At 49.6% G+C, this 522,370-nt stretch overlaps 5 protein-coding genes across 9 annotated transcripts; 3 read left to right on the forward strand and 2 right to left on the reverse strand.

Annotated features, from left to right (window-relative positions):
• Window positions 1-4,820: 4,820 nt before the first annotated feature.
• Window positions 4,821-18,978, forward strand: EMC8 (ER membrane protein complex subunit 8). Its single transcript, XM_056862715.1, has 5 exons — window positions 4,821-5,066; window positions 12,953-13,029; window positions 14,601-14,670; window positions 16,951-17,045; window positions 18,769-18,978. Exons 1-5 carry the CDS (start codon window positions 4,857-4,859, stop codon window positions 18,926-18,928), a joined length of 612 nt encoding a protein of 203 aa, XP_056718693.1. The 5' UTR covers window positions 4,821-4,856; the 3' UTR covers window positions 18,929-18,978.
• Window positions 18,979-63,847: 44,869 nt separating this feature from the next.
• GINS2 (GINS complex subunit 2) lies at window positions 63,848-68,173 on the forward strand. Its single transcript, XM_056862755.1, has 5 exons — window positions 63,848-63,955; window positions 65,778-65,892; window positions 66,627-66,726; window positions 67,281-67,407; window positions 67,889-68,173. Exons 1-5 carry the CDS (start codon window positions 63,866-63,868, stop codon window positions 68,012-68,014), a joined length of 558 nt encoding a protein of 185 aa, XP_056718733.1. The 5' UTR covers window positions 63,848-63,865; the 3' UTR covers window positions 68,015-68,173.
• A 5,843-nt stretch (window positions 68,174-74,016) lies between these two features.
• GSE1 (Gse1 coiled-coil protein) lies at window positions 74,017-326,049 on the reverse strand. Of its 5 annotated transcripts, none has more exons than XM_056862203.1 (16): window positions 325,946-326,049; window positions 116,622-116,840; window positions 103,681-103,880; window positions 94,612-94,802; window positions 92,956-93,156; window positions 91,929-92,120; window positions 91,514-91,833; window positions 89,957-90,284; window positions 84,079-84,674; window positions 81,783-81,895; window positions 80,935-81,205; window positions 80,306-80,413; window positions 79,141-79,515; window positions 76,997-77,269; window positions 74,580-74,683; window positions 74,017-74,403 (listed from the first exon to the last, which is right to left on the reverse strand). In XM_056862203.1, the coding sequence occupies exons 2-16, from the start codon at window positions 116,836-116,838 to the stop codon at window positions 74,269-74,271; spliced, it is 3,624 nt and encodes a 1,207-aa protein (XP_056718181.1). In that variant the 5' UTR covers window positions 116,839-116,840; window positions 325,946-326,049; the 3' UTR covers window positions 74,017-74,268. The 5 variants fall into 5 exon arrangements, with proteins under 5 accessions (XP_056718181.1, XP_056718178.1, XP_056718177.1 ...); XM_056862200.1 differs by lacking the exon at window positions 325,946-326,049 and adding an exon at window positions 251,850-251,927 and having other exon boundaries at window positions 92,956-93,153; XM_056862199.1 differs by lacking the exon at window positions 325,946-326,049 and adding an exon at window positions 251,850-251,927.
• Window positions 326,050-468,669: 142,620 nt separating this feature from the next.
• Window positions 468,670-487,921, forward strand: CIBAR2 (CBY1 interacting BAR domain containing 2). Its single transcript, XM_056862386.1, has 9 exons — window positions 468,670-468,689; window positions 472,235-472,469; window positions 474,108-474,176; window positions 474,884-474,985; window positions 480,345-480,350; window positions 483,116-483,220; window positions 483,993-484,106; window positions 487,205-487,309; window positions 487,793-487,921. Exons 1-9 carry the CDS (start codon window positions 468,670-468,672, stop codon window positions 487,919-487,921), a joined length of 885 nt encoding a protein of 294 aa, XP_056718364.1.
• A 2,609-nt stretch (window positions 487,922-490,530) lies between these two features.
• On the reverse strand, window positions 490,531-519,844 carry LOC130488581 (meckelin-like). The gene is made up of 24 exons (XM_056862206.1): window positions 519,637-519,844; window positions 518,279-518,343; window positions 518,122-518,187; window positions 516,872-516,972; window positions 515,788-515,866; window positions 514,861-514,938; window positions 514,013-514,078; window positions 512,227-512,371; window positions 510,706-510,823; window positions 509,594-509,693; window positions 507,281-507,337; window positions 504,185-504,283; window positions 502,540-502,638; window positions 502,140-502,238; window positions 501,790-501,892; window positions 499,293-499,426; window positions 497,927-498,067; window positions 496,920-497,000; window positions 495,383-495,499; window positions 494,256-494,372; window positions 493,179-493,274; window positions 491,738-491,840; window positions 491,401-491,543; window positions 490,531-490,611 (listed from the first exon to the last, which is right to left on the reverse strand). Exons 1-24 carry the CDS (start codon window positions 519,842-519,844, stop codon window positions 490,531-490,533), a joined length of 2,496 nt encoding a protein of 831 aa, XP_056718184.1.
• Window positions 519,845-522,370: the final 2,526 nt, after the last annotated feature.

Here is a 522,370-nt window from a genome sequence, read left to right on the forward strand (position 1 = left end):
CCTCCTTGTAGGGAATTGTGCCCTTAACCAAGGGGGGGACACACATAAATTGTCAACAATAGGAACTCTAAAAATGCTCTTGCGAAACCAAGCAAAATGCTTTTCCCTTTTCTGCTATTATTTACAACTGGATTTAAACAACCGTTACATGAATGGCCCCCAAGGGAGAACTGCTCCAGTAAGAAAGTTTGACAGCTTCAAAGGCTCTTGGCAGATTTAGGGGACCCTCCTCTTCATGATTTAATTCATGTACATCGTGAAATTTTACTGCTGTATTAGAATGAACTTCAGCTGCACTGATCCTTGCTAATCTCCTCCTTTTTTGCAAATATATCAAAAATGCTAAATATGCCACACAGAACGCAATTCCTAAATGAGAAGTCTCAGAACGCCTCTTTGCTAACATCTGATTGCAAAATCCTTTTCACCCTTTGCCATGGTTAGCTGTTTATTATTTTAAGAGAAAACTTTGCAAGATACATCAGATGAAAAAAAGGGGGGTGGACGGGTTCATAGAATCAGAGACTTGGAAGGGACCACCAGGGTCATCTAGTCCAACCCCCTGCACAATGCAGGAAATTCACAACTACCTCCCCCACACACACCCAGTGACCCCTACTCCATGCCCAGAAGATGGCCAAGATGCCCTCCCTCTCATCATCTGCCTAAGGTCATAGAATCAGCATTGCTGACAGATGGCCAACTAGCATCTGCTTAAAAACCTCCAGGGAAGAAGAGCTTACCACCTCCCGAGGAAGCCTGTTCCACTGAGAAACCAGACCAAACCACAGCAAAGGAGGTTTCAACATGGGCCTTTTATGCAGCGATGTTTCCAACTACTTTGGAGCTCCCTTTTGATTATGCATGCCTTTTTTGCCCATCAGAAGTCCCTCGCTCTCCCTGCACGTTTTGCCTGCATTTTACAGATTCTGTGTTCACAAGGTGGGAGTTTCTTGGCATGCAGAAAACTATAACATGAATATTTCAAAAAAGACATACTCCACTTTGCTCCCCAAAAGTTGGCTGATGAGGACTGAGCATGCTCATTGCCTCTGGAATGTCACAAGCAGTTGAGAGTCAGTTGAACAAAAAAAGAGGCAGAGTTAGAAAAAGCCTTGATTGCCTTCTAATCAAAAGCTGGACTTGATGGGCCTTGGTCTGATCCAGCATGGCTTTTCTTATGCTCTTAGATGCATATAACTGATGGAATCCTGGAGGGGACGTTTGCGGTCAGGGAAGGAAATGTCCCAATTTGTTTCACTTGCTCCCGCCTCTTCCCCCAAATGCACGTCTTTGCAAAATCCTCAGCTTGTATATTTTTTATTCACCATTTCAGTGAAGGAACAGAAAGTGAGGTGATAAGATTTCAGATCTCTCTGTATATTTATATTCTCTAGACTGGCGAGGGAAGTCCAATTCTACAGCAGCAGATGCAGAGATCGTCGGGAACATCTGGGTCCCAGCTGAGCCTTACAGCTGTGCTCCATCCAGCACAAAGGGCTTGAGATTCACAAATGTTGTGAGAAGCCAGGTAATAAATTACTGATCCATCCCAGAAATATGACGGTCCTGATACAATAATTCTTCCTTATTCTGCCTCAGCTGAGCTACTAGTCTTCCCCTTCCATATGACCTGAGATCTCATTTTAGCATATGTGGAATTAGTCAGTAGTAGTAGTAGTAGTAGTAGTAGTAGTAGTAGGAAGCCACAGCTTTCAATTTGCAAGATCTGAGCAAGGCTGTCAAAGACAGGACATTTTGGAGGACACTGATTCATAGGGTCGCCATGAGTCGAAAGCGACTTGATGGCACTTAACACACATGTTGTCATCGTAGTAGTAGTAGTAGTAGGCCAGCAAGTCACCACTGTCTCCTGGTGACTCCAGGACCATGATTTTTCAAGGCAAGAGATGAGTGGAGGTGGTTTGCCATTGCTTTCTTCTGCATAGCAACCACCATCTTCCTTGGTGGTCTTCCATCCAACCACTAACCATGGTCAACCCTTCTTTGCTTCTAAGCTCTGACAAGATGGGGCTAAACTGGGCTATTAGGTTGCTGTGTTAATCTGTAGCAACAGAGTAAGAAGGAGTTGGGTTTTCTACCCTTTTTTTCTATCCTTAAGGAGTCTCAAAGTGGCTTGCAGTCACCTTTCCTTCCCCTCCACAATAGGCACCTTGTGAGGTAGGTAGAGCTGAGAGAGTTTGGAGAGAACTGTGACTGGCCCAAGGTCACCCAGCAGGCTACATGTGGAGGAGTGGGGAATCAAACCCAGTTCTCCAGATTAGAGTCCACCACTCTTAACCACTACACCATGCTAAAACAGGAGTCCAGTGGCCCCTTAGAATGACTAACAAAATGTGCTCCCCAACACAAGCTTTTATGAGTCACAGCTCAGTTCATCAGATGAATTTGGGTGTATTTTACATGCAAATGTAGTGTTGCCTCTACTTTTAAAAGTGCCAAAGCAACAGGAAAGGATTCGGCTACTGACATTGCCTTGGTGTTTTATTTTGAATCTTAGGTTTCTCCCTGATCTGCTAGGGGGAGGCGTTCATGAGGGGGAGTCTTCACACATACTGTTCTAGTTGTCTTCTAGTTGTCTCTAGTGGTCCAATCCAAAATAACTACACCAAGTGCTATTGCGAGGAAAGGACTGAAAACAAATTTACCTTTGCAATGAGATGGTTTTGCAGATGAAAGTCTCCACCTGGTGGTTGAATGCATTACCACTAAGCTGCAGCCAGACAGAAGAAGGAAACACACCACAAAAATCATGCATTCACTGCTTTGTGGTGCCACCACGGGGCAAAAACGTGGTTCCAAAGCACAGATCCTCATGGTCCCTCAGGATTTTTACATGTTGTGACCCTAAATTCACTATCAAATCAAATACCCTGTCCATGGCCACAGGTTACATCGCAAAATCACACATCCACTGCTTTGTGGCGCTGCGAAGGCACAAAAATGTACTCTTCTGATTTCTCTGGCGCAATCTGTGGCCAAAGATATCATAAGTGATTGGTGGTGAGTTTGGGGTGACCCCACATATAAATCCTATGCAACCCTGAGGATTTGGGTTGCCAGCCTCCAGGTGGTGGTGTGAAAAAATACTTCCTTTTATCTGTTTTGAATCTCTCACCCTCCAGCTTCAGCAGATGACCCAGCATTCTAGTATTACGGGAGAGGGAGAAAAACTCCTGTAATCGCAGATCTCCAGATAGTACCTGGAGGTTTGGGAACTCAAAGTACACCTTATGCTAATAAATCAAGAAGTACTGTGAAGAGCCAGCACTGTTGGTCTAATGTCCAGTATGATGATATGCCAATATAACAACCATTTTATATATAGGTATTTTATAATGCTATTACTTTTGCTACATTGATACAATAATGTTGATGCAGGATACAAAGATATCAGTTGGAAATCCAATACATTGACAAGATACACAATCGTATCAATTTTCACAATTACATGTGTTCAATCAAATGCACCATTGATGCCACTGGATTCCATAAGAGGATGGGCTTCCGGTATTTATACCCAACCTGGAGGATGGCAACCCTACTTTTTGCACCATTTTGCAACCCTAGGTTGTCACACACACACACACACACCTTCAATCTGCAATCCAGGCAGCAATTAACCCCGGAATACATTTGCATGTCCTTATTTTTTTTTTCCCCTGCATCGCCAATAAAGACAAACAAACAAAATAATTCACAGTGAGTAGCCGTGTTAGTCTGTCTGCAGTAGTAGAAAAGAGCAAGAGTCCAGTAGCACTTTAAAGACTAACAAAAATATTTTCTGGCAGGGTATGAGCTTTCGTGAGCCACAGCTCACTTCTTCAGATACCCTGAAGCTCATACCCTGCCAGAAAATATTTTTGTTAGTCTTTAAGGTGCTACTGGACTCTTGCTCTTGTCTTTTTTTCTTTTCAGAGCCAGCGCTGTTGGTCTAATGTCCAGTATGCTGATATGCCAATATAACAACCATGTAAAGTCCAAAATAATTTTTATATATAGGTAAGTATTTCATAATGCTATTACTTTTGCTATATTGATACAATAATGTTGATGCAGGATACAAAGATATCAGTTGGAAACCCAATACATTGACAAGATACACAATTGTAACAATTTGCACAATTACACGTGTTCAATCAAATGCACCATTGATGCCACTGGATTGCTGTGGCTCACGAAAGCTCATACCCTGCTAGAAAATATTTTTGTTAGTCTTTAAGGTGCTGCTGGACTCTGGCCCTTTTCTACTAAAACAAACAAACAACACCCTCCCGGGTCTCCTCCAGTTTGCTCTCTAGCGTACTCATAGACCACTGGTTCCCAACCGGGGGTCCGTGGACCCCCAGGGGTCCACAAGAACTAAATTAAGGTCCGCGAAACAAAGTTATAAACCCATAATAAATTAATATTTTCAATTAAAAGTTCTCTATTATAAATATATATACATTCAAATATTATTCTAAGTTTAATGTTTAACTAACAGTTATGATTAAAGTTTATTTTCAAAATCTCGGAATTTTTATTTTGAACCTTGGGACCGAACAAAAAAGTCCTGGTGGTCCCTGGTCAAAAAAAAGGTTGGGAACCACTGCCATAGACGAACCACAATCCTAGAGCGGCAGCCCCGTGGGCGGGGGGGCGGTAGGAGGACTTCAGGGCGAGGCGGCGGCGGCCGCTCTAGGAATCAGGGCGCCTCTGTGGGCCGCCGCGCGACGCTTTCGCGACACTTCCGCCGCCGGCGCGCGACGGCAGGGCCGGGGCCGGAAGCGGGTGTGGAGGAGGAGGAGGAAGGCGTGCGGCCGGCGCGGGCCGAGCCCCGGACAGGGGCCGCCATGAAGCTGAGCACGCAGGCCTACTGCAAGATGGTGCTCCACGGCGCCAAGTACCCGCACTGCGCCGTCAACGGGCTCCTGGTGGCCGAGAAGCAGCCGCCGCCGCCGCCGCCCCGCGGCCGGGAGCCGCCCGCCCTCTTGGTCGACTGCGTGCCGCTCTTCCACGGCACCCTCGCCCTGGCGCCCATGCTCGAGGTGGCGCTCACGCTGGTGAGTCGCGGGCGGAGCCTCCGCGGGCAGGCGCAGTCTACCTCGGGCCCCTGCCCGGCAGCCGCGAGGGCGCCGGTCGCTGCCCGGTGTTGGAAGCCGTGTTGCAGGGGGGTTCGCGGGGGAGAGGGAGACCCGAGACCGTTATCAGGGTGATGTGGTAAACGGGGGTTCGTGGGGGGGGGAGAGAGAGACCCTAATACATTTCATTACATTTACAGAAAGGAAAAGAGATGATCACCCATTGCTAAATCAGTGGATCTTCCATAGTCAGGGGAAGTCTACCTTGCTGTCTCAAGGAAAACAGTTTATTTGCCGCTGCTGACCCAGAGGCCCTAATGGGCAGAAATCTCTGAGCCCCGGTTGTACTGAGGGAGAGATATTTATCCAAATTCAAGATGTGACAACCCATCAACATTCAGGGTAGAGCTGATAGCACTACAGACATAGAGGCGGTGCAGTAAAGTAACAGTTTCACCCAGTTCTTGTTATGGTTTACTGTAACCCTCCGTGACTCTCGCCCCAATTACTAGCACACAGACACACACACACAGAGATATCCTACCCAGCAACAAGCTATTCCCTTGCTGTCCTAATACATTTCAATACATTTACAGAAAGGAAAAGAGATGATCACCAATTGCTAAATCAGTGGATCTTCCATAGTCAGGGGAAGTCTACCTTGCTGTCTCAAGGAAAACGATTTATTTGCAGCTGCTGACTCAGAGGCCCTAATGGGCAGAAATCTCTTGAGTCCTGATTATACTGGGGAAGGGAGATTGATCCAGATTCAAGTTACGACGATACATCAACAAGTTATGCATATCTGGTTGTATTACAGACAGAAGGGCGACTCAGTGCAGTTGCAGTTTCATCCAGTTTCTCCTATCATTGTTTATTGTTCACTCTGACACTCCATGACTCTTAGCCCAGTGCACAGAGTAGGCTTGTAGTTAGGCAGAAATTCCTTCCCTGGCAGTCTGGAAGCCAATTATTACCGGGCGATCTCTGGGGCACTTTCACAGCAGAACCTGAGCCTCCCCTGCGGACGGGATCCGGACTCTTGGCTGCTGAGTGGAGCCTCCCTGTTCAGAGGCACTGTACCTCAGACCCCCAACAGGCTGGGGACCGAGATGGAGCATGGAGTAGGGGTCTGGGCATGGAGCAGGGGTCACTGGGGGTGTGGGGGGGAGGTAGTTGTGAGTTTCCTGCGTTGTGCAGGGGGTTGGACTAGATGGCCCTGCTGGTCCCTTCCAGCTCTATGATTAGGGGGTTGGAGCCCTTTGCCTCCCAGGACAGGCTGTGGCTGCTCAGTTTAGAAAACAAAGGCGACAAACTCAATTGAGGTTTATAAAGTTATGCTCCAGTTGGAGAAAGAAAGCTTTTTCCTCCCCTTCCCACAATATTAGAGCTCAATGAAGCTGATGTGCAATAGATTCAAATAAATAGATAGGCACACAATGAAGCTGATGAGCAATGGATTCAAATAAAAGACAATGTTTTCAATTGATTTATTAATTTACATTGTGCTTTTTTTGGCCAAGCAGGGCTGCCTTGCCCTGACCTGGATGGCCCAGGCTAACCTGATCTTGTCAGATCTCCCATAAGTGGGCTGCGACTTGACAGCACTTTACACACACACACAGGGCTGCCATACTTCTTAATTCAATGAGTAATTAAATCAGTTAGCAAGAGCCAGTATGGTGGTTAAGAGTGTTGGGCTAGGGTCAAATCCCCACTTCTGCCATGGAGGCTCTCTGGGTGACCTGGGGCCAGACACACACTCTCAGCCAAACTACCTTGCAGGGTTGTTGGGAGGATAAAATGGAGGAGAGGAGAATGATATAAGCCACTTTCAGTCCCCAGCCTGGTGTAGTGGTTAAGAGTGGTGGAGTCTGATCTGGAGAACCGGGTTTGATTCCCCACTCCTCCACATGAGTGGCAGACGCCAATCTGGTGATCTGGGTTGGTTTCCCCATTCCTACACATAAAGCCAGCTGGGTGACCTTGGGCTAGTCACAGCTCTCTTAGAGCTCTCTCAGCCCTACTTACCTCACAGGGTGTCTGTTGTGGGGAGGGGAAAGGAAGGTGATTGTAAACCGGTTTGATTCTTCCTTAAGTAGTATATAAAAACCAACTCTTCTTCCTCCATTGGGAAGAAAGGTTAATTCTACAACCCAAATCCTATTTCAGTGAGAAAGGCGGACTATAAATAACATAAATAAATAATTGAATGAATGAATATTGACATTCACTGCTGGCAGGCCTGGTAATTGCTGCAGTCATAGTGGACTTTAAAAGGGAGTCGGATTTGTAGACAAGAGGTCCATTAATGGCTACTAGCTATGGTGAGTGAGGGGAATATTCATGTACAGAGAGGTGTTAAACCTCAGAATACCAGTGCTAGGAGGCAACATCAGGAGCTCTAGGCCTTGTTTGTTGACCCTCTGGGGCAACTGGTTAGCTGCTACGTGAAACAGGATGCTGGATTAGATGTCCACCGTTGGAGGCGGGAATTTATCCTTCCGCATTGCTTATTAGATATCTCAACCTGTTGTTTATGTTCATTTACACCTTGAGTCTCAGTGAGTAAGGCAGAATATAAAAAATGTTAAAAATTATTTATATATAATAAAAATAATAAACGCCCAGTAGTTGAATCATAGAGTTGAAAGGGACCATCAGGGTCATCCAACCCCCTGCACAATCAAGAAATTCACAACTACCTCTCCTCCCACACCCCCAGTGACCCCTACTCCATGCTCAGAAGATGGCAAAAAAAAAAAAAATCTTCCAGGATCCCTGGCCAATCTAGCCTGAACGGAAATTGCTTCCTGACCCGAAAGTGGTGATCGGCATTAATAGTATTAGTAGTAGTAATAATATCAAAGGCTGCCAATATTGCCAATATTGAAATCTAGGGCTGTGGTACCTATTCAGTTTGTCACCTCTTAACCATATCAAAAGTGATCTTAGGGATAGCAGGACTTGTACCATTGTAGCTCCTGTACATTGTGATGGTTGCATTGAAGAGGAAACTTTGACATGTGCAAATTATCACGGTGCAGGTAGTTGAAAAGTTGCTGCTGTCAAAATTCCATTAACAATGCAACTATGATGGCCTTCAGTGATAACTGTCACATCTGCAGCCCCTTTTGCTGCTATTGGTTTAGCTGCTTTGACATCACAGGAACTGGCGTTGATTGCTGTGGTGAATGAGAAGGGAGTTTTAATTCTGAAGTAAGTTAGCAATGTTGGTTGAATTGAACTGTATATCTAGAAGAAGAAGAGTTGGTTTGTATATGCTGACTTTCTCTACCATTTAAGGGAGATTCAAACCGTCTTACAATCACCTTCCCTTCCCCTCCCCACAACAGACACCCTGTGAGGTAAGCGAGGCTGAGAGAGTTCGGAGAGAACTGTGACTGGGCCAAGGTCACCCAGCTGGCTTCATGTGTAGGAGTGGGAAAACAAATCCAGTTCACCAGATTAGCATCCACCGCTCATGTGGAGGAGAGGGGAATCAAACTCAGTTTGTCAGATCAGACTCCACCGCTCCAAACCACCGCTCTTAACCACTACACCACGCTGGCTCTCACTACTGCTTTCACTTAGAAATTTACTTGCTACTGCAAAATTGCAGCTCCAGGGGTGGGTAACAACATGCCATCCCTGACTTTTTCCAAGCTCGGAGTCTTTGTACAGTCAGTCCCCAGTTCCACTTCAGCTGAAGAAACTGAAATAGTTGCTTAATCATGCAATTTCTGAAGTTGTGTAAGCAGGTCGAGCAAACTAATTACAAAGAAATTGTATTCATTCTAAAATGCTGAGCTTGAAATCAATTAGAAAATTGATGTCAGTTTCATTCAGCTCATCCATATGGCTTTCTAATCAGAATACATGGCAGCTTTCAAAGACCTAATCATGGATAGTGCAAACATCTTGGAAGGACCAAGTGTTTGTTCGTATTTATGCAATGGCTTTTTATTGAGCTGCCTCATGTCAGTTGTGTTGGCGAGTTATTTGCTGATTGATAGGCCAGGAAATTAAATGTGTGTTTAACTCTGTGGCCAGCGGTCCTGGTTGTTTGTTCAGCCCAAACCCACGTAGTGCAGTGCTGGCCCAGCTGTGAAGGGATTAGAAGACTGCCAGTGGATGAAGGCAATGCGGAGAGGAAGTGAGAAGCCCTGGCTCAGCGGCAGGGCATCTGCTTTGCGCACAGTAGGTCCCAGTTTCAGTCCCCAGCATCTCCAGCTGAAAGGACCAGATCAGGAAGTTGGTAATGTGACCGGACCTCTACCTGAGACCCTGGAGAGCCACCGTCAGTCTGAGTAGACAGTACTGACCTTGATCGACCCATGGTCTGATTCAGTAGTAGAAGAAAAGTTGGTTTTTATATGCCAACTTTCTCTACCACTTAAGGAAGAATCAAACCGGCTTATAATCACCTTCCCTTCCCCTCCTCACAACAGACACCCTGTGAGGTTGCTGGGGCTGAGAGAGCTCTAAGAGAGCTGTGTCTAGCCCAAGGTCACCCAGTTGGCTTCATGTGGAGGAGTGGAAAATCAAACCCGGTTCTCCAGATTAGAGTCCACCGCTCTTGACCACTACACCACGCTGGCTCTCATTAAGTAATGTAAGTAAATGAACTACAGTTATAATTTATAGGGTTTTAAAAAAATATATTAAAAAAATGATTTTATATTGGCACGTGCACGCATCACCTACACAGGACCTAACTCAACTCCAAGTAGGCAAATTTGCACTGTATTGTAACACGTTTTGAAAATCTGCACTGCAATAAAGACTGTCCTGAGAAAGGCGGCATATAAAAACCAACTCTTCTTAATTTGCAGTGAGCCTTGGCAGTCTTTTCAGAATAATCTGCAGCACTTAAAGATAGTGAAACTTGTTATCGCCACTCACTGATAAAACCAGAACACAGAAACCGTCTCTCTCCCCCCCCCCCCCCCCCCGTTTTCTGGTTGTGTGGGAGCTAAGCTTGCTATAGAGTAGAAGAGGAAAAAATCCAGACAAGCCTCTTAATACTTACTGTGAACAAGAATGTTTTATCCGGGCGTTTGGTTTTTAGTTACAAGATTTCAACTTGCTGGCAATTAAAATGGCATCTTTAAACCCTGGAAATGGGGGTTGTGATTGCGGCAGCGGTTGGCTCGAAGCACAACAATGCCGGAGAATGACAATTTAATGAAACACATAAATCCATGTCATTCCTTCGGAAGAGATTATTTGTGTAGCTTTGTTCTGCTTTTAGACAGTTTAATTTGGGGCTGTAATTATTCCAACTAACCATGAGATTGATGTGTTTTGCAGAAAGCCTAGAGTTCAGCATCAGAAATATTCTGGAATCCACTTTAATTCTTTCTTTGGGAGTGGGGGGGAGATAGTATTTGAGAGCAACGAATACAATTGCTGCGGCTTTTCCCACCTCCCTCCTAAAATGCTGGATTATCTTAATCTGATACTCTTATTGTGAGTAGCAAACATGGCAGATTTAAAGCTGCTGGAAGTGAGCCAAAATCTGAGCTTGGATAAAGGCATCATTCTAAATCAATCATGCCTCCCTAACACCCAATATGAATTTGTCCCTTTTAATTTGTACAGGGTCTTTTTGTAAAGCTTTGTGGCAGATTATGTGATACATTAGGATAAAATAATGTGAGTTTTATGCAATGTCCTTGCTAATTAAGGTAACCAATGCAGGGGAAAAGCAACCAGAAATCTTGTCTGCACCCTGTCTTTAACTGAGCATCTCGAGAGTCCAGGGTTCTTTTTCCCCACAGCTTGTCGAAGTCAGCTGCTTTTGCTGTGGGCCGCTTTGAATGAGGCTGATGGGCCCGTCTCCTCGTGCCTTCCTCACCCCTGGAATCTGCAGGCAAGGCCGGTCACCATTACACCTCCACTCCAGGCAACCGTAACAGCTGAGGGGTTGAGCAAGATCCTGCTGATCTCGCTCTGCCTCCAGCTGGCGTGGTATAATTGTTAAGAGCATCGGTTTGGAGCAGTGGACTCTGATCTAGAGAACCGGGTTTGATTCCCCACTCCTCCACATGAGCGGCGGACACTAATCTGGTGAGCTGGATTTGTTTCCCCTCTCCTACCCATGAAGCCAGCTGGGTGACCTTGGGCTAGTCACAGCTCTCTTAGAGCTCGCAGCCCCACCTACCTCACAGGGTGTCTGCTGTGGGGAGGGGAAGGGGATTGTAAGCCGGTGTGAGTCTTCCTTAAGTGGCAGAGAAGATTGGCATATAAAAAACCACTCTTCTTCTTTCTCTAGTCATACCAACACCCATCTCAGACCTCCTCTTCCGACACATGTGGAATGGAAAAGGGGGCATCTTCCCTCATTCCCTCAAAGACTCCTCTGTAGCTTCTCCTTTTCTTGACCTCCCCTACTTTTCTGGGGCTTGTCTGCTGCTACATCTGTGTAGATCACAATATGGCCGTCTTGCTGTTCCACTTTATAGGAAGGCAAGAGAAAAATGTGCAAGACAGCTGAGAGGTGAAACAATAACCATCTTCAAGAACTTGAAGGGCAGTCATATAGAGGATGGTGTGGAGTTTTTTCTGTTGCCCCAGAAGGTCAGACCAGAACCAATGCGTTGAAATTAAATCAAACTTGTTTTTGGATAAACATTAGGAAGAACTTCCTGACAATTAGAGTGGTTCCTCAGTGGAACAGGCTTCCTTGGGAGGTGGTGGGCTTTCCTCCTTCGGAGGTTTTACAGCAAAGGCTAGATGGCCATCTGACAGCAATGCTGATTCTGTGAACTTAGGCAAATCATGAGAGGGAGGGCAGGAAGGGTTGCATCAGTGCTTGACTCTCATGGCCATGGCTTACATGCCCAGGGTAATGCCGATCGCCACTTTGGGGTCAGGAAGCAATTTTCCTCCAGGCCAGATTGGCCATCTTCTGGGCATGGAGTAGGGGTCACTGGGGGTGTGGAGGGGGAGGTAGTTGTGAATTTCCTGCATTGTTCAGGGGGTTGGACTAGATGACCCTGGTGATCCCTTCCCAATTGTATTATTCTAAGATAGACTTTGTAGATTGTAATAAAAATAAGGTGGTGTTAGTTAATTAATTAACACTGATCATTTGTTAGGGTCCTTTGCAGTCCTTCACAAATGCTTTGTTCACCCTCAGAGCAGTCCCCTGTGAGGTACCGGTAGGTCCCTGCATCCATTTTGCAGAAGGGGAATAGAAACGAAGAGAATGATCTGTGCGGGGACAAACTGTGAGTCCATAGGAGACAGGGACCTGAACCTGGATCTCCCGTGTTCACCACACTGACTTTTGGACAGTAAAATATATCAAGGCTAGCTTCCCATAGCCTATCAGTGCAGTGGGCAGAGGTTGGGGCAGTAATGTCTGGGAGCCCCACAATCGCTTTTCTGCTGCAGACTCAGTTTATGGCCTCAACTCAAATCACGGTCATCTCATTTCTCATATCCTGTAAGAAGGGAACAGTAACGACCTGCTTCATAGGGAGGTTGATAACGATGAACAGGAGAGAGATTGTAAAGAGCTGGTATAGATTAACAAGTCCTGCTTAAATGATTAACGAAAACAGTGATAATGTGTTTCACCTGAGGGCTGCAGCGATCACCACATAGAAATTTTAATATACCAAGCTGTCATTCCCTGATTTTCCTCTCCCTCCTCCAAGATAGTTCTTCATTATTTATTGGCAGTGGCTATCAGAGTGAGAGAAATTGATCACGGGCAAACTGATTGCCATGGGAATGGGCATCGTAGTTGTCTGAATCAAGCTGCCCAATAGTTGTCCACACGTGGCTGTGCAGTTTGAACCAGTGTTAGGGATGGATTTCTGAGGTTTACTGTTGTTCACGATGTCCTCTTTTTTCAGATTGATTCATGGTGCAAAGAGAACAGCTATGTAATAGCTGGATACTATCAAGCCAACGAACGTTTGAAGGACGCCAGGTGTGTTGCTGCTAATGTCTTGCCTCTGGACCCCACCTGCAAATAGGACTGAAACGCTACAGGCCGCCCCCACCCAGCACACCTTTGTATTCTGTAGTAATTAATACTTGTAGTGTTGTGTTTTTTGTAAGCTGGTTTGGGAGCCAAAGTTTGGCTGAAAAGCAGGATAAAAATGGAGCAGGCAATAAGCCGTGCGTGGGCAAGAGAGAACCAAATCAAAAGAGCCGAATCGGAGGATGCAACTGTGGTATCCCCAGCTTCTGTTCCACCCTTTGGGCCCCGTGACAAAAATACCCAGGAGCAAGCTGTCCATCAGGGCTGCACTCGTGCACACACACACATATTGCTTCAGACTGAATCAGACCCTTGGTCCAACGAAGTCAGTATGTGCTACTCAGACTGGCAGAAGCTCTCCAGGATCTCAGGCTGAGCTCTTTCACATCAGTTACTACCTCATCCTTTGTAACTGGCGATGCTAGGGATTGAACCTGGGACCTTCTGCAGGCCAAACAGATGCTCTACCACTGAGCCATGGCTACATTTGGGGGCGATGTTCTAAGAAATAACTTTTCGAGAGGTTGTGTGCCAGAACAGCAATTCTCAGGATTCTTGTGGGGGGTGGGCAGAAGCTGCTAGAACGGCACTTGGTTTAGCTTGTCAGGAAAGACAGAGGGGTCCTGGAAGGACCTTACAAATTGAATAAGTCTGACTTCATCTTTGTTTAGAGGCTATTGTAACGGGGCCTTATTCCAACTGCAGGTGTTACCAAAGTTACAGGTGAGGAGCACCGGCAGGTAGAGAGGCAGAGCAAGAGTTGGGCAGTGTCTCTGCCTCAGCAGCGATTATGGAGTCAGTTTTCTCTCTGAATAAGATAAAGTATATTTCCTCTTGGGCTTGTCACTTCTTTGTGACATTTTGGCTTGTCTTGATGTAAAGGTATTGTTACACATGTGTTGTTTTTGCACTTCTCTTAGGAGGGGCCATGGCTCAGTGGTAGAGCATCTGCTTGGCATGCAGAAGGTCCCAGGTTCAATCCGCGGCATCTCTAGTTAGATGGATCAAGTAGGAGATGATGCGAAAGACCTCTGCCTGAGATCCTGGAGAGCCGAGTAGACAATTCTGATCTTGATGGACAAATACTCTGATTCAGTATAAGTCAGCTCCTTGTGTGTCTCGGCTGTTTCTCCTCCTGTACCAACTAGGGGGCACCTATTTTAGGGGAGGGACTGAGGTTCATTGGTAGAGCTCTGCTTTGCATGCTGAAGGTCTCAGGTCCAATCCCAGGCAACTCCAGTTAAAGGGACCAGGGAAGTAGGTGATGCGGAAGACCTCTGCCTGGAGAGCTGCTGCCGGTCTAAGTAGACCTTGATGGACTGATGGTCTGATTCAGTATAAAGCAGCTTCATCTGTTCGAGTTCAACGGACGCTCAGTATCTCATTCGTGTCTTTTTTCCCCCTTGCTTGCGAGATCCTGTGTGACTCTGTCTGCATGTCACCTTTTTTTCCCTTTTCATTCTGAGCATCATGAAATACATCAAAACCCATGCAATTAACTGCCCCTTCCTTTGCAGTCCAAACCAGGTTGCTGAAAAGGTGGCGTCCAGGATTGCAGAGCATTTCAGTGACACTGCGCTTATCATGGTATACGCTTTCGTTACTATTTTAAATAACGTTTGTTTTATAGCCAGGAAGGCTTCAGTTTCTTGGAGCTTTCCTGAATGACAACTTAACCGGGCTCAGTTCTTTCTTTCTTTTATTTTTATTTATTTATTTTGATTTCTAGCCCGCTCTCTAATGCCCAGCCAAGGCTGGGCTCAGGGCCGGTTACAACAGGTTAATCACAATAAAAAGATAACAACAGCCAATCTCATTATTAAAAGCATTGAAACAGTAACAATAAATTAACATGTCAATGGTGTATCATCAGCAACCAGTTGCTGGAAGATTCAGAGCAGTTCTATATAATAAAATAGGAGGGAAAGTAGGGAGGCCAGCGATAGATGACAACCTTCAGCTGCCCTCAACCATCGGCCTGGTGGAATAACTCTGTCTTGCAGGCCCTGCGGAACTCTTTAAGGTCCCTCAGGGCCCTGGTGTTGTTAGGGAAGGAATTCCACCAGGCCGGGGCCAGGGCTGAAAAAGAACAGCTCGCACAAAAGGGAGTTGGATACCCTAAAAAGGTGCCTTTCAAGCTTTTCCGTGGGAACCTATTAGGGGTCATTCAATGAATAGGTGAGCAATTTGGGGCAAATTTGCTTGCAAAATAGTCTGCCCACCTGTCCTAACCTTCCCCTGCAATGCGTAGCCATAGGGATGATTGGTTATGCTTTAGACCAGGGGTGTCGATCTCATTTGTTACGAGGGCCGGATATGACATCAGTATCACTTAGGTGGGCCGGGCCATGCCTCGCCAGCCCCGACTGCGGCGGGGGGGGGGGCTTCCTCGGTTGGCTCACGGGCCGGATCAGAGCTCTCAAGGGGCCGGATCCAGCCCCTCAGCCGTATGTTTGACACCTGTGCTTTAGACTTTGCATACTGTTCTTGCATGACAGTGGGGAAGGCCAGCAGACCCAACCTGCGTTAACTGAGTGTGCACCAAAGAACATGTCCCAGAATCCTTTGCAACATACTGGGGTGTATTCCAGGGTTCCTTTCCGCTCAGTGAGAGGTTTGAGGCCTTGGTGAAGGAAAGGGTCCTCTGTGCGAGGAAGTTCTCCTTCCGATGGATTGATTCTTCCTCCAGCATAAGATTTCTAATTTGGTGGAAAAAAGAAACTTTGGACCTAACTAGATGGATTTTTGTTGCTGACCAACACAGGTGGCTAACCAAATGAATTGGTGAGGGGAGGGGCTGTGACTCAGTGGTATAGCATCTGCTTGGCATGCAGAAGGTCCCAGGTTCAATCCACGGCATCCCCAGTTAAAGGGACTAGCAAATAGGTGATGTGAAAGACCTCTACCTGAGACCCTGGAGAGCCGCTGCCGGTCTGGCTTCGATGGACCAAGGGTCTGATTCAGTAGACAGTACTGGCTTCAATGGACCAAGGGTCTGATTCAGTATAAGGCAGTTTCATGTGTTCATAGGAGGTTATGGTTCTGTGAGACCTGACCTGGATGGCCCAGGCTAGCCAGATCTCATCAGATCTTGGAAGCTAAGCAGGATCAGCCTTGGATGGTAGACCACCAAGGAAGTCCAGGGTTGCTGTGTAGAGACAGACAATGTGAAACCACTTTGGTTCGTCTATTGCCTTGAAAACCCTAAGGGATCACATAAGTTGGCTGCAACTTGACAGCTCTTTCCACCACCCCCAGGGTTCTGTGAAGCTATCATTTGGAAAGCCACTACTCAGAAAAAGACTGAGTGCCAGAGCTCTTCTGCTTTTTAAATCTTCAACCAGTTAAGAGTCATGTGATTTGCGATGATCTCACAGATGTGTGGGTCATGTGACTATCCCAGCACATCTCCAGGTGAGAGTTCCTTCAAAATCACAGTGCACAGAGGCCCAGGGCAACGACCTGCAAGTAACCGTGGTCTTGGAATTTTCTTTCCTGACGTTTCGCCAGCAACTGTGGCAGGCATCTTCAGAGTAGTAACAGTGTTACTACTCTGAAGATGCCTGCCACAGTTGCTGGCGAAACGTCAGGAAAGAAAATTCCAAGACCACGGTTACACAGCCCGGATAACCTACAAGAACCAATGAACTCTGACCGTGAAAGCCTTCGACAATATTTTGACCTGCAAGTAATTTCTCAGTAATGATAAAGGGAGGAGCTGCCGCACTGAAAAGGACGCTGCCGGCTTGGCATCATCATCTCTAGACGCTATTGTTTGTATAACTAATGCCAATAAAGGCTTCGTATTCACATCCTCAGCTCTGAAGTAAAAAAAATCCCTGTCCCTCTGTCTCTGTTCTGTGTCAGGTGGATAATACGAAATTTACAATGGAGTGCATAGAGCCTGCCGTCCACGTGTATGAGCACCACGAAAACAAATGGAGATGTAAAGACCCCCACTTGTGAGTATTCTTGGAATATTCCTTTGCATCTCTGCAGTTCAGATGCATCTTGTTGCAATGTGAAGTCAGCTTTGAAAAGCTGACTATCTTCCCCCCCCCCCCAACCCCATGAAGAGGCAGCAGGGGCTGTGGCTCAGTAGTAGAGCAACTCCTTTGTGTGCAGAAGATCCCAGGTTCAATCCCTGGCATCTCCAGAAAGGATCAGGTTGTAAGTGATGTGAAAGACCTCAGTCTGAGACCCAGGAGAGCCACTGAGTAGACAATACTGACCTTGGTGGACCAAGGGTATCATTCAGTAGAAGGCAGCTTCGCGTGTTCATAAACTGTCCTGCCTTTCAGCAAGGAACTGTGGAAAGGCCGGCAGCCTGCATCCAATCACATTGAGAAAACTTAAATGCCCGTAAGAGAGCCAGCATGGTATAACGGTTAAGCGCTGTGGTTTAGAGTGGTGGACTCTGACCTGGAGAACCGGGTTTGATTCCCCCACTCCTCCACATGAGCAGCGGAGGCTAATCTGGTGAACTGGATTTGTTTCCCCACTCCTACACACGAAGCCAGCTGGGTGACCTTGGGCTAGTCACAACTCTCTCAGCTCCACCTACCTCACAGGGTGTCCGTTGTGGGGAGGGGAAGGGAAGGTGATTGTAAGCCGGGTTGATTCTCCCTGAAGTGGCAGAGAAAATCAGCATGTAAAAACCAGCTCTTGTTGTTGTTAAGAAGGGGCAGGGTTGTTGTTGTTTTTTGCTTCTCTCCCCCATTCTACCTCAGACTGCCGCCACATGGTTCCTGACGGTCCACTGACGCCCCAGAACCGACATTTCAGGGGTCTAACTGGGCTGCAGTGGGAGGGAGTAATTGGCAGAATTTGCCATCCCCTCATGAGAAAAGCTAAGAGCCAGTGTGGTGTAGTGAATAGAGTAGGCGACTAGGACCCTGGGGGACCCAGGTTCGAATCCCCACTTCTGCCATGGAAACTCCCTAGGGGACCTTGGGCCCATCACAAAGTCTTAGCCTGGCCTACCTTACAAGGTTGATGTGAGAGACTGGAGGAGAGCAGAATGATATACTAAGCCAGTTGGAGTCCCAACTGGGGAGAAAAGCAGGATGTAAATACATGCATGTAAATAAATGCAAATATATGCAAGGTTGGATCCCAGCAAGCTCTTTTATGAGGGGTTCACTTGCATGCGCACTTTAGCGGTAGTTCTTTGGATTCCTCATGGTACGCAACATCACTCAGCAACGTCACTTTTAAAATATGCTTTAAATTTATAGTGTAGCTGAGCCTTTGCCTGCCAGAGCAACCTTGCACAACACTTTAAATATTTTTTCCTCCAACATGGTGTAGTGATTAAGAGCGGTGGTTTGGAGTGGTGGAGTCTGACCTGGGGAACCGGGTTTGATTCCCCGCTCCTCCACATGAGTGGTGAATTCTAATCTGGGGAACTGGATTTGTTTCCCCACTCCTACACACGAAGCCAGCTGGGTAACCTTGGGTAAGTTACAGCTCTCTTAGAGCTCTCTCAGCCTCACCTACCTCACAGGGTGTCTGTTGTAGGGAGGGGAAGGAAAGGTGATTGTAAGCCGGTTTGAGTCTCCCTTAAGTGGTAGAGAAATTCGGCATATAAAAGCCAACTCTTCTCTGTTCTGACTAAAGCAGCCTTGAAAAATGATTCCTCTTGAGCAAGGGCTGTTAATACCATTATTTTTTCCCATTTCCTAGTGATTACTGTGAAGATTGGTCAGAAGCCCAGAGGATCTCTGCCTCGCTTTTGGACAGCAAGTCCTACGAAACGCTAGTGGATTTTGATAATCACTTGGATGACATCCGAAACGATTGGACAAACCCAGAGATTAACAAAGCCGTCCTACACCTCTGTTAGGTTTCCACTGACTTGGCTTAACTGGTATTTCCACTCTGCTGAAGAAAGAGAAGGGGAGGGTATTTTTTGAATGTAAATAGAGTACTAACAGTTCCTTCGCGTGGAAATCCGACAAGCTAGACGCATAACTTGGGGAAGGACGTGCCTCTGTGCCATGAGACCTTTTTAATGAGCATCTTTCGGGATATCAGCCGTAGATTGCAACCTCTGCTATGGACTCCTTTCCCTCCTTACCATAATGTGTCACTGTAAACCAGAAACTAGATCTGCTTGTCCAAACTATTCATATTAAAAAAAAGTTTTGACTAATCTTTTATAATCTTCAGAAAGTCACTTAAAAAAAAGATTTACGAAATATCTTTCAAAGAGTAATCTTCAGTTTATTTTTAAAAATTGAATCAAACTATAAGTTAGGGTTTTGCGACCGGGTAGAGAGCCGCTGTCGTTTTAAGAGCTAACTGCCGGTGGATTCCGCTCCACTATACCGGGCTGCTCTGACATAACTCTGCAGCAGGAAGTCAATTGCTTGCAAAGCAATATGTCGTCCCCCCCCACCCCGTGGTGCCAAGTTTCCACGTCACCCCTGGAGCACCACAGTTGCTGCATGTGCAACTCAACGAGTTATTAGCACGAGCTGTCTCTTGAGTGGTCCATCCGTCGAAGTTCCAGAGAGGATTCAGGACAGGACAGATCAGGGTGGCGGGTCTGTTTGTTTTTAACTCCTAAACCGGAGACTAGAAAGGCCTTGTTAATTTCTTCTGTCCTTAACGATTTGTGCCGGTGTTCTCCCACATGGTAAGAAGGGTTACGACTGGGGATTTCGGATCCTGAAAGGCCTGGCTTCGCTGGGCTGGCGCATTTTCTTATGTAAGAGCTGCTGGATTTTCCAGGGGGTTCTAAAAAAAAAAAGCCTAGAATGCGACAGGAGGAATGCGAGTTGCACATGGACACCAAGCACAGCTGTGGGTCTTACCAGCTCACTAACTCCTGTTGTCTGTTGCAAGCAGTCTTTATAAAAATGGGTTTTTAACAGTTAGTACTTGACCCAGTTTTGTCCAGTCAGAGTAGGCTTGTAATATATAGTGGTCATTTTGCGCAGAGATATCCAAGAAGTTTAGTACTGCTCACCCGTGTCGCTTTAGTTTTCCTTTCTTCAAACCAAGTTTACCTCTCACTGGAGAAGGTGTGTGTGGCGTCACCCTTTATTTGACACGTACCGTTTTTGTTTCTGTCCTCTCTACTCTGTAACCTTTATTTATAACGTTCTCTGTTAAGGCAGCTGCGGTTTTATGTTGAATGGAAAATGTTTAGCTTGACCACTGGTTCTCTCTTGCTTTTCCCGTCTGCCCCATCACCTTAAAATAAAACTGATAAATTGTCTTACTTTGAAACCAACTTGTGATTTTGAATATGCAGGCAATTACTTTAGGACTTCGTCCAGTTGTACAGCATGGGTGAATTTTCCTGCCTGTGAAGACTGGTGCTCTGTGCTTCTGAAGGCCCTGCTTATACATTATTCATTGCTGGTGCCCTTTAACAAAGGAGAAAGGAAGCTGTCATATTTCTAAAGCAGCAGGGCTAGTCTGGAAGCGTCCTCGGTTCAAATGTGCCTTATTTCTTTCCCAGCGTGAACCCTGAATAATCTGTTCTGCAATTTTGCCCGTGCCCCGATGAGTTCAAAATAGAAAAAGACTGCATATAGACAGTGTCGATTGGCTAATGCCTGTGAAGTGGCAGCACGTGTCAAATTATGACCTGGAGTAGTTTTTCATTTGGGGGGGGGGAATGTTTGTGACCTTTTTGGAAAAGTAAAAATGAACCTGTAAGCAAGCAAATATATACATGTCGCTGTAAAATATTTGATAAAAGGCTAACTGCCCACCTGAGGAAAGGGGTAACACTGCCCTAGGTATGTGTTCATTTGCAAGTTGCGAAGTTGGGCTTCCACCTTGGCAGACAAGAACCCAACTCAATAGGATTGATCGCTCAGCCTAAGTTCTTCTCTGTAGTGTGGGTCAATGCTGATAATGTTGGAATACACTAGTCGTAGGATATGCTCAGTGGGGAGGGGCTGTGGCTCAGTGGTAGAGTATCTGCTTGGCATGCAGAAGGTCCCAGGTTCAATCCCTGGCATCTCCAGTTAAAGGGACTAGGCAGGTAGGTGATGTGAAAGACCTCTGCCTGAGACCCTGGAGAGCTGCTACCAGTCTGAGTAGACAGTACTGATTTTGATGGACCAAGGGTCTGATTCAGAAGAAGGCAGCTTCATGTGTTCATGTGATAAAAAAATAAGGCTGAGGCTGATGGGGTAAGTGAAGTAAACAATGTTTGATTAGATTAAAAGTCCCTATGTGTTTCTTCACTGAAACTCAGATTCTTCAGAGGAATCTGTAGTATAATATACAAATACAATACTGAATTCTCATAATTACATAGCATTGGTTATTTAGTTACAATCATGTAAATAAACAACACATTGCTTTAAAAATCAAATTGCAGTTTGTACAGTGTAATATCAATTAGGCCCTGACCTGGACAACCCAGGCTAGCCTGATCTCATCAAACCTCAGAAGCTAAGCAGGGTCAGCTCTGGCCGGTATTTGCATGGGAAACCACCAAGGAATGCCAGGGTCGTGACACGAAGGCCGGCAATAGCAAACCCCCTCCAAACATCTCTTGCCTTGAAAGCTCCACCAGGAGTCACCATAAGGCAGATGAGATTTGATGGCAAAAAAAATCAACTAGATATCAAATCAAATTTATTAATTCGTCAACTGACCAATCACATGCCAACACATCAAAATTTCCAAACTCAATAGTTTTGTGCTGCAGAATCACAGACGTACAAATAAAGGTGTAAGAGCATTAAAAACAGCCCCTCATTAAAATTATCACCTTAAAATTGTAAAATATTCTATCATTCTCTAATAAACTTCTGCATATTTTAATAAACTTGGCCGTTTGGAGCATAAACTGAGGATCTCCTAATAGCTTCTTTGCCAAAAGTTCAACTGACTCTTCAGGGAATTTACCAAGCAAGGAGGGAAAATAAGCTTTGATCTAACTTCATAGTAGAATGGGCAACATATCAGTGCATGTTTGATGGTTTCATTATCCCCTGTCCCACACGGACATAACCTCTCTGATCTAGGGATCTTCTTATATTAACGAGATACAAAACCATTAAGTATAACTGCCAGAGCTTATTCAGTCCTTATCCCTGCATGAAGAAAACACAATTTGTTTACTGTACTGCCACCTTTGCCACTGGCCTTATTTTCTTTATCTCTTAGTGACTGGTGCAGCCCTTTCATTTTCTTCCTATGCTAGTTGGGGCCCACCTTGCTGAGCATGCTGGTTGAGGGCTGCATAAATCACCTGTTTTGCTGCCTGTTTGGGCCTGGGGGATTAAAAAACAGGATTGCTGAGCCCCTGGAAGTCTACAGCAATGACTGCTGAGCTATGTGGAGCCTAAGATGTTAGACAAGGCTGCGGTGAAAGAGGACGGGCTGTGGCTCAGTGGTAGAGCATCTGTTTGGCATGCAGAAGGCCCCCGGGTTCAATCCCCAGCATCTCCAGCTAAAAAGAGCAGGCAGTAGGTGATGGGGAAGACCTCCTCCAGAGACCCTGGAGAGCCACTGCCAGTCTGAATAGGCAAAGCTGACCCTGATGAACCAAGAGTCTGTTTCATGTGATTTCACAGCTTTCACTCTGCCAGGAGGACTAGAATCATAAAATCATAGAGTTGGAAGGGACCACCAGGATCATCTAGTCCAACCCCTGCACAATGCAGGAAACTCACAACTACCTCCCCCCCACACCCCCAATGACCTTTACTCCACGCCCAGAAGATGGCCAAGATGCCCTACCACAACTGCCCACGGTCATAGAATCAGCATTGCTGACAAATGGCCATCTAGCCTCTGCTTAAAAACCTCCAGGGAAGGAGCACTTACCCCCTCTCGAGAATGTTATAGAACATTATAGTTTTTCACTGTGTGATCGGACTGTTGGACTTGATGGGCCTTGGTCTGATCCAGCAGGGCCTTTCTTATGTTCTTATGAAATAAGAGGTTCTGAGGCTGGCAAATTCTGCATCGGATGCCCTACTTCCACATTAGCATAAATGCAATGCAGGCAGAACAGAGTCAGGAATATTTTTTAAATATATATATATATTTTTAACCAGAGTTGTTCGCTCCTCTAAACAGTGTTTTTGAACATGCAGCATTCCTCTCCCCCACACCTTAGCTCAGCTCCTTTGGTTGGGCCTCTTTGATTTGCGATCTTCTGCACAACTGTGAGTACATTTTAAGAGTATACGGGAGACTTTTTATGGGGGAGGCAACGTGCGTTTTACCATCAGTTAGAAAATATTCTCTGGCTAGGTAGCTTAGCTTGCATTTAATGAGCAGCTTTGTGGTTATGCATTTTTAAAGTTGACCGCCTGGGAAAAAAGGCAGAAAGCACTTACTGTTCTGTGTATGAATGGGGGGGGGGGAGAGAGAGAGAGAGAGAGAGAGAGAGCTTGGCAAAAAACCCACCGCGGGATACCATCTTCCTGATGCAAAATCCAATCAGCAACAGCCTGATGTTATTTGCTCAAGTAAGTTTCCTGTTCTGAGTCTTGGAATCCTGGCAGCCCAGTTGCGTGTCATTCGGCTGCCCGTCATTCATTTGAGTACAACACTATGGCAGATGCTCATGTGGTAGCTACTAAAGATGATTTTGTACTGTTTGTACATTCCTCTATACCAGAGTGCACTCCCTGGTTTTTAACCTCCAAGTGCGTCACTTTCAGCGAAATCCCATGAGGGTTTCCCAGAGCTGTCGTTCGCTTTCCAGGCCGGATACAGCCATTTTCCTCCTTGTTTTGCAGATGGCAGCTCTCTGGAAAGGGCTAAATTATGCTTGACATGCAGAATGCCATCACCATTACAGAACAGTGTTTCATATGCCATTTTTAAAATGCCATATTTCTGCTCCCACGTTCATTTTGTAACCTAAGTACGAATTCGTAGTTAAAGCAGATCTGGATACGCAGATGTGCGTATTTAAAAATGCTCTATTCTAAAAGTGTATCACCATATTGTTGCTACATATATTGAATCCTTTCCAGGGTCAACCTCAGGGGAAGCTAGGCTAGACTAGAGGTGGACACGCACAGGACTGATTGCCTGTAGCTTGTACCATCATAACCTTATTTATTAATTTATTTATTATTTCTTTACAAAATTGGTATCCTTAAACACAAAAGTGATAAAGAATAAGAACATAAGAAAATCCATGCTGGATCAGACCAAGGCCCAACATGTCTACCAGTCTGTTCACACAGTGGCCAACCAGGTGCCTCTAGGAAGCCATAAACAAGACAACTGCAGCAGCACCATCCTGCCTGTGTTTCACAGCACCTAATATATTTGGCATGCTCCTCTGATCCTGGAGAGAATAGAGATGCATCATGACTAGTATCCATTTTTACTAGTAGCCATGAGTACTCCTCACTTCCATGAACATGTCCACTTGCCTCTTAAAGCCTTCCAAGTTGGCAGCCATCATCACATCCTGGGGCAGGGAGTTCCGCAATTTAAGTATGCATTGTGTAAAGAAATATTTCCTTTTATCAGTTTTGAATCTCTCACCCTCCAGCTTCAGCAGATGACCCCGCGTTCTAGTATTATGAGAGAGGGAGAAAAGATTCTCCCTGTCCACTGTCTCCATTCCAAACCATGCATAATTTTATAGATCTCTATCATGTCTCCCCTTAACCGCCTTCTTTACATGCCTGAAACATGGGAGGAGAGAAAACTGTAATGACAGAAAGAATCGCTGGTAAGTACATAAATCCTACAAGTCATGGGGGGGGGGTAATTTCCCTTGAGAAAAATCCTCAGCAAGTTCTGGATAAGGGTACATATTACCATGCTGAAATAATTCAGTGTGTGACAGTGGTTGGAATGCTTTTGCAGTGCTTCGCAGCGAATCTATCATCACAGCAAAAATAAGAGAAGGGACTGAAGAGCTCGCTCCGCCTTGAGCCGTTTCCTAAAGTACTCTAAAATTAATTCCGTGTGTTTTTCTCGCTGTAGATCAAACGGAAAAGCAGCGCTCATGGTTGTCTTCCTCTTTCTGTTTCTCGTGAATAACTTTCAGGAAGGCATCCAAGTGTCCTTTTGAAAGCAAGTTCCCGTTTCCCGACGAAAAGCAGTCCAGGGGTCAGCAAGAAGAAACCTAGAGTGGCAGCCATATCTTTCCAGCAAGACGCCGTGTAACACGAGAGACGACTCTGTTTTCCTAGCGCACAGCAGTATTGCCCAGCTCCTGGCAGCGATGCCAAGTCTCCAACCGGTGGTTTTAAGGCGGGGGTTTTTGTCTTGCAAGCTCTGCCCTCGTACCTGGCTAAAAGCTGAGCTTTGCTTCTAGCAGCTGGGTAAAACACTGTTGGATAAACTGAGCCTGCAAGCCTGTCCTTCTGCTCCTCACCTCGTAAAACATAGCTGAGCTGCATCCCATTACTTGTGTGAGTTTTCTTTGTTTGCAAAAGAGGCAGCAGCGGGTGGTAGCAGGTGATTTGATTTGAACCCCCAAACCTGTTCCCAAATTAGCTTTGGGTCTGCTGTGGGCCTGCTCCCCACAACTTCTGCCATGGATATTTTGGCTGCATTCTGGTCACATAGAATCATAGAGTTGGAAGGGGCCATACAGGCAATCTAGTCCAACCCCCTGCTCAATGCAGGATCAGCCCCTAGAGCATCCCTGACAAGTGCTTGTCCAGCTTCTGCTTAAAGACTGCCAGTGGAGGGGGGGGCTCACCACCTCCCTAGGTAGCTGATTCCACTGTCGAACAACTCTTACTGTAAGAACTGTTACTGCCGAACCATAGTTTTTGGGGTATGAGATTTCGTGAGTCTGTCTTGAAGGGGATGCTAACAGAGGCCTACCTGGCAGGGTTGCAGGTTAGGCCGAGAGCAGCCTTTCTATAGGCTCAAAGAAAAGCTGCAAAATATCCTAAGGCAGAGGTTCCCAAACTGTGCTCCGTGTAGCACTTGGTGCTCCTCGAAACATCTCCTAGTGCTCCATGAAAAGATTCCCCCCCCCAAATCTTGTGAGAGCTGGACCCAACCTTCCAGCCACTGCCCTAGCTTAGTTGTGAATCATAAAAACGCATTAGGCCTCTGCGGTTCATTATTTCCAGCAACATTAATTTGCAAAAAGCTGTGGTCATCCAGTGATTAATTGCCTGGCCGAGACCTCTGGAGCCGAAAATGAATCACTCAGGCTCCTGGCGTCTGCCTTCACCCCTGGGAGCAGGTGTGTGATGTGTTAATTTCCTTGGAAATGCCCTGGCCTGCAGTTTGATGAGGCAGGCAAATAAACCCCTGTGGCAGGGTGAAATGCAGGGTGTTTTTTTTTTTCAGGCACCCCTCTTTCCCCTGGCAGGGATTTTGTGCCATGAAATGGCAACCAGCCATGGGGAGGGGGCATGGCTCAGTGGTAGAGCCTCTGCTTGGCATGCAGAAGGTCCCAGGTTCAATCCCGGCATCTCCAGTTAAAGGGACTAGGCAAGTAGGTGATGCGAAAGACCTCTGCCTGAGACCTTGGAGAGCTGCTGCCGGTCTGAGTAGACAATAATGATTTTGATGGACCAAGGATCTGATTCGGTATAAGGCAGCTTCATGTGTTCATGTGTGCTGAAACAATAGAAGCTTCGCCCACCATGCTGTGGCATTCCCCTGCTGAGCTCCCTCACACACTCCACTCTCCTTCTCCAAATCTCCAGGATTTCCCCCAACTGCAGTTGGCAACCAGATGAGCTGGGGACTGGCCAGCTGTCGCACATGAACACACGAAGCTGCCTTCTACTGAACCAGACCCTTGGTCCCTCAAAGTCAGTATTGTCTACTCAGACCGGCAGCAGCTCTCCAGGGTCTCAGGCGGGGGTCTTTCACGTCATCTACTGCTTGGTCCTTTAACTGGAGATGCTGGGGATTGGGGCCTTCTGCATGCCAAGCAGAGGCTCTTCCACCGAGCCACAGGCCTTCCCGAAAGATTGGGTCCAGAATGACCACCCAGTGTCCTGTGTGACAGTCGGATGTGAGTTGCAGGTTCTCCTCTATTAAACGCAAGAAGCCGCCTTCATACTGAATCAGACCCTGGGTCCATCAAAGTCAGTATCATCTACTCAGACCGGCAGTGGCTCTCCAGGGTCTCAGGCACAGAGGTCTTTCACATCTCCTACTTGCCTAGTCCCTTTAACTGGAGATGCCAGGGATTGAACCTGGGCCCTTCTGCATGCCAAGCAGATGCTCTACGACTAAGCCACGACCCCTCCCCACATGCATGTGTATGTGTGTCATAGATCTATCATTGAACACATGAAGCTGCCTTGACGGCGCTTAACACACACAAATGGAAGAGGGTCTGGATTCGGCCCCTTTCATGAATACATGAAGCTGCCTTATACTGAGTCAGACCCTCGGTCCATCAAAGTCAGTCTTGTCTACTCAGACCGGCAGCGGCTCTCCAGGGTCTCAGGCAGGGGGTCTTTCCCATCACCTACTTGCCTAGTCCCTTTAACTGGAGATGCCAGGGCTTGAGCCTGAGACCTTGTGCAGGCCAAGCAGAGGCTCTCCCGCTGAGCGCCGGGCCCTGGCAGGCGCGCCCTGGAGGGGGTCCAGCAGCCGCATCCCGCGCGGGCATCCTGCCCCCTGGCATCCAGGCGTTGCGGCTGAGCTGGTGCTGGGGGGGTGGGGAGCGGTAGGCAGCCCGCAGCCGGCCGCCTCCCTCCCTCCCTCCGTCCCCCCCCCCCCCAGGCAGCGCTATGCAAATGGGCCGAGCCAGTCCTGCCTCCGGTCCGCGCCGCCCGCCCCCTGCCCCGGGCGCGGTGTGCCAGGCGGCTCCGGCCGGGCGGAGCGCCACGCAGACGGAGCCGCTGCAGGTGAGCGGGGGGCAGCCGGGGGGGGGTCTCCGGAGAGCAGCCCCCCCCGTGGGACTTGGCTGGGGCCCTTTCCTGGCCCCCAGCGCCCGAGGTGGGGGTGGGCCGGGGGTGCAGAGCCTGCCCGAGCCGAAGTGCCCTGGGCGCGGAGGGGGGGCGTCTTGCCTACCGCCCCTCCGACCAGCTTTGCCAACTGCATTTCTAGCGGTCCCCCGTGCGGAGTGTCTGGAGGGACCGAGCTCGAATCGTTCTCCCCCCCCCTCAGGGTTGTCGGTCTTACAACAACCCTGCAAGGGAGGGCGCTGTTAGGATTCTTCTCATACTGAGGGTGCGGGCTCGGGGAGGCGACCCTGAGGCGGAGCTCCATGGGCTGCTGGCGGCAGAAACTGGGCTCAAATAACCCGGGGGGTGGGTCGGGAGTAGTGGCAAAAACGCATGGGAGGTTTTGCCTTGGGTTTGCCGCTCTCTAGATGCACATTTCCCCCAGCCAAATTCTCAAAACTCAACAATAAGCGCCCCCATGCAGAGTTTGGAGAATTCAGATGGGGGAAATGCGCATCTAGAGAGGGGCAAACCCAAGGCAAAACCTCCCATCCAAGGCAAAACCGCCCTGTGACCAAATCAGGCTCTCTGGGTAGCCTTTGAAAAACAGCAGCAGCAAAGTTGGGACTTGTAAGGCAAGCACCAGGGAGAAACAGGATTCAAACTCGGGACATCCTGATTCCTCGCTTTTCACTGCAAACTGTCGCCAAGGATTCCTATCCGATCTCTCCTCCGTTATTACCTTCAGCATGGTGGATGCGTCCTTTACGTTCCAGCCAGAGCATCTGAGCCTCTCTGCTGCATCAGCTGATAATTTGGGCAGGTGCAAAGTTTTGCTGGTCCCCTGGATGGAAAACAGATCTCCCCCAGGAGGCATCAGTAAATAAAGGGAGGAGGGAAATGAGTGGGTGAGGATGTGGCTGCCAAGTACCAGGAAACTTCTTCATGGAAGTTCCATTGACAGGAACAAGAGGCGGCCTCTTGAGTGCTTTTTGATCCCACACCCATGCACACTCATGATGCAGGGGCTCCTACGCTCACACCTATGTGGGGGGGGGAATCCTATTGCGCTTTTGAAAGTCTGCTTTCTGCCCTTGCAGAGGTTTTCTTGTGGTCCTTCTGGCAAGGTAAGGATGTCGGTGGGTCTGCATTCTTAGAAAATTAAGTGGTTAAAAAACGAGGCTATTGATATCCACAGGCGTTTATGTGGCTTCATTGATTTCCGATTGCTTTGCCAAGCCAAGGGGGTTATTTGCCTCCTCATGCAGGTGGGGGAGCAGATCTGGAGCAGCTGAATGGATATCTGTTGTTATAAGGCAGCCGGGGAGGGGATATGATTGGCAGGAGGGTCTCTCTCCACCCCCCACCGCATCACCTTTGCAAATCATCCACATCTTTAGGATAGCCAAAACATTCTGTAAAGTTTACTCCATTGCCTGTTTTTTAAGAAAGTGGGTGTTGGCTCATCATGGTCAGTAAATATGTTAATATAGATAGTTGGACTGAGGTGGCCATTGGTCAGGGAGGAAATGATGCAAAGATGACGGGGAGTGGAACTTCTAGGATCAGGAACTTCCAGGATCAGAGGAGCATGCCTATTATTATTATTAGGGGAGGGGCCGTGGCTCAGTGGTAGAGCATCTGCTTGGTGTGCAGAAGGTCCCAGGTTCAATCCCCGGCAATTCCAGTTAAAGGGCCTAGGCAAGTAAGTGATGTGAAAGACCCTGGAGAACTGCTGCCAGTCAGAGTAGATAATACTGACTTTTTTGATGGACCAAGGGTCTGTTTCAGTATATGGCAGCTCCATGAGTTCATTATCTTAGCTGCTGTGGAACACAGGCAGGATAAATATGGCTGCAGTTGTCTTGCTTGTGGGCTTCCTAGAGGCACCTGGTTGGCCACTGTGTGAACAGACTGCTGGACTTGATGGGCCTCGGTCTGATCCAGCAGGGCTTTTCTTCTGTTCTTATGGAGGATAGGACTATCCATGGCTACTAGCCATGATGCATACCTATTCTCTCCGGGATCAGAGGAGCATGCCTATTATATTAGGTGGTGAGGAACACAGGCAGGACAATTCTGCTGCAGTCGTCTTGTTTGTGGGCTTCCTAGAGGCACCTGGTTGGCCACTGTGTGAACAGACTGCTGGACTTGATGGACCATGGTCTGATCCAGCAGAGCTTTTCTTATGTTTTTATGATCTGACAAAATCCAAGTGTCTGCTGGCAGCAAGACCTTTTATTCAGGCAAATAAATAAACATTGCTACTGGGGATAAGAAAGGGAAATTTTGATGATTCTTTTAGGGGCTGGTTTGCAACAAAAGAATGATCAATGTGTAATTTTTGCTATCTGTTAATTGTCTCCAGTGTGGTTACCTACCTTGGTAATGCAGGCTAGTGTGGAATTCTACTCTAATTCAGTGATTAATGGAAGTCAGTTCAAATCAAGGGAAAGGACACAAACTGGAACGAGGGGGGGCTGTTTATTCTTCATTTATTAGTGAACATTAGCAGGGTTGTCATCCCTTACTTGTAGAAGTAGAGTTATTTACAAACAAAAGGAACCTACAGATTCTGGCATTCGGTTGGCACCTTTTTTTTTTTTTTGCAAGGGAAAAACAGCTATCTTGAATAGCTTTCTAACACAGAGAAATCTAGTAATCCAGCATGGAGTTGGAGGAAACCAGACTGTTAAGGGCCCGGGCCTGGATGGCCCAGACTACCCTGATCTCATCAGATCTTGGAAACTAAGCAGGATCAGCCTTGGTCAGTACTTGGATGGGAGATCACCAAGGAAGACCAGGGTTGCTACACTGAACCAGGCAATCGGTCAAACCACCTGTGCTTGTCTCTTGCCTTGACCTGGATGGCCCAGGCTAGCCCAATCATGTCAGATTGCGGAAGCTAATATTTGGATGGCAGACCACCAAGGAGGTCTAGAGTTGCTAGGCAGAGGCAAGCAATGGCAAACCATCTCTTGCCTTGAAATGGCAAACCACCTCTTGTCCCTCTTGTGATTTGATGGCACTTTCCACCACCGGGCTGTTAAGGGTATGACATTCTTGTGGTAGTTTAACCGAGAGCGTGTAAATGACACTTTTAATGAGAGATGCAAAGTTCTGGATTTCACAGAACTCTTCCTTAGACTCTGGACCCTGTGAGTCTCCAAATCTCTCACACTCCTGAAGCAAAAGTAAATTGGTCCAAATTAAAGATGTTGGGTAGTCCGCTGTGTGTCTCTGCTTTGGAAACCCATCATGGCAAGCTCCCCCTACCGGATTACCAACAGAGAGAGCAAGAAAGTGCATTTGAAACCGTCCCGGACTTTGTGTGGAAATGGGATGAGGACTCGTAGGGTTGCCAGGTCCCTTTTTGCCCTACTCTCAGCAACCGGCAGGAGGTTTTTGGGGCGGAGCAGGGTTTGAGGAGGGGAGGGACTTCAATGCCATAGAGTGCAATGGCCAAAGTGGCCATTTTCTCGAGGTGAACTGATCTCTATCGGCTGGAGATCAGTTATAATAGCAGGAGATCTCCAGCTAGTACCTGGTAGTTGGAAACCCTAAGGATTCGGGATATTGACCCTGAGTCTAAACCTCACGTGTATCTTCCCAATAATGCCTGGGAACTCAAGTGCAATGAGGTGTGTGTAAGTTTCCACCCACCTACATAAAACACCCAAACATTTTATAGCTTTGGTTCTTGTAGGTTATCCGGGCTGTGACGTTTCGCCAGCAACTGTGGCAGGCATCTTCAGTGTCTCCTTCAGTGTTACTACTCTGAAGATGCCTGCCACAGTTGCTGGCGAAACGTCAGGAAAGAAAATTCCAAGACCACGGTTACACAGCCCGGATAACCTACAAGAACCAATGAACTCTGACCGTGAAAGCCTTCGACAATATTTTATAGCTTGTTGCAGCCAATCAGAAGTTAATCATTAAATGCAAACCTCTGCTAAAACCCTCTGGTATTGACAAGTTCTCCAGACTTGAACCACCTTGTAAAGATAGCAGAAATGGAAAATGTTCTTCCTGATAAGCTTCGCAGTGATTTAGCCGGGTCAAAAGCCGTGCTCGAATATTCAACTAGGCTTGAACTAAAAGCACACCGTTAAATGATGTACATCAGACAATGAATACATTAATAAACGCGACTGATGGGTTCATTCTGAGCAGGTTTGCTTGGCTGTAAGCCGCACTGAGTTCAATAGGGCTTGCTCCCAAGTAAGTGTTCATAGGGCTTCAGCCTTTGTAAACTAGGGTACTGTCTATCATTCGTTGCTTTATACAAGGGATACACAACCCAAATACTTATTTAGAACAGCAGAATTTTTGGAACTAAATGGGCCACACTATGACGTCACCTGGGTGTGCCCCTTGCCACCCTGTCATGTCACCTGGCTCCATTACGGCCAACATAATGGAGAAGGAGGGGTGAGGATGCCACCTCTCAGCTAGGGTTGCCAACCTCCAGGTACTAGCTGGAGATCTCCTGCTATTGCAACTGATCTCCAGCCGATAGAGATCAGTTCACCTGGAGAAAATGGCTGCTTTGGCAATTGGACTCTATGGCATTGAAGTCCCTCCCCTCCCCAACCCCACCCTCCTCAGACTCCTCACCAAAAACCTCCCGCCGGTGGCAAAGAGGGACTTGGCAACCCTACCCACAGCTGTTCTCTGGGCCAAAAGACAGCAATGTGATCCACCACACACACCACACCACACACAGGAAATTTCTCTGTTGCATTTCGGGAGACTGCAATTACACTTTTATTCTTTTTAGGATTAAGGGATTAGTATGTGTTTAGGAGCTTCTGTTCAGCATTTTTATAAAGGGCTATGTTACAAGCGAGTGGTTCAAGAATGTTTAAAGGAAGTGAATAGGTCTGTGGACTTTATTACTGGGTATGGCAGGGGTGTCGAACTCATTTGTTACGAGGGCCAGATATGACATAAATGTCACATGGTTGGAACAGGGCATGTGTAGCATAAAATTTAATGCCAGCGGTGGACTGTGATCTGGAGAACCGGGTCTGATTCCCCACTCCTCCACATGAGTGGCAGATGCTAATCTGGGGGACCGGGTTGGTTTCCCCACTCCTAAACATGAAGCCAACTGGGTGACCTTGGGCCAGTCACAGTTCTCTTAGAGCTCTCTCAGCCCCACCTACCTCACAGGGTGTCTGTTGTGGGGAGGGGAAGGGAAGGAGATTGTAAGCCAGTTCGATTCTTCCTTAAGCGGTAGAGAAAGTCGGCATATAAAAACCAACTCTTCTTCTTCTTCAGGTACTAGAGATACAAACTTTATAGAACACACAAGCAAAGCCAATTCATGATATTTTTTTTACTTTGTTTTTTACTTAAAGTACAAACAAGCTTAAAACAATAACACTCTTACAGTATTTTCTTTTATTTAATAGTCTTTGATAATGGACATCTCAGGACTGGGGTGTGTGGCTGCCTCAGCTGGCTCAGGGGCCGGATCCGGCCCCCGGCCTTATGTTTGACCCCTATTGATTCCTCGGCTGCTTCTCAATTTTTGTCTGATCTCCACCTAATGAGTGCACATGCACCCAGCCAGAGCCCTTTTGGTGCTGTGATTTAATATGGATATTTGTGCCATCAGTAACTTGGACCCTCCCCCCCCCACCAAAAAAAATGCAACCTGAGCATTATGTTAAATTGCACACAAACCTATTCACAGAAGTACGGGGGAAATCTACTAATCCCTAGAAATAAATACATGGACTTTCAAAGAATGCATCTGTGCAGGAGAGGGGCCATGGCTCAGCGGTAGAGTATCTGCTTGGCGTGCAAAAGGTCCCAGGTTCAATCCCTGGCATCTCCAGTTCAAGGGGCTAGGCAGGTAGGTGATGTGAAAGACCTCTGCCTAAGACCCTGGTGAGCCATGGAAAGGGGCCATGGCTCAGTGGTAGAGCCTCTGCTTGGCATGCAGAAGGTCCCAGGTTCAATCCCTGGCATCTCCAGTTAAAGGGACCAGGCAAGTAGGTGATGTGAAAGACCCCTGCCTGAGACCCTGGAGAGCTGCTGCCGGTCTGAGTAGACAATACTGACTTTGATGGACCAAGGGTCTGATTCAGTAGAAGGCAGCTTCATGTGTTCATGTGTGTTCAGTGACTGGGCATAAATGAAAAGGAAAGAAAATTCTCTTAATTTGGAACTTTCTGCAAATGTCTTTCCCCCCCCTTCTTTTCCAGCGTTAATGTGGCAAAGGAGCAGATGTGGAACTCGGCATCTGTAATGTGTCCCAGATGCTAAAAGGATGACAACATGGGCCTTAGTCTCTCCTGCCTGAAAGGTAAGAGGCCACACCCCTGGCCTTTAGCATCACTCAGCTAGACTCCAAGCCCTCCGTAGCACCGATGAATAGGATAGAATGGGTCTGCACTAGGGTTGCCAACCTCCAGGTACTAGCTGGAGATCTCTTGCTATTACAACTGATCTCCAGCCAATAGAGGTCAGTTCACTTGGAGAAAATGGCCACTTTGGCAATTGGACTCTATGGCATTGAAGTCTCTCCCCTCCCCAAACCCCACCCTCCTCAGGCTCCACCCCAAAAACCTCCCACCGGTGGCGAAGAGGGACCTGGCAACCCTAGGCTGTATTGGTTATCCCAGGATTTTGCCAGAAAGCCTGTGTGGAGTAGTGGTTAGAGTGTCCCACTAGGATCTGGGAGAACCAAGTTTGAATCCCCACTCATGCCATGGAAGCTCAGTGGATGACCTTGGGCCAGTCACACCCTCTCAGTCTAACCTGCCTCACAGGGTTGTTGTTGTGAAGATAAAATGGAGAAGGTGGGAATGATGTGAGGTGCCTTGTGTCCCCATTGGGACCCAAGCAAATAAATAAATCTGCAACCGCCTCAGTGCTTTTCAGCAAACTGTAACTTGTCCTTCATGTGGGGAGGGGCTGTGGCTCAGTGGTAGAGCATCTGCTTGGCATGCAGAAGGTCCCAGGTTCAGTCCCCGGCATCTCCAGTTAAAGGGACCAGGCAAGTAGGTGATGTGAAAGACCTCTGCCTGAGACCCTGGAGAGCTGCTGCCGATCTGAGCAGACAATAATGACTTCGATGGACCGAGGGTCTGATTCAGTATAAGGCAGCTTCATGTGTTCATTGTAGTTTATAACAAGGTTTGAAACAAATTCGAGGGGTTTGAAGGGGGGCATTGAAGAACATTCTCACTGCATAAAATGGCTAGCAAATGTTCACATTCTTCTCTGATGTTTCCTCCCAGTATTGTTGGGAGGGTCTGGGTTATGGAAGAGGGGCTATGATTTGGGAGGTCTCTGATGCGAATCTCACCTTTGTTATGAACTCAGTGAGAGGGCCGATCTCTCTTATCCCCTATTTCCCACTCTACCTGCAGTACAACACTGGCAGAACCTTTCAAAGTAATCATAAGGATTGGAACAAGATAATATGAGCAAACACCTGAATGTGCTACACAGATGGCCAAGTCTTATCAGCATAAGAAGATGGCCAAGTCTTATCAGCATAAGAATGTAAATTTGGCAAGACTGTTATTTCCTTAGATGCTTATCAACAAATGCAACAGTTTAAAAATGGTGGGGGGGAATTCAGCATGCTAGTATTTTCATTTGAATATGGAAAGTTTATACAGGTGGCTGGATGCTTAGAGGAGAGAGCCAGCAATAGGGTTGCCAGCTCCGGGTTGGGAAATACCTAGAGATTTTTAGGGCAGAGCCTGAGGAGGGCGGGGTTTGAGGAGAGGAGAGACTTCAATGCCATAGGGTCCAATTGCCAAAGCAGCCATTTTCTCCAAGTGAACTGGTCTCTATCTGCTGGAGATCAGTTGTAATAGCGGGAGATCTCCAGCTACTACCTGGAGTTTGGCAACCCTAGCCAGCAAGCATGTGCAGAGTGCCCTTGGGGAGTCACTGGTAAGGGGTCAGTTAAGAAACAAATGGCTCAGAATTGCCATATGGAAGTGGGTGAAGCGAAGGGCGAGTTCGGCATGTCCCGAGTGGCTAAGGCTGCAGACGTGTGCATATCGACCTGGGAATAAGCCCCATTGAACACAGAAGGACTTACTTCTGAGTACATATGCTCAGGGTTGCACTGCAACAGTCCGCTCCTATGCAGAGTTACTCCGGTCAAAGCCTACTGAAATCAAGGGACACAGACTGGAGGAACTTTGCATAGGATTCCCCCTGCAAAGCTATTTCGTCCCTAAGTGCACTCGGCAGCCTTGACTCCAGCCAAACAGCTTGGCTGGGCGTTTTACAGCCGCAACAGCATCGCAGGGCCTTTGGGAAGAACACTGGAAGCCGCCTGCTTCCATCTAGTTAAAACTGAACTTGGCAGGAGGCAGCAGGGACCACTTTCTCCTCCCAAGGACGCATTTGCTGGGCAGGCAGGAGGGATGCCGGATTGCAGAGGCAGAAGGTGCGGAGGGGAATCCCTGCCCTTTGGTGGTTGTGCCAGAGGGGCCTGCTAGGGACTTTGTTGCCCCTTGTTCAGGTGTAGGAGCAGGCAAGTGGCACAATTCTGCATGCTCCCTGGCCGATCCCCCCCTCCCCATGCCCTCCTTGCGGCAGAAGACTCCTCGCGGTTTGGAGTAAGAACAGTCTGTGCAGTTCTGTCCCCAACTAAGTTCAAAGTATTTTGTTGCCCTGAGCAAGGAATGCTTAGAGAGCCAGTGTGGTATAGTGGTTAGGAGCGGTGGACTCTGATCTGGAGAACCGGGTTTGATTCCCCACTCCTCTACATAAGTGGGGGAGGCTAATCTGGTGAACTGGATTTGTTTCCCCACTCCCCCGCATGAAGCCTGCTGGGTGACCTTGGGCTAGTCACAGCTCTCTTAGAGCTCTCTCTGCCACAACTACCTCACAGGGTGTCTGTCTGTTGTGGGGAGGAGAAGGGAAGGTGATTGTAAGCCGGTTTGATTCCCCCTTAAGTGGTAGAGAAAGTCAGCATATAAAAACCAACTCTTCTTCTACTACTACTACTCGCAATAATGGGTTTAAATTGAGGGCAGAAAGGTACCAGCTGGCTATTAGGAAAAATATTTTACAGTAAGAGTTGTTCGACAGTGGAATCAGCTACCTAGGGAGGTGGTGCGCTCCCCCTCACTGGCAGTCTTTAAGCAGAGGCTGGACAAACACTTGTCAGGGATGCTCTAGGCCAGTGATGGCGAACCTTTTAGAGACCGAGTACCCAAACTGCAACCCAAAACCCACTTATTTATCGCAAAGTGCCAACACGGCAATTTAACCTGAATACTGAGGTTTCCTCGCAGCTGGGTGGCGGGGAGTCCAGGGAAGGGGGGGCGCTTTGGAGTGGCGGGGAAAGGGGGGGTGCTGCCTGCAGGCAGCGCGGAGCAGTTCAAAGCCCCTGCCGCCCAGCTGGGCGGCGGGAGTCCAGGGAAGCCAGACGCGACGGCTGCGCGTGCCCACAGAGAAGGCTTGGCGTGCCAAATCCGGCACGCATGCCATAGGTTCGCCAACACGGCTCTAGGCTGATCCGGCATTGAACAGGGGGTTGGACTAGATGTCCTGTCTGGCCCCTTCCAACTCTATGGTTCTGTTTTATTCTATTCTACTCCTCTCCTGGGCCACAATCCAAGCCAAGCCCCTGAGATGTTGCTTCAAAGGCTTGGCTTGGACCCCAGCAGTGTAGTCCCAAGGGGGACCACGCCCCCAAATCTCCAGGAATTTTCCAACCTGAAGCTGGCAGCCCTCGCACATGCAGAATCCACCTTCTCATCTGAGTCCAGCGCTTGCTCTGCCCCTACTTGGGAAGTAGCACTCTTCACAAAGCAGCTTCCGAGGTCTGACATGTTCTCCCTTCTCTCACCGGGTAATCGGGACAAGGTGCTAAATATTGCATCGCCCATTAGCTTTGACTGCTGCTTGGCCTGGGTGCCCGGGAGGGCCGTACGCTTTAAAGCAAAGCCCGAGGCCTGGACGCCTGCTGCCCTGCCTTCCCTGGGGGCGGGGGGGGCTCTTTGCACAGTCTGGGGCCCGGCTAGCTCCCTCAGGTAGCGCCGCTGAGGAATGCGTCTTGAAAGCGATCTCCCAGCAAGAGGGGCTGGCAAAGGCCTCCCCCCGCCCTGCCAATGGAGAGCCATGGATTATTCATTTGCTTCTCAGAGTGACGTTCCACTTCATAAGCCAAGGCTGGTCCCAGCCCCCAATGCTAGAGTTGCCAACTCTGGGTTGGGAAATTGCTGGAGATTCACGGGGTGGAGCCTCAGGAGGGGCGGGGTTTGGGGAGGGGAGGGAGCTTGGTAGGGTATAATGCCATAGAGTCCACCCTCCAAAGCAGCCATTTTATCCAGGAAAGTGCAGGCGTCAGTTACACAGGCAAGAATCAACTCGCAGACTACTATGTAGCAATAACGAACTATCAAGGCTGAAGAAGCCATCATTGGTGAAAGCGTCCTTTACCCGGAAGACGTTTCCGTTTGACATTAAGTGCCAGCTTGGTCCTCGTTGGACATCCTGCAGCACTACGGCCAGTGGATTAAGGAGTCCGGTTTTCGATACGGACCTAATAAAATTCTACAGGAATCTTTTCCACTTCCTGGACCAGCTCTTACAAAGACTGATATTATATAAGGAAAGTCTTAAGGACTCAAAGGGAAACATTAGACATAGATTTTCTGTATATATTGTTCCTTGATCTTGTTCTTTGATACTAGTTGTACTTTGTTCCCCTGTTTGACTATCGCTCACTTGTAGATATTTCTCACACTACTTGTTGTATTGACTGTCGCCTTTTGAATATATGTTTAGAACTGAGCCTAGTGCTGATTATTTTTGCTTAGTCTACTTGTATCGCACTGTGAATTTTTTTGCCACTACCTAGAGGTTGGCAACCCTACTGTCACCTGGAGATCAGCTGTAATTCTGGAAGACCTCCAGGCCCCACCTTGGAGGTTGGCAACCCTAGTAGTAGTCTCTTTTGGAGGATAAAGTCCTCTTATTCAGCTGCAGACCCAGAATGGAAACCGCTCCAAACCACCGCTCTTAACCACTACACCACGCTGGCTCTCTGTACCGCTCCAAACCACCGCTCTTAACCACTACACCACTCTGGCTCTCTGTAGTCTGGAGAAGAGCTGTAACTCTGGGGAATCCCCGGGTCCCACCTGGAGGTTGGCATCCCTATTTCAGGGCCGCTTTGCAGCTAAAGCTAAATAGGTCTGGCCCTGTGCAGCTGTTGGCTTGGGAAGCCACCTGGGAGGCCAGCGGAAGCTGCTCTCAGCTCTTTGCAAGAAAGGCAGCGAGGGAGGGGGTGGGTTACGCATGTAATAAATATAAATAATACATGCTTGGCTGCTCCTGCACATCACACACAGAGATTGCACCCGCTCTAATACCTCTGTCTCAATGGCAGAAGATTTGCTTCACGCAAATTAAAGTGAGTGGGGCGGGGGGGGGGGGGGGTTTGCAAAAGTCCTTTGCCATTTTTGTTGCTGTAAAACCATTGGTCTTTTGCAATGCTTCTCCAGGCGAGCATCGAGGGCATGTCTAGAATAGAATCATAGAGTTGAAGGGACCACCAGGGTCATCTAGCCCAACCCCCTGCACAATGCAGGAAATTCACAGCTACCTCCCCCCCACACACACCTCCAGTGTCCCCTACTCCATGCCCAGAAGATGGCCAAGGTGCCCTCCCTCTCATCATCTGCCTAAGGTCATAGAATCAGCATTGCTGACAGATGGCCATCTAGCCTCTGCTTAAAAACCTCCAGGGAAGGAGAGCTCACCACCTCCCGAGGAAGCCTGTTCCACTGGGGAACTGCTCTGACTGTTAGAAAGTTCTTCCTAATGTCTAGACGGAGAGGCCAGTCCGGCCTGTGGTCAGTCTGGTAAGACTGAATCAGGTCGAGCCCTCGATAAATCACCCTGCAATTCAATTCTCGGCTCTCCATTGCCTGGAAATGCATTTGTAAAATCGCTTCACCTTTGGTGATGGACCGCTCTGGCGGCAGACCGAATGAACGTTCGCGTGCTGGCTGGGTGGAGGCCTGCCCGGATCCCGAAGAGAGTGCCATTTCCTCGCCATGAATAACTGATGAGAGCGGCAGCTTTGAACCGAGGGGCCGACAGAACCCCGTTTCACCTAAACGCCAGCAAACTAGGGAGTTGGGTTGCCTGGAGATCTCCTGGAATTACAAGGCCTCTCCAGACAACAGAGATCAGTTCCCCTGGAGAAAAAGGCTGCTTTCGAGGGTGGATTCTATAGCAATAGGCTCTGCTGAGGACTCTCCTGCCCCAAACCCTGCCCTCCCCAGGCTCCATCCCTAAACCTCCAGGAATTTCCCAGCGTGGAGTTGGCGACCCTAACCGATGGTCTGATTCAGTGTAAGGCAGCTTCAGGTGCTCAAATTGGGGAGGGGCTGTGGCTCAGTGGAAAAGCCTCTGCTTGGCATGCAGAAGGTCCCAGGTTCAATCCCCAGCGTCTCCAGTTCAAAGGACCGGGCAGAAGGTAATGTGAAAGACTTCCGCTTAAGACCCTGGAAAACCACTGCCAGTCAGAGTAGACAATACTGACTTTGATGGACCGGTGGTCTGATTCAGTATAAGGCAGCTTCCTGTGTGTGTGTCCCTGCTCCCCTTGGTTGCTCTCTGTGCATGCACATTAGCAGTGGATTCTTCCAGAAAGCAGCAAAAAAAAAAAAGAAGTCAGTGGGCGAAAACGCACGGTCGCTTTAGCCTCCTTGATTCCCTGTTTCAGCCAGGATTGAACGCACGTTTGGCAAAACGCATGCGTTCGATCCTGGCTGAATCCTGGTTGAAACAGGGAATAAGGGAGGCTAAAGTGACCGTGCATTTTCGCCCAGTGTCTGTAGGGGTTTGTGCCTGAGTCACTTGGGCTCTTCCACCTACTATTTTCTCCAAGGGAACTCATCTCTGTCGCCTGGAGATCAGTTGTAATAGCAGGAGATCTCCAGCCACCACCTGGAGGTTGGCAACTAAGTTCTATGAACTTAGGCAGTTCATGAGAGGGAGGGCATCTTGGTCATCTTCTGGGCACTGGGGGTGTGGGGGGGGAGGTAGTTGTGAATTTCCTGCATTGTGCAGGGGGTTAGACTAGAGGACCCTGGTGGTCTCTTCAACTCTATGATTTTAACCCTACTATGGGGTAACAGCACATTGGCTGCGACTTGACAGCAAAAAAAAAAAATGTTGGATTTGACCCACCCCCACTTTCTGGATATGACTAATTCAAGAGCTTTTCTTGATCCTGAGAGGTCTCTTTATTTCCTGCCTAAAAAGAGAGAGACTGTTAATTTTTTATAAAGCCAATGAGGTATATGTGCCAGTGTCAATTGAACTGCATCCTCAACAAATGTCTGCATTAAGATTTATTTACTGATCTATTTAACTCCCCCCTTACAGACAGATCTTCCAGTTCTTCAGTTCTTTGGATATATTCAGTTGGAGATAGAGGTCCAGAAATTTGCTGAATGATCACAACATTATGCATTTATTGTTGTTGTTTTTTGTTTTTTAAAAACCCATAAATTCTGCCTTCCAGCTAAAACAGTGTTCGAACCAGTCCAGACTGACCCCATATCTAGGAATCTAGCGGCGTAGAACATGCTGGCTTAAGCAAGATGCTGGTAACATCTTTTGCTTGAAAGAGCAGCTTGCAGGTCCTTGTGAGGGCAGGGAAAGCTATAAAATACTTGCCAATGCTTTCCAAAGAAAGGATTTCGAACATCAGAAGAGCCCTGCTGGATCAGACCAGTGGTCTATTGAGGCCAGCCTCCTGTCTCACACAGTGGCCAACCAGTTCCTCCGGAGGTCCAGCCACAGGGCACAGAGGCCAAGGCCTTCCCCTGATAAGAACATCAGAAGAGCCCCGCTGGATCAGACCAGCGAGGGTCCATCTAGTCCAGCATCCTGTCTCACACAGCGATGTTGCCTCCTGGCACTGGGATTCAGAGACTGCCTGCCTCTGGACTTGGAGTTTTCCTTCCGTTACCAGGCTAGTAGCCATTGTTAGGCCTCTCTTTTGAATCTGTCTAATCCCCTTTTCAATCTGTCTGTGCCTCTGGCCATGGCTACATCCTCTTCTGCATTTTAATCACTTTCCTTTTGTCCTTCCTGAATCTACTGCCCATCAGCTTCATTGGATGCCCTGGAGTTCTAGTATTTTCAAAGAGGGAGAAAAACTTCTCCTTAGGCCATTTTTGCATGGTAATTAGCAGCGCGTTCCAGGCTGAATTGCCCAGCATATTTTTTTTAATTTTGCACTCTGAACCGTCATTCCAGAAGTGACTGCGAAGCCGGCGCATACCTGTTTCGCCCTAAAGAGCCCATTTAACGAGACCTTGGGAAGAATCCCCCTCAAGGAACAATGCAAAACAATAGAGGCATGTTAGCTATGCACATGCTAATGGCTATACAAACAGGAACAAAGGAGCAGGAGAGTGGGGGGGTGGAACTTCTCATTTTGCTTCTGGACTGTGAAAAGGCATTTTTAAAGTTGCATTTTAAAAAAGAGTTTTGAGTGTACATCAAAATTGACCATGCAAAAATGGCCTTAAAGTACTTAAAAGTGCTCTTGAAGCGGCTTAAAGTGCTCACACTTTCCCCCCAGTGGGGAATATAGCAATGGGGCAGAGGGATTAACACCTGGGAAACAGAGCTCATCGAGGCCTCGTTTTCCTCTCCAGGGACCAATAAGCCCCTTTTGGAGACAGTGGGCCATTGCCACTCAAATTTGGCTAACTAAAACACGATGAGAAATGACTGTGGATTTCCCCCTCATTCTTTTGATGCAAGTTCCTAATGATAATAATAATAGCGTTTATATTAAACACATGCACATACACAAGGAATTCAGCTCTGGCCAGCTATTAGAATTCCCCGAACTTTGCCAGTCATCCTTTCTGCCTTTTTCCATTATCACTCAAGATAACGCAGCTCCCCAGGGCCTGTAAGACCCAGCTGTTCCACCAGGCAGCAGTGGTTTTCCATCAGAGCTGGCCTCCCTACCTCCCCCCATTTCTTCTTTAGAGAGCCAGCATGGTGCAGTGGTTAAGAGTGGTGGTTTGGAGCGGTAGACTCTGATCTGGAGAACCGGGTTTGATTCCCCACTCCTCCACATGAGCGGCGGAGGCTAATCTGGTGAACCAGATTTGTTTCGCCACTCCTACACACGAAGCAAGTTGGGTGACCTTGGGCTAGTCACAGCTCTCTTAGAGCTCTCTCAGTCCCACGTACCTCACAGGGTGTCTGTTGTGGGGAGGGGAAGGGAAGGTGATTGTAAGCCGGTTTGAGTCTCAAGTGGTAGAGAAAGTCAGCATATAAAAACCAACTCTACTTCTTCTTTACCATTCAAATAGGGGGACCTGACTGCTCCCTCCGAGCTGGCTAGGGCCCTATGTGTCACATTTGAGTGCCATTTGATTTTAGCTTGATGTGGATGGATTTTAAATTAGTATCGCATTGAATTTGAATGTTTCTATTGTGTTTTATGGTATTTTGTTGATGTTGGCCACCCTGAGCCTGACTTTGACCAGGATGGGATATAAAATAATTATTTAAAAAATATTTCTGAACAGTCCTGCTACGTGGAAGTAGCCAGGGCCATTTTTTACAGGGAAGGGGGGATTTTCATTATACCTTTGGGTTTGGAGAATGTGGATAGAAGGGGGCTTTTTCTCCCACTCCCACAGTACTAGACCCTGGGGGGATCCAATGAAGTAGATGAGCAATAGGTACAGGACAGGCAAAAGGAAACACTTCTCTACACAACAAGTAATTAAATGATGGGATTCAATGCCAGTGGCCAGGAGCAGAGTGATGGCCACAAGCAGAGATGGCTTCTAAAAAAGGAGGGGGGGTAGACAGCATCATGGAGGGAGATCCATCAATGGCTAGTTGCCAAGGCTGCTAAGGGGAACCTCCATATTCAGAGGCAGTCAACCCCTGAAACCCAGAGCTAGGAGCAACACCAGGGGAGGGCCTGGACCTCTATTGGTCCTCCAGGGCAATCAGTTAGTGTGAGACAGGATGCTGGACGAGATGGACCACTGAGCTGATCCTGCAATTATGATCTCCCATAATACTAGAACACAGGGTCATCTGCTAAAGCTGGAGGGTGAGAGATTCAAAACAGTTAAAAGGAAGTATTTTTTCACACAACGCATAGTTAAATTGTGGAACTCCCTGCCCCAGGATGTGGTGATGGCTGCCAACTGGGAAGGCTTTAAGAGGGGAGTGGACATATTGATGGAGGAGAGGGGTATTCATGGCTACTAGTTAGAATGGATACTAGTCATGCTGCATACCTATTCTCTCTAGTATCAGAGGAGCATGCCTATTATTTTGGGTGCTGTGGGACACAGGCAGGATGGTGCCGCTGCAGTCGTCTTGTTTGTGGGCTTCCTAGAGACACCTGGTTGGCCACGGACTTGATGGGCCTTGGTCTGATCCAGCAGGGCCTTTCTTATGTTCTTATGTTATGCAAGGTCCTTCTTATATTATTTCTTCCTTTTTGCCAGATTTCTTTCCATTGTGGAAATTCCACAAGGTGTGCTTCTGTGTTTGCCCACAAGAGGGAGCCCTTGCTGCATTTTTGTCTGCAAACTTGTGATTGCCAGAGGAAGGGGATGCAGAATAAAAATACCTGGTTGTCAATCATATATTTTTTTAGGCATATGTGCATTATTGCCCGAAGCATCATTTGTATTCAGTGCTTTGCACCTAACTAAATTTAATCTCAGGGTCTCCTTTACTGTGGTGATAGACCCGTGTAGCATATTGTCTGTGCATGGCAGAGCGGATGTAACCAAGCATGCTTCCACCATATGGCCCGGCATTTGAAAGACTCGAGTGGTGATCAATCTTGCAGTATTAAGGAGCACAAGACCTGCCAGCGTCCCGAGGAACTACAGCTGCCAGGGGACAGAGAATGTGGTCTGATCTGGCATACCAAAGTTTGATAGAGGGCTGATAGTGAAAGACACATGAAGCTGCCTTATACTGAATCAGACCCTCGGCTCATCAAAGTCAGTCTAATCTACTCAGACTGGAAGTGGTCTTCCAGGGTTTTAGGCAGAAGTCTTTCATAAGTCTAGCATGGTGTAGTGGTTTGGAGCGGTGGACTCTGGAGAACTGGGTTCCCCACTCCCCCACATGAGCGGCGGAGGCTAATCTGGTGAACTGGATTTGTTTCCCCACTCCTACACATGAAGACAGCTGGGCGACCTTGGGCTAGTCACACACTCTCAGCCCCACCTACCTCTCAGGGTGTCTGTTGTGGGGAGGGGAAGGCAGGCAGAAGGTCCCAGGTTCAATCCCCGGCATCTCCAGTTAAAGGGACTAGGCAAGTAGGTGATGTGACAAACCTCTGCCTGAGCAGCTGCCAGTCTGAGTAGACAACACTGACCCTAATGGACCCAGGGTCAAATTCAGTATAAGGCATTCATGTGTGTTGGGAAGGGGGTGTGGCTCAGTGGTAGAGCATCTGCTTGGCATGCAGAAGGTCCCAGGTTCAATCTCTAGCATATCCAGTTACAGGGACTAGGCAAGTAGGTGATGTGAATGACCCCTGCCGGAGACCTTGGTGAGCAGCTGCCAGTCTGAGTAGACAATACTGACTTTGATGGACCAAGCGTCTGATTCAGTATAAGGCAGCTTCATGTGGGGCTTACTGTGTACTTAATTGGGTTAACCGCTTAGCATTTTTTTCAGTGCCTTATAATGCACCTGCACCCTGTGGTGCAGAAGGCAGTAACAGAATGGCAGGTGGATGAGATATTTGAAGGTAGTGCAAACTGTGCAGACTGTGAAGCGAAGACTTCAAAAATACTCTGGAGGGACATGCCCAGAAAGGAGCTCCCCCCTCCCAAAAAAACACAACACACATTGGCCATTTATGCTTGGTAATTAGCAGCGTGTTCCAGGCTGAATTGCCCTGCATATATTTTTTAGTTTTTCATGGTGACCCATCGTTCAGAAAGTGACTGCGAAGCTGGTGCATACCTGCTTCACATTACTTAAGAGCCCCTTTAACACAACCTTTTGTGTGCTCCCCCTCCGCCGTGAAGAATCCCCTCAAGGAAACATGCAAACTCACAGTTTCGCATTAGCTATGCAACTGGCGATTGCTAAAGGCTATGCTAACAAGGAGCAGGCAAGTGGGGGTGGGGATGGAATTTCTCCTTCTGCATTGGGGGCCGTGAATAGTCATTTTAAAGGTTGCATTTTAAAAAAAGAGCTTTGAGCGAGCTTCAAAATGGCCATTCTGTTTCTTCAGTACCTCACTGCAAGGAACAGCTCCTTCCCCTCATGCGCAACACATGTTCCCAATTTCACCAGGCCAAGAGGGGCCACCCCTGCAGACCAGATGATTCTGACTCTCTCTCTCTCTCTCTCTCTCTCTCTCTCTCTCTCTCTCTCTCTCTCTCTCTCTCTCTCTCTCTCTCGTCCCCGCAGGCTTTAAAACATGCGTCAGCAGAGGTGGCGGGAGAGGCTGCAGTGAGGTCCCTGTCATGGCTGACAAGCGCCTGAAAGTCCCGGACATTGTTATCACGCCTCCTACACCCACGGGGAAGGCGCTGTCGAGAGACGCCAGGCAGGCAGGTGAAGAGCTGCTGCACAACTGCTGAGCCAGATGGCCGGGGACTCGGCCGGCTAGAGGGGCCGGCCTAGCATGGCAGAGATGCCATTAAAAGGCCCGGGCGCTGGGAACAGCTTGCTCAGGAAACCTGTCTGTGCCTCTGCATTTCCCTGAGCCGTCCCCTCCTCCCTTCCCCTTTTCTTCTTCTTCCCTGACCTGGTTGATTAAAGATTTATTAATGGATCTACATATACCTCACTGCTGGGACCGCACGCACCGTTACAGACTTCCAGTGAGCCTAGGGCATGTCGAGAAATTAGCCGAGCTGATGCGTGCGTGGAAGACGTGTGATGGATGAGGCTGGGGAGCTGGCTGGAGAGGAGGAGGTTCACAGGTGATGGTTCCTCGCCGTGCAAGTCCCAGCTTGTTGCTCCCGGTTTCTCCTTGGTGGCTTCAGACGGCCCAGGCAAGAAAAACAAGCCAGGGCCCCGGCTGATTTCAAGCGCAAAGCAGCCAGAGAGCTCTCATTAGTCTTGTTCCCCTTTACCCTTTCCTGATGGATAAGACTGTCTCTGCACTCCCTCTGCACCACCCACCATGCATCAGGAAATGTGCCTCTCTGCACGAGCGACGGTTGGGGCTGGGGCCAACTCTTGCAATTGGAACAAAGGATCCGTGGTGTTTGGCAGCGATGCAATACAGCAACTGGTATCAGCATCGATCTCTCGTCCCATCTGCAAAGGACTGAAGGGACTGGGAAAGGATGTTGCGAACGCCGTTTTTGATTTCAGTCCCCGTTCATGGCAGGCAAGGCTCTCAAGGAGCAGGAGGGCTGGAATACCAAGTTCCCGAAGGAAAAATTGATCATTTTATTAGCTAAGTTTAACATGCTAGTAAAAGGGGGGGAAAGTAAAATAAAAGGCTACCGAACAGCGCAGACAGGGTGGAGAGGAAGTGCATGGCTTTTCACTGACTAGTAACATCACTGGCGTTATCCCATAGGATAGTGCTACTACATTCCACAATTTACAAGCTGAAGCAACAGATAGTCTGGCCAGCAGGGGTGGGTGGGGCTAATGGCATTTTCTCAGCAACAGGACATTTTGGGTGCTGAGGAAATCGATCCTTTTCTGCTAACCTAATGTTTTTGTTCAAGATGACATATGAATGGCATGAACAACAGATAAACAAAAAGTGCATTCATTACATGGGGATAACTACTATTTGTAATATGAGCGGAAGGAGGAGAAGGAAGAGAGCATCAACATGTCTCTCAATCAGGCTGGCAGGGGAGGGGCCATGGCTCAGTGGCAGAGCATCTGCTTGGCATGCAGAAGGTCCCAGGTTCAATCCCCGGCATCTGCAGTTAAAGGGACCAGACGAGCAGGTAATGGGAAAGACCTCTGCCTGAGACCCTGGAGAGCCGCTGCTAGACTGAGTAGACAATACTGACTTTGATGGACCACAGGTCTGATTCAGTATAAGGCAGCGTCATGTGTGTTCATGTGATAATATGTATACCCATAACAGCCCTGACCTGGATGGCCCTGGCTAGCCCGATCTCGTCAGATTTCAGAAGCTAAGCAGGGTCGGTCCTGGTCAGTATTGGGATGGGAGACCACCAAGGAAGTCCAAGGTTGCCACACAGAGGCAGGTAGTAGCAAACTGCCTCTGAACCTCTCTTGCCTTGAAAACCCTACGGGGTCGCCATAAGTCTGCTGCCACTTGACAGCGCTTTCCACCACCGTACCCATAACCAAATCTTAAAATTCTGTATCAGGGATCTCAAATAGCCATAATGACTCTGTTCTGCAAAAACAACAATTTTTTTTCCTCATCTGGCACAATCCCATATGGCAGATAAAATCAATCAACTTCTGTGCACAACTGTTAACGCTGCCTTGTTCTCAGTTAGGTGCATTACATCAAACATTATTATATTATCAGAGACAGAAATGGTTTGTTGAATGAGTGTCAAATTGTTGAATACCGAGTGGATTGCTGTCATTTATATAAGAAAACCGGACACAGTTCCCCACTTTCACTCTTTTTAAAATAATATCTGAAATTCATACACTCAATTTTTGGTAATTGTTTTCCATTATTTCTGCTAGATTCATTCAAAAAGCAATGCAAATATTTGGATTCAGTATGAAATCAGATTGAATGTTTCATTCGAGCTTTTGCATGGATTCTAGTCTTTGGAAACGGGCATGTTTTCTGTGTGCTTTTTTTTTTTTTTTTAAGAATGTTTCCCAAGTGTTTGGGGTGGGGGGAATATTTATAAAGCATCATGGTTTTCTTAAACATAAAATTCTTCCACCTGGTTGTTCCGTCTGGTCGTCTGTTTTGTTCAGGGTAATCTCTATTCATCATGATCTGTGCTTGGAAATTATTATCTCTCTTAGAAGTGAAATGCAGTGGGAGCCGAGACAGAGAAGAGCCATGTTTTGAAGATCAGGAAAGGATTCCTGGAGGAAAAGAGAATTTAATCCTTTCCTTCCACACCCTTTCCATTTAATTCTTTCCCCCAGAGCTGCAATTAGCTCTGCAGGGGGGGAAACACAGACACAGCACTCAAACCTCTTTTGTCCCCACCCCACCCTCGGAGGTAACTGTAGCATCAGAGGGGCAAATGTAAATCATGATGCATCCATGGGAGGAAAGAGTTAGATACCCCCTTCCCAGGGACATCTTTCCCTAACATTCAAGGACCAGAGATGCTAACCCCAGATCCTTCACATCCTGTCTAAGATGGCCCATTTGGCTAAATCAAATGCACAGTGTTTTTCTAATAACAGCCATCCTTTCTTATTGTATAACATTTTGAATGTACCGGGCAAATTTTTTAAAAATACCAATAATCTCCTGTCTGAACAAGTTTACATGGGTTGGATTGAATTGGGTGTCTTGGATTTATCAGCTGAAGTAGCTTAGCACAGAGGTCCCCAACATGGTGACTGTGGGCGCTAGGGTTTCCAGGTCCATTTATGCAACCGGTGCGAGGTTTTTGGGGCGGAGCCTGAGGAGGGCGGGGCTTGAGGAGGGGAGGGACTTCAATGCCATAGAGTCCAATTGCCAAAGCGGCCGTTTTCTCCAGGGGAACTGATCTCTTATCGGCTGGAGATCAGTTATAATAGCAGGAGATCTCCAGCTATTACCTGGTAGCTGGCAACCCTAGTGGGCTCCGTGGCACCCACTGGCGCTTTCCTGTTGCCCACCAAGTATTTTTTAAAGTGGGTGGGGCCAGATGTTGCATTTGCCCAGCAGGGCTTGTGATTGGCCACTGGAGATCAGAGCGGCTGGGCAGAGTAAAATAACATTGTTTTGGTGGCAGCTGCCCCCACAGTGCTGGTTTTATTCTCTCTTACTCTTCTTTCCCAGAGTATTTTTTAATTTCCCCCCTTTCTTCCCAGCACTTGGGAAGTGTGCTCTATGTGTACGTGGCTCCGCCTCCTGCAGTATCCCCTGCCCCAAATGCACAAGGAACCTAGGGGCTGAGCTGAGAACTAAAAATTATTTTAAATATTATACTTATATATTTACTAGATGTACACAATGAAATGGATAAAAACTATGGGCCTGGACTGTAGGCTGCAAATAAAATCGCAAGTATAAACTGTTATAAAAATAATCAACACCATTGATGATATAACAAAATATAAATGACCAATAAACCATACGCGTTTCAGCCGTATATTTATATTTTGTTATATCATAATTGTTTTTAAAAACCTGCACGGCCAATCAAATCTCCAATGGCCAATCAGAAGCCTTGCTAGGCAAAAGCCTCACCTGGACCCACCTTTCTAAAAACACTTGAAGAAGAAGAAGAGCTGGTTTTCTTTATATGCCGACTTTCTCTACCACTTAAGGGAGACTCAAACCAGCTTACAGTCACCTTCCCCTCCCCACAACGGACACCCTGTGAGGTAGGTGGGGCTGAGAGAGCGTGACTAGCCCAAGGTCACCCAGCTGGCTTCGTGTGCAGGAGTGGGGAAACAAACCCGGTTCTCCAGGTCAGACTCCACCACTCATGTGGAGGAGTGGGGAACCAAGCCAGGTTCTCCAGGTCAGACTCCGCCGCTCTTAACCACTACACCACGCTGGCTCTCTAGTGGGCACCATCACGTCCATGGGCACCACACTGGGGATCCCTGGCCTAGTGGATGGGCCAGTCCTGGATCACAGCATGAATAATGGGAGAGTGGCCAGGCCAGGGATCCATGGAACACCTGTACCCAGATCACCACCTTTAAAGCAAGGAAAATGGTTGTGACTCTGGGGGCAACCTATCCAGCGGCTCCTTGAAGCTGGTCCCCCACACATTCCCCAAAGCAGTAACCCCCTTGTGTTCTTCTTTGATTTCCACTGACCTCTCCTCACTCTGGGAGGCTTTTAGTGCCCATAGCAACAGACAACTGGAGTGAATTGTGTGTGAATAAAGCAAAAGCGGAATGCGGGTGTCTGGGCGAGATCTCTTTACTTCCCCTCCTTATAAAGACTGTCTTACCTCCCCCTTGCCTTACCTTCCTCCCTCTATCCAGAGTACTTGATGTTTGCTTTTCGGGCATGTCTTCTCAAATACCTGGAGAGAGTTAGTCTTTATAGAATGCCACTTTAACTCTGTGCAGAGGGAAGTACTAGAGGAAGGAAGGAAGCAGCCCCCAAGGGAGAGCTTTATGGACTGAAATGTGTCGGCCTTTTAAAGAATCAGAGTCACTCGGCAGCACCTTTGGATAGAATTCCTCATGTTTTGGTGCCTCTGGGTGTCTCTGCGGCGCCAGAATGCCAACCCCCACTTTCTGGAAATGGGCGATTGCTCGTCTTCTCTGAAGCTGCCCTCTCTGCATAGGGAACATACGGAGCTGCCTTACATCAAATTAGATTATTGGCCCACTGAGGCTCAGTATCACCTCTGGGGCCTCAGAGAGAGAAAGCTGTTTCTCGACACCTGTTACCTGAGATGGCAGGGACTGAACCCGGGACGTTGTCTGCCACTGAACCATATGCTCACCTACTCAGCAGACCGAGCGCCGCAGTGGAGTCCCTTGTACGCGTGGTTTAATACTCGCCCCGCTCAACACGAACGACAGCTGCCTTTCAGGAGATGTTGCAAACAGATTCCTGCCATCACTTAAAGCATCGTTGGATAAAGCACTTTGGAATCATTTGGTACGGGAGATAACTCTCCAAAATCCAAAGGGCTGTCGGGATGCTGCTGTAATTGTTGACATCTCACTGGGAGTGTGATTTGGGTTTTGGTGGTGTTGTTTTTCTGGCTTCGAAGCAAGCTGGTGAGGGCTTGTTCAGCGCATAAAAGAGCTGCTGTTGCTAACAGACACTGAAGGCAGTTCAATTTCTCTTTTTCCTGCCCAGAACTTATGATAACTAAAAGAAAGAGTAGAAAATACAATCATCTTTAATTTGTCTGGACCTGTCCCCCTGAAATTGTCAGCTGTCTCGCACTAATTCATTGATATCCTTACTGATTTCTAGACTTCCCACCTTGCAATTTTGTTGAATTAAAAAAAACCCACAGTAGCTACAACAGAGATCTGTCGCAGATCAAACTTTTGCCTGTCATTCTTTTGGACCCACATCTTCCAGTCTAGTTTGCAGCTTCTTGGGAGTAAAAATGACTCTTTTTCTAAGCAATGGTGACTCTGGTGGTGGAAAAAGCCATCAAGTCGCAGCTGATTTCTAGCATTGCCTTCCTCTGCATAGTGACCTGGGACTTCCTTGCTGGTCTCCCATCCAAGTACTGACCAGAGCTGACCCTGCTTAGCAGCCAAGATTTGACAGGTTCTGGCTAGCCTGGGCCATCTTATGCTTTGGAGACCTAGATAGAAATCCGTTTGGTCCCTTGTTGAATTTGATATGATTGTCATGAACTTCTTTGATACGTGTAGCTGATGAAGCCATGTGCGAAACGTGTGCATGATCTAGACGACACGTCCGGGCACCTCTTCTGGCACCTCCTCGCTGTGGTCCTTGTTTTTGACATCTTGTGTCCAGCTACTGAGAAGCATAGGAAAGTCTATTATGGACAGCTATATTGTTTTTATGTGATCCAATGGACAATTTCCTTAGTTATATTGCATATCTTGCTGGACCATTTGTGCTAATTGTATAGAAAAACTTTGATTGTGTTTCCCTTTAATTCTTGTATATATGTTCACTTCTTGCACTTACCTGTGTGTGTGTGTGTAAAGTGCCGTCAAGTCGCAGCCGACCCTTTTGGGGTTTTCATGGCAAGAGACTAACAGAGGTGGTTTGCCAGTGCCTTCCTCTGCACAGCAACCCTGGACTTCCTTGGTGGTCTCCCATCCAAATACTAACCAGGGCTGACCCTGCTTAGCTTCCAAGATCTGATGAGATCAGGCTAGCCTGGACCTGCACTCTTATAAATTTATCTTTTGTTAACATTACCTTGTAGTGCTGTTTGGATCTCTTCCAACCTCCAGGTACTAGCTGGAGATATCCTGATATTACAACTTATTGAAAGAGTCTGCAGATGTGGCGTAGGATGTCCTGACTCCCTGTCTCATATTCTTTTGGACTGCCATCTTTAGGATTCCCCAAGTGGAAACCTCATAAAACCTATAGTTTTGAACTTCTCCTCAAATAATACGAAAATACTTTACAAAACTGTTAGCTGATAAGGATCCTGAGATAACCGAAAACATGGCAAAATTTCTGACGATAGCAGTCAGCCAATGGGAATCTAGTTGAAAGTAGAATCACAACATTAAGGAATGATTTATATTAATTTTACTTTAACTTTTATCCTTTTATATACTGCAGATTGTACTACGCCAATAAAGGTATTTGAAATTTGAAAAAAATTACAACTTATCTCCAGCCGACAGAGATCAGTTCACCTGGAGAAAATGGCTGCTTTGGCAATTGGACTCTATGGCATTGAAGTCCTTCCCCTCCCCAAACCCCACCCTCCTAAGGCTCCGCCCCAAAACCTCCTGCCGGTTGCAAAGAGGGACCTGGCAACCCTACCTTTAGGTGTGACCTGGAGATCTCCTGGAATTATAACTGGAACATAGCTGCTTTGGAGGATAGACTCTATAGCCTTGTACCCTGCTGAGGTCCCTCCCCTCCCCAAGCCCTCCTCTCCCCAAGGCTCTATTCCCTTGGGGAATGGAGAGCAAGCGTGATGTAGTGGTTAAGAGCAGTGGTTTGGAGCGGTGGACTCTGATCTGGAGAACCGGGTTCGATTCCCCACTCCTCCACATGAGCGGCAGAGGCTAATCTAGTGAACTGGATTTGTTTCCCCACTCCTGCACATGAAGCCAGCTGGGTGACCTTGGGCAAGTCACAGCTGTGTTAGAGCTCTCTCCGCCCCACCTACCTCACAGGGTGTTTGTTGTGGGGAGGGGAAGGTGATTGTAAGAGGGTTTGAGTCTCCCTTAAGTGGTAGAGAAAGTCGGCATATAAACACCAACTCTTCTTCTTCCTCTTCCTCCTCCTCCTAATCTCCAGGAATTTCCAAACCTGGCACTGGCCACCCTATCATGCATGATATAGGTTGCATTTTGGGCTGTGTTTTTTCAAAAGGGAACTAAAAGAAGTGAGGGAATAGGAACAGCTACATAACAAGGATGATGGAGAGATTCTCATCCTGTGAAAATTAGCATCATCTGCATAATCACAGGCCAGACGGTCCACCTGATCCTGGCTCTGCGTTCAGAGGCCGGCAATATCCCATGCAGACTGACATGAGCCTCGACTGTTCGGGAACAGGGCTGATCCGGAGCCACGGGGAAAGGGCGAGTGGGGGAGGGTGTAAAAACAGATGGAAATTTAATTTTTTTAATGGCAGTAGCAGATGGCAAAAGACACAAAAGTGTATTCACACCATGTCAGAGCTGTTTATAGACTGCCTGGCTGCGCCGGTGCATTCCAATAGGGTTTAGATGATTGCTCCCTAGAGATACGCAGACGATTGGCTTCTGAAGGGTAGTGTAATCCCCCCCCACATGCTCTGTACAAATCCTGAAAATAATTTTTAAAAATTAAACGTGGTTGCAAAAGAAGATAATTTAGACATGCTAAGTGATATTTACAAATCCGGTGTGCATCCCACAGGGGGGTGGAATCTTGCAATAGGATTGCTATTTTGGTTTGTTTTATTATTTTTCTGTCCCTGCACCTGTTCCTCAGCAGCCTGACACAGAAATGAAAGCAGGTAAAGCTTTGCCCATTGCTCCGTCTCCAGGCTAGGAAGAGCTCCTTCTTTGGATGCCAGCCAAAGCAACCCACACAAATCAATGTAGTTTGTGCAAATTGACTTGTTGTGCAAAGAACTGCTCAGTTTGCAAGAGTGGTGTTGGAAATGATATTTGTGTGGGGTTTTTGTTTTGTTTCTGTTTTGAAAGGTCAGCGGGGACAGGATTGAGCCCTAGTGCCCCTGGCCAAGTTCCACACCGAACGAGGCTTCTGTTCCTACCATCCTGCCCAGGGTTGCTACGTAGGAACAGTACATGTGGAAGAAGGGGCAAATTATGCCAGTTTAGGTAGTGATGGAAAAGGAGTAGGGTTGCCAGGACCCCCCCTGGCCACCAGCAGGGGATGGTGGGGTAGGGTTGCCAGCTCCTGGAAATCTGGGGATGGGGCCTGGGGATAGGGTTACCAACCTCCAGGTACTGAACACAGGCAATGCTGTATCAAAAATGACAAAAGTGTAATTCATACACAAGCTATACAGGTGTGTAAATACATATACAGTAACTTTCAATCCAAGGTTGAGGTCTTGAAAAAGAAGGGGTGAAAAGGGATACGATCGTTTCAAGTCTCAAGTCTTCCTCAGTCCCGTTCAATAGAATCAGTAATATTCACACTCGTCTTGTAAGAGGCTTCTAGAGCCAGTAATTTCTCTATCCCATAGGGATCAGCAAAGGCAAACCATTAATTCTTCTTACATAATTTCCTCCATAGGGATAATAATTCACTGATACATGGTTGCACAGACAATTCCAGCTAGTTACAACATTCCTGAGCAGGATACAATCAGTAGCAGCTAGACTGAGGAAGACTTGAGACTTGAAACCATCGTATCCCTTTTCACCCCTTCTTTTTCAAGACCTCAACCTTGGATTGAAAGTTACTGTATATGTATTTACACACCTGTATAACTTGTGTATGAATTACACTTTTGTCATTTTTGATACAGCATTGCCTGTGTTCTGTACTTTCTTCCTAATCTTTGATACTAGTACAGAGATGTTCATTTTTGATTGCTTAACCTCCAGGTACTAGCTGGAGATCTCGTTCTATTACAACTGATCTCCAGCCGATAGATGATCACCTGGAGAAAATGGCCGCTTTGGCCATTGGACTCTATGGCACTGAAGTCCCTCCCCTCCCCAGACCCCGCCCTCCTCAGGCTCTGCCCTAAAACTCCCACCGGTTGCAAAGAGGGACCTGGAACCCTACCTGGGGAGGACAGAGACCTCAGTGGGGTACAATGCCATAGAGTACATCCTCCAAAGCATCCTTTTTCTCCAGGGGAACTAATCACTGTAGTCTGGAGATGAGCTGTAATTCTGGGGAATCCCCAGTTCCCACCTGGAGGTTGGCATCCCTAGAGAGGAGATTTGAGAAATCTGGAAACATGGCAATCCGGAGTCCACAAAGCACACGTTAGGAGATGTGTGGGTAAAGTATGTAAGTTGCCTCCATTTTCCTGAGGTGACTACCATAATGGCTGAAGCAGAGGTTCGTTTTAAGTTAAGAACTAAGCAGGGATCTACGACTGGAAGTTGTCACGGTGTCATGCAGTCCCCCTGATACAGAAGAGGAGGTGGTTTCTATATGCTGATTTTCTCTACCTTTTTAAGGAGAATCAAACCGGCTTACAATCTCCTTGCTTTCCTCTCCCCACAACAGACACCTTGTGAGGTAGGCGGGGCTGAAAGAGTTCAGAGAGAACTGTGACTAGCCCAAGGTCACCCAGCAGGCTTCATGTGTTGGAGCGGGGAATCAAGCCTGGTCCACCAGATTAGTGTCCACTGCTGGTGTGGAGGAGTGGGCTGCGACTTGACGGCACTTTACATACACACGTTGGTGGTTTTTAATTTATTATGCTTTTATTTAATTGTTTTTACCATTTTAGACTCCTTGGGCAAGTCTCTGGAGAGACAGCCTTTAAATTTCCTAAATACATAAATTGCCTAAATACATCTGTTTCCTTAAAAAAGTAACAACACCACTCTTCATTGCATGAGACAGAAAAAACAAACAAACCCTCAAATCATTCAGCTCTCCATTCCTCTTGATTTCAGCCTGACAGACCATTACTGACTAAAAGCAGAGTATTTCCCCTGGAAAAGACACTTCGCTATTGATCTGTATATCTAAAACTTTATTATATCCAGCCTACCTCTATTCCCTAGATAACTCCTTACTGAGGGATTTTCATATCATTTTACGAAGAGCTTTTAATTTCAGTAGCCTCTTGTTTCACTTTCCCATCCATTTAGCAAGAATAGCTCCATAATGAAGCAACCTTCTGGTTTGGGAAATTCCTGGAGATTTGGGGGGGGGGGGTTGGAAATTCCTAGAGATTTGGTGGGAGTCTGGAAAGGGCAGAATTGGGAGACTGGAGGGACCTCAGTGAGGTATAATGCCACAGAGTCCACCCTCCAAAGCACCCATTTTCTCCAGGGGAACTGATACCTATCGTTTGGAGGTCAGTTTGAATTCCAGGAGATCTCCAGGCACCATCTGGAGGCTGGCGCATTCAGGAACCCCTAAAGGGTGTGCATGGCTTGCCGTTTTATTTTTAAAGAGAAGTACTATGTAGTTTTGCATAATTGAATGTGTCAAATAAAACTTATACTTTGCTTCACTTCTGTTTTTATACTTCTGGTTGGTTGAAGAAGAAGAAGAAGAAGAGTTGGTTTTTATATGCCGACTTTCTCTACTACTTAAGGGAGACTCAAACTGGCTTACCATCACCTTACTTTCTCCTCTCCACAACAGGACACCCTGTGAAATAGGTAGGGCGGAGAGAGCTCTAAGAGACTTGCCCAAGGTCATCCAGCTGGCTCGTGTGTAGGAGTGGGGAAACAAATCCAGTTCACCAGATTAGCGTCTGCGGCTCATGTGGAGGAGAATCAAACCCGATTCTCCAGATCAGAGTCCACCGCTCCAAACCACCGCTCTTAACCACTGCACCTTCTATTACATTAGAAGAGTAGGAGTCCAGTGGCACCTTAAAGACTAACAAAATTTCTGGCAGGGTATGAGTTTTCGGGAGCCACCAATTTCGGGAGCCACCGCTCCCTTCTTCAGATACCTGAAGAAGGGAGTGGTGGCTCCCGAAAGCTCATACCCTGCCAGAAATTTTGTTAGTCTTTAAGGTGCTACTGGACTCCTACTCTTTTCTACTGCTAGTGACAGACCAACACGGCTATCCATCATGTTCTATTGCATTGTTCACTGTTGACTGTATTGACATCCTGTTGACTGTATTGACTCACTCTGTGTAATCCACCTTGAGTCCAAGTGAGAAAGGCAGACTAGAAATAACTTAAACAAATAAATAAATATGGGCAGCAAGGAGGTCAGGATGGTTATCTCTTTTGGCTTCTAGGTGGAGGCACATCATCCTGGACTGCTGCTGCCTGTTACAACCACATCAGCAAAACCAGAGTCCTTCAAATGGATTTTTAAAAAGCCTGTGCCGATAACAGGTAGGTCAGGCAACTTACCGGTAATGCTGGTGTGGAGTATGCCCCAATAACTGAGTACATTCTGTAACTTGAGCCCTTCTGTTTTCCAGTGCCAATGAGGCTAAGAAGACATTCTTCCCTGCAGCTGCATATAAACCTTCAGTGGGCTTCTGACTATTTATGAAGCATCAGCTTAAACTCTTTTGCTGCTAGCAGGTGATGTACCTGATAACTAGAGTTGGGGGTGGTGGAGCCTGAGCAGGGCGGGGTTTGGGGGGAGGAGGGACTTCAGTGCCATAGAGTCCAATTGCCAAATTGGTCATTTTCTCCAGATGAACTGATCTCTATTGGCTGGAGATCAGTTGTAATAGCAGGAGATCTCCAGCTAGTACCTGGAGGTTGGCAACCCTAGGTGTACCCTGTAGTGCATGTCAGCTATGGGGGTTTCATCCTTAAACAAGAGGCATGGGAAACAAAAGGTTATTGTATTTCTGCCCAGCTTCTCAGCTGTGTGTGTGTTATGTGCCATCAAGTCATTTCTGACAAACAGAAGGCCATGTTTTCCTTTATTGAGTCAATCCATCCAATGTTGGGCGTTCCTCTTTTCCTACTGTCTTCAATTTTTCCTAGCATTAATAGAGAAATAAATAAAGGGTATCAAATGGTGCTCAGGGAAGGCTCGGTCCAGGCATGGCTGCCTTTTCTCTGTCTGGTTTCAGTAATGGTAGGTGGAAGAAAGGCCTAGAGGTGTCCCAATGCAGACACCACCCAAGATTGTCCTTGACTATCTGGTGGCTTTTTCAAATATAGGTCACAATAAAAGAAACGAGAACACTCCTAAGGAGTAATTGGGTATCTAAATTAGCTTTTCACTTAAAAAAAAAAAAAAGGTGTCTCCATCATCCGCTGTTATTCCTGTGTGTGTGTGTTTTCTTTTAAGGTGTCAGAAGAAGAAATACCGTAAATGGACAGAAGCCTGGCTAATGTAGATATAACAAGGCCTTTAGATGACAGGAACAGAATGGGGGATTGTTGCTCTCCTATGATTCTGTTCTCTGTTTTTTATTATTCATGCGATGCAGGGAGCCCCGGGGCAATCAGTGGATCCTTCAGTTTCTTCCTTTGAAGAAAGGCATATTGTGGATTTAAGGCATAATGGCAGTAGGAAAGGGGGAAATCAGGGCTCCTCGGAAAGTATTATTTGGGAGGCAGGGATGATTACCCCAGATGCTGGGCCTTTCTGAATCCCTCCCCGTTGCATCAAGGGAGCTGCCGGGACATAAAAGCAGAGGACCAGGCAGCATTTTGAAGAGGATGGCACGGACGGGGCTATTAAATAGACCTGTCACCGCTAATATTGTTTGAAGGCTTTCAGTTTCCATGGCAACCCGACAACCTAACAGCTCGGCTGACAGTGCTCTAAATCACTCCTCGATAAAAGCCTTTTTCTCCTCTTCCTGCCTCGCCTCCTTGATGCAGAACTTTGCACGTTAATATGTCTTTGAAGTGCGCCTCCAGGGTGTTGTTTGTTCTTGGCTCTCCCCTAAGCACTTCTTGATTCGGAGGGCGTCTGGAAGTTGCCTGTGGCTCTCTCGCCAATTAGCAAGGGAGAGGAAAGGCTAGTCTGGGGGGTGAAAGGGGTGTATGAAGAGGGGTGTTTGGGGTGGCCCCTCATCCTGGTTACCCATTTAAAAAAAAATAGATAGAAGCAGTGCAGTGCAAATGGGGAAAAAATTGAATGATGCAAATAGCAAAACTCCAAATCGATTAGAGTATGCAAAAGGAAGCAACCGCTTGTCACATAGGGTTGCCAATTGCAGGTTAGGAAATTCCTGGAGATTTGGGGGTGGAGCCTGGGGAGGGTGGGGTTTGGGGTGGGGAGGGAACTCAGCAGGGTATAATGCCATGGAGCCCCCACCCTCCAGAGCAGCCTTTTTCTCCAGGGAAACTGATCAATGTCCCTGGAGATCAGTGGTAATTCTGGGAGATCTAGGGTTGCCAGGTCCCTATTCACTATTGTTGTGCCTGAGTAATCACATTCAGACACGCAAGCTACACGCATAAACCACTTACAAACAGAACTCACAGAGGCCGCTGCCCAGTGGCCCACCTTTCCTTTAGCATCAAGCAAGTAGGCACACACACACATACCAAAGGCTGGAATCTTTCCTCTTACATAAGGGAACAGCCTCCCTCCCACACTATTCCTCCTTTCTGATACTTTCGCTTCAGCCTGCAAAGGAACACTCTGACCATTCATTAATGTAGCAAGGCTCACGCAGGCGCTGTAGAAACTAATGACGTTGCATTGACAAGCTAACATTGTATGTTAAGTATCAATGTATCAATGTTGTATTGGAATGTCAAATGTCTATAAAACCTCTTGCATTGCCCCCTCCCTCGGTGTGACAGGATTGCAGAGCTGTTTGTCTGGATCCTGGATCACCCAGTTTATGACTTCTTGGTCAATAAAGCAAGCCGTAAGCTCACACCAGCCTCCTTGCCCTCATTGCTCCATTGGACTCTACGATAATGAGGGGAGCACATCACTATCAGTGGGAGATTTTCGGGGCGGAGCCTGAGGAGGGTGGGATTTGGGGAGGGGAGGGACTTCAATGGCATAGAGTCCAATTGCCAAAGCAACCATTTTCTCCAGGTGAACGGATCTCTATCGGCTGGAGATCAGTTGTAATAGCAGGAGATCTTCTGCTATTATCTGGAGGTTGGCGACCCTAGGGAGATCTCCAGGCCTCACTTCAGAGTAGGCAGCTGTACACATTGTAAGTCTTGTACACAAAACATGTGTTCAGGACATGTATGTAGACAGGGTTGCCAGCTCCGGGTTAGGAAATACCTGGAGATTTGGGGGGTGGGGTGGGTTTGAGGAGGGTGGGGTATGGAGAGGGGAGGGATTTCAATGCCATAGAGTCCAATTGCCAAAGCAGCCATTTTCTCCAGGGGAACTGATTTATGTGGCCTGGAGATCAGTTGTAATAGCGGGAGATCTCTAGCCACAACCTGGAGGTTGGTACAATCAAACAGTAGCAGGCAAAAATGAAAGAGACAATAGACAATGGATAGCAAACAGCAAAACAGCCACGGCTGTAACTATATTACAATGAAGGTTATATACAACAAAGCAAAGCTATGTAACAAGGCTAAGCAACTGAGGTTACAAAGCTGGGAAGTAACAACGTAACAAAAAAGAAGAATCAGCTACAGGGAGCTGATAATGTGTGCCGAAAAGTTCATGTAGGACATAGAGTCATATTCTAGTCAATTACAATGTATCTTCAGGCGAACAGGTAACCTGGGTTGCTTAGTCTTGTTACATAGCTTTGCTTTGTTGTATATAACCTTCATTGTAATATAGTTACAGCCACGGCTGTTTTGATGTTTGCTATCCATTGTCTATTGTCTCTTTCATTTTTGCCTGCTACTGTTTGATTGTACCAATACTTTTTACAGTAGAGTGAGTTATTTGTTTAACAACCTGGAGGTTGGCAACCCTATATGTAGAGCAGGAGAGGGGTTATGTCTGGACTTTGTAGCATTGGCATAGAGCTAGGGTTGCCAGTCTCCAGGCAAGATATGGAGGTCTCCAGGAGTTTCAACTGATCTCCTGACCACAGAGATCAGTTCCCCTGGACAACATGGCTGCTTTGAACGGTGGACTCTATGGCATCATATCTCCTCTGAGGTACCTCCTGTTCTCAAACCCCACCCTCCCCATGCTCTGCCGCCAAATTCCCAGGAATTTCCCAATCTGGAGTTGACAACCCTAGGCAGAGCTTGTCTGTGCAAAACATATGTGCAACTGGGAATACTGGGAATGTATGAAGGCTGGGTACTTGTAGGCTGTATACACACAGAAGCACTGTACTGATAACAGGTGTGTGTCAGCTCTGGGCCCACTTGGCAAAGTCCAATAACCGACCTCTATGCAGGGATTTCGCAGAAAGTTGGCTTATTCAGAAAATACACATTGAGATGCAGAAACTGACCAGGAAACAGCAAGGACGTGAATGAGGGAGGGTTTTGGGTGCAAACGATAAATAGGTGAAAAGAGACTTTCTGGATTGCCTAGGCAACATAAGATAACGGTGTCCCTTTCTCAGAGAACAACGAGTCAAAACAATGTGAAACTGGAAAACAGAACAACCTTGAAAATGCCATCTGGCCTGCCCACCATTTCCCCTACTGGCGGGCATCAGGCCGTGCCTGACAGTGTGAGTCAAGTAGGGTTGCCAATTCCAGGTTGGGAAATTCCTGGAGAATGTTGGAGATGAAGCTTGGGGAGGGCAAGGTTTGGGGAGGGGAGGAATCTCAGCAAGGTATAATGCTTGAGTGCAACCTCCAAAGCAGCCATGTTCTCCAGAGGAAATTATCTCTGTCGTCTGGAGATCAGTTGTAATTCCAGGAGATCTCCAGCCCCCACCTGGAGGTTGGCAACCCTAGGTGCATAAGTCCTTTCTTCGCTTTTTGCACCTTGTATCCTGCACACGCGCATGCCATATGCCCAGAGCTATAATATATTCTGCAGGCTGCAGTCTTGTCAGCCTAGATGTAACCTAGATGTAACTATCAACCAGAAGAGCACGTTATTTAAAATAAAATAAAAATAGAATATTTAAAGACTAATAGATGTATTGTGGTAGAAGATATTCTCTAGGAGCTTAGAACCCATCAAAGCATGAATGGTTGAATGGTTCCTCAGCTATCACATGTATATGTGTGTGTGTTTATTTATGTATATATAAATAATATAATTATAATATATGATATTTATATATATTTATCAATGTATGTATAAATAACATATAAATAATAGTAAACAGTGAGGCCAAAAGGACATCCTGTGGTAATTCACTGGCTTTTAGACCTCCTAAAGGGAAGTGTCCATGAACACTTCTGCAACAATAAACCTGTTCATCTTCTAAGTTTCCAAAAGAGACTCGTTTTTGTTTGTGCTGCGAGACTATTTGGAATTTATTATTTTATTTTCAGTACTTGTCGTTATATGGACATAACATACAGACTATTTTTTTACGGCGCCAAAGTGCTAGGTGCTGTACATTTAGCCACGTGGGCGCGCCTTCATACATATCAGCCCTTATTCTCCTTTATTCCTCGCCTATGTTGTGATAGCCATCCGCGTCTACGCCAATCACAGAGCACAAATGTCTGTAAAAGGAGCCAATCAGAGACAGAAAACCAGCAATCCCTCTTCCAATCAACAGCCACCGATTCCCTGAGGGCCGGGACGTTCAAGTGGAGCGCGCGCGGGGCTTGTGGGCGTGGCATGTTTTGTCTCCCAACCAATGGCAGCCTCAGTTACTCCAATAGGGGGCGGTGGCTAAGACGGAACGTTCGCGGGGGCGGGGGAGGCAGCACACGACGGAAGCCTGTGGGCGAAGCTTGTTTCTCCTCTCAACCAATAGGAGATATAGTTACCTCAAGAGTGGGGCGTGGGCGAAAGCGCGCGCGGGGGAAAAAAAGCCGGGGCAACGGTAAAGCGCGTCGGGCTAGTGGGCGGGGCTTGTTCCGCCTCCCGACCAATGGCAGCCGCCGTTACCTCAGGCGTGGGCTTGAGCGAAAGAGCGCGGAGAACGTCTGAGGCGACAACCGCGGCCTTCGTTTTCTCCTCAGGCTGGTGGACGTGGCGGCGGCGAGAAGGACCGAGGCCTTCGTACTCGCGGCCGCCGATGGAGCCTGCCGAAGTCGAGTTCTTGGCCGAGCAGGAGCTGGTCACCATCATCCCCAACTTCAGCCTGGACCGCATTTACCTCATCGGGGTGGGTTGGACGATGGGCGAGGAAGGCCGGGCGGCGGCCTGGTGGTGGGTTCGGCCCGCGGATGGGTGGGCTGTTGAGGGCTGCCCGGTTCCTCTTCGTCACCGGCGGGAGGTTTTTGGGGCGGAGCCTGAGGAGGGCGGGGTTTGGGGAGGGGAGGGGCTGCAATGCCATAGAGTCCTATTGCCAGAGCGGCCATTTCCTCCAGGGGATCTGATCTCTATCGGCTGGAGATCAGTTGTAATAGCGGGAGATCTCCAGCCGCCACCTGGAGGTTGGCAACCCCAGGGCTGTTTTCTGTGGGCAAGATGGTCTCTCGGGCCAAGCGGAAGAGAAGAAATATGACCTTAGGCAGATGATGAGAGGGAGGGCATCTTGGCCATCTTCTGGTCACTAGGGGTGTGTGTGTGTGTGGGGAGGTAGTTGTGAATTTCCTGCATTGTGCAGGGGGTTGGACTAGATGACCCTGGTGGTCCCTTCCAATTCTATGATTCTATGAACATGCTAGATCCAGTTTTGGGCACCACAATTTAAGAAAGATGTAGACAAGCTGGTACGTGTCCAGAGGAGGGCAACGAAGATGGTGAGGGGTCTGGAGACCAAGTCTTATGAGGAAAGGTTGAAGGAGCTGGCTATGTTTAGCCTGAAAAGGAGAAGACTGAGAGGGGATAGGATAACCATGTTCAAGTACTTGAAGGGCTGTCATATAGAGTATGGTGCCGAGTTGTTTTCTGTTGCCCCAGAAGGTCGGACCAGAACCAACGGGTTGAAATTAAATCAAAAGAGTTTCCGTCTAGACATTAGGAAGAATTTTCTGACAGTCAGAGCGGTTCCTCAGTGGAACAGGCTTCCTCGGGAGGTGGTAAGCTCTCCTTCCCTGGAGGTTTTTAAGAAGAGGTTAGATGGCCATCTGACAGCAATGCTGATTCTATGACCTTAGGCAGATCACGAGAGGGAGGGGATCTTCTGGGTATGGAGTAGGGGGTCACTGAGGGTGTGTGGGGGAGGTAGTTGTGAATTTCCTGCACTGTGCAGGGGGTTGGACTAGATGACCCTGGTGGTCCCTTCCAACTCTATGATGATGAGGCGGTGGAATGGAGAGAGAACTGACAGGGTGGCGAGATAAGGAGGACTTGTTAATTATCCCCACCCTGAGCCTGGTTGCGGGGGTGGGGGGCAGCTCCTTGACTACTATTCCTGGCCTCCCCATCCTCCCTCCAACTTGATTTGGGTGGGGGTCCGCTGCCTGGCCAGGTTTCTCCAGCGCCTGTGATTGTATCTTGTGTTAGTGCCATCTTGATTTATTGTATTTATTGTGTTGGTTGGCGTTTATAATTTTAAAGTATTCTTTAAAGCTAAAGGTAGTCCCCTGTGCTCTCTAGCGTGCACATTTTTCACATCCGAATTTTCAGAGCTGCCAATATAAAAGGCAAGCATTTCATCAGTTAATACTGAGCACATTCATGTTTCATTTTGCATGCTTAGCGTTTATAAATATAAAAGATTGTTAGGTGTTAATTGCATGGCCATTGTGCATATTATGCAGAGGGAAACTCAAATTTGCCACTGAGCCTCCTAGAGCTTCCAGCTAACCCTGTTCTTCCTCCTCCCTCCTGGCCTCCACTTACAAGGGTGCTCTGATGCATTTCCCCCCCCCCAAAAAAAACAATCCTGCATTCACCAACGCCTGAGAAACACACAAAGCAAATATAAAGATACTTCTAAAAATTCACTGTTACATCTAGAGAAAAGAAAGCAAGGAGCTGGGGAAATGGCTGTGACTTTTCCCATGCTTTTGTCTTCACGTTATGAATGTTTTTCTTAGGGTGACTTGGGTCCCTTTAATCCTGGACTGCCTGTGCAAGTTCCTCTGTGGCTGGCGATCAACCTAAAGCAGAGGCAGAAGTGTCGACTCATAGCTCCAGAGTGGATGGATGTGGGTAAGAACTACTGTCATCTTTTATCAAGGTATTATGTTATGTTGACTGTAGGCCCTGGGCCCTTGCTGCTTTTGCAATTGCTGGTTTAATTGGAGCTAACTGTTACAATATCTTTTTGTTATTCTAACAGTCAGATTTGACCCTTATGGTCAGTACTGGATTAGTCAGCTGTTATTGTAAAACAATGAAATTAATGTTAAAAAATTACAATGGATTATTGTAAGTTAAGTATGCTACAAATGTGAGCAATTTTTTAACAGTTCCCTCTGGCTCTTACTGTGGAATACTGATGCCAGACCATTGTTGTAAAATTAGAATAAAAATTGAATTAAAACAAAATAAATTGGCCACAGCAATTATCAGTTTTTAAAAGCAGGTGCCAAGTAGGCTAATTTTTTAAGCATGTACATGCCCACACACCCAAAAATTGTATCTCTGTCTCAAAAAAAGCTGTCATATTTTCATTTAATATATGGAACAACGAATATTATTTTTGTGTGTGATTTTAACTACTGATTTCTGTAAGAACAGAAATTAAGATATTCTCTTAATCAGCTGTTCTTCCGGCATGATTTTAAACATACCTGCTTATCATGAACTCTGCCTATTGCAATACTAGCAACCCTGAAATCCTTTCACCTCCCAAAAGCCAACAATATGAGAGATTATTGCTCCTTATTGCCATAATGAACTACACAGCTTAAAAAAAATGCCAATTTCTAATTGCCTTCTAGAAAAGCTGGAACAAATCCGGGACCAGGAACGCAAAGAAGACACTTTCACCCCGATGCCAAGCCCTTACTATATGGAATTAACCAAGCTACTGCTAAACTAGTAAGTAGGCCTCTTATTGTAATGAATGAAGATTGGTTACTCTTAATAATACAGTATCTTGTGATACCTTAAAAAGCAATGCATATATTAGGGCATAAGCTGTTGGAAGCCAAAACCCAGTTTTAAAAAAAGGTTTTTGGTGGATAAATTCTGACAAAGCCAGAAAGGAAAATTTGGGGGCCACATCAAATTTGAATGTATAGAGTAACATTACAAAATGTAGAGATTTCCACTAATTAGCATGGTGCTTGTTTTCTGTTGTAGTAATATTGGCATATGTCTTACTTGTAACATTCAGCAATTTAAAATTAGGTTGATGCAGAATTAAATAGTGTAAATATTATGAGAGAACATTATTCTGATCCAGTGGCTAACTGGCAGAACTTGTGCACCTGTGCTACAACTTGAATAGTCCTCTGCTGTTTGGTCCCATTCTAAACAATGTAGCATGCATCAGAGATTTTATATTTTAATATTACTTAGTCATGGATTTTCTACATTGAATTTATGATGTGGTCACTGGTTCTTTATGATGCATTTCCTTTCTCCTTTAGTGCTGTAGACAATATTCCAAAGGCAGATGAAATACGAACATTGGTTAAGGATACCTGGGATACTCGAATAGCAAAACTCCGGTTGTCTGCGGATAGCTTTGTCAAGCAGCAGGAAGCCCATGCCAGGGTAAGAGAAATCTGTGATAATCTGATGGATTTATAGAGGTAGTCAAGAAAGTACTATAGGTGCTGCATGTTTGTGTGGGTGAGCAGAATCTAATTACAAATAAAATGGATTGCAGTCATTTATTTTATGATCTAATTGCAGTTTTGCTGACATGGCTGTGCGCTACAGGTATGGCATTGCAAAGTTGTGTGCAATGAATTGAGTGTACACTAGATGACACTTTCAAAGAGATATGTATTGATTTTGCCACGTGTTCATGCATTAGGGAGTCCTGGAGAAGGGGCATAAGTAACGTAATGAATACTCAACCCCAAATGTATGAGGTGTACTAATAACATTAGTGTGCAAGACTATATGATCTAAAAACTTTTAAGCTTGAAATGTGAAGCATGCTACTGTATTCTATTATTCTCAATGTAATCATAGCTTTATAAATTTTGGCAATATTGTCTGGTAACATCTGTTCCTTGTCTTTTATAAGCTGGATAATCTGACTCTGATGGAGATCAACACCACTGGGGCTTTCCTTACTCAAGCCTTAGATCACATGTACAAGCTACGTACAAATCTCCAGCCTGGAGAGAGTACCCAGTCCCAGGACTTTTGACAGCTGAAATCCTCTGTGAAATGGAGGCCAGGCATTTGAGTACTTTTCTGAACCTTAAAGAAACCACCTCTTTAACACTATAAGGGTATTTTGAAACCAAGAATGGAATGCTAGAGAAGATTTCCATGTAATTCCATCCTTGATGGCGTCGACTTGTGGGGAAGTATAAGGCTGTACCTTAATAGCTGGATCCAACCTGCCAGTAATGCAGAGGGTGTGCTTCCTCAGCATTTGTGGTGCATATCCCTTGCGGCAACAAAGTCCTCTACGAAACAGCTGGTCTCACCCCAAAGTGTGCTTGGCTTCAATTTGGCTGTCATTCCAAGATGAATTGGCTGCAGCTCTTTGCTGCAGTCTTGTTTCCTCGCTGGTTTATTTTAGTATCAGTCTAAAACTGGATGAAGAAAACAAATCCGTCCCCTGTTCCAAAGCTCCAGTGCCTCACTCAGTGGGTCCTTATATTCTGATGCATCTGGGAGAGATGACAGAATGAGACTATTTTAAACACCTGGCTGCACAGCACCCCTGAAGGCCTGCCTGAGGAATGATATGTAACTGCTAACCCATCTCTCCAGCAGGGCAGAGTGCTTCCACTGTGATGCCACTTGCTGGAGTCTATTTGTCAACTGTCCTTGGAGATAAAGGACTTTCTGTGGTTTCCTTGACAGCAGCCGGTGAAGTGCAGATCTGTATGGGGGGATGAGTGAAAATAAGCATGTATTCCATGGGAAATGGTGCCACAAAGACAAGGCACGCCACTTTGTTGAGCTCACACTAGCTCTGTACTGGAAACCATATTGCTGATGTGCCAAAACCAGCTACCGGTACTTTCCACAGCCAGGCTCTGTTCATATTAATCACATAGGTATACACTGGTTGATGATGCTTAGGCTATGAATCATGTGGAAAATGCTGCTATCTGTGTGGCATACGTATTCCACAAAAAGCAATAAGGTTGGAAGAGGAAAAAGAAAGCAGGGCACCTTTTAAATGCCACTACAGAGAGAGACATTTAGGCTATGACATCCTGACCTCTACAGGCTATCTAGAGAATATTTCTGATTGAAGACAAATCTCAAAACAAAATTAACTTGTTCTTCAAGCTACTGTGGGCTCTGACTCATAAAAGCATATTTTAATAAATTTGGTTAGCCTCTGAGGTGTCACTGAATCCCTCTTTAAAATACCATGTGTAGACCTTTAATGATCTTTGTTTATCAAGAATTGATTGCAGAGTAATTTCAGCTCATTACCTTTTAAAACTTTTTGCTGTGCAGTATGTGTGTTATTGGTCTGGCATTACAAGACAAACTTATAACTTGAATCTTGTGTTGTGAATTGACTGAAAGGAAGAGGGCTTAGGATGAAAAATACACACACCCTTATCTGTATATGAGGATAATGTGCCTTGTCCATATATGAGGACTCAGTATCTCTGTAATGTTTAGGGCACTGTTGCAGCTAATTAAATATAAACAGTTAGCTTTTATTAGGCTGTCCTATCAGTTCTCCCTTCCACCATTCTTCATGTTCTGCTATACTACTTCTGAAGATGAATCTAGTTCCTAAAAGCTAACATGTGAAACAGTGTGGCTTAGTTTTACCAATTTATTTGTTTTTATACCCCCATCCCAAGCACAGACATTTAAGATCGCAAACAATCACACCATATTTCATTTTAGTTGTAAATGCTCTGTTTGCTGGGTTTTTGCAAGTTTCTAGCTTTGCCATTATAATGGGAGGTAAAAGTGACCTCTGGTACAATTACAGCATACAGATGGCTGTAAAGCCCTTTACAAGTAAGTAGCAATTGTGCTGCCAAGATTTTTATGTCTTACACAGGACTATTAAGCAGAGTATTGAATTTATGCTGTGTCTGGGGAACTTTATCCACCACTGGGCCTGGGAAAATAATCTTTGTCATGATTTAGGAACATTTTATTTTTGGATGTTGTCAGAAATTACAGCAATATATTCATAAATACCTAATTACTACATTCAACAAATAATATATTACATTACATTTAATTCAAACAAGTACACTTAGAACAGGTTTGTCTCACAGCATCTAAACTGCCCCAGCAGGCCTGGCTTTAGCTTCCTGCTGTCCCCTCATGCTCTGGCTTCAGAAATTCCGCACGTTACACACAAACAACCAAGCGGCGTGGCCCTGGAGGCATAGGAGACCAAACATGGTAGTTTGAGAATTTAAGCAGTGGGGCAAGACTTGGTGGAATGGAAGGGAAGGTATTCCATCATCAGAGGGAGAAGAGAACATTTCAAGGACAGCGAGAGGGACAATAATGTGATTTCCTACCAATACCACCTAAACTCAGATTTAATGCATTTGCATCACATGAAGGAGAGAGGAGTATTTCAAACATGTTCTGAATAATCTAGCAGTTTATATATCAATGCCTGAAAGTTGAGCTTTGTAAAATTTGGATAAATTCAAGTGCACGTTATTTCAGGTGGATTTTATGTGTTTCTTTAAGCACCTCATACTGAGTTTGCAAAACAGAAGCAAGGTGTTGAGAACATCTTCCCAGAAAGTCTACCCCACACAACTAATTGGTAAGAAAAGCTATGCATAGTGCAATTATTTTTGGGATAATGAGTGTAATGGCCTCCTTGTTCATACACCCATATTCCTCTACCCCACCCCACCATTGGCAAAATTAAGAAGCAAAAGCTGTGATCCATGCTGACTTGAAACAAACCCTGCCACTCCCAACTGTTTGATGAAGTGTATGAAAACAGCCAAATTGCCCTGTTTATACCTTAAGTTGTAAAACTGGCAATTAAAACGATTTGGTCAGAAGTAAATTTAGAGACACCGAAGTTCTCTTAACATATTTCTAAAAACTTTAGAGCATCAGTTTTGAAAGGCATTAGACCTTCCCACATTGCCAATGCTGCAGTCCATTTGATATGCTAGCTACTGTTTGTGAGCTGCTGCCATGGTTAGCTTCTTGTAAATACACTGCAAAAGAGCTTCCTACTAAAAAAACAAAACTGAAACCAGATTAGCCACTGCAAAGCAAGTTTTGCTGTGGTCCCTCATTTAAGTTTGGATGCGTCTCTGTGTCCCTGATATACTTTCCATCTGAGCTAAGTAGTGGGCTATAAAACAAGTTTAAGGGCATACATTTCTGCCTTTCGGTAAAACATCTTTGTGGACTAGATTGGAATCAGTGATAAACAGAGCTTTTTTGTCTAGGCTAATGGGTGACAATAGCTATTGTCAGAGGGGGGGAATTGAGTGGCTTTCCCTTTTTTCTTTCATGCTCTATTAGAGCCGATTGTCTTAGTGCAGCAGGGAACGATGTTCAGAATACTGTTACAGGAGATGGCTGGTTTAGATGTTCAAAGGATCACTTGGCCCAGTGAAAACACTCCAATTATCTTCTTGCTGCATCCAGGAACAAGACTCTAATATAGGTCCCCACATTTGCTCATCTGGTCATTCCTTGGTGTAACAGGTATTCTATCTTCAAGTGGTAGCCAGGGCATCAGTACTTTTCACCAGTTGTTCTCAAGAGGGAATTTTTGGCAGGTGCACTTTGTCACAATGGGAGAAAAGCTGCACCTGCTGCAATTACCCCTTCAGTGCAACTATGAAAAGCACAGAAGCACTGTCTTCATTTGCATGAATGAACAGACTACCAGTTTGGCCTTTCATTGTAAGCATTCAGGGGAACAAAAAATTAACAGTAACAGACTGAAAGCATTGCACATTAGCTGCTATAATTTTTTTAAAAGAAAAAAAATGAACTTTTGACTATAAGGTGGTGAGTTCTCAAGCGTCTCATGGTCTCCCAGTCTCAAAAAACTACTACTGCCAAGGTATATCTGCCTGCATTAACTGGTTGGGGAGGGCATGAGCAGTTAAGGCAGAGGGGGAAAATGTTAAACTGGAACAGCAAGGGTTAATTCTCACGTTACAAATGCATTCCCCTTGGAAGTGTGCAGATCACATGCACATCAAATTTAGTGCGTGTCCCTTTAAAAACAAAATTATTTTTAAAATGGGACAAATTAAAAATTTATGTGTCTTCACCCTTCACAGGAAACTTGGTAGCCATACCACCTAAGAATTGAAGTGAGAATCAGACTTAATAGATCAGGCTTTTAAAACAAGAGCTTTGAGTTCTTACACTGCATGTTTGCAGACCAAATATCAGTTGTCACATGGCACAGTTCTAGCTGCTCCAAAGTGAAAAGGCCTGTGTTCTACTGCTACCAATTTGATAGTTGTAATTCATGGATGGGAAGGTAGCAAAACTATTCACTAGGGGGAAAAATCACTACCAGTGAGTTCCGTTAAAAAATTAACACTTAAGGGGGCTGGGGAGAGAAGCACTAACCCAGTCCAACTCCTGATAACTAGTCAGATTACTGAATATTGGAAAGAGCTACAGGACCCAGAGATTGCAAGAAATATCTATGCAAAGGGCACATATAGCCTTTGCTGGTACTCCAGTTTACCTACTTGCCTCAAGAACACAAAACTAGGAAAATACATTTCTTAGGCCCCCTGTTACACCTGAACATGCTTTAGTACCTGTAATCCTACACTACAAGGGTATGCATACGATTAATGTGACCATGGAGGCAGGACCAACAGATTGGGTCTTCCCAATGTATTTTGCACACCAGGTGCCAATGAAGTGGGGAAAACCCATGGAATCTTCTCTCACCAGATAATCACAGCACATGCACGGTAGTACTGCAAGACTACCACACTGAAGTGGCTGGGCTCCTGGGTGTGCATTTGTGAAGGGTCACTGACAGTTATAGGCACAAATTACAGAGTTTTTTCCCCCGTTTGCTGTTTTGACTGGACTGAGCGAATTCTGTGGAAGTCTTAGAAACCTGACTCAGCTTGTTGTGTGATTGCAAGCTGTATTGGTACAATGAAAAAGTATCAAATATCCTTCACTAACTGCCACCCTAACAAGAGTTACACCATTCTAAGCCCATTTACTTCAATGTACTTAGAAGTGTGGAACTTTTTAGGGTGGCACACTGTAAAGCTCACAAACCCTGAACTTTTTGTTCCCTAAAATGTTGGGCTTCTCAGATTGAACTTGTTTCAGCAACAGCTGATCATCTGACATTCAGTGTTTTAAGGGCATGGTGGGGGAGGGGAAGGAGTGGGATAGAAGAGAAATAAATTCCTGGTCTTCAAGCAAGAGAGTTCTGGTGCTACACATTGCAAAATATCTAAAAGTGATAGCACGTGCCCCAGTGGAAAGCTTATTCTTTAAAATTCTTTTTAAAAACACTTCAATATTTGTTTCATGTCCTGACCAGCAGCAGTACAAACACTAAAAGCAAGCTATTTTTTTGCCAAAAAAACAAAAAGCAGAAACATATTGAAAATGGCAAGCTTTTTATAACAATAATTAAAGTAATAAAAACATACAAAACTTTTTTTTAAATATATACACAGTACAAGGCTGAAGCACCTCTTTTTTAACTTTAATTGCAAAATCTTTGTATGAAAATTCTACCCATTGAGGTACATAATCTGTGTGTATTGTATGTATATCACTGTTCTGTACACATCTTCCCCTCCCCAGTAATAAAAATGTACCTTCAGTTTATTTATTCACTTTATTTTTCAAGTGAAGTGCATTTCCAGCAGAAAGCTGATTTGATGCATGGGAAGTCAAGTTTGGAAGCTGCAGTTTTCTTTTGCTAGGCCCATTACTTTACAGATATTTATTTCTGTATCCAAAATATCCAGTTCATTCTCTTAAAAAAAAACTGATGTGTACCTGGTTTTTTCTTGGGTTGAGAAACAGCATATTTCAGCACAAATAAATTGATAGATCCCCAAAACAGCAATTGTACTAGTATGGCAACAAAAAGAACATATGTATGGAAATGATCCCAGTCCCTTCAATGGGAAGTGGATGTTAGTGTCATTGGTGGAAACTGCATTTAAAAACAATATTTAAAAAAAAAAAGTCAGGAGGAGAGAAAACAGAGGAAAAATAAATTTTTAAATTTAACCAAAACTAAAGTTCTTCTAAGTGGATTACTTGTAGAGTTACAAAATTCAGTTGCATTGAAGTCAAGAGAAGGGTGTGGATTTTTTTTTCCTGGATCCCATAGTTCTTTGCTTCATGCATGGCACATTCTCTCTTTTTAAGCTTCAAACCTCCCAGTGAAAAATATTAAATATTCCAGGTAATAAAATAGATTATTATTTCTATACTATAGGTTCGGCCTAGTGCAAGGGAGTGTCACCTGGGATACCCCTTGAAATAACTTCTAGACCACTGCATTGCAGGCAATGCAAGGCACTTTCTCAAGTGATCTAGTTCGGCCTGAAGTCGTTCCCTTTCAGAGACAATCTTCTGCTTCTGGTTCCTTAGTTCCTGCACAGGAGAAATAACATTAAAAAAAAATTCAATGTCAAACCAAAGGTACTTCAATAACCAAGTCCCATAATGGAATAAAATGTAGTACAAGAACTGAGATACATTGGGCCAAAAGGCTCTTTGCTTTGCCAGGGGAACCTCTGATATGTATGTAAGCGCTAATCAGCACTCACCGTCATCGTGTGTGACAACTGTTCTGCCGTCAGACTGAGACTGTAGTGCTGAGCCTCCAAGTGTCTGCACTGAGTTTGAAGCACTTGCCGCTCCAGGTTTTGCTCTGCAAACAAAACAAGGCTGTTAGCTGTCCAGGTAAGTATCTCTAGATCAGGGGAATTTTCTGGAGAACCCCCTCCCCACCATACCGTTCTACCAGAAGCCCATGCATGTAAAATGTAAATATCTATAAAATCATGCTTTAAAGTATTTACCATGCCTGCAGTAAGAATATAGCTCTTCCAAAAACTGGAATTCCTTTCTTAAATGGAATACCAAACTTAAAAACATGTCTCCACAGGAGGGAAACAAGATAGTTAATGTTCGTTAGCGACTGAATAACTAGTTTGTGGAAGGGAGCACACTACATAGATCTTACTAAATTACTCTTTTTGGCCTTCCAGAGAAAAGCCAAGAGTAAAAATAAGATGGGCACTTTCACACATGCCGAATAATGCACTTTCAATCCACTTTCAATGCACTTTGCAGCTGAATTTTACGGTGTGAAATTGCAAAATCCACTTGCAAGTGATTGTCAAAGTGCATTGAAAGTGGATTGAAAGTGCATTATTCATGTGTGAAAGTGCCCCATGTTTCCTTAAATCACTGCTGAAGTAGAAAAACAATCTCAGCTTTATGTGAGTTTTAAAACACAGTAAATGTGAGGTGTCTTGGAGATCTGCCATTTCTTATTTTGCTTTCTATATCTCAGTGTAGGATATGTACTGGGCAAGATGCATCTCAAGGGAAGAAACATACCGAGGAATTCTGACAGGAGTCTTGTAGCTCCTTAAACACAAAAAAGTTTAATTCCTACATAACCTTTCCAAGAATAGAACTTACTTTCTCACATGTAAGATGCTTTAGTCCACAAAAATTTATGCTAGAAAAAAATGGAATAAAAAACGGACTGGAGGCAGCCTTCTGTCTTCAGCACATAATTTATGGAAAGGTGTGTCTGAATCTCTTCTGATGTTGCTAACTACTTTTCAGTGTTCTAAAAGACCATTTAAAGCTTTTTCATAAGGATCAGAGATGTAATTAACTTCCAGAATATCAGAAAGCACACAACTATTTATTTTGCAAAGGGTGATGGAGGCAGGGGAAACCAATATGGAGCAATTCTACTATAACAAAATTGAGGTGATATCTGGAGGCTGGCCGCTGAGTAACTTGTATCTGGGCAGGATGGCAACAGAAGAGGTTCATACGGGCTTCTTGTTCCTGACAATGGCCTCAAGTGTGGTGCATGTACCTGGTATGTCTCTATTGTGCACTACACTGATATCTAGTTGGGGAAGGATCTGAACAATATTTTATAATAATTATTAAGTCTCTTTGTTAATTTGCTTCTCTGCACTTTCTTCTTTGCAGTATAACTATGGCCATAATGACACACACTTTATTTAGAAAACTGATACACAGCCTCTCTAGAGACCTGCTTGAGGCAGCCCATGGTATAGAATTATACAATAAATCATAAATCAGCAGTCTAATATGAACAGTCTTCAACCTAGAAGTAGACCATAAAAACAGCTGGAAAAGATTGAACCCCTCAGTTAAAAGCTGGTAAAAGAAATATTTTGGTCTTGTGCTGAAAGTACAATTTTAAATCCAGATGCAGCATCACTTTATAAAATAACATCTATTATACTTAATCACAAATTGTTCTAGGCAGGAAAGATCTTACAAGAGCAAAGATTTTGAAAGGCCGTTTGAGCAACTGCTGAAGACTAAGCTTAGAACACCTGCTTAAACTTTTCTTCTGTTTATTAGTGAAAACACGCTTGGGCTGAAATACAGTAAAAAAGATCCTCTACATCACTTTAGCTTACATAAGAACATAAGAAAGGCCCTGCTGGATCAGACCAAGGTCCATGTAGTCCAGCAGTCTGTTCACACAGGCCAACCAGGTGCCTCTAGGAAGCCACAAACAAGACGACTGCAGCAGCAGCACCATCCTGCCTGTGTTCCACAGCACCTAATATAATAGGCATGCTCCTCTGATACTAGGGAGAATAGGTATGCAGCATGATTAGTATCCATTTTAACTAATAGCCATGAATACCCCTTTCCTCCATGAATATGTCCACTCTCCTCTTAAAGCCTTCCAAGTTGGCAGCCATCACCACATCCTGGGGCAGGGAGTTCCACAATTTAACTAAGCGTTGTGTGAAAAAATACTTCCTTTTATCTGTTTTGAATCTCTCACCCTCCAGCTTCAGCAGATGACCCCATGTTCTAGTATTATGGGAGAAGGAGAAAAACTCCCTGTCCACTCTCTCCAAACCATGCATAATTTTATAGACCTCTATCATGTCTCACCTCAGCCACCTTCTTTCCAAGCTAAACAACCCTAAGCGTTTTAACCGCTTACCTTCTATATGCTCCTGGTAGGCTTCAAAGATGGCTTCAATCCCATGCCATTTGGGTCTAGGGTAATCTTCCTCTTCCTCTTCTTCATCCTCCTCTTCCTCAGAGTCAGAGACCTTGTCATGTTGTTGTGGGATGAACCCCTTATGCTGGGAATCTTTCTGGCCATTCTGCTGTGGCGGAGAGATCCAGGTTGAGGTCTGCAGCTCCGGAATGTTATAATGAATGGAGGCATCAACTTTGTGGTTATGTTCTGCAGTGTGCGCCATTGCATTACCTAGAAGCCAACATAGAAGAGAAAAACATCTACATATTATGTGCCTCCATACAATTATCATTACTATATCTGACAGTAAAGTGGGTAGCTTGTGTCAACCACAAAGAAAGAAAAATCCAGGTCACCTACATAAGAAGAAAAAGAAGAAGAGTTGGTTTTTATATGCTGACTTTCTCTGCCACTTAAGGGAGAATCAAACTGGCTTACAATCACCTTCCCCTCCCCTGTGAGGTAGGTGGAACTGAGAGAAAATGACTTGCCCAAGGTCACCCAGCTGGCTTTGTGTGTAGGAGCAGGGAAACAAATCCAGTTCCCCAGATTAGCCTCCGCAGCTCATGTGGAGGAGTGGGGAATCAAACCCTCTTCTCCAGATCAGACTCCACCACTCCAAACCACCGTTCTTAACCACTACACCATGCTGGCTCCCAGTACACCACGCTGGTATGCCGGATCAGACCAAAGGCTGATCCACTCCAGCATCCTGTTCACACAGTGCCAACCAACTACCTCTAGAAAGCCAAAAAAACCCAGGAAGACTGCAAGAACATTGTTCTGCCTGTGCTCCCCCGCAGACAAGGTTTCTACATACTCAAGGGACTTCTCAGGTACAGAGAAATGCCAAAAAGTCACATTTATTCAAAAATTAACAACCAGCTTCTGTAACAGGCTAATGAAGATAAAGCAGGCTTCAGGAGGCATCGAATGTTAAGAACAGTTAAGAGTCACTCAAAGCAAAAACAAACATGATGGGAAAGAACTCATGGGAAGAACAGAACATGAAGAGGGAAGAAATGAGTACTCAGGAAGACAAAGAAAAAGCATTTCTCAAGGTCAAAGTAAAAGTCAGATGCAGACAGGGGTCTAGGACTCCAGCTGGTCAACCTCCAATCTAGGACCCCAGCTGGTCAACCTGACAAATTCAATACCACTTCTTTCAAAACAGGTCTGCCTAAAAAGACATTAGCACTTTTAACAATTTCTGTTGGAGATGTTATTTCAAATGAAAGGTACATCAGGAAGATTAATGCTCCTTATTCAACACAAGAGCCATTTTTTCTGGGGATTTTACTATCTCTTGGAGCCAGTCAGTGAAAACATTTATGGGCCATACCTTCAGCTACTAGATCAGCTGCTCCTATTGGTGGCCTTAATTTTTTTATTATGTTTCCCACTGGCAGAAGCCATGTACACCCTAGTAATTTTATATTCTGCACTCCTGCCCGATGAAATTAATGAGCTTTTCACTAAGTGAGCGATATATTCAGTGTATTTCATGATGCTATCATTTCTTACCTTCCACTGAAAATTGTTGAGGCTACTCTAGCAGTATACAGCATTTGAGACAATGATTATAACAGTTTATTTAGGTAGGCATGCTGTATTTGTGTTAGGAGTACACCAGGTACTTCGCTGATTTTGATGATTCCACAATGGTAATTTCCAAGTGAAAAAAAAAGACAAAACAAAAACATGTTTCTGTTCTTTCTCTGGAGTGCTCTGAAACAGACTAAACCATTGTTGACTGAGCAGATTATTTAATGTATATTTGAAGCAACTTTGGTTGCAGAGAGCACTGAAAAATGGAATGCGCAGAAGACTTCATTTGCATTCACAAATTGGCTGAGCTGGTTACTTCATCTGCACTTCGCACATCCAAAATGAAGCTGGTATGCCTCAATGCAGCATTTGTACATATAAGGCTAAAGTTTAAGCAAATGGAAGCTAACTTCTGGCAACAGAGGTATGTCTTCCTTTGGAGATCAAAACCAGGCTCTAAATCTGCACCCATAATTTGAAGTCTTGTGAATTTCCTTCCTGCTCAGTCACCCAGCACAATGCTATTATTTCACTATTTCCCATATTTCCCTTACCTTTGTGTTTCTGCAGTGCTTTCTGTGTAGACTGCAAAACGGACTCGTGGAACTGATGTGCAAACTCCTCAGCTATAAAGGGCTCCCATGGCTTGTTCTTCCCATTCATACTGTGCGACAGCGGCACAGGAATGTCTTTGGGCAAAGGGCCCCGGACGTAGTTGAGGATGCTCAGACTTTTCTTGGCTGTGTGCCCATCACTCAACTTGGGCTTCTCAACTGAGACAGGAATAGTCTCCTTGGCTCTCTGAAGCTCATGCGGTCTCAGCTGTTCTATTCTGCTGGGCTCAGCTGTCTTCTGAGTCTCTGGCAGAGAAGCAGCAGCGATGCCGACCGGTTTATCTGATTCCACAGCAGTTTGCTGCACTTGTGGCTCTTTGGCAAAGAAAAACAAACAACAACATTAGTTGGAGTAATGGAGAGCTTACACAGCAGCGCTTTCTGGTGTAATGCCCTTTCTTGAGAAATTCATGGCTAAACACAAAATCTGGGGAAAAATAAATATAATTACTCTTTGCTCTTCCACTGAGTTTATGTTGATTAGCTAACAGAAGGAAATGCAACAGAAACTTAGTTTGAATTGGGGGTACACATAAGCATGGAAGCATTATGGTTCTCTAAAATCAAAGAATGCTTCCAAAAACCCTCTAAAATGCCCTTAGATGCCTATTGTTACACACGATGTATAGGGTGCCTTTCCAGAGACCTGCTTCAACATAAGAATGCCCTATATTAAAACAAAACTTTATAGCAGCATAAAACAACATCCAACAGCCTAAAATAATATTTATAAAATTGTTCTCAAACCAGCAGAAGACCATAAATGCAGCTAAAAAAAAGATGAAATCCCTCAGTTAAATGCCACCAAAACAGAACAGGCAGTTGTATACAACATGGTCCCTCTTGCAAGTACTGGCACTATGAGGTACAAGGGGCATTATTTTTGAACATTTCTTCAAATTGAGCAATCAAAATGTTCTACTTTGGCAGACTAATAAGGAGAACCCTAGCACCATGCAACATTTGCACATCTCCAATATGCTTCTGTTAACAACGTGTCACTGAGAGAGGAAAATCAAGCCCACCGGGGGTTTCTTTCAGCCAGAAGGAGCCCTAAGACCATCAACTTCTTGCTATCATGCAGCTGCTATTCATGGCCACTTACCAGCCTGGGCAATGGTAGGACTGTCCCGTGGTGAGCTTTTCACTGTCACTGATGTGGAGGCACTTTTCTGTTTCATGGCGTGAAGCATCTCTACCAGTTTCTCTTTATCTGTGTGATGGGAAGCAGAGACAAAGCCTGGCTTTTATTCCTCACTCAGCCCAGGGAAGTACCCTCTTCTTCTGGCTTGTGCTAGTAAAACCTATTTATCACCTTTTGATTTGGACTCTTGACAAGCACTCTAATACCTTTCAGTGGGGTGGATCCAACCATCCTCCAAGCAGCCTTCCTCCAATGGAAGAGCTACTTAATTTGGAGGAAGGCTATAAACCGGAGCCAAAAGGAAAGGTGGGGTATATACTTAAACAAATAAAAAAGTAAACTTTATCCAGTGAGTAGTAGGAATTTTCTTAAGGGTTCAAAGTGCTTTACATATGCCACTACTGTAGATCTTACAGCTGTCCTATAAAGTAGGCCACTATTATCATCTGTGCTGGATAGGCCCAGGCTAGCCTGATTTTGTCAGATCTCAGAAGCTTCATATGTCCGTTGAACTCTGTGGCCACAGTGAGATCTCACCCCCTGATTTCATGGAAAGATCTACATCCCCACCCCTGTAAGTGAAGACATACCTTTTCTTTTCTCAACGCAGATGTGAGTTAAATTGAAAGTAGTGAGGAACCGCTTTTTCTCCTCAAAATTTGGACTGTTGTTCATTTCATCAGGGCTGTAACGTGTTGAGAGCACAAAACGGGGAGATGGTGTCCGGCGTTTATTCTGCACGGTTGGTGGAGAGGGGCTTCTTTCTCGCAGCATTCTCCGCCTTTTCCTTCGTTTTTGAGTCAGCAGCTCCTCCTTCTGTTGTTGAGTGGTCAGTCCAAAAAGTTGCAAGAATTCCAGTTTCTGAATGAGCAAAACAAAGGAAGAAACTTCATCAGGGGGTTTCCCCCTTAAAGTGCACATCAACCTGTGCTAATTGTAACAGATACAGTGTTCTTGAGATGACTGCTTTTGAAAGAAGCCACCAGAAACAATCATTTTGGAAAGGAAACTATAACACTGGTTCCTTCCAGTACACAAATCCATTAACGGCCTACCAAAATGTTTGGCAATATTCAGGCAACCAACAAAAGGAAGCAGAATGTAGTTCAAGTAGGATTGAATCTGGATACCAGCTGGAAGGATCCAGGCTTACAGCACAAATGCAGATTTACCGTGAGGTACTGAACAAATCACTTCTCCTTGCTGCTTAACTGGTTAATGATTTTCAAATCCAGCATATGGTGCATTAAGAGATGGAGAACAGCACCATGTAGCAAAGTTAGCTTTTCGCTTGATTCCAAAAGGCAGCATCACTTTAGAGCAGGCCATTCAATAAGACGTCAGCTCATGCAGTTTTTGCGTGGTGCCTGAGGCTTTGAATAAGCAATTGTGGACCAGAATGCTTTTTCCATTAGCATGGGGGAAGAGATGGACTTACTTCTGAGGAGGTGTCCAACTTCAATGGTGGTTGCTCTGCGACACATCGCAAGTGGGCCCGTACTTCCTCTTCGTCGCTCTCATCATAGGAGTCATCCAGATCATAATAATAACCTGTACGCACAAGGTGGAACAGGCAAAAAGGTGAAATAGTGTTCCTTTAACTCAACACTGCCAGACACCACTGGTTCTTTCAGTCTCTCTGGCTAAGAGATGGGATCTCACAATGGGATGTACTTCACCTGGAAAACTAGGCCTTATTGCAAAATTAATGATCAAATTACCATCACCGTTCTGTGTTACCAGAAGAGCACAGGCAGAGCCAGGTGACATATGGACAAGGGAAGCAGATTATGTTGCCTGGGTCTATTCTGCAGGGAAGAAAATAAATTGCTATAGAATAAAAGGCACACAGCCTTACACAGGATTGGGGGTATTCTGCTCAAAGGATTTCAGATTCTGCAAGAGAAAAAAATTATACAAAGCAGAACCTATTTGCTCAGAAAAAAATAATGGAAAGGAAAAGCTGAAGAGAGGCAACTCTGGCTTGCACAGTAGTAACAATTTTTTTACTGTGGTCACTCAGATGTAAGGTTGCCGCATCTTGCACCTACAAAGAGACAGCAGCTGTGAGCTCGCTTATGTTTTGAAACTCCTCCGTAGGATGCTGAAGCCCTGTGAACAGAGAGACACCAGGCTGCCTTTTTGCATGCGGCAGCCAGGAGGCACAAGTCAGATGAACATGGTGGGGTGCTAATGATAAGGCCTGGGCTCCTCATAGTTCTGCACAGCCCCGTGAGCCAGACTTGGAGATTCAGTTCCTTCACGCTTCATGATCTTTGTGGTGGCAGCATCTGTGCATCACAGGAGCAGCCTCTGCAGTCTTCTGGCATAGTACCCAGTACCATAGGGGATCAGGTTCATCTGCACAGTGGAACAGCAGCTACCCATGTTGTTAGCTGCCTCACTGGCACAAAAGGGTTAAGGGGCAGGTACAGTAAGAGGAATGTGCAAAGCAGACAATGCAAACCTGGCCGATGCCTGAAGAGCGGCCATGAACAGACATCTACTGCCTCATACAATGGAAACCTTGGAGTCTGTATTCAAAATTCCCTCAACCCTCCCACTAAGCACTTTGCTTTCCTCCCCTCTGCTAATCCCATCCTGGTTGTACATTCTGATTAATATTTAAAGCGCCTTTATTAGTCTCCGTTCATCATTTATTAATTGGTCCTATCTTCAAGGCAGGATTTACAGAGCAGCTTGGATTGGGTGTTCAAGGCAATCTGTAGATAGTGAATGGCCTGCTAAGGTAGGAGGTTCAATTAGTTTCCTGAAAGACATGACCCCCTCCCCCAACTACCAGAGCTTGGTAAAAACCAAAGGCTAGTTTCCCCTTATTTAATAATCTTGCCTGGCATTACAAATTCAGTTGTAAGATGAATGCAAGAAAGATAATGAAACTACAGATCCTTCAGGCAAATCAACACACAAAATCCCAGCTCTAGAGACTGCAGAATCTTTTAACGATCAAGGAAAATGTTCTTTAATATGGAGGGACTCAGACCCTGATAAAGTAAAGCATGCAATCCCTATGCTTATTCCATCTTTGATCCTCAAAGTTCCCCCTATAAGGGAGGGGATGTCTTTCCAGCAGCCTTGATAGTGGGTTGCCTGAGAAGATCAGGTGTGCGATGGATTCTAGCAATATGAGGTTTGCAATAATAGCTCCAGAAATTACTGAGACAAGCCTCCCAGTACCACGTGGGAATCACTGGGTGGGAACAAGCAAACAAATCGGATAAAAGTGGTTGTCCAAGTCTACTTCAAGGAATTCTGACATTTCCATTTAAAAAGTCTCAATCCACTTTACTTGCCAGAAAGTTTGCACTGCTGGGCCACTTAAAAAATAAACATCTTCTTTAACATCTACGCCCTGCCAGAAGGCATCACAGTTTGGGGCTAGCAAAGTCTGAGCTGCTTCGGCATGAACTGACTGACAGCTACTCCTGTCCCCTCCCACTACCCATAGCCTCCCTCTCTATAGTGGAATATAAAGCAGGTATCAAGTTTGCTGGTGCAAAACAGCATATTTTGCAGGGACTCCAGGTACTTCTGTTGAAACTCCCTCTGCCTGCCCAGGGCAACTGAAGGTAGCCCTGGAGAACTTTCTAGCACTTGCATTTGCACTTTTTGCAATTACTTTATTTAGTGCCTCTATGGTTGTCCCATACAGTATTTCCCTTTGCTGGCACATATCAAGGGTGGAGATGCTACAGATCTTTTCAAGTACTGACCTTTTTCCTGAGCTTCTCTCCGCCTCTTCTCTTCCAGATCCAGTTTGCTGACCAGCTTGCGGTGCTGTTGCAAGAATTCGTCATAAACATACATGGGGTCATAGCCCCTGGATAATGGATGCCTGTAGGGCGAACCAGGCTTGCTGTTCAAGCTGATGTCAGCAAACTGTCCACTCTGAGAGAGCGATGTCCTCTGCTGGTTCAAAATAGTCTGTGTGGATTTCTCTAGTTCCGCTAAGAATGGCCCATGGGAAAAACTGCCGTGATCCGATCCCCCAGACTCCCTGGCTGGCTGGTACTTGTCCAGGGCTTCTCTTTTCCTGGGCCCTTCCTCCAGTTTCTCTGAACAGTAGACCCGTTCTACCTTCACAAGGGGGGTGGCTTTCCGGCTAGGCTCATATTGGGTGGTATGGCCTTGGAGAGAGTGACTCTCTTGTATTCTTCGGGGCACAGTGGTGTTATCCATTAAAGAGACCGGGTTCCAAAGAGACGTTGGGACAGTATGGTGCTGAGGCTTTGGGGAGATGAGTGGAGGCGGCCCTCCAAAATGCTGCTGTTGGTCTCGGTTGCTTGGTTCAGGGCAATTTGGTCCCAATCTGCAGAAAGAATGAACATGCAAGAATTAAGAGAGCGTGCAAGAACAAACAAGCACTTTGCATTGCTCCTGGAGGACTTTGCAATTCTCTTCCCAGAATGTAGAACACTCTGTAGCCTTTTTCCTAGTATCCTTTCAACTTGTGGTTAAAGAATGTAGTATTAATTGCCACAATTTGCTATTTTATTATCTCATATCTGCCATTTCCATCTTTTGTGTATTAAAGTCCCTGTACTCCATAGTTTCCACACAGTGAAATATTTTTCTCTGACCTGTACCTAAGCAAGTCTTATGTAGTAAGATAGTAAAACAGAAGGACTACCCTAGGGCTATAAAGCTATCTATTGGAGGAGGCTTGGAAAGGGGTATATACATGCATTCTCTGTTGTGGCCCCGAACGTATGGAATGGCCTGCTTGATGTGGTCAGGAAGACTCCCACCCTCCTGGCCTTCCACAAGCTTTGCGAAACCGAATTATTCAAGAGAGCTTTTTGCACAGAAAATAGGGCTGCACTATAACAATATGGTTCAAAAAGAAGTTTGAGGTAAAGGGGTAAGGACTGTAGACTATACCACTGTGTACAGTTCTTACTATTGTTGCTGTAAGTATGTTTCTAGTACGTAATTTTTGCCTTCAATTAACATGTCAATACTTATGTTGTGCTTCATCTCTGGTTGGTTTCCAGATTTCTACAATTCAAACCCTATTGCATTGTCCGGATGTCCCACCCTGTTGATTGTATTGACTTATTCTGTGTAATCCATAATAAACAAATGAATGTGTGCATGTGTGAAGGCGGTCTTGGCCAGAACCCTTGCAGGCTTGACTTCGAAGATACCAGGAAGTCTGGGACTGGGGATGGAGTGACACCTTGTGGTTTGTAAGCAAACTGCAGTCAGATAAGGGTAAGGGGCATGAAACAAACACGCTTGCCAACACTACTGTGCTTATTAGTATTCTTCACTTTCACATCCTCCATCCTCCTGCACATGAATTGCCTCAGCGCTTAAATTGATCCATCCTTACAACTCTCCAAGAGCCCTACTGACTTCCTCAAGGCTTTTCATGAGCTTCACAGCTGAGTACAGACTGGGTAACCCTCCGTCTGTAAAAATACAAGGGGAAATTGGAAGCACTTACAAAATACAGCGGGGACCCCAAGTAAGGTGGCACTGTGGACATCAGTATCAATGGTAACTTCTTTCTGGCCCCTGTGCAGGATACGGTGTGACTCTCTCAAGTGTTCCATCAGCTTTCTCACTGAAGAGGCCTGACTCTTTGAAAGGCTATGGCTCAGTGGTAGAGCATCTGCTTGGTGTGCAGAAGGTCCCAGATTCAATCCCTGGCATCTCCAGTTAAAGGGACTAGGCAAGTAGGTGATGTGAAAGACCTCAGCCAGAGAGCCGCTGCCAGTCTGAGTAGACAATACTGACTTTGGTGGACCAAGCGTCTGAGTCAGTATAAGGCAGCTTCATGCATTCATATGTGTACTAGCCTCCAGTTACAGAGTTACCCTGGAGCCATGCATGGTGCTTGTATGGCAGTGGCAGGTGCCATGATCTTAGCACCAGCTGGTTACTGTTTTGATATCACCTTGTCAAAGGCGCCTTGTCAAAATCCTTTTAATTTGAGGTTTTTCTGAGACACATAGCCAATGAATCCCTAGGAAAATATGGGGAAGGCTACTGCACAGTAGGTTGCATTGGTTACAGGTGGGAAGGAGACCGCATGGGTGGAAAGCAAAGGTTAAACCACCAAGGGAGGCGGTGGAAGTGGGTGAGGCTCGAGCTACAGCAGCTGAAAAAGAACTGAGTGAGAAGGTGGGCACGCACAGTCTGAGCTGCATCTCTGAGGAGAGAGGATTTTTGTGCATAAAGTTAAGCTGTAGAAGTTTCCACAATGTAGCTCTGAACAGGTGCAAAGCCCATCAGTGTGAATGTACCGATGACCACTTGAAGAACAAGTTAAAGGTAAGCAGACTGCTTTTCCCTACATGCACAACTTCACTTTTGGCACAGCTCTGCTTGTGGGGAAATGTTTCACAGTAGTTGATACTTGATCAGCCTGATAGATTCTAAATGTAGCTTCCTTTAACAGTTAACCAAGCCAATTTTCTCCTGAATAGCCTAGCTGGTTATTTAAAAGCTTTTTGCTATGTATTTCAGATAAATTACTCAAGCTGTGAGCTTGCAAACTGATGTTCTTCTGATACAAGCGCTTAGTTCTTGTACAATATAGGTCAAATGATGGCAAACACTAGCCCTTTCTGACCATTATTTTGCAGTATGCCTTATTGATTTGCTCCAAGATGATTAATGTTTTATCAGCACCCAAACCTGGACTGTTATTGGAAATATTAAATGTCCCATATCTGCTCTGTCCCGCCCACAAATCTTTGCTGCATTTATTGTAATTCTGACTACATTGTGAAATATGATTGAAACACTGTAGCAATCTGAATGATCCTAAACACTGACATTTTTAAATACTCAGTGCTAGCTTAGGGATCTCGCTTACTTGACTTGTGCTGTCACTGTTTATACTAGGATGTGGGGTGGTGCTGTTTGTGCCCTTGTACCATTATCCAAACAGGTAACTCTACTTTTAGTCAATTACACACTTGAAACAAGCTCTGCAAAATGAGGAAAACACTGGAAAATAAGCCATAAGGGTGCAAAGGGAGTGACACCATAAAATACTTCTTATATGACTTGTAAAAGGAATAGAACTGCTAGCAGGATAAATGCTGCGTACTCTAGAGCTGAGCCTGGCACAATTTATTCACTCCAGAGCTCCACTGAGCGGATCATCAAGTTCCAATGGCTGCCTCCAGTCTGTAACCCAAGTGATATGGAACTGTGGAAGGGTCAAGCGCAAGTTGTGGGGTTAAGAAATCTTGAAAAGAGGCCAGTATGATTGGCCCCAACTAAGCTCCTGAAGGATATTTTATTATTTGCTGGTTATTTAGCATTTCTGTACCAGTTCTGTGCAGCCACAGCAGCACCTGAAGTGTTATGATATACACAAAACAATAATAATCACTTCGACACAATTAAAATAATTTATTGGGAAAAAATCAATACAATTTACAAATGCACTTTAAAAACTGAACTAAAATATCTTCAATAGGTAGCATAGTTGGGGGTAGCGTTTCCAGGCAGCAACCTGCTCTTCCTGCTACCACTCGAAGCAGCAGCAGAAGAAAAACAGAAACATTACTGTTGGGCCAAAGGCATGACGTCACTTCCAGGAAAAACCCAGAAGTGACGTTAATCCTCTAGGAAATGGAAGAAACTCTAACCTTACCATAGAGTTTCCAGTAATTCCTAGAGAGGACGTATACCACTTCTGGGTCCTCCCCCCCCCCCCGAAATGATGTCATGCTGTCGGCACATTGGTGCCCCCCGCCATGTCTCTGCTCCTCACCTGACTCTTGCTGGTTGCCCGGCAGTGTCTGGCAGCCCTAGGGGGTTGAGGCCGACAGGAGAGAACAAACATTTGTCCTTTTGTTGATCTACTACAGTCCTTTAACAGCTCTCCTATGGCTGTCACTTCTGCAGCACTACTTCCATTATCCAGGTGCAACGGATTAGCAGCTGCTGGATTGTAGCTTTTTGAATAAGCAGCCCAAGCCCCTCCTCAGCATGTTTATTAGGGGCTACCCTGCTCTGGGGTGTGTGTGTGCTGAACCCACTACAAAAGAGGACAACAAAATGAGAATCTGACACTATCCATGTGGGCCAGCAGTCCCACTCATTATACCTGATTAGCTCCTCCCTTGATACTCCAAACCAACGATTGGATCCAACAGCAGAGCCAAAGGGATGATTTGAGTCTGTCTTGCTTAAGTGTATTCTTGGCAACCGAGCAAGACGTGATATACCAAATCCCATCCAAACACACAAGCAAGACAGGAGCAGGCATTCACTGAGATTTTGAATTTTTTGGCCATACAGCTGCAGCTTTTTTCTCTGCCACCCACTTGAAAATTTGCTGCTTTTCACATCATGCCCAGAACAGAGATGGAGAGACACTATTATTCACGCTGTTTCTGCATCAGGTCCCCCGATGGCGGAAATCGAGGCTCCTGGCCCACTTACAAAAACTTGCATCTGTGAGGTTGGAGAGACTCCTGTCTTGTTCAAGAGCAATCATCTTGCTATTAGCCAAGCTGGCAATAAAGCTCTAAAAGTCAACTGTGGACTTTCTAACACACCCCTTCCTAGTGTACACAGTTGAGGCCAGGAAGCGGTGATGCCAGCAGTGCTGTAACCCATTCAGATCTAGAAATCTCGAAGGCCCAGTCCTCGCTCCATCTGCCAACGATGGCAGCAATTAGTGACAACCGCCTCAGTGACACCTGGTCACAATCAGCTGGATGGAGGCCACCCATGCTCATTCTGCCCAAGCTTCCAAGCAGCTGTCAGATGGCATTAGCTCATGCCCATCGAAATCCAGATTGAGTGGAGCCAGATGAAGACTTTGGGCCTTGTTTGGGAGAGCCAGCATGGTGTAGTGGCTAAGAGCGGTGGTTTGGAGTGGTGAACTCGGATCTGGAGAACCGGGTTTGATTCCCCACTCCTCCATGTGAGTGGCGGAGGCTAATCTGGAGAACTCCCCACTCCTACACATGAAGCCCCGTGGCACAGAGTGGTAAGCTGCAGTACTGCAGTCCAAGCTCTGCTCACGACGAGTTAGATCCCGATGGAAGTTGGTTTCAGGTAGCCGGCTCAAGGTTGTCTCAGCCTTCCATTCTTCCGAGGTTAGTAAAATGAGTACCCAGCTTGTTGGGGGTAAAGGGAAGATGACTGGGGAAGGCACTGGCAAACCACCTCGTAAACAAAGTCTGCCTAGTAAACGTCGGGATGTGACATCACCCCGTGGGTCAGGAATGACCCAGTGCTTGCACAGGTGACCTTTACCTTTACACATGAAGCCAGCTGGGTGACCTTGGGCTAGTCACACTCTCTCAGCCCCACCTACCTCACAGGGTGTCTGTTGTGGGGAGGGGAAAGGAAGGAGATTATAAGCCAGTTTGAGGCTTCCTTGTAGAGAAAGTCGGCATATAAAAACCAACTCTCTTCTTCTTCTTCTTTATCCTTCTGAGCCATCAATCCTCCAATGGAAGGCGGCCTGTCCCTACAATGAACCTACCTCAGCTGGGACGGTTATTTCAGTGCTCTGCAGCCCCACAAATCAGATGAGGACACAGAATAACCTAGCAACATTTCTTTCTCTCAAAAGGCCAAGGCAGTCCACTTATAAAGAAGTTCAAGCATTACCTGGGGTTCTCTGGCCGATGCTCTGCTTCCATTTGGGTTGATGGGCGCCCAATGTCCAAATGCTGCTCCAGCACCTGCTGCCGAAACTCTGACACCTGGGACTGGCGATCCTCCTTCTCCTGCCGCAGCCGTCTCTGCCGTGCCAGCCACTTCTCTTCCTCGTTGGTGCGTTGGATGAGAAGTGCTGTGGCTGCACTGCTTCCAGGCAAGGGGAAGATACTGTGGCTGGAAATGAGGCTGGGCACAGGATGGTGAGGAGTAGATGATTGATGCAAAGGATGTTGGACTGGCTTGGGGGTCTGGATGGCAGAAGAATCCTTGGGTTTCTCTGCAAGAAAAAACAAGGTAAATTCTCAGTGGCGACACACGTATCAGGCTGCAGTTAGCACTGGAATGCTGCTCTTTGCTCAGGGGGCACCTGGTGAATTGGTTGGTGGCAGCAAAATAAATGGGAGCAATGTCACCCTTATAATGCCTGTGCCTACATTGGTGCTGACACTTCTTGGGACAAGTCAACTTGCAATGCTCACTTTAAAAGAGCAGGTCAGCACAGGTGACAGTACTATTCTTCAATTGTTCTTACAAGGCCAGAACAGCCTCTAAAATGCAGGGCACAGGGATTACTCTTCTGATGTGTGAATCTACAGGTCTGCTTTAAAATGAATGCCATACCAATAGTGTCTCTTGCCTTCCCAACCTGTCCAGTAATTCTGAAGATGCAGCAATGGTAAACAATGCTATCATGTAAGGACTCCACTCCCACACTGATAGCCACATACTGTCTGCAGAATTAATGGTTCACGTGAACTTGTACATATTTATTTTACTCTGTTCCCAAGATTAAACTGGGCAAAGCCAGTACAATAAAAGAATGTTCTGCAGAAAATAACAGAGAGAGACACTGACATTAGATGGCTGCTGTGTCAGACTAGGGTAGCCATAAAAGAGAATCAGAGATCTGCAAAAGGCAGAAGAGCCACTGGAAGCCCTCAGCTTGCTTGAGAGACTTTCCTAGAAACTGGCAACATATTTATAAGTGTTTCTCCATAGAATTCGGGGCTAAAAATATGCCATGTGTATTTGGTTTTTTAAAGTAATTTAAACATGCACGCACACAGTATCCTAGTGTCTAATTATGCAGTGGAAACAGGGTTCCAAACCTGATGGGCAAGCTCACAGATGTATAGAATACAGAAAACATAAACACCGACGTAAGATATAAACTGTTAGGGTTCTGTCATGATTAGCGACTAAGTTTTACAGTGAAACTGACAATAAGCTAAATGGTTGGATGCTGCAACAGTCTGTGTGGGAAGACACATATTAAACTGTCAGATCACACCATGAGCGACCTTGTGAACAGAACCAGAGATGGGACCACAACGGGATCAAGAACTGTCATTATTCCTATGACCCACAAGTAGGCAGCTCAGATTTACTTAAGGCCTTATTTATGGGCAGGCCTATGGGCAGAATGTCAGATTTTTGTTGGCTGAGTCATATCCAGATAAATAGGTTTTCAAAGGAAAGCAGCTCTAAATGCTGCCTCAGGATTACCTGCTCGGTTTGGCGTTAGCTGTTCAGTCGGTTTGACACGTTCTTCTGGCAGATGGCTCCTCAGCCCGTGTAATTCTGACGACACAGGTAGGAAAGGGACCTCCATGGCTTTGACAATATTCTGTTCCTTCTCCCGGGCTCTCTCTCGCTGCTGCTCCAGCTCCCGTTCCCGTTCCCTTTCCCTCTCTTTTTCGCGTTCCCGTTCTAGCTCTTTCTCTCGCTCTCGTTCCCTCTCCCGCTCCCTCTCTCGCTCCCGGTCAGCTTCCCGTTCTCGTTCCTTCTCTCGTTCCCGCTGCCGCAATTCTTCATCCATTTGCAACCTTCAAAAACCAAAAGAACAGAGTTGATTAAGCAAACCCAAAGGGAGGCAAAAGTCAATTCCTCCATATTGCACTAAGTCAAGATATTCCTATACCTTTCTGCAGTCAAGCTGGAGATGCGTTCAGACTGAAGCGCAGAGAGAGATGAATGAGACAGTTCAGTGGGGTATCTCATTCCAGACAGGTGGAGGTGCATTGCTGATGGATGAAGGGGTGGGAGTGAACCAGGTGTTGGAATTGGATAGAAAGGGGAACGCAGAGCTGACAGGCAGTAGGAATCGTCCATTCTGGAAAAAAAGAGGTATAGTTAGTCTGAGCTTTGAGAAAGAAGACTGGAACCCCTCTTGGCCTTAAGACATAAACCCTTCATTTTTCCAAAATTTACAAAGGGAACTAAACACAAAAATAGGAGCTCCCACACACCAGTGAGCATTGTGCCTTCAGCTTTGGACATGAAGAATTACAGCTGTTTGTGGGAGATTTGGGCTTTGGACATGTATTGGGTGTGGGGCGTTCCCACCTACAGTGCTAACAGCCTGGGATGCTCCTGAAATCAGACCCCAAAGGCCTGTGAGCTTCAGCTTTGGGGAGATGGAAGGAGGGAAAAAATGTGAACAGAATAAATGCTTTCCTCCCCAACACATGCACAAATGCTACCAAAATTCAGATACAGAGTCTTGAACACATAGAAAATGCTACTCACACAGGACAAAAGGTGGTGACCATCTGAGGTTCCCCATGAATTCTCTTAAAGACATTTGGGCTTCAGGTCCTTTGCCAGATCTGAACCTTACACAGATGCAGCATGTTTTGCTGACCAGGTCACAGGAGAAGTGTGGCAGAGGCAGGCACAGCTCAACTCAGCTCCATTCAAGGAACAAATTAGAGGGCCAGCATTAGAAATCCTGCTGCTGCTTTAAGTGGCTGCCTGTTGTGCTTTACTGCAGCTGCACTAAAGCCCTCAGAGGATCCTCCATTGTGGGCCAAGCCTGCTACTTAGTAGTAGCTTCCAAAGGACACACTTGGGTAACTGCCTGAATTGCCTGGATTCAAATTCCGGCTCCCAAGAAAAGCAAGAGGTGGAGTGAAAAAGCAGCTGGACCAAAGGTCTGTAGCTCTTACCTGAACGCTGGGTGAGGAAAAGGATGGTGAGCCAGGTAACTGGGATGGTAGTATGCAGCGGCAGTGGCCGGATCAAGAGCAATGGGAGGCAAGGAGGACATGCGGAGCTCTTCAGCTGTATGATAAGGCCGGAAGCTCCGCAGATAGTCTTCTGTGACCGCACTGGGAGGCACCACATGGTGAACAGGCCGCTGCAAGCTGCTGGGTGGAAGAAAGAGACAAGCAGAGGTGGAACTCAGAACATTCACAACAATCAAGAGAGAAGAAGAAGAAGAGTTGGTTTTTATATGCCCACTTTCTCTACTACTTAAGGGAGAATCAAATCGGCTCACAATCACCTTCCCCTCCCCACAACAGACAAGCTGTGAGGTAGGTGGGGCTGAGAGAGCTGTGACTAGCCCAAGGACACCAGCTGGCTTTGTGTGTAGGAGTGGGGAAACAAATCCAGTTCACCAGATTAGCTTCTGCCGCTCATGTGGGGGAGTGGGAAATCAAACCCGGTTCTCCAGATCAGAGTCCACTGCTCCAAACCACCGCTCTTAACCATTACACCATGCTGGGAGACTGGGATGTACTCATTCAGCTCCTTGGGCCCTTCCAAGTGCCCAGCCCCTATGGACGGGCACACAGGACAGGAAAAAGTACAGTACTGCGCACACAAGCTGACGAGAAACAGTGTGTGTGTGTGTGTGGGGGGGTGCCACGTTTCGTGCTCCCTGTTTAGCACCGTAATCTGTGCTGCTGCACATTATGCTGCGCAGACAAATGACCAACAGCTGCAACTATCCCCCCACCATGCTCCAGCACAGAAAATATCTCATTACTCTGTGACCCTATTGTTGAGTTCGGTTTATTTCCAAGGTATTTAAAGACTGTATTCTCTGCCCATTCCAAACATTTAGCTCAGCATTAACAGCTGCTTGAACCCTGAAACAGCTATCCTTCTAAAGCAAGTCACTTTTTATTTATTTATTTACTTACTTCATTTATATCCCACCTTTCTCCCCAATGGGGATCTAAAGAACTGTACATCCTCCTCCTCTCCTCCATTTTTATCATCACAACAACCCTGTGAGGTAGGTTAGGCTGAGGGTGTGGGACTGGCCCAAGAAAACCCAGTGAGTTTCCATGGGATTTGAAACGGGATTTGAAACGGGATTTGAACCTGGGTCTCCCACATTCTAGTCTGGCACTCTAATCACTACATCGTATTGGCTCTCACACTCCTTGCAGAAGTATTGTATAAAAGCTAAAGTGCATTTGGGCATTCTTTGATTGCACAGAAAGGCCCTCTGAAAACCAGTCAGAGACCAGCTCTCAAGACACTCTTTGATCCAACAATGCCAAGCAGAACAATAAACAGTTTTCGCTCAGTTCCTTTTGTACAAAAATTTGTGTAACACCTTATATATTATAATGCCCAGAAATTGGTTGCACAAAATCTTGCACAAGCAAAAAAGCAAGCAGCAATATGATAAATCTGACTTAGCATGAACAGCTGCCACGATCTTTCACTTGCGTTGCTTGCACAAGAGGCTCTAGCACAAGTAGAAATTTTGTGCAGGATCCAATGTACTGTCACTCTGGGAAGGATCATCTCGCCATCGCACAACTGTCACTTCTTCCCTTTGTCCACAATTCTGCAGCATCACTTACTTAAGATGTGGGAAGCGGGAATCCTGAACAATGGAGTTCGGTGGGATCCCAAAGGAATAAGGGGTCCCGAGCAAGTGAGAAGGGACTGTTGGGCCACTGGCCTTCTCCTGGGGTAGTGGTGCCTCAGCAATCAGGCGGTCCCTGCTGCTGGCGCTGCTGTTTCCTCCGCTGCTCCGAGACCCAGCTTCTTGCTAAAACAGAAAAGGAAGACATCAACAATGACACTCCCACCGTGCCTCTCAGGAATACTGGACAGAGCACAGATGCGTCTGGCCAGATGCAAGTTCAGTTACTACCACTTGCTGAGGGAGATAAGCTACACACATTCTCTACTTTCCAATCATTCAGTAACAGAGCCTGAACTTGGGAAATCTTTCCCCCTGTTGCAATTTTTGTCATGGGTAGCATTCCTGCAAGCCAGATAAGGATAACAAGAATACTGATGTGATGGGCAGAAGTATTGTTGTGACTAAAAATAAACAAAACAGTAGTGGTTTTCATTTGCAAGGGATTTTACAATCCTTAGTAGGCTGGGATGGGATGATGGAAAGTGCCGTCAAGGCATGCTCAGGATTCAAGAAACATTAAATGGGTGTACAAAATAGGCCTCCTGCAGTTGACAGTGGTGCAGATCCTCTGGATTGGCCAGACATGGTTATAAATAGTGATCACTGCGGTCTTCTGCTCCCAGCTGGCCAACAGAGGAGCTGAAATCCCGCTTCCAGTTCTGTTTGGAGAAAGAAAGAAAGAAAGAAAGAAAGAAAGAAAGAAAGAAAGAAAGAAAGAAAGAAAGAAAGAAAGAAAGAAAGAAAGAAAGAAAGAAAGAAAGAAAGAAAGAAAGAAAGAAAGCAGAACTTTTCCCTTACTCCATAATACCAGAAGAACAGACAAGAGCAAGTATTTGTTCACACCGTTACTTCCACAAGATGGATGCTGGATTTAAAATGAACGCATGAAGCTGCCTTATACTGGCTCACACCTGTGGTACATCAAGGTCACTATTGGCTAATAAGATTGGCAGCGGCTTTCCAGGATCTCAAGCATCTACTGCCGGATCTTTTAACTGGAGATGGCAGGGATTGAGTCTGGGACCTTCCGCATGCCACTGAGCCCCTCCCTTTTAAAAAGGGTAAGACAGATTCATGGAGATAAGGTATATGAACGGCTACTGAACCTCATCAGCTAAATGGAACCTCCTTGTTCAGAGGCATCTCTCTCTCTCTCAATATCTATTGCTGGGGGACAAACATCAGGACATGATTCTTGCCTTCATGCTCTTCTTGGGGGCTTCACAGAGGCACATGGCAGACTACTGCTTGAAACAGGATGCTGCACTACGTAGAATCATAGAGTTGGAAGGGACCACCAGGGTCATCTAGTCCATCCCCCTGCACAATGCAGGAAATTCACAACTACCTCCCCCCACACCCCCAGTGACCTCTACTCCATGCCCAGAAGATGGCCAAGATGCCCTCCCTCTCATCATCTGCTTTAGGTCATAGAATCAGCATTGCTGACAGATGGCCATCCAGCCTCTGCTTAAAAACCTTCAGGGAAGGAGAGCTCACCACCTTCCAAGGAAGCCTGTTCCACTGAGGAACTGCTCTGTTAGAAAATACTTCCTAATGTCTAGACAGAAACTCTTTTGATTTAATTTCAACCTGTTGGTTCTGGTCCAACCTTCTGGGGCAACAGAAAACAACTCGGCACCCTCCTCTATATGACAGCCCTTCAAGTATTTGAACATGGTTATCATATCCCCTCTCAGTCTTCTCCTCTTCAGGCTAAACATACCCAGCTCCTTCAACCTTTCCTCATAGGACTTGGTCTCCAGACCCCTCACCATCTTTGTTGCCCTCTTCTGGACACGTTCCAGCTTGTCTACATCTAGACTTTCTGTCCGATCCAGCAGGGCCTTTCTTTGGCTCCAATGTGTGTTATCTGGGGGGCCAAGTTCTATCATGTATTAGAAATAGACATTTTGTATTAAGAGGAAAGAAACTGTCCTGTATTTGGATGAGAGGAAGCTCTCCTTGACTTTTCCACTTGGAAAAAAGGGACTCTGCTAGCTGTTCCTGGACTAAGCCTGGCATTATCTGGCATGGCAGCTGCTTTCATGCAATGTTGGGTATCCTGGCAATAGCAATGCATGTGTGAAGAGCAACAGAGGGCATTAGGAAGCTGGCACTGCCACTGGGGCAGAGCCGACCGGTCTGTGACCAGCCATTCTCTGAAGTGGCCAGTCCAAGCATCAGCTGTGCAGGCAGCTGCTTCCCTTTTTCTGTCATCGGTATTCTGGCAAAACACAGGAAGAAAACAGGGGGAGAGAGAAAGCAGCATCTGGTTTGGGAATCTCACGATGGCCTTGACTCCCAACATCTCTAGACTAAAGACAATCTGCCTGGGCAAACACCAGAAGGCTGCAGAAGCCATCTTAAAATGAGAATTTGTTGCAGCATTTTGAAGCAACTTCCACCTGTGGGGGCACCCACACCCACTCTACCTGATTCCATGTAGTAAGACAGTGGATAGCCCCAAGACGGCCAGCTCAAAGCCACAAGGATGAACTTCTCGAGGCCTCATTCCAAGCCCAAAGATTTAGAAGAGAATCTACCCAGACGGGGAGAAAAAGAGTCAGAAAATATGTTCCCCAGCTGCCTGAAGTCCACTCAGCTCAAGTGAAGATTTAGTTATGTATTTACTTCATTTCTACCCCACCTTTCTCTTCAATGGGGACTCAAGGTGGCTTACATCATTCTCTCCTCCATTTTGTCCTCACAATTACCCTGTGAAGTAGTTTAGACTGACAGGAGAAGGAGGAGAAGAGCAGCTGGTTTTTATACCCCAATTTTCTCTACCTTTAAGGAGTCTCAAACCGGCTTACAATCCACTTCCTCTCCCCACAACAGACACCTTGTGAGGTAGGTGGGACTGAGAGAGTTCAGAGAGCTGTGACTAGCCCCAGGACACCCAGCAGGCTTCATGTGTAGGAGTGGGGAATCAAACCCAGTTCACAAGATTAGAGTCTACTGCTCTTAACCACTACACCACGATGGCTCTTCCATGGCATTGAGTGGGGATTTGAACCTGGGTCTCCCAGATTCTAGTCTGATGCTCTTAACCACTACACCACACTGTCTCTGTCTAGTCCTTACCAGATGTCTAGTCCTTACCAGAGAAATATCTCTATTTCTTACATCAGCTCATTTAAATATGCACACATTTTAATTTGCACATTAACAGTTATGCCAAGCTTACAATAAGCAAGATTGGCATGACTATTAAAGTAGAACACAAACATGCCACCTCCATCGGTCTGATACACAGATGTTTTGGATTGCAAACCCTATGGTAGAATGATTTCTACTGTGTGCCAGTATGGTGTAGCGGTTAGAGTGTTGGACAAGGATCTGGGAGACTCCAGGTTCAAATCCCAACTCTGCCACTGAAGCTTGCTGGGTGACCTTGGACCAGTCACACAGACTCAGCCTAACTTGCCTCATAGGGTTGTTGTGAGGATAAGTGAATGATGGGTCCCCTGGCTAGAAAGGTGGAATATAAATGAAGTAAAATGAAAGGTGGAGTATAAATGAAGTAAAAAAATATGATTTCAACCCAACTATAGAAATATGGACAATGGAAAAAATCCCTACAGCTGATTCCAGGGGTCACTAGGCTAGCTCAAGGGTCTTTCATCCAAATATAAAGGGAGGTAAAGCAAAAAGGCAGGGTCTGAGCAAAGACTACGGAAAGAGTGTGGCTGAGCTGGGATTTGAACCAGTTCACCAAGCCCAAACACCACCCATTTCGTCATATCCAATCTCACTCACAGAAAAGGAAAGGTAGAAGGAGCTGGGTATGGTTAGCCTGAAGAGGAGAAGACCGAGAGGGGATACGATAACCATCTTCAAGTACTTGAAGGGCTGTCATATAGAGGAGGGTGCCGAGTTGTTTTCTGTTGCCCCAGAAGATCGGACCAGAACCAACGGGTTGAAATTAAATCAACAGAGTGAACAGAAGGGCACCCAGCAGTCTAAATGCACATCCGCGGGCACTCCGTCCAAGACAATACCCAGTGATAAAATATTAACCACCTGATGAGCCTGAATGGTTGACAAGGTCTTGTTTGATGGGCTTCTCCTTGCTTACATTTTGAAGGAAACTCCATGTGGTGAACCATTTCTCCCCAGAGGTGCCACATGGTTTCATGCCTGGCTGCTGGATGTTGACCAGTTAGGCCACACTCTGGCAAGGCGAGATATTAAGAATCCAGCAGGGGAAGCTTTTGCAGAGCCCACAAGTCACTTTGGTCTCTTTAATGCATAGTTCGCCTGGCAGGGAGCCAAGTGGTCCTTGAAAGCTCTCCCTGGCCCCTTTAAAAGGATAAAAACCTTCTAATGGCTTTGAGGGAGCAGCGGGAGGCCAGCTCTGCTCAGCGGCACCCTGGATGTGTGCCGAGGCAGAAAAACGGTTTACAAATGTCAAAAGGAGTCAAATCAGAGCCCAGACTCTTCCACTCTGCCTGTTCTTCTCATTCACTGGGTCCTCAAAGCATCTGCTCAACAGAACTAAGATCCTCCTTGGTGCAGTGAATGGAGTGTTGGATTCATACACACGAGACTTGAGTTCAAATCTCTGCTGCAAAGTTCATGAAACTTCAGTCCTCCCAGAGGTCCTTCACATCACCTACTTGCCTAGTCCCTTTAACTGGAGATGCTGCCGGGGATTGAACCTGGGACCTTCCGCATGCCAGGCAGATGCTCTACCACTGAGCCACTGCCCCTCCCCTCTGAAACAGCAGCAATGAAGTTACACAGTTTGAATTTGGACACAGGCACAGAGAACTTCATGTACCTTCATATAAACTGCAACTTAAGGCCTACTTCCAAAGCCAGAGGAGCCAGCTGTGTTTTGCATAGACCGTCCTTCCTAAGATGTACCATCCATCACTTTGTCATCGCAGAGTGACACCTTAAAACACACACACAGCAGATAAGGATTAAAGAGCTCTGTGCCAGGTGCCACAGGGAGAACCGCCTCTATCTGTCAAGTATATTTACTAAATACCACCACAACAAACACTCAGCGAGCAGCTGAGAGCTCCTCAAGACTTTCATAATCTCTTCAGAAGATACATCGGCCATAATTAATTCAAAGAGATGGGCCTGCTGATTGGAATTTTTAATGAGCAGGAACATCTGTTCGCTCTCAGAACGCTGCACGCGCCTGGAGCGCCGCGCATCCGGCCCTTTTCCACAGCTAGCGAGAAAGCCCTGACCTTCTCTGGATGCATTGGGGGGGGGGGGAGAGGACAACGGAAGACAGTGACAATGAAACAAGAACAAAATAGTTGAGCTCACAGAAAAAGGAGGCTGTGTTGAATGGGGGTCCCCCTTGACTTCTGCATCACAGAAAAAGGTCAGCGAAAGGGGGCTTGCTGAAATGTAGGGATGGTGTCTCCCCTGGTTTGTAAAGACTTGATTTGCATATGCACAAAGATCATGAAGATGGGTGGCAAGCATGCTGCGTGCGGCCCACGTATGCCAAGCCTGGCTGTAATGAGGGAGGAGAGGAGCGGAAGGGAAGGCAGCCCCATATTTTCTCCTGCCTTTAGATTTACTGGCTGCTTTGTTTCCAGAGCCATTAATCATCCTGGGAGGATACAGATGCCTATGGAGCCTGAAAAAGCACCGCAAATATAAATCCACTAGCCTTTTGATAGTGGCCATAAAATAAGCAGGTTAGTCAAGCATTTCATTGGAGGCACACAGGAAGCAAGAGCCAAACCCTCCACAGAAACCAGCATCAGCAAAGTGCTGAGACAACGTGCCTTTGAAGAAAGATGATATGGAATAATACTTCAGCATCTAACAACAAGGGGAGTGAAAAATGGGGGACAGGAGGTCTATCCTCTCTGCTGTATTTATGAGGGTGTTAGCGATGCGAAGCAGTCGATTTGTATGACCACATCGGTGAGGCTGAAGCATTGTTCATTTTAAAACACAAAAAAACCTTTCCCAGTTATATTTTAGCCTGTTTGGGCTCCAGTCGAGACTTCTTCACTTGCCAGTGAAGATAAGCTGTACTGGACTAGATAGATCACTGGCCCCAAATGGAACACAATACTTTTTGCATTCCTAAAACTACTTTGTTCTATGTCGAAAGGCACCTGCTCAAGAAAAGAGGATGGCAGTTCTGGGTGGCCTGTAAGAGCCAACCTGGCAACATATTTGATTTCCAGCAGCGGCTACAATGAAGAAAGGAGAGTGCGCTATGAGTTGGCCGGGGGGGAGGGGGGGAGAAGTGAGGGAAGGGGAAGATCCGTCATTCTCTGGTGATTAGTGTGCAATCTCTGTTAGTGAGACCACGGGACATGCCCTATTAGCTTTAAAATAGACAATTCTTCATTCTACTTGGCCTTTCAAAAGGCTCCATATTATCTCTGAAAAACGTGAACCTCTGATGGATTGGCGCCAGCAGCAAGCTGCCACTTTGATTTTAGCACTTCAGAGCTCCAAGCACCTTATCTCTCCTCCTCTATACGCCCCTATCTTATTTGGCCAAGTTGCTGCACTCTGTTCTCCCTATCCACCCAAAAAAGAATTAAAGCTTCAATTGAGGTTCTGTACTAGGATGGATAGGGCAGCATCATCTGTTGAGTCGGCCCTGGTTTCTCTCTACTCAGAGCGCTCCCTGGTGGCATTAGAGCTTCATTAATGCTAAACGGTTGGAGCAGAAATATTACTGCCTTTTCTCAAGGGCTGCAGAATATTCCAGAGGCAGCAGAGCGTTTTCTTCAAGCATGCTGGAGTTTGGCAGGAACGGTCAGGACCAAGCCCATTGAAAAGGGCAAACGCATCTGTAGGCTGCAGGGAAGTCCAACTGGGTTCGGGATACGTATACCAAACTCACGTACAAGAGTTCATTGGATATATGTTGACAGCTGCTTCAGAGGAAGAAGAAGAGCTGGCTTTTATATGCCGACTTTCTCTACCACTTAAGGAAGAATCAAACTGGCTTACAATCACCTTCCCTTCCTCTCCCCACAACAGACACCTTGTAAGATAGGTGGGGCTCACAAGGAAAACCATCATTGCAAACAGGGGGATACAAAAAAGGCTGGTCCTAAAATCAAAGGACCAAAGTGAATCCCAACCGGTGAAGAAATGAGCTTTAAAGTGCTAGGAGGAGCAAAGCACAAGGAAAGAGGCCTTTCTCTAATCCTGAGCAAGTGAGCTTGGACACTCCTGGGCCTCCTACAAAACACGTCCCCGTACACACACGTGAGAGGCCAAGGAGCTGCCAATTACACTGCTCAGGAGAAGGGAAAGGCCTAGTGCCTCTCCCCTCCTAGCACGTTAAAGTCCATTGCACTCAGAGGACACGACCATAATTACAACTCTGCCTCTGTGCACCACGCAGAGATGCAGAGTAATAAGCCATGCTTGGTTAAGCTGTTGTTTTTTTCTAAAGGTCATTTTAAAAAAGGAGGAGATCGCAATGGACATGAACATGGCTGGACGTATCACAGAGCAGGCTGGGAAAAACACAGCCTCTTCTCTCCAGCAGGAGCAGAGCTTGGGGTGTGTTGATGTGTGTGTGTTTCTCTCTGCTGGGGCATCAGCTGCACTTCTTCCAAGCATCAGGGGTCCTCCTTTCCCTTCCCCCTCCCTCCTTCTTCTTTGTGGTTTAATTAGTATTTCCAAGAGCTGAGATCCCGCTGGGAAGCCTGGGTAAAATACAAGGGGAGGATAACCACTAACAATGATTCTTAATTAGCAAATGCTTCCACTCCCTGCTGCCATCTGCATGTGAGTAAAGGGGAGAGAGACAGAGAGAGAGAAATGCTTGCAGCAAATGCAGCCAGGCTGCTTTGGCAACCGCAGCAATGGGCTCAAGAGGATGGCCCCTGTGTCAATTATAAGGGGGCATTTCCCCTCTCCTGATACTTCTGAATGTACTTGGCACTTGATTGATGTAGATGTGCTACAGATACAACATGACACTTTGTACCCTGAGATGTTAAGATACGCTGCCCTCACCCTGTGCAATCAATAAGCTCTTGCGGCTTGAAACCGGAAACAGAAAGCCTTTTGTGCTGAATTAAGGGCAATGCCCCCAACTCATTCAGCCTGATGTGTATTTGCATAGCTGTTTGAGAAGCTGCAGCAGAGAATGTTGGGATACCTGCAGAAGGAGCACTCTGGAACCTGCACTGATGTGATCCCGCAGCACTGTACCGAATTCGGTATCTTTTGCTGGATCTTGAGAGCCTCCTCAGCTATCCCACTTTCAATACCTGTCCTGCTCTGCCATTGCATCACACTCCAGCGTGATAAAGAAACTATGCAAATGAAGGCTAGAACTATGAAAATAGGCACAGAGTTGATTCTCAGAGCCTAGGTTCAACAGGAGGAGGGAGCATGGTTAGCGCCACCCTCATCCCTGCATGCGCTTCTTTACTTTCTCCCTTAGAAGTGAATGTCACCCATTCCTACAGCGAAAGAAAACTTCAGCATTTGTGTCTTCTGGTGTAGTGAAAGCTGAACCTGCCCGTCAGCTCTGCTGCTGGGTGGCCCAGCCCTCACAGCCAGGGATCCCCCATAGGGTGATGGTGTCTTCTGCATACACCATGTCCTCCATGAGTCCTGGCGGTATCCCCTCTACACATCTATCATAATGATAGTAATTTTGTTAATATACAATTGGCAATCTGGAACTTCCACTTGTGCATGCTCTTCTGTTGACACAGCTTGCATTCGCTGAGTTGGATCCAACCAGTTTTCCCACTGGTGAGAAAGGAAAGAAGGGGGTCCCCTTTGACCACCCCAAGTGGCTCTGCTGGGAGCCAAGTGAGACCGTGGAGAGCTGCTGCTGGTCTGAATAGGCAATACTGACTTGGATGGACTAAGGGTCTGATTCAGTAGAAGGCAGCTTTATATGTTAATTGTCAGTATCTGCCTATGGCAGCCTATTCCCATACTTTGGTTTGCTTTTCTCTTCTCCGTACCTTCCTCAAGCTGGTGAGAAGACAAACATATTGATGTGGGGTTGGGGTCTGTATGTTACCTGCCGTCCTTCACTTCTCCAGACGCCATTCACAGTTTTGGTGGGTGCAATGGTCACCACCGGAGGCGTGCTCGGTACGTTGTGCCCTCCTGGCGGGACGATGAGAGGCCCCATTGGTCCCCGTTTGGGTGTGCTTGCGGGGGAGCTGTGGTTAGTGGCTGGTGAGGAGACTGGAGACGACTCGCTGCTTATTGAAGAGCCTTCAAAGAGACGAAAGAGAGACGTTAGATGGGAAGTCTTTGTACAACTCCAGATCAATAGCCTGACCCCCAGCTTTCAAAGCAGATTCTGTGGTGACAAGTTCTCACTGCAGCTAACTGGGCCGAGCTTCAGACTCCAACCAAACACCTTCCCAAACATTCAGAGGAACCAACCCCCCCATCATTGTTTATCATCTTTGTAGTGTGCAGCAATTAGCCCCCTACCTGTCTCTCTCTGACTTGGCCACAGTGACCTGTGCAATGGTCACCTGAAGCTGCCTTCTACTGAATCAGACCCTTGGTCTATCAAAGTCAGTATTGTCTACTCAGACCGGCAGAGGCTCTCCAGGGTCTCAGGCAGGGGTCTTTCACATCACCTACTTGCCTAGTCCCTTTAACTGGAGATGCCGGGGATTGAACTTGGGACCTTCTGCATGCCAAGCAGATGCTCTACCACTGAGCCACAGCCCCTCCCCACTGTTGAAAAACATTTTCCAAATGGGAAATCTTACTACACCTGTACTGAAACAGTGGCAAAGCCACCAGAGGCAAGATAAAATGGCAGGTCCTGCTCAGCAGGCCATTGCTAAGACCCTACCATTCTCAAACTAGAAGGAAACTTCTCTACTTCTATTTTTTGATCAGACATAATAATACTTTTACTGCACACTTCCCCCACAATGAGCTTGCATTAAGTGTGCTAGATTCCTACTCAAAAATTTCCAAAAACAGTCACATATTAGCATTTGAGAAAGCCAAATAACCATGGGAGTGGCCTTGTGACATATGAAATGGTCAAACTCCCCTTCAGGTTACAGGTTGCAAGAACAGAGGTCAAAGAACAGAGGTCAAAGCAGGAAGTTAGCCAAGGACAAAGGGAAAACTGCAAAGCAATTACTTTCCTGAAAGGCTGATGGCGTGGAGATGCCCCTATAATACTATGGTATTAAAAAAGCCAATCCTGGATGCCACCCAACACAGATGTCTCTCTCTCAACATAAAACCTGGGGCGTGATGATTAGAAGCAGCAACTATGTTCTTTCAAGAAAATTTAGCAAAACCATCCAAAGCTGAGCCTGCGAAGTTTGCTGTGACTTAGGAACCATGCTCAAAGATGGACATTTGGGTAAACAGAACAACCCTCTCTTAACTCTTGGGCATGGCTTTGCTGCTATTTGCATAATACATCTGTATTTTAAATTATACCCTCCCTAGGGATGCTGCTATTTGCAAGGGAAAAACAGAGCCACAGGAATTGAATTAAGAGTGCTGTGCATACAGAAAACAGTGGCTGGAGCAGAAATACAAATAGGATGCTAACTAGGGCATCCTTATGACAGTGTCCTTGTGCTCCTCAATGCAAACAGTGACCATGAAAAACCATCAAGAGAAGGGCATGTTTATGTGTGCACAAGCATCAAGCATTCAAATCAAATGACAGACGTTTTTTAAAGCAATTTCCTGATGGCGACACAGTGGCCGTGAACTGACTATCTGACGGTTTTGTCGCGTTTTTGATCATGACCCTCCACACACTTTCATCTTCGAACTTTTCAGGACACTCTAAATTGCAGTCTCTGAAGAAGTGCTGAATCAGCCGAAGGGGAACACTGTAGTACATGACGGTTGAATTTACTATGGTTGAAAGCAGGTTGAATTTACTATGTCATGGTCAAGTAATCATGGTTGGACAATGCTTAAGCATGGAAGCACTAACTTGACTGGGCTCAACCAGTAGTTTACAGAAGCTGTTAAGTTGCATGGAACTCTGTAACAGGCAAAAGGAGCGTTTAGCACACAGAAACGTGTGGCCAGGACTAAACACACCCTTCTAAGAACTCAGTGTGGGTCAAAGTTACCTAGAATCATAGCATCATAGGAAGGTACCACCAAGATCATCTAGTCCAACCCCCTTCACAATGCAGGAAATTCACAACCTGCAGGAACCACTCACAAGGAATAATAAAAACACAGCACCCTATTGGTGTACATAACATTAAGCCAAAAAAAAAAAAAAAGTCCCCTCTCCCTAGGCTTACAATCTGTCTAGCTTGCCTTCTGCCCACAGAAACAGCAGCAAGAAACATAAAAATGGACACGTTAGAGCACATTTCACCCTTTTGTGCTCCAAATATTAATTTCCCTTGCTGTAATGGTTCTATGAAACTCAGAACACCGGCAATGTCTTTAGACTAAGAATGGTGTGGCTAAATATGCTCTCTCCAAGTCCATGTCTCCATTGGGGAGGCAGGCAATGAAAAATACCCTGAGCAAGAGGGAAGAGGAGGAGAAATCAGGGGATGTATAGAAAAACGTGACAAAGGAGGGCAGGAGACGGCGCCACCAGCTACAATACCTCATTAATTATTCCTAGGTTATTGCGCATTACTTTAATTCTCGAGAGCAGCAGCACGGATGCTGCTCGCGACAAAGGAAGCCTCCGATATGGATTTGACACCCACTGAAGTCTATCTTGTCAGCACGAGGCCGACAACAATTAGCAGGCTTAATCCCCTCTGAGCTGGGAAGCCATTACTCACCACACGAGAGCCTTATCAATCAATACCATCACAAAGAGCCGGGCAATTAATGAAGCTAAAGTCTTACTTCAGAACCCTTAATTCTCACTGTGTGGCTTTAAAATGGGAGGGTTTTGTGATCGTTATAATTAACTGGCGGTATTCAGCCAGGAGTTAGTCAATGAAACTAATCTGGCTTGGAGATGACAAGAAGACGCAGTGTGACAGTATCACCTTTGTTGTCTGACCTCCTGCTTCCCGCTCAGTGATAGCAGATTAGCAGGCAAGGCTGACAGGCAAAGGTAATTAACAGCTGAGACCCTGACGAACTATGGGGGGGAGGGGGGAAGAGAAAGGGCCCGGCTAGGATCTGAACCCACTGAAGCTGACAAATCAGCAGATGAGGCTTCAGGGCTTTGCGACTTCTGCGAGCTTTGCCTGTTGGAAAGGGACCCGCTCCTTGATCGAAAAGGAAGGGGGCAATTCCAAGTTGACAGCTGAGAATGGGCTCAGGGACCAGGGTGTGTGTGCGCCTGGCAGCCTGGTTACTGTATACAGCTCTAGTTTACCAAAATGATTCATTTCTAAAATCTGTTTTGTTGCTACAGACTAACACGGCTGTCCATCTAGTACTTCTAAAGAAAGATAACAGGGCTCAAGCCAGACAGGATGCCATGCCATGCCATGCCATTTGACCTGGAACATCTCCCAAAGTCCTGGGTACATGGGAGCTGGCCAAGCTAACTCTGGGTACTTCCAGGAAAAGGAATTTTTGATTCAGGACCTCTCCAACTTGCAAGCCATGTGACACATGCAACCTCCTTGCTTGTCTATATAGCAGATGTTATCGGAGATAATGAACTCACACACACACACACACACACACAGGTGAGAGCAGCAAGTCATGTCTGCAGGTGCCACTCTTTCCTGCATGTCCTCTTTTGAGCTGTCAGGAACCTTTCAGCAATATCCACTTTCATCAGCTCCTTCCTTTGAGCAAAGAGCCATCAAGACCCCACGACTCAGGAGACCAGAGCAGGTCCCACATTAAGCCTGTCCAACGTCTGGCAAAGCAGAAATATTTGCCTCTGCAAATTCTGAACCTCACCACAAGGGTCCCACAAGGAGCTGCTTTCTGATCATAACCAATAGGATTAAAAGCCTAATCTGCTATGAAGTCATTTGCACATTAAATGTGGTTGTTACACTGGTGCCCGCTTTGTCTCTGAACCAGGTTTTTACAGTCCCATTTTACAGAATGTAACAGAGGCCAAAAGACATCTTGCTACAGCTCTAATTATGGTTAGAGTAGAGAAAATAACAGCCCTGAAGTTTTTGCTGAAGTTTGTTTCTGCACAAAACCATGATATTTGAACATTGCTTACAGAGCTGCACAGCTCTAGCCAGGGTTTGCAGCTTGCTCTCATGCATTCCTGCATTGTGCAGGGGGTTTGACTAGATGACCCTTGGGGTGCCTTCCAGCTTTATGTTTCTATATTTCTATGTTTACCCTCCTCCCTTCCCCAGCAATCTAATGGTGCTTTAACTGCCGAATTACAGATTCTCAAGTCAAAATTCATAGTTTAAAACGTGCACACTTCTAACCTGCTGATGCTTCTTGTTCTCAGATTAGCTTACAATTTTTTTAAAAAAACCAGCATTTAAGGATCTCTGTTTTCCCCCTCGAACAAGTAATTTTTCAGCTTATACAACCAGTACACAGGGCTGAAATCCAGCCCCCCTGCCCTGTATTCTCATTTTTCCTGGAGGCCAATTTCTTTTTTGTACATTCCTCTTCAACACCACCAGCAGCAGCCTCCCACACAGACACACAAAAATCACTTTGAACTCTGCATCAAATCTTAGAGTTCCTAGAACTCAATTAACATCCATTTGATATCAATAAATATGTTAAGCAGCTTCCTGTTTCTGGAAGGTCCCGGCTCTCGGCTGGCACACACAACACACACACAAACACACACATCTTTTCCTGCTGCTTCGGCTATGTGGCTTTCTTTCCTTTTGAGATGAAACAGAATGAAGCTGCAAGAGAAAGCCATTGCCACTCTAATTCCTGCTGGGCATGGCACCCCTGGTTAGTTCTTGTTTTCTTCCCACTCAAAGTCATATTTCACATTGAGTAACACCATTGACAAGGAGAGGCAAAATCCGCCTCAAAAGGCTCAGGCAGTTCTTTCCTGCTCAACCTGGACCAGAACTGAAGGCTTTTTAGCTTCTTTAGCAAATCTGCAAGTAAATCTGGCACTTGTGACAATGAAGACGAAGCTGTGTTAGATAAAAGCAGACAGATGTGGTACATACCATAATTCCTTCTTCCTCTGCTTGCACATGTAATTGTGGCCTAGGCTATTCTCTCCTCTCTTCTCCCCTACCCCACCTACTTGCGAAAAACAAATTCCTGAGTTTACAAGTTGTCTTACTGCTGAGACATACTGTGGAACTGTTTAGCCCAGAACTCAACCTGGGATCCTCTGCATGTAAAGAACATGCTCTGCCGCTGAGTGTGCATGCCCTGTCTCTCTCTACTTCTCAAAAGTCCAATACTGCAGCTACCCATTACTTTCACTAAATAGCCATATTCAAAATGAAATCAAAGGCCAAAAGGTGCCTCAAAGGGTATCAACAATTCCTAATAAGATTTGGGCTACTGAGTAATCTCTTTGAAATTGGGGTAAGTAAACTGTAAGTAACTGCTCTAGCAGACTCTGGCGGGTGGATTTCATGCTTCCACAATAATCTTAGAACACAAGGGAGCGTGGCAGACACATTCAGATCATATTATCTCTGGACAAAATGCTTGGAAAACCGTATCTAAATCTTTAATGTGTGGGCAAGTCGCAAACAGTTTAGCTTTACCTACAACCACCAAAGCTGGACACACAAAGCTGCCCTGCATACTGACTAATGAACATCTCTCTTGGCTATGAAGACCACATTCCTTTTGTACTGACTCATTTTACCCTCTGTTCTTGCTCCCTCCCCTGAGACCTTCACAGTATTCATAATCTTATGCTAAGCATCTCCAAGATGATCCATCTCGAAAAGCCAGGCAGGCAGATAACTATGAAGATGGAAAAGGGATTTTTTTTGCAATCAAATTATACAGCAGTTAAAGCTAAATCAACGGAGAAGAAAAACCCACCACAGCTTTTCATTATCAACCAAATTTTGCTGGGGCAGATATTTGTATATAGCTTGCAAGGGGAAATTACTGCATCTGTGAGAAGAAACCGGAGCTGGAGAGAAGATTCAAGCATCAGGAAATCAATGTCAAAATACACTAATGTCGCTTTTGATGGGCTAAGCAGCAATCCGCGGGAGAGAAGAATGGAAAAGAAAAAACTCACAGTGGAGAAAATTGGGGGTGGGGAGGAAGGATAGATGGAAGGGTGAAGCATCTTCTAATCTATAGCATTTCCCAAATTGATTTTCCTTTCACATGGAGGGGAAGGGGAGGCTGTTCCCATTGTCCAGATTGGATACTTCGGTGATTAACGTCCTCTGCAGAAAGGATGGGCAATTTCCACCACAATAATACATTCTCTGCCTCTTTTCGCTCTGCTCTCTGCTCAGAACATTTTAGTGCCTTATTAGACTGGCCTGTTTTACCCTTAATTTATCCGAGCTCCTCAAAACGCTCCGTGTCTTTTCTCTGCAACCTGCACCACTTTCCTGGACTGAGTGCCCAGAACCAGGCTGCAACCCTGGACATGTTGAGGCATCAATAAAAGAGTGCATTTCCTTTACTTAGGAGTAAGCCCAGAGCTGGGGTTAAGAGGAGGGCCTTCCAAATCAGAGGGTTCAGTTTCCACGCAGGCTTAAGTCCTGACATCTTCCGCATGAGAAATGTACGAACTGTTTTGAACTATTCTGTCCTTCTTTCTCAATAAGACTGGCAGCAGCAACCCACCTAGCCAGTAATTATTTTGTTCCTGGAAGCTTCCAAGTTGTTCCCTGGATGCTGAACACAGCTATTTGCCCACCGAGGAATACAAGCTTGCTCACCTGCATGCACGCACCAACACCGACATGTAGCCAGTCTTAATCAATTCACTCGCCTCTGCTCCAATTTAGACAATTACTGTGCAACACTTAAACTTCAGTTTAAAGAAAATACTTTCTGAAAGGAACAAACATGGCAGAATAACAAAGCAGCTACCATGAGCTGCTCTGTGCCAAAACTTTTTCCAGAACTCATCACAGCCAAGCTCATGGTGGATCTGTGATGGGGTCAGGGAGCCATCTGCTTCCTGGTGGTCCTACTCATACAAGCTGTAGCATCAAATGTGGAGGAAAAGGCCTTGAGTGAAACTGCTGGCATCTCGAGGAGGGGCTGTGGCTCAGTGGTAGAGCATCTGCTTGGCATGCAGAAGGTCCCAGGTTCAATCCCTGGCATCTCAGGCAGAGGTGAAAGACCCTCTGCCTGAGACCCTGGAGAGCCGCTGCCGGTCAGAGTCGACAATACTGACTTTGATGGACCAAGGGTCTGATTCAGTAAAGGCAGCTTCATGTATACAGATGCAAGCTATGGTTCCCTAGGAACTCAGTAAGGAACCAATCTTCTCCTTCCTTTCTGGAGCACATGAGAGAATTTCAGAAAAAAAATAGCTTGTGTTTCATAGATTACAGCAAATCCTTTGACTGTGTGGATCGTGTAAAGCTATGGCTGGTTTTAAAGGACATGGGTGCGCCACAGCATCTCATTGTTTTGATGCGCGACCTGTACTCTGGGCAAGAAGCTACTGTTAGGACAGAATATGGAGGAACAGAATGGTTTCCAACTGGCAACGGTGTCCAACAAAAATGTATTTTATCTCCCTATCTATTCAATCTATATGCAGAACATATCACAAGGAAAACTGGATTAGATTAGATTGAGGAGGAGTGAAAATTGGGGGGAAGAACATTAACAATTTGAGATATGCCAATGATATCACATTACTGGCAGAAAATAGTGAAGATTTGAAACGACTACTGGTGAAAGTTAAAGAAGAAAGTGCCAAAGCAGGACTACAGCTGAACATCAAGAAAACAGAAGTAATGACTACTGGGGAATTACTTAACTGTAAGGTTGACAATCCTGACCTGGATGGCCCAGGCTAGCCTGATCTCCTCAGATCTCAGAAGCTAAGCAGGGTCAGCCCTGGTTAGTATTTGAATGGGAGACCACCAAGGAATACCAGGGCTGCTGTGCAGAGGAAGGCACTGGCAAACCACCTCTGTTAGTCTCTTGCCATGAAAACCCCAAAAGGGGTCGCCATAAGTCGGCTGCGACTTGATGGCACTTTACACACACACAAGGTTGACAATGAGAAAATCGAAATTGTTCAAGACTTTCTATTCCTTGGCTCCATCATCAACAAAAGGGAGAGTGAACCATGAAATCAGGAAAGTGAGACCGAGAAGGGCAGCCATGAAGGAGCTAGAAAAGATTCTTAAATGTAAGGATGTGTCACTGGCAACCATGATCATGTTAATTCATGCCATAACATTCCCTATTATTATGTATGGGTGTGAAATTGGACAATGAAAAATGCTGACAGGAAGAAAGTACATTCCTTTGTAATGTGGGGTTGGAGAAAAGTTTTATGGATACTGCGGACCGGCAAAAAGACAAATCAGTGGGTTCTAGATCAAATCAAGCCTGAACTCTCCCTAGAAGCTAAAATGACCAAACTGAGGCTATCGTCCTTTGGTTACGTTATGAGAAGACAAGAGTCACCGGAAAGACAATCATGCTAAGAAAGGCAGCAGGAAAAGAGGAAGACCCAGCATGAAATAGTTTGTAAGACCTGAGCAAGGCCCCCAGTTTATAAGACCTGAGCAAGGCTGCTAACGATAGGACATTTTGGTGGACAACGATTCATAGGGTCGTCGTGAGTCAGAAGCGATTTGACGGTATATAACACATACATACATACACACACACACACACAAGCCAACTCTTAGCTACTGAATCTTTAGGAAAGGCAAACCCTCAGGATATAGTAATCAAAACGTCTAACTGGCAACAGCTGCAGGAGGATCAAGCCTTCACAGAAAAGAGGAAGTGGTTCCAACCATCTTGAAGAAGGCAGTTGTGAGACCTATTTTTAGGAAGCCCACCTTGGATCCTCAACATTTAAACAATTATAGTTCAGTTATAAATAGCCCTCTTTTCAGCAAAGTGCTCAAGTGAGTGATGGTGGTACAGCTCCAAGCATTCTGGGAATGGACTATCTAGATCCATTTCAATCTGGCATCTGACCCAGTTTTGGGAATGAGATTGTCCAGGCTACCCAGACTAACAATTTGTATAAAGGAACAGAGAGGGGAAGTAAGATCCTGTAGATTCTTCTGGACCTCTTGAAGTATGTCATTCAGCTCAGCCAGCCAACTGAACAGATGTCAGGGACACCATGCTCTGGTCATTCTGTACTTATCTTGATGGCTTGTTCCAGAAGGTGGTGACAGCTGCTTGGCCCCATAGCACTGGAAAAACTAGGTCCCACTGATAACTTTTTCTGTACCCAATATGTTCTTTAGTACATACAAGCACTGGGAGAGTTGTCATCAATATGCAAATAAGACACAACTCTATTCCCACCCCCCTTTCACTAGAGTCAGGTAGATCAGTGGATATCCTGAACCATTGTCTAGAACCAGTAATGGGCTGGATGAGGGCCAATAAACTGAAACTCAATCCAGATAAGAGTGAGGTATTGGCTGGTAACAAGGACAGTTGGGGTGTGAAGGGTCTCTCTGTTCTGGTTGGGGTTGCACTCATGGAGTGAGCAGGTTTTCAGCAGTGTGTGTGCACGCACACGCTTTTAAATATGGGACTGCTGACAAAAATGCAAATCTCCTCTGCAGCAGAGTGCCTTTTGCCAGCTTTGATTATGGAAGAGAAGAAGAAGAGTTGGTTTTTATTCTCTGCTTTTCTCTACTGTCAGGAGTCTCAAAGTGACTGGCAATTGCCTTCCCTGCACCCCCCCCCCCCATAAAACAGGTACCTTTTGAGGTAGGTGAGCCTGAGAGAATTCTGAAACTGTGACTAGCACAAGGTCACCCAGCATGCTTCATGTGTAGGAATGGGGAATAGAACCCGGTTCTCCAGATTAGAGTCTGCTGCTCTTAACCACTATGCCACGCTGGCTCTCCTTAAGGACCACTACTTGTCCCTTCTTTTAAAGGCATGCTTTGCCGCTGTTATGCACGCGCCGATTATACACCCAAGTTGGACATCCAAGGGTTTTTTTACTACTTTTTGAGCACAACAGTGTTGTTAATGAGAGCAATAAGTGATAAGTAAACTGTGTTAATAGTTTCAAAGGGTAGCTGTGTTGGTCTACAGTAGAACAGCTAGATTCGAGTCTAGTAGCACCTTAGAGACCAACAAGATTTTTGGGGTATGAGCTTTGAAAGTCAAAGTTCCCTTCATCAGAGACAAGACGTGTCTGATGAAGAGAGCTTTGACTCTCAAAAGCTCATACTCCACTGGCTCAGTGGCAGAGCATCTGCTTGGCATGCAGAAGGTCCCAGGTTCAATCCCTGGCATCTCCAGTTAAAGGGACCAGGCAAGGAGGTGATGTGAAAGATCTCTGCCTGAGACCCTGGAGAGCCACTGCCGGTAGGAGTAGACAATACTGACTTTGATGGACCAAGGGTCTGATTCAGTAGAAGGCAGTTTCATGTGTTCATGTGTTCTTGTTGGTCTCTGAGGTGCTACTGGACTCAAATCTAGCCAAATGGTGTTAAAATAGCGAACAGTCTTGTGGCGCCTGACAGACTAATGGATTTATTTATTGTGGCAGAAACGTCCCCGAGCCAGAGCCTGCTTTGTCAAATGCACTTGAAGCTGTATTAAATTATCTTAAATTTGCACCCCAGAAATCCAAGCTCAGGTTCAAACAGTCCTCTCTAACGTGGGACTGCTTCTTTCCTGCCTCTTCTCAGAGCAGTTGGACAGCCTTTGCTGTCAGGGCTTACAGATGCAAGGCAGGCAATCATTTCAGTGAAAAGGAAATAAAGCCCAGGGCTTGGTACGCCTTGCTGTTCCTGTCTGCGCTAGCAAAAAGCCCGCCATCCCCCCATCCCACCCTCCTCTTCTGCTACAACCAGGCCTCCTTCTGCTGCTCCACTAATTCCTACCTCCACCTCCTCCTGCTGGCTCCGAGGCGCTCGCCTTCAGCCGGGCTCCTGTTAAATAGCCCATTAAAGAGAAAAAATATTCAGATGTGCATTTCACCATACTGGCACCCAGCAGCCGCTGACTTTGTTATTTAGCGGGGGAGCGTCGGATGGTGAAAGAACACATTTAGGAGCCTTAGGAAAAATAAAATTTCAATGAAGCATGGCAGCGGCGATGAGCCCTATTTGCAGGAGAAAAGGACGGATTCTTTCCCGCGCTCGTTCTCGCTCCAGACTTTCTCTCAGGGTACGGCAAATGATATGGCATTTGGATTACTCTGTCTGAATTGAATTTTTAAACTGCCCCCTCGAGACACAATGCTGAGGAAAGACATTAGCCCGTCAAGCGGCAGGGGGAGAACAAAATCCGACAGCTAAAAATAAAACGAGCGCTTTAGCGGAAAGAAGAAGGGAGGGTGTCGGGGTTGGCCGTGGACAGAAGCAGGCTGACCACAGGAGCTACCAGGCCATTACCCAGTAGGTTTGGCGCTTGCAGAATGCCAAGCCCCAGGCCTGTTCTGCTCATCCTCCCCTCTTTCACAAAAAGCATGTCAGGCATTTCCCAGCACTTATCTGGGGATTGAGACCCTTAAACCTTTACCTTCTTCCAGCATTAAGATGCAGCTAAATCCCTCTCCCGTTCAGATACAAAAGACAGAAAACAGGCTTTGGAAACCATAAAGGTAGGAGGAAAACCCATTGTGCTTTATCTAATGAAGGGCAAGCTTTTGTAGGCGAGGGGGGGGCTAAAGAAGTGGGCACAAACAGCACCATATCACAGGACAGGATGTGAATGATGCCACCTTTTGGTGGGTGGTTTTCTGAAAAAGATAACATGAAAAACTACCAGTCTGGAGACTTGCCCTAAAATGGGGAACAGAGACAACAGAACTTGAAAAGAAGGAGCCGAAACCTCTGATAACAGAATGAAGCCACAGTGCTTGATATCTGGGCCAGCCTCTCTCTCTGCCTCCATTTATCAACCCACTGCACCTTCATCTGACAAATCCACCCACAAGGTCAACTCCTTGAGCAAAAGCATTTTCTTCCTTCCTTACTGCAAACTGAATCTCCCAGCTTGATTTCAATTCCTCACTTGACAATCTTTGACCCATTTTTTCCCCACCCATGTCTTGACCATTGTCAACTCTTGACTCTCCTAATCCTCCGGGCAGGGATTATGTCATTTGTACGTTTTGACAAACACTGGAAAAAGCCACAGGGCTTTGTGAAAGAGGAGGAGAATACGTCTGTGGAAGGGCTTGGAGTTCCAAGCGTCTGAGTGGGGAAATACCTAATATCCAGCTCTCTTTGCTGTTAGTTTAGCAGAAGCCATTCTGACAGCTATCTGAAAGCTCATCTTGTGTGGCTAGTGTCATGAAAAAATATCAGTCATTAGCAGATCAGGGAGCAAAACGGATTTACATTCTGGATGGGAGGGGCTAGTAACCCAGAGCATTCTGACTGGTTTAAATACATGATTTTAACAAAAAACAGTGTCCAACTGAAATGGCAAGTTAAAATGCATGACACTTTATAATGCATGTGCAAAACCCACTTGGCTTGCATGCATGAACGTGTTCATTTTTCTTGATGTATACATTTTTGTCAGATTAGCGTTCTTTCTGGTTCTGGACTCTCATCAAATCTGGATTGTGGCGCTCTTTTAATTATCTTTAAGCTGCACTTCTCAATGGACAACTTTTGGGTTTTTAGCATTTTAGGTGCATTGTGTGTTCCGCTATTCGTTTTTGCATATAAATTATGTAATATGTATTTATTTTTAAAAGGGAAGAAGAATTAAGGCTTATGAGAGTCATAAAAGACAGGAAAACAAACTTAAAATTGGGTTCACGGGGGGGGGGAGGCGTGTTAGTAGTCCAAGTCAGATAATCCAAGGCGCTGAGCCACTGAACTCCAGAGCCAGGACCCCTCCCTGTTTGCTGCTGTGTCCCTCCTTAGCACCTCCCCGTGGCATCCCCTCTGCTTCAGGGTCAAGGGGCCGGATGCCCACCTCCTCCCTCACTCTTACCTCTGGGTTCCTCAGCCTGTTTGGCAAGCTTGCGCAGGGCGGCAGCAAAGCTGGAAGAGGGCGCGGACTGGACTGACAAATTGCTGTTGGCTGCCGGGCTGCCACTGGGCACAAGGGAGCCATTGAGAGGAGAAGGGGTCAGGGGGCTGACGGTGGCGGTGGTCCGGGTCGCTGTTGAAAGCATTCCTAGAGAAGGTGACTTTGGCTCATGGCTCATGCCTGAAACAATGAAAAGAAGAATCCATGTCACTGGGAGAGAAGGAGTCAGTCATGTCATCCCAGAGTCAAACTTGGCATTGAAGACACAAGCAGGGGTTAACGGCTTGAATGGGACCAGGGCAAGGGGAGAGACCACCATTTTTACTACCCAGACCCCTTAGCAAGTACCTACCAGGGGCCCCCAATTGCTTCATAAGGGCAGCTAGGAAAATGTAGCTCAATATGAGCAGTAATAACGTCAGGCCCCGTTTAATTGAAGGCAAAGGGCAGCTATACAGAAAAGGAGGGAGGAAAGTGGAACAGGAATGGTAGGAGAGTTATTAGTCCTGCCCAGGCTCATCCATATGACATCTAGGGTACCGTACAATCTCTCGATTCGGCCAGGGCAAGATTCCCACTACTCTACTGTAGGAAAAGCAACATTACCCAGACAAGCAAATCTGCTGCTGCTGCTTTCTGCATTTGGCTCTGTATAACTAGAAGGAAAAGGGCAAATCTGAGATGATCAGAGCCACTTATCCTAAACCCTTCTCTAAGAGACAAGTCACACACATGTGCTCCTCTTTCTGCAGAGCTAATACAGGACAGAGCATCACCTCTCCACACCTGCAAGATTCTCCACCCCCTTGCCCAAGAAATGCTGCACAAGCAAATACGTTAGTTAGAAGCACACTTCCCTCTAGGACAAGGCAGGGCAGAGCAAAATGAGGGCAACGGGGAACAAAATAGAAACAGGCCTGTCATTCTACCACCAACAAATCCTTGCCTACTCCCTCCCCAAGGTTTCTCTTGGTCACACACAGGCCATTTATGCAGGGCCGATTTTGATGCTCGCTCAAAGTTGCTTTTTTAAATCTGCCCTTTAAAATGACTATTCACGGTCCTGATGCAAGAAGAGAAAGTCAAACAAACCCCACCCCCACCCCCCTGCCCCTTCGTTTGCATAGCCATTAGCAATGGTCATTTGCATAGCTAAGCCTTGGCTGTGATTTTTCATGGTTCCGTCAGTAAATGCTTCCATGCAGGGGCGGAGCAAATACAAAAGGTCGCTTTAAAGGGGCTCTTAAGAAATGTGAAGCAGATATGTGCCGGCTTCACAGTGAGGCTGGAATGACAGTTCAGCATGAAGAAAAGAAAAAAAAATGTGGGGCACTTCAGCCTGGAACACGCTGCTAATTACCAAGCATAAACGGCCCCAGACACTCTCATAGGACCATCAATTTGGGCAGATTCAGGCAACCTGGAGTAATGTCATGATCATTTAAAAGCCTTATTCATCTATCTAGGCTGTGTTCCATGTGCTCAGATCGGAGAGGAAGAGGGAAAATGTCAGTATTGACAAACATTTGGGCACAACAAAACACTAGCAGGCCAGGTATAGCGTAATTCTCCTGCCTCACTGCTGGTGGCCTTGTGAGTCTTTCAGCTGGACCCTGAATGCAAGAGGGGGAAGTCATGTACAGGATGTAAGTAGGAACTAGAAGATCTGAATGGCTACATTTGCAGACACTTTCAGCAAGATGGAAACTTGCAGTGTGTCCATCTTTTCTAGCAGACAGATACCTTCTCTGGCTTCTGAGCTTGGCTCAGACAGGGAGAAGAAAGGACTCCCCTCCCCTTTTCTCATCTGACTAAAAGGATCCAAAAAGAAAAAGCAACCTTAAGCTTAGAAGAGCAATTTTCAGGATCTCAGCCCGAGGCAAGAGTCTTTTTGCCATCCAGTGAGAGTAGCGTTACCAGGAACAATCTGCCTGTGCACAAAGCCCTAACCTTTTCAGAAAACACACCTCCAAGGAAACAAAATAACAATGAATCAAATGCCACAGTGGCATAGGAATCTATAGGAATCTCCCCTTGAAAAACAGTTAAGGAAATCAAAGTGCTGACAGTCCGTACCTCAGTCTTCACACAGAAATTTTGGAAACAAGATTATACGGTATAAGCAAATACTGGAAAATTTGCATCGTTTGAGAAAAATTCAAAAATTCAAATCTGTTTTAAAAAATGTGTATAGTATATGGTCCTGGCTAGACCTTGAATGGTTCTCAGCCATAAAAAGATTTTACTACCGAGCTCTCTGCCACCCCCGGAAGAAAGAGATCCCTTGACCCGACCATGCAGCAACTGCCCACAGCAAGAAAGCTGCCATGCAGGCCTACAGCGGCATCTCTGAGGACACGGCCCCAACTCATCTGCAAGATGCAGGCATTCCTGTGCCCGTCTCAAGCTGGCCCTCCACCGAGCATGTCTGAGCTTGCATTGATCTGGGAGGGTGACCCTTCCACGGTCTCTGCACCACCAGCAAAAGCAGCAGAGGAAAAAGGATGTGCACCAACAGTGGATTATCGAGTGGATGTGTTTCCCCCACTAGCTGGCATGGAGCCAGGAAGAATTACCATGAGCAGCATGCGTGAATGCTCAGCCAAATGGTCAGGTTAAAGGGAAGCAAGCTGGCTTCACCCGCTGTTGACCCTGGCCTGTAACGAGGACCACCTTTCCTCACACTCAAGTGCTGGGGCAGAAGAAAAAAGAGAAAGGGTCCATCAGGACGACAGACCACTCCCAAGAGAGCAAGTTACCTCCTGCAACCAATGGAACCACCCACCCACCCCTGTTAAGGGGGAAGGGAATCAAACTCTGGAAAACATTCTGAGAAGGAGCAGAAAATGTTTGCCCCGTGAGAGACTCCTGCACTGACTGCTCAGGACAAACTGAGCCCTGTAAGCTGGACTGCTCTATTTTGGCTGCATAAAATACATGGCAACCCCACCTCTTCAGTCACATGAACACATGAAGCTGCCTTCTACTGAATCAGACCATTGGTCCATCAAAGTCAGTACTGACTACTCAGACCGGCAGTGGCTCTCCAGGGTCTCAGGTGGAGGTCTTTCACATCACCTACTGCGTGGTCCCTTTAACTGGAGATGCTGGGGATTGAACCTGGGACCTTCTGCATGCCAAGCAGATGCTCTACCACTGAGCCACAGCCCTTCCCCAGTGAACTGTCAACTGAACAGGATGCAATCTTAGCACACAAGCCAATGCTTAATGGCCTATCCTGACACCTTCTCATCCCATATCATATTAAAAATGGCTAGTTGTCTTCCACAGGGTCTCTCTGACAATACCTATCTCTTCTTCCAACATTTTTAGCACCCTCTCTGTTCCACAAGTCCCTCCAAATCCCTCACCTTCAGTATCTCCAATGCAGCCCAAGACCTGGAGAATCCCTAGAGCTGGACTTACCTGGTCTGCTTAGAACTTCACAGTTCCAGGTTACCAGTGTTGACTCCCTCTCCCCACCCCCAACAACGCTGCAAGCAAACCATCCTGTTGTGTGAACTCCTTCAGTACCTGCCACCCCAGCCATCAAGAGCCACAGGCTCCCGCCTTTGAAAGTTGCACTGCTGATGTGGGGTCACTTAAAATAGAATTTCAAATGAGCAGCTTCATTAGCACAGCTAAAATTAGAATCACTCTTCAGTATGTATTACAGGGTAAGTTGTATGCAGGGAGGTGGTATGCAGAATCCCCCTGGTATGGAACTGCAGCGGAAGGGAGCATAGGGACGGAGGCCTGAGGGATAGCTGATGGGGCGCTTACCACACCCCAGACCAAAAAGAAGAGGAGGACTTTCTCTACCACTTAAAGCAGGATCAAACCGGCTTACAATCACCTTCCCTTCCCCTCCCCACAACAGACACCCTGTGAGGTAGGTGGAGCTGAGAGTGTGACTAGCCCAAGGTCACTCAATTGGCTTCATGTGTAGGAGTGGGGAAACCAACCTGGTTCACCAGATTAGCATCCACCGCTCATGTGGAGGAGTGGGAAATCGAACCTGATTCTCTAGATCAGAGTCCACCGCTCCATACCTCCGCTCTTAACCACTACACCACGCTGGTTCTCTCACACCCAAATGGGCTCAGCTACAGGGTGGCTTCAATTCTCGCGGCAGATTGGAAACACGGCCGATTCTCCACCCAGCTTATTTTCATTTTCTGAAGGCAGAATGTTCATGCGATCTTCTCAATACTTCCTTCTCAGTGGCAAGACTGCCAATGGCACATAGCAGTTGCTTTATGGCATTTCCAAAGACGCAGTGATCTTACAGCCTGGGAAGGTCTTGCATTGCCCCGGCAACCCATCCTTCTTGAGAAAGGCCATGTGAACAAATTTGCTGAAATGGGCCAAATCATCATGGCACGGAGCCCTGACACACACCACTCCCACAACCACAGGGAAGAGGGTGAGCAGATATTAACATTCATCACTCACATTCAAGTTCCTCCTTTCTGTCTATTTTCAGGACAGCAAGCCATGCCCAGCTGCCTTAAAAAGCTTTGGGATACAGAGCCATCTTTCTGTGGTCCGGTGCAGTAGAGAAACTGCATACTGGAGGCAGGAGGGATTCTAGCCCTTTGTTAGTTTGGCTGCTCTTTCCTATCCTCAGATGCCCATTTGATTATTAATTAATTAAACTAACCTGCCTTTCCTCTTCGCTGAAGGCCTGTCACCCCACTAAACAGAGACACCACATTCTTCCAAATGAATAATGTTTATCCCCCCACCCCAATGCTCACACAGGTAATGCGAAAGGTCCCCTGTGCAAGCACTGGGTCATTACTGGCCCACGGGGTGATATCACATCATGATGTTTACAACGCAGACTATATTTTCAGGGTGGTTTGCCATTGCCTTCCCCAGTCGTCTACACTTTACTCGCAGCAAACTAGGTACTCATTTTACTGACCTTGGAAGGATAAAAGGCTGAGTCAGCCTTGAGATGGCTACCTCAGGTCGAAAGCAGAGCTTTGACTGCAGTACTGCAGCTTACTACTCTGTGCCACGGGGCTCACACAACACAAATACAAAGTTTAGGCATTAGGCACAGAATTCCCGTGAATTACAGCTTTCACGTTGAAACAAAATCAAGTTTCTAGCCCCTAAACTTGAAATCAAGTTTCTAATCTGAACTATGACTATCAATTTGGAACTATGCCTAAGGAAATCCCAGAAACCAGGAAAGGGGTCTGAACAGGACTTTCCTGCATTTAGTGGGTGGGATTCACTCCCCTAGTCAGGCTTTCTCCCTTCTAGAAGAAGAGTTGGGTTTTTTTATACCCCGATTTTCTCTACCTTTAAGGAGTCTCAAACTGGCTTACAATCCCCACAGCAGACACCTTGTGAGGTAGGTGGGGTTGAGAGAGTTCACAGAGAACTGTGACCAGCCCAAGGTCACCCAGCTGGCTTCATGTGTAGGAGTGGGGAAACCAACCAGGTTCACCAGATTAGAGTCTGCCGCTCATGTGGAAGACTGAGGAATCAAATTAGAGTCCAGATTAGAGTCCACCACTCATAACCACTACACCATGCTGGCTCTCTTCTACACAGCTAGCAGAAGTGGAATAAATTATGCAAAATAAGCAAATATCTGTACAAGTGCTTAACTTGCATTAATGCAGACAGGTCACAGGTTTCAGCTTTTGTTTTGGCACACTGTTGGATTACCTTCACCCACAATTTATTTCAGGTGTGCAGAGCATACAACAGTTCTGTTGGTCCCCAGGCATGTTTCACAAAAGGGGTCCAGGTGATTCTAGACAGATGCTTTAGCAGCACATGCATTTATGCCCCCCTTCCACAGGTGGGACTGGATGCTCTGAAAGGAGCAGTCCTCCCCACCCCCCAGAGTGCACAACCTCATGGTGGCTAGGTTTCTGATCCAAACGTGCTTTTACTGAAGCATCAGGGAGTGGCAGCAGATAGAGGGCATTTCAACTGATGCTGGAAAAGCTAGGGAGAGCAGAGGGTGAAACTCTGCTCTGTAAGAACAGACACTGTACATGTGGAAAGAGATGACAATGGGTAGCCTTGTTAGTCTGTCAAGAGCAGTAGAAAAGAGAAAGAGTCCAGTGGTACCCTAAAGACTAACAAAATTTCTGGCAGAGGTGCTCTTGCTCTTTTCAGCTGGAAAGAGGCACCCATTTGACTAGCCCAGCCACTGGGAATTGAAGCCACACTCTGGAGCATCACCATTCGGAAGGGATGGGAAATTCGTCCCTGCCACTCCTCCCCCCCCACCTCTGTGGCTGTTTGCCGCTGCATATCCCACTACCACCTGAGGCTGGTATGGGTGTCTCCTGCTGTAGTGGAAGACCTAGCCTTTCCCCACCTCTGCCTCTGTGCCCTTGGGAAGCCCTGAACTTGGTCCTGGGCTTTCCCTTCTACTCTCATTAAGCCAGCACTTATTAAGTTGGGCACTCACTCACCGACTGGGCCTCCTGTCTACATGAGAAGCTCATACAAATCCATTACAAGAACAGCTGGGAATTGAAAGTGCATTATTCAGTGTGTGTGTGTGTGTGTGTGTGAGTGTGTGTGTGTGAGTGTGAGTGTGAGTGAGTGAGTGAGTGAAATCAACTGCCTGCAACATGATGCACCATGCAGATAAGTAATGGATGAGGGCAGGGAGGGAGAAGCCACAGTTGTATGTGTGCACTTGTGTGAGCCTTTTGCTGCACAAAGTTCTGTGAGAGTGGGCCAAGACAGCCCTTGAGAGAATGTTCTGCCACAAATGTAGAACCTTGTGATGATAGACTGACCCCCCCAATACACCCATCTTAACCATTTCTTACAGGACTGTAGCTGCAAAAATGTCTTGATAAGGGACTTTCAAACCACTTATCCCCTCCATTCCAGCAAGTATCAAGGAGACCAAAGGTATGAAGGTATAATACTTTTGCTCCCCATAGAATCACAGAGTTGGAAGGGACCACCAGGGTCATCTAGTCCAACCCCCTGCACAATGCAGGAAATTCACAACTATCTCCCCCTGCACACTCCCAGTGACCCCTACTTGGCCCAGAAATGGCCAAGATGCCCTCCCTCTCATCATCTGCTCAAGGTCACAGAATCAGCATTGCTGACAGATGGCCATCTAAGCTCTTCTTAAAAACCTCCAGGGAAGGAGAGCTTACCACCTCCCGAGGAAGCCTGTTCCACTGAGGAACCGCTCTAACTCATCTCCCTCTTCATTTTCCTAGAGCTGCTCCAGGACTGCACATTCACAGAGGCTCTTCCGTGGCTTCACCCTTCAACAAAGGCCTAGAAGAATGATTTGATGCCACACATAGCCTCTGAAAATGCACATAAAATGCACGGTTCTTCTACTCTGTTAAATATGGTATCTGTGTCCCCTCCCCCTGCAGCCCATCCCCAAAAGCCCAATAAACGGCTCAAGAAGCATTACTTATCAGTGCTCTGCCTGCCTCCTGCGGATTCCGTAATTACCGTTGCTGCCTTTCATCTCCAGTTCTTTGCAGACACCAGACTCTGGGCCTGCTACTTTGGTGCTCTATAATTACCAGTTAATAGCCCCAGCAAATTTTCCGCTGGTCCCTGTTCAAGCGCCAAATCCAGCCTCCTTTCCCCTTGACAACCCCCCCTTGGGGATAATTACACCTTCGAACGTTGAGCTCAGCAGGACCCCCCCAATTCAGCTACAGGCCCGAATCCCCTAATCACCCCTTCTCGGTAATTTTTCATTACTAGAGAAAGAAATGTTTGTGAACAAATACAGGACGCCCCCAAGCCTTGGGCACCCGGGGTCTCTTGCCCCTGCAAAGAAGAAATATTCCAACTCTTCTTGAGAACATGCCTTCCCCTAAGGGGATGCCCAGCATTTTCCCAATCCCCATTTGCACGCTCATGCGCACGCACTCATGCAGAGGGCAGACAGCATATGACATTCAGCTGATCCTCGCAAGCTCAAGACACTTCATAATACATCCATTCTCTCTGCTGCCGCCAGCGTGCTCGCCAGTCTGGATGCAAAGCAGCCCCATCCCCAAAGCATTCTGCCTGAGGAGAAACAGACAAGCAGAACATTGCTTGCGTCACAAGTTACAGGCTGAGCATACTGTGGGATTATTTGTTGTACAAGAGGAACCACCATTACCTTTACAGAGAATTCCCAGGCACTGGACGCATTATCTCCCACAATGTAATGTAATGCTCGTGCTGCTATTGTCCAATTAAATCCATTTTCCCCTCAAAGAGAAAGCTCCGTATTTTTGGCGTTTTCCAAAAATCCCACTTTCCTTTTTTGGGGGGGCGGGGAAATCCCCACGTTTGGTGAGGAAGAATCACTGTCAGAGTTTCATAATCTGGGAAGCCCCTTCTTTATGTGTGCACAAGCCTGTTTACCACCGCCCATTCTATGCAATTGCATCAGAATAACCCACCCCTTCTACATCAAGCCATGCAAGGTTTATGGCACAGCTCCCTCGCTATTAGAACGCAGAGTCCTTGCCTTAGGCAAAAGCCCCCACTTGAAGCAAGTTTATCATATGTCTGCCCAAGACTACAGCAAATCACATATTTATGCTGTCTTCCCCAGAGCTGTATTTAAACCAAACCAGAGACTGGTTTGGCCATTTAGTTCCCAAATCAGGCAATCGGGTTTCATTTGCTCATCTAATTCTCTACCCAGGCCATATGATGCTACCCTGTGGCTATGTTTCACCGCAGAAGCAGCTGGACTCGACAAGATCAAGCAACCTCTTGAAAGACACCAACCCAGGCCAACTTGGATTTGAATCATTTCCCTTTACGATCAAGGGAGATCCTTCTTACCCCCGCCCCATGCAGGAACAAGCTCTTCTATCAGATAAGCCTTATCTTAACAGTCCTCCAGCTGCAGAAATCATTCTGGGATTGGCAGTGCTGGCACTATGTGCAAGAGGCAGCCCGGTTTGAAAGATGCCCATGGAAAGGAAGGAACAAAGCACAGAGGAGGGAAACAGAGAAAAGGGAATTTAAGAGGCGAACTCAAGCTAGCACTAAAATGAGTGTTGAGAGATCCACAGAGCAACAACCACAGGGCAAAATCTGGAGTGAGGCTTGTAATGCAAAATCTAGCAGGTCCCTTAGAGCAGGCTTTGTTCTCAATGATGAAAATTAAAGGTGTTGCTATCAGGTGGAACTCCCAGTGGAGTAAGCAACAGGTGGGATTTCTGTGCTCAACACCTGACTCTCACATAGATTCCCCTAGCCCACTAACAGATCACTCTTCTTTTTCCCTGCGACCGATACCTTCTTCCCTTCCAAGCTTCCAGCATGTTCAACTTTCTTTCCACCGCCCTTATCCAATGCCATGGCAATTAAAAATGATAAACAAATGAAGAAAACACCATATTTTGCAAGCAAAAACATAACCAGGCCCCTAGTTTGCACATTTTCCCCACTGGTGGAATGTAACTTTGCTACTCGCTGTGGCCAATTTGAGATTTTTCCTGGGGCAATGTCTTTTCAACGTGTACACAGCAGCCTCTCAGCCGAGGTCCTTGATATACACAGTGCAAGACAGCAGTGTGGAGGCACAAAGGTCACAAAAGATTATGACACAAACAGCTGTGGGCTGCAGAACTTGGCCATCTCCCCATGCATGTCAAGGCTCCACTTTGTCACCCAACCTGACCATATCCAGATCCCAACAGGCCAATTCGCCAACACTGACTAAGGCTTTAAGCCTAGACGCAAAGGCCAGAGACAGACAGCAGCCTAATCTCTAAGAATTCCTCTCTAGTGTACATGTACTGGAATTAAACAGTTGATCCTGCACTCTCTTTGTGGAATTCCAAATTCCTCCTTGTTAAGCATTACAACCCGATTCCAATATAAAGGCATTCTTACCTAGCTTCTCTCATTTACTCTCTGGGTGCAGCAAAGAAACAACTCCTCGTTCCACATCTTTTCCTTTCTTTCTTTCTCTTTCTTTCTTTCTTTCTTTCTTTCTTTCTTTCTTTCTTTCTTTCTTTCTTTCTTTCTTTCTTTCTTTCTTAGTCCCAGAACAGCTTAGCACGGAAGCTTTTCCTCCCCTTTGAAAGCCAGCCTGCCAGCTTCCCTTCCTTCTAGTCCTGGCCTGGCCTGCTCTCCTCCTCCTCCTCTGTCAACAGAAGCTCTTTCCCCTGCAATGTTATCTCAGACAGGAACAGCACTTAACTGCTTAAGGCTCCAGGGCTTGCTCTCTCGCTCCCCTGATAGGGCAACCGCACAAGCTCGGCCCCGTTGCCTCTCCCAAGAAACAAGATTCAATCTACGCCCACCTCCAAAAGGCGGACGCGAGAGTGCTCTGCGGGCTAATCGAATCATGCCCATTCAATTAAGCCACCCAGGAAGAATGCAAGGAGATCAGTTTAGGCTAGGAGCTGGGAGTCAGGCGATGCTTTCTAAACAGACAGAAAGAATGGGTCTCTCAACAGAGGTGGAGTTTCACTGTAAAGTGCAGGCACTGGGTACTTCCAAGAGCACTTTTCTCTTCTCACGGGAAGTTCTGCCCGCCCCCCACCCTCCATCCAATCTTTGACACAAGAGAGCAAAGTTGTGTTGCCTCAGTAGTAAGGAAAAAGCATTCTGGGCATTCTCCGAGACATTCGCTTTAACATGGCTTCACACATTCCAGAACTTAGCTCTGGTACACAGAAAAGATTCTGGAACTGAACCCAAACTACAGTGAAGCCCGAATCCCAGGTTCTATCTCAGGATGCATTTGCATTAACAGTTTATAATTAGTTCATTGTTGGAAGTAGCTCTAGTACTGCAAATTCTGCCACTCAGAATGAGAATTTTCCACTGTCAAGAGGGCAAACCACAGTGGAGCCGACATTGACCTCTTTGGGTTTCAGCAAGCTACAGGCTGGGTAGAATATCTTTTTCAAAAAAGAAGCATCTTCTCTATCGTACAACACAATGTACAGTCAAAGCACTAGTTTACTTGCACTGAAAACTGATAATGCAGCATGAATCACGGAGTAGTTACAGAGGCACTTAATACCGCAGAGCCAGCCCCTCATACGCCACAGCTCCCCTTGCACGATCTGAAGAGGTGTCTCACTTTTGGGCTGGCTGGTAAAAAGGATGCAAGTTTTTGAGTTACACATATCTCTTCATCAGCCACATGGAAAACTGGCTCAGCTCTGCAAAACACAATCACTAATGCCACAGTGGATACAGGACCTTAAAACCATCAGTTCTCCAGGGACTAGAAAGTCATCAGACCTTCTAAAATCACACATCCTGCATAATGCACTTTCAATCCACTTTCAGTGCCCTTCAGTGCCCCCCTGCCAGTGGATTTTGTCATTTCACATAGTCAAATCTAGTTGCAAAGTACACTGAAAGTGGATTGAAAGCGCATTATTCGGTGTGTGTGTGTGTGTGTGTGTGAAAGCGACTGCCTGCAACATGATGCACCATGCCAAGACACAAGCAAGCAGTTGGCTTGTTGTTTCAGCTAAACAGTGATATACAGTGGAAAAGGAAATCTAAGAGCAAAAAAATAAACAAACAAATAAATAAATAAAAGTGCTAAGAGCTTTGTGGTTACCAAGAGACACTGAACTGACAGAAGATGTCTTTATTTCCTGTCCTTTCCTCCTTTCTAGTGGCCTGGGAAGTCATGCTCAGAGAGTCTGGTTACAATACAAGAAAGAGACTTTGACCTGGGCTGCCCTTCCCCCCCCTCACCCCCCCATCTGCAAGGGGTGGAAGAAGAGACAAACAGAACCTTCCCTCGAGAATCATGGATGCTCCAGTAGGTCTGGATGGCCCAAAGGCTTGACAGAGCCTCCAGCTGGCTTGACAAGAGGGCTGAAGCACAAGTAACTTGGTCTTGTACTTAGGACTGGCAGGCACAACTTATGTCCCCGTGTTTCTCATACTTTGATAGTTTCTCCCCAACCCTTCTAAATGTATTGTATTTTCTGCCACCCCCCAATGCAGGCAGCTGCTGCCTGTTCCACACCACACGTGCAGCTATCCTTGCGGCACAGTTGTGGACGTACTGCCCGCTGCTGCATGCAAAGATATGCAAGGCTCTGTTCCAACTCTGGCATTTGCCGAAACGCCGACTAGGACAACTTGGAAACAACACACAGTGAAACCGCACGTGGGGAACAAAGCAGCACTGGAGCCCACATTGTTTTTCAAAGGCAGAGAAGCTTCCACAAGCCCAATGTGGAGTAGTGAGCAACCTCTGCCAGGGAACACGCAACACAACCATCTTTTGGCCAGCAAGGTGAGAGAGGAGGAGGAGGAAGGAGAAGAGGAAAAAGAAGAGGAAGGAGGAGAAGTTGGTTTTTATATGCCGACTTTCTCTACCACTTAAGGCAGAATCAAACTGGCCTACAATCACCTTCCCTTCCCCTCCCCACAACAGACACCCTGTGAGGTAGGTGGGGCTGAGAGAACTGTGACTAGGCCAAGGGCACCCAGCTGGCTTCGTGTGTAGGAGTGGGGAAACAAATCCAGTTCACCAGATTAGCCTCCGCTGCTCATGTGTAGGAATGGGGAATCAAACCCGGTTCTCCAGATCAGAGTCCACCGCTCCAAACCACCGCTCTTAACCACTACACCACGCTGCCCCCCCAAGGTGGGGGGCTGTCCCACATTTTGAGAACCACTGCACTTGGCCAAACGCAGCCCACCAGCCAAACTACTAAGGGCTCGACAGACAAGTTTCCATCACCTGTAAAACTGCTGTGCATGTGCGTGTGTGTTTGTGTGTGTGGCTACTGCCCGATAAGCCATGATATGAAGCTGGTGGGTCATATTTGGCTTGGCAAGCCATGCCTTTGGCAAGCCCCTTCCGGCAGCCAAAAATAGCCAAGGGCTAGCTGGGGTGAGTTCTCCACTGCTTGTGACAATTCTGACCTAGGGTCCATCCAGGTGCACTCCCGTGTCATCAGGATGGATACATCCCACCCCCGCTTAGACTTGTGATATGACAGGCTCCTAACACCAGCTGGGTATCCCTCTGACTACATTGTGTGGCCCAGTTTTCAGCAAGAGCAAGCAGAGGTTGGTTAAGCCTATATACCCAGAGCCTGAATCTCCTCTTCTCATCTATTTGTGAACTCAGCATTTATATGTGCTGTGCGCGCACACATACACGCCCCGCCTCCAGTAGGTGATCACACGCTAGCAAACAAGCGAAAACCTTGCTAAATCTTAGCTGCCGGAGAGGGCTCGGAGCAGATTGAAGGGGCAGCCCAGGTACAGCAAAGTCACCTTAATTCCCTTGCAAAATTAGCGGAGGTCTTGCCAAGCATGAGCTTCGCTTCCTTGGAAGGCACTTTGCTTTGATCTTGTAAACTCAGCCGCTTTGGGAAAATTTACCCTACTGCAGCACCTTCCAAGACGGGCGCCTCTGTAATGCGATTCTAAAAGGAGACAGATGCATTACCCAAGCACACCCTATGTCTGCAATCCCCCGAGTATGCATGACTTCATCCTGAGGTGGTTCTTTGTCAATCTATACCCGACAGGTGGCAGTGGCCGTGGGATCAGCGTGGGACTGATCACTGTGGCTTCGCCTGCTCCCTGCGGGCACCCGGAAAGATCCACCATGGCTGCCCCTCCGTGTTCCCCCTCTCCAAACAGTCAATTAGTTCACAGCTCCAACCCACCCACCGCCGCCCCGCCTTTTGTTTTGGCCCAACAGACGCCGACTCTTCATCAACCTGCCCGCAACCGCCATGCAAACAGATGCTCTTCCAGGAAAACCACACCCCACCCTCGACCTTTCTACTTGAACACACAGAGAGAGCACAAAACAAACAGGCAAGGTGCCTTTCCGGACGAGGCTGGGCTCTTTGTTCTGACAGGGCATCGTGGTTTGTCCGGAGAATACACCATTTATGTGTGTTCACCCAAAACATTTTGAGAGCTCGCTGGGAGGGCCCCCGGATTACTTGCTGGATCTCAGGCCAGGCCTTTCCTCGCCCTCTCCTCCTCCCCCTCCAGATCGCTTTGCTGCCATTTCACCTTGAATCAACGCCCCCAACGGTTCACCCTTCTTATCCAACATAAACTAAACTGCAGGAGCAACCTGGGTCAAAGACAAGAGAAGGACTGACGAAGCCAACTAATGCTTCTGGCAAGCTTTAAGCCCAAGGTACAAGGATGAGTATGGATGGCTGACCTCTCAAGCCCTGGAAAAGAGCACTCCTGAGCATATGCAGAGTGTCTTCCTCTCTGGGGTTCAAGAGAAAGAAACTGACCACCACCATCACCTTTTCCCAAAAAGCTCTCCCGCTCTGCATGGGATCCCTCCAACCTCCTCCTTTCGAGGCAAAGGCAGTGCATGTCTTCACAAGTGAAAAGAAGCCACCCAGAGGCCTAAAGTGGACGGGATCGAGCGAGCTCCCCTGCAAACTCACCTTTCGCCAAAAAGCGGCATCCCGGAGCCAAGCCTCACCAGAGGCAGAATTGTTCTGCCTTCAGTTTACACCTCGTACTTGCTGCATGGGGAGAGGTGGCCTGCACAAAGGGGCAGGACTTCCTGTTTGGGCATCCTGCCAAAAACCACCTGCAGAGGCTGCAAGTCCCATCCTTTGCCAGATGACTTCACTCCTCCCACTCACGCTTCCTGTGCCAGCAACTCCTTTCAGGCCCTCCGACTGGCGGTCTCTGTAGAGCTGCCACCTTTTTATCTCCCTTAGCAGGCTGCCGGTGCCTTTAATGGCACAATGACAGGCAGGGATCCAACTGGTGAGGCTTTCCCTAGATGTTGAGAGGAGTTGCACAGGAGCCTCGGCTGAAAAAGAAGCCCACAACAAACAGGGCTTGTGATTTTGCCCTGTGATGTCACTCTGAAAGAGAGAGCCAGTCCTCTTTAAGGCTGCAGTTCTGACTGTGCTACGCTGCAGCATTTGCTTCCTGAACCCTCAATACTACTCAGCGTTCATCCCCTGAAGCCTGGAAATGATTTCCTCTTGCCAGTTTCAAGAGCTAGCCTGTCCCAAAAGTGTCTGAACCTTTCCAACTTCTGGATCTTGCTAGAACAGGTATTTATTTATTGCTTTACTGAATTTATTTTCAAGGCTGGCAAACTCGGAAAGTTGTTTACAATATAATAAAACATTAAAAACCATTGCAACTAACCATCAGCCCCTAAAAACATCAGTCTTTCAAATGTCTCGCTAAAATGGATGTGTTTTGGCCAGGCACTGAAAGGCAAGCAGTGAGGAAACTGCTGACCTCCCTGCAAAGGAAGCGCCGAAGGACAGGAACGCCACTGAGAGGGGCCGGGGCTCAATGGCAGAGCATCTGCTTGGCATGCAGAAGGTCCCAGGTTCAATCCCTGGCATCTCTAGTTAAAGGGACTAGGCAGGTAGGTGATGTGAAAGACCTCACTCAGCCTGAGACCCTGGAGAGCCGCTGCCGGTCTGAGTAGACAAGACTGACTTCGATGGACCAAGGGTCTGATTCAGTATCAGGCAGCTTCATGTGTTCATGTGAAGCCACTTGGCTTTTGGTGCGGGGACACTGCGAACAGAGCACCCTTTGACCGAGGAGGCCCGGACAGTTTACAAGGAGAGAGTCAGTTTTGCAGGCACATGTGTAAGTCTCACTGAACACAAAAAGGCTGCACAACTCAGAGCCAAAATCCTGGAAACACACCTTTTGGTTACACAGAATTCTTTTTCAAATGGGTAAGAACTTAAAACAAAACTAGATGAGGACAGCAGAACTCCAAGCTGATGTGAAGCCTGTGAAGTTGTGCATTCTCTATAACAAAGGTGGTGGACAACATAAATTGAGTAATCGGCTTCACTGGAAGGGATCATGTGACACATACCCATCCCATTCCTAGAAACAGGTAACCCACCCCCAAAGCACCAAATGTAGGCAAGGACCCTCCCCACGAGTTAGGAAAGATAAAAATGCAGTAGTAGGTAGAATTCTATCAGGCCCTTACATCAAGATTGTTTTGCAACTTGGAAAGACCCGACAGTTAGATCAGTCAGCAGTGTGGATAAAAACATCACAGTCAGTTTTCTGGGGTCTCATGTGCTGCTGGCGGGCCCAGGCCTTCTGGCATGAGGCCGGGATGCCCTCTCGCACAGGGGGAGAGGCAAAAAGGGACACTGGAAATGGCACTGGTGTCAAGAAACCTAATTTGCAAGGTTTCCCAGGGCAGTGAGAAGTTCCCATCGAGGGAAGCCCCCTTGTGCCAATCCAACGGCAAGTAAGGCCGCTTGCTCAGGCAGAATGGAAAACAGGAGGGGGAAATCTATGGAGAGAATCTCCCGGTGAGGTTCAGGAAGCCTGCCAAAAGATTAACCTCCCTTCCTGTGCCCTTAGGTGTGTGTGTGTGTGGGGGGTGCTTCAAGGGAAGAAACCAGGTGTTCATACACATGCCAATTTTTTCAAAAACGTACCAGAGGAAGGTTAAGGGCACCAGGAAGCTCTCCTGCATGAACCCCAGAAAAGAGGTTTCCTGGATTTTTAGATTTCTTTGGCCGTGACCTTCTCCTGAGCTCTTCCCTTGAACTGCAAACATGGAAACAGGACTGCCAAGGGCTGGCTAGACTGCATGAAGGCTAAAGCCTAAACTGCAGAGGGCGACATTTGCTGGAGACAGTTCTCCCTGGCAGTTCTCCGCTTACAGCAAGCTCCCCTGGCACCACCTTGCCTGGCACAGGTGTGCCTCTCCAAGCCGTCCCCGCCAGCCGGGCCCCCAAGAGGCCCCAGGAGAGTTTGTCAGCACTTGCCTGGCACTGCCGCTAAAGCCGGCGCCACTCACACCCTCTCTTTGCCCTCGGCGGGGAACTGAGAGCTGGGAACCTGCCATCTTTTCCCCATCTGTTGCTGACAACGCTGGCGGGTTTCTGGCAGGGGGAGCCGCCCCGGGCAGCAAAAGCAGAACCAGTCCGTCTGCCTCGTCTGGTGGCGGCTGCAGCTCATATGAGCAAGGGTGTGTGTGTGTGTGGGGTGGGGGGAATGAATAAACCAAATAGGCCAGCAACAGCCGAAGAGGGAAAGAGAAATGTGCATGTAACATGAATTCCCTCGGCTAGGAAGCAGTGAGCAGGCCAAGCGCACAGGGAGGACAGTAAAACTCACATCGGGCATTCAAGGCAATATGACTAGAGCAAGGCAAGAGACAGACCTGAACTGTCTCGTGGAAAATTCACAGTGGGTAGCCGTGTTAGTCTGTCTGCAGTAGTAGAAAAGAGCAAGAGTCCAGTAGCACCTTAAAGACTAACAAAAATATTTTCTGGTAGGGTATGAGCTTTCGTGAGCCACAGCTCACTTCTTCAGATACAGCTAGAATGCATTCATGGCTCATTACCAATGCTGATTTCTCCACACCCATCTCTCCCCTGGACATCACATTCTTCTGCATACCACACCTACTCCCATCACGCCTGCTATTCACATTTACATACTGTTAACATTTACATACTAATGCTTGTCTGAATTCACTCTCCTCTACTTAAAGACAGATGGATTCACATTCTAGCTGTATCTGAAGAAGTGAGCTGTGGCTCACGAAAGCTCATACCCTACCAGAAGATATTTTTGTTAGTCTTTAAGGTGCTACTGGACTCTTGTCTTGCGGAAAGTATCTTAAAATCATAGAGTTGGAAGGGACCAGCAGGGTCATCTAGCCCAACCCCCTGCACAATGCAGGAAATTCACAACTACCTCCCTCCCACACCCCAGTAACCCCTACTCCATGCCCAGAAGATGACCAAGATGCCCTCCTTCTCAACATCTGCCTAAGGTCATAGAATCAGCATTGTTGACAGATGGCCATCTAACCTCTGCTTAAAAACCTCCAGGGAAGGAGAGCTCACCACCTCCCGAGGAAGCCTATTCCACTAAGGAACATCTCTAACCGTCTAGACAGAAACTCTTTTGATTTAATTTCAACCCGTTGTTTCTGGTCCGACCTTCCGGGGCAACAGAAAACAACACGGCATTCTCCTCTATATGACAGCCCTTCAAGTACTTGAAGATGGTTATCATATCCCCTCTTCTGCAGACTAAACATACCCAGCTCCTTCAACCTTTCCTCATAGGACTTGGTCTCCAGACCCTTCACCATCTCTGTTGCCCTCCTCTGGAGGTAGTAGGAAACTTAGGCAGACACAACAACAGGATTGAGGGTGGGGGAGACCTGAGCCCCAATAATATTTCCTACTATGGACTTTCAGCAGATGGTGGTGGTAGAAAGTGCTTTCGAGTTCCAGCAGAGTGACAGCCGCCCAGTAGGGTTTTCAAGGCAAGTGAGACATTCAAAGGTAATTTGCCATCCCCTGCCCCTGGACTTCCCTCGTTGGTCTCCCATCGAAGTACTAACCAGGGCCGACCCTGCTTAGCTTCCGAGGTCTGACAAGATCAGGCTAGCTTGGGCCATCGGGGCAGAGGCTAAATTCACAAACTTTACATTAATCACTTGAAGGCCACACTGCCGAGGGACAGCTTACTTCTGGGAAACAGATCAGATACCAGGTTAGAGGGCTTCCCTATTGCTTCACCCCACTCAAAACACACTGGAAACATTCAAGGTCCAGCTACAGGGTCACCCAAAGGCAAGAAATCAAAACATGCACACAGGAATCAGGCCTCAGGGTTTTGTGGCTGGGAAGGAATTTTGGCCTGGGGAGGTTTCCCTGGAAGAGAATTAGATCAAAGATCTATTTAATCCATCACCCTGTTTCCAACAAGGGATGTCCAAATGCTTCTAGGAAGCCCACAAGTGAGAGACAAAGGAAACAGCCATCCCATGCTGATGCCCCTCAGAGGTATACTGTCTTCAACATGGAGTTTCTATTCTGCTATTGGTGGACCATGAATTTGTCCAATTCCCCCTTAAAGCCCTTTGAAGTCAATGGCAACCGCTGCACCTTGTGGCCGCAAATTCCACCAGCTAGAAAACTTGTGTTCCTTGCAGAATGCAGCCTGGCTCACTGTCTAAAATCTCGTGGAACAACCCCTCCTCTGTTTGGAGCACACACTCTATGTGGATCATGCATATTAACGTTTACAGCTGAAGTGAGTATGCGGTGGTAGTGTATGGAGCTTAGTGGGCCCAAATGCGATCTGCTGAATCAGACTTCTGCTTTTGAAGACTGCAGGTTTTGAGCCAGGGATTAACTGGGACTGAAAGTATTCGGAAACGAACCTCAGGAAGTGCAGATCAGTGGGAGAGATGCCATTTACTCCATCAGCCACTAGGAGGCAGCAACTGGCCAGCTGTTACTCTGTTAGCCATGGGGGGGGGGAACAGCCTTCTAGTGTAAAGGAACAGGTGAGGCTCAGCATCTGGGTAGCGAAGGTTACTATGCCCCTGTCCAAGGTGAATTTCCTTGCACCCAGGGCCCCTTCCTAAGCAAAGGAGAGAGTCTAACTCAGCTCAATGAATAGCAATTCACTGAGCTGAGTTGAACTCTCTCCCTTGCTTTTGATCCTGTACCTGGAAGGAGAAACTAGTGTTCTTATTCTAGGCATAGATTTATGAAGCATAGATTTAATAACTGCTCCAGGGATGAAAAAAGGAGAGAATAAATAAGGACAAAGAAGCTAGAATGGAGTGGGAAGTGGTTGCATTTGAGCCAGAATTCATGCCCTAAAAAACAAGACAGGACAGTTTAAGGACGCCCCGAGAACCTTTCCCATCTCTCTCAGAAGCCATATCCACCCCCCAGAAGCTAGTGGCAAGTGCTCCTAGGCCCAAAGAGCAAGGTCTTAAGGAAGGACTGGGCCCTGCTTCTTCTCAGTCACTCCCCCCAACTTGAGCAAGGGGAGCAGGTCTATGCACATAGGCCTACTGACGTCCCACTGTTTGACAACTTTACAAAATAAAAAGGGCCAGGTTCTCAGGAGCCACATCGTCTGAAGGGTACGGCAATCACAAGGCAGCCGCAGCAGTCACACAGAGAGATGTACAGACTGGCGAGCTAATAAGCATGCGGTGGGCAGAGAAACAGAAATCAGGAGATGGAGGGCCCGCCTCGCCTTCCTGGCCATGCAGGCTTGCTCAGCAGGAATGGCCTCAGTAGGAACGGCCTCCTCCGCTGGCACCCAGAAGAGGTTGCTGGGAGACGCAGAGCGCTTGGGTTCAGCACCTCCATTTAAACCCCTGGCTGGCTCAGCCGCACACACGCACCTTGAAAGGCCTGTAATGACAGTCAAGCACTCTTCAGGAGCCCGCTGCCATTGAACTCCGCTCGCGCCGGCCGCTGCCTGCTTGAAAAGCTGCTATTTTGAGCTTACGGGAGCTAAAGCAGCGGAACTAATAATTTATTACCAAATGCGACCGAGAGAGCTGCTCTCCCCAGCTCCCAGCAAATGGAGCAGGAAAAGCAGAAAGCAAAACCTACAGCGCATCACCCGCCGCTGGTCTCTGACTGGCTGAGGACTGAAAGGAGAAGGCAGAGAGGGGAAGAAGGCGGTCGGGGGAAGATTGTTTAGGGGGGGGGGAACGACTGCACTGTGCAAAGAAATAAAAGCAGTGTTCCAAGCCAGGCAAGGGAGACCGAAAAGGGAAAGAGGTGAGCATGGGTAACTCTGGAGCCCTCCAAGGAAATTGTGCTCCTCCAAATGCAGGGACAAGTGATGAACACATGAAGCTGCCTTATACTGAATCAGACCCTTGGTCCATCAAAGTCAATACTGTCTACTCAGACCAGCAGCAGCTCTCCAGGGTCTCTGGCGGAAGTCTTTCACATCACCTATTTGCCCAGTCCATTTAACTGGAGATTCCAGGGATTGAACCTGGGACCTTCTGCATGCCAAGCAGAAGCTCTACCACTGAGCCATGGAGACACAGAGTGCCAGCCGCCTCCCGGCACGACACACAAACATATTCCTGACACATGAGCAAGGAAACAGTTGCTGAAATAAGGAAGTGCTGCAGCTGAAGGCTATCAAATGCTCAGAGAAGCCACATTTCCTGCTCTAGAAACGTGCCTACCTTAGTGATGAGAGAAATGCACTCTGCTTATGCTTAGAGAAAAACCCACTGTCTCGAAACTTCTCCCTATGCAATGCCTAGCCCTGCCACTCGGAAGGCTGGCAGCAGCCATCTGTCAAACCCGGTCCTCCTGTTTTGAGCCCTCACTGGCCTCTTAACCTGGAGCTGCTCCAGCCTTCCCGCCCTTTCACCGCCTCTTCTCTCGGAGCCACAGAAACCTCCCAGCTGCAGCCCTTCACCATCTGCTAACAGCAGCGCTGCAGAGATTCGCGGCTTCGACTGGCTGACATTACAAGAACCCCAAACAAGCCAACAGAGAGCCGCACAAAGCTTGCTTGAGGTGAGCATTTATGAAGATGGAGAGGGGTGGGAAACAGAGGTGAATGGCGCAGGACTGCACACGGCTGCAGAAGGAGAACATGCCTGAAGAAGTAAGCGCACAACTGCATGAAAGCTGATGCACTCTGTGTGTGTGCTTGCAAGTGTGAGTGTGTGCAGTTGTGTGAGCACAACTGCACCTTTCCCACAGTACACCTTGACTGCTTTCCTCTGTTTCAGGAAACTTCCTTAAGAAAACCCATCGCTTCTATCACCAGTTCTTGAGTATTACTGTTAAAGAACAAGCTATCCCAGACCATAACAGTATTCTTTTATATGGATCAGTTAGGGCTTGGGAATTTGCAGCGCTTTCTCCGGCCTTTTATAACTTGGTACAGATGCAATGTTACATCACAGCAATGGTTAAGAGATTATCCCATGGGCATCCTCAGGGTAAATTCTCTTTTTTCTTTCCTTGTGTTGTGACCTGGACTCCAGACCCTTCAGCATTCAACTCCTCAGATTATGATCTCAAATTCAATACCTGAACCACATTATTGATGCAACAAATAGGACCATCTGCATAGGAAATCTCACAACCCCAAATCCACAAAACCTGGTGTCTGAACTCTGCAAAGACACCTCTAAAGAGGATGAAGAGAAGAAGAGTTGTTTTTTATATGCTGACTTTCTCTCCCTTTTTTAAGGAGAATCAAAGCAGTTTACAATCTCCTTCCCTTCCTCTCACCACAACAGACACTTTGTGAGGTAGATGGGGCTGAGAAAGTTTGGAGAGAACTGTGACTAGCCCAAGGTCACCCAGCCAGCAGGCTTCATGTGTAGGAGTGGGGAAACCAGCCCGGTTCACCAGATTAGAATCCGCTGCTCATGTGGAGGAGTGGGGAATCAAACCCGGCTCTCCAGATTAGAGTCCACCGCTCTTAACCACTGCATCACACTGGCTTATCACACACTGGGGAGGGGGGTAGGAATGATTCACCCCACAATGGAACAGTTAGATTTTAGTCCAGTAGTACCTTAAACACCAACAAGAGTTTTGGGGTATAAGCTTTTGAGAGTAAACGCTCCTTGACTCTCAAAAGCTTATACCCTGAACCTCCTGTTGGCCTCTAAGGTACTACTGGACTCACATCTAACTGCAGACCTACACGGCTACTCCCTGAAACTACCTTCAATGGAGTCTGTGCCCTGAAGGGTCCCCAGCAGGCAAGGCAGAAGCCACCATAGGAAACCACGTAACGCCTCAAGCTGCAGCATCACCACTAGTAATTGCCTGCAATGTTTCCCCTTCGAGCTCTGGGCTCTGTGAGATCAACATCTGCCTTCCACAGGTGCTCTCCAAGGTCCTGCAGAGCCTTTGCCTCCCGGAACCAACTCCCTGCGGTTAAGCAACTCCAGCTACAGGGTAGTGCCCACCATGGAACATGTCCAGAGGAGGGCAACAAAGATGGTGAGGGGTCTGGAGACCAAGTCCTATGAGGAAAGGCTGAAGGAGCTGGGTATGTTTAGCCTGAAGAGGAGAAGACTGAGAGGGGATATGATAACCATCTTCAAGTACTTGAAGGGCTGTTATATGGAGGATGGGGCCGAGTTGTTTTCTGTTGCTCCAGAAGGTTGGACCAGAACCAACGGGGTGACATTAAATCTAAAGAGTTTCCGTCTAGACATTAGGAAGAATTTTCTAACTGTTAGAACGGTTCCTCGGGAGGTGGTAAACTCTCCTTCCCTGGAGGATTTTAAGCCAAGGCTAGATGGCCATCTGTCAGCAATGGTGATTCTATGACCTTAAGCAGATCATGAGAGGGAGGGCATCTTGGCCATCTTCTGGGCATGGAGTAGGGGTCACTGGGGGTGTTGGGGGGGAGGTAGTTGTGAATTTCCTGCATTGTGCAGGGGGCTGGACTAGATGACCCTGGTGGTCCCTTCCAACTCTATGATTCTACGACTGCACCAAACACCCAGAGAAATTTCAGGGTAAGCTTCTTCATTCCAGGTGAGTTGAAGTACATCCATGATGATGGATCGTAGGATGTTGATTACAAAAAAGGGGGGTATATAATTCAAATTCAATACCTGAACCATATTATTGATGCAACAAATAGGATAGGAACTGAGTGAACTTCATCTACGCTTTCAGGATTGAAGTGGGGATTTGGCATTCACTGATCCATTCTAATGGCCACGAGCCTGGAACCCGGAGAAGCAGATCCCCTCAGATTAATTATCACAGATTACAATGGTCTGTTCGATAGTAAACGCCACACACCGGTACACAGCCGAGCAACTGCCTGCAGCCTCACAACACGTAGTAAAATAAAATTAAGATGGAGGGATTTGGCAGCTGCCAGTTTGGCCTCTGGGCTTGCTCCAAGCAGTTCTGCACCCAGACAAGCAACATGAAAGCCGTGGTTGCCCCGCAACGCTCACTCTTGCCTGGGGGAGGCCAGAGGTGGTGGTGGTGGAAGCTCCTACACAAAGGAGGCCTCTTCGTACTTGTTACCAGGTTGAAAACCGAAAATCACATCCAGCCTTGTGGCAAGTGCAAACGGCCTGCCCTTTCCTGCAGAGGGACCATAGCCCTCCTCAATGAAACATCCCAGACTAAGGCAAAACACACATGAACACATGAAGCTGCCTTATACTGAATCAGACTCTTGGTCCATCAAAGTCTGTATTGGCTCTCAGGCAGAGGTCTTTCACATCACCTACTCACCTAGTCCCTTTAACTTGATATGCTGGGGACTGAACCTGGGACCTTCTGCGTGCCAAGCAGAGGCTCTACCACTGAGCCATGGCCCCTCCCAATTACACATGAAGTTGCCTTCTACTGAATCAGACCCTGGGTCCATCAAAGTCAGTATTGTCTACTCAGACCGGCAGTGGCTCTCCAGGGTCTCAGGCAGAGGTCTTTCACATCACCTACTCGCCTAGTCCCTTTAACTGGAGATGCCAGGGATTGAACCTGGGACCTTCTGCATGCCAAGCAGAGGCTCGACCATTGAGCCACAACCCCTCCCCAAAAGTGACCCTTCTCTTACCTAGTTTGAGGCCGCCTGCACAAACTGCCCAGGAGGGCCCCAACCTGAGCTGTTCCGCCTTGGCAATGTTCCAGCTGTGCCCCAGGGTCAAGAGCCATTCAGCCATGCAGTGGCAAGTGAGCCCGCTAGCCCAGCTGCAAAATCCTAATGCATTTTGCAGCACACCATCAGCCTGGAAACAGAAACCGATCTGATCCTTCAATTGCAACAGCATCTACTCTGGCAGCCAGGCACGGTGGTCTTGCCAAATGGTTTTGCAGTATCTTCTGACAAAGGATATTACTTTTTCAACTCAAAGGCTGGTGACGGCTTGCCACGAAATGGGCCCGTGTGGGGTTAACGCCGGGGACGGGAGGCTTCATCTCCTCCCCATATTGTTTTTATTTTTTCCTCAAAACATCCTTGCTAAGCCGGTCGTGCTGTTTGCCATCCCTCGCTAAAAATACCTGAAGATCACCTGCAGCATGCTTCGTTAACTAATTAATTAGGCGACTGACTGGAGCCCTAGATCTCATCTCTCGCTGGTCATGTTCTCCCAGGGAAACTTGGCTGGAGCAGCCAACCCAGGTTTCGAAGGAAGTAAACACGATGCCCAGGTACACTGGCCAGAGGCCGTAGCCCAAGGAATCCGAGCATGGCTAGGCATGGGCCTCTACACAGTCGGGAAACGTGGCTTGCTCCCTCCAAACCTGCCATTTACATTTAAATCAACTTCCCACCTTTGCAGGTGCTGCGGCTCCAAACCGAGGAGAATGAGTTCAGACAATTGAGAGCCACAATTTTAAAATTTACCACGCAATGCTTGCAACTGGATGGGGAGTGCCGTAGCTGCCAACTATGTAAGCAAGGAGAGCCAGCGTGGTGTAGTGGTTAAGAGCGGTGGTTTGGAGCGGTGGATTCTGATCTGGAGAACCGGGTTAGATTCCCCACTCCTCCACGTGAGTGGCGGAGGGTAATCTGGTGAATTGGGTTGGTTTCCCCACTCCTACACATGAAGCCAGCTGGGTGACCTTGGGCTAGTCACAGCTCTCTTAGAGCTCTCTCAGCCCTACCTACCTTACAGGGTGTCTATTATGGGGAGGGAAAGGGAAAGTGATTGTAAGCCAGTTTAGTCTCTCTTAAGTGGTGAAGAAAGTCGGCATAAAAAAACCAACTCTTCTTCTTTTTACCTTCAAGTCCAGGGCTGTGTGTGTGTTAAGTGCCGTCAAGTCGTTTCTGACTCATGGCGACCCTATGAGTCAAAGTCCTCCAAAATGTCCTATCTTTGACAGCCTTGCTCAGGTCTTGCAAACTGAGGGCCGTGGCTTCCTTAACTGAGTCAATCCATCTCTTGGTGGGTCTTCCTCTTTTCCTGCTGCCCTCAACTTTTCCTAGCATGACTATCTTTTCCAGTGACTCTGGTCTTCTCATAATGTGACCAACAGTTCAGGCTTGATTTGATCTAGAACCCACTGATTTGTATTTTTGGCATTCCACGGTATCCGTAACACACTCCTCCAACACCACATTTCTAAGGGGATACTGGGGCTGCCTAAATTATTTCAGCAGCTCCCAGAAGACTACATTTCCCAGTGTTCTGGTGTGGGGGAGGCAGAGACGCCGTCACAACTGAACAAGCTTCAGCTTTGTCTCAGTTTGTAGTGTTGGCTGTACCCTCAAGAGCTAAAGGGTTGGGGGGAGGGGGGTGTTCCTGTTCCCCTGAACAGCTTCAACAGAAACACCCTTTAATGAACGAGGCTTCTGCCGGAGTTAAGATGCAGCGACACGACCTCTCCCCACTGGTAGAGCCTCTGCTTTGCATGCAGAAGGCCCCAGGTTCAATCCCCGGCAACTCCAGTTAAGGGGACTAGGCAAGTAGGGGATGTGAAAGACCTCCGCCTGAGACCCTGGAGAGCCACTGCCAGTCTGAGCAGACAATACTGACTTTGACGGACCAAGGGTCTGACTCAGTGGAAGGCTGCTTCATGTGCCACATCCTGAGAAGAATGAATGACCCAGTCTTAAAGACAGCAGCATTGATCAGGAATAATCCTTGCCATGGAGGGGGCTTAACTGGAAATGGGGCTCATCAACCAAATCAAGCAGCTCCCTCCCCCATCTCTTGATCTCAAGTCAGTTCTTTTCTGCAACGGCAACACCTGACTTTGCATTCACATTCGGGACCTGTCGAGACCAAGGCTAGACCAGGGCAGGCAGCAGCCTCTCCATCCTCTGTCTGAGCTGCCTTCATTTCCTTTTTTGTTCTTCTGCAGGGCAAGGCGGCGTCTATCTAACAAGGCCAAGGGCAGGGAGGAAACCACTCTTGGAATAATCTCTCTCTTTAGACGGCTTTTCAATTAGACAGTACTATCAGAGCAGCTTTAATTGGCTCTCGGCAAGAAACCTTCTTGGCGGAGATTAACCCAGTATCTCAGCCTGCCGTGAGCTACGCCAGGGTGAACATTCTTCACCAACCCTCTTCACACATCCATGAAGATTTCCCCCTCCCTTTCCCGGATGCTGGCTGGAGACGTACTTAAAGGAGAGTGCGGTTTGGCGCCCGGGATAACTGACTGAAGATTCTCATCTTCTGACACAGACACAAGGTGGGGCTTAAGGGGGTCTGTCATTGTTCTCCAGCATCAATCCTCCCAATAGCAGAAAGAGAAAAAAAAGACACTCCCCCAGTAACCTGCATCAGATCACACGGCTAACAGAGGAGGGGCTGTGGCTCAGTGGTAGAGTATGTGCTTGGCATGTAGGAGGGCCCAGGTTCAATCCCTGGCATCTCCAGTTGAAAGGGGCAGGTGGCAGGTGATGGGAAAGACCTCTGCCTGAGACCCTGGAGAGCCACTGCCAGTCAGAATAGACAATATTGAGCTTGATGGACCAATGATGGTCCGACTCAGTATAAGGCAGCTTCCTGTTTGTTCATGGTGTGGCTGCCTTCTCAGAGCTAGCCTGGAAGCATTCCATTGCCTTTCCAGGCACTCTTCCGTAGGGCCAGCTGTTCCAAAGCCACTAATGAAGCAGGGGTGTTTATTGCCTCAACTGCGACGTTGCTGCAAAACTATATGATTGGCCGTTTATGCTTGGTAATTAGCAGGGCGTTCCAGGCTGAAGTGCCCCGCATATTTTTAAAAATTTCTTCATGCTGAACCTTCATTCCAAACGTCACCAAGAAGCCGGCGCATACCTGCTTCACATATCTTAAGAGCCCCTTTAACACAACCTTTTGTATTTGCTCCGCCCCTGCATCGAAGCACTCACTGAAGGAAGCATGCAGAAACACAGCCGCGGCTTAGCTATGCAAACGAAGGAACGAAGGAGCAGGCGAGTGCGTGTGTGTGCGGAATTTGTTTGACTTTCTCCTCTTTCATCTGGACCGTGAATAGTCGTTTTAAAGGTTGGATTTAAAAAATGAGCATTGAGCGAGGAGCAGAATTGACCCTGCATAAATGGCCATAGTCTACAAGTGAATCAGGGACAAGCTGCTGAGAATCCTGAGGCATGAGCTAGGGAGCACATTCGATTCACACAGAGTACCAGCTGGGCCTGGTATCTTTGCCGGGCCTTGCGCAAGCCCAGGAGATGTCCTAGAACACATCTGTGCACTGCAGAAGACCACCAATAACGGGCAGGCAAACTCTCCCCTGACCTAATGGGGCAGAGACTGAAAACTGCTAGCCTAATGACTCTTGTGGACGCATGAGTGCTTAGATAACCCATCTCGCTTTACCTGTTCCTCCATAAAGCCCAACGCAGAGGGAAACGCTAGAGAGAAAAGAGAGATTCGCTTCTTGCCAACAGCTCCCAAGATCCCAGTTAAAAGTCTTCCTAGAAGCAGCAGGGGCACAAGGAAAAGCCTTTGTAATTCATCCGTGGCTCAGCTTTCTCTACCTGCTCCGGGCGGTAACATGAGTTTTCCACTCCTGCTGTACCTCTGGCCACCCTATTAGCCCACTCAGTTTCCATGGGCTCTTTCATCGATCACCTGGCCATGGATCACTGATCTGGCAAATGACAACAAGCTGGCTAATCGGAGCCCATTCTGAAAGTGCTGGCACCAGGGAGAAGAGACAGGCACTCTGCCCAAGCTGGCAAGAATGCCACTCTTGGGCACACGGTCGCAGTGGTGAAACAAGGTGACCTATCTCAGGTAATCACATACACCTGGGTGGGGATTCACAATGGTCACAGTTAGACCCTGGATTTAGCATCATCTGTGTGATGCGTCTTTTCACTTAATAAACGGGAGTTGAGAAAGTACTAGGATTCCTCAGGGTTGAAAGGCACCATGGGAGCATCCAGCAAATTTGCATGCCTTTTAAGAACATGGGTCGTGCGATCTCATCATATCGCAGAGGCTAAGCAGGGTCACCCCTGGTTAGTGCTTGAATGGGAGGCCACTATTCAATGGGGAGGGGCTGCGGCTCAGTGTTAGAGCATCTGCTTGGCATGCAGAAGGTCCCAGGTTCAATCCCCGGCATCTCCAGTTAAAGGGACTAGGTGAGTAGGTGATGTGAAAGACCTCTTCCTTAGACCAGAGGTGGTTTGACATTGCCTGCTTCTGCGTCATGACCCTGGACTTTCTCTCTGGTCTCCCATCCAAATACTAACCAGGGCCAACCTGGCTTAGCTTTAGAGATCTGACAAGATCAGGCTAGACTGGGCCATCCAGGTCAGGGCATGTAAATGTTATTCAGGTTTTAAAAGGCAAAAAAAAAAAAAACCTTATCTTTTTTGGGGGGAAACTGGTTCCTTCTCTTTGCCTTAGATAGTATTTGGGTTTGAGGAGAGTCTGTCAATGAAGAAGGCACCCCCTCCCAGTCTGAAAACATGAGGAGAGGGAAGCTGATGCTAAGCTGCCCCCTTCTGTGGAGTGCAAACCTAGAAACAGAAGAAAGATCACTGCCTCTACGCTTGTTAGGAGGTTTGGAAGCATGCCAAACACACTTCCAAACCCATTCCAAAGCTCTTTGTAGTGCTCTCGGCTCACGCAGGACTTGACCCCGACAGGCAGCCTCCCCCCTCAAGCAACACCGGCCTTGAAGGACTCGGCATCCCCGCCCAGAACTTTCTCATTTGCAGATCTCGTGGTGGGAGAAGAGAGGACGGCGGCAGGAAGGGAATACAGCAAGAGAGCAGATGGGCTCTTCAACAAAAGATCTCGGGCTTGTGCAAACATCTGCAGTAATAAATTTAAAAAGGGGGGGGGAGAGAGAGAATAAGAGAAAAGGAGCCAACAAAACGCATGCGACTAAAAAGGCGACAAGAAATCCTGAGGCACGGAGTGGAGGAGCTGTTGCTGAACGGAACGCTCTGTTCTTCTGATAAAAGCTTTCTCAAAGGAGGTGACGAGTGCCCGGGGAGCCGACCCGCAGAACGAGCCAAGTGACCCCTCTCGACCACTCGCGTTGGCTTCCTGGGCTCTGCCAGCATGCCGCCTTTCCACCGCCAGCGTGCGGCCCGTAAAGCCATGTCGCCTTGCACGCACAGTTCCGACCCATTGCCAGTTCTTTCCCAGGCACATCTTGGACAAAGAAGCAGGGAAAAGAGGAACGCAATCGTCTGAGCAAAGCAAGATCTAAGGGGGGATAGAGGGATGCCGGAAGATGTTGGAATCGCTCCTCTAGGAAACATGAAGCAGGGCTGCTGGGCACAGGAGGGTCCACCTCGCTATCTCAGGAGCTGGGAGTGCGATCTGTAAATAATCCTGCCTGCCAAGGTCCTGGATAATGTATCTCTGAGGTCGCTGGCTGTGGAAGGGAGGGCCCTGATTGAATAGGCTTCAGCTTGCTTGGGAGTTGGGGCCACTGCAATCTTTCCCTCTTGTTTGAACAGCTGGCATTGCCGTTTGAGCAAACACCCGGGACAGGGCTCCCTTAAAACAAATTGGTACGGGGTGGGGTGGGGAGGAAGGACCCCCACCAACCAGGGATCCATATTTTCAAAACGAACGCACAACCACCTCCCAACTGAACACCTCCTGAGCCCCATCAGGAGACTGTTTGTGTGCAGACTGGCAATGTTTCCCCCAGCCTTTCCAGAAATGATGTCACATTTCACGTTTTGAGGGGCTGGGTGAGGCAGAGCACATTTTTTCCAAACCCCCCCCCCCATGCCCATTTGCTTCTGCAGGAGAAGGAAACAGAAGGGCCCGAAAAACCCACCAAGGCGCCTCCCTCCTGACCCAGCCTCTCCCCCACTCCGTGGCTCTTATGCTAAAGAAGTCAAATTTCCCATTCTGATGCATTAAGCGGGCTTTACTAATGAATGGCTAATGCATCTGTTAAAAGTGTACAGAGGATGCCGGGATGAGAGGATCCCGCAATGTACAGCGCTGTTGGGCAGGAATCCAGGTTTAGTCATTCCCCCCCCATCACACACACAGAGGGGCCCCCTTTGCAGATAAGAAAGAGGAGGGGCCTGCCTGTGCCATCCGAGGCGCATTGTTCTAATCGAAAGGGGGGGGGGACTTACCCAGCAGATGGCAGGTATAACAAAGCAGCTTGCTGTGGCCAAACCAATTATTTATCTAATTATGATTTACCACTTAACCACATGATCTTTCCGCAGAGTTGTGGGCAATTAAAACCAGGGTGATTATGTGGATTATGCAAATCAGGATGGAGCCGAGCGAATAAAATTGGAGATTAGACATTCACCCAGGCAGGAGTTGGCACAGGGAACGAAAAGGCGGGCAGGCGGGGGGGGGGGAGGTTAGGAGAGATGAAGAAGCAAAAGGGGGGAGACAAGGGAAGTAGGGCACGGGGAAAGGGCCGGCTGCTCGACCTGGCAGTGTACAAATGAGGGGTGGATCCTTCCCATGGTGGCCTTTAGGTGAAAAGTCCAGGTAGACAACTGAACAGAACAGAACCGAGTGCAGTCTAGATTGCATAAGGGACAGACACCAGAGCCGACCCCACATCAGGCAGGGCTTAACATGACCCAGGACTCAGTCCCAGACCCTGAACAAGAGCATCTCTGAGCATGTATGCAGCCGATTCCAGCTGGCCCTGAATAACCCCGTTTGTCCGGGAGGGAGGCAGCAGAACTTGCAGGTGTAAAGAAGGTGGCTCGAATCTTTGGAGACCCTAACCACACCTGTCACAGAATCTCCAGGCAGGCTGTAGAAGACACTGCAACTCAAAGTCCCCTCTTGATGCCAACCCTTACACCCTCCCATCCTGCACCACCCGTGGGTAGGCAACCTGGCCCAGGCTGGCTGAGTATGCGCATGCATGTGTATATATACAGTGTGCACATGAGAGAGCAGGAACAGACCCAGGGACAGGTGGAAGAGCACAAGGCCAAATTCTGTAAGGCAGCTGGCGGCCGCTTCCTGGACAGCCACCTCTGGCTAATTGTGCCATTGCTGGAGATCAGGGCGAAGGCGGCCAGATCACACCACGCGGGCCTGAAGCATCCTATTTGGGGCAGGAGGGGCGGGCTGTATCCGCTGGACGGCATCCTGCAGGCTAAGCGTCAAGGGAACTGCCCCTTCCTTAATTTCAGGGGTTAATTTGCATAGGTAGCCAGGCAGCAAACGCCTCTTGGTTAATTGCAAGCGACCCCGCTGCAGCAGAGCCAGGGCCGCGGATTGCGGGCGCAGAAAAGCCTGGGCTTTTGGCCCAAGAGGCAGCTGGCCCCTCTATGGCTCCAGCAGCAGCTGATCTGGAAGCCAAGGGGAAGCGTCAGCCGAGGCTCTTGCCTAGAGAGGGCACGACTCCACTTGAATAGCTAATGGACTGGGGAGGGACAGAGACAGACATGGCAGGCAGGCAGCTCCTGCACAGAGCTGAGCCGGAGCAGTTTGGGCTCAGGTACAGGATCTTTTCGCAGGACCAACACTCGCACTGGGAAGACCAAGAGGTGATATGATAACCATCTTCAAGTACTTGAAGGGCTGTCATATAGAGGATGGTGCTGAGTGGTTTTCTGTTGCTCCAGAAGGTCGGACCAGAACCAACGGGTTGAAATTAAATCAAAAGAGTTTCCGTCTAGACATTAGGAAGAAGTTACTAACAGTTAGAGCAGTTCCTCAGTGGAACAGGCTTCCTTGGGAGGTGGTGAGCGCTCCTTCCCTGGAGGTTTTTAAGCAGAGGCTGACTGGCCATCTGTCAGCAATGGTGATTCTATTACCTTAGGCAGATGATGAGAGGAAGGGCATCTTGGACATCTTCTGGGCATGGAGTGGGGGTCTCTGGGGGTGTGGGAGGGAGGTAGTTGTGAATTTCCTGCATTGTGCAGGAGGTTGGGCTAGATGACACTAGTGGTCCCTTCCAACTCTATGATTCTATGTATCGCACCCGGGGCTAAACTGGAAGGAGGGCTCACCAGATCTGAGCCCTGCAGCGTATTGCAGGACAGCTTCGTCCTGAGCACACCAGAGACGACCCAAACATGTGGTGCCATGGGCCAGAAAGTGGATTCCCTTCCTTGGGAAGAGAAGTTGCCCTCTAGGCTCTCAAAGTTGACTAAACCGATGGCAAGAATCACATGCCCACCTTTCCTCCAAGAAGTTCTGGGAAGCAGAGAAAGGATTGCCCTCCTTCGTCCTTGACTACGAAGTGGGTTCAGAGCACCACTCCAGTCTTGATGGATTTTTCTCAATGCGTATAAAGATAAAAATCTGAAGACAACCGGGGGGAGGGGGGAATTGCCATGTGCCATGCCCTGACCTGGACAGCCCAATCTAGCCAGCTCTCGTCAGATCTTGGAAGCTAAGCAGGGTCGGCCCTGGTTAGTATTTGGATGGGAGACCACCAAGGAAGCCTAGAGCTGCTACGCAGAGGCAGGCAATGGCAAACCACCTCTGAATTTCTCTTGTGAAGAAGAAGAGTTGTTGTTTTTTATATGCCAACTTTCTCTACCACTTGAGGAAGAATCAAACCAGCTTACAATCACCTTCCCTTCCCCTCCCCACAACAGACACCCTGTGAGGTAGGTGGGGCTGAGAGAGTGTGACTAGCCCAAGGACACCCAGCTGGCTTCATGTGCGTAGGAGTGGGGAAACAAATCCAGTCCACCACATTAGCCTCCGGCGCTCATGTGGAGGAGTGGGGAATCAAACCCGGTTCTCCAGATCAGAGTCCACCACTCCAAACCACTGCTCTTAAACACTACACCATGCTGGCTCTCCTACACCACGCTGGCTCTCTAAGTCAGCTGTGAGTTGACAGCAACAACAAAAAACCCCGTGACTTAAGATTCTGTTGAGAGCAATGAAAGGAGAAGGACAAGGTTGGCGACAGCTGCTGGTGGGCGTGTGGCAGAGGCAGGATACCTTTCGTGAAGTCAACTGGCCTACCCCTAAAGGGGCAACTTGTCTGCCCAGCCCCATTCTGCTGCAGCGGAGCTTCCAGGGCCGCTGTTTCAAGGTGTTAAAGTCAGCCCCGCAGCCCGGAGTGGATGCCTCCGCCTCCCCCCTCCAATCCCCACCTGGCGCCCTGAGCCTTTTGTTGCTGACAGCATAACAAAGCGCTTACGCGGCAAGGGGTGGGGTGTATTAATATCAAGCGCCTGGCAGATTATTTTGCCTGCCTGAGTTGATATGAGATTTATGCGTCACGCGGACCTGGGAAATACAGAAGTATTAATGATAATACTCTCTGTCCTAGCAAAGGTCAGCTGCAATCTCTATCAATCCCGCCACACGCAGGAGGAGAACGGCGCTCCGAGGCGCAGGGAAGAAACTGCCTGTTAATCGCCTCATTTGGGGAAGCGGACGGGGCAGCCAGGCAGGCGGGTGAGATACAGATTCTGCCTTAATTGGAAAGATGGGGGGGTCTCATTTCCCCACCACCACCATGGGCAACATAAAGTTAGCTCCCATTTAAACGTGCATTTCAATGGAATGGGAGCCTGCAAGACAGATGATTGCCAGATCCACAGTCTGGGATCGTTCTTCACACACTGATCAGCAGGTATGCAGCAGCAGGTTAATTGTGGCACACACACACACACACACACACACACACTCCTGTAAGGGGGAACATAAGAACATCAGAAAAGCCCTGCAGGATCAGTCCAAGGCCCATCAAGCCCAGCAGTCCGTTCACACAGTGGCCGACCAGGTGCCTCCAGGAAGCCCACAAACAAGACAAATGCAGCAGCATTATCCTGCCTGTGTTCCACAGCACCTGATATAACAGGCATACTCATCTGATCCTGAAGATAATAGGTATGCATCATGACTAGTAGCCATAGATAGCCCTATCCTCCATAAGAACCTAAGAAAAGCCCTACTGGATCAAACCAAGGCCCATCAAGTCCAGCAGCCCATTTACACAGTGGCCGACCAGGTGCCTCCAGGAAGCCCACAAACAAGACGACTGCAGCAGCACCATCCTGCCTGTGTTCCACAGCCCCTGACATAACAGGCATGCCTCTCTGATACTGGAGAGAATAGATATGCATCATGACTAGTATTCATTTTGACTAGTAGCCATGGATAGCCCTCTCCTCCATAAGAACACAAGAAACACCCTGCTGGATCAGACCAAGGACCATCGAGTTCAGCAGTCTGTTCACACAGTGGCCCGCCAGGTTCCTCTGGGAAGCCCACAAACAAGACGACTGCAGCACTGACCTGCCTGTGATTTGCAGCACCTAATATAATAGCCATGTTCCTCTGATACTATAGTGAATAGGTATGGATCATGACTACTATTTATTTTGACTAGTACTCCTGGGTAGACCTCTCCTCTCCTCAATGAACACGTCCACTCCCCTCTTAAAGCCTTCCAAGTTGGCAGCTTCAAATGATCTGACCTGATGGTCCAGGGTAGCCCAATCTTGTCAGATCTCGGAAGCTAAGCAGGGTCAGCCCTGCTTAGTATTTGGATGGGAGACCACCAAGGAAGTCCAGGGTCACTACACAGAGGCAGGCAATGGCAAACACCTCTGTTCTTCTCTTCCCTTGAAAACCCTACAGGGTCACCATAAGTCAGCTGCGCCTTGACCGAAGCTTCCAATACATACAGTGTTTTCTCTGTCCATACATAGTTCCTTATCCTCCCACAACTCTTCCCATGGATGGGGATTAAGCAGCAGGGCTCCCACCATGGCTTTCTAAGCAGGCCTGAGCCCCAGAACCTCTCTTTCAGCAAATCAACCAATTAACACAAACAGAGAATTCATGCTTTGTTCCTGCTGGTGAGCTAAGAAGCTGCTGCTGGGATCATTTCTGGACACCTTATAAAGCAGGTGATTTACTAGTAGCAGGAAGAAGAATTTCCTTGGAGAGGCTGAACAAAGAAGGCAGCTACCCTCAGGTCAATGCCCCAAATCTTGTCCCCTGGTGCTTACAAGCCTGAGGGCAGGAGGGAGCTATGTGTCCTAGGATCTGCGCGAGCAAACGTCCAGGTTGTGGCCCAAGGCCCTTTCTGTGCCTGCCACAGAGCTGGGCATGGACACAGAAAAGCAATGTGTGTACACACACAGCCGATCAATCCCAGCATCATGTATTTTATGAACACGCAGATGGTGTGGTATAGGCCAGCGGGAAGGTTTTACCTAGGGATAAGAAATTAATGTTGGCAAATAGCAAATTTATTGAACGTATTTTCATTTCCCTAATACCAGCAACATCTGCTAACGATTGCTGGCCTGCATCATGGGGAGGTGGGCTTTGTGCATCTTACATGGGCACGTGTGCAAACATGTGTTGACTCCCATACATACACAGACACATTCACGGAACAAGATACTACCATGATCTCAATGACAAGCACTCAGCACCTCCGGCCCAAAAGCTGGATTGAACACATAAAGCTGCCTTCTACTGAATCACAACCTTGCTCCATCAAAGTCAGTATTGTCTACTCAGACCATCAGCGGCTCTCCAGGGTCTCAGGCAGGGGTTTTTCGCATCACCTACTTGCCCGGTCCCTTTAACTGGAGATGCCGGGGATTGAATCTGGGACCTTCTGCATGCCAAGTAGAGGCTCTACCACTGAGCCACAGGGCCTTCCCATTGCACAGCGCCTCCTTGGGGCGACCCAGCAGGTGACTTCTGCTGACCCCCTGGCTGTATCTGGGAACCAGAATGAATCTAACTAGGCCTGCTCACGTCTGAAGACAGCGCGGTCAATCAACTGTATGAAATTTAGCTGCTTAACCAGTTAACAGATAAGCTCTACCTTTAGTTTGAACGGAACTGTAGCAATTGTTTTGAAGAAGAAAAGTTATTATTTGATTTTAGCTCATGCCATGGCCCAATCGTGCAGTGCCATTTCAGTAGAGGTTTTCCCTCTTATGTACATGTGTGCATGCACATGTGTGTGGATACATGTGAGTATGTGTGTGTGTGTGAGAGAGAGAGAAAAGAGAATACCTCTTCTAGGGTGGAGCCTGCCCCCTGCAGTTTTTGCAAGGTCTTACATGACAAAATAATCAATCTGATTAATTGTTAGCAGATAAAAAGTCTTTGCACAGATTACCTGTTTACCCTGGGGTGTACGGACCCTGCTGAGATAAACCTCCGCTCCCCTGAGCAAATACTCTCTAGGTACCTTCCTGCTGGGGTTCTGCTCTTTCTTTGGGCAGTGAGAGCTGATCTGTGGGGGTGGTCAGCATTTCTCCACTTGACCCTTTCAATCTGCAATTCACGGACACACAAAGCCATCCTGCAGGTAACCCCAGGAGGCTGGCATCAGTGATACAGTGGGGATGGGGAGATCGGTCCTATGGACATTTTGGAGCATGTTCCCTACCTGCCAGCTCTTCCCCCACCCCTGCTCTTCCACTTCCAAGCCTCGTCTGCAGAAGTGAAGTCTATTGACTTCAGCAGTTCACAAGTGCTAAGGAGAGGAGTCAATCAGTGCCGTCTCCCGGCCCCACCGCCTGTGCACCAGCCTTTGGCTGACAAGACGCAGAGGCAGTTTAGCCCTTGGCAAAACCTTTTTTCACAAATCATTAAGTCAAGCCCATTGGGGGGGGGGCTGTCAATGTTACAGGCAGGCAGAGGACAAGAGGGCGCCTGTCTCGCTTGCACACAGCAAAACCCAGCTCACCACAGTGGGACATAAAGCCCCTTGGGTCGGACTGTGCAGGCAGCCTGAGCAAGACCGGCCCCCCCCCCGGCACTTGCGTCCTTCGTTCCACGACTCTGCTACCACCCCGTAGGGAGGGAAGGCACTGTGGCCAGAGGTGCCCTGTACCAAGTCAGAGCACAGTTTCAGCAGTAGAGGAGCTCGATTCAAGTCTAGTAGTACTTCAGAGACCAACAAGATTTTCTGGGGTATGTATGAGCTTTTGAGAGTGAAAGCCCCCTTAATCAGACACAAGTTGGAATGGAGACCCCCGAGTCCTTATATCCCTATCTTATAGGAGGGGTGCTACAAAGAAAGGAGTCTAGTCAAGCTGATTAGACCCTGCGTTGTACCTCCTCCTTCCTTGGCGATACCCCTCCTACCTTCAGACTGGGATATAAGGACTTGGAGTTCTCCATTCCTATTTGTATCTGATGACGGGAGCTTGGATTCTTGACAGCTCATATCTGGAAAACCTCGGTAGTGTGCAAGGTGCTACTGGACTTAAAATCATAGAATCACAGAGCTCTCCAGGGTCTCAGGCTTTGGCATCCCCTATTATATGAGGTGCTGTGAAACATAGGCAGGATAATGCTGTTGCAGTTGTCTTGTTGGTGGGCTTCCTATAGGAACCTGGTGGGATACTGTGTGAACAGACTGCTGGACTTGATGGGCCTTGGTCTGATCCTGCATGGCTTTTCTCCCTGCCCCAGGATGTGGTGATGGCTGCCAACTTGAAAGGCTTGAAGAGGGGAGTGGACATGTTCATGGAGGAGAGGGATATTGATGGCTGCCAGTAAAAATGGATACTAGTCAAGAGGCATCCCTATTCTCTATAGTACCAGAGGAGCACGCCTATTATATTAGGTGCTGTGGAACACAGGAAGGATAAATGCTGCTGCACCCGTCTTGCTTGTGGGCTTCCTAGAGCACCTGGTTGGCTGCTGTGTGATCAGACTGCTGGACTTGATGGGCCTTGGTCTGATCTAGCAGGGCTTTTCTGATGTTCTTATGGAATTGAACCTGGGACTTTCTGGGTGCAAACCAGATGCCTGACCACTGAGCCACAGCCCCTTCTCACTATGGTACCAGATTACCCCAACCACCCAACATAAATTCACTGCAGGCGCCTCTGAAATCCACAGCTAAGGATCTGGCTCCATCTTCCTTCCCAACAAAAGCCTCCGTGTGTTCCAACTGCAGAGGGAAGAGGATGCCTCAGTCTGAAGCGTCCATCTGGCCACCCGGACTAACAGCCGGGGAACAGCATCCGCCAAGCTGCCTCGGCGCACGAGCCACAGCTCATGCATTTATCTCCGTTGGAAGTAACGGCGGCAGGGAGGTGGGGGGAGACAGTCCAGGCAGGAGAGCGGATCTGGAGAGCCAGCTTTTCTCACCCAAGTGAAGACAATCCGAAAGAGCTTTGGATGACCCACGTGATGCCACTGAGCGAGTGTCTCAGCGAGGCGGGGGAATGGCCCCGAAGCTCGCGGCCAGCTCCCACCGCAGCTGTGCCTCTTGGCCACGGAGCAGGCAAGAGACGGCAGCTGGTGGAAGGCCTCGCGACCGGGGAGCGCGCCGAAGCACAAGCTGACGGGAAAGCTGTTCCGACAGGGCAGGGGAGGCAGGACTGCGGGGAGGCTAATTAAGCCCACGGCCAGCCTGGAGGGACGGCGAGGGGGGGGGGAAACAGGCCAGGAGGAACTGCAGACCACAGGCCACCATGGTCTAAAGGGAGAGGCCCGGTCTGACCGGCAGGTGGGAAGAAGAAGAGGAGGAAGAAGAATAGGAAGAAGAAGAGGAGTTGGGTTTTTATATGCCGCCTTTCTCTACCACTTAAGGCAGAATCAAACCGGTTTACAATCACCTTCCCTTCCCCTCCCCACAACAGACACCCTGTGATCTAGCTGGGGCTGAGAGAGCTCTAAGATAGCTGTGACTAGCCCAAAGTCACCCAGCTGGCTTCATGTGTGTAGGAGTGGGGAAACAAATCCACTGACCAGATCAGCCTCCACCACTCATGTGGAGGAGTGGGGAATCAAACCCAGTTCTCCAGATCAGAGTCCACCACTCCAAACCACCACTCTTAACCACCACACCACTCTGGCTCTCTGACAGAACAACCCAAAAGGAATGGAGAGAGACAGGAACGGATAGGAGATCCAGGACTGAACCCCCAAAGGGATCCTGACAGGACTTCACCGCCTCTGCGCCAGAACCAGAAAGCCTGATCTGTAGAGGCTGGTTGCAGCGCTTTGGTGTCGTGCAAGAACTGGTTCTGTGGCCCTCTCTCCCCTCTCCTGAAGTCTTGATTCTGTCCTAGCCTCACACACCAAATACACGATGTTGTGAATTCTTAAGCGCAAGGCAGAAAACTATTAGGCAGGAAAGCTTTCCGCACCTTCTGTGTGGCATCTTTGGCTGCGTGTATAAATACAACCCTTGGAGAAACAGGCAACTGGCCTGATTTCCCCCAGAGGTTCTACAGTATCCAGTAGTGGTGTGGTGGTTCACAGTGGTGGAGTCTGATCTGGAGAACGGGGTTTGATTCCTCACTCCTCCACATGAGCGGCGGAGGCTAATCTGGTGCACTGGATTTGTTTCGCCACTCCTACACACGAAGCCAGCTGGGTGACCTTGAGCTAGTCACAGCTATCTTAGAGCTCTCTCAGCTTCACCTGCCTCACAGGGTGTCTGTTGTGGGGCGGGGAAGGGAAGGTGATTGTAAGCCGGTTTGAGTCTTCCGTAAGTGGTAGAGAAAGTCGGCATATAAAAACCAACTCTTCTTCTTCTTCTTCTCTACTATCCTTGAAGAAGGCGCTAACCAAGGACTGCCAACAAGAACCAATCTGGATGAAAGCGAAGCGGGGCTAAAGCAAAGGATTTTGGCTTTAATTCCACACAAACTGGAGTCCACCTTTCCCGTCGCCAGGGTAACACTAACCAGGGCCAGAGCCGGGCTCTTGAAGGGCAGGTTGGCGGTCTCCGCCAGGCCAAGCAGGATGAGAAAGACTTGGCACCTCGGCCTGTTGGACGGCCACTCCGCCGATTACAAGCTGAGCTGGCAGAGCATGTTGGCTGGACGGCAGCAGCTCCAACACATTTGTTATCGGCGGCGGCCACTCTCGGCTCCCTCCGACACACAGCAGGTGGAAGGGGCAGGCCTGGCAAGCGGGCAGCGGGGCCCCCCGCCTTCCGAGTGCCCTTTATGACGACTCCGCTTTTCTCAAAAGGGGTGTGTGTCCAAATGCATTTTCTTTTTCCCGGCCGGGAGGAGAGCAAGGAGCGACAAGCTGCTGCCATGTGCAATGAATTCCCAGAGAAGATTAACTAGGGGGAAGGGTGGGAGAAGAAGAAGAGCTGGTTTTTATATGCCAACTTTCTCTACCACTTAAGGAAGACTCAAACCTGCTGCCTGGTCCTTTTTAACTGGAGATGCCAGGGATTGAACCTGGGACCTTCTGTGTGCAAAGCAGATGCTCTATCATTGAGCCACAGCCTCCTCTCTCTTGGGGTAAGCAAGAAGAAGTGTTGGTTTTTATATGCCGCCTTTCTCTACCACTTAAGGCAGAATCAAAACGGTTTACAATCACCTTCCCTTCCCTACAACAGACACCCTGTGAGGTAGGTGGGGCTGAGAGAGCTCTATGAGAGCTGTGACTAGCTCAAGGTGACCCAGCTGGCTTCGTGTGTAGGAGTGGGGAAATAAATCCAGTTTCCTAGATTAGCCTCCGCCGCTCATGTGGAGGAGTGGGGAATCAAACCTGGTTCTCCAGATCAGATTCCACCACTCCAAACCACAGCTCTTAATCACTATACCATGCCAGCTCCCAGGTTGATACCCGTTCAGGTTTTTTAAAACCCTCACGATAAAAAGGGGAGCATGATTCAGAGTGTTTCTTGTTTCGGCACAAGAAACAACGGGCTTGGGATGTGAGTATACACTATAGATGCAAACCAGATTGAAACTGGTTTAACAGCATTTTTCTTTTCTTTTTGGCCATCAAGTTGCAGCTGATTTATGGCAACCCCATAGGGTTTTCAAGGCAAGAGACATTAAGTGGTTTGCCATTGCCTGCCTCTGCGTAGCAACCCTGGACTCCTTTGGTGGTCTCCCATCCAAATACTAACCAGGGCTGACCCTGCTTAGCTTCCAGGATCTGACAAGGTTGGGCTAGCCTGTTCCATGCAGGTCAGGGCAAAAGGCATACAGAGGTGGTTTGCCATGGCCTGTCTCTGTGTAGCAACCCTGGACTTCCTTGGTGGTCTCCCTTCCAAGTACTAACCAAGGCTAACCCTGCTTCGCTTCCGAGATCTGTTGAGATCAGGCTAGCCTGGGCCATCCAGGTCTGGGCATGGCTTCCTCGAAATGGAAAACTGTTGTTTGGGGGTGGGTGCTGAGAATTCACCGCTCCTTTGAAGAACTGCAGCTCACAAGAGACAGCAGGTTTGAAACTGGAGTGACATCTGAACGCAACAGGTCCGAGAAAGCGGGAGAGCAATTAGGTGACAGAACAAACCCCCAAAGGAAGGCTGAGGAGTCTGCATTCAGCTCCTCGCCATCAGTATCAGATGAGCAGATTCCAACTCGGAAAAACACTTCAAATGCCGAACTGCCAGCATCAAACATTCAGGTGCCGGGGATTTTGCCAGCCTGGGTAAAGCAGCAAAGCGACAGCAAGTATTTCAAATGTGTGCTGCGTCGCTCCTGCGCTGCGGAGCCAGATTGGAAGGCAGGAAGTGGGAGAGACAGATCTATTGAGGACGCTCCTCGCAAACATTTGATGAGATTTTTGATGCCTGCAAGAAAAGGCTGAACAATTCTGTGCCAGGATCTTTCCAGCAGGGTGGGCGTTTGAGTACCAGGTTGGCCACCACAAGCGGTGTGAAGAACGCAAGCAGGCAGGATATCTGGGAAGAGTCTGCACCATCACTTGAAGCTGGCCTCATTTCTCCCCAGATCTGGTCATTGTCCATTCAGACGCGTGTTGGGCTAGACTCCTTTTGACCATGCAGGTGAACCCCCAAAAAAGGGCAACTGCTGTTCAGTCCCTCACTGAGCCAGCGTGGTGTAGTGGTTAAGAGCGGTGGTTTGGAGCGGTGGACTCTAACCTGGAGAACCGGGTTTGATTCCCCACTCCTCCACATGAGCAGAGGATGCTAATCTTGTGAACTGGATTTGTTTCCCAGCTCTTACACATGAAGCCCGGGGAGAGGAAGGGAAGGAGATTGTAAGCTGGTTTGAGTCTCCCTTAAGCGATAGAGAAAGTCGGTATATAAAAACCAACTCTTCTTCTCCTCCTCCTCATCCTCCTCTTTGTCCTTTCAAAAAAGATCCCCTCACAAATACAACCTTGTGGCCAAGCATTAATATGAACAAGTTGTTGAGTTGCTTTGGTTCTTTCACTCTCTCCCAATTTTTCTTACAAGCTAAACGGAGCACACACTGGGCATCTTGAGGGGCAGAGAAGGACACAGGAGCAGAAGGATAAAACTGCACAAAGGGGAGGAGCAGAGGATGGGGGGCAGAAGAAAATACTTCTCAGACTATCCAAGAATGCCACGAATCCTAGTATGACGGATGCACTTGGCAGACGAAGCCACACCGCCTTCAGAGAGGAATGCCATATTGTGGGGAAAGAACCAAGAAGAGAGAAGTGAGTTGGAGCGAGACATGCAGAGCACAGGCTGACCCTAGTTACCGGAGCAGCCAACTGTGTGAAAAGGGGGCCAGTGTGTGGACAGGCCTAGGTTATCCAAGACAATTCTGCAGTCTCAGGAAAAGAAAACAAGGCATCGCTTTCTCAAGAAACAAGGCGATCCAGTAGAAGAGGCCAACGTGAACAAGAGAGAAGGCTGGAGGGATGTGGGACAGCCAGTGTGGTGGAGTGGTTAAGAGCGGCGGACTCCAATCTGGAGAACTGGGTTTGATTCCCCACTCCTCCACATGAAGCCTGCTGTGTGATCTTGGACTAGTCACAGCTCTCTCCGAACTCTTCTCAGCCCCACCTGCCTCACAAGGTGTTTGTTGTGGGGAGAAGAAGGGAAGGTGATTGTAAGCCACTTTGAGACTCCTTAAAGGTAGAGAAAAGCGGGGTGTAAAAACCAACTCTTCTTCTTTTAACATTCTACAGGGATGCGGGAAGGCTTTAAAGTTACCAAAGCGGGAAAAGACACGAAGCACCGGCATTCTGGCGGAGGAGGGCATCAGGAAGGGGCGGGTACGTGCCGGAGAAGGGGCACCCTCTTGAGCTGATGCAGAGAGGCCGCTGGCGGACACCTTGACACTTCCCGGCGCGCCGTCTGCTGGCACGCACGCCCACCTCTTGGAAAGCAGCCACTTCAATCTCCCCACCAACACCACTGGTGGAGACAGGTAACACATTCATTATGGATGGACCAGTAGCTGGAGAGTGTAAATTACGGAAACACACATGAAATAATTAGGGCATTAGAGAGAGCAGAGAAGGAGAGTGGGCCGTGTTACACCTGGCGTCAGCTTTCGCCTTTATGGGTGCGCGCCCGGAGAGAGGCAGTCGGGTGCCCTGGAGCCATCCACCTTCCAGTGAGGAGGCTGGCAGGGCTGCGCTTTGGCCCAAAGAGGGCACGAAATGGCCTTGGTGCAAACTTTCGAAGCATTAGGTACAACGACTCTGTGGAGCCCCGGCATCTCCAGTTAAAGGGACTAGGCAAGTAGGGGATGTGAAAGACCTCTGCCTGAGACTCTGTAGAGCCGCTGCTGGTCAGAGTAGACAACAGTGACTTTGAGGGACCCAGGGTCTGATTCAGTGTAAGGCAGCTTCATGTGTTCACAGCAATACATTCCTGGCTGCCACTGACCCCTCCCAAGTTTAATTCCCTTGGGAGGAGCCGTGGCTCAGTGGTAGAGCATCTGCTTGGCCTGTACAGGTCCCAGGTTCAGTCCCCGGCATCTCCAGTTAAAGGGACCAGGCAAGTAGGTGAGGTGAAAGACCTCTGTCTGAGACCTTGGAGAGCCGCTGCTGGTCTGAGTAGACCATACTGTCTTTGATGGACCAAGGGCCTGATTCAGTGTAAGGCAGCATCATGTGTTCATGTTGGAAACCCTGGCCTAGAGGGATCTGATAAACTGCCCATCAATCCTGGGAGGTTGGTCTTGAAGGGGGAGTCTTTCCTTGGGAGGGGGGAGTCTTTCCCTTGTCTCCAAGTGAAGACACCAGGATGGCTATCTGAGGTTGGGGTTTCTGAGGGACCAGGAAGCAGATCCCAAAGTTCCCAGCCCTCTCTGGTTTTTAACACCTGCAGGCCCCGACAAATCAAACCTTTGCAGTGAAAACGTGCCCCCCCCTTCCCTTCTTTGCCTGCCCCGCAAGGCTGAGAATTAAAGAGATTAATTATATTCGGCCAGCGATCCCGCATATTTGTGCCAAAAAAATTCTATTCCACCAGTGTCATTTCCTCCCTTTCGCCTACAGTAATCCTCAGCCTTTAGAGCAAATTATTAAAATTCACTTACATTTAATCTGCCTTCTGGAATTAATTGAATTTTTACGCTCGGCAAATGTCACTATTTGCGCTGGCTCCAAACGGCTAAATGACAAACTGGCCAACAGACCCAACTGCAGGCTCCGAAAAAAACATGGGTGGGTGGTGAAGTTGGCACGGTGGAGAAGACGCAGCACCCGTGGCGAGAGGAGGAGGAGGAAGAGCAGCGGAGTTTGGACAGTGACCTTGGTGCTGGATTTCCAGGCTGGACGCAAGAGGGCAGCAACAGTGGCGGCGCTGAAGAGATCCCGAGGAAGCAGGACAGCAAAGGGGTCACTGGGTGTGTGTGTGTGGGGGGAGGTAGTTGTGAATTTCCTGCATTGTGCAGGGGGTTGGACTAGATGACCCTGATTGTCCCTCCCAACTCTATGATTCTATGATTCAAACCTGCTCTCCCCAGAGAGGCAGGTTTCAAACTGGCCTTTGCAACTCAGAGGGTAGTGGAAGGGTTTCAGGTGTCACACTTACAGACCCGCCAATCCGGGGCTGACTCCCTCCGAATCCTACTTCCTCCCCAAAATACCTGATACTCAATGGATTCTCAGCCTGCTGAATTCTGCACCCCATCATCCCAATCACAGAAGCCCCACTGTGTCGCAACTAAGCACGTGCCAGCAATGGTACACACATGCTGAGAAAAAGGGGCACTGTGCCTATTAAAAAGAAGACGAGTTGTTTTTTATATGCCAGCTTTCTCTACCACTTAAAAAAGAATCAAACTAGCTTACAATCACCTTCCCTTCCCCTCCCCACAACAGACCCGCTGTGAGGTAGGTGGGGCTGAGAGAGCTCGAAGAGAGCTGTGACTAGCCCAAGGTCACCTGGCTGGCTTCATGTGTAGGAATGGGGAAACCAGTCCAGTTCACCAGATTAGCCTCCGTCACCCATGGGGAGGAGTGGGGAATCAAACCCGGTTCTCCAGATCAGAGTCCGCCGCTCCAAACCACTGCTCTTAACCACTACACCATGCTGGCTCTCACAGAACATGGATACACTTAGAGACACTCTCCCACCTTCGTCTGTCCTGGAGCTGAGCCCTGGCTGTCCATTTGAAGAAAAAGGAAAAAAGGACCCCGCAGCTGGGCCCTGGAAGGCAACGGTTTGAATTAACCCCCGCCGCTTGCCACCCTTTGGAACGAGCCCCACATGCGGTGGATTTGTCCGTTCCTGGCCCGCTCTCCCGCTGACCCCCGTCCCTCCCTGAATTTTGCAACCAGGAGCTCGGGAAAAATATAACTTGCTGGGAGAGAGATAAAGGACTCTCCCCTCCTCCCCGAAACGGCCAGAGTGTCTAATTTGCCTGCTTGGAAGGAAGAGAGGTTCTATTTTCCTGAGTAATAACTAAGCCCGGCCAGACAAAAGCCGGCTCCGGCATTCAAATCGGCACAGCCGCCGCTATAAAGGGCAGGCGGCTCTCTCGATCGCCGAGGGCCAAGAGCACAACACGTTCTTCGGATTACCCTTTGCTCGGCTATTGTTCGCCCAGAGCCGGGGGAAGGAGGGAGAGCCAATCTCTCGCCCTTCCCCGGCTTTCTTCTCGCACGGCCGGTTACGCGTTCTGGCACTGGATCAGAAGCGTAGAAAATGGTACCTGCTCTGCAGAATAACTTTTTTTAAAAAGGGGTACAGAATGGTGCAGGATTTTGCATCACAAAGCACCCCTGGGCCAGCGACAAGAGCTGTGCTTCATTCCCACTGGTCTCCTGTCTGGACCTCGGAGAGCCTGGCCAAGGACCTTTACATTACGCCTTGGGAATGAGGTAGGGCTCAGGCCCACGGAGTGGTTGGCGTCCACGCTACCCCCCTCCCAGGAGCCACAGGCAGCCTACCTGGTGCTCAATAAAGGCCCCTGCCGCTCAGCCTTCATTTCTGCAGCCCCAGGTGGTGGAGAATTACACAACTTTAAGGTTGACAATGAGGAAATTGAAATTGTTGAAGACTTTCTATTCCTCGGCTCCATCTTCAACCAAAAGGGAGACAGCAGCCAAGAAATCAGAAGGAGACTGGGACTGGGAAGGGCAGCCATGAAGGAGCTAGAAAAGATTTTGAAGTGTAAGGATGTGACTCTGGCCACCAAGACTAGATTAATTCATGCCATCATATTCCCTATTACTATGTATGGGTGTGAAAGCTGGACAGTGAAGAAAGCTGATAGGAAGAAAGATTCTTTTGAAATGTGGTGTTGGAGTGTTACGGATACCATGGACTGCCAAAAACACAAATCAGTGGGTTACACATCAAATCAAGCCTGAACTGACCCTAGAAGCTAAAATGACTCAAGTGAGGTTATCGTATTTTGGTCACATTATGAGAAGACCAGAGTCACTGGACAGTCATGCTAGGAAAAGTTGAGGGGAGCAGGAAAAGAGGAAGACCCAACAAGAGATGGATTGACTCTATGAAGGAAGCCCACAGCCCTCAATTTGCAAGATCTGAGCAAGGCTGTCAAAGATAGGACATTTTGGAGGACTCTGACTCATAGGGTCGCCATGAGTCGGAAGCGACTTACGCGGGTGGTGGAAAGTGCAGTCAAGTTGCAACCGATTTGTGGTGACCCCCGTAGGGTTTTCAAGGTGAGAGACGAGCAGAGGTGGTTTGCCATCGCCTGCCTCTGTGTAGCGGCCCCGGATATCCTTGGTGGTCTCCCATCCAAGCACTAACCAGGGCCGACCCTGCTTAGCTTCCGAAATCTGACAAGACCCAGGTGGGTATGACTGGGTATGCCTCCAACAGCCCAGGGGATGGACAACTGAAGAAACTAGAGGGAGAAGCATCCGGCTGGCTGCAATACCCAGCACTGTGCTGGTTTCAATCAGAGCTGCTCTCCTTGGCTAATATGTGTCCAGAGCCAGTGTGGTGTAGTAGTTAGGATCAGTGGTTTGGAGTTGTGTACTCTGATCTGGGTTTGATTCCCCATTCCTTCAAATGAGCGGCAGACGCTAATCTGGTGAACCAGGTTGGTTTTACCGCTCCTACACATAAAGCCAGCTGGGTGACCTTGGGCTAGTCACAGCTCTCTCCAAACTCTCTCAGCCCCACCTACCTCACAAAGTGTCTGCTGTGGGGAGAGGAAGGGAAGGAGATTGTAAGGTGGTTTGATTCCCCACTCCTCCACATAAGTGGCGGAGGCTAATCTGGTGAACTGCATTTGTTTCCCCACTCCTACACATGACGCCAGCTGGGTGACCTTGGGCTAGTCACATCCCTCTCAGCCCCACCTACCTCACAGGGTGTCTGTTGTGGGGAGGGGAAGGGAAGATGATTATAAGCCGGTTTGAGTCTCCCTTAAGTGGTAGAGAAAGTCGGCAAATAAAAACCAACTCTTCTTCTTCGTAGAGGGGCTTCCAAGTGCCTGATCCGCCTCCGCTTGCATCTCAAAGACAAGGGATTCTGAAGTGCCCATGACTTTGCTTCTAATCCCGTGGACAAAGAGACAACAGATGCTTGCTCCTGCGCACAGCCACTGAGGACAGTGGGGAAGAAGTGGAGGACTGCAGGACCCATGCTAGCCAAAGAACCAACCACTGCTGTTTGGAAAGAAGAAGTGGAGGACTGCAGGACCCATGCTAGCCAAAGAACCAACCACTGCTGTTTGGAAAGAGGGACACCCACCCACGCGGCGGCTCTGGGAGCACCTACAACCCCTCCCCTTTTTCAGACCCACCCTGAAATTCAGCTGCGAGGGGGAGGGGGGGAAACAGGTGCCTTCCAGCCTTGACTCCTTCCTGTCCGCCACTCCTGGGATTATCATAAATTAAGACATAATTACTTTGCATACATTTGCAATGCAAAGATTCCAAAGGCGACAGGCGCATTCCGTGGAGATGGAGGAGATAAAGAAGGATGCGGTGGATGCCCTTTTTTTTTTTTTCTGCCTAGCTGGTTTTTCTCTTTGGGAAGGAGGGCAGAAAAGTTCATCAGTGAGCCAGGGTGCGCGCGTCCCGATTTTGGATGCCAGAACAGTCTTTGGACGAACGACGACTCCAGCAAGCACAGAGGGAGAGTATCTGGGCTCTACCTGGGGCCCGTGTAAGGCTGTGAGAAATGCACACAAGCCATTATCTTGAAACAGTACCCCCCCGCCGCCCCACATGGGACATTGCGTGCATGTAAACAACCCCATCTCTATGTGGGTCACAGTTTCGCACACACACACTCTGATATGTGAAAGGTACAAGATTGAAAGCCAAAGACCTCTTACAGACTGGACTACCGTCTCCCACAAAATCCTAGCCCTCCTTTAGGTTTTTTTTTGGGGGGGAGCTGATCTAAGCGCCCTCCCAAGCGCCGGCCGCAAAATGATCGCCGTAGCTCTACTGCAGTCATACAATGAAGATTTTTTGTGCTATGGTGGCTGCTGCAACTTCAAAAAATTGGGGGGTGGGGGAGCTCAAGCGTGTTTTCTCTCCTGCAATCCGGCTGCTGCTATTAATGCCTTGTTTGTTCTGCCACTTGGCATCTCCGCCTTTCTTTAATTGCTGCTATTGTTTTGATATGATTGGTTTTAATCCGTACTGCGGGTTCTCTCTGAGGGCTTTTTTTTTTTTTTTTGGTTAGCTGCCTTGTAGATTTTGTAAATTGAAAGGCGAGATATAAATATTTGAATGGATAATACATAAGAGATAACCGCCCGAGGGACTTCAGGTTTGGGCAGGCAGAAATGAACACCCCTCCAATGACAACCTCTGAACTAGGATTAGATACGCAAAACCCAAGACAGACACACGGAGAGACCATTCCCCTCAACCCTCCCTTTGTCTGCCAAGAGCACCTGGATTCTCTTCCAAAGCTGGATCTGACCATACGGGGCAGTCGTCTGTCTGCAAAAAGAGCACACACACACAAACCAGTAACCTTTTTTGAAAAAAGAAAAAAATGCCAGCCAGAAATCCAATCCAACATTCACTTGAGCTTCAGCCAGGTCTGAGTGACCCTGCTGCCCGCCAACAGGCCTGTGACCTGCCCAGATGGGCTCCCAAGGACCACTTTTCATATTCTGGAACATGGATGCCGAAAATGCAATTTATCTTGCCCAGCCCAGACCTGAGGATTTGCATGACGCCTCATTTAGACAGATGGGGAAGGGCTGTGGCTCGGTGGAAGAGCCTCTGCTTGGCATGCAAAAGGTCCCAGGTTCAACCCTGGCCTCTCCAGCTAAAAGGACCAGGCAGGCGGTGATGTGAAAGACCTCCGCCTGAGACCCTGGAGAGCCGCTGCCAGTCTGAGTGGACAATACTGGCCTTGATGGTTTGATTCAGCAGAAGGCAGCTTCATGTCTTCATATTGGGGAGGGGCTGTGGATTCAATGGAAGAGCATCTGCTCTGGATGCAGAAGGTCCCAGGATCAATCCCCTGCATCCTGAATTAAAGGACCAGGCAGTGGGATGTGTGAAAGACCTCACCTTGAGACCCTGGAGAGCCACTGCCAGTCTGAGTAGGAAATACTGACTTTGATCTGGTCTAATTCAGGATAAGGCAGCTTCGTGTGTGTGCTCATTTTAGATGAAATTGTGTTTCCTGAGTTCTCACTTGAATTATTGCAAAGATTGTACTTCAGGAGTGGTGTGTGTGTGCACCATTTTTATTTTTTGAGGTGCATTACTCACATGTGCATTAATGCCCAGAAAACAACCAAGAGACATATATGCAAACAATAAAAGAACCAGTCTCCAAATGCTTTCTAATTCCACCACCTGGCTCTTTAAATGTTTATCTGACTCATCCCAACAATCCTATAAGAAGAGCAGGAACACAGCCATTTTATAGACAGGGACCCAAGCACGAGAGAGACAGTGACTCGAACCCAGGTCCTCCCACATCCACGGACTGCACCGGCTAGGGTTGCCAACCTCCAGTTACTAGCTGGAGTTCTCCTGCTGCTACAACTGATCTCCAGCAGATAGAGATTGGAGAAAATGGCCGCTTTGGCAATTGGACTCTATGGCTGACCACAAGCAACAAGAGGACGCCGCAAATCCATTAGCCCTGCCAGGGCCCTTTCAAGCAACCAAGAGCTGCAGCCACAAGTACCTGCCCACAATTAAATCTGCTGACAACCTAATCAGATTGGATAAAAGGAAGCTGCGTCTGTGCTGATCCCACAGAATAAGAAATGCAGAGGAGGCACCGTCGGCTCTCGCCCGCTGGCACGCGTCCTCCGGCTGTGGGAGACACGCCAGCCTGAGAGTCAACACGAGCCCCGACTCTAGCAGCCCCCTCCCGACAAAGAGCTCTGTGTAACCTGAAAAGCTTGCAGGGGCCGACCGCCAGGCCCAGTGCGCGAGCTTCTTTCAATAAAAGGCTAACGGGGAAACGGCAAGGCAGGGATAAAGCAAGCCCCCCCCCTTCGGAACTGAACCGCAGGCTTCCTCCTGGCCTCTTCGGATTTAAGAGCCGCGTACACGGATTAACCCGCCTGCCCGTTGACCTGGGGGTCTGATTTGAAATCCCCTCTCCGCTCAGCTTCTGGTTAATGCTGACAAAGAGCCGCCCGACTCGCCTGCGTGCCGGGGCCCGGCAGCATATGCTGCCGACGTTATCTGTGCCGCCGTGCTGTCTTATCCGGAGAAATTGATTAGAAGGTTATTTATCCCCACGCGCCTCGGCTGGGGCCGTAAAACCCGGGCAGGACGTGCAGCCGGCAGCTGTTCCAGGGCCGCCTTCCGCTTCCCAGGTGTCAAGCAAACAGCACCCGCGCAGCGGCACGCCTGGTTAGCGAGGGCTGCACAGCGCGCCGCTGATTGCTCGGGGAACCTGGATGAATGTATCCACTCACCAGAGAGTAAAAAGAACTTATTCCAGGAGGGAGGTCTAAAGGAAGGCCCGGCTTCCTAATGTCTCTCTATGGTCCCAGCGCCCTGGGGTGGCATCTTGCGAACACTGACAGTCAACACTGCTGGTCTTAGCACCGCAGAGAAATAAGAGCTCCGAGGTAAAGGGTATCTGAAAAATAATTTTCTCCCATACGTTCATCCCCTGGCATTAACATCACAGGGAAAGGCCCTCCTGATCGTCCCACCAATCGAAGAAGCTCATCTGGTGCACGCACAAGAGAAGGCCTTTTCAGTGGCAGCCCCACGATTATGGAACCACTTCCCCCTTTTGATGTTTAGGAGGCAGCTGAAGATCAATGCATGCAAGAGACCAACACACTCACTGCCGATTGTTAGCTGGGAGCCAGAAGCTATGGATTCAACCCCCCATTTAGCTCCACAGCCTCAGTTCTGCCACCTATAAAATGGGGACACGAACTCTCCCTTGTGATGATGAATGACTGCAAAGCCTTTGCCCATTAGCATCTTTTCTACAAATGTGCCCAAAAACCAAGGTTTTGGCTCGGCTAAGCGAGAGAAGCCCTCACTGGCAGCCGGACCGGCCAGGCCGCTAAGTAGCTGCTTCCTGGCAAACGCAGAGTCTGCTGACAGCCGGTCATTTTGCTTTGCTCGGCCGAATCCCGGGCAGATAAACCAAAGCTGGCACTGGAAAAATGAGCTCTGAGCCGTCTGACCCACCGGCCGGCCAGCCTCCTTCCCGGCAGGGGACAGAAGCGTCTGGCGACCCGGCAACCGTTCCAAAAGGGCACGGGGAGCTCCCTTTTCCTCCCAACTGAGCCGATGACCCGGCGGAAACCTTCATGTCTCTTTCTTCTGTTGGCTGCTCGAGGAACAGGTCCCCTAACAAAGAACTCCGAGGTGGCTGGATACCTTTTATATTCCCTCTTCAAGCGAGACAGGCACGTCCTCGCTCCTGAGGCTTTCATCTTGTCATGCCGCGCGTGTTAGCAGCTTGGTTGCTTTGGACTTGCATGTGTGTGTGTGTGTCTCTGTGTGTGTGCGTGCTGTGGGGCAGGGGGGGGGGAGGACAGGCAAGGGACTGCAGAGTTTGATGCTTGCCAATAGGATCTGATTGACTGGCTTTTAATCTTAAGGGTTTATCTCCACGCTGCCAAGTTCCAGTGAAGTGGATTCTTCGAAGCGGGCGGGTGTGCACCGGAGGGCGGCTTCCAGGGCTCGGAAACTCTTTTTTCGAGCGCAGGCAGCAGAGCAGATGATCCTCCACGAGAATCTCTGCACCCAGGATACCCTTATGCAATGTAATGTTGATGCACATGGGTTTCAGCTGGCCTGCCTTACTCTGCATCCAGAGTTTGCAATAGGAGGAGGGGGAAGAAGAAAGAAGACGAAGCTGGCTGATTTCCTCAGGACCCGCAATCTTGGTTCCCTCTGTGCCTTTCTGTTTGAACCACTTGGGTGGCTTCATATGCACCACTGATCTGGAGAACCGGGTTCGATTCCCCATTCCTCCACATGAGCAGCGGATACTAAACTGGTGAACTGGATTTGTTTCCCCACTCCTACACATGAAGCCAGCTGGGTGATCTCGGGCTGGTCACACTCTCTCAGCCCCACCTACCTCACAGGGTGTCTGTTGTGGGGAGGGGGAAGGGAAGGTGATTGTCAGCCGGTTTGATTCTCCCTTAAGTGGTAGAGAAAGTCGGCATATAAAAATCAACTCTTCTACTTCTTCTGTGTGGATGGTGCTTGTGTGATGCCTGACAAGAGGAAGAGACGGCAGATAGGACGCAAGTGTGCATGTGTATGCTGGGAGAGCTAGTGTGGTGTAGTGGATAAAGTGGCGACTAGGACCTTGGGCGACCCGGGTTCGAATCCCTATTTCTACCACAGAGGCTCGCTGGGGAGACCTTGGGCCCATCACAAGCTCTCAGCCTGGCCTACCTCACAGGGTTGTTGTGAGAAAATGGAGGAGAGAACAATGCTCTAAGCCACTTCGAGTCCCAACAGTGGGGGGGAAAGCCAGGTATAAATAAATAAATGCATCATCCTACCTGCAAATGTGTGTGTGTAATAACCTTTCCTCCCCGACTCATAGCACTGACACCAAATCCTAGCATGGCATTTTTGTGAAGGGAGGCACTACACTTCTCTGTCTCTTGTCAGCAGATTTTTTTTAAACACAAACATTACTCCCGCTAATCCAGAGTACAGTGGAGGCTCTCACCACAGGTTGCCAGAAGTCAATTTACAGACACCAGTGCCAATTTGGTGCCTGTATTTGTGGACAACCATCCCACACACACATGTATGGAGATTCTCTCCAGCTCTGCCCACTAGAGGAAAGAAAAAGAAGGTAGCTCAGCACCTAACAATACACAGCTCTGCCTGTCTGCAATTACGGGGGGGGGGGGGCTGCTGCTAGGTGGTAGAGCATTGGCTTGGCAAGCTTGCCAGCTGAAGCTGGAGGGTGAGAGATTCAAAACTGATAACAGGAAGTCTTTCTTCTCACAACGCATAGTTAAATTGTGGAACTCCCTGCCCCAGGATGTGGTGATGGCTGCCAACTTGGAAGGCTTGAAGAGGGGAGTGGGCATGTTCATGGAGGAGAGGAGTATTCATGGCTGCTAGTCAAAATGGATACTAGTCATGATGCATGTGAAAGCTGGACAGTGAAGAAAGCTGATAAGAAGAAAATAGATTCCTTTGAAATGTGGTGTTGGAGGAGAGCGTTACGGATACCATGGACGGCCAAAAAAACAAATCAGTGGGTTATAGATCAAATCAAGCCTGAACAGACCCTAGAAGCTAAAATGACTAAACTGAGGCTATCGTATTTTGGTCACATCATGAGACCATAAGAGTCACTGGAAAAGACAATTCTCTCCAGATCAGAGGAGCATGCCGAATATATTAGGTGCTTTGAGACCAGTGGTACCCTAGAGAACAACATCATTTGGGGGGTATTAGCTTGCAAAAGTTTCCTTCATTAGATACAAGTCAGAATGGAAATACCTGAGTCCTTATATCCCAAGTCAGAAGTCGGGAAGGGTGTTGCAAAGAAGGAACTCCGGATGCAAAGGTACAATGCCTATTGTACTCAGCTAGGTTAGAGCAGAGGGGAACTGCTTAGGGGCAGAAAATTAGCATATGTAGTGAGATAAGAATCCTCTGTCCCTATTCAGCCTGGGGGGAGTGTCCTTTGTTCAACTTGGGTCACCTTGTATGGGGAACAGACCAGGCTGTCCTCAGGACTGTGGTAAAGAGTGCCGTGGTCATCATAAGCAGCACGTATGTCAGGTTCTTGTATTTGTCAAGGCATATTCTTCCTCTGTAATCTTTACAATAACCCCCCCAGACAACAATATTGGCCTATTCCTACATCGCAGCTAGGGGGTGAATGACTTAGCATGTCTCAAAGCCGAGGACATAACATAAAAACATCAGAAGAGCCCTTCCGGAGCAGACCAGTGAGGGTCCATCCAGTCCAGCATCCTGTCTCACACAGAGGCCAACCAGTTCCTCTGGAGATCCAGCAACAGGGCCTAGAGGCTGAGAGCTTCCCCTGATGTTGCCTCCGGGCACTGGGATTCAGAGGTTGACTGCCTCTGGACATGGAGGTTCCCCTCTATTCACCATGGCTCGTAGCCACTGATAAACCTCTCCTCCATCAATCCTGGCTTGAGGCCAGCTGAAGCATTCAGAGAAACATCCTGACAGGGCAGAGGCTGGGGGTAAGATCCACCTGTGCAGGTGAGGCTCCTCCACGCACCTGGCTGCCTACCTCCACCGCGGATGCACAAGCCGGCTGATGCGCTCCCAGCTGTCAGGTGCATTAAAATAATGCTAATAGTAATAATAATAATCAATGTCACAAACGACAAAACAGGGGGGAAATTCCCGCAGATTAAAACAAACGCAACCATAAAGAGTGCGGAATGCGAGGAAAGCTCTCTGCAATTAAGCCGTTTTCTGCCGCACGACGATAATCACCTAATTATACTATTAATGGCAGTTCAACCTGCTTAGAAATAAAAGGACATTCTTCCAGAACAGGACGCCAGCTGTTTGTTACAGATGTCAAACATCTTTAAAGGATTATTATTAAAAGGAGGAGGAAAGGGAGGGGACCCACCTCAGAAAACCTGCAAACACCCACACACCGATCCACTGGTTCCAAACTCACAATTCTGCCCCACGCCACCGACGGGGGGAAGAAACCATTGAGGGGAGAGCGCAGCCAACTTTTTTTTCTTTTTCAAATGTTGGCTGCATCTTTCTTTCTTTCCAATTAAATAATTCATCGAGGAAGAGGAATGTTGATCCAGCAGAAGAGACGGCCCCGTGACTCAGCCCCACACGCCCGGGGTAAACAGAAACTGTAAAATACGCCGTCATCCAGAGCCGCTCGCCACAGCCAAATTTAGAGAGACGTGGGCTATTTGTGGCGGCCCCGAGACGGGTGCGCGTGCAGGTCTTCAGCTTAGCAGACATATGCTCGGGTTTGCATCCCCCTGCTAGAGCACTTCTCCTGGCGCATGAGCGCCTCTGACATTTGGAGGCATCCGGGGGGGGGCAGGGATCGCGCACACATTTGTGCCCTTGAGAAGCATGGTTCAAGTCAGAGTATAGTGAAACAAAGGTGCTAAAAGGAGGTAAAGAGGCTGGCCAGGAGGCTGTTCGAGGAGTCTCCACCCCCACTTCAGTCCTGGATGGCCCCGGCTAGCCCGATCTCGACAGATCTTGGAAGCTAAGCAGGGTTGGCCCTGGTTAGCCCTTGGATGGGAGACCACCAGGGAAGTCCAGGGGTGCTATGCAGAGGAAGGCAATGGCAAACCACCTCTATTCATCTCTTGCCTTGAACCCGCCCCCCTAGGGATCACCATAAGTCCACCCCAACCACCACCAATGGCTACTCCCTCCCTCTCCACGCAGCCATTCATTTAAACAAACAAAATGTGCTTGGCTTGGGCAGCTGACCCATCGGAGAAGATCCCATCCACTGACCACTTGAAATAGTGTCAAATAACAATTTTAAAATATTAAGCAACAAAAAAGATACATGTATCCCTCCCCCCACCCCCTTGTTAGATACTTGTGCTGACTATAAAAAAGCAAATTGGTTGACTGTTTTTGCAACATAATGAAATACAATTTTAAAATTGGCATTGGAGGCAACTTTGCTGCTGGTGACTGCCCAGTGATTATAGCAGGCGGCCAGAGGGAGACGCACTAGAAGGATACTGGACCCCCCCCCCCAACTGGTACAGGCTTGGAGGGGGCAAGAGACCCTCCCTTCCTGCTGTGGTGTCAACAAAGGGCACCTGAATGAAATGTAAAGGAGGTGCTGCCACCTATATAGCAGCATCCTTGGTGGTGGTGATGGAAAGCGCCGTCAAGCCAACCCCATAGAATTTTCCAGGCACAAGATGTTCAGGGGTGGTTTGCCATGGCCTGCCTCTGCGTACCAGCCCTGGACTTCCTTGGTGGTCTCCCATCTAAGGGCTAACCAGGGCCAACCCTGCTTAGCTTCCAAGACCGGACGCGATCAGGCTAGCCTGGGTCAGCCATGGCCTTGGGGAATTATCTGACCGTTGACTGCAGACAAGCAACGATCAGTGGAGAATATCTGACCAGTCCAATTACTGGGGTGCCAATCTTCCTTGACTGAACTTGGGTGGATATAGAAGCAGCAGCAGCAGCAGAGTTGGTTTTTATATGCCAACTTTCTCTACCACTGCAGGAAGAATCAAACCGGCCTACAATCACATTCCCCTCCCCACAACAGACACCCTGTGAGGTAGGTAGGGCTGAGAGAGTGTGACTAGCCCAAGGTCACGCAGCTGGCTTCATGTGGAGGAGTGAGGAAACAAACCCGGTTCTCCAGATCAGACTCCACCGCTCTAAACTACCGCTCTTAACCAGTACACCAAGCTGGCTCTCAGTGCACTTTTGTGCACTTCACTGCCACGCTCCACACCAGAGGCGGCCGCATCTTAGCAGCAGGCCGGTTCTCACTCTCAGCCACACCCACGCATCAGAAGGTGCACAGACTGTGAAAGTTCAGCACGAAGGTGCACAGACTGTGAAAGTCCGCCAACCAGCCTACAGTTAGTGTGCACATCTGAGAATCCTCTAGAGAAAAGGGCAGCCGAAGAAATGCAAGATGATACCCTTATGCTAACCGGGATTAGAAATCCAACCACACAATGCAGCAACAACCCACCTACACCTCCAGGTAAATCTGCCTCTGAGCAAAAAACGGAGAGGGGGGAAGCCACACGGAGATCATGGTTAACGTAGGAGTAAGAGATTAAAGAAAGTCAGGGTGAGGGGAAAAGTCAAAGCCACGCGCTGCGGACGATTTGCCCCTCTGCATTCATTTATCAACCAAACACACTTCCCCTGCACGACCCCTCTCCCACTCAGAGGGAAAAGGCCAGAGTTCGCCGGTGGGTTCACAGCCATCCAGAGGGATCAGGCGATAAGGTCAGGGCCCGGCTGCATGCAGGCAGCACAAAAAAAGAGGAAAGGTGGCACCCCACAGATTGCCCGCCAACGCCAGCCAGGGCATCTCTGAAACCCTGCTTTCAGCCTGTCGCCATGGGAAAGTGAGACTGGGCCACACCCCTTTGGCATCTTTGAACTCCAGTCTGGACAGAACTTCAGAGGAAGAATCTTGTGCCTCCTCTGCAAAACTAGCATGGCTAAATCCGGGCACTGTTTGGAGTACCAAACGCAGCCTCATCGTATGTTTCGAGAGCTACGTGTAGTCCAATGATCTCCCCCTTCATTAGAAGTTCTGTGGCTTTGCATGCAGAAGGTCCCAGGTTCAATCCCTGGCATCTCCAGTTAAGAAGTGATGTGAAAGACCTCGGTCTAAGACTCTGGAGCGCCACTACCAGTCTGAGATGACTTGGGGGACCCAGGGCCTGATTCAGTACAAGGCAGTTCATGTGTTCATATTGGGGGGAAGCTGTGCCTCAGAGGAAGAGCCTCTGCTTTGCATGCGGAAGGTCCCAGGTTCAATCCCCGGCATCTCCAGTTAAGAGGATCAGCTTCATGCGAAGTTCCCCTGCACACGCACAACGCGCACTACAGGCGGCTCTGATTTTCGGCTAGCGAAACAAGCCATTCCCTGCCGGTTCCAGCTGGCCGCCCCCCTCCCTTGGCACCAAAGACCAGCCCACCCACAGACACGCTCGGCCCGCTCCTCCTAGATTCATTCTGCTATCCTGGAGCATCCCCAAACCGCAGCTAAATGACCGACGAGGCATTTCTGACACGGCCGTTGTTCCTTTCCGCAAGGAAGGGCAAAGGGAGCCGGCCCTTGCCCGGGTCCTGCTCCCCCGCCCCCAGAGCACAAAGCCGGCCCCCGAGGTGTCAGAAAAACACAGCCTCCGCGCCTTCCTGACGTTATTGATTCCTCCTGCCTGCCTGCCCGCGGGTCACCGCGCGGCTTCTGCTGTCTCGGGAAGAAGGCACCACTTAGCCAGGCGTCCTTCCCCAGCTGCCTCCGCGGTAATTAGTCCACTGAAGACAAGCCATCTCTCCCCCCCCCTTTCTTTTATGTCTTCCCTTTTTCTTTCTCCCCCCCCCCAATAATCACAGGGGAGGAAGGGAAAAAACGCACACAAGTGGTTGACACCGTTGCCATGCCAACAGAATTTAGGGCCTGCCAGGGGAGAAAGGGAGGGTGGGTGTGTGGCTGGGGGGGGGGTTAAAGTGGCGCTAATCCTGTGCCAATTCTGTGACCGAGGGGGGAGCCGTTTAAGCGGCTGGAAGTGGGGGCACGGGGCAGAGAGAAGGGTTGGGAGCCCAACACTGGTAGGGGGGGGATATAAACAGAAGCAGGGTGTGGCAGGAGAGCCAGGAGAAATGCCGTGCTTGATGGGGTGATGGACATTAGGGGAGAAGGGAGCATTTTTATTTATTTTTTATTAATTTAAAACATTTATTAGCTGCCTTTCTTCCTTACGGAGCTCGGGGCGGCTTGGGACACAAGACGAAACACATAAAAGCAAAATTTAAAAGCACAGCACATTGTGTGCATCGTGAAAGCTTAATGGAGCCTCCAGGTCCAGAGGCAGTATACCTCCGAAAACCAGATTGTGGGGGAAAGAGAACGAGGCCGCTCGGACCCTGCTTCCCAGATCCTGGCCACGTTTCGACCCTGGGCTTAGATGGGCTTTGGACCCAATCCAGCAGAGCTCATCCTGCGTCCTTACAGAATTTCAGGAAAGCAGGCGGAATTGGGATACTCTGGAGCAGAGCAGAGCACTGGATTCCTGGCTCCAGAATCTCTCGCCTCTACTTCCCTCCTCCCACCACCCTGGAGTCTGACAAGGGGTGTTAGGGGCAGAGCCAAAGGCCGCAAGGGTATTTTGCAGGCCTCGCAAGGAAGATGCCCTCGCAACCAATCCTGGCCGGGAGGGAACGCCGGGCACATGCCGCGCAAGCCAGGCTGCCAGCTGGCGTTACTGTCAATCCCCGCTCTCGGGCGACCTACACACGCCTCCCCCCCCCGCCCCCGAGAGCAGGCGCTCGCTGGCAGGGAAGAAGCCGCACAAGCAGCATGCCTTTGATTCTCCCCAGATAAAGGATGTTCCCTCCTCTCCCCATCCCTCGGCTCTCCCCCCCTCCCGCCAGCCTTTACAACGAATTTGGGTCTCTCTGAAACAAGCCCCAGATGATGAGGAGGATACGGAGGCTGCTACCGCCCGCCTCGTCCCTCTTGAGCGGAATGGCATCTGATTGCAATTTCCTTTTATTAATGACTCGCCGAACGGCGTGACCTGGAGTGGTGGGGAAGGTAATTTTGGCGGTGATACCGGGGGACGGCTCGCCTTCTCCTGCTGCGTTTCCAAGAGGCGAGGAGGGGCGGATTGCCGCTCTCCCTCTTCCAGCAAAAAAGGAGGCAGAGGAAGCAGCCTTTTGATGAAGCCATCCTTCAAACACACACACACACACACACACACACACACACACATACACATTTGTGCTCGAGAAGAGAAATTGCATCCTCCCCTCCCCGCCAGATGCGGCTCTCCACCTTCCCAAAGCCTGCAGAGTATGAAATTGCCCCAACTGAAAAGCGGAGCTCAGAATGGCTGGCAAAAAAGAGAGACCGGGGTCACAACAGAATCTAAGCAACTGGGATGTGCCCACGCAGCCAGGAATCGTGCAACTGTCCAAGGCAGAACCCGGGAATGACTTCTGGCGTTCAGTCTTGGCCGTGCCCTGATGCAGGAATGAAGGACACCAAGGCAGTCCAAGAGACTGCTCCGGGCTGCTCCACAGAGAAGTGCAACTGGCCCCCAAAATCACGGCGCCTGGGGACCAAGCTAGTCCCCCCTCTACCTTATCCTCAATATTCCCATTTACAGATTTCCTCATTCATTTATAGAGCAGGGGGGAAAGGTTGCCACATGGGGAACCCCACTGTGGCTCAGTGGTGGAGCATTTGCTTGGCATGCAGAAGGTCCCGGGTTCAATCCCCAGCGTGTCCAGTTAAAGGGACTAGGCAAATAGGTGATGTGAAAGACCTCTGCCTGAGACCCTGGAGAGCCACTGCCAGTCTGAGTAGACAATACTGTCTTTGATGGACCAAGGGTCTGATTCAGTAGAAGGCAGCTTCATGTATATTTATGTTTAATCCAGGAGGTGGACACAACCTCGGATATCTGGCCCACCTGGGCATACAAGGGGGCAGCCCCAGGAATGGTTTCCTAGGAGAACAATAAAACAGGCCTAGCTCCGATGTCCGCAGGAGCTCTTGAGCGTGGTCTTCAAAGACCAACACTTCGGCAGTGAGCTCCAGGAACCTGGCCTCAGACCCACATTTCTGAGCCCCCCCCCCCACACACACACACCTCTGGACAGGATGGAGCAAAAAAAAAAAAAACACAACGAGACTCAGCTAGGTCACGGGCTGTAGCCCCGCCAGCAAGCTTCCACCTCTTGGGGGACAAGAATCCTGGCCACCAAGGATGGAGATGCTTCCAAAGGAGGTGGAAGAGGAAGCAGTCAAGAGCAGCAGGAGAAAGCCAAGAGGAGAGAAGGGGGTAAAAGATGGGAGGAAGCAGCGTGGGGTTAGCAAATGGAGTTTTTTAGCTGATGGGGGAGGCAGGAAAGAGGGGGAACTGTGGCGCAGCGGTAGAGCATCTGCTTGGCATGCAGAAGGTCCCAGGTTCAATCCCCGGCATCTCCAGTTAAAGGGACTAGACAAGTAGGTGAAGTGAAAGACCTCTGCCTGAGACCCTGGAGAGCTGCTGCCAGCCTGAGTAGACAATACTGACTTTGATGGACCGAGGGTCTGATTCAGTATAAGGCAGCTTCATGTGGGATCGTGGAAAAGAACTGCCCAAATGAGCATGACCCTGCTCCCGCCGTGCCCCATGCGTGGCACCGATCAGAGCCTGTTTTAGGGCCCACGACCCAGATCTTCTCCATACTTCTGACCAAATTCCAGTCCTCAATCCTGCCCTTCCCACCACCAAAAATAAATGGAGAGGCAACAAAGCTCCCCCCCCCCCCCATGTAGACTGTCTTGACCCTGCTGTCATAACAAAGGGGTAGTGCGGAGAGAGAAGGCACTGGCGAGGAGAACTCGGCCCTGCCTAAGAAACAGCGACGAGACACACATGAACACATGAAGCTGCCTTATACTGAATCAGACCTTGGTCCATCCAAGTCAGTATTGTCTACTCAGACCGGCAGCGGCTCTCCAGGGTCTCAGGCAGGGGTCTTTCACATCACCTACCTGCCTAGTCCCAACTGGAGATGCCGGGGATTGAACCTGGGCCCTTCTGCATGCCAAGCAGATGCTCTACCACTGAGCCACGGCCCCTCCCTGAAGACCCTGCCCTGAGCAACAGTTCCTTCTTGGTCACCCGGCGTGCCTTCCTTCCTTAGGCAAATCTATTCCGAAGAAGGTTGAAATGTCTATCTTCTATGACCCTACCTGTGCGATTAGCATTTCTAACATCTCCCAGTAGCCCGGAATGGTTGTGCACAATAATTTCACTGTTTGACAGCGGCTGGAAGCATCCACACATAATTTCCCTTAATTGCTTCGGATCTTGCGGCGTGACACTCAAGAAATGCTTCGCCCCCCTTTCCTTCCCCTCTCCGGTGCTTCCAGAGAAGAAAACAGACCACCTGATGGATGCCCAGAGAAGAAGGTGGGGGGAGAAAAACCCAGACTCGGAAGAGGGAGGAGGAATATATTAGCGCCTTTGGGAAGGAGACCGGAGAAGAATCCTTCCGTGGCCTTCCGTCATACCCTGGATGCTGGCTGCCTCCGCCTGCTGCACCCATCCCGAGATTAAATGCTGGTTGGTTTTTACAGGGAGCAGGAATTAGTGCCTTGGCAATTACAGTAAAACAGAGAAGTTTCACACGACAGGAGGCGCCGTAAGTAAATCCTTCTTGATTGGACCATGCAAATAAAAAGGGGAGCGGGGGAGAATCCTCCTTGCATCCGCATGAGGGATGTCTCCAGAGTCTCCCCAGGCTGTTTTTACAGGACAAAAGCGCAGAGAATTAGCACAGTCCTTATCAATTTCCAGTGGAAGCATCAAGAGAAGAGGCCAAGCACAAAATGCAAACCAGGCTTCTGTCATCTCCAAGGAGTAGGAAGACGAGAGAGATGCAGGGAGCGGAGTTACAGATCGGCACGAGCGGTGCGGAAAATCACCACAGAGCGCAAATCGGCTTTTTCACAAGAACAAGGCTCGGAAAAGGTGCTCCACGTTGCTGGCTACAAGTGGTGCCCCACATCAGGAAACTGCACCCGACTTGCCTCGGTATGCCTGGTTTTGCCAGCACGTTTTTGCCCAACCATCACTGCAGCCGAGCGAAAAGTAAGCCCTCCAACAAATGCAAAAATGTCCCCCAAATCTAACTCTCCCTTTGCACAGATCCAGTCAGATTGTTCAACACATCTGGAAAACCCACACAAGCACACCTGATTTACTCCACCCACCAAAGAGCCAACGTGATGTAGTGGTGAAAGTGTCGGACTAGGAGCTGGGAGACTCGGGTTCGAATCCCCACTCAGGGCATGGAACCTTGCTGGGTAACCTTGGGCCATTCACGCACTTTCAGCCCAGCCTACCTCACAGGGTTGTTGTGAGTAGAAAATGGTGGAAAGAAGGATGTAAGCCTCTTTGTGTCTCTGTTGGGGAGAAAGGCGGGATATAAATGAAGTAAATAAATCATTACAAATTGCTTTGGTAGGCCAAGCAACCCAATTAAAGAAAAATTAGTCAATCACCGTGGTTGAGAGGGGGATGTGAAGGGGAGAAAAGCAAACTCTTTAAGTTTTTAGGCAACATTTGAACATGTTATCCACCCCTCTGGAAGAGGCATTCCCATGCGTGAGACACTGAAAGGGGAATGCCTCAGCTAAGGCGGTAATTGCTAGCCACCATGTTTTTTTAAAAAAGATAATTTACTATTTCATTAAAAACCGGCTGCCTGACTGATCAGGGGCACGGTTTAAAAATAGATCAAAAGACTTCCAACTGATAAATCACACGGTCCAATCAGCGCCGCAGCCCTGAAGTCTTCTGGAGAGCTGTGGTTTTCTGTTGTCGTTTCACCGGTTCATATGCAGCTGTGGACATTTCCACAACGGCACCTTTGCGCACTCACCTGCCGATCATCAACTACATGTGGATCCCCGGCCCAATCGGGAGACCCACTTCGCCGCGCTGTGGTCGCACATCACATGTGGACTCATGTGGCAGGGACCCACGCAAGCCACCCTGCAGATTCAACCCAGTGAAACTACCCCCCTGCGTTCTTAATGATTTCCGGAGAGCAGTTAGTGGAGGTTTCATAAGGTGCAAATGATCTCCCGAATCCTTCCTCCAGGATAGGAACCGTCAGGGGATGGAGCAAAAAAGATGCAGCGTTTCCAACCGCCTAGGGCCTGCATCATCGGCGGGCCAAACCAGAATCGAGCTCAGGGGAAGCAAATTGGTACTGTCTCCATTGGTGTGCCTCCTCTCCCAGGGCCAAGAGTTCACCCAGCAAACTCCACCCAGTTATTCCCAAGAGGAAATGCACTTTGTTTTCCTCCCCAGCCAGCCTGGAGCAAATGCGGAGAGCTTTCCCAGAAAGTGAAAATGGAAGGAAATGCAGAGGCTCTTTGCCACAGGTAACTATGATCGACAGCTTCTAGAGGAAGCACATGGAGGGAGGTGCGACTCCTCCCATGAACTCTGGCGTGGCTGGGGGTGGTTTGGCGACAGAAGCCACAGTTGGCAGGGTTTTCCTCCACCCGTGGTGGACATTCAGACTAATCCGGCTCGGGAGGTGCAGACCCTGGGGCTAAGGCGGGCTTGCCCACGGCTGTGGCCGGTGGCAAATGAGAGTTGCTTTTGAGAGAACAGGAAGGGAAACCAGACTGAAAGTTTTTCTCCTCCTCCGGTCTATCAGTGTGTCTCAAATGATTAAAATAGGTGTGTGTTGGGGGGGGGGGAAGATGGATAAGTAGAAAAATGAATGCTAAGGGCTAGTAACTTTAGTAAGCTTATTTGCAAGATTGTCCTATACTTAGAGAGAGCTGCACATTCAACATCTCACTGAACCAGCTCCTGTGTTCCTCAACCCAATGCCCTGCTCGAAACAAAGCTGAGCACAACTCAAACACACAACCTTGAAAAACATATTAAAAGCAGTCTGTATTTGTTTACTTCACTTATACCTAGGGTTGCCAACCTCCAGGTACTAGTTGGAGATCTCCTGCTGTTACAAGCAGATAGAGATCAGTTCGCCTGGAGAAAATGGCTGCTTCGGCAATTGGACTCTATGGCATTGAAGTCCCTCCCCTCCCCAAACCCCGCCCTTCTCAGGCTCTGTCCCCCAAACCTCCCGCCGGTGGCAAAGAGGGGCCTGGCAACCCTATTTATACCCTGCCTTTCTTCCCAAAGGGGACCCAAAGTGGCTTACACAGTTTACCTCTCTGTCATTTTATCCTCACAACAACCCTATGGGGTAGGTTTGGCTGAGAGTGTGTGACTGGCCCAAGATCACCCAGTGAGCTTCCACGACACGAGTGGGGATTCGAACCTGGGTCTCCCAGATCCTAGTCCGATGTTCTAACCACTACACCATACGGGCCCGCTGGTTTCTAGCTGTTTGCCTAACAACCACAATAGCCAGTCAGTAGCACAACATTCAGCCCCTCACAATGATCACCAACTCTATCCTTGACACAACCCTCCTTCCTCGAAAAGGAACCCAAAATTCTCTCCGGTTTGCGCTTGCCATTCAATTTCAGGTTTCCCCGATCAAGTCCAGCTTAATCCTACCATTTTATACCTCAATTACGAAAATCTCATTTTAAGCCAGGTTCTCCTGGCCTCGCTGAATTTCCCTCCCTCTTAATGTAGACTGTAGACAGGGGGCTGCTGTGGAATCCAATTTCAGTCAAATCGGTCCAGAACTCTTCCAGGCCTCTCAGCCAACGACAGCCAGGCTATTATCATCAGTTATTTGAAATATATATATATATATATCCTGCTTTATAATTCAATTGGAGCGCAACTCCATTTAAAGTGTACACAGAAAACTTTAACGATTGGGGGGAAAACACCATTAAACAGATCTACAGGAATGCTCAGCTTTGCGGTCAATGTGCCCACGAGAAATATCCACAAAAGCCGGGATGTCCAAGACCTTCTCGGTTGTGGTGCCACAGATGGAGAAAAATCTCTCCCAAGAGAATCCCACTAGCAATGATCGGCTTTGAAAATCTGAAGGAAGTAAGGAAAAGCATGCTCGTCGACACATGTGCAGGGCGAGCGCATGCACTGGAAGTCGGGTGGAAGCCGTTCACTGGAAGTTGTCCAAGATAATTCAAAGCCAATATTCAGTGGACAAATGCCAGAAATGGGCTCGTGGTATGTTCGCCCCTTCAGATGAACATACCACTGGGTTGACCAATGACAACCGCACAAATGTCCAGAAGGCTGGGGTGTGTTGACACCTGTTCCACTCCTGGCATAGAATGCCCTCTCTCTATTTGCCTCAGCAGGAACATCGATCATGAATACATGGTCACATGAAGCTGCCTTATACTGAACCAGACCCTCGGTCCATCAAAGTCAGTATTATCTACTCAGACTGGCAGCGGCTCTCCAGGGTCTCAGGTGGAGGTCTTTTTCATCACCCACTTGCCTAGTCCCTTTAACTGGAGATGCCGGGGATTGAACCTGGGACCTTCTGCATGCCAAGCAGATGCTCTACCACTGAGCCACAGCCCCTCCCGCGGAAGGTGACATCTGTTTGTCCCCCATGGTGTCACATACACGGCTAACTACATTCCACATTCCATGCCCTACAAAGATGAGCTCTCCCAGTTTAAGCGGCAAAGGAATTTTGCACTGACATTATATTTTAACTGGAGTTTTTACATGCTGCAATAAACAGTCTTTGGGCAAACGGAGTTGATCGCTTCTCGTAGCAAGTCTCAGGGGGGCCAAACTCACCCAGCCCCTGATGCCTTTAATAAGTGCCCCAGCGATTAAACCTTGACCCTTAAGCCAGCGTCACCTCCACTGTCACCATTTTGGAACTCTTCCGTCAGAGTAAAGGCCAACTTTTTCAAAAGAGAAAGAGAGGTTATTCCTGTAACTAACTGCCACACGGAAAACCCATTTCCTGAAGCCAAGACTTCACAATCAGCCAAAGTTCAGAAAACCGCCACTGGCGTCAAGATGATAGAAGGACCTCGGGGGACAGGATCCTTCCTTTCTCCCCCTCAGCTGAAACCACAGGTGCGCAAGAAGATTCACCAAGCCGCCAGCAAAACTCGAGTGATTCATGCGCACCCAAGGTGGGCCAGCTGAGTAACCAAAGAAACTCTTGGAGGGGGGGGGGAGGACAATTCGACAGTCCCTCCACCTCCATCGTGTTCTCTTCCGGTTGCCTTTAAAAGATGTGCAAATTTGCACCACACGTGTAGCAGTTGAGACACAAGACCCGATAGTGGAAAATAGCGAACGGCGCATACACACGTTTCTTGGTGTGCCATTTTAGTAGAAAACCCAAAACAGTAAGGTCCCCAATTATGCCATGCATAGCCCAGGCAGTATATTCCCACCCCCACCCCAAAAAAACTGTGGGGAAGGCAAAAGGGAAAATATAGAAGCAACTGAGAAGGGGGGGAGAGGCGGGAGAGACGGGCAGCCGCCACTTTGGGTCTGTCTGCTACATGATCAGAGCTCACTCATCCGTGAAACAATATTAGGCACCAACTCGAAAGTAACTTCACACCACGCTTCTTCATTCACCTTAGATTACTTAAGTGCTTTTGCCGTCCGCTGCTAAATAAAACAGGACTCGCCACTTAGCAAGCCAGGCAGGGTGGACAAAAGGAGTGAGATACGCTATACACCCTAAGGGCCGGGCGAAACCTGACGTGCACTCAAGTTGCACATGGCTTTCAGAAAGGGAAGGCTGTGCCAGGGTGGGGAGGGAGGGGAAGCGGGGGGGGGGAGATGGGGGCATGAAGGGGGGAGGTCCTTGGACTTGCACTGGGTTTACCCCCTGCGGCAATCCCACCAATCTCTCCGGCTCACCCTGGAGTAACCCCCACGAGTGACCCCATTAACCCAGGGCCAGTCGCCCCTGATTCTTACGCCGCGTGCCTGACAGCCATTCGCGAGGTGTACAAATGCTGTTCTCCTCTCTTCGTAATTTCACTCGAGTTCCGCCGAGTGAAAACAGGGGCTGCGGAAGCGCACCTCCAATACCCACGGCTGTGGTAACGCCGGCGACGTGGCACAACCCCCAGTTGTTTGACCCTCCTGTAACCACCCGTGTGGCGCACGTAACCCAAAGCGCAGAGCTTCCTGCAGAGGAGTCAGCCCAGTTTGCACACACTTCCCTTCCATCCTAACTTCGGCCCAAGAGTTACCGTTAACACACCTGATCAAATCCACATGGTGCTCCTCTCAGAAAAGAGAGAGAGAAGGTCGGGACCGGCGCATTTCAAAGAGGTCCTCTGGGCTCGCAACCGGGCTTTTTGCGGTTACAGTGTCGCTGTAAAATTAACCCGAAAACAAAGAAAGGAAGGAAGGCGCAGGAGACAGCACCCAGAGTGACCTTACCTGGCAAGAAATAGAGAGGCGGTTTCAATCCAAACATGTTTTCTCGCACGGTTCCAAGGCATCCAGAGGGGGGAAAAAGAAAAGAAAACAAAAACCCAGCCTGGCAGAGCGGGCAGAAGAAAAACGAGAGTAACGAACCACACCGCGGTTTTTGTTTTACAAAAAAAATATATATCTATCTATATGTATGAAGAAGTTGGATCTGAATAAGCAAACCAAAAAGAAAGAAAAATGAACAAAGTGGTTGTTTTTTTTTTAAAGGGGGGGTCTGTGGTGAGTCGGGGGTCTCGCTGCCCAAAGCCCGTCTGTCAAAGGCCCTCTGTGGCCGGCATGTCTTCGGGTGCCTTCCCCTTGTTTGGGTGCCTGCCCCCACTTGCCTTTGGAGTCCAAGGAAAGCCAAAGAGACCCAGGGCACACGCGCACCCCCGCGGAAAGGAGGTCTGGGCTCGTTCCTCTCGCCGGCTCGCTCTCTTTCTTCCGCCTCCTCTTCTTCTTTCCCCTCTTTTTAAAGAACCTCCTTTAGGGATTACTCATTTGAAGAGCGAGAGCGAGAGAGCAAGAGAGAGAGAGAGAGAAAGAGAGAGAGTGCCAAAGAAAAGGGGAGGGAAAGCGAATCGCCCCCCAAGACCCTGCTCGAAGCTCTTTTTTTTCCCATTCAGCCACTTGAATGTCAAGGGTGGGTGGGTGGGGGGAGAGTCAATGGGTTTGTTTTCAATGAGGCTTCATGTTCAGCATCAAATTAAAATGGGGGGGCTGTTAGAAGGCAAAGGCAGAGCGAGGGGGGGTCCGGCTTTCTCCAGCTCCTCCGGTTGTCAAGCAGAAATGGGGCTTTGTTTTGCCATTCCCCCTTAGCTGCCGGTTTACAAAAGGAAAAAGGGGGAGGAGAAAGGGCGGGCGGTGGTGGGTGGGTGGGGGCGTGTGACAGGGGGGGCGCTGGTGCTGAGAAGTGCAGCGGAGGGCTCTTCTCGGGAAGAAGAGATGCTCGGCGAGATCGCAAGGTCCGATGCCAGCCGCCAAGGAGGGGCACCGGGTGCCCAGGGCGGTCACCAAGGCCAGCGCTCCGGTCCTCTGCCCCCCCTCCACTCCAAAAGACAGAGGAGGAGGAGGAGAGAAGGGGAAAAGGACGAGCCCCTACCGGGGAGCGGAGCAGGAGAGGCGCACCCGGCTGGCAAAGGGTCCCTCCGGCTGCTGGCGGAGGAGGAGAAGGCGGAGGAGAAGCGAGCCGCTTCGGAGTGGCCCCCTCGATCAATTTTCATGCAAGAATCATTATCGGTAAATTGGAAATCTGGCGAGCTGACAGCAAATTTGTCTCCCGTAATGAAAGGGAGAGGGGAGGAAATCATCTGGCATCTGTTCCGGGCCGGCAGCGGGCTCTGCCGCTTGGATGCTGGGCGGGCTCCTCCGCTCGCTCAGCAGGCAGCTTCCCAATGGTCTCCCAGACCCATCTCTCTCTCTCTCTCTCTCTCTCTTAAAATTTGATTTGCAGTCCTCTCTTCTTTAAAATAGAAGCAAAAAAGGTGAAAAGGAGAGGCCGAGCACTGGCCAGCCGATCGGAGGAAGAAACAACGACAGTTTCCCCTCCTGATCTTCCAGGGTGTGCAGAAGGGACACCCCCAAGGAAAACGAGCCAGGAGGGAGGGTGGAGATTTACAGACAACAACTGAACCTCCCTCCAAGCACCCAAACAGCAGGAAATATTTCTCCCTCTCCCTCCCTTCTCTGCCTCTACTTCGCTGCCACCCTCCCCTCCCTGGGCTCCTGGGCTTCAAGCACAACAGCTGCTGGTCCAGGAAAAATAATGAACAACAACCCCCCACACACGCACATTCACACATGCATACACACACACACAAGGGGCTTCAGTTCATCCTTTAAAGGGTGGGGAGAGGAACATCTTCCACCACCCCTTGTAATACAAAAGACTGATGGTAATAGCAAGATCACAGTTAACTATTGGGGGGGGGGTTAAAAAGAGTGCCCAAGAAGGGAGAGTTGCAGATCCCCGGCATACCCGGCCAGCTTTTGATGTAGTGGTTAAGAGCGGTGGTTTGGAGCTACAGACTCTGATCTGGAGAACCGGGTTTAATTCCCCACTCCTTCACATGAGCGGCAGAGGTTAATCTGGTGAACCGGGTTGGTTTCCCCGCTCCTACACATGAAGCAAGTTGGGTGACCTTGGGCAAGTCACAGTTCTATTAAGAGCTCTCTCAGCCCCACCTACCTCACAGGGTGTCTGTTGTGGGGAGGGGAAGGGAAGGATGATTGTAAGCTGGTTTGAGTCAAGGGGTAGAGAAAGTCAGCATATAAAAACCAATTCTTCTTCTTCATTAGCCAGTCCCTTGTAGCCAAACCAGAAAAAGGGGTCCCAGGGAACTTGCAACCGCAACACTGTGGCCTGGCGGACTTGAGCCCGCAGCATCATTTGTAGGATCCAGGCATGGCTACTAACACATCCTCCAGACCAATCTCGAGGTGGACTCTTGGGAACGCCTGCCTCCGTTTATTTATCTGTGTCTTGCATTTTTAGCCCACCCATTCCTCTAAAGACATCATTTGCCTTCTCCTCCAATTTACACCCTCATGATAACCCTGTGAGGTAGGATCACCTGAGAGAGAACGGATGGCTGTTGCTGGAGAATCAAGGGCCTGATTGGGATGACTCCCAACATTTCTCTGGGTCCCTCAGGTGGAAGACGACACAGTTCACATGTGCCAGGGGCACAAAGGACTTCTGGTTGGGCTTGGTTTTTGAAAGCCCTTGGTTTTCAAACTTCTTGAAGTGGGACCCACTTCTAGACTCGGACCCTTGCAAAGGAATTCCATGCCTACTTTGCCCCTCCACAACATATAACATGCAGAGGAATTTCATATCAGCTGGCAGTGCCAATGTTCATATTTTAATTTTCCGTGTTTAGTGTTTATAAATACGTTGTCTGCTTGAGCAAACATGCCGAATTCCGTGGCCATTTCATGCATTATAAAGGGACAACCCCAAATTTGCCAGAATCTTCCTCTCCCAGCTCCCCCTATTCTTCCTCTTCCTCTCTCCTGGCAATGCAGCCCACTTTGGGGTCTGCAGCCACCATTTCAGAACCACCTTTTAAAGCAAAAGCAGGGGAGGGGCCATGGCTCAGTGGCAGAGAATCTGCTTGGCATGCAGAAGGTCTCAGGTTCAATCCCCGGCATCTCCAGTTAAAAGGGACCAGGTGATGTGAATTACCTCTGCCTGAGACCCTGGAGAGCCGCTGCCGGTCTGAGTAGATAAGACTGACTTTGGTGGACCAAGGGTCTGATTCAGTAGAAGGCAGCTTCCATGTGTTCACCAAATATTTCTGGATTTGCCCAGACGACACACAAACCAAGATACAAAGATGGAGATCAGGTTAACCCTCCTCTTTCCCTCCAATCCAACTAGCGATGCTGGAAACGTGGAAGACACACCGACAGTATTAACCTAAACTTACACAGTTTCTTGAGGGGGGATCTTAGCAGCCCACGGCTTTTCACTGTTAGGCCTCTTGGAAGTATGAAAACGGTGGGCTAGAGAGCCTACCCAGGTAGGACCGAGAGGAGACAGTTTAGAATACAAAGGCCTAGCGAATGAAAGGAAAGTTTAGAGGCACCTTAAAATTTATCCTGGTATAAGCTTTCTTGAGTCAGAGCTTCCTTCACCAGAAGCACTCAAGTGCAAATCCATCAGGCCAACATGCACACGTGCAAGTAGAGCTCTTATTTAGAAACAGCTAATGCAGCTATACCCTGGCACATAAACACATGCACATAATCTGCAGCATAACCATATGCCCTGTGATATCTTTTCCCCTCCCTTCCTTTTGTTTTTCCTTTTAACTGATGAAGACTACAGGAGAACTCAAAAGTTTGCGTGCCGTTCTGCGCGATTTAGGTCGGCCTTCGTAAAAGGTATTGCAAGGCTTTTGTTTTTGAACTCTCTACGTGTCAGGACGCCAGCCCCAGCATATTCGCAAAGGTTTACTCCCACGTAAGCAATCACGCACAGTATTGCAGCCTTAATCTGCTCATCTCGGCTTCGTCCAACTGGTAAATGTACAGACCGGGCAGGACGACCTCGAGCGCCAGTCTAGATTCAAGATCCGTATCAGTCAGGCCCTGAGCGAAACGCATTTTGATTGAACCCACTTATAAATAGGGTGTGAGAGCATGCAGGCTTTCGAGTTTCACAGAGTGCATCGCCAGACAGGAATTTCACAACGGCGCCAAGTACGTTGACTTTCAAGCGAGTGGACATCTTTGCACCAGGCATTGAGAGAGACAGAGACCCAGTCGGTTCCTTCTCCCCCTACCCGGCTCCTTCTCCCTCCCACCTGCCATATCTCCACCCGCTCTAAACACTCAAGTTTAAGAAGGCAAAATGTGCGATATCTCTTCACTGCAAAAACAAGCCACATCCTGTGCTGATAATGACCAGCCCTGCAAGCAGCTTCAGAAAGGCAATCCTGCAATGGAGGGGGGTGCCGCGTATCAGACGGAGCTGCTCAGGTCAGCCCCCCGACCACGTTCTGCATGCAGGCAAGAATCACAACCCCCCACCACTTCTGTGCATAAAAACCCACCTTCGAGGAGAGTATCCTGCAATTAAAGCAAGCCCCTGCCTCCACCGAAGCCAGCGCCTGCCCATACATCATTGTCAAATCTCAGAACAGATCCAGCAACAAAAAAGCTCTGAGAATGGGGGGGGGGGCGCTTTTTGCAATCAGCAATGCAGGCAGAAAGGCTAGGAACCGAGGAAAGGTTCACAAGAGGGCACGCACTGCACTCGGCCCCACATCTGCCTCCGCTAACAGGCTTTGCAAGTTCCTGCAGCATCTCGAAAACCTGCAAAGCCTATTCGTCCAGAAGAAAAGAGAGGAAACTTAAGGACTAACAAAATCTATTCCAGCTTTTGAGAGGTGGCGCTCCCTTCATCACTCCAAGGCCTCTGCTGAAGACGTGGACACTGGTTCACAAAAGCTTTGTCGGGAGTGAATTCTGTCAGGTCTTTAAGATGTGTCTTTGGACTCTAATTTTGCTACAACAGATGGACATAGCTATCTTCCTGCATCCATCTGACCACAGGTAACGGCGGGATAAAAGAGTTAAAAGAAATGATTACATGTACGGAGAGCAAAGTGAAACATCTCTCAAACAGCTTTTAACTTTTTAAAGAACTCTTGACTGCGTTGTATATGTGTGTGGGAAGCGCCATCAAGTCGCAGCTGATTTATGGCCAACCCCAGAGGGGTTTCAAGGCAAGAGAAAAACAGAAATGGTTTGCTATTGCCTGTAGCAATTCTGGATTTCTTGGTGGTCTCCCTTTCAAGTACGAACCAAGGCCGACCCTGCTTAGCCTCTGATATCTCATGAACACATGAAGCTGCCTTCTACTGAATCAGACCGTTGGTCCATCAAAGTCAGTACTGTCTACTCAAGACCGGCAGCGGCTCTCCAGGGTCTCAGGCAGGGGTCTTTCACATCACCTCCTTGCCTAGTCCCTTTAACTGGAGATGGGGGGATTGAACCTGGGACCTTCTGCATGCCAAGCAGATGCTCTACCACTGAGCCACGGCCCCAGATAGAGCTAGACAGGGCCATCCAGGTCAGTGCAGCATTTGTAGTAGTAGCGGTAGTGGAAAGTGTTTTCAAGTCATAGCCAACCTATGGAGACCCCATAGGGGTTTCTGGCCAAGAGATAAACAGAGATGTTTTGCCATTGCCTGCCTCTGTATAACAATCCTGGACTTCCTTGGTGGTCTCCCATCCAAGTACAAACCAGGGCCGACCCTGCTTAGCTTCAAAGATCTCAGGCGATTGGGCTAGCCTGGCCAATCCAGGTCAGGGCCTTGACTGCATTGGAGGAGGCCAAAGGGGCTTTTCTTGCTCATGAAGTCATCCATTACATTGACACCCTACTTATCCGTCCACAGAGTTCAAGGTATCAACAGAAGTACAGTGTCCAGATCACGCGAAGTGATGGTATCGCTTTACTCTGCTCTGGTTAGACCTCACCTAGGGTACTGAGTTCAGTTTTGGGCACCACAATTTAAGAAGGATGTAGACAAGCTGAAAAGTGTCCAGAGGAGGGCAGCAAAGATGGTGAGGGGTCTGGAGACCAAGTCCTATGAAGAAAGGTTGAAGGAGCTGAGTATGTTTAGCCTGAAGAGGACAAGACTGAGAGGGGATAGGATAACCATTTTCAAGTACTTGAAGGGCTGTCATATAGAGGAGGGTGCTGAGTTGTTTTCTGTTGCCCCAGAAGGTCAGACCAGAACCAGTGGGTTGAAATTAAATCAAAAGAGTTTTCATCTAGACATTAGGAAGAATTCCTAAGAGCGGTTCCTCAGTGGAACAGGCTTCCTTGGGAGGTGGTGAGCTCTCCTTCCCTGGAGATTTTTAAGCAGAGGCTAGATGGCCATCTGTCAGCAATGCTGATTCTATGACCTTAGGCAGATGATGAGAAGGAGAGCATCTTGGCCATCTTCTGGGCATGGAGTAGAGGTCACTGGGGGTGTGGTGGTGGGGAGGTAGTTGTGAATTCCCTGAATTGTGCAGGGGGTTGGACTAGATGACCCTGGTGGTCCCTTCCAACTCTATGATTCTATGAAGGTGGCAGGTGCGGGGCTTCAGGTTAATCTTCAGGCTGGGACCCTGGAGAGCCGCTGCCGGTCTGAGTAGATGATACTGACTTTGATGGGCCAAGGGTCTGATTCGGTATAAGGCAGCTTCATGTGTTCTTAATCTCTCCTCCAGGGGCAGATCAGATCTACCTTTAGCATGATAGCTGAAACCATGAGTCCTTGGACCTTCCCTGGGCCAATCCAAGGACAGCAGGAACTCAGGTGCAAAGGACTGGACTCAAGCTAATGAGCCACACCTCACACACATGTAAAGTAGCCAATTCTCCCTATGGAGAATTCCTTCTGGACACAAATGAGGCTGGTCAAACCCTGAATGTAAGCAAGTGCATCTTGGTGAAAAGGGCTATCTAAGCAGGTCTACTCAAAACTCAAAGGGGATTACTCCCAGGAAAGTGCTATTAGGATAGCACTGCTGGTCTATGTAGCACCTTAAAAGCAAATTCATCCAGTTTCCAGAGCGTGGGCTTTTGCGGACTCGGCTCACTTTGCCAGGACCTGCAGGGAACCCTTCAAGGCAGCCCTCTGAATTTGAAAGAAAGCACCTGGGCAAAACGGTTTGGGCTGGGAAATTTTCCAAAATCGGACACTTTTCTAGGAAATTGTCCAGTGCTTTATTTTACCATGGCGCATTTCCAGAAGATCTGTTGTTACCCCGAAATTAACAGCAAGGAGCGGATGCCGTTGCCAATCCAATATTAGGAAAAGGCAAGCCAGGCGGTTTTCAAAGCTGTAATTAAAGGTGGTCAGGTGATTCATGTGAGCGAGCACAGGTAATGTTTTAATGAGGTCTAAACCAGGGAAGTTGGGTGGCTAAAACCACAAAGACATTTAATAATCCATTTTTTTTAAAGTCAGGTTATGAATTTGTGTGACCGGCTGTGCAGATGGAATCAAAACCAGAGCTAAAACTCTCATGAATAGGTCCCCTTGCAAATGGAGGAAGGGTTATCCTAAACACACACACACCCCAGGGCTGATACCGAACTAACAAGTATCTGCAAGCGAGTGAAATTGAAATGGGGGCAGCCCCATGGAAACATTAAATTCTGTTCAAGGGGGTGAAGGGACGGCTGCCCCTCTGGCTCACAGGCCGGATAAATGTTTGACACCCCTGTCCTAGGCCATGAGTTACACTCTGGCCCTCCATGCAGGTTGAACCACTGTTTCCAGAAGGAAAGGAAGGGTACAGAGATTTTTTAAAAAGAAACTTTGGTGAGGAATACTTAGAACGTTCCCCATCTTTAGGGGCAAAAATGGGGCAGCCCTTGGCTCTATGTATGCCCTGGGTCTTCCACACGCACCCCAGAACCACTGGGTCAGAGCAAAGGGACACCTGCCCTTAGAATCTGGTGCGGTGCAAAGAGATGCGAACGGGCCTTAAACCAGCGCCAAGAATCTCCTGAGCCCAATCCAAGTAATCGGGGCTACGAGCAGGAACACTGAAGGGATGTTCCAGAAGGAAAGGAAGAGTTCAGAGATTACCTCGCGGGGCTCCGGACCCCCTTGCACCGGCGCCCACGTCAAAAGAGCTGCCCACGGCAGCCGACGCCAATCACGCGTCCTCCCCCTTCGGTTCTGTGTGTCCAACTGTCATTCTTTTATAGGTTTTTAATTCGCCAGGATTACCCTAACAACGGTGGTAATTAATACTAACCCCTCCTCTACCGTATATGCTAATAGCATGAGCCATAAAAATTAATTTGCAAACATGTCATTACACAATAGCTGTACAGGCGATAAACCTGCAATTATAGGCCAATCACTGAGCGGGAACAGAGGGAGGGGTGCCTTGCCAATTTGATTTCTTCCCTTTTTTTAAATTGCATAAAGCTTGAGAGGAGAATTGCTTCTCGCAGGAGAAGTTGGGCTCCACTTCAAAAACGGGCTCTGCCCTCCCTCTCGGCAAGAAGAACCGAAAGTTGGGCGGGTGGGGGCAGGACGGAAGCTAGTCGGAGGGCTCCGGACACCGCCTGGAAGCCCACCCGCTCCTCTTAACGCTCTGTGCTTTTTTGCAGGCCCTGGAAGTCCGAAATGGCTCGTCGGGCTTTGTCCATAGTAGTCCGGCCTCAGAAGGTGGCTAAGATAATTCAGAACATGACAGCCAAGCAGCATATGTTGGTGCACGGGAACATGTGGAGCAATACTGAGGAAGAGAGTTCTTCTGGGCATGCACAGAGCACCTCATTTGCACCACTTAACCTTAGCTGGCCAATCCAAGGCAAGCAGCCTCTTGTGTGCTGCGAGTGCCAATCATCACTGATAATTTTCCCTGTGAGGTAGTCCTGCTGCCCCCTGCTTTACAGATGGGCCAGAAAGGGACTTGGTGCATTAAAAGCCCCAGGCCGATGTCTCCCCAATTTTAACTCTCTACCGGCTGGAACTCTGATGTTACATTTGCATTCATTTATACCCCACTTTTCTCCCCATAGTTGGCACCACAAGTGACTTCAGAACATCTTTATCCCCTCCTCCAGTTTCTCACAACAACCCTGTGAGGTAGGTCAGGCTGAGAGTTGGTGACAGGCCCAAGGACACCCAGTGAGCTTCCACGGTAGAAGCGGGGATTTGAACTAGGGTTGCCTACAGTCCTAATCTGCCACTCTAACCACACGGGATCTCCACACAGCTCCACGTGGCTCTTCTATGTTCACATAAAAGTGAGTCCCGTAAAAACGTTTTGGGTTTGTTTTTGTTTTTTTTTAATTTTGAACATTTACCTGCATATGTCTCTCAAAGGTTAGAGTAGGAGAACCGGAAGCTCTCGGGGAAGACGCGTCAGCCATTTTTTGGCTCTGACCTGACACTCGGCCGCTGGAGGCCAATGATTCCTTGCACAGTGCCTCAGTTTCCCCAGTCAGTGGGTGTGACCCAATTCCTAGAGGCATGGAGCGTCCTCATTAGCTTCACATTGGGGCAGCTTTCTCAAGGCACAGAGCGGCGCCAGGAAAAGCCGAGAAAGGCAGCAGGGCCTGCCGGACTAGCTCCGCGGGGACGGCTCACGCACCCACGCCCGACGCTCGGCTGCTGCGCTCCTCTTTTGCGGGTGGCGGTTATTCAGCTGGTTGTGCCAGCCCTCCGGGGCTTGCTACTGGAGAGAGAAGTTGCACAGGGCAGCAGGAGAGGCACTTAAAACTCCGCCACACAGAAACAATCCATTCTTGGCTCCTCGGATCCCCAGCGCAGCAGCTCACGGGGAAAACCTCCTTGCAGGAGAGTCGGGGGAATGAACCAGCGTTCCTTTCCTCTGCCTTTTCGGCTTAACCCTGGGAAGCTCGGCTGCGCGTCAGGAACAGACGAACAAGAACCTGGACAGCTTGCAGACTTTGACATAAAATGAAACTGGCGCGATGCCTATCACACGTGATAAAAACAGTGGGTTGCACGACAGGTTTGCTAGGGCAGAAATCCATTAAAGGCTTAGGGCCGCAGCTGGGGCTAGGTCCAGCCAAAATCAACCCAGCCCCAGATCCTGCCCACGGAAGACTTCAGCAAGCACGGAGATCCTGCAACATCCAAACCAACCTGGGTTAGACTCTGAGGAGGAAGCGCAACCAGAGAAAAAGCTCCTTCTGCCAGCGACAGAGCTGGCACTTGAGATCCTTTGGGAAAAGGAGCCCTGAAGCTACATGACATCAGCTACAGCTCTTCACTTTCCTAGATGTCTACTCATTTACCTATCATCTAGCAGACGGGTATCCCACCCTGTCTATCAGGAGGCAGCACATATGTTTCTCCCCTCTTCTATTTTATCCTCACAGCAGCCCTGCAAAGCAGGCCAGGTAAGAGAGAGTGAATGGCCCAGGGTCACCTGACGTGCTTAACAATTGTGCAGGGTTTGGAATCCAGGTCTCCTCAACCTTAGTCTAACCACTACACCCCATGCTCTGCCCTTGACCCAGGGGGCAAACAGAGGGACCGTCTGACTTTCTGAAGCCCGCAGAGTCCTCTCGCACCCCACGCCAGAAGCATCGCCTGCATTCCCTGAGAGACTGTAGCGCTTATTTATATCAGGTAAAAGCACAAAATGTGAAACAGGGTTGTTCTTTTAATAAAACATCTTTCGCAAGTTCACGCCCTGAATAATAATCACCACAATAACCAACATCCATATTACCCAGGCTATAATTTTGCAAAACCGTCTCTCTCAGAAAGAAAGAAAGAAAGAAAGAAAGAAAGAAAGAAAGAAAGAAAGAAAGAAAGAAAGAAAGAAAGAAAGAAAGAAAGAAAGAAAGAAAGAAAGAAAGAAAGAAAGAAAGAAAGAAGGGCCAGCTGGCGCCCTCTGGTGTGGAAGGTGGCATCATACAGGAGAAAATTTGCTCCTGCACAGGTTATTTGCCCTGGGGGAGGAGATCCAGGCCCCACCCCGAGGGCAGCCAACTTCAGAGGAGAGTGAGCCAGAGTTCCTAGGCACCTGGCATCCAGGACGACTGAATTCAGCTACCTTCTCATTTAGGGAAAAACACTGATGGTATCGCTTTACTCTGCACAGGTTAGACCTCACCTAGAGTACTGTGTTCAGTTTTGGGCACCACAATTTAAGAAGGATGTAGGCAAGCTGGAACGAGTCCAGAGGAGGGCAACCAAGATGGTGAGGGGTCTGGAGACCAAGTCCAATGAGGAAAGGTTGAAGGGGCTAGGTATGTTCAGCCTGCAGAGGAGAAGACTGAGAGGAGATATGATAACCATCTTCAAGTACTTGAAGGGCTGTCACATAGAGGATGGTGCCGAGTTGTTTTCTGTTGCCCCAGAAGGTCGGACCAGAACCAACGGGTGTAAATTAAATCAAAAGAGTTTTCGTCTAGACATTAGGAAGACTTTTCTAACAGAGCGGTTCCTCAGTGGAACAGGCTTCCTTGATGAGAGGTGGTGAGCTCTCCTTCCCTGGAGGTTTTTAAGCAGAGGTTAGATGGCCATCTGTCAGCAATGCTGATTCTATGACCTTAGGCAGATGATGAGAGGGAGGGCATCTTGGCCATCTTCGGGGCATAATGTATGGGTCACCAGGGGTGTGGGAGGGGAGGCAGTTGTGAATTTCCTGCATTGTGCAGGGGGTTGGAGTAGATGACCCTGGTGGACCCTTCCAACTCTATGATTCTATTTCCCCTCCAGCCCCATAACGCCTTCCTTGGTGCCTATTTCCCTGCCAGCTGCCTCTCAGATTTTAGAGGTCTCACTCTGGCCATTTCCCTCACCCCAATTTGCCTGGTCATTAGCCAGGCATCCTTGGGATATGATGGAAGCTGTTTCTCCCAGTCCGGTCTCCATGCCCTGGGTGCCAATGGGAAAACAGGTGCCTGGGAAAAGCAACGTGGCTGCAGAGAAGGAAGAGACACAGCCCGAACAGTATACATCCACATGATGCCCACATGAACATGTGAAGCTGCCTTCTACTGAATCAGACCATCAGTCCGTCAAGGTCAGGATTGTCTACTCAGACTGGCAGTGGCTCTCCAGGGTCTCAGGCGGAGGTCTTTCACATCACCTACTGCCAGAGTCTTTAACTGGAGATGCCGGGGACTGAACCTGGGACCTTCTGCACGCACAGCCCAACTCCATTTAAACACCTGAAACTGCCTTATACTCAGAGCCTTGGTCTACCATCAAGGCCCGTATTGTCTACTCAGACTGGCAGCGGCTCTCCAGGGTCTCAGGCAGAGGTCTTTCACATCACCTACTGCCAGATCATTTAACTGGAGATGCCAGGGATTGAACCAGGGATCTTCTGCATGTCAAGCAGAGGCTGTTCCACTGATGCTCTGGGAAAGGCTGAGACTCCTGAAAAGCCACCGCTGTACTCAGTAGAGGGTCGAAATGGCAACTATGTGGGACGGAGAGAAAACTCAAACTTGCCACTGTCCCGGCGGGACTGGGAAGATGACAGCAGCCTGGAGTCAGGGACACCCACCAACTGCCTGCAGTGTGGGCAAAGACCAGGCTTATCTCAGCCATCCGCCCCACCACCTGTGCCCACGAGTGGGACAGAAGGACAGAGGAGAGGTGCCAGTCTAAGAGACCTTCCCTTGACTGGCATCTGCAGATGGGAGGCATGCCACGGATCTCACCGTGAGCTTTTACACCAACCTCTTTGCATCTGTTCTTGCCTACTCTTGTACAAGCCCACTGCCTCTTGCTGTGTCCTCCACCTCAAAAGCCAAGACGTTTTCAAAACTCTGGCTGGAATCAGAAAGCCAATCGCTGAGTTGCATCAACCTGAAACCCTCTCTGAATGTCAGAGTCTTGGGAAACTTTGGCAGTTTGCGGGCAGGATTGTACACATCCTGAGATTCAGTTATTGCACCAAAGGTACACAGTGTGGAGCCGGCAGGGCTCAGACCGCTACTTCCACCCTCTTTTTAAAAGTCAAAGTTCTAGCCTTTAGGGCTTCAGAAGAAAGCTGAAATCTCAGAAGCTAAATGAGATCTGCAGTGGCTGCAGGCGGAGCTTCAGTTCTCTTGTCCCGCCAATAACTAGCGAAGCTAAAACTATGCAAAACGGCCCAAAATTGCGGAATTGGGCAGAACAGCACAACCTGCATAACCATCAAAGGTTGCAGAATCCTGTTTTGCTTGGCGCAGAATCTGAATCGCAAAAATAAAAAAAAGTTGGAGTACAGATTGCGTACTGCCTGCCCCAAACTGCTCAGACGTCCGTGCACAGTAAAAAAAAGAAAAAAAAAGGGGGGGGGGTAATTCCAGTACACACTGAACTCCGAGAAAAGCTACTGAGACAGGAGGAGATGTTGGAAAAACGAATTCCATGCTCCGCTTGGAGAGACCCACCCATACCTGGCCTACCTAGATACGCACAGGGAAGCCTAAGGTTAAACCTCACCTGCCTGCCTTCAGATCCCTCAGCCACCCTGCCTCTCTGGTCATGAAAGCCAGCGTAGTGTAGTGGTTAAGAGCGGTGGTTTGGAACGGCAGACTCTAATCTGGAGAACCGGGTTTGATTCCCCACTCCTCCGCATGAGCGGTGGACGCTAATCTGGTGAACTTGTTTTGTCTCCCCACTCCTACACATGAAGCCAGCTGGGTGACCTTGGGCAAGTCACAGCTCTCTTAGAGCTCTCTCAGCTCCACCTACCTCACAGGGAGGGGAGGGGAAGCCGGTTTGATTCTGCCTTAAGTGGTAGAGAAAGTTGCCATATAAAAACCAACTCTTCTTCTTCTGGTCCTGCTCGCCCGGAGCAGAACTGAAGCCTCATTTACCATGCAGAAAACATATCAGGAAAGGAAGCCACTAGAGAGAAGAGGGAAGGAGAGGAAAAACTCACGCATGGATTCATGGGCACTAACATGTTGCAGACTGCCGCAGCTTTTGCTGTGGAATTCCACATGCTACAGACAGGTGCGCGTACGCAGGTGTGCAATTTCTGGTTGCGCACACAGCCATTAAGAACCTGCCGATGCTGCTTTTCAGGGGCGTCGTTCGGGTCTCGGCCTCTTTCTGGGAATCACTCCCACAGGCACCTCTTTTCACATGCACCGATCCCTGTGATCTTCCAAACCGTTCTGGGTGGCCCTGTGGCGCTCGGAGGGTCCCCCCCCCTTGTAATGCCAGAGAACCTGCCATTTGCAGGGGGAGGGGGTGAAAGCAGCTGAACGAACACAGAAGAAAAAACAGCAGCTGGGAAGGTTCATTCAACAGAAGACTTCCTGCTGCTGGCTGACCTTCGATTAAGGGAAATGAAGACATCCATCAGGGTTTCTAAAAACAAATCAAGCTCTAACCAGGCCCAGAAAGCCACACATCGACCTTGGGACATCCCTGAAAGGTCACCCCATGGGACAGGAAACAAAGAAGGTCATTGGCAACAGGAGGGCATGCCCTGGAGCCCCCATGCCAGAGAGGCAAGACCCTTCGTAAAAGGCAGGGAACACAGTCCAACACCGGAGAGGCGATAAAAAAAGTCTGCACATTCTGCCAAATTGCAGATCTGTGCCATGTGCAGAACGCGTGAAGCCATTGGGGAGGAGAAAGCAACTGGTTAAAAAATGGTTTCATCTAGCACCTTCGAATGCTATAAAATTAACATATAAACAAGCAACTACAAGAACTTCACGTACAGGTATTTTTATGTCTCACAAGAAAACAAGCCTGAACTCTCTCTAGAAGCTAAAATAGCTAAACTGAGGCTATCGAACATTGGTCACATCAAGACAGAAGACAAGACTCACTGGAAAAGACAATAATGCTAGGAAAAGTTGAAGGCAGCAGGAGAAGAGGAAGACCCAACATAAGATGGATTGACTCAATCGAGGAAGCCACGGCGTTCAGTTAGCAAGACCTGAGCAAGGTTGTTAATGACGGGATGCTTTGGAGGACGCTCATTCATAGGGTCTCCACAAGTTGGAAGTGACTTGACGGGACTTAATACACACACAAGCGGGAAAAGACCCCCTTGAACCATGCGCAGAATACAACACTTCAAAAGAAAAAAGGGACCCTCAGAAATTGCACACCCCCGGCCCTCCCCCTCAAGCCAGGAAAAGGGAATCTGTTCTCGACACTTTGTGTGGGTCTTACAGAAAAGACTGGAGAACGTTCACCAGCTGCTTTGACAAGGAGAGGGGGAAATCGCAGCTATTATCCCCCCACCCCCCAGACAAGAGCTGCCTCCTTGCTTAATAGCCCGTTGAAGAGCAAGGTGTTTCAGGAGCCGTGGCAGAGCCGCCACCCCCAGGACTGCGCCACGAGGCACTTGGGTACGGGAGATAAACTTCTATGACGGCAGACCAGACTGGCAATAAACCCAGCCTGCCTCTTACACAGCCCAGCAGCTGCGAGAAAATACGAAAAGCGTACGCGGGGGGGGGGGGGGGGGGAAACGCTAAGCAATTAAAATGGCATCGCGTTCTCTTGCAAGCAAGAAAGGACAGGACAAGTCCCCACCTGCATGCCGCCTGTCTTGCGGGAAAAACCCCTCTCTCTTGTGCCAGCCGCTGAACTGACACCCCCCAAAAAAACAAATAACAAACTTGTTAGATTCATTCAGAAGCCTGAACTGCAGAACAACGGGGTTAAGAAAGGGTACCCTAAAGCAGAGCGGGCCAACAGGGGCTTGCTGAAGGGAGCCAACCCACAAAGCAGCTTAATCGGGGTTCCCAATTTGAACCAAGCAGCAGTAAAAGTTTTGCCCCCTCTGAAGTGTTTGAGAGAGAGGGAGATTCTGCATCTTGCTCAGGGCTTTGCAGGCAATGGCTCAGCCCCTCTTTAAAACAAACATGCCCCATACTGAGGCCGGCTGATAATGAAGAGGAGGAGGAGGAGGAGTTGGAGTTGGTTTTTATATGCCAACTTTCTGTACCACTTAAGGAAGAATCAAACCGGCGTACAATCTCCTGTGAGGTGGGTGGGGCTGAGAGAGCTCTAAGAGAGCTGTGACTAGCCCAACATCACCCATCAGGCTTCATGTGAAGGAGTGGGGAAACCAACCCAGTTCACCAGATTAGCCTAGTCATGATGCATACCTATTCTCTCCAGGATCAGATGAGCATGCCTATTATATTGGGTGCTGTGGAACACAGGCCGGATGGTGCTGCTGCAGACGTCTTGTTTGGGGGCTTCCTAAAGGCACCTGGTTGGCCACTGTGTGAACAGCCTACTGGACTTGATGGGCCTTGGTCTGATCCAGCATGGCCTTTCTTATGTTCTAACCACTACAGCATACTGGTTCTTTTAGCGGCACTGGGTAACATCTCCATGGGTTGGATTTTGCTCACTTCCAGGATCTCATCCATGGTCCCTTGGGAGGGGGCCTGGAAGCCCTCTTCTCCCAGGTAAAACTAAGCTGGAGACTGGAGGACAGCATTGCCTCACCTGGTTTATTTATTTAAAATGTTTTAATGCTGCCTTTCCATCCAACTAAGGGTCACCGGCTTGCAGACATCAGTCACTCGGAGGTGGGAACAGGCTGACCTAAGAGGGGTGGAGTGAATGGAAGAAGATGGGGGGGGGGCTTCCTTCCTTCCAGCGAGGGAGGGGGGAAAGGGGAAGAAAAGAACAGAGCCTTTCAGAATTTGTGACGCCCGGCCGTGGGGTTCAGGGATAAGGAGAGGAAGTCAATTTAGCAGGACTGGCCAAGGCAGATAAGGGGAGATTAATGGAAAAAGAAAAGCCAAGACAGATCACCTGGTGAGCCAGGCCCCAACCGGCTCATAACTCCAGCCCTTCAAACAGAAACCTGAATCACTGGCCTCTTCTAAGAGGCCAGGAAAGTGGAAGAGACTTAACCTCTCTTCCCCATTTTGAGTACATTTTTCAGGTATGTATGGCTACCGGTTAAGGGGAGACATGATAGAGGTCCATAAAATTATGCATGGTATGGACAGGGAGATTGGACAGGGAGAAGCTTTTCTCCCTCGCTCAAAATACTAGAATGAGGGGTCATTTGCTGAAGGTGGAGGGTGAGAGATTCAAAACTGATAAAAGGAAGTATTTCTTCACACAAGGCATAGTTAAATTGTGGAACTCCCTGCCCCAGGATGTGGTGATGGCTGCCAGCTTGGAAGGCTTGAAGAGGGGAGTGGACATGTTCATGGAGGAGAGGGCTATTCACAGCTACTAGTCAAAATGAATACTAGTCATGATGCACACGTCTTCTCTCCAGGATCAGAGGAGCAGACCTATTATATTGGGTGCTTTGGAACCCAGGCAGGATGGTGCTGCTGCAGCCGTCTTGCTTGTGGGCTTCCTAGAGGCACCTGGCTGGCCACTGTGTGATCAGTCTGCTGGACTTGATGGACCTTGGCCTGATCCAACATGGCCTTTCTTATGTTCTCCTGACTGGAGCCCTACTTAAACAGGAAAGGCGAGGGGAAACTGAAACTCAGGACTGCAATTCATTAAAACTTGCCGCATGCATTGCAGTGGAAGCTTCTGCAGGCCACAGCAGACAGGAGAAGTTGGCAAATGCTGAGCTGAGATGTCGGCTGGTGGGGAAAGGGGGAGAAAGACAGAGAGAGAGCAGCGGAGGGGGGGGGCAATTATTTCCAGCTCCTGGATGCTAGTGCTGTGCAGGGAAAGCGGGAAACAAACGTCACCCTCTCCCCGCAGGCCAAGTGCCAGAGTTTCTTCGAGGTCAACCGCCCCGTGACAGGGATCAAGCCATTCTGTCAGAGAAGCAGGTGCCAGCAGAAGCCGTCCCCAAATGCAACTGGATGCTAACTGGGACGTGGTTGGCTGCCTGGGAGAGGCCAGCCGCCCCAGATAAGGTACGGCCCTGCCGACTGACAGCTGTAACAGCCCTTGTCACACTCCAGTACCCTGATCTGAGGAAGAAACACAAGAACACACATGAAGCTGCCTTCTACTGAATCAGACCCTTGGTCCATCAAGGTCAGTATTGTCTACTCAGACCGGCAGTGGCTCTCCAGGGTCTCAGGCAGAGGTCTTTCGCATCACCTACCTGCCTAGCCCCTTTAACTGGAGATGCCAGGGATTGAACCTGGGACCTTCTGCATGCCAAGAAGAGGCTCTATCACTGAGCCACGGCAGAGATATGCTTTTACACTACATACCTAGAGTAGAAGGAGAAATATATCCGTCACTTTGGGCCCTCAGTGGGGAGAAAGGCAGGGTATAGTTGAAGCAAGCAAGCAAACTAACAAACAAAGCCTGTAATTAATACTGCAATTACGTGGTTTAGCCTATGAAGGCTGTTCACTTATCCGTTTTATACAATTCATAAAACTGAGTTTAAATACACTTTAAAGTCACTTCAAACAACGGGAAAAGGAGGAAGAACAAGATGATGAAGAAGAAAAACAACAAGAAGAAGAACAGCAACAACAAACAAGAACAACAAGAAGAACAAGATTGAGTTTAAGTACACTTTTAAACCGTTTCAAACATCAAGAAAAGCAAAGAAGAACAAGACGAAGAAGAATAACAAGATGACGAAGAAGAACAAGAAGAACAGCAACAACGAACAAGAACAACAACAAGAAGAACAACAAGAAGAAGAAAGCTCTACCCCTGACTACAATACAGATTCTCTCTGCATCTGAATGTCTGCAAGGTATAACCCCACATGCTTCAAAAGCCACACTTAAAAGGCTAAAAACTGTCTTGAAAAATAATGGATAGCTGATAGCTAAGGGGCTGTACACTTCCGCCCTCCACGGCCCGCCTGACAGGTGCTCCCAGCCTTCTGGAGCGAACAAGCAGGTCGCAATCGCCGCAGGTGCCAAAGTGACAAAGGGAAAGAGGACTGTAGAGCAGAGGATGCAGAGGGATCTGAGCCAGACATCCCCACAAGGGCTAGGAAAGGGAAGCAGACAGACCCTCTGAGCAGGCTACGAGCAGAAAGGCCTCATTTGCAAGCAAAAGGGGATTCGCCTGCTTTCAAAAGAGGGTATTTTTATTTTTGTGTTTTATTGATAAGCTTCCTCCCACCTCCCCTTCCCATGACATCAAATGGGATCACCGGGCGAGCCTGTAACCATTTCTTTCCCTATTAGAGGGGGTATTAATGAGGCCTCTGATCAGCCGCTGCCTGCCTGCTCCGGTGAATTGAAGAAGGTTCAAGTAGCAATTTTCCATTTGCACTTCAAATGTTAATGAATGTTCCTGTCTCGGGAGGAGATGTGCAGCGATAATCGGCAGTGGCCAGGTCAGCGGCTCACAAAAGTCTCTGGAAGGGAGGGCTGGAATTTTGCTTTTAAATTTCTTTGGGGAATGCTTCTGACACGGGTAGTAATTGCCCCCGACAAGACCCACACTTCCACCGGCCATAAGGAGCTGAAACCACAAATCAGAGGTGCATTATTTCTTGCCCGAGTCCCTGAAGCATCATATATTTTTAGCTGAGGCGTAAAGCCCGTGCTGGACAAGGCAACATCACTGGGCAAAGCTACAACCATGAGCGCAGGCACCTGCATTCCCACACCCCCTGCAATCCACTTCCCCTGCAACATCGTTTTTCTCCCCCTAAATAATTCATCCTTGCTAATCCCTGGGCTCGAGCGCACCAGCTCAGAGGCAAACACTCTCAAGGGGTGCGCTGATGTAATTGCCGCTGTATTAAAAAACACCCACTTGAGCACAGCTTGGAGCCCCGTGGGCAGGCGGGACTTTCAGAGCAGACTTCATTGAGCGGCGAAGACGTTAGGCGGCCCCGTGGGATGGCCAGGCGGCTCAGGGTGTGAATGGAACTCGGCTGTCTCTAGGCACACGACGATGCCCCGCTTACGCCAACGGGGAAGTTGGAAAGGTGTACGCACAACATTCATGCTCGGGCTTGCTGCGGCGCGGAGGATTTAAAGCAACCAGCAGGCAATTGTCCTGGAAGCTGTGAGAAGAACACAGGGCCTTGAAGCATGCCCAGAGGGTCAGCAATACCATGGCTGGGAGGAGGAGGAGGAAGAGTTGGTTTTTATATGCCAACTTTCTCTACCACTAAAGGAAGAATCAAACTGGCTTACAATCACCTTCCCATCCCCTCCCTACAATAGACACCCTGTGAGGGGGGGGGGGCTGAGAGAGCTCTAAGAGAGCTGTGACTGGTCCAAGGTCTCCCAACTATCTTCATGTGTGTAGGAGTGGGGAAACAAATCCAGCTCAGGTAGGTCAACATGACCTACCCCACAGGGTTGTTGGGAGGATAAAATGGAGGAGAGGAGAATGATCTAAGCCACTTCAGGTCCCTACTGGAGAGAAAGGTAAACAGGGAAATAAATAAACAGGGAAATAAATAAACAGGGAAATAAATAAACAGGTTTTGGGGAACAACCCCACAGGCCCTGCTCCCCCGGCTACTTTATCCAGCAGAAGGGGAGACACAGTAACAGGTAAGCCAGGGAGAAGACTGAGAAGTGATCTCATGACCATCTTCAAGTACTTGAAGGGCTGTCATATAGAGGATGGTGCCGAATTGTTTTCTGTTGTCCCAGAAGGTCAGACCAGAACCAACGGGTTGAAATTAAATCAAAAGTTTCCCTCTAGACATTAGGAAGAATGTTCAAACAGTGAGAGCGGTTCCTCAGTGGAACAGGCTTCTTCGGGAAGTGGTGATAGACAGGGTGGGATACTCGTCTGCTAGATGATAGGTAAATGGGTAGACATCTAGGGAAGTGAACAGCCTTCACTGATGTCATATAGCTTCAGGGCTCCTTTCCCCAAAGGATCTCAAGTGCTGGCTCTGTAGCTGGCAGCAGGAGAAGAAGAAGAGGAGGAGGAAGAAGAAGAGTTGTTTTTATATGCTGACTTTCTCTACCACTTAAGGGAGACTCAAACCAGATTACAACTGCCTTCCCTTCCCCTCCCCACAACAGACACCTTGAGAGGTAGGTGGAGCTAAGTATCAGAGCTCTCCTTCCCTGGAGGTTTTTAAGCAAAGGCTAGATGGCCATCTGTCAGCAATGCTGATTCTATGACCTTAGGCAGATCATGAGAGGGAGGGCATCTTGGCCATCTTCTGGGCATGGAGTAGGGGTCACTGGGGGGGGAGGTAGTTGTGAATTTCCTGCATTGTGCAGGGGGTTGGACTAGATGACCCTGGTGGTCCCTTCCAACTCTATGATTCTATGATTCTACGTCAGCCCTGCATTCAGCAAGGTCTACAGGCACTTCCTGCATGAAAGATGCATTGGGGGAGGCCTGACCCAGATGTACGGGTTTTCTGCACCGACATTTGTCCAGACACCCTTTTTGGCTGACCTGTACTTAGTCAGGTCCAGAGGCACCGCGGTAGAATCCAGCAAAGGCAGTGAGATGCATGAGCAAGGAAACTGGAAGGGGGGGGGTCTGAGCTGATAGTCCCTGGACAGCCAGTAATCTGCCTCTCCCTCCTTCTCCTTGTCCTCCTCCGTGATAGAGATGAGAACTCCCCAGCCGGGCTGCTAATTACCCCTTAACCTCCAACAGCAGTTAACTTCCGAAAGGTGACCATTTGTTCTGGGGAGGATGGCAGGGCATAAAGAACCAACCAAACCGGGCCAACTCTGTTCCGGGGGATGAATTAGAGCTCTCGAACGGAGAGACAAGTTCATCTATTTAATTAAGTAGCGGGGCGACGTGGTTGTTAAATTAAGTTAATGGCCCTGCGTGCCAAATCGAGGCGATGGGGGGGGGGAAGAGGAGGGACCATTAAAAAAAAATCCCGATGCCCCTACCTTGCCAATCAGCAGCTTACCCTCCCCCCTGCTGCCCCCCCTCCCCAAACTGGCAAGACAGGAGGGAGTGATGGATGGCCATCAGAGGCGGCAGAAACCCTCCAACGTGCTGAATTATTAATCGGGCACTTTTAAAGGAGGGGGGGAGAAGAGAAGATGCTGGTGTTTGCAGCTCGCTCACCTTCACACACTCAGCCGGCCCCAGCTGCTGGGGGTGGGGGGGAGGCTGAAGAGCTGTCTCTCTGATGGTGCTCAGCCATGTGGCAAAGTGATTTATGGGGGATGCCATTGTGGAAGGGGCTGGGTGCAGGGGAGATAACACCCAAGCAAAAGCCACAGTGGAATGAAAGAGGAAAAGGAGGCCAGGAAAAGGCTGTACAAGAGACCAGAACAGCAGGAAAATGGGGGGGGGGGACTTAGGCAAGGTTACTGGAGCACCTCCTTTCCTGGGGGGGGGGAGGAGAAGAAGAAGAGTTGGTTTTTATATGCTGACTTTCTCTACCACTTAAGGGAGAATCAAACCAGTTTACAATCCCCTTCCCTTCCCCTCCCCACAACAGACACCCTGTGAGGAAGGTGGGGCTGAGAGAGTGACTTGCCCAAGGTCACCCAGCCGGCTTCGTGTGTAGGAGTGGGAAAACAAATCCAGTTCACCAGGTTAGCCTCCGCCGCTCATGTGGAGGAGTGGGGAATCAAACCCAGTTCTCCAGATCAGAGTCCACCGCTCCAACCCACCGCTCTTAACCGTTACACCACGCTGGCTCTCTCTCGGACAGTACTCCTGCCAGAGAGGAGGTCGAACATCAAGCACAGAATTCCAGATCTTGGGAATTTAAACCGGACGTTTGCTATAAAGTTTCTGGGCATTATGGCCACAGAGACAGGCTTACAAATAGGCAGGGAAGCAGCTGCTGACGTCTCAGAAGCCAGGGGGGAAGCGGGGTTCTCACCAAGGCTTTTCAAGGGCAGGTCTACAGGTATGTGTAGTGGTTAAGAGTGACAGACTCTAATCTGGTGAACCGGGTTGGTTTCCCCACTCCTCCACATGAAGCCTGCTGAGTGACCGTGGGCTAGTCACAGTTCTCTTAGATGTCTCTCAGCCCCACCTACCTGGAATCATAGAGTTGGAAGGGACCACCAGGGCCATCAAGTCCAACCCCCTGCACAATGCAGAAAATTCACAACCACCTCCCCCCTCCACACCCCTAGTGACCAGAAGATGGCCAAGATGCCCTCCCTCTCATCATCTGCCTAAGGTCACAGAATCAGCATTGCTGACAGATGGCCATCTAGCCTCTGCTTAAAAATCTCCAGGGAAGGAGAGCTCACCACCTCCCAAGGAAGCCTGTTCCACTGAGGAACCACTCTTAGGAATTCTTCCTAATGTCTAGATGAAAACTCTTTTGATTTAATTTCAACCCACTGGTTCTGGTCCGACCTTCTTGAGCAACAGAAAACAACTCGGCACCCTCCTCTATGTGACAGCCCTTCAAGTACTTGAACATGGTTATCCTATCCCCTCCCAGTCTTCTCTTCAGGCTAAACATACCCAGCTCCTTCAACCTTTCCTCATAGGACTTGGTCTCCAGACCCCTCACCATCTTTGTTGCCCTTCTCTGGACACAATCCAGCTTGTCTACATCTTTCTTAAATTGTGGTGCCCAAAACTGAACACAGTACTCTAGTTGAGGTCTAACCAGACCAGAGTAAAGCGATACCATCACTTCACGTGATCTGGACACTATACTTCTGTTGATGCAGCCCAAGACTGCATTTGCCTTTTTAGTTACAGCATCACACTGCTGACTCATGTTCTGTGTTTGGTCTACTAAGACCCCAAAATCCTTTTCACACACACTACTGCTCAAACAAGTCTCCCCCATCCTATAATTATGCATTTGATTTTTCATAGGGTGTCTGTTGTGGGGAAGGGAAGGTGATTGTAAGCCAGTTTGATTCTTCCTTAAGTGGGTAGAGAAAGTTGCCATATAGTCTTCTTCTTCATCATCATCATCGCCAACAAGTCCAAGATTGCTACACAGAGGCAGGCAAGGGCAAACCACTTCTGTTCGTCTCGTGCCCTGACCTGGATGGCCCTGGCTAGCCTGATCTCGTCAGAGCTTGGAAGCTAAGCAGGGTTGGCCCTGGGCAGTACTAGATGGGAGACCACCAATGAAGTCCTAGCACGCAATGGCAAACTACCTCTGCACACCTCTTGCCTTGAAAATCCTACGAGGTTGCCATAAGTCAGCTTCGTCTTGATGGCACTTTCCACCATCAAAGCCTGCAGGGGGACGTGAGGCTAGTCACAGTTCTCTCAGAACTCTCTCAGCCCCACCTACCTCACAAGGTGCCTGTTGTGGAGGGGAGGGGAAGGTGACTGTAAGCTGCTTGGAGACTCCTTAAAGGTAGAGAAAAGTGAGGTATAAAAACCATCTCTTCTTTTCTGTGGCAAAATTGCAGATTTCTTTTTCAGCACAGAATTTCGATATATTTTTTTAGCATACAGCATAATGCTCTCCCCTTAACATAACCTGTGACATAACTGGTTTGAAAAGGCTGAAGGGGGGAAGGGCCCCACTCCACTCCCGCCCCTGCGTTGTCTATCATTCTTCTCCAGACGTACTTGACAGCCTCCCGCCAACCTCTTCGCATTTGGCTTCCCACTCAAATACACAGCTGCATGAGCGAAATGTCAAGACACACAGAAGGGAGGATTTCTTCTTGGGATTTGTAATCAGCCTGTGGAATTCACTGCCACAGGACAGAGACACAGAGAGCGGCACAGGCAGCTCTGTAAAAATAGCGGACGGGCCTGTGGGTGACAGAATGAAAAGGGAAACCCCGAGATTCCCAGATGTGGCAGTAGGCTGAGAAGAGACAACACAGGAGGATGGATGTGGCCATCCTGTGCCCCTTGGCTGTTGGCCTCCCTCGAGGCAGCCAGCCTGGGCAGACAGGATGCTGAGAGAGACCGCTAGTTGGACCCCCATCCTGCAATGTATTGCTCTTAACCTGTCTTCCGAATCACCAACCACCTTTATTCCTGCTCAACTGCCCGTTCTTTCATTCTCTCCGTTCCCATCTTTGCAACCCCGCCATGATCAACATAAGAAAATAAGAACATAAGAAAGGCTCTGCTGGATCGGACCAAGGTCCATCAACTCCAGCTGTATGTTCACACAGTGGCCAACCAGGTGCCTCCAGGAAGCCCACAAACAACACTTTGACTGCAGCAGCATTATCCTGCCTGTGTTCCACAACACCTACTATAATAGGCCTGCATACTCTGGTTTCTCTTCAGATCGTATAATAGGCCTGCTCCTCTGATCCTGGAGAGAATAGAGATGCATCATGACTAGTAGCCATGGATAGCCCTCTCCTCCATAAGAACGTAAGAAAAACCCTGATGGATCAGACCAAGGCCCATCAAGTCCAGCAGTCTGTTCACACAGTGGCCAGCCAGGTGCCTCCAGGAAGCCCAGAAACAAGATGACTGCAGCAGCATTATCCTGCCTGCGTTCCACGGCACCTAATATAATAGGCATGCTCCTCTGATCCTGGAGAGAATAGGTACGCATCATGACTAATACCCATTTTTACTAATAGCCATGAATACCCCTCTCCTCCATGAACATGTCCACTTCCCTCTTAAAGCATTCCAAGTTGGCTGCCATCACCACATCCTGGGGCAGGGAGTTCCACAATTTAACTATGCTTTGTGTGAAGAAACAGTTCCTTTTATCTGTTTTGAATCTCTCCCCCTCCAGCTTCAGCAGATGACCCTGCGTTCTGGTATTATGAGAGAGGGAGAAAAGCTTCTCCCTGTCCATTCTCTCTATACCATACATAATTTTATAGACCTCCATCATGTTGCCCCTTAACCACCTTCTTTCCAAGCTAAACAGCCCTAAGGGTTTTAGCCACTCATCATAGCCCTGACCCTTCCCTTCTCTCGCCCAAAGAACAGCGGCACACCCATGTTCAGAGCAATGCCCAATCGGTGCGCTCCATCAAGTGCCAGGCAGCAAATACGTTTTAAACCTGCTAGTAAAAACACACCCCTTTATAAGTGGGTTTCATACGCCTTGCCAAGGAGTGGGCGGCTTCGATATCTTGGGGCCACATTTTGAAACTGCCCTGTTTTTTTCCAGGTCCAAAACCATGTCTTTGGTGCGTGCCTCATTCTGCAACATGCAAACCTTGAACTCCGCGCCTGCGCCAACCTGCCTGTTGCTTTTTAGCATTCCCAGGATCCTGGCCCTCTCCTCACACAAAGCCAGAGAAGCTCTCCAGATTGGCCTCGCGCACTGCCAACTTCTTTCTTTCTGCCCTCCCCATCTGCTCCCTCTTTCGGGAGGGGGGCAGAAAGGTGATGTAAACAGAAATCCCCCAGGACGGCACAGCTCTCCCCTCCCCTCTCCTAAGCCAAGCAATGACACGGGCTTGGGACCAAAAAGCCCCTGTGACACGCTGGCCGTTGGTGATGCAACTCCACCGGCCTGGTTACAGTGACTGTTGCGGCATCGCAGGAATGAGACTGGGGGAGGAAAGCTTGCGACAACAACGGCCCTCAAACTTTCTCATGGCTCAGAGCCGGTCCCAAGCCTTGTGTGTGTGTGTGGGGGGGGGGGGAGGACTGTTCTCCATTTTCTACTGCAATGCCTCAGGAGGTGTTACACAAGTGCAGGGTTACTGGGAATGCCAGCAAGGCTGAGCAGAATGGGAGGGGCTGTCCTGCATCACCCTTTGCCCCCACCCCAAGACTATCACGCAGGCCATGAATTAAGCTAATCAACTGATTCATTCACTAAACCAACTGGCCACAACCCGACGCAGACTTACATGCATTGTGCAGGGGGTTGGACTAGATGACCCTGGTGGTCCCAACTCCATGATTCTATTCTATGATTCTACGTGCAGAAGCCCAGTGATTTCAGTGGACAAATCAGGCTCAACTCTCTGTTAGACTGTGGCCACGCAGAAGTCAGTGGTCCAAGACAAATTTCAGGCACCAATAAAGGTTAAGTTGAGAGCTACCTGGCTTTGGTATCTCAAAAGGGCCTCTCCGTTAAGGTTTTTGGTAACTGCAGATTTATCCGAACGGAATCAATGATTAAAAGACAGCTGATTAATCAGCTAAGAATTCCTCAATTGTCTGGATAATTAAAATAAAACCGATGCATTCAAATGTGCTTTCCTGCATAGTCAGTGCAGTGTGCTAAATTCGGCTTCGCTTGATGCAGAATTAAATTTTAGCACTACTCTGACCTTACGAGTTACGGCACAGAGGAAGACGAGCAGCGTTAGCAAGCAGAGATCTAAAGATAGAGAGAACTGGTACTTGGTTTTCTAAACATGCGCACAATATAAAACCTAAACATTTGCTGGAGCATCTGTTCCGAAACCTTTTTTTTTTAATGTGAAAAAAAAATTTGCTTCAACAACACACTGCAATTCAAAATGCACACTCCTCGATACAAGCTTCCCCCAGGGCCTTGCCTGTACAAATCTCCTCCTGGCGCAGTTAGCTCAGCGTAAGGCAGGCATCACACCAGCAGAGGAAGCGCGGGCTACATCTTCTCCCTGATGCATGCACGGAGAAAGCATCTACCCTGGGGGCTCCGCATCGATGCAGTCACCTTTCCCTACACTGGTGTCAACAAAAAGCGACAGCGGGTTGTAACTCACAGCCGCGCACCTGGCTGGCTGTTCCCGTTCTGTCGTCGGTAACAAAAGAGAAGCGAGAGGCGCTTTCCCCACATCAATGGCTGAGCCACCTTTGCCAAAACAAAGGGCCGGGCTGAGCCAGCCTCCAGCTGGCATTTAGCTCCCCCCCCCCAAAAAAAGCTCAGCTCCTAGGTAACAATGGCTCCGACCAGACAGGGCGCCTGGCTCGGCGCAGTAATTGCTGTCAGCAAAACGGTCACCAAGGTGTGGCCTCATTGTCGGGAACTGTTTATCGACAGTATCTCTTTGCGCCATTTGACATGCCTGCCGGTTAATCCAGGCCCTCTTTTCTGCGTAGGTGAACTACCTGCAAGTGGGGAAAAGGTGAAGCATAAAAGGATGATTCTCTAGTCCAGTAAAGGGGAGAGGCAAAGCAAGGGTGTTGAGAAAGCAGCAGAGGGAGCTGAATTGGAATGCTCTAATTACTCTCTATTGTCTTGGGAATGAACACTCAGGGTTGCGCCCCCAGCACCAGGTGGACGCTTCCTGGCCTACAGCCAGGCCGTGCGCACGGGCACACACACACCCCGAGCGCAACAGCACCAAGACAACAGCTCTGCCCTCGCTGGCTCTGCATCAAAAGCCTCTCCCGCTGCACAGACAGCTGGGATCACAGATAGCTCCCTCCCCATGACCCCGGAGGAACCATCCGGTTTGCTAATCAGCTCAGGATGCATTGCGCAAACCATAGGGCGCGGGCAGAAAAAAGAGCACTGCTGCGCACAGAAAACCAGCGTGTGCAGGAGCTCAGCCAGAACCCTTCTCCCCAAGAGGCTAGGTTTCTGCACTCAGGGAATTCTTCCTAGCTTTTGATACTAGGGTTGTCAGCAGGGCTGTAGATAAATGCCCCGTCAGCAGAAGCAGCAGAAGAAGAGTTGGTTTTATATGCCGACTTTCTCTACCACTTAAGGGAGAATCAAACCGGCCTACAATCACCTTTCCTTCCCCTCCCCACAACAGACACCTGTGAGATAGGTGGGGCTGAGAGAGCTGTGACTAGCCCAAGGTCACCCAGCTGGCTTCATGTGGAGGAGTGGGGAAACCAAGCCGGTTCACCAGCTTCACCTCCTCCACTCAAGTGGAGGAGTGGGGAATCAAACCCAGTTCTCCAGATCAGAGTCCACTCCTCCAAACCACTGCTCTTAACCACTACACCACGCAGTGCGTTCTCCTAGCCTCTTTCATGTGGGAAAGGGACCCTATCTGCTTTGGCCAGATAGTCCCAAGTTCAAACCCTGGCATCTCCAGTTAAAAGGACCAGACAGTAGGTGATGGGAAAGACCTCAGCCTGAGACCCTGGACAGCCACTACTATTATTAGACAAGAGTAACCTTGATGGACCATTAGAACGTAAGAAAAGCCCTGCTGGATCAGACCAAGGCCCATCAAGTCCAGCAGTCTGTTCCCATAGTGGCCAGCAAGGTGCCTCTAGGAAGCCCCCAAACAAGACGACTGCAGCAGCACCATCCTGCCTGTGTTCCATAGCACCTAATATAATAGGCATGCTCCTTTGATCTTGGAGAAAATAAGTATGCATCATGACTAACATCCATTTTTACTTGTAGCCATGGATAGCCCTCTCCTCCATGAACATGCCCACTCCCCTCTTCAAGCCTTCCAAGTTGGCCACCATCACCACATCCTGGGGCAGGGAGTTCCACAATTTAACCATCAGTTAAACTATCAGTGGTCTAATTCAGTATAAGGCAGCTTCATGGGTGGTTCAACTGCAAGCTAGACAAAAGGATGCCTTTTATTGGTGAGGGAATATTCAAGCTTCAGCCTTTCCCGGCCAACACAGCAATCATCATCTACTGAAAACTGTTTTAGCTGTCAGACCTTGGCACCAGTGCCAGAGGAACCGTGCCAACTCATGCCCACTGCAACTCTGGCCCCTCGCTTGTGTTAGGAATCATGAGTAATTCCTTCCTGTGTACTGTGCCAGCAGCACTTAGAGGTTATTAAACAAAGAAGGAATTTTAATAACCTCTTTTTTTTCCCCCTGGGTTGTTTGCCTTCCATTTTGCTTTCCTTTCCTGGGTGCCAACCACCAAGTTCCACAATCGCCAGTCGACTGCATGCTAACAAGAAACTGCTACCCTGGCACCTTGCGGAGCTGGTGTTCTAGCTCTTGCTAAAATGCCTAACTTAAAGATACCCAAAGGTGTGTCATGCAAAAGCTGCTAACTGCCTCTCCCGTAACAGCCTGCAGGTCCTCTGCTCCTCCCTAGACACTCTAGGTATGTAGTGTAAAAGCATACCTATGCCGAGGCTCAGTGGTGGAGAGCTCCTGCTGGTCTGAGTAGACAATACTGACTTTGATGGACCAAGGTCTGATTCAGTAGAAGGCAGCTTCATGTGTTCATATGCTCTGTGATTTCAGATAGCGCCTTGAGGGTGATGATCATGGGATGAAGGATCGTAGCATCTGCCCTTTGTTGGGTGCCAAGTTTGTGACTAAGGAAGGACAGCACAGAAGCTCACACGGGTGGCTTGAAGAGTCCAGGCATCCAGCCCAAAGTGGGAGAAACTGGATCTTTCTAAGCCCCAGAGCTGCCGCCTCTGAGCCCTTCCCGGCACGCGTTGATGGCGCTCCAAGGCTTTCTGAAGCTCTGGTGGCGCCACCGGAAGATCGCCCCTCCGACCCGACCTGTCTCCAGGAAAAGTTGGTCAAGAGGAGAGACCAGCTCTGCCCTGTGGATGTTCTGTAAACAGAATGGGGTCAGGGCATGAGCCATTTTACAATAATATTGTTGAAAGGGGCCATACAGGTCATCTAATCCAACCCCCTGCTCAATGCAGGATCAGTCTAAAGCAGTGGTTCCCAACCTTTTTTTGACCAGGGACCACTAGGACTCTTTAGTTCGGTGCAGGGACCCCAAGGTTCAAAATAAAAATTCCGATAATTTTAAAATAAACTTTAATCATAACTGTTAGTTAAACATTAAACTTAAAATAATATTTGAATATATATATTTTTATAATAGAGAACTTGTAATTGAAAATATTAATTTATTAAGGGTTTATAACTTTCTTTCGCGGACCTTAATTTAGTTCTCGCGGACCCCTGGGGGTCCACGGACCCCTGGTTGGGAACCAGTGGTCTAAAGTATTCCTGACAAGTGTTTGTCCAGCTGCTAATTGAAGACTGCCAGAGAGGGGGAGCTCACCACTTCCCTAGGCAGCCCTTCCATTATTGAACAACTCTTACTGCGAAAAAAAATTCATGTCCAGCTGATACCTTTCTGCCCAAAATTTAAACCCATTATTGCAAGTCCTGTCCTCTGCTGCCAAGAGGAACAGCTCCCTGCCCTCCTGTAAGTGACAGCCCTTCAAATACTTCAAGAGAGCAATCCTGTCCCCCCTCAAGCTCCTCTTCCCCAGACTAAACATTCCCAGTTCCTCAGCCTTTCCTCGCAGGGCTTGGCCTCCAGGCCCCTGATCATCCTCATCGCTCTCCTCTGCACCCGCTCCATTCTGATCCACATCCTTATTGAAGTGAGGTCTCCAGAACTGCACACAGGACTCCTGGTGCAGCCTGACCAATGCAGTGTACAGCGGAACTATGACATCTTGCGATTTGGATGTGATACCTCTGTTGATACACCCCAAGATTGCATTAGCCTGTTTTGTTGCTGCATCGCACTGGCTGCTCACCTGGAAATCATAGTCCCCACTTTTCCAAGGAGTCTGGAGCCTAAATTTTTGAGCCAAAGAAAATTTGTCAAGGTCTGGGTTATGGGATCTCCCATGGCTTGGCTACTGGGCCTTCTAATGGCCTTCCAATGGTCCTAAATTAGAGTCTTGTTATCAGAATTAGCTAGACAACTCATTCCACCAACTACGAACGGCCATGCACTACTACCCCTACAGAATTGAGCAAGAGCTGTAAAAGCCTTTCCAGATGCCTTGACCACCCTGTTGGAAGCCATAATCCATACACCACAACAGCCCAGCCTGGTGGTCTCCCTTGGCCCCTTGGCCTCTTGGGACTTGACTTTGCTTCCTCTCCCAAGGGGAACGTGCCCACTCCTCTGACAGGGCTTGCTAAATGGACCCCCCTTCTGCCCCTCTCCCCTCCTCCTCCCAGGCCGGCCTGGCTTCCGACAGTGACAAAGAACCAACATAAAGGATCGAACGAACGGCCCTCCGAAGCCGGTCCCCCGCTGACCACCTTCTGTTGCCTCAGCCTCTTCGGCTCCCCTGGATTCAGGCGGCTCGCCCCTCTAGCAGCTGATCGTATTCCCAGAAGAGCACAGGTCCTTGGTGCTGGGTTAAGTGCCTCTCCCCTTCCCCTCTCTCCCAACCTCTCCGTGGCTAAGATGTGCACCGGACCCTTCCCCAAACTAAGCTGTGCTGGTGGCAAGGTGGGAAGTGTGATAAGAGCTTTCTGCGAGGGACAGATAAATCTCCCCTGCCAGCAAGTAGATGCATTTGGCTAGAAGCTAACCATCTCTGTCAGTGGGTTTTCAGCTTGCAGCCCCACTCCTGCTTCCGATTGGGGGGAGACGCCAACAGGAAGCGACGGGGCAACTGAGCCGAAAGTGACAGGCCGGCCACAAAGCCCGCATCCTCTGCAAGTGACGATAAACCTCGAGGGGAAGGGGAAGGGGGGGAGAGCGGAGCAAAATCAGTTGTTCGGCCTCCCCACGGCACGCTGACAGGGCAAATGTGAAGGCTTTTAGAGCCAGCCCGGCGTTCCCATTTGCAGTTATTCATAGCAGGTGCTGGCTCTCTTTATCTCGGTTACATTATGTGCGACCACAATGCGGACACTTGCATTACAATGTGCACTCATGCTCCCTGGGAGAAAAAAAAGATATTAATGTGTTAACGTCAGCCTCCTAAGGCCAGAAAGAAATGGCGTGGAGGGGCAGAGGTGAGAGAAGGTCTTGCAAGAGTGATAAAAACCGCCCCTAGGAAGAAGGAGAGAAAATAATCAATGGGAGCAGAGTAAAGCTGTGCCGTTGGGACCCTCCCCGTTCCATATCTTACAATGCTCTGTGCATGGAGGGATGTTTCTCCTACACACATACCTGGTTCAGAGGACAAACATATCGAAAAGCCTGGAGCTTTGGAGAGTCACGCTTGAGAGTCATGCTGCCACAGAAGTTTTTATTTCAAAGGCTGCCATGAAACCCTTCAATAACAGAAAGCTGAATCCCACCAAAAATCCTAGGAAATGGGCGAAAACTCCTAAAAACAATTAAAATCTCGGGTTTTGGGGGGGAAATGAAGAAGAACAAATATCACAGGTCTTGGGGGAAAATGGAGGGAAATGACGAACACTGTTGGTGCAGGCATGCCTGGTTGGGCTGCCAGTAGAGCCAGTGTGGTGTAGTGGTTAAGAGCGGTGGTTTGGAGCGGTGAACTCAGATCTAGAGAACCGGGTTGGATTCCCCACTCCTCCACATGAGCGGCGGAGGCTAATCTGGTGAACTGGCCTTGTTTCCCCACTCCTACACATGAAGCCAGCTGGGTGACCTTGGGCTAGTCACAGTTCTCTTAGCCCCACCTACCTCACAGGGTATCTGTTGTGGGGAGGGGAAGGGAAGGTGAGTGTAAGCTGGTTTGATTCTCCCTTAAGTGGCAGAGAAGGTCGACATACAAAAACGAACTCTTCTTCTAGAAACAGGATACAGAGTCCAACCGTTCTCTGACACCGAGGCCGGACCCCGAGTGACAACCGGACCCCAAAAATTTATACAAAGGCCTCGCAGAAGAGATTGCAAGCTTAAAGCCCTCGCCAACCTGTTCATGTCCCTCATGACATCATCTCCCAAGCCTCAATCACCACCACCCCGCACACACACAAACCCAGCCTCATCTGAACTGGTATCTCCTTCAACAAGATCGGCATCTACCACACTGGGGTTATGAATATGAGAGTCAACCCTTGCCCTGGACAGAACTTGGCCTGAGCAGAACTGGAGAAAAACTGGGCCATCAAAACAGTCCAAGAAATGAAGCTCTGTCAGCATAAAGGAAGTCTTCAATTTCTCGAGAAAAAAGACAACTGACAGATAAGCACACGTTATGGAAGAGATTCATGACTGCATCCCCCAACATATTTCTTTCTAGCGTTAACAAGCCTCCACAGCGTATGTGTGTGAGTGCACGCCAGGCAGAGTGATCTGGATTAAGACAACAGGGAGGATGTTCAACCCCGGGTGACTGTACTGTTTTCCCCAATATGAAACCTGCCTATCCCCCCATCTTATTAGCAGGGGGTGGGGCACAAGAGAGGTACCCCTATCAACAATCATTTTAACAGCCTCGTCATCATCTTGGGATCATGCAATGAAACCAGCAGGGAGTCGTTTTAAGACAGCTTTAGGAAAACATTCAAAATGCTGCTGAGTTAGCCAATGGAACAGACTGCCACAGGATGCTTCCACAAACACCTGGGTAATTATTTTTAAATGGGTTTTCAAGCAATTCCTTGAGTAACTGGCGTGATAGAAAGTAGGTGACAATGATGTAGTAGAAAGGATGGATAATCCTGGTCACCTTCTGCGACGGGGAGAGGCCGTGGCTCAGTGGCAGAGCGCCTGCTTTGCACGCGGAAGGTCCCAGGTTCAATCCCTGGCATCTCCAAATAATGAATCTGGCAGGAGGCGATCTGAAAGACCTTTGCCTGTGACTCTGGAGAGCCGCTGCCAGTATGAGTAGGCAAGGCCTGGCGATTATTATCCAAAAAACAAAATAAAGGGTAAAGAAATAAATAAATAATAACATTAACCGAGGCAATCTACAGATACTGGGAGAACACATAAAAGGGAACAAACCAAGGTGCCAACTTTGCCCTCATATAGATTCTAGGAACACCATCTCTGGACCCACCAATGTCAGCCATACTATCTCAGGTTCATATTCCTGCTCATCTTCTAATGTGATTTATGCCATCACATGCCAGCAATGCCCTTCCACAATCTACATTGGACAAACAGGTCAGTCTCTTAGACAAAGATTAAATGGACATAAGTCTGACATCAGAAACCACAATATTCAAAAACCAGTGGGTGAACATTTCAACCTTCCAGGACATTCTGTTGCAGATTTAAGAGTAGCAGTTCTCTTACAAAGGAATTTTAAAGGGAGATTGGAAAGAGAAACTGCTGAATTACAGTTGATATTCAAACTAAAGTCAATGCATTTACCTGGGCTGAATAAAGACCTTGCATTCATGGCTCATTACCAATGCTGATTTCTCCACACCCATCTCTCCCCTGGACATCACAGACTCTTCTGCATACCACACCTAATCCCATCACGCCTGCTATTCACATTTACATACTGTTCCTCTACTTAAAGACCGATGGATTCACATTCTAGCTGTATCTGAAGAAGTGAGCTGTGGCTCACGAAAGCTCATACCCTACCAGAACATATTTTTGTTAGTCTTTAAGGTGCTACTGGACTCTTGCCCTTTTGACGCTTAGGGCTGTTTAGCTTGGAAAGAAGGCGGCTAAGGGGAGACATGATAGAGGTCTACAAAATTATGCATGGTTTGGAGAGAGTGGACAGGGAGAAGCTTTTCTCCCTCTCCCATAATACTAGAACGCGGGGTCATCTGTTGAAGCTGGAGGGTGACAGATTCAAAACAGATAAAAGGAAGTATTTTTTCACACAACACATAGTTAAATTGTGGAACTCCCTGCTCCAGGATGTGGTGATGGCGGCCAACTTGGAAGGCTTGAAGAGGGGAGTGGGCATGTTCATGGAGGAGAGGGCTACCCATGGCTACAAATAAAAATGGATGCTAGTCATGATGCATCCCTATTCTCTCCAGGATCAGAGGAGCAGGCCTGATATATTAGGTGCTGTGGAACACAGGTCAGACAATGCTGCTGCAGTCGTCTTGCTTGTGGGCTTCCTAGAGGCACCTGGCTGGACACTGTGGGAACAGACTGCTGGACTTGATGGGCCTTGGTCTGATCCAGCAGGGCCTTTCTTATGTTCATTACAGCATTTAACGCTGATGAGTTCTAAATCGATGGTTAAGTTTTAGTTATATAGTCGAATGTGAGTATGGAGCATGGAGACTTATGCATTTCTGTTACTACTATTTTTATTATCATGCCAATAAAGGTGACTGAATCTGAGTAGGCAAGGCTGACTTTGACAGACCAGTGGTCTGATTCAGTATAAGGCAGCTTCATGTGTTCACAAGCCTTCAAACAGATCGGTCAATTGCGTGAGAGATGTGGCAACTTTTCTCTTTATAGTGTCAAGGAAAAATTAAATTTCATTTCCCCTTTTGAAAGTGCGAAGTGGTCGATGGCTAGCCATTGAGGAATAAGCCTTCCCGCCCCGGCTCCTGACTGCCCACTGCAGGAAGACAGATTCCTGGGTTAGGTGGCCCATTTGACAGGCTTATCAGACATTTCCCTCTCCAGCCCTTTAATCTCCCTCTGCCTGCCCAATCCCTCCAGAGTGGACTTTAATGGGTTCAGTGCAACGGGAGCCTTAATTCATGACGTGCCTGTAATTGATGTTTATATAAAGTAGCTCTTACGGTTCCTTGGAGCTGCAGATGAAAAGCAATCAGTCTGCTATTTGCCTCAAAAGGGGGGGTGGGCTGGGAGAGAGAGGGGGGGAGAGAAGGACATCTCTGCAAACACGCATGGCACATTAAAAAATATACACATCCCCCTCCCCCCCCGAAAAAAACCCAGGTAGGTTACTGTATCAGCAGATTGGCGTTCTGAAGCTGAGAAGAGCAGCCAACGCTGATGGGGAGAAATGACAGGCATTTGTTTGAAGAGGGGGAAAAATCGCATGAAAGGCAAGAAAAGCGGCTCTCGGCATGGGGAGACGGAGACCAGGAGGCGTCTTCTCCACCCACCCTTCAGTCTTCCCGCTGCAGGCTTATTAGCCCAGCACTGGGGAAATGTCGATCACGGGGTCCCTCAACACATGAGAGGTTATTTAATCGGTGTCACAGTGGGTGTGCAGAGCACTTGTTTTGCGAACGCGTGCCAAAATCCCCATGGAGACAGGCTAACATGCAGGGGCAGTGTTAAAAACTCGCCGGAGGCTGGGGGGGGGGGGAAGCCTCACCGCCGTGCGCCTCCCTCGGCTCCCATCTCGCCACTCGACCCCGCTGATAAAACGCACACGGTCACAGGGGGATCGTGGGAGGGCTTCTCCCCCTCCCTGGCCAACCTCTGGGAGAGCCAAGGGTTCAAGTAGACGCAAGGAGGCCTGCTGAATCCCAGAGCCGATTCAGAAGTTGCCCTTCTGTGGTTTGCGACTCCCAGGTGTTGCCAAATGCTTCTTGACGCACGTTGTTAGGGAAGCAATCCAGAGGGAACACAATGGTGGACAGCAACAGCCTCCCCATTATGACCGATGGCCAGTGTTAGAACATAAGAACGATCCTGCTGGATCAGACCAAGGTCCATCAAGTCCAGCAGGCTGTTCACAGTGGCCAACCAGGTGCCTCTAGGAAGCCCACAAACAAGACAACCGCAGCAGCACTCTCCTGCCTGTGCTCCACAGCACCTAATAAAATAGGCATGTTCCTCTGATACTATAGCGAATAGGTATGCATCATGACTAGTAGCCATGGATAGCCCTATCCTCCATAAGAATATAAGAAAAGCCCTGCTGGATCAGACCAAGGCCCACCAAGTCCAGCAGTCTGTTCACGTGGTGGCCAACCAGGTGCCTCTAGGAAGATGACTGCAGCAGCATTGTCCTGCCTGTGCTCCACAGCACCTAATATACTCAGCATGCTCCTCCGATCTTGGAGAGAACAGGGATGCATCATGACTAGTATCCATTTTTACTAGTAGCCATGAATACCCCTCTCCTTAGGAGCCCCCCTCATTTCAGTGAGGGGTGCCCACAACTTTCCAGAGGAACTCTGCAATGAATTCAGGTCACCGTCATACTAGCACAGAAGGAGTCACATGAACACACAGAGCTGCCTTATACTGAATCAGATCCTTGGTCCAGCAAAGTCAGTGTTGTTTACTCAGACTGGCAGCAGCTCTCCAGGGTCTCAAGAGGAGGTGTTTCACATCGCCTACTGCCTGGTCCTTATAGCTGGAGATGCCAGGGATTGAACCTGGGACCTTCTACAAACCAAGCAGATGCTCTGCCACTGACCCATGGCCCCTCCCTCACAGAACGATAGCTCAGTCTCTTGCATATAAAACACACGGGCTTCGATTGCTTCCACACGCTCTTAATCTACAATGGAGAGCCGGTGTGGTGTAGTGGTTAAGAGCGTCAGACTAGTATCTGGAAGCCCCAGGTTCGAATCCCCACTCGTGCCATGGAAGCTGAGTGACCTTGGGCCAGTCACATTCTCTCAGCCTAACCTACCTCACAGGGTTGTTATGAGGATAAAATGGGGGAAAGGAGAATGATGGAAGCTGTTTCGGGTCCCCATTGGGGGTAAGCCATATAAATTAATTAAATAAACACGTTGAGGCACAAGCAGCAAGTCTCAAACATGTGAAGAAAGTGTGCACAAGAGCCATGCACGTGATTATAAATCATAGTGTTGGAAGGGACCACCAGGGTCATCTAGTCCAACCCCCTGCAAAATGCAGGAAACTCACAACTACCTCCCCCCCCATACCCCCAGTGACCCCTACTCAACGCCCAGAAGAGGGCCAAGGTGCCCTCCTTCCCATGAACTGCCCAAGGTCATAGAATCAGCAACTAACGGTATGCAGCAAGTGCAAACAGAAAGAAGCCCCTGCCGCTCACTAGTCCTCATGATGAGAAAAGGAAACGGGTTGGCATCTGACCCAACGGAACTACACGACTCATGATTCCAGGAAGAGAAGCGGCCCAGAAAAACAAAATTCAGAAGCAAGAGTTGGGGCAGGGGAAAGCTGCCAACGCCACATGTAAATCCCAGAGATGCGGGAAGGCACCGAAAGATCCCACCCACCACCCAAACAAGATACAGAGGGCCGAGGCGGAGTCATTACCCACTGCAAGAGACCACTTTTGCCTCATGCGGACCTGGTATCTGGCGCCTGCCCACCCTGTTTGGCAGCGGCAAGAGCTGCTAATAAAACCTGGTGCTGGGGAGTCACATTCAAGGCAGCTCCGGCCGGGGAGCCGTACGTCACCAAATCCTAGCAAAAAAATGGTGCTAAATTGAATCAATCCATCTTGGAAATGACTCTTGTCAGCTTCTGTCAGGGAAAGTCTGGAGGGCGGGCAGGCGAGGGAGGGGTGCCGGAGCAGTGTGCTCAGCGTGGGCAAGGGGGCTGGGGGGGGAGGCTTCAATAAACCCACCCCTGCTTGACGCTTTTTATAGGATTGCACGCACAGCAGCGGACGGGGGGCCTGCGGCTGTAATTTCTGGCACAGGATGGAGTGATAAAGGCCCTGCGAAGAAGCTGCTTTGCAGAGAGGATGCTAGGCAGAGAGTGCCTGTGTGCGTGTGATGGAGGAAGGGAGACCAGGTGGGACAAATGCAATCACCTGCTGGGTGCAATGTGGAAAGAATGATCCCCTATCCCTCTTTTCCGCTCAATGAAGGAAAAACAGGATGGAGGAGCGATTAGAGGGAATTTCTGTATTGACATGGAAAAAATGGGGGGAAAGAGGACATTTCTGGACCACGATGTGAGAAGTAGGGACCCTTAAGGCTCGAACCAGGAGCCTGATTGTCCAAGGTTAGGGAGGAGCAAGCAACATGCTTGAGGAACTACTTGAGACCATGTCCCACCAGTCTCCCCCCACCCCTCGGTGGCTTCTGCAAACTCTGAAAGAACAGCGACATGCACTACAATCATAGACTCATAGAGCTGGAAGAGACCATAGAGGCCATCTAGTCCAACCCCCTGCTCACTGCAGGATCAGCCTAGAGCATCCCTGAGAAGTACTTGTCCAGCCTCTGCTTAAAGTCTGCCAGTGAAGGGGAGCTCACCACCACCCTTGGTAGCCAATTCCACTGTCGGACAACTTTTACTGTAAAAAATGTTTTCCCAATATCCAGCTGGTACCTTTCTGCCCACAATGTAAACCCATTACTGCAAGTCCTATCCTCTGCTGCCAACAGGAACAGCTCCCTGCCCTCCTCTAAGTGAAAGCTTTTCAAATACTTAAAGACAGCAATCCTGTCCCCCCTCAACCTCTTCTCCAGATTAAATATTCCCAACTCCCTCAGCCTTTCCCCAGCTGAGTCCTGATAGTTATCTATCACTTAGAAAATTTATATGCCATCTCTCCAGAGTCCTGCTCAAGACAGCTTACAAATAAAAACTGTACCATGAAAGCACCAGAAGTTAGCAATACAATCCCAAAACAAACCAGTGGCATCAAAACAGCATCAATCCCAACAACTGAGCACCTACCCAAAAAATATTCATAAAACAGGCCTGGGACGAGAAGCGGAATATAAAAACCACTAAAAAGATAAAGCCCTGACCTGGATAGCCCAGGCTGGTCCAATCTTGGCAGTTCTCAGAAGATAAGAAAGGATGGCCCTGGTTAGTATTTGGATGGGAGACCGCCAAGGAAGTCCAGGGTCGCTACGCAGAGGCAGGCAATGGCAAACCACTTCTGTTCGTCTCTTGCCTTGAAAACCATGCAGGGTCACAATAAGTCGGCTGTGCCTTGACTGCACTTTCCCCCACCACAAAGATTTTTATAAACTTTTAATTTTAAAAACCCAGTTAAAAGACCTGGGTAGAAAGAAATGCTGTGGCCTGGTGCTTATAAGGGTAGGCACACAGTGAGTCTCAGCTGTGAAGGCATCCTAAAATTGAGGTGCAACCTTTGTCCTAGGAGATATCCATGGAATTCCTGGAAGCAGGGGTGTCCCATAGTTCATGAAATCTTTTTGAAATAAGCCACCTGCAGTAACCCCAGCTTTGAATGGCTTGAGCAGGAATCATAGAATCATAGAGTTGGAAAGGGTCCACCAGGGTCATCTACCCCCTGCACAATGCAGGAAATTCCAAACTACCTCCCCCCACACACACACCCAGTGACCCCTACTCCATGCCCAGAAGATGGCCAAGATGCTCTCCCTCTCATGAACTGCCTAAGGTCATAGAATCAGCATTGCTGACAGATGGCCATCTAGCCTCTGCTTAAAAACCTCCGGGGAAGGAGAGCTCATCACCTCCCAAGGAAGCCTGTCCCACTGAGGAACCACTCTGACTGTTAGAAAATCCTTCCAAATGTCTAGACGGAAACTCATTTGATTTAATTTCAACCCGTTGGTTCTGGTCCGACCTTCTGGGGCAACAGAAAACAACTCAGCACCCTCCTCTATGTGACCGCCCTTCAAGGACTTGAAGATGGTTATCATATCCCCTCTCAGTCTTGTCCTCTTCAGGCTAAACATACCCAGTTCCTTCGACCTTTCCTCATAGGACTTGGTCTCCAGACCCCTCACCACCTTTGTTGCCCTCCTCTGGACACATTCCAGCTTATCTACATCTTTCTTAAATTGCGGTGCCCCAAACTGAACACAGTACTCTAGGTGAGGTCTAACCAGAGCAGAGTATAGAGAATTGCCCTGAAAGGGTACTGCTCGGCACAAGTAAACCCCCTAGGTGTTTTCAGGGTGGAGTCAATGATCAACCATCCAATGAAAACCTTGTTTGGGTGGAATTTATTAAGAAGGGAGACAGGAGCTGCTGCCCCCCGGCCCCCTTACTCAGATCTAGATGAACACTTGTATATGCAACTCACAGACAGGGTGGGGGGATAAGTGGAATGGCCAAAGAATGGAAGCCAGTGATTGATTTCCCCCCCAGCTAGACATTCAAACACACCAAATATGTCACCAAGACAAGCACTTTGAAAGCCATGGCAGGCGCAGATTTATGCCCTTTCGAAGCTCTGAGCCATCAATTCTTCCCCTGGATGCTGACATGAAAGGGAAAACCGCTGGGCTGGGAAGCAGAAGTTTAACTTTATTGATCTCCTGCAAATAGCATAATGAGATTTGCACTTCACCTCCCCTCCTGTGGCAGAGACAGTGGCAGAGGACGGGCCGGCAAGGATGAGCACAGAAATGGCCCGGGGCCAAACGGCAAATGGATCAAAGTGTGCATTGAGGAATGACACATGAACGGAGTTCACATGCGCATGAGAACTGGGATCCTTCCCTGGGCTAGCTGCACATAATGCACTCTCCGTGGGCCTGCCCGTGAAGTCAACTTGAAAACTCCAGTTGGTCCAGAATGCCACATCTTGGTGACTCTGAGAAAATCCATCCTCTTTGCTGGCTATTTTGGATCACTTCTTGATTACAACACGGTATCTTTAGAAGTACCATTATGTTCCAACTCAATGAGGAGTGGTTAAAACACTTAGGGCTGTTTAGCTTGGAAAGAAGGCGGCTAAGGGGAGACATGATCTTGACCTGGATGGCCCAGACTAGTCTGATCTCATCAGATCTCAGAAGCTAAGCAGGGTCAGCCCTGGTTAGTATTTGGATGGGAGACCACCAAGGAAGTCCAGGGTTGCTGTGCAGAGGAAGGAACTGAAAACCACCTTTGTTAGTCTCTTGCCATGAAAACCCCTAAAAGGGGTCGCCTGAAAACTGGCACATGAAGAAGCTGGGGTTTTTGCTCAAGCCACCGGAAACGCCAAAGCAGCTTAAAAGATGGGGAAAGAACCCGAAAAGAAAAGCGCCAGAGAATCAGAATTAGGAGAGTTGAAAGTGCCAGCTCAGCTCGGGGGTAAGAACTCCTGCAACTTCTCCCTAATGAAGGAAATTAAGGATGGAAGCCATCCATCTTTTGCACGCAGACTCCTAATTAGGAGGCTGCCGAATTCCCCAGCCTGCCTGCATTCGGTCCCTGGCAAGTCGGGTTATTTACCTGAAGCTAATAGGTTCAGCAACATAATGACAGACCTGTATCAAATGACGGGATCTTGGCTTCTAACAGCTTTAAGGGCCTGTCTCCGGGACACTGCGGTGTCTAATTGCAGGTTTTGTCAGCCGGGAAGTTCAGCTCGACACCATTCGTCTCCCCGGGTGACCCGTTGGCCCCAGTATGAAATCTAAACACGGCCCCAGACGGTTGAGGTTAAAAATATCACACTCCATGAGCCAAAAGATCATAATTTGGGTCACTGTCGTGTTTAATTAATTGGAATGGAGCAATCAAAAGTGCTGCGTTCGAGTAATTGCGGACAGGTTCACAGGAAGGGTTCCCCCCTCCCCTCCCCAGTGTTCTTACAACTATAATTTTGCAAAGGTAACGACTTTTCTCTGAGCACGCTGGGTTTGTTTTTTTTTAAAGGGAAAAGAAGCCCTTCTTTAACCAGCAGTCATCAGATGGCAGGATGCGGAAAGTGAACCAGCAGGAGTTAGCCAACCTGCAGACCGCCGATGCCATCAAAGGAATCCCTTCCAGTAGCATTTCTACTGGTGCACACAAGCATCTCGGTATTATCCAGCCATCACAAAATGTGGTACTTATTCCCTCCCCCCCCCCCAAATGCACAAAGCCCTCTACCATCTCTTTTACAGCGTGAGCCCAGGCACAAACACTCTCCTGGTAGTTGCTGCGTGGTAGTTGGGGGGGGGGGGCTGTGGCTCACCGGCAGAGCATCTGCTTGGCATGCAGAAGGTCCCAGGTTAAATCCCTGGCATCTCCAGTTAAAAGGGACTAGGCACGGAGGTGATGTGAAAGACCCCTGCCGGAGACCCTGGAGAGCCACTGCCGGTCAGAGCAGACAATACTATCTTTGATGGACCAAGGGCCTGATTCAGTATAAGGCAGCTTCGTGTGTTCATGTGTCACTAGTCACATTAATGGATAGCTTGGAAAGAAGGCAGTTAAGGGGAGACATGATAGAGGTCTATAAAATCATGAGTGTGGACAAGGAGAAGCTTTTCTCCCTCTCTCATAATACTAGAACGCAGGGTCATCTGCTGAAGCTGGAGGGGGAGAGATTCAAAACGGATAGAAGGAAGTATTTCTTCACACAACACATAGTTGAATTGTGGAACTCCCTACCCCAGGATGAGAGTCCAAGCTCCCTTCGCCAGACACAAGCTGGAATGGAGATCTTCAAGTCCTTTTATCCTAGCCAGAAGGTGGGAGGGGTGTTGCAAAAAAGGACCTCAGGAAGCAGAGGTACAATGCAGAATGTAATCAGCTTGATTAGAGCAGATGGGACATTCTTGGTAGAACAAGCGTTTTTCTGTGTTACAACAACCAGGATCAGCAGAGACTTGAGCCACGGATGATCCTTGCAAGGAGCTATTCTAAGAAAAGATAAGGGGACTTATTATTGCACACACACACCCAACAGCCCATTGACAATACCCAGACCAGTTCGGCTAGAAATGCCCAAGTCCTTTTCCTGGACAATGGCTGGGTTGAGTTGAGAGCCAGCGTGGTGTAGTGGTTAAGAGCGGTGGTTTGGAGCGGTGGACTCAGATCTGGAGAAACAGGTTTGATTCCCCACTCCTCCACGTGAGTGGTGGACGCTAATCTGGTGAACCAGGTTGGTTTCCCCATACATGAAGCCAGCTGGGTGACCCTGGGCTAGTCACAGCTCTCTCAGTCCCATCTACCTCACAAGGTATCTGTTGTGGGGAGGGGAAGGGAAGGTGATTGTAAGCCGGTTTGAGTCCCCCTTAAGTGGTAGAGAAAGTTGGCATATAAAAACCTCCTCCTCCTCCTTCTTGTCTGTCTGGCTTGCTACTGTCTTACAATCCAAGAAACCTGCTCCTCTCCAGTCTCCTTCCAAGCTGGATCCTCAAACATTCACCCCAGCGGACCATCTTTTTGAGCAATTCCTTGAAACTCACGACAAGCCTCTGCAAACCCTAGCTTGCATTAAACATCACCTGCCCCCACAGACTTCAGCTTGTCCCAGGACACCTAGAGTGAAAAGCAGGGTAGAGTCCTCGCTTGTCAAACGTCCTTGTGGTTGCCTGGGGACAACTCGCCCTAGGAGACCAAAAGAACACCTGTTTGCAGCCCTGCTTGGACCAACAGAATCTAGAGCAGTCCAGCAGCGCCTTTTCGGATCTGTGCAGCCACCCCAAACTTGGCCCGGCTAAGGAAGATGCTACTAATACGATGCATGAGGTTCAGAGAAGACAGTAAGAGCTTTGCTGAATATCGGTCTTTTCCTTGTGCTCGCCTTCCCCAATGTTATTTGGCCTGCTCTTTTTTTATATATATATTTTTGCCTGCGGCTCTAACAGCTGCTTTAAAACCCATTAGAAAGAGGGGGAAATGTTCCATCAAACTCTGGCTTCTGAAATGTGAGATTCTTCAAAAGGGCAGAGAAATCCGGGAGTCGCCTTGGCAAGTGTCCGGGACTTTGCAAAGCCAAAAGGAGGGAAAGGTCAGGTGGGAAAGATTAAAAAGAGGGAACAAAAGCACACACAAAAAGCCAGATCTGCAGAATGGAAGCATCTCTTGAGGGGGGCTCAACCAGGAAAAAGCAGACCTTCGTAGCAGCCCCCGAAGGTAGGAAAGCCGGCAGCCAGAGTGTGGGGGAAGGAGGCTGGCTCAGAGGCAGCTTAACCCACCTTGTCTGCTTCACCTCCCAGCTCCCTGGCAGATGCTGTAGAGAAGCGCTGCCTGCCAGGTAGGAAGGGGGAGAGGCAGGCAGCCTGGAAGGCAGGGGAAAGCTCCCAAAAAAACAGCAAGGGAGAGAGGAGGAAGGAGAGGAAACCTCACAGCAAAATGGAGTGGCGTGTTTGGGAACCCGTCATCCCAGAGGCTGTGGCACTGGCCATTTGGGAGGTGCGTTAATCACCCGCACACCGCGAGCTGGCACGCTCTGCCTGTGCCGCAGGCTGCCTCTCCCGGTGCCACAAGGATGCATCAGCGCCTACCCCCCCCCCCAAAAAAACCCAACCATCCACCCTCGCCTCCTGTGCAGCGATTAAGCGGCACGGCTGCCCAGGGAACAGCCAAGTGATTTATTTTAGCCAATTACTGCTGCACTTTCCCCCATTCCCCAGGATTGCATTTAATTGATTGAAACCTATTGAAAACAAATTAAGCAGCCACCAGATGCAAAGATCTATTTATTGCTTTTTCTCCAAAGACTGGCGGGCGGGTTGCGCGCGTGCCCGTGCGTGCACGGACACATGGATGAGTGTGTGTGTGCTCAGATCCATGTGAATGGTGGAGGCAGGGCGAGAGCGGAGAGCAGGGAAAGAAACACAGGTAAGGAGACAGACCAGATTTCCAAACCAGCTTCACCTCTGCTAGTGACTCAAGCAGGCAACCTGGAGAACCACAGCACCTGAAGGGCTTCTAAAGATCTGATCTGGAGAACCGGGTTCAATTCCCCACTCCTCCACATGAGCGGCGGAGGCTAATCTGGAGAACTGGGTTGGTTTCCCCACTCCTACACATGAAGCCAGCTGGGTGACCTTGGGCAAGTCACAGCTCTGTTAGAGCTCTTTCAGCCTCACCTACCTCACAGGGTGTCTGTTGTGGGGAGGGGAAGGTGATGGTAAGCCCGTTTGATTCTGCCTTAAGAAAGTCGGCATATCAAAACCAACTCTTCTTCTTCTCCTCCTCTTCCTCCTTTCCTCTCCCCAATGCCATTCTCCTTCCCTTAATGGGACAGGATGCAGCGCCAAAGCCTGTTAAAGCTATAATTATAAATAATTGAGGTTGCAGGAGGAATTCAGTACACAACGTGTGGAGCACGGGCGGGTGGAAAACACGCTAGGCTATCTGCCACATGACCTACATGAAGGGGGGGGGGAGAGAAAGAAGCCAGGAGAACTGCAGTACACGTAGGCTATTTTCACAGCTCCCTTTGCTAAAAACACCCCCTTCAGTTTCATCCTGGGTTATTGTCTCGAAATGCCCACCATGTTTTGTACCAAAAACGCAGGGTCACGCAGTCCTGTATGCGCCTTTCTGCACCAGGAAAATACCAATTCTGCAACCAGAAATGCCGCAAAGACATATGATTCATTCAACACCACTGCTAAGGAGGAGGGCCAGGACGCATTGGGGAATCTAAGCAAGTCTAATCAATCATCCCTGCTTTGGGAGGGGGGTCCTGTGGAATTGCTCTCAGCCTAACTGGATTCACAGGAAGGTACAGGGCTAGATCTTGCTGGGAGCCAGCATGGTGTAGTGGTTAAGAGCAGTGGTTTGGAGCGGTGGACTCTGATCTGGAGGACTGGGTTTGATTCTCCACTCCTACACATGAAGCCAGCTAGGTGAACTTGGGCTACTCACACTCTCTCAGCCTCACCTACCTCACAGGGTGTCTGTTGTGGTGAGGGGAAGGGAAGGTGATTGTAAGCCAGTTTGAATCTCCCTTAAGTGGTAGAGAAAGTCAGCATATAAAAACCAATTCTTATTCTTCTGCCGCCGCCGCTGCCCAAGAGGGAGGAGGTTATGGCTCAATGACAGAGCATCTTCTTGGCACACAGAAGGTCCCAGGTTCAATCCCTGGCATCTCCAGTTCAAAAGGACCAGGCATTTCGGATCGATGTGGCTCCCCGGGGGGGGGGGGAGGAAGGGGGGGAAGAAAAAAAAGGGGGGAGAAAAAAACAAAGGGAAAAAAAGAGGGGGGGAAATTGGAAAAGCAAAAAAGGACCAGGAAGTAGGTGATGTGAAAGACCTCTGCCTGAGACCTTGGAGTGCTCCTGCCAGTCATAGTAGACAATGCTAACCTTGAAGGACCCAGGGTCTGATTCACTATAAGGCGGATTCATGACAATATCGGTGCGTAAGCAGTGCACACAGCTTGAAATACGGGCGCACAGTGCGCTCCAAAATCTCAGGGCTTGCAAGAGGCCAAACAGGCTTTGGAGGTGGGGGAGGGGAAGGTCCAGGATGCTGATGACGTCCCACCCTTTACCCTTCCGGCGCTTCCTCTGAGCAATTGCTCCGACTCCCCTGACAGCATTTTTCTCTTTCTGGAAGTTTTTTTTTGGGGGGGGGGAGCTTAGACAGGAAGTCGCATGGCGGCGACCCCATTAGATGAACCAGGGCCAGCATTAATTTGACCATATAGACACACACTAATCAGCTGCAACCGTGGCACCCGGCTCAATCCAAATTGATTTACCGAGGCTGGAAATGGATACAAATGTGATTAAGGGCTTTTTATTTTGCATAGGTTTCTCTATAAAATGATTTAAATCAATTGCTGGGGCAGGCCCCGGCATTATTAGCACGCCAGACCTCCTCTAGCCGTGATGAGGAACGGCCCCGCAGGCTGGTGTCAGTAGGTGCTGAGAAACCCCGCAGAGACCCTCCTGAGCCAAGGGGGCTGAGTAGACACCTTTGCTAAAGGTGTCTGGACTAAATGTTGGTTACCTGATCCCTGAGTGAGACACATGAAGCTGCCTTATACTGAATCAGACAATTGGTCCATCACAATCAGTATTGTCTGCGCAGACATGCAGTCTCTCTCCAGAGTCCCAGGCAGAAGAAGAAGAGTTGGTTTTTATATGCCAACTTTCTCCACCACATAAGGAAGAATCAAACCAACTTACAATCACCTTCCCTTCCCCTCCCCACAGCAGACACCCTGTGAGGTAGGTGGGGCTGAGAGAATGTGACTTGACCAATGTCACCCAGCTAGCTTCGACTAGGAGTGGGGAAACAAATCCAGATTAGCCTCCGCCATTCATGTGGAGGAGTGGGGAATCAAACCCGGTGCTCCAGATCAGAGTCCACCGCTCCAAACCACCACTCGTAACCACTACACCACGCTGGCTCCACAGAGCCAGCAGAGGTAGCTTTCATATCACCTACTGCCTGGCCAGTGTGGTGCAGTGGTTAAAAGTGGTGGTTAGGAGCAGTGGACTCTAATCTGGAGAACCAGGTTTGATTCCCCTCTCCTCCACAAAAAGCCTGCTGGGTGACCTTGGGCTGGTCACAGTTCTCTGTCCCACCTACTTCACAAGGTGTCTGTTGAGGGAAGAGGAAGGGGAGGAGGAGTTGGTTTTTATATGCCGACTTTCTCTACCACTTAAGGGGGGGTGAGAGAGCTGCGACTAGCCCAAGGTCACCCAGTTGGCTTTGTGTGTAGGAGTGGGGAAACAAACCCAGTTCACCAGATTAGCCTCCACCGCTCATGTGGAGGAGTGGGGAATCAAACCCGGTTCTCCAGATCAGAGTCCACTGTTCCAAACCACGGCTCTTAACCATTACATCACGCTCAAGCCGGTCTGATTTTTCCTTAAGTGGTAGAGAAAGTCCGGTTCTCCAGATCAGAGCCCACCACTCTTAACTACTACACCAAGCTGGCCTTACGTGGGCCAACAAGACACCTTGAAATAGCCCCTGGGGGACGAGCATTAAAACGAGGCACCCAAAAGCGCCCCTTCTAACTCAGGACACGGAGGTGGGAGAGGGTTTTCCAGAGCCACCGGCGCAGGGCGATCCACATGTGACAAATGCGCAGCAGACACCTGGGAGCGCCAGGATTCTCCCACTGCTTGCCTCAGAAGCTGCTTCCCCCTCCCCGGAGCAAACGATGGCTGTCTACTAATGTAGGGAGACAGAGGGGGAGGCATGGCCAGTGGAAAAACTGTTCCTTGCTGCTATGACTCATGCGCCATAGAAAGAGCTGGTCTTGCCCTCTTGGAAACCTCTGCAAAATACAAGTTCTTATAAAGCACCCTCACGGGACAGCAGGCTGCTGCGCAAAAAACCCACCGGTATGTCACACATGAACACACATGAAGCTGCCTTATACCGAATCAGACCCTCAGTCCATCAAAGTCAGTATTGTCTACTCAGACTGGCTCTCCAGGGTTTCAGGCAGAGGTCTTTCACATCACCTACTTGCCTAATCCCTTTGACTGGAGTTGCTGCGGATTGAACCTGGGACCTTCTACCTGCCAGGCAGATGCTCTACCACTGAGCCACAGCCCGCCCCCACAAGCTCCCCAGGGTCTCAGGCAGAGGTCTTTCACATCACCTGTTTGCCTAGTCCCTTTAACTAAAGATGCTGCGGATTGAACCTGGGACCTTCTGCATGCAAAGCAGAGGCTCCACCCCTGAGCCACAGCCCCTCCCCTAACACAGGAAGATGCCTTCATACTGAATCAGACCCTTGGTCCATCGAAGTCAGTATTGTCTACTCAGACAGGCAGCGGCACTCCAGGTTCTCAGGCTGAGGTCTTTCACATCTCCTACTTGCCTAACTGGAGATGCCGGGGATTGAACCTGGGATCTTCTGCATGCCAAGCAGATGCTTTTATCACTGAGCCACGGCCCCTCCCCAGCCATCTCTCCTCCTCCTACCCAGAGAGACAATGCCAGTCACTTCGAGGAAGCGGCACAAAACCTGAGGCTCAAGAACGTGGTTTTCCAGCCATTTCCTTTCTGACCTTGAGCGAGGCACTGCTGTGACTGTAGGTGGCAGCCTCGGCCCGGGGACAGTGCTGTGCGCCTGCCCCCTCCGCACACGCACACAGGCACACCAGAAATTGTTAGGGGAAGGTTTGTGGGGCTAGTACTAGGGGGGCATTTGCTATTGGGGGCACAAGGGCAAGCCAAGGTAAAAGTGTGTCAAAGCAGATGACCCTCCCCTCCGACACAGCAATCTGCAGTGGCAGGAACTCCAAATCTAAAGCAGGCCCATAGATTATCAAATGCATTTCAGCGCTGCCCAATTAAATTCCAACACAGTGGCAAAGCATCAACAGAACTGCCTTCTTTCTACATTAAAAAAAACAGATCTCTTTCAAAAGGATGTCGTGTTGAAACTGCTGGCAAATTCTCTTGTGTGAAAATAAGACAGCCGCAGCGGTTCTTGCAAAACCCAGCGCTGAAAATGTCCATGTTACTTGCGTTTCGAGTGGAGCACAGGTCACCCACAAGTCAAATTTGACTTAGCCTGCAGCTGACCTGTGGGGTTTAGACTGAACACAGCTGCAAATCGAGGTCAGAGACACCAGAAGTGGAGATGGTGTGGCTAAAAGGAGACCCTCCCTGAACAGGGCAAATGGTCACTAGTTGAAATGGGGCTAATTTTTCCAACCAGTGCACACAGCTAAATGCACTCACTTGCTCCTTGCACCGTTGTGCAGATCTGAAGCATGAGCTGCGCTTGGATATAGTTCTGCAATTTGCCTTTTTAAATTGGCATTTCATTTTTCCAAGGACGACTTACAAAAGGCGCCAGGAGAGCAACGCTTCAAAGAGGAAGAATGGAGGTCAGGGACACCCGCTACGCGGGAAGGACGCAGGGGTGCCCTTCCATGTGTCAGCGGACCTGAGGTACGCAGGAATGCACGGGTAACCTCTCCACTTCCTCCCAAGATATTCAGACCAGCGTTTGACCTCTCAACAACCCTGCAGTGTAGGTCAAACAGAGAGCCAGAGAGTTGCCCCCAAGGCCACCCCATGAACTTCCCAAATTCCAGCCGGATCACAAAGCGATTTCTGGCACGGGGGATGGGGACTGGCCTTCTGCCCCCTCTTCCACCCCCTCCCGCCCCTTCCTGCCAAACAAGCAGAAAACCTGGCAGAGACAAGGAGCCCGGCGCCTATTCTGTGGCAATGGACCAAAGCCCATTACGCTGAGTGCCGACGAGCTGCCCGTCGTTCGTCAATTATTCAGACAATAATTGCACCCTTATTTAAAGTCTAGCTTCGTGTCCACTGCATACCAAGCTGCCAAGCGTCGCACTGATAGGCCTGCACCAGGAAGAGGTTCCTGACAGTTATGGCTTGCTCTCTCCCTCTTGCGCACACACCTCTCGGCAGGTCAATTAAGCAAACGCATTCGGAGCATCTCTGTCCTCAGGTGAGCGGGCCCAGAGGCAGAGCTTGCCATCTTCCGGCTCCCCTGAGCTCGGTCTCGCTTAATCCCGCTCTGATCTTTCAAAGCTCAAAGATGAGCAGAGGATCAGCAGAACAGAAGCAGGCTCTGGAGGGAAAGGGAGGGAGGGATTCCCCCCCCCCCCGCGCTCAGAGGGATGAGACCCGTGGGCCGCTGACCCCTACCAGCAATGTGGGCCCCGCTGCAAAGACCCCATGCATCCCAGAGATGAGTTCTTTCAGCCTTCATACCGCCACTCTTGGCAAGTCGCCCCGCATGTGTGTGTTCCCGTGAGCCACCCGGTGCAGCGAATGCCATCTCAGCCGAAGTGTGAACTTGATTACAGGTTTAGTCTTCTCTCTATTCATACTTCAAATAATGAGAGGGAAATTAACTCTCACTACTGTAGCAAGGATACTCTGGGCTGGTCCTCCCCCATTCCTGGATTACAGAGAAATAATAAAAAGGCAGGAGGAAGAGGAAGAGGAAGCGGAGTTGGTTTTTGTATGCCGACTTTCTCTACAGCTTAAGGAAGAGTCAAACCAGCTTAGAATCACCTTCCCTTCCCCACCCCCACAACATACACCCTGTGAGATAGGTGAGGCTGGGAGAGCTCTAAGAGAGCTGTGACTGGCCCAAGGTCACCCAGCTGGCTTCATGTGTAGGAGCGGGGGAAACAAATCCAGTTCACCAGATTAGCCTCCGCCGCTCATGTGGAGGAGTGGGGAATCAAACCCGGTTCTCCAGATTAGAGTCCACTGCTCCAAGCCACTGCTCTTAACCACTATACCACGCTGGCAGCCACATTTTTTAAAAAATAAATACACATCTAGATCTAAGGGGGGACAGAGATCTTGAGCCTTTAATAGGGAAACCTTTGAGCAGAAGATTATCGCCCGGTCTCAGTACCCTGCCCATGACACTGAAAAATCTCGCAAACTGCAAACATCGCCTCTCTTCAAACAGTTTCACCACTGCTAAATTTTTCTCGCTCGCTTTGTTGGGTCCTAATTTTGCCTGGAGAGCCAGCGTGGTGTACTGGTTAAGAGCAGCAGACTCTAATCTGGAGAACCGGGTTCGATTCCCCACTCCTCCACGTGAAGCCTGTTGGGTGACTTTGGGCTAGTCACAGTTCTCTGGGAACTCTCTCTGCCCACGTGGAGGCAGGCAATGGCAAACCACCTCCGAACATCTCTTGCCTTGAAAACCCTGCGGGGTCATAGAATCATAGAGTTGGAAGGGACCACCAGGGTCATCTAGTCCAACACCCTGCACAATGCAAGAAACTCACAACTACCTCCCCACACACCCCCAGTGACCCCTACTTCATGCCCAGAAGATGGCCAAGATGCCCTCCCTCTCATCATCTGACTAAGGTAATAGAATCAGCATTGCTGACAGATGGCCATCTAGCCTCTGCTTAAGAACCTCTGATAGCATACGGGCAGCCTAAACTCCCGGACTGGACCTGGCAACCCACTATGCAGGCACATGACTACTGTTCCAGCCGCGTGCCCGCCCCAAACACTATGGGACAGCCGATGCGCGCTCCGTTAAACCTGACACAGCCACTCCTGCGAGCTCTGTGCAGCCAGCAGCTAGGAAACAGATGCAAGGGCAACCTCCAGCGAACCTGAGAGACTCCATGTTCCTGTGCAATCACTGTTCCAGCCGCAGCCATGTCATAGAAAGCAGACAGTCACGTAGTCAGTGCCAACACCCCCCTTTCCCATTGCAACATCAGCAGCTTAATGGGCAATCAGTAGATACTGATAGCAGCGATGAGTCGTTCCTCCAGTTATGCAACAGCGATCCCCAGACGTTTGCAGAGATTGCGCCTATTGCTCCAGAACGTTAATCACTTCAGCAGAGATCTCCCAGTTCCTCCCGGGTTGCAAAAGCCATTGGAATCAGAATAGACTTCCAAATTTTCACTACCCCACCCCGGTAGCCACAGATTAATCCTTTTGTCACCTTTTGTCACCTGGGAAACTAGGAGGGGTAAATCCCCTCTCCCCGCCCCCAGAAAAACAGTATATCTGGGGTGCCCCCAGCCCATTATGTCACCTTAGGTCTTTCCTGGCACCTTTGCCGTTACTCTGTTGGTTTGGGTTTTGCGCAGCCCAACCACGCTCCCTCCCGCCTTGCTGGTCAAGTCCACGGGAACCCCTTGCCCCATCTTGCTCATTTTTCCACTCTGTCTTAGTCTACGTGAACTTGGACAACACCTCTTCAAGAAAGGTAGATATTACCCAATCAACGATTCCTGCCACGATGGCATCTGTGCTTGTACTCCTCTCTTTGAATTTCTTAGCCTTCTCTGTATGTATGTATGCAACACTGATTTGATTGAAAACTACATAAACTCTTTTAATTTGGAATCCTTTGCTTCTGTCTTTATTTAAAGGTCACAGTTACCGGCTCTGGTATACAAAGGTTGCGATACCTCTATAGAAATAAATATTGTAATTTGCCATCTTGCTTGCTAATTCCCCAAGTTAAAGGGCAATTTGGCTAACACCTCCATGGAAGGAGAGCTTACCACCTCCTGAGGAAGCCTGTTCCACTGAGGAACCGCTCTAACTGTTAGAAAATTCTTCCGAATGTCTAGACAGAAACTCTTTTGATTGAATTTTAACCCATTGGTTCTGGTCCGACCTTCTGGGGCAACAGAAAACAGCATAAATCAGCTGTGACTTCACAGAACTTTCCACCACCGCCCATTTTGCCTGAAATGCTTTGCTGCTTGGCAAAGAGCTCTGTGAAATCCAAAAGCATGCATACTTCCACAGCCGTCCCAAGCTGGCCTTTCCCATTAAACGTGCATTGCTCCGCGTGTTTGTTTTTCTCTTTTTCTTGGCTGTAGCCATTGCCCTGTCAAAGCCTCACTTGCACAACAGTGAAGAAAGCGTTGGAAGCATGCCCAAGGGGGGGCGGGTAGAGGAAGAGGAGGAGGAAGAAGAAGAGTTGGTTTTTATATGCTGACTTTCTCTACCACTTAAGGGAGACTCAAACCGGCTGACAATCACCTTCCCTTCCCCTCCCCACAACAGACACCCTGTGAGGTAGGTGGGACTGAGAGAGTGTGACTTGCCCAAGGTCACCCAGCTGGCTTCATGTGTTGGAGTGGGGAATCAAACCCAGTTCTCCAGATCAACCACTCCAAACCACTGCTCTTAACCACTGCACCACGCTGCCTCTCCTCTGGCTTCCCCTCTGAAGGGGAAGGGAACCTCTTTGCTAGGTGAGGCAGCCGCTGGCTGGACGGCTGATCGCCGCCTATCAGAAGGGTTTCATTCCACTTGTTCAGCAAGTCAAACAAAATACAGCAGCTTCCCCCGCCCCCCATTGACATAGGTAACAGCTATTGAACAGCTAAGCTCCTTTAAAAAAATTCCACCAGACAATTTAAGAATCTGTTTTAAAAAACAGGTGCTTAATCAAAATTCTTCCCACCCCTCTCTGTTGCCTATACGAAGACAACCTCAGATCACACATGGAAAAGAGGTTGATTTTTTTTTTCCAAGAGAGGAAAGAAAAAAACATCTTTTGAAAATGCAAAAAAGTACAACCAGCCAACAGGGACAAGCTTGTTATTTGCAAACAGACCGACATATGATACATATGCACGCATTTGGCAGTCAGGACCGGCACTGTGGAGAAGGTACTGTGTAATGTGTGAATCAGCTCTCGGGTTATAGGGCTAAGAGGCAGAAGCATGCTGGCACCACAGGTAACCACACCACTACCGTCCACAGGATCACATATTAGGGCCAAAGCAAAAGCCCCCAGGGTCCACTAGATTTTGAGGGAGTTTTTCTCCCTTTCTCATAATACTAGAGCGCAGGGTCATCTGCTGAAGTTGGAGGGGGAGAGATTCAAAACTGATAAAAGGAAGTATTTCTTCACACAACACATAGTTAAATTGTGGAACTCCCTGCCCAGGATGTGGTGATGAATGCCAACTTAGAAGGCTTGAAGAGGGGAATGGACATGTTCATGGAGGAGTATTCATGGCTACTAGTAAAAATGGATACTAGCCATGATGCATACCTATTCTCTCCAGGATCTGAGGAGCATACCTGTTATATTAGGTGCTATAGAGCACAGGCAGGATGGTGCTGCTGCAGTGGTCTTGTTTGTGGGCTTCCTAGAGGCACCTGGTTGGTCACTGTGTGAACAGACTGCTGGACTCGATGGGCCTTGGTCTGATTCAGCAGGGCCTTTCTTATGTTCTTATGAACATTCAAGGGCACATTCATACAAAAAGCAGATCCTGTTTCACAAGGCTTTCTCTACACTTCAGCCCCATACTTTCCATACTAAGTACAACCTTACTTGTAAAAACGATAATGCACTTCTTTTCTTTCAAGCTGTCTTGTTCATACAAATGTTACAACGCTCTACATTCCACAGTAACTAAAGGGAATCTTCACTTCCAGAGGCCGCAAAGCATCAGGGGCCGGCCTTGGCCAACAAGCCCTATCAGTTGGCCCTACAGAGCAGCTTGTTGGCTTCTGTGTGAAACAGGATGCTGGACCAGATGAGTCTGGCTCCGAAATGTTTGGGCTGCCTTCTTCAGCCAATGAAAATATGCCAAGCCTTCCTTGAGCTGCTAGAGCTAATTTTAGTTGCGCTTCCACTGACATCTTTCACCACCTGCCAATTACCTGGGACAATAACCCCTTTGACCACTGATACAGACTACCAGCATCGGAGCCAACAAGCCCTTGGCATCCTCTTTCCCTGGACTGAAGGGGCCTGGCAAGAAGAGACTCATACCTTACTTAAAGATTCTAAGTTCAGCCACCCTACGAGGTCACCGTAAATCGGCTGCAACAATCCTATTGCATGGTTTATTGGATGCCACATCCTGTTGATTGTACTGACTCAGCCTGTGTAATCCGCCTTGAGTCACAGCGAGAAAGGTGGACTATAAATAATATAAATAAATACACCCTGCCTCTCATGCACTAGTTTCAGGAGCAACAAACCAAAATCTCAAACAATCCTTCATTAGGACAAACTTTTTAAAAAAAGAAAAACTGCAGCAGTAAACCTGCAGCCAGGAAAATGACAACAGCACTTAATAAACAGCAACCCAGCCGAAAGAGAGGAGTGGGGCCGTGGCTCAGTGGTAGAGCATCTGCTTGGCATGCAGAAGGTCCCAGGTTCAATCTCTGGCATCTCAAGTTAAAGGGACTAGGCAAGTAGGTGATGCGAAAGACCCCTGCCTGAGACCCCGGAGAGCCACTGCTTGACCTGAGTAGACAATACTGGTTTTGATGGACCGAGGGTCTGATTCAGTAGAAGGCAGCTTCATGTGTTCAAGTAGTCAGAGAGCATCTATAGGTACAGCGTGCACACACACTTGGTTCTTGGAAGGTGTAAGATCTGCAGCTCTTGGCCCGTAGACAAGCAACGCAGCAGTTCACAAAGGATCCCTAAAGCTGCTTTCTTCTGAACTGCCAAGACCACCACAAACGCTGAATCCCTCACCCAAGAGTTAACCCACAGGGAAACCAATATCTTGGACAGAATGATTCAGCTTCTTTCCTGCAATTTGTTGCCTGGTTCGTTTGGAGTTCAAGGCCAAATCCAGGTACTGCTGGGTCCCAATCCTGTGAAGACTTCCCTGGCCCACCCAAGTTCAGGAGGGGTGGTGGTGGTGGAGGTTTTTATATGCTGACTTTCTCCACCACTTATGGAAGAATCAAACCGGCTTACAATCGCCTTCCCTTCCTCTCCCCACAACAGACATCCTGTGAGGTAGGTGGGGCTGAGAGAGTGTGAGTAGCCCAAGGTCACCCAGCTGGCTTCATGTGTAGGAGTGGGGAAACAAATCCAGTTCACCAGATTACCATCTGTCGCTCATGTGGAGGAGTGGGGAATCGAACCCGGTTCTCCAGATCAGACTCCACCGCTCCAAACCACCGCTCTTACCACGCTGGCTCCCTTGACAGGTCATAGCAATGCTGCTGGGCCCCTTTCCCTCATGAAAAAGGCCAGGAGAACGCACTGCAGCTGGCAATGTTACCACAATGACTCTGCCCCACATGTGCCATGGGGCGCCCGAGCCCGACAGTGCAAAGCTGATTAAGGATTAAGCAAGACCCTCATTTATGTGTCTGTCTCTCATGTGCGCGCACACACACGCCACACGCCTGACACATTTCCCTCCTCCCCTGTCTTGCAGGAGAAAAGGAACGGGAGAGAGGGGAAGGAGGGGCGGAAAAGCAGAGAGCCGATCCTGACCCCATTCATTAGAAAAATCAGTCGCTGCCTAAGGAGGGAGGAGGGCCTCGGGGAGGTCAATTAATTCATCAGGGAAATGTAATTCCAAGCCCAAATATATTGTCAGAAGGCCACATTAGCACTGGCACAGGGGACAGGGGGTTGCACCCCCTCCCCAACAAGCAGCTAAATCAAAGGCATCTGGAGCGCCGGCTGAAGGTGGAGATTATTAATGCTGAAATTTAGAAGCCAAGGTCTGAGCCGGGGATCCATCAGCGCCACCAGTTACGTCCAATAAATTAGGAGAGATAAGGATTGAAGGATGGAGAATTAAAGGCACCATTCATCGGCTGGGCTGCCCCAAGACTCTGGGGGCCCTGCCTCCCCAGGGGAATTTTAACTCTATCCACTTACAGGCAAGGCTAAATCAGCAGGCGTCACGGGGGAGCAGGGGGCCCTTCCCTTGCACAGAGGGGAAATGGCTGGGAGGCGGGGATGGGACCAAAGGCACCTTACTCCAGGATGAGTCAGGAACGGATACGCAAGGCTAGAGGCCCTTTTTCCATCTGTGCAAAATGAATTCTCCCCAAGCTTGCCAACCTCCAGGTACTAGCTGGAGATCTCCTGCTATTACAACTGATCTCCAGCCGATAGAGATCAGTTCACCTGGAGGAAATGGCCGCTTTGGCAACTGGACTCTATGGCACTGAAGAAGAGTTGGTTTTTTATATGCTGACTTTCTCTACCACTTAAGGAAGAATAAAACTGGCTTGCAATCACCTTCCCTTCCCCTCCCCACAACAGACACCCTGTGAGGTAGGTGGGGCTGAGAGAGTGTGACTAGCCCAAGGTCCCCCAGCTGGCTTCATGTGGAGGAGTGGGGAAACCAACCCGGTTCACCAGATTAGCCTCCACCGCTCATGTGGAGGATTGGGGAATCGAACCCGGTTCTCCAGATCAGACTCCACAGCTCCAAACCACCGCTCTTAACCACTACACCACGCTGACTCTAAAGTCCCTCCCCAAACCCCACCCTCCTCAGGCTCCACCCCAAAAACCTCCCACTGGTGGCGAAGAGGGACTTGGCAACACTAGTACTCCCGTCCAGATCCGGGCCGGACCACCAGCATCCCTGCTTGAGCCGATTTGGAGGGGACATTATTATGCATCCTCATGCTTTGCTACTTCAGAAAGTGCTGCTGTTCTAAATCCTTTCAGTGTTGGTTCCCAGCGTAACCTGATTGCAACTTCCAATCTGGTCGGCACCAACCCGCGCCCGAGTGCCTCCATGGGCAGCCAGCCCGCTAGCACAGTAAGTCACACTTATGGGTTCAGAAACAGGCTAATGGGATTGCACAAGAGTTAGCTAGAAAGACAGGGGAAGGCATTCCAACCTCCCCCGCGCCATGTTCTGCATTTGATTCAGTTCTCTGAAAATGTGACATCACTCAAGGCTTGCTTCCAGTGTTGCCACGGTGTGCAGAATTCAGCACCCACCAACTTTCAAGTTAGGTTTTCTTATAAGAACGTAAGAAAGGCCCTGCTGGATCAGACCAAGGCCCATCAAGTCCAGCAGTCTGTTCACACAGTGACTGACCAGTGCCTCGATGAAGCCCACAAACAAGACGACTGCAGCAGCATTATCCTGCTTGTGTTCCACAGCACCTACTAGGCCTGCTCCTCTGATCCTGGAGAGAATAGGTATGCATGATGATTAGTATTCACTTTGATTAGCAGCCATTGATAGCCCTCTCCTCCATGAACATGTTCACTCCCCTCTGAAAGCCTTCCAAGTTGGCAGCCATCACCACATCCTGAGGCAGGGAGTTCCACACTTTAACTATATGTTGTGTGAACCTTTTATCAGTTTTGAATCTCTCACCCTCCAGCTTCAGGAGATGACCCCACACTCTGGTATTATGAGACCCCCATTACAAAGAAGCATACCTCCAAGTCCTAAAGGCTAAACAATGAGATCGGATAGAGCAAATTTTAGGGGGAGACATGATAGCCATGTTTAAATATTTGAAGGGATGTCACGTTGATGAGGGAACTAGCTTGTTCTCTGTTGCTCCAGAGACTAGGACATGGAGTAATGGATTTAAACTAAGAGAAAAGCGATTCCACCTAAACATTAGGAAGAACTTTCTGATGGTGAGGGCTGTTCGATGGTGGAATGTGCTGCCTCGGAGGGTGGTGGAGTCCCCATCTTTGGAGGTCTTTAAGCAGAGGCTAGATGGCCATCTGTCAGGAGTGCTTTGATTGTGGGATCCTGCATGATGGGGGGAGGGTTGGGGTCACTGGGGATGTGTGGGGAGGTAGTTGTTAATTTCCTACATTGTGCAGGGGGTTGGACTAGATGACCCTGGTGGTCCCTTCCAACTCTATGATTCTATGGGTGAGGAAATTTCTATAAGCCAGTGAATGGGAAAAGAGCCAAGACGGATTTCCACTCTTCAGGGCAAAGGGCCTGACACCCTGCATCATTTTCCGCTCCCCCCACCCCACTTATAGTAAAAGCACCACACATTAAGGAAAATAAGCAGATGCAAATTAAATTTGCATAATTTACACAGGGCATAGCATTCTGCCTTCCTCGGCCAGAAGTCATGGAGTTACCTTTGGAACGGAAAAGGCTTGGAACATGACCCTTTCAGACACCCCGCCAAGCATCTCTGAAAGATGGCGACGCTTCGCCGGCCAGCAGCAAATGCTCCGGGGGAATTAGGCAACGGAGTGGGTGGAATAACAGATACGGATTTCTTGCTCCACCTGATCCTAAGGGCCAGCAGAACACCCCAGCGCCAAACACATCACGCAAGGGGAGCAGAAGCAGCTATAAAATACAACATTCTGGGGTCCCAAGAGAGGGGCTTCAGCAACAGGAAACCAGTACCACCACTGCAGGGGCCCAGATGGTGGTATTACATCTACCAAACTCAGCAGCGATCACGTGCTGCAAGAGACCCACGGCCCTGAGGAATAAATAAAAGCTGCCTTATACGGAAGCAAATTAAACCTGACCATTCGGCCCATCAAGGTCCGCTTCATCTACTCAGACTGGCAGCAGCTCTAGGCAGAGGTCTTTCCCAGCGCCTACTTCCTGGTCCTTTTTCCTGATCCTTTTAGTCGGAGATGCCGGGGATTGAACCTGGGACCTTTTGCAGGGTGACCAGCTGCTCTACCCTTCCCCATTCTACCTTGCCTTTACAATCTGCCGAATGGCAGTGGCCAAGTATCTCTCCACCATATTATCCGTAAAGGAATAGAATAATAATAATAAAAAAACTCCCCATTAACTGCTCAAGACCTTTGGGTCATGGGAGCTTGGAAGGAAAGGAAGAAGGAAGTTATCTACAAATGCCCAAGAGGTGAGCCTAGGGTTGCCAGGTCCCTCTTCACCACTAGCGGGAGGTTTTGGGGGCGGAGCCTGAGGACAGGCTTTGGAGAGGGGAGGGACTTCAATGCCATAGAGTCCAATTGCAAGAGCGGCCATTTTCTTCAGGTGAACTGATCTCTATCGGCTGGAGATCAGTTGTAATAGAAGGTGATCTCCAGCTAGTACCTGGAGGTTGGCAACCCTAAAGGTAAAGGTCCCCTGTGCAAGCACCGGGTCATTCTTGACCCATGGGGTGACGTCACATCCTGACGTTTCCTAGGCAGACTTTGTGTACGGGGTGGTTTGCCAGTGCCTTCCCCAGTCATCTTCCCTTTACCCCCAGCAAGCTGGGTCCTCATTTTAAAGACCTCGGAAGGATGGAAGGCTGAGTCAACCTTGAGCCGGCTACCTGAAGCCAACTTCAGTTGGGATTGAACTCAGGTCGTGAGCAGAGCTTGGACTGCAGTACTGCAGCATTACCACTCTACGCAATGGGGCAACCCTAGGTGAGCCACATTACTCAGTTTGGAACTATAAAGCCAGCAGTGTCCTAGAGATGCTGTCTCCCCCCTTCCCCGGATGTGGCCGTCCACCCTTCCCCCAGGGGGTACCGATCCCAAGCCAGACACCGGTTTATTCTCTCCAATTAAGCCAGGTGACCAATTCACACTCCCAGCCAGACAGCGGCCTCTGCCCTCTGCCTTTTCCCCCAAGCTGGCTCGGCAGGTCACCCCGGGACTCATAAACATGCCAAGCGCACCCATAACCATCAGTGTGGACAAAGCCCATATGGGCATTGACCTCCCGCCCTCGGTGGCCATGGCAACAGAACGGCGCCCAGGAGGCCTTTCCTGACGGCCACTGTCAAGACTTCATTTCGCGCAGAAGATGGAGGCTGGTTTTCTCCTCTCTGGTCTTTATCGCCGCATGTTCCAGAGAAAGCAGAGAGAGAAAGAAACAGAAGTCGCAGCGTGAAGAAAGAGGGCCGCACGTCCTGCAATAAGAGGTGCCAACTCAATATTGATTTAACAGGAACCATGAGCTACAAAACAGGAGCCGGAGAGCGGGGGGAAGCAGATAATAAGCAGGTAGGCAGGCAGAAGTCTTGTACGGCTTCTGCTCACATCCAGAGCAAAATACACAGATTTGTAGAGCTGGCCCAACCCCCTGCATGACCCTACACACCTTCCACCACCTCACCCCCAATCTACTCATACAAGGTAGGGGGGCTGTGGCTCAGTGGTGGAGCATCTGCTTGGCATGCAGAAGGTCCCAGGTTCAATCCCCGGCATCTCCAGTTAAAGGGACTGGGCAGGTAGGTGATGGGAAAGACCTCAGCCTGAGACCCTGGAGAGCCATGGGGAAGGGCCATAGCTCAGTTGGTAGAGCATCTGCTTGGCATGCAGGAGGTCCCAGGTTCAATCCCCGGCATCTCCAGTTAAAGGGACTAGGCAAGTAGGTGATGTGAAAGACCTGTGTGCCTGAGACCCTGGAGAGCCGCTGCTGGTCAGAGTAGACAATACTGACTTTGATGGACCCAGGATCTGGTTCAGTAGAAGGCAGCTTCATGTGTTCAAGGTGAGGAGCTCTCCTTCTCTGGAGGTTTTTGAACAGAGGCTAGATGGCCATCTGTCAGCAATGCTGATTCTATGACCTTAGGCAGATCATGAGAGGAAGAGCATCTTGGCCATCTTCTGGGCATAGAGTAAGAGTCACTGGGGGTGTGGGGGGGGAGGTAGTTGTGAATTCCCTGCATTGTGCATGGGTTGGACTAGATGACCCTGGTGGTCCCGTCCAACTCTATGATTCTAAGCCAGATTACAAGCAGAGAGAAGCACTTCACAAGGGAAGCCTCTGAAACAACAGTTTTGGTAGACTGAAGAGAACTAGGTGTGCTACACACTGCAGAAGAAGAGGTCTTCAGAACAAACCAATCAAACCTGGAAAAAACCCTGTCCAATCTGACAACAAATATGGCCACCTGTCAGACCTGAGGGTCCATGAGAGAGGCTGTGGCTCAGTGGTACAGCATCCACTTGGCATGCCAAAGGTCCCAGGTTCAATACAGTTAAGAAGAAGAGAAGAGGAGTTGGTTTTTTATATGCCAACTTTCTCTACCACTTAAGGGAGACTCAAACCGGCTTACAATCACCTTCCCTTCCCCTCGCCACAACAGGCACCCTGTGAGGTAGGTGGGGCTGAGAGAGCTGTGACTAGTCCAAGGTCACCCAGCTGGCTTCGTGTGTAGGAGTGGGAAAACAAATCCGGTTCACCACAGCTCTCTCAGCCCCACCTACCTACCTCACAGGGTGTCTGTTGTGGGGAGGGGGAAGATGATTGTGAGCCGGTTTGATTCTCCCTTAAGTGGCAGAGAAAGTCGGCATATAAAAAACCAACCCTTCTTCTTCACTTCCACCAGATGATAGGACTTTGCTTCCGGGGGAGGTGTGTGACTCCCCAGCCACTCAAGACTGGCCCCTCCAAGCTCCCGGCAGGCTCTATTCAAAATTAAACCCTGACATCACCCTGTAACGGAGAAGGCCGCTGCCCCTCGGAAGGCATGCAAGCCGCCCATGCCACACAGCACCCGCCTGCCCTTTCCGGCGGGGGGGGGGGCTCTGCCATCTGAATGAAAAGCCATTCACCCCCAACACCGGGCACTGAGCTGCACTCGCAACCCCCCCCCCCCGCTTGCCTCCACAGGCTCCGATTACACCCTGAGCCACTTCCAGCGCCCCGTGATCCCAACCGCTTGCCCAGCTGTCCGCCTGCGTGACCCCTGCCTGCTAATCCTCCCCCGGGAAGGGAGCTGCAATGCCAGAAGAGCTTAGCCTGCACCTTCTGGCCCGCTCCGCGGGAGAGGGCACGGCCTGCCCTCTGCCTGCCATGCCCTCTGCCTATTAGCCCGCAGCCGCTCTAACAAGCACCAGCCCCCCCTCGCCCACCCCCTTTGTTCATTACAAGAGCGCCAGCCAGCTACAGCGGCTCTTCCCTGGAAAGGCCTTCTTCCATTTGCACTCCCGTTTGATCTCGCTCTCGCTCTCTCCTACAAACCTCATCTGCCAGGGAGCGCGGCCTAATGCCACGTGGCCCCCTGTCCTGTCTTCTATTGTTCAGGACTGTGTGTGTGTCCTCCCCCCCCCCCATATTATTGCTTCCAGCCACCTGCTTACTTGCCCTGGGTCCCACTTTGGAACAGGAGAAAGGAAGGATGTAAATATTGAAAACAAGAAACGTGATAAAGGCGTGTCCATGAAATTGATGGAGACGCTGATAGAAAAAGAAGAAGAGTTGGTTTTTATCTACCACTTAAGGAAGAATCAAACCAGCCTACAGTCACGTTCCCTTCCCCTCCCCACAACAGACACCCTGTGAGGTAGGTGAGGCTGATTCCTTCCCCAATGCAAGCAAACTAACGTCAATCTGTGCCCCCCCCCCCAACACAAAGGACTTTTCTCTATAGCTTCACTCCAGTGCTAAGCCCTGTTTCTTGGGCCGACCCCGGTTGCTCTGCTACCAGGAAGGAGCCGCAAAGAGATGGGTTTGAGGACATGTTGTCATATTGTCATATTGCCACCAAGGCAGGCGGAAGCCTTTTCGAATGAAAGGGGGGGGGCAGTCTTTTTAAGGCGTTTCTCCGCAGCGTCTTTCCTTCCAGGGTTTTGGATGGTGCCAGATTCCTGTGTGTGTGGAGGGGGAGAGAGAATCCTCACCACTGCTGCCAACCTGCATAAAAATTCTGAACAGTCTAATCTGACATCTGATGGATTTTGGATTTGCTATAAGCTCTTTTTCCAACTCGGGAGGCCTGTAAATCATGGTGTTTCCATGACCTTCGTGAAAGGCTTGCCCTCCACATCTCCATCCTCGCCAATGTCAAACGGGGCGGGGAACGTGCAGGCAAGCGAAAGGTCTTGGCAAGTTCACACACATGCCCTGCTCACAATAATTCCACAGCCTCTTGTATGATCCTTTGTGATACCCGCTTATACATTCCGATTCCAGGCCCCCAAAAAACACCTCAGCCTGGACAATGAATTTTGTGTGACCTCCCAGACCGCAAATACTTTCTCTTGCATCAGGTTTCTCCTTCTGTGCAACCAAGGTTAGGGCCGTCGACCTCCAGGTGGGGGCCTGGAGATCTCCCGAAATTGCAACTGATCTCCATACGGCAGAGATCAGTTCTCCGGGAGAAAAAAGGCTGCTTTGCATGGTGGACGTTACGGTATGACACACTGCTGAGGTCCCATCCGAGGCTCCACACCCAAATCTCCAGGAATTTCCAAAACCACTGTCGGCAACCCTAACCAAGGCTCCTAAAAACATAGGAAGCATTTTTCAAATGTGTCTCTTGCACTTAAGGCCCTTGAAAACTTCACTGGCCACTGAGCGCCACCCACCCAAACATTCTGGGGGGACCAAAGCTGCCGGTTCCTGTTACGTTGCAATGCCCTCGCTCCGCAGCGGCTTCACTGCTAAGGCAGGAGAGGCACGGCTGCCGACATTCTGGCTGGGATTAGCTATCAAATAACTTTGCACTGAAAGCCTTTTTCTAAAAGGGCCAGAGGTCAGGGGGCAGAGGTCAAAGGGGAAGCCCCGCTGGGTCAGGAAGTCACAGCCACCGAGGGGGGCCTTTTTTCTTTCCAGGAAGCTGCCGGCCAGGTAGAGTTAATTAGCTTGCAATGAAGACAAGCACGGCTGGAGAGAACTCCCCACTCCCCGTCAGAAGTCCTCCAGCAACCTGATTCCCCCCCACCCCCTGCCTCTCAACAAGCCCACTCTCGTCTCAGTGATGGGAAAATGCTTTGCCCCTCTGCTCCCTGCCGCCTCTGGCCCCTCAACCACAAACTCCATCCGGCAACACCACTTCCTGACCCAGACATGCAGTCATACTAACTTTGCAAGAGACCAAGAAGCCATGTAGGTCCCCTTCCTCTCCCCCCTCCCCCCTGCACAATCTGGATCACCAGCACATCGCCCCGATTTGTGGCAGGTGCGCTCCAGAAAGGAATCGGCCCTGTGCAGCATTCAAGGTGATGCTCAGAAGTGAGCCGGCCGGGCCCCGCGATACAAAGCGCCCGTCCAACCTGGCCACGGAGGAAAAGTTTCCCACGGAGACCTTAAGTTCACAAAAAAAAATTGACAGAAATTGGGGGGGGGGTGCAACATCATGACTCCCTAATTCCAGTAACACAAAGTGCACCAGAGCAGGAAAAAGACATTAATGATCATTAGCAGGATCAGGCCACTGCGTCATCAGTTATAAACAACTCATGGGGGGGGGGCGTTTTGAAACAGGCAGTTGGTGCTCAAAGCTCAAGCTCCAATGCAAATGCTCCCCCCCCCATTCTCCTAATATGAGTTGATTAATCTATATGCCAATGGGGAAAACCAGGAGAGGGCCACCAGACACCCCCTCCCCCATGGCTGACTTCCAGGCAGGCGGGCACGTGCCAGGGGCAGGCACTCCGAAGCAGCAGAGCGTGCCAAGGTGAAGGCAGAGCAATGCCGCCCCTCGCCAGAACCAGGGCAGGATCCAGACTTGGCACATGGGCAGAGGGAGAGGGAACCTTCCACTCACTCAGACTCTGGAGTAAGGAGGACCAGCTCTTCATCTCCAGCATGGTGCGGGCGAGATCTACGCGGCGATCCGGGGCATGGCCAGCCTCCGGGACGGGGGTCGCTCTGGGAAGGCAGCCCTCCGGCCAGCACCGGCCCCCCAGCCGAGCCTCCTCCTGGGTGCTGGGAAGAGGCGCTCAGGGCGCTGCGGGGCAGCCGGCGGGGTCCTGAGGGCGGCTGGGGAGGCGTCTCAGGGAGAGAGGGACCACCACCTCCTGCATCCCTCCAGCGGTTCCTGGGCTTGTCCTGAGCCGAGGGAGATTCCGCCCTCTCTCCCCCCCCTTGCCCGCCACCCCTCCCCCTGCCTCCGCCTCCCCTCCCGCACCGTGCACTTGATAGCAGCCTTGTCAAGCCTGCTGAGTTGCGGCTGACCCCTCACCCGCGGCTGCTAATTAAGGCTCCGCAGTGACAGTTCAAGTGCCCGCGCCTCAAGTTTGCAGCACCAAAGCCTCTAATTGGAGGAGCTTTTTTTTTTCGGTTCTCAATGGCAGGCGCTGCTCCGGATTCCTCCCTCTCTCTCTCTCCCCCCCTTCTCTTTTTCCACTTCAGGCTCAGAGAGCATTTCCTCTTTGTGTTTGCAACTGGGGAGGAGGAGAGTGACAAGGGGAAGGGGGGACGGCGGGGAGGGGGGTGCCTGGAGAAGCCGGAGGGGGGATTAAGTAGCAATAAGGATCCCCCTTTCCGATCCCCCAGGGCTGAAGTCCCAATTGCAAAGAAATGAAAATAAACAAGCGCTCCCAAATTCAGACAGCAATCACATGAACACGTGAAGCTGCCTTCTACTGAATCAGACTCTCGGTCCATCAAAGTCAGTATTGTCTACTTAGACCAGCAGCGGCTCTCCAGGGTCTCAGGCTGAGGTCTTTCACATCACCTACTTGCCTAGTCCCTTTAACTGGAGATGCCGGGGACTGAACCTGGGACCTTCTGCATGCCAAGCAGATGCTCTACCACTGAGCCACGGCCCCTCCCCTAAAAACCTTTCATTGCCTTTTCCTTAATTTCTCTTTTTTCATACATGAACACGTGAAGTTGCCTTACACTGAATCAGACCCTTGGTCCATCAAAGTCAATATTGTCTACTCAGACGAGCAGCAGCTCTCCAGGGACTTAGTCAGAGGTCTTTCACTTCACTTACTTTCCTGGCTACTTTAGCTGGAGATGCCAGGGATTGAACCAGGGACCTTCTGCATGCCAAGCAGATGCTCTACCACTGAGCCATGGCCCCTCCCCTGTGCAGGATTTTAAGTGTGTTGTTTGCACGCGGTGCACGAAACATAGGATGAGCACCGTTTTAAACCCCCCCACACTCACACACAGTATATCACTTCTCATCAGGACTCCAGGGCTTCAGAAAGTCTACACGTGCTCAGAGGAACTGTTACCACATCACATCCCCCAAAGCCAAGTCCTCTTATGGAAAACAAGGTTCTGACCTAAGAGCCGGCACAGGCCACGTGCCATTTCTCACCCCCATGCCCCCCTCCTCAGGTGAAAATAACCAGAGCTGGTTTTCATAAGATGTCCTAAAGACATCGGTGTCTTTAAGTGTACTCAGAGAACCCTTTGCTCACCTCTGAGAGACCACACACAGCTTGGTCATCTGTCAGCAATGCTGATTCTATGACCTTAGGTAGATCATGAGAGGGAGGGAGGGCACCTTGGCCATCTTCTGGGCATGAAGTAGGGGTCACTGGGGGTGTGGGGAGAAGATAGTTCGGAATTTCCTGCATTGTGCAGGGGGTTGGACTAGATGACCCTGGTGGTCCCTTCCAAGTCTATGATTCTGATTCTCCCCCACACACCCCATTTCATCCTCATGAGGTAAGTTCGGCTGAAAGTGAGGGACTATTCCTAAGTCATCTAGTGAGATTCACGGCAGAGAAGAGATTTGAACTCGGGTCCCCCAGATCCCAGTCCAACACTCTAACCACTATACCACATTCACTTCAAAACAGACACACAAACAGGGCTAACATGAACCCAAAAAAGGTCCTTTTCCCACCAGATGCCATGACCACAAGTGACAGGAGATGACCCCGTCTCCTTCAAGGAAGAAATGGGTGAAGGGCTGGAAGTAGAGCCTACCCATGGGTTTTGCCCTCGATTCTGGGGCCATTAATGCCACCCAATCCTACATACCCATCCCATCTTATCAGGTCTTACCCTCTCCCATGATCAGTGACCAGGCTGTCTTAATTGGACGGTGAGGTTGAAGGCCGACCATAGTCTTCAAGGAAACTAAAAACAGCGCATGAAAGGCATCTGTTCCCACAACACAACATGTTTCTTCTATCCCTCTATACGGTCACCTCTGGTTCAAAAGGCTTTGCAGGCCTGCGAAACCCACCAAGCCTGTTTGCCAGAGAAGCTGGTGAGATGAGCCCACAACCCTGTGAGTCCTTATACCAGCTTGGGGTTCAAAATGTAGGAAAGAAAGCCTATTTACACGTCCAAATCTTATTCTCACAGAAGTTTTGCTCCAAATTCAAAACAGCTTCCAACAGAAGTTTGCCAAAATTTCTAAATTGAATGAAACGCCAGAACAGAACAATGCCAACTCTATGATGCTTCCTTTCTGCTGAGGGGTGGGGTGGGGTGGAGAGGCCAAGTTGGATGAAAACCCAAAAAGAAGAATGAAGAGGAACAGAAGAGGTGAGCAAACAAAGAGAGGATGAAAAAGCAGCACGGGCAGGTTGGTGATCTGAGACACGATTCTCTTCCCAGGTGACCTTCTTAGGCAAGCCGCATGACGTTCCTCCTCCCACCCTTTCTGCTGTCCTCGTTAAATTCCTCAGGCAGGTGACTTTACCTGCATTCCTCATGACACCCAACCCTTTGCGGATCCAGCTCTCAGCTTGGCCTCAGGGTGCCGTCACATGCTGCTAATTACACAGGCTGCAAGGGCGGAAAGGAGAGGCCAAAGCAGAGGAAGGAGAGGGAAAAGACACCCTCTTCTGACGGTGGATCATGATGAGTAGCCTTGTTTGTCTGACTGTAGCAGCAGAAAAGAGCAAGAGCCCGGTAGCATCTTAAAGACTAACGGAATTTCTGGTAGGGCATGAGCTTTTGTCACTTGCGAGCGATGACTCACAAAAGCTCATATCCGACCAGAAATGTTTAAGATGCTACTGGACTTTTACTCTTTTCTTCTGACTGCAGAATTTGATGAGAGAACGTGGCCTCTTGCTGGGCTCAGAGGGCATAAGAACATAAGAAGAGCCCTGCTGGATCAGACCCAAAGACCCATCAAATGCAGTGTCCTCTTCACACAGCGGCCGAGTTCCCTCTAGGAAGCCCACGAGCAGGAAGACTGCAACAGCTTACTCAGAGAGGGGCTGTGGCTCAGTGGTAGAGCCTCTGCTTGGCATGCAGAAGGTCCCAGGTTCAGTCCCCGGCATCTCCAGTTAAAGTGACTAGGCAAGTAGGTGAAAGACCTCTGCCTGAGACCCTGGAGAGCCACTGCCAGTCTGAGTAGACAATACTAACTTTGATGGAACAAGGGTCTGATTCAGTATAAGGAAGCTTCATGTGTTCATGTGTGCTCCCACCCATGCTATCTGGCAACTGATATAAGAACATAAGAAAGGCCATGCTGGATCGGACCAAGGCCCATCAAGTCCAGCAGTCTGTTCACACAGTGGCCAACCAGTGCCTCAAGGAAGCCCACAAACAAGACGGCTGCAGCAGTATTATCCTGCCTCTGTTCCAAAGCACCTAAGACAACAGGCATGCTCCTCTGATCCTGGAGAGAACAGGTGTGCATCATGACTAGTATCCATTTTGACTAGTAGCCATGGATGGCCCTCTCCTCCATGAACATGTCCACTCCCCTCTTAAAGCCTTCCAAGTTGGCAGCCATCACCACATCCTGGGGTAGGGAGTTCCACATATAAAAAGGCATCCTGCCTCTGGTACTGGTGGGAGTAGATATGCATTATGTCTAGTAGCCATCGTGACTAGTGGCCATTGCATATACGATTCTGCACGTGGATTGCACTGTTAATTGTTCTCCCCAGCAGGCTCATCAAGACAGATGAAGCAGTTGTCTCTATGCCACCGCAAGTCATTTTTTTACCCACTTATCTTTGCAGAGGTACTAGGGACACTTCTTGGGACTCGCCATAAGCCACTGCACACAAACAAACCCAATGGCCAATTCACTACCCACGTGTCTATCGGCAGTATTTTAGACAGTTGGGAGCATTCCCAAGTAGTAAACAACTACAGCCACTCCATCTCCTCTCCTGGCACCAGTCTAGAACAAAACCCTCTGACACTCTGTGTTCTCCATTTCCACCTTTCCAAAGTAAAAGGGAGGGTATTTGGGTCACACCTAAAGAAACAGGGTGATTTGGCCACCGGAACTGTCCTTGCAACTAAAAGACTTATTCAGATATGCCACAACAGTGGCGAGAGTTGTTCTCGCAAGAAGGTGGAAACAACCAACTTTGCCAGATGTAGACGATTGGAAAGACAAAACGTTGGAATACGCTACAATGGCTGAAATTGACCCACATGATGAATACAACTGATGAGGAGACCCTCGACCAGTTTAATGAAAAATGGAAATTGTTTTATAGATATATAGAAACTGATGGTTGAAACTCTATAATGATAGTAGTAGATTAAATGTTATAAACACAGGTCAGTTTATAGTGAAGCTAACTTCTAGTAGAAAAGTCAAAAAGAAAACGTTAAGAGTTAGTCTGCTTGATTAACTGGGAAATCAGATGCTGTAACTGTTGTAACTAGATGGATGGATGGATGGATGGATGGATGGATGGATGGATGGATGGATGGATGGATGGAGAGACAGACAGACAGACAGACTCTATTCGCAGACGGATCCTTTATCCTCTTTTTTTTTCTGTATCCCCGATTTGAAATAAATAAATAAGCAGCAGGGTGATTTGCAAAGCGAGTTCTAGAAGTGTCGACAGCAAACTTTGGAGTGGAATATTTTACAACCACAGAACGCCACAGAGTGGCTTCTTCCCATGAACCAGGCCACCCCGCAGGGCCCCCACAAGCGAGAGGGGAGAGATGCTGCCGCCAGATCCCACCCACCCCACGCAGCATCTCTTCCGCAGGCAACACTGGGCCTCCGTCCCTCCCACATTTGTGCCGAGAGCCTGACAGATCTATTGTGCGCGGCGGGAGGGACGATGACTCCAGACGCTTTATCAGGCGGCGAGAGACAGGGAGAGCTATTGCTGCCACGCTGACCCCATAATCAGTCTGAGGAGAAACAGAAGACGGCTTGTGTCATCCCTCCGGGTCAGGGATCAGGAGGAGTCAGCCGGTCTCCTCCGGAGCAGCCGCATTCCTGGGATTCAGGCCCAGTCCGGCAGCTGCTGTCCCGGGCGCTGTGGCCCGCCTCCTCCTCCCTCCCCAGCAGAGACAGCTGGAGCAGGTGCTGCCCAGGGGTGGGGAGAGGAGGCAACGGGGGCCGTCGGGGAAGCCGCATTCCCCTAAAACAAGGAAGCGCAATTGAGGAAGCGGCGTCTGGCCCTGGAAAGCTCGGGCCGCGAAACATCGGTTAGTCACGGAGGTACCCCCAGGTTCTCCTTTTGAGAGGGAAACGCCGGAGGGGAAGGGGCCGAGGGGGCCCAGAGCACAGGACGGGGTCAAACAATCCACCAGCGCTACGGCCCCAACCTGCCCCCTGGTCACTATTTTAAGCAACAAACAAAAAAAAGGGGGGGGGAGAAGAAGACCCGACCTGATAAACCAAAAGCTGTGTACTCAAAGGTTGGGTGGAGAAACCTGACCGTTTTATCAGGTCGATACGAGCATTGCACATTCTGTATGGGAGACTAATACTGCCCAGAGTAGTAGAAAAGAGCAAGAGTCCAGTAGCACCTTAAAGACCTTAAAGACTAACAAAAATATTTTCTGGCAGGGTATGAGCTTTCGTGAGCCACAGCTCACTTCTTCAGATACCCTGAAGCTCATACCCTGCCAGAAAATATTTTTGTTAGTCTTTAAGGTGCTACTGGACTCTTGCTCTTTTCTACTACTGCAGACAGACTAACACGGCTACCCACTGTGAACTGCCCAGAGTAGAACAATTTGCAGGTATTCCACCTTAGTGGGCTTTCAAATTTGAAAACTGATATACACCCATACACACATACCTGGGCTTTTATAATTGTTTATATATTGTGATACATTTGTATATTGTTTGTGTGTGCATTATATGGGATTGTATCTGACCACTGATGAAGGCCAGTTGGCTGAAACGCATCTGGTGTGTGGTTTACGTTTTTCAATCCTAATAGTTGCTATGGTGCTTTGTTTTATCAATTTTGACATTTTTAACCCTGATATAAACGCCCTGACAAGAGCCCCGTGGCGCAGAGTGGTAAGCTGCAGTACTGCAGTCAAAAGCTCTGCCCATGACCTGAGTTCGATCCCGAGGGAAGTCCCTTTCAGGTAGCTGGCTCAAGGTTGACTCAGCCTTCCATTCTTCCAAGGTCGGTCAAATGAGTACCCAGCTTGCTGGGGGTAAAGGGATGATGACTGGGGAAGGCACTGGCAAACCACCCCGCAAACAAAGTCTGCCTAGAAAACGTCGGGATGTGACATCACCCCATCGGTCAGGAATGACCCAGTGCTTGCACAGGGCACCTTTACCTATAAGGGGCCTAAAATAAATATATTTCTATATAATATTATTTTACCTTTCTCCACCCAACCTTTGGGTACCCCACTATTTTAAGCATGCTCTTTCTGCTCCAGAACACAGAGGAATATACATTGCACGCTCCAAAATGAGGCAGGACGCAAGCAAGCAGCAGAATCTCCCCCCCCCCCCAAAAAAAAAGGTCTGGAGATTGGCATGCCAGGTAGGTGACTTGTAAAAAGATCAACTCACAACTTGCAAGATAGCTGCAGAGGGAAGCTGTGTTGGTCTGCAGGAAAGCTAGAATCGAGCCCAGTAGCACATTACAGGCACTGACCTGGATGGCCCAGGCTAGCCCGATCTTGTTAGATCTCGGAAGCGAAGCAGGTTTGGCCCTGGTTAATTCATGGATGGGAGATCACCAAGTAAGTCCAGGGTTGCTACGCAGAGACAGGCAATGGCAAACCTCTTCTGTTTATCTCTTGCCAAGAAAACCCTACAGGGTTACTGCGAGTTGGCTATGACTTGACAACCCTTTCCACCAGTTACAGCTCCAACAAGCTTTTCAAGGCATGAGCTTTTGGGAGTCAAGCTCATACCTTGACATTTTGATTGGTCCCTAAGGTGCTATGGGACTCGAATCTAGATCTCCCGACTTGCAAGTTTCTCGGCTCCCTAGAATGCATTAAAAACTCCATCTACAATATGCCTGCTGTAGAGAAATCTAGGATTGTTTCGAATGCTTCAAAGCTACCTTGCCATGGCTGGACATATAGAAACAGGAAGGAAAGGGCAGGGGGTGAGGGTGGACCCATTAAGAGAAAAGGGTGGCTTAAGAGGACGGTAACAGTGATTTAGAGAGGGGAGGTTAAACCTGCCCCCTGCCCCAAATATCGTCAGTGTCTGGAGAAGAGAGGGGTCTGCTATTTTGCTCCCTGCTTAACTGTATGAGGGGCCAAACTGAACCTCGTTTTAATCCATCTCAAGCGGGAGTAGGGCTGCCAGTTCCAGGCTGGGAAATACCTGGAGATTTTGGGGGTGGAATCTGAGAAGAAGAAGAAGAGTTGGTTTTTATACACCGACTTTCTCTACTACTTAAGGAAGAATCAAACCGGCTTACAATCACCTTCCCTTCCCCTCCCCACAACAGACACCCTGTGAGGTAGGCGCGGCTGAGAGAGTGTGACTAGCCCAAGGTCACCCAGCTGGCTTCGTGTGTAGGACTGGGGAAACAAATCCGGTTCACCAGATTAGCCTCCGCCGCTCATGTGGAGGAGTGGGGAATCAAACCCGGTTCTCCAGATCAGAGTCCACCGCTCCAATCCACCGCTCTTAACCATTGCACCACACTGGCTGGAGGGCGGGATTTGGGGAGGGGAGGGACTTCAATGCCATAGAGTCCAATTGCCAAAGCAGCCATTTTCTGATCTCTATCGGCTGGAGATCAGTTGTAATAGCAGGAGATCTCCAGCCACCACATGGAGGCTGGCAACCCTATACCGGAGTCACTAAACTAGTCCCTAATTTGGACTCCCTTACCTGGGAGTCCGTCTCTTGATCACACAAAGGAAGAACTTGCAATCATAACTGTGACGTTTCAGCCAACATCCAGGTACCTAAGTTTTTCTGAGGCACCGGCATGACCAGGTGATCCTCGAATCCTCAAAGGAAAGTGCTCAGCTGTTTCTGGGGAAGTACTTTTCTGGCCCATTTACCGCAGGAATCTGGGTCAAAGGCCAAAGGTTGCGGCCAGCCCTCAGGCACCCGACCTCTTCATGCTTGGTTGCCCCAAACTGGGTCCCGCCTGGAGACCTTTTTTCTTCTTGTCCTTCCGTCAACCCCCTGCAGCAAAGCAAGCGAGGGCTATTCTGGTTGTCCGATAACCTGCTGTATTATTAGCTCAGATACTTTCTAACCGGCTCTCCGCCCCCATTTCTTGCAATACGTGGGTCCCAATCCAAAGCAGCATGTAAGGCATAATCTGGACATGCAACCAAACCCCTTATTTCCTCAAACGGGACAGCTTCTCTCCCCCGCATGGATGCATGTCGCTCCCTTGCAAAGAATCAAAAGGTGTTGTTCAAACATCACCATCTCGGCAGGTTTTTCCTCACAAAAATTAAGAGGTGACTTCGCAAGGGAGTTCACTCAGTGTGAAATAAAAAGGTTAAACCCCTGCTATGAACACTCAAGGCTTAAAGGGAACCTTGGGATGGGAGGAAGGGTGAGAAATGCACACACAAAGGGAAGCCAATTACCAATCAGAGCATCAATTCGTGGTGTTCCCAACAGGAGGAAATCAGTCCATCCGTATGCTGGCACCTTCCCACACACCCGTATATCACTTATGAATGTGTTACCCCCTCTTCCAAGAGCCTGTCTGTACAACATGACCTTAACTGGCTGGCCCCACTACTTTGGAGAGTGTACCCCTCTAAGAAGAGTTGGTTTTTATATGCCGACTTTCTCTACCTTTTAAAGAGTCTCAAAGTGGCTTACAGATAAAAGGAAGTATTTCCTCACACGATGCATAGTTAAATTGTGGAACTCCCTGCCCCAGGATACTGTGATGGCTGCCAACTTGGAAGGCTTTAAGAGGGGAGTGGACATGTTCATGGAGAATAGGGGTATTCATGGCTACTAGTCAAAATGGATACTAGTCATGATGCACACCTATTCTCTCCAGGATCAGAGGAGCAGGCCTATTATATTGGTTGCTTTGGTACACAGGCAGGATAATGCTGTTGCCGTCGTCTTGCTTGTGGGCTTCCTAGAGGCACCTGGTTGGCCACTGTGTGAACAGACTGCTGGATTTAATGGGCCTGGGTCTGATCCAGCAGGACTTTTCTTATGTTCAAATACTAGAATGGCAGGGAGGAAAATTCCTCCGGCTCTCTTTGCTTGGTGTGTGTGGTTTTCTATCTGTGCGGAGGTTTTTTTAAACCATGGGACAGCATTCCAAAAATTTACCCTCTACCTGCCGTCCAAAGTGATGCAGTGCGTTCTACCACTTGGGGTCTCTGCTGCCTCATCCCCCGGCATGCGTGAATTGGGCCTTAAAAGTTCTGGGCGAGGACCCGAGAGACGGGAATTCTTCCCAAACTCTGCCCAGCCACAGAACAGCCGGCTGATCATAGGTCAGTCTCAACCCCATTCCCCCATTAATAAAAGGGTGGAAGGAATGCCCTCAGCCATGCAAGACTGCTGATCGGGTTCTATACACTGGGCAGTAAGGTGTTAGAACCCATGTACATGCAATCCTGGCTTACAGAAGCAGATGTGTGAACTTTCAAGGATTCCCCCCTTCAATCTGACACTGCACACATGATAAACCCACTCATGCAAGCTCTTGAAAGCGCAAGTAGGGGCAGCCCCACTGAAGGGCAACGAGGGGGGGGGGAGGAAGGATGTAGGATTCATCCTGCTAACAATCAATAGGCCTATTTCCACAGCAACAACTTGCAAGCTAGTAAAGGGGTACAGAGGAGATCGCTGGGCCAAGAAGTGGAGAGTGAGAACAGGTCCCAGATTCGGGCTTTCCCAAAAGGCCAGGGAAACTACTCACTGCTATGAATGAAGCGCTTGCTGCATGGCCTTAATTTAGAGAAGGGGAAGGGTGGAAATGGGGGAAGCACCGTCTCCAAACATCCTCAAGTGGAACAATCTGCTGAACGCCAGGACGAAGCCAAGCGAGCATTGCTTCTCCCGAGTCTCCGACCCCAACCGACAAAAAGCTGCAAAATGGTTTGAATTGAATCATTCTGCAAGATGAGGTCCCCACCCCACACACACAATTCATGCTTAGAAAGGGGAGGGAGGCGGGAGGCTGCTGGCTGGCTGGCAGCACCAGAAGGATGCCTTCGAGAGCTAATTCCAGCTCTTAGCAACCTCTTGAGAAATGGAATGCAAAGTCGCTTCCCCCCTCTTTGGCTGTTTGCAGCTCAGTGGGGAGAGAGGATGAAAAGGAGGGGGCAACCAGCCTTGGTCACCTTGCAGCAGCTCCCCCCGCATGGCCCAGGGATGCTTCTGAGACTCAAAAAGGATTGTGGGGCATGCTGGAGTCCCAAAGGCTAGGTTGGGCCAACATGTGGCCCAACGGAGCCAAAACCAACTAAGGCACAGATGCACACTTCAGAGGGATGCGTAAGGTGCACTGTGACCCACGGAGAGAGCACAGACCGTCTGGCCCCGAAGCCAGCTGACTTGAAAGAAAGCATCATTATGTATTTATTTATTTTGCAATCTTATATCCCGCCCTCCCCAGCGGAGCAGGGCTCAGGGCAGCTTACATAACATTAACTTCAGAACAAAGAAATATACTAAAATCACAATAAAGTAATGTTTTAAATGCTATAAATAAATAAGAGGCATGCTGCATGAACACATGAAGCTGCCTTATACTGAATCAGATGCTTGGTCCATCAAAGTCAGTATTGTCTACTCAGACCGGCAGTGGCTCTCCAGGGTCTCAGGCAGAGGTCTTTCACATCACCTACTTGCCTATTCCTCTTAACTGGAGATGCAGGGATTGAACCTGGGACCTTCTGCATGCCAAGCAGATGCTCTACCACTGAGCCGCGGCTCCTCCCCAACATAGTCCATAAAGGCATCCACAAAATGTATAAGATGGCACAGCCAGTAGCATGTAGACCACAGTAGGGCCTGTAAGCAGCCAGAACCCCCCACATAGAGGAGGAGGAGGAGGAGGAGGAGGAGAAGAGTTGGTTTTTATATGCTGACTTTATCACTTAAGGGAGAATCAAACTGGCTTACCATCACCTTCCCTTCCTCTCCCCACAACAGACACCCTGTGAGGTAGGTGGGGCTGAGAGAGCTCTAACAGAGCTGTAACTTGCCCAAGGTCACCCAGCTGGCTTCATGTGTAGGAGTGGGGAAACAAATCCAGTTCACCAGATTAGCCTCCGCTGCTCCTATGGAGGAGTGGGGAATCAAACTCTGTTCTCCAGATGAGACTCCACCACTCCAAACCACCACACCACAAACAGAAGTGTGGGCTGGGGGGAGGTAGGGAGGCCAGCATTGATGGAAAAACCATAACTGACCTCAACTATAGGCCATTAAGCTCAGTACGGTGCGCACCCTTAAGAACGTAACATTAGTCCTGCCAGATCAGACCAGTGGTCCATCTAGTCCAACATCCTGTCTCACACAGAGGCCAACAAGTTGCTCTGGAAGGCTAACGAACAGGGCGTAGCGGCCCAGGCCTTTCCCTGATGTTGCCTGCTGGCACTGGGATTTAGAGCTTGACTACCTCTGAACATGGAGGTTCCATTCAGTCACCTTATAGTGTGTCTCAGTCAAAATCCAACATACTTGAGTACCACCAGCCCAAAACGTAAAAGCCAGGGGGAGCGAGGGACTCCCAAGAGCATCCTATGCAGCTGCCAGCTCACTTCATTTATTTAGGACATTTTTGAGCCCAATTTTCCTCCAAGAAGCTGTAGGTAGTATACACGGTTCTACTCTCCACTGTATCTTCACAACAACCCTGTGAGGTAGGACAAAGCTGGGCGAAGGTCATTTAGAGAGTTTCGTTCCAAACAGGGACTTCCCCCTGGATCTCCCCAGGCACAAGCCAACCCTCTAACCCAAGGGTCCCCAACCTGAGGGCAGCCCGAGGGCACCTATGGTACTCTGACACAGTGTGGTGATGGACGCGGCCAAAAAATGGCTGCCACAGTAGGAGGAGCCAGTCAGAAAATGGCTGCCACGGCTTACATCCAGTCACACAGTGAAGATCCTTGTGGTGTGGTGGCAGCTGCTGCCAAAGCAACGCTTTTAAAAATCTGCAGCGTCGACCAAGTCTCCAGTGGTCAATCAGAAGCCTTGCTGGGCGAAGATCCCAACTGGTCCTGCCCACTCAAAAAATACTTGGTGGGCACCAGGAAAGGTTTCAGCAGGCGCCATGGCACCCACAGACATCCCTTTGGGATCCCCTGCTCTAACCTTTAAGTACTTGAAAGGCTGTCACATAGAGTATGGTGCCGAGTTGTTTTCTGTTGCCCCAGAAGGTTGGACCAGAACCAACGGGTTGAAATTAAATCAAAAGAGTTTCCGTCTAGACATTAGGAACAATTTTCTAACAGTTAGAGCGGTTCCTCAATGGAACAGACTTCCTTGGGAGGTGGTAAGTGCTCCTTCCCTGGAGGTTTTTAAGGAGAGGCTAGATGGCCATCTGTCAGCAATGCTGATTCTAAGACCTTAGGCAGATGATGAGCGGGAGGGCATCTTGGCCATCTTCTGGGGTCACTGGGGGTGTGGGGGGGGAGGTAGTTGTGAATTTCCTGCATTGCGCAAGGGGTTGGACTAGATGGCCCTGGTGGTCCCTTTCAACTCTATGATTGTATGTGTATGTAACCACTACACCACACTGCCTCTCACCCTGAGCGCAAGCTAAGCAAGCAACCCGCCCTTATACCTCATCAGCCAGAGTATACTGCAAGGGCAGGCTCAAAGTTGGGCATAAGACAGCAAAGGGAAACAACGAAGGTGATGAAGAAAACCAGGACCCCCCTTTGCAAAAATGCAAGGACCTTGACAAAAGATGCAGCAGCCCCCTCCCCCCCACCCACGCGGCTCTCCGGCTGCACTTGCTCGTTTGGCCCTGCAGCGTCGCCCTTCCCTTAGAGCTCAAGGCAGGTCACCACTTCAGAGGCAGAGAACAATATTCAACAGGCGAGCCTCACGCGCACACGCCCATCACAGCAAACGCCAGCCGGAATTAGAAAGCCCTGACATCATCGAGGAAAGAGGTGAGTCCCGTGGGCGTCCTCCCCCGGAGCATTCTCACTACTCGCATTGTGCCTGCCTCCTGCTACCGATCGCTCGCCTGATACGACGCCACCCCAGCCTCATCCAAAGAGGAGAAAAACAACAACCGACACAGGCATGGGAACAGGAACGCTGACCCAGAAAACAGAACCGGGGTCGGTTTCCAGCGACTGGAACAAAACAGGCAAACACCTTCACTGTCCAAATGTGGCACTCTAGTACCAACATGTGGGGGACATTTGGATGAATCCTTCAGCCAACCTTTCCAGGAGGAAAATGAGCAGGGCTAGAAGACTAAACTGACTAAACTGAGGCTATCGTATTTTGGTCACATTATGAGAAAAGACAGTCATGCTAGGAAAAGTTGAGGGCAGCAGAGGAAGACCCAACAAGAGAGGGATTGACTCAATAAAGGAAGCCACATCCCTCAATTTGCAAGATCTGAGCAAGGCTGTTAAAGATAGGACATTTTGGAGGACATTGATTCATGGGGTAGCCTTGCTGGGCAAAAATCCCAACTGGTCCTGCCCACTCAAAAAAACTTGGTGGGCACCAGGAAAGGTTTCAGCAGGCACCATGGCACCCTCGGACATCCCTTTGGGATCCCCTGCTCTAACCTTCAAGTACTTGAAGGGCTGTCATATGGAGGGTGCCGAGTTGTTTTGGTGACTTGATGGCACTTAACACACACACACACACACACAGAGAGAAGAAGGGCCAGGCTAGCCTGATCTCGACACATCTGAGAAGCTGAGCAGGGTCGGCCCTGGTAAGTACTTGGAAGGGAGATAACCAAGGAATAGCAGGGTCGTTATGCAGAGGCAGGCAATGGCAAACCACCTCCGTTAGTCTCTTGCCTTGAAAACCCTCCTGGGTCGCCATACGTCAGCTGCGACTTGACGACCTCTCCTCTCTGTATTTAAAGTGCCAATGCCAATTTCTCTTGAAATTCATAGTTCTAGGATTCCCCTGAATCATCACATGAACACATGAAGCTACCTTATCCCGAATCAGACCCTTGGTCTATTGAAGTCAGCATTGTCTACTCAGACCGGCGGCAGCTATCCAGGGTCTCAGGCGGAGGTCTTTCACATCACCTCTTTGCCTAGTCCCTTTAACTAGAGATGCCGGGGACTGAACCTGGGACCTTCTGAATGCCAAGCAGATGCTCTGCCACTGAACCACGCCCCCTCCCCACCCCACCCCAATGCAATCACATTGTTTCCAGGTTTGTGCCAGAAGTGATAACGTAGCGTTGGTACCATGCCTATCCCCACCCCCACCCCCCAATTTTCCACTGTTGCTCTGCCAAGCGGTGGAGAACAACCAGGATCTATAATGGAAGACCTGGACATACTGGAAGCAGGTAAAGTCAGTCCAATGGTTCATCCAGCTCCTTCCGAGATCCCCAGCAGTTCCCAACATCTGCTACCTGAGATCCTTTCTGGGATCGAACCTTCTGAATGCCAAGCTCACGGTTTACCACTGAGCCCTGGCCCTCCGACAGCCTGATCACCAACAAGCCTACAAGTTCAGGGCACATGACAACCTCACAAAAGGAAGCCCTTTTCCAGAATGAGAGGCATGGCTCAATCAATTCACTTCCATGGCTCCCACTTCCCCCTACCAAGTTGCCAAACCGGCTCCCGGCTTTCCAATGTTCCCGGATTTTATCTTTATGCCTCTTGGCACGGAAGCTAAATTAATAAATGAAGGGGGAGGAGTTATCAAACCCCATCAAACTATGCACGCGAGGAGTCAGACAGCTTGACTCTCAAGACATAAGTGTTTTAATTGCAAAAGCCCACGTAACGACCAGAGCCACAGAGCGTCCCTGCTCAAGTATCCGACTCTCCTCGCTATACACCTTCTTTTGATTAAGTGCTAATTAGCCCGTCTCCTGCTCTTCTGCGTCAGGTTTGCCACAAAGAAACTCGATTTTCACACTGCAGGTAGACTTGACCGGCAGCGGGTTTGCCCAACTGTTTTTGATCCATCACAAGGCAATTCTTCCAACCACCGTGCAATTTGGGGGGGGGGGATTCCTCTCACGGGCCTGGTCGCCTGTTGACACATAAGAATCGCCTCTAGGTGACCGAGCAGGGAAGATTAGCAGGTTGGTTCGCTTTTTTGCAGAAAAAGAGTCACGCAGGCATCTGCGGGAAGCTTGCCTGGTCAGAAATTTTATGGGCTAGTAAACTTTGGAGGATTCATTTGCACGTCCAGGAGAGAGACAGACGCATCTCCTGGCATAACTAATTACCATTGGATAGCTCCACCTTTGGGAAAACCTGAATCAGGTGCTGATTCATTGACAGAAAGGATAAGAGATGAGGCTGTCTAGGAACAGAAAGCACTCTTCTGTCTCACCTTCCTTCTAAAGCAGGGGTGTCAAGCGTAAGGCCCGCAGGCCGGATCTGGCCCCTTGAGACTCTTATCCGGCCTGCAAGCCAGCCGAAGCAGCCACCCCCCTCCCACTCTCGATCTGGGCTGGCGAGGCATGGCCCGGCCCGACCAAGTAACATTTGTGTCATATCCGGCCCTCGTAACAATTGATTTTGACACTCCTGCGCTAAAGGAATTTAGTGCAGGTCATCTGGTTCTCCTTTCCTCTATTTTACCCTCACAGCAACCTTGTGAAGCAGGCCAGGCTGAGAGCGCGAGAGCACAAATGCCCGTTTCACCTGTGGCAATGTGCAGATTTGAACCCAATTCTCCCTAGTCCTGGCCCAACCACTAAACCACACCAGCCCTCATCACCCTGCAGGGGATTCTATGGAACGCCAGCTGCATTGCCTCCGCAGGCTCAGGGGATACCGGGCCGAGTCCACAAAGGGAGACCCGCGGCACCTCCATCAGCAGGAGCTCCCGGAAAGCTGCCAGGGCGCGCTCGTACTCCGTCTGCTCCCTCTCATCAAAACATTCAGCGCTAACCTTGGCTGCCCGAACTCTCCTCATTTCATCAGAATGAAGAGGAAGATGAAAGACAGCACAGAGGGAAAGTGGGAGGGAGGGATGTATCTATCTCCCGGCTCCTGAATCTTCCACCCGACTGCCATGAAAGGATGATGGCCTTCCTGACCTAAAACCCAAGTTCACAGCTGAACTTCATTACCGAGTTCTCTGGCAAGCCCGGAGAGAGAGGGCTGCGCAGCAAGAGCACCAGTTAGCATCCGCCTCCCTGCCGGCAAAGCGGCGATACACCTTGCCCCAGCTACGGAGTCCTGCCAGGGGGGGAATCAAGGATAAGGGGCTGCTCAAGGCCTGTGGCCCTCCCTTAGGGAGGGGGCAGAAGGAGAGCAGCGCATCTTGTTTTCCAGCTGAAGCACGAGGGGAAAAGCCACCAGGGTAACACTTGATGACAGCATCCCTGGATAATGGACCAGGTGAGAGCGCCCCCACTCTCTTTTCAAGGCTCCTGGAAGGCCGTAAACAAAGAAGGATGCTGCCGATGACATTGAACTGGCATCCGCTACTTTGGGCAGGACCTTGAGGGCTCATTCGGAAGAAATATTTTCCCCCAACACTCTTCGCTTCCTTGTGGAGAGCATCACGTGCGAGCTACAGACTCACAGAACCAAACTGGTAATTTGTTTTGGAAATTTCAGGCTAGGGGACGCTTTGTTTTTAAAAACCTCTGAATGGGCTGGGAAGAAAGATCTACTCCTTCCTGCTGCTCCCATGCAGAAAGCTGAAGGCAGCGTGTCAAAACAATGCGGCTGCCGGCAGGGGGAAGGGGGTTATGGCTCGGCACATGATGTTCAAAGTTCGGCTTCTCCGACAGCTGCAGGGCCGGCCAAGCTCTTTCCCAGGACCTTGGAGAGCTGCCCTCAGACTGTACCAGGCAAATGGAGAGTCCTTGTTTCCTTCACACACACACACCCAAGAACCCCAATAGCCCATCTTAGCCCAGATTTCTCAGAGCTCAGGAGTTAACCAGGGTCTTCCATAGTCGGTACTTGGATGGGAGACCACCAAGGAAGACCGGGGCTGTTACGCAAAAGAAGACAATGACAAACCGCCTCTGCTCGCCTCTTGCCTGGAACCCCCTGCATATGGGGTCGCTGCGAGTCGGTTGCAACTAGAAGGCATGTTCTTCTCTTCCAGGAGAACGCATGCTTCCCAGTTGGGGCTACTGTAAAATGCTGGCCCCTGTTGTCTTCGACGAAGAGTTCAGCCTTCTCCATCTTGCCTGCACTTGGCTTCAGCACAACCCCAATTTCCAACTGACCATCAGAGGGCAGAAAGAGGTTGGGTGCCCCCTTCACTGAGACCAGATCCAGCACAGCTCCCCAAGGGAACATTTTACTAAATTCCTATTATCCTTTTGTGGGGGTTTTCCCATTCCCGTAAGCAGCTTCAGAAGCAACATTTTGGCTGCAAAGAAACATAACGCAATATAACAAACATCCCCCCCCTCAAATCCTAATTACTCTGATTTTTAAAAGGGGGGAGAGATGTCAGAGAACACCAAAACTGGTCCCACTGCTTAATTCTCTGAAGGAAGCCCTGTTGCCAGCTGAGCGGGCTGCAGGAGAGGGGGGGCAGGTCTTCTCCCCCTCTCCTCCTCCGGGGTCCCTGCAGTCAACTGAGATTTGGCAAGATGGAGCCCGCAGGCCAGAGCCTGCCTTGCTCACAATTGGCCTTTCCGTGCCCAATCTCTGTGCCAGGCTCCTGGCCCTGTAGCATGGAACAGGTGCCGGCAGGGTGAACCACCCTGGGGGGAAAGACAAAGCAAAGCACAGCCCATTTCATCTGCAATTTTCTCTCTTCTTTTATTGACAAACAGGCTGCTCCTCACCGTTGACAATGGAAACGGGAAGGCCGGTGCACAGGCGCATGGAAGCAGGCCTCGGTAAGGGGGGGGGGATACTCTTGGCCTATCCTCAAGCCACCATGACTCCCCCTCCCCATCCAGAGGCACCAGCCTCTATGCCTCCACAACAAAAGTAGGATCTAACATCGACTAAGGGTGGCCCCGTAAAGGCCGGGTTTTGTTGCTAAACTCACAATAACTCAGCCTCAGTTTGCCCTCTGCACATGGGAGGGCGATAAGACTGCAAGGTTTAAAAGAGACGTATCGGCTGTGACTCGATGACACTTTTTACACACACACATGTATAAAATGATGCCTGGTGCAGCGTGCAGCAGAGAGAGGCAAACGAGGAAACACTCATCAGGAAAAGGGAGGAAACAGAAAAGGAAAGAGACCGTCCTGCCCCAGAGGTCCAGACCCCTACCTTGTCCTGGGCACAGGGAAAGCAGGAAGAGGCCAACATAATTGCACTCAGGGCACAGAGCACATGAATAGCCCCAAAATTGCCAGGGGAAGCCCCTGGCTGTTCACATGCACTTCCCAACCACCCAGTTTATTCAACCTCTTGGTTTTGGCAGACCTCACCATTGAACAAGCAGCTGCATTTGGGGAAAGGGACACATGAATGAATGAAGCTGCCTTCTACTGAATCAGACCCTTGGTCCATCAAAGTCAGTATTGTCTACTCAGACCAGCAGTGGCTCTCCAGGGTCTCAAGCGGAGGTCTTTCACATCACCTACCTGTCTAGTCCCTTTAACTGGAGATGCCAGGGATTGAACCTCAGACCGTCTGCATGCCAAGCAGAGGCTCTACCACTGAGCCACAGCCCCTCCCCTTGCAAAAGCCAAGCTGAGCAGGTTCCTATGCCTTCCCTTCCCCCCCCCCCAACTTTCTGGGAAAATACTGGAAGTGCAAGAACTGGATTCTTAAAACTAACGAAAAAAGCTATTTCCATTTGCATTATCCGACCTTAAGGAGGCAAGTCAGGTTGGGAAGCTTGCCCACACCAGGAGAAGATACCCCACGGAAAGCAGAAGCGCGAGCACAGACATGGCCGACGCACGCTTTTCTGCAGGGGGACAACGCACCGCAGCAAATGCATCCCCCCCTCTGCAGCTGGTGTGCAAAGAGTGCTTCTTTCCCATGGGGATGTCGAGGCACTCAAGAAGTCCTGGAAGCTTGCCCAAGCTGGGTTTAGAGCCCCTGAGCCTTGGCAGGCTGCTGAGAAACCACCACCCGCTAGACTGCACTGCCTCTGTGCGCAGCGTCTCGGTAGAAATGGCTCTGCAAGGAGCTTCCTCGTTCCTTGAGGGCAGAGAAGCCCTTGATCGCTGCAAATCAACTCGGGCTAACAAAAGGCGCCAGGGCAGCCATCTTGCGGTGCCCGGCAGAGCTCAGGGAGTCTGTTGTTAGCGCAGGTGCCAAACCCAAAGAGGCTGCTCCGATAGCGGCAATCCAATAAAAGCGCTGCTTGTCTATTTATCATCCGCGGGGCTTTTTATCACAGCGGCAGATGGCTGCTACCTTTGGAAAGAACAGCGACGCGCTGGCACCGGCGTTCCCCTGCCTGCTTTGCAGAACCAGCTGAGCTTGGCAGACCCGGCCCAACGCACCTGCGAGGAGGCCGCCGCGGCCGACCGCTCCCGCATGCCCCCGCCCGTGGCAACTGCAGATGGGAAGATACCTGCGACGCCATCGGTCAAGGGCTTTGACACAAAGCGTGCCGAGGCCGAGGCCCCCAAAGGCAGGTGGGCCTTCGCATTTTTCTGCTTCTGGGCAAGCAATAGGGGGGCCGCACACCCTGCTCTGTGGAGCGAGCAGATGACAGAACCCAACTAGGAAACCGTGCCGGGCCACCCTCCCCACCGGCCTGGAAGCCACTGTTAGGAAAACACCTGCTTCCGAGCCTTAAGATTGCCCCACATGCACAAGCTCTCTGTTCAACAATAAATGACAGCGAGACCTCCCGTATGGCTGGACCAAAAGGGAAAGACAGATGGGAGGAGGAGGAGGAGAAAGAGAAGAAGAAGAGTTGGTTTTTATATGACGACTTTCCGTACCACTTAAGGAAGACTCAAACCGGCTTACAATCACCTTCCCTTCCCCTCCCCACAACAGACACCCTGTGACATAGGTGGGGCTGAGAAATTGTGACTAGCCCAAGGTCACCCAGCTGGCTTCATGTGCAGGAGCAGGGAAACCAACCCACTTCACCAGATAAGCGTCTGCCGCCGCTCATGCGGAGGAGTGGGGAATCAAACCTGGTATTGCCACTGGTTTTGCAGCAAGAGAAAAAGGAACGGGGAGAAACCAGCCTGTCCCAAGACTCCCCCACTGAGCAGCCCCGCTTCCCCAGCGAAGGCCTGGGTGCATCCGAAATGCACAGCGGCGGCTGGGCCGCAAGTCTCCAAGCAGGAGGTGGGGAAAACATCTGAAGTCTCACTCGGCGCCTCGGCTGGCAGCGCGACAGCGCTCGTCGCTGACTTACAAAGTGCGGCGATTCCACCCGCTGCTTCTCCCCCCCCTCCCCCCCGCTGCTTGCATCCCCATCCTTCGCTTGCTCATCTTCCTTTCTTTCTAATTTTTCCCCCCAAAGCTCCTCAGAACAAAAAGTACACACTCTACCTCTCCAAAACCCACCACCATCTGTGCGCGTTTGAGCGAGCTGCAAACAGCCGGAGGAGATGCAGAGCGCTCCGGCGCTTCGCCTCCCCCCCAGCCCCTGGCAGATGGTGTCAGGGGAAGGCCAGCCCCTGCGCACATACGCACATGGGCCTAATGGAGCACAAGTCACCTGGGGGTCTATCGGGCCTGACCCCCCCCCACGCATTCCACCCCCCACCCCCGTTTCCCTCCCCCCCTGCACATTCATTATCTGCCGTCTCCGCCAAACAGCCTTTCCCGGCTCATTATCCCAGATGCCAACAAAGAACCCCCCCATGACTTTTGAACCCCCTGACCTCTGCTGCCCCCTGACCTCTGGCTTCCAACCTCAGGGGGCATTTTCTTTTAGAGAGGGAGGGGAGAAGGGAGCAATAAATCAAACAGACGTGACAAGCCGGGGCTGGAGAGGCGGGGCGATGCCCCGTCTCGCACCAGATAGAGCCGTCCAAGGGGCATGGGGGGGGGAGGTGAAGAGACCCACAAATTAGCACATATCTACATAATGAGGGCACGTTTTTTGCACGTCTACACAAATGCACACATACCCTGCCTTGTGCGTCGAGCGGTTTTTTTCCTCTTCGTTTTATGTTGCTTTTAATCTAGGCCTGTCCAACAAATAAAAAAAAGAAAAGTCTTTTGTGGTCGTAACTTTCCGGGTTCCCAAAAGATGGATAAACTCGTCCGTTTGAATGCATGGGATATTACCAGAATGGTCGCATCAACATTTTTTCAAGAATCCCATGCAAGCATCTTCCTTGTTCACATCTGAATCTTCAGCCTCCAAAGATCAAGAGAGGTTCAAAATGAGGGAAAAGATAAATCTAGGGAGAGCTGGGGGGGGGGGGGAGTCAGCCTGCCTGCCTGGGATTTATCGGGTGGGGAAGTAGCAGTTAACACCACGTATTGCATTCACGTCTAGGGAAACATTCAGACACCACAAGCTCATGTTTGGGCAAGAATGCTGAACCAGAGCCAACTTGTTTTCCTCGTTGGTCCTACACAAACACTTCTACATGTCCCTTGGTCCTCTTCTCTAGAAACATGAAATCTGGGATAAATGCAGTGGGTAAGAGAGGGCCCTGTGTTCAAGTCTCACCTCAGTCATGGGTAGCACAGTGGTTAAACTGCTGGCCTAGGATATGGGTTCAAATCCCTACTCTGCCAGGTTCAAATCCCTATTCTGCCAGGGAAGCTCACTGGGCCATGCCTTAAACCAGTCACACACTCTCAGCCTAGCCTACCTCACAGGGTTGCTGTGAACATAAAGCAGAGGAAGAGAGAACAATGTAAGCCGCTTTGGGTTGGGGAGAAAGCCAGGGTATAAATTAGGTAAATAAGTCCCTGTATCTCTTGTATATACTCATTTGTTAATTTTTTTAAATGTGACTTTGGCAGCAGATGCCACCCAACTACTAGGATCTTCACTGCTGCAACAGAAGCAGCCGTTTTGTTGCTGCGCCCACCGTGCCGTTTCAGAATTCCAAATGTGCCCGCAGGCTCAAAAAGGTTGGGGACCCCCAGAGCAAAACTACCTTGTATGAAGCATATTTACAGCAATAGGTAACAATCCCGCAGCATGCGCCGCCGCCACTATCCTTTTACCAATGCAACTTTCTGACCATTTCATTACACTTACAGTCCTATCTAACCTGTGCAAAAAAAACCTCTCTTGAATAATTATGTAGAAAATCAGAGGAAGCCCTGGAGAGAAGAATGAAACCAGCAGATTGGGGGAGAGAATCTTCCCATTAGCCTTATTTCAGAGGTCTGCTTGACATGCAGAAGGTCCCAGGTTCAATCCCCAGCATCTCCAGTTAAATGGACCAGGCAAGTAGGTGATGTGAAAGACCTCTGCCTGAGACCCTGGAGAGCAGCTGCCGGTCTGAGTAGACAATACCCATTGCTGGAAGGTCATTTGCAAAGGAGGCAGAAAAGCCTTTGTCTAGGGGCAGTTCTGATGTTTCTCCCTCCCAGGCCTGGCTTTGTCTTCTCCCCAATCGGATTTTTTTACTTCCTTGAGGCCTCCGGCTCCATCTGTCCCCACCTGCCTCTCCCAGAGGAGCCACTGGAGGCTGGCAGGGCAGGCAGGGCGCCACGGTCCGGCAATCAGACCGTGGCTAGAGACTGCCGCTTGCCCTGTCTGAGCCATGGCCCACTAATGGGAAATTTCATGGGTGGGGCAGCACACCAGTCAACAGAGGTGTGGGCAGGAGCCATCTGTTGCCAGGCCAAAAGTCACCTCCCTGCAGCCCATGATGGCCAGCGGTTCAGCTGTACTGACCTCTCCTTATTAAAAAACAGTTTGCTAAAGCATATGTCCTGCTCCGGGGGGGGGGGGGGATGTTGGAGCAGGGGGAGAACGGGGGGGGGGCACAGCTCCCTGCACGTCTCCCAGAACCTCCTCTACAATTCCCCCTTCCCTGCTCCAACCTGCCTCCGAACAAATCCCTCTTGGTGAATCTGGCCAGCTGCACAGGGTGAAAGATTCAGAGGCGAACTGCAGAGAGGCATTTCCAGTTCAGTGGCAGGGTTTGTGGAGAGTCTCACACACACACCCCACACACGCATGCATGCACACTAACTCTCCCACTGCCACGGTTAGCAAGAATAAAAGGTGCAACTCCTGGGGCAGTGCCGAATTTGAAAGAGGGAAGGCCTCGCCCTGCCACAGACGTTGACTGTACAAGAAAGAAGGGAATGGCTCTTTCAAAATGGTATTGGGCAGCAATATTAGTGTCATGGGCTGAAGGGGTACATGCATACATTCCACGGAACCAGCGTGACGTAATGGTTAGGAGCAGTGGACTCTAATCTCCGTTGCACGGGTTCAACCCGTTCCACGCCGGGATTACGCAGTGGCTAATGAGAGTGTATTTTTGACTCATTAAAATTCATTCTGCATGACTTGGGGCCTAATCTGGGTGAAGCCCCAGAGTGCTTTATTAATAGCACATTAGCGGGTAACTCATGCATTCCACTGAAAAATCACCCCGGCCATGTTATTCCAAGGAGGGGAGGGATATGCATGTGGCAGGTGGGGAGGAGAGGGATGGAGGGCCCCCGCAGAACGAGGAGGGGGGGGCCTCGGCTCTGGCTCCCCATTCCTGCCAAGCCGGCTTCCACCTTCAGTTCGCTGCGACAGCAAGGAAGCGCGGCAGCCCTTCTGACAACTGCCACCACTCATTAATCTTGACGCGATTTCTGCTGAATATTCTTCCACGGGCTTTCAAACTGTTCACTAATTGCAATTAATCACTTACCGAAACAGATGTCAGGAACAATGGAATTTGGAAGTCTGGAGGCTTGATAAAGCTGTCATCAGAGGAGCGGGCCGGGGGTGTGCTGTTTGCCGGTGCCAGAAAAGGCGCTTGGAACACTTACCCACCCACCCACCCTCACACACACACACTCCATTTGTTTGGGGGAACTAACCTGACCCCTTTTCTGCCTGCAAAGAGCATCTGCCAACTCACCTCTGCTACAAAGCCATAAATTTAAAAGGGGGGGGGGACAACAACCCCTCTCAAGTTATATTAGCCTCCTTGGAGGAAGGGAGTCAGGTGCAAACAGTAAAAAGAACATCTGTATACACACACAGAGAGAGCATCCAGTACCTCCCAACCCAAGGAAACTAGGCACCACCGCCAGTAGCTACCGATAGACCTCTCCTCTATTAATTTGTTTAATCCCCTTTTAAAGCCACCTATGCCTGTGGCCACCACTACACCCTCTGGCAGTGAATTCTACACTGTAGTGACTCACTATGTACATGAATCACATTTTATCTGTCCTGAATCTACTGCCCATCGGCTCCTCTGGACGCCCTCAAGCTCTAGTATTTTGGGAGAGGGAGAAAAAAGTTCTTTTAGTCTACTCTCTCCACCCTGCACATAATTTTATAAAACTCAGTCATGTCCCCTATCAGGAACCACAATCCAGGAGACAGGAAGTCAACAACAGGCCTCCTCAGAGCCCAAAAACATGACAGAAAAGGAGCCCGTGGTGTTCCCATGAATGTTGAAGGTTGCCCTGGAAGGGAGCATCAACAGCCAATCTCAAGGGATGCAACCCTTGGGGAAGGGCCATGGCTCAGCGGCAGAGCCTCTGCTTGGCATGCAGAAGGTCCCAGGTTCAATCCCCGGCATCTCCAGTTAAAGGGACCAGGCAAGTAGGTGATGTGAAAGACCTATGCCTGAGACCCTGGAGAGCCGCTGCCAGTCTGAGTAGACAATACTGACTTTGATGGACCAAGGGTCTGATTCATTATAAGGCAGCTTCGTGTGTTCATGTGACAATTTTTGGGGAGGGGCCGTGGCTCAGTGGTAGAGCCTCTGCTTGGCATGCAGAAGGTCCCAGGTTCAATCCCAGGCATCTCCAGTTAAAGGGACTAGGCAGGTAGGTGATGTGAAAGACCTCTGCCTGAGACCCTGGAGAGCCGCTGCCAGTCTGAGTAGACAATACTGACTTTGATGGACCAGGGATCTGATTCAGTATAAGGCAGCTTCATGTATTCATGAAAGGGGCCTAACCCAGACCCTCTTCCATTTGTGTGTGTTAAGCGCCATCAAGTTGCTTCCGATTTATGGCAACCCTATGAATTACCCCCCAAAAATCCTATTCTTAACAGCCTTGCTCAGGTCTTGCAAACTGAGAGCCGGGGCTTCCTTGATTGAGTCAATCCATCTTGTGCTGGGTCTTCCTCTTTTCCTTCTGCCTTCAACTTTTCCTAGCATCATTGTCTCTTTCGGTGCTTCACTGCTCCTTGGAGACTGTGCTTAATATACATACACAGATTGGATGGAGGTACAAGACTTGCAGTCGAACCTGCCTGATCTCAAATCCAGCCCACGGAAACTCCCTTTTTTTGGGCAGAATGGACAGGTCAGATTCGCAACCCTGCCCGGGTCACTCTCTTCCACTAATGTAACATCATTCTCACCCCTGGGTTTGAAAACCAGACCGGCGAGGCTCTGGCCTATCCTTGCCCTCATCCCCCTGAGTCGCTCCGCACCGATTAAGAGGCAGCAGGGCAGCCGCTAAACCTTCCCTGTCATAGACATCTTAATACCTCCTATTGATTATGAAAACCCACAACATTTCCCCAGGGTCCACCATGAGGCACACGCGGCTCGTGGCAAAGCAGAATCAGCCTGAAGACGGTGGCAGCATCGGTAGCTGTTTTGCACTCACTGCCGATGGAAAGGAAGCAGGCAGGCTGCTCACCCTAGACATTCAGGGGCATGACTACCCCCACAGCAGAGGAAACCATGTCCAAGAAAGGACAATGCCCTTTTACCAGAGGAGCTATTTCCACCCTGCGAAGGGGAAGAAGGGGCTGACTTGACCCATCTGTGATGGGGCTATGGCTCAGTGTTAGAGCATCCAATTGACATGTAGAAGATCTCTGGTTCAAAACTGGCATCTCAGGTAGAGAGCCAGCATGGAATAGTGGTTAAGAGTGGTGGACTCTAATCTGAAGAGCCGGGGTTGATTCCCCACTCCTCCACATGAGCGGCGGAGGCTAATCTGGAGAAGTGGGTTTGATTCCCCACTCCTCCACGTGAGCGGTGGACTCTAATTTGGAGAACTGGGTTGGTTTCCCCACTCCTACACATAAAGCCTTCTGGGTGACCTTGGGCTGGTCATAGTTCTCTCTCAGCCCCACCTATACCTCACAAGGTGTCTGTTGTGGGGAGAGGAAGGTGATTGTAACCCAGTTTGAGACTCGTTTCGGTAGAGAAAATCGGGGGAATAAAAACCAACTCTTCTTCTTCTTCTTAAAAGAATCAGGTAGCGGGTGATGTGAAAACCCTCTGCCTGAGACCGTGGAGTAGTGGTACACAGTCCAAGGCTCACGGCTTCTGCAGGTACCATAAACCAAAAGAGCCACGTTTACTTCTATCTCTGGTAAGAGGCCTCCACCTCAAGCAGGTTCACAGTTTGCCTGTTCCTTTGACGGTGGTAGTTTCAAGGCGGGAACACCCTGCCAACCACAGGCCCCACCTGGGCGAGGGACTTGGGTCACATTTCCGGAACATGGGGCAAATGCCACACTGGGGAAGAGCGTTCAGAAGAGCCATCAGAGGCACATCAGAGAGCCGCATGCCCTGGAACGTCACTGCCAGTCAGAAGAGACAACACTGACCTTGACCGAACAAGGGTCTAACATCAACAGAAGACAACATCATGTGACAGGCCAGTTGTCCCGGGAGGATCAACAGCCACTATCTCTTCACACTACTGCTACGAACACATGACTTGCGCCAAGCTAAACCACTGATCCGTCCAGTGGAGCCCTGTGTACCCTGACTGGCAGCAGCTCTCAGGCAGAGAAAGGTCTTGAGACCCTTTAACTGGAGACTTCTAGCATTCAACACAGGACTTCTTGCAGCCAAAGCACGTGCTCCTCCTGCATGCTCAAGGTTGCTAAACCAAAGCTGACGTAAAGGTCACAAAACTGAAAGCAGGACTTGGATGCAAGAGAAGACATGGGGATTGGGGACAGGCCAAGTGCTCGCTCCAAATAAAAAAAAAAACCTTCCCCCTCCCCAGCCAAGGACGCACCTTATTCTTCGTGATCTTGACTTGAAACGCCAGCAATTCTGAATCTAAATGACCTCCCAATGCCTCTTGCATTAGCAAAGTCCAGCCACACCTTATGAATCTCTCTCTCTCTCTCTCTCTCTCTCTCTCACACACACACACACACACACACACACACACACACACAATGGGCATTAAAATGGTAAATGAGATTCAATGTGAGTAAGTGTAAAGTGATGCATATTGGGGCAAAAAATCCCAACTTCACATATACACTGATGGGATCTGTGCTGGCAGCGACAGACCAAGAAAGGGATCTTGGGGTGGTAGTGGATAGCTCAATGAAGATGTCAACCCAGTGTGTGGCTGCTGTAAAAAAGGCAAATTCTATGCTGGCCATAATTAGACGAGGAATAGAAAATAAAACTGCTGATATCATACTGCCCTTGTACAAATCTATGGTGAGACCACACTTGGAATACTGTGTACAGTTCTGGTCACACCTAAAAAAGGATATTACAGAGCTTGAGAAGGTGCAGAAAAGAGCAACCAAAATGATTAGGGGACTAGAGCAACTGTCCTATGGGGAGGGTTAGGACGCTTAGGGTTGTTTAGCTTGGAAAGGAGGCGGCTGAGGGGAGACATGATAGAGGTCTATAAAAGTAGGCATGGTTTGGAGAGAGTGGACAGGGAGAAGTTTTTCTCCCTCTCCCATAATACTAGAACACGGGGTCATCTGCTAAAGCTGGAGGGTGAGAGATTCAAAACAGATAAAAGGAAGTATTTTTTCATACAACGCAGTTAAATTGTGGAACTCCCTGCCCCAGGATGTGGTGATGGCTGCCAGCTTGGAGGGCTTTAAGAGGGGAGTGGACATATTCATGGAGGAGAGGGGTATTCATGGCTATTAGTTGAAATGGATACTAGTCATGCTGCATGCCTATTCTCTCTAGTATCAGAGGAGCATGCCTATTATTTTGGGTGCGGTGGAACACAGGCAGGATGGTGCTGCTGCACTCGTCTTGTTAGTGGCTTCCTAGAGGCATCTGGTTGGCCACTGTGTGAATGTACTGCTGGACTTGATGGGCCTTGGTCTGATCCAGCAGGGCCTTTCTTATGTTCTCATGACCCTGGAGAACTGTTGCTGGTCTGAGTAGACAATACTGACTTTGATGGACCAATGGTGTGATTCTGTTTAAGGCAGCTTCATGTGTTCAAGAACGGTACCCAAAATATGAGGTTTACTTTTTAACAAAATGGGTTTGGGAAATGGAGGGAGGGAAAAGAAACTTCTATGTCCAAAGTGGTTGTACTAGCCCCACCCAGCGAAAGGACTGCCCGTAGGTCCGCAAACATGCATCTGTATAACAACTTGGACCATTTCGGTTTCCATATGTATGACTTGGTGGGGCGACAATTTCCTCCTGACGGCACTGAGCGACAGATGCACGGAGAGAACTGGAAAGAAAAGCACCCAATGCTCTTCCCCGTTACACTCCACTAGAGAAATGATAGCATGGGACAGGTAGCAGCATCTGTCGGCTGAACCACGCGGGAGGGACCAGACTGCCTGTTAGTGCGAGGGAAGGCAAGATTAGAGATTCTCTGGGACAAACCAAGCAGGTGTTTGCACGCCGCCTGCTTGGAATAATTACTCTGAGACTGCTCTGGAGTGTTTAGGGAGGGATCCTGGATTTGGCACAGGTGGGCAGGAGGGAGAGATGCAAATGCAGGCGAAAAAATGTCCCTGGGATTCTTCTCCTAATGCCAAAGAGAGGTTGTGTGGCACCTGGTCAGATGGCCAGGCGGTCACTCTTCCAAGACGCCTTCTGCACACTCCAATGCTTTCCCTCTTCAGGGAGCCCAGCTTGTTATTGCTCTGTTCATAAGCTGTAAACCTGGACTCCGAAACCGTCACTGCAGAAGCAATACAGCACTCAGCACAACAGAGTGGATTAGAGTGTCACATTACAGCCTGGGAGGCTCAGGTTCAAATCCCCTCTCTACCATAGAATCATAGAGTTGGAAGGGGTCATCTAGTCCAACCCCCTGGACAATGCAGGAAATTCACAACTACCTCTCCCACACTCACACACCCAGTGACCCCTAGTCCATGCCCAGAAGATGGCCAAGATGCCCTCCCTGTCATCCTCTGCCTAAGGTCATAGAATCAGCATTGCTGACAGATGGCCAACTAGCCTCTTCTTAAAAACTTCCAGGGAAGGAGAGCTATTTATGATCTGGGTGAAGGGGAGGGGATGTGGCTTGGTGGTAAAACATCTGCTTGGCATGCAGAAGGTCCCAGATTCAATCCCCACCTGAGACCCTTGATAGCCACTGCCAGTGTGACTACACAATACTGACTTTGATGGACCAAGGGTCTGATTCAGTATAAGGCAGCTTCATGTCTTTTCTTTTGTGCAATTCCAAAGAAGAAGAAGAGTTGGTTTTTATATGCCGACTTTCTCTACCACTTAAGGAAGAATCAAACTGGCTTACAATCACCTTCCCTTCCCCTCCCCACAACAGACACCCTGTGAGGTAGGGAAGGTTGAGAGAGTTCAGAGAGAACTGCCCAAGGTCATCCAACTGGCTTCATGCGGAGGAGTGGGGAAACCAACCTGGTGCACCAGATTAGAGTCCACCGCTCCTAACCATGCTCTTAACCACTACACCATGCATGGAAGCTCATATTAGAAAAGACACCCAATGCCGCTTGCCTGTTGCTCAAAAAGCCAAACGTTTCCAGCCCACATGGCTGCACAGAGAGAGAGAGATCTGAAAGCACAACTGGGAAGGAAGCACTCTCCAAAAGGATTTGGAAAAGGAGCAGTAAACACTTTCCAAGGCTCCCGGGGAAATTCTTCTGGCCAAACCTTGCACATCTGGATGTCATAGAAGTGCCAGAAAAGAGCACCTGTTGTCTTCCGTTTGGGCCACCTGGCCTGGCCTCTGGGATCACCTTTCGGTCACCTGCCTGGCTACTTAACGCTGAGGTGCAAATCATTCACTGCTCAAAGGTGCTCAGGCATACACAGCCCAAGGCAGAAGCAGCCAGAGGCCAATGAACGTGTTATGGGAGGGGGGGACTTCAAGGGATCCTCCTTTTGCTCTGTTGTTTTTCTTTAAGTCCACACAGGCCCAATATTTGCAATGGATTTGCAAGCTGAGTTAAGGGGGGGACCAGGGAAGGGCTTCCGGCAGGCAAACGCTTCGGGCTCATGCAAATCCCTCGGAGGTGCGAGGCCAGCAGAGGCCAGGATTTCAGAGAGATAAACAAGCCCTCCCTCTCTTTCCCAGCAGCCCTTCCAGAGTAAAAATAAGGGCCCCTTATTTATTTAGCTCCTCTGAGAATCCCCCTCCTCTTCGGCCCCCAAACACAGTCTTTTACTGTCAAGCAGCAGTCGAAGCCTTTTATATACAGAGGAAAAACATGAGCCTGACAGCTACCCGGACAGGAGCATCTTTTATTCATGCCCACCATATAAACTGTATTGCCTCAGAAACAAAAGCATTTAACCCGTCACTGCCTGGGGCTGTTGAGGGCGCAGCAAGAAGGAAATTCCAGTGGGGGGTTTCCTCTAGGTTGCAACGTGCAATCTGGCAGCAAAGATCTAGCCAGACTAAATCCTTCAAGAGTAGGGTTGCCAGCTCTGGGTTGGGAAATACCTGGAGATTTTAGGGGGGGGGAGTCTGGGGAGGGGGGTCACACACGAAGATGCATCAACACATGAAGCTGCCTTCTACTGAATCAGACCCTCGGTCCATCAAAGTCAGTATTGTCTACTCCGACCAGCAGTGGCTCTCCAGGGTCTCAGGCAGAGGTCTTTCACATCACATACTCACCTAGTCCCTTTAACTGGAGATGCCAGGGATTGACCTTGGACCTTCTGCATGCCAAGCAGAGGCTCTACCACTGAGCCATAGCCCCTCTAAAAGCAGCTATTGAACTTTTATTATTTATATTATTTATTATATACTACTATTTACGTTTTTTTCATGCCACCCAACCTTGGGTATCCAACTACTTGAATGTGAGAACATTCTTTCAAATCTGGAGCCGCCAGAATGGGTCAGGCTCACAAAGTTGATACACACACCAACTCCAAGAATGAATACAGCTCTCCTGAGGTTCAAAGACCCTGATGCGCAGGGGGTGCGCATGACCAGCACAGGCAACTGCTTATGGCGCAAAGGCCGGCCAGCCTCTCCCTTTGCTGAACTCTTTTCCCAAACCAAAAGTTGATTCTTTACAGAAAAAGGCATCGGCCTGAGGATTTATTTGTTTACTGAAATGTTTACATCCTATTTCTACTCCCGCCCAACTGCACAGGGACTCCAAGTTCCTCCCACAAGCTGCCATGAGAGAAAATGGAAGCTCATGGGTGCATGGCTAAGATGTATAACCAGGCTCACTTCTCTCTCTCCAGCAGGATTTCCTTCTCCTGAGTAGGAGGGGGAGAAAAGACCACTTGTGTGAATATGCCTCATGACCAGGGTTGGCACATGCTCAACTCTCCTTATTCCCTTTTCGAGGCTTGCGCTATGCACACGAGCACACAATGCACCATGCGCCCCTGCCTCCCTCCTATCTGCCCACCAAAGCACCACAGCGAAGAATGAGGCTGCCCCACTCCACGATTATCCTCCGACGCTAGAAACCGTCAGCCGCCGAGCACAAGTCAAATAAAACCAATAGTAATGGCTGCACCAGAGGCCTCATTACAGAATGTTCTCATGGAGAGACGGCGCGCTGGCAAGCAGCAGGTGCTCTCCCGGCCCTGCGGCTCATTTCGTGTTTTGTTGCCTTCTTCTCCTCCTGCTCCCCACACCACCACCGGGTGCTCTAATCTCCAACACCCCATCCGCATCATGCTTCCAAGCGCATGCTAAGTTCAAACTCAGTGCCCTCCAAGGGAAAGCCACGCCACCAGCAAACCCACATCAATGAGGCCTGGATATGCACACAGGAGGACCTGAGAGGACCCAGAAGACCTCTTCAGAGTAAGGTAACGGGGCAAATGGAGGGGAAAGTGGTCATCCGACTGCTCCGCCACATGCTCGGAGCATGGCTAAAGATGCTGCCACAACAGACCGTGTGGAGAGTCAATCATGCCCCGTGCGATCTGGTGAACAGGGTAGCATCTTTTTCAAGGTTTGCCCTTGGTCCAGCCCTGGCCAAACCACTCTCTTGGAGAGCCAAGGCAGAGAGCTATAATGTAAAACACACACACACACACACACACACACAGAGTCCAAAGGGCTGTTGTGGGGGGAACAACATGCAGTTATGCGCAAGTATCATTGAAGTCAACAGCAGAAAAGACAGAGAGGCACAATGCTCTCACTTGCCCTCATGCACAAACATACCATGCAGCTGGGACCCCAGCAAGTACCGCAAGCAACAGGATCAGGTGGGCCACACCTTCCACCCCAGCACATCAGGGGATGGAGGAGCCCACCAACAGGATCAGGTGGGCCACATCTTCCACCCCAGCACATCAGGGGGTGGAGGAGCCCACCCCTCAATTCCACTGAGCTCTCTCTTTTCCACACCCACCCCAATTCTTCAGCTCCCTCTCAGCTCAACCTGGTCAGGGAAATTCAACAACACCACAACAAAAATAATATGGGCTTTTGCACTCTTCCCAGCATCTCCCTCCGGCCAGACCTAAAAATCCAAAGTAATACAAAGCTGCAAATTCCCAGAGCAGAATTTTGCCCGATGCAATCAAAGATGGTGGTTCTAGAATACAGGGCTGTCCTTTGGTAAGGGACTCAAGGAGAGAGGAGGTATACAGAATGAGCATTTCCTGCACACTGAATTGGCGGAGGGATGGAAGCAGGGACTCCTAGGTTCCTGCCCCCAAGCCGTACATTCCTCGTTCGCACACAGCACTCACATGAACAGCCTGCCCCACATCTCCCAGTAGAGAGGAAGAAGGTGGCTTTCCCAAGGGAGAAGTGACCCTGTCCATATCAGAGCTCCCCCATACAGAATGATTCAGCACATTGGAGTTAAGCACTGTCTCTGCCCATCCATGTGGACTAAGACATAGAATCACAGAATCATAGAGTTGGAAGGTACCACCAGGGTCATCTAGTCCAACCCCCTGCACAATGCAGGAAATTCCAAACTACCTGCCCCCCCCACACACACACCCAGTGACCCCTACTCCATGCCCAGAAGATGGCCAAGATGCCCTCCCTCTCATCAGCTGCTTAAGGTCATAGAATCAGCATTGCTGACAGATGGCCATCCAGCCTCTGCTTAAAAACCTCCAGGGAAGGAGAGCTCACCAACTCCCGAGGAAGCCTGTTCAACTGAGGAACCGCTCTAACTGGAAGGATGGAAGAAGACTCCTTTCCTGCCGAAGTCCGCACCGTTCCCATAAGGGAATGTGACTTAGTGGTAGAGCCTCCGCTTGGCATGCAGAAGGTCCCAGGTTCAATCCCCAGCATCTCCAGTTAAAGGGACTAGGCAATTAGGTGATTTGAAAGACCTCAGCCTGAGACCCTGGAGAGCCGCTGCTGGTCTGAGTAGACAATACTGACTTTGATGGACCAGGGTCCAGTATAAGGCAGCTTCATGCGTTCAAGGGTCCGTCTCAAATTAATATGGGGAGGAGGGTGGGGGGAAATCACCTTGAGAGAACCCCCCCCCCCCAGCAATTGCTTCCCCATACTGGTGACTTTAAAAAGCTTCTTTCCCATCTGGAAGCCAGCCTAGTAGGTCAAAGAATGGGTCCGTATTTAATAATGCAATTTATATTCCACTCTCCACATAAACTATTGTAAAGGCACACTAATGTAAAAATACATCTGGCTTGTCAATAGTTTATCTTCTGGATCTGCATCTAAATCCCTGGGCATTCTTGACTTATGGCCGTTCCGACGTCTAATGAATAAAAAGGTGCAAATTATGGGCCCGGCTTTAATGCTCATCATAAAAATCAGATGATAGTTGCAAAAGCCGCATCCTCCGGCCCACAGTGTTACAAGAGCCGGCAATAAATAAAGGGTATTTAATGTATCCCAGCGCTGGGCAAAGCCAGGAAACAGTATGTTACCGCACAGCCGTCAATGGATCCACCACCCGCTCAATGAAGTGATAACTGATCCATCATGTGGATTTATGTCAACTGTCTGATCACAAAGTCACGGCCTCGACGGTGTAAAGAACCCACAAAAGCTTCCGAGCTCGGACCGCCTGGCAGTAAAACCGTCAGCCTCTGAGCTTGGAGCAGGCATCTTCTTGAAGCCTCAAACCTATCCCCCCACCCCACGGCTCTCCTGTCACAATCTAGCCTCCCCTGCTGGGGGTCCACACAGCAGGGAACATACAATCATCCTCACTTGGGTGAGAGACTGAGGGCCCTGTTTAGGATCGTGGGGAATCAACAGAAAGAATCCGGCTCCCTGTGGCTCCCCTCTAGACCAGTGCTCTTGTGGGGAGATGCCAAGATCCAGGTCAAAGGGTCAGTTCCAGGAAGCTTTCAAGAAATATCATTGTGCTTGCTTAAGTCACAGGCATGCTTGACGCTGCCTTAGGCTGAATCCGACAATTGGTCCATCAAGGTTAGTATTGTGTACTCAGACTGGCAGCGGCTCTCCAGAGGTCTTTCACATCACCTACCGCCTGATCCTTTCAACTGAAGAAGCCGGGGATTGAACTGGGGACCTTCTGCATGCCAAGCAGGTGCTCTAGCACTGAGCCACACCCCCTTCATTGCGAAGCCTGGTCAATTTAGGCACATCGAAGATTTCTCCTTCAAATTCACTGGAAACATGAAATACTCTGTGTCGAAGATGCCTGTGGAACTCTAAAGCCTATCTGCATTTTCCTCTCTGGACATTCAGCTCCTGTTCATCTGCTCCAGTCTGTGTTTCCGTCTTAACTGGCGGTTGGGAGAATGGCCAAATGCAACACAAACCCCCTCATCTTCAGGATGACTGTCGGTGGAATATGACTCACCCGCAACACGCAGGCACCGAATCTCACCTCCGAAACGCTCGCACAAAATTGGATACGGAAACCCAAGGAGATGCTCACTCGATCGCGGAGCTGGATTCTGCCCCAAACCCAAATTGTATTCCTCCTGCATTTAGAAGCCAATGCTCTCTTCCAAGTGCTGAATTTTGAAAATGTCAGGCCTTGGCTTCCCGCAAAGCTTTGCTTCGGGACGTGAACTTTAAAAAGCAGGAGGCGCCTGCTTGGCCCAGACGATAGCAAAGTATCTTTCTGCTGGGCTTTATCCTGCAATTATACCGTCGCTTGCTGTCCAGAACTACGCAGGGCCAAAGGTCCGCTTCTCGGCAAGATGCAGGACCCCCTCTGCCAAAAGTGGATTGCTCTGGCTTCCAGAACCCGGAATTACCGCTGGCCACCTTTTCCAACCCCCCTCCCCGCTGCAGGACCGAGGGAAGCCAGTGCCGCCTAACCGCAGGGGCTGCCCAGAATGAGTCAGCCTTCCATTAGGCTGCTACCACTCTGGGTTATTTAAACGCCATTACGGGGCTCCGAGGAAGCCGGAGGAGGAACCACAAATTAAAAGCAGCCCCCGGGAACTGCCCGAAATAGCTCCTCAAGCAGGAGCCACCCAGAAGAATTTATGGTGTGGATTGGGGGGGGGGGGAGGCTGAGGGGGAACGAGACTCCTCTGGCAAAGGGGATCTAGAAGACGAAGAAGAGTTGGTTTTTATATGCCGACTTTTCCTACCACTTAAGGGAGACTCAAACCGGCTGACCATCACCTTCCCTTCCCCACAACAGACACCCTGTGAGATAGGCGGGGCTGAGAGAGCTCTAAGAGAACTGTGACTAGCCCAAGGACACCCAGCTGGTTTCATGTGTAGGAGTGGGGAAACAAACCCAGTTCACCAGATTAGGGTCCGACGCTCACGTGGAGGAGTGAGGAATCCAACCCGGTTTTTCAGATGAGACTCCACCGCTCCAAAGCACTACAATCACCACACCAGGCTGGCTCAGACAGAAGGTCAGCCAAGGACCAGTGTTGTCCTCCGCATGAAGGCAAAGCCCAGTCCGCACGGAAGGGGCAGTGCAAACAGTGGAAAGAGATGCTGGTGGAAACTGGCCTTTCCCACTAGACAAGGGATAGTCCCACACACACACACACACACCAGGTCCAAAGGTTAGAGTGTCGGATCTGGGAAACCTGGGTTCAAATCCCCTCTGCTACTGAAGCCCACTGAGTGACCTGGGGCAGTCAAACACTCTCAGCCTCACCTTCCTCACAGGGTTGTTGTGAGGATAAAAAGGAGAGGAGAACGATGTCAGCTGCTCTGGGTCCGCACTGGGGAGAAAGGCAGGATATAAACTTAATTGGGAGCCAGCGTGGTGTAGTGGTTAAGAACAGTGGTTTGGAGCAGTGGACTTTAATCTGGAGAACAACCTTTGATTCCCCACTCCTCCATGCGAGCGGTGGAGGCTAATCTGGTGAACTGGATTTGTTTCCCCACTCCTGCACACGAAACCAGCTGGGTGACCTTGGGCTAGTCACAGCTCTCTTAACCCCACCTACCTCACAAGGTATCTGTTGTGGGGAGGGGAAGGGAAGGTGATTGTAAACTGGTTTGATTCTTCCTTAGGTGGTAGAGAAAGTCAGCATATAAAAACCAACTTTCCTTCTTAATAATAATAAATATGCACAAATTAAATCAAAAGAGTGTCCATCTAGACCAGTGGTTCCCAAACTTCTGATAGTTTCCTCCAAATTTGCCAGCATAGCTTGATGTATTGTAAATTAGTGAACAACACAGTTGAAGGGGCCCACCTCTAGCGCCCCCCTTCTGCCCTCTTGCCTCTTAGTGCCCCCCTAAGTAATCCCACTGCCCCCCAGGGGGTGGTACTGCCCACTTTGGGAACCACTGATCTAGACATTAGAAAGAATTTTCTAACAGAGCGGTTCCTCAGTGGAACAGGCTTCCTCGGGAGGTGGTGGGCTCTCCTTCCCTGGAGGTTTTTAAGAAGAGGCTACATGGCCATCTGTCAGCAATGCTGATTCTATGACCTTAGGCAGCTCATGAAAGGGAGGGCATCTTGGCCATCTTCTGGCAATGGAGTAGGGATCACTGGGGGTGTGTGGGGGAGGTAGCTGTGAATTTCCTGCATTGTGCAGGGAGTTGGACTAGATGACCCTGGTGGTCCCTTCCAACTCTATGATTCTACAAATTCTACAAATGCAGCAAACACACAGGGCAGATGTGACTCCGCTGTTTAGGCCAAAGGGCCTTGAACTCATGGCCCAAGGGAGTCGATCCGTGAGCCAACCCCCAGAGAGATTGGACACAGCAGCCCTAGACCTCTTCCGGCACCAACTGGTCAGAGTGGATCACTTGCCAACCCCTATAAAAGTTTGCAGACCAAAAAACCTGGGTACCAGCTCATGCTACGCGACCAGACTCCCGTCGGTGGTCAGCCTGACTTCCCTCGCTGAGCTGCCAACTGCGCTGTGCGGGGGGCACAAGAATCTGACAAAATCCCTCTTAACAAGGAATCTAGAGCCCCCTCCCACCTGCCCTCACTGAGCTGCTCCCCCCTCCACAACTAAAGCCCCTCTAGAAACAGCTATGGTAAATCCCACACAGAGGTTCAGGTCCATCCCCATAAATAATGCAGGATGTTTTTATTTACAGACAGGTTGTAAAAGTACCGGGGAGAGAATAATGTGAAATCTGGGGACAGTGAATAATTCATAAGAGCTCAGCTCCGCTTCCCCCGCCCCCTCCCACCTCGCCTTTTGAACAGGATAAAACCTTCTGCCCCATAATCTGGCTAACGACCTGGCGCTAATCCTTGCTAAATTGAGCCCTTTTATTTCTTGCAAAAGGGAAGGCCGGATGAAACAAAAATGTGACGGTGAACATAAAGATAGTGGCAACAAAGGTGGTGAGGGGTCTGGAGACCAAGTCCTATGAGGAAAGGTTGAAGGAGCTGGAGATGTTTAGCCTGAAGAGGAGAAGACTGGGAGGGGATAGGATAACATCTTCAAGTCCTCGAAGGGCGGTCACATAGAGGAGGGTGCCAAGTTGTTTTCTGTTGCCCCAGAAGGTCAGACCAGAACCAATGGGTTGAAATTAAATCAAAAGTTTCCATCTAGACATTAGGAAGAATTTTCTAACAGATAGAGGGGTTCCTCAGTGGAACAGGCTTCCTCGGGAGGTGGTGGGCTCTCCTTCCCTGGAGGTTTTTAAGCAGAGGCCAGATGACCATCTGTCAGCAATGCTGATTCTGTGACCTTAGGCAGACGATGAGAGGGAGGGCCATGGAGTAGGGGTCACTGGGGGTGTGGGGGGAGGTAGTTTGGAATTTCCTGCATTGTGCAGGGGGTTGGGCTAGATGACCCCCGGCGGTCCCTTCCAACTCTATGATTTTATGATTCTATAAGAACATCAGAAGAGCCCTGCTGGATCAGACCAACAGTCCATCTAGTCCAGCATCTTGACTCACAAGCGGCCAACCGATTCGTCTGGAAGGCCAACGACAGCGCAGAGAGGCCGAGGCCTTCCCCGATGTTGCCTTCTGGCACTGGGATTCAGAGGCTGACTGCCACTGGACATGGAGGTTCCATTTAGGCACCCTAGCTAGCAGCCACTGATAGACCGCCTCTCCTGCATGAATCTGCCTAGTCCCCTTTTAAACCTGTCTATGGGCGAGCAAAAGTGGAAAAGCCGTAGTCAAGGATGGCAAATGCACATTGTTCTCACACACAGGTAACCCTGATCATCTGTGTGCAAGAAGGTGAGAAAGAAGCACACAAGTCAGTGGCTCAGTAGTACAGCATCTGCTTGGCATGCAGAAGGTCCCAGGTTCAATCCCCGCCATTTCCAGTTAAAGGGTCTAGGCAGGTAGGTGGTGCAAAAGACCTCAGCCTGAGACCCTGGAAAGCCGCTGCCAGTCTGAGTAGACAATATTGACTATGATGGACCAGGGGTCTGATTCAGTATAAGTCAGCTTCATGTGTTCATTCATATTCTGCTTTTTCCCCAATGAGGACTAGGGTTGCCAACCTCTAGGCGGGCCCTGGAGATTTCCCAGAATTACAACTGATCTCCATACTACAGAGATCAGCTCACCTGGGGAAAATGGCTGCTTTGGAAGGTAGACTGTACTGCATTATACCCTGCTGAGGTCCATCAAAGTCAGTCTTGTCCCTCAGACCAGTGGCGGCTCTCCAGGGTCTCAGGCAGAGGTCTTCCCATCCCCTACTGCTGAATCCTTTTAACTGGAGTTGCTGGGGATTGAACCGGGGACCTTCTGCATGCCAAGCTCTTGCACTGAGCCAACAGCCCCAGCCAGGACAGAAGAGGCCCTGCAGGAGGCGACATGTTAAAAGGGAGCAGGCCCCTGCCGAAGAGCCGCTGCAGGTCAAGGCAGCCTATCTGGGCTAGACCGGCCACGGTCAGGCCCAGTGTCTCCTGACAGCGGGACAGAATTTCAGCCTGTGCATTCTCCCCCCCCCACACACACACACACACGAAGGACGGGGGGGGGGAAACAAAAGGAGCAGAGGGCAAAAGCTGCTTTTCCACGCTGGGTAATGCGACAGAAGCCAGCAGGGAAGCTCGCCATCTGCAGCCAGGAGCCGGTCACGTGGCCCCCGCCGTTGCTCCGGGCGGCAATTTGCTTTGCTTTGCTTTAAAAGCCTTCCAGATGTGTCCGCCGCTGTTCCCCCCACCAGCAGCCACTCTGGAATCAGCGTTTAAGCAGCCACGGGAGCCGGCCTCGATTTGTTCAGACTCTTCCAGGGGATGACGAGGGGAGAGAGATCACACACACACAAACGCCCCCCTTGAATGCACTCACAGCAACCCTCCTGAAGCGCAGGGCAGCGTATTCATTCACCACATTATAAAATTATGCATGGTGTGGAGAGGGTGGACAGGGAGAAGCTTTTCTCCCTCTCTCATAATACCAGAACACGGGGTCATCTGATGAAGCTTGAGGTTGAGAGATTCAAAACTGATAAAAAGACATACTTCTTCACACAATAGTGGAACTCCCTGCCTCAGGATGTGGTGATGGCTGCCAACTTGGAAGGCTTGCAGAGGGGAGTGGACATGTTCATGGAGGAGAGGGCTATTCATGGCTGCTAGTCAAAATGGCTACTAGTCATGATGCATACCTATCCTCTCTAGGATCAGAGGAGCAGGCTTATTATATTAGATGCTGTGGAACACAGGCAGGATGGTGCTGCTGCATCTGCTTGCTTGTGGGCTTCCTAGAGGCACCTGGCTGGCCACTGTGTGAACAGACTGCTGGACTTGATGGGCCTTGGTCTTATGTTCTTATTTGAAGAATGTTAAAAAAAAATCAGAAGGAGCGAAAAGCCAAGACTTTCCTTCAGCCTCTCCTTCAAAAGTCAGAACCAGATGGACCCAAATCCAGAGGTTCGAGGCCAGATGCCTCAAAAAGCACCACGCAAGAACGCCCCACCCTGCTGACCATGTGAGGGCTTCCAGCATTATGTGCCAGGGCAAAGGAGAAGCTTCGGGCTGGCTGCCAGCCCCGGGGCTAGAGTCACACAGCGTGCTTGCGCCCAAAGGGGGCTAAACATGTCCCCCTTCCCCGAAGCAAACAGCCTCAAGAGGTTGCTAGACTAAATAGTAGACTCAGACGGCAGGGGTCTTTATTGTAAGCCTGGATTCTCTGGGAGTGCACCCATCAGCGGCTCGCAGTGATTATGCCAACCTGCACAGCCCAGACCACACTCTTTTCTGGGAGCAACTTTGGGGGGAAAGAAGCAGAACACCATGGAGTTCAGCTATGGTGTAGTGGTTATGGAGCGGTGGACTCTGAACTGGAGAACCAGGTTTGATTCCCCACTCCTCCACACGAGCCGCAGACTCCAATCTGGTGAACTGGGTTGGTTTCCCCACTCCCACACATGAAGCCTGCTGGGTGACCTTGGGCTAGTCACAGTTATCTTAGAGTTCTCTCAGCCCCACCTATTTCACAGGGTGTCTGTTTGGGGAGGGGAGGGGAAGGTGATTGTCAGCTGGTTTGATTCTTCCTTAAATGGTAAAGTCGGCATATAAAAACCTCCTCCTCCTCTTCCTCCTCTTCTTTGGAAGCCAGTAACCAGGCAGAAAGGGGGATGGAGTCTGCTCCGTGTGTGTGTGTGTGTGTGTGTGTGTGTGTAAAGTGCCTTCGAGTCGCAGCCGACTTATGGCGACCCCTTTTAGGGTTTTCATGGCAAGAGTCTAACAGAGGTGGTTTGCCAGTGCCTTCCTCTGCACAGCAACCCTGGACTTCCTTGGTGGTCTCCCATCCAAATACTAACCAGGGCCGACCCTGCTTAGCTTCTGAGATCTGACGAGATCAGGCTAGCCTGGGCCATCCAGATCAGGGTGTCTGCTCCTTACCAACTGGGAAAAGGGGCCAGGTCCAGCCCCTCCCAAGGGTTCACCTTTGAACTCACCAGCTATGCAGGGGTGCGACAGACACCAACGTGGCAGATCTCTCCTGCAAATGGCCGGAAGCAGCTACACTGTCTGCCGCTTCCCATTAAACGGGGGAGGGAGGGGAGAGCAGGTTGCCCTGCAAGATGGAGGGGGGGAGAGGGAGAAGAGGATAAAAGGGCCGGGTTGGCTGTTCTACGTAACCCACCGGCCCTTAGAACAATACCTAACCGGGGCTGGTTTTTGATGTGCACTACAAAGCCGAGCGGGCTTTCCGCGTACCGTGATAAAAGCGAGCCCCCAGCCGGCGCAATTATTTGATAATTCTCCCTTAACACCCATCAAATTAAAGCAATGTCCAAGGCCTGCCTGAAGTGGCAGTGATAGGTATGAAACTTTAATGAGATTTAATGGTTCTGGCCTACTTTCCCCCCATGCGCTCGGGCCCACAGTGATGAACACTTAATTTCCCAGGCCTTGACCTCTTTTTTCCCCCTCTCCTTTTCTCCTCTCGGTCTCTGATCTCTTCTTTCCTGCTCATCCTCCCCCTCCCCCCCAAAAAAACTCTCCTTTTCTCCACTTTCTCTTTCACACGCAGCTGGTTTATGTTAGAATACAAGCCGTTCTACCACCCAGACCAGACTCCCGGCTTGTCAGACACAATTGGGAAAGATCCTTCGCAGACCCTCTCCAATATCCATCTCCCTGCACTTAGACTCCGTTGTGATTGGTATCACGGAGCAAAAAGGTTGTTTTTTTTTTTTTAAAGGAACCAGAGCACACCGAAGCAGCCAAAATTGATAAATTTCATTAGTTTGCAGTTGCTGCTAAATGCTTTCCTGCGTCAGCTGCATTGCACACCATTTGCGCAGGTGACACCTCCCTCCCGTTGCAGGAAATGCCACCGGATCTGGCAAATTTGAAAGGTTAAACCCTTCACAAGGACCTTAGTGACTGGCTATAATGTGTCTCACGGGCTGGCAAGCTTGGCTGGGTATCCACTAAGCGTGCTGCTGCCCTCTAGCGGCCGTAGGGCTGGCTTGCCCCCTCCTTGCTCATTTTATTTCTATTTGTGTAATTTATTACTCCCAGAAATTAGGATAGCTGCATATCGGAACGGTGAGATTCCAAGGACCCTTCTGGGACATCAGTCATATGACTACCAGGTGCATGCTATCAAAGGCAGCCGGGGTGGGGGGGAAGAGACAGACAGACAGACACACTCACTCGCTACCCAAACCTGCAATAATGAGACACCTCAGATACAGGACTGGAAGAGGCCACGAAGGCGCCCAACTTCTCTTCCAGGCTCATGAATCAAGTCCACCCAAGCAGATACCATCAATGGACTTGTCCAACCTCCTCTTAAAGAAGAAGAGTTGGTTTTTATATGCCCACTTTCTCTACCACTTAAAGGAGACTCAAGGTGGCTTATAATCACCTTCCCTCTCCCTCCCCACAACAGACATCCTGTGAGCTAGGTGGGGCTGACAGAGCTCTAACAGAGTTGTGACTAGCCCAAGGGAACCCAGCTGGCTTCACGTGTAGGAGCAGGGAAACAAATCCAGTTCACCAGATTAGCTCATGGGGAGGAGTGGGGAATCGAACCTGGTTCTCCAGATCAGAGTCCACCGCTCCAAACCACCGCTCTTAACTACTACACCACGCTGGCTCCATATATTGCGTTTTGAGGCCTTTGTGCGGCCAATAATGAAGGGTTACCCATCTGGGATTAGATCACGATGGGTAGCCGTGTTCGTCAGTCTGTAGCAGTAGAAAAGAGCAAGAGTTCAGTGGCGACTTAAAGACTAACAAAATTTCTGGCAGGGTAGGAGCTTTCGTGAGTCACGAAATTGTCTGAAGAAGTGAGTGGTGTCTCACGATAGCTCATACCCTGCCAGACATTTTCTTAGTCTTTAAGGTGCTATTGGACTCTTGCTCTTTCCATCCGGGATTGCTCTAGGCCACTGGTTCCCAACCAGGGGTCCGTGGACCCACAGGGGTCCGCGAGAACTAAATTAAGGTCCGGGAAACAAACTTATAAACCCATAATTAATTAATATTTTCAATTAAAAGTTCTCTATTATAAAAATATATATTCAAATATTATTCTAAGTTTAACGTTTAACTAACAGTTATGATTAAAGTTTATTTTCAAATTCTCTGAATTTTTATTTTGAACCTTGGGGTCCCTGCACCGAACAAAAAAGTCCTAGTGGTTCCTGGTCAAAAAAAGGTTGGGAACCACTGCTCTAGGCACAGCCATGCCGAACCGTAGCTCATTATCCTTCAGCAAGACTTCAAAAGCGGGCCACCCCTCTTTCAAAAACCAGGGCAAGGGAGGCTGGCACCGAGAAGCTCTCTCTCGAGAGGCAGGGCAGAGAGCCAGAGAGAAAAGTCAGCCCGCAGCAAGCCGACCTCAGCAAGATGCAGCCTCTGAACTCTTTGCTGCCGCTCGCCCCGCTGCTCCACTTTCCCCGGCTCTGCCAGGAATGAAAAGGACCTGAGCTACGGGGAGAGAACGTTATCAGTTTCCCCTGGAGTGCGAGGAAGACAGATCTGAGCCGAGGGAGGAATAAAGTGGAGAGGAGAAGAAGGAGAAATGCCCGGCCTTCCAGGCAGCCGCTCTCTTATCATTCCGGCTGCGTCGCGCATCTTGAAAGCCCAGACACAGGAATGTAATGTCATAACACTCGCAGTTCAATAACCTCTGCTTCAGAAGACGGCTTGAGCCGTCAGAGGAGGTGGGAGGTAAACATTTCAGCTCGGGGGCTGAGCCGCAGAGCGGAGGGACCGATAAGGGGGGGTGGGGAGAGAAAGAGCAGGCGCCGTGCCTCGGCATCTCGCTCGGGGGCACGCTCAAATATTCCCTCTGCAGTAAATCCAAACCGGAGGGGAGGGGTGGGGGAAGAGAGGCTGCGAACGGCCCCGAGATGAAAAACGGTCCGATCAACGCTCAGACACCTTTATTGTCCCAAAACGCCTCCCGCCAAGTTATGAATCTGCAGCTTGACCCCGGCCCGTCAGCTTGTTATATGGCAGAGAGGAAACCAGCTCACGGGAGTAAAGGCTCTGCCTTGACCCACCCCACTCCAAGCCCTTGCCCCCCTCCCCCCAGCCACAAAACTGGATGCTGACAACCTCTTCAGAGGGTAATTATCATGCTGGGGCCCTGGACAGGGCTGCCAACCTCCAGGGGGCAGCTGGAGATCTCTTAGAATTACAACTGATCTCCAGGCCACGAAGATCAGCTTCCCCTGGAGAACATGGCTTTTCTGGAAGGTGGCATCTATGGCGTTATGCTCCGCCGAGGGCCCTCCCCAGCCTCCACCCCAAGAATTTCCAGGAATTTCCCCACCCAGAGCTTGCTACCCTAGCCATGGGCTATGAAGCAGACACTGATCCATCAGTCCATTAAATGCACGCAGGGGGCCATGGCTCAGTGGCAGAGCATCTGCTTGGCATGCAGAAGGTCCCAGGTTCAGTCCCCGGCATCTCCAGTTAAAGGGACCAGGGCAAGCAGGTGATGTGAAAGAATTCTGCCTGAGACCCTGGAGAGCCGCTGCCAGTCTGAGTAGACAATACTGACTTTGATAGGCCAAGATTCAGTATAAGGCAGCTTCATGTGTTCAAGACGGTCCCAGCCAGACAGGCCGAGTCGTAGCAAAGGCAGCAGGCCCACAGCTGAGCCCGGACCTGTACATCTGCTGGCTAGCCATTTGGAGAAACACTGGATGGAAAAGGTTCAAATGGGACGGCTCCCTGGTAAAATCACCACCAAGGTGTTGAGCAGTGGTTTTCGTATCAGACCAGGATCTGGGAGACCAGGTTCAAATCCCCGCTCTGCCGGGGAAGTTCACTGGGTGACCTTGGGCCAGTCACACACTCTCAACCTCAACTATCTAGCGGGGCTGTTTGTGAGGATAACGTGGGAAAGGGGAGAACAATGTAAGCTGTTTTGGGCCCCATTAGGCAGAAAAGCAGGGTGTAAATGAAGTAAGTAAGTAAGTAAAGAATAAGGTGAGAATTGAACCAGGGAATTCACTTTTCACAAGATCTCCAAGATGATGGCCACATCTTGCTGATGCTAAGAAGATCTGGCTTGGGATCTCCTCCCAAATTTTATTCACGTGGAACAGGGGATGGTAGCCTATCAGTGTTTCTCCCAGCTCAGTCAAAATGTAGCTTAGAAGCCCCGACATCTGCCCTTTCTTTAAAAAGGTTCATCTCTTTTTTGAGCGTTGCCAAAGATGATTAACGTTGTGTATATGAGCTCGAGTGCAGAAGCAAAATCTACCAGCAGGGGATGCTCCGGAGCCATACCCAAAAATATCTCGGGGTGCAAAGCCTGTCTGAAACCTGCCAAGATACGTTAAATATAGCTGGAGTCATTCATCTCCCAGAGACAGGCAAAACACACACCGACAAGAGCCTTGTTACTCAGCCAGGGCTGCCATTCCCATTTGGCATGTAGAAAGGAGCCAGCAGGCTTGCCTTCTAGCACACCTGTGGAGGAGGTAACATTTGAACCCGGGGCTGATCCAGCAGGGCCTTTCTTATGTTCTTATGTTAACTGCTCACCTTCCCTTTCTCTCACACCATGCTGTGCGGTAATGCGGTAATGCTGTGTGGGTTTTGTAAGACACTGAAGACTTACTTCCCTGTGCTTCTGACCCCTGCCCCTTTAAACATTGTTTTAGCTCGCCTTGGCCCTTCTCCCATGGCTTCTGCCGATGCAAAGCACGCAGAATTTTGAACTGTGCAACATTTTTCATCGTGGGATCTGCTAGATGAAAAATTGTGTGTGCTGTTACTAGAGAGAACGGGTATGCAGCATGACCAGCATCCATTCCAACTAACAGCTATGAATACCCCTCTCCTCCATGAATATGTCCACTCCCCTCTTAAAGCCCTCCAAGCTGGCAGCCATCACATCCTGGGGCAGGGAGTTCCACAATTTAACTATGCGTTGTGTGAAAAAATACTTCCTTTTATCTGTTTTGAATCTCTCACCCTCCAGTTTAGCACATGACCCCGTGTTCTAGTATTATGGGAGAGGGAGAAAAACTTCTCCCTGTCCACTCTCTCCAAACCATGCCTAATTTTACAGACCTCTATCATGTCTCCCCTCAGCCGCCTCCTTTCCAAGCTAAACAGCCCTAAGCATCCTAACCGCTCCCCATAGGACAGTTGCTCTAGTCCCCTAATCATTTCGGTTGCTCTTTTCTGCACCTTCTCAAGCTCTGTAATATCCTTTTTTAGTGGTACAGCTCATAACAATCCACCTAAGTCCAGCACCCGGTTTCCCGCAGTGGCTAAACATGTACATCAAAAGGCCCACAAACTGGAGACCGCAGATTCCCTACATGCCATATCCTGGGGCCAGGGTGCATTTAACTCAGAGGAAAAGCCATCGGGTTCCATTTCAGCTTGTTCCCCCACAGCGGCCAGCAGAGAATTAGCAGCAAAGAATCAGGGACCGTCGACCCTCACAACTTTCACATGAACACATGAAGCTGCCTTATACTGAATCAGACCCTCGGTCCATCAGTATTGTCTACTCAGACTGGCAGCGGCTCTCCAGGGTCTCAGGCTGAGGTCTTTCACATCACCTACCTGCCTAGTCCCTTTAACTGGAGATGCCGGGGATTGAACCTGGGACCTTCTGCATGCCCAGCAGAGGCTCTGTTACTGAGCCACAGCCCCTCCCTGGTTCTCCGCGAGGTAATAACCCAGTTCCTGGACTATTCTGCCAAACTGCAGAGAAAGGCTTACAATCACCTTTCCTTCTCCTCCCCACAACAGACACCCTGGGAGGTAGGTGGGGCTGAAAGAGCTCTTAATAGAACTGTGACTAGCCCGAGGTCACCCAGCTCGTGTGTAGGAGTGGGGAAAGAAATCCAGTTCACCAGATTAGCCTCCGCCGCTCATGTGGAGGAGTGGGGAATCAAACCTGGTTCTCCAGATCAGAGTCCGCCGCTCAAAACCACCGCTCTTAACCACGACACCATGCTGGCTCTTGTGGTGAAGCCCCTGCAAACGGCCGCAAAGCAAGCGGACAGGCCCCGGCGGTAAAGGTCTGGATACACAAATTCTGCAGCTCAGATTTCCGTGCATGCTGATCTTTCCCAACCGACTCCCCAGGTGCTGAACTGAAGCTCTGCTCCGCGGCCCCTGCCGTGTTCTGGAAACAACAAGAGTCAAAGGCAGGCTGCCCTCGCTGCCCTGCTACTACCCGACAGCGAACACTGCCTGCCCCAGAAGGCTCCATGCTGCGGGGAGAGAGAAGCAGGAGCCTGCCAATTAGCCTCCCTGACCCGCGGCTTCCCTGGGCTAGCCAAAGTGAAAAGGTTGAGCTAAAAAACACTAAAATTACAAACATGTGAATTTTAATATGGTGCATTGTAAAGTTAAAAGCATACGGCCTATATGATAGGCAAGTCATTCACAATCAATAAATACATAGAACTCATGTACAGCTGATGTGAAGTCGTACAATGACCAAAGTAGAAGAAGAAGAAGAGTTGGTTTTTATATGCCGACTTTCTCTCCCACTTAAGGGAGACTCAAACCGGTTTACGATCGCCTTCCCTTCCCCTCCCCACAACAGACACCCTGTGAGGTAGGTGGGGCTGAGAGAGCTGTGACTAGCCCAAGGTCACCCAGCTGGCTTCGTGTGTAGGAGTGGGGAAACCAATCCAGTTCACCAGACTAGCTTCCGCCGCTCATGTGGAGGAGTGGGGAATCAAACCCGGTTCTCCAGATCAGACCCCACTGCTCCAAACCACCGCACTTAACCAGTACACCACGCTGGCCAAATCAGGCCCCAAAATAGGACCAAATAAGGACCAAACACGTTTCGGCCTCAAAAAGGCCTTCCTCAGTGGTCCCACATCGAATTGTAGTCCAGTACACATCCTAACGGTATGATATCATAATGCACGGCAGAACACACATAAAAGCCCTTCTGGTATTATGAAGCTTCTTGTACAACTGTTTATTCCATATACACTAGAATATGGCTCACATGCCCCACCTTGTATGTATTTCATGCCGGGCTTCTAAGGATCTGCATACATCAAACAGTGTGTTAGGTCAAAAAAAAGCAGGATGTAGGAGAGAGAGAGAAGCAGGAGCCTTCCAATTAGCCTCCTTGACCCACGGCTTCACTGTTCTAGCGCCACGCTGCTTCCCCCACTGGCCCCGGTCACGCTGCTGCTGTCCAAAACTCGCCTCTGGGTTAGCGGGAGCAAGACGCCAGGTCCCGAGTCTCTCTTCCCAGCCAGCAAGCGGGTTGGGGCTTGTTTTCCAGACGTCATCCCTTGTTCAACAAACGAGCACGCGGAAACCTCCCTGTCACGAGACAGGCTGGCCAAGGGGAACATCTGGTCCACGCGGCCTCAAACCGCCAGCGAGGCGGAGGCGTTGGGGGGCTGGAGCCCTCCTCAAAGGGGCCACCGGGTTCAAGGGAAAGAGCCCGGAAGGAGATCGAGCGCTGGGTAAAGAGCCCACCGGGGAGGAAAAGGGGGGAGAGCGGCCACTGCGTGATACGAAACAGATGCCACGCAAGAGCCACGGGAAACACCGTGCGGCCGGCAGCCGAGGAGCCAAGGCACAGTTGCCCCTCCTCAGCATAAGTCGCTAACCATAGGTGCCTTCCTGCAGCATGGGGGCAGACCACATGTGGAGGCAACCGATCCAGAGGCCACAGTGCACCCACCCCACCAGGACCAAACCAGTGGATTGAGCACAGAACAGGTCCAGAATGGCGTTTTCTGGGTACCAAAAACAGCAGCAACTGAGGACAGCCAGGCTCCTGATTCTCCGCTTACCTGCTGTCTTGGCATGGGTTCGACACAGGAGAGACCCTGGGCCACTTGTTGGAGGAGGGGGTGGGAAGACAGGATGGAGAGGGGGAGAGAGAGACAGAGAGAACATAAGAAAGGCCATGCTGGATCAGACCAAGGCCCATCATAGGCATGCTCCTCTGTTACTGGAGAGAATGCATCATGACTAGTAGCCATGGATAGCCCTATCCACCATAAGAACATAAGAAAAGCTCTGCTGGATCAGACCCAGGCCCATCAAGTCCAGCAGTCTGTTCACACAGTGGCCAACCAGGTGCCTCTAGGAAGCCCCCAAACAAGATGACTGCAGCAGCATTGTCCTGCCTGTGTTCTTCACCACCTAACATAATAGGCATGCTCCTCTGATTCTGGAGAGAATAGGTGTGCATCATGACTAATAGCCATGGATAGCCCTATCCTCCATGAACATGTCCACTCCCCTCTTAAAGCCTTCCAAGTTGGACGGAGAGAGGGAGAGGGAGAGACAGACACACAGACAGACACAGAGAGAGACAGAGAGAGAAGGGAACCCTGCCTGAGTGCTGCAAGCCAAAGAGGAGAGAGGCGTGCGGCAACAGGCTCCGCTACTCACTCCCCAAAACACCTGCTAAGGTTGCGCTGCCACGGGGCAACTCTTCCGTGCAGGAAAGGAGCGAGGGAGGGACGCGAGGCAGGCGGCAGCCGCAGGCCTCCCGAGCAAGAAGCCGCCTGCCTCTTGGCAAGATTACAGAGCAGCGGCTGCCCAGAGCAGGTGACAGGCAAGCCGGGGTTGACTTTGTGAAGAGGAAGCCGCCAGCCTGCCCGACCTGAACAATAGCGGGAAGGAGGAGAGAACAGGGGGGGGGGGTTTAACCCAGCCAGCGCTGCAAGCAGGGAGCAAGCGTTTCAGGGAGGGGTGCATATTCTGCCTAAGCACAGGATTAAGTGCAAATTCACCAGCCAGAGAATTTCTCCCTTTTAGCAATGATAATTTTGAAAAAGAGATACGAACACATGAAGCTGCCTTCTACTGAGTCAGACCCTCGGTCCATCAAAGTCAGTGTTTTCTACTCAGACGGGCAGCGGCTCTCCAGGGTCTCGAGCAGGGGGTCTTTCCCATCACCTACTTGCCTGGTCCCTTTAACTAAAACATAAGTGGCAGGGGTAAAGAGGAGGAGGATTCTACTTCTGTGGGCCTCGACACAACCTAGTTAGGAGGTGTCCCCTCCTAAGCATTCCCCCCACACACACACACAATGTTGTTGAACCTTCAGGCTGACAACAGAACTCAAGACGGGGCCCTTCGTCAGGAGTAGCCCCACATTGCTGTCTCCGTACTAGCCAGCATTAATGCAGATTAGAAGCTTTGCTTCCCCCCAAAAGATGTTTCCAAAGGGATGCTTCCAAAGAAACCCGGCTCTCTTTACCACCTGGGGAAAGAAAATGACCAAGCATTACAGGGAGCGGCTGGTCCGCACAAAGAGATCTTGAAGATCCGGCCTTTCGACGAGTAATTTTAAAGAAACGACAACAGTCTATAATCCTGAATAGCTGGCTCCTTCCTAGAGCCTCAAGGTGCTTGGCTGGAGCCCAGGAAAACCTCCTCCCTTCTCCCCCCACGCCCGCTGCCGCCCCAAGATAAAATGGTTCACGCTGTCCTGACACAAAATGAGGCAACTGGCAATCTGCTCTGGCAACGCCATAAGCTGAAACAACCAGGAGGAGCGTAGAGGTGAGACTCTGAAGGTGTGGCGATGGATCCATACCGACTCGTAGTAACGCACCCCATTAATCTGCTTGCTGGTGAGCAAAGGACAGACAGGAAAGCTGCAACTCCCCCTCCCCGACACACATACACAGTCACAACTCTGCCTAAATTGCGTCTGCCTTGAACAGCTTTCTGCAACCATCTTTGGGAGAGTCCATTTGCTGAGCATTTTTACGGCAGGCTTATTGAACGTTAAATTTTTACTAACTCCATAAAGACTGCAGAACTTGCTTGTAAAAGGCCACCTGGCCTGCGAGAGACGATGAAACCCGCAAAGGCCTCATCTCCTGACCTTCCTTGCTACAGCTGGACCAGGCTTGGGGAGAGCCGGGTTCTAATCTCTAGCTTAGCCCGCTGGGTAGGCCTTAGAGCGGTCAAACTTTCTCGGCCTCACCTACCTTAGGACCGGGCACTCAGCTCCTGAGCTCCTTGGAGAAAACATGGGATCTGCGCGAACAGGTGGATCTGGAGCAGAAGGGGAAGGGGTGATGAATTTTGGAAATTTCCACTGCCTGGACATTCCTTGCCTTTGAAATGGACTCAACCCTCACTGAAGATACTGGGATCGCAACACCAAGGCGATAATTTCATTTATTTATATCCCGTCTTTCTCCCTAATGGAGACCCAAAAGAGAATTACAACATTCTCCTCCCATTCTCCTCTCCTCACAACAACCCTGAGAGGTAGGTTAGGCTGACAGCTTGCGACTGGCCCAAGGTCACCAAGCCAGAGTCCGTGGCACGAGTGGGAATTTGAACCTGGGTCTCTAGGGTCCTAGACACTAACCATGACACCATTAACGATTGTTAATTATAAGTAACAGCCTCGTCTACAAGCATGAGGAAATCCAATATATTAGGTCACACACACAAACACATATGAAGCTGCCTTCATGAGAGCCAGCGTGGTGTAGTGGTTAAGAGCGGTGGTTTGGAGCAGTGGACTCTGATCTGGAGAACCGGGTTTGATTCCCCGCTCCTCCACATGAGCGGCGGAGGTTAATCTGGAAAACTGGATTGGTTTCCCCACTCTTCCACATGAAGCCAGCTGGGTGACCTTGGGCTAGTCACAGCTCTCTCAGCCCCACCTATGTCACAAGATGTCTGTTGGGGGGAAGGGAAGGCAAATGTAAGCCGATTTGATTCTTCCTTAAGTGGGAGAGAAAGTTGGCATATAAAAACCAACTCTTCTTCTTATTCAGAAAATAAGCCCTGCTGGATCAGACCAGGGCCCATCAAGTCCAGCAGTCTGTTCACACAGTGGCCAACCAGGTGCCTCCAGGAAGCCCACAAACAAGACAATTGCAGCAGCATTATTATCCCGCCTGTGTTCCAATGCACCTAATATATTCGGCATGCTCCTCTGATCCTGGAAGGAATAGGTGTGCATCCTGACTAGTAGCCATTTTGACTAGTAGCCATGGATGGCCCTCTCCTCCATAACATGTCCACTCCCCTCTTAAAGCCTTCCAAGTTGGCAGCTATCACCACATCCTGGGGCAGGGAGTTTCACAATTTGAAAAAGACCCTCACTCCATCAAGGTCAGTCTTGTCTACTCAGACTGGCAGCAGCTCTCCAGCGTTTCAGGCTGAGGCCTTTCCCATCACCCACTACCTTAGATGCTGGTAATTGTACCCGGGACCTTCTGCATGCCAATCAGATGCTCTACCGTTGAGCCACATCTCCTCTCCATTTGCAAAGCGGCTATGCCTTACATAAGCAACTGCAAGCCCCATCAATCAAATTCAACAGCCCTGACATTTAAGCCCCCCTTCCAGCCCACCCTGCCCCTACAACTGTCTGCCTCTTCTCCCCTGTGCTTCTCTCTGCTTCTTGCAGTGACCTCGTATACCCTGGCTAAGCCAAAACAGTTCGATGCACAGCAAAGCAAAGCACAGGGTCGCTACAACTGGGGCGGCCTGCAAGCTCCCAAGGGCAGCCAGTACACAGGACAGCGACAGCGTGGGGAGGGAGCGGGGCGAGGCCGACCTGCACCCGCAAATGCATCACACAATGCTGGCGGACAGTGGAACTGATCCTACAATAAGAGCACAGCATCTTGGACAGCCGGCTGCTTGCCAACCGTTACCGCACCCATCATCTAAGGAGCTCCAAGCAACGCACACTATTTTCTGCTCCTGCTTTATCCCTCAGCCTCCTTGTGAGGTACGTTAGGCAGACAGACCGATAACCTGGCGTAAGGTCACTTAGCTGAGCAGGGAATTCGAATCCACGTCTCCCAGGTCCTCAATCTGACCCACTTTCCCCTGGTGGTGGAAAGTGCCAACAAGCCTCAGCTGATTTACAGTGACCCCCATAGGGTCTTCAAGGCAAGAGGCAAACCAAGGTTTACCTTTGCCTGCCTCTGCACAGCAACCCTGGACTTCCTTGGTGGTCTCCCTTCCAAGGACTATCCAGGGCCGACCCTGCTTAGCTTCCAAGACCCACAGGGTTTTCAAGGCAAGAGATGAGCAAAGGTGGGGGTTTTTTATGCCTGCCTCGGCACAGCAACCCTGGACTTCCTTGGTGGTCTCCCTTCCAAGGACTATCCAGGGCCGACCCTGCTTAGTTTCCAAGAGCTGACAAGATTGAGCTGGACTGCTCCCAGGTCAGGGCAGACAAACAGAGATGGTCTGCCATTGCCTGCCTCTGCACAGCAACCCTGGGCTTCCTGGGTGGTCTGCCATCCAAGCACTAACCAGGGCCAACCCTGCTTAGCACCTGAGATCTGAAGTGATCGGGCTGGCCTGGGCCATCCAGGTCAGGGCACCCTAACTACTAAACCTACTTCTCTTCCAGCTCAGCCTTTTAAACAATCTGGAGTGACAAGTAGGATCCCCCCACCATCACCACCCAATAGCCAAGTGTGCAAACTGGTGCCAAAACTGTAGTTGCCCTCGGGCAGGGAGCTTCCTCCTTTTTGGCAAGAGTTCCAGAGGAGTGCAACAGACAGATCTATTGAGAAAGGAGAGCACGTACCCCCTCCCACACACACTCCTCCTCTTTCCCAAGAGTAGACCTAACTCACACCCCTGGCTGTTTACACACCAACCAGCTCTTTGTCCCGCCGCCTCCCCTCTTCCCTGGGGTTTGGCAAATCCTGCTGGAAATATACAAACATCTCTCCTCCACAAACAGGCCCTGAGAAAACAAAAAAAACAATTATCTGCCCGAGCCGCTCCTTCCGTCCCCACCGCCTGGACGACTCCCCTTGAATCCACCACTTCTAACACGGCAATTAGAGGCAAGCATTAATATTTAAAGATCACCGGCTCCAGAGAAAAGAAATATCAAAAAATATGATTTATTTTTTTTTTAGAAAAGAAGGTGGAAAAAACGCACGCTCTCATGTCTGGAAGTCTCCCTGCTGCCCGCACAGCCCAATTAAAACCCAGTGGTGAAATTGCAGCTTCTGCAAGAACTCGGTGGTCTCTCCTCTCTCTCTTCCAGCCAGCCCTCCCCCCCCCACTGAAAAATAAAACCCATTGGGGGCACTGCCAGCAACTGGTGCTGGCAAACAGAGGCCTGTACCATCCAGGAAGGCTTTACCTCTGGGGAAGGACGCACGAAGCATTCCAGCCAGTGCAATACCCAGGAAAATTGTTGTTTGTTACGCTTCGTAATTTGCTTGCTGTTTGACAGTTTCTTATCCGTTATCTTCCAGGAGTCCCCGCTGAGAAAGGCGGACCATAAATGAATCTAACAATACAAACAAACAAACAAACCTGGCCTAGTCCTACGCTCATGCCCCCTTCCCAACTCAGCTGTAAAACAAAAATAGCAGCAATCCTTTGCATGCAACGGTTAGGGCGGAAAAGGTGAGCTTTTTAAAACTGCAAAGTCTGCAATCAGTCCATATGGCTGCCAAGATTAAGACAGGGGAAGTAGGTTAATTTGGACACGAACCATGATATGTTATTTTTGTCTTATTTTTTCTTTCCCGCTTTCCTTTTTTCTTTTCTGTACCCTATAAAAAAATACAATAAAAACAATTTGTAAAAAAATTTACGACCACCCAGAAACACAATGGAGAACCCCTCGTGACTTTCGCCCCTTGTTCTTGACAACGTTCAGGCTTCCACAATCACGAACGCCGCTCCTTCCTCCAAGGGGGGACAAGTTCCTAGTCCTCATGCACACATCTCCAAACCCCGACAGCAGCACAGGGGGCCCATTGCCAGAAGAAAACAACCATGACTTGCTGCCAGAAGAACGGGGAGGGGGCTGTGCTTTGTTTTCGTTTCAACTGCTGGGGACGTGACATTATTTTGGGAGCAGGCAGCCTTGGAACGGAGAGAGAGGGGTTTGCCAGGCAGATTAGCAAGGGAGCTACGTGGGCGCGCCCCCCCCCCACGTGAAGACAAATAAAAGAAAGAGATTGTGCCCATACAAGGTCACGGGGCTTGAAAGGAAGATAACAAAGCAGGCAGGGGAAAGGGCCGAGGGAGGGAGACAGGCGGCACAGAGGGTTCCGGGGGTTAACGCTGGAGAAAACGGGTGCAAAGTGGGAAGAGACTGCAGCTGCCCGATCCATTCTCCACTGACCTGGGTCGGGATCAGGCATTTCCTCTTGACTTCCCGACACAGCCGGAGGCTTCAGGCGCTGAGCCCGGCTGCCGGATCGAAACACCAACCACGCGGGAGAGATCAGTGGAAGCCAAAGCGATTCCCAAGGCCCAGTCTGCGCTGCCCAGTTGGAGCAAATCCAGTTTTTAGACTTGAGATAGTGGAGACCAGGAAGTGCAGTGGACATGAAGCAGCGGAAAGGGCAGTTCAGGAAGGGTAGGGGCACAGACCTGAAATAAAGGAACCACCCCTCGCCAACCTGTGATAGCTAGCAAAGAGCGAGAGGCAGACAGGTAACAGGTCACCGGATAACGATAACTGTAGCTGATCCCCAAAGGCCGGTATCCTAACGCCTGGCGTACGCCCACAGTGCAACCGCATCTGGAATTCTGTGCACAGCTCTGGTTGTCTTACCTCCACAAAGGATATGGTGGTGCTGGAAACAGAGAGGCTAAGGGTTGGGATAGGGTTGCCAGCTCCAGGTTGGGAAATACCTGGAGATTTTTGGGGTGGAGCCGGGGGAGGGTGGGGTTTGGGGAGGGAGGGTCTTCAATGCCATAGAGTCCAATTGCCAAAGCGGCCATTTTCTCCAGGGGAACTGATCTCTATCAGCAGGAGATCTCCAGCTAGCACCTGTAGGTTGGCAACCCTAAGTTGGGAACAGCAGAGGGGAAAAAGCTGGTGGAGTCTTAGGGCATTCATGGTGGAAAGGGCCGTCAAGTCACAGCTGATTTATGGCGACCCCATAAGGTTTTCAAGGCAAGAAACCTTCGGAGGTGGTTTGCCATTGCCTGCGTTCGTGTGGGCTGAGAGAGTTCGGAGAGAACTGTGACTGGCCCAAGGTCACCCAGCAGGCTTCATGAAGAGGGGTTGGGAATCGAACCCAGTTCTCCAGGTGAGAGTCCACCGCTCTTAACCACTACACCACGCTGGCTCTCTCTTAGGGCATTTACTTTGCTGGAAAGACCACCAAGGGCAACAGGTAACAGAGGTCTATAAAAATTATGCCTGCAGTTGGGAAAGGGGGCTTCATCGCCCTCGCATGGTGTAGCAGAACTTGTAGGCAAGTAAACGGAGGACGGACAAAAGGCAGCCAGCCTTGCTTGGATGTCGTGAGGGCCAATGTGTTAAGTTGGCTCACAGGAGGATCGATTTCCGGCAGGGAGGTCAGCGGCTATCAGTGACTCAGTGGAGGCTCCATGCTGAGAATGCATCCGTGGGATACTGGGGCAGGGGTGGGGAGGTCTTGGCTGCACTCATAGGCCTGCCCGGTCCGTCTGATTGGTCACTGTGTGAAGCAGGATGCTGGCCAAATGGACCATGGGTCCAACCCAGCAGGGGTGCTCTCACATTCTCATAAAGAGACACAGCCCTACCAAAAAAAAAAAGCAAACCTGAGCATTTTGGGGGCTGCCCTGGTGCTGGAAAGTTCACGAGCGGTTCAGACTTTCAGGGCACCAGAATCGAAATCCCCTCTAGGGTACCGGGCCTCAACATGGCAGACGGTAGCTCAAAATTCTGCCCCATCACGAAGTTGCCTGTTATAAATGCAGACGCCTCGCACGGAGCTGGACTTGCTTGTCTGAAACATCTCGCCAGCTGAGAAAAAAGGTTCCGCCATTCAGTCCTCGTGGCTCAGAGCCGCTGACAGACAAACGCTCCTTGGATTTTACTCCTGCTGAAAGCCCTCTAAGTTAGTGGCAGTGAGTTCCGTAAATTCATGATGTGTCAGGGGAAAAGAAGTCCTTCCTTGAAGTCCATTCTGGAATTCAAGTACTCGAACAATCAGAGAGCACGCCTGATAATTCTGGAGTACGCGTACATACATATGGAACTGGCTTAAACTGAATCAGACCATCAGTCCATCAAGGTCAGTATTGCCTACTCAGGCCGGCAGCGGCTCGCTAGGTTCTCAGGGAGAGGACTTCCAGATCACCAACTACCTGGACCTTTTTAGCTGGAGGTGCCAGGGATTGAACCTGGGACCTCCTACTTGCAAACCAGAGGCTCTCTCACTGAGCCCAGATCTGGGAGACCCGGGTCTGAATCCCCACTCATACCATGCAGGAGGAGAAGGAAGAAGAAGAGGAAGAAGAAGAGTTGGTTTTTATATGCTGACTTTCTCTACCACTTAAGGAAGAATCCTTGCAAATCCAAGCAAAAGCTCACCCAGATGAGTTCACAGGCATTCCATATGACACACAAACACACACATGTACCATCAACAGACACACAAAGTCAGGTGAGCACCCAAAGCTCCTCCAGAGTTCATGCACGCGCACAGACACAGAGAAGAAGAAGAGTTGGTTTTTATATGCCAGCTTTCTCTACCACTTAAGGGAGAGTCAAACCGGCTTACAATCCCCTTCCCTTCCCCTCCCCACAACAGACACCCTGTTCATGTGGAGGAATGGGGAAACCAACCCAGTTCTCCAGATTAGAGTCCACCACACCAAACCACTGCTCATAACCCCTACACCAAGTTTGCTGGGTGACCTTGGGCTAGTCATACTCTCAGCCTAACCTACCTCACAGAGTTGTTGTGAGGATAAAATGGAGGAGAGGAGAAAGGTGTGAGCCGCTTGGGGAGAAGTAAACAAACAACCAAACATAACAGGCTGTCTTGGGGGGATATGGGGCCAGAACGCTCCCTGCCCGTTCCTTCCTTGCCAGCCCCACTACCGCATCTCACCCAGACTGCCTTCCAAAACACCCACCCGGGCACACTTCCTTCCTGACCTGCCTCCGACCTGGGAGAGTCCCGCACCACACGGCGCCTCCCCCTCCCTGCGGCAGCCGGTGCTAAGAGGCTGTGTCAAAGCAGTAAAGAGGATTTACTGTTAAACGCAAGGGGCTTTAGAGGCAGTAACTTTCCCTCCCTCTTGACTTAAATGGATTTTAGACTTCAAAACGGATCCAGGGAGGAAAAAGCTGCCAAGCGCTATGAATGCGGCTGGTGGAGCAAAGTGGGGGGGGGGAGGTCAATATCCAAAGGAGGGAACCCCATGGGATGGAAGGAGGGATTCTGGGTAACACGAAGAGCATCATGCACATCAACAGAGGCATAACATCCCAATCGCAAGAGGTCACAGTTCCGCTGTACACTGCATTGCTCAGGCCGCACCTGGAGTCCTGAGTGCAGTTCTGGAGGCCTCATTTCAAAAAGGATGTAGCCAGAATCGAGCGGGTGCAGAGGAGAGCGACGAGGACGATGGGGGGGGGGACTAGAGACCAAGCCCTGCGAGGAAAGGCTGAAGGACCTGGGAATGTTCAGTCTGGAGAAGAGAAGGTCAAGGGGGGACATGATTGCCCTCTTTAAGTATTTCAAGGGCTGTCACTAAGAGGAGGACAGAGGAACCAACAGTGGAATCAGCTACCTGGGGAGGTGTTGAGCTCCCCCTCTCTGGCAGTCTTCAAGCATAGGCTGGAAAAGCACTTGTCAGGGACGCTCTAGGCTGATCCTGCATTGAGCAGGGGGTTGGACTAGATGGCATGTATGGCCCCTTCCAACACTATGATTCTATACTGAGATGCCTCTCCAAGTAGGAAGCAAGGCAGGTGAAGACAGCCAGATAAGGCCTGGCGGGTGCTCCATCTGAGCCGGGAAGGAGAAAAGAAGGCACACACCCCCAACCGTCTTCTGAGAAGGCCCAGAAAGAGGCAGCGTCCTTATCGGTCAAACAGCAACCAGGGGAGCATCGCTTTCCTCTGCCCCCGAGACCAGCAGAATTTCACCGCCGGGAAGAAGGGTGGGGGAAGGAAAGGTTTGCAGATCAGCCCCCTTCACCCTCCGCAGACCCAGCTGGGACGTGGGAGAAAGACTGACACCCGGGGGAATCATTCCAGAGAAGCAGCTGCGTTCCTTCGGTGCTCTAAAAACAAACAGGTGTCTTTGTGCACCTGGAAGACCAACATGTTTTTGTTTGGGTTTAAGCTGGCGCAGACGGCAGCCGCTTCGTCAGATGCGAGCAGGCAGCCTCCAGTAGAGCCTCAGAGACCAACAAAATTTTCAGGGTGGGAGTTTTCAAGAGACAGGAGGTTTGACTCTAGAAAGCTCGCACTCCGAAAATATTGTTGGGTCTCAAAGATAGTTCTGGACTCGAATCTAGCTCTTCTGCTACAAACCAGCATGACTACCCTCCGAAACTGTCTTCACGGAAAGCACACAGACCATTCATGCTAGACCACTTTGAGGTAATTCCCTTAGTTACAAAAACATCCAGCGCAGATCTCTCCAACAAACCCCTGACACGTCAGATCTCCCTTGCACACCTACATGCAAACACACACAAATTGCACAACTGGACACAGCAAGAATCCTTGCAAATCCAAGCAAAAGCTCACCCAGATGGGTTCACAGGCATTCCATATGACACACACACACATGTACCATCAACACACACACACTAAGTCAGGTAAGCACCGAAGTAAGCACCCAAATCTCCTCCAGAATTCATGCACACGCACAGACACAGAGAAGAAGAAGAGTTGGTTTTTATATGCCGACTTTCTCTACCACTTAAGGGAGACTCAAACCGGCTTACAATTACCTTTCTTTCCTCTCCCCACAACAGACACCCTGTGAGGTAGGTGGGGCTGAGAGAGCTCTAACAGAGCTGTGACTAGCGCAAGGTCACCCAGCTGGCTTCATGTGGAGGAGTGGGGAAACAAATTCAGTTCGCCAGATTAGCCTCTGTAGCTCATGTGGAAGAGCGGGAAATCAAAGCCGGTTCTCCAGATCTGAGTCCACCGCTCCAAACCACTGATTCACGGCACCTTGGATTATACGAGTGGATTTCGGTGGCAGCTAGTGAAACCTTGTAAACTGGGGTCAGACTAGCTGGCCTCGAGGTTCCCCAAAGTTGATGGGCCTATGTCCCTGGGCCCATCCCAGATGCACACTATTTCGGTCAGCCAGCATGGTGTAGTGGTTAAGAGTGGTGGTTTGGAGTGGTGGACTCTGATCTGGAGAACCGGGTTTGATTCTCCACTCTTCCACATGAGCGGCAGACGCTAATCTGGTGAAGCGGGTTGGTTTCCCCCCTCCTCCACATGAAGCCAGCTGGATGACCTTGGGCTAGTCACAGCTCTCTTAGAGCTCTCTCAGCCCGACCTACCTCACAGGCTGTCTGTTGTGGGGAGGGGAAGGGGAGGTGATTGTAATCCAGTTTGATTCTTCCTTAAGTGGTAGAGAAAGTCGGCATATGAAAACCAACTCTTCTTCTTCTTCATTTCTGTGCCGATCACACTTTCTTAAAGAATCTCCCTCCTCTTCTCCTCCCCCACAACCACATCCCTATAATGTAGACCACTGGGAGGGCTCTAGGCTCCCGTTCACACCTCCTCCGAAGGGCCTGCCTGGGGTTTGAGGAGGAGGGAGGGTGGGAAAGCAATCCTCTGGCCCATTGAGAGATTAACAGCCCCGCCAACCCCCCTTCCTTTCCTCTTCTCCTCTTTCTGGGCTGCCATCCAGCTCAGCGCCAGAAAATGGAGAGAGAGCAGATTGGGCATTAGAGAAGGGTTGTCTCCCACAGCTCTGGGAAGAGCACGGCTCCTGGAAGGAGAAGGGGGGAAGAAAGGGGGGGAAGAAGAGATCGTGTGTCCTCCCAGAACAGAAAGGACTCCGGAGCTGCCCCGCCAGCCTGACAAGCAGCAACAGGAGGCCAGCGGGATGAACGGCTCAGCGCTGCAGCTGAGCAGCAAACTCCAATGCCCCCAAGCCTCTCCTTCACAGCCCTGGAGTGGTGGCAAAGAGGGCACAGAGCAGGCCAAAGCTGATTGCTTCTGGGCAAAGCGCCACCCCAGGCACCTCCAAGGGCTTCGTCACCCGCTTGCAGACAGGGCACAGCCACAAACAGCACACAGGCCACAAAGCCACAGACACAGCAGGGGGGGAAAGAGCTATGGATTTGTCCGTAAGAACATAAGAAAGGCCCTGCTGGATCAGACCAAGGCCCATCCAGTCCGGCAGTCCCTTCACACAGTGGCCAGCCAGGTGCCTCTAGGAAACCCATAGACAAGACAACTGCAGCAGCACCATCCTGCCTGTGTTCCACCGCACCTAATATAACAGGCATGCTTCTCTGATCCTGGAGAGGATAGGCGTGCATCATGACTAGTAGCCATTTTGACTAGTAGCCATGAATACTCCTCTCCTCCATGAACACGTCCACTCCCCTCTTAAAGCCTTCCAAGTCGGCAGCCATCACCACATCCTGGGGCAGGGAGTCCCACAATTTAACTATGCGGTGTGCGAAGAAATTTTTGAAACTCTTACCCTCCAGCCTCAGCAGATGACCCCACAATCTAGTATTATGACAGAGGGAGAAAAGCTTCTCGCAGGCAATTTTTGAAATGTACTTGTTGGCTCAGCCCACTAAGCACCACTGCCTATATGGCACGGGTCTCCGTTAAGCCTTTGTGGGGCGGCTCTCTGAGCTGCCAACTGATCCTCTGGGTCAGCCACTCTGCTTTTTCCTTCGACTGTGGGCACAAGCCAGAGCTTTCTTGCCGAATCTGGAGAGGCCAGGACTCGGGGGCATAACCCACCTCAAGCGTTCCTGGGCCAGAGTGCCAAAGGGCAGCGTGAGCAAGATGGCACAGCAGTAAACATGATCCAGGTCCAACCCAGCTCAGTCATGGGAGCTAAGACAGCCGGTGTGGTGTAGTAGTTAGTGTCCGACTAGGCTCTGGGAGACCCGGGTTTGAATCCCCCACTGCAGCATGGAAGCTTGCTGGGTGGCCCTGAGCCAGTCACGTACTCTCACTCTAACCTGCCTACCTCAAAGGGCTATTTGTGAGGATAAAACAGAGGAGGGGACAATGTTGTAAGCCACTTTGGGTCGCCACTGGGGAGAAAGGGGGGGTAAATGCATGAAGTAAGTAAATAAATAAATAAAATAAACTGCCCTCTCTTCCATCTGCAAAACAGGCATAAATAATTCTGAGCCAGTTCCCAGGGGTGAGGAATTAGTCGCAAAGGCCTGTTCAAAGCCCTGTGGCTTTGAACACATGAACACATGAAGCTGCCTTCTACTGAATCAGACCCTTGGTCCATCTAAGTCAGTATTGTCTACTCAGACCGGCAGCGGCTCTCCAGGGTCTCAGGCAGAGGTCTTTCACATCACCTAGTCCCTTTAACTGGATATGCTAGGGATTGAACCTGGGACCTTCCGCATGCCAAGCAGATGCTCTACCACTGAGCCACGGCCCCTCCCTTTCTCAAGGTCTGGATGTTTCATGGTTACTGGTAGCCTATGAACACATGAAGACACGAAGCTGCCTTATACCCTTGGTCCATCAAAGTCAGTATTGTCTACTCAGACCAGCAGCTGCTCTCCAGGGTCTCAGGCAGAGTTCTTACGCATCACCTACTTGCCTAGTCCCTTTAACTGGAGATGCCGGGGATTGAACCTGGGACCTTCTGTATGCCAAGCAGATACTCTTCTGCTGAGCCACTGCCCCTCCCCAGTGGTAACATCTCCTCTTCCCCTGCCTGCCAAACTCCACCGATTTGGCACGGGGAGGGGCTGCTTCCCCTCCCAGGCCCCACAAGGAGTCCCAGGACTGCTATACTTGGACAGCAACAGTATTTTTCCGCTCCTGCCACACGCTTTCTCGCCCTCGATCTATAACCCCGCGAGGGCCCTGGTTTGTCAGGAAGTGATCAAACCATCTCCTCCAAGCCGAGTGTCACAGTCCGGCCTCCCTCGTCTCCACCTACACCAGAGACAGCAGATCCTTGGCTGCTTGCCAAAGCCACTGTCTCTGTCTCCCTCGGAGCCAGCATGCGTGCGCACAGACGGCCAAGGGGAGGTGCAACCGCACTCAACATCACATGCGTTCCAGCATCAACAAAAGCCCACATGCATTCACAATCCTACAGTCGAATATCCCTGGGCAGACACATGCAAACTCCCCACACGTAGTGGTACTTAACCAGGGTACGGTCGGATTGACCACCTGGGGATCAGCCCACCGCCAGACGTATGGTCTGACGGCGCATGCTGTGCCACAGAATCATTCATACATGTTCGTTTGGAACCATGTACATAAACCCACGAAGTTAATGCACAGACAACTGAACTGATGGGCATCCAGTAGGGTTGCCAGGTCCCTCTTCACCAATGTCAGGAGGTTTTTTGGGTGGAACCTGAGGAGGGTGGGGTTTGGGGAGGGGAGGGACTTCAATGCCATAGAGTCCAATTGCCAAAGGGGCCTTTTTCTCCAGGTGAACTGATCTCTATAGGCTGGAGGATCGGTTGTAATAGCAGATCTCCAGCCAGTACCTGGAGGTTGGCAACCCTAGCGTCTGGCCTTCAACCTCCATGCAAGCAATCTCCACCAATTGACAGGAAAGTTAACCAGAATCGCTTGCATACACGCACAGAATCGCTGCCGGCCTGGCTTATCCAAAGTCACCACGTAAACTATAAGCAGCAACCAAACGGGCAGGAAATGTCCAATATTGTTCAAAAAAGCACAAACACAGAGATGTCATAAACATAAACCAAGTTTAACAGGAAGCAACAAGAAGATGGGGCTGCTTGCAAATCAGCTCCTCCGGAAGGGAACCCAACCTATTTTGTCTCCTTCAAGGAGGCTCTGCCAGCATAACCTCCAGGTGAGGATGCAGAGAGCCTGCCCAGGTGCGGGCCCGAGGCCGGCAGTCCGAATGCTTCTCAGGGTTGGTTTCAAGGGCTGGACAATTAATCACAGACAAGCTGGCTCCGGCGGGGTTAGCAACATGGAGCAGGACCAGGCTGTTCCAGACAAAGGAGCACGAGAGAAGGCCCGATTCGCTGGCAACAAACGGTGAACAGAATGCCCAGCTCTGAAGCCGGCCTTGCGCATGGAGCTTATATAGGGCTTTCGGCCAGCTGGAAGGCTGGGCCAGGAGCCAATCAGGGCCTGAGAAATCCCTGAAGGAACAAGGGAAATGCAGGAAGGTCCTTTGGCCTTTTTAAGACATCTCAGAGCTGCAGAACAAAAGGCTCTGTACCCATCAACTCCCCCACCCTTCCCATTTGCAATGTACACGGGGCACCCGTTCATTCGGTCGCATCGTTTGGTCGCATCACGGCTCCCAAACTCACCTCCCGCCTGTCTTACCCCACCCTTCCTCCAGGGACCACAGGGAAACAACGCAGCTCTCTCCTCCCTGTTATCTTCTCACAACAACCCTGCAAGGGAGGCTTGGCTAAGAGTGAATGGCCCAAGGTCACCCAATAAGCTTCCACGGCAGAGTAAGAGAGCTGGATTCAAGTCCTTCAGCACCTTAGAGACCAATAAGATTTTCGGGGTATAAGTTTTCAAGAGTCAAAGGGAGCCTTGACTCTGAAAAGCTGATATCTCGAAAAATCTGCCAGGCCTCTAAGGTGCTAAGGGACTCCAAACTAGCTTTTTGTCGGCTGACCAACACAGCTACTTTCCTGAGACAATCTTCATGGCAGAGTAAGGATTCAATCCTGGGATCTCTCCAATCCTACTCCCACACTTCAACCACTACATTGCACGATCTCTGTGCATCCATCAGCTCTTTGCTGTGGGGTTCCAGAGACAGGCAACACTTTTCCCTTCCTACAGTCCCAAGAGAATCACCCTCCCTAGAGGCCCTAACCAAGCTGGGGCTAATGCAGAACACTTGGCATACAGGAGAACATGTACGCATGCTACTAAGAACCACTGTGCATAACTTTGCAAATGTACGCCTAAACATTTAAAATGCAACTGTGATGTTCCTGTGTTGGTAAACACGTGGTTCATACTGGTACTCTCAGGCTTACCCACTGTGCCCTGCTGAGTGTGGCAAAAGCCAGAGTGGTCATGTGCATAACCGCACTGCACATTCTTTGGAGCGCTCAAGTGAGCCATTCAAGCACAATATTGAGTGAGCAAGAAAAAGGCCCAGAACAGACATGCAGATCCAGCCTCTTGCTTGATGCCATGGCCAGAAGAGAGGGGCCGGTTGTTCTCCACCCCTGGGCCCCCAATAACCTTCTTCCGATCCCCTTCACAACATACACACACACATTCTGAAGATGCCTGCCACAGCTGCTGGCGAAACGTCAGGAAAGAAAATTCCAAGACCACGGTTACACGGCCCGGATAACCTACAAGAACCAATGAACTCTGACCGTGAAAGCCTTCGACAATATTTTTACACACACACATTGTTCCCATACCGATTTGCGCCCTGTCTGGTTCTCCCTCTGCTGCTGACAACCACCCCTGCCAAGGTGCCCAAAGCATCTCAAGACATGAGCAAACCGAGCCAGCAGCCAGACACTAAACTGCCCCAGAGGATGACACAGCTCAGCATCTTCCTGATTAGTCACAGAAGGCCCTCTTTAATTTGAATCCAAGACAAGAGAGAAAGGAGCTGCCGCTGGAGGCTCTAACAGTGCTTTTAAAGAAAAACCCCAAAGGCAAGCACACAATGGGCCTCTGTAGCCCTGCCGGTGATACACAGGGGCCAGACAAGCCAGGTAAAAAAGGGCCAACTCCGGTTGGTAACAAAGCAAGCAGGCTTCGGTGTTTCACAGGATGTCTGACAGAATGGGATCAGACTAGGTCAGAAGTGACTGCAAAGATGGGTATTACTGGCAACCGACCGCTTGTAAAGCCAGTCCCCTCCCTGTCTTTACTAAGGCTGGTGTCGCTTGCATTTACTCAATCCTAAAGTACCTTCTTTTCTATTTACCATAATCAACCACGCAGCAGGGGGCGGGGAACGCAGACAGGCCTCAAAGGGAGCCCTTCGATGGCTGGGACTTCTGTCCCAACAAAGGAAGTGATCCATTTTATAATGCGTCTTGTGTCACCTCAAAAGGCTCCGGGATCAAGGAAGGCGCCGCCACGTTGCACCAGGAAGGAGGGGCTGAATGGAGTTTACTTGGTCCTCCAACGTGAGCCTCAGCACCCAGAAGACATAACTGGAAGTTTCTTCAGTTTGGGGAGGGGCTGTGGCTCAGTGGTCGAGCCTCTGCTTGGCATGCAGAAGGTCCCAGGTTCAATCCCCGGCATCTCCAGTTAAAGGGACTAGGCAAGTAGGTGATGTGAAAGACCCCTGCCTGAGACCCTGGAGAGCCGCTGTTGGTCTGAGTAGGCAATACTGACTTTGATGGACCAAAGGTCTGATTCAGTATAAGGCAGCTTCATGTGTTCAGGGCAACGTTGGAGAACTGCAGGCCTCACTCAGACCTGGGGCACCTGAGAGGTACATTACAGCAAGAAATTCAATACCCCCACCCAGGTACAAAGAGAAGGGACAGGCCAGATACCCAGTCCAGGGCAAGTCCATCCCTCAAGAGCATGAGGCAGGGTTCCCACACCACTTCTAGCCCTGAAGAGATGTCCTGCCACTGTTGCGCCTAGTCCCACATTTCCAGCACCAAGTAAGGCAAAACGGCTCAAATATCTGCCGTGGAAAAGTCACATCCTTCTCCGCTGCACCCTGCATCGCCTCCCGAATTAGCCAGCCCCCAGCTCAAAGCTGCAGTCCTGAATCCGCATCCCCAGTTCCACCCCACCGGATTAGGGTCCCATCTTAGAAGTCATGGGCCCAGCACTAACCACCAGGCAGAGCTCCATATCTGACTTACGAGGGTAATAAAATGGGAGCACACGCCCAAGAGGAGCAAATAATTAAATCCCGGCCCTTCTAATTACCTGGCGGGCAAGCCAGTGAAAACAGAGACAGCCCGCGCTTCAAAGCCAGAGCCAGCCATCTGAAGCCAGAGGACGTAATAGCCCCAGCGACGTTTCCAAACAAGCTCGGAGACTCGGCCTTCCACTTTCGGCCTCATCCTCAGATTGCAGGCCTCTGGGGCAGAGACCATTTCACACTGCAGTCCCCGGTATCGCTCAGGAGTAAGTTCCATTATGCTCCACGGGGCGCCCTCTCTGGAAAGCGTGCACACAGTCAGAGGCCCACTTCTACTTGCTGCGCACGTGAACGCCTGCCTTCCCATGTTACTTCTCACCAAGGGTGTAGAAAATGCAAAGGGCGACACATCCCAAGAACTAGCGCGGACTCTTTCAACCACACTGATGGGAACCAAGACATGCTATAAGTTCCCCTCTGGCTGCTCCTTATGGGACGGCCAAATGCGAGCTTGCTTCCACATTCAGCTAGAAGTGTTTCTCCAAATTAATGCTTGTCCCTCTGCAGCCATTGGCACAAGACAGCTTTTCCCCTTTCTGAACGCCTGAAGCTGTTCTCAGTCGCTCAGCCCTGCAATCGTAAGGATCACCTGTTCTGTTTACAGCAGGCCAGAGTGATGGGGGGGGCATCAAGCAGAACAATGGTCCATCAAGGCCCCAATAAATCTTAAGTCTTCCTTAGTCACAAGTACCCTTCACCCGTTTACAAATGCAGGGCCATGAACACTCTTTGGACCAGCCAAACATTACCTTGCGTAGGCTCCATATCCAACTAGGAACTACCTGTGAATTGATAAATATCGGCACCTACCAATAGGAAAGTCACAAGAGAGACAACAGCTCCTGATTTCAGTCCAGCGGCATCCTGGAGACCAGCAAGATTTTCAGGGCATAAGCAGTAGAGAATCACAGCTCTCTTCGTCAGACAGCAAAGAGAGAGCTTTGACTCCCAAAAGCTCATACCCCAAAAAGCTTGTTGGTTCTCTAAGGCACTACTGAACTCAAATCTGGCTGTTCTGCGGCAGACCTAGAGGGTATCTGTGTCACTTTTCCAAATGTGTGAACTCAAGAGAGATTTCAAAAACCATTGCACGCAAAGCATGGTCATCTGATATGGGTGGGAGGGCTTGGAATTTTGACCACCACGAAGCCCTCCCACCCACCCACCCACCCTTTTGATTTTTTCCTCCAACACCATAATATAGAAGGGAGTACCCCAGGCAAACAAATGTACTGAACTCTGCTGGGGGCTCAAGAAACTAAGCTTCAGGCACAGGGAACAGGCAGGGACGGGTGGTCTCGGGGTACCCTGAGACACCCCCTCTCACAACTCCCCAAGTGCATGGCACTGTTTCGTGCGCCCAGCCTTCATGTGGCCGGCCAGCCCCCCACAAAAAAAAACACCAAAGAAAACATCCGGAGCTTTCTCTAATCTCCAGAACCACACAACCGACCGTGGCCCCCTGAATCCGAGCCAGGCGAACCCCTTCCCCTCTCCAACTTGTTTGAACGCCCCCAAATACTGCAAAGATGCGGAAGAAGGGGGCGTTTCTGAACATGTACAGAGTGCTTTTGCCTTGCCAACCAGTGCTTTGGATACGGACTAAAAGCGGGGCGGGGGCTTCCAGCCAGACTCCCCACCTCTCTGACCCTTCGCCCCAGAAGCTCTCTCTCTCTCTCCCCGAAATCCCCGACGAAACCCCCCGGAACCCGAGCCAGGCGAACGCCTTCCCCTCTCCGACCTGTCTGAACGCCCCCGAGGACCGCGAAGCGATCCGGAAGAGGCGAGCGCCCATTGGGCACGTGCAGAGCGCGTTTGCCTTGCCCGCTAGCCCCGTCCCCCCAGGGCTTGGGGGGCGGGCTCCGGGCGGGGCGGGGGCTTCCGAACAGACCCCCGCCTCTTGGGCGCTTCGCCCCAGGAGCGCGCTCTCCCCCCCCCCCGAAAAAAGAATCCCCGACGGCTGGCGCGAGCGAGCCCCTCCGGCCAGCGCCGACGGCAGAGCCCCGGGAGGGGAGCCCCGGGAGGGGAGCCCCGGGAGGGGAGCCCCGGGAGGGGGGCCCCTTCGCCGTCCGCCCAGCCCACCCCGGTCCAGCCCAGCCCAGCCCAGCCCAGCCCGGCGCGCTGCGCTGCGCTGCGCTGCTACTCACCGGCGCCGGGGCGGGCGGCCCAGCGCGCGCTCCTCTCCTCCATGGCGCGGCCGGCTGCCTGCAAACTTGGCCCAACTTTGCGCGCGGCCGGGCGGCGAGGAGGAGCCCCGCGGCCTCGCCACTTCCTGCTGCTGCAGCTGCTGCAGCTGCTGCAGCGGCTCTGCCCCCGCCCAGTCCGCCCAGTCCGCCCAGCCCAGCCCAGCCGGGGCTGCTCCTCTCCCCGCCGCCGCCGTCGGGTGACTCACCGCCGGCTCCAAGCGGGCCGCGGCGCTCCGAGCGCTCCAGCGGCGCTCCCCTCCGGCCCGGCCGGGCGCGCACCCGCCGCGACCCCCGCCGAGGAGGGGCTGGGCGCCGCCGGAGCCGGACCCGGTCCCGCCTGCTGGGGGCCCCAGAGGACTGCTCCAGAGGGCGGGATGCGCTCCGCACATGCACGGGGGGGCCCGTTTCGACTCGACGCTTCGCCCCAGCAGCTATCCCCTCTGGAAAAAGGGGACCAGTGGGGAGATCCGGCCCTGGGGGTGCGCGCAAGCCCCTCCACGCCAGCTGCCACCTCTTTGGACCCCCTCCTCTCCGGACTGAAAGATGCAGCAGCTTCTGAACTGGACTCAGCTGTTTAGGTCTGGGGACACTTTCGTGCCGGGCTGCACAATGACAGGATTCGCACCTGGTGCCCGAGCTTTGAAAGGGCGAAGGCGGACCGCTGTTTGGAACAGCCAAATGACTCCTGAACGCTTCCCTGTTGCTTTGTAACTTGCCCTGAGCACCGTTTGGGTGACGGAGAAAGGTGAAGCGCCCGGTGGCGTCTGATTCCAGGGCCCCAGGAAACAGGGGAGGGTCTCTGTCCAGATTAAGGGGGGAGGGGTTGCTGGCAAGTCTCTCTGGGTGATTTCATCAGGGGGCTTGACTGGCCATCTCCTGGAGGGCAGGGGGAACGACAGCGCCTGGGACCGATTGGCTCCCGCCTGAAGCGTCCTGCACTGTGTCTTGCTATGTAAGGGACAAGACCCTCTGGTCCCCTCCATTGGCTGTATTTTAGGAACCAGCTGCTAAGGGAAGGCCTTAGGGGTGATCGACCAGATCCCAAAGGGAGCCAAAGAGCTGTATGGTTGGACACTTCACATGCTCCGGGATGAAGCCCCGGTTGGGAACTCGACATGCCGGCCTTCTAACTCAAGAAACAGGAAACAGACGTGACAACCGCAAGTTCCCAGGGCACATCAAAACCACCGTGGTTTCACAGGATGGGAGGGCTGTTTCAGCATCTCCAGGCGGGGGGGACGGACCACAATGCAGACAGCCGGTACCCCACCCCCATGGAAGTGGGAAGGGGCTGAGGGGTGATTCTGAGCAGGAAAAGGTCTCAAAGGGAAAAGGCAGCGCAGCCTTTTCCAACTGCAGTTTGCCGCAAGAGAGAAGGGAGATAACTGCAAATTCTGAACTGTGTGGACACAAGGAATTGGGAGATGTCTCTGTGTCTCTCTCTCACACACACACAAATACACACACATGTCTAGAACTCTGCCAGGACACTGACTATATTCTTGCCCAAGCTGGTTTCCCACATCACTGACAAGGACCACTGTGGGCTGAGCAGCCTGCAGTGTGGTTCCCTGCAGTGAGTCCAGGGGCATCTCAGGAAGACAGGCCTTTCTTTCGGGCATTCAATCAGGGCTACGGGAAACTGACCTCAGGATACGCCCACCAGTCTCCCGCTTCCCTCCTTCCCCTGCTAAAACCACACTACCACAAATCCCTCTTGCTCAGCTCTACTGACCCTCTCTACCTGTTGCTCCCTTTTCCTCAAAAAAATTGCAATTTTTGTTACAGAAAAGGAACAAACACCCTTTAAGGGCAATTCTCGTAAGGTATGAAGAAGCACTTTTCCCTTCCTCCCTAGGCTAATTTGCAGCCATGCAGCAAGCCAAAGTCTGTTTTTCCCCCCTTCCTTTTTCTAGTTTATGCTTTTTTGGCTTGGTCAGTCCCTTTTTCTTTGTGAACCGTACATTTTATACAGAATGTGCATTTCATGCAGTTCCTTATGCATGCTAGGCTAGGAGTGCCTAACACGCACACAGCGCAAGTCTTCAGTTACCCTCAAATAATGTTTAATTTTTGTTTATTCCGAAGAAAAATCTACACTGTCTTTCTTCTTCTAACAAGGGCCCAAATTTCCATTCCAAAATTTATACGTTCACATCTTTGCTGGGCAAAAACTCCCCCGTGACACTTGCGTTCTTCTGCGGGGGGGAGACAGAGGGGGGACATTACATGCCAGAATCAGCCCTAAATGGATGGAGGAAAAAGGGGGTGCTTGCAGGCCCCCTGAAGTACAGCCAGCCTCCCTCCGTAACCTTGGCTCACCCACACACAGCCAGCCAGGCTTTGGCGTCTCCTCCCTCCTTGACAGGCAGCCAAGTTCCAGCCCAGGAACACAAAGGCCCTGCCTCAAGAAGCCGGCGGATGAAATGCAGCAGGCATCTCTACCAAGCCATTACTCAGTGTCTCTCCCAAGCGAGTAGGGTAATTAGCACCGGCAGCTTCACATGGCCCCTTCCAGGCCAGGGTTCCTGCGCCCAGCTGCCTGGCAGCAAAAAGCTCACCCGTTGCCAAAGAGCCTCTCCAAGCCCTCGTTGTGGACCGGCACCACCGGGTGACACGAGAGCAAGTGCAGCGGGCTCTGCCAGCTATTTCGAGATGCCTCTGTGAGGGTGCTGGGCTTAGTGGTCCACTGGCCTGGAGGAGAATCACGTACCGCGCTCTGTCCATAAAAGGCAGCCTCAATGTGCCCCTGAGCCACGTGGAGGTGGGGAGAGAATACAACCCTTCAACCAAACAGAGTGGATGTTGAAGGGTTAACCCACCCCTTCTCTGCACTGTCCCAAGGCAAATTGCGTCCTTAAAGGAATCCTTTCGTTGAGAAGTGAAGGGGGGCCCTTTTCTTCACTAGGGAGATGGGTGCATCGGGGCCATCTCCCCTTGCTCTGGTTTCTCCCTCTGGTTCTGACTAGATGCAGATTCAGCTGATTTCTAGACACCTTTGCGGTGGACAGAGGCATTCTGGGATGAACAAGACATTCCTCTGACAAGAATAGGATAACATAGTGTCCTGGCAGAGTTCTAGGCATGCCCAACTAGGAATCGCAGCTTCCTTGCTCTTGGTTTTGCCAGTGGCATCCCTGTTGCCAAAACCCTATCGCTAGCTGCAGCTATGGGCTGCCCCCCATTGTCTCGGAAGGCCTCCCTCTCCCTTCCGCAAGCAGCCAAAGAGGAAAGCTCTCTTCTCTCGGATCTGGTTCCTCACCCCAAGCCCTGGAGGGCCTCTGGGAACAGGCCAGGCCCAGAAGGTGAGGTATGAGCAAGTGAGACACCTGCTCCAGGAATGCTGCAGCTCCTGACCGAGAGGATGCTGATCTCCCAGGAGGTGGCACCCAGCCAGGCCTCGTTTGCAGGGAACGGAAGTTCAGGCGTGTCCTACTTCGCTGACACTGAAGGCAATGAGAGAGGTCTTTGGTGGGAGCTGGAACATGGGTAGGGCTTCAGGTATATCAGTTCATCTGGGTGAGAGAAATCCCAGTGTAGGCCTAGGAGGCCGCTGTTCACATGGAGAAAGTCTGTGCCCTTCAGAACCACGGTGAAGGCCAGCTCAAATCAGGCAGCGGCCTCACTTCAGGGCATAACTGCGGTTGCAAAACAGCCACCTGAGCTAGATTCAAATCCCATAGTACCGTAGAGACCAACAAGATTTTCGAGGAACGGGCTTTCAAAAGACAAAGCTCCCTTTCTCAGACACCCTTGACTCTTGGACAGAGAGTTTTGATTCTCAAAACTCATACCCCGGCAATCTCGGTGGTCTCTAAGGAGCTACTGGACTTGAATCTGGCTCTTCTACTGCAGACCGACATGGCTGCCCTCTGGAAATAGATACCTGTGTTCTTAACTGTCTGTTTCGAAGAAGCCGGACATCTAGCCCCTCACCTGGTTCTCAAACAGGAGAACAGCCCACGTATTTCTCAAGCTCCGCCCAAGTTTGCATCACTTCCTATGGGCTGGAACCCACCCATTGGATTACTGCCGTTTGACTCAATTCTCTCCGCTTCCCACAACTTGCCATTGGCACCCACTGAGCGCATACCTAATATCAATGCTCCCTTGTCTACTGCCTCACCTGTGGGTGCAGGTGCGCGCATGCTCCGGACACAGACAACAAAAAGGACACTTACTTGTGGTTCCTTGGGCTGCAACCTCCGCATCCAAGCTGGCCCTGGGATCCGGGGCTGCTCCGTTCCCTGCAGTTGCGCTCTCCACGGTGCCCGGCGGGCGGGGGGCCGGCTCGGTGGCAGGCAGCTGGGCAGCGGGGGTCTCGAGAGAAAAGACTGAGGCCTGCAACAAAAAGCCAGAGAGGATGGCGGTGAGGGCTCTTCCTGGAAATGGGAGAGATCGTCTTCGCAACAAACACACCTGGGTCACTTATCCATGGGAGTTTTGCCTGAAGTTCGTTGCTGGCTGGATCCACACTTTCCTGCTGGGAATCTCTGCACCAGCAGTCTCCAAGCTCAAGTCCCACCCCTTTAAATGCTGCTTTGTAATTGGCTTACTTTGCAGTGCTTACTAAGAGAGAAGATTCCCCCCCCAAACCCCAACTGCCACATAAACATGCATTTTAAGAACAAAAACCAAAAACCAGAGCAATCTGAAAGGAAGTGTGGGGAGAGAAATCCAAGCCCTGGTTTTAAAAAGCCTTTCTTTTGCTCAGAAAGAGCCCCGAGGAAGCAGGAAGCATTTGAATCCCCGCCTCTACACGCTGCTTTGTGATTGGCTGTGAGAGAAAGCAAGCTTCTGTGTCCAGTGCTTTGCCTTCTGCATGGAGATTTCAGCCAGGCTGAGCTCATGGGAGAGGGAAGAGTCGGGTTAACAGAGGAATGGGAAGACCCGGACAATGCGAGGGTTGGCAGCGAGGTCATTTCTAATGGACGGAAAACTCATGCAGAACTCCAAGGAACAATAGAGTCAGACCGGGGGCGAACGTGAGTCCAAGTACCCATGCATAAATGACCACAGGCACCACACCAGACCAGCACCTGGGATGCTCCAGTGAGGTACTGAAAACGTCTACCAAAAGCATTTTTGTTTTGATGTATTGAAATCATTTCTATGCTGCCTTTCAACACAACTCAGGGTTCCCAAGGCAGTGAACAGCAAAACATGTTAAAAGTTAAAAAACCCGAAACATTTCAAATGTTAAAAACAAAGCTTATAACACAAATACATACATAACATTTTAAACAATTAAGATGCGTTAAACCGTGCTTAGAGTGTTTTTTGTTTGTTTGTTTTGCAGCAGGTGAAGCGATAGCAACCAGCTTTCCACAAAACATGTTTTCAACACAGCCTGGAAAGAGATGCGTCTCCGAGCAGACTTGGCCAGAGGACAAGAAGAAACTGACTTGGTCTACAGTGCAGGGTCGTCCTGCGCCATCCTGTTCCAGACTGACAATGCACAGCCTGTCCTAGGACCCTCCCTTCCCACGTCCAACAGTCCGAAGCCTACAGCGCACCGCCACCGTGGTTCACAACAAAGTAGCCGAGTCCCGCCCCGCAGGGCGTGCGGGATCAAAGGAAGTGTCTGTTGCAGCCAGAAGAACGGCAGGAATGGCAAACAGGTGCAGCGGGCCACACCCAGTCGTCATTTCACCTCTTCCCAAAGTCAACCCGGGCCCTATCTAGGTTGTCTCCTTTCACTCTTCCTGGCATGCGTGTGGCTGTGTGTATGTGGGCGTGTGCTGCGGTTCCACGCCAGCATGGAAAAACTGCAGACTCTGGTACTGGGCGCATAAAACAGCTTTCTGGTGAGCAGCTTTTTTATTTAAAAGCAAGTGGCAGGGTGTAAAGACAGGGCTTGAAAGTCTGTGGGTCCTGCCTGCTGAAATCTCAGAATCCATAACCTGGTGAGAAGGAGGAGAAGAAGAGTTGGTTTTTATATGCCGACTTTCTCTACCACTTAAGGAAGAATCAAACCGGCTTACAATCACCTTCCCTTCCCCTCCCCACAACAGACACCCTGTGAGGTGGGTGGGGCTGAGAGAGCTCTTAATAGAACCATAACTTGCTTAATAGGACCGTAATCTGGCTTCGTGTGGAGGAGTGGGGAAACAAATCTAGTTCTCCAGATTAGCCTCCGCTGCTCATGTGGAGAAGTGGAGAATCAAACCCGGTTCTCCAGATCAGACTCCACCGCTCCAAACCACCGCTCTTCACCACTACACCACACTGGCTCTCGAGGATGAGAAGAAGAAGAAGAGTTGGTTTTTTATTTGCCGACTTTCTCTACCACTTAAGGAAGAATCAAACCGGCTTACAATCACCTTCCCCTCCCCACAACAGACACCCTGTGAGGTAGGTGGGGCTGAGAGAATGTGACTAGCCCAAGGTCACCCAGCTGGCTTCGTGTGTAGGAGAGGGGAAACAAATCCAGTTCACCAGATTAGCATTCACCGCTCATGTGGAGGAGTAGGGAATCAAACCCGGTTCTCCAGATCAGAGTCCACTGCTCCAAATCACAGCTCTTAACCATGACACCACGCTGGCTCTCTAGGGATGGGATTGACCCATTGGACTGGGCTGCACACAGTATGCATCATTGTGCAATTTTTTACCAAGCATGCCCAGCGGCAGCTCCAGTTGAGCATTCCTCTCCTTCCAGCCAACAAATTACCACCAGGAAAGCCAGAGGGGGGAATGAGAGCAGCCAAACAACTATACATCACACCTGAAGTTCTGTGAATATCACTGGGAGCCGGTAAAAAAATACAATAAGCGAACAAACAAACAAGCATGCACAGGAAAGGTTGAAGGAGCTGGGTATGTTTAGCCTGAAGAAGAGACGACTGAGAGGGGATATGATAACCGTCTTCAAGTACTTGCAGGGCTGTCATAGAGAGGAGGGTGCCGAGTTGTTTTCTGTTGCCCCAGAAGGTCGGACCAGAACCAACGGGTTGAAATTAAATCAAAAGAGTTTCCGTCTAGACATCAGGAAGGACTTTCTAACAGTTAGAGCGGTTCCTCAGTGGAACAGGCTTCCTCGGGAGGTGGTGAGCTCTCCTTCCCTGGAGGTTTTTAAGCAGAGGCTAGATGGCCATCTGTCAGCAATGCTGATTCTATGACCTTAGGCAGATGTTGAGAGGGAGGTCATCTCAGCCATTTTCTGGGCATGGAATAGGGGTCACTGGGGGTGTGGGGGGAGGTATTTGTGAATTTCCTGCATTGTGCAGGGGGTTGGACTAGATGACCCTGGTGGTCCCTTCCAACTCTATGATTCCATGATTTACTTCATCAGCATATCTTATGCTGGTTGCAGAATGGACTTGGTGCAGAATTTTCAAGATGCTTTAGTTCACCACCGACAAGTCACAGCGGAGAGGCCATGCGAACACCTTCTCCAAAAGACTTAACACCTTTCCGTTTAGAAACCACACACTGTTCCAACCACAGCATGATTTTAGCAAGAACCCGCATGAGCTGAGGAAGCTGCCTTATACGGATCATCGGTCCAACCAGCTTGGCACCGTTTGCTCTTCCTGGCAGCAGCTCTCCAGGGCCCAAATCAGGGAAGTGTCTTTCCTAACACCTGTGATCGGAAATCCATTCACTTGAGATCCTAGGATTTGAACCAGGGCCATCTGCATGCCCAGCAGGTGCTCTTCCACCTTCCAGAGAAGGAACAGTTGAGCCTCGAGTTTCACAGAGGACCAGAAAACCAACACAACACCAGCGAACCCAGAGAGTAGAACTGTGCCATGGAAACCACACAGGTCAGTGGTAGGATCCCCCCTCCCTCCCCCCCCTCTTCACTCTGATTTATGAGCGGGCAAGCAAGGGTCACCTTATAGAAAGGAGTTTTATGATAATCCAATTTTTTTAAGGATTAATCCTCTAAAACGGGGGCAACTAAGTAAGATGAATGGCATGCAAACTCAGCCACAGAGCTCTTTGGTTCAGCGAGGGACACGTACAAGCAAAGAGCATAAATTCTCCATTCATTTCCTGGAACAGTTTTATTTATGGGATCCATACGATAATGACCTGCACAAACCGCCGGCGTTTGGCAAATGCCACCAGCCCTCTAGCGGCAGCGCTTCCTGACTCCCAACTGGCAACATTTTCCACCCAGCCGCCCGGGAGGCGCAAGGGACTCGGGACCCAGGGACCCTTGGCCGGAGCCGAGAGCCCCCAATGTACACAGGTGATCCTGCAGACTTCCTGAGGCTTGTTAAGGAAGATGTGGGCATAGCGCATCCCTTGCTAGTCTCTTGCACAACGATTAATGGAAAGTGACTCTTCCCACATAATGGGGCTGATTGCAGTCTGTCCTCAAGGAGGAGGGAAAAGCACACTTGGAAAGCAAGCGTCATGTGCGCAACCTGATGCGGGAAAGGCGTAAGGCCCAGCACTCGTTCGCTCACTTGCTAGTGCTGCACCACACATGCTTCGTGCTTCACACACTGCCTGGTGCCGCTGGGGAAAAGACTGCGGCCAGCTGTGAGCACAGGCAGCGGGAGTGCTTGTGAGCAGGCAAGGGGAGGACATGCACGCAGGTGGGATGCAGGTAGGTGGGTGGGAAGGAAGAAGAGCAAAAAGTGGCTGGTTGTGGGTTGAGGAGGGGAGGGCCCCCCAAAAATTCTCTGACCAGGAGGTCCCAAAACCTGGAACTGGCCCCGTGCTCACTATAAGCAGCCAGAGTGATGCGTCGACAAAAAAAGCTAATGCGATCTTGGGGTGCGTGAACAGAGGCATACTTGATGGGCCTTGGTCTGATCCAGCTAGGTTTTTTTTTTATGTTCTTATCAGGTCCTCATGTATTTTCACCAGGAGTCACACATGAAGCTGCCTTCTACTGAATCAGACCCTTGGTCCATCAAAGTCAGTATTGTCTGACCGGCAGCGGCTCTCCAGGGCCTCAGGCAGAGGTCTTTCACATCACCTGCTAGCCTAGTCCCTTTAACTGGAGATGCCAGGGACTGAACCTGGGACCTTCTGCATGCCAGGCACATGCTCTACCACTGAGCCACAGCCCCTCCCCATCTTTGCTCATCTCTGGGTCATCTTTGCTCAAGCTGCCCCTCCCCCAGGCTGCGTACAAACAGAACAAGTGGAGGCGCACACAGATGCAAATTTGCTTCGTTTGCATAACCTCCACCAGGCCTTGAGTCCAGCTTTCCTGGCCGCCTGACTTATTCAAGTCCGGCTTCCAGGGCGGCCTCTCTAAAATAGCAATGGAAGGCTTTGCCCGCAGTTGGGAGGTCATTTAAGGCAATGAGGCAATTCCAAGGTCGCCAGTGTGGAATGGGGAGGGAGGGGAGGGCACCCCGGTCTGCTCTAGATGGGGGGGGGGGGGACAGTCATGTCAAGCAGAAGCCTCCAGTGCTTCCCCAAAACAAGCAGAAAAGGGGCTTACGAACCCACCAGCCAGGAGTTCAGAGGCTGAGATCCCCGGTGGGACCATTTCTCACTTGCTGGGGGACTGTTGTGCCAGGTGTGTAAATATGTAATGAGGGAGTTAAAAGCCAACTCCGTTTCAAGCTACCAGGCTCCCCGTGGGTGGCCTGCTGGTTGTTTGCAACCACGTTAAGCCACGGGGAGAGAAGAGCCCTTTGTGATCTTGCGGCGTGGGGTTAACGCAGAGTGACCAGGGCAAGCTTGGAGGCCAGGCAATGTGGACAGAGGACCCAGTTTGGCTGTTAAAAGGGGGCAGGGTTCGAATCCTGCCTCGTCCTTGGGGCAAATCATTCCCTCCCTGGATGAAATGAGAGAAACTTTGTCCAGACTGTAAGCTCTGGGCAGAGACCTGCCTGATCTTCTTGTACTCTGCCAAGTGCCACGCAAATTGGTGAGGCTGTAATCGCATATGAGGAACACGTGAGAAGCTGCCTTATACTGAAGCAGTTCATCAAGGTCAGTATTGTCTGCTCTGACTGGCAGTGGCTCTCCAGGGTCTCAAGTGGAGGTTTTCCCATCATCTACTACCTGTCCCTCTTAACTGGAAGACAAGGAAGAGTTGGTTTTTATATCCCGATTTTCTCTACCTTTAAGGAGTCTCAAAGCAGCTTGCAATTGCCTCCCCTTCCCCACAACAGACACCTTGTGAGGTAGGTGGTGCTGAAAGAGTTTGGAGAGAACTGTGACTAACCCAAGGTCACCCAGCAGGCTTCATGTGGAGGAGTGGGGAAATCAACCCGGTTCTCCAGATTAGAGTCCACCGCTCATGTGGAGCAGGGGGGATCAAACCCGGTTCTCCAGATTAGAGTCCACCGCTCTTAACCACTACACTGCGCTGGGGATTGAACCCGGGTTCTTTGGCATGCCAAGCAGATGCTCTGCAACTGAGCTATGGCCCCTCCCCATCAGCGATAATAAAGTCCCTTGCAGTACTGGCACAACGGTTATAAAAGCCAGCTTCCGATATTCCCTCGTGTTGTGATGTGGCCAAGGAACAGAGCAGAGGTTGGAGCTGTGCAGATGGAGCCAGGCTCAATGCTCAACAGACGGGGTCGCCAGGGGCAGGTAGAAGAAGAAGAAGGTTGGTTTTTATATGCCGACTTTCTCTATCACTTAAGGGAGACTCAAACTGGCTTACAATCACCTTCCTTTCTCCTCCCCACAACAGACACCCTGTGAGGTAGGTGGGGCTGGGAGAGCTCTAAGAGAACTGTGACTAGTCACCCAGCTGGCTTCGTATAGGAGTGGGAAAACAAATCCAGTTCACCAGGTTAGCCTCATGGGGAGTAGTGGGAAATCAAACCTGGTTCTCCAGATCAGAGTCCACCGCTCCAAACCACCACTCTTAACCACTATACCATGCTGGCTCTCTACACCACACTGGTGGAACATGTGGCCTCCATTCTCACAGCTTCCCTAAGTACACTGTTCCGGGGGGGTCATCTGGGCCCTATGGGGGGAGTGGCATGGACACAACAAGCGCCATGCAAAATGGACGACTTCCCTCTTCACACAGGCAGCCAGCATTATGGCAGGCATTTTGCTAGTAAGGACAGCCACGGCTACCGTGAAAGAAGATTCATGGCCAACAGCTAGTGGAGAACTCTGCTTAGCAAAGGGCAAAAGTACAGGATTGTCATCAACTTCCTCTTTTCCCCACTTCTCAAGCAGTGAAAAGATCAGGGCAACCTTTACAAAGGAAGGCTTCATCTGGAGGAGAGCGCAATGGAGACAGGTTTGAGCACACATCACGAGAGAGCATAGAAACGAGCACGTCGGCTGGTGATGCTGGGCGGAAAACACCAGAATTTATTTCTCTCCACCGGCAGCAACAAAAGTCTCAGCCACAAAATCCTTCAACAGATAGAAGCAACTCACCCCAGCATGGTGAGAGCCAGCAGGGTGTAGTGGTTAAGAGCGGTGGGTTGGAGCAGTGGACTCTGATCTGGAGACCCTGGTTTGATTCCCCACTCCTCCTCCATATGAGCGGCGAAGGCTAATCTGGTGAACCAGGTTGGTTTTCCCACTCCTACACACAAAGCCAGCTGGGTAACCTTGGGCTAGTCACAGTTGTCTTAGAGTCACAGTTCTCTTAGAGGGGAAGGGAAGGAGATTGTAAGGCGGTTTGATTCTTCCTTAAGAGGTAGAGAAAGTAGGCATATAAAAACCAACTCTTCTTCTTCCCCCCAAAATTTTTTAGTGGTTTGCCACTGCCTGCCTCTGCGGAGCAACCCTGGACTTCCTTGGTGGCCTCCCATCCAAGCAGTAACCAGGGCCGACCCTACTTAGCTTCCGTGACACTCCAGTGGTTCGTGTCTCCCACCAAGGACCACTGTGTCGCAAGGGCAGGAAGAACACCCTCACTCCACATAGGATCGGCACACGGCCGATCACCAGAGAAGGTTCATGGTGTTTTGGAGAAACTTCCTCTCCCACATGCAAGCCCCCAAGAAACCCCTCTACAACAGGAGCCTTCCACAGTGACCTGTGGGCGCCATGTTCCACCCACTCAGCCATTACTCCCCCCCCCCATAGCACTGCACGGGACTTTTCTGCTAAACACATGAAGCCACCTTATACTGAATCAGACCCCCCTGGGTCCATCAAAGTCAGCATTGTCTACTCAGACCAACAGCGGCTCTCCAGGGTCTCAGGCAGAGGTCTTTTGCATCACCTACTTGCCTGGTTCCTTTAACTGGAGATGCTGGGCATTGAACCTGGGACCTTCTGCATGCCAAGCAGATGTTCTACCACTGAGCCACAGCCCCTTCCCTAATGCACACAAATACCCCAGGCTCTCTTGGGCATCTGCAGCTGGCAATCGTGGGGGTGGGTGGGGGGAGTGGGAGGTTAATTACACAGGAGGGCCCGGGGATACTCCGGTGAAGAGCAACTGAAGTGCAGGGAACAATGATTACTTATTAGCACCGCTGACCTACTAAATGGATGCGGCACGAGGCGATGCGCAATCAGCCGGCAGTTAAATGTGTATTAGACTCTGATCAAGGATTAATTAAACTCTGAGGCTCCTGGAGTCCAGGCGAGCAAGCCTCAGGCAGCTGAGCCAGCTGGAAGAAACACAGGAACATGGAGCTGGAAGGGACCTCAAGGGTCATCTAGTCCAACCTCCTGCACAATGCATGAAATTCACAACTACCTTCCGCCCCCCCACACCCAGTAATTTCTGCTCTATGCCCACAGGAAGGCCAAAAAAAAAAAAAACCTCCAGGATCCCTGGCCAATCTGACCTGGAGGAAAATTCCTTTCTGACCCCAAATGGCATTTCCCTAGGCATGTAAGAAAGGGCCACCAGAGCTGAGCACTGACTCATCCCCATCCTGCCCTCCCTCTCATGATCTGCCTAGGTTTACAGAATCAGCATTGATGTCTGATGGGAAGAACTTTACACGCATCTCTGTTGCAATTCATTTTGTTAGTTTTAGCCCAGTTTTCCAGCCTGTCAAGATCATCCTGTATCTTGACGCTGTCTTCTACTGCATTTGCTACCCCTCCCAATTTAGCATCATGTGCAAATTTAATGAGCATCCCCTCTATTCATCCAAATCATTTATAAAGATGTTGAACAGCACAGGGCCCAGGAGGGATCCCAGAGGCACTCTACTAGTCACTCCTCTCCAAGAGGATGAGGAACCATTAACAAGCACTCTTTGGGTACAATCTGTCAACCAGTTACAAATCCACCTAACAGTAGTAGGATCCAAACCACATTTTACCAGCTTGTCAACAAGAAAATCACGTGGAACCTTATCAAAAGCTTTACTGAAGTCAAGATAAACTGTGTCCACAGCGTTCCCCTGATCCAACAAGGTAGTAACTCTCTCAAAAAAAGGAGATAAGATTAGTCTGACATGACTTGTTCTTGAGGAACCCGTGCTAGCTCTTAGTAATCGCAGCCATCCTAAATGCTCAAGGACTGTTTCATGATTTGGCTCAGGAGGGGCAGGATGGTTACCTGGAAGGAAGAGCTGCATTGGGCTTAGCAGCTCAAGGGACAGAGCTTGGAGCCGGAGAGACCAGAGAGGCCCAAGGGGAGGCTCTTACTAAAGTCAATGGGTCAGAACAGGATTCATAGGCACAATTCAGTCCTCTTACCTCAATCTTGGTTAACAGGGCTGGGAAAGCTCTGCCAGTCAGAGGGCTTGACTACATGGTATACTTTTCTTGGGGACATCCCCAGGTGCAAAAGATACTCTCTTTTTTCTTTTCTTTCTTTTTCTGCAATTACAGCTTTGAAGAAGTAGAGTTGGTTTTCATATGCTGACTTTCTCTACCACTTAAGGAAGAATCAAACCGGGTTACAATCAGCTTCCCTTCCCCCAACAGACACCCTGTGAGGTAGGTAGGGCTGAGACAGCTGTAACTAGCCCAAGGTCACCCAGCTGGCTTCATGTGTAGGAGTGGAAGAACCAACCCAGTTCAGTGGATTAGCCTCCGTCGCTCCTGTGGAGGAGAGAGGAATCAAACCCAGTTCTCCTGGTCAGAGTCCACCGCTCCAAACCACCGCTCTTAACCACTGCACCAAGCTGGGTGTATAAATTGGCCACTATATGGGTTCTTCCCCACAAGGTACGGCTTTAGTGCCTTTTAACAGCCATCTGGCAGACAGCCATTCAACAGGTGCCGTTCTCCCCAGGCTGCAGCACACCTCATGGTGGAAAGAGACGGTCAAAGGCCGGTCTCCCCCACTTCAGGCCAGAATCCAGCCCAGCTTTTGCCTCTGGCACTTATCTGGGCCGGTTGCCAATCCCTAGGTGAGGCTCTTGCAAAGAGGCTCTTGCAAAGAGCAATGATATTTCCCCACTTCCACCTCCAGCCAGATTGTTGGAAAACCAAGGATGGGATTTTTGCACCTCGGCTAATCAGACCTGTTTGAGCAAGCCTGTAAGCCGAGAACTTTCCTCCTGCCTTCCCCCCCTCCCTTCTTGTGAGGAGGAAACCAGGAAAGCACTGCTTGGTTGATTCCAGTTCTTTCACCCCCATCAAAACATGCAAATAGGCCTGCCTGACCTGGGAGAGCTCTCTGCTTGAGCTGCATTTAATGCAGAGCCGTATCGGTAATTGCTCCTGCTCTGAAGACATCATGTTTTCCGGCTGCATTTGCCAGGGTAGGCCAGCGGGTACTCTGGGGAAGGCAGCGCCTGATGAGGAGGGATGTCAACGAAAGCCAGAGGAAAGCAAGCGCTTCCTACTCCCTAGTACTATTATTATGGGCTGCTGCCTGCCTGTCACGGAGGGGCTCTCCGCTGGCTGAGCCCCAGGTGATGCCACCGAATATTCATAGGAAACACAAGGGCCAAGAAAGGGAATATAAATGCATGTGGCTGGTGCAAAGAGAAGTCAGAAAGAGCCGTTGCCAGCACTATACCAAGAGAGGGCAACCCCTGCCACTCCAGACCATTTGCTTGGCACTCAGGGTCAGATCTCTGCCCAAGCAACCAAGGCATGGGCGGCATGGCTGGGACGGTGGTGTAGAAGGTGGTCACAGGTATGGTTGATACATATCAGCACCCACAGCTGAGTCCAGGATGAGTCCCAGAGACAGTGGGGCTCAGCTTCACCAAGCACTTAAGGGGAGATATGATAGAGGTCCATAAAATTATGCATGCTATGGAGAGAGTGGACAGGGTGAAGCTGTTCTCCCTCTCTCATAATACTAGAATGCGGGGTCACCAGCTGGAGGGTGAGAGATTCAAAACTGATAAAAGGAAGTATTTCTTCACACAACGCGTAGTTAAATTGTGAAACTCCCTGCCCCAGGATGTGGTGATGGCTGCCAGCTTGGAGGGCTTGAAGAGGGGAGTGGACATGTTCATGGAGGAGAGGGCCACCCATGGCTATTAGTCAAAATGGATGCTAGTCATGATGCATCCCTATTCTCTCCAGGATCAGAGGAGCAGGCCTATTATATGAGGTGTTGTGGAACCCAGGCAGGACAATGCTGCTGCAGTCGACTTGTTTGGGGGCTTCCTAGAGGCACCTGGTTGGCCACTGTGTGAACAGACTGCTGGACTTGGTGGACCTTGGTCTGATCCAACAGGGCCTTTCTTATGTTCTTATGTAAGCATCTCTGGCCATCTACAGCCCTCTTCTCTCCCCACCCCACCCCACCATTTTGTTTGCTGGCACACCGACAGGCAGAGACATTTACTTTGGCACCAAGGCTAAAAAGGTGGCCTCGCCCTGCTCTGTAAAATCAATACCACACATAAAAGCACCAATATTGTGACATCAAATTGCCTAAAACCCTTTGTGGGGAATCTCCTCCCAAAACCATGCCAATTTCAGCAGCAGGATGTCAATTGCTGGTTGAGGCAGCTGAATTTCATCAATGTCCTAATTAATGCCACAGAAGACCTTTAAAAAACAACAACTGCACAGTTACCCTAAGACTTCATCCTACTGAGGCAGGGCCCCAATCATCTAAAGCAAACCCGGTTTCCAAAAGGAATTGAGATGGACAGCAATTAGCACCCCCCTCAACCTCCTCTTCTCCAGACTAAACATTCCCAACTCCCTCAGCCTTTCCTTGTAGGGCCCCTGATCATCCTCACAGATGTCCTCTGTACCCGCTCCATTCTGTCCACATCCTTTTTGAAGAGAGGTTTCCAGAACTGCACACAAGACTCCAGGTGCAGCCTGACCAATGCAGTGTACACCGGAACTATGACATCTTGTGATTGGGTTGTTAGGCCTCTGTTGATCCCATGGCAGTGGGAGACAGGTATTTGCACCTGCCTGATTGCTACAACCTCTGCCCCCCCACCAGGGATGGAGCCAGGCCACATATGCATTTGGCTTGAACTGGACTGCATCCCCCCTCCCAACAAGCACACACAATGGACAAGAGAAGAGAAGGTAAAGGGGGTGTGATCGCTGCCTTTAAGTATTTGAGGGGCTATCACTTGGAGGAGGGCAGAGAGCTGTTCCTCTTGGCAGCAGAGGATAAGACTCGCAATAATGGGTTTAAATTGCAGGAGGAAAGGTACCAGCTGGCTATTAGGAAAAGAAAATTTTACAGTTGTTCGACAGTGGAATTAGCTACCTAAAGAGGTGGTGAGCTTCCCCTCACTGGCAGTCTTTAAGCAGAGGCTGGACAAACACTTGTCAGGGATGCTCAGTCTAGGCTGATCCTGCATTGAGCAGGGGGTTGGACTAGATGGCCTCTAGGGCCCCTTCCAACTCTTTGATTCTGTGATTCTATGACAAAGGGCAATGCTAACCAATCGAGGTCCTGCCTCTGATCCATGACTCCTTAGAACATAAGAACGTAAGAGAGGCCCTGCTGCATCAGACTAAGGCCCATCAAGTCCAGCAGTCTGTTCACACAGTGGCCAACCAGGTGCCTCTAGGAAGCCACAAACAAGACTCCTTCCATGTTTGTGCATTTCAAAGACCACAAAAGCCAGGTTGGGAAGAGCGACTTCCTTTCCATCTCCTTATTCCCCCACTTACCCACCCTCCTCACTATCCGTCAGAAAATCATCCCCGGTTACACAGATAAGAAATAATTGATGCAAAGGAGCCATCTGTTTGCAAATGTGAAGTATCTGCTCAATTAAGAGGGCCCTGTCCAGCCAGATAACGCCTCTCTCCATCCCCTCCTGGAGAAGAAGCGCTCCGCCACCCGGACCGTGTCCTCAAAGTCTCAAAACTAATTAGAGCCCAGCCGAGTGATCGGGATGCAAACTTGTTATCTGCCACCCCCTTGGCAATTTTGCAGAGAAATCAGCGTATTTGGGGGGAGGGGGGATCAAGAAAGTACAGAGAGGGGTTGTTCTTCTGTCAGCGCACAAAGTGGCACCAAACTTGAAGCAAGGCTTGGCGGAGGAGGAGGCAGGAAAGTAGACATTTACCCTCCACACACACACACACACAGCGCCACAACTGTGTATGTGTTGTGTGTTAAGTGCCGTCATGTCACTTCTGATTTATGGCGCCCCTATTAATTAATAATCTATTGTGAACAGCCTTGCTCAGGTCTTGTAAACTGAGGGCCATGGCTGCTTTTATTGAGTCGATCCATCTCATGTTGGGTCTTCCTCTTTTCCTGCTGCCTTCAGATTTTCCTAGCATTATTGTCTTTTCCAGCAAGTCTTGTCTTCTCAGAACGTGACCAAAGTCTGATAGCCTGAGTTTAGTCATTTTAGCTTCCAGCGTGGTGTAGTGGTTAAGAGCGGTGGTTTGGAGTGGCAGACTCTGATCTGGAGAACCGGGTTTGATTCCCCACTCCTCCACATGAGTGGCAGAGGCTAATGTGGTGAACTGGATTTGTTTCCCCACTCCTCCACATGAAGCCAGCTGGGTGACCTTGGGCTAGTCACAGCTCTCTTAGAGCTCTCTCAGCCTCACCTACCTCACAGGGTGTCTGTTGTGGGGAGGGGAAGGGAAGGCAATTGTTAGCTGGTATGACTCTCCCTTAAGCGGTAGAGAAAGTCGGCATATAAAAACCAACTCCTCTTCCTCCTCCTTCTTAGAGTTCAGCCTTGATTAGGATCATGGGGGGGGGGGTGCAGAGAATCTCAGATTGCAACTGGCTTGTCAGGACCCCACAACGTCATTTCCTTGGAAAGTGTTTAGGAGTCAGGTCAGCAAATGACCCAGTGGGTGTATCTGATCCTGTTATCAGCAAGGCAGGATTGAGCCACAGCCAGCCAGGTTGCTTTATCAAGCCCTGGCCCCAGAAGTATGTTACTCTATTTAGGATTAGCTGACCTTTTCACATTTTCCTGTCCCTGGCAGGGGTCCCGCAGGGAAAAGTGTGGGCTTCCCATCAGGGTGTCTAAAGAGATTGCACGTGATTTAATTATTTACATACAGAGAGAGCTTTGGAACAATAGAAGGCATCATGGAAATGGCTGTAAATGATGCCCCTATAAAATCTGCCGTTTAAGAGTCAGACAACTGGACAACATCTTAATCTCACGGCCGGGTTCCCTTCAAAGATTATGAGGAGCAAAAAAGACCAACCCAGACCAAAGGCTGGGGTAACACAGTACCCATGGGTAGTGTTGCCAGCCTCCAAGTGGGGTCTGGAGATCCCCCAGAATTACAACTGATCTCCAGAGAAAAGTTCCCCTGGAGGAAATAACATTTTCAGAGGGTGGACACTCCATGGCATCAAATCCCTGCTGCGCTCCTTCCCCAAATCTCACCCTCCCCTGGCTCCACCCCCTAAATCTCCAGGAATTTCTCAACCCAGAGTTGGCAACCCTAGCAAAGAGAGAACACTCTGAGACAAGGAAGATCACTTCCTCCCTTGGAATTAGAAATCTCCTCTGCAGGACCCGGTCTGACTCCTTGGCCAATAAAGCAAGCAGTGACAGCTCACACCAGCCTCCTTGTCCTCATTGACTCCATTGGACTCTATGTTAATGGGACATCACATCAGGAATTAGAAATCTCCTCTGCAGGTTTTTCTTCGCTTGTCCACCTGAGACTGGAACTCTTTCACGGTGCCCCCCTAGACTTTGAAACTCCCTCCCCATAGGCTGAGAAGCGGGACATAAATCTTTGAAATAAACGTCTGCCACCAACTCATTAGGTATCCTCAGGCAAGCCACTTTCAGCTCCCCTTTTGAAACATGGGGATTGGACTACCTTACAGGGCTGTTCGGAAGAGTGTTGCAATAACGTACATGAAAGTCCTACAGAGAGGCTAAGAATGAGCTGCACCTACTCAGCCTGGTGAGAGGAAGAGTGCATGAGATCTCTTTGCAATCCTGCTTCTATGGTTGCACCCGGCCCCATTTCTGGCCACGATGTGAGAGAACACTAAGAGCACAGGTGGCCACTTAGGGGGTGGGCTGGCAGGAGCCCCCCTTTACGATGAACTTCAGGGCAAACTGACACAGTAGAAAAACATTAGAGACTCTCTTCTTGCCAGCCTTACACAGCCAGCCTCAGCCATATCTTGGATGCAATTCTCCCGCAAGCTACAATTACGTGGGTATAGATTCCCTCGCCAAATAATTTTGCCCCTAGGGTTAGCCTGACCCCTTTTTATAAATATAAGCCTCGGTACAAGAGCCCTGACCTAGATGGCCCAATCTCATCAGATCTCAGGAGGTAAGCAGGGTCGGCCCTAGTTAGCACTTGGATGGGAAGTCTAGGTCGCTACACAGAGGCAGGCAATGGCAGACCACCTCTGAACATAAGAACATAAGAAAGGCCCTGCTGGATCAGACCAAGGCCCATCAAGTCCAGCAGTCTGCTCACACAGTGGCCAACCAGGTGCCTCTAGGAAGCCCACAAACGACTGCAGCAGCACTATCCTGCCTGTGTTCCACTGCACCCAAAATAATAGGCATGCTCCTCTGATACTAGAGAGAACAGGTATGCAGTATGACCAGCATCCATTCCAACTAACAGCTATGAATACCCCTTTCCTCCATGAACATGTCCACTCCCCTTTTAAAGCCCTCCAAGCTGGCAGCCATCACCACATCCTGGGGCAGGGAGTTCCACAATTTAACATCTCTTGCCTTGAAAATCCTGTGGGGTTGCCATAAGTCGACCACATTCTGATAGCACTTTTCAATCACCACCAGCACAAAAGAGAGAGAGAGAGAGAGAGAGAAGGGAGGGAGAGAGAGAGCACATATCAGAGAGCCAGCATGGTGTTGTGGTTAAGAGAGGTGGTTTGGAGAGGTGGACTCTGGAGAACTGGGTTTGATTCCCCACTCCTCCACATGAGCAGCAGGTGCTAATCTCATCCTGGAGAGAATAGGTCTGCATCATGACTAGTATCCTTTTTGGCTAGCAGCCATGGATAGCCCTCTCCTCCATGAAAATGTCCACTCCCCTCTTAAAGCCTTCCAAGTTGGCAGCCATCACCACATCCTGGGGCAGGGAGTTCCACACTTTAACAATGCCTGGAGGCTTCCTGGTAGCTAAACACACAAGCCGCTCATCCGGCCAACCATCCTCAGCCAGAAAAAGGAATGTGTGTTTTGTCTGCTCACCTACTGCCAAGGAAGCCCACTGCACTTCTAGCCCCTTCCTTTTCTCCTTTCCACCCTCCTTATGGGCCAGGTCCTTCTGAAGTGCCAGCCAGGAGCCTCCTGGGCTCCCCTTTAAAGGCCTCCATGGGGAGGGGGAAGCAATGAGGTAATCAGCTTTTGAATCCTGATGGGAATGGAGTGAGAGGAGGGGAGGGAAGAGCCTTTGCAAAGAGCTCCCTATTGATATGCAAAAGCTTCCAGACCAGCAGCTGGCTCCAGCACCTTCCAGACACATACAGGCACAGAGTGGCTTCCTGGACCTTTCAAAGACACACACACACACACACAGAGAGAGAGAGAGCGAGAGAGAGCCAGTGTGGTATAGTGGTTAAGAGTGGTGGTTTGGAGCGGTGGACTCTAATCTGGAAAACCAGGTTCGATTCCCCACTCCTCCACATGAGCGGCGGAGGCTGATCTGGTGAACTGGGTTTGATTCCCCATGCCTCCACATGAAGCCAGCTGGGTGACCTTGGGCTAGTCACAGCTCTCTTAGAGCTCTCTCAGTCCCACCTACCTCATAGGGTATTTGTCGTGGGGAAGGGGAGGTTATTGTAAACCGGTTTGATTCTTCCTTATGTGGTAGAGAAAGTCAGCGTATAAAAACCAACTCTTCTTTTTCCTGCCATGGCAGGATTTAAGGTTGCCAACTCTGGGTTCAGAAATTCCTGGAGATTTGGGGGGTAAAGCCTAAGAAGGGTAGAGTTTGGGGAAGGAAGGAGCTTCAGAGGGCTATGATGCCATAGAGCCTCCCTTCTGAAGCTGCCATTTTCTCCAGGGAAACTGATAACTGTAGCCTGGGGAGGAGTTGTAATTCCAGGGGTTCTTCAGGCACTACCTGGGGGTTGGGAATGGAGATTCTGGTGAGAATTGGGGGGAGGTTAAAGCAAAAGCTCTAGAGCAGTGGTACCCAAACTGTGCTCCACAGAGCACTTAGTGCTCCCCAAAACATCTGCTAGGGCTCCGTGAAGGGATGGGAAAGAAAAATACTACTGTCATTCGGTTTAATATATGGGCGCCAGGTGAAAATTAGTGCTCCGTGATGGATTTCTCCCCCGAAAAGTGCTCCATGACTGAAAAGGTTTGGGAACCGCTGCCCTAGAGGATCCTGCTCAAGAATTCATGCTGCTTGGCATTGAAAGCATGTGTTCGCTGACTCTCAGCAAATTTTCACCTGCACAGAACTGCGAGGGCATTCATTCCGGCACACCCCATGCGCGGGGCCCTGAGCTGTTCCGCCTTCAGGAAACCTTCCAGGTTTATGGAAGTTCACGCCCTGCGTCTCCCATCTCCAGCCCCGCCTCTCCACCCCCTCCAGGCTTCTCTGATCCTCCCCCCTTGCTTTTAAAAATCTAATCAATCAGCACGCCAAGGTCCATGAAGACCCAAAGCGGTGAAGGGGAAACCAGCCAAGCTGTGCCAAGCGCTTCTGAGAACGGGCTGGGCTCTGCCTGAGGGGAAGGTGTTCTTGGATCTGCTGAACCAGGAGGGGGTGGACAGGGCTTTCTGCCCATGCAGCCAGCAGTGCGGCTGCCAGCCCACCTGGGCCACCAGCCATTCCTCCCGCTCCCCACAAGCACCTGAGAGTGAACACATGAACACATGAACACACGAAGCTGCCTTCTACTGAATCAGGCCCTTGGTCCATCAAAGTCAGTATTGTCTACTCTGACCAGCAGCAGCTCTCCAAGGCCTCAGGCAGAGGGCTTTCACATCACCTACTTAAAAAGGTAAAGGTCCCCTGTGCAAGCACCGGGTCATTCCTGACCAATGGGGTGACGTCACATCCCAACGTTTACTAGGCAACTTTGTTTACGGGGTGGTTTGCCAGTGCCTTCCCCAGTCATCTCCCCTTTACCTGCAGCAAGCCAGGTACTCATTTTACCGACCTCGGAAGGATGGAAGGCTGAGTCAACCTTGAGCTGGCTACCTGAAACCGACTTCCCTGGGGATCGAACTCAGGTCATGAGCAGAGCTTGGACTGCAGTACTGCAGCTTACCACTCTGCGCCGCGGGGCTCTTATTACCTACTTGCCTAGTCCCTTAACTAGAGATGCCGGGGATTGAACCTGGGACCTTCTGCATGCCAAGCAGATGCTCTACCACTGAGCCACAGCCCCTCCCCAAAGAGTGAGAAACAAACACTTGGGGGGGGGACACTCATGCACATTGCTGTGACTTGTTGGTACAACCGAATTATGGCAATCCTGTAGGGTTTTCAATGCAAGAGACAAACAGAGGTTGTTTGCCATTGCCTGCCTCTGCTTAGCAACCCTGGACGTTCTCACATCCAAGTACTAATCAGGGCCAACCCCGCTTAGCTTCCGAGATCTGACGAGATAGGGCTAGCCTGGGCCATCCAGGTGAACAGCTAGCTGTGACTTAAACAAGGGAGCCTCTTGAAGATGGACAACCCACCAGGATGGATAAGCCTGGCTTACTCAGACCCTCATACTGTAGCCTGGTCTATTCATCCAACAGCATGAGGTGGTAAAGTGAAATATACCACTTCTGAGAGCCAGTGGCGGATAACATTTTTCAATGCTCTCCTATGCCTAATTTTTTTATCCCTGCAAGTAAAAAACTAGCCCAGCTTGCTCCCTGCTGGGCTAGGTTTCTCCTTGCAGGGAGGGGAAGCTTCTTTTTTTACATACAGAATATTCCACAATGTGATTTCCACTCTTGCAGCCTAAAATGGTACAGCCCTCTGGATTCTACCACCTAATTCCCATCTAATTCTGCTTCTTGTGCAGAGCAAGCTTGTGAAGCCCAAACGAGAGGGTGATGTTAAAGAGGCACTGTGTGATTGGACCAGGGAAATGCACAGAGGGCATGCTCAAAAGTAGACCTTGCAAGGTCCCTGTCTTGTGATTTGGAGCCCTCTTCTGGTCTGAATGGTAACTGCAGCCCTTAGTTTCCCACAGGGGCTCTACTAGCAGATATGGTACCCAAGAATGATTGGTGTAAGCGAGCCAAGCCACAAAGACAAAAAAAATCTTCTGACCGTCAGACAGAGTGGTCAGCCTCTGATCATGCACAAAGCCTGTCCTCCAAGTCACCCCAAAGAGCTGAAGTCTCTATCTCAAATAAAAGATAGAACAAACAAACCCAAATGCCACTGAATGACAAACAAAAAACAATCCTCATACAGGCTTGTGTCCTGCGACCAGCACCAGGATTTCATGGGGTTTGAACCCAGGGCCAGCAAGCTTGCAAGTGAACGACATTGAAGGCCAAATTCACAGCCAACCTGCAATTCCTCCCACACATTATACGTCCCGGTCATCTTCACCTTTCCATCGCCCTCCCCCCATCCAATTTCTTTGCAAACATATCCAGGTAGACAGAACGCATAAGCAAATACACAAAGTTTGCATAATACATTTGGGCTTGAAATTTGCATTCCTTTGATGGTGCAGAGTATATACAGTAAAGCGGGCCTTATGTGTGGAGAGGAGGGGACTACCACGGGTTATCTGAATATGCAAATACATGCAAATATAATACCTGCTCCCTAAAGCTAAGCCAGAAAGGAGGGGGAGAGGACATCTGGACAAGAGGGGGGAAAATAACTCCTGCCAGGAATCTTTTCAAACCGCAGGCCAGTCGCTAACAGCAGGCCACCTTGACCTGGGCACCGCATCATCTCTGGAAGACCCCTTTTCCTCCCTGCTGCCCTCCCCCCAATAAGAGGAAGCCAAGAAGCCTGAGCGCACTGCACATTTCAAAAGGCATGTGGCACATTCCCGTCTGCAGTGATGGAGAGGCGACTCCTCCCCAACCCCTGCTTCTTTTGTTGGCGAAGCCGCTGGGCCCTTCGGCTCATGCTGGGGCTTTATCAGCACGCTCGCCATCCTCTCCGCTGCAATTACGGGAGGCGGGGAGAGAGAGACGCGCTGCTCTGTTCTCACTAGTCAGGCCAGATGCTCTGTGTGGCTCCGAGCTCCAGGGAGCGCTGCCTCCCCGTTTACGGCAGAGACCCCCACCGCTAAATCGGCTACTTCCAGGCATCATGGGGCCTCCATTGGATGCTTCTGACCGACATGCTGTTTTCCCTGACGCCACCACCTTGTGCCCCCTGAACCTCTCTGGCCAAGGAGGGGAGGGGTCCCCCCATGAGCACAACAATTCACTCCTTGAGACAAATTCCAAGAGCCCCAAAGCATTCAATTTCTGGAAGCTGCATCCCTCAACCCTGGAAGCCTTTCTCGACTTTCAGATGCTAACCCTGGCTGTTTCTTTAGCCACCGGCTTTAAAGGGGGAAGGAGAGACATCTAGCTGAGCTAGCTGAATACAACTTCCAGGATCAGAGAAAAAGAAGAATTGGTTTTTATTTGCCGACTTTCTCTACCACTTAAGGAAGAATCAAACCGGCTTACAATAATCTTCCCTTCCCCTCCCCACAACAGACACCCTGTGAAATAGGTGGGGCTGAGAGAGCTCTATGAGCTGTGACTAGCCTGGGGTCACCCAGCTGGCTTCATGTGGAGGAGTGGGGAATCAAACCCAGTTCTCCAGATTAGAGTCCACAGCTCCAAACCACTGCTCTTAACCACTACACCACATTGGCTCTCCACTGAATACCTGCTTAAGGTCTGACCTCTAGTCCGTGATATCTTCTGATAATATACCATTTTGTTAATTGTTAAGGTGCCAGAAGACTCCTGTTTATTTTAACTGCAAGGAAAAGCCATTGCCTTCCCTTTGGCATCTGAGCAGCTCCTGAAGGAAACAGGACGTTGGACTGGATAGCCCTTGGTCAGATCCAGCAGGGCTCTTCTTCTACCCTTAAAAGGTTGAGGGTTAGTTGTAATTCCTGAGTGGCTCTGCACATGAAGGAGCTGGGTATGTTTAGCCTGGAGAGGAGACGAATGAGAGGTGATATGATAACCATCTTCAAGTATTTGAAGGGCTGTCAAACAGAGGATGGTGCGGAGTTGTTTTCTGTTGCCCCAGAAGGTCGGACCAGAACCAACAGGTTAAATCAAAAGAGTTTCCTGCTAACATTAGGAATATCTGACAGAGCGGTTCCTCAGTGGAACAGGCTTCCTCGGGAGATGGTGTGCAAGAGGCCACCTCTAAGAAGCTTCCCACACTCCTGCTTGCCTGCAAGGAGCCACTGAGAGCAGATCCAGGGGGCACAGAGATGTTTCAGTGCCACAACAGGGATTTTCCCCACCTTATTGTAGCTGCAAACTCCTTCCTCTGCCCCCACCCCCCGCTCTGCTAAGTCTACCACACTTTGGCCCTAAGATCTGTATTGATTCTGCCCTCCATCCTCTTTCAACACCAGGAAAGGAAGGCCACGCCTGCGTTCAGTCTCACAGAAACACACACACAGAGACAGGAGGCTGAGAGCAAGAGGCAGATTGGGGGGGGGGAAGGGCATTGGAATTGTCTGCCAGCTTTCTACAATGGGGGGGCGTGCAGACAGATCTGGGGTCAGGGGTGAGAACAGCTCTAAGTGGCTTATGCCTTTTGTTGAGGGGCCCAAAGTGACAGCCGGGCAGATTAACAAAGACGTCCTCTGTTCCCGGGCAGGTCATGTGGAAAGCCCGGAGTCGACCCCTGTCACTTCGCCAGCAGAGCAGACGCCGGTCGGAGAGCAAAACGGGGAGGTGGCAGAGGGTGAGGTGGCAGGGAGTGGAGGGCAGGACGGGCATGCAAAGCGGAGGGGGGGCAGAGGGCAACGAAGGACAAGGAAAAATCTGGCGTGGACTGCGGCTCTGCGCAATTGCTCTGGAAAGGAAAAAACCCAAGTGCAAAAAAGCTGGGCAGCTGCAGATTGAGCACCCAGCAAACTGTTGGGAAGCCAGCGTGGTGTGGTGGTTAAGAGAAGTGGTTTGGAGTGATGGTCTCTAATCTGGAGAAAGGGTTTTGATTCCCCACTCCGCTACATGAGCGGCAGACGCTAATCTGGTGAATTGAGATTGATTCCCCACTCCTACACATGAAACCAGCTGGGTGACCTTGGGCTAGTCACAGCTCTCTCAGCCCTACCTACCTCACAAGGTGCCTGTTGTGGGGAGAGGAAGGGAAGGTGATTGTAAGCCAGTTTGATTCTTCCTTAAGTGGTATAGTAAGTTGGCATATAAATACCAACTCTTCTTCTTCTAATTTAATTAATTGAAATGCATCGTCTTGAAATGCCACCCCTGGGCATTCCCAGATATGCTTTCCCTGCATCAAGGTTTAAATAAAACAAAATAAGCGCCTCTTAGATGAAGGGGGAGAGTTCTTGGGATGAAACAGGTAGACTTCCTTGACACGGCTGAGCCCCCGAACACACACCTTTTTGCCAAACGCTGCACATTTCAGCATCTCAGCGGTTCAACTGAATCCACTCGCTCCACTGGTCCTCAGAAGCCACAGATGTTGTTTCAGGACTTATTAAGCAGACAGCAACTCCTGACCCCAAGGAGCCCTGGTGAAAGCAAGTCGGGCCGCAGGAACGCAGGGGTCACGGCTTCCCCAGAAATGGAATGACCGGTGCCCCGATGGCTGGAAAATAGATGAGGCTGAAACGGCCTCTCTGCACCTCTGCTGTTCTCCACCACCCGAGCATGAATCTGAACTATCTGGACAGCTATTTGCTTCCCATTTGACATTGGCAGCTACCAGCTCAGCAGATCAGGTTGCCAACAGGCCTGGAGAACAAAGCCCTGTCCCTTGAATAGTGACTAAAGGTGTGGAATGGGCAGATGTAAAATAACATCCCCTGGTAACTTCCGTTCCACTAAGCCTCTGTCAAAGGGACAGGGCATCGTTCTCCAGGCCTGCTGGCAACCTCGTCTGCAGAAGGTCTTGGCAATGCTGCAGGCTGCCTGCTTGTGGCCCAGGTGGATCTGTAAGGGGCTGATGAGGTGGCTGAGGGTCAGACTACATGGCCTCTTGGGTCCTTTCCAATGGCACCATGCCAAGTGACTCCAGGGAATATTTCTTCTCTGCTCACACAGTTTCTCTGCTCGAGTGAAACAAGGCAAACAGCACCTGCCACTCAGGAACGAGCTGCTCAGTAGGGCACGCTTCACTCGACCCTGGTGGTCCCTTCCAACTCTATGGCCATTTATGCAGGGTAGATTCTACTCCTCGCTCAATGCTGTTTTTTTAATCCAACCTTTAAAGTGACTATTCACGGTCCTGATGCAAGAGGAGAAAGTCAAACAAATTCCATCCCCCACTTGCCTTCTCCTTCGTTTGCATAGCCATTAGCAATCGTTGTTTGCATAGCTAAGCCTCAGCCGGGATTCTGCATGCTTCCTTCAGTGAAGGCTTCGATGCGGGGGCAGGGCAAATACAAAAGGTCACATTAAAGGGGCTCTTAAGAAATGCAAAGCAGGTATGCGCCGGCTGACGTCTGGAATGACAGTTCAGCGTGAAGATCTAAAAAAAACATGCGAGGCACTTCAGCCTGGAACATGCTGCTAATTACCAAGCATAAATGGCCTACGATTCTATGTGTCATTTGGGCACTGTTCACACGTTTGTCATGAGCCCAAGTTCAGACAAGCTGTGTGAGAATAGTGGTGGAAAGCGCCATCAAGAGCCAGCATGGTGTAGTGGTTAAGAGCGATGGTTTGGAGGTACAGCTAAGAGTTGCCAGCTCGGAGTTGGGAACTTGCTGGAGATTTTGGATGCGAAACCTGGGGGAAGGCAAGGTTTGCAGAGCAGAGGGACCTCAGTGGAGTATAATGCCTCCCAATCCACCCTCAAAAACAGCCATTTCCTCCAGGGGGCTGATCTGGAGATCAGCTGTAATTCCCAGAGATCTCCAGGTTTCACCTGGAAGTTGGCAATCCTAACTACAGCTCTGAAACCCAGCAAAGTAAGAGAGTGTGCAAAGGACAGATGGATCTCACCTCCCTCTCTGAGGTGCCAGCCTGCAGTTCCTCCCTTTGCCCTGTTCCCATATGAGATGGCAGATAGATAAACAAGCTCCTTATTCTTCTCCTGTCTCTCACAAACATTTTGCAATTGATTTCTGAAAGCCCTGCAGCGCCCTCTGCAGACTTTACCCGGAGTTCACAGACTTGAACATAATGTGCATAACCATTTTCTTTGGCAAAACCAAAGACAGACATAAATAAATGGGTATTGATAACAGGGGGGAGGGAAGGCGGCATGGTATAGCCCGGTCTCATCAGATCTCGGCAGCTAAGCAGTGTCGGTACTTGGAAGGGAGACCTCCAAGGAAGACTCTGCCGAGGAAGGCAATGGCAAACCACCTCTACTTCTCAACTGGCTTGAAAGCCCCTTGCTGGGGTCGCCGTAAGTCAGTTGCGACTTGACGGCTCTTGACAAACACTGATAACAAATCTCATTCTCATGATTGTTGTTCTGTGCAGCAGAGAAAACAGCCCTTTTGCATTCTTTACGATGAAGAGTTCTGTCTAACCTGAAAGCTTGCGTCCTAAGCTAGTCCAATAATAGATACATCTAAGCTCTTCCTATATCTCTTGGAGAGTTTCCAGATGTCGGTGGGCTCGCAGTGGAGCAGACCACCCATGTGCCAGTGCAACAGGGTGCTTGAAGGAGAGCCGGCTAGACATGCCCTTGGAAGCAGCCCATAACTTACCGCGCAGAGGTCAGGAGGAGCCCGCCAAGTCTGGGAGCCACACTTAGGAGGGAGAGGGTCAGACAGAACATGAATCTTTCATGCCAGGGCCATGAGTCAGTCCACACCAGGAGTCAACCCCAAGACTTGTTTTCAACGCCAAACCCATGTCATGGAATAGGAAGGAATGAGAAGGGAGAGTGCCTCTGGACATGGGCAGAGTGCTTGTTTCTCACCACATAGGCCAAAGAGCTGTAAACTCACAGTGGCGGATGGGTGGCCAGGCCAGCCTTCAGGGGAGGGGGTTAAGCCCTTGCTACCCACGTGAAAACTGCAACTATTCCCTGCAACTGTTGGCAGTTTTTATCACATGGTGTCCCACCACGAGACAGCTGCAATGGGAAAAGAGCTCCCATGTGATCCTCACACCAATCTTAATGGGGCTTTTTCTAAACCCTTCCTAATGCGCCCATGGATAATGGAATACTGAATGGCACCAACACTGCACAGCCCGCAGATCTCTAGAGCCTCAGCCCTTCTCCCTACTTAGCATTTCTGCAGCAAAATCTCTAAGATTAATACAACTTCTCAACAATCTTCACAACACTCCTGAAAGGTAGGCTGATATCACTCTCTCCATATTGGAGGCATCAAGCCGAGGCTGAGAAGTTTTTGGTTTGCAAACAAGGGGATAAAATTCAAGAGGTTTGCTCTTGCAGATTCCCACCTCCTCTACCATCCTTCCAGCTTCGGAGAGGCAAAATGATACACACACAAAAAACACCAAAGGTGAGAAATGCCACACCCAGCCCTCCTGCCAAGGGGGATTTTCATCTTGGAAAATCCCTTTTCAGTTTCTGGAGCTCACTGGCTGCCCCCGTCACTCAGGCATCAAACTCTCCCCTCCCCCAGCACTGAAATATAATCCCCTGTAAAACTGGCATAGTGAGCCAAAGGATGCCACCATGCTATGGAACAAGTTGGGTGCAGCTCTTTGCAACGTCATGCCTCCTTGGTTTCATTCCAAAGGTCATTCCAGCCATGGAGCAACGTTAAGAATCTGCCGGACCCTCCAGCCCAAAGCTGCAGTTTTTTGGGTGTGTTTTTTTAACAGAACAGTAATGGTGTAGTGGTTAAGAGAGGTGGTTTGGAGCGGTGGAGTCTCATCTGGAGAACTGGGTTCGATTCCCCACTCCTCCACATGAGCGGCAGACGCTAATCTGGTGAACCGGGTTTGTTTCTCTACTCCTCCACACGAAGCCAGCTGGGTGACCTTGAGCAAGTCACATTCTCTCAGCTTCACCTACCTCCCAAGGTGTCTGTTGTGGGGAGGGGAAGGGAAGGTGATTGTAAGCCGGTTTGAGTCTCCCTTAAGTGGTAGAGAAAGTCGGCATATAAAAACCAGCTCTTCTTCTTCTTCTTTATTTGTAGTCATAGACCATCAAATGCAACCAGGACACATTAGAAACCACTGAACATGTCCTTTTTGAGTGCACGTTATATGATCATATACGCTCAGGCCCTCTGATTCCCTTGTTAGTAGATTGTCCCAGACCTCTCAGAAAACATCGTCTAGAGCGCCTTTTGTGAGATACGACACCAAATTTATCTGTTAGTATGGCTAGATTTGCCTGGCTGGCAACTAAAATAAGACAAAATGCACTTAAGGCTCTGGAATAACCAATCTGTGATTAGAATCTCTACTGTTTTATGCATATCTTGGAGGATTTTATCCCTTTATTCCAGTTTTTAATCTCCACTACATTTTTACCTTTTGTATTATCGGTCCATAACTATTTATGTATGTATTTAATTTCAATTTTTTTAGGATATTTGATGGTCTATGGCTGCAAATAAAGTCTGTTCGAAATGCAGTTACTCAGAGATGTTCAGGACAGAACTGGGGCCCTTCGCGCACACAACACATGTACACTAACACTGACGAACACATGAAGCTGCCTTCTGCTGAATCAGGCCCTTGGTCCATTAAGATCAGTATTGTCTACTCAGACTGCCAGCATCTCTCCAGGGTCTTAGGCAAAGGTCTTTTATATCACCTGCTATCTGACCCGTTTAATGGGAGGTCCTGGGGATTGAACCTGGGACTTCCTGCATGCGAAGCAGAGGCTCTTCCACACTGATCGGCAGCCCCTCCTCAATATGAGCACATAAAGCTGGCTTATTCTGAATCAGACCATCGGTCACATGAAGTGATGGTAACGCTTTACTCTGCTCTAGTTAGACCTCACCTACTGCGTTCAGTTTTGGGCACCACAATTTAAGCAGGATGTAGACAAGCTGGAATGTCAGTTCTTGTAGGTTATCCGGGCTGTGTGACCGTGGTCTTGGTATTTTCTTTCCTGACGTTTCGCCAGCAGCTGTGGCAGGCATCTTCAGAGGAGTAATACTGAAGGACAGTGTCTCTCAGTGTCAAAGTGTGTTGGAAGAGTAATATATATAGTCAGAAGGAGGTTGGGTTTGACCTGAGTCATTGTCCTGCAAAAGTATCAAAGGTAATGTGCTGATCATTGTCCTGTAAGTATCAAGATGATGTGCTAATTAGGGTGTGGTATGTTGACGTGGAACCATTGTATCCTGAAGTGATCTGTTAACACGTGGAAAAGCTGGAATGTGTCCAGAAGAGGGCAACAAAGATGGTGAGGGGTCTGGAGACCAAGTCCTATGAGGAAAGGTTGAAGGAGCTGGGTATGTTTAGCCTGAAGAGGAGAAGACTGAGAGGGGACATGAGAACCATCTTCAAGTACTTGAAGGGCTGTCACATAGAGGAGGGTGGCGAGTTGTTTTCTGTTGCCCCAGAAAGTTGGACCAGAACCAACAGGGTGACATTAAATCAAAAGAGTTAACATCTAAACATTAAGAAGAATTTTCTAAGAGAGCGGTTCCTCAGTGGAACAGACTTCCTTGGGAGGTGGTGAGCTCTCCTTCCCTGGAGGTTTTTAAGCAGAGGCTAGATGGCCATCTGTCAGCAAGGCGGATTCTATGGCCTTAGGCAGATGATGAGAGGGAGGGCATCTTGGCCATCTTCTGGGCATGGAATATGGGTCACTGGGGGTGTGGGGGGTAGTTGTGAAATTCCTGCATTGTGCAGGGGGTTGGACTAGATGACCCTGGGGGTCCTTCCAACTGGAGTTGGCCACCCTAGCCCCAGCATCCCCTGCAGCATTGTAAGGCATGCAGGCATGCGCTCTTTATCTATGCGCGACTTCATAGGCACCCCCACCCCAAGTAATCCTGCCTCTCCATGCAAGGGCTTGCATGGCTGGTGCGGGTGGGCCTGCAGCGGAGAGGAGAAAGGCGAAGGATTTGCAGCCCTGCGAGAAGACATCCACTCCGCAAATTGGACCGACAGGAAATTCATTAGCGCTCGGGTATGCGTAACAACGGACTCATCAGCTCCTGATAATGTCGGCCCCCCCAAGTAGGTGGGAGAGCTACCCTGCCAAGTCACACTGGATTAAATTAATACTGATTAATTGGGACTCCTGAAAGGCGGAACGGCAGAAGCACCACGCAGGGATTTAGAACTGCGGGAGATTCTCGCTGCCGGGGTTTCAGAAACTCCAGGCGCTGCCAGGGGGTGGGAGAAATGCTGGCAAATGACCAAGAGAAATGGGGGGGGGCTCTTTGCAGGCTTCTTCCATGAAGGCCAGTGGTTAAACAACCACCACCACCACGCGCAACGTCCAGCAAACACAGCAGGATTGCTATCATGGGGAATGTCCACCTCCCTGGAAATTAATCTTTTATCAGAAGACGGTGAGGGAAAGGCCAGGGCTCGGCAGGAGAGCCCCTGCTCTGCATGCAGAAGATCTGGGGTTCAAGCCCTGGCATCTCCAGATGAATGAATCTGAAAGAGCAGGCCTGGGAAAGATGCCACCCGGAGATTCTGGAAGGTTGCCTGCTGCCAATCAGAGCAGGCAATACTGAGAAATAGGGGGCAAAGTCCTGACTCAGTAGAAGGGAAGTTTATTCAAACCCCTTGAAACTGTCAGTCATTCATACCACTTGCTGCGGCCAATCTTGGGTACTAGGCGTCCTTAAAATAATACTCAGATGCACAGCCAGGTACCCAAATGCAGTATCACCCAAAACAGTGTGGTTAAGAGTGGTGGACTCTAATCTGGTGAACCGGGTTTCACTGCTCCTCCACATGAAGCCTGATGGGTGACCTTGGACTAGTCACAACTCTCTTAGAGCTCTCTCAGCCCCACCTACCTCACAAGGTGTCTGTTGTGGGGAGGGGAAGGGAAGGAGATTGTAAGCCAGTTTGATTCTCCTTAAAAGGGTAGAGAAAGTCAGCATATAAAAACCAACTTTTCTTCTTCTTCTTCAACAGGGGTGTGCCCTGGGGAGGGGCCGTGGCTCAGTGGTAGAGCCTCTGCTTGGCATGCAGAAGGTCCCAGGTTCAATCCCCGGCATCTCCACTTAAAGGGACCAGGCAAGTAAGTGATGTGAAAGACCTCCGCCTGAGACCCTGGAGAGCCACTGCCGGTCTGAGTAGACAATACTGCCCTTGATGAACCCAGGGTCTGATTCAGTATCAGGCAGCTTTGTGGGTGTTTATGCCACGCCCGTCCGTTTTCACAAATGTCTTCCCCTTCCCTCCTTCTAAAAAGGCATGTTCAAGACACTTATCTACGAAGGCACGAGTGGGATTTTCACAAAGCAGGGCCAAATGTCACCCAGGTGTACCATCCTCCCCCTTCAAAAAGCGCCGGTCAAAATCACTGCGGCACAGAGCCGCCTCCACGGATCTGCCTGCTCGGGACACTTATCTGCTACAACCAAGAAGCCGTTTCTTTCTTTCTCGATTGCTTCAGGAGCCAAAAACCACAGATAAGGAGGGAGCTCAGCAGAGCGCTGGCAGAAGTTCTTACCAGCAACAGGCCAATGAGAGCAGGGCGGAGGAGAGCTAGGCTAGCTGGAGAGAGGCAGGGGGCCTGCAGGAGGTCTACCGAGGCACGGGTTTCTATGGGGGTCAAATCCAACTCAACCTTCGGGCGCCAGCGGTTTATGAAGCTCTGCCAGGAGCGCTCTACTGGCACACCACATGCCAGCGCAGGTAATCAGGGGCTTCCGACTAAAGCCCTGCCTCGTCCCTGGCACACAGCGGTGGTGGATTAAAGCATTTGTTCTCGGCTCCCGCCTGCCTTCCAAAGCCAGACTTAAGACGAGGTACTCCAGTAATCCACAGATTAAACGCACACCATCTGCGCGGTGAGGAGCCTAATGCAAGATTGCACCTGGGGGGCAGGGTGGGGGAACACATGCTCATGTATTATTGAGCGCATCAGATGCGACGGGGAGAAGCTGCCCGCCCAGCCTGAAGCAAAGGCCTTTGCCGGAGATGAACAAAAGCAGAGAGAGAAGAAACTCTTTCCCCTTCGTGCGCAGCTGCTCAGAACATGAAAGGTGGCATCGCGGCATATGGGTTAAATGCATGGGCTGGAAAGTCCCCGACTCGAATCTCATCTCAGCCGAGAACTCAGCAGATCAACTTAGGCAAGCAAATATTCCCTCAGCACAGTGAACGTAATCATAGTGGCCGACTCTGCAAGGCAGTTGTGAGCTTAGAGCTTAGAATGGGGATTTAAATGTGTACAGTTCGGGTTGCTGTATCTGAAAAAAGGACAGTGTAGCTGTGGGAAAGGTGCAGGCAAGGACAACCAAAATCATTTATTTGTTTCATTTATTCCCCAACTTTCTCCCCAATGAGGACTCAAAGCAGCTTACATGGTTCTCTACTCTCCTTCAACCCAGGTTCGAATCCTGACTCTGCCCGGGAAGCTTGCTGGGTGACCTTGCGTCAGTCACACATTCACAGCCAAACCTACCTTGCAGGTAGGGTTGCCAACCTCCAGGTACTAACTGGAGATCTTACACATGAAGCTGCCTTATACTGAATCAGACCTTTGGATCATCAAAGTCAGTATTGTCTACTCAGACCGGCAGCAGCCCTTCAAGGTCTCAGGCAGGGGTCTTTCACATCACCTGCTTGCCCAGTCCCTTTAACTGGAGATGCCGGGGATTGAACCTGGGACCTTCTGCATGCCAAGCTGATGCTCTACCACTGAGCCACTGCCATGCCCCCTCTATCTCCTGCTATTACAACTTCTCTCCAGCCGATAGAGATAAGTTCACCTGGAGAAAATGGCCGCTTTGGCCATTGGACTCTATGGCATTGAAGTCCCTCCCCAAACCCCACCCTCCTCAGGCTCCATCCTAAAAACCTCCCGCCGGTGGTGAAGAGGAACATGGCAACCCTACTTGTAGGGGTGTTGTAAGGATAAAAGGGAGGCAAGGAGAAAGGTGGGGTACAAATGCGGGGTAAACAAGCATCTTTTTGCATAGTTGCAGAGTACGATGCATCTTGTCTCTTAGAATATCCAGCATAGCAAATCAGGAAGCAAATCATCTCGAGCCGCCTGGGGATCCAGCTTTTCCTCTCCCACCAACTAGAGAGCCAGCGTGGCGTAGTGGTTAAGAGCGGTGGTTTGGAGCGGTGGACTCTGATCTGGAGAACCGGGTTCGATTCCCTACTCCTCCACATGAGCGGAGGACGCTAATCCGGTGAACTAGGTTTGTTTCCTCACTCCTACACCCGAAGCCAGCTGGGTGACCTTGGGCTAGTCACAGCTCTCTCAGCCCCACCTACCTCACAGGGTGTCTGTCAGGGAGGGGAAGGTGATTTGTAAGCTGGTCTGATTCTTCCTTAAGTGGTAGAGAAAGTGGGCATATAAAAACCAACTCTTCTTCTAGACGCCGCTGCGCTCTGCCCCAGCTCCACTCCTTGATTTCTTCTCCACACCGGGAGGCCATTTGGCTTTAATTCGGCAGGGCAGTGGGAAACCAGGGAGGGGGTCTCTGGTGCCAGCAGCGTCTCCGTCTAATCTAATCTCCTGCCCTGACAAAGAAGGCCTGTAATCTCCCAAAGTAATTAAGCAGGTGCAGCCTTGTTTATGGAAAGAGCAGGCGCGGAGAGTCTCTGCTCCCTCTCCTGGCAGAGCCGACTGTTGTCCATAGGGAAGGGAGTCTGAGGTCAGTGGCTCACACTGCCTCCAGGGGGTGCTATCTTCCTTCCTGCAAAGTCCTTGCACGAAGGCAGCTTGGTGTAGTGGTTAAGAGCGGTGGTTTGGAGCGGTGGAGTCTGATCTGGAGAACCGGGTTCAATTCCCCACTCCTCCACATGAGCGGCGGAGGCTAATCTGGTGAACCGGATTGGTTTCCCCGTTCCAACACAAGAAGCCAGCTGGGTGACCTTGAGCTAGTCACACATCTCAGCCCCACCTACCTCACAGGGTGTCTGTTGTGGGGAGGGGAGGGAAAGGTGTTTGTAAGCCAGTTTGATTCTGCCTGAAGTGGTAGAGAAAGTCAGCATATCAAAACCAACTCTTCTTCTTCTTCCCCCTCCCACTCCAAGGGAACCCCCTGGATGCATTTGCCCTGCTATAGAGAGCTGTGGGGCTTTGTAAGGAAGGGGGTCTCTGCTACCTCCTCCACCCAGCTGGGGCTCACCCTGAACCTGGCCGTATCCCCTCAATGTGTTTACTCAGAGTTGCCCCTACACCAAGAGAACCTGACACAGAGCCCTGAATGCTATGGCTTCACGGGTTAAGACTCTCTTGTGTTATCCAGGATTGGAGACGAGGTTTTCAAGGGGCAGGTGACTTGCTCTTCCTGCCCACTGTAGCAGTGTTTTAGACCTTCTTCTGAAGCGCCAGCTCCTCTATGCAAGAGCTCAAGTGGCCTGACTCAATTCAGATAAGCTGTGCCTGAGATCAGCTGCAGACGTACAACAGTCAAGCACAAACAGAACATCCACCTGGCATCTTCTCTTCAGACTATTACCATAATCATTTGGGGAACAAAACAACTTAAAACCGCATGGATCGAATGAATCCAGAGATGAAAGTGTTGGATTTAGCTTGACGGGATTCCTGTCAACAATCTCTCTTTTGGCTTTCCTTCTGTGAGGAACCGAGAGCGGCTCCCCATCAGCAGGCATGGGTACACCTGCGAGTGTCTGTGCAGGGGTGCATTCAAAGGAAGGCCTTCTCTCCGGGATTTCCTTAGCTTTGCCTTGGCAGGATGTGCAAAGGCAACCCTGTTTGCAGAGTTACCGTTGGGTGAATAAAACTAGATTACAGGTCCATGCCAGGGTTGCCATGGGCAAATGGCCAATCAGGACTTTTGCTTGCATGAGAAAATCTGCCACCACTGAGTCCAGAGCAAAAGTGGGATTCAGGGGAGAAGAACCCCACAATGCGCCAGTTTAAGAACATAAGAACTTAAGAAAAGCCCTTCTGGATCAGACCAAGGCCCATCAAGTCCACACAGTGGCCAACAAGATGCCTCCAGGAAGCCCACAAATATGACGACAACGGCACCATTCTCCTGCCTGTGTTCCACAGCGCCTAATATATTTGGCATGCTCCTCTGATCCTGGAGAGAACAGGTATGCATCATGACTAGCATCCATTTTTACTAGTAGCCATGAATAGCCCTCTCCTCCATGAACATGTCCTCTCCCCTCTTCAAGCCTTCCAAGTTGGCAGCCATCACCACATCCTGGGGCAGGGAGTTCCACAATTTAACTATGTGTGTACATTTCATTCCTGGTCTCCCAAATGAAAAAATCCAGCAAGCAGCAAACCACACATGACACACAAGTGTGTGTAAAGAAGCCCCCAACTTAAAAAAAATAATACTGAAAAGCAGGGGAGGCTGCAATTTTGAGCAAGAAATTGGTCTTCCCCATGGAATTCCAAGGCAGGTGTTTATGAAGCATGGAGCTTGGCTAAGCCATGCCACACGGCCCCTCCACACAAAATTGCTGCCTCTCAGGCAGCTTTTCATATATATATATTTTTAAAGCATCTGGGCTTAATTACATGCCCCTTTCATCTTGTCGCTCTTGGATCTTCAGCTTGTGTGTTTCTGCTCACCCTTTATCTGCTGCTCCTCTCTGGCACACACAACCGAGTTCTTCAGGGTCGCTTTCTCACTCCTTTGACAAGCTGCCAGCATTTACTGCCCTGTGGGGCATTAACCTCGAGACGCACACGGGCAGCAAGGGCCGGGGAGAGGCGGGTTAGGCTGGGAGCTGGAGGCAACTCCTGTTCCAAGGAAGAAAGCTGAAACCGTACGCCAAGGTTACTTACGAGGAAAGCAGCGCATCATTACCTGCACACGCCATTAAGTGCTTAAAAGGCATGCAGATAGGACACACCGTTGAGCATTAACAAATCTGCTGCAAGGGACACATTTTCTGGAGGGGGGGAGAATGCGTCATTGGGCAGGGGAGGGAATGCTAAAAGAGATTCGGAGTGGAAAGAATGCTCAGCACAGAGTTTGCCTTCGACTTTCACAGAGCTAAGCATGACTTGGTGTGGCAGGACAGAAAGCAATGTTAAAAAGAGTGTATTTGCGCATGCTCAGAAGGCCTCTCCCTTGCCAATGAGTAATCGAAAATTTCGCCATTTCACTACAAGAAGGAATGAGTAGCAAACGGTCAGAATCGAATAGAATTGGGTATTTCTGCAGTGCTACCTCCCATACATCCCTCCCTAAAATTTAAGATCAGCCAACCTTGTTTCAAGTTCCATCTTACTGAGAGGCCAGAGTAAACTGTTATATACGATAACAGGGTCCTAGTTTGCCACTCTTTCAGCTACACCACTCCGGCTCCCCTTTTCTTAGTGGTAACCTGCTGGTTGTCCTGCTCACTCTTAAATAATGCCCTGCTGGCTCGGTGGCGCACCCATGTTCTGCTAGTGCACAACTGCTGTGATCTATATGAGAACATAAGAAAGGCCATGCTGGATCAGACCAAGGCCCATCAAAATCAGCAGTGTGTTCACACAGTGGCCAACCAGGGGCCTCTAGGAAGGCCACAAACAAGACGACTGCAGCAGCACCATCCTGCTTGTGTTCCACAGCACCTAAGATAATATGCATGCTCATCTGATCCTGGAGAGAATAGGTACGTATCATGACTAGTATCCATGGATAGCCCTATCCTCCATAAGAACATGAGAAAAGCCATGCTGGATCAGACCAAGGCCCATCAAGCCAAGCAGTCTGTTCACACAGTGGCCAACCAGGTGCCTCTAAGAAGCCCACAAAGAAGGCGACTGCAGCAGCACCATCCTGCTTGTGTTCCACAGCACCTAAGATAATATGCATGCTCATCTGATCCTGGAGAGAATAGGTACGTATCATGACTAGTATCCATGGATAGCCCTATCCTCCATAAGAACATGAGAAAAGCCATGCTGGATCAGACCAAGGCCCATCAAGCCAAGCAGTCTGTTCACACAGTGGCCAACCAGGTGCCTCTAAGAAGCCAGTGTTTTACGGTACCTAATATATTAGGCTTGCTCCTCTGATCCTGGAGAGAATAGGTATGCATCATGACCAGTAGCCATTTTGACTAGTAGCCATGAATAGCCCTCTCCTCCATGAACATGTCCCCTCTTCAAGCCTTCCAAGTTGGCAGCCATCACCACATCCTGGGGCAGGGAGTTCCATAGTTTAACTATGCGTTGTGTGAAGAAATACTTCCTTTTATCTGTTTTGAATCTCTCCCCCTCCAACTTCAGTAGATGACCCCGCCTTCTAGTATTATGAGAGAGGGAGAAAAGCTTCTCCCTGTCCATTCTCTCCATACCATGCATAATTCTATAGACCTCTATCATGTCTCCCTTTAACAGCCTTCTTTCCAAGCTAAACAGCCCTAAGCGCTTTAACCGCTCCTCGTAGGGCAGTTGCTCTAGCCCCCTGATCATTTTGGTTCATCTAGACAACAAATCTCCTGTCCCCAAGTCCCTGCCTGGCACGTCGTTCTGTCGCTCCTCCGGAGGGCTGCCAGCTACCTCCTCCAGCTCCTGCCCATTCCAAAGGTCTCTGGCTTTGGGGGTCTGCCCAGAAATGCAGTCATCTCCTCGCATACAGAGCCAGCGAGAAGTGGTCAAAGGACTGGAAAGAGGCCAGCACCTCCGCAGGCCGATGTCACCGGAGCCAGGACGGCACCGAAGCCACACACCGCAAGAGAAACCCCAGCCTCTCCCACTTAGCTCGCTCAGGGCTGCAAAACAATCAGCCCCATTCACGGCTCGGCCACTGCTGCAGAGGGGACCGGCTCCTGAGCTTGCGCCAGGAAAAGCCAGGAGAGCGCCCTTCCCCTCCTCCTCCAGCTCCACAGGCAGGGCGAAAGCCGTGGAGCAAACCAGACAGAGCCAGAAGCAGACACCGCTGCCATGCCCCGAAGGACGGCTGATCCAGCCCCCACGAGAGCAGGGAAGAAGGAGGATACTGTCCAGGATCGGAGGAGCATGCCTAGGTGCTATGGAACACAGGCAGGATGGTGCTGCTGCAGTCGTCTTGCTTGTGGGCTTCCTAGAGGCACCTGGTTGTCCACTGTGTGAGCAGACTGCTGGACTTGATGGGCCTGGGTCTGATCCAGCAGGGCTTTTCTTATGTTCTAAAGAAGAAGAGTTGGTGTTTAGATGCCAACTTTCTCTACCACTTAAGGAAGAATCAAACTGGCTTACAATCCCCTTCCCTTCCCCTCCCCACAACAGACACCCTGTGAGGTAGATGGGGCTGAGAGAGCTCTAAGCGAGCTGTGACTAGCTCAAGGTCACCCAGCTGGCTTCATGTGTAGGAGTGGGGAATCAAACCTGGTCCTCCAGATTAGAGTATGCCGCTCATGTGGAGGAGTGGGGAATCAAACCTGGTCCTCCAGATTAAAGTCCACCGTCCTTAACCACTACACCATGCTGGCAGATTCACCTAGCCCGGCCCAGGCAAACAAGCTCAATGTCCAACCCGCTCTTGGCCCTTGCCCCTTTCTCTTACCCTTACTGCTGGTTCACACATGCATAACCACCAGGATGACAACGTCACTTGCAAATGAGCCATCCCATGTGTACAAAGATGTGCCCCCCGTTCAGTAGAGATTTGTCCAAGGCTGAGCCACTTTATCCTCACAACAACCTTGTGAGGTAGGCTAGGCTGCCAGTATGTGACTGGCCCAAACAAGCTTCCATAGCAGAGTGGAGATTTGAATATGGGTCCCCCAGGTCCTAGCCTAATGCTCTAACAGCTACATCACAGTGATTCTCTTATTTTTTTATCAAAAAGTAAGTATTGTTATGTATAATATTTATAACTCTTCTGTTATCTTTTTAAAATCCAGTATAATCATGATCTTGTTGATTGCCACAACAAACCTCAGCTCCAGGTCCTTCTTATTCCCATTTCAGAGATAGAGAACTGAGGCAAAACCATTTTAGATCATCCATGGACACCCAAGAAGTTTAGGACAGCTGGACCCAGATGTTTCAGGCCTAAATCCAATACTCTGACCACCGCACTTTGCTGTCTCTCTCCCTCTTTTTTTGCCATCCAATCACAGCTGACTTAGGGCCACTCCGTAGGGTTTTCAAGAAAAGAAACTGAGCAGAGGTGGTTTGCCGTTGCCTGTCTCTGCATAGCGACCCTGGACTTCCCTGGTGGACTTCCATCCAAAGACTGCCCAAGGACAACTCTGCTTAGTTTCCGAGATATGATGAGATCAGCCTAACCTGGGCTATCGAGGTCAGGGCTTTGCTGTCTCTCTACAAATCCAATGTTTTAACTGGCTCCGGGTACATAGAACAAACATTCCTTAAGAGTAAGCCATGTCTCAGATGTCCGCCCAACTTTGTAAACCTCCAAGTATGGGTAAGCCATTAACTTCTACCTGAGCCACAGGGCTATACCTTTCCCCACCCAGCTCTTGATGGATGGATGAATCATGGCGACCCAATGAAGATGCTCCCAGCTGAGAAATTGCTCCTCCCTCATCCATGCATGCCTTCTATCAATCCCACGCCCGGCCTTTGGCCAGCCCACCCTCTTCAAAACGACCCTGTGAGGTAGGTTAGGCCAAACAGGGCCTTTTCAGCGGCAGCCCCACGATTATGACCCAGCCTCCCCAGGGAGGGGCACCCTGCCCCGTCACTTTCGATCTTTAGGAGGCAGCCAAAGATTGTTTGATTTAGGACCGTGTTTGGTTAAGTTTACTAGATGTCCTGAACTGTGATTTTAAATCTTGGTGTTTATGCTTTTAATGTGTTTTATTTTATGCGCCTTATCTATGCCCTAAGCCACCTTGAGCTCCTTAAGGAAGAACGGTGGCTGATAAGTGTTATAAATAAATAAATAAATAAATAAATAAATAAATAGAGGTAGCTCAGTGAATTCATGGTCCAGGAGGGGGACTCGAACCCAGGCCTTCCTTGATCCAAACCCAGTGCTTTAAGTCACATACGACCCACCACCTCCATTCTATTCAGCCAACAGAAGATGGCTGGCAAGAGACAGTTCAGAGAGGAATCATGGTTCTGACCACGCCTCATCTCCCCGCAGAGGGGAAGGCTGAGATGCTACATGGCCAGGGCACTGGGAAAGACCTGGGGTGGCCGCGCTTCCAGTGACCTCATCCCTCTGTGGTGCAGCCCCAGATGTGGCCCATCAGCTCCAAGGCTTGCTTGGCAGAGCTTCGGGAAGCAGCAGCCAAGCCAGACTCCTGCCCTGCCCAGGCTTGCAAAGTTGACGGCTCACAGAAAACCAGAGCGGGGAAAACCGAGAACCAACCCGACGGCTGGCTTGGCCCGGCCTCAAAGAGCTCCGAACAGCCGGCAAACCCCGACCGAGACCGCGGCGTCCAACCCTCACTTCCTATGGGAAGCGGAGACCAAAGAGGCACACCTCTGCCACCCAGGGCAACCCGCCCGCAGACACGGAAAAAGCAAAAAAGGCCGCAGTGGAGTCATGTGTTTCACGTCGGCGGTGTCACGACATGCCGTTGCAGCACATGGGACAGCACACAGAACGCGGGGACGTGCATCGCATCCTGCAAGGGCCTGCTGCAAAGTCACACTTGCCAAGTCGAGCGTCCGGCCCCACTAACAGACGGTGCCTCTGAAAAGAGAGGGGGGTACAAGTCCCACCCACTCTGCCAAGCCACTCCTACAGCAGCGTCCCTTAGGCCAGCCTATCCAAAGCTCCTCCTACCTGCTCCACCCCCAAGAAGACTCTCCCATCAGCCACGATAACTGAATGGAGCCTCCATGTTAACAAGAAGTATACCTCAGATTACTTGGGGGGGACCACAGAGGGACAGGGCAGTTGCATTCAAGCCCTGCTTTGAAGAGGTGTTTCATAGAGTCATAGAGTTGGAAGGGACCGCCGGGGGTCATCTAGTCCAACCACCTGCACAATGCAGGAGATTCCAAACTACCTCCCCCGCCACACCCCCAGTGACCCCTACTCCATGCCCAGAAGATGGCCAAAGTGCCCTCCCTCTCATCATCTGCTTAAGGTCATAGAATCAGCATTGCTGGCAGATGGCCATCTAGCCTCTGCTTAAAAACCTCCAGGGAAGGAGAGCTCACCACCTCCTGAGGAAGCTGATTTCACTGAGGAACCGCTCTGTTAGAAAATTCTTCCGAATGTCTAGACGGAAATTCTTTTGATTTAATTTCAACCCGTTGGTTCTGGTCCGACTTTCTGTTCCCTCTTACAAACAACACGCAGGAGTCCGGTGTCACCTTAAAGAGGTGTTTGCTTTTTGCTATCAAGTCGCAGCGGACTTATGGTGACTCCGTTGGGTTTTCAAGGCAAGAACTGAACAAAGGTGGTTTGCCATTGCCTGCCTCGGCGTCACAACCGTGGACTTCCCTGGTGGTCTCCCATCCAAATATACTAACCAGGGCTGACCCTGCTTAGCTTCTGAGATCTGGTGAGGTTGGGCTAGCCTGGGCTATCCAGGTCAGGGCAGAGATGAACAGAGGTGGTTCGCCATAGCCTGCCTCTGTATAGCGACTCCCTGAACTTCCTCAGTGGTCTCCCATCCAAGACCGACCCTGCTTAGCTTCTGAGATCTGATGAGATTGGGCTACCACGGGAGGGGCTGTGGCTCAGTGGTAGAGCCTCTGCTTGGCATGCAGAAGGTCCCAGGTTCAATCCCCAGCATCTCCAGGTAAAGGCACTAGGCAAGTCAGTGATGTGAAAGACCTCTGCCTGAGACCCTGGAGAGCCGCTGCCGGTCACAGTAGACAGTACTGACTTTTATGGACCAAGGGTCTGGTGCAGTATAAGGAAGCTTCATGTGTTCATGTGAGCAACATTTTATTCCTGCATAAATGTCAACAGGTTAGAGCTCACTTTTCCCTATACATCTGAGGAAGAGAGCTCCGGTCCAGGAGATCTTCTGCTAGAATAAAATTTGGGTCGTCTTTGAGGTGTCACAAGACTTCGGTTTATTTTTGCTGCAACAGGCTAACACACTGACCACTGTAGAACGGTTAGAAATAGAATATTGAACTAGATACAGATGAGCGACATGCCTAAAGTCACTAGCCGGGGTGGGCTGTGGGCCCAAAATGTTATTCCCCCCGCCATAATCATCAGCCCACTGACCCAGCTTCTGCAGGAAAAAAACATGACATCGGGATTACCTTCTTTATCCCATGTCTGAAGAGGCAAAAGGCTAAAAGTAAACTCAAGTGACAGCCATATGAAAGCAGTAATAACGCGCGCGCACCACTTCCTTACATGACGCATCATTCACTTATGAAACTCACTGCCACAAAATATGGTGATGCCACACTGACTTAAGACAGCTTCAGACAAATTCTTGGAAGGAGATGTGTATTGACGGCTATGAGCCATGGCGGCTAAATGGAACCTCCATGTTCAGAGGCAGTCTACCTCTGAATACCAGAGAATGCTGAGGGCAAAGAAAGGGTGTACGACATAAAAATATCCCTTCTGGTCACGAAGGGATATTTTTATGTAGTACAATTGCTGCTCCCCCACCCACCTACCCACATTTACCAGCCACAACATGTGTGCCCAAATGGAAAACGCACTTCCTTGGGCACCAGGTGGGCTCTGAGAGGAGGATGAGAATGCCAAGGTGGACAAGGGGCCAGCCCGAATGCCCCCGGCACCCCCATACTTTGAAATGTGCACTCTTGTGTTGAGAACACCAAGGGGGAGGGGGGAAGAGGACTTGAACCCAGGCCTCTCTCCACGGTCTCCAGAGCAAGGCCCCTCCACATCATGCCCCCTAAATTGTGGTAAATTGGTGAGGACTTAATCCTTCAGGGATGGAGGGCAACGGCAAATGTTCCCATCACCACAAGGCACTTTCCCATCACCACAAGGCACGTCGAACCAGGCGGCTACTGCTGAAGGCCCCACAATTGTACACACACACAGGAAACACAGCATCATTCAGGAATTAAGCTCCCCCCCCATACACACACACAACACACACACACATACTCCTCCAAGGAGAAATCTCTTTTACACCAGACGCAATAACAGACAGTCCCTGCCCGCCTGGAAAACCTTTCTGCTCTGATGCCAGATTCCTAATTCCAGATTTGTATAAAACACATCCACGAGTCTCCAAAGCTGTTTGACTTGAGTTTGCACTCAGGTAAAAGGTGACAGGCGAAGAAAAACGGGGCGTGAGCAGATGTCACACGAAAGGTACATGTCCCCTACCAGTGGTCTTCCCCTATCACGCCAAGAAGGGCAGGCGGCGGGGCCTGATCCGCTCCCACTTAGAGCCAGACAACCCGAGCTCAGCGGGCAGGATTATCTTCCGCAAACAACCTTCAACCCCCTTCCAAGCCAGGCTTACTTTGGGGGGGGGGGGGGTGGAGTTAACACAAGGAGAATTACTCTCCCACTGAAAACAGGGCGATGCAAATGCCTCACTAGGCCAGCCCCCCAGGGCCGTCCAGATTTCACCAGCCCCCAAATTCAAGGGGATTTCAGCCATCCTGCAAGATCGGGTTTTCCAACTTGCATTGGGTGGGGATGGAAATCACCCTTTTGGCACAAGAAAGAAGAAGCTGCAAAGTACGAACACACCCACACGTGGGGGGGGGGATTAACAACACCCAAGGAACTCTGCAGTCTTACACAGCTCCCAATAAAGTTTACAGTAAGTTTTTCCCCTGTCATATATGTACATTTCTGAAAAGTACTCGACTGTTTGAGGTTGTCCCTGAAAAGGTACCTGCAAGGGAGGGGGGCAAGCCATTTCACAAGGACTCAGTGAGTCAAGAAAGGGATTGACTGCCGCTGTCCCCCCCACCCAAAAAAAACAAAACATTTACAGGAAAGGACCTGAATTTGGAAAACTCCTGAACTCCTACAACCTCTTGCTGCCCACAAACTGGAAGGATTTCAGGTGGGGGAGAGGTGTATCTTTCGCACCTGTCTCTCCCTCCCTGGCTCTTCCTTCACAAGCAGATAAAAGGAAGGTGGAGAGTGTAAGGTGAGCGGCAGCCAAAACCTCATTCCGGTCACACAGCCAAAAGATGGGGGGGGGGGGACAGAATATTGCTAAAATGAAAACCAAACAAAATACACCTCGAAGAAGGAGAGAAAGAGAAAGAAAAGGGGGTGAAATTCAGCAACAGGTTTTTTGGGGTGGGAGATGGACTTGGAATTATTATCATGCAAGAGGACCCCCTCCCCATAAAGTATTTGCGCCTCCCTTCCGTCCCCCACCCACAAGAGACATACCTTCAAGAGAAAGCCTCCATAAGGATCAAGTGCCAATATGCCCCCCACACACACCAGCAACCCCACTCCAAATCTCCTGGCATTGAGGCAAGGGGGGGTGGCTGAGAAGACCTGACACCCCTGTCTGCTTTGCACGTACCTTAAAAACAGAGAGAGACAGGAGGGGGGCCACCAGCGGCCAAGGGGGTGCTGAGGAGCAGAGCCAGCCAAAACCGTCTCCTGGGGTGGGCTGCTGACAGCTTGGGGAAGGGGGGGGGTCAGTGCTGGGGAGGGGGTGGGAGGGAAGAGGGGAGGGGTGCACAGAGAGAGAATCTTTCGCACCCAGTCACAAAACCCCCCCCCCCTTGTTTTTTGCAAACCGGGAACTGATGCTAGTGGGGAAGGAAGGAAAGCAGGGGAGGAGGAAAGACGGAGGAAAACCGACAGACAAAATACCCAGCCAGCAGCAAACCGCACAGGGATAGATGGGGGTGGGGGGGGGGAGTGAAAGGGAATTTCCTGCAATTGCCTCCTTGTGTTTGGGGTGACTGGGGAGGGGGGGGATGCACGGGAGGGGGGCGGATTTCTGAGTCAGAAGCAAATCAGAGGAGGCAAAGCCAAGCTGACAACAAAGGAAGCATATGGCCGGGGCAGGCACAGCCTGTAAATTAAACATAAAGGGGAGATTAGGTAATTAATGAGGCCTCGCCTGCCTGCCTACAGCGCCCGCCCCCAAAGCAGGCCCGACCACTCCGGGCGTGGGGGGAGGGGTGGGCTTGAGCATGGCAAGTGCATGACAATGTGGCCCCTGGGGAGGGGGCACAAACCCAGATCCCCCCCCTCCCGAGCTGCCCTCCAAGCAGCGGGGACGGGAGGGAGGAATGGCTGGACCAGCAGAGAAACCACCTGTAGGGGTGGGTGGGATTGCGGTGGCCCAGCGGGGTCCCAGCTGCTCCCGTGGCAGCATCTGCCTGGCCGGGACGGCCCTAAGAAATAGGATTAGCTGTGAAGCCTTAGTGTCTTGGATTGGGGTGGGGGGAAGGCCCTGCCGATCCAGCTGGGCTGTCCTAACACCACTCCCGTTACCACAACTGTATTCTTAGCAGGCCCAGTGGCTCAGTGGCAGAGCATGGGTTTAGCATGCAGAAGGCCCTGGGTTCAATCCTCGGCCTCTGCAGTTGAAAGGACTGGCAGTAGGTGATGCAAAAGACCTGAGACCCTGGAGAGCCGCTGCCAGCCTGGGTAAACTCATGAACTCATGAAGCTGCCTTAGACTGTATCAGACCCTTGGTCCATCCAAGTCAGTATTGTCTACTCAGACCAGCAGCAGCTCTCCAGGGTCTCAGGCACGGAGGTCTTTCACATCACCTACTTGCCTAGCCCCTTTAACTGGAGACGCTGCTGGGGATTGAACCTGGGACTTTCTGCATGCCAAGCAGTTGCTCTACCACTGAGCCACAGCCCCTCTCCATGGCTCTCCAGGGTCTCAGGCAGAGGTCTTTCACATCACCTAGTTGCCTAGTCCCTTTAACTGGAGATGTCGGGGACTGAACCTGGTACCTTCTGCATGCCAAGCAGATGCTCTACCACTGAGCCACAGCCTTGATGGACCAGTGGTCTGATTCAGTATACGGCAGCTTTATGTATGCGCTCACAGCATTCAAGGGGCTGTGCACAATCCCGAAGCAGAGTGCTAAAAGGCAAGGCCACGGGGCATGGGTACACATCGCAATTCAGCACCAGCCCGCCAGCCTTCCACCAATATTCAGTCCACATACCGCACAGTTCTGCAGCCCAGAACGCCCATACGTCCTGCAAGAACGTGCGAACGCCTTTGTGAGAAAGAACCAACATGCATTCACTTTACAAACCGGGAACCAGTACCTCGATGACTGGCCGGTTTCAATTACACATTCAGCTGTACATGCGTTGAATGTAAGGTGAAAATCACTCACCAAACACAAAAAGGAAAATCACATGTACACTCTACCCAGATTGCATGTACATTCACTGTAACTTGCAAACAGGGCTTGTGTGCTCATACCGCACAAGCAAAGAAACCGGTGTTGGTTACACAATTCAAGTGCAGTAGCACCCTAGAGACCTACAAGATATTCAGGGTATGAGCTTTTGAGAGTTCAAGCTCCCTTTGTCAGATACAAGTCGGAATGGGAACTTGGGGTGAAAACGCATGGTCACTTTATCCTCCTTTAATCCCTGTTTTAGCCAGGATCGAACGCACATTAGGTGAAACGCATTTGTTCGATCCTGGCTGAATCCTGGCTGAAACAGGGATTAAAGGAGGATAAAGAGACCATGTGTTTTTACCCTCAGACTAAGAACACAGAATGTTGGCTTCCCTGTTTTTGTTTAAGAAGAAGAAAAAGAGTTGGTTTTATACCCCACTTTTCTCTACCTTTCTCAAAGCGGCTTACAATTGCCAGAGTGGTGTAGTGGTTAAGAGCTGTGGTTTGGAGAGGTGGAGTCTGATCTGGAGAACTGGGTTTGATTCCCCGCTCCTCCACATGAGCGCCAGACTCTAATCTGGTGAACTGGATTTGTTTCCCCACTCCTACACATGAGGCCAGCTGGGACACCTTGGGCTAGTCACACTCTCTCAGCCTCACCTACTTCACAGGGTGTCTGTTGTGGGGAGGGGAAGGGAAGGTGATTGTAAGCTGGTTGGATTCTTCCTTAAATCGGAGAGAAAGTCGGCATATAAAAACCAACTCTTCTTTTTCTACCTTCCCCGCCCCGAAAACGACACCTTGTGAGGTAGTTGGGGCTCAGAGAGTTCAGAAAGAACTGTGATTAGCCCAAGGTCACCCAGCAGGCTTCATGTGGAGGAGTGGGGAAACAAACCTGGTTCTCCAGATTAGAGTCCGCCACTCTTAACCACTACACCATGCTGGCTTTAAGCAATTTTCTATACCCTGGAGAAGCAATGAGAATTTTAAAGATATGTGGCCAAGGGTAAATGAAATCCCATAAGCCAATCTCAACTGAATTTGTTTCTGCAATTAGTGGACGGAAGGATGGAGAAGGAACGAATTAGTACATGTTTACATGCAACACCGGCATTTTTTAAGGGGAGAGGGGGAAGTTTCTGGGGTATTTTCTTTGGTTTCAGTTTGTTTAAATAACTTTCTAAGCCACCTTGAACCAAGAGGAAAAGGCAGGGTATAAGCGTGTAAATAAACAAACACAGGATAAGATACACTTGAGTGGGAAGGGCCTGGAGAGAGCAGAAACAGCTGGTCAGATTTGGAGCATCTAATTCCACTCTCCAAAGCAGGGCTTGGGGGACATTTGCAGATGGCAACTGTGCACACTGCTCAGGTCTATCTGCATGAGTACAGTTTCCTCTGGGTGAGCCAGACTACCACAAGAACACTAGGGTTGAATCCCAGAGGGCAAAATAGCCTGATCTCTGGCAAGGGCCGTACTTATGATCAGAAGCGGGCTGGGGAGCCGCCTGAGGAAATAGCCGCTAAGTGCCATCTTTCCCCAGCTCAGAAACAGGTGCTTTCTCTAAATCCTGGCCTAGAAGCTGGAAGGCAGGCAGGTAGAAATCAGATATCTAAAAAGCCCACCAAGCCAGTTCTTGTCTTTGTCCATGCGCTACAGACCAGCTGGGAAACTGACAAGGTACGTCTGCAGAGGCTGCACCCACTCGGGGGAAAGAAGGGATTCTCACCAAACTAAATTTTGGAACCGCATTCTACACCACAGTGCGTATGCAAGGATGCGCAGGAATGCACCCGTCTGTGGTTGCAATGCAGCAAAGATGGAGTGTTTGGCTCAGAGGGGAACCGCTCGCAACCAATCCCTATAGCTGCCCCACGGCTCTGGAACTCCTTTGCCCTGGAGGCTTGCAGAAGGCGGATTGCAGAAGGCGGATTGTGTCTGGTCACTTTTATCCAGTCCACCGGAGTGACTTTTCCAACATTTACTTTGTGTTACCTGGAAGAGCGGCACCACAGAGCGTCCCCAGCTGCGGAGCCATCAGACCCAGAGATGGGCTAAACAGCCATGTGCCGTGCGAGCCAAACTCTCTTGTAGGTCTTTGCACTCAGCTTCCGTGCGGACAACTTCTCCAGACTAGGCCAAAAACCTCCTGGGTGGCCAAGAATTTACCCCCCTCTGCCTCCTCGCAGACGCAACCCGCTTGCCCGGACATCTTTCCAAGAAGGCAGCCCTAACCTCGGTCTCTCCTTCCCCGGCGTGACTTCTGCCCAAACGCTCCCTTCAGAAGGCCATGTCAGGATCTGACGAGAGGCCTGAGAGACGCCGTCTCTCCCCCCCGCTCTTCCTCCACCACCCCCTGGTCCGTTCCCTGCCTGTGCCGCGGCACCTTACGGGAACCACCTGGGTTCTGGCCTCTGCAGCGCATGCGAGCAGATGCCAGGCAAAACCTGAGCGAGAGCCAGGCAGAAGGGAAACAGAAATGCAACACCCCCTCCCAACACACACACACACACACACACACACACACACACATGCACGCACACCAGTCCCTTTTGAAATGCAAAGCCTGTTTGTCCTGCCGTGTTCTATTCAAGGCCCTTCCACTCTCGGAGCGAGAGAGGCGCACACAAAGGCCGTGGCGAGAGGCTCCGGTGGACAAACATGCTCCAACCGGCCGTGGCCTGCGCATTGTCCTCCCGCCGAACAAATGCGCCCATTAATCTCTGTCCCAACCGCAGGCCCCAAGGCGGGCAGCGGGGGCCGCCGGGGTGTGTGCATGTGTTTTAATTGTCTGGCGCAGCCAATGGCTGGCGGGGTGAGTCACAGAGCAGATGCTCAGCGCAGGAGTTCAAGAGAGGGAGAGGCGGAGGCAGCATGCAAATGCCGGCGATTTCTCTGCATGTCAAGATGGCTGTTAGGTCAACACCCAGGCTCTGTTTACTGAGCTGGGGGGGGGGGGACAGGGGGACGGGACCGCAGCAGCTGTTACTTCCAGGCCTGCACTTTTTTTTTCTCAAAAAAAGGAGGCAGCAAAACAGGGATTAGAGAGCGCCTGCGAAGACTGGAAGCCGACAGGAGATGGAGAGGGGGCTTCCACTGAGTCCTGTGAGATTTGTAACTGCTGGGTGAAACCCGTCACCTGTCCCTGGGGGGGAGCAAACAGGGTTGCCAACCTCCAGGTACTAGCTGGAGATCTGCTATTTCAACTGATCTCCATCCGATAGAGATCACATGAACACATGAAGCTGCCTTATACTGAATCAGACCTGTGGTCCATCAAAGTCAGTATTGTCTACTCAGACCGGCAGCGGCTCTCCAGGGTCTCAGGCGGAGGTCTTTCACATCACCTACTTGCCTAGTCCCTTTAACTGGACATGCTGGGGATTGAACCTGGGACCTTCTGCATGCCAAGCAGAGGCTCTACCAGTGAGCCGCGGCCCCTCCCCACTTCAATTCACCTGGGGAAAACAAATATTAATTACAACTGCTGTCCAGGCAACAGACATCAGTTCACCTGCAGAAATTGGCCGCTTGGGAAGGAGGACTCTATGGCATTATGCCCTATTGAAGTCCCTCCCCTCCACAAACCCCGCCCTCCTCAGACTCCAACCCCAAAACCTCCAGGTATTTCCCAACCTGGAGCTGGCAACCCTGTTGGGGAATCAAGGAGAATTTCTGGCTTTGCTCTTAGGGTTGCCTGGTCCCTCTTCGCCACCAGCGGGAGGTTTTTGGGGTGGAGCCAGAGGAGGGTGGGGTTTGGAGAGGGACTTCAATGACATAGAGTCCAATTGCCAAAGCAGCCATTTTTTCCTTAATTTTGATCTTAGTGTGACAATGTAGTATTAAAATCCACCCTTGCTAAAAGAACCCTCATATTATCCAATCCACATACAGATCCCCAGATAAAAGCCTTTATCCATCCATCTCTAGCTTCGCTGAGCAGGTCGCAGCGAAACAAGGAATGCTGAAGAGTGACAATTTGGCCAGAACCACACCAAAGGGACTACCGTCATGCCCAGTCCCACTCCTGGCTTGAGTGCAAGATGACCGACCCCCACCCCAAGGCCCACCCAGATCGCCTCTCGCCATCCAGACTCCACTCGGTCTGATCAAACCCTCCCTTGCAAGCCCTATCCCGCCCCCCTCAAAAAAAAAAAACCCTGCTACTCTGCCGAAGACCTCTTTCCCTCCGGGGCCACCTGTGCAGGGATCGCAGCCACAGAGGTCACCCATTCCCCCCCCTTGCAAAGTCAGCTGCTCTGTTGACATGCCCCTGGGTTCCCACAGCAACCCTGGAATGTGGGGGGGCGGCAGCTGGCGGGGTGGCGTCTCCATAAACAAAGGTGTCCTGGGGGGGGGGCTGCAATGGGGCTGCCCTTCCAACTGGATGTGGGGCAGAGGTCAGGGAGTCGAGCACAGCCTGACCCCGGCCGGACGAGACACCGTCCCCCAAAGGGGCCCGGACAATGGGGAGGGGGAGTCTGCCTCCCACCCAATTCTTCCTCCGCAGATAAAGTTGTTCTCCCACCCACACGAGGGGCACCGTCAGTTTAAAGTCTAAATCAGGCTTATTTAGCTCCCCAGCGGAGACCCAAAGTGGCTGACATCGTTCTTTTCTCCATTTTATTCCCGACAACAGCCCTGTGAGGTAGGTTAGGATGAGAGAGCATGACTGGCCCAAGGCCACCAGTGAGTTTCCACGGCACAGGTGGGGATTCGAACCCAGGCCTCCAGATACTAGTCCAACTTAACCATGACACCACACTGGCTTAATCCTAATGCATGCACGCCCATCATTATGATAGGTGTGGCTGAAAACTGCATGAATTGCAGCGATTGGGGATGAGAAAGCCCTCTTTTATCGTTCTTCACACAGCGCATAGTTAAATTGTGGAACTCCCTGCCCCCGGATGTGGTGATAGCTGTCAACTTGGAAGGGGGAAGAAGAGGACGAGGAAGAGGAAGGAAGGAATCTCAATGAAGAATCAAACCGGCTTATAATTACCTTTCCTTTCCCTCCCCACAACCGAGTTAGGTGGGGCTGAGAGAGCTCTAACAGAGCTGTGACTTGCCCAAGGTCACCCAGCTGGCTTCATGTGGAGGAGTGGGGAAACCAACCTGGTTCACCAGGTTAGCCTCCACTGCTCATGTGGAGACGTGGGGAATCAAACCTGGTTCACCAGATTAGAGTCCACCACTCCAAACCACCACTCAACCACTACACCACGCTGGCTCTCTTTAAGTATACCATTCACATGTTCTCTTTACTCTGTAAGCTCATAGCTATACGCCCCCCCCCCAGTTTTCCCATCTCAATGGCTTCTGACTTTCTCCCCCCTTACCCAAACCATCTTCTGATCTGCAGAACTGAGAGCTCTGTTTAATTCATTTCAGATATTTCAACCCACTTTTCTCCCACTGCGGCATCCGGGGGGGGGGGCTTGAGAATAGCCCCCCAACTCCACCTGCATTGACTCGCCCCTTGGCTAGATAACACCCACCGCAATTGCCCTGGCACACGATTTCTTTCACAGGAGTTCATCTGAAGCCCTGGGCACACACAGGCTTTCCTGCCCACCGACAGCAGCCACCCAGGTGCTGGAAGGAAAAGAGCACTTGGGCACTGAATGAGGAGGTCAGGAAACGGTTCCCTGGCACTGCCCCAGGGGGGCCTGCCCTGCGCCCCTCTCCCTGTGCCAGCCTCCTGCCGACAGAGGGAGAGGGTATCAGGCCGCCCTGGCGCCAGCAGAGAGCCGATGCCGCTCCAAGAACCTGGCAGGCAGAGCTGCGGGGAGGAATGCGCAGGGCTCCGCGGGTTCTCTCTGCTCTGAACTGAAACCTGGAAGCTGGCTGCGACTTTTACGAGCCCCGTTTATTCCCCGGCCCAGCTGCCAAGCTCCAACGTGGGTAGGGTCTTCCCCCCCACCCCCCAAGGATTTTGGCTGGCTGAGGAATGCTTGGCAGAACAGCATTTCTTCCTTTCCGCACACCCAGAGGCAGGAGAGAGAGCTCTGAGACAGGAGTCTGTGTCTAGAGAGAAAAAACATACACACTCCATTTGGCCTCCTGCGCCAAGGAAGAAGATCTCTGCATTCTCCGGTCCCCCCACCTTTGTTTGATAAGGAGGAATACAGCCCAGCTCAGCTCCACTTGTAGATCTGCAGAGGCCAGGCGCTGACTGCAAACACTGAAGCCCATCTTTATAAAAATGACGCTTAGAAAGTTGTGTGATATTTTTTTCAAGATTTTAAAATACTACTTCTGTGTTTCCAGAATACACGCAGCCCTCGATCATTTGAACACATGAAGCTGCCTTATTTTGAATCAGACCCTCGGTCCATCAGGGTCAGTCTTGGCCACTCAGACCAGCAGCGGCTCTCCGGGGTCTCACCCTGAGGTCTTTCATACCATCTTCCACCTAGGGTTGCCAGGTCCCTCTTCGCCACTGGCGGGAGAGTTTTGGGGCGGAGCTTGAGGAGGGCGGGGTTTGGGGAGGGGAGGGACTTCAATGCCATAGAGTCCAATTGCCAAAGAGGCCATTTTCTCCAGGTCAACTGATCTCTGTCGGCTGGCGATCAGTTGTAATAGTGGGAGATCTCGGTCCCGTTAATCAAAGTTTAATGGGGTGCTCCGAACTAGGTGATGTGATTTACCTCCATGCCCCTATCTTCAGCTGCCCATTTCTACACATTAAGAAGCAGAAGAAGCGGAAGAGTTGGCTTTTATATGCTGATTTTCTCTACCACTTAAGGCAGAATCAAACTGGCTTACAATCACCTTCCTCTCCCCACAACAGACACCTTGTGAGGTAGGTGGGGCGGAGAGAGCTGTGACTAGCCCAAGGTCACCCAGCTGGCTTCGTGTGTAGGAGTGGGGAAACAAATCCAGTTCACTAGATTAGCCTCCGCCGCTCATGTGGAGGAGTGGGGAATCAAACCCGGTTCTCCAGATCAGACTCCACTGCTCCAAACCACTGCTCTTAACTGCTATACCACGCTGGCTCTTATTAAAGAGACAGGACATTTTCCTCCAGGTCTGCTGGAAACCCAAACCCCCCACAGTGGTTCGAGTTGGCAGCCTTGGCGGAGGATACAGAAACCCCCCCACCCCAATTAACAGTTGCTAGTTAAACAATTTCAGAACTCCGGCATCAAAATTGCCAACAAGGAGTCCCTAAAGGGTCTGTTTGGAAATTCCCATCTCCCTTCTGTCCTCGTGTGGAGGAGCTGTGCATTACAGCTCCCTCCCAGGTCAATTCTGCATCAAAGTCAGCAGTTAATTTATACATAAAGCCAGATGCTGAGGTTCAGAGACCACCAAGTCTTTCTGATCTGGAACACCTGCCCCTAAACACCTGATGCGGGGGAATGAGCAAGCCACAGCAACTTGGCAGGGAACGGAAAGGCATTCTGCTCAAGTTCAGAGGTGCCCTGTCCTCCACTGGTTCCAACTGAACATGAACACATGAAGCTGCCTTCTACTGAATCAGACCCTCGGTCCATTGAAGTCAGTATTGTCTACTCAGACCGGCAGCGGCTCTCCAGGGTCTCAGGTGGAGGTATTTCACATCGCCTACCTGCCTAGTCCCTTTAACTGGAGATGCCGGGGATTGAACCTGGGACCTTCTGCATGCCAATCAGATGCTCTACCTCTGAGCCACAGCCCCTCCCATAGCCACAGCCATGGAAAAAGAGATCTAAAGCTGAGAGCCAGAATTATACTCTCGCACACCCGTCCTTCTAGCTCCTTGGCCCTGGGGAACACAACTCTAACTGCCCCATATGCGTTTAGTCCTTTTCATCTGCCCCTCACCCCATATGGAGCCCAGCCAAAGCCCTAGAAAATCAGTCCACCTTTTGGCCTTTTGCACAGCTCTCTGCTATCGAACGTGGCTCTCGGGCTCCAGGTTTGCAAACACACACAGCAACTACTCTGGTTTCCAAGGCAATCGTCTGCCCCCCCTCCCCAAAGGCCACAGTCTCAGCCTTCTGCAAAACAGGCAGGTAAAACAAACCCAAAGCACCAGCAGTTCCCTTCAGTTCACACCTGTCAGGGACAATGCAGCAGCCTGGGCCCATCTGCCGCTCAAAGGCCTCGGACTATTCCCTGGGGGGGGGAAGAGAAGGAGGCTTCTAAGTACAGTGGGCTTGCTTGGGAGGGCACCTGGGGAATCCACCAGACCCCTTCTCAGGGTCCTGGCTCCCTCTGCCCAGGAACACGTGCCTCTTTTGATAAGTCAAAAGAGATGTAGTTAACTGAACCTTCAGAATCATAGAGTTGGAAGGGACCGCCAGGGGTTATCTAGTCCAACCCCTGCACAATGCAGGAAATTCACAACTACCTCCCCCCCCACCCCCAGTAACCCCTACCCCATGCCCACAAGATGGGCAAGATGCCCTCTCTCTCATATACTGCCTAAGGTCACAGAATCAGCATTGCTGACAGATGGCCATCTAACCTCTGCTTAAAAACCTCCAGGGAAGGAGAACTTACCACCTCTCGAGGAAGCCTGTTCCACTGAGGAACTGTTCTGTTAGAAAATTCTTCCTAATGTCTAGAGGGAAACTCGTTTGATTTAATTTCAACCCCTTGGTTCTGGTCTGACCTTCTGGGGCAACAGAAAACAACTTGGCACCATCCTCTATATGACAGGCCTTCAAGTACTTGAAGATGGTTATCGTATCACCTCTCAGTCTTCTCCTCTTCAGGCTAAACATACCCAGCTCCTTCAACCTTTCCTCATAGGACTTGGTCTCCAAAGATTGGTCCAGCATTTCGAAAGCGTTCATTTTATTCTGAACAAGAACCAAAGGTAACTTTCCTCACCAAAGTTGTCATATTTATCAACTAAGTTAGGCAGTACAAGAAAACAAAGGCAGTTAATTTTTTAATTGTGAAACAGTAGTACACCCTTTTAACATTGGCTAGTATAGGCTAGTGCCCTGACCTGGATGGCCCAGGCTAGCCCGATCTCATCAGACCTTAGAAGCTAAGCAAGGTCAGCCCTGGTTGGTACTTGGATGGGAGACCACCGAGGAAGTCTATGGTCACTATGCAGAGGCAGGCAATGGCAAACCACCTCTGCTTGTCTCTTGCCTTGACCTGGATGGCCCAGGGAAGCTCAATCTCATCAGAGCTCAGAAGCTAAGCGGAGTCAGCCTTGGTTAGTAATTGGATGGGAGACCACCCAGGAATGCCAGAGTTGTTATGCAGAGGAAGACAATGGCAAACCACCTCTGTTAGACTCTTGCCTTGAAAACCCTGTGGGGTTGCCATAAGTTGGTTGCAACATGACAGCACTGAACACACACACAGAGGCTAGTATAAAGACCAATATAAATGCAAACAATTTGCAGAAGAATTCTGAAGAACTCGAATGCCTTTTGGAGTTCTTTGGGGTTGCTCTTAATATGACATCTTCCACGGCTTTTGCTTTTGGATCTGGCTTTGGATCAGGTTGGCTACCTGTGACCAATCTGGCCTTCCTCCTGAAGAATCAAGGCCAGGCAACATGTACGAAACTTTTAAAAAGACAGAAGTTACAACAAACAAAGCAAACCATTTATCAAACAGACAGAGGTTTGTCGGTAGTTTGCACTGATCCAAAGCAAAACTCAAAACATGAATTTGTTTAAATCTTAAGTGGCTTTTTGTTTTTGGATAATTCACACATGCAGGTCGGTTTGGAGACGTCCGCTGTTACACCAGGTGGCCAGCAGGAGGAGCTTTGTTGCTCTGCTTGGTCTGCCCCCCAAAGGGGGGGGCAACCTTCCTCTCTAGTCTTTGCTAATATGGGTACTAGAATGAAATAAAAGAGTAACCGCTGCCCTTCTGCATAGGGGCATTCTTGGCTTTGTGAAGCCTTTGACAGTATTTTACCCTTGTCAAATAACATCAGGTAACTGCCCTGTGGCGCAGAGTGGTAAGCTGCAGTACTGCAGTCCAAGCTCTGCTCACGACCTGAGTTCGATCCCGACGGAAGTTGGTTTCAGGTAGCCGGCTCAAGGTTGATTCAGCCTTCCATCCTTCCGAGGTCGGTAAAATGAGTACCCAGCTTGATGGGGGTAAAGGGAAGATGACTGGGGAAGGCACTGGCAAACCACCCCGGAAACAAAAGTCTGCCTTGTAAACGTCGGGCAGGAATGACCTGGTGGGTCAGGAATGACCCAGTGCTTGCACAGGGGACCTTTACCTTTTAAAATGACCTGCATGCCAGGCCTACTCCTAGAAATAAGAATTTAGGGCAGGAGTCCCCAACATCGTGCCTATGGATGCCACGGCATCCGCTGCCACCTTTCCTGGATCCCCCCAAATGTTTTTAGAAAGTGGGTGAGGCCAACAGAGCTTCTGATTGGCTACTGGAGATCTGCCAGCGTCTGCCTGATAAGCTTTTCAAAGTTAGCTCAATATGTATACTTGTGTAAATATTTCAAAACAATATGTTCATTTTTTAAAAAGCATCCCGTTCAAAACGGCCTCTGCCTGAACAGCTGAAGAGCTACACTCAGACTTATACAGAAGCTCACTCCTCTGATATTTTGGGATTGGCTCCACCTCTTGCAGCAGCCATTTTGTGGTTGTTCCCACCCCCATGCCAGATTTCTAAAGGGGCCTGCGGCGGGGAGAAGGTAGACTTGAATGGAAATGATCCCAATTAAACTACGGCATGAAACACCAAGGTTTTGAAGGCGATCAGAGGAGCAGATACCTCTGACTTCCATGTGCCCCTCCCAGCCTTTGGGGGTCTCTGGCCTCTCCCTGTTTAGCCCCCTCCGTGCAACACCAAAAATCATATGAGGAGGACAGGACGATGTCAGACCACATCCAAGCTTGGCCTCAGTCACAAAACAGCCTTAAAGGGGCCGTGGCTCAGTGGTAGAGCATCTGCTTGGCGTGCAGAAGGTCTCAGGTTCAATCCCTGGCATCTCCAGTTAAAGGGACTAGGCAGGTAGGTGATGTGAAAGACCTCTGCTGGAGACCCTGGAGAGCCGCTGCCCGTCTGAGTAGACAATACTGACTTTGATGGCCCGAGGGCCTGATTCAGTAGAAGGCAGCTTCATGTGTTCATGAGAACGATGCTCGGGAGTGTCCCTCCGCCAACCCCACGGGAAGCAGAGCTCCGCGCCTTCCGTGCACCATATCTGTTCTTTCCGTATCACTATTTCCATGAATTAAAGATCTCACAACTGGACAGATTGGGGGTGGGGGGTGGGGGCGCAGCCCGAGCTGGCAGCTCCAATGGGGCTCCTGGGGGACTCGTACTGGCATGTAAATATTAGATCCTCTTGTCTCCTTCGAGACCAATTACATAAATCGTGGCAGGTCCCAGGGGACTGCCAGCTTCCACTTACTGTATCATCGTTAACAGCTTATTAGGGAGCAGATGCTCCAAAGGAGCGGGAGAGGGGGAGGAAAGAGAGAGGTAGGGAAAGGGGGGGGAAGCCTGCTCCCCTCCCACTCGGATCCCCCCCATTCCTCCTTACACCCAGTTCCTTCTCTTGCTCTGCCCCTCCCCAGCCAACCTGCCAGAGGTTTGGGCTCTCGTCAAGCGCAGGGAATGTAGGTCACCTCTGCATCAGGGCAAGTCTTCAGCAAGAGACAAGGCTTTTGGAAGGAAAAAAAGGGGGATTGGTGTGAATGGATGAGATTTCACAAGGCAGGCTCCCAGCCGAACCCCAAAAGAGTATGAGCCATTTCCCAAACTGGAACAGACATTCTTCAGTACATAAGAAAGGCTATGCTGGATCAGACCAAGGTCCATCGAGTCCAGCAGTCTGTACACACAGAGTTAGCACTGCCACTCATAGAATCATAGCAGTGGAAGGGACCACCAGGGTCATCTAGTCCAACCCTATGCACAATGCAGTAAATTCCAAACTACCTCCCCCATCACACCCCCAGTGACCCCTACTCCATGCCCAGAAGATGGCCAAGGTGCCCTCCCTCTCATGAACTGCCTAAGGTCATAGGATCAGCATTGCTGACAGACGGCCATCTAGCCTCTGCTTAAAAACCTCCAGGGAAGGACAGCTCACCACCTCCCGAGGAAGACTGTTCCACAGAGGAACTACTGAGGAACTGTCTGCATATGCGGCTAACTGCAAAGCTACAGGGGCCGGCTGTAAAATTGGCAACCCAATTCGCAGTGCACCCTAGGCCTTCTCCAGGCCCTTCTCCACTCCACGCCACCCCCCCCCCAAATAGCTCTCTCTTTCCTGGCCTCCTATCACTGGCAATTCTCAACCTGTGTTCAGTTTTGGGCACCACAATTTAAGAAGGGTGTAGACAAGCTGGGCCGTGTCCAGAGGAGGGCAGCAAAGATGGTGAGGGGTCTGGAGACCAAGTCCTATGAGGAAAGGTTGAAGGAGCTGGCTATGTTTAGCCTCCAGAGGAGAAGACTGAGAGGAGATATGATAACCATCTTCATGTTCTTGAAGGGCTGTCACATAGAGGAGGGTGCCGAGTGGTTTTCTGTTGCCCCAGAAGGTTGGACCAGAACTGACAGGTTGAAATTAAATCAAAAGAGTTTCTGTCTAGACATTAGGAAGAATTTTCTAACAGTCAGAGCGGTTCCCCAGTGAAACAGGCTTCCTCGGGAGGTGGTGAGCTCTCCTTCCCTGGAGGTTTTTAAGCAGAGGTTAGATGGCCATCTGTCAGCAATGCTGATTCTATGACCTTAGGCAGATGATGAGAGGGAGGGCATCTTGGCCGTCTTCTGGGCATGGAGTAGGGGTCACTGGGTGTGTGGGGGGGAGGTAGTTGTGAGTTTCCTGCATTGTGCAGGGGGTTGCACTCGATGACCCTGGTGGTCCCTTCCAACTCTGTGAATCTATTATTCTCCCATTTACCTTCCCTGCACAGAATTCACGAGCGTCCAGCCCCCGGCTCACTCAGGTACAGGGGCAGCCCATGTTCTGCCAGAGAGCTGTCCAAATCGGATTACCCCGGCATTAAAAGGTGAATCTAATTTGAAGCTGCCACCCTTTGGCAGGCGGCGCATTAGCCCTCCTTGCGCGGCTCCGGCGGGGCTCTCCCGGCAGGCGACGAAGCCGTGCAAGAGACAGGAGGGGGGAGCCCCCGCAGGGAGACTTAGCGGCTTCCAAGCTTGCAAAAAAAAAAAGCCTGCTTCAGATCCTGCTCTCCTGCAGGCAGCTGGGAACGGAGGAGAGAAACACTCGGGGCAATTAGGCAGCAGGGCTATATACATCACGGCTGAAACATCTGCTAATAATGTCTCTGGTGAGCCATAAAAGCCCAGGGTTTTGGCCCAGGAACATATACAGAAAGGGAGGGAGGGGGGCTTGCCTCCCTTTCCCCCTTGCGAGAGATTTAAATAGAGCTTGCTGCAGTTTCCTTGGCATTCCTCCACGCCAAGGGGAGGCCAGTTTTCCAAGGGCTCGGGCGGGGGGAGAGACTCCAGTGGTAGGAACAAAACAATATTTTTTTACAGTGGAAAGGAAGCGGAGGAGTGGCAAGAAGAGAAGGCGGACAAAAAAAACCCCCGCCTGCTGCATTTGTAGAGCCGGATGCCACAGAAGAATCCCGGCACACTCTAGCGTCAGGCCCAAAGAACTGCAGCGACCTAAATAAGCGAGGGATTTTGTGGCACCTTCAAGCCTGACAAGTAATTTTTAATTCTAGCAGCAGGCGGCAAGCCCTCAAAAGCTTATGTGAAGATGAAAAGGTAATTGGTCTTGAAGGTGCCACAAGAGTCCCATTTCTTCCAGCGGCTCCCGGCACAGCGAACCTCTCTGCAATCCTGGCGCCAACGTTTCCCCTTTTTAAAACAGAGTTTAGAGTGGCCAAACTCTTCCCTCGTCACGAAAACAAGACTCAAGTGTGACGCTTTGGTCCACTCGTGACAAATCAGAAGTCGTTTCACAAGTTTGGGTGACAGGAGGATGCCAGGGAAAGAAAGGCGGATCATAAATAAGTGGATCCAGATAATCGGGGAGGAGGAGGAAGAGAAAAAGGAGGAGGAGGAGGGAGGAGGAGAAGAAGAGTTGGTTTTTATATGCCAACTTTCTCTACCGCTTACGGAAGAATCAAACCTGCTTACAATCACCTTCCCTTCCTCTCCCCACAACAGACACCCTGTGAGGTAGATGGGGCTGAGAGAGCTCTAAGAGAGCTGTGTCTAGCCCAAGGTCACCCGGCTAGCTTCATGTGGAGGAGTGGGGAATCAAATCCAGTTCTCCAGATTAGAGTCCACCGATCCAAACCACCACTCTTAACCACTACACCACGCTGGAGTGGTTGGAGCTGCCCGGACATCTCCAGCCGAAGGGACTTGCCCGAAAAGGTTAGGCAGGAAGCAAATCAGGAGTGAGGCCCACCCTTGGTCCTCAAGTAGAGTTTCTTCAGGAGCAGCTTCTTCCAGACAGCTGGGACACCCCCCCCCCTGCAAGTGGCACCAACAAATTGACAGAGCCGGTTGGGCACTTGCCACCAGCAAGATTTTATTAGCCAGGAGGAGAAGGGTTGAGCAGGCAAGTGGCCAGACAGATCTCTCCCAGCACCTCAGGGGAGGGTTTGTGGCTCAGAGGTAGGGCATCTGCTTGGCATGCAGAAGGTCCCCAAGTTCAAGCCCCGGCATCGCCACCCCCACAGGGTTGGTCTCTGGAGCGAACTCAGCTAGAGTCCAGTCCCCCTATGGTCACAGACCAGTGGTAGAGCACTTACTTCGCAGGTATGCGGTGGCAGTTTCAAATCCTTCGTATCTCTAATGGAAACCCCCAAAAGCCAACAGACTACACCAGCCTAGCTAGACCCTCAGGCAGCTTTGCTTGCCCATCCACCAGCAGATGTGACTCTGCGCATCTTGATAATGCGCGTGCTTGCAGGGCTGGGGACCATTCCAAAGAGGTCTGGGGCCCTCGGGTGGCCGCCTCCACCCATTTCAGCCCGCCTTCTGGTTCCAATCCCAATTGGAAGCCCTGCTCTGAATGCGGGGGGGGGGGCAGAGCACCAGGGAGTCCGCAACTCCCTCCCTCCAGAAACTGGTCTGGCACCAAATTTGCTGCCTTTTAGACTCCAGGCACAAAATGCTTTTATTCTCCTGAGCCCTTGGAAAATCGCCTTCCGCCCTTACAATCCTTGACTCTGCTGGCTAATTTAATGTAAATCTGAGTCAGTGCTAGAGCTTTTATGGGGGGGGGGTTAGAATTTTATCTGTCTGAATGGTTGTGTTCAAGTGTGCATGTTTTTTACTGTTACTCTATTACATTTTTACGCTGCTTTTATGGGTGTTTTTGACTGTTTCTGTTAACATTTCCATGCGCAAATGAATCTCCCGTAATTCCCCTTCTCTCGTTCTCTCTTCCTTCCTCACCAAACTTTCTTAAATGTCCTGCTGAAATATTTTGCTCTCTTTAATGTACCTTCTCATTAAAGGTAAAGGTAGTCCCCTGAGCAAGCACCGGGTCATTCCTGACTCACGGGGTGACATAACATCCCGACATTTACCAGACAGGCTTTGTTTACGGGGTGTTTTGCCAGTGCCTTCCCCAGTCATCTTCCCTTTACCCCCAGCAAGCTGGGTACTCGTTTTATCAACCTTGGAAGGATGGAAGGTGGAGTCAACCTTGAGCCGGCTACCTGAAACCGACTTCCCTCGGGATCGAACTCAGGTTGTGAGCAGAGCTTGGACTGCAGCGCTGCAGTTTACCACTCTGCGCCACAGGGCTCATTGGCTGTCCTATATTTTACTCCCCCTCCCAATGCTGTTTCCCCAATTAGTGCTGGAGCCCTCAGGCTGGCTGCCTTTGACACCAAAGTGGTGGGGAAGACAGGTAACACTCATGTGCCTGTCTTTTCCCCCTACTGTGCTTAAAGCACCTCAGAAGGGGCAGCTTTGATTGTGGGAATGGTGGGGGCAGTGTTAACCCATCCACTTCCCCAGTTCTGCAACCCCAATCCTTCCCCCCAGCCCCACCCCAAAAAAGCAGGCTTGTGGGGCCAAAGGACTCACGTCAAATTCCACAATTGTCTCATTTAGTCTTAAATTCTCCAGCCGGGAAACTCTTCTCCCCTCATCTCAGGCCTGGTTTTATCCACTAACCAGGGAGAAGAAGGGTACTTTGCACATGGCCAAAAAGGCACTCTTTTCTTTATCACGACTTCACACTTTTCAAGGGGGTTTCCTGGCACCGATCACAGTGTTTGGAGCCAAGTCTACTGCCGGCTGCCTCGAAGAAACATCAAGGGAATGAAACTGCAGAATTGCATCTGGCTTTTGAAAAGCAGCTGGATAAACAACACGCTGAGTGAGCGGGTTGAAGAGGAAGGTTAGTTCCATGTAGGAAGTCAATGACTCTGGAGATCCCTTCCAGCCACGGCTGCCAACTCTGGGTTGGGAAATTCCTGGAGATTTGTGGGGTGGAGCCTGGGGAGGAAAGGGAGCACAATGTCATGGAGCCCGCCCTCCAAACCAGCCATTTTCTCCAGGGGGGCTGGTCTCTGTCATCTGGAGGTCAGCTGTAATTCTGGGAGATCTCCAGACCCGCCCGCCCCCACTGGGAGGTTGGCAACTCTACTTCCAGCTTGAAAGCCAGTGTGATGTGGTGGTTAGAGTGTTGTATTAGGCCTAGCAAAAACCAGGTGCAAATTCCCAGCCATGAACCGTACTGGGCCCATCAAGTCCAGCAGTCTGTTTCACACAGTGGCCAACCAGGTGCCTCCAGGAAGCCCCCAAACAAGATGACTGCAGCAGCACTATCCTGCCTGTGTTCCAAAAAACCTAATATAATAGGCATGCTCCTCTGATCCTGGAGAGAACAGGTATGCATCATGACTAGTATCCATTTTGACTAATAGCCATGGATACCTCTCTCCTCCATGAACATGTCCACTCCCCTCTTAATGCCTTCCAAGTTGGCAGCCATCAACACATCCTGGGGCAATTTAACCATGAAGAAATACTTCCTTTTATCAGTTTTGAATCTCTCCCCCTCCAGCTTCAGCAGATGACCCCGCGTTCTAGTATTATGAGAGAGGGGGAAAAGCTTCTCCCTGTCCACTCTCTCCATACCATGCATAATTTTATAGACCTCTATCACGTCTCCCCTTAACCACCTTCTTTCTGCAGGGCACCCACATTTGATTGGCATTTACTTATTTACTTCATTTATACCCTGCCTTTCTCTCCAATAGGGACCCGAAGTGTCTTACATCGTTCTCCTCTCCTCCATTTTACCCTCACAACAATCTTGTGAGGTAGGCCACGCTGAGAGCTTGTGACTGGCCCAAGGTCACCCAGCAAGCTACCATGGCAGTGGGGATTTGAACCTGGGTCTCCCCGATCCCAGTCCGACACACTAACCACTACACCGCACTGATTGTGGATGGCAACAGAGTCCAGAGTTGCCTGATAAAACTTCCACCAAAGAGGGGCAGGGAGGGGGGAGGATTGCGGAAGGCCAGGCCAAAGAGGGGGATTAGATACGCACAGGCAAAACCCAGACCAAGGACAAGACAGAGCTCTGCCCCAAAGACCATACAGTCCAACAAAGCCACCAATCACAAGATCTCAGGGCCGGCCAAGAACACCATTCAGGTTCTAGGAGCCAGCGTGGTGTAGTGGTTAAGAGCAGTGGTTTGGAGCAGTGGACTCTAACCTGGAGAACCGGGTTTGATTCCCCACTCCTCCACATGAGCGGTGGACGCTAATCTGGTGAACTGGGTTCGTTTCACCACTCCTGCACATGAAGCCAGCTGGGTGACCTTGGGCTAGTCACAGCTCTCTCAGTCCCACCTACCTCACAGGGAGGGTGTCTGTTGTGGGGAGGAGACGGGAAGGTGATTGTAAGCCGGTTTGAGTCTCCCTTAAGTGGTAAAGTCGGCATATAAAAACCAACTCCTCCTCCTCCTCCTCTCTTCTTCTTCTTCTTCGTCTTTTCCTTTTTAAAAAAAATCCACATTCTGCAGTAACAGAAGCCAGTTCTGCGGCCTGAATAATTACAAACATGAGCACATCTCTTCCCCTTTTCCAATCTCACTCCCACTTGCTCGGATATCATTTTCAGGCTCTGACCACCATCTGACCCAAGTGGTTTCGGCAGCGTTTGAAAGGCTCGATGTTAATTGTTTCCTGCAAACGAAGAACATGCGGGCCAAATGGGGCGCCCACGTTAAGGGCGCCCCCATATCCCCCATTCCAGATGGGAAGCAGAGAGGAGGGAAACCTTTGTCCTCGACTTGCGACTCCAGCAATCCCTGAGATACATCATTTCAGCAACTCTAAACCATTACAGTGGACATGCTGGGCAGAGGGGGGGGGCTCTTCGTGGGGTGGGGGGAGAGCGGAGAAGAATGCAATCCTGTTGAAATCGGAGCCTGGCCTCTCTCCGGCCGGCCTTTGCTGACAGGGAGCCGTCTGCGCTGGGGAGGAGGAATGCTCACATTCCTTCGCTTGCCTGGCTCCCTGGGCCACGCTGCACCACAACAAAGGCCAGGCAAAGCACCCAGGAGAAGGAAGGGGAAGTAGAGGCACCGAGAGTTTCCCCTCTTCCTTTGCCGCCTTGTCTGTAAACGAACACGGCTCTTTTTTGGAGTTCCTTGCACTTTGTCCAGGTAATAAACATGCTGTCTCAATGACAGCAGCAGAAGGAGAAGGAAGAGCTGGTTTTTATATGCCGACTTCCTCTACTACTTAAGGAGGAATCAAACCGGCTTACAATCACCTTCCCTTCCCCACAACAGACACCCTGGGAGATAGGTGAGGCTGAGAGAGTGTGACTAACCCAAGGTCACCCAGCGGGCTTCATGTGTAGGAGTGGGGAAACCAACCCGATTCACCAGATTAGCCTCCGCTGCTCATGTGGAGGAGTGGGGGATCAAACCTGGTTCTCCAGATTAGAGTCCACCGCTCCAAACCACTGCTCTTAACCACTACACCATAATGCTACTACACCCCTTCCTTGAAAACGCATCTTCCAAACTCATAATTGTTCCAACTGTCCTCACCTTCATAATTAGGGTTGCCAACTCCAGGCTGGGAAATTCCTGGAGATTTGGGGGCGGGGCCTGGGTAGGTTAGAATTTGAGGAAGCGACAGAGCTCAGCAGGGATGTGATGTCAGAGTCCACCCTTCCGCCCTCCAAAACAGCCACTTTCTCCAGAGGAACCAATTTCTGCAGAGGCAGTGTGGTGTAGTGGTTACAGTCTCAGAACCTGGGACAGCCAGGTTTGAATCCCCACTCTGCCACGGAAGCTTGCTGGGTGACTTTGGGCCAGTCGCACACTCTCAGCCTAACCAACCTCACAAGGCTGTTCTGAGGATACAACGGAGGAGAGGAGAAATCTGTAAGCCACCTTGGGTCCCCATTGGGGAGAAAGGTAGGATATAAATGAAGTAACTAAATAGTCTGGAGAACAGCTGTAATTCCAGGGAGGTTGGTAACCCTACCTTCACTATGTTTTCTGAAAAGATTTATTCAGTCAAGGTAAACTGGCCAAGAACAGACCCAAGCTGGCTGGATCCAAGCTTAAATCACAGCACGGCTCTAGCTTAGTCACTTTTAATGCAGCACTCAAGAGATTTTCAGTATACCTGAGCTGCCAAATGGCTCAGATCTAAGGTCTTCTAAGCAGACCTTGCAAGAATGCAAAATCTCGAAGTGCCAAATCTGGTCCTCTTTCAAGAGAGTGCAAGTCCCGGTACAAGAATATGACATGGTCAAGGCCCAGAGGAATAGCCACAGGCTTGGAATCCGAAGGAGAAGAAGGAGGAGAAAGAGAAGAGTTGGTTTTTATATGCCGACTTTCTCTGCCACTGAAGGGAGATTCAAACCGGTTTACGATCACCTTCCCCTCCCCTCTCCACAACAGACACCTGTGAGGTACGTGGGGCTGAGAGAGCTCTAAGAGAGCTGTGACTAGCCCAAGGTCACCCAGCTGGCTTCATGTGTAGGAGTGTGAAAACCAACCTGGTTCTCCAGATTAGAGTCCGCCGCTCATGTGGAAGAGTGGGGAATCAATCCCGGTTCTCCAGATTGGAGTCCTCCGCTCCAAACCACCGCTCTTAACCACTGCTAATGTACTGGACTTTTGTCTCCAAGATTTCTTGGGTGCTATGGATTCTCTGGACTGGCATAGATTTGCTTCCTCTTCCAGACTCATCACTGAAACAGCCCCAGTAGCTGTTAGAGAGCTGGGTACAGACACAAGCCGACACCGAAGGCGATCCAATTTTACTCAGGACATCAGAGAGGGCAGCGTTCCAGCACAGAGGAAGCCAAATTACCCGGTGCCCCTTTACTGACACCAACTAACTGGGAGGGGGGGAGCAGAAGCAGTAGATTGCTAAAACATCAGTCAGGATGTTTGCAGAATGTTATAGTTTTTAAAGTTTCAGAGGTTACCTGTGTTGGTCTGTGGTAGAAGAGTTAGAATCAAGTCCAGTGTGGTGTAGTGGTTGACAGTGTCAGACTGGTACCTGGGAGAACTGGGTTCGAATCCCCTCTCATGCCATGGAAGCTCGCTGGGTGACCTTGGGCCAGTCACACACTCTAGGCCTAACCTACCCCACAGGGTTGTTGTGAAGATAAAAATGGAGGAGAACGATGTAAGCCAATTTGGGTCCCCGATGGGGAGAAAGGCGGGGTACAAATTGAATAAACAGTAGAACCTTAGAGATGAACAAAACTTTTCAGGGTATGATCATAGAATCATAGAGTTGGAAGGGACTACCAGGGTCATCTAGTCCAACCCCTTGCACAATGTAGGAAATTCACAACTACCTCCCCCACACCCACTCAGTGACCCCTACTCCATGCCCAGATGATGGCCAAGATGCCCTCCCTCTTATAAAAAGGAGATAAGATTAGTCTGACATGACGTGTTCTTGAGAAACCTGTGCTGGCTCTTAGTAATCAGATCCATCCTTTCTAAATGCTCAAGGACTGATCTTTCAAGAGGAAAAGCCCCCTTTGTCAAGAGAATCAAAGCTCATACCCCATAAATTGTGTGGGTCTCTAAGGTGCTACTGGATGCAATTCATATTTTAAAGTCATCTTTATTTCAAATCCATGTCTAGATTTTCAGGGGGGGGGAATCCCCTTTAGCATCTTGGAAACTCCGGGGGGGGGGGGCAATTCCTAGCAACAAACCCTTAAAAATATCCTGCCCCCCTCCCACACCTAAGTGCTCTTTTGAAATCTATTTAAGGTTAGAGGAAGACGGCTTTTTCAGCTTATTCACGAAGGGGAAAAAATAAATAAACCCAAACAAAAAAAAGGGACGCAGCCAAAGAAATCAGAGAATTCAGCCAAGGCCGCTGCTCCATGACCTGAGCGGGCTTGTCCTGTAAATGTTTTGCATTTTAGAAACACAGGAAGGGGAGCCAAGAAAAGGTTACCAAACAAGCCAAGAAGGACAACGTGTTTTCCCTCTAGGAAACCGGCCCGTCTTCCCCTCTGGGGATCTGCACCTGGAGACGCAATCTCCCCCAGACAGAACGGAGAGATTAAGAAGAAAGTGCTTCTTGTCATCGGGCTACATTCTGCTTGCTGAGGAGCTCTGTTAAACCTGAAAGCTTGCACCCTCTTAACACAACTGAATTAACTGCAAATATTTGGATGGGAGACCTCCAAGGAATACCAGGGGCATGCTGCGGAGGCAGGCAATGGCAAAGCACCTCCTGACGTCTCCTGCCTTGAAGACCCCACCAGAGCTTGCCATTAGGGCAACAAAAATGGTGATGGGTCTAGAGACCAAGTCCTATGAGGAAAAACTGAAGGAACTGGGTATGTTTAGCCTGCAGAGGGGAAGACTGAGGGGGGATATGATAACCATCTTCAAGTACTTGAAGGGCTGTCATATAGAGGAGGGTGCCGAGTTGTTTTCTGTTGTCCCAGAAGGTCAGACCAGAACCAACAGGATGAAATTAAATCAAAAGAGTTTCCAGCTAAACATCAGGAAAAAATTTCTAACAGTTAGAACGGTTCCTCAGTGGGACAGGCTTCCTCGGGAGGTGGTGAGCTCTCCTTCCATGGAGGTTTTTAAGCAGAGGCTAGATGGCCATCTGTCAGCAATGCTGATTCTATGAACTTAGGCAGTTGATGAGAGGGAGGGCATCTTGGCCATCTTCTGGGCATGGAGTAGGGGTCACTGGGGGGGAGGTAGTTGTGAGTTTCCTGCACTGTTCAGGGGGTTAGACTAGATGACCCAGGTGGTCCCTTCCAACTCTATGATTCTATAAGTCGGCTGTGACTTAATGGCAGAAAAGAAAAGAAATATAACTTGGCCTGCTTGGGAACTCAGGTCTAGGGTATGGTTAGAAGGTAGCGGATGCAACCCCCCTTGTGGAAGCTGTGCATCTCTACATCTCATCAGTGACTGGGTAGGAGAGCTCTTGGGAATCCTGCATAAGCCATGTTGACTTCCAGGAAGGAAGAAGGTGGGATAAAAATGCAGTCGATAAACCTGCGGGCCAACGTGGGGTTCCAAGACTGGAACTGCGTCCATATAATTGGCTCTAAAGAAAAACCTAGAAATTGTTAATCTACAGCAGTCCCACAAAGGCGAGGGAGGTTTGAACTCTCTTCCGCTCCTGTGAAATTTCCCTGGACCCTCTGGTCTGTTTTTAGTAAGGTTGCCCACTCCAGACTGGGAAATTCCTGGAGATTTGGAGGTGGAGCCTGGAGAGGGCAGGGGTTTGGGGAGGGGAAAGAATTCTGCAGGGCATAATGCCATAGAGTCTGTCCACCCTTCAAAGTGGCCGTTTTCTCCAGGGGAACTGATCTCTGTTGCCTGGAGATCTGTTGTAATTCCAGGGGATCTCCAGGCCCCACCTGGAGGTTGGCAATTCTATCTGGAGCCCAACAGACCTGCTTCTGTCTTTTGGGCAGAGTGTTTGCTTCAAGGGCAGGATTCTCCCAATAAAAGGGAACATAGGACAGCCATTCCTTTTGCACCTGGTCAGGAAAGGGAAGCAAAGGGTGAAAACGCACGGTCACTTTAGCCTCCTTTATTCCCCGTTTCAGCCAGGATCGAACGCACGTTCAGTGAAACGCATGCATTCGATCCTGGCTGAATCCTGGCTGAAACAGGGAATAAAGGAGGCTAATAACCGACTGTGCGTTTTCACCCAAAGTCTAATCCACACCAAAAGCAGCCAAAGAAATACTTTATGGATGGACGATTGCCCAGCGAGAAGGTAAGCAGCAACACATCCCAATAAGTATCACCAAACTGCCAGGGGCGACTGTCGTACTAAACCTCCTGGCGTCCAAACAAGCTATTATCCTTGCCCTTATAGCCGGGAGCAGCACAGTCATCTAATGGCTAATAAAGAAAGTGGGTGGCCAAATCTCACCTCACAAGAAGCCTCAAGTAAGTTACTATGGCTCAGCCTAGGGGGAAAAGGCCTCGGTGGCGGCATCCTCAAAGTTTAAAAAGAGCCACCCGCAGGGAAGGGCCTGCTAATCCCAGTTTCCCCAGCCTGTTATTCTTCCAGCGCTGCGAATAGCATCTCGGTCCCATCGCTTCTTTCCATGGGAGGCGCTCCAGCTCAGCGGTAGAGCACATTCCTTGCATGCACAAGGTCCCTTCCCGGGACCTCTGCTTGCAGGATCTCAGATAGCACGGCTGGGAAAGGCCTCTCTCCGCCTGAGACCCTGGAGAACCCCTGACATTCGGAGTCCAGCTGGGCTAGGAGGACCAATAGCCGTTAAACCAAGGAAGCGGCCTTTCCCTGGGTCAGGCCAAGTTCAATCCTCGGCCTCTCCAGTTAAAGGATCCCAGGCCAAAGGGCATGATGCAGAATGCGCTGCCTGCCACAGCAGACCACACTGGGTGAGACAGTCTCATGTGCCAACCTCCAGGTACTAGCTGGAGATCAGCTATTACAACCGATCTTCAGCCGATACAGATCAGTTCCCCTGGAGTAAATGACCACTCTGGCAATTGGACTCTATGGCATTGAAGCCCCTCCCCTCCCCAAACCCTGCCCTCCTCAGGCTCCGCCCAAAAATAGGGTTGCCAACCTCCAGGTACTAGCTGGAGATCTCCTGCTATTACAATTGATCTCCAGCCGGTAGAGATCAGTTCCCCTGGAGAAGATGGCAGCTTTGGCAATCGGACTCGATGGCATTGAGGCCAAACCCTGCCCTTCACAGGCTCCATCCCAAAAACCTTTTGTTGGTGGTGAAGAGGGACCTGGCAACCCTACTCATGGGACAGATTATGGCTACCTACATTCACATATCTGTGGCGGTGCCGCAAACCCCGGGTGGACAGAGGGCTCAATCTTCAGCTGTCTCTCCCAGGGTATGCAGCTGCTGTGCTGCTCTTTCTTGTGGGTAAACAGCGTCACGGCAGCCGAAGGATTTATCTCTTTTTCTCTCCCTCCTCTGCCCCATCAGTGACAGAGCTCTTGAACCTTGAGGCAGCCTCACGGGAAACAGAAAGCAAGCGAGTAAGCACAACGGTTTGCCAAGCCAACAGCTTCACCTGCTGGATCCCCTTCCTTTTTCCTTAGCGCTCGGCTGTTATAAGCACAGGAGCCTTGCCAGAAAAAAAGTTGGCAACCGCAGGCTATAAAGCTGCTATAACACTGCTAGTCCTTGGAACTTTACTGCTGTAACACGGACGTGTGACAAGAATGCAGAGGAAACCCCAGAGAAACCTCAGACCCGCACCCATGTACTCCCCACCGCCAGCCGCCCTAGCCTCTTTTTCCCCTTCTGCACACACAACCCCCCCCCCCGGCAGCATTCCTGCAAGGTAACGCAAAGTTAGGCGCAAGCAGGAAGACAATCCGAGGACTATGCCGCCTCCCCTCCGCCAGATGTGCATTAATAAAGCAGCTGCCCTCTAAGCTAATAAGGTCAGTTACTGGCTCCAGCGAGACGAGAAAACAAGCCGGGACTTGGCAGGCGTGCAGCTCCGGCTTGGCACTCGCTGAGCCTCGGCTTCCTGAATTCTTGAAGCATCAAGAGCGGCAAAAAAACGTGGTGAAAAATAAGCATCCGAACAAAACCCCAGCCGTCTCCATCACCCCCCCCCCCGCCCCGCCGCTGCCAGTTTCTTCCCCGCAGCCTCTAAATAAGATGCTTCCCTTGAACCACAGCGAGGAGCCTGGCAGGGAGTCCAGCCCTGCGGTTGAAAGCACCCAAAGTGCGGCGGAGGGGGGAGAAGACGCCGGCGGAGAGGAACAGACAGACCTTTGCACCGACAGCCGGCACAAACGCTCTGCAGGGGGTGAGGGTCAAAGAGGAGAAAGGAGGAGAAGGAGACAAAGGAGAAGGAGAAGAGTTGGTTTTTATATGCCGACTTTCTCTACTACTTAAGGGAGACTCAAACCGGCTTACAATCACCTTCCCTCCCCCCCTTCCCAAAACAGACACCCTGTGAGGTAGGAGGGGCGGAGAGAGCTCCAAGAGAGCTGTGACTAGCCCAAGGTCACCCAGCTGGCTTCGTTTGTAGGAGTGGGGAAACAAATCCAGTTCACCAGATTAGCCTCCTCTACTCATGTGGAGGAGTGGGAGATCAAACCTGAATCTTCAGATCAGAGTCCATCGCTCCAAACCACCGCTCTTAACCACCACACCACGCTGGTCCTGCACTTAGAGGGGAGAGGCGAACTGGGTGACGGGGGTGCAGCTTCATTTCAGGCAGGGCATCTGCTTTTATCCCCACGTCTCAGTCCTGGAAAACCTGAACTTCGCAGAAAACAAGAGTGCCTCTGGGCATGTGCAATGCATTTCCCCCACCATCCATAAGCAACTCCACACATCCTACAGAGAAATGCTCTGTCCTGCATTGGGAAAGGAGAGGGGAAACAAAGGGGAGTTAAGAAAGGGGCGTGCACTTAGAGGGGAGAGGGAATCCAGGTTAAGTTCCTGGGGTCACTGCTTCATTTGAGGCAAGGAGTCTGCTTCCATCCCCAAAGTCTTAAACCTGGAAAACATGAACTTTGCGGAAAACAAGAGTGCCTCTGGGCATGTGCAGAGTACTTTCCCCACCACCCATAAGCAACTGTGCACAGTCCATGCGTATCTGAGATTGGGGGAAGGGCTTATGAGGGGAGATGGCTTCCATGCAAGAATGGGTTCCCCTGCTCTCTCTTTTCATCAACAACCCTGCCCGGGTCCTAGATTCCAATTGTTGAGGAGAGTTTGGATTTGCCTTGGACCATGTGAAAGGGAGGTTACTGCAAATGCAAGAGGACAGAGCCACGGGGAGATGATGTTAGCTTAGGCTTGGTTCTGTCCTTCAGAAACCCAGTCAACAGAGGCCAGAATAGGTACAAGGACAGAGCCTTTCTACTCTGAGATTCTCCAGATAAACAACAAGGCCGCTTGGATGGTGGGATTTAATTCAGCCCTCTTCCCTCTCAGTTAGCGGTTCCGATCTCCCATGCACCAGGACACAAACCTGCCTTGTAACTTGGGGGCCCTGCTTTCTGATCCCAAATGTGCCAGATCAAGCTGCTACACCCCCCCCCCAAGGCTGTATTCCACATGCTAGCAGCAAGACAGAGCAAATTCTGTCCCAAGGAAAACTGGATTCCACAGCCTATATACATCATGCAAAACTGGGTGTTGACAAGTGTTTGTTTAGCATAATTTATTCTGCGAGAGGCAGTCCTAAAGAAGAGCAAACAGTGATGCAGGGCACAGGAAGCTCCCCTCCCCCACCACTGCACATGCATTTTAATTTTACATGCACACACAAGCACAAGAACGACCGCACACACATGCATGCACCGTTTTTTCACGTTTGGCCCACACAATTTGCAGCCGCTTTTCACAGCCCAAGAGCTAGAAATGTGTGTGTGTGTGTGTGTGTGTGTTTGTTTGTTTAATGAAAAGCTGTGATGTAGCTTTTCCAGCTAGCCTTTCTCAGGAAGGAGCATCCCAACCGACACACTGGTACAGCGCAACTGTGGAATGCACACAAACAATTGCACGGTTACTGAGCATGCAAGCCCACAGCCCCCATCCTAGCACATTCAATCGACTTGTCTCTATAAATGTAGGCGTGACCACGGAACTGGCAGCTGTTTGACTGTACATACTGAGCCTGCATGCCTACCATGAATACATGCACAGAGTCTGAGGAGGAGAAGACTGAGAAGTGGTCTGATAACCATCAAGTACTTGAAGGGCTGCCCTATAGAGGATGGGGCCGAGTTTTTTCTGTTGCCCCAGAAGGTCGGACCAGAACCAAGGGGTTGAAATTAAATCAGAAGAGTTTCCGTCTAGACATTAGGAAGAATTTTCTAACAGACAGAGCGGTTCCTCAGTGGAACAGGCTTCCTCGGGAGGTGGTGAGCTCTCCTTCCCTGGATGTTTTTAAGAAGAGGTTACCGGTAGATGGCCATCTGTCAGCAATGCTGATTCTATGACCTTAGGCAGATCATGAGAGGGAGGGCATCTTGGCCATCTTCTGGGCATGGAGTAGGGGGTCACTGGGGGTGTGGGGAGGAGTAGTTGTGAATTTCCTGCATTGTGCAAGGGGTTGGACTAGATGACCCTGGTAGTCCCTTCCAACTCAATGATTCTACTGAATGTGTCTACTGAAGGCATACAGGCCCCGACTAAGAACCTCTCCCCAAAATCCCACTTCTCCAACACTTCACACGCAGCCAGCCTGAAAGCCATCGTAGTGTAGTGGTTAAGAGCGGTGATTTGGAGAGGCAGACTCTGATCTGGAGAACCGGGTTTGATTCCCTGCTCCTCCACATGAGCAGCGGAGGCTAATCTGGTGAACTGGATTTGTTTCCCCACTCCTCCACGTGAAGCCAGCTGGGCAACCTTGGGCCAGTCACACTCTCTCAGCCCCACCTACCTCACTGGGAAGGTGACTGTAAGCTGGTTTGATTCTTCCTTAAGTGGTAGAGAAAGTCGGCATATAAAAACCAACTCTGCATAGGACTGCACATGCCTCTGTGTCTGACATAATGCCTTTTTTAATTAAGTGACAGGGATCTCAAGGCTACATTGTCAGTGGCAAGATTTATTCCAGTCCTTAGCCAGGATCGAACGCACATTAGGTGAAACGCATGTGTTCGATCCTGGCTGAATCCTGGCTGAAACAGGGATTAAAGGAGGATAAAGCAACCACGCGTTTTCGCGATTTACGCTGCTCAAGATCAATGGATCAAGGAGCTTCTAAGGGATAAAGGAAAGGCATAGGACTGCACTGTCAGTGGTGGGTATCCACTCTGCGCATGTTCAGAGGCACCAGTCCCTTAAGTGCCCAGCCTCTCTTCAAAGACAGATCCCCCACCCAAATAGCACGTTCAGCAATCTGCCCCCCCCCCCCCGCCCATCAGGATCTGGGCTCGGCTCCTAACACCCCAGGATGCTGCTTCATCCAAGCTCGCTTTATTGGCCAGTAAAAGCTCCCCGGGAAAGGGGGGGCGTCTGCTGTTATCACCACATATTTTCCCAGCAGTTTCACCTCAGCGAGCAGCCACAACCACTGCCCGCCCCCAGCGTGGCGCCTGAAACCCCCTTTGTTTTACTATTATAAAGCAAGCCAGATGCTGGCTCTAATCCTCCCAGCTGGAGAGGATTTGCAAACACGTTAGGCGCAGGCAGAGCGATTCGGAGTCAGCCCCTCCGCGCTACCGCGGCTCTCCAGCACGGCCTTCCCCATCTGCTGCCTATGAAAGGGTATCCCGGCCCGTAATTGGCTTCTTATGTCCAGATTAGGAGCAGACAAGGTGTCTCTCCGTCCCCTCCCCGGCCATCTGTGTCCGGACCAGCCATCAGTCAGGGCCAGCGAGGGAGGCTGTGATCCTATGGAAATGAGGGGGGGGGGAGACGGAAGGAGGGCATTTGGCCTAGGAGTTAGCGCCAAAGGCTGCCGCAGCACGGGGCAATCTGTCTGGGGGAGACTGGGCCAGCCTATGCTCTGAGCCCTAGGACCTTTCAGACAAACCGCTTCACACGATTCTGCCGGTCGATCCAGATGGACAACGGGGGGGGGGGGGGGGTGAAGCGGCGTCTCCTGCAAGCGGCAGTCGAAAACAGATGTTGCAGCTGAGCCAAGACGTCCCGGAGATTTAAGCTCTTCAGGAAAACCGCACAAGCCCCGAGAAGTGCTAGTCACGATTCATCAAACGCGCTTGCGGGAGCCAGAAATCAGCGAGCCGGCCTTGGCGGTGGGGAGCCCGGGGGGAGGGTCAGTCTCCTGCTCCGGCCTCAAGATTTCACACTCAGGGCCCAAATCCATTCCCTGGAACTCTCGGCGTCCCCTCCAAAATTAAAGACAAGCAAGCTGCTAGTCCTTATGGATGCAGAGAAAACGTTGAGGGACCACAGGCCACTCCTGGTAAATTCTGAGACATGCAAGTCTGCGGAAAACTTCTAGTGCTTGCGGGACGGAGCATAGGCCAGACAGCAACGTCTACAGCTTTGGCATCTAAAACTGACTTTCTTCCGCAATTCCACCCCACCCCCTTCACATGCATCTAATAAACTTGCATTCATGGGGTAAAAAGGGCTAGCTATTCAGTGGTAGGAAGACACTCTGCACATGCTCAGAAGCACTACTCCCTTAAGCACTGACCTGGTCATCAAATACAGACACTTCGCAAGACTATTATTCTCAGAATCTCAGACCCTCCTATGTCCCACCTCCTCCTAATTTCCTTATATTTCCCCTCTTGTCAGAGGTCCCCCCAAGGGTTCTTTTCGAATACATTCATCAAATGAAACAAATAAGTGACCTTTTGAAAATTTGCATAATTGATCCTGATTGTAGCATTTGTGTTCCATGTGCATATGCATGGGAGCACATGAGAGCCAGTGTGGTATAGTAGTTAAGAACGGCGGAATCTAATCTGGAGAACTGGGTTTGATTCCCCACTCCTCCACGTGAGCGGCGGACTCTAATCTGGAGAACCAGGTTAGTTTCCCCAGTCCTCCACATGAAGCCTGCTGGGTGACCTTGGGCTAGTCACAGCTCTCTTAGAGCTCTCTCAGCCCCACCTACCTCACAAGGTGTCTGTTGTGGGGAGGGGAAGGGAAGGTGATTGTAAGCCGCTTTGAGACTCCTTACGATAGAGAAAAGCGGGGTGTAAAATCCAACTCTTCTTCTATTTACTTACTTCATTTGCATCCTGCCTTTACCTCCAATGGGGACCCAAAGTAACTTAGATAGTTCTCCCTTCCAATTGGCTTAATTTTTGTGCATTTTCTGTATAAGACATCTTGGAAGTCTGTACCCGACAGGTGCCGCACTGGCCTGCTGAAGCAGACAGATGAACGTACCAATACTGCAATCTATTTCCACTGTTTTTAAAAAAATAAAAATAACACTTTTCAACAGAAAGTTCATAAACCGTTTGCAAGATTAACAAAGAAGCAATTTGATATACTACACAACAGCAACAGAACAAAAGTACGCAACAAATCATTTTATTATTTACATTATATATAGTCTGCCTAGAAACTTTTTTAAAAACACACTAATTTCCAAAGGCCTGCTGGAAAAGGACTGGTGGTAGAAAGTGCTGTCAAGTCACAGTCAACTTGGCAACCCCAAGTCAACTCCGTAGAGTTTTCAAGGCAAGAGGAGTTCACAGGTGGTTCGCCATTGCCTGCCTCTGTGTACTGACCCTGGACTTCCTTGGTGGTCTCCCACCCAAATACTAACCAGGGGCTGGGCTTCCAAAATCTAATCAAATTGGACCGGCCTGGGTCATCCAGGTTAGGGTAGAAAAGGCTTAACTTGCTTGCCAAAATGTGAACAGGGAGGGAGACCACCAAATTTCTCAGCAAAGGGCTTTCCACAACTCTGGGGCTGCATGGAAAAGGCCCTGCTTTTCACAGAGCCCAATCTTGCCTCCGTCTCAAAAAAAAGTCCTCAGTGGTAGAGCTCAAGCAACAAGGATATTCGTTCTTCAGTAGGCAAGCCTCAAAGTTCTCAAATTCCACACTTTTCTCTACATTTTTCCATCCTGCTTTTCCTCCAAAGAGCTCAAAGGTGATGTACTTTATTCTCCTCCACTATCTCCAGTTAAATAAAATAACGAGCCTATTTCCTTACTTCATTTGTACCCCACCTTTGTCCCCAATAGGGACCCACAAAGAAGTTTACGTCATTCTCCTCTTTGCCATTTTATCCACCCAACAACCCTGTGAGGTAGGTTGGCTGAGAGCATGTGACTGGACCAAGGTCACCCAGCAAGCTTCCGTGGCAGAGTGAGGACTCAAACCTGGCTCTCCCTGATCCTAGTCTGACACTTTAAGCACTACACCATGAGGGTCAGATTCTTAAAGAGGCAGTGTTGTACAAATAGATAAATGCAGGATCCTGAAATGAGCCTGTACACAGGCTGCACCTGGAAGCTGAAGAAACTGTTTCAAGGCAGGCAAAGCACAAACAAACCAGCTCAAAGGATCCTACTTCCATATAAGTGTGCGGATAGGAGTGTAGTTGGAGGCTTATTATTGAAGGAAATGGCTGAGAAAGCGACATGGGAGCCACTTGCGGTTAGTCGATCACTTTCTGGAGTCAAGAAAGGACGTTTCCCCAGGACTGATGGGCTAATGACACTGAAGAGAGCACCAAGCCTTCAAGGGGGCTTGCTCATTGGCTAGAATCACCTTGGATGCTCCTGCATATATGTCGTTCATTACCTTGAGACAGCAACTCCAACTTGTTTTAGGTTCTGAGGGGAGCAGGGAGAAAAGACATACACACACCCAAATCTGGTCCAACGATAGAGGTCAGTTGGCCCTTCCAGTTCCTATCAAGGAAAGGAAAGAAGACCAGAGAAGATGAAATCAGGGGAGGGGCTGTGGCTCAATGGTAGAACATCTGCTTGGCATGCAGAAGGTCCCGGGTTCAATCCCTGGCATCTCCAGTTAAATGGACTAGGCAAGTAGGTAATGTGAAAGATCTCTGCCTGGAGAGCCGCTGCCGGTCTGGGTAGACAATACTGACTTTGATGGACCAAGGGCCTGATTCAGTATAAGGCAGCTTCATGTGTTCATATGGAATCTATGGCTACAGAAGTGGACAGAAGGGGCTGAGAGGCAGATGCACCATCCTTCGCTTCTTCCTGGGACAACGTTATACATTCAAGAGCTTCTGTGCCCACTACTCCCCTTGAGTAACAGCCCTTCACCTACAAACACAAAATGCCAAGAGGATATTCAGCAACCCTCTCTTGTTGACTATTCACACATTGCTGCATATCTCCAAGGACTGTGAGCTCCAAGCAGCAGCAATAATAACCCCACAAGATCACCTGTCCCAAACCACTGGGAAGCTCCTCTTAGGTGGAGGGGCCGTGGCTCAGTGGTAGTGTATCTGCTTGGCATGCAGAAGGTCCCAGGTCCAGTCCCCAGCATCTCCAGTTAAAGGAACCAGGCAAGAAGGTGATGCGAAAGACCTCTGTCTGAGACCCTGGAAAGCCGCTGCTGGTCTGAGTGGACAATACTGACTTTGATGGGTCTGATTCAATATAAGGTAGCTTCATGTGTTCATGTGTGAGATCCAAACCCAGAGCCTTCTCTTTCCTGTTCCCCAGTTGGGAAAGCCTAGAGTGAACCTATCCAGTCTGCCAAGTGTCAAACCTGAGCTGTTTTGCCTAAGGAGGAACTCTGGCTTTGCGACAGGACACACGGGTTCAATCCCCGGTGCCTCCATTAACAGAGATCTCATGCTGGGAAAGGCCTTCTTCAGCCCCAGAGCTAGACAGAGCAATGGCCCGAGATGCAGGAACACACGCAAACGGCAGTCAGGGACGGGCGGTCTCAGCTCATGGCCCTTCCAGACCCCAGGCGAAGCGATCGCCAGCTGCGAGGGAGGCGCCTGAACCGGTGACCTCGGAGAAGGCTGCGTGACAAGCCCTCCGCCTTCCTTTCATCTGCTTCCCGACTCTGCAGCGTGCAAGAGCAAGGGAACCACTGCAGGGAACCACAGAAGTAGCACGTTCGAAAGCGTCGCACGGAAAAGAGGAAAGCGGAGAAAGGAACTGGAGGCACAACCGAGGCCACCTCCTGGGGGAGCTGGATTCGAGTCCAGGAGCACTTCAGAGACCAACAAGATTTTTGGGAGCTTTGACTCTTGAAAGTTCATACCCCGAAAATCTTGCTGGTCTTTAAGGTGCTCCTGGACTTGAAACCAACTTTTCTACTGCAGACAAACACGGCTACCCTATGAAACTATCTCCCTGGGGGTGGGTGGGAAATCATGCAACTCAAGCGTGGTTTGGGGAGGGGACGTGGCTCAGAGGTAAAGCATCTGCTTGGCATGCAGAAGGTCCCAGGTTCAATCCCCAGCATCTCCAGTTAAAGGGACTAGGCGAGCAGGTGATGTGAAAGACCTCCGCCTGAGACCCCGGAGAGCCACTGCTGGTCAGAGTAGACAATACTGATTTTGATGGACCGATGGTCTGATTCAGTATAAGGCAGCTTCATATGTTCATATGAAAATGATGACGAATGCAAAAGTCACTCCGGACTGCGTTTTGCGCATGACCTAAGCCCGGTCCTAGGTTACGGTGCTATCTCTAAGCAGAATGGCACCCTTCTAAACCCACCGACTTCAGTGACCTTGGAGGAGGAGAAGTGCCTTCAAGTCACAGCTGACTTATGGCGACCCCGTAGGGTTTTCAAGGCAAGAGACGTTCGGAGGTGGTTTGCCATTGCCTGCCTCCGCACGGACTGAGAGAGTTCGGAGAGAACTGTGAGTGGCCCAGGGTCACCCAACAGGCTTTGTGTGGAGAAGCAGGGGATCAAACCCGGTTTCCCAGATTAGAGGCCACTGCTCTTAACCACTACACCACGCCGGTTCAGTAACCTTAGAAGGGTGTAAATCTACAAGGATGGTAGGCTGATTTCACACAGAGAAGATAACGCATTTTCAACGCATTCAATTCAATTGCACTTTGCCTAAAGTGCACGGGAAAACATGTTACCCAACGTGAGTGAAAAAAGCCGTATTGTCTATTCAAGACATCACCTGCCACAACCCATCGTTTGCAGAGGGGCTGCAGCCCTGGGGATGAACTAGTTCAGTCCTAAAGGCCGGAAAAGCGCCAGCTAAACAGATCTCTTTCCCCCCCCCCCCGCCCTCACAAGCAAAAGCAGGAAGAAAGGAGAAAAGGGCTTAAAGTCAGCTTTAAAGACAAGGAAAGGAGGAAGGGGGAAAACAAGGGGAGAGAGCGAGAGAGCATGTGTGTGTGTGTATCCAAGTTCAGCAGGGGAGGGGAAAAGGTGGTTTGATGACCAAAGTCATTGAAAATTTTTTGGCACGCCTGCCCCGGGAACACTGGCCACCGGCCCGGCTCGGAGCTGAACTTAAACAAACTCCTGTTGCAGCCATCTGCTTGATTTTAAAATAAGTCAAACAATCTGTTGAGCCGTGGGTGATCAAATTTCCATCTGTGCGGACGCCTGCTCGCCTGCCTGGAGCCACCGCTTGCCTCTACCAGCCAAACCCTCCCTGCAGCATGTGGCTGCCCTAATTCCTCCAGGAAAAGAAGAAACTGGACCTCCCCAACAACAACACCCCTGCCGGCCGCCGCACACACCCCCTCCCTGCCTGGGCTCCTAAACTCAGACCGATTGCTATTTTTACAGCCGCCCCGCCAAAACACAGCGTTTAAACAGGAGCTGAGCAGGGAATGCGGGGTTACCCAAAGGGGTCTCCTGGTCGAACGCGGCACGGAGCGGGGTGAGGGGGCTCCCACTCTGGTCCAGACACTGTTTGGCTACTGCAGACAACAGGGAAGATGCTGGAGCTGCCTAGGATTATGTGGCCTGGGGCAGGCATGATCAGGCAGGGGCCCTATTGAGAGCCAGCGTGGTGTGGTGGTTAAGAACGGTGGTTTGGAATGGTGGACTCTGATTTGGAGAACCGGGTTCGATTTCCCACTCCTCCACGTGAGCAGCGGAGGCTAATCTGGTGAACTGGATTTGTTTCCCCACTCCTACGCACAACGCCAGCTGGGTGACCTTGGGCTAGTCACACTCTCTCAGCCCCACCTACCTCCCAGGGTGTCTGTTGTGGGGAGGGGAAGGGAAGGCGATTGTAAGCCGCTTTGAGTCTTCCTTAAGTAGTGGAGAAACTCAGCATATAAAAACCAACTACTACTCCTCTTCCTCCTCGTCCTCCTAGTGCAGTAGTTCCCAACCTTTTTTTGACCAGGGACCACTAGGACTTTTTTGTTCGGTGCAGGGACCCCAAGGTTCAAAATAAAAATTCAGAGAATTTGAAAATAAACTTTAATCATAACTGTTAGTTAAACATTAAACTTAGAATAATATTTGAATATATATTTTTATAATAGAGAACTTTTAATTGAAAATATTAATTTATTATGGGTTTATAACTTTGTTTCGCGGACCTTTATTTAGTTCTCGCGGACCCCTGGGGGTCCGTGGACCCCTGGTTGGGAACCAGTGTCCTAGTGGTTAGATCTGAGTCCAGTAGCACCATAGAGAGCAACCAGATTTTCAGGGTATGAGCTTTTGAGTGCCTGATGAAGGGAGGTTTGACACTCGAAAGCTCATACCCCAAAAATCTGGTTGCTCTCTAAGGTGCTACTGGACTCAGATCTAACTCTTCTGCTGCAGACCAACACAGTTACCCTCGGAAACTATTGGTAATGGGGGCTCTTTCTTCTAGATGGGTTCTGCAAATGAAGGTTCAGATCCTATGCAACATGAGCAGAGGTGCACTAGATAAAGGGCAATTTTTTTTCTTTCCCCAGATTTAACAGCCACTGGCTAGCCATCAACCACTTCACACTTTCAAAAGAGGAAATTAAATTTAATTTTTCCTTGACACAATAAAGAGAAAAGTTGCCACATTTCTCATGCAATTGACCGATCTATCTGACAGCAGAGAAGTCCTCCTGGCCCCTACTTAACTGCGCCCCCGTTGGGTCAGTCAAAGGGCAAGAATTTCAGGAGGAGGAGAGAATCAGACAAAACTGCCCTCCCCTTCTTCCATGTTTTCTGCCAGCAGGACAGGAAGACGGGGGCGGGGGGGGGGGGGTCCAGGCTAACGAATGCAGAAACTTGGGGTGTGCAAATGGGTCAGCTTCGTACGCTGACTTTTTTGCATAGATGGACTAAATACCGACGAGGGGGAACCCGGATGAGATCTTTACGCAGGCAGCGCTGCGACCCAGACTCCAGGGAAGGAAGTAGGGCACCATTGCCTAGCAACGGCCCATCTGGGTTAAGGTACCCGTCTGGCAGCTGCTGCAGAACTCATATTTGTTCAACCCCCCTCCCCCTGCTCAGAAAAAAAACTCCAGGATGTACAGAAACCCAGAACGGAATCTGCTCCTACAAACTCATAGTAAAACATGCACCCATGCGGCAAGTAGATGCTGCTAACTGCACGCTGGCAGCCCCCCTGTTTCGGAGACGGCAGGACAGAAGGTTCAGCCAGCCAAAATAGCATCAGGGATTCCCAGGTGGTGAAAGCCGACCCGAGAATACGCTGCATCTGTTATTTTGCAGGCCGGTGCAAAGGAAAGCACGTGAGAGACGTGGTACCTTTGTTCAGAGGAGGAGGGGGAAGGGGGAGTGGGCTTTCATCGTCTTCAGCCCAGAACGCCCTAGAACTACACACAAAGAGATGGAAAGCTCCAGAGACGGGGGAAGGGTCATTGGAGGACATGGGGGGAAGCCCATGGGGGCCACAGGCCAATTTTCACTGCACGGGATGAGCAATCCAGAGTAATCCTCTTCACCCCCACTGCCCACCCTCTGATACTGGACCCGACTGGCTCTCTTATGTGCTCCTTGTCCCTGACAGCCAGCGTGGTGTAGTGGTTAAAAGCGGTGGTTTGGAGTGGTGGACCCTGATCTGGAGAGCCAGGTTCGATTCCGCACTCCTACACATGAGCGGCGGAGGCTAATCTGGTGAACTGGATTTGTTCCCCTGCTCCTACAAGTGAAGTCAGATGGGTGATCTTGGGCTAGCCACAGCTCTCTTAGAGCTCTCTCAGCCTCACCTACCTCACAGGGTGTCTGTTGTGGGGAGAGGAAGGGAAGGTGATTGTAAGCCGGTTTGATTCTTCCTTAAGTAGTAGAGAAAGTCAGCATATAAAAACCAACAATCCCTTCCTCTACCACTTAAGGCAGAATCAAGGTGGGGCTGAAAGAGCTGTGACTAGCGAAAGACTAGCCAAAGAGGCTCCACCTCCAAAATGTCTAGGAATTTCCCAACCTGAAGTTGGCAACTCTAGTCCCACGGGAGGCCAAAAGCCAAATGCCATGCTGCTTCAACATGCGCTGTAAGACCCTGGGGGCTGCAACGTCATGCAGGGCCAGACAGCAGTGCGCAAGGATTCAACCCCCGCACCCCCCTCCCAGCTTTGCTCTGATTATCAGTTGTGAGTGGGAGAAGGGAAGCGAGGTCTGCCATTGCCAGCCATACCAGGAGGCAAATTCCCGGCCTTGAGTCGCTGGCAAGAATTGCAAGAAAGGGGGGGGGGGAAGACACACATTCCTCCATTTTGGGGAGGATGCCAGTTCTGGACAAAAACAATATATGGTGCTGGGGAGGGGGAGAACCTGTCAACCCAAAGAAAGAAGCAGGAATGTGGGGAAGGGTGTCCTTTTTGGTCTGGAACACATGAAGCTGCCTTCTACTGAATCAGACCCTTGGTCCATCAAAGTCAGTATTGTCTACTCAGACCAGCAGCGGCTCTCCAGGGTCTCAGGCAGGGGTCTTTCACATCACCTACTTGCCTAGTCCCTTTAACTGGAAATGCCAGGAATTGAACGCGGGACTTCCTGCATGCCAAGCAGATGCTCTACCCCTGAGCCACAGCCCCTCCCCTAACCACAGCCCCTCCTCCGTCCTGCTTTGGGCATCCCTGCCCAGTAAACGTGGTACTCTCCTGTTTTAAAAATAATAAAATGCTCACAGGCACAGATGCTACGCTATGGCAGGAAGGGATGCAGAGGGGAAAGAGGGTGAAAGATGTCCCCTTGGCAGGAGCATCCTTGGATGAAAAAGACGGGAGGGGGAGTGTACAAGGAAGCCTCCTCTCTGGGCTTTCGCTTGAATTTCCAAGGCGCAGACAAAGGCCCTCGGTCGTGCCGCCAGCCAGTCCCAGGCACAGAAAAGCTTTGGCTCCACGCGGCTCGGAGCCGGGGCCAGCGGCTGTGCTGGAGAATAAACATCTCACAGTGCAAAGATGGGGCCGCAGCCAAGCGCCACCCGGCTCCTGTAAACAGCCTTTCCTTGGCCAGCCATCGGGCAGGCTGGGAATTAGCACTTTGCTGGTCATAAATACAACGGGGGTGGAGGGGGTAGGCGAAGGAGAGCCCTGCCAGGAGCTTGCCCCCCCACACACTGCCCAAACAAGACGGTGCAAAGTTATCAATGGAGAAGCCAGATGTGTTATGAATGGCAGGCACCAGCCAGAGGTTTGGGTCTCTCCTGTGGGGCTTGTGGGGGTTAACCCTTCACATCCTGCACAGTTATCACAGCTCATCTTAGCCCTGGAGCAAGTAATAACTTAGGGACATTGCTTCCCGGGGCTCAAGCAGGAACTGGGAAATTCAGTGCGAAGCAGAGAGCAAATCAAAACCTTAAAAGCTGAGAACTGATCTAAAAGCAACGAGAAGGAGGAGGAGGAGAAAACGAAGAAGACGAAGAAGAAGAAGGAGTTGGTTTTTATTTGCCGACTTCCTCTACCACTTAAGGAAGAATCAAACCACTTTACAATCAGTTTCCCTTCCCCTCCCCACAACAGACACTCTGTGAGGTAGGTGAGGCAGAGAGAGCTCCAAGAGAGCTGTGAGTAGCCCCAGGTCGCCCAGCTGGCTTCATGAGGAGTGAAGAAACCAAACCGGTTCACCAGATTAGCGTCCACCACTCATGTGGAGGAGTAGGGAATCAAACCTGGTTCTCCAGATCAGACTCTGATCTGGGGAACCGGGTTCGATTCCCCACTCCTCATGAAGCCAGCTGGGTGACCTTGGGCTAGTCACAGCTCTCTTAGATCTCTCTTAGCCCCACCTACCTCACAGGGTGTCTGTTGTGGGGAGGAGACGGGAAGGTGATTGTAAGCCAGTTTGATTCTTCCTTATGTGGTAGAGAAAGTCGGCATATAAATACCAACTCTTCTTCTTTTTGCAATAGATATTTATGCTCCCAAATCTGAACTCGGACTACCAAGCCAACCCCAAAGTAACGTCACCAGCCAAGACAGGGAAGAGCGACTGAGTTTGTGTAAGCACACACACATCCACACAACATCCCAACACTGCAGGGCCAAGAGGAAACACCCCTCCACCACCACACTTGCAGAATGAGGGAGAGGCTGACAGGCAGATGAAAAAGCTGGAGGGAGGCCAGGCCTCCTTGTTACTTTGCAGATGTTCTGGAACCGAAGAAACAGAAGTGCAGAGAGCTTTCCCCCCCCTCCACACTCCCAGCTGACACCGCAGCCAGGATGTCTGGAATATATCTCCGAGTTGGATCAGAATGTCCCAGCTCCGAAATGCAGCTTCCCTCCCGAGGCAGGCGATCAAAGGGAGACCAGCGAACTGCTGCTCTCCGGTTGGGCAGGAGAAATGCAGAGAGGGACCTGGCCAAAAAAGGACCGGGTGGCCGATGGCCAGGCTGGCCTCGCCAATGGCTCGCCCAAACCAGGGCACCCCCCGTGCCACGGAGAGCAAGAGCCAGTGTGCCCTGGTAGGGCCTGGGCAAGAAAACCCAACTGGAAGCTACAGGAGAAGGTTCGTCTAGGGGGCTTCGTAGGACTGCATAAGGTTGCCAGCTCTGGCTTGGGAAATTCTTGGAGACTCAGAGGCAGAGTTTAGGGATGGGAAGAACTTCAGTGAGGCATAATGGCATCGAACCCATCCTCCAAAGCAGCCATTTTCTCCAGGGGAACTGAACTCTATGGTCTGGAGTTAAGCTGTAATTCTGGGAGAACTCCAGGCCCCACCTGGCAACCCTGGGATCCTTTTCTCAAAGGACAAGAACACATGAACACATGAAGCTGCCTTATACTGAATCAGACACTCGGTCCATCAAAGTCAGCATTGTCTACTCAGACGGGCAGTGGCTCTCCAGGGTCTCAGGCAGAGGTCTTTCACATCATCTACCTCCTGCCTAGTCCCTTTAACTGGAGATGCCAGGGATTGAACCTTGGACCTTCTGCATGCCAAGCAGATGCTCTACCACTGAGCCACAGCCCCTCCCCATGCCAGAGACTGAGCCAGAAGTAAGAAGAGCATGCATCCTCCTTCCCGAGTCCTGACCACTTCGCAAGGTCAATAAGCCTCCCTTGGCCTTTTGGTGACCAAGCCGCTGGAGGAGCGAAGGAGTGAACCTGTTCTCCTGATAAACAGATGACTTCAGTCCCCGGAGAGCGTCGCAGAGACAAGGGCAGGGGTCAGATGTATTTACATCATGCCCTCCGCCAGAGCAGCATTTTAAGCCACCGGCACAGACACACACGTCAATAGTTTATTGGCACGATAAGACATGCAAGCAGGCAGCTCGGTGCGCTCCCTCGACTGCCGCCTCCGTTCCTCCCAGGTGCACTGCGCGAGGGGGGGAGGGACGCTCTCGCCTCCCAACTGCTTGAGTCCCGATCCCCCCACCGCCAGTGACTCTACTCTGCAGTATTTTGGGAGGTCAACGGGAGCCAGGCGAGTGACACACCAGCTCGGAGGGCCAAGGAATGGAAGGAAAACAAGGGCAGGCCCGGCGGGGTGGGGCCGGACAGGCATCTGCTTAAGGTTATGGCCCTCTGCTCGCTTCCTTGGAAGTCAACCCCTCCCCGCTCGGCGCGATTTGCTTCCAAGTAAACATATGTCAGATTGGACTGCCACAAGTCCCACGTGTTGCACAAACATAGAAACAAAAACTGGCTATCATGCTTAAAGAGGAACTCCTTTGGGTTCACAGTAGAGATTGTTGGAAGGGGGCTAAAACAAACTCCACATTATGCATCAAGAAAATCTAAATTCTGTAAGGTGAACTATGGAAATTAAGTGCATTTGCATAGACTTTTTCTGGTTGCGTGGAGCACCGGTGCCTGACTTGCCACCCCCCTCCTCCTCCCCCCCCAAAAAAACAACTGAATTCCTGCTCAGTCAACCTCTCTTTTGCTGTTTTCACCAGACGCTGCTGTTCATGCTGCATTCCAGGCATCTCAGATCTTCATGTTTCTAGCTCTCAAAAACGTCAAAGTGAGCAGTGCCAACCCAGGAGGACTTCAGAAGCCAGAGCTGAAAACAGGGGTTTTCCAGGACGTTCGGTTTCTGGATTTGCACCACCACTGTGTGGGTAACTCTGTGCTCCACACACCCTCAGCAACCCATGGTGGCCTTATGACTTTCCTCATGCAAGCCACGGCAGATCCCCGGCAGATCCTATCCACTGCGGACTGCAGATCAGCCCCGGCTTCCTCGGCCCTAAAGGACGCTGCTTTTGGAACGCCTCCCGCTTCCAGCTGTTGCAGAAGGAAACCCCAGCCCGCTGAATGAATAATGCTGCTCTCCTTGCGCCAAGTGTCAGGCCGACAAAGAGGCCCTGTCCGGCTGCCCAACTTGACAATGACATCACCAGGGCAGGTCAATCTCTCCGTTTGGCAATCAATGAATGGGGAATCTGTCTCCCCGCTTCCCCATCAGCTGTTCCCATCCCTGCCTCTCAGGAGTCCACAGGCAGGCAAACTCCTCCGGACAGCGAAGCAGATGGCCAGGAAAGGCTGGCTGGCAGATCTTCGGTTTGCTTATACAACCCAGGGCCAACGGCTGCTACTTCTGGGCTTTGGCATCCCGAGATAACAAAGCTCCGTGCGCACGCAAAGAAGGACCCCAGCTTATTTTGGCCACACACCCATGCTGATTATCTCAGAGGGGGATGTGCAAAGCGTGATTTCCGTTCACCACAAGCTACCACCCTGCTACTGTTTGACTTAAAGAAATAAATACAGCACCGCTGTACCCATAAGAAGATAAATCAGCCCCCACGCAGGCGGCGCATGCACGCACACACACACTGCGTGCACACACACACATGCTTGTCTGGTTCCTTATTTCTCTGAGCTTGCAGGAGCCTCGCTCATTTTCAAAGTGAGCTTGAGTCAAGCTGACTTCTGTTCAGGAGAAGGTGTGGGATGAATGGGAGAGCCAGCATGGTGTAGTGGTTAAGAGAGGTGGTTTGAAGCGCTGGACTCTGAGCTGGAGAACCGGGTTTGATTCCCTGCTCCTCCACAGGAGCAGTGGAGGCTAATCTGGTGAACTGGATTTGTTTCCCCACTCCTCCACGTGAAGCCAGCTGGGTGACCTTGGGCTAGTCACTCTCTCTCAGCCCCACCTACCTCACAGGGTGTCTGTTGTGGGGAGGGGAAGGGAAGGTGGTAGTAAGCCAGTTTGATTCTTGCTTAAGTGGTAGAGAAAGTCGGCCTATAAAAACCAACTCTTTTTCTTAAAAGAAAGGCATCCGAGTACAAAACACCCTTGTGGCCGCAACATTTTCAAATCCAGGAAAACTGTTCCGCTGCACAAGTTGGTGGGAGGCGGGACTTGTCCTATCCCACCCACCTAGGGTTGCCAACTCCGGGTTAGGAAATGTCTGGAGATTTGGGGGTGGAGCCTGGGGAGGGGAGGGAGCTCAGCGGGGTTGTGATACCACAGAGTCCACCTTCCTCAGCAGCCATTTTCTCCAGACGAACTGATCTCTGTGGCCTGGAGAGGAGTTGTAATTCCAAGAAATCTCCAGGACCACATGGAGGTTGGCAACCCTACACCCACCCAACACTTATTTTGTACCTCAATTATGGATTGTGGTCATTAACAACAGTATAACCAACTTTAAAAAAAAATCATTTCCCAAACATCTAATTTCCTTGACGATTCAATCGATGATCACAGCAGCCTTGAGAGGTAGGCCACTTGACTAGGCACTGCACCTGAGCTTTCTCCTCAAGGCCAGACACACCCAGCTCCCGTCTTGGTCCTCAGAACCAATGGTGGCAAGCGACGGCAGGGGGAGGGGTTCCAACTGGGCTGCTCAGTTGTCGTCTTCCCCCCGCCCCCCTTGCAAGGTGGCACCGCCTAACGTGCTTGCTGGGAGAGAGTGAAGTGCCCGAGAATAGAGCAGATGGGCTTTCGTGGGCTGTGAAACACGGCAATTAGTTCGGCTGCCAACGAACGAAATCCGGGCGCGCACACGGCTTTGGGTCCGTCCCCCCGCCCTTTTAATTACTTTCATTTCACAAATGATCAGCAGGGAGACAGAAGCAAGGGATCACTCCCTTAAATGAAAAGAGGTTTTTGCTTCGTCCTGAGCCCATTTAGGATTTCTCTTTGAAGCAAGACTAGAGGAGGGGGCCTTACAGCAGCAGTGCCAGCATGTCTCTGCCCACACCCACCAGCTTCGCAATGGCAAAGGAAGGAAACAGGATTCCCGAATCTCAGAGCATCCACCTGACCGGCCTCCCCTTATGCCAATCAGAAGCCTCTTCCTTTTTGCTTTCATTCCGTTCACGCTGCTCACTTACTGTGGGAAAGCATTCAGATCCTTCCTGGTTCCCCACTTATTTCACATACACACACAAATACCACACCTACACTTTTATGATTCATTTATTAAAAACATTCATGAGCCCCCTTTCTTCCTTACAGAGCTCAAGATGACTTACAAGAACTGACATTCATTTAAAAAAAAAAAGAAGGCTGCAGCTCAGTGGTAGAGCATCTGTTTGGCATGCAGAAGGTCCCAGGTGTTCAATCCCCAGCATCATCAGTTAAAGGGACTAGGCAGGTAGGTGATGTGAAAGACCTCTGCCTGAGTCCTTGGAAAGCCATGGAGAGGGGCCGTGGGTCAGTGGAGATCTGCTGCCTGTCTGAGTAGACAATACTGACTTTGATGGACCAAGGGTCTGATTCAGTAGAAGGCAGCTTCATGTGTTCAAATGTTTAAATCATAATTTGGGTCTACTTTAATCAAAGAGTCCTAAACAGTTGCCTCCTAAAGATTGAATGCACATCTCCCTGGGGAGGTTGCTCCAAAATCGTGGGGCTGCCACTGAAAAGGCCCTGTCTCATAAACCCACCAAACGAGCTTCTCTGCTTGATGGGATAGTCAGGAGGGTCCCTCCCTGTGATTTTTAATCTCATTTTACTACTGGGTCAGCGTAAACCAGATTACTTAGTGGGTTTACCGGTTTACTTAGTAGGAAGAAAGACAAATGGTCAGTGTGATGTAGTGGTTAAGCACGGTGGTTTGGAGCAGTGGACTCAATCTGGTGAACTGGGTTGGTTTCCCCACTCCTACACATGAAGCCAGCTGGGTGACCTTGGGCTAGTCACAGCTCTCTTAGATCTCTCTTAGCCTCACCTACCTCACAGGGTGTCTGTTGTGCGGAGGGGAAGGGAAGGGGATTGTAAACAAGTTGGATTCTTCCTTAAGTGGTAGAAGAAGCTGGCATGTAAAAATCTAAGCAGGTCTAAGAAGTGGTTGGATAGGTGACCACCTGGGAATCCAGCCATCCAGGTACACCCCCCTGAGTTCCATGACAGAAGGAGGATGAAACATAAATGCAAAATAATATTGCACAGATCAGCTGATTGCCCTGCTGGAGAAAGGAGCCATGTACAAAGTCAATTCTGCTAAACCCTAACTGCTGAATCGCTCCGATCTGGGGAGATGCACAAACTCTGCTTGCAGCTTGCTGGTCAAATACTGGCAGGATGCAAAAAAAAGTGTTGCAGATGTCATATGCAAAATCACAGAACCTCCGAACTGCAGGAGGGCACACCCATTTTCACCTAGCCCTACATCCCGTCAGGATCAGCCCCACACAGATCAGCCCCATACAGAAAGGAAGAGCATGCCACAGAAACACGCCAGCCAAGCAAACGGGAGCAAATTATTCAGGCCACTGAGCAAAACAACACATGGCGAAAGGGGGCCAAGAAACCTCCCGGGTCTGCCTTGCGTATTTAAAATATCTGCACCTTTGCAATCTACACGGCAGCTGATGGCAAGAAAAACTTGGAATCCTCAGAAATAGCAATTACAAAAGCTGCTAAGAGAGAAAGTTAGGGGCCAAGAAACCCTCTGCAAAGGTCATATTTATTTTATTTACACATTTATACCCCACTTTCCTCCCCAAAGACCACCCAAAGCGGCTGACAACATCATTCTCCCCTTCCCCTATGTTATCCTCACAACAACAACCCTGTGAGGTGGATCGAGCTGAGAAAGAGACTGACTGACCCAAGATCCCCCAGAAAGCTTCATGGGAGAGTGGGAATTCGAACCTGGGCCTTGCAGACCCTAGCCCGCCACTCCCACCGCTACACACTGCCTCTTCTAAAGTAACCACATCTAAAGTAACCACATCCTTCCCTGGAGGTTAAGATTCTATTACCTTAGAGTTGCCAACCTCCAGGTGGTGGCTGGAGATCTCCTGGGATTACAACTGATCTCCAGGGACAGAGGTCAGTTCCCCTGGAGAAATGGCTGCTTTGGAAAGTGGACTTTATGACATTATACCGTTCCGAGCTCCCTGCCCTCTCCAGACTCCACCTGCAAAATCTCCAGGGATTTCCCAACCCAGAGCTGGCAACCCTCAGCAGCACATGATGCATGTAGCTCCACCAAGTTGCTAAAAAGGCAGTCCAGCCATGATTGAGAGAACAGCAAAGCCCCGACGGTTCTCGGGCTGTAAAGACTTTCCAGTTCCAGCAAATCCACCCCCGCTATCCCTAGATGCTCTTTTCCCTTCCCCCGGTGGCCTCCTAGGCATTCTGTGACCTTCACAGCCCCCCTCCCCCAGCTGTTCCACATTGCTATGCTTTTCCCCCTGGGAGGCTGGGGTCGGCAATCAATCACATCAGAGAGCCGAGAAGCCTTTCCATGCCGCCCGCCCGGGGTCCCTGCGATGGAGGCTCACGGGGACTGTCGCTCAAGACCGACCCACGCGCCCTATGCTTGCCTGCCTACCCCCCCCAACCCCTCCCAACTCCCAGGACACTGCAGTGAAGACAGGAATTGCCACAAGGCAAGGACTGCAGAATGCCACGGTTGGCAACCTCCGTTGTGGTTAAAGGAATGAGGGAGGGGCTCAGGGGTAGAGCCTCTGCTTGGCCTGCAGAAGGTCCCAGGTTCAGTCCCCAGCATCTCCATTTAAAGGGACCAGGCAAATAAGTGATGGGAAAGACCTCTGCCTGAGACCCTGGAGAGCCATGGAGAGGGGCCGTGGCTCAGCGGTAGAGCATCTGCTTGGCATGCAGAAGGTCCCAGGTTCAATCCCCGGCATCTCCAGTTAGAGGGACTAGGCAAGTAGGTGAGGAGAAAGACCTCTACCTGAGACCCTGGAGAGCCATGGAGAGGGGCTGTGGCTCAGCGGTAGAGCATCTGCTTGGCATGCAGAAGGTCCCAGGTTCAATCCCCGGCATCTTCTGTTAAAGGGACTAGGCAAGTAGGAGATATGAAAGACCCCTGCCTGAGACCCCGGAGAGCTGCTGCCGGTCTGAATAGACAATGCTGACTTTGATGGACCCAGGGTCTGATTCAGTAGAAGGCAGCTTCATGTGTTCATGAGTAGCATCACTCATCCTTTGGGGAGAGAAGTGACAGGAAAGAGGGAACGAGAAAACAGGACTGAAAGAGAGAGGAGGAGGAAGAAGGAAAGGTAACCACTTACTAAAACCAGGTGAAACTATGGAGGAAGTTGTACTCATGTTAACGGCTGAGGTTCAAGGCAGGTCCCGAGTCTGCAATTAGGGGTGTCCTACTCCAGATGGGGCCTGGAGATTTCCCAGAATTACAACTCCAGGTGACAGAGATCACTTCCCCTGGAGAAAATGCCTGCTTTGGAGGGTGGGCTGGCTCTATGGCATTATATACTCTGATGAGGTCCCTCCCCTCTCCAAACCCCTTCCAAGACTCCACCCCCAAACTACCAAGAATTTCCCAACCCCGAGTTGGCAATCCTATCTTTAAAGGGTCAATCCCTTTTACCACCGCTGGACTCCCTCGAGCTCAGGGGTCCCCAGTTTGAAGCCTGTGGGTGCTACTGTGCCTGCTGACACCTTCCCTGACACCCACCCCCTATTTTTCAAAAGTGGACAGGGCCAGGTCGATTTTTACTAGGTAAACATATTAGCATGATGCAAAATGCCACAGTAGGATCCTCGTTTCAGCAAACTATACACAGTAGTAGAGACCACACTCCCCAATAATTTCCCCAACTTTTATCTTGCTTTTCCTCGAAGCACTTCAGGGCCGTGCTAGAAATGTTGCTTGTACAGCTCCTAGCACTTCACTTTTCCTATCTAGCGAGCAGCTGTCCCTTTTAAACCTTACTCCACCAGCCTTCCAGCCCTTCAAAACCTTCAGCTCTATTCCTGGCCTTCTCCCTCCTCTTGGCCCCGGCAATGAGTTTGTACCTCTTTCCCCACAGGCTGCCCTCCACGGACTAGAGGCTGAAGGCAAATTCTAGGAACCGGCAATATTTATTCTGCGCTATGCAAAGGTGACATTTGCACAGGAGAATGTGAGATAGATTTTCAGCCCTGCTCTGTTCCTTCTTCCACACCTCCTCCCCCTATGTCTGAGTTGCCTAACAGAAAAATCCTCATTGCTGGGGAAAAGATCTACCCTGACCTCTTGCACTAAAGACGGCCCCACAGATCATATGCAGACTATTAACATGAATCTGAATGAAGTAGGTGCGGAAGGAAGGAAGGGTTGGTTTTTATATGCCGACTTCCTCTACCACTTAAGGCAGAATCAAACCGGCTTGCAATCACCTTCCCTTCCTCTCCCCACAACAGATACCCTGTGAAGTAGGCGGGGCTAAGAGAACTGTGACTAGCCCAAGGTCACCCAGCTGGCTTCATGTGTAGGAGAGGCGAAACCAACCCGGTTCACTAGATTAGCCTCCGCAGCTCATGTGGAGGAATGGGGAATCAACCCCAGTTCTCCAGATCAGAGTCTACCGCTCCAAACCACCGCTCTTAACCATTACAAGGAAGGAAGGAAGGAAGGAAGGAAGACCTCCCTAGTGGTACTCCTGGAATTCCTAAGTGTTAACAATGAGCATACAGATGCAGACTTGCACGGAAGTTGAAAAAGTCTCAGGTCCTATTGTCCACTGACTATGCTGTCAACAATTGATCAATTCCACACTGCCCCATCCTTTGCCTCTTTCAGACTTAAAGAGGACTTGAGAGCAAATCTTTTTCAGCAGCTTGGGTTGGTGTGTGTGAAATCCGAAGGCCTTTCTATAGAGGATTACGATTCCAAAGCACCCTCAAAAGAACATCAGCTGAAAAAGTGAATGGAATCACCCAATTAGCCAAAACGCTTTCCCTAAAAGCACCGGGCTGTGTTCTTTCAACAAAAAAACCTGGCATATCCTGCACTTGAGCCAGTGAAAAAAACTGAACGAGTTTAAAAGGAAATTGTATCTTAGGGCTCTGGATGAGAATCAAGGCTGGGAAAATGACAGGTGCCTGTCTGGCTTTCCCAGTCTCTCCTCATGAAGTACCGAGAAAACTGAAGCTTGCAGCCAGGAATTTTAAATATTTGTTCAGCAGCATGCCACAATTGACCGGTCAAAGATCATCAGCTGACCACCTATTATTTAGCACTGGTCAGTTCTTGTCCAATATTTCAGAGGAGAGAAGGATGCCTCTAAGTGGGTGGCAGCTCACCTTTCCAAGTCCATTCTGGTGCCAGTGGCCAGCAAGGGCAGGAGAGAAGACAATGTGCCCTGCCGCAGGGCGAGACAGGTCTAGCCCCATAGCAAAGCTTCTCCCTCAAACCGCTGGCCATGCTACACGAGAAAGGTTGGCTTGCCACTTGGCTCAACTGGTTTGGCTGTGAGCTTCATGTCTATGAGACTTTGCACCCAATTCTTCCCCAGTCTGTAGAATGCCCCTACCCCACACTGGTTCTAACACACTTCAGAGAATGGCGTCAAGGCCACAAATATCCCACACTGCTGATGGGCAGTAGATTCAGGACAGAAGGAAATACTTCTTTACACAGAGAGTAGTTAAAATGGACTGCCAAAAAAACAAATCAGTGGGTTCTAGATCAAATCAAGCCTGAACTGACCCTAGAAGCTAAAATGACTAAACTGAGGCTATCGTGTTTTGGTCACATTATGAGAAGACCAGAGTCACTGGAAAAGACAGTCATGCTAGGAAAAGTTGAGCAGGAAAAGAGGAAGACCCAACAAGAGATGGATGGACTCTATGAAGGAAGCCCACAGCCCTCAATTTGCAAGACCTCAGCAAGGCTGTCAAAGATAGGACATTTTGGAGGACTTTCATTCATAGGGTCACGAGTCGGAAGCGACTTGACAGCACTTAACACACACACACACACAGTTGAACCATAGCCCCTTCCCGAGTGGCTCAGGATAGCATACACGGTTCTCTCCTCTATTTTATCTTCGCAACAGCCATGCAAGGTAGGACTCTGCAACACCCAAGATAACCGATCACGTAACCAGAATAACCGCTGCATCGTTGTTTCTGACGCCGTTCAGAAACGCAGGAAAAGGCATTGCCGTTTGGAACCCTCCAAACTATGTGAACAAAAGAAGACAGGAGGGGTTCATAATTGCTAAGGAGTAACCGATCTGTGTCTAGGGATGTTGTGAACGGCGTGTACCAAATCTGCTGGCACCGGCTCCCCTTCCTCTCTTGGCACTGCTCGGCTCCTTCCCACCATTCCCGCCGGCCCTTCACCCCGCTCTCACTTCACTGTGTGAAAGAAACTTGGAAAGCCCCGAGTTCAGCACTCCGAGTCAGACGGGAGCCAAAGTGGAAGTTTTTCCATGTGCTGTTCTCGAAGCAGATGCTCTCCCCATTGCCAAGACAAGCAGGAACTGCTGTTGGGCGGCACATCAGCACGCCAGAGGGGAGGGTGGAGAAACAGCCGCCCTGGGACTGGGCAACCCGTTCCTCCAGCACTAAGAGCATCTTCACCTGGGGGGCCAAGAAACTCTGCTGTGACTCTGAAGGGAGAAGTGCGCAGAGAAAGGAGGAGGAGGGAAGCAACCGCTTGAATTCCTGGATGTGCACCGGGATGGCAAGAGGCCATGAAGTGTTGCATGGGACTCTCTTCCCACTCCCTTTCCTTTCTTGATAACAAATGCTACAGGGAAACAGATGTGAGCGTCTCCCGCTGACATTCGAGCGATGACAGACAAGCTCTGCGATGCTTCATGTGCGGGTAAAACACTCCAGCCGCACCTGTTCCCTGGCCCAGCCGGGATAAGGCAGGGAGGAACCAAACTAAAGCCTCTGCTGTGCTCATGACGTTAGCCAGGGAGAGAGAGGGAAAGCCGGCTTAAGAAAAAGCAGCAGGAAGCTAAAGCAGAGCAACCCACAGGGGCAGGGTTATCTTTTCTTTTTAAGTGAGTCCAAATTTCTTAGCTGTATCCACACTATCAGGAGTCCCTGAAAGAAAGCTAAAAGTGATTCTCACGGTTATGACATAAAACCCAAAAGGAACTCTTTCCAGAGGCGAGGGGCTGTGGCTCAGTGGAAGAGCATCACCTTGGCATGCAGAACGTCCCAGGTTCAATCCCTAGCATTGCCCGCTAAAAAGGACCAGGCAGTAGGTGATGTGAAAGACCTCTCCCTGCAACCCTGGAGAGCCGCTGCCAGTCTAAGTAGACAATACTGACCCTAATGGACCACGAGTCTGGTTCAGTGTAAGGTAGTTTGCCAACCTCCAGATGGGGGGGGGGGGGGGCTGGAGACCTCCCAGAATTACAATTGATCTCCGGTCTACAGAGATCAATCCCCCTGGAGAGAACGGCTGCTTTGGAGGGTGGATGTTATGACTTTACCCTGATGAGGTTCCTCCCCTCCCCAAATCTCCAGGAATTTCCCAACCTGGGGTTGGCAACCCTACACCAGGCTGCTAAACCAGTTCAGATCTATAGCACAGCTGTGCCCTGTGATTCTGCAACCTCAGCCTCAGCTTTTCCTTATCGATCTCAGCTCTTCTGAGCATTTCGCAGACCCAGCAAAAAGGAACCCTTTGCAAAGGCTTCCTGTCTTCCGTGTGCCAATCACATCTGTCTTGGCCCCCTCAGGGCTGAAAGGGTGCGTGCTGGTTCAAAGACTCCTTTGTGCTGTTTCAGTGATTCCTTTGGCCAAGTCCCGGCAAACCAAAGGAAAAAAAGAAAGGTTGGTCGCTTGTCAGCTATGCGGGAGCAGCGGAGCAAACTCCAGCACCACTCAGTCACCAGCCAGCTAGACCTTTGGGGGCAGAAGCTTTAAAAATGCAAGGGAAGGAAGAAAGGCTGTTGTTCGCAGTGGCCTTTACTGGTGGGCAAGCATGAACACATGAAGCTGCCTTATACTGAATCAGACCCTTGGTGCATCAAAGTCAGTATTGCCTACTCTGACCAGCAGCGGCTCTCCAGGGTCCCAGGCAGGGATCTGTCACATCACCTACTTGCCTAGTCTCTTTAACTGGAGATGACGGGGATTGAACCTGGGACCTTCTGCATGCCAAGCAGATGCTCTACCACTGAGCCATGGCCCATCCTCAGCATCCATTGCTGGGGTGCTTACGGGAAGTTTGGTGCTGAGTTACTGCTGGTCTTTTATCACTGTTTCCTCTGGGACATCAGAAAACAGCATTGCAGGTTATTCTGGAGTACCACTGTATTACTTCTCTCCCCTGGGGCAGTATCCCCCTGAGGACAGCCCTACTGAGCAAGCAACCAAAATAGTCATTAGCAGCAAGTTTGAGGAGCTCCTTGACAGCACCGGCAAGGCTGTGTGAAGACAGGACGGATCAGGAACAAAGATAAGAGGGCCCGACAACCTGAACATGATTGCTCACAAAACACCCCACTCATCGACAGGAATCTTCCCCATTTCACAGACATCTATACTATGTCATGCTTTTGCGGCTGCGAAGCCTCTGATGCTGATTGGCTGAGAGGGAGCATAGGCGAGGAACATTCCCAAACATTACGGATTCTCGGGAGAACGACGCAGTCAGAAAGAAAAGGTTCACAAGTCCAGCTTCAATAAGAAAAGAGTTGGTGGTTAGGCTAGGGTAAACAAAAACAAAAAAAAAGATTTACAGGAGGAAGAGCTGGACGGATCAAGCTCAGGACAAGGAAGATGACAAGGAGGAAGTCCCACAAGGTATGAAAGGAAGCCCGCAGCCGGAGCGGATTAAGAAACAGGGCAGAACAAGCACAGCGCAATGCACATGGATGTTGCCAGTGGGAAAGACAGAGGGAAACGCCTGAAGACCTTGAAAACCCTCTGGGGTTGCCGTAAGTCGGCTGCAACATGACGGCCCTTTACACACACATAAGGCAAAAAAGGGGTATTTAGCTGTGCTCACAGCATCTTCATTTCCAAGCAAGAACAGGAAGCAACGAAGATGTTTCCAAAAGCAGCCTCCTCCCATGCTGAAAATACCACAATACCCAGTGTGCAGTGGGAGTGATCCAAACAGCAAGCCCAGGTTTATAATGCCAGCTCAGAGATCAGGTCGTGCTCTATTCAGATCTAGCAACGTCATTCCATCAGGCCCAGCGCAAGTCAATTAACAGCAGCTGCCCCTTCTAGCAAAGGGGATTGAAGCTTTGACAGAGCATGAAATTCCCAGGCACTTTTCCCTCCTCTTGACACAGCTGACTGGCAAATTACAAAGACGCATTCCCAGGGGGAACGAAAGTAGCCAATCCCGGCTGCAAAGGCCTTCCCTAAATGATCCTTTGCCTTTCTTTTCCATTTGCTGGTAGGACTGCATCTCCTATCTTAGGGCAACATGCTTGTTTGGGCTGATTCAAAAGCACAAGTGCCATCAACAGAGGCCTAACATCCAAATAATGCAAGATGTCATAGTTCTGCTGTACACTGGCCGCACCTGGAGTCCTGAGTGCAGTTCTGGAGGCCTCACTTCAAAAAGGATGTGGACAGAATGGACCAGGTGCAGAAGAGAGCAACGAGGACAATCCGGGGCTTGGAGACCAAGCCCTATGAGGAAAGGCTGAGGGAGTTGGGAATGTTTAGTCTGGAGGAGGAGGTTGAGGGGGGACACGATTGCTCTCTTGAAGTATTTGAAGGGCTCTCACTTAGAGGAGGGCAGGGAGCTGTTCCTGTTGGCAGCAGAGGATAGGACTCACAATAATGGGTTTAAATTGTGGGTAGAAAGGTACCGGCTGGATATTAGGGGGGGAAATTTACAGTAAGAGTTGTTCAGCAGTTGAATCATCTAGCTAGGGCAGTGGTGAGCTCCCCCTCTCTGGCAGTTTTTAAACAGAGGCTGGACAAGCACTTGTCAGGGATGCTCTAGGCCGATCCTGCATTGAACAGGGGGTGGGACTAGATGGCCTGCATGGCCCCTTCCAACTCTATGATTCTATGAAAAGCCTTCCTCCAAGAAAGCTATCACCGGCTGGTGATGGAGGAAAATGCCATCAAGTCATGCCTGACTTAGGGAGACCCCACAGGGTTTTCAAGGCAGGAGACCAACAAGAGTGGTTTGCCCTCTGTGTCATGACCCTGGACTTCCAAGTACTGACCAGGGCTGACCCTGCTAGCTTCAGAGATCTGATGAAATCGGGCCAGCCTGGGCCATCCAGGTCAGGGTCACCATTAGCTGGAGAAAGTTCCCACGGGAGGTCCTGTTCCTTTAAAGTTCTGCAGGCTGCTGCTAGATCAGCCAGCCCCCATCAGGGTCTAACTTGAAAAAAATCCCAGATTTTAAAAACTGTTTAAAACTTACGTAATCCAAACATCACTGATACCATTCCTACAAAACCATCAAAAGTGGGCTGGCAGAGGGACATGGTAAGCTAGTCATGATGCATACGTGTTCTCTCCAGTATCAGAGGAGAATGCCTAATATATTAGGTGCTATGGAACACAGGCAGGACAGTGCTGCTGCAGTCGTCTTGCTTATGGGCTTCCTAGAGGCACCTGGTTGGCCACTGTGTGAACAGACTGCTGGACTTGGTGGGCCTGGGTCTGATCCAGCAGGGCCTTTCTTAAGTTCTTATGGAGGAGAGGGCTATCCATGGCTACTAGTCAAAATGGATGCTAGTCATGATGCACACCTATTCTCTCCAGGATCAGAGAAGCCTGCCTATTATAGTAGGTGCTGTGGAACACAGGCAGGGCAATGCTGCTGCAGTCGTCTTGCTTGTGGGCTTCCTGGAGGCACCTGTTTGGCCACTGTGTGAACAGACTGCTGGACTTAATGGGCCTTGTTCTGATCCAGCAAGGCTTTTCTTATGTTCTTATGTAATGACCAGAAGTGTGGGTCTACCTGTGTGATACGTGGGCTTGAGTCTGAGATGCCGCATCCCATCCTGCCAAGGAAGGTACAACCAAGTGCACGCAGGGGCCAGCAAGGGCAGCCTGGCAGCGCAAATGAAAGGAAGCCCTCTGCCCTCCAGGACATGCTGAACCACTATGTCCCAAGAGAGCGCGCGGGGGGGGGGGGAGTCTCCTTCTCCTGCTGTATTTACACAACACAGGCCTATAAATACAAAAAGTCTGTTCGTTAGTTTTAAAGAGCTCTCCCGAGTCACAACACTACAGCCACCACTGCCAAGTTTGCAGAATCCTACGCTGATGACACACACAGACATTCCGGGGAAGCTTTTCCTGGCATGGCGAGAGAGCGACGGGACACGGACCGCTAGCAGGGCCCACAGAGCAACTAGGGACCCTGTTTTCTCAGGCCGGGTGGACGGCCTGATGGCCTTCAGCCCCCTCCCCGTCAAGTCCCCTGGCAGGGGTTAGACCCATAAAGGTGAAAACGCCCGTGCCAGGCTGGTTCATCAGCACCCGCCAGGGCTGCGCTGCCAAGAAACAACACAAACGTGAATTCCGCCAAGATTCAAAAATACAGCAGCCCTCCCAAAGTTAAGCCAGGCCTGCCGAAACCCGTCTATCCAGCCCTTCCTGGCAACCGAGGCTCGCTTTCCAAAAGTTTCCTTTGCAGCCATGTGCTGCCGCCGGAGCAGGTGGGATGAAACTTTCGGTGGGCTGGCCGCTTTCGTGAACCTTCTCGCAAAGGCTTCGCTGTAAGAATGCAAGCCACAAAACCACACAGGAGCGCCCCAGCCATTCAAAAGGAGAAAGCCTTGCGCACCACCATCGTTGGCAGTCACTAGTGGACAGTAACACAGGATTCTTTCTGTGGTCATGCTGGCACAGCTCTCCCTCTGGGATTTTCGCAGCAGTTATAACGGAGTTTCTGAGAGGATGGGCCAAATCTGGCATGTGTACTACCAGACATCGCAGGGAGAAAACAGCATGCGTTAGGGCTGGAGACGCAAGCAGCTCCTTCCTGCGTTTAGTGGAATAAAACAGTGTTAAACTTTTTATTAAGAAGACAAGAGGCACTGGAAAAGACCGTCATGCTAGGAAAAGTTGAGGGCAGCAGGAAAAGAGGAAGACCTAACAGGAGATGGATTGACTCAATAAAGGAAGCCGCAGCCCTCAATTTGCAAGATCTGAGCAAGGCTGTCAAAGATAGGACATTTTGGAGGACATTGATTCATAGGGTCGCCATGAGTCGGAAGCGACTTGACGGCACTTAACACACACGTAACACACAGACTTTTTATCAGCTTCTCGTCTTCCATCAGTGACCCATCAAGACAGCGTACCAGGAGCAAGCATTGACGTTTGCTTTATTAATGCAAGAAAGGCTCTCAGCTCTCCCATGTACTTGGACACTGATCTATGAGGTCAATGACACTGGAGTGGCAGGGTTGCTAGACAGCATCTGGTTTGGCATCGGTCACCGGCCAAAGGGTGATTCCAACGCCCGCCAAACACACAGAAAGGTCAACCGAGAGCCTTACCTTTGGGAGTGACGCCACAGCAGGGCCAGCAAAGAATTCTCTGGGCGCCGCCGTTTTGCCAGTGGCCACCAGGGCGGCGCAGTCGGCACATGCCCCAATGGTGAGTCGCTTGCCGTCATCCACCAGCAGGCTGCTCGGCATGCGTAGGGAGTACAGGAAGACGGGCAGCCTGGCCACGCGCACCGCTTTTAATCCCTGGCACCGCTTCTTCTCCTGCCGGCAGAAGAAGCAGACGAAGGTCTTCACTTTGTACTGCCGGGACCAGGCGCTGCTGGGGTGGGGGCTGCCGGCGGCCTCGTACTGCAGCCACTGCCCCAGGAGGTCGTGGTAGCACAGCACGCAGGCGGACACGATCCCCGTGGCATCGGCCGGCCTGGCCCGAGGAGCCGGGGGATAAACCGTGAGGAAGGGGAAGAAGGGCTCCTTCTCGCCAAAGCGGCCCGGCGGGTTGACGCTCAGCTGGAACTCCCTGCCGGCGCCCAGTTCGGCCCCGCAGATGTAGCAGATGGCAGCCGTGGCCAAGGGGTGCCCGCCCTCGCAGGGGGCCTCCGCCGAGAAGACCTGGTGGTAGCGTCCCAGGAAGCTCTGCACCGAGGCGATGAGCTCCTGGTTCTGGCAAGCCCGGTACATGGCCCACAGGTCCTGCAGCACCCCGTGGCACTTGCGGCAGCTGCGCACCTCCCCGTGCATGCCCAGGCCCCTGGCGTTGGGGGGACAGGGCAGCAGGCTGAGGAAGGGGAAGTGCATGGTGGTCTTGGCGTTGCCGTTGGGGATCTTGGCGCAGACGGCGCTGGCCTCCCCGGCGGCGCACTCCTCCCCGCACAGGTAGCAGGCTTCCGAGGGGGCGGGCGGGCCGGGGCCCGGGGGGGGCTCCTCCCGCTTGGGGGCCCGGCCGCCCAGGGGCACGACGTAGAGCCTCTGCAGGACGGGCACGCCGGCGCGCTCGAAGCGCTGCCACTGCTGCATGAGCGAGGCGAAGCAGCCGGGGCACACCCAGGCGCTGCCGGCGGCGCTGATGGGCAGCGCCCCGGGGGGCGGCCGGTGCAGCCAGAGGAAGGGGAAGAAGGGCGCCGCCGACGCCGACGCCTCGGGCTTCTGCACGTGGACGCGGCGGCGGGCGGGCGGCGCCAGCGGGGAGCCGCACACGTAGCAGGCCCCCTCGGGGCACGCCCGGCGGCCCGGCGCCGACCCCCGCGCCCCCGCGTCGCTGGGGAGGGGGAGCTCGCTCTCCTCCGACGAGCCGGCCGCCTCCCCGGCCGGGGGGGCCGGCTGCGGGCCGCCCTCGCCGCCCCTCCCGAGCGGGCTCGGCCGCCGCGGCCGCTTCCTGCGGGGCTTGTCGGCCGCGGGCAGCCCCAAGGGGTCCGGCTCGTCCGGGGGCGGCGGCGGCGGCGGGGGGTCCCAGCGGCGGCGGGCGGCCATGCGCTGCTCGTCGGGCCCGGGGCTGGGCGGGCCGGGGGAGCGCGGCTCGGCCTCGGAGAGGGCGTCGGAGAGGTCCGAGTCGGGGCGGCGCTGCGGGGCGTCGGCGAGGTCCCACTCGTGGGGCGGGCGGCGCAGGCCGTCGCCGCACTGGTGGGGCCGCTTGAGCCAGTACATGCGCTTGTCGAGCGGCGTGCGCGCCCGCTCGAAGGCCGCCCACTGCTCGGCCAGGAAGCAGCGGCACACGGCGCACACCGCCGCGCAGCCCTCGGCGCTCAGCGCCCGCGCGCCCGGCGCCGGCTCCTGGTGCTGCAGGAACGGGAAGAAGGGCTGCGGGGGCGGCGGGGCAGGGGGCTTCACCCGCAGCTGCAGCTCCTTGCCCCGGCCGATGCCGCCGCCGCAGATGAAGCAGCACAGCGCCGCCGAGGCGCCGGGGGGAGGAGCGCCGGCGGCCGGGGAGGGCGAGGCGGCAGCGGCGGCAGCAGCGGCGGCGGCTCCCCCCGAGGACTCCTCGCCGGCCGCCAGCGCGGCCATCAGCCGCTGCTTGCGCGACACGGGCGCCTCCTTCTCCGGGGCACCGCTCATCGCGCCCGCCCGCGGCGGTGGCGGCGGCGGGAGGCTCCCCCGGGCCGGCCGCTCATCGTGCCGGCGCGCGCGGAGCGGAGCGAGCCGCCCGGCCGTCTGCCTCGCTTCCCAGCTGCGCACCGGCTCCTGCCGCCGCTTGGGGAGCGGGGGGGGCAGGGGCTGGGCGAGGGGCCGGGGGGGGCGGGCGGGCGGGCGAGCTAACTGGGGCCGTGCGCGGCGCTGGCGGCGGCCGCCCGTGCAAAGTTTGGCGGCGAACTCGGCGGCGCCATCTCCCCTCCCTCCTTCCTTCCCCGGAGGTGGGTCTCCGCCGCGCCACCAGCGGCGCCGGCCGCTGCCAGCCCACCCCCGCCCCTCCTCTCCTCCCCCCCCCGCCTCCTCTGCCGCGAGAGGAGAGGGGGGAGGGCCGCCCGCCTGGCTGGCCGCCGTCCTGCCGGGGCAAGGGGGCAAGGGGGGGGGGGAGAAGCCCCACTTCTCTCTGCTTGAGTTTGCAGCAGCAGCAGAAGAGTTGGTTTTTCTATGCCCACTTTCTCTCCCGCTTAAGGGAGACTCAAACCGGTCCCTTCCCCTCCCCAAAACAGGCACCCTGAGAGATAGGTGGGGCTGAGAGAGTGTGACTTGCCCAAGGTCGCCCAGCTGGCTTCACGTGGAGGGGTGGGGAATCCAACCCGGTTCTCCAGAGTCCCCCGCTCCAAACCACCGCTCTTCACCAGGACACCACGCTGGCTTTCCAGTGCAGCAGTGCAAAGGCGAAGGTGGGGGGCTTGGGCTTTTTTGGGGGGGGGGTGTTTTTTTAACAGGGCTTCAGCCTTTTCTCTGCCCCCTATAAAGCGAGAAGGAGGGCGGGCGAGCAGCCTTGGAAAGTTCCCCGCGGGCTGCGGTCGGAGCCCCCCGTCTCGCGCCGCAGGAACCGCCTGGCGCGGCTCCAGGCTGCAGGGAGCGGCGGCGGAGGCTCGCCCGGGGGACCCTCCGCCAGCGCCCCACGGCTCGCCTTGCTACGGGGCCGCTCAGCCTCCTGGCTCTTCCCGAGGAGGCTGTAGAGGCGGCGAGGAGGCTCGCGCTGAAGATGGGGGGGGGGGGGCCTTGGGCTACTGCGATGCACTGCGGATAGGGCTGCCCCTGGAGGCGGTTTCAAAGCTTCCACTGGAGCCAAATGCACCACCCCAAGCGCACATCCGAGGTACTGGGTTCAGGCACCTAGGGTTGCCAGGTCCCTCTTCGCCACCGGCTGGAGGTTTTTGGATGGAGCCTGAGGAGGGCGGGGTTTGGGGAGGGACTTGAATGCCATAGAGTCCAATGGCCAAAGCGCCCATTTTCTCCAGGCGAACTGATCTCTATCGGCTGGAGACCAGTTGTAATAGCAGGAGATCTCCAGCTACTGCCCGGAGGTTGGCAACCCTAACCCTGAAGCCCCGTCTATTAAACACAGTGTATAACTGTATGCTTGTTCCATTTTTTTTTCTCATAGTGTGGGTTCTGGTGGTGGTTTCTCTTTGCAGTTTACAACACACCCGTTTTTTATATCCTCTCCTTTATCTCGAAGAATATGAGATTCAGGAAGGTCTGTTTACTGTTGTTGGGTATGGCTATTTAATATGGGCAGAGGGCCCGTCGCCCTCAAAGCCAGCCCCACCAAAAGCTGTACAACGGGGCCAGCTCCAGAGAAACACAGGATCTCAGCCTGATGGAGGGACTCCCCAGCTATTGCAGAAAAGCTCCAATGATCAGGCAGATGAGGACTATACATGCTCTAGGAGGGGTGGGATGCTGAGAGCAGATGAAAACCCAGGTAAAGGGGACAGGGGAGGAAAAGTCAGAGAATCCCAGAGCTGCAGATTATGGGACTTTCCAAGCTGTTTCCCTCTCCCGGGCCCCCAGGTTTGCTCTCTAGATACCAAATACTGAAGACCAATCACTACCAATGGCCACAGTTTCCAGCCTCTTCAGGTGAGCTTCAAGGGATGACTCCCATGAGATTCAGCATACCAAATTACATGGACCAGGCCTTGATCCAGGAAGACACTACTTAATTTTCTCCTGTGCTCACGTTTTTGCAGAAAGCATGAACACATTTGAATCTCTGGCCTTTGACATTCAAGCAAGCATGCCTCTTCAGAATACATATTTCTTGAACCGTTGGTTAAGAGCAGTGGTTCGGAGCAGTGGACTCTAATCTGGAGAACCGGGTTTGATTCTCCACTCCTCCACATGAGCGGCAGACACTAATCTGGTGAACAGGGTTGGTTTCCCCACTCCTGCGCATGAAGCCAGCTGGGTGACCTTGGGCTAGTCACAGCTCTCTTAGAGCTCTCAGCCCCACCTACCTCACAGGGTGTCTGTTGTGGGGAAGGGAAGGTGATTGTGAGCCGGTTTGATTGTCCTTTAAGTGGTAGAGAAAGTCAGCATATAAAAACCAACTCCTCCTCCTCTACCACCTCTTCTTTGTGTTCCATCAGCAATCCCCCATTTTGGTATATTGGAGACGAAACACAACACACTGCTTACAAAGGGGGGGACTACAGTGTTGGACCCAGATTCAAGTCCCCACTCAAGGCCATTTAATTACTCATTAGGTTTTCCCCAGGGATGTCCTCATATCAAGTAGAGAGATGTGTTCTAAAGTTCCACCCACAACAGACACCCTGTGAGGTAGGTGGAGCTGAGAGTGTGACTAGCCCAAGGCCACTCAGCTGGCTTCATGTGTAGGAGTGGGAAAACAAATCCAGTTCACCAGATTAGCCTCCACAGCTCATGCTCACAGATATCTGACAAAAGGGAGCACTGACTCTCAGCGTGGTGTGGTGGTTAAGAGCAGTGGTTTGGAGCGGTGGACTCTGATCTAGAGAACTGGGTTTGTTTCCCCGCTCCTCCACATGAGCAGTGGAGGCTAATCTGGTGAACTAGATTTGTTTCCCCACTCCTACACATGAAGCCAGCTGGGTGACCTTGGGCAAGTCACACTCTCTTAGTCCCATCTACCTCACAGGGTGTCTGTTATGGGGAAGGGAGGGTGATTGTGTAAGCCGGTTTGAGTCTCCCTTAAGTGGTAGTGAAAGTCAGCATATAAAAACTAAGGCCATTTATGCATGGAAGGTTTTGCCTTGGATTTGCTGCTCTATAGACGCACATTTTTCCCATCCGAATTCTCAAAACCCTACATGGGGGCTTATTTTTGAGTTTTAAAATTTGGATGGGGAAAATGTGCATCTAGAGAACGGAAAATTCAAGGCAAAACCTCCCAGGCATAAATGGCCTAACTCTTCTTCTTCTAAAAGTTTACACCCAAAAAATCTTGTTGGTCTCTAAGGTGCTACTGGATCCAAATCCTGGGCTTACAAAGCCTCCTGAAATGCCTCCCCACACCCAGGGCCTAATTCTCTCCCAAGTGGACGGCTCCCACTGATTGTCACAGGATGTCCCGTTGGAAAGGTACACATGGCAGGCGACGAAAGACAAAAGATACACAGAAAAACCAGGACGATGTGGGGGATCTGCTGTCCACCCTCCGCTCAAAGCAGCTGATCAATCGGCCCACAGTTCTCTCCCACAACCGTTGGCTGCCCGGGTGCAGATGCCTGAGCCGCCTGACGCAGCTTGCCTCCTCAGAACAGCTGTGTTTTGTTTCGCACTTGGGAGAAATGTCATCGCTCGTCCTGCTGAAAGCATGAGGTTCTCCGTAACAACTGGCTGCAAAAAATCAAGCATATTGCATGACATCAGCTTCAAAACACCCGGGAGAGGGAAGTCGTCTCCTCGAGAGACGTGAAGTTCTGATTTCTTCACAGGTGGCCCCAACGTTCGAGGATGGGAGAGGACCACAGAAGGAGACAGAGACATTGACTAGTAATGGGGGTGGGGGGAGTGCCTCTCCTGAACCACAGGAAGAATCGCATCTCATGTTTCAATTTATCCACCAGCCCCAAAGTAGCAGTGTCTGTTTCCTAAAACGAACAAGGGGTTTTGTATGCAGTGGCAGCTTATCCAACGCTTAAGGTTTGTTTCCTTTCATTTGCAAGACCAGGAGCGCCACTGGCTTCGGGGAGGGGTTGTGGCTCAGTGGTAGAGCATCTGCTGGGCATGCAGAAGGTCCCAGGTTCAATCCCTGGCATCTCCAGTTAAAAGGACCAGACAGTAGGTGATGTGAAAGACCTCAGCCCAAAACCCTGGAGAGCTGCTTCCAGTCTGAGTAGACAATACTGACCTTGATGGTCTGATTCAGTATAAGGCAGCGTCGTGTCGTCACTGGCCAAGATCACCCACATGCCACGGCCCTTCCCCTCGATTGCCTAGCCCTGTAACGCGCCATGCACCAGGGCTGTGTGGTTTCTCAGGAATGAAAGCAGACATTCTCAAGCTGAGAAGACCTTTTGTCTCAGTTTTCATTATCTATTGAAAATAATTGCCTCCCGTCCCCTCCCAAAATCCTCCAGGGGGCTTACAGCATTGAATGAAAACATTTTTTTTTTAAAGCCCACATCATAAAAATACTCAAGATCGAGAATAAAATCCATTAAAAGCAGAAACGAAAGCCAAAATCAGCAGAGGTCCGCTGAATGCCTTCAAACCATTCAACCAGATCCAGTAGCGCTAAATATACTTCAGCGCGGGAGGAGCAATTAAAGAAAGGCTCAGCACCATGCAAACATTTTCTCCCAGCACCACCTGAACCCAAGTGGAGAGGGAATTCCACAAGTTATTTGTTTATTTACTGCATTCATACCTCACCTTTCTCCCCAAAGGAGACTCAAGATGGCTTATGTAATTATCCTCTCTTCCATTTTATCATCACAACCACCCTGTGAGGTAGGTTAGTCTGAGAGGGTGTGTGATTGGCCTAGGTCACCCAGCCAGCTTCCATGCCAGAGTGGGGATTTCAACCTGGTTCTCCCAGACCCTAGCCCAACACTCTGACCACTATACCACGCTGGCTCTTGGTGCCACAATGGAAAGAGGCCCTGCTGGCCACCCACCTCACCTCCAAGGTGGGGTATGCACAGTAGGCACTCCCATGAAAACCTTACTACACACACCGGTTTGTATGGGAGTACTCTTCAAGTACTCTGGCCCCGTCCTGCGTTGAGATTTATAGGCATTAACACATTCAATGAACTGTGCTAAGAAGCAAGCTGAAATCCAGTGAAGGGCTTTTTTTTAACAATCGAGAGGTCCCTACGGCTGAGGCCTACAGGCAGTGTGATTCCTGCAACCAGGCTCCAAGGCTCCACATACGGTTGCCAACCCTCAGGTACTATAGCAAATGCGAGTTACCTGCTGTATAGTATGATTATGTTGATTTAATGTTTATGACAATTGTTAAAATACAGTTTCATGTTAATTAGCCTTATTTTCTGATGGTTCTGCTGGTTTTGTTCACACAACCCTCAGATACTAGCTGGAGATCTCCCACTATTATAACTGATCTCTTGCCGCTAGAGATCAGTTCACCTGGAGAAAATGGCTGCTTTGGCCATTGGACTCTATGGCCCTCCCCAAACCATGCCCTCCTCAGGCTCCACACCAAAAGCCTCCCACCAGTGGTGAAGAGGGACCTGGCAACCCTCCGCACAATTATGCCTTTCCATTTAGCAGGCCGTGACTGTGGTATCCCTCGAGCCAACCCTACCAGGCCAGCACGGCTGCAGAGAAGTTAGCAGGTCTTTAAAAAAAATAAATTCTTTGGTCGGTCTTCAAACGCTGCACTTGGAAAGATTTAAGAGAATTTCCAAGAGGGAGGCTGTGATGCTGAGAGCATGGTGGGAAAGCCAGAGATTGTTTTCCGGCCACTGTCACAGACTGAAGTTGTTGAATAATGCACAGGTTTCAGACACTGCTGCAGAGGTCTCGCCTTGCTCCCTTAATTCTCCGTTCTGTTAGCTCAACGCCTTTAACTTGTTGCTCAACGCCTTTCACTTCTGACAAATCCCAGACAGAGTTTCCCCATCCTCAGCTTTCCTCAGGATAAAACTGTTAGGAATGGCAATGCAGTAGCCAAAGTAGGGTTGCCAACCTCCAGGTACTAGCTGAAGATCTCTTGCTATTACAACTGATCTACAAGTACTTGAAGGGCTGTCAAATACGGGAGGGTGCCGAGTTGTTTTCTGTTGCCCCGGAAGGTTGGACCAGAGCCAACGGGTTGAAATTAAATCAGAAGAGTTTCCAACTAGACACTAGGAAGAATTTTCTAACAGCTACAGCAGTTCCTCAGTGGAACAGGCTTCCTCAGGAGGTGATAAGTGCTCCTTCCCTGGAGGTTTTTAAGCGGAGGCTAGATGGCCATCTGTCAGCAATGCTGGTTCTATGACTTTAGGCAGATCATGAGAGGGAGGGCATCTGGGGCATCTGGGCATGGAGTAGGGGTCACTGGGGGTGTGGGGGGAGGTAGTTGTGAGTTTCCTGCATTGTGTGGGGGTTTGGACGAGATGACCCTGGTGGTCCCTTCCAACTCTATGATTCTATGATTCCATGATCTCCAGCCAATAGAGATCAGTTCTTTATTACATAGGTTCTAAATCTGTTAGCCTCCTTGGTAGCCCTGATGAGAGCAGAAAGGCAGGGTATAAATTTTGTAAATAAAAGTATAAAAATAACTGCTTTTGAAAATTGATAGTTATAAAACGCTCAAAGGAGACGAGAGTTCTCGATTCGTATCTGATTTTTTAGACAATAACTTCTCATTTCATCATCTGCAAAACATTCCATAGAAACCAACATTATTTTCTACATAACAGCTCCAGAGATCCAATGCGCTTGGGCTCTGGTTTGTGTGGCTGTAACCCCAGAGAAGCAACCCGTGAAATCCTGATTTGCACAGACTGAACAAGACCAAAGTTAACTAGGAAGGGAGAGGTAACTCCCAGGAACCTGATACCCGAGGCCCCGTATCACATTCCCAGGAGTTCAGCCAGAGTGGGCCGTGTCCACAAGAGAGGACAAGAGGTACCGAAAGGGCATCTTTCACTGGTGCAAAAAGTCGTGTCAAGGTCGCCCATCAATATTTATCAGGAAGGGAAACTGAGCTCCCATGGAGGTGAAAAATAGCGGCAGACAGGTGTTGCCATTTGCTGGCAGTCACAGCTTGCAGGAGGCAGACATGCTGTTACTAAACAAAACCAAGGACAGGTGGTTTGGTTTTCCGAGGGAAGGTGGACATTTCGATCCTCTTTCAAAGGGACGCCGCCCTTTGCCCAGGGCTTTCTAGAGCGCACGTTCCCTTTGACTGCACGGGGTTTTAGTTCAAGGAAGAAGAAGAAGAGTTGGTTTTTACATGCTGACTTTCTCTACTACTTAAGGAAGAATCAAACCGGCTTACAATCACCTTCCCCTCCCCACAACAGTCACCCTGTGAGGTAGGTGGAGCTGAGAGAGCTGTGACTAGTCCAAGGTCACCCAGGAGGCCTCATGTGGAGAAGTGGGGAAACCAACCCGGTTCACCAGATAGCCTCCACCGCTCATGTGGAGGAGAGGGGAATCAAACCTGGTTCTCCAGATTAGAGTCCACCGCTCAAAAGCACTGCTGATAACCACTACACCATGCTGGAAAATGGCAGGCTGTTTCTCCAATAGTACAGAGTCCATTTCTGAGTCTGTGGCTAGTTAGAGGGCTCTTGGTAGCAGAGGCCCTGAGAAATCACTCTGCCTGAGATTCTGGAGGGCGGCTGCCAGTCAAGAGACAGATTGCGCGGACCATTAGACTCCTAATGGCAGCTCCTTAAGTAACTATTTGGGAGAGATCATAACTCAGCAACCGAAGGCATGCTTTGCATACAGAAGGCTCTAACTGAAAGATCTCAGATAGCAGGGACAAGAGAGACCCTGGCGGGCGACCAGCAGAGTAAACACTCATGAAAGCAGTGGTCTCCCTTGGTGTAGGCCCCGCTCCTTATATACATGAACACATGAAGCTGCCTTACACTGAATCAGACCCTTAGAATCAGAGTCGGAAGGGGCCACCAGGGTCATCTAGTCCAATCCCCTGCACAATGCTGGAAATTCACAACTACTTCCCCCCCCAAACCCCCAGTGACCCCTAATCCATGTCTAGAAGATGGCCAAGATGCCTTCCCTCTCATCATCTGCCTAAGGTTATAGAATCAGCATTGCTGAATGTAGACAATTCTGACAGATGGACCCTGGGTCCATCAAAGTCAGTATTGTCTACTCAGGCTGGCAGCAGATCTCCAGGGTCTCAGGCAGAGGTCTTTCGCATCACCTACCTGCCTAGTTCCTTTAACTGGAGATGCCGGGGATTGAACCTGGGACCTTCTGCATGCCAAGCAGATGCTCTACCATTGAGCCATGGCCCCTCCCTTGCCTTGCATCAGATAACAAACCGATTGCAGCTGAGAAAGGTGAGTCCTTACGTCAAAAGGCACTACCATTTCCATCTGTGTCAGTAGCAGCATAGGTTTGTTTGGTTTTTTTGCCCGCAGAGATCCAGGCACACGTTATCAGTACAGCCAGCAATGGTGACACCAGAGGTGTCGGAAACCTGCAGGAGGGATTCCATGACTCTGTTCAGCTCCTTTGTCCCGAAAAAGAGTTGTGCCAATTTCAGCCACTGCTGGCTGGACATCTGTTCGTTCCACACGGCCCAGTCTTCGCATAAAATAAAGGCCCTGCGCGTGGCGATCAATTTGTCGCTTGCTCGTGAGAAGGCTGCCTCCTGGTTTCGGTCATTTCAAGGCTGCGTAAGCCAAACCATGAGCACATTTTACTCAAAAGAATGAAGGTGATTTGGAAGAAAAGGTCGACACGTTGTGAGAATATGTGCCGAAGGCCACCTGCACAAGACTGAAAGAGAATTCATTATGGACTGATGGATTTCAAACTCCATCAATCACACCACAGAATCATTAAGACTAGACTATGGGTCCCCAAAGCGGCTTACACCATTCTATTCTCCTCCATTGTATCCTTACAACAACCCTATAAGGTAGGTTAGGTTGAGAGTGTATGTCTGGCCCGAGGTCACCCAGCAAGCTGCCGTGGCAGAGTGGGGATTCGAACCTGGAGCTCCCAGATCCTGGCCCAACACTCTTAAGAAGAGTTGGTTTTTATATGCCGACTTTCCCTACCTTTTAAGAAGAATCAAACCGGCTTACAATCTCCTTCCTCTCCCTACAACAGAGACCTTGGGAGGTAGGTGGGGCTGAGAGAGGTCACTCAGCTGGCTTCCTGTGGAGTAGTGGGGAATTGAATTCGGTTCTCCAGATTAGAGCCTGCCGCTCATATGAAGGAGCAGGGAATCAGACCTGGTTCTCCAGATTAGAGTCCGCTGCTCTTAACCACTACACCACGCTGGCTCTAACCACTACACAACACTGGAATGGGCAGGGAAAGTTTGAGAGGTGGTATAGGATGCCAACAATAGAGTGGTTTTCTGTCCATTCGAAACTATCTTTCTAACGTAGGTGAAGTCCCGTAAGCACAACCCACGGCTTCAATATTACCGTGAGAGGAGAAACCCTTCTAGTTGCGACGATGCTAAAAATAGGCACCTGCCTATCTGCATCCAGGGCCACCAGAGCGATACTGCAGTGCTGCCCGCTGCCATCTCTGATGCCAGGATGCTGCTGTGAGCCCAGCTGTCAGCATCCTGACTCTCCCAGCAATACTGCTGAGCACGGGTTGTTTGCTCCACAAAGCACTTTAGTGGTGTCTGCATTTTTTAAACGAAACGCAGCCCTCTCAGCATCTAGAGGACAACCCATCCCTGGAAGGCTATATCTCTGAGAAAGGAACTGCAAGGGAGCTCTGTTGGAGGCGGCGTTCCACCTTCTACTTTCTCTCAGCCTCCCAGGTCACTAAGCGCACTTCCACTGCTGGGGGACCCAGGTTCGAATCCCCACTCTGATGGAAGCTTGCAGGGTGACCCTGGGCCAGTCACACACTCCCAGCCTAACCTACCTCATAGGGTGGTTGTTGTGAGGATAAAACGGAGGAGAGAAGGACATAAGCCGCTTTGGTTCCCCATTGGAGAGAAAGGTAGGGTATAAAGGAAGAAGAAGAAGAAGAAGAGTTGGTTTTTATATGCTGGCTTTCTCTACCTTTTAAAGGAGACTCAAACCGACTTACAATCCCCTTCCTCTCCCTACAACAGACACCTTGTGAGGTAGGTGAGGCTGAGAGAGTTCGGAGAGAACTGTGACTGGTCTAAGGTCACCCAGCTGGCTTTGTGCGGAGGAGCGGAAAATCGAACCTGGTTCTCCAGATTAGAGTCTGCCTCTGAGGCGTCGGGAATGAAACCACCGCTCTTAGCCACTATCACTTAACCTTCCTCCTGGAAATGGAAGAAACTTTGCTCCTTCAGTGCTGCCTAAGAAGTTTCTTTCTAGACCCTTTATCGTCTACATTCCTTAAAGTTACCCGGACCAGCTACACTGTAGTATGTCAGTCAGTAAATAAATAACTTGTGCATCTCCGTGCATGCGCTTTTCTTTGGCTGTGCTGAGGCTTTCAGAAGGAGCATGGACAGCTTACTTAGGAGCACTGAATCAGAAGGCTCATTTGGGCTGCCCCCACACAGGGGCATGAAAGCACATCCTTGTCTTCGCACATCAGCCAGTTTCACAGAAGATTCGTCCACACACGCACACACACACATACACACACATAATCCCTAGCTGCTCGCCATTGCCCATAGGGTTGCCAATCTTCAGGTGGGGCCTGGAAACCCCCCAGAATTGCAACTGATTTCCAGATGACAGAGATCAGTTCCCCTGGAGTAAATGGCTGCTTTGGAGGGCGAGCTCTGTGGCATTTTACCCTACTGAGCTGCCTCTTCTCCCTAAACCCTATCCTCCTTAGGCTCCACCTAGTAGGGAACAATGCCATAGTAGAGTCCACTCTCCAAAGCAGCCATTTTCTCCACGGGAATTGATCTCTGTCATCTGGAGATCAGTAGTAATTCCAGGAGATCTCTGGAGGTTGGCAACCCATGTCACAAAGGTCTTTACTGAGCAAATAGTTCTTCACTGCTGCAAAACATCAGGCCATCTTGAATGCATAGGGTTGGCCAGGTCCCTCTTCGCCACCGGCAGGAGGTTTTTGGGACGGAGCCTGAGGAGGCTGGGGTTTGGGGAGGGGAGGGACTTCAATGCCATAGAGTCCAATTGCTAAAGCGGCCATTTTCTCCAGGGGAACCGAATCCCTATCGGCTGGAGATCAGTTGTAATAGCGGGAGATCTCCAGCTAGTACCTGGAGGTTGGCAGCCCTATGAATGCACTCTTTCGGACCTTGATGATATGGATGTGATGTCAACATTAAAATACCTGCACTGGTTTTCTGTCGATTAAAAGAAAATCCAGCAGCGGAAACGAAAGGATGGAAAACTCCTAGCTCCCCAAGTTTTGAAGAGCAGATGTCTCGGGCTGCGTGGGCATCAGGCGCCAGCCACCTTGGAGGAAGAGCTCCGAGCAAGTGAGCACGCTTGGCTTAAAGGCCAGCGAGGGGGAGACGCTTTTCCCCCTCCCCTGCCCAAAGGCCGAAGGTCAGTCTGCAGCTGTGACTCACCCGGTGGCAATCTGCCTTCCAAAGCAGAAGCTGGCCAAGCGCCTCCGTATGGTGTGAGGTTTTCGGAGCATTCTCTTTGGCGCCCTGGTGCCAAGTTCATATGCCAAAGTGCTCTGTCAACGCAGTGGAATGATGGTGACAGTTTTTTTAAAAAACAACAACACACAAGCAAACAAATACAGAAAACCTTCCAAATGATTTAAAAGAATAGACCCTGTGATTGGAAAAGTAAGATGTTGGTCATGTTACATACCTGTTCTCTCTAGTATCAGAGGAGCATGCCTATTATTTTGGGTGCGGTGGAAGACGGGCAGGATGGTGCTGCTGCACTCGTCTTGTTTGTGGCTTCCTAGAGGCACCTGGTTGGCCACTGTGTGAGCAGACTGCTGGACTTGATGGGCCTTGGTCTGATCCAGCAGGGCCTTTCTTATGTTCTTATGTTTAGAAAACCATAAACCACTCCACTAAGATAAACCAAGTGTCAAAAAAAAAGGACTAGTCTAGAGACGGCACCTGGCCCAGAAGTAGGGGCAAAACTGAGAGAATGGGTTTTAAACAGGGCTGCCAACCTCCAGGTGAGGTCTGGAGATCTCCTGGAGTCACAACTGATCTCCAGAGTACAGAGATCAGTTGTCTTTGAGAAAACAGCTGTTTTGGAGGGTGGACTCTATGACAGAGAGCCAGCGTGGTGTAGTGGTTAAGAGAAGTGGTTTGGAGCAGCGGACTCTGATCTGGAGAACCTGATTTGATTCCCCACTCCTCCACTGGAGCAGTGGATGCTAATCTGGTGAACCAGGTTGGTTTCCCCACTCCTACACATGACGCCAGCTGGGTGACCTTGGACTAGTCACAACTCTCTTAGAGCTCTCTCAGCCCCACCTACCTCACGTGGTGTCTCGTTGTGGGGAAGGGAAGGTGATTGTAAGCAAATAAAAATCAACACTTCTTCATTATAGCCCACTTGGTCCTTCCCCTCTTCAAATCCCGCCCTCCCCCAAATTTCCATGCATTCCCCAAAATGAAGCTGGCCACCCTGGTTTTAAAAGAGGTGGGGTACTCTCCTGGTGACCCTTTATGTAAGTCTCTTGACAAAGGGCCTGCAGTCAGATGAATAAAGGCAGCACATGTTAGGTGATCCTGTCCGGGTTATCCAAAAAGGATTGTTCAGCCAACTTGGCCTCTGTTCAGACACTTTTTGCTTACAAAAGCAGACCCCACTGCCCCCCGCCCCTTTCCCAGAAAGGCTCTCAAGTTCAGCGGAATCTTCTTACACAGACTGCCAGAGTTTTTTTCCTTGCTTTGAGGGGAAGTTGCCCTTGGTCTAAAGACAGGGCAGGAAGGAAAGAAGAGGCAGATAAGAAACATTAAAAGGAGAAAAAAGTATCCCAATCAATCAGTCAATAATTTATTACAGTCATGGACGAGCAGAATAAAACACACAGGAAAAGGTATCCCAAACTCACACATTCTCTGGGTGCTCTGCAGGTCATGAGATTCAAGGGTGTACTTGGAGCAAGGAAAAAAACAACCTTGGTTGCATCGAAGTAATTCATTAAGAAGAAAAGATTCCCAAACAGAGTAATAAACTTAGCTGTTGTTGGAAGTCAGTTGTTGGAAGAGTCGCAATGTCTAGTGTGCAAAGGAACTGAGAAGAAGACCCAGCAGGGGGGTGGAAAGTGGTCAGCTAGTTAGGCTGTAAGGTTAGAGACCTTTCCACCCTTTTTTCACACCTCTCGTCTGTCCTTGGACTTATATTCTTACAATTTCCTCCTCCTTCTCAGAAGTAATTCTACCCTCTCTCTCCCTCCCTCCTTAGCTGGTTAGGCAGCAAGAGGCTCTGTCTCTCAGCTTCCCTATCCTAAAATGTAGTTCCCTCAATAAAGGCAACTTTATCTTTAATCAGTGAGTCTCTGACCCTTCTCTGTGTACTTAGCATATTCTGCCAGCAAGCTAGCCCAGACACAGTTTTCTCCTTTCCAAAGTCAGTATGGAGTGAAAAGGACTGGCATTAAATACAAATTCTGACATCTAGACTCAAGTAACTATTATTGTCCCACAGGACAGAAATAGCTGGGTGGAAGTGGCCTTTTCCAAAGCAGAGGGTGTCCTCCTTACTCTCCCGATCAATGCAACGGAGGTGTGGCCAGCCAGGGGGAAGGGGCCATAGCTCAGTGATGGAGCATCTGCTTGGCATGCAGAAGACCCCAGGTTCAGTCCCCGGCATCTCCACTTAAAGGGACTGGGCAAGTAGGTGATGTGAAAGACCTCTGCCGGTCTGAGTAGACAATACTGACTTTGATAGCCCAAGGGTCTGATTCAGTAGAAGGCAGCTTCATGTGTTCACTTTCTTCCAAGCTTCTGGTTCCCTGAGGATGCAGCAACCCTCACTCTTTTCAACACAAAGGTCCATCCTGTGCTGTAAAACATCACACACAAAGAAGTCCTGGCTGTAAAATGCATCCTTTGGACCTTCCCAAGGTAGGTGGGGGGAAAGCTTACAGAATTTTACATTCCATCTTGGAAGCCGCTTATGTGGAAATGGTTCAAGAGTACGTTTAATGCTTGCACATGGAGGAAATCCATTTCTGCCCAGGAATGAAACCCAGTTCATAAAATATACTTGCAGTGAATCATATGAAACAACTTTAGGCTGAATCAGAGCTGTCATCCATCAAAGTCAGTATTGCCTACTCAGACTGGCAGCGGCTCTCCAGGGTCTAAGGCAGAGGTCTTTCACATCACCTACTTGCCTAGTCCCTTTAACTGGAGATGCCGGGGATTGAACCTGGGACCTTCTTCATGCAAAGCAGAGGCTCTTCCACTGAGCCAAGACCCCTCCCCTGGCACCAGCAGCTGGAGGAAGTTAGTGATTTTTAAGAAATGAAATCAGAAGGCCAAGGAAATGTCCATTCGGAACAGGTTCCTTGCCTGTCTGGAGCTCAGGGTCAAGGGTGATGTGTCCAAGAGGTTCAGCAGTGTGCTGCCAGTAAGAATTGGTGGAAGTCTTTGTTTGGAAGGCTCTGGCCAGGGAAAGCATGGAGAGCCAAGTTTGCAAATACCGGATGCCGTTTGTACAGAACAAGTCATTTACACATTTCTCTCTATAGCAAGAGGCAGTGTGAAGGAAACACGTGTGCAGGGGAAGTTATAATTCCACAACAGTAGACTGGACAGAACGACACAGACTGAGGAATGTAGTCAAGGGCTTAGCGTGGGGGGGGGGGTCCGAAGTCGTAGGGCTTTCAGAATTTGCCGTACCAAGCCCTTGTGCTCCGTCTTTTGATTTGATGGGCAAATGCTCCTGCAAATGGGCAAAACCAACAACTGCCCATACACTTGCTTTCCTCTGTTGTGGCCACCACCTTGTGGAACGGCCTGCCTGAGGTGGTCAGAAGGCCCCCACCCACTCCTGGCTTTCCACAAACTATGCAAAACTGTTGTTCCCTCCACTCTCTTTCCCCAGGTAAAACAATGATGCATCCCTATTCTCTCCACGATCAGAGGAGCATGCCTATTACATTAGGGGGTATGGAACACAGGCAGGATAATGCTGCTACAGTCGTCTTGCTTGTGGGCTTCCTAGAGGCCCCTGGCTGGCCACTGTGTGAACAGACTGCTGGACTTGACAGGCCTTGATCTGATCCAGCAGGGCTTTTCTTATGTTCTTATGGAGGATAGGGCTATCCATGGCTACTAGTCATGATGCATCCCTATTCTCTTCAGGATCAGAGGAGCGTGCCTATTATATGAGGTGCTGTGGAACACAGGTAGGATAAATGCTGCTGCAGTCGTCTTGCTTGTGGGCTTCCTAGAGGCACCTGGTTGGCCACTGTGAGAACAGACTGCTGGACTTGATGGGCCTTGATCTGATCCAGCAGGGCTTATGTTCTTAACAATGGAGGTTAGGATTGCCAACTCTGGGTTGGGAAACTCCCGGAGATTTGGGGGTGGATCCTGGGGATAGCAGGCTTTGGGGAGGGGAAGGACCTCAGCAGGTTATAATGCCATAAAGTCTGCCATTCAAAGCAGCCATTTAATCCAGGGGAACTGATCTCTGTCGTCTGGAGATCAGTTGTAATTCTGGGAGATCTCCAGGCCCCACCTGGAGGTTGGCCACCCTAAGGGATCCCCACAGAGCAAGTCAACCTTTTCACAGCATCTCTGGATCTAGTTTGAGAGGCACCCGGATGGAGAAGAGGGGAGACCACAGAGCTCCGGACTCCTGATCAATCCCAATTATATGTCAGTTCCTCGGACGGCTTTGTTCTTCATACACTTCAGTGACATGAAAATAAACCTAAAGGCTAGTTTATTTTAAGATTGGGGATTTTTTCCCCCTCCTTTTGGAATGGCTTTGGCAGAATGCCACCGGGAAGCGGGGGATGGAGGAGAAATCTGGGGGAGGTTTATGCATCTCTGAAGGTCTCTTCCATAAAAATGCATTCTGGCTCCCAAAACCTCCCCTACAAATCAGCTCCCAGCCGTTCCCTTCCTGTGCCGACCTGCTGGAGTCGGCTGTTATTCTTGGCAGGGTGCCCCGAGGAAGAAAAATCACCTTCCCCCCCCCCCCACTCCACCCCATCTCCCAGCGGCAAGGGAAATGCTGATGACAGGACACCCTCCAACATCCTTCAAGGTCAGAAAAGGAAAGCAAGAGAACGGGGCGAACAAGCCAGGGAAGAGAGCTGTGCTTCCAGGGCTGGTTATTGCTTTGCTCAGATGTTTTCTCCCTTCCTTTCGAAGTACTGCAGTTCTCATTTAGCAAAGCAAAGGGGCCAGGGTTACAGACTCATCCCAGTGCTTCCCCCCACCACCACAATCCACGCTTTTCCGTAAGATGGAGCTGACATTTTGGGTGATTCTCATTCGCTGACTGCTCTGCATAAGTCATGGCCTGCAAGCCAATCCAGGGATAACTCCCAAGTTGTCTCCAGCCGCTTTTAGGTACCAAGTCTGCTTAGTGGCCTAGTCAGCCAAGAAAACCCATCTGTATACCACTCAGTCTTAAGATGTGGAGCGTTAACAAAACTTACTTACAGAGCAACATTTCCCCTCCATTCATGCGCCAATTTCCAGAGCTCTCGTATTAAGCGATGCTCTCCATTTGCGCTTTTCAAGAGCTCCTTGGCTTTCAGGCAGCAGAGAAAAGGAGATAAATGAAAAGTAAGATTAATAGTAGACCCAGAAAGGCAATGAAAAGAGCCTGCATTTTAAACGTCTCACAGTTATTAAAGCTGTCTCAAGATTTTTGCAAGCGTGACCCATGCGGCATTTGGTAGCACTGCAAGCAGAAAAGACGGGTTTGTATCTTCTACGAGCAGCTCCATTTCAAATAAGTGTGCAACTGATAGCAGCCTGACTTCATTTCTCAGCCTGTTCTTAAACACTACTGCACGCGATCCTCATGTAGGTGGGTTAGAACATTCAAACTGCACAAAACAACATGTACAATTATACATCAGGCTAAATTAAACATAAAGCACAATATAGCACTCTCCATTCAAGGCATCGCTCTGACAGCTAGAAACCAGCCCTCCCCCTCCCAAAAAATCTAGATTTGCAAACCGATTAAAGATTTTTGTTTAAAAGATCAATCAAGCGTTGGGCTTTTAAGCAATCCACGAATTAAGAAATGTAAATTAAAAAGCACCTACTGTGTATCAAGATCTCTCTCCACATGTATTTTTAGCACATAAATAAGGATATGGTATTTATTAGATGCAAGAGATGCCTTTGCATTGACTTAGAAAATTGACCGACTGAACAACAAAACTCTTCCCAAAACAAGATTATAGGGATCTCAGAGAGAGGGTCGAACACACAAATATGACCACATGAAATGAAGATGGGGGGGGGGGGTGTCAAGGGAATGAAAGGAAACCTCCCTCTTGACACAACACGAGGATGTGGAAATGATTCGTGTTGGGGAGACCAACCCATCAGTCTGACCCCTTTCTTCATGCCTTTTGATGCGCGGCACACTTTATGAAAGACCTTCGTGTACACAGTATAGCGCTTTTCATCTGTTCATACTGTGAAGTCTTCGTCCAAAAGGAAGGCCATGGCCTCCCCCACAAGCTGGAGCTGGAGCAGAACATTTCTCCTGGCCAGATGGAGCGATTTCCCCCAGGTCCACGAGGGCTCCCCCGAGGCTGTAAAACCCAATGGGAAGGGTGAATCCCATAAATGCAGCTTTTTGAAATCACAAGCCCTGCTGCTAGCTGGAGATCTCCTGCTATTACAGCTGATCTCCAGCCGATAGAGAAAACCTGGAGAAAACAGCCGCTTTGGCAATTGGACTCTATGGCATTGAAGTCCCTCCCCTCCCCAAACCCCACCCTCCAATTCCACCAGGTCCCTCTTCGCTACCGGCAGGAGGTTTTTGGGGCAGAGCCTGAGGAGAGCGGGGTTTGGGGAGGGGAGGGACTTCAATGCCATAGAGTCCAATTGCCAAAGCGGCCATTTTCTCCAAGGGAACTGATATCTATGGGCTGGAGATCAGTTGTAATAGCAGATCTCCAGCTAGTACCTGGGGGTTGGCAACCCTATCTCCCGCCCAGCCTTAAAGAAACCATCTATGATCTGTAAAAGTTGGGAAAACTTATCTGAGAAGAAGCAGCAGAAGAGGAAGAAGAAAATAAATATCAAAAGGAAGAAATATCTGAGAAGTTTCTTTATCGCAGGATAAAAGGAACCAGGATTACTGTTGATCTCCGGACTAGAGAGATCAATTCCCTGGAGAAAATGGCAACGTCTATGGCATTATATCCCCCCTAAGCCCCTTCCCAAATTCTGCCCTCTGTAGGCTCCACTGCTAAATCTCCAGGAATTTCCCAACCCTGACTTGGCAACTCTATCTTTCCCCCCCAAACCCTCTTGAGTTCTTGCTAAGTTTGCCAACTATGGGTTGGGAGATACCGGGCCAACTGGCTTGTGACTAGCTTTCCTGGCTGCTGAGAATTATGCTCCAAACTAGCAGTGGAGCTACATATGCAACTTGAGAGAAAAAAATATGTTCTCCCTTCCGTCTGCTTGAGAAAGCCAGGGCAGCTTCCAGCCCTCAAGGTTTGCCGCCGCCTGGGACCAACACTGATTCAACCGGAGGAGGAGGCTTAGTCGCACAGTCCGTGCCGGCTGCTGCATCCTAGCCGTTCCCTTTTCAACTTGAACATCTGTAAAGAAATTGATTTCTCAAAGATCATAAGTCTGGAGAGTTCTTTCTTCCAGAAGGTAACTACTGCTCTCAGAAAGATTGCCTGGAGATTTGTTGCTAGACTGGAGGCAAAGGGACAAGACAGTATTGTAATCAATGTATAATCTTCCTCCCCAGAGCCATGAGGAGGTGATTTAGTCCCGATGAACTTCCTCGCATGTTTACCCAGACCCACTGCCCAAGTGGTCAAAAATATTCTAGAGGTGTCCATGAAGCAGAGCACAGTCCAAGCAGTGTACCCCCCCCAATCGCTTGCGATCTCACAGAGGATAGTGGGATCTAACCTTCCAATTGCGCATGCTGCATGCACAAGCCAAGATTCTGTATGGCTATGTTCACGCGGGCATCCCCGGCAAGGAATCCGGGGGATGCATTTCTCAGATGACCTGTGGCAGTTGTTTGGGGAAGCAAAATGACTTGAGTCTGCCCTGCTTTGGGAAATATGCAGACACGTGAACACATGAACTGCCTTATACTGAATCAGACCCTGAGTCAGTATTGTCTACTCAGACTGGCAGCAGCTCTCCAGGGTCTCAGGCTGAGGTCTTTCACATCATCTTCTGCCTGGTCCTTTCTAACTGGGGATACCAGGAATTGATCCTGTAGGGTTGCCAGGTCCCTCTTCACCACCGGTGGGAGGTTTTTGGGGAGGAGCTTGAGGAGGGAGGGTTTGGGGAAGGGAGGGACTTCAATGCCATAGAGTCCTATTGCCAAAGCAGCCATTTTCTCCAGGTGAACTGATCTCCATCAGCTAGAGATCAGTTGTAATAGCAGGAGGTCCAGCTAGTACCTGGAGGTTGGCAACCCTATGAACCTGGGACCTTCTGCAGGCCAAGCAGAGGCTCTACCACTAAGCCACAAACACTCCTGACTTCCCTAGCTTGAATGAGCCTTGGATTCCCAAGCTGGAACCCTCTCCTGGGTATCCTTCGGGTACATCCCACCAAACTGAACAACATACAACCAAGTGGAGGCCCCCTTCTCTGCAGTGATGTGGTTTGGGCCTTTGAAATGCAGCCCCCCTGGCTTAAAAGAGGAGCTTCCTTTGTAGAGGCAAAGGAGGGTCTCTGCCAGCTTCCCAGTTTCATCCCTCCTGGCTTGGCTTGTAGCACAGTAGCTGGCCCAGCTGTTCAAAGAGGCTTCGCAGATGTGGAGAGCAGGCCGTAAAAATACCGCTCACCCGTCATGGAAGGGTCACCTGGGTCTTGTTGGCATGTTCTCCCACGGCAGGTGCAGCGGGCCTGCCTCATGTGGTCTTTGGCAGAGGGCTCGGCTGAACAGCCTGTGCTGAACTGAACAGCTGCTGCTGCTGCTGCAGTTGGACAGAAAAGGCACCGAAAAGGAGAAGGAGACTGGCGGGGTGGGGGGTGGGGGGGAGGCAGTTTTCCCATGTGTCTGTCAAAGCCTCCCCAGGAATGGTTCCTTGGCAGGACCAGAAGAGCCACAGACCGGAGTTGAAAACATTGGCTCTGTCACCCCATTTAATGAAAATCTCGGCAAGTACCGGTAAGCCTGCAAGTCAGTAGATAAATCTGCAGTCCTCAGTTAAATCTGCGTCCATTGGCAGGCAATGGGTCTAAACCAGCACAAAATTCCCACTTGTGCTAGAGCTCTTACACAAGTGGAAGTGCAAGAAAAAGAAGAGGAAGAGTTGGTTTTTATACCTCAATTTCCTCTACCTTTAAGGGGTCTCAAAGTGGCTTACAGTCACCTTCGCTTCCTTTCCCCACTACAAACACCTTGTGAGGTAGTTGGGGCTGAGACAGTTCAGAAAGAACTGTGACTAGCCCAAGGTCACCCAGCAGGCTTCATGTGGAAGAGTGGGGAAACTAACCCATTTCACCAGATTAGAGTCCACTGCTCTTAACCTGGGGTTGTCAGGTCCCTGTTCACCACTGGAGGGAGGTTTTTAGGGTGGAGCCTGAGGAGGGTGGGGTTTGGGGAAGGGAGGGACTTCAATGCCATAGTCCAATGGCCAAAGCGCCCATTTTCTCCAGGGGAACTGATCTCTGTCGCCTGGAGACCTGTTGTAATAGCAGGAGATCTCCAGCTAGTACCTGGAGGTTGGCAACCCTAGAAATACCTGGGGGCTTTTGAGGGTGGAGCCTGAGGAGGGCGGGATTTGGAGAGGGGAGGGGCTTCAATGCCATAGAGTCCAATTACCAACGTGGCTATTTCCTCCAGGGGAACTGATCTCTGTCACCTGGAGATCAGTTGTAATAGCAGGAGATCTCCAGCTAGTACCTGGAGGTTGGCAACCCTAGTTGTAATAGCAAGAGATCTCCAGCCACCACCTGACTTTGATGGACCAAGGGTCTGATTCAGTAGAAGGCAGCTTCATGTGTTCATTACAGGGTATAGTTTACTTTGGGTGAAAATCTATTGGAGGATTATAGTATCTTCATAATACTTGTTTTATTTACACACAGATAGGCAGAGCCATTCATATTTATGAATCAACATCAGATATTTATACTTATAGACAAATATTGTAGCTTTCGTTTTCTGCATCAAGTTCCCAGGAGCAAGGGGGACTCTGAGACGCTTAATGCCGCAGGGTCATATTTAGATACCAACAAATGTTGCAACTGTAAATAGTGCAATTCAATACAAGTTGACAAGTCATATCTAGACCTCGCCCTGACCTGGATGGGCCAGGCTAGCCCGATCTTGTCAACTCTCAGAAGCTAAGCAGGGTCGGCCATGGTTAGTAATTGGATGGAAGGCCACCAAGGAAGACCAGGCTGCTATGCTGAGGCAAGCAATGGCAAACCCCCTCTGAACATTCCTTGCCTTGAAAACCCAGTGGGTCACCCTAAGTCAGCTGCAACTTGATATCACTTTGCACAAACACAGGCAGAGCCTACAGGAAGCAAAGCAGCTCCTAAAAACAGCCACACCCTTATAGGCAGCAAAGAGGGAGGAGCTGTTGCTCAATGGTAGAACATCTGCTTGGCCTGCAGAAGGTCCCAGGTTCAATCCCCGGCATCTACAGTTAAAGGGACTAGGCAAGTAGGTGATGTGGAAGACCTTTGTCTGAGACCCTAGAGAGCCGCTGCCGGTCTGAGAAGACAATACTGACTTGGATGGAACGAGGGTCTGATTCACTGTAAGGCAGCTTCATGTGTTCATGTGTTTAAAGATACTGATTCTGCATCAGATTCCCCAAAGCAACCGCCTGGACCTTCCAGCTCAACTAGACGCATTGCTCTCATGGTCTGTTACCCGTCAATCTCAAATTCATAACTGCTTTCTTCTCTTTCTCCTCTTCCTCATACTTACACGTGGCAAAGGCTGCCCCTTGCAGGTCAACTGCCCAGGGGTGGGGGTGGAATCTAACCATTTAGTTCCTGTTGTGGAATTATCTATCAAGGATCCTCAGCTTCTCGCAAGCAATGCGCTGAACAAAAAGGGGTCACCCCGCAGACCAAACACTGATAAGCCTTTATTTTCCCATCCTCAACACCCTCCCTAAAGGCCACCGCACAGTGCTCTGCCAGTGCGGTCCTCTGCAGAGTTACTCCCATATAGGCCCATTGGTTTCCACTGTTGTTGACTGGAGTAACTCTGCCTAGGATTGCACGGTTTCTTTCATCGCAGGGAGCGCCTCCCAGAATTGGCATCCAGCCACTTTCAAACTAGCCTTTTTTAGTTTTCCTCTTTTCCTATATTTTTTTTTTTCATTTTCACGCCATCTGCTCATGGTGTTTTCAGCTCATCCTCAGAGAGAGGCACTGGGGCCACTTTACATTTGCATACATTTCAATGAATTAATGCATGCAAATAAGCACCAGTCATTTCCTTCTCCCCCCTTCTCTTTCCCTCTCCCCCCCCCCTCTCTCTCTGGGAAGAGGGCAAATCCCATGTGCTTTCAGCGTGGGCAGGCGGGAAGGGAACCAAAAGGGAAAAGATAATCCTTCAAAGGAGCAAACTGCTGAAGCAAGCACAGCCGAGGCAGGTCCTTCTCATCTGGCTGTCAGATCAGCTCCCGGCCGGCCAGCCTTTTGTTTGCCCAGCTACTGGGGTGGCACTTGACTACCCGCATGCGCTCCAGGACTGGTAGTGCAGCCAAGCCCAGTACTTTCTGGAGCTGGAGCCCCGTTGAGCCACACAGGAATCAATAAGACAACACAGAGGTTTTAACCTGAGGGCTTTTATTCAGCCACCACAAAAACTGAACCGACAATAAAAAAGAGCCTTGTGGTATCTTTCAGACCAACACAGTTATTGTGCACCAGCCACAATTTCAGGAGCCTGTGTCCACATTGGCAGATGCATGAAGCATTGCACAGATCTGTCAGTCTTGAGTAGGGGCTATGGCTCACTAGTAGAGCATCTGCTTAGCATGCAGAAGGTCCCAGGTTCAATCCCCAGCATCTCCAGTTAAAAGCACCAGGTGATCTGCAAGTCCCCAGCCCAAGACCCTGGAGAGCGACTGCCAGTTGAGTAGACAAGACTGATCTTCATGGACCAAGGATTCGGTTCAGTATAAGGCAGCTTCAGGCGTTCATATTGGGGAGGGGCTGTGGCTCAGTAGAAGAGCCTCTGCTTTGCATGCAGAAGGTCCCAGGTTCAGTCCCCAGCATCTCCAGTTAAAAGGACCAGGCAGCAGGCGATGTGAAAGACCTCTGCCTGAGACCCTGGAGAGCCACTGCCAGTTGAGTAGACAAGACTTACATTGATGGACCAAAGGTCTGGTGCAATATATGGCAGCTTCATGTGTTCATGCGTCACAGGACTCTGTCAGAACAGAGTGACCCACACTGAACCCCTTGAGGGTGGGCCTATCTCTTGCCATGAAAACCCCAAAAGGAGTCGCCATAAGTTGGCTGCGACTTGAAGGTACTTTACACACACACATATATGGAACATACACATGAACACATGAAGCTGCCTTCTACTGAATCAGGCCCTCGGTCCATCAAAGTCAGTCTTGTCTACTCAGACTGGCAGCGGCTCTCCAGGGTCTCAGGCAGGGGTCTTTCACATCACCTACCTGCCTGGTCCCTTTAACTGGAGATGCCAGGGATCAAACCTGGGACCTTCTGCATGCAAAGCAGAGGCTCACAGACATGCAAGCCTCACAGGTAGGCCAGGAAAGTAACCTGGGAGGCTGACTAAAAAGTCTTGACTGGCTGTTCCAGCTGCCAGTCTTTGGACTACAAGATGGGGAGCCAGGAAAAGAGGAGCCAGTCCCGCCAGGTTTCCACATAAATTAGCCTCCCTTCCAGAGAAAGACAGTAAAACTTTCCTTCCTTAAAACAGACAGTCTTTATTCTAAAATCATTTATTTATTTTATACAATCTATAGTCTGCCTTTCTGCCCTCATAAGGGGCCACTGAGGCAGCTAACAAATTAAAACATACACCATCAAATCATGTCTTAAAAACCAACAAAAACATTATAACAATTAAAAACCAGAGCTAACATACATACAAAAACATTACAAGCAACGATTAAAACATTGGGCAGGAAGGAGGAATCAATGAGGGAATGCCAAACGAAACAAAAAAAAAAGTATTCAACCGCTGGTGGAAGCTTAAATTAAATCCACCGCCAAGCCGGCTCACAATACAGCTCTTCTGGTAGCTGGCCGCAATTAAAGTATAGAGCATGGAAATACGACCATTGTAATCACACAATAAAACATACCAACACCTTAAAGTTTCATCAGCCTAAGTAAGGTTCCAAACCTCCAGGTGGTGCCAGAAGATCTCCCGGAATTACAACCGATCCCCAGACTACAGTGATCAATTTTCCCCTTGAGAAAATTGATGCTCTGGAGGGTGGACTCTATGCCAGGCTCCACCCCCAGTTCTCCAGGAATTTCCCAACCCAGAGCTGGCAACCCTAAAAGTCATCCGCACAATCTGCACAGCCTAAGCAGCGTGCCAATTAGGACAGCCGCCTGTATCAGCGGCAACAGTCAATGAGAAGCCGCTGACCATTAATCATGCTAAGGAAGATGCCCTTAGAGTGCCGGACAGTATGCAGGCTGTACACTTCTGCCTTCCAAAGAAGACTGCATGGCTGCAGTTAACATGAGCAGCTGGAACGGCAGAGGACTCTGATGGGCAAGGGGTAGGGTTGCCAACCTCCAGGTACTAGCTGGAGATCTCGTGCTATTACAACTGATCTCCACCAGATAGAAATCAGTTAACCTGGAGAAAAATGGCCACTTTGGCAATTGAACTCTATGGCATTGAAGCCCATCCCCTCCCCAAACCCTGCCCTCCTCAGGCTCCGCCCCAAAAATCTCCCACCAGTAGCAAAGAGGAACCTGGCAACCCTAGTTACAACTGATATCCAGATAACAGAGATCAGTTCCCATGAAGAGAATGGCTGTTTTGAAGGGCAGATTCTATGATATTATACCCTGCTGAGGTCCATCCTTTTCCCCAAAACCTCCCCCCTCAGGATCTAGCCCCAAATCTCCAGGATTTTCTCCATGCAGAGTTGGCAACCCTACTTGGGAGGGTTGTTTGCTTGTTCCATTCCAGGCGTTCAAAGGCAGAAGAGCAAAGTTCCGGCATACAAATAATGAGGAGGCAGAGCAGCAGGGGTTTTATTTTAAACATCAGCTCCCTATTATTCAACCAGGCCTTTCTTGTAAACGAAACCACCGGCTAATATATTCCCCCACCAGTCTCAGCACTAAAAACTTCTTAAGCCACTCACTCGTGCATAGAATTGAGTTCTAGTATTCTCTGCGGTCATTTAAACCTATTCACACACAACTGTGGAGCCAGAACCGATTTCAGCAAAAGATATTAATCCATGTGATTGCTTTTAAGCAATGTTCAACTGCCACCTTGTCGGGTAACTTGTTCCAGCGCACTTTTGTTAATCAGATGTTCAGATAACCCAAATGCCAGGGGGAGCACAAATGCATTTTAATTAATTATTCAGGCACATTCCCTATCCTACTCTGGTGCAAGGGGCAAGTAACTTTTTCAAAAGCATTGCTTTGGTTTCCTGAGGACTTGATTTGACAAAATCTGGGGAAGAACAAAGTGCAGATGTTAACACTAACTCTGACAATACACAGAAGTAGGATAAGTCCCTGCCCAGAGGAGGTTACAATCAATATTGCACCAAAGGGAGAAATAAGAAAGAAAGAAAAAAGAAAGAGAAAGGAGACCCCAGGAGGTGATGAACATGAAAACAAATGAAATTGCAAGTAGGGTTGCCAACCTCCAGGTGGGGCCTGGAAATCCCTCAGAATTATAACTGATCTCCAGACTTGAGAGATCAGTTCCCCTGGAGAAAATGGCTGCTTTGGAGAGTGGACTCTAGGGCATTATACCTGAGGTCCCTCTCCTCCCCAAACTCTGCCCTCCCAGGTGCCACCCCCAAATCTCCAGGAATTTCCCAACCTGGAGTTGCCAAACCTAATATTTAGAGGAGAGCAATTGCGTTTTCAAGAGGGAAAGGAACCACCCGCTCTAACTCTTAGAAAATTCTTCCAAATGTCTAGACAGAAACTCTTTTGATTTAATTTCAACCCGTTGGTTCTGGTCCGACCTTCCAGGGAAACACAAAACAACTCAGCACCATCCTCTCTATGACAGCCCTTCAAATACTTGAAGATAGTTATTATATCACATCTGAGGCCTCTCCTTAGGCTTTTCTTACTTACATATGCTTAACTTCCGAGACCTGACGAAATCAGGCTAGCCTGGCCATCCTCAGATATGCTGCATGTTAATCTCTGCATGTGAGCCACTCCCATATAGGAGTTTCTTAACATTTATTTATTTATTTATTTATTTATTTATACTCCGCTTTGCTCCCCAGTACTACAACTTTGTTAAGCGATTCCCCTGGGTCTCTTATTATAATTTATTACATTTCTATCTCGCTCTCCCCAACCCGAAGGTCCCTCCCCCTGGCAAACTATACCCATTTCCCTCTACTGTGTTTCCCAACAGGTCTTGCAATTAACAAGAGGGAGCCCAAACTGCTTAGAGCCAGCATGGTGTGGTGGTTAAGAGCGGTGGTTTGGAGCAGTGGACTCTAATCTGGAGAACCAGGTTTGATTCCCCTCTCCTTCACATGAGCGGCAGAGACTAATCTGGGGAACTGGATTTGTTTCCCCACTCCTACACATGAAGCTAGCTGGGTGACTTTGGGCAAGTTACAGCTCTGTTAGAGCTCTCTCAGCCTCACCTACCTCACAGGGTGTCTGTTGTAGGGAGGGGAAGGGAAGGTGATTGTAAGCCGGTTTGAGTCTCCCTTAAGTGGTAGAGAAAGTCGGCATATAAAAACCAATTGTTCTTCTCCTCCACGGCGCTCCTATGCCCAGCCCGACTCTCCCTAGCTCAGAGGAGATAATGTACTAAATATCCGTCAGTCAGCATCTCCTGATCAGTGAAACCATCTGGTTCTCAGCCCAGAAAAACAGAACGGGGAGGTGGGAGGAAGCGCTGGCGGGATAAAACCGAAGAGTGTTTGCTCTCGCTTTCCGGCTGAATCGATTTCGCCTCGGACACACTGGAAAGTCTTATGTGCTGAGCGCGGCAGAAGGGTTGGCATCTGCTGAGATTGCCTTGGGAGCCTCCTTCCTCAGCCGGACAATGAAACCTCAGCCAAACCTTCGCTTCAAGGCAGGAACAGTCAGTGAAAAATGAGATCTTCTGCAGCAGCATAGAATGGCTGGAATGGGCATTTAGGGGCAGCTGGTCTAATCTCTGCCCTGACCTGGACAGCTCAAGCTAGCCTGATCTCCACTGATCTCAGCTGCTAAGCAGGGCTGACCCTAGTTAGCGCTTGGATGGGAGACCACCAAGGAATGCAAGGGTCATTATGCAGAGGCAGGCAATGGCAAACCGCCTCCGCTCAACTCTTGCCTTGACCTGGATGGCCCTGGCTAGCCTGATCTGACCAGATCTAAAAGCTATGCAGGGCTGGCCTTGGTTAGTAATTGGATGGGAGGCCACTACCAAGGAATGCCAGGGTCACTACGCAGAGGCAGGCCGTGACAAACCTCCTCTGAATGTCTCTTGGCTTCAAAACCCTATGTCATTAGTCGGCTGTGACTTGATGACAACTACAAAAGAGGTCTTATCTCTATATATTGGATGAGAATGCTCTGTTCCCAAATACTTTGACACTCACAAAAGTGTGAGTGAGTCACACTTTTCATATAAACCCGCTCCTTTAGGCTTTGGTATAGCCTGGTCATTGATGGGAGTATATGGGACACTAATGGACCATCAGTAATAAAATTCAGCACTAAAACCATAAAAAAGCCAACCTAAGAAAACCATGAACTGAAAACCAAGACTACACATTCTCCTGTACAACAAAATTAACCATTGTTAAGTCCAAGAGAAGGAATCTGTTTGTACTAGGCATCTAAAATTAAACATGACAGTGCCAGAAATATAGCAGGGAACTCGACCCAGTAGGGACCACCACGGAGAAGGCCCTGCCCCTCCTGCCTCCAAGCTTAACAGGGCCTCAGGTGCCAATCTTAATGTTCAGACAAGTTCGTAAGAGAGGGGGAAGTCCTTGAAATATTCCAGTCCCAGACTATTTATTGCGGAGACATGAAATTTCTAGCAAGTGACCCAAAAGGCATACTCACCTCGAGGGATGCCAGTCACTACTGATGGTACAACCTTTATCTGATTAGGTTTGTATGCAACAACAAAAAAACTCTAAGAAGGAACGGGGCCATTTCTGGGAGAATCCTCGCTGCTTCCCTCTGTTTAGGATTGAGAAATGTGGTTGCAGAGAGCAAAACCTTCACCTCACAAAACATACATACACCCAAGCAGACACATTCCACAAGGCTTACCCTTCAGGCTGCAGAATTCCAGCTATTCCAGAAGGATTCTGTCAAATGCCATAAATCACGGCTGCTTTCCTTTTCTCCAAGGCTCATCAGAGGCACAGTTTTCGACCCCTTTCACAACTTGAAGGCTGGGGCACCCGGTTGCTTTGACGGCCAAGGATAAGTCTGCAGGGTTGCTAACTTTGGGTTGGGAAATTCCTGGAGATTTTGGGGGTAGAGCCTGAGGAGGGCAGGGTTTGGGGAAGGGGAGTGACCTCAATAGGATATCATGGCATAGAATCCACCCTCCAAAGCAGCCATTTTCTTCAGGGGAACTGATCTATGTCATCTGGAGAGCAGTTGTAATTCCAGGAAATCTCCAGGCTCCACCTGGAGCCTGGCAACCCTAGCCCGGCTCTTAACATTGAGCATCATCACCAGGAATTCCTCATTGCCCCTTTCTGTTATGAACACAAGGACAGAGATTTTCTGACAACAGCCACATAGGTAGCGTTGCCAACCTCCAGGTACTAGCTGGAGATCTCACGCTATTATAACTGATGTCTACCCGATAGAGATCAGTTCCCCTGGAGAAAAGGGCTGTTTGGCAATTGGACTCTTTGACACTGAAGTCCCTCCCCTCCCCAAACCCCGCCCTCCTCAGGCTCCACCCCAAAAACCTCCTGCCAGTGGCGAAGAGGATGCTAGCAACCCTACACATAGGTGTGCCAGGAGACCATAAGCTTCCTTTAAGCAGTTAAGTGTACACCTTCGAAATGGCTGGTCAGTTAGATTGCAGGACTGAGACCCCCCCTCCCCCATCACACACTGCAAACCAGTGCAAAATATCTATAAATATGCCTTTTTTGTGGATTCTGAATATTTTGTGTGTAACTTTCAATTTAACAAAGGGAAAACTTCGGAAATATGAACGGTCCCCCATTATAGTAATGTACCAGGGAGAAAAATAGCTTCAGAAAACCAGCTCAAGCTCATCAGGTAGTAGGGTTGCCCACCTTCAGGTGGTGACTGGAGATCTCCCGCTATTACAACTGATCTCCAGGCGACAGAGATCAGTTCTCCTGGAGAAAATGACCGCTTTGGCAATTGGACTCTTTGACATTGAAGTCCCTCCCCTCTTCAAACCCTGCCCTCCTTAGATTCCATCCCCCAAATCTCCAGGTATTTCCCAACCCGGAGCTGGCAATCCTATAAGGTAGGGTGGGGAAATCTTGGAGATTTGGGTGTGGAGCCTGAGGAGGGGAGGGACCTCAGCTGGGTGTAATGCCATGGAGTCCACCCTCCAGAGCAGCCATTTTTCTCCAGGAGAACTGATTTCTTTGGTCTGGAGATCAGTTGTAATTCTGGGAGATCTCCAGGCCCCACACATTCCAAGAGAAGCACAGAACCCGCAGTGGTCAATTTCAAGCTGGATGTTATATGGAACCCACAGAGGTCTATCTTAAGCTGCTGTACCTTGCAGGCTGATGAAACAATCGAAACGTGATTTGATCCGGATTTCACATCTCTTTTTCTTTTCTTCATCCACACGCGGATTTTCATGAAGCTAGCATTTAAATATCGTAGAAGACCATTGGACTTCATCTTCACGCCATTTGGCGGCGAGTAGCCAACCTTGGTTTACGAACTGCTTTCATTTTAAGTTGGCTGGAGCTAGCGCGGGGTTTTTTTGCTGTTTGTGCTTTACCTTCAATGTATTGGAATTTATTTGTGTATGTAATTGGTGGATTATTCTAGTATAGATATTTTTGTCATGTAGGTGTATGTAGTTGTAGACATAGTTGAGAATAGTATGCAATACATAGTGTTTCATCGAGCCATTGTGCTGTGTGTTTTGTTTAGTAAGTACATCGTTGCAGCATAGGTTTTTGTTCTTTCAGTAACCCACCTGGAGGTTGGCAACCCTACCATCAGGATATTACTGTTTGGGTCTAAAAAGCTGCCTTTTTTTAGGGTCAAGGGTGGCTCTTCCACCATTTGAGTTTGGCCTTCTAGCTGCCTATTCCGGTCCTCCAGCATTTGAAAGGCTCAAAACATTCCATTCTGGGCAGAGAAACAGATCTGACCGAACACCCCCCACCCCAGCTTCTTTTCTCTGTAGGATTACCTGCAGCGGCACGGACAGTCAAGGCTTTGTTAGCACTTAATTCCTCCTGAGGGAAGAAGGCCCCTAGGAGAGGAAGTCTCCTCCAAAACCAACGCAGTCTCCAAGCCCAGCCTGGCCGCCCAAGGTTATCAATGCCAATCCAGGCCCGATGGGTAAAACAGATGGCAGAAAGTGAGCCTGGGAAAGCCATCCGGAAGACACAGAGACAATCTGCAGCATTCCAGAACGCAAAAGGCAATTTGACAGGCAAAGCCAAGACAGAAGGGGAGGGGAGGGGGTGTTTGGAGGGTGGAGGTGGGGATCCTGAGCGCCGTCTTGGGCGAGAAAGAAAGGAGAATTGTCCCACCGTTCCAGGCTTTGCAAAAAGCAATAAAAAAAACCCCAAACAACGGCACTTCAATTCTGAACATGACAAATTCCAGCCACCCGACTGTCAACCGCTTGGCTGGACCTGTCAAGCACCTTTCAACTCCTTCATCAAAACCCACCTTTACCAGGAGGTTTGGGAATTAACCCTTTGATCCTCACCTCTCCCAGTTTGAAGCACACCTCATTTCATTTTCTCACATGCACCCCTCGCCTCCACCCGGCCTCCCCCTCCCCTTCCATGGCTGCTTTCCCCGCCCTCACACTGAGATTTTATGCAGTTACTCCAGTCTAAGACCACTGAAATCAATGGGTTTATACTGGAGTAACTAACTCTTCATAGATGTGTATGTAAAGTACCATCAAGTGCAGCCAACTTATGGCAACTCCAGCAAGAGGCATTCAAGTAGGGTTGTCTGGTCCCTCTTTGCCACCAGCAGGAGGTTTTCAGGGCGGAGCATGAGGAGGGTGGGGTTTGGAGAGGGGAGGGACTTCAATGCCATAGAGTCCTATTGCCAAAGCGGTCATTTTCTCCAGGTGAACTGATCTCTATTGGCTGTAATAGCAGGAGATCTCCAGCTAGTACCTGGAGGTTGAGCAAACCCAAACCAGCAACGTGTTGCAAAGACAATGAATAATTCAAAATTAAATACTTGTAATAGTGTTATTCAAACTATCATATACACTATATACAATGAACTTGGTTTACAAACTGAACTGTATATACCAAAGAACACAAAATTAAACTACAGAACATAGGTACAATGTCCATTTTTTGCAGTCCTTTTAGCTGTATAGAACGTCTTGTCATTCAAGAGGTAAGAAGGTCAGTTCTTCATTTAAACAGAAGCCCGGTTGTCTTTCTGTTTCGGCTTAACAAAAAAGCCTTCCTCAGCGGCCACTACAAAAATACAGCAATATACACAATGCAAAATGGTCTATAAATAACAGGAATCAAAAGTAAGCATTATAGGAATAAACAAACAATTGATACTTACACGCGAGCTGTTACTAACTGGCTTTCGCGTTGGCAAAGTAGCCCTGAGTACGGAGAGCATTTAAAGAGTCTAGTCAGCTGATACAAGGAGACCATGTGAGCAGAATGTTTTAAAGTGACAGAACCATATAGTGTAAGTGATGTACTTGCTCATAGGTAACATGCTAGATCTAGCGATGTGTTTAGTCCTTTAGGATGTAAGGAATCAAACATATGTATGTACTTAGATTCTTGACGTCTAAGTATCAATTCAATGTCAGTTTTCTCATATTTCTTAGTGTTAGTATAACGCCATAATACAAAGAAAGAAAGTTCCTCATCAGAGTGGTTTTTCTCCAGGAAATGTGGGGTAAGGGGAGCCTCCAGAACGTGATTTCTTACTCTGGACCTGTGCTCACTGATCCGGTATTTTATAGGTCTCTGGGTTTGTCCAATATACCAGAGAGGACATGCACATCTGATCACATAAATAAGGTGCCGTGAGTCACAATTATTAAAACTATCAATTTTGAATATGCGACCCGTTACTGGGTTCGTGATTTCACGAACTGTCAGCATGTATTTGCAGCTCTGACAAGAGCCACATTTGAAATTACCTGCAGGCAAATTGGATGAGGACATAGGGCGTGATATTGGATTTATTAGTATGTCTCTAAAAGACCTGGTGCGTTTGTATGCAATCCGTGGAGGTACTTGGCAACCGGGTAGATGTTGCACCAGGTGCCAGTGTTTACGGAGAATTTGGCCAATTAGAGGTGACATGGAAGTATATTGCATCACATAAGTAAGTCGTGTAGGCTTAAGAGTGGTGCATTCTGTAATTAATTCTGATGGTAAATTGGGCGTTCGCCCCTATAAAAAGTCTATGGCCAGGAATGCTTTATTGCATTATGATTCTTTCCATCCGGTCCATCTAAAAAATAATATCCCATATGGCCAATTACTTCGATTGAAACGGAATTCAACTCAACTAGTTGATTTTTTCCAAGCAGCACACAATTTGAATGCTGATCTCCTACAACGGGGATACCCTAAACATGTCATTCTAAATGCTATGCATCAAACTAATAACAAACCTAGGGAATCATTAATTACAGAATGCACCACTCTTAAGCCTACACGACTTACTTATGTGATGCAATATACTTCCATGTCACCTCTAATTGGCCAAATTCTCCGTAAACACTGGCACCTGGTGCAACATCTACCCGGTTGCCAAGTACCTCCACGGATTGCATACAAACGCACCAGGTCTTTTAGAGACATACTAATAAATCCAATATCACGCCCTATGTCCTCATCCAATTTGCCTGCAGGTAATTTCAAATGTGGCTCTTGTCAGAGCTGCAAATACATGCTGACAGTTCGTGAAATCACGAACCCAGTAACGGGTCGCATATTCAAAATTGATAGTTTTAATAATTGTGACTCACGGCACCTTATTTATGTGATCAGATGTGCATGTCCTCTCTGGTATATTGGACAAACCCAGAGACCTATAAAATACCGGATCAGTGAGCACAGGTCCAGAGTAAGAAATCACGTTCTGGAGGCTCCCCTTACCCCACATTTCCTGGAGAAAAACCACTCTGATGAGGAACTTTCTTTCTTTGTATTATGGCGTTATACTAACACTAAGAAATATGAGAAAACTGACATTGAATTGATACTTAGACGTCAAGAATCTAAGTACATACATATGTTTGATTCCTTACATCCTAAAGGACTAAACACATCGCTAGATCTAGCATGTTACCTATGAGCAAGTACATCACTTACACTATATGGTTCTGTCACTTTAAAACATTCTGCTCACATGGTCTCCTTGTATCAGCTGACTAGACTCTTTAAATGCTCTCCGTACTCAGGGCTACTTTGCCAACGCGAAAGCCAGTTAGTAACAGCTCGCGTGTAAGTATCAATTGTTTGTTTATTCCTATAATGCTTACTTTTGATTCCTGTTATTTATAGACCATTTTGCATTGTGTATATTGCTGTATTTTTGTAGTGGCCGCTGAGGAAGGCTTTTTTGTTAAGCCGAAACAGAAAGACAACCGGGCTTCTGTTTAAATGAAGAACTGACCTTCTTACCTCTTGAATGACAAGACGTTCTATACAGCTAAAAGGACTGCAAAAAATGGACATTGTACCTATGTTCTGTAGTTTAATTTTGTGTTCTTTGGTATATACAGTTCAGTTTGTAAACCAAGTTCATTGTATATAGTGTATATGATAGTTTGAATAACACTATTACAAGTATTTAATTTTGAATTATTCATTGTCTTTGCAACACGTTGCTGGTTTGGGTTTGCTCAAGTAACTATACAGCACGCTAACGTTTGTTTGCTACAGTACCTGGAGGTTGGCAACCCCACGTTTAAGGCAAGTGAGAAGTAGAGATGGTTCGCCATTGCCTTCCTCTGCAATAGATTGTCCTGTAAATGACTTGTAGGCAAACAGGATCTTGTGGGGTTTTTTTTGGTGGGGGGGTGTCTTATGAAACTCTAGAAGTTTCGCCCTACCTCACAAGGCTGTTGCGAGGTCAAAATAGAGGAGGGGTGGATCATGCGCACACTGCCCAGGGAAAAGGAGGAGATGTAAACAGCCAGACCAACTTCCATGTGCGTAGACACTGCTAAATAAACAGACAACATATGGAGTACATTTTGCCTTTTTAAAAAATCCAGATTTTTGTGTGAAGAAAATGGCCAGTTTTTGCAGCCTGAATAAAGTATGCCAAGTTGCATATTTTACTTTGCTTCTGTTTGCATGGCGGGGGCAGGGGGGGGAGTGCAGCCTGCAGCAGGATTCTGGTGGGAGCATTGAAGCATCATCTCTCTAACTAATGCAGCTACTATTCAGTCCCTTGCCAGTTAGTAGGTATTCCCATTCAACAAATGCATGTTTGGCTTCAAGTGTTGATGTTGATCTGAACATAAAGGAAACCGGGTTTTTTCTCACTTACTTCTTTATGTCATATGATTACAAATGAAGTTGTGGATTCTTCTCCCTCCTTTTTCAATGTAATGTGTTTGTTTGTTTTTAATAATACAATTTTCTGATGGAATTATTCCTATTCCTAAAAATTGACACATGGTGGCCAGAGCTGTAAAAATAAATCTCTTGTGTATATTTTATTTTAGTTGTATTTATTTTGTTATTTATTTTGTTATTTATATCCCGCTTTTCTCCCTGATTGGGATCCTAAGCGGCTTTTCACGTCATTTCCCCTTCTCCACTCAATCCTCACAACAACCTTGTGAGGGTAGATTAGGCTGAGAGACTGTGACTGGCCCAAGGTGACCTGGCAGGCTTCCATGGTCAAGCGAGGGATTCGAATCCAGTTATCCCACGTCCTAGTCCTACACTTTAACCCTTACACCACACCAGCTAGGGTTGCCAACCTCCAGGTGCGACCTAAAGATCTCCCACTATTGCAATTGATCTCCAGGCAATAGAGATCAGTTTCCCTGGAGAAACTGGCGGCTTTGGAGGGTGGACTCTATGGCATTAGACGCTGCTGAGGTCCAAACCCCACCTTTCCCAGGCTCCACCCCCAAAATCTCCAGGTATTTCCAAGTCCAGAGCTGACAACCCTAACACCAATCCACATATGCTTCTATAAGGTTAGTTTATTATTTAAACCAAACTTATATGTCACTTTTCAACCCAAACCTTCCAAGGCAGCTTGCACACCAAACCAACAATTAAAACAATAAGAGACAGCACAGAGTAACAAACCATTATAGAAGTGAGCATGCACTAGGGTTGCCAACCTCCAGGTACTAGCTGGAGATCTCCTGCTATTACAACTGATCTCCATCCGAAAGAGATCAGTTCACCTGGAGAAAATGGCCACTTAGGCAATTGGACTCTATGGCATCAAAGTCCCTCCCCTCCCCAAACCCTGCCCTCCTCATGCTCCTCCCTGAAAACCTCCCACCGGTGGCCAAGAGGGACCAGGGAACCCTAGCACGCACACAGAAAAAAGAACACAGACACAAAACCAAGGTCTGAATGAATAATAAGCCCTTAACAGTAGATAACTGGGGTGGGTGGGTCTACAAGTGAGGTGTCACTATGCCCTGGCAGACACACACCTGACTTCCAAAGGAGGGTCTCTGCCGAAGACATTACTTCTCGGCAGCTTCAAACGGGAGCAGGTGGCCCTGGAGATACTCTGGCTCGCAGGCTATTTAGCGCTCTGGTAGGCCGTGCTCAGTGTACCATGCATGCACCGAATGTGCGTATGTGTTCACACAGGCGGCTCTCACCTACCAGCTTCCTCGGAAGCACGACTCCGCTTCTTGCAAGCAGGTGGCTAACTGTACAGGCAGATAGTCAATACCTCATCTGAGGTTTGGCCTTTATGCGGTTTCTCATTCATTTGGGAAAATGGGTCTGATAAAGCAGAGTAGCCGGGGGAGGCGGGAGAGAGGGACGGAGCTCGCCGCCTCCGGTTCCCCAGACAAGCTACAGACAGCCGCACAGACACTCTTGAACAAGCCGGTGGCAATAAATAGCTATCAATCAAGCTTCAGAGCTGCAAGCTGAGGATCTGCAGGCGGTATTCCTTGGTGAAAATTATCCAAAGAGAAACAGTGCGCACTGTATTAAGAGGCCGGGTGAGCAGCTCCTGAGGATGAAGTCTTGAGCTAATGGGGAATTGACCCCCCAGACTGTGGGGCTCGAAGGCACCTCTCTCCATACCAATTTATTTCTGGGGATGGATACTATAGGGAAGCTAGCAAGTATCGAAACATAGAGTTGGAAGGGACCACCAGGGCCATCTAATCTATGCAATGCAAGAAATTCACAGCTACCTCCTGCCCCCCCACTACACACACACATCCAGTGACCCCTACTCCATGCCCAAAAAAACCCTCCCAGGATCCCTGGCCAATCTCGCCTGGAGCAAAATTGCTTCCTGACCCCAAAGTGGCGAGTTATCGGCATTACCCTGGGCATGCAAGAAAGGGTCACAAGAGCCAAGCACTGATGCAACCCTTCCTGCCCTCCCTCTCACGATCTGCCTGAGTTCACAGAATCGGCACTGCTGACAAATGGCCATCTAGCCCCTGCTTTAAAACCTCCAAGTAAACACACAAACGTAGGAAGCTGCCTCATGCCGAGTCAGACCATTGGTCCAGCTAGCTCAATATTGTCTACTCTCACTGGCAGCAGCTCTCTTCCTCAATCCTCGCTGCTGTGATCCTTTAAGTGCAGCAGTCAGGGACCGAACTTGGGGGCTTATTAGACATATTCGTGGAAGAGAAGTCCATCAATGGCTACCAGTTACAGTGGTTAAAGGGAAACTCCACATCCACAGTCCATAGAGACTGAAGGAGTCATAGAATCACAGAGTTGGAAGGGGCCATACAGGCCATCTAGTCCAACCCCCTGCTCAATGCAGGATCAGCCTAGAGCATCCCTGACAAGCGCTTGTCCAGCCTCTGCTTAAAGACTGCCAGTGAGGGGGAGCTTCTTCTTCTCCTCTAGGTAGCCGATTCCACTGTTGAACAACTCTTACTGTAACAAACATTTCCCTAATATCCAGCTGGTACCTTTCAGCCCACAATTTAAACCCATTACTGCGAGTCCTATCCTCTACTGCCAACAGGAACAGCTCCCTGCCCTCTTCTAAGTGACAGCCCTTCAAATACTTAATCTTGTTAATGCAGGACAGAGTATCGAATCTAAACAGGGTAGGTTTTACATACATAGAAAGGACAAATGGCTTTATTCTTCACACACGTAAACATTTTTCATTGGGATGTTATAATATTTGTGTAAGGGTGTTTACAAACTCAGATGAGGGTTCTACACCTGCAAGGGTGTTTATGCCCTTAGAAAAGCAATACAACATCCCAAGAGAAATGGCAGAAATTTTTACCCATTTCTGCTTCAATGGCTCCCAGAGCAGTTACAATAAACGTTTGCCATCCACATACAGCTCTTGGTTGCCCTCTGCCGGCTTGTCAGCGATGGAAATATTTGTCAACCCGACTCAAACCTTTTCCTGAGGTTAGACATAGGGCAAAAACGAATGGTCACTTTAGCCTCCTTTATTCCCTGTTTCAGCCAGGATTCAGCCAGGATCGAACGCACGTTTGGCTAAACGCATGCGTTCAATCCTGGCTGAATCCTGGCTGAAACAAGGAATAAAGGAGGCTAAAGCGACCGTGCGTTTTCGCATAGAATCATAGAATCGTAAGAGTTGGAAGGGACCACCAGGGTCATCTAGCCAACCCCCTGCACAATGCAGGAAATTCACAACTACCTCCCCCCCACACCCCCAGTGACTCCTACTCCATGCCCAGAAGATGGCCAACATGCCCTCCCTCTCATCATCTGCCTAAGGTCATAGAATCAGCACTGCTGACAGATGGCCATCCGGCCTCTGCTTAAAAACCTCCAGGGGAGGAGAGCTCACCACCTCCCAAGGAAGCCTGTTCCAGTGAGGAAGCACTCTAACTGTTGGAAACTCTTTTGATTTAATTTCAACCCGTTGGTTCTGGTCCGACCTCGAGCAACAGAAAACAACTCGGCACCCTCCTCTCTATGACAGCCCTTTAAAGTACTTGAAGATGGTTCTCATATCACCTCCCAGTATTCTCCTCTTCAGGCTAACCATACCCAGCCCCTTCAACCTTTCCTCATAGGACTTGGTCTCCAGACCCCTCACCATCTTTGTTGCCCACCTCTGGACACGCTCCAACTTGTCTACCCAGAGATTCTACCATTCCATTGTCCCTGATGTGGAGATGTTGCAGTTGGGAAGACCCAGAGATTCTACCTGCGCATGATAGATCTAAACGCATTAATGGGACTTGCAACACTTTTGGCTTAGAAGTGGTACAAGAGCCGAATACCTATAGAAGAAGGGAGTTGAGGATAAAAGGTTAAAGGCCAAAACAGACAGGATGAAGATCATGAATTCAGGAATCTTTTCTAGCTCCTTCATAACTTCTCTTCCAGGTCTCAATCTCCTTCTGATTTTTTGTTGCAGCCTCCCTTTGGGTGGATGATGAGGCCAAGGAACAGAAAACCTTGAACAATTTCCGCTTCTTCATCATTCTTGTGTAATTCCCCAGTTGTCGTTACTTTTCTTCTTCTTAATGTTCGGCTGTAATCCTGTTTGGGCACTTGCTGCTTTAACATGACTGCTTCGTGCCACCAAAGGCATCTTGGCCATCTTTAGGGCATGGAGTAGGGGTCACTGGGGTGTGTGGGGAAGATAGTTGTGAATTTCCTGCATAGTGCAGGGAGTTGGACTTGATGACCCTGGTGGTCCCTTCCAACTCTATAACTCTATGATTGTATGAAAGGCAGTTTGGCTGGGTCCACACATTGTTGAGTATTGCTAGCATGGTACAGTGGTAAATTGCGGTGGTTTGGAGGGGTGGACTCTGATCTGGAGAACCGGGTTTGATTCCCCACTCCTCCACGAGAGTGGCAGAGGCTAATCTGGTGAACTGGGTTGGTTTCCCCACTCCTATACACAAAGCCAGCTGGGTGACCTTGGGCTAGTCACAGCTCTCTTAGAACTCTCTCAGCCCCACCTACCTCACAGGGTGTCTGTTGTGGGGGGGGGAGGCAATTGTAAGCCGGTTTGATTTTTCTTTAAGTGATAGAGAAAGTTGGCATATAAAAACCAACTCTTCTTCTTCTGGATTGTCTTGTCTATACAGGAAAATACAGCAGTGAATGACAGCTGCAACGTAAGAGCACATTCCAATGATCTGTGGATCTACCCTTCGACGCCCCTGTGTCAGACAACCTCATACACCACAGCGCTCCCGTACTTGAGGTCAGCAGAGGTGGATTCTGGCCCTTTCTCCCCCCAAGATCAACAACCAGTCTTTGGCGTGCTCCGGCCACATCATGACCAAAAGAAAGACCATTCCTGTGTCTGGAACTCTTGCCTGGTGCACACGTGCTCCAAATTGGCATCTTCTGGAAATGCAGGAGGCAAGAAACATGGCAGAGTGAGATCCACTGGTGGAGGATGATTCTAGTGCATAGTATATTTTAGCAGGCTGTTTCCAACAAACCAAACTGAACCAGAATGGAAAAAGCAGATCAAAGCAATTCCTTTTTTATTTTGCCTCCTCGAGCCATTTTTTTACAAGTTTTTATTTGAACTGCAACTAACCATAACAATATTGGTCACAACCAGGTTAAAAAAAAAAAAACAACCCACCCAACTGGCCTTATTGATTTTGCTCCTTGACATTTTCTCCAATGAGTCTGATTTCTTTTAATTGCTTTTTACCTGTGCTGCATTAGTCTGAACCAACAATTCCAGGAGGGTTTGGCTGCAGGAATAACCTCTCTCCAAGAGACAGTTACCCTTGGAAACTGAAGCCAGGACTCTTCCCCAGGGCAATGGCTCTGTTGGTGAGGTTACCATACCAACCTGTCCAGGAACGGCACCTGAGCGGAGTCTAGAGCAGCCACTCCTCCTTCTCCGGTTCCATGGGAGCTGACCCTCTTGCTACAGCAGTAATCATTCTGAAGACCGGCTTCATCCCGCAAATATGAATGTCATCCTCTCCAGGTAAAACAGGAGGATTTGCCAATTTACTTTTTGGTTAGGATGCTTCCTTTTCACAGGTGGGATTGAAGCCCACCCCTTGAGAGAGATTTCCATTTAGGAAAGCCCACCCCTTGAGAGAGATTTCCATTTAGGAATGCAGAGAGGGGAAAATCTTGGAAGGACTCACCAGACCATCAACACATTACAGAAGAAGAGTTGGTTTTTATATGTTGACTTTCTCTATCTTTTAAGGAGAATCAAACTGACTTACAATCTCCTTCCTCTCCCCACAACAGACACCATGTGAGGTGGGTGAGGCTGAGAGCGTTCAGAGAGAACTGTGACTGGCCCAAGGTCACCCAGCTGGCTTCATGTGTAGGAGTGGGGAATCAAACCTTGTTCATCAGATTAGAGTCTACTACTCATATGGAGAAGGGGGAAAACCAACCTGGTTCTCCAGATTAAAATCTGCTGTTCATGGGGAGGAGTGGGGAACAAACCCAGTTCTCCAGATTAGAGTCGATTACTCATGTGGACGAGTGGGGAATCAAACCCAGTTCTCCATATTGGAGTCCACAGCTCATGTGGAGGAGTGGGGAATCAAACCCGGTTCTCCAGATTAGTCTCCACAGCACTTAACCACAACACAATGCTGGGTCTCTAGAAGAATTTATTATTTGTACTTATACAGTAGATTTATATGCCTTCTTACCATCATGGAATTCAGTGAGGGATTCCCACAGGGATCCACTAGTGGTCTCCCATACAGGCACTGACCAAACCGTGAGGTGCTTCCCCATGGCAACCATTCCCCATGGGCTCTCCTTGCTACTGCAAACTGTGGCTTAGTGGTTAAGCCTCTGATTGGCATGCAGAAGGCCCCAGGTTCAATCCCCAGCATCTACAGTTAAAAAGACCAGGTAGAAAGTGAGATGAAAAATGCTCCACCTGAGACCCTGGAGAGCTGCTGCCTGTCTGAGTAGACAATACTGACCTTGATGGACTAAGGATCTGATTCAGTACGAGGGAGCTTCATGTGAACGCAGAGACATCTGCAGGAGCCAAACAGTGTTCACATGGCCAACACATGAAGCTGCCTTATACTGAATCAGGCCCCTGGTCCATCAAAGTCAGTATCATCTACTCAGACCGGCAGCGGCTCTCCAGGGTCTCAGGCAGAAGTCTTTCATATCACCTACATGCCTAGTCCCTTTAACTGGAGATGCCAGGGATTGAACCTGGGACCTTCTGCATGCCAAGCAAATGCGCTACCACTGAGCCACAGCCCCAATCCAAGTTTTGCTGGGAAATACACACTGTGGGGTTAAGACAAAGGCTTCAGAGAAAGGGTGGGATTTAAGGAAGAATCTGAAGAGGGAGAGAGGCAGCATCAAAGAGGAAATGTATTTGTTGCAAGAGATGCTGAAGGTAAAGAGTTGGACTCCTCATCTGGATTATTTGCAGCTTTGATTCATTCTTTCCTGAATGACGGTGTGGAGGCAACAGAAGGGGCCAGAAGAGGGAGAAAACCAGGGCTGTTTGTCAAGCTTCAATCTATGGTGGGAAGTCCAGACATGTTTAGCAAAGGCGGGTGGTGAGAACAGACCTGAAGGGCCACAAAATGTCCTAGAATACCAGGAAAGTATTTTGCCGATAGCAATTGTCAGGCGTAGAACACCACTAAAACAGTACAGAATTTCTAGAAACATTTCAATCCTTTGTCACCCCCTGGCAAAGTCGTGGGCTAACAAGAAGGCTGTGACGCCGCTTTCCCCTTAAGAGGAAATCCTCAAGAGAGAGCCAAGAAACATCCTCCCCTGTGCCCGGTCCCAACACATGTCCAAAGCAGCAACAGCCGCTTTGAGGAAGCTCTGCAGCTGCTGGAGACATTTACACCCATGACGACCATCCAGAGAGGTAGATTAAATCCAGATGCGTTACCAGCTGGTTTCTGTTCCTTTTACAGCAGCCAGAACTCAAGGCGGCGAAGCTTTTCCCCATCACTTTATTAAAGGAAAAGCTTCACTTTCTAGACCTTTCTTTGCAAAGAGAGAGTAGCGGGCAAAAACTTCATGTGCTCAGCTCTCTTGTGTGCCACCCAGGCCGCTTTCCAAACGACAGCAGGAGGGAGTCAAGGAAAAGGAGTCTTCTTGAAGCCAGGGGTCAAAATGAGGAAATCCATCCTTACAAGAAACTAGCAGGCAGAGAATGTGGGGCCAGGACGAAGCTGAGATGTGGCAAAACCCTGGGCAAGATTAATGATGCATTTAAAGCATTTATTAGCCACCTTTCTTCCTTATGGGACTCAAGGCAGCTTAGAACCATCAATGAATACCATACAATAAAATACATAAAAAACAAAATTTAAGATCACAACTCAGGACTGCTAGTAAACTTAACCAAATGCAGTCCTAAATAAAACCATCTTCAACCGTCTCCTGAAGATCAACAGTGAGAGGGCCAGTTGTATCTCCCTGAGGAGGTTGTTCCATAACTGTGGGGCTGCCACATTAAAGGCCCTCTCTCATATACCCACCAAACAAGCTTATTTGATTGATAAGAAAATCAGGAGGTGGTGTAGTGATTAGGAGCAGTGGACTCTGATCTGAAGAACCGGGTTTGATTCCCCACTCCTCCACATGAGCGGGGATGCTAATCTGGGGAACTGGATTTGTTTCCCAACTCCTACACATGAATCCAGCTGGGTGACCTTGGGCTAGTCACAACTTTCTCAGCCCCACCTATCTCACAGGGTGTCTGTTGTGGGGAAGGGAAGGTGATTGTGAGCCGGTTTGATTCTTCCTTAAGTGGTAGAGAAAATCGGTAAATAAAAACCAGCTCTTCTTCTCCTCCTTGTGATCTTAATTCCTGGGTATGAACATATGCTTCAGATACCCTGGTCCTAAGTCATGTAGGGCTTTAAAGGTCAAAACCAACACCTTGAATTGGGTTTGGGAGTGGATCAGTGCTCAGTGTAACTGCTGTAGTATTGGCGTCACATGCTCCCATTAACTGGCCCCACCCAACAGGCTACCCACAGCATTCTGCAGTAGCTGCAGCCTCCGAACTCTCTTCAAGGTTAGCCCCATTGCAATAGATTAGAAAATGGGACCATGGCTCAGTGGTAGAGCATCTGCTTTGCATGCAGAAGGCCCCATGTTCAATCCCCAGCATCTCCAGTGAAAAGGATCAGACAGGAGATGCTGTTGAAAGACCTCTACCTGAGACTTTGGTGAGCTGCTGCCAGTCAAAGTAGACAATACTGACCTTGATGGATGAAGGGTCTGGCTCAGTAGGCAGCTTCATGTGAAGGAAGACCTGGAGACAGTGAAGAGCAATGGTGAGGGCCCCACCAGGCTGAGAGGCTCTGATGGAAATGAGGACTAAGCATTTGAGCCTGGGGGTGTCTAGCTCAGAAAAGCTGCCAGTCCTAGCTGTCCGATTTAGGACTCGCTCTCTCCACAGTAGCAGATGACACAGCATATTACGCTCACAAACTTTTTTTGGGGGGGGGGGGACACAAGTTCTTTAAGTTAAATTGAAAAAAAGATTATTCCCCACTGCAGGGACAGCCAAGTGAAGATGATGGAGAAAGTGGTCACCAACGCAGAGACGTACTTCAGCAAGTTCTGCACTCTGATGGCTGCCTACACCCGCAAGACTGCCAAACTGCGGGACAAGTCCGACCTCCTGGTGAAGCAGCTGATCGACTACTCCAACACGGAGAACCCCGAGCTTCGATCCATCGTGAGGAACTTTGCGGAGGAGATGGCCAAAGTGCAGGACTACAGGCAAGCTGAGGTAAAGAGCTGAGCTCGAGTCGCCCAAAATGGAAAGAATAACATCCATATGAGGAGTGGAATGCTTATGGGACAGGACCGGCCATGCTATGCACATAGAGCCAGCGTGGTGTAGTGGACTCTAATCTGGTGAATCAGGTTGGTTTCTCCATGCCTCCACATGAGTGGCGGACTCTAACCTGGAGAACCGGGTTGGTTCCCCCACTCCTCCACATGAAGCCTGCCGGGTGACCTTGAGCTATTCACAGCTCTCTTAGAGCTCTCTCAGCCTCGCCTACCTCACAAGGTGTCTGTTGTGGGGACAGGAAGGAAAGGAGATTGTAAGCTGGTTTGAGTCTCCTTAAAAGGTAGAGAAAATTGGAGTATAAAAACCAACTCTTCTTCTTCTTATCTGATTTGAAGGAACAGAGGCCCAGCAGTTTAAGGCCTGCCTCACCAGCAGAAATCAACAAGCAAAGGTTTCTCTAGTATGACAATTACTATGATACGATCTAGCTATATATTTTCATCCCAGTCTAGGGTTGCCACCTCCTGCTTGGGAAATTCCTGGAGATTTTAGGGTAGTGCTGGGGGAGAGCAGAGTTTGGGGGTGCATAAGAGCTCAGCAAGGATGTTATATCATGGAGTCCACCCTCTGAAGCCGCCGTTCTCTCCAGGAAAACTGTTCTCTGCAGTCTGGAGGTCTGTTGCAAATAAGGTTGCCATTTGGGCAAATGCCCACCAGTGCTAAGTGGAGAGAACAATGTCACACGATCCAGTGACATCACTTCTGGTTGAAGACTTGGAAGTGAGATCACTGCATTGAGCAACTCTCTAGGGATTCCCAAAATCTCTATGGTCTTTACCAGGAGATCTGAAAAATTCCTAGAGTGTCATGTGATAGAGTGAGGTCCTGGTCTTCCCCTGGAAGTCACGTTGCCGTGTTGCATGATGCTTCCCCCTCCCTGTGGCCCACCCCTGAATGTCCCTCTATTGCCAGGTGCAGGCCTGTCAACCCTAGTTTTAATTCTGGGAGAACTCTTGCCTTTTCTCCAAGGAGCTCAAAACACGGTTCTTCCCATTCCTTTTCCCCCTCACAACAACCTTGCGAGGTAATATAAGCTGAGGGAAAGCAACTGGCCCCAAGTCACCCAGTGACCTTCATGACAGAGTGGTAGGGTTACCAGGTCCCTCTTCACCACCAGCAGGAGATTTTTGAGGCAGAGCCTGAGGAGGGATTGGTTTGGGGAGGGGCTTCAATGCCATAGAGTCCAATTGCCAAAGCGAGAACTGATCTCTACTGGCTGGAGATCAGTTGTAATAGCAGGAGATCTCCAGCCACTAACTGGAAGTTGGTAATCCTACTGAGTGGGGACTTGAACCTGGGTCTCCCACACTCTAAGCCAACACTGTAACCACTATACACACTATCTTTCAAGTGGAGAAACTCTTCCCTTTCGCCTGTTATGGTTTTGCTAAAGCATGTACGCCTTGGCAGATTAAAGATGGCAACCCAATGCATACCAGGTACAGGTGATTACCCTTCATGGAGCTCTGTTGATACCTGCCACCATCTTCCCTGGAAGGAGGACTTTGTACCATTGCAGTCTACCTAGCTGCATGCATGCTTCTACAGCACTGAACATGTTTTTCCCTTTAGGTGGAGAGACTGGAAACCAAAGTCGTTCGGCCTCTGAAGGTATACGGAACGCTCATCAAGCAAACCAGGGTAAGTGATGCACTGAAATGCAAACCGCACCCCATGTTCATCACATTTTTATCCTGTCTTTCATTGAAGGAGCTTTGGGGGGAATACAGAGTTGTCCCTTTCTCCACACAACCTCCCTGTGAAGTAGATAGGATAGTGCATGGCTTGGCCGAGATCACACAGTGAGCTTTATGGCAGAGTTTGAACCTGGGTCTTTTTATCCTAGTCCAACACTCTTCAATGACTGTACACCTCCCTGAGAGCCAGCGTGGTGTAGTGGTTAAGAGCGGTGGAATCTAATCTGGAGAACCGAGTTTGATTCCCCACTCCTCCACATGAAGCCAGCTGGGTGACCTTGGGCAAGTCACAGTTCTATTAAGAGCTCTCTCAGCCCCACCTACCTCACAAGGTACCTGTTGTGGGTGGGTGGGGAGAGGAAGGGAAGGCTATTGTAAGCTGGTTTGATTCTCCTTAAAAGGTAGGAAAAGTTGGCATATATAAACCAACTCCTCCTCCTCCTCCTTGAATTCTGTACCCAATATATATTTTTGTATTCTCATGGGGCAATCATCCCACACTCCCAGCTATTAGGACTTTTCAGAGTTTAGCATGCAAAACTGAGACTACAGAGAACGAGAAGGCAGGTGAGCAGTTTGTTCCGGGCCTGTCCCCACTTTTTCGGTTAGCGAATTGAGTACAAAACGGAATGCCTCTGTTGCAATCGGTAGGCCGAGATCAAGAAGTTCAACACGGCCCGAAACAACGAGATAAAACAATTAGAGAAACTGGAGAAGCTCCGACAGAAGTCGCCGTCCGACCGACACATGATTGTATCCTTTCCAGCACCCAACCCTTCCCCACTGCAAAGGCGCTGCGGGTTTCCTAGTATCACACAGAGCTCTGGCTTCCTTAAGGCAGCCAGCTCAGGAAGGCAGGGTTACGAGCCCTCGCCGAGGGAGGTTTGTGTTTCAGTGAGGTTTCCTTCCGAGCCTTCTGCAGAGCGGTGAAACCTATTGGAAACAGACGCGCACGGGGAAAGCCGTCTTCTTGCATCAAGGAGAGGAAAATAGATGGTTGCAGGCTAGCAGCTGGCCCGCTCTGCAGCTAGCTGGGGCTCAGATAAAATGAGATGAAAACAGTATGGATAATGCTCAAGTGTAGGGTTGCCAGCCTCCAGGTAGTAGCTGGAGATTGCCTGCTATTACAACTGATCTCCAGCCGATAGAGATCCGTTCACCTGGAGGAAATGGCCGCTTTGGCAATTGGATTCTATGGCATTGAAGTCCCTCCCCTCCCTAAACCCCGGCCTCCTCAGGCTCCGCCCCCAAAACCTCCCACCAGTGGCGAAAAGGGACCTGGCAACCCTACCCAAGGGACAACCATGAGGGTTAAAAACCACAACCCTCAGGCTACATCCTCATTGCAGAGCTACGAAAGTGAACAGGCAGATTAAAACTCTCGCCCCACAGACATTTTAGCCCAGGGGTTCCCAACGTGGTACCCGTGGGCACAATAGTGCCCACCAAGTGTTTTTAGAAAATGGGTGGAGTCAGATGGAGCTTTTGCCCAGCAATGCTCTGATTGGCCATTGGAGATTTGATTGACTGAGGATTTTAAAAAAATGTTGCTTTGCCTGCAACTGTCATCACAGTACAAGGATCTTCACTCCGTGAAGACATGAAGTTGCCTTGTACTGAATCGGACCCTTGGTCCATCAAAGTCAGTATCATCTACTCAGACTGGCAGCGGCTCTCCAGGGTCTCAGGCAGGGGTCTTTCACATCACCTACCTGCCTAGTCCCTTTAACTGGAGATGCCGGACTCTGAACCTGGGACCTTCTGCATGCCAAGCAGATGCTCTACCACTGAGCCACAGCCCCTCCCCACTGGCGTTAAGCTGCAGCAGCCATGATACGTGGCAGCCGTTTTGTGGCTGTTCCCACCGCCCTGTGTCAGAATTCCAAAGGTTCCCGCAGGCTCTAAAAGTTTGGGGACCATTGTTGTAGCCAAACATGCCAGAGGTACAGCCTATTTGCAATTCCAAGTCTCAGCGCTGGAACTGACTTTTAAAAGTCAAGAGCGCCTCTGCACATGTGCAGAGCATTTCTCACCGCTGAGTCTGGGCTTAGACGGGATGGCTCCCAAACACCCTTCATCATCATCCTTTTGTTTTAGAAATATAATGACATCACACCAAAACCAGCCAAAGGTTGTCTCCAAAAATCTCCAGGTAGCGTGCTAACACGTGTGGACTGCATTCTTTCAGGGGGAAAAAACAGGTTTGGGAGACAGCATGCCGAAGACAGGGGAAAACTGGAAAGTGGATGTTCACAGCACAGCATTGTACAGATGGGCCCCAAAATAGCATGCCAGTTTGGATGCAAAAAGAGGAGAAAAAGCAGGCCAAACCATACTAGTCATTCCTAGGCACACATTTGCCATCCATTTCCTTAGGGTCTCAGGTTCTAAAGACCCCCAGCGCTTCCTGGCATCCGCGAATTTATTAAATCTCATCAAGAGGCAGGAGTACTTTCCCTCCATAAGATATTTATCTTAACAGGGAGGAAAGAAATCTGTTGGGAAAAGAAGAACTGCAGGATAATCCACAGGGCTCAACTAAGATTTTCCCTTTTTTTTTTTCCTGTGCAAAGGGTATTTTAATCACACGTTCCTTCAAAACTAAACCTTTTTCCAAAGGGAGATGCATTCAGCAGAAAAAATCTCCAGGAAAGATTCTCAAGGGGAAGAGAGGTGGGTTCAGCATCCTCTTAATCCCTGCAGGACTCAACTCAGCTGCTGAGAGATCAGCAGAAAGCTACCCAAGGCAACAACCCCAAGACCTTCAAGAAGGGGGTGAATTCTCTCCCCCCCAGCCCCACCAGATACACATGGGGCCTTCATTTCGTGTCGAGCTATAGCCAAAACCATTAATCCCCTAAATTTCACATGACACACACACACACTAAAACATAGGCAATTGCCCCCTCTCTCCAGAGTAAATCATGTACAATTTTGGCACCCTAAAACAAAAATGTAACACAACCTTCTCGCTATACCTATTGACAAGATCCTGAAGCATGTTGGCTCCCAGCTTATAACCATTCTGCTCAGTCCAGGATCTGTTAAGATCTGTGTATTTACATTAAGCATTTATACCCCACCCCTCACCCAGAGACCTGGTTCTTGGGGTGCTCAAGCCCGGCCACGTTCAAACAGTTAACACAACATAAAGCTGAATTCCAATTTAAAGCCGCAAAACACAAAAGCAGCAGAGCAGAATCAAAATATAATAAAACAGTGATGTGGAAAGCCAGCTACGTAAACAACAAGAAGTATGAGCAAAAAAAACCCAAAACCCAATGTTGCATAAAAGCTTTGGCCAACAAAAAGGCCTTTACTTGGCTCTTGAAAGACATTAGATCTGGTGCCAGGTGAGCCTCCAGGGCAGGGCATTCCAAAGTCTGGGAGCCACTACTGAAAAGGCCCTGCATGGGGGGGGGGGGTCATCTGCCTCCCTTCTGAAAAAAGAGGGAGACTCTAAAGAACTTCAGCTGACAATCTTAAGAGATGCCATTTGGGGCTTTGAAAGTACTCATCAGCATTATGAATCAGGCACAGAAGCCACAGGAAGCCAGTGAAATAGTTCTAAGTACCGGCAAGATATGGTCTCAGTATCAAGAGCTGCAGTATCTGGCTGCAGAATTCTGCACCCACTGATGTTCCCAGTCTCCAAAGTCAGCCCCACATGGAGTGCGCTACGCAGGTCGGACAGAATCACGTTCTTCCCACCTGTTTTTATCCCTCTCCTTCTCAACCCTCTCACCTTTCCCCTCAATTAGATGTGCAGTAGGGTTGCCAGGTCCCTCTTCACCACTGCTGCATGAGGAGGGGAGGGACTTCAATGCCATAGAGTCCAGTTGCCAAAGCGGCCATTTTCTCCAGGGGAACTGATCTCTATCGGCTGGAGATCAGTTGTAATTGCGGGAGGTCTCCAGCTAGGAGCTGGAGGTTGGCAACCCTAGATGTGCAGGGAACTATTCACAGATACAGGAGAAGGTGGGTGGGGGTCCCTTGCCGGGAGAGATCTTCTAGGGGACAGGTGGGCAGTTCTAAGACTGGTCAGGTGTAGAGGGCCGCTGATACCATACAGACAGTGAGGTCCTAAGGAACATCTTACAGCGGGGAATTAAACTCTGCCTCTAGTTATTATGTCTGCTATCTGCCGTTAAGTCATTTCCAACTTATGGCAACCCTATGCATTAATGACCTCCAAACCATCCTATTGTTGACAGCCTTACTCAGGTCTTGCAGACTGAAGGCCGTGGCTTCCTTTATAAAGTCAAACCATCTCATATTGGGTCTTTCTCTTTTCCTGTTGCCTTCCAGTTTGCCTAGTATCAATGTCCTTTTCAGTGAGCCTTCTTTTCATGATGTTACCAAAGTACGATAACCTTAGCTTAGTCATTTTAGCTTCTATGGAGAATTAAGGCTTGATCTGATTTGTCTTTTTGGCTGTCCCTGATATACATAAAACTTTCCTCCAACACCACATTTCAAATGAATCAACTTTCTTCCTATCAGCTTTCTTCATTGTCCAACTTTCATACCCATACATAGTCATGGGGAACACTATGGTATGAATTATCTTGGTCACCAACAACACACACTTACACTTAAGGATCTTTTGTAGCTCCTTCATGTCTGCCCTTCCTGGTCTCAACTTCCTTCTCGGTTGCAGACTTCTTGTGTGCAGAATACCTGCTGCCTTTTGGGATTCAGCTGGGATTTATATATAATCTCCAACTCTGCAGAAGGGCTGTAACTGGCGGAGAAACAAGGTCAAGGCGCCTTTATGTCTAGAGATGAGCCCTTCTCATGGCCTCCCACCAAACGCTCCTGTCTCCTGGAATCCTCCTTTATCCTCCTACACTTCTCTCCACTCAAGTTGTCTTAAACCAGTCCAGAGTCGGAGTGTTCACAGATTGAGAGATACCAAATCTTTCCCCCTCTGCTGCAATTCCATATATATAAAAGCACTGGATTGCCCTCTGGTGTTGAATCTTAATGCGTGCACATGATGCGCCCATGGAATTTAGCATCTCCCTGAAAACAGCAAGCAACATTTATGTGTGCAACGAATGCATTTTGCTTTTGATGGGCCAGACAAAGCAGTTTAAGATCACAGGGAGAAATTTAACTGGAGTCCTTTTTTTGTTTGTTTGTTTGGCCATCAAATCACAGCCAATTTATGGCAACCCCGTAGGGTTTTCAAGGCAAGAGACATTCAAAGGTGGTTCACCATTGCCTATCTCTGTATAGCAACCCTGGACTTCCTTGCTGGTCTCGCAACCCAGTACTAACCAGGGCGCTGACCCTGCTTCGCTTCTGTGATCTGACAAGATTGGGCTAGCCTGGGCTATAGCAAACCAGAGTCTGGTCACACTTTAAAAATTAACAAAAATTATTCCAGCATAAGCTTTCGTGAGTCCGAGTTTGCTTCCTCAGATGCATGACAGTAATCCACCAGATCGCTTTACTGTAATCCACAAGATCACTCTAGATACACCACAAAAAAGTGGGGGGATGTTACAAACAGAGAAAGGTGAGAATTTTGGCTCCTCCAGGCATGCATCTCGGTCTTTCCTATTCCCTCTTGCCCTGGACCAAAGGCCACCAATCTGCAAGTCTTTCTGGACTCCTTCTCTACTTCCAGCCTCTGCTTCTTCAAAGCATCCTTCCCCCAGGTTCCTCATGTCCTCCTTCGATCTCTGGACCATAAATCGTTCTGTTGGGACTTCCCCCATTTTGTCCATAAATCTTTCTGTACAAAGGTCTCCATTGGATGACCAGGCCAGCAAGAAGAACTAGATGCACGTATGTATGTGCTGTCAAATCACATCCCACTTCTGGTGACCCCAGCAAGAGGCTTTCAAGGCAAGTGAGAAGCAGAGGTGGTTTGCCATAGCCTTTCTCTGCAGAGTCTTCATTGGTGGTCTCCCATCCAAGTTCCAACCCTGCTTAGCTTCTGAGATCTGACAAAACCGGGCTATACCCATACAGTTCCACATCCCCAAGAAGACATAAGCCTTAAGAGAGAGAAAAAACATAGTATTTTAGGAATGGCAGATAGCTTTCACTCAAATTGTTCTTTGCCCTTCACTGTTTTTTTTACCTTGACTCTGATTCTTAGTCACAGGTAAGAGTCTCCTGCCTCTCCTCCCTCCCCAGGAAAAGATGACCACCCTAATGCACAGTAACATACAAGTTTAAAAAATGTTCACATGGAGAAGATACAGGTGAGACCCTCATGATGATGCTGGTCATTTCCCAATTACTTCAGAAAGGGTGGTTCACTAGGTAAGATACTTAAGTTGGGGTGTGTTTGCAGGATGAGTTTAGCACTGGTTTTACCACTAGAAGAACAACATCTGGATGTGTCCTTTGTGGTACAGGGCGGGTTTGCTTGTGGGGGGATGCACCACAGTCTTCAACACATCTGTTTGGTAGTAGCCCCATTGATTTCTGTGGAATGAAGAACAGATGCACTTTGTGATTTCCAGGGCAACGGCTTCCACCAGGGATAAAAATATTGATGTTGATTCAGCGCTAGCTGCATGCAAGGAGACACCCACAGTGACCAGTGGCTAGATGTACATCTTTTTTGGAAGCAATGTACCCAGGCAGAGACTTTTGCTGCAGCCAAACCTTTCCGTTGCTGCAGCATACAAACGTGTTTAACTTTCTGGAATGTATCCTATTTGGGGGAGAATGAGGATTAGGGAGCAAGGCATTTCTAGGTCGCAACAGTGAGCACTGTGGAGCATCTGTAGTTTTTACTGCTGTAATCCCCACAAAGAAGGGGTTGAAGATAACCATCTTCAAGTACTTGAAGGGCTGTCATATAGAGGATGGCGCCGAGTTGTTTTCTGTCGCCCCAGGAGGTCGGACCAGAACCAACGGGTTGAAATTAAATCAAAAGAGTTTCCGTCTAGACACGAGGAAGTATTTTCTAACAGTTAGAGCGGTTCCTCAGTGGAACAGGCTTCCTCGGGAGGTGGTAAGCTCTCCTTCCCTGGAGGTTTTTAAGCAGAGGCTAGATGGCCATCTGACAGCAGTGCTGATTCTATGACCTTAGGCAGTTCATGAGAGGGCGGGCATCTTGGCCTTCTTCTGGGCATGGGGTCACTGGGTGTGTGGGGGGGAGGTAGTTTGGAATTTCCTGCATTGTGCAGGGGGTTGGACTGGATGACCCTGGTGGTCCCTTCCAACTCTATGATTCTATGATTCAACATACTGCAGAAACAGCAGCTTGCCAAAAGCCATTCACTCATTTCTAGACAGAGGAGCCCTGTGAATCTGCAAGGTCCTGGCTCACATTTCCACGGTGAACTAGCCTGGGCACAGTACCAGTTCTAACAGGTCAGGATGCAGGATTAGTGCAACCCTAATTGTGGCCCAGCGGTCCTCAATTTCATGCCAACAGCAAGCGAGAGGCACTCCAAAGAGGCTCTCGTGACCTGTGCCATATAAATCACATCCCTATATTTATACCATGTGTAATCGGCCAGGCAGGGGCCAGGACCTAAAATTACACTCTGCTGAAACCAGCAAAGCTCCAGAACATTTACGGTGGGTTGTTTTAAGCACCAAGGTCAAACGCCTACTCTCCCCTTCTCCCCCCCCCCTCTATGCCCCCCTGGCTTTTTGTTGGGAGGGACAAAAACAGAGAGGAAGAGAATGACTAAGCCGTGGCACAGCTCTGACGGAATTAGCTCCTTGGGCATTAATGTGCATCACTGTGCAGGGAGAAGCGAGAGCGTTGGTCCCATGCTGCAGAGAGATCCTGCTGTATCTACCCTGAGCCAGGCAAGACTGAACCCACAGCTGCTTCTCTCAGTGCACTTTGCTGGTCCAGAAATCACACCCTTGTTTACAACTAGGGCCTGAAATAGCCCTTCCTCGTGCCGGCCTCCTTGGAATTCTTGAATTCATCATTCTGCTCACAGCAAGGCAGTGATGAGGAGGCGGCTCATAAACAACCCGGAGCATCTGCGCTGAAAACAGCCGGGAATTGGGGTCGGTGCTTCCAGAAAGCCTCAGGTCTGGTCTTACCGTGAAACAACTTGAAAGAGATTCCAGAAGAGCAACCTCCTTCCTTCTCTCGGATTACAAAATCCAATAAGTAAATAAATTACCTGCCCTGCAAATCCACCCTGTGCAAGGAAAATCGAGACAGAGGAAAAGCTCTTTCCTCTTCTTCACCATGGCTGCTGTGGAGGGGGGAACAAATTTCCATCCTGGAGAACCAGAGATCTGGGACATAGGGGCCGCTTATGGCTTCTAACCAGGCACCTCATCTGTGTTCTCCTAAATATGAAAGGGGAGGGGACAAGAGAATCTTTGTCTTGGGGGTCTGTGGTAGCTCTTGACAGCCCTATTTCCCAGCACAACCAGCTTCGAAGGCATCTCTTGCTGCATTACCACCAACTCCAGCCCGTGCATTTGAGATTCTCAAGAGCATTTCTCATTTTCACCCCACCAAACATGTCAACAAGGAACTCATTACCCTGCCCTGCATGTGCATAATATGTTCGCCAAGGTTGTTAAGCATGGCTGTCCATAAGATTCTCAACAAGTGATTTTTTCCCCCTCCGCAATTCGCGCATGGTCATAACCCCCATTTAATCAATGGGAAATCTAGGCCAAAAAGAAAGCAGGGAAGTCATTTCCAGCTATCTCGCCCAAGCAGGGCAAGGGGACAGACAGCTAGGAAGAAATGACGCACAACAACCAGACCACCCCAAGCTCTCTGTTGCGGCAGGCAAAACACGGGCAGCCTGTGTCCCGTCAACGCTTCCTTCAGTCACACGTTCCCTGTCTCCCTCTGAGTAAGAGGGAACCGCAGCAAACCCCGATGCCTTCCGTTCCATCGCTAACCACAGTACTGTTCTCTTTGCCCAGGCAGAGTCAAGTGTACACAAAGCGTCTGTCGATGCGAGCAGAACCACTCACCAGCTGGAAGAGACCATCGATGAGTTTCAGAAGCAGAAACTGAAAGATATTCAGGTAATCTGGACAGCTGGGGGGTGGGTGGGTTTCCCCAACCCTCTTTGGGCCATTCTGGCATCACAGTAAACTGTGGTTTGTTGAACAAACTCTAGTGAGTCCACCACAGATAGAGCAACAGAGGGGATTGAGTTTCACCGATTCTCAGGCTAAGCAAACTGAAAATGAATGAAAAGTTGAAACGGAGAATGGAACATGCAGTGAGTTAAAAGTGTCAGACCAAAAATTAAAATAATAAATGAATGAATGAATGAATGAATGAATGAATGACTAAATAAATAAATAGGGAAAAATGTGTCAGATCTATTGGATGGTCCCAGCAATCTTGCAAATGCAAAAAAAAACGGGAAGCAGCTCTAGGCCAAAAACTGTTTCTGTGCAATTTCTTTTCTCCCCCATTCTCAAGCTGCTGTTTCAGCCCAAAGCATTTGATGACTTTAGGTATACTCGACTGCGGAATCTATTTTCTTTCTTTTGGCCTTTCAGATTTCCATTAAGTAAAAAAAAAAAAACCTTAGGAAGAAAGAAAGTAAATTTCTGAAAGTTTGCCTCGGCCTTTTCGAGGGGAGAACCCAAAACAAATGGATTTTTTTGCAGCTCAAGCGAGGTGATCCCTCAGCCCTGGCATTCCAGAAATCAAGTCAGTTAGACAAAATGTTGTGACCCACTTTGAGCCCAGCTTGCTAGGAACGAGGGTGGGCTATAAATGCAATAAATAAATGAATAAATATAAAGAGGTAATGTTGCATTTATCTGTCTCCTCTCGCTGCAGAAGATCTTCTTGGATTTTGTCACCATCGAGATGGTCTTCCACGCAAAGGCTCTCGAGGTTTATTCCAACGCCTTCCAAAATCTTGAAAGCTATGATCTTGAGAAAGACCTGGAGGTAACGGCAGCATAGAATTTAGTCACCGCCTTTAATTGTTGTTTCGGACTTTGCCCCCAGCCTGGTAAAACCAAAGATTTCTTTTTCGTTTTGTTTTTAAGTGGGATAAGCTGCTCTGGGTACTTTCCTCGTAGGAAAAGCAGCTAGTAAATGCTGCTAAACACAAAAACAAGCCATGCATTCATCCCCAGCTTAATAATGGTTTAGGCTTTTACATGGTTGTCTTCTCCCCTGTGCTTCCCAGATATGGCACAAACCCATTCCTGTCATATTAAATCTGATGTCTTATTTATGCCGCTTTTATTTTCCCTTGCTGTTTCATGGGGGGGGGGGCACAGGGTTGCCCCACAACCTACCTGCAGAGTTGCATGGATTTCATACCAGTTTTTATGCTTGCTGGTTTCTTGAGGTGTTGTCGAAACTGCCTTGTTTGCCAAGCTGTCTCGAGCATATTGTTATGGTGAGGGTATAAATACAAAGCTGAGGCTATCGTATTTTGGTCACGTTATGAGAAGACAAGAGTCACTGGAAAAGACAATCATGCTAGGAGAAGTTGAGGGCAGCAGGGAAAGAGGAAGACCCAGCAAGAGATGGATTGACTCTATAAAGGAAGCCACAGCCCTCAATTTGCAAGACCTGAGCAAGGGTGTTAACAATAGGACATTTTGGAGGACATTGATTCATAGGGTCTCCATGAGTTGGAAGTGACTTGACGGCACTTAACACACACATAAATACTTCACATAAACAAAAAAACCTCCAGCGAAATCTCATTGCTGTATGTCCAGGGGTGGTGGGCCTGCTCCTGAAGAGAGGGCATTGGGGGAGTCCAGGGTCAGCCCCCCCAATACTCTTTATTAGGCCGGCCCAGGGAGAGCCAAGGAGGGCCAGGTCTCACCTTGGCAGCAAAAGGACGGGCACAAGGCCAGAGAGACGGGGGCTCAGGGTGAAGCTGAACCCCCATTCTTACCCTAAATTGAAGCTCAACTCTTGGAATTGCTGAAGAAAGGATGCTGGAGTTAAGGATGCCAGCCTCCAGGTAGGACCTGCGGATCCCCAGGAATTACAGGTCATCTCCAGACTACAGAGGTCAGTTCCCCTGGACATAGGTTTGCCAACCTCCAGGTGGTGGCTGGAGATCTCCTGCTATCACAACTGATCTCCAGGTGAGAGATCAGTTCCCCTGGAGAAAATGGCCGCTTTGGCAATTGGACTCTAGGGCATTGAAGTCCCTGTCCAACCCCCGTGCTCCTCAGGCTCCACCCCAAAAATCTCCAGGTATTTCCCAGCCCAGAGCTGGCAACCCTACCTGGAGAAAAGGGATGCTTGGGAGGGTGGACTCTGCGGCATTGTACCCCACTGAGGCCCCTGTCCTCCCCAGGCTCCACCCTCAAATCTCCAGGAGTTTTGCAACCTGGAGCTGGCAACCCTACCCCCCACCCCCGCCAGTGGCCAGGGGGGGACCTGGCAACCATAACTGGGGGGCACACCTGCCCTGGATCCCAGACCGAAAGGAGTCAGAGCCTGACACCGTGCTTCAAGGACTCATACCTTCATCACGGAAGAAGCACAGTGACGTCCAGCCTCAGTAGTGAGCCTTCCACTGGGAAGTGCAGATGCATAAAGCCCCCCCCCCCCCGTCGAGGTGCCCCAGGGCGGGGGCTCCAAGAGGGGCCTCTCCTGCTGGGCTTCTTTGCTGGGGATGAGAAGTCCCGGCCTCCTGCCCCTACTGGGGCAGCTGCCTTTCTCCTTCCCCTCATTAAGACAGCCAGAGGCACTTGCGTGTGACCTCCGTTCAGCCCCAGCTGAGGCTAGTTGTGCGCTCACCTGAATACCTGCAGGCCACTAACTCTGGCTTGTGAGGAGTCTGTCAAGCCTCTGGAGCCTTGGCTTGAAAGGGAGCTTAAATCCCCGTTAAGCTCAGTTCAGACATTGTGCAAAACCCTGGTTTCCTGGAACAAACGACGGTTAGAGCAACTGTTTGAATGGCAGCCCCTTTACACACACACACAAATAGTTAGGGTTCAAGAAACCAGGAACTGAACTCAGTTTGTTAACCACAATTTAGGCTTAACTGCAGTTTTGTGTAATGTCTGAGGGCAGACATCCTGGCTTAACACTGGTTTAGGGAGGGGCTGTGGCTCAATGGAAAAGCTCTCTGCTTGGCATGCGGAGGGTCCCAGGTTCAATCCCTGGCATCTCCACTTACAGGACCTGGGAGTAGGTGCTATGAAAGACCTCAGCCTGAGACCCTAGAGAGCCACTGCCAGTCTGAGTAGGCAATATTGAGCTTGATGGACCAAGGGTATTCAGAATATTATGGTCATGGTCCAGCCATATAAAACATACATTAGAAAAAAGTCAGGATTAAGCCCAAATGTCCACATACACAATGCAAAAGCATACTTAGGACTAACTGTTGTTAAATGAGCAAACTTTAAACTGTAGTTTCAATTCCTGGTTTGACATACCCCAACCACAGAGACAGTGTGGTGTAGCAGTTAATGTTCTAGACTAGAATCTAGGACACCTGGGTTCAAACCACACTCTGACATGAAACTCACTATGTGAACTTAGGCCAGTCAAGAACGCTCCATAACTGTTAACTATTAAATGGAACCTCCATGTTCAGAGGCAGTATACCTCTTGGTACCAGTTTCTACGATCTGGGAAACCCAGGTTCCAATCCCCACTCTGCCATGTAAATTTGCTGGGTGACCTTGAGCCAGTCACACACTCTCAGCCCTGACCCTGGCAAGTATTTGGGTGGGAAACCTCCAAGGAATACTGAGGCATGACTCAGAGACAGGTAATGGCAAACCACCTCTGAATGTCTCTTGCCATGAAAACCCTACGGGATTGCCATAAATCACTGGTGACTTGGATTAAAGAAAAACAGTCTCTGGGGGCCTCTGTGCCCCAGCTTGCGGGGTGGGCCTTCTGGCTAGCCCTTGCAGGAAACAGGATGCTGGACTAGATGGATATTTGGTCCAACCCTGCAGGGTCCTTCTTACGGTCTCAGTGATGCACAAGAAGGCTCTGAGGTAGCCAGCCAAGGGGTTAAGAGCTGACCTATAAATTACTTCTTGTCTTATTAGGATTTCAGAGCAAAAATCCATATTGGTTCTGGAACCTCCAACGAGGTACGACCAGTCATCACCACCAACCCTTCCTCCAGTCTCCCGTGGTCCACAGGCACCCAGGTACAAAAGGGAATTGCTTCGCTGGGGTTTTGCTTGCAAAATCAGGCTCGGATAGGGGTGGCCATTATGGAGAAATACTTGTGGGGAGGGGGGGGCTCTCCTCACCACCAGAGAAAACCACTGGGTCCAGCCATTTTCCCAAGTTAGGAACTTACAACCTCACACGTTTGAGAAAAATATTTCCATTCTATATAAAAATTGCCTTTTGCTTTAGCAAGCAAAGGCATGCAAGCGCACCACCCACGCAAGGTAACCGAGTAGGGTTGCCAATTCTGGGTTGGGAAATTCCTGTAGATTTGGGGGGGAGGGTCTGGGGGAGGGTCCTCAGTGGGCCATAATCCCATAGACTCCACCCTCCAAAGCAGCCACTGCCTCCAGGGGAACTGATCTCTGTTTGGAGATCAGTTATAATTCTGGGAGATCTCCAGGCTCCACCTGGAGGTTGTCAACCTCATAAGCAAAGCTCCATATCTTTATCTCTAGAGCCTACAATGCACTCTTCAGAAGCTGAAACTTGTGGAGAGCGATGAGGAATCTGAAGAGAACCAGTCGGAAGATCTCAGCGACCCTGTATACACCCAGATCCAGCGGGGAGCCAGCAGAACCAGATGAGAGCAGCCCCACGAATCGTGAGGCTGGGTTGTATTTATGTTTCTGTTTCCCCCTCGAGCTTTACATTTTTTATGGAGGGCTCCTGCCAGGTCATTACAGTTCTATAAGTTTTTTTTTAATCCATAAAATAAAATACAATTTGAACTTTCAATTAGTTCTCTTCTTAAAACTTTTGAAGGGCATGGTACCAGGACGGGAGCCTAGTGCTGCCTGCACATCTTCACCTTCTTTTTCACCTGACAGGTCACATGAACACATGAAGCTGCCTTGTACTGAATCAGACCCTTGGTCCATCAAAGTCAATATTGTCTACTCAGACCAGCAGTGGCTCTCCAGGGTCTCAGGCAGGGGTCTTTCACATCACCTACCTGCCCATTCCCTTTAACTGGAGATGCCGGGGATTGAACCTGGGACCTTCTGCATGCCAAGCAGATGCTCTACCAATGACCCACGGCCCCTCTCCATGGCTCTCCAAGGACTCAGGCAGAGGTCCTTCACATCACCTACCTGCCTAGTCCCTTTAACTGGAGATGCCGGGGATTGAACACCTGGGACCTTCTGCATACCAAGCAGATGCTCTACCTCTGAGCCACAGCCCCTCCCCAGATCAGAAATGTACATTAGCTCTTACCAACTGGAACACACTCTGGATTTATTGGCAGAGCTGGCGTGTGTCTCTGGTGGTCACCCACCCTGCACCAACTCAACAAGGTAAAAACAGCTGTGTCATTGAATGTGGCTAGAGGGGGGGGCACTACCAAGAAGGCCCATGTACAAGCAGTTGTTGATTTTGCCCATTTCCAGGTTGGGACCTGCAGAAGGCCCTGCTGACTTGAGCGAAGTTGTCATGGCGGAACATAGGGAGAGAGGGGGTCCTGCAAATAAGAGGGGCCCAGGCCACGAAGGGCTTTGTATGTGATGGCCAATATCTTAAATTGAGCCTTCTGGGCAGCCTTCAAGGGCAGCCCTCCCTTTAGAGGACGTTGCAGCAGTCTACTTCAGAGCTTTGTTTCTGAACGAAAAACTACCGTAAACAGAGATCTCTTGCTCGGCTACCTCACATGGATGAATTTAGAGACAAGAACCGTAGGGTGTCCCTTTATCTAGTTTGTGGCAACACAGACTTTAAAATTCTCTTTCCCATGAGGCTCAGCAGCAGCCCATGTTCGATAGAGCCATTACTCCACTTTTAAGAGCAGTTAAAAGCACGCCATTCATCCTGCAGGCTGTGGCTTTTGTCAATAGTGCAGTAACTGCAGAATCATTGCAGAAGACAGAGCGAGATTAATTCCATCTTCAACCAAGACCATTCTTTAATCTCCTGTAAAACTCCTCAGAGCCCTCTAGTAGGCACACGGAGCAATCCAATAGGTTGCAATCATTAAATCATTTATGATCTGAAGTAAAACCGCACCATCCAAGGAGTTAGGAAGATTTACTATGCTCTTTTCTATGCACCCTGCTAGCAATGGAATGACCTGCCATAAGAAGTTTCACCTGGATCTAGGAAGCAGTCATGCGTACGTACCTACCTCTTCCAACAAAGAAGGGAACAGAGATGTGTAACGTCTGGCAGGTCTCTGGATTGGTTATTCCTATGAGGAGCACAGCCCTGATCTGGATGGCCCAGGCTAGTCCGATCTCGTCAGATCTCAAAAGCTACGCAGGGCTGGTGCTGGTTAGTACTTGATTGGGAGGCCACCAAAGAAGTCCAGAGTTGCTATGCAGAGGCAGGCAATGGCAAACCACCTCTGAACATCTCTTGCCTTGATCCAGATGGCCCAGGCTAGCCTGATCTTGGGAGCTAAGCAGCATCAGCCCTGGTGTTAGTACTTGGATAGGAGACTACTATGGAAGTTCCGGGACGCTACGCAGAGGCAGGCAATGGGAAAACCACCTCTGCATGTCTCTTGCCTTGAAAACCCAATGAGGTTGAAGAAGAAGAAGAAGAGTTGGTTTTTATATGCCGACTTTCTCTACCACTTAAGGGAGAATAAAACCAGCTTACAATCACTTTCCCTTCCCCTCCCCAGAACAGACACCCTGTGAGGTAGGTGGGGCTGAGAGAGCTCTTAATAGAACTGTGACTTGCCCAAGGTCACCCAGCTGGCTTCGTATGTAGGAGTAGGGAAACAAATCCAGTTCACCAGATTAGCCTCCGCTGCTCATGTGGAGGAGTGGGTAATCAAACCCAGTTCTCCAGATTAGAGTCCACCACTCAAAACCACTGCACCACACTGGCTGCCACTTGATGGCACATTACGTACTGACCGAAACAAACAAGACTTATGTGGTTAACTCATTCTCTTTCCCCCACCCTGACTCTTCTCCTAAAACTGGGGACAGGGCGGACTGGCTACAGATTTAAAAATCTTGATGCACCCTAGCATTTAAACAGTTTTGAGCCTTGCCTGTTGGGGAAATTCCCGGAGGGGTGCAATCTTTTATTTGTTTACATTTTTATCCCACCCTTTGCACAAGAAGATCAGCAGATATGGTTCTCCAACTGCATTTTATCTCCACAACAACCCTGTGAGGCAGCTTAGATGCAGAGATGATTGCATCCGAAGGTCAGCCAAGGAATGTCCAGGAATGCTTGTCGTTTGGCTCTAGATCAAGAACTGATTCTCCACCAGGGTTTTCTCGGCCAGGTTCCTCTTTCCCAGCGCCTCACGTAGAATTTGCACAAGCTGCAAGGATCAAAACAAAGAATGTCTGAGGGGCAGCAAAAGTCAACACTTTTCCTCTGGTCTTGGTAAGATCCCCCCACCCCAACAGTGCAGAACTGGTTTTAGGGGATTTTCTTTTTTAAAAAACCCAAAATCTTCAGAACGACGGAGAGATTTAGAAATAACTAAGACCCCTTCAGCCCTGACTTGGATAGCCCAATCTCATCAGATCTAAGAAGCTAAGAAGTGTCAGCCCTGGATAGTCCCTGGATGGGAGACCACTAAGGAAGTCCCAGGTTGTTATGCAGAGGCAGGCAATGGCAAACCACCTTTGTACATCTCTTGCCTTGAAAACCCCCTCGAGGGATGCCACAAATCAGCTGTGACTTGACGGCACTTTCCACACACCCCCAAGACTCCTTCCACGTTTACCACGTCCCTCTGCCAGATAGTTTTGTAGCAGCAAATGTGGACCAAGTTCCAGGCTTGTCTGAAATCAATGCACAACACCTGCCAATCTTGGATCCAGCCCGTAAATTAACACCATAAGAAACCTGCAGGATTTAGCGGCTCCCACGTGCAATCTGTTTGTACAAGCGTCACAAGGGAGCAGAAAACTCATGCAACTGAGCAGCTCAGCTTCCCTGAACAGGGAAACCGGTCTTTCCGAAGCCTCTTCCCTGCTTGGATCTGCAGCGGCTGCACCAATTCCCTCCTCCGGTGCATCACTGCTCTCATGAGTAGACCCACTTGATGCAGCTGCAAAGGGCACAGGTAAGAGGCGGCGTCTCCTCGGTCAACCCCATTTACCTTCTGCACGACAAAGGTGACCAGGGTTGCCAGCACAAAATCCTGTGCCCCCAGATCCACCGCACAGAAAACGAGGGCTTCGAAGAAGAGCAGCAGGAGCTCGTGGTTGTAGAAAAGAGCTCTGCCGAACAACGAACTCTCATCTGGAGGGAGAGGAAAGGAAAACGGGTGTTTTTAAGGGGGCTGTTCTTTCCCGACTTGTTTTTACCTGCTCCCGGTTTCAAATCCCCTCAGCAACGGTTTTGGTTTGCACCCCAAAGTGGCATCTGTGTTACATGCATCGGCTGGCACAAGGGACACAAACCATTTCCCAGAGGAAGGAGAGTATATAAAATACCATTGTACAGCACAGACACATCTCCCGGCTCTTGGAATTCCACATCCAGGATCCGTTCCAGCAAAAACTTGTCTTTCACCACATAGTCCATATCTTTATACCTCTGGGGCGGGGGGTGAGACAGAAAGAAGAAAAAAGGTGTTTAAAACCTCTCAAGACAGGATAAGACACACACAATTGCAGCCACGACAGAGCCAATGTGAAATTAACACACATCTCTCAAGGGAATTGATATTGCTGATTAATTAATTGAAGGCCGCAGGGCCGGCATTGGCATACCCTGATGTGGGGCAGATGCCAGGGCCCAGGGTTCCTGGCAGGGCCCATTGGCACAGAGCCCCTCAACCACGTGCTGCCAGAGAAGAAAAGGTGTCACTCCTAGCCTATCTGTACACACCACCCAGCACCGCTAGGGATAGGACACACAGTCAGTAGAAAACTTACAAACAGGCAGGGGAAGGAGGAGGAAGAAGAAGAGGAAGAAGAAAGAGGAAGAGTTGGTTTTTATACGCCGACTTTCTCTACCACTTAAGGAAGAATCAAACCGGCTTACAATCACCTTCCCCCCTCCCCACAACAGACAGTAGGTGGGACTGACAGAGCTGTGACTAGCCCAAGGTCACCCAGCTGGCTTTGTGTGTAGGAGTGGGGAAACAAATCCAGTTCACCAGATTAGCCTCCACCTCTCGTGCAGAGGAGTGGGGAATCGAATCCGGTTCTCCAGATCAGGAAGCAAACACAGGGAGGTATAGATGTGGGTCAAAGGGAAGGAAGGCATGAGTGGGGGTCCTGGTGATGGACAGTGAAGGAGAGGGGGGTTGAAAATAAATCAAAAGAGTTTCTGTCTAGACATTAGGAAGAACTTTCTAACAGTTCGAGCACTTCCTCAGAGGAACAGGCTTCCTCGGGAGGGGGTGGGCTCTCCTTCTTTGGAGGTTTTTAAGTAGAGGTTAGATGGCCATCTGTCAGCAATGCTGATTCTATGACCTTAAGAAGATCATGAGAGGGAGGGCATCTTGGCCATCTTCTGGGCATAGAGTAGGGGTCACTGGCAGAGTGGGGGGAGGTAGTTGTGAATTTCCTGCATTGTGCAGGGGGCTGGACTAGATGACCCTGGTGGTCCCTTCCAACTCTATGATTTTATATACGGCTTGTTTTGCACTAACCACAGTTTAGGATTGTCTGAGCTTCCCAAACATAGATGAGCCACAACTTGGAGGAAGGACTGGTTTAAAAAAAAGGTAATAAAAAATATTCCCCTGACAACAGTGGCTAGAAAATGCACAACTGTGATTATGAGGAACTGCAGCCCCATGTACCTGGGATTGCACCATTCACATACTATGGACGGTTCTGCCAACCATCTTGTGTTAAGGAGCTCACCAGAGACACAAACCCCAACCACACACATGTGTTTAGATCAAGGCAGCTCATGTCTCACGTGCTCAAGGAAAGAGGTCAGAAAGCGGTTCAAGGCAGGGTAGCTTCTTAGTCTCTGGTCACAAACGTCAGACCGGACCCGTGTCCCTCTTGGAGCCTGTCACAGGAAGAGTTCACCAAAAAACAAACAAACAAAAAACACATTTAATGTTCAGGACAGTTGTTCTGTAGAGACGAGGTGAAGGTAGAGAATCTGAAAAGCGTGCATGTGCGTTTGTTAGCTCAGATTTTCACATTGGCGGCGGGGATTTCAGCTCAATTTTCACCTGCTGCTCTGGAGCGCTCAGCTCCACACGTAAACAGAGTTGTCAATTAAAAAGGGAGGGAGAGAGAAAGGAAGAGCTCCGAACAGCCTAGCAATCATTATTCCCTGGAGGAACAAAACAAGAGAAAGCTCTGCTAAGGCTAGCTTCCAACCAAGATGCAGAAAAGAATTGCCCCCCTCCCCCGATTCATCTTGTAGAAAATATACGGGTCAGAATCTGCAAACGACCACCTTTTAAAATGTCTTCTTGTAGCAGACTCTGGATGTGTTTGCAGTGGCTTGCCTCGCTTCGAGGCCTTGAAGCCTGTTGCGATTGCAAACACACCCACGTTTGCAGACTCACCAAGAGGCAAAGCTTTGGGGAGGGGCTGTGGCTCAGTGGTAGAGCATCTGCTTGGCATGCAGAAGGTCCCAGGTCCAGTCCCCGGCATCTCCAGTTAAAGGGAACTAGGCAAGTAGGTGATGTGAAAGACCTCTGCCTGAGACCCTGGAGAGACGCTGCCGGTCTGAGTAGACAATACTGACTTTGATGGACCAAGGGTCTGATTCAGTAGAAGGCAGAGTCGAGCATGCCTGTGACTTAAGCAAGCATTGCGATATTTCTTGAAAGCTTCATGTGTTCATGTGTGTGTTCCTCTTGCGCTTGACTGCAGACATACACCTCCGCCACATGGAAGCAGCTGTCAATGCATATCCCTTCTGAAGTAAAACTTGGCCCCAAAGACCGACCCTTTTGTCTAACAGGCAGCGTAACACAAACCCAATTATAACAGGAACATGCACCAACATCAAAAATGTGCCAAGGTATCGTACCTTTGCTAAAGGCAGGTTTATTCTGTCATAGAGTAGTCGGGTTCTGTCGGTGAGAAGCACTTCAAATGTCTGGATGTTCGAATTGGCCTCCAGGCCTCTAAGGGGGCAAAGGTTCTCCTGCGGGGGCAAAGTAACAACATGGTTATGCTGAAGAGCTCTCCTTATTAGATTGTTCACCTCACTTCATATCACCTACTACATGATCCTTTCAACTGGAGATGCTGGGGATTGAACCTGGGACCTTCTGCATGCAACACAGATGCTCTCCCACTGAGCCACGCCCCCCCTTTCTCCTAGGACCTCAACCCAGCCTACAGGGTCCACTTCCATTTTATTCTAGTCCATTTTATTCTAGTCATGATGCATACCTATTCTCTCCAGGATCAGAGGAGCATGCCTGATATATTAGGTGCTGTGGAAGACAGGCAGGGCAAAGCTGCTGCAGTCGTCTTGTTTGGGGGCTTCCTAGAGACACCTGGTTGGCCACTGTGTGAACAGACTGCTGGACTTGATGGGCCTTGGTCTGATCCAGCAGGGCCTTTCTTATGTTCTTATGCTCCTCATAGGGCAGTTGCTCTAGCCCCCTGATCATTTTGGTTGCTCTTTTCTGCACCTTCTCAAGTGCTGCAATATCCTTTTTTAGGAGCGGAGACCAGAACTGTACACAGTATTCAATGTACTTGGTGACTAGTTCTTAGTGGCTTTGTTTAGAAGCAAACTATGGAATCTCTTAGCTAGTTTTTTTAAATTTCTGAAAAGACTGCTGCAGAGACTCAAACCTCCTTGTAATGGATCCTTTGACCCAGATTCCCTTATCTTATTTTCCATGGAATGGGAGAACTGCCTAGTGTCCTCCCTCCAGGGTAGGCATTTTCAGAAGGTCATCCTCACCACATCTAGGGCTTCTTGACTCAGAAAATAAATTACTGAACGTTTCCAACTGTTGGAAGAAACTAAAAAGAGGGGGGCAGGACGGAGAGACTTGCAAACTGAAGGGAGAGCTAAAGGCTGGTCTCCTGCCAGATTCACGTGCCAAAGGCAAACCCAACAAGGAGAGGATGTGTCTATGTTGCAGCATCCAGAAACCAGGAGGGTGGAAGGAAGGCTGAGCAAAAATCCCAGCTTACCTCCTCCTTCCGGAGGTAAGAGCGCATGGTGCCCATGCTGACGTCTGCGTGGCCGTGGACACTTCTTCCGTGGATGTAGAAACCGTAGCATCTGTGCATCAAGATGAACACGGACACCTGCAGGTGTAAAGAGAGGTACATGAAGCACAAGTTCACGTGGCAACTGAACAGGAACGTTTCTGAAAATAATGCAACATTAGGCTTAACAATTTTGCCCGCCCATGGCGGATAAACGCCTACCCTCGGCCCAATCCCCCCACCCTTGAGACATTGAGGAATAGAAGAAAAAATTGGCAGAAAATGGCCTTTACAGTGTCTTTAACACAGAGATTAGAAGAAATTCCTAGAGGGTCACCTGGAAGTGATGTTGCATCTTCCTAGGGTTGCCAACCTCCAGGTGGGGCCTGACGGTCTCCCAGAACTACAACTGATTCTCCAGACTAGAAAGTTCAGCTCCCCTGGAGAAAATGAATTCCTTCGTATGATATTAACTGGGTTAAACTTGTTTCCTGTTTCCAATAAATTAGTATTTTTATTGTCAAGATACCGACTCATTTATCCCTGATAGGATGTTGCTTTTCACTCTAGCAGCTATAAAGATAAGAGCTAAACTGGAAACTGGTGCCAAAGAATGTAACTAGCCAGAACTGATGGCCAGCTAGGGTATATTTTAATTATATTGCACTTTATCATAATTTATATGGCATTTTGTATTTTATCTTTTAACTTTATTGTATAATTTTCTTGTTTTACAGTCTTATTTACTTTGTAATGGCCTTTGGCTATCTACAAATAAAATATTTACTTACTTACTTACGCTGGAGAAAATGGCTGCTTTGGAGGGTGGACTCCATGGCATTATACCCTGCTGAAGTCCTTCCAGGCTCCTCTCCAAACATTACCTTTCCCAGGCTCCACCCCCAAATCTCCAGGAATTTCCTAAGCTGGAGGTGGCAACCCTACATCTTCCCCAAACTCCACTGTCCGCAGGCCCCACCCTCAAAATATCCCCCAGCATTTGCTGAGGCAACCCTAAGCGACAGTTCGAAGAGGAAGAGTTGGTTTTTATTTGTCAATTTTTTCTACCACTTAAGGCAGAATCAAACTGGCTTACAGTCATCTTCCCTTCCCCTCCCCACAACAAATACCCTGTGAGGTAGGTGGGGCTGAGAGAGTGTGACTAGCCCAAGGTCACCCAGCTGGCTTCATGTGTAGGAGTGGCGAAACAAATCCAGTGCACCAGATTAGCCTCCGCCGCTCATGTGGAGGAGTGGGGAATCAAACCCGGTTCTCCAGATCAGACTTCACCGCTCCAAACCACCGCTCTTAACCACTACACCACGCTGGCTCTCCAGGGGTTGTTGATTCATTAACAAGTACGGGACAGCCTACAGAACGCTGCATTTGCCCACAATGCAATGGGACAGATGACAGCAAAATAAAATACCATGGAGATCTCACAGCCCTGCAAGGCTCCTTTGGCTCATGGCGCATCACCGACCCCATATTCCCGCTGTGCTGCAGAGACCTGACTCACATTGCTCAAGGAGCAAAGGTCGGTGAACTGCTGGATCTTCTCCTCCACAAATCGCTCATATAGCCCGACTGAAAGTACCACCTGCAAGAAAAGAGCGTTGCGTGAGGCTGTACACAAGCACCACCCAAAGTTTCCTATGCCTCTCTGTGGTTCAGTTGCTAGCTGTCAAATACCATGCAGCCTTGACCCCAGAACTGGAGGATAGCTGCCCCAGAGCCTTAGTCTGCCCGAAATCCAAGCTGCCCAGTTAGGGTTGTGCAAATATATATATATATATATATATATATATATATATATATATATATATATATATATATATATATATATATATATATATATATATATATATATATATATATATTCGGTACATTTCGGGTTCGGGTTTATTGGGCTCAGTTTTTTCACGGTAAGCCCAAAATAAGCCGAATACCCGTACCGGTAAAGGGGTATTCAGATTTCTGGGTTTACCGAAAAAATTCAGGCCCATTTTAGTCTATGGGGATTTTTTTCAAAGCTCCTGTAGGGGCATTTTTTGGGTTTATTTTCGGTTCGGGTTTATCGATATGCACAGCCCTATGCCCAGTCTCTCCTGCGCCCACAAGATGGCCAACAGAGGCCTCATCCCCCACCAAGAAGGATCCAGTGGCAGCTTCTGAGATCAGCCGACTAAAGACACCAATGAGGACACCCTAAAAGATATAAAAGCTGCTTCTCGTGGGCTGGGCCCTTCAGTCTGAACAGCTCACGTGGTAATGGAAAGACAATGCGATCCTGGCCCTTGAATCATACTGGTGCTAAGCAATTTATAGGAAGCTACGAAATCTGCATTCTTTATTTCTTAAGACAACAAAGCGTCTCTCTAAAGATGCCCAATCTTGCACTGGACTCCCGGCTCTCCTCTCCCTCACGTGACACAACCTAAACCCTCTTCCAAAACCAACTTCGGTCTATGGATATTTGGCCTCATCCAAAACAGCACTTCTTATGTTCTCAGAGCGCAAAAGGACCTGCACAATCCCGATGGCCAGCCAAACTGAAGCAGCGATCCCAAATCGGAGGACAGGGCTCCACGGAGCCAGGTAGGCATTTGAGTCTGGATGGAGATTCACATTCAGGTCCCTTGAGGCAAGGTTCTTCAGTCCCACCACCTAGAAAGAAGAAGTAGCCAATGTGGTTCCCCCAGTTGGATAGGGCACTGTTGCCCTTGAGCCTAAGAGACATGGGTTCAAATCTCTCTTCAGCTATGACCTCGGTGGGTGTCCCTGGACAAGGCATTATTCACCCACTCTGGCCTTCTTTGTAAAATCACAGGATTGCAAGAGTGACAGAGGTACAGAGTCCAAGCATGAGAGAGAATCAGGTAGACTTCACCTGGCCAAAGCCGGATGCCATAATCATGACCTGGCCTATTTAAGCATTCCAATAAAATAAAAGTTTTGAAGCTCAATCAGCTCAATCAGACCCTTGTTCCATCAAAGTCAACACTGTCTACATAGACTGACAATAGCTCTCCAGATTTGAGGCAGAGGTCTTTCACGTCACCTACTTGCCTGGTCCTTAAATGGAAAAGCCAGGGATTGAACCTGGGACCTTCTGCATGCCAAGCAGATGCTCCACCACTAAGCCATGGCCCTTTCTCAAGACCCATGAGACTGTGTTATAGGGAAGGGATCCAGCAAGTGCAAAGGCAGGTGTAGTAAAGTTGTACTGGACTCAGAGTGAACCTTGCTAAGTAAACGGCATTACAACTGGCAAAATTTAAATGCAGTAAAAGCAAACCCCATCTCAGCTCTTCACTCAGCTGGAGAAAACATACTGGTGATCCCTGGCCTGAAAATCATCCAGCTGACCTCAACCAGGGCCAGGGCCTTCTCAGCTCTGACCCCGGCTTGGTGGAACGATGTGCCCGGTGAGATTCAGGTCCTGCTTGAGGCAATTCCGCAGGGCCTGCAAAACTGAGCTGTTCCGCCAGGCCCTTTTCTCCAGGTGAACTGATCTCTGTCGGCTGGAGATCAGTTGTAATAGCGAGAGATCTCCAGCTATTGCCTGGAGGTTGGCAACCCTATAATTCCAGGTAGGATTGAGCCTTGGCCCTTCTCAAATTGGTGCTTCCTGGAGGGACCGGAGCGGGAGAACACACCGGCAGAAACGAGAGAGCTCAGGCGTCCATCTCTTCTTCCTTTCAAGCTGGCTTCAAGGGAGTCTGGCGGGCGTCCAGGATTGCATGCCTGATAGTCTATGCAGAGGGTCTTGTAGACTCTAAATGCGCCTGTCTCTCTCTCTCTCTCCCTCTCTCTCGGTTACTCGGAGAGTGCTGGGACTTGACATCCCATCACAGTGGATAACTTCCCCTTCCCTTCACCTCTCGCTCACCTCCAGAAGCAGCAAGGTGGCAAACAGCTGAAGGGAGGGATTTATTTTCCGGTGGGTCTGCAGCTCATTCCACTCATTAGCTATCAGAAAAGTTCTCCAGGCGCTCACAGAAGAAGCAGCTCTCTGATCTCCTCCTGGAGCAGCGGAGGGCATGAAAAAACACACACAGCAAAGCACAATGAAGCAGAAACAATTGGCTTTATTCGGAAACTCCACACGAGCTTATCGGATTCTTGGCAAAGTGCAAAGCTCAACGGCCCTGAGCTCTCCCCCCCTCCCCCGGCCCTTGCTTATGTTAATTTACCTCTCCCGATATGAAATCATTACCATCCGAGGCAGGCCGCTTCCTGGAACAGGCGCCTGCTGATTTCCCAGAAGTACCCGAGGGCCTTGAAGTGATTTACCAACGCTAATTAAACAAGTGGATGCCGCGTAACAGCTGTGCGGCGTGCTGCAGCTAACGTTGCCCTCACTTTTCTGGGGAGCCCAACCTTGTTTTTATCTTCAAAAGCACCCTCTTGTTGCAAAGTCCGCCGTGACAATAGTTTTAGGCTCCGTTCTGCAATGTGCAGGGGCACCGGGCTAGTTTTTTTTGGGGGGGTGGGCAGGCAGTTTGTCCTGAATACTCACACTTTCACACATGACAAATAATGCACTTTCAATCCTCTTTCAGTAAACTTTAACGATAGTTTGCAAGTGGATTTTGCCAGTTCACACAGCTTCAAAGTGCATTGAGAGTGGTTTGAAAGTGCATTATTTGGCATGTGTGAAAATGCTAAAGTGGGATTATCTTCCGATTGCACCTTTAACTCAAGGGTTGAGCAGGACCGTTACGTAGGGGATCTGAATGCCAAGGCGTGACTCATCCCAACCTATTAGGGGCTTGTGGGGAGAGCCCTGATTGGCTTGTTGCCTTGGCTGTTCTCTCCTTTGGCAAGTTCTCAGCCTGAAGACTAACCCTACTCATTCCCTGATCCTAACTGAAGTCCCACTTGCCAAAATGTTTCCCATGGGTGTGAGATAGGGTTGCCAACCTCCAGGTGGTGGCTGGAGATCTCCCGCTATTACAAGTGATCTCCAGCCGATAGAGATCAGTCCACCTGGAGAAAATGGCCGCTTTGGCAATTGGACTCTATGGCATTGAGGTCCCTTCCCTCCTCAAACCCTTCCCTCCTCAGGCTCCACCCCAAAACCTCCTGCCAGTGGTGAAGAGGGACCTGGCAACCCTTGTGTGAGTTCTACATGCATATATTATTACGTGCCTCTACATGTCTATTATGAAAAAAAGAGGACAATAAACAGAAAACAAACAAACTTAAACGGCAATTTCCCCTTTTGCAAAGGAGGGAAGGATGTCGGATCTCCATCTCATTTCCTTATAGCGTAAACCACCTGGAGATCCTGTTTGATACGTTGAGGGTTCCCAGCGAGGTGCCCCTGAGTGCCATGCTGCCCGACACCTTTTCTGGCACCCACCAAGTGTCTTGAGAAAGTGGGCAGGGCCAGGGGGGGCTTTTGCCCAGGAAGGTTTCTGACCGGCCACAGGAGATTGGATTGGCCTTGCATATTTTTAAAAACACTGCTCTGGCAGCAGCTGCACGAGAATCTTCATTGTATCTCTGAAGGTGAGCTGTAGTAGCCATTTTGAGGCAGTGCCCACCACGCCATGTCAGAATCCAAAAGGCACCTGCAGGCTCAAAAATGTTGGGGACAGCGGTGTTCTTATTGCCGCCCCCTACAATGCCTGATTTGGCTCAAATGCTTATGTATTATGGCCTGGCTTACTTTCCCCTCTTCCGTTTGCCTAGTCAGAATGGTGTAGTGGTTAAGAGCAATGGTTTGGAGTGGTGGGCTCTGATCTGGAGAACCGGGTTTGATTCCCCCACTCCTCCACATGAGTGGTGGAGACTAAGCTGGTGAACTGGTTTTTTTCCCCAACTCCTACACACGAAGCCAGCCGGGTGACCTTGGGCTAGTCACAGCTCTCTCAGCCCCACCTACCTCACAGGGTGTCTGTCAGGGAGGGGAACAGAAGGTGATTGTAGGCTGGTTTGAGTCTCCCTTAACTGGTAGAGAAAGTCAGCATATAAAAACCAACTCCTCTTCCTCCTCTTCTTCTTGTCACACATACACATGAAGCTGCCTTCTACTGAATCAGACCCTTGGTCCATCCAAGTCAGTATTGTCTACTCTGACCAGCAGCCACTCTCCAGGATCTCAGGCAGAGGTCTTTCACATCACCTACTTGCCTGGTTCCTGTAACTGGAACCTGGGACCTTTAACTGGAACAGGGGACCTTCTGCATGCCAAGCAGATGCACTACCACTGAGCCACAGCCCTTCCTAGTCAAGGAAGCCCCTCTCTTTTCTTGCCTCCAAAACATTTTGTTTGGGACCAAAACAAGAAGCAGCTGCACTGATTTCCTGGGGTAAAGGCATCACAGGAGGGAAAAGCTTACACAACCTTTCAAGAAACAAAAGCAGACGGGAGAGCCGACCTGTGGGTGTTCTCTGTGTCCTTTTCTCCCTTGGCTTTTCCCAGTCTATCAGGAAGATAGAGACTGTCAACTGGGTGACCAGCACATGCACAAGGTTCAAGGTCTGCAGGGAAAACATCCAAAGAGGGTTAACATCTCAGTGAAGACATAAGGAGAGCAGGCTCTTCTGAGTCCAAAAGCATGATATTTCCAACAGCAGCTCTCAAACCTGGGTCATCCTGGTGAGGACAATGAGAGCTATCTTTTGATTACTGCTGCCCACTGCAAAACTCACTGGAGGACTGGAGCTTGTCTCTGAGATGCAGTGCCCAAGAGATGCGGACCCCCACCCAACCTCACAAAGCCCTTACCTTCAACCCTAGAGCAACCAGCACATAAATAATAAAGCGGGTTTCTATTGGTCCACCAGCAGAGGGGAGTGTCACCTCAACAGGAGAATATTGTTGGCCCTGGTGGGGAGAAAGATTTTAAAGTGAGGACCAAAGCCATGATTTATTCCCATGCATCCAATGATGGATGCCTACACCTCATTATTCCCTTTTATAATGGGGTACTGACTGACACAACAGAAAACCTGCATGCAGAGTCTTAAATCCAGGACACAACTTGGGGCCAAGTGCATATTGCAGGGGCCATTCTGGGTTCCCCCAGGATATATGCCCCTGAAGAGTAAGCACAGCACACCATGACAGATGACTGCAGGAGAATTCTGTTCCTAAGTCTGAACCTCTAAGCAACACACTTGCTTACCTTGAAAACTATGAGCCAGTAAATACCAATTCCTAAGGTGACTAGGAAGAAGACATTTGCTAGGGAACCGGCCAAGTAGGCAAAGAATTTCACTACGATCTGTGAACAAAAATAAAAAGTTAGATTCGAGTCCAGAAGCACCTTAGAGACCAACAAGATTGGGGGGGGGGGTATAAGCTTTCAAGAGTCAAAGCTCCCTTTGTCAGATACGAGTTGGATGGAGATCTCCAAGTCCTTATATCCCAGTCAGAAGGTGAGAGGGGTGATGGAAAGAAAGAACCCCGGATGCAAAGGTATAATGCACAATGCGATCAGCTTGATTAGAGTAGAGGAGAAATGCTCAGGGGCAGAAAATTAGAATCTGTAGTGAGATAAGACTCCTACATCCCTATTCAACCCTAGAGGGTACATTGTTCTGAACTTGTCAATGTACCTTTGCATGCCGAGTTCCTTCTTCGCAACACCCTTCCCACCTTCTGACTGGGAAATAAGGACTCAGAGATCTCCGTCCCAACTCGTATCTGATGAAGGGATACTTTGGCTTTCGAAAGCTTATACCCTGAAAATCTTGTTGGTGTCTCGGGTGCTACTGGATTCAAACCTAGCTGTTCTACCGCAGACCAAGACGGCTACCCTCTGAAACTAATAACATTTTAAGCAATAATAAAGCCCTAACGCAAATATGACAGGTGGCGATGGAACAGGCACTCATTAGTAATGCCAAGATTGAAGGTCAAACAGTGGATTTACATGATCCTGCCAGATTCACATGAATCTGTTCAGGGTCATGTGCAGTTTCCACATGTCTGCCTTGGTCACCTGGTCTTTCAGGACCAATTTAGATGTGATGCTGGCAAGGCTAAAGAACTAACTTGCGTGGGACTTTTGACCACTTCATTTAATGGGGTTGCAAATCATTTCTGCATGCTTACTTAGCATGCATGAAAGTCCTCGGTCTTTGGGGTAACTGTGGGGCAGGCTACCTAAGCACATATTTCTCCTTTACACAGATTGCAGACTTATTTAAACAGAATGCCAAAAACCTGCACGGTTGCACAAGAAACCTCTTCCCCTGGCCCACAAATGCCCATTTGAATCGGGCCTTGTTCTCTTAAGAGCCCTCCCAAGGAATAAAGCATGCATCTTCACGACAGGATCAGATGAACAGGTGAGCAGGCCAACTTAATGAGCATTTGCGAGCAGGTGCATACACACAAAGAGGTCTACGGCAGCCAAACGGCAAATGCGACAACATTCTAACAGCCAGGGAGGTGTACAGGCACAAAGGTGGTGTAGTGGTTACAGTGTCTGAGAGGTCTGGGTTCGAATCCCCTCTCTGCCACGGGTGACCTTAGGCCAGTCGCAGACTCTCAGCCTGAGCTACCTCACAGGGTTGTTGTGAGGATAAAATGGAAGCGAGGAGAACAATGTAAGCCTCTTTGGGCCCTCACTGGGGGGAAAGGTGGGGTATAAATGAAGTAAATAAATAAATTAAAAGGTGGTTGTGGTTGCTGACAAACTGTAGGCCTGAAGGGAAAATAGCTACCAGGAACACAAGATTCTTTGGACTGAGATATCGCCCAATCCCTTGCAAAATTTTGGGGGCACCAGCAGCATAGATGCTGATGTGAAAACACACCCTTACCATAAGATTTATGTTCTGAAGTCGGGAGCGCCGGGCCCAACTGCTGACCCTCAGCAAAGCATACAAAACCGCAAGAGATCCAAGGACTCCAAGCGCAATCTGTCAAGAGGGAGAGGAAAGAAAGGCGTTGTGGAACGCAAAGGGAAACTCGCTGGAAGCGCCCTGTATTGCCCATCCCGCCTTGAGATGCTGCATACAGTATATGACTAGTGCCAAAATAATTAGAGCCAGAGAGCCAGTGTAGCACAGCAGTTAGAGTGTTGAACTACGACCTGGGAGAACCAGGTTCGAATCCCCACTCTGCCATAGAAGCTTGCTGGGTGACTTTGGGCCAGGCACATCACCTCAGCCTAACCTATCTCACAGGTAGCTTTTCATCCAACGTACCTCCCTGCAGATTTAAGCTGCAGGTTTTTATGCCGGACATAAACCGGTGTAATATCGAATTGATCACTAGAGGGAGCAAAACAGTTGGGAAGCACAGAGGGACTCCCTACAGGGCAACAGTTCTATTGCCCCACAACAAATCCCCAAAGACAGAGAGGGATCCTTCACCCAAAAGTGCTGTAGTCCACTCTCCAGCAAGGGCTGTTCCTTTCCAGATCTGACCGAAAGACCGCCAGCTCCTCTCCCGTCTGTCACACAGTGTAGCTGCCTTACACTGAATCAGACCCTTGGTCCATCAAGATCAGTATTGTCTGCTCAGACTGGCAGCCACTCTCCAGGGTCTAAGGCTGGGGTCTTTCACATCACCTACTGCCTGGTCTTTTTAACTGGAGATGCTGGGGATTGAACCTGGGACCTTCTGCATGCCAAGCAGATGCTCTACCACTGAGCCACGGCCCCTCCGTTGTCTTCTGGTAACATCTAATCACTGCTCTTGCTTAACACACACAGAGAAAAAAACAGGCCTGTCGCTAAGCCGGGGGGGGGGGGTGTCGCATCCTCCAAGCCTTGATGAGCATTTGAGAATCAGCTTCCTGACAGACAAGGGGGGCATCTGCTGCAGAGGGGGGGGGCATCTGCTGCAGAGATAAGGCCATTATACACCCTCCTTGTCACGCAAGATAGACTGCACCTCTCGCAGATCAAAGGCCGAGCAAAATTCAGACACGTTTGCAACGCTCCCCCACTCCCCGAACATTACACAATGTTCCCGCAATCCCTGGCTGATCCCAGTTACAAAATCTCAGGTAAGAGGAAAGATATTTTCCCCCCTGTCTGCCTGCAGCTGAGCTCCCTAGGAGGCGGCTTCATCTCTGTCCGCTCCACGCATGCTCAGAAGCATTATTATTTCCTTGTGCTGAGCTCTGGCATTCAACTAAGCCTCTGGGCTAATCCTTGGTGAGCTTGGGATCAAGTTAAGTAGGAGCGAGGAGAGGCTCAGAGGCACCCTGGCTCCACCGCCACATGCCCCCCCCTCAACAAAAACCAGGCACAAACTTCTCTTTCCCAATTCTCCCCTCTTCCAACCAAGCTACTACCACCTTTAAAGGCCTTGCTGGGGTTCTGCAATCTTCCCTCCCTTCCACTCATTCCACCACCATAGTGTTGCTAACCTCCAGGCGGGGCCCGGAGACCTCCTGGAATTGAAACGCATCTCCAAGCAATAGAGATCAGTTCCCCTGGAGAAAATGGCTGCTTTGGAGGGTGGACTCAATGGCATTGAGCCAATGTGGTGTAGTGGTTAAGAGCGGTGGTTTGGAGCGGTGGACTCTGATCTGGAGAACCGGGTTTGATTCCCCACTCCTACACATGAACCCAGCTGGGTGACCTTGGGCTAGTAACAGCTATTATAGCTCTCTCAGCCCCACCTACCTCAGAGGGTGTCTGTTGTGGGAAGGGATAGGTGATTGTAAGCCAGTTTGATTCTTCCTTAAGTGGTAGAGAAAGTCGGCATATAAAACCAACTCTTCTTCTTCTTCATTGTACCCTGCTGAGGTCCATCCCTCCCCAAACCCCATTCTCCACCCCCAAAATATCCAGGAATTTCCCAACACAGAGTTGGCAAGCCTACATCTCCACTTCATCCCAAGTGCCTCATGCCAGCTTGCCTTCCACACACAAAATGCACTCATGACCACATGCGTCACCTTAACATTTGGTACAGCATAAGCTTTGGCGGATTAGGAGCTCTCGTGTCGGATTCCACAGACTATCAAGTCAGAGGTCACAACAAAGCAGAGCTTACTTCTGACAGGCACAAACCAGGCCATGGTTGCACCTTACTATCCCCCCACCCCGTGTGGCGCACATAGGTGGAAAAATGAAGTCTTCCATGCCCTCCAATCTCTCATGATTTCTCAGTACGGCACCTTAAGAAATTGTGAGCCAGTCTGAAATATGGTATTGGAGGAGAATTTCGCAGAAACTGTGCACTGCCAAAAAGACCAGTCAGTGGGTTCTAGATCAAATCAAGCCTGAACTCTCAGCAGAAGCTAAAATAACCAAACTGAGGCTATCGTACATTGGTCACAGTGTGAGAAGACAAGAGTAGCTGGAAAAGACAATAATACTAGGAAAAGTTGAAGGTAGCAGGAGAAGAGGAAGACTCAACATGAGATCGATTGACTCAGTCAAGGAAGCCATGGCCCTCAGTTTCCAAGACCTGAACAAGGCTGTTAACGATAGAACATTTTGGAGGTCATTAATTCATAGGGTTGCCATAAGTCGGAGGTGACTTGATAGCACATCTCTCACACACACTGGTATAGTGGCAAGCATTTTGGACTGGGAAAACCCAGGCCCCAATCCCTCCTAGCTGTGAAGCTTACCAGTCGACTGGGGGCCCGCCTTTCCCAGTTATGGGAGTGACTGCATTGGAATATCAGAGCAAACTGGGGCTAGGGGAAAACTTCCTGCATCGATCTGGGTACAGAAGGGAAGGAGGGAGGGAGCACGCCAGCCCCCCAAATATACCAGGTTCCTGCCCATTATGAACAAACTCGTGATTGAATTGAGTCCAAGAGGCCACACACACGCTTACTCCACAATGACTCTGTAAGCCTGTTGCAGCAGCAATGTCAAAGAGTCTTGTGGAATCTGAAAGTCTACCCCGGCTTCCCCTCTGGAGTCTTGACATGACAAGTGACTCACATCTGTGTCTTGCTGAGCTGTTCCAGGATCTTGAATATAACTGACTGAAAAGGACGCCTGCAGAGAAAAAGGACAAAGGAATAAGGGGGAAGAATGAAAATTGTGGCTGGAAGGTTTCCGCTGAGATCTGCCCCTTGAACATGAGTCAGCAGTGTGATGCTGTAACTAAAAAGGCAAATGCAGTCTTGGGCTGCATCAACAGAAGTATAGTGTCCAGATCACGCGAAGTGTTGGTATCGCTTTACTCTGCTCTGGTTAGACCTCAACTAGAGTACTGTGTTCAGTTTTGGGCACCACAATTTAAGAAAGATGTAGACAAGCTGGAACGTGTCCAGAGAAGGGCAACGAAGATGGTGAGGGGTCTGGAGACCAAGTCCTATGAGGAAAGGTTGAAGGAGCTGGGTATGTTTAGCCTGAAGAGGAGAAGACTGAGAGGGGATATGATAACCATGTTCAAGTACTTGAAGGGCTGTCATATAGAGGAGGGTGTCAAGTTGTTTTCTGTTGCTCAAGAAGGTCGGACCAGAACCAACGGGTTGAAATTAAATCAAAAGAGTTTCCGTCTAGACATTAGGAAGAATTTTTTAACAGTTAAAGCGGTTCCTCAGTGGAACAGGCTTCCTCGGGAGGTGGTAAGCTCTTCTTCCCTGGAGGTTTTTAAGAAGAGGTTAGATGGCCATCTGTCAGCAATGCTGATTCTGTGACCTTAGGCAGATGATGAGAGGGAGGGCATCTTGGCCATCTTCTGGTCATTGGGGGTGTGGAGGGGGGAGGTGGTTGTGAATTTCCTGCATTGTGCAGGGGGTTGGACTTGATGGCCCTGGTGGTCCCTTTCAGCTCTATGATTCTACCCCCCCCCCCAGTTCTTTTGACAATTTTTCATTCTAGAGCACAGAAGAAAGAAACCCAGCTTTTGGGGAAAGAAACCCAGCTTTTGGTTTTTAGGTTGGGTTTCTTTCCCCTCTTCCCCCCACCCCCATTTTTGGGAGTTTAATTTTAGCCAGTGTCTCCATACCAGACTCAGAGAAATGATGCTCGGGCCCCAGATATGGCTCTGGGCTCCTTCACTGTACCTATCAGTATCTGTAACAGGCCTATTCACACTTTACAAAAAGTCTCTGTGTCAGCCACAAGAACCTTTGATCAAACATGTACTGGAAATTCTGTGCTTTGGACTTAATTCTTAGGCACACGCAGACTCATCTCAGGTAGACACGACACAGGTCACAGAAAGAAGGGGCTTAAGTTTCCCTACTGAGCACCATTTTCCTAACCTGAATTGCTCCCTAGGGAGCCAGAATTTGCCCCTTTGAGGACATCAGTACATGTAGCCATCAGTAGAAGGTCCCAGGTTCAACCCCCGGCACCTCCAGTTAAAAGGACCAGGCAGGACGTGATGTGAAAGACTTTGGCCTGAGACCCTGGAGAACTGCTGCCAGTCTGAGTAGACAATACTGACAGACCAATAGTCTTATTCAGTATAAGGCAATTTCATGTGTCTATCCTTTTTCTATGCATAAGGTCCCAGGTTCAATCCCTGGCATCTCCAGTTAAAAGGATGAGGCGGTAGGTAATGTGAAAGTCCTCCACCTGAGACCCTAGAGAGCTGCTGCCAGTCTGAGTAGAAAATACTGACCTGAGGGACTGATGGTCTGATTCAGTACAAGGCAGCTTCACATGTTCATACTGAGGAGGGGCCGTGGCTCAGTGGAAGAGCCTCTGCTTTGCATGCAGAAAACCCCAGGTTCAATCCCCAGCATCTCCAGTTTAAAAGGACCAAGTAGTAGGTGATGTGAAAGACCTCAACCTGAAACCCTGGAGAGCTGCTGCCTGTCTGAGTAGACAATACTGACCTTGAGGGACCAAGGGTCTGATTCAGCAGAAGGCAGCTTCATGTGTGAGTCTGACCTTCTCGATGTGGTCAATGAGAACTACCCCCCTTGTGCTCTCTGAGCGTACAGCCCAAAGGAGTCTTTGCCCTGCCTGATCGTGGCTGACCTTCTTTCTCATCAAAGGAAGGTTCACCTCTTGGCGCTTCTGTTCTCGCTTGCTGTGTTCCAGTTCAGGCACTCAGGCAGGTGGAAGTGAAAACTTGTTTTTGACCCTGAAAATATCCCCGGGCATTTGAGCCTGCTTCTAATTAACACCTGCTGAAGCAACAGCTGCCAGAGGCCAAGGATGCCGGCAGGGTGGGAGAACACGCAGTAGAAAGCCAGCCGTTTCAGTGGCTCAGCTGCAGCCACGGATGTGACTCCCCTCTCTCCCATCCCTCCAAGGAGAGGGGCAAGACCGTTTGCACCACGCCACACTTGCCTGCACGGATCCAGGGCTGCCTCGCACCGCATATTTCGCATATTTCACCGTCAAAAGGAAAGGGGGGCGGTTTCCCGGGCTACGAGTTGGCAGGTATATGCTGCAGAAAGCCAAGAGAAAGGGGGGTGATGGGTGGGAGGAGATTTAACCGGAGGACAAAGCAAACAATTAGAGGGATGAGTGATGAAGCTTCAGCTTCAACAGAGAAACTGAGCTGCTGTGCAGGAGAAGGGTGTTAATGGGACAGAAGGGAACGCAAGATTAATCTGTTGAAAAGTGCAAAAACTCAGGATGCGGATGGGTCAGATGCAGATGCCCTTGAGTCCATGGGAAGGGGCATGTCAAATTGAAAGAATGAGCTACAGATAAATGGTGCAGTGCTCGGTTTCCAAATTTAGCAAACCTGGAGCTCAAATTCCAGGATCTATTCTGCCTTGGAAGCTTCTTTCCCTATGGGCTGAGTTTGCTTTCCTGGGGGCATGGGATAGGGTTGCCAACTCTGGGTTGGGAAATTCCTGGAGATTTTAGGGCTGGAGCCTGGGGTTGGGGGTTAGAGGAGGAACCGGACCTCAGCAGGGTATAGCACCATACAGTCCACCCTCCAAAGCAGCTGTTTAGTCCAGGAGAACCAATCTCTTGTCGTCTGGAGATCAGTTGAAATTCTGGGAGATGTCCAGGCCCAACCTTAGTGTGGGAAGATATTCTGTATAAGGGCTTTTCAACTTGTGCAACCGGACACAAAATGTTTTGGTGTGTGTTTGTTTTTTCAGGGGGAAAATGTGCAGTTCTAAAGGACATAAAAAATTCAAGGCTTCTGCCTTAACACTGTCAAATTCTCAGTTCTGAGGACTTTGTTCCACCCTAAGTAGGCTTCTAACTATCAGGGAATGTTACTAACCCAGAGACCATGTGCATGTACACAAGGAAAATGCACAGGTGTGTTGCAGAGGCACACAGAGTACACAAATTACAATCATTTACAGCTGTACATTTTCCTTTTGAAGCGGCCTCCTCTGCACATGCTCAGAGATACTATTATCCGTGCGAAATTTCTAAGTCTACCACTCTTCCCTCATGTACTCTTGAATCACATTACATTTATTTTCGTTTACCTGAGGAGCAATTCTCTCGCAAGTGTCAGAGTTTCTGGGGGATCAGTCAAGTTCGGTTTTCTGCCAGTGAGCCCATCAACAAGAAAGAATCTTGTAAACGCCCAAGAGCTTAGTGATGCTGACGGAAACATGGGGGGAGAAAGGGTTATGCCAGACCTGAAGAACACGTGCTTCAGTTTGCAAGCGGTAAGATAAACTTTTTTAGGATATGCTGTTTTAATATTATTGTGCTCAGAGATGATTGGAATCTGGGAAGGACTGGACACCAGAGCACTGCCTTTATACTTGCTGCAGCACCTTCGAGATACCTGCTCAACCTGTACATTTACACACAGACTGTGGCACAGCTTGGAGAAGTCTAATTGTGAATATCCGGCATCCAAGGGTCACATTAGAAGGACTGAGGGTCTAGAAGAAGAATCATAGAGTTGGAAGGGGACATCCATCTAGTCCAACCCCCTGCTCAATGAAGGATCAGCCTAGAGCATCCCTGACAAGTGTTTGTCCAGCCTCTGTTTAAAGACTGCCAGCGTGGAGGAGCTCACCACCTCCCGAGGCAGCTGATTGCACTGCTGAAGTACTCTCACTGTAAAAAAAAAAAATTCCTAATGTCTAGCTGGTACCTTTCCACCTGTAATTTATATCCATTCTTGTGAGAGCCATTGTGGTGTAGTGGTTAAGAGTGGTGGACTCTAATCTGGAGAACCGGGTTTAATTCCCCACTCCTCCACATGAGCGGCAGACGCTAATCTGGTGAACCGGGTTGATTTCACCACTCCTATGCATAAAGCTTGCTGGATGACCTTGGGCCAGTCACAGTTCTCTTAGAGCTCTCTCAGCCTCACCTACCTCACAAGATGCCTGTTGTGGGGAGAGGAAGGGAAGGAGAATGCAAGCTGGTTTGATTCTCCTTAAAAGGTAGAGAAAATTGGCATATAAAAACCACCTCTTCTTCTATCCTCTGCTGCCAACAGGAACAGCTCCCTGCCCTCCTCTAAGCGATAGATCTTCAAATACTTAAAGAGGGCAATCATGTCCCCCCTCAACCTCCTTTTCTCCAGACTGAACAGTCCCCTTAGTCTTTCCTCACCGGGCTTGAAGAAGAAGAGTTGGTTTTTATATACCAACTTTCTCTACCACTTAAGGAAGAATCAAACTGGCTTACAATCGCCTTCCCTTCCCCTCCCCACAACAGACACCGTGTGAGGTAGGTGGGGCTGAGAGAGTTCTAAGAGAGCTGTGACTAGCCCAAGGTCACCCAGCTGGCTTCATGTGGAAGAGTGGGAAATCAATTCCAGTTCTCCAGACTAGAGTACACCGCTTCAAACCACTACGCCACACCTGGTCTCCAGGCCCCTGATCATCCTCGACCCTGATCCAATCCCTCAAGAAGGGGTTGGGGGTGATGCGGTCTGTAAGGGAAGCCATGGCTGAGAAGGGAAGCCACGAGGGAGAGAGATACAGGGCTGTGCTGGCTAGCAAGCACTTTCACCTGGAGCCAAAGAGGAAGGTAAGTCTCACCTGAGCTGCCTGTTCGTATTGCGGGGTTCTCCACAGGGACCGGCCACAACCGGGAATTCCCCTTCTCGTCATCATACTGCAAGAACAGCTCGTAAAATATGGGCTCAGGATCTCTTTGCAGCAAGCGTAAGATGTCCAGAGAGCACTACAGCAACACAGACCAGGAAAAGAGAAAACAAACACTCATCACTGCTCCGTGCCACACTCAGTCTGCAGGAGAAGTTGATTTATTTCACAAAGCTCTTCTAAAGCATCTTTATTCACTCATTTTTTTAAAAAAAAAATCTATGGCATAAGAAGTCTTAACATAGCATTGAAGGAGGCTGGAGTTCTATATATCTTTACTCATGCATAAGTTCCATTGACCTGGCACCCACCAAGTGTTTTTAGAAAGTGGTGGGGCTTTTGGCCAGCAAGGTTTCTGATTTGAGATTTGGCCAGCAAGGTTTCTGATTTGGCCATTGGAGATTTGATTTGCGCTGCAGATTTTTAAAAACAATGCTTTGGCAGCCGCTTCCACCATTGCACAAGGATCTTCACTGTGTGATCGACGTAAGGTTGCCAGCCTCCAGGTACTAGCTGGAGGTCTCTTGCTATTACAACTGATCTCCAGCCGATAGAGATCAGTTCCCCTGGAGAAAATGGCCACTTTGGCAATTTGACTCTATGGCATTGAAGTCCCTCCCCTCCCCCAAGCCCCGCCCTCTTCAGGCTCTGCCCCCCAAATCTCCAGGTATTTCCCAACCCGGAGCTGGCAGCCCTAGATTGATGGTAAGCTGCGGCAGCCATCTTCTGGCAGGCTCCCCTTCCAGCGGCGGCTATTTTGTGGCTGTGCCCACCACACTGTCCCTGAATTCCAAGCTCAGAAAGGGTGGGGACCCCTGGGTTACAGGATCTCAGGTAGGCAGGTGATGGGGAAGTCCCTCCTCTGCTTGAGACCCTGGAAACTCTTTGCCAACCACAGTCGACACAACTGAGCTAGATAGTCCAACAGTCCAACCGTGCAAGTCAGGTTCCTCGGATCACAGCCTTCTCCCTCTCCTAGGGTTGCCAGCTCCGGGTTGGGAAATACCTGGAGGTTTTTGGGGCGGAGCCTGAGGAGGGCGTGGTTTGGGGAGGAGAGGGACCAATGCCATAGAGCCCGATTGCCAAAGCGGCCATTTTCTCCAGGGGAACTGATCTCTATTGGCTGGAGATCAGTTGTAATAGCGGGAGATCTCCAGCCACCCCCTGGAGGTTGGCAATCCTACCCTTTCCTCTCCAAAATCAAGCACTGAACTTTTTGACTTTTTTATCAGGTTGGCAGCTGCTACAGGAAAGGGCTGGTTTCTTTTACAGGCCTCAGGCTGTGGAGTCCACTCCCATCTGAAGCCCTCCAGATTTGGAATCTTGGCCCTTTTAAATGGGACTTTAAAACTTATCTGTTTACAAACGTATTACGCTTTGTTCCGAATGCCTGAAACGGCTGCAATTTAGTTTTATCTGACTTTTGTTTGTTTTACAGCTTGCATTGCATTAGATATGATGGATGGTTTTATCGTTCCTTGCTTCAAGAATCATTATACGAACTATAAATCTGATGACAAGAGAAACAAACATAAATACATGAATGTAAGGGAAGCTGAATGTCACACGAAACTCTTGGCAAAGGTGATGTCCCACATAAAAGGATTTTTGAAACAGTGGATCAAGGCTGGGATGGGATTCTATTTGATCAGGCAGCCTCTTGTTCCCCGACATCAAGGCGCTTAAAAGGATAAACCGCGCTAGAAAAGACAACACTCACCGACAGATTGTATGAAGTTCCAAACATGAAGGCAGCATCTAGTACGTTCTGGCTGCCTGGACAGAGCTAGGAGGAAGGAGAAAAGAGGCAGAGACAAAGTTCATTGGCCTTGTGCAACCTGGCCTCTAGGGATGCTCATGAAATTGGTATGCAAATTCTGCTAATGACACACTGCTCAAATATGAATAATCAGCTCTGCTCTTACTTAGGCTGTGTTGAACATCTAACGTGGTTCGTGCCCACGCTTCCTCCCAAAGCAGGGCATGTGATCTGCCCCCTCCTCTGTTTTTAATCTTCACAACAATCCTGTGAGGGGGGTTAGGGAGGGAGATCATGATGAGTCCAACCTGACCTAATGAACTTCCTGTGGAGATCTGAAGCTAGGTCTCCTACGTTCAGTGCTATCTCTGACATACAAGCCTGACTCTCAGGTAAACTCTCGGTACTGTTTCCCACAGCTGATGGACAGGAGGATCTGTGGCTCAGTGGTAGAGGATCTGCTTTGCATGCTGAAAGTCCCAGGTTCAATCCTTGACATCCCCAGCTGAAAGGACCAGGTAGCAAGTGATGTGAAAAGACCTTTGTCTGAGACCTGGAAAGCCGCAGCCCATCTGAGTAGACAGTACTGACATTGATTAACCAATGGTCTGATTCAGTATAAGACAGCTTCACATGTTCATGTGTGACACGGGCTACCCCAGTTAACAGAACAATGCTCAGGTTGGGTAACGAGTTTCTGGCCTTTTCAATGTTTCGTGTACTGATTCTACACCTCACCGCAGCTGGCCAGAAGAGGTGCATGTTGTTACTCCCATTTTACAGGCTGGACAAAAGAAGCCCTCATTCACCTGCAGTGTCGCCCCGCTCACGTCTTCCCAGCCTAAGAAGTTTCCTCTTGCATCATACTTCGTAACCTTCAAGCAGATCTATAGGAGAGGAAGAAAAAGAAAACAGGCCCTCAACATGGCTGGACGTAGCATGAAGTCACTTCCATACCCCCCTCTTGCAAATTCAGACAAATGATTCTCCATTCTTCTCAAAAATGACGTGGATAACCAACCAGACACTATCAGTAAGTTGTGTGTGTGATGGAGAGCAGCTGCCAGTCTGAGTAGACAATACTGACCTTGATGGACTGATGGTCTGATTCAGTAGAAGGCAGCTTCACATCTAATTTTGTGAATTGATGGCTGGTTAATTCATTATAAGAGCCCCGTGGCGCAGAGTGGTAAGCTGCAGTAGGGCAGTCCAAGCTCTGCTCATGACCTGAGGTCGATCCCAACGGAAGTCGGTTTCAGGTAGCCGGCTCAAGGTCGACTCAGCCTTCCATCCTTCTGAGGTCGGTCAAATGAGTACCCAGCTTGCTGGGGGTAAAGGGGAGATGACTGGGGAAGGCACTGGCAAACCACCCCGTAAACAAAGTCTGCCTAGGAAACATCGGGATGTGACGTCACCCCATGGGTCAGGAATGACCCGGTGCTTGCACAGGGGACCTTTACCTTTACCTTAATTCATTATACCCATGGTTACACAGTGACCATTCTGGGTGGCATCTGTAATAAATGGTTAGCTGCACAGAGATTTTTCTGTGCCAGCACAGGAGGCCAAAAGATTCCTCAACAGCAGGACAAATTGGCTCGACCAGTTTCCACAGCAAGCCACCGGGTTTAAACAGCTGGACACAAACCGGAGCTCAGTTTGGAAGACAACATGGATTCTCGCCTTTCGTTCTCCACTCCCATCCCAAATAACATTTTGGGCCCACTTGGACTTACCTGGGAATTCTTCCCAAAAGACACCCGAGGAAAGGATGCTTCCGTGCCACTGTACCACAGTTTTGGAAGGTCTTGGCTTCTAAAAAAATTAATGGTAATTTTCTCTCACGCTTTCACTCAAAAAATAAATGACAAGATTCAAGAGACAAGATCTGTAAGGTGAACGATGAATTTCCCTCATGCTGCACCACACCGTATGGATAATAATTCCAAAGGGGGGGCAGTTCTCATTGCCCCAATCTGGATTTATTTTATTTACTTATTTTTTGTACTTCTCACCCACCCTCCTCGGCCAAGGCCGGGCTCAGGGCTGGTAGCAACATTAAAAATTACAATATAACAATAAAACAGTAAAAACCATAAAACCACTCCTAGTGTGGTGTAGTGGTTAAGAGCGGTGGTTTGGAGCAATGGACTCTGATCTGGAGAACCAGGTTTGATTCCCCACTCCTCCACATGAGCGGCGGAGGCTAATCTGGGGAACTAGATTGGTCTCCCCACTCCTCCACATGAAGCCAGCTAGGTGACTTTGGGCTAGTCACAGCTCTCTTAGAGCTCTCTCAGCCCCACCTACCTCACAGGGTGTTTGTTGTGGGGAGGGGAAGGGAAGGTGATTGTAAGCCGGTTTGATTCTCCCTTAAGTGGCAGAGAAAGTTGGCATATAAAAACTAACTCTTCTTCTTCTTCTTCTATATTATTAAAATGATTAAAATGATGGCCGCCACATAATATAGTGCCCACTGCAGCAAGAGATGCCAAACCCAAGATAAGCCAGATCGAACCAGGTCGACTACCCACCCCCCAGTAACGTCAGTTGTAGGAGTAAGGGGGGGAGGGAGTAGGGAGGCCAGCATTGATATCACCTGTGGCCAGGCTAGCTCGATCTCATCAGATCTCAGAATGTAAGCAGGGTCAGCCCTGGATAGTCCATGGATGGGAGACCACCAGGGAAGTCCAGGTCTGTTACGCAGAGGTATTATACCTCACTGAGATCCCTCCCTAAACCCGGACCTCCCCAAGCTCCACCCTCAAATCTCCAGGAATTTCCCAAACTGCAGTTGGCAACCCTTATGTGGAAAGTTACTTGGTTTTCATGTAGAGGTCATAGGCCCTGTTTTGCAAAGAGAAAGCCTCCAACGTGACCATGTTGGTGAGAAGCTGGCACGCCGTCTCGTTGCAGGTATTCTAGGGAGAAAGAAAGTCAAGGCAGGGTCAGGAGGAACCAACCGTTGGCTGCTTGGGTTTGGGAGGGGACCAGGGAGAGGGAACCTGGAACCAGAGACCCTCTGTACAGAGCACTGACTCTTCCACTTGGCATTAAATGAGCAAAGAGGTGAAGCTGAGTGCCACAGATGCACAGACTCACACACACAGGAGGCAGCTGCCTCATGAACCAGCACATGAGCAAAGAGAAGCTCATAGGGTGGAGCTGGCCCCGGGATGGCCTCCAACTCTGGGGGCAGGTTGGAGGGACCCTGGAGGGCAATCGCTCAGAAAGAAGCAAAACTCTCGCTAAGCTGGTGCCCGGTGAAATTTTAATATCGGAGTTATCTGTGCCAGCCTTTGGGTTGGCACAGTTAACTCCACAAGCTGGAGACTTGCAGAAAAGTGAAGGAGGGGAGGGGCAGTGGCTCAGTGGTAGAGCCTCTGCTTGGCATACAGAAGGTCCCAGGTTCAATCCCTGGCATCTCCGGTTAAAGGGACTAGGCAAGTAGATGATGTGAAACACTTCTGCCTGAGACCCCAGAGAGCCACTGCCAGTCTGAGTAGACAGTACTGACTTTGATGGACCGAGGGTCTGATTCAGTAGAAGGCAGCTTCATGTGTTCATGAGCTCTGTCTTCCCAAGAGCATTTGCTCCCCCCGCCCCGATTTCCCTCTCCCCACGGCTTCGATCATACAAGAGTTAATTTCAGCCAGAGGTCAATGAAGCTTAGCATTGGCATTTAGGTACTGTGCCAGGATTCAGATGCGAACCTGGAGCAGAAGACTGAAGGCATGTGCAGAGTGATTTCCCCCCCACCACCACTGCCTTGCACCATGCAGATGGGATTAAGACTTCCAGGTCTCCGGAACAACTTCAGAGTCGGCGTGGGATCCGGCATGAATCTGCCCCTCCCACACACACACACACATACATGGCCTCATCCCTCAAAGAGAAATGAAGGGGGAAGGGTGCTGAGCTCCGAAGCGGGCAGGAAGCCGAAGTGAAATTGTATGGAGGATGATTTGCTGTGCCGAGCTCTACGGAGATTACCAGGATGTAGAACCAGAGACAGAAAACACCACTTTTGGTCAGTGCAAGAAAGTGGGAATTGAGCAAAAACCACTTACGTTGCAAGCCAGGAAACTGGCGTCCAGGAACAGGGCCTCCCAAAGGGTCTGGGCCAGAAGAGAGCTCTGTAGTGGAGAGAGGGGGCACGGAAGAAGAGTTAATGCCAAAGGATTCTGCTAACATTAAAAACCCAGAAATTAAAGTATGGTTTCTTACGCAGCCCGTGCAGTCCACAGGAGGCGGCCTCGGATCAGTCCCAGCTACACAGACACATCTCAAGCCTAGAAACAAAGAAGACGCACTAGGACTCTTCTCGTCGGCTCCCTACTAGATAACTCGACCCCTAACGTCACCGCCCTCAATATTTTCTTTGCACCTGAAAGTCAACCGCCAAGCATTCAACAAATATTGGAGCTTGGAACTAAACAACTAAGTTTCTCGCCTTCATGGACGAATGACTGCATTTGGGCCCACACACTCCGAAAACTTCACAACAAAACTGAATAAACCTGTCCTTCAAAGTTACTTCTGCCCTCAAGCTAGGAGTGGGGCAGCAATCCATGTGTGAACCACATTGGAGACCTGGTGTGAGGTGGCTTGAATGGTGGTGTCCGTCAAACTCTGGCCTTTGTCCACGCCGTACATTTAAACGGTTTCCACATGAGAAACCCAGATGTTGTGGTTCTGAGAAAAGCCTGGATGATCAACTAGCAGAATTTCTGGGGGAAACATTGGGCAAAAACGCATGGTTGCTTTATCCTCCTTTAATCCCAGTTTCAGCCAGGATTCAGCCTGGATCGAACGCATGCGTTTCGCCTAATGTGTGTTCGATCCTGGCTAAAACAGGGATTAAAGGAGGATAAAGCGACCATGCGTTTTTGCCCATAGTAGCACGGATTCAGGCTTTAAGACAGCTAGATTCAGGTCCAGTAGCATCTTAGAGATCAATAAGACATTCAGGGTATAAGGTTTCAGGGTATAAGAGTGGTGGTTTGGTGCTGTGGACTTTAATCTGGAGAACCGGGTTTGATTCCCCACTCCTCCACATGAGCGGCGGAGGCTAACTAGCCCAAGGTCACCCAGCTGGCTTCATGTGTAGAGTGGGGAAGCAAATCCAGTTCCCCACTCCTACACATGAAGCCCGCTGGGTGACCTTGGGCTAGTCACACTCTCTCAGCCCCACCTACCTCCCAGGGTGTCTGTTGTAGGGAGGGGAAGGTGATTGTAAGCCGGTTTCGATCTCCCTTAAGTGGTAGAGAAAGTCGGCATATAAAAACCAACTCTTCTTCTTTTTCAAGAGTCAAAGCTCCCTTCGTCAGATACGAATACCTGAGTCTCTCTCTGCACATATGCTGGATTTGGCTAAATGGTCTTTATGGCTAAATGGTCTTTATAGATAAGTCATTAAGGTCACAAAACACCAAATGCTGGAAATGCTCTGTATCATTCATACACCCGAAACAGGAATTACCAAGAATTAAAAAGGCTCAGACTCCACCCCCCCACCCCCTTTCGGCTCCTTAATTTTTCACTCCTGGCTCTGCAACCTTTAGTTGAGTATGTTTTCCACTCACCGTCGGGGCTCTTCATTTGATTCGACCCGCACGATCTGCATTCACCCGATGCAATATCAAGGAATTCTTTGGTCCCGCATTTTCCCGGCAGGGCAGATGAGGCAGGGATAACCCCAACCATTTGAGCAGAGCACTGAAGAGGCCAGCTGAAGGAGAGAACGCAGGCCAGTAAAGGCGAGGTATTTGGGCTAAATTTCTTTGGTCTCATTGTCTCTCTTTCCCGATTCTGTTCTCTGTGGGTTCAGGAGTTCTGCACAGGCCCGGGAAGGACAACGGGTTCCTTGTGTGTAGATCAGAGCATCCATGGTAACCAAACACTGTTGTGGCTACCCTTATACAACAGATAAATCACAGTGGGTAGCCGTGTTAGTCTGTTTGTAGTAGTCAAAAAGGGCAAGAGTCCAGTAGCACCTTAAAGACTAACAAAAATATTTTCTGGTAGGGTATGAGCTTTCGTGAGCCACAGCTCACTTTACTGGAGTCTTGCCCTTTTTGACTTATACAACAGGAAACTGTCAACGTATTACCTGAGTCAACCAACAGCCAAAGCAAGATATCTGGACATAAACTCTCAAGACTTGTCTTCATTACAACAGAGTTACGGATAAGGCTCGGTGTGGGGTTTTTTTTTAGCTGTGTGGCTCCAGGGATTTGGAAAAAATATGAAATCGACATGTTCGTCCAGCCATTTAAAAGGCTGCCAACTGCGGTAAGATGTCCTGGAGAAAGCCCAAGACAGAAGATCCAAATTCAATTTGGGAGGGCAGCAAAGAAAAGCCTGCTGGAAAAAGCCCTGCTCTGCGGCTTCACCTCGAAAGATTGCTCAGATCTTTGCAACTTTGGTAGCTGATCCTGAGAAAGGTATAGACGCGATTGTTGTTTGGGGCTGTTGTCCAGCAGGTGGCATGCAGCGCCCGTTTGGGCTTCACTAGGCTTGGAAAAATGGCAGCGGAAGACGCATTTCAGCGGTGGCCTCGGTGTGGAGCGTCAGATCAGGGATAGATAGGGTTGCCAACTCTGGATTGGGAAATTCGTGGAGATTTGGGGGTGGGGCCTAGGGAGGGGTTTGGGGAAAGGAGGGGCCTCAGCAGGGGTGCATAACACCATAGGGTCCACCCTCCAAAGCGGCTATTTTCTCCAGGGGAACTGATCTCTGTCATCCGGAGATTGGTTCTAATTCCAGATCTCCAGGCACCACCTGGAGATTGGCAACCATAGGGCCAGGAAAACACACGTTAAAAGCCAAGCTCGATTAAAAACTCCACAGAAGGGCTTTTTACAACCCACACAACTCTCAGCTTCACAGCACTCCCCCATCAACAACAGGGGCATAATACTGGCCTTCCTTACAGGGGTGTTGCAAAGGTTGCTGAAAGTATGGGACATTTCTTGCACATTTAGGGCACACACTGCACAGAAGCCAAATATTAGGGTGGTGTTTTTTTTAAGTGTGTATAAAATACGACCCTGCAGACTGAGCCACTGAGCTGTACAGATAGATTTCTCTTTGGGAGGGAGGGAGGGAGGGAGGGAGGGAGGATCGCCCCAAATCAGAGAGAAAATAGCGATTGCCGGGGGTTTAGTTCATAGGCCTCAGCCCATTTTCTGTAACAGTTCTGAGTCCTGAAATGCAAAGGAAAAGGTCTGAACATGTGTGGAATTCTTTCTCCTTACAATGCAGCAGTCGCCATCTGTTCCTGCTCATTCAAAGGCAGCCATGTGCCTGAGCCTCCAGGACAGAGGGTGCTCAGTTCGATGCAATCCATGCTTGGCTTTTTATTAAAGGGATTTATATTTTCTCCCCCATGTTGCACCCCCTTCATGGAACACCCATCCATGCAGTAAGAAGAGACCGTTGCAGCCAGGGAGACGGTTCATCCTTCCCACAATCCCAGTTTAAATCCCCACCTCAAACCCACAAAGCTGCTTTTCAAGACTCGGCTTCACAAATCCTCATTACGACACCCCCTTGGGTTGAGTGGGGTGGTGGTGGGGAGAATGCATCTCAGTTCTACCGCCTCTGAGGGTGAATCATCTCACCTGCCTGCCTTTCCACACGCTGCTGAAAGCGAGGTTCATTTTTTAAAAATACTTTTTATTGCTTTTTCCATAAAAATAATACATTCCTTATTTGGTATTCCATATAGCTTATTTTTCCATATATTTATGAATAATAATGCATAGCTTAATGCATACCTTCATAGTCAAATACATATAATAATTTGAACTTCCCCAACTTCCTCTAACCCATTCTTAATCAAGTTACTCCTTTATATTACTATTTTCTATTCCTTCTGAACTAGTATATATTTATATATAATTATCTATTTCTTTCTAGTGTCCATATATACTCCATAGCTTAGTAACCCAATCTCTAATATATTCAATTAGCGTTAAAGATATTTAAAAATACTATTAGGATACATAATTACTCCAAAAACAAGGATAGAACTATATATTCTTTACATTATCATGTAAGTTCATTTTGAGGTTCATTTTGAAGTGCTAAGAACACTTATTAAAGGACATTTCTGGATTCTTTTATTTTGTATATTTGTCTAAAGCCATATCAGATTTTAAAAAAATCCTTTCCACTTTTAAAACTTGATCAAATGTGTGGCTATTGTTTCTTTGTTGTGATCTGGTTATGTTCTGATAGGATTGCCAACAATGGGTTGGGAAATTCCTGGATATTTGGGGGTGGAGCCGGGGGAGGGGAGGATTTGGGGAAGGG

This window comes from Euleptes europaea, chromosome 17 (assembly GCF_029931775.1).
Source record: "Euleptes europaea isolate rEulEur1 chromosome 17, rEulEur1.hap1, whole genome shotgun sequence".
Taxonomy (NCBI): Eukaryota; Metazoa; Chordata; class Lepidosauria; order Squamata; family Sphaerodactylidae; genus Euleptes; species Euleptes europaea.

What these genes read in the sequence shown, in the direction of transcription:
- EMC8 (XM_056862715.1), top strand. Translation starts at nt 4,857, where the DNA reads ATGAAGCTGAGCACGCAGGCCTACTGCAAGATGGTGCTCCACGGCGCC. An exon ending in GAACGTTTGAAGGACGCCAG is followed by an intron (nt 13,030 to 14,600) that starts GTGTGTTGCTGC and finishes CTTCCTTTGCAG; the next exon opens with TCCAAACCAGGTTGCTGAAA. An exon ending in AGATGTAAAGACCCCCACTT is followed by an intron (nt 17,046 to 18,768) that starts GTGAGTATTCTT and finishes CCCATTTCCTAG; the next exon opens with TGATTACTGTGAAGATTGGT.
- GINS2 (XM_056862755.1), top strand. Translation starts at nt 63,866, where the DNA reads ATGGAGCCTGCCGAAGTCGAGTTCTTGGCCGAGCAGGAGCTGGTCACC. An exon ending in ACCGCATTTACCTCATCGGG is followed by an intron (nt 63,956 to 65,777) that starts GTGGGTTGGACG and finishes TGTTTTTCTTAG; the next exon opens with GGTGACTTGGGTCCCTTTAA. An exon ending in TCCAGAGTGGATGGATGTGG is followed by an intron (nt 65,893 to 66,626) that starts GTAAGAACTACT and finishes ATTGCCTTCTAG; the next exon opens with AAAAGCTGGAACAAATCCGG.
- GSE1 (XM_056862199.1), bottom strand. Translation starts at nt 251,892, where the DNA reads ATGCTGGAGATGAAGAGCTGGTCCTCCTTACTCCAGAGTCTGA. An exon ending in ACAGGCTGAGGAACCCAGAG is followed by an intron (nt 103,881 to 116,621) that starts GTAAGAGTGAGG and finishes GTCTCTTTGAAG; the next exon opens with GCTCTTCAATAAGCAGCGAG. An exon ending in CATCGGCCAGAGAACCCCAG is followed by an intron (nt 84,675 to 89,956) that starts GTAATGCTTGAA and finishes TTCTTTCTGCAG; the next exon opens with ATTGGGACCAAATTGCCCTG.
- CIBAR2 (XM_056862386.1), top strand. Translation starts at nt 468,670, where the DNA reads ATGAATGTCATCCTCTCCAG. An exon ending in AGAAACTGAAAGATATTCAG is followed by an intron (nt 483,221 to 483,992) that starts GTAATCTGGACA and finishes CTCTCGCTGCAG; the next exon opens with AAGATCTTCTTGGATTTTGT. An exon ending in ATCTTGAGAAAGACCTGGAG is followed by an intron (nt 484,107 to 487,204) that starts GTAACGGCAGCA and finishes TTGTCTTATTAG; the next exon opens with GATTTCAGAGCAAAAATCCA.
- LOC130488581 (XM_056862206.1), bottom strand. Translation starts at nt 519,844, where the DNA reads ATGAGACCAAAGAAATTTAGCCCAAATACCTCGCCTTTACTGGCCTGC. An exon ending in CCACCTTGCTGCTTCTGGAG is followed by an intron (nt 498,068 to 499,292) that starts GTGAGCGAGAGG and finishes TCTTCTTTCTAG; the next exon opens with GTGGTGGGACTGAAGAACCT. An exon ending in TGGCCATCGGGATTGTGCAG is followed by an intron (nt 497,001 to 497,926) that starts GTCCTTTTGCGC and finishes CTTTTCTTGCAG; the next exon opens with GTGGTACTTTCAGTCGGGCT.